This window comes from Homo sapiens, chromosome 10 (assembly GCF_000001405.40).
Source record: "Homo sapiens chromosome 10, GRCh38.p14 Primary Assembly".
NCBI lineage: Eukaryota > Metazoa > Chordata > Mammalia > Primates > Hominidae > Homo > Homo sapiens.
Genome location: NC_000010.11, coordinates 127,850,900 through 128,427,615, shown reverse-complemented (window position 1 = coordinate 128,427,615; position 576,716 = coordinate 127,850,900). Strand labels below are relative to the sequence as shown.

The following is a 576,716-nucleotide window of genomic DNA, read 5'->3' as shown; positions in this document are numbered from 1 at the left end:
TTCATGGCAGAAATCTGTATTGAGCTCACACCCTGCAAACACTGCCCCAGGCACAGAGGACCCAACAGAGGGCAGAGCGGGGAGTCTCTGGTCTGTGCCCCAACGTTCTAGTGGAGGAAGACAGGCAATGTACCAACATGGCAGACTGTAAGGAGCACTGTGGAGAAAATGAAGCAGGATCAGAGACGGGGAGAGGAAGACAGGGAGCCATCTTCTGTGGGGTCACAGGCTACACTGGCATCAAAACCAAGAACCAAATGAAGAGAGAAATAAGGCATGGAAATAGCTGGTGGGGAAAGTGAGGTAGTGGGAACAGCCAGTGCAAAGGCCCTGGGGCTCGTTCTTAAAGACCAACAAGGGAGTGAGTAGGCCTGGAGCAGGGAGGAAAATTGACAAAACCAGGGCAGGGGAGAAGGACTGGAATGCAGGAGGGGGTCTTGAGAAGCTTTTCAGCAGAGAAGTGATTTACATTAAAAGCGGTCTGATTAATTTTTTTTTCTTTTTTTTTTTTTTTTTGTGAGACGGAGTTTCGCTCTTGTTGCCCAGGCTGGAGTGCAATGGCACGAACTTGACTCACTGCAACCTCTGCCTACAGGGTTCAAGTGATTCTCTCCTGTCTCAGCCTCCCAAGTAGCTGGCATCACAGGCACATGCCACCACGCCTGGCTAATTTTTGTATTTTTTTGGAAGAGACGGGGTTTCGTTATATTGGTCAGGCTGGTCTCAAATTCCTGACCTCAGGTAATCCACCTGCCTCAGCCTCCCACAGTGCTGGGATTACAGGCATGAGCCACCATGCCCGGCTAGTCTGATTAAATTTTAAAGGATCCCTCTGGCCGCTGCGTGGAGGCCAGGCTGCAGCGAGACCAGGCAGAAGATTGTTGCCCCCGTCCAGGCCCCTTAGAGTCTGGTGGTGAGGCACAGTTGGAGCTGGAGACCTTTCAAAGCAGTACTGACAATTTTGCTGATGCATTGGATGTGAGGTGGAGAAAGAAAGAAGTTGAGGTGATTGAATTCCAATGATTACCCATGGGTTAGACATAGCCATAATCCCCCCACTCTCTTAACATTCTTCTTGTCTCTTGCTCTATCCATAACTGTCCATCTCCCATTCATATATTTTACTTATCTCTTAGATTTTTTAGTTTCACAGGTCAGCAAAAGTGTTTCCCCACAATTATATTTTTATTTAAGATATCTGTATTTCAGGCTTATCTCAGCCTTCCTGTGATCTCAGAACAGAACCAATGTTGATCGGGAGTTCTGGGAAATGCAAGTCTTATGGGGCCTTCCTGTCATTTTCACATGAGAATGATGGTGCGGCTTATGTCATGGGCTGAACTGTGTCCCCCAGAATTCATATGTTGAAGCCCTAACCCCCAGTACCTCAGAATGGGGCTATGTTTGGAGACAGGGTCTTTAAAGAAATAACGAAGTTAGTATGAGGCTGTTAGGATGGATCCTAATTCAACCTGACTGGTTCCTTATAAGAAGAGGAAATCTGGACATGCAGAGAGAGTCATCAGGGATGCACACGCATAGAGGAAAGCAGCTGCAAGGATTCAGTAAGAAGGCGGCCATTGGCAAGCCAGGAAGGGAGGCCTGAGAAGAAACCAGCCCTGTGGACAGCTTGGTCATGGACTTCCAGCCTCGAGAACTGTCAGAAAATAACCACCCATCCCCTGGTATTTTGTCATGGCAGCCCTAAAAAACTAACGGAACTTACATCCTTTTTCTTTAGATATTATGAAACCGTTATTCCGCTCTCTTCTTGCTTTGATTGTTACAGTTGAGAAGTTTGAAGCTCTCTTGATTTTAGTTCTTCTAGATGTGCTCCATTTTTCTTTTGTGGAACTTGGAGCATTCTTTTTTCTGGCAATTTCAGAATGTTACCAGAGTTCAGTATAATCCAACATATAGTGGTCAAACCTTCTCCTCATGCCAGGCTTCCTGCAAAATGTTACTGATATAAAGAGAAACAAACAGGACTCCTGTCATGAGAAGCCCATGCTCCTCTGGCAGGGGTCACAGGAGGAAATGAAGCAGGATGTAACTATTGCCATGGAAGGGGACAGTCTCAGGTATGCAGGTGATCACAGAAGGAACTGGGTATCTAGGCTTAGGGAAGTGAGACCCAGGGAGAATCTCCAGGAAGGGATCTTGATCTTTTCTGGACAAAGAAGAAAGTTACCTGGTGTGTTGCAGAGAGTGGGGTGAAGAGTGAAGTCAATCCACAAAGAGGGAGATCTTACAAAACCTCAAAGGTGTAAAACCAAACCAAACCAAGACAAAAGTATAGTGTAGCCAGGATCATGGAACCTGGTGTGCCAAGAGTCTGGCTAGGAAGCTAGACCATGGCAGTATCTAGGGGTGAGTGGGGACCAAATTTGCATTTCAGAAATGGAAATGCTCCACACCACAAAACAATGATTGCGGAGCGGAGAAATGATCGGTGAGGATGTTTTCCATTTCAGAGATGGCAACAAGACACAACTGGCTGAAACAATAGAGAAACAAATCAGCTCAAATATGGACAGTCACAAGAGTAGGGTGGGTTTCTCCCCAATTTATTCCACCTTGCTCATCTCTGGTGCCCTGCAACACATGACTCTCTCGGCCCCACCTTTACCTGTGGCCCTGCTTCCCAGGAAGGCTGAGGGAGCTCTGGGCCTGTGGGCACTATGGCCAATAGGAGAAGAAATGTTCCTGCCTCCTCCAGCGAGGCTCTGAGACTCACCTGGAGGATTGTGACTGTGGCTGGGGCATGGAGTGTGCAGACTGCCTGGAGCGATCCTGGGTCGCGATTCAAGCTCCTGCAGAGGCAGCATCCTTAGACAGCCGAGGACCACATACGAGAGCAGACAGATGTCTGCACAAAAGGAGAATTCTGCTAGGAAAGAGGAAAGGGGATGGAGGTTGTGGGGCTAGGGAGAGCATCAGTAGCCTTTGGAGAAGGCAAGGAGAGCAGGGAGTCCTCCAGGAGGCTGGAACAGTGAGGCTGGAAAGGAATAGCCAGACATGAATCCATAAACCCCATCACCAAAATTGCGGGCCCAGCTGTGGTGCTTGGTGATGCTTCCTATTTAATCTACCTGGAACATGACTCTGATTTTTCAATATTGGCTTTATTTAATTTCATTAATATTTATCTAGTTCTTATTTTATTTTATTAAGTTCTAGAACTTAATCAATAACCCTGATTATGACATCTGTTTCTCTGGCTCTCCAAGAACCTCAGAGTTAGTTAGTTAGTTAGTTAGTTAGTTTGTTTGTTTGTTTGTTTGTTTGTTTGAAACAGAGTCTCACTCTGTTGCCCAGGCTGGAGTGCAATGGTGTGGTCTCGGCTCCCTGCAATCTCCATTTCCCAGGTTCAAGCAATTATCCTGCCTCAGCCCCCCAAGCAGCTGGGATTACAGGCACCCACCACCACACCTGGCTAATTTTTTGTATTTTTAGTAGACACGGGATTTCGCCATGTTGGCCAGGCTGGTCTCGAATTCCTGACCTTAGGTGATCCACCCACCTCGGCCTCCCAAAGTGCTGGGATTACAGGTGTGAGCGACTACACCCGGCCAAGAACCTCAGAGTTCTACACTACGTGTCTGTCATATTTTCTTACATTTTATCTCTTTGTAGTTTCTTCTACATTCTAGAGGCAATGCCTTCACCTATATGTTTCAGTATGACCTGTTTTGTAATTCTGGCCCCACCACTGCCTAGATTTGTGACATTGGCAACATACTTAATCTCCAAATCTCAGTTTCTTATCTACAAACTTGGGATAGTAATGGCTTTTACCTTGTAGGGTTGCTGTGGATATTAAATGAAATGATATGTGTAAAACACCTGGCAAAGCTGCTTAAAACAAGCTAGCCATTCTTGCTTTCATTTTTATTTTTATTTTTTCATTATTGTTGTGGTTAGGAGTGTATGTTTGGAATGTCTATTGCTCGACAGCATCAATCCTAATTTTCATGTTTTCAAGAGCAATTTGACTTCACTGGCAGAGTGCAGCCTACACTATTTTGGTCTCATGGTTGCCACGTTGCCTTCCCTCTTCCTGGGAGTGGATCAGGGTCCTTTGCCAAACTCTCAGGCTTCCTGTGGGAGATCCATTCCAGAATGACCTTCGTCTTTATACTTCTCCTGCTTTTTGTTTTCTTTGAAACAAGACAACTTTTGCAATGGAATCCACTGTTCTTTCCAACACAGAGAGACCAGGCTGTTTGGGAGGCAGCTGTGAATCATCCTGGTACTGAGTTAACAACATGGTAAACAGCCAAGGGTGGACACCATGGTGCAGTAAGGCAGACACTTGTGTAAGGAGCCGTTCAGCAGAATCCTATGGCCTGAGGAGTGGGCCATGTGTGATGTCCACATCACATGGAGGTGGTGCGTCTCTTTCTTTCTAATACCTCCACCCCCACTACCCAGCCCCTGGCCAGTAGCTTCCGGAATTGGACCAGATACTTGTGCCAGACACAAATATGCTCTTAGACATCTGTAACGGAGTCGCCATAAAGTAACACATTTAGGAAATGTCTGTTGAGCACCTGCTATAGTGCTCTTATTCTAGGAGCTAGAGATATCATAATGAACAACACCAACAAAGACCCCTGCTATTGCACAGCTCCACTCAGATGACTAAAGCCCCACAGTGAAGCCACATAGGGGTCCAAAGCCTGTTCACAGCCCATGGCTGAGGGCTCCCACCCCGCTGGCACCTGCCCATCGGCCCCCACCTGCCCCAATCAGAAACTTCCTGCACCACAGCCTGAGGCATTGGTTTGCACTGGTGCCAGTTATTCAGGTCAACCACCAGTGTGAAATGCCATAGAGTGATTTCTGGAATATTCTGGAGTCCTAGCTCTTTTAGGGGTGGCTTTTACTGAGAATTTCTTTTCTTTTTTTTCTCTCCATCCCCCCATATGATTTCATGAGTATTTTCATGGAAAACAGAAACACGGCCCAGGGGAAATGTCTCTAATATTTCCCCCCATCCCCCTTTGTCATCTTCTTGGATGTGTCCCTCCAGTGCTCTTTTAAACGCTCCATTTTCAGTGATTTTAAGGTTGTCCCACTCAGCACCATGTGTCCTTTTAATGACATTTTTTGCTGGATTGTGTACTCAACCTTTTTTTATATAAGAGGTGTTCCTTTGAGATGCCGCCAATCTGATCTCATCGGAAGTTTATGAGAAAACCCAATATGCTCTGGTCCTACTGCCGAGAGGGTTTGGCAGGCGCGGCGCACACCAGCCAGCCAGATTTATCCTCAGCTCAGTGCAAACACGGCCGATCATTCTCCCGGCTTTGTCCTGTGCTGACGGGTTCCAGAGTGGTCTCTGGGGCTCGGCATTCTTGCCAGAATGTTCATGACATCACTCATATTATTAATAATTACAGGTTATTCACAGATGGACGGGCAGATGGACACACGGCAGCAGAGATTTGTTTAATCTCAGCAAGGCTATTTCCCCTACATATTTCCCTTTGCCCACTCTGGCTGCCTCCCTGGAGAAAAAAACTAATGAAAAAAACAAAATGTCTATGAAAGGGAAATGAAAATCCTGCCGGAGGTTTTGTTGCATTTTTTTCCCCCTTCAGCAGGAAAAAGTGACCCATCTCCCTTCTCCTTCTCGACACGGTCTCTGTGACACACTCCCTTGTGAGCTTTGGAACTACAAACATTCCTGAAGACAGACATAGTCCAGTCCTGCATCAGACCCTGGGATTGCTGCAGGCTTGATCTGGGCTTGATCTTTGCAACTTGTGATCCAAAATTCACAGTGGGAAAGAGTCACGGCTTATTTTATTATATTTTATTTTACTATTCAGTATTCACTGGCTGATCCACAGTTACTTCCCAAAATTCTAGAAGGATAATGGAGCATCTTTCAGCCTCTGGGGTACCAGGAACCATGCAGGAAGAGGTGCACTGCTAAACGAGGGACCTCTGGGCACCTCCCCTTGGTCAGCTGCAAAGGGGACCACCCCCGCTTGCTCAAGGCATGAGGTCATTCAGCCAGGCCTAAGCCAACTTTGGCATGTACAGAGAGGAAGCTGTCTCCATGAGGATGGGTGAAGACAGCTGCCCACTAGCTGACCCTACAAACGATGAGGAGAAGAACCTTCTGGACTATCCGTGCACTCAGTTTTTAAGTTGCGTTTATGCTCCCTATGCCTCTCTTCTGCAGACACCTGTGCTCAGTCTAAAGTCACATCCTCCATTGCCATTCAGCCTCTCTTTTCCCTTTTCTTTCATTCTATCCAACAAATCGAAACAATGGCCCTCACTCCCCCAAGCACCGCACAATAGTCATGATTTAGTAAAAATGAGACAAACTTCTCTCCCTTTGATGAAGAACATTATTTCCCTTCAGCTCAGTTCTGATTACCTCTTCACCAAAATTTAAAAGGTTTAAATGCTCTTTTCCTGGCCCTTAAAGGACAGAGGCTTAAAATCTTTGCATATTATTGAAACCATGCTCACATGATCCTTGGATGTTCTGTTAACACCTCTTATCCCTACAGATGCTAAGGAATAATCACAGACAACGTGAAGATGGTCATGGTTCGTTTGCTGTTGGAGCAAGCAAGACATAATGGTGGTGTCACTCAGTTGTAACAAGAAAGATATTTTCAGAAAACATTTCACCTTATAAGTGTCTCTCAACACAAAATATGTTGGGGTGAAAGAGATACTGATCATTTTTTAAACATCCAGGTATTTGACTGTGTTCAACGTGTCTTGTGCTGTTTGCCTGCCAAATCTTTCCGTGTGTGCAAACACCACCTGGCCGTCAGAGACTTGGCAACTGGGCTTTGATACAACTTGTGTAAACCTGGCCTAAAGCTACCAAACATTTCTATATTGCCCACATTCAGCAATATTAGGTGATGTGGTTTGGCTCTGTGTCCCCACCCAAATCTCATCTTGAATTGTAATCCCCACATGTCAAAGGAGGGACCTGGTGAGAGGTCATTGAATCACATGGGTGGTTTCCCCCGTGCTGGTCTCATGATAGTGAAGGAGTTCTCACGAGATCAGATGGTTTTAAAAATGACAGTTTCCCCTGCGCCCTCTCTCTCTCCTGCCCCCATGTAAGATGTGCCTTGCTTCCCCTTTGCCTTCTGCCATGATTATGAGTTTCCTGAGGCCTCTGCAGCCATGTGGAATTGTGACTCAATTAAATCTCTTCTGTCTACGAAGCACCCAGTCTCATGTAGTATCTTTATAACAATGTGAGAATTAACTATATTAGGTCTTCTATGGATTCATCACAATCCCGTGATTATTAACAGAACCTACACTTTTCTGATAAGAACCAACCCATTTAATTACTTAAAAAGGTTGCCAATGTAGTTATCTTTTAGAATTTACCAATTCTCAACCTATAAGGTCTTAATTCATGGAGAATGCCTGGTGTACAGTAAGAGCTTGATAAATACATTCTTCTTCAATAAGAACATGCATACATATAAAGATGTGGACTGCATCCTCCCAAATGAAATCTCCTCTCTCTCAGTGCAAAAGGCAGGGTCATTCTGAAAAGAGTTAATGGCAGAGAGAGAGGGACCAATCAGGCTGTCCTGGTTGATACACATGGCACACAGCTTATTAAATATTGAAACTCTTTAGAAAAATCTACTGACTGCAAAGTCCAATCACCTGTGGTGATTGAGAATACACGGATTCTACAAATCACACCCAAATGTACCACCCACATCTTCCGACAGAAGCCACCCACATTGGTGCTCTAGGGACCAGGAGAGGGTGCTATAAACCACCAGCCACCTCACTGGGTTATTTTTTCTGATGGCACAAATTTATGCCAGTGAGTCACCCACTTCTTTCTCAGCCAGCAGAAATGTACATGCAGACCAGTCGGCCAAGATGGGGCTCTAGTCTGAGGCCGTCTAAGGTAGCCCAACTAACTGGCCCACCTGGGGCTTCTACCTTTGACCTTGGCTTCATTAGCACAGTGCTTTTGCCCCCCTGAGCCAAGTAGGCTGCTGAAATATAGATCAACTGCCTTTTCCCAATTTCCCCTTCCTCTGGCAGAGGTGCTAATAAACAGGGCAGTGGCCAAAGAGTGCAGTGGGAGAAGAAATAGATTTGGGAGTCACAAATTGGATAATCTACCTCTGGACAATGGCAAGGTGGATCACAATGCTTTTCAATGCAAAACTCATCCACCTGGCGGGCCTCTCTGATCACTGCTGCCGCTATATCAGGCTTCTGCTTTCCAGGAGCCCCTGTAGCTCCCACCCTCATCCATTTCACCTACAGACCACAGACACATCCTCCCTACAGATTCCAGGACCTGGTAACAAGATGGCACTCCACTAGCCCCTGGGCACCCTTGTGACTCTAAAAAAGTAAAACACATGGATGCTGAAATTAAAATATCTTTGCTCCCAGATTTCCTGACTATGAGATGGTGGACGAACTTATCAGGGCTGTAGTGTGTTTATTGCTGTGCCCCAGTTCTGCTGGTGCCCTGAGTCCTGAGTCTTGGCTGGTCTGCTCTCAGGTCCCTCCCTGCTTTCTCCCCACTCAGGCCCAGCTCCTGCCACAATGGACAGCTCCCAGAGCCCACACTGACAACCTGCTCCCTCCTCCTGCTCCCACCATCCGCCCACTATGCCTCATTCCCTCTGATCCCAGAGCAGTCTGATTCCTTTTACAACCCAGAATGCCTACTCCCTTCTGAAACCCCCATTCGTTCTGGACTTGTCACCTTGATCGTCCTTCTTACAGTGGATATTTTCAACATTGTTGCGCTGCCACCCTATGAACCTCATCTACACGTTGATGCTGAGGCCGGCATGGCAATTCCATTTTTTCTTAGCGGCACTAAGCAATCATCATTTATCTTAAAAATTGGCACATTCCTCCAAATACATTCATGAGATGGTGGAGTGTCTGCTCCAATGAGAGTCGGAATCTTAAAGAAAGCATCTCCACCTACTTCTCCACATTCTAAAGCTAGTATGAAAAAAAGATAGGGTTGAAGTGTTCTTTAGAAGCAGAGATTTGGAGAAAACAGACATTGAAATGCATGAGGTGAAATATATCCAAAAATATAAGCTCAAAATTTCATTCGGTAACGAAACAAATACCAAGTAGAGGGAAAAATTCTAATCGCATACATAGAGATCAAGAACATATTGCATTTCTATGTAAAACAAACTGATTTCTCAGAACTCAGAAAGAAATTAGAATTATTCATTCATAACTTCATAGATGAGGTTTTGCCTCTAACATCCCACTAATCCCCATTTTCATCACAACTGGAAAGGAAGAAGTAGTCAAGCTTTTTACTTTGGGGACATTCGAGCTCCTCAGAGAAAGGCTTCAGCCTTTTTTTTTTTAAGGTATGTCATCAATAATTCTGGACTGAGTTATGCTGCCTGGTTTCCATCAGAGAAGCAGTAGAATCAGGATCTGCCTGTACTCTCACAGCCCACAGCTCTGTGCGCACAGCGTTGGCTATGTGTGCACACAGGGCTGTGTGTGCACACAAGGCTTCATGCACACAGGGTTCCTAGTACACAGGGCTCTGCTTTCTCTTTGCCAGTGACCAAGGACATTCACAGCTAAATGTCAGCTGTTGATTAATTAACTTCCCAGCCTCTGCAGGCAGACATTTGCTCCAAGATGAGGAGAACCTTAAGTACCTTTTCTGATCTTCAAGCAGTGAGGGTCTGTTTATCATCACTGCCTGGAAAATTCCACTCTCTGCAGGCGGCACTGGCTGTGTAAAGCCATGGCCCATTTGTGGGGCCATCAACTATCACAGAGGCCATCAGCTCTCTTGTCCACTGAAAAGCATCAGGAATGTTCACCCTGGATGCTAACAGCCAGCCCGACCAAGTGGGACAAGGAGGAGTCACTCACCTGCACCCAGAAAACACGGTCATCTTGAGATCTCAACCCTGGAACAACGGTAAACCAACCATGGCTTGCCTAGACATTTTTATGCTTCACTTAAGCTTCTGATTCAAGTGTAAATCAGCAAAGACAGTGTGTATGTGTGTGTGTGTGTGCACGCATACACAAGTATATGTGTATATGTATGCACATACTTCTCCACATTCTCACTTAATGATGGGGACACATTCTGAGAAATACGTTGCTAGGTGATTGCATCTTTTTGTGAACATCTCAGAGTGAAGTTACACAAACCTAGATGGCATTGCCTACTACATACCTAGGCCATATGGTATAGTCTATTGCTTCAGACTACATACCTGTACAATGTGTTACTGTATTGAACACTGTAGGCAATTGTAACACAATGGTAAGTATTTGTGTATCTAAACCTAGAAAAGGTAAATGGTAGAAAAGAAAAAATGGTGCACCTGTGTAGGGCACTTACCATGAACGGAGCCTGCAGGACTGGAAGTTGCTCTGGGTGAGTCAGTGAGTGAGTGGTGAGTGAACGTGAAGGCCTAGGACATGACTGTAAACTATTTTAGACTTTATAAACACTGCACTATTAAGCCACACTTAATTTATTTGAAAGAATTCTTTCATTAATAATAAACTCACCTTAGCTTACTGTAAGCTTTTATACCTTATAAACTTTTTAATTTTTTGACTCTTTTGTTATAACACTTAGCTTAAAACACAAACACATCATACAGCTATACAAAAATATTTTCTTTCTTTATAGCCTTATTCTAAAAGCTTTTTTCTATTCTTATTTTATTTTATTTTTACTTTTTAAACTTTTTTGTTAAAAACTAAGACACAGACACACACATTAGCCTAGGCCTACACGGGGTCAGGATCATCAATATCCCTGTCTTCCACCTCCACGTCCTGTCCCACTGGAAGTTCTTGAGGGGCAATAAGAGACATGGAGCTGCAAACCCGTCACAGAAGACTTTGATAACAATGGCCTCTTCTGGAACACCTGAAGTACCTGCCTGAGGCTGCTTCACAGTTAACTTTTCTTTTAATAAATAGGAGTACACTCTAAAATAACAACAAAAAGTATAGTATAGTAAATGCATAAACCAGTAACATAGTCGTTTATCATCATTATCAAGGATTAGGTACTGGACATCATTTGTGCTGCACTTTTACCTGACTGGCAGTGCAGCGGGTTTGTTTACACCAGCATTGCCACAAACACATGACCAATGTGTTGTGCTGTGTTCTGATGACCATGACGTTGCTAGGTGATAGGAATTTTTCAGCTCCATTTTAATCTTATGAGACCTACCACAGTACATGTGGTCAGTGGTTCGCCAAAACATCGTCATTCAGAACATGGCTGTATGCCATTAAGGAGAGGTGGCTGGAGACAACTCCATCTGGCCGCCAGTTTTGGCCTAGACTCTCACAGCCTGGAAGAGTTGGGGGCAGGATGAGTGGATGGGAAATTCTGAGGGAAGGTGGCTCCTTTCCTCAGGTGCTTCTTTTGAAATGTCCTCTAAAATTCAACTGGCAAGGCAGATTTCTCCCACTCCTCGGATGAAATGCATGGATGGTTTTAAATCTTGGACTGTGTCTAACTCAGGTACAAAGAGCAAGCTCCTGAGATGGACAGCATCGACTCTGTGTGCACTGCTCTTTGTAAATATCCTGAAGACACCGACATGTCGTGTTTTCGTGATTCCCTATTCCAGCTGTCCTTGGTGATCCGAGTTGGGGAGGGAAGGTCCCCACCCAGCTCTTATGGGTGAAAAGTTTCAAATAGTTCTAATGAAGAATGCTGGTTTAGGATAGAATATCCTTCATAGATACAAACTATTTTGCAGTGCTAAGTACAAGAACTGACTTTTTAAAAAGTGCCAGCCCAGTCCCTGCTCAAAACGATTTCCTAGTTTTCCCAAGTTCCGTACAGTATCTCCATTAAGACTTCTTAACCTGTTTAAGTAGACAAATTAAGTCATGGGGATGGCAGGGACCCCTTAAATGCAGATTCCGGTAGAATTGTTCCAGGGTGTCTGGGGATCCTATGCTTCCTGCCAGCTCTCAAGTGACCACACTGCACCACCCTTAGAGGAGAGAGGGTCCTTCAGGCCCCTCCTGCTCCTCTAGGCTCGTCTGCCTTGAACTCCAGGCCCTAACTGGGCAAACTCCCTTTCGGTGGACTGTGGGTGGAATTGGGTCCATGAAGTAATGTTGGAGTCCTAACCCCCAAGACCTGTGAATGTGACCTTATTTGCATTTCTTGCAGATGATCAAGTTAAGATGAGGCCACTAGAATGAGCTCTAATTCAATATAACTAGTGTCCTTATTATAAGAGGACATTTGGCCACAAAGATAACATGCATAGAGGGAAGATGATGGCAAGACACAGGGTGACAGCATGTACAAGCCAAGGATCGGACGCCTGAGGCTGTGAGAAGCCAGAAGATGGGCTTGGAATAGATCTAGATTTAAAACCATCCACGCATTCCAGCTACTCCTTCAGGGTGCTCAGAAGGGACTAACTCTGCAGACTCCTTGATCTTGGACTTCTGGCCTCTGTGAGACAAACAATTTGTGTTGTTGAAGCCCCCATCTGTGGCACTTTGTTACGGCAGCTGGAGCTGACTAATACGAGGCCTTGGATACACCACGTTGGCTCCGTCCTTTGCAGGAGGCCCTCTCCTGTGCCTTCAAAGCCCCACAAGTAATTATCAGGTGATTAGACTTAGGAAACTGAACAGAAAACAAACAATGGCCAAACCATCTATAAAAATAGAACTCTAACCCTCAACCTCTGTAGCAGTTGGCCGCAAACGCTAAAGACTTTGTTGATATCTGTCAATTTCCTTTATTTTTACTCCTGTTTCCAACTCAGGACCAGCCAGGGAAAGCCAAATGTGCTCCCCAAATGGATCTTCTTCTAATGAGTGCCCTTCAGCTCTCCGAGGCTAACAGCCCACACCCAGGGTGCCCCTGGAGCCTCCGTTTCCATCACAAAGCTTCCCCACTCCTCCGCCTGCCTTGGAGTCTCTGCCAGACACAAGTGACAGTGGCCAACCCCCTTGCCATAGCTCTGAGCTCTGAATAAACAGCCCCTGTTAGTTCTCCTACATGTGGTCTTTCTCCCTTCCTTCAGCCTCTCTGTCATACTATGTCACAAGCTCCACCAAGGGATAGCTCACTGCTGGGCATGTTACAGGTCTCAGGAAATATTTTTTGGATGGTAAAAATGTGAAGGAATGCTGTCATGGCGACAGATCAATATTTGTTGAATGAGTGAATGGATTTTGCACAACTTGTCTACCTGGGAGAAGAAACTATGGAAGAAAAAGAAACACTCCCATGAATCGTATCACCAAGGTTTGACTGCATTCGGTAACTCCACGCTTTGGTCAAACTGGGGGAAATGGCCAGATTGTGAGTTTCCCCTTTCCAATACAATGTGCGTTATTCTTTCAGCCTTATTTATTGTGGTATTTTTCAAATTATAATAAATTTGCTTTCTTCTGAATATTCAGATGCTTCAAAAGGTACCCAAAGGATGCAATTAGCCCCAGGGGAAATATGCTATTATGTGCACATATCATGTTTTGCATAGGCTTTCCATCATCTACATAATTTATATGCTTCTGCATAATTTTGCCTCTTTTTATGTTTTCTATGTGTTTGTGAGATAATCTAGAAGTTTTTTTCCTACCATCAGAAACACAGAGAGAACTCAAGTCAGTGTTGTTCCTTCACCCACTCTGCTTGACTTCCATTGAAGCCCCTTACGGGAACCTCAGGGGACAGTTGCTTTTCATAGGCACCAACATCAAGGCATGAAAAAGTAGAAGGTTCAGGGAGCTTTCAGGAATGAAACAGAACCTTGTCCATTTTCATATTCTTCTGGGTATTCACTGGGGTCTCTGATGAACGGTGCTAGCATTTTAAAGCTCTTTAAACTGTTTATAATCCTCACTTTGGTTTTGAAATAGAAAAATAATGCCGAAATTAATGGCTTTTTAAAGCTTCTGATGTGAGTTGGTTGCATACAAATTTCCCTAAAACCGAGAAAGTCCATCATCTGGGGAACAGGTGAGTTGTGTATAACTATGGTTGGACTTTCATTGATTTTTCTCTCTCAACAGCCTTTTCTATTTTCCATATTTTTAATTTCTGTCTCTCTTGTGCTTCCCTTCTTGCTCAAATCTCCTTAGAGTGCAGTTGTCAGATACAGAACAGAGTTGCCTCTGCTGAGCAGTGACCCTGCTTAGAGATCGCAGACTCAGGTCTGACTGGCCTTAGTCAACAGGCCGGCCTTCTGGTCAGCCTTGTCAGACTCAACATGATGCACCTCCCAAACAATCATTTCAATCTCCTCTTTCATGAAGAAATAGTGATATAAATTTAACACTGCTAATGGCTTTCTTTAGCATTGTAGGGAAGGTGAATCACAGACATTAGTAGGGAAGGTGAATCACAGACATTTTTAGAAATGACCCCATTGACTACCTCATTTTCATAGATGGAGAAACTGAGCTTAAGAGAGGTACAGTAACTCCCACTCCCAAGCTAAGCAGTGGAGGAGAGTGTCCAAGTTCACATAAGTCCTGGTGTTACTGGGTGGAGGGTGTCCAGGTTCTTGGCGTTTTGAATAAAGAATTGGACAAAACACACAAACAAAGCAAGGAAAGAATGAAGCAACAAGAGCAGAGACTTATTGAAAACAAAATCACACTCCAAAGGGTGGGAGTGAGCTGAGCAAGTGGCTCAAGGGCCTACTTACAGAATTTTCTGGGTTTAAATACCCTCTAGAGGTTTCCATTGGTTACTTGGTGTATGCCCATGTAAATGAAGAGGCTAAAGTTAAATTACAAAGTTACTTACTTCGTTTACACCCTATGTAAATGAAGAGGAGCAAGTAAAGGTACAAAGTAATTTATTCCGCGTATGCCCTATGTAAAGAGGGTATTTCTCTCATAGCTGAGGTGTTTCCATTTGATTTAGTTCTGGGAAGTCTTTAGGTTCCCTGCCTCTGGGCCCTATTCCCCTGCCTCACTTGCACCTTCTGCCTGTCAGTCTAGAACTATTTGCAGGGAAAAGCCAGGGAGGGTGGGTTTCAGCAATCCATGCACAGCAGGGATAGTGACACACACTTTGAGAAAGCAGCCAGTCAAGGAAAGGGATGCTACCCTTGGGGACCAGGGCTAAACTAACTGACCACATTTGCTGAGGCCTCTTCCAAGTGTCAAGAACATTATTCAGTAGCTTACTGCTCCCCAGTCTAGGTCATGGGACCTTCTGAGCAGTACAACATAACCGTAGGAACCACCAAATCCCCCCACCATCCTCATCTATCTACATAATCACTGCAAAGACAAAGGCACCCAGCAACCACCCCACGGAGGCCAAACAGACAGCACCAGAAAAACAGGATGGTTCTGCAGAAAGACTCTAGGGCATATTCTTTTTCAAACATTTTTAGCAAATAAAAAGATTTTCTAATAGAGCACAATGAATAATTATGTATTGAAAGCAATGATCCCTGGGTTAACAGAAATGTTGATTCAAAACCTCCACTTTCTATAGCAAACACGGCAACATCCATGAAGGGCAAGACAAACCCTCACAGAAGTGACAGATGTAAAGCATCTACAGTAAATGGAAAATGTTGCCTCCTTGTCCCAACACAAAGCATTGCCAAAAGAGAGGGCAAGGGAGGAATAACACACCATTTCCATTGTCATTGATGATATCATGCATCTGACAGTCCCACCAGAAACAAGGCAGATGGGAAGGCAATCAACCTTGATTCTGTAGAATGTGTGACCTTTGTCTTAAAACATTCCATGCACCAGTGCATCAGCATTCCATGCTGTTTCCACTGGGAATCATGCGTGCCACCCACCACCACTCCTCTGCTCCTCCTCTTTCTGGGTGTGGCCTTTTAGCTTCAGCTGTCCTTCCCTCTTCCCCTCCCTTTTCTGCCTTTTCTGACTGCTCTGTTCCTCTTCTGTTCTCCCAACATGAGACTTTCATTCTAATAGTCTCCTTATCCTATAAATTACAAAATATTTCAGACGTTTTCTGGTTTTAGTACCTAGATCAACTACCCCCTTTTAGAAAGAGTGAAGTGAGACCCAGAGAAAGGAAGAGACAAAGGGCTAGTGGAGGAAAAGGCAGGACAGGAACCACAATCCCCTAACTTCCTGTCCACAGTTACTTCCTCTCTACAGCTCTGTTAGAAATCTTCCCAAGTTACCATCTTTGGTAACAATGGAGATGGTGACTGCATGCACTTAAGTTTAATAAAATAGCAAAATATTTGAGGAAAAGGGTGATTTCAGCTCCATTGTTTACTTATCTCACCAAAACACCACCAAAAGTCCTAAAGGGAACTAACAATGAAAGGTGTGTGTGATGCCCCACCCCCCGCATACCCCTTGCAGTGGCCAGGTGGGAGCAGAACCTGCAGGTGACACCAGGCACATCCAGGGAACATCCACTGGAAGACACCGTTCCTCTCGCAATCAAAATTTTGGGAAAATGCCTTCCAGTGGAAGGACCCATGGTTTGTTCAACAGCATCTCAAAGCAAAAATACATCAGAGAAGAGAACTCCTAACTGAAGCTACGGACTGATTATAGTGTCCTGGAAGGAATTCTGTTTCCATCAAGAATCCCCACACTTTAAATACTATGATGTATAATAATAATAATAATAAAATAATCCATACCTTGTCCCAGCAGCAAAGGCCATGATGGAGAGCAGAAAGCTGGGTATTAAAGCTTATCCCATTGTGTAGTAGCTCTCATGAGCTGTTGAACTGTACAACTAAATTATGTAATTAGTTATTTAATATGTGTTTGTTCTACCGTCATCTAAGCTCCATGCAGGCAAGAGCCATCATTGCCTTATTTTTAAGCTCAGCACACAGTGGTGGGTACTGTGCAGAGAAGGTGCTAGATCACTGCTAGAAAAGGGGATAATTGACAGATTACTGGGGGAAGGAAATTATTGAGAAAGGAATCCACCTGTTGGAATTGGCCAGCACTCCCCCCCCACCCCTTGAGGTGGAAGCAGCTCGCCTCTTAGAACACACTTATGTCCACTCCTAGTCGGGCCTAATGTATGAGATGAGCATTTTGTAGCACCAGGAAAGGTGGAATTCACCGAATCTCTTTATATCCACTTACCAGACCTGGAGAGATATCTCTGCATTCCTTAATAAGTGAAGAGAAAAAAAAATCCAAAGATTCTGAAGATTCTGTGACATTAAAAAACAAGAATTCACAATATAGAAAAAAGGCACTTTTGAAAAATGTGAATGGTAGACTGGAAAAAGAAAATGTGGTATACATACAACACCATGGAATACTATGCAGCCATAAAGAAAAATGAGATCATGTCCTTTTCAGGAGCATGGAAGGGGCTGGAGGCCGTTATCCTTAACAAACTAACACAGGAACAGAAAATCGAATACTGCATGTTCTCACTTATAAGTGTGGGCTAAATGATGAGAACATGAGGACGCATAAAGGGAAACAACACACACTGGGGCCTATTGAAGGGTGGAGAGTAACAGGAGGGAGAAGATCAGGGAAAATAACTAATGGTGAAAATAACTATGGCTTAATACCTGGGAGATGAAATAATCTGTACAGCAAATCCCCATGACACAAGTTCACCTATGTAACAAACCTGCACATGTACCCCTGAATTTAAAATAAAAGTTTAAAAAAAAGAAAGAAAAATGTGTACAAAAACTTACAAAAATAAGATTCATTACAGTTCTACAGCACCTATTGGAACTCTCAGAAAGATCTTTAAAAAATAGGAGAAGAGCTCTTAGAATTGAGAGACAAAGGATGAGAAAAGGATGAAAGAATAACAGGATGAAAGGCAGTGAAGGGCATCAATAAAGAGCAAATTAAAGGAAAGGAATGATGTCAAAAATGTTGAATAAAACAGAACCAGAGGCTCTAAACAAAGGATTGGCCCCTCAAGAAAACCTCAGATCGGTGAATAAAGGAGTTGATGACCTTCTAAGGAGTGAGGATACAGAAGAAAAAACAAAAAAAAATTGTAAGAGAGAACATGATAGATAGGAGCAGCAGAGGATGGAGATCAGCTATGTAGATGATTGCTCTTCATGAAAAAGAGACCAGAATAAACGGAAGCAACCCCTGCAGAATACACCTTTTTTAAGACACACAAAAAAAACAAAAAGCTTCAATCTAAAGTCTGAAATAGTTTACCACCGGCAAAAATTGGATTTGAAAAGCAAAGTCCTCATACGCATACATTGAAAAAAGGCTTGGAGTTTTAAGGATTAATTTTTTAAAACATGACAAGTATCCATGCAAGAAACAAAAACAAAAGCAAAGATGAAAAGGTGCTGCTTACACAAAGTAAGTTAGATTGGCTTCAGATTTCTCCTCTGCAACATTAAATGTCCATTTATTAGGGGAGTTTAAAACCCCAGGAAAACTGAAAAAAATTAAATTAATATATTTGTATTAAATACTATAACAGTAAAAATCAAAGGACAATGTTTTATGCTTAATATTGATAGAGAATATGCTTTAAATGTGTTTTCTAACCAACAAAAATCAAGTCAAAATGGATTAAAGACTTAAATCTAAGACTTGAAACTATTAAACTACTAGAAGAAAATATTGGGGAAAGGCTCCAGGACACTGGTCTGGGCAAAGATTTTTTTGTGTGAGACGGCAAAAGCACAGGCAACCAAAGCAAAACCACACTCACGTGGTCACATCAAACTAAAAGTCTTCTGCACAGAAAAGGAAACAATCAACAAATTGAAGAGACAACCCACAGAATGGGAGGAAATATTCGGAAACCATTCATCTGACAAGGGATTAATATTCAAAATATATAAAGAGTTCAAATGATTCCATAGCAAAAAATAAAAACAAATAATTCAATTGGAAAATGGGTAAAAGATCTGAAAAGGCATTTCTCAAAAGAAGACATATGAACGGCCAATAGTTACATGGAAAATTGCTTAACATCGCTAACCATAGTGAAATGCATATCAAAACTACAATGAGCTATAATCTCACCCCTGTTAAAATGGCTGTTATCAAAAAGGGAATAGCAGATGCTGGTTAGGGTGTGGAGAAAGGGGAAATATCATACACTGTTGATAAGAATGTCAACTAATACAACTTCTATGGAAAACTGTATGGAGGTCTGTCAAAAAACTAAAAATAGAACTACTATATGATCCAGAAATTCCACTACTGGGTATATACCCAAAAGAAAAGAAATCCATGTATTGAAGAGACATCTGCACTCTCATATTTATTGCAGCATTATTTACAATAGCCAAAATATGGAATCAACCTAAATGCCTATCAATGGGTGAATGGGTAAAGAAGATGTTCAGGTAGTTTTGTTCAACTTACACTTATACACAATGGAATATTATTCAGCCATGAAAAAGAAAATCCTGTCATTTGCAGCAACATGGATAAAATGGAAGGTCCTTATGTTAAGTGTAATAAGCCAAGTGCAGAAAGATAAATATCACATGTTCTCGCTGATATGTGGGAGCTACAAAAATAGTGGATCTCATGAAGATAGAGAGTAGATTGGTGGTTATCAGAGGTCAGGAAAGGGGTAGAAGAAGGGAAGGATGAATAGAGGGTGATTAATGGGTAGAAATATACAGTTTGATAGAAGAAATAAGACCTAGTGTTTGATAGATCAGTAGGGTGACTACCGTTTACAATAATCTATTGCATGCCTCAAAATAGCCAGAAGAGAAGAATGAGAATGTTTCAAGCATGAAGAAAAGACAACTATTTAAGGTGATAGATATCCCAATTGCACTGATTTGATTTTTACAAATAATATGCATGAACTAATTATCATCTGCACCCCCAAAACTATGTACACCTATTACATATCAATAAAAGTTATATTAAGGTAGTCACTCTCAGAATTAAAGTGTGATATCAGTCAGTAGGGAAGATCAACAGGAAAGAATGTTTCCAATAATGATGGCTAAGTTACTGGGATCTATAACTCAGATTCCTGAGTACTGCCATTGAAAACAATGAAAAATGATTGCCAAACAGACATCCCCTAAAAAGCAGAGAAGAACTGAAATAGTAGTAGGGAGCTCCCAGGTCATATTCTGGAATTAGAATCTTAAATGACCCTGAGGACATTTCTGGAGTCCACTCTCTTGGGCTTGGGCAGCTCTTGAGGATGATGTGATGAAAATCAATGAACCCTTTCATTTCTTCATTCCTGGGGATGAATAGAGGAGATTCCCTTGGGACTGAGCAGAGGAGAAGAAGACAGACAGAAAAAGTGTCCTGTCACTCAGAGACTGTGGCCCCAAGGCAGTGATGGTGCATAGCTGTGTCCCAGGTCTATACAGCTTGGGTGGCCAGGGAGGCTCCAGGTAAGAACATGGATTGAGTTGGACCCACAGATGCTGGTACCAGGAGAAACAACTGCAGAGCCTCTCCAAGGAGGGCCCAGTAGTATAGTTTTCTTAGGGTTAACGTTCACAGGACCACATAGAGTCACTAAAAAAAAATCAAATTAGTTAGTGTTGGAATCACCAGATAGGCAAGATAACTTCACTGTGCCTGTTATGGTTAAAGAAATAAAGGACAAATTTTAAAAATGGGAAAGGGAAAACAATAAGAAGTGACATTAGCAGATCTGAAAAAGGACCACATAGTGTCTAGAAGTGAAAAATACATTAACTGAAAGTTTAATAAAATCAATATACATATGTGACTGCAGGATGGACTAAGTAGAGAGAAAATTATTGGACAAACTATTGAATTCAACAATTGAACAAATGATTGAACAACACTGATCAAAAAAAAGAGAGAAAAGATAAATTCAGCTCAGACAAGGGTGGACAAATCAGAAGAGATGGTCTGGAGTATGGGAAGATAGCAAGCGTGCCCACCGCGCATGATTGATAGGAGTCCTGGAAAGAGAGGGGAAATGCAGAATTGGAAAAATGTGAAGAGATCAGGACTAATAATTGTCCAAAATCAAAACCAGTGGCAGGCACTAATACACGAACTCAAGAAGTCAAGATAATCCCAAGCAGGAAAAATGAGAAGAAAGACCTAGGAAAACCAAGTGAGGCTGCTGAAAAGTGAAGATAATAAAAATATTTTAAAAGAAACTACAGGAAAGATCTTCCCCTTTTGGAAATCCTTCAGTGTAGGAATGAATTTCTGGGAAAATAGGAATCACAGTAATAATTATGTCCAGTAGGGCAGATAAAGAACAAGAGAACTAAACTATCGAAGAGGTGATAGTGATTGGTTAAAATACCCCAAGTCTTTTGTATTACTTTGGTGTAGGAAAAAGACTGTGATTAACTTTAAACTTTAATAAATTGTTTGCATATTGTAATTTCCAGGGTAACCCCTAAAAAAATGGAATCTGAGAGGCTCTCAAACTTGAAAGAAGAAAAACAATGAAATAATTAAAACAAACAAACGAACAAAATCCCTCCAATCCAATCCAATCCAGGACAAAGAAAGGAAAGAAAAAGATGGAGAGGGAGAGGATACATACGCACAAAATAATGTGGTAAAATTAAACTTAAATATAGCAGTGAATGTGAACTGCAAAATTTTCCCTTTCTTTCTGGAATTCTAGGATTTGCGGCATTCATGGCTTAACTCTGGGCAAAGATGCCAGCTATTACCAAGAAAACGCCTGTTTCCTTCTTTTTTCCTCCTCCTAAGCTCCAGGAATCGCAGAGAACCATAAGAAGCCACAAATCCCAAGTCTGGAGGCCATGTTCATGGAGAAGCCTGGGGAGAGAGGCCGAGGAGAAACTGCAGAGGGGGTAATTGGCTTGCAAATGTTTAAAGATGGAGAAAAAGTTGGTGTTTGGGTGAGGCTGGTGGAGGCCGGTGTTTCAGGCTCTGTTTCCGAAGAAACGGACTTAAGACATTGGGCACTGCAGGCAGGGGGGTGACCTGGGCACCAGACAGAGGGAGGAGGTGAACTGTGATGCGGCTGCAACAGGGGCCACAGAGGAGGCCACGGGTCACTTGAGCTGTCCTAGACCGAAGCCAGGGGCCCCTCAGTGGCCAGCCTGTGGACATGGGCTGCCCCTGAAGAGGGGCTTAACCTCGGGCAAGGCAGCTTTCTGCTGCCAAGGGCAGTTCCTGGAGATTCAGTGAAGCGTCAAGCCAACACTTCTAGAAGCTGGAGAAATGGGAGCCTTCATTATGAAGGGGAACCTGGGCACCTGGGTGGTATGAAGGGGAACCTGGGCACCTGGGTGGTATGAAGGGGAAGCTGGGCACGTGGGTGGTTTACCGTAGGGTCCACTTCTAGGGAGATGGAAGTCAAGCTCACCCCAGTCACTTCCAGGCAGATCTGATTCAGACCCCCGGCTTGGAGTGAGTCGGGCGCTTCACCTGCCTTCCTTTCTCACCTGCGCCTCCATTTTCCCTGTTGTCCATTGCCAAAGTCAAGCCGTGCCAGTGCTGTCCGGTCCCACTTCAGCCTCCACTTTTCCTGTCTACGACTCTGCGGAGCATCACACTGCTCATCTTGGAGGGCGCCGTTCACACTGTGGGCCACATCAACTCCCGCCCTGATGTTGTGCAGCTTACACATCACACCGCTGTGCGAGGGGGTCCTGTTGACCTGGGACCTCTAATACAGTCAGCTGGGAGAGCTGCCCCAGTTCTCAAAAATACTCCCATATAAGCTATAGTCCCGTCAACTTCTCCAGAGCAGGTTTCTCAACATATCTTCAAATGAGACTTTTTCCTCCAACAGCCCCTTCGGATGGGGCTCTCTGAGAGAATCTAAACCCAAACAAATAATTAAAATGCTTTTGTTTAGGTTTAGGTTGTTTCTTTCAAGACTAACTGCAAAGTTTGTAGCAGGAAAGGGATCAGACATCCGGAAACCATGATATAGGGGATTGTCAGCACTAAAAAGAAGGAACATCAGCGCTCTCCTCTGTGTGCTCCTGATGGGAGGTGGTGTGGGTACAGGGAGGCTCCCAGGGAATCCCACTGAAAGACCCGGGACCAGAGGCCAGCCCTGACTCCTCCACCTTCTCCTTCTGCCCGTGGCTGGTCAATCTCTCTTCCAAACAAGCAAACTCTCTTAGCAAATGCGTCCTTTTCCCTAGACTTTGAAGTTGATCGGACATTTGTCACTCAGCTGATCACAGAGTGAAAGGACTAGAAGGCCCAGCACCATCTCCCCAACTTCCTGGGAAAAATCACCACACATTCTCTGCAGAAGGTCTGGACGCTACACCCAGGAACGTTTCCTGCAGAAAGCCTGGCCCAGGGAGAATCAAACAAACTGGTAAAATTTAAAAAATTAAATTATTTGTGGAACATAGAAGGAAATACCTGCTGTTTCTTTTATCTTTTGTTTATCATAATTAATGTGTTTAACTCATGCAATGGGCAGATGCATGGAAAAAATAGCTGAGAAAATAATGAATATGTTTTATTAAAAAGTTCAGATAAAGTTGAAAAAATTTGAGGGTTAATTAATCACAATAGTATCCAGTTACATAAAAGCATAGAGACACATGCATTGAATTCAGTTTTAAAACAACTAGCAAGATATCTTGTTACTGCCCAAATTCTTTCCCATGGTCTTCTTGGGGTAACATTGTAGTCCCATTTCTTATATGTTACATTCAATCTGGAAGATGTTATAAACTGAAAATCCTAAAAACCAACTTGTTCATGATTCCTTTTACATATATTAAAATGTAAATTATATTATCTCTATAAATCTGACATTATTAGAATTGCATACAATGAGATTTCTGGTTTCAAATAATATTTTTTCATAATGTGTAAGGCCAATTCACAGATATATCCTAGGAGTTTTGTCAGTTACTTGAGCATTTAATTTTTTATTCTGTTGTCATTTGGCTGAACATCTAAAAAGTTAATTTTGCAATATAAAAACCTCTCTTTTACTGTGGTAATTCCCCATCAAAAGCCATTTCTATGGAATAAAACTATAGTTTCTGAAGTGATTGTTTCTCTTACTGAAGCCAGTGGAATTCCCAGGGGTTTCTCAAACATACCTTTGGGACTTATCCATGGCTCTTTTTCCTATAGAAACATAATTGAATTCTGATGCCAAAACTTAAAGAAATAATATACTTCAAATGAACAGTCCTCTTATGCAACCCAAGTTTTATTTGCCTTTAAGAAAAAAAACAGAGGCCGGGCGCGGTGGCTCACGCCTGTAATCCCAGCACTTTGGGAGGCCGAGGCGGGCGGATCACGAGGTCAGGAGATCGAGACCATCCTGGCTAACACGGTGAAACCCCGTCTCTACTAAAAATACAAAAAAATTAGCCGGGCGTGGTAGCGGGCGGCTGTAGTCCCAGCTACTCGGGAGGCTGAGGCAGGAGAATGGCGTGAACCCGGGAGGCGGAGCTTGCAGTGAGCCGAGATCGCGCCACTGCACTCCAGCCTGGGCGACAGAGCGAGACTCCGTCTCAAAAAAAAAAAAACAAAAAAAAAAACAGAACATTTACACACACACACACACACACACACACTTATATTGGGTAGTTATTGTGTTTTTAAGTGGCATAACTTGATGTGTGTGTCTTGGCACCTGTCCTGGACAGATACTAAGGTGGCCCCGTGACCCTCCATCATGGAGTCTGCACCCTTGTTTAGTGCCCCACTCCCACCCGGAAGTGTAGGTGGGACCAGTGACTTGATTCTAACCAACAGAAAATGGCAGAATGACAAGTTGCATGTGACTACCTTACATAAGATTGTGACATCTGCCTCACTAGCAGACCTTCTCTTTGCAGGCTTTGAAGAAGCAAGTCAGTCACCATGTTGTGAGCTGCCCTATGCAGAGGCCACATCGCAGGAGTGGAGGCTGATGTCCAGCCAATAGCCAGCCAAAAACTTGGCCTCCCCATCTTTGATCTGCAAGGAAATGAACATCACCAACAAACACATGGTTCTGGAAGCAGATCTTCCCCAGTTGTGCCTTCAGATGAGAATACAGCCCTGATACCAATACTATAATTAACGCCTTGCAGAGGACACAGCTAAGCCATGCTCAGGCTTTCGACTGATAGAAACTGAGATATTAATATGTCACTTTAGGCTGCTAAGTTTGTGATAATACTGTTACACTAATAACTAACATAGGATTCATACACTGTTGGACAAACCTCCTACCTTCTCTACACTGGCAGCTGAAACAATCAGTCATTGGGCTGGCCTTTCCCTAAGTTCCATTCCTCTTCAAGCCCCTTGTTCTGTTCTTGTTGCTGACAAAGGCCAAGCCCCCAGCCCTTGCTGCCTGAGCTCTCTGCTCCTCAGTAGTCTAAGAAAATTCTGAACTCCCTGGCATGGCCCCAGGGGCCCTGTGATCAGGAGAATGCCAGCTCTCTTCTTCTGTCTCTGCTTCTTTCACTGGACATGACCACACATTCACACCTCCACACCTCCACAGCTTTGCCTTTGCTGGTTCCCCTTCTTTGAGTGTACTCTATATTTGCTCCATTTCTATTTCTATATGGGCCCCACAGAAACCTTCAGGGATGACCATCGTTATCCTCAGTTTGAACATGAGAAAATTGGGGTCCCATGAGTTGCCCAGGTCCATGCCAGTCAGGGACCATATCAGGACTAGAATGCAAACTTTCCAAAACCAGATCCTTCTCTTATTCCACCTCTTCCTTCTCTGAGAACGATTCAGTATTCTCTTACTGGTTAAGCTTCTATGGTGGGCCTGGCCATGAGCAAGCCTCTGGCCTGGAGAGGTTTGCAGACAGGGATTGTGCTTTGTCTGCTCTTTGTCCTCACCCTCACCCTCCTCCTGCTCCATGCCCAGGAGGTGGACAGGTCTGGGTGCATCATATGGCTTCTTTACCCTTTAGCTTTACCCTTCAGCTTGGGGTTTAGTCAATGAGGGGCACTGGCAGGAGATTCCAAGGATGAAGTGGCGCCAGGTGTGATTGCCCCTCCAGCAACCTCCCTATCAGATGGCAGTTGTAACTGCCTCTCTCCACCAGCTGCCATAGCTGCTGCCAGGCAATGCTCTCTGGGGCTAGTGACCACTCTTCCCTGCCCTCCAAGGCCTAGTCATGCCCCTGGTGTTAGCAGCTCAGGGAGATCACACTCTCCCTTAAGATCTCCTCCTCATATCTTGACCACAATTGGTAAATAGTCCCCTTACTAAACTCTGCTCAAATACCCCAGATTGAATGGGTCCCCTGTTTCCTGCCAAGTTCTAACTGCTACAAAAAGACTCTGCAGGGCTGGCCCAGGAATCTGCCACTGTCTAGAAGATGGCTTGGGACCCACAGTGTCATTCCAGAAACAGCAGCAGCCACTTCCCAGAGGAACCCTGGTTGCCACTGAGAGCGCTTCCTGTCTCCAGTACTCTCTCCAACCACCACCCAGCCATGGGGCTGCCTGGCTCAGTGCCATCTGCCTCCAGAACATCAGCATCTTCTCTAAGATGTGCCAAAACTCTCTGCACTGGTGCAGGACAGTCCTCAGCATGGTCACGTGCCCCATGGGTGCTTGCATAGTGTCTGCCTCATCCTCCACATAATAAGAGCTTCTACTTCTCCTAGATTATAAAAGAGTTGTTTCATTCATTATTATCTGCCTAAGTGTACTTAACATAACTCCAACTGATCCTGGGAAATATGATCATCAAGAAAAGCTTGTACGATAATTAAATGTAGTATTGAGAATGTCGTTAAAGTCAATGGCCCAGTCCATTAGCAGTTTAAACACATTTTACCTTAACGTGATTATATTCAATGAAATTCGGAAGATGTAAGACAAGCGAGAACATATATAGAGTCAGATACTGCATCTCCACTGTAATCAGATAGCCGGCTATGAAACACAGGTGGCTATATGGCAGAACTCCAACAGCAAGCCACAAGCAGCAAACCCCAAGCTCGGGCAAGCTTTCCCACACGTACAACAAATAATTTTAAATAAACTCAAGTAGATTCAACAAACACAGTGATTCCTATTGCTCTGTAAAGACACCTGTTCTCTGAATCACTGGTTAGAAAGCCAAATGCTGATTCTCAGCTATGACGGAAAAGGATTTGACTTGATGGAATGGATTTAGGTTCAAGGGGCTCCTTCAAGAGGCCAGACAGCCTTTGGCTGGAGTCCCTGTCATTGGCAATGCGGTCTTGGGTGCCCAAAGACTCTAGAAGCATCGCATCAGCCTTATATGCTGGAATTAGCAGGTATGACCACAAGAGCAAGGAGACACTGCCCTTGCCTTACTCAGATCCTGATGAGTCTCTCCAGATGGTGGGGAATGGCTTTAAGCCTCAATGGATGAGTGTGTTCTTGGGAAGTGATAGGCTCTTCCTGCAGAACAGGATAGTCATGAGCATGGCCTGGTTTCAAAGGAGAGCTGTGCTCATCCTAATCCAGGCGACATTCTCCCACAATTTTATGACCCATTCCTTGGAAATAAACGGTCCAGTTTGCCATTCTCCTAGGCAATCAGGGAAGGAAAAAACGAATTTCAGAATAGTCTGTGACTTTGACTAAGCCCATTTTATCAAGTGTTCCTCACTTCCATGGGTTGGAGGCTCTGCTAGACTACATGGGCACAGCTAGATTATATTTTCCGGCTTCTCTTATACTTTGCTGCAGCCATGGGAATATGTCCTCTGCCATGGAACATGCACAGACATGAGCAATGCCTGAGCTGGACATAGGAACGCCTGCTCTTCAGCCCTTGGCTCCTTCCAAGTAACCGTAGCATCCATGTGCAGCCCTGGAGCAGCCCAGGTAAAGACCCCACCCAGAGACCACGCATGAGGAGCCAGGGCACTCTCAGGACTGCTGCATGGGCAACAACTCAACTTCTGCTGTCCTCAGCTACCGAAATGTTGGTGCTTTGTTACTCCAGACTAGCTTCCTGGAACCCATGCAGCCTCTTTCGTGAAAGGCTGAGATGAAGAAGCTCACCTTACTTAGTTGAATGCATCATGAGGTGGGGACAAGTCTTTAGGGCCAGCCTTCCTGTCCCTGAAGCATGCCCTCAGCACCCACAGGGCTCCCTCAGGTTCCGTCAGCTGTGGGTCAAGTCCTGAGAACTATACAGACCCAACAGGGCCTGAGACACAAAGACATATAAGGGCCATCTCTGACCCTCAAGGAGCCCCCAGATGAAAGTGCATTGGGCTGTGGGGCCCTACTTTTTCTCCCCCTGCATGAGGTCTATTGTCTTGTGCACCTGCTCTCGGTACCCAGTGCCCCATAGGCAGGCATTCAAATAATGGTGCTGTAGTGACAGGCATCAGCTTAGCAGGAAACACATCCACACACCTTAGCTTCTCACCAACCTGGGCATGGGTCCCCGGCCCCACTGACTTAACTTGCCTCCCTGTGTTGCCCTTGCTGGTTGAATGTCTTTCCCCCTGTGGATGTCAGCAGGCTTCTCCTCTTCCTTCTTGGAAGATGATGAGCTTGCACTTTCCCACATTCTCAAGTACCCTTGGCCACATGACTTACTTTGGCCAATGACATGCAGGTAGAAGGGATGTATGTCTCTTCCAGGCTGCAACATTTAAGAGCCAATGTCTGTTCTGCTTCTTCCTTTTCCCTGATCCAACACCAGTTTAAGGATTCCATCAGCCCAGACCCCTGTGTGGATCAGAGCTCACCCACACCGCACAGACATGTCCTCAGATGGAGGAATAACCTTGACATTTCAAGCCACTGAAATTGTGCAGGCTTGTTTCTGCAGCAAAGCCTGGCTTACCCTGGCCCAATTCTTACCTTCAGGGACCATTTACCCTGACTCTGAACCACATAAGCACAGTGGGGTTGCTTCTCTTTCTCTTTTTAGAGTATTTTCACGTATGTTTACAAATTGCATGCTAGGTATTTATTTACAGTCTCTCTCTCCTGCCTTTATTCATCTTTTTATCCCCAGGACCTGGGGCCCAGTTTGGGATATGATAGGCACTTTCCGAATTCATCTCAATTCCCAGATGAAGTAGGCCCTGGGGTGTAGCAGAGGCCACCTCTTAAAACACATCCAAAAGGTTTGTCTTGCTCTCTGGCATAAGCCTTGGGGACATTCTAATTCTGGAACGAAATGTCAAGGTGTTTGTGATTCAAGTTACAGGTCTGATGTGCTTCTGTCTGTGCCATGAGCACAGTGGAAAATGGAGATTCGAGGAAAATACAATCCTACCCAAGTGAAAAGGTGGAAATGGCAAGAAGGCAGGCTTTCAAATGCGCCGTGATAAGCCTGAGCAATTGCACGTCTCCTGCAAGCTGGCAGCAGCTGAGCGCTTGGACTCCTTGGGTCTCTCTCAGCGCCAAGCACTTGCGCCCTGGGCAGTGTGCTGTGGCATGACATTATTCTCTGTGACAGGGACACTGAGGAATGAGGAACATTTCCCACATGGAAGGCTGCGTGAGTGGAAAGGCTGTGAGCAGCTGTGAGCATCAGGTAAAGACTCTGTACTCAGAAAACTGAAGCCTAAAAGCTGAGGTCACTTTCAGATATGGAAGGATCCAGATCTTTTTCCAGATCTGCCAGAAGGCACCCCCAGCCACTTTGGACAATAGACTCATTTATACACACAGGGGGAAGTCTAATAAGGCTTAGGGTACAGATTCAACCACACGCACCCTGGTCAGCTGTAGACAAAATCGAGAGGCATGTGGCTGCCTGCTTGGGTGAGCATCTGAGGGCTAAGTCCAGTCCTGCAGGACTCAAGGCTCAGGCCTCAGGTCCCTGCAATGCCCAGGTGACAAGAGCTCCTCAGAAGGCCAACCCCAGCTGAAGTCGTGAGCCCCCAGCCAGGTCTTGATCTACCACCGTGTCACGGTCAGGGGTGAGGTGTCACATCTCATTTCTTGCTAACAGTAGTGTGCCAGTGTGACATTTTATTGTCTTAATGGCTGGCCACAGATGAGTGAGGGTACTGTGTGTGCTGATGAGAAGGCTTGATATGTCCCTTGAGGGGAGAGAGGTGAGACCCAAGGTATTAGGAGAGAGAGTAGGGAGGGGGGAGAAGAAGGCAGAAGGGAGACAGCTGTGTTCAGAATAGCGAGGCCATCGGAACTGAAATGCTCCAGGGAAGGAGAAACAGGGATGGGATGGAGTGACCAACAGTGCTGAAGCTCCGGGGCCCCAGATCTGGAATTTGCACAGCTCTCCTGGCTTCCACAGGCCGTGGAATGGAAATGAGTTTGGGCCAGTGCTGTTTATATCACAAAGGGTGGTGAGCCCCCTGTTGATATAAGATTACAGTAGTTAACGTTAGAATATAATGCATTATTCCTATTGTTTAAGTTAGAAATAGTTCAAGTTTCAGCTTGCAATGGAGAAGTGACTGTGGCTCATGAAATCTCGTCGGGGAGGATTTTTTTGGAGGTGGGGTAGTCAAGGCACTGTCAACTTTCTAGGAATGCGCCACATGGCCGCTTCCACTGAGTGACTGTTAGTTCCCTCACAGATGGGACCGGATCTCCACCAACATGGGAACTGCATCTTCTTTAAAATGCCCAGGTTCCTAGGAAAGACCTAAGAAAAGAAGTCAATGGCACGTTTGCCAACTTTTTCTTTTGTCAAGAACATTATGAGAAAAATAGTCATCATTATTTAAAAAAATGTTAACAGCAAAAAAGAAAATAAAAGATCTTACTCTCAGGTAAAGGACAACCCTTTACATTGAATCCATTGAGCTTTGTCAAAGACTCACAGGTTGTTTCTTATTTTCTTGTTTTTCTAGATTTCTTCTATGGGAACTGTCACAGGTCTGAAAATAGGCATCTGTAACCATGCAGCCTACCTTGGGACTCACAGGTGGGTTTGCTACAGGTGGTCAGAAAGACAGGGAAGCATCTGACCGGGATGTTTAGAAAGAGAACTCAAATTAGAGGGGCTGCCTTCACTGACTACCAGAGGGAGTGCAGAACTTCACATTGGGCACCTTGGATACACTTGTTCAATTTCTTTTTGTAGGAAAAACAAATACAAAGACAGGCCAATTTCATCATTCTAAGACAAGTAGGGCTGTCAAAGAATTTTAGGGTCGCTGTCCCCTCTGAGGGACTCGCCTCTGCAGCCCTGGTTTTGGGACCATGCAATCGAAAAAGGGATCATCCAGCTTGGCAGCCCATCCAGGTTCCAGGTCTCCCACCGGTCTCCACCCTCACTTCTTCACCACCCATTCGATGAGCGCTGATTCAGACATCATCTCAAGAGGCCTGGTGCAGCTTGGAAAGCTTTGGTAAAGTGTACTTCCTGCCACCTGCAGAAAATCAGTTACCTTGACTACCAAATTCTCCTTCCCAAAAAGGAGTGCTGGTAACCACATGTATTCTCCCCAGGGTTTTGCATCCCAGCATCCACTTCCCCAAGGCGACTTTTCTAGTAGCACCTCTTAACCTTGGATCGACCTTGGGCTTAACCGGGGATCTTACTGACAGCAGATTCCAGTGCAGTGGGTCTGGGGGGCCTGGAATTCAGAATTTCTAATAAGCTTCCAGGTGGTGACGTTGTTAGTCCACAAGTCACATTTTCAACATCTCAAATCTAGAGCACACCACCCCTCAATCAGAAATCTCCTCAGTCTCAGGTTATCTTCTACCAAGCACTTCTTTAATAGCTCCGCTGCACCAGCTTGACTTGGGTATACATGTGACCCCGCAGTGTACCATGAAGATCCCGATGTGACCAGACCATGTTTCGATCCTATTTCTTGTCTGCCTTACATGTAACTAGGACCATGTGGGTACCACAAAGACCTTCAGATATGATGCCTGCCTTCTCTCTGTAAAACACTCTAAAGAAAATCTAGCATCCGTTAACAAGGGTAGATGTGAGAATGATGGAGAGTAATTTATATTTTTGTATATTTCTTAGAGTAATGGGATCTTTTTGCAGAATATTTTACTTACTTCATGCATATTTAAAGTATTACATTGTTAACACAAATACAGATCTTTATAATGTGTGTTCATTGTGGAAACTTTGAACAATACAGAGATATAAAGAACTAATTTTGGCCAGGCATGGTAGCTCATGCCTGTAATCCCAAAACTTTGGGAGGCTGAGGTGGGCAGATCACAAGGTCAGGAGTTTGAGACCAGCCTGGCCAATATGGTGAAACCCCATCTCTACTAAAAATGCAAAAATTAGCCTGGCGTAGTGGTGCGCACCTATAGTCCCAGCTACTCGGGAGATTGAGGCAGAAGAACCCAGGAACCTGGGTGAACCTGGGAGGCAGGGGTTGCAGTGAGTTGAGGTCACGCCATTGCACTCCAGCCTGGGCGACAGAGTGAGATTCCATCTCAAAAAAAAATCAATTTTTATGAGGGTATAATTTTACCACTCTTCTCTTTCCCATGCATGTCTGTCTTGAGGTCACAGAATACATAGTTTTATATTCCTTTTTGCTTAACATTTTATAAGTATCATTGTCCTATTAGAAACTCAGTAAACCTCATTTTTGATTACCACATAATACTCCATTACACTTTAATGGTTGCCTTTTACTGAACATTTATATTGTTTCTTTTAGTGGAGGGGGATTAGTGCTACAATGCATTTCTTTTTATGTATATCCTTCTTTATATTTTCATTCAGTTCACCATGTTCGAGCATCTAATATGTGTTAGGCACTGATCATTTTCTTAGGATGGCTTCATAGAATAGAAAATATTGGGTTAAATGGTAAAGCAATGCATGTGTCAAATTGCTCTCTAGAAAGTTTGTGACAATTTAACCCTCCCAATGATAGCCCAGAGAGAGCCTGGCTCAGCCCCAAAACCTCAGCAGCATGGAATTTTGTGAATTTTTATACTTTAAAAGCATTTTCAAAGCAGATATTCACACACTTTGTCAATGACTGTATCTGTCCTTAGCCCAATTAATGATTCACAAATCGTCTGTCCTGTCCTCCGAAGCAGAAAGCTCCTGCGTCCTCACTCTGGCACTACTGGAAGCAAGGTCTTGAGCCAGTAATAAATGAGTAAAGGGAGAAAAACCTAGAATCTTGTAATTGATTATTTAGCGCAAAAGAGGAAGAAAATGATCACAGGTGGTGATGGCAGATGTGACAGCCCGGGATACTTGGCAAAATATGGCGCACATTTGATTATGGGTACGGCAGCTTCTAAGGTGTTGATTGTCCAAGCAAAACTCTTTTGTCCCTCCATAGCAATGAATTATGTAATATTTTATTTTCTCCATTTACTTTCTACTCTCTCTTCTAAATACTTAAATCAGTGACATCCATAGCAGATGCTGTGTGAAATTAGATGCCTAAGAGAGGCTATAAAATTCTCTCAATAAACAATGCCAGCAATTAAATGTTTCAAAAGAGACTATCACTGTCATATCTCAAAATGGATGCGTGACCACTTGAAAGGCAGCAACCATAGATCTGAAGTCTGGCAAGGAGCTCAAATCAACTGTCATATTAGGCACCAATTCAAAACGTCATTATTATTATTATTATTATCATTGTCATTTGTAATTAATGCATACTAATTACTTTCCGACTTTCTGCATCAAAAATAAAAATCCCTTCTCTTCTCTCCTGGAGTCTCGAGGTTACTCCCTGACAATCTGATTTGATAATGAATGTCTCCTAACAGAAAAGGTAACATGTTCACCAGCCTGGCTCCAGGACAATCCTACCACTCTTAAGATCATCTCCCTGGTGCTGAGGTTTGGGAAGACTTTGGCTCTGGGAAAGAAAGTCAGAAAATTGCTATTATGCTTCTAATACATCAAAGACGACTTCATTTGCATTTCACCACTACAATAAGGATGAATAGGCAAATGGTGAACAACCTGCAGCCCAGCTGAGTTGAAAGGCAGAAAAATATTCCGCTTTGAAGCAAGAAGACAGATTGGGCCATTCCAGCAAGGACGTTAGACTGTCTACATCTCAGCCATACCAATAGAATAGCAACGAAGGTTCCAAACTGAAAGTCCTAGCCAGCCCCACCCTTGCACATATTGTTATGACTTGTCTCTCACCCAGAAAAACCTGTGTCTCACCAATGAGATATTTTCATCCCCAGTGACCTCTTGGGGTTAAGAGTGGGGAAAGTAGAACTATATTAACCCCTCCAGCAAAATCAGCCAGAGGAGAGAAAGAGAAATTCAAAACAATAAAAATACAAACAAAATAATCACACACGTGCACATACAAGCACAACAGAGAGGAAGTGACATGAAACCATGTGCAAGGCATACTCTTGCAAATTGTTCTGTTGATGGGAGGAATCTACTTCTTTCCCTGCATCTGTTTCATGCTTGTTGCATGCATCATATTTAACTTGAATTCTCCCAATACTCAAAGCTTCAAGATAAGGTCATTAGTGTTCATTTTCTGGCAAAAGAACTGAATGAGGTACTGGGGGCTGATATGGCTAGGGAGAAGTTGAGCCTAGCTCTCTCGCGTCTCACTGTGTAGGTACATTTGCCTAGACCACACAGTGCCTCTCTGTTATTCGACATTCACCTCTCACCTGCCGCACTGGCTTTATCTCATGCGTAATGTAAGTTGTGCTATTTAAAGCTAGCCCTCAAGATGAGAGGTTGGTTGTGCCAGGTGGCTATACTGTCATGGGATTGAGACTTGGATTCTTTTTTTTTTTTTTTTTTTTTTTTTTTTTGAGATGCAGTCTCACTCTGTCACCCAGTCTGGAGTGCAGTGGTGCAATCTCTGCTCATTGCAAGCTCCGCCTCCCAGGTTCACGCCATTCTCCTGCCTCAGCCTCCCATGTAGCTGGAACTACAGGCACCCGCCACCACGCCCCAGCTAATTTTTTGTATTTTTAGTAGAGATTGGGTTTCACCATATTAGCCAGGATAGTCTCAATCTCCTGACCTTGTGATCCGCCTGCCTTGGCCTCCCAAGAGCCTTGGCTTCTTACCAGCCATCTTTATACTTATCTGGGGCACAGCCAAGCTCTTTCATGAGCATGTTGCCACTAATACTAGGTATGGGGTGATGACTAAAAGTGCAATCACATCACTAGTGCAAAGCCCAGACTACTGGTGGTGGGTGAGGAACATCTACTTCATAACCAGTGTTTAACTTAAATCCTAAAATATGTGAAATGGGAAAAAATATGGTGATCAGTGACTGCCTAAACTCCAGCTTCCTCTGCATTAGGTAGAACTCTTCTGGTTGCAAACAACAGAACACACAGTGAAAACTGGCTTAAGCCTAAGCAAGGAACAATTGTTTTCTGTAGCCACATAGTACATAGGTACATTTGGGCTCCTGGTTTGGCCAGCCCATGACTTAGCCGATGCCACCAGGGTGTCTCTCTCAGCTCTTCTTCCCTGGCTTTGTTCTCAGCTTCCCTGCAGGGTTCCTGTAGGCTTCAAGACCATATCCTCAGAACACAGAGCACCCTGACCTCTACCAATACCTCAACAAAGGTTCCATGAGTAAATCTTTTTGGCCCCATCAGCATGAGTTGATTTATGAGCCTGTCTCTAAGCTAATTACTAAAGCCAAGGGGATTGGATGTGTTGCTTGGCTTAGCCTTGGACACAGATTTCACCCACATACATTGGCTGTTTTGGTGGGCACATTTACGTAGAGGAGAGTTGGAGATGTGGTGATCAGAAAGACGATAAGAGGATGCTGGGAGGCAAAACCAACAGGACTAGAGAAGTATGTTTGTGATTTCAGGTCAACAGAGCTGGGGCTATGGTGAAAATTCAAATCATGACAAATGCAAATGATAACATAGGCACTGGCCATGCCTCCACCTCTTGTAAATAGTCCCTTTATTAACTTCCCAGATTATCCAGTTTGAGTATTAATATGGTTTGGCTCTGTGTCCCCACCCAAATCTCATGTTGAATTATAATCTCTGGTGTTGCAGGTGGGGCCGGGTGAGAGGTGATTAGATTATGGGGTGGTTTCTAATGGTTTAGAATAATTCCCCTAGTGCTGGCTCATGATAGGGTTCTCATGAGACCTGGTTGTTTAAAAGTGTGTAGCACCTCCCCCTTGCTCTCTTCCTCCTGCTCCCACCATGTAAGACATGCTTGCTCCCTCTTCACCCTCACCATAATTGTAAGTTTCCTGAGGCCTCCCCAGAAGTAGAAGCCTGTATATCCAGCAGAACCATAAGCTAACTAAATCTCTTTTACTTCTAAATTACCCAGTCTCAGGTATGTCTTTACAGCAGTGAAAGAACAGACTAATGCCAGTATGCAATATATTTCTTGCCAGCACCTTGACTTATAACTCCAGGTAAGGCAAAAATTCTTCCAAAATATTCTTTGTGTATTTGGGCATCTTATGTAGGTTTCCAAGTGGTGCTGAAAACACCCTGCTTCACTGTCCTCAGGGAGTGTCTCATCCCTTGGCTCACTCCCGGCCAACACCACCTTCCAGATGGACCCCACCCCTCATCTCTGACCATCGTTCCTGAAACCCAGGCCTAAAGAGTTAAGGCACCCAGTATAATCTCAACACTTACTAGACATCCTATTCCCCCTTTCACCCTGGACATACACACACACCCCTTACATATACTCATATTAAATTAATTGTGAGACAAGGCCAAGTGTTGGCAAAGATACGGAGCAATGGGAGCTACTAATATACTACTGGTGGGAGTGTAAATTAGTTCAACCACTTTTAAAAAGGGCTTGGCACGATCTACTAAAGCTAAACATACACCCACCCTATGACCCGGTAATTCCACACCTAGACATATCCAAGAAAAATGAGTTGACATGTCCAAAAAGGACAAGGATAGTTATAGCAGCCCTGTTTGTCATAGCCCCAAACTGGAAACAATCCAGACGTCCATCAACAGGAATACAAATAAACAAACCGTGGAACTGAATGGAAAACGGGCTGCTGATACATGTAACAAGCCTGAGTCTCTGTTACTACGTTATTATGTTGAGGGAAAGAAGCCAAGCACAAAATAGTGCATATGGCATGATTCTATTTATATAAAAGTAAAGAACAAGAAAAACTAATGGAAGATGAAAGAACTCAGGATAGTGGCTCCCTTGGGGAGGGTTGTATTGAATAAGAGGGGAATGGAGGAAACCTCTAGGGGCTGGAAATGCTGTATATCTTGATCAGAGTGTACATAGAGATAAAATTTTATCAGACTGTGCATTGAAGATTAGTAATAGCCTTTACACATTCTATTGTATGTATTACACCTCAATAACAAATTAAAATTCAGAATGAGTTTTATGGACTACAACAAGGTGAAACACAAATGTCCATTGACATCAGATGTCTGCATGATTCTAAATATGGTTGTTTATCAACATGTTTAATTCAAAACCATAATAATAAATGGCTATTTTTTTAACAGAAACAGCACAGGCAGCAGGTAACCAACAAAAGCTCAGAGCGATGGTTATAATAATTAGCAATTCATTTGCTACATTTTTATTGCCAGCCCAGTCTCTTTTTCAGATTAATTCCCCAAACTGTACAAGATTATAAACACAACTCATGGGAAAATGAGTCATTTTGAGACCCACAGGCAGAAGTGCCGCGGCACAGTTATCAGAAGGACCCAGAGGCAGTCCTCTGTAATGGAAGAGTTTAGTTCTGATGTGGATACACAGGTTGGAGTAAAAAAGCAGTAAGTGGTCACATTAAGTAGACTTCCCTGGAAGAGAAGGGATTTTTTTTTCAAGCCTAGAGAAAGTTTCTCTAGGTATCTTTGATGTAACTGTACTATTTTTGACAAGTAAAAAATTGACCTAGGCTAAGTCCTTGTGACTTCCACTTTTACAGAAGCACTCTAAGCTACTTTCCAGCTGTCTACATCTAAAGCAAGAGATCGATGTGGTCATCTGCAATGCATTTATCTTGCAAAATTTATCTACAGTTTGGTGTGAAGGGTTTGAAGTAGACCACAACCTAGCAATGAAATGCCAGGATCTCAAGTTGGAAACCATTCTCTAGGTCCAGGGCAACCTAGCTGGTCAAATTTCTCCCCTAGCTGGTCCCCCAGAAACCTCCCAAGTGGATTCAGGGAAATTGTCTTGGGTCAAGATATAAACAACAAAAACCTGTGCTCTTATGAGAATGTGTGTAGGCAATTCATTGTGTTTCTACGTACTGAAAGACCAACCTGACTCCTCCACCCAGACTGCAAGGTCAGGATCTAATCCCCGCCTGCTTTTCTAACCGTGTTTCTACCTCCTCCCATGGGGGCCTCGGCTGTGGTGCCCTTTCCCACCCTTAACCCTCGCACCTTCTCTTCCCTCTGCCGGGAGAGTCCTTCCACTTCCCTTCCACCACCACCTCCTCAGCCTCATTCCACTTTCCTCAGAGACTCCTTCCCTGAACTCCTATCTGGAGCAAGTCTGCCTGGGTACTGCCTCTCACAACACGTTTCCTTGTCCTTTGTGGAACACATCATCATCTATGATTGTATAATGACTTATGTGCTCACCTTTCTACTCCCCAGCTAGACCATCAAAGACAGAACCTCATCTGTGCTTTCTGCCAAAGCATGTCCAAAGATGAGTACAGCAGGACTTCCAAATGCTAGCATGAATAAATATTTACAGACCAGTGTAGCTAAGACAAGAAAGAGAAGATTCCAGACATGCGATTACTGCTCCAGTCAGCTACCCACTCAAGGATGTACTCATTAAAATGATGCACATAAAAATCAGTTTGAAAATAAGTGTTAATCCTAAAACCCAATGCAGATGATGCTGTAGGAACAGGGACACTCATTTCTTGCTGACAGTGACAACAGCAGCAGGACAACACCTTTGCACCAAGAACAATTATTTGGCATCAGAAATAAACTCAAAACCGGCTGGGCATGGTGGCTCACACCTGTAATCCCAGCAGTTTGGGAGGCCAAGGTGTGTGGATCACCTGAGGTCAGGAGTTCAAGACCAGCCTGGGCAACATGGTGAAACCTCGTCTCTACTAAAAATACAAAAATTAGCCACATAGTGGCACATGCCTGTAATCCCAGCTACTCAGGAGGCCAAGGCACAAGAATCGCTTGAATCTGGGAGGGGGAGTTTACAGCGAGCCAAGACCGTGCCACTGCTTTCCAGCCTGGGCGACAGAGCAAGACTGTCTAAAAAAAAAAAAGAAAAGAAAAAGAAAGAAATTAACTCAAAATGAAAAAAAAAAACTCTTTTTACAAAGATATATATTTCTTATCTTTTCATAAAAACTGAAGATTAAAAATAACCTAAAATCTGCAGCAGAGGGAACTCTTAAATATATGTCAACTAGATCTACTTTTTGAAACTATTTAAAATTATGTATGTACATTATAGCCATCACAATTATTTTTATTATTTTCTCATGTTAAATGAGAAAGCATGCTACTCTGAGCAGATATGAATAAAAAGTGAATGGGAACACCAAAAATAAACATCTTTGTGTAAAAAAAACAAAGAAAAAACTATTGTCTAAATTATGCTTTAATATCATTTTAATAGTAAATAAGGTCAAACAACAATGAAAATTCTACCTAGACCTCCATATCCAAAGTTATTTGCTGTTGATGGTGACAGCCACTAGCAGCCCCTGACTCAGCCTCCCCCTCCCACCCTTCATGTCTCGTGTCTCGCCTCTTTCCTGGGGCATCCTCCTGCCTCCCACCTCCACTGCACTGTTCTGCTCCAGCAGAAAGAAGTCTCGCTTGGAGAGAAGCCAACACTGACGGATCCTTTAGATCCAGTGGCCTCAGAGACAGAGGTGGGCTTGCTTTCTCCTGCCTGAAGACCTGCCTGGGCAAATGGTTACCCCATCAAAAGAGACCCACATCTGGCTCTGCACAGCCTTGAAATTGAGGGTTTTACAGAAGGTCTTTGGAGGGTGCTTGGGAAGGGTGCCCTACCCCAACTCCTCAGGAGGAAGCTGCAGCTGAAGTTGAGGTGTCCGAGGGGCACCTGGGCTTTGGTGCTGAGGCTGAGCCTGTGCCAGACAAGAAACAATAATTCATTTTTTGTTATCCACCCAACCTATTGATTGACAGCTCCCTCAACATGGGTCGGGAGAAGACAATCTTGAAGTTCCGTCTTTGACTTATATACCAAAGTGTTCAGTGCTCTTTAAGCTATTCAAATGAAGATGAAGTTTACAGGTAAAAGACAGGCAAAAAGGAGGTGGAGAAAATGTACCAACACTCAGGTGACAGCAAATGACTGGTTGCTTCGTGTATCCCGTCCTTGTGCATCGTTTTACGAAGAGCTAAATAGATTAACCACGTGATTAGGAACAGCCAAGGTTGTCATATGTCCCTATTGTTACTGTCCTTAAAGTTTCATCAGAAACTTGACCGATCAAGTTTCCATCGTGTGTGCATGGGCACTGGCAGCCAGTTGGCGCTGCACTGACAGGTCCTCCCCAGGGTGCCACAAGCCCCCGACGTGACTTGCCATTCCTGGGCCATGCATCACTCCTGCTGGGAAATGCATCCCTCATCTCTCTGAAGCTTCCTGGAGGCTCATTTAGGCCTTGGCAGGATGGCGGGGACAGAGCAGCTGTTCTCTCTGACTCTTTCCCATCATTTGACCGGTTTTTAATCCGCAACAACGCTTCCAAAATTGAAAATGGAACCAGGTTGGATTCTCGAGCAGGGCCGACCAAGTGCAGGGCTGGCTGGGCACCGCATGGTGGGTGCCAGGACGAAGATGAATCTCCGCGATGCCCGGACTCCTGGCGAAGCAGAAGCCGGGCTGCCAGCCAGCGCCTGCATGTTCCTGGGCAAGGGATGCTTTATCCTGACAAACTCAGACATCCCATGACCCTCCCTGAGATCCCCTTGGTTCCCTCTCAGTCACCAACAGACTGTCTGGGAGGTTTCATTAATTTATGTGGAAGGCACTGATGTAGGAGACAAATTTTCATCAGGAGGCGGTGCCTGCCTGCCACCCTTGAGTTCCTTCTAATTTCTATTCATGTAAAATATTTCTCAAGATTTCCTCCAGGGATTTGGGCTTCGTTTTTAAAACTGTGATAAAACACATGTAACATAAAATTTACAATCTTACCATTTCTAGGTGTGCAGCAGTGGCATGAAGTACACGCTCAGTGCTGTGCAGCCAACACCACCATCCGTCTCCAAAACATTTTCATCTTTTAAAACAGAAACTTTGGCCCCATAAAACACACACTGTCCATTCCTCCCGCCCCCAACCCCTGACAACCATCATTCACAGAAACTCTGTCCCCGTGAAACCCAAACCGTCCATTCCTCCCACCCCTGACCCCTGACAACCACCATTCACAGAAACTCTGGCCCCATGAAACCCAAACTGTCCATTCCTCCCGTCCCCGGCCCCTGACAACCACCATTCCACTTCCTTTCTCTATAAATCTGACTCCTCTAGGAACTTGATTCAGGTGCAAGTACACAGTATTTGTGCTTTTGTGACTGGCTTATTTTACTGAGTATAAGGTCTTTAAGGTTCATGCAGGTTGTAGCATGTGTTGGCATTTCCTTCCTTTTTAAGGCTGAATCCCATTCCATTCCATGGATACACTATATTTTATTTATCCATTCATCCACTGATGGACACTCGGGTTGCTTCTACCTTTTGGTAATCGTGAATAATGCTGCTATAAACATGGGGGTGTGAGTACCTGTGCAAGTTCCTGCTTCCACTTCTTTTGCGTATATACCCACAAGTGAAATGGCTGAATCATATGGTAATTCTGGTTTTAATTTTCCATAGTGATGCACTGTTTGACATTCCCACCAACAGTGCACAAGGGTTCTAATGCTTCCGCGTTCTCACCAACACTTGTGATTTTGTTTTTTTGCTAGGAGCCATTCTAATGGATCTGAAGTGGTGTCTCATTGTGGTCAGACTCCTTTTTAAAAGTCAAAAACAAGGCCTGGCACGATGGTTCGTGCCTGTAATCCCAGCACTTTGGGAGACCGAGGCGGGCGGATCACGAGGTCAGGAGATCAAGACCATCCTGGCTAACACGGTGAAACCCCGTCTCTACTAAAAATACAAAAAAAATTAGCAGGGCGTGGTGGCGGGCGCCTGTAGTCCCAGCTACTCGGGAGGCTGAGGCAGGAGAATGGCGTGAACCCGGGAGGCGGAGCTTGCAGTGAGCCGAGATCGCGCCATTGCACTCCAGCCTGGGCTACAGAGCGAGACTCCGTCTCAAAAAAAAAAAAAAAAAGTCAAAAACAGAAGAATATGTACATGTTTCTGAGGCTCCTGTAGGCAGATTCCATCGGCCTCACGAAGACGTAAACCACACAACAACCTCAATAACAGCCACTGCCCCCTCTCCAGCAGCGCCTTGGGACCCAGCATTGGCATGGGCATCTTACGTAGACACTCCGTGTCCGGGGAGTGAGGGATGACTTGGTGACAGATGGAAGACTTGGCCACTGTGTGCTGAGGAGGTGAATGGATAGGGGAACAAAATGAGAAGAAAAAAAAAACGATATCTCAATAAGGCACAGGAAAAGAAGAAATGGAAGACAGAGGCTGTGGACAGATCCAGCCCTTTGGAGAGAAGCTCTGAAACTTTGATGGTCTCTCGGCGTGAACTTGCGGAGGGTCCTCCTCACTAATTAGCATCCCCGTGCATATGGAACACCAGGAGGACTGTTCAGCAGACCAGCCAGCCCTGCTAACTCAGCAAGTCATCTGGAACAGAAGCCAGCTCTGCAAAGCCGCACACTGAGCGCGGGTCATGGATCATCTTTTGCTAAGTAAGAACCGAAGAAGGCGTCCTGTTAATGAGATGCCCGCCACATGACAGACACTGAGCAATTAAACCAGGAGAGGCCAGAACACAGTAATTAAAAAGAACAGATGAAAATGGGAGAGTCACAGAGAGGGAGAGTCAAAAAATGGTATACCCAAACTCCTCAGAAATGGAGAACACCTTCAGGATTGCTAAAAGGGTTCAAGGGAATGTCCACTTCACAGGGTTTCACCACACGATTTTCTTGGACTTAAATTTTTTTCTGTCTGACTTGGCCTGGGCACTACTGGCTGATGTGTCTGTAGCACCCCTCCATTATTCCAGAACATTCCTTTCCTTTCTTGCATTCTTCCTGTTTGGATTGTTCTGTGCATGCAACACCTTGTTCTGCCTCCACCCTTTCCCCTGAGTGGACATGGCAGAGGCCACGGGCTCACATACACGGAGGAGCTGTGGCCCTTGCCCTAACGAGCTGTTCCTGCCCTGACCAGCCCAACCTTCTTCTTGTCACCGGCATGAGGATGTTGTGTTTCTCTATCACCCGGCATTCAGCTGTGTCCCTTTCCACAAGTCAATATGAAGAATGGATTTGATCCAAATGTCAGTGGTAGTTTCTTTCCCAGGCCCACTCTGAATTCCCCAACATGCCACATCCTTAGATAGCCTCTCCACTGTCAGCTGCGGCGGGGGCGGTCAATGCCCTTTGACTTCTATTCCCCAGGACTCAGGACCGGCTTCACAAATGCCCGACCTGAGCTGTTGCACAGGTTCCCACCTTCGAAAGCCAGAAGCATGGTTTCATGCTCTCCTGTAGTCCTCTTGAAAATCTTCATAATTTTTTAACAGGAGACCAGCAAATTATGTGGTAGGTCTCGCCAAGAATTTCTGATGTCTTCTGAAACATTCCTAGCTCCGGATGCTATCTTCCCACTGCTCTGCCCTGTCCTCTACTCATGTTGTTCTCAGATCTGTACAAAGTCCCATGGTACAGACAACTAGACAATACAAAAACAGGGTAAGTGTATTTCCCCCATCTTTATTTCTCAGTTATCTCTATTTTCAAGCTAGTGTCCACTTGTAGAAGAGAAGAGAAGATCTGGTTATTTAAATACATATCAAAAAAAATGTTTATCTGCAATAAATTATCTATCTGATGGGGTGGGAAGCTTCAGAATGAGACACATTTTGCAGGCCATCTGCAGTAAGGTAGACTTTGAAGATAACTGGGTCTGAAACTTAAAAGACAGTGTTCAGATCACCCTCCCACCCACTGGCTCTCAGGTTGTCTCCATTCTTCAACCGATTTTAAAAAGTAACTCTCATTTGTTTCATGTACATTTTTGAAAATAAGTACAATACATAAAAGCTAAATAAAAGAACTTCTAAAATCCTTCTGTTAGCACATTGCACTCACTCCTCAAATACTTCATGAGGCCGTGCTTGTGGGGACACACTTTACATGTGGGAGTATCGTTCACCCTGCAGGAGCACTGTTCACCCCAGGGAAAGACTGTTTACCCTGTGGGATCACTGTTCACCCCAGGGAAGGACTGTTTACTCTGTGAGAGCACTATTCACACTGTGGGAACATTCTTCACCCTATGGGAGCACTGCTCACCCTGTAGGAGAATCATTCACCCTATGGCAGCACTGTTCACCCTGCAGGAGCACTGTTCACCCCAGGGAAGGACTGTTCACCCTTTGGGAGCACTATTCACCCTGTGGGAGCACGGTTTACCCCAGGGAAGGATTGTTTACCCTGCGAGAGCACTAGTCACACTGTGGGAACACTCTTCACCCTATGGGAACACTGTTTACCCCAGGGAAGGATTGTTTACCCTGCAAGAGCACTATTCACACTGTGGGAACACTCTTCACCCTGCAGGAGTACTGTTCACCCCAGGGAAGGACTGTTCACCCTGTAGGAGCACTATTCACCCTGTGAGAGCACCATTCACTCTATGGCAGCACTGTTCACCCTGTGGGAGGACTGTTCACCCTGTGGGAGCACTGTTCACCCTGTGGGAGCACTGTTCACCCCAAGGAGGGACTGTTTACTCTGTGAGAGCACTATTCACACTGTGAGAACACTCTTCACCATGTGGGAGCACTGCTCACCCTGTGGGAGCATCATTCACCCTATGGCAGCACTGTTCACTCTGTGGGAGCACTGTTCACCCCAGGGAAGCACTCTTCACCCTTTGGGAGCACTGTTCACCCTGTGGGAGCACGGTTTACACCAGGGAAGGATTGTTTACCCTGCGAGAGCACTATTCACACTGTGGGAACACTCTTCACCCTGTGAGAGCACTGTTCACCCTGTGGGAGCACCATTCACCGTATGGCAGCACCGTTCACTCTGTGGGAGCACAGTTCACACTGCAAGAATACTGCAAAGCAGCCACATTGGGCCTCATGGAACTTACAGCTCAGGCTGGGAACTTGACAGTAAATTGGCAAGCAGTCACATGGTGATCTGTTCCAGGGGCTTTGCAGAAAAGGAGTCAAGAGAGATGAAGGAGGTGCTCCTAGATCTAGGGCCTGGGGAGGGTGTCTCTGTTATGGCACCACCGGCAGAGTTGAGGTGGCAAGCATGTGTCAGCAGGAACAGCTCGTGCAAAGGGTCGGAAGTGGAACACAGGGCATTGTCTGAGGATAAGTTGAAGCCAGAATGCCTGGAGCAGAGCCAGCAAAAAGGGAGAGTGGTAAAAAGAAAGGCCTGAGAGAGGCAGCAGGTGCCATGTTCTGGGAACCAGGTGAGATGCTGCCTTCAATTTTGGGGCGGAGGGGGAGAAAGTGCAATAGGGGTTGGGAAAAGTGCAGCGGGGGTTGGGCAGAGGCAGCCCAGGATCTGGAATCAAATGTTAAAGGACAATAGTAGTAACTGCTCACCTACATAGAGTGCTTGCTGTGTGCCGAGCACCAAAGCAGAGCATAGGATTGAATGAGTGTGTATTACAAGATCCCTATGAAATTCTTCCTGAGATATATACTGCTAGCACAATGCACTCATCACACAAACGCACACACAAATAAGTATATTTACATGTGGTGCAAAAATAGCCATGATTAGATATGTATATGATTAAATGAGGATATAAAATATGTCTATAATCAGAATTATATAATAAATACATGTATATATTGGCATATAGCATGAAGTGAATATATATAAATATATGAATCTATAAAGAACAATACACACACAAACACACACACATGCACACTCAAATACACACACACACACACACACACACACATGCAGGGTCAGCCCTCTGTATACGTGGGTTCCCCATATGTGGATTCAACAGTCAACCTGAGATAAAAAATATTCAGGAAAAAGTAGATGCTTTGCTTTTGCACTGAACAAGTACAGGCTTTTCTTTCTTGTCATTATTGCCTAAATGATACGATATAACAGTTATTTACATAACATCTACAGCCTATTAGCTATTACAGGTAATCTAGAGATGGTTTAAAGTTTTGGGGAGGATGTGTGTAGGTTACATGCAAATACTACACCATTTTATATAAGAGACTTGAGCATCTATGGATTTTGGTATCTGTGGGGAAACAAATCCTCCATGTGTACCAAGGGAGGAGGGTATCTATGTTTAAGTATCTACGGCATTATTTGAGTATGTATACACTCATTTAATCCCCAGTTACCTGAGGAAGGAGGAGCTGTCAGCACCCTCACTTGCTGATGAGGACACTGAGGCACAGAGGAGCTTGCACAACAGCAGGTGAAGCCAGGATCCAGCCTTGAGCCCCAGGCATGAGCCCCACACTGTGCAGCTTCTAGCAGCAGTGCTGGGGAGGCATGCTCAGATCATGGGCTGGGGGTCTCAGGGGGCAGAGGAGGGCAGGTCTGCAGGGAGAGGACATCATCCCAGTGGAGGGTGCCATCGGGAGGGGTGGAAGCTGTGGGCTGTAGGATCGGTGCTTCGGGACCACAGAGTTGTACATTGGGCACTATCTTATAAACAGTCTTTAAAACAACCATATCTCAGGCAACTGTCCACGTGATTAAACATCTCTCTACAATTGTGGACTTAAACCTTACTAAAGTGAGGAAAAGTTTTGTTCAAATTAAGCCTTTCATGTCAATAAAATCAAATCAGAGTAATATCCCCAAAGTTGGTCTCCTGTGGCCCTTGAAGGGACTCCCCAGGGCAACCCAGAAGCTTTTATGGGCACAGATTAAGAATCACTAATCTGGGGCAGTAGGACATTTGTGTTTAACATGAGCACACTGTAGTTTATGTCACTAACCCTGTGTTTTTCAACAAATAGGTAGTTTCCAATGTATTTGGAAATGTATTTCCAATGTATTTTCCAACAAATAGGTAGCTTGCAATGCAAGCATTGCAGCAAACACCTGTGTGCACATTCATGGGAAATGCTCATGCAGACCCTGCAGTGAATTCTTTGACTAAATTATTACACGTGGAATTACACGGTCAAGTGTGCATCCATTTTTAAGGTGTTTGGAACGTATTGCCAAAATCATCCCACAGAAGTGCTGTATTAATTCACATTCACACCAGCTCTTTGAGACTAACAATTTCCCTGAACTTTCATACACACACACACACACACACACACACTTTTACTCATTTTAAAGGTGAAAAATCTTGTTTAATATGACTTATTCCATTATAAGTGAAATATTTTTTAGTTTTCACTGGCCATTTGTGGTTTTTATTTTCTGTATTACTTGTTCACTGCCCATTTTTCTATGAAGACATTTATATTTTTCTGAATAATTTGTTAATTTTTAAAAACATCTGTTGTCACGGAGGTAGCTCATGTTCCCCCAGGTTCTCCTTTGCTTGGAGTCTCTTTCTGGCATTGGGACGCTGTGCTCTCTGGGGGCTTTCATTTACTCAGGTCTGCCAGCCGTGTTTTTAAGGTCTCCTGCCTTCACTGTCTCATGGAAAGGCCGTCTTCACTCCTAGATCATATACGGTACTTTCCATTTAATCCCTAACCCTCATCTTGAGTTGATTTTCAAATAGTGTTTGAAAATGAGGGATAGGGGCTCCTGCGAGGTTCTGGGCTTCTCTCCCCCTTTCTGGGAGACTCTAAAGGAATCGCAGAAACATCAAGTGAGGCAGCCGTGGGGCAAACCCATTCCTTCATAGAAGGGGACTTGTAAAGATGCTTGCTTCCGTTTCCTGTGTTGGATCTCAGCTGGGAAACTTCTTATTGGAAATAGAATATAAATCACAACCAAATGCTCTTGAAATAAGGGGAACCCTTCACAGAACCAGAGGAATTAACTGCACAGAGCTTCTCTCTCTCTCTCTCTCTCTCTCTCTCTCTCTCTCCTTGTCTCTCTCTCTCTCTCTCTCTCTGTCTCTCCCAGGCTCCACAGCGGGGCAAAGGGACGCCTAAGGCAGGTGCTTTGGACACTGGAACTCCCGATGTGGGTCCCAACTGACCTGTGGACATTCCATGCTCCCGGCCAGCACCAGCAGGGCGTCCCCAGCACTACTTCCTCACTTCTCAGCAGCCTCCCCTCACACACTTATGCTTCCAGGAAATGAAGAGTTCTAGGACCCCAGCCCTCAGAGGACTAAGCATGACGCCCATGTTCAGCCACAAGCCTGCACACAGTTAGGGGAAAATACATGATCTTGGACTGAGCACACTCTTTCTCACCTCTACCCCTTCTCCTTTCTCCAAATTTAACGATGTCTACTTAATGTTTTCATAAGTGGCCTTTCTCTAAGTTGTTTTTTTTAATTGTTCTTGTTGTTGTTTTCGTTTTGTTTTGTTCTTTTGAGACAGAATCCCTGTTCTTTTGAGACAGAGTCTCACCCTGTTGCCCAGGCGGGAGTGCAGTGGCATGATCTCAGTTCACTGCAACCTCCCAGGTTCAAGCTATTCTCTTGCCTCGGCCTCCAAGTAGCTGGAACTACAGGCGCGCGCCACCATGCCAGCTAATTTTTGTATTTTTAGTAGACACAGGGTTTTACCATGTTGGCCAGGATGGTATCGATCTCCTGACTTGGTGATCCACCCGCCTCGGCCTCCCAAAGTGCTAGGATTACAGGCATGAGCCACTGCGCCCGGCCTTTCTAAGTTGCTTTTAATCCCATGATCATTTCAGACTAATATTTTTACAGCGTCCCACATAGCCTTTCAAATATTTTTTTATTTTATACCCTTTGAGTATATGCACAGCACATTGTCCAGTTTATCTCCCTTCTAAGCTGCAAATTTGCTTTCCCTCCTTACAAATGCAAATTTAAGAGCCTACGTTTTCTAGAGCTTGCATGAAAGAACTTCATTTGAAGAATATTTTCCAAGCAAAGTATCCGGCCCATTCTGACTATCGGTTTCACTCTTTCCTTCCCATTCCTCGCGTTTAAGTGAGTCCATGCCTACAAAGTCCTCCCCGGGACCCTCACCCTCCTTGACAGGCTCCCTCAAGTTAGGCAGGTTTTGCCTCTGCCAAGGGGGGCTTCAGATCCTAACTCCACTTTGCAGGGCAGTATTAGGTCCCACTCAACAGACACATGGAGATGGAACACATTTAGAGATCATTTAGGACCCCAGACCCAGGCTTGCCTTTAGAGGCTCATGCCTTGATCAGAAGTGTGCAGGTGTGCACACACTCCAAGCTCCCAATTGCCCAGAAATTTCAAGTAATTATCCCAGAGTGGAAACAGTGCTTGATGTGGCACAATGTCAATCCAACTCCTCTGGTGACAGGAAAGGTGAAACAAGTCCAAAGGGCAAATTTCTCAACCCCCTAAGCCACACACAACACCTCCTCCAACAGACACAGAGCCCAAGCTGCCTTAATTGACACCATGTCTGTGCTGCAGTCCAAAGCCATCACTATCTATTTTAGTAACTTGCCCTTTCACGGCTTCTAGCTTGTCGACCAGATCCCCAAAGTATAAACTTTCCAACGTGCCTGCTGCTCCACAGACCTGTTTCAAAGAGGTGGCCAGGCCAGGTCAAACCCATTTAGTATCAAGGTAAAAATTATTGTTCACCATTAAGATTCTATGCCTCTTCCTGTCACCAACATCAGGCAGCGGTGGTGGGAGTGGGGAGACAAACAAGACAACTTGTTTATTTCTACAAATCAGACATACAAGCTGCTATTTCTGCCCAAGCCTGTCATGGAAAGGATGTGTCCCTTGCCTGGGGAGTTCTGAGGGGAGGACAGCACACCCCACACTCTGCCAATTGGCTGCTACACGCCTGCCACTACTAGGCACCTGTAAGAGAGTGTTCAATGGTTGTGATTAGGGTATACATGGCCCCATGAAGGCTGGCACTTGTGAACACAAACACGTGTTTAATTTATGATGGGACCACTTCAGTTGGATTGTGGATACAGCCTGAATGGCGGCTGTATTTGCATACCTTGTATTTACAACTGGCAGATAAAAAACTCCTCCGAGGTCGGGACCACAGCCACATCTGTTAATAAATCACTAACATTGGACAAGAAAAACAGAAAGGGTTTTAAGCCTCATTTTGGAAATAATTACATGCAGAAAGCTGAAAGCCTGGCTGCGCAGGGAAATGACTACCAAGCGGACAGAAGGAGGCCCTGGTTCTCCACCCTGTGGGAGGCCGTGGGGGTCCCCCTTCCTTACCTCTGTGAGGAAATGATGAGCAGGAGTGGACCCTCCAGGCATTATGAGAAGGACACATTTGGATGGCAGCCTCCAAGTTGGGGACTGCATTATCCAACAGGCTGCTGGTCACACAGTGGGCACAGCCCTGTAAATGCAGGTGACACCTGCTGGCCTGACCCATCTTGGTGGATGACTTCAGGAGGATGGGATGAGAAAAAGAGATTCCCGTGGCTCAGGGGGTCCCTCATGGTCCTGCACTAAGGTACCTGGCAATGAGAACATTCCTTTTGCACCATAGTAAAGCCAACTGCATGCTTTCCTGTGGTCTCCATCCCCCCACTTGGGGCCAGGGAGCAGTGTGGCCTTGGGAATTTTGGTCCAAGTGTTCATTTCATGACATAGTGGGTCCTTGCCCATTCTTAAGTCCAGACAGGCCCCCCCCACACTCTGGTGGGGTGTGAGGGCTTGTAATAGGTGGAACAATAAAAAGCCCCTCCCACAGTAATGTCCTGTCCTTAAAATGAGTCTTGGTGGCCTTGTACTCTGAAGCTTTGGGACCAAAACCCAGAGTCAGAAGTGGAGTGCCCAACCTCAGTGCCCAGCCTCAATAATACTGCGTGCTTCCTGCCAGTCTCAGTTCTTTTCTTTGTCACTCTAGACTCTTCAGCTCCATTATTTTGGTTGAATTAGATGAGAAGAAATTATCTGGCAAAATGATAACTCATATGATTTGTCTGTGTCCCCACCCAAATCTCACCTTGAATTGTAGTTTCCATAATCCCCACGTGTGGTGAGAGGGACCCAGTGGGAGGTGATTGAATCGTGGGGCCGATTCAATCAGCACCATGCTGTTCTCATGATAGTGAGTGAGTTCTCACAAGATCTCATGGTTTTATAAGGGGCTTCCCCCTTTGCTTGGTTCTCACTCTTCTCCTTACTGCTGCCATGTGAAGAAGGATGTGTTGCTTCTCCTTCTGCCATGATTGTAAGTTTCCTGAGACCTCCCCAGCTATGCTGAACTGTAAGTCAATTAACCCTTTTTCCTTCATTAATTACCCAGTCTTGGGTATGTTTTTATTAGCAGCATGAAAACAGACTAATACAATAACCAAGTTAACAAACATTCATAAAGAGCCCTGCAGTGTCTGAGTGCAGCTCTTAGGGTTGAGCATTTCTCTGATTCTTGTGTGGACACTCCTATTCATTAAATAAGATGTTCTCTGACCCAAATTTGCAGAGTTGATGTAAGAATGTAGTAACTCAAGGGAGCTATCAGTGATAAGGTAAATCCGAAGATTCCCTAGAAAATCCAAACAGCTTTAGAAAGCCTGGGCCTGACTCTCTCAATCATTCATCTTGAAATTAGAACCCATGAAGACAAAGCAGCCCCATGAAGGGTGAAAGGTGAAAATGCTGCCTAAGAAGGTAGGAGACAGGTGGCTTGGTTTTCCTTCTTAGTTTTAAGCAAATCACTAATATTTGGAGATGATGCAGTCTCCTGGCCAGGTCTGGAACCAGAATGACAGATCTTTCACAGTTTCAGCACCTCTGTTACACAGATGGGAAATGGAGTTGCGTTACTGAGCACAAACAGTGGGCCTTGCACACCTGGGCTGTAATTATTGGGATGCCTTCTTAGTTATTATTCTCTGAAATTAAAAAGCACAACCAATAGGTCCCCAGAAGTCCCCTGAGTTCTTGTTGTCAGCTTCCTATTGCTGCAATAAGCCCAAATTCACCACGACAGTATATATTCTTCCCTCCTGGGGCCTTCAGGGTGGGAGAGTCACCCTTCAACCACGTTTTAACACTTGCCTTTTAATCTAAAGATTGGTCAAATCTTAGATCTTGCAGTTCATGCTAATATGTGGGATCCTCTCCCCACGATCCCCATCCCTGTATCGAGGGAGCATAATCGTCGTGTGTGGGCTGCCTTGCCCTCCTGCATGGGTATGCTGCTGCTGCAGAGTCTGAGTCTGCCAGGGATCTAAGTTCAGACACTGGACATGCAGAGCCATCCTTTGCTGGCCAGCCTCCAGAAAGCCGCTACAACTCAAAACTGATAGCTTTCATGGTGAGAGCAGAGCACTGTGCTGAGAAATGCCCAGGAATGCTGAGAAATGCCCAGGAAAGCCCGGGAAAAATGGTACCTATGTGGGGAGTTGTCTAAGAAATGCTTAAGGAAAGCACAGTTCTAGGCTCAGGCCCCTTTCCCTAAGATGGGGGGTTTAGATGTATGTTTGCTTCAACCTCTTTGGTATTACGGCTGGCTGAGCTGCCTCTGCAGGGGTGTGGGTGGCTGATCCCTGCTGAGTGTGTTCTGGGAGCCAAAAGGGAGCACCAGGGTGTGGAGCAGGTCAAGAAGAAGCCTCCAGAGGCCGGCCTGCCCAATCCTCCCAGGAGTTAGAAGCACCCTGGCCTGTGTTGGGAAACATGGGTGGTCATGATGCTCCCGGCACCTGAGAATGAGGATAGCAATGTCCACACACACCAAGCCATCTTGTTGCTTTGATGTAGGGTTAGTATTTTCTGGAAACTCAATTTCTTTCCTTGAATTTTACTCACAAGTCCATGTTGAAGTTGGGAAAATGAATTTAGAATTTAAAATTGATGAAGTAAAAATCTTAATAACAATAATAATAATAATAATAATAGCTCTACGCAGTCCAGATTCCATCAGGAAAACTGAGCCCCATTCTACACAGGAATCTAGTCTTAGAGGTGCCAGAAAGTCAAGGAGCCAGAGAGGGGACTGCTTGGAGCCCCCAGCACCCCTGGTGCCAGAGGGACAAAGGCAAGGAGAAGGTGATGCTGTCCCCACCAGCCACTGGGCAGGGCAGGTCTGGACCTGGAGAGAAGCCAATACTGTAGGAGATGCCAGCAGAGAAGAGCAGGAGGGTGGGGATGGAGGAATAGCCCTGCTTATGTCCTTCCAGAAGCTTCCATTGGCTGGTCCTGGCTGAAAACCAGTCAGTGAGAGAGCATAGAAATGTCGTTTACTACTGGAAAAGGCAGCAAAAGGGTCTGAGGATAATTGGGAATGATGGCCAGAACGATGGATCTGAGGATAATTGGGAATCGTGGTCAGTGTTTCATGAAATCTTCACAGTTATCCTGACAGGAATGGATATGCTGCTATTTAAGCCCAATTTCTGGAAGAAAACCCTGAGCTCTATGAAGTTTTAAGTAACTGGTTCAACTGATACATGCAGATGTTTCACCGGGGAGCTAGTCTTGCCATCATTCATCCAGAAAGAAGACAAGAGCTTAAGAAATCCAGAGAATGGGTGGCCAGCTCATCAGGTAGGCACTCTCACTCAACTAGAACCGCCTTCCCAACAGTGCTGGACAGCTGCAGGTCGGGGGTCCGTGCACAAGCTCTCAGATGAGTATTGGCCTCCAGCCTGCACGGGGAGCTTCTGTGTCCCTCTCTGAGCCAGGCATCTCCACGAGAACCTGAGCTCCAATGATCAAGGACAGAAGCAACCTCCATCGGCAGAAGGTCCCCAACATCCCTCTTCACTCTCACATGGCTCCTGACACCTAGAGACCACTACATCCAGCCCAGCCCAGGCCCTCTAGGGGAGGAGAGTGAGCAGCACGGAGATGCTCATCCTCAAAAAAGTGCCCACCAAGCAATGTGAGCACTTCACAGACAACTGCCAAAAGCCAAACTGCAGGGTGACGTCTAAGGAGTAATATTCATTCCACCAATGCTTACTGAGTTTCATTATGTACCCAGCATGGTTTTCTAGGTTGGGCATCAAGCAGAGAACGGGACAGAAATGTGGTCTTGGGTAAAACCCAGAGCCGCGTACACCACACCGTGAGATGCTCCCTCAAATCCACAGTAGCAAATAATCCATGGTTAGCACCTGCAGGAAACACTAACTCAAGCACTCCTTCTGGACATGCAAAGCTGACCCACAAGCAAGAGATGAAGAACAGTCAAAAGGAAACTGAAATTGAAAATGGATGCACCACATCAAAACTTAGGGGTGAATTCACTGAGCAGCAAAGTTGCAAGAGTCTCTTTGCCTGTAGCTAACTAAATGATCAATCCTCATCGGATGGGCTAGACCACTCCAGAAATGTCTTTATGGGATGGCATTGGAGAGACTGGGATGATGGATTTTTCTATCCCGGATTTCTCAGACCAAAGAACGACCCAGTGTCATACTGGGCAAGACATACAGATCTTCCAGTTTGGGTGTCTGAGCAAGGGCAATATTTTGGAAAGGACAGAATGACATGCAGGGTCCCCCCCGCAATGAGTGTGAGAGCACTCAGTAGACCCACCCCACTGCAGAGCTTCATAGCTCCACATAGGAGTCCTTGTGGCAGTTGTGCCTGGCAGGTTTGGAAACCATCAGCGCAACCCAGTGGCAGCGTCCCCTGGGCCTCTTTCCTTGCCCCTGCCATGTCCCCAACTTCTGGGGTTGAATCTGGAGGTTTCTATACTCGCCACTGTCCAAAGAGTGCTGGGGAAGGCAGTTGTGCTGTGCCCCTGCCATGTCCCCAACTTCTAGAAATTTCCTTGAACAGCACAACTGCCTTCACCAGCACTCTTGGGATAGTGGTGAGTATGGAAATCCCCAAAATCTACTGAGCCAATTGCCATTGTCTATGGGCTCCAGCGAGACTGGGAGTGTGTCCTTCTCTTCTCTTGTTTTGTCTGTAGCAAAAACCATTTCTTTCGTGAAGAAAATTTACTGAGAAATCTCTCTCAAGGCAGAAAATTTGTATGAAAAACACGATTTATTCATCGCTGGTTCCCTAATAGCGACTGCAGTGTTCCCGACATACAGCAGGGATTCAGAAGGTGAACGTCTCTCTGCACATCCTTCCCATACAGATGTCCTGGGATTTTAATTCTCCTAGATGTAAATGTTTTCTCTATGTTGGAAGCTCCCAAACCTGCTCCTCCTGCCCAGACTCACAACTTCCTTGCAGAGTCCACACCTCAGCAGGTGTTTCTAATAAAAGTATAGGAAACTTAACCCTAGCCTCTCTCACCCATGCCTATTCCTACCAGAGTGACCTCGTCACAGTCAGTGGGGCCACCTTGGATGCTTTTCCTCCAGCCTGGACCCTCCAACCTGAGAATATTCTGACTGCTTCCTCCCTTGCTGCCCTTAGGTCCCACCCTTCACAAAGCCTGTGTGGCCCCTCTCAGATCCATCCCCTTATCTTTATCTCCTCGGAGCCCACCCTAGCCCAAACCCCGACCTGCATCTCTCACTCAGACCATTGCAACAGTCCCTAGCAGAGCTCCCACCTTTTACTCAAGACTAACCTCTATCAAATTCTCCACTAATCTCACAAATAGTGTTGCCAGATTTAGCAAATAAAAATGCAGATGCTTGGCCAGGCATGGTGGCTCACGCCTGTAATCCCAGCACTTTGGAAGGCCGAGGCAGGTGGATCTTTTGAGGTCAGGAGTTTGAGACCAGCCTGGACAACATGGTGAAACCGCGTCTCTACTAAAAAAAAAAAAAAAAAAGAAAAAAGAAAAAAGAAAAAAAAAATTAGCCAGGCAGTAGTGGCGCATGTCTGTAATCTCAGCTACTCAGGAGGCTGAGGCCAGAGAATCACTTGAGCCTGGGAGACAGAGGTGGCAGTGAGCCAAGATCACGCCACTGCACTCCAGTCTGGGTGACTGAGTAAGACCCTGTCTCAAAAACAAAACAAAATGAAATGCAGATGCTCTGTTACCTGTGAGTTTCAGATAGACCAAGGAATAGTTTTTAGTGTAAGGATGTCTCAAACATAGGACCCAGCAGTTCCACGCATAGGTATATATCCAAGGGAAGTGAAAACACGTGTTCACATGACAACTTGTGTCTGAATGTTGTTAACAGCATTATTCATGAGAGCCAAAAGATGGAAATAACTCAAATGTTCATCAACAAATGAATGGCTAAACAAAATGCAGTCTATCCACACAATAGAATACTCTTCAGCCATCATCAATGGAATGCTGTTGCACACTCTAGCATGGGTAAACCTGGAAAGCATAATGCTAACTTAAAAAGGTCAGTTACAAAAGGTCATGTATGTTATGAATCTTGATATGATTTGGCTCTGTGTCCCCACCCAAATCTCAGGTCAAATTGTAATCCCCAGTGTTACAGAAGGGGCCTGGTGGGAGGTGACTGGATCATGGGGGTGGACTTCCTCCTTGCTGCTCTCATGATAGTGAGTTCTCACGAGATCTAGTTGTTTCAGAGTGTGTAACACCTCCCTCTCAGTCCTCTCTTCCTCCTGTTCCAGCCATGTAAGATGTGCTGGCTTCCCCTTTGCCTTCTGCCATGATTGTAAGTTTCCTGAGGCCTCCATAGCCCTGCTTCCCATACAGCCTGCAGAATCGTGAGTCAATTAAACCTCTTTCCTGCATAAATTACCCAGTTTCAGGTAGTTCTTTATAGCAATGCAAGAACAGACTAATACAATTCCATCCATATGAAAGTCCAGAATGGGGGAATCTACAGAGAAAAGGGGTAAGTGATTACTTTGGGCTGGAAGAGTGATGAGGCAGACAGGGTGGTGATAGCTAAAGGGTACGAGCTGATTTTTGTTTGTTTCTTTTTTAAAAGTGAGGAAGATGTTCTGAAATTGACTGTGGTGGTGTTACACATGTCTGTGAATACACTAAAAACCATCCAATTGTATGCTTTAAATGAGTAAACTGTATGGTATGTGAATTATATCTCAATAAAACTGTTTGAAAAAATGTTTCATGCAATGTTTGGGATACACTTATACAAAAACATTGTTTCCTCTTTTTTGTTGTTTTGTGTTTTTTGTTGTTGTTGTTGTTGTTTGTTTTGTTTTTGTTTTTGTTTTTGTTTTTTGAGACGGAGTTTCACTCTTGTTGCCCAGGCTGGAGTGTAATGGTACAATCTTGGCTCACTGCAACCTCCACCTCCCAGGTTCAAGCAATTCTCCTGCCTCAGCCTCCCGAGTAGCTGGGATTACAGGTATGCACCACCACGCCCAGCTAATTTTGTATTTTTAGTAGAGACAGGGTTTCTCCATGTTGGTCAGGCTGGTCTCGAACTCCTGACCTCAGGTGATCTGCCTGCCTTGGCCTCCCAAAGTGCTGGGATTATAGGCATGAGAAAAATTTGTTTCCTCTTTATCAGAAATTCTAATTTTACTTGGCATCTGGTGTTTTATCCGAACAGAAATCAGATCATGACACTCTTCTGCTTAAATTCCTTAAATGCTCTGCCTTACAATAAAACAAATTTTAAAACTCCAGACTCCTTGAAACCCTTCAAGATGAGGACCGAACTGGCCCTGGTTCCCCTCCTGGCCATCTCAAGCCAGCACTCCCTTGTATAATGCTTCAAAACAGACCTGCTCTTCCCCAGCCCCAGTCCTCTCTGCAAGGCACTTAGATCCCCACTCTCTGCAGTGCTGCCCCTCTCCTGCCACCATGGCAGGCTGCTTCCAACTCAATTGAACTTTAATCTGAATGGGTCTAGTGGACTAAGGCATCAAAGGTGGTTGAAAGAAACACAAATGGAATTTGAAGAAGAAACTTTTTAGCCTGGAAAAAATATCTGCAATAACCATCATTTATTTCTGATGGGTTTTCTCTCCCCCAATGCAGTTTTTGTCCGGTGTTTTCCAAATGGATTTGACACCAGTTGCTGACTTTTCTTTGTCTGGGAGTGGGGCATGGACTCTGAGAGGCCACCTCTGACCCCTGTATTGTGGGCAGGTTGCACTCCCCACTTCCACTCCAGCTGTGGTCCTTATTCTCCGTCAGGGCACCCTCCCTTCTGGTTGCCATCATTCCATTGGTCTCGCTTGCTGGGGGTCTTCTACGAAGACCGTGAGCCCCTTGGATGCAGAGCCTGCACTGGCTTGGCTGTATCAGCAGTGCCAGCTGCCCACAGGAGTCTCATCCATGAATGCTCCCACGGTGCACTCGTGCAGGGCTCGGCACAGGGCAGCACTCTGTGAGCGCTTGCTCTCAGAAGGAGGAGTCTGGGACACATTTTTTTTAACAAATGATCATGGAAAGTAGAAGGAATGTAGAGGTGACTCTCGTTGAAGACTCTGGGAAGCGGCATTAGGAAAAGTCAGGAAAAGAGCAAGACCTAGTAAACCCTCCTTGTCCGCACCGTAAGTGCCAAGGCCTTGTGTCTGTGCCTTGCCCCATGTCTCCAAAACTCTGCCAAGCTTGGCTACAGCAGACCCACCACCTGGCCTTCTCACCTGATGACACCTGCCTAAGGAAGCTAGAGGAGAGAGGATGGCTCCAGTGTCTGAACCAGTCCCAATGCAGATGCTCATCTGCCCACAGCCACATTTAGTTCTCATCTGGACCTATCCACTCCAGTGGCATCTCTAATAGTCCCAAGAAGAAGGGGACAGGGGATAACTCTCACATCAAAGGACCCAAAATGATGCTTATTCTCAGCTTTCCTACCCAAGGAAGGTTATTTCTTTAACCCTCTGTTTAAAGCACTGGCATATTTAATAAAGAGAGAGAGGAGAAAACCTTTGCTCAACAGAAAATCAATGGAATTTTTCCTCTTAAAAGGTGAGAACATATTTAAAAAAATCTGTGGACAAGTAATTTGCAAGCAGGATGAGCACAGTGTTTATATGCACCAAACCGTCTTATCAGTTTCATCTCCATACCCCACAACGGACCTGCCCCCCCAACCGATAAAAGAGAGAAGACAAGAATTCACATCTAAACCATTTGGAAAGTGTCTGATAAAAACTGTATCTGGAAAATAAACGCTTAATGTGAGAAGGAATCTGATTATTTCAGGGTTTTTTCCAGACTAGAAAATTCATCCTTGATATTCTGTTCACTTTTCTTTCAGCCACTTTTTGGCATATTGGTTCATCCAAAGCATTAACATTTTAAAAACAGACCAGGCGCGGTGGCTCACGCCTGTAATCCCAATACTTTGGGAGGCTGAGGTAGGTGGATCACGGGGTCAGGAGATGGAGACCATCCTGGCCAACAAGATGAAACCCCGTCTCTACTAAAAATACAAAAAATTAGCCAGGCATGGTGGCAGACACCTGTAGTCACCGCCACTTGGGAAACTGAGGCAGGAGAATCACTTGAACACAGGAGATGGAGGTTGCAGTGAGCCGAGATCATGCCACTGCACTCCAGCATGGGAGACAGAGCGAGACTCAGTCTCAAAAAAATTAATTAATAAATTAATTAAATAAATAAATAAATAAAATTTAAAAAATAAAAAAATGAAAAAAACTCTTCCTAAAAGGTAGATAATGATCAGATTTTACTTTCAAACAAATTCCCACTGCTTGTGCCAACCTTCCAGCACGTGGGCACTTGGCCCAGGAGAGCAAGGGTTGCTGATGTCAAATTTTCAACACTGTCTGCCAATGACTTGGGCCCTTTACCCAGGACTGAGAGTGAATGGCCCTTCCTGCCACCCCTTGCTGCCAACTGTGCCCTGGGAGTGTGCCGTGGGGTCTTTACTCCCAGCTGAGTCCTTGAACCTGTAAGAAGATGGGAACCACAGCCCCCAGCACCTCAAAGTCCAGGACAGCCAGCTGCCTCCAGCAACCCAAAGCAATGGTATCTTTACCTCGTTTTTGCCCATCAAGGTGGATGTTTTGAGCACGTATCCCCCTGGTATAAACAGAATACTTAATTTTCTTTTCTAATCATCAGGTCTGAGCCAGAGGCGGGCGCCTTTCCAAGCACTCCGTCACTGAAAGATTTTGAAGACAAGGCTTGAGGCGTTCAAGAGCTTTTCAAAATTAAGTCTCTTCATTTTCCTTCCATCATCCGTATCTGGGGTTTTCTGTCAGTGTTGATCCATGGGAAACTGGGAAATTGTTGGAGCAGATGAAACACCCCAAACACTCATCCATTCTCCCGAAGAAAGCAGGGGTTAGGGGGATGGCACAGGGCTTGTGTAATCTTCTGAGTGGCCATCTGTAGAAACTCCAGAGATAAATCTATTTTTTTAATTCATTTCATATAGTGAGTTGGAAATATTGAATATTCAAGGAGAGGGAACACCGATCGTAATAATGAACCTCGGGATGGATGCTGTGTCCGAGTCCCTGTGACAGCCACACACATTTTTCCTCCCGTCCACACCGGCCCTGCCCTCCCCCACGCATCTCCTGCCCTGTGTCTGGCCCTCCAGCTGCCCCTCATTCGTTACCCCGTAAAAGTCCCCTTAATATCTTTTATCATCTCACATCACTGGCCCGGTAACGACACCCTCAGGAGCAACCCGTCCACTCATGTGTGTTTTTAACATTGCCAGTGTCTTCTGCAATTTCGTGCAGCTTGAGATGAGCCTTGCGTGCTGGGAGAAGGGACACCCGCAGACTGCCCAGCCGTGGGCTTCCAGCCCTGCCTGGCTTTCTGTCCCTTTGTCATCTGAGCATGTCTGAACCGACCCTGGCCATGCTCTGGGCACACCCCCGGCTGCTACAGGCCGTGGGGGTCAATGCCCACCCTGGCTCTCTGTGGCTTGTGCTGGACAAGCCTGCAACGTCCTGAACTCTCACATTTTCCAAGCTGGGTCTTTCCAAGCATGGTTTCCTCCTGAAAAGTACCATGCAACGTTCATCCTGGGAAGAACACGAAAGCAAAACCTAAATTTCCAGCAGCAGTTTCCAGTCATTTCCATAGATACCCTGCCAAGGGCCTTTCGCTTTGTTTTGTTTTAAGCCAGTTTTGCTTAAGGTGACAGAAATGCTGGGGCTCCCCTGGGATGGTGACGCTAAGTGATTTTGCACCTTTGCTGTGACTCCATGAGTATCTTGTCAGCTAGTTCGTCTGGAGCATTTAACGTGAGTCGCTCATGATGCGCTCTGACACCCGTCACCTGAGGGGAGCCAGCACCCACTTATCTCCTGCTCTATAATTTTCCTTAAGTGCTGCCTTTCAGGCCACGGGGCAGGTGGCCTCGGTGTCTCTGAAGCAATTCTCTGCCCGGGTACTTCTCATTTCCTCTAGTTCTGTTTTTTTTCTTTTTTTTTTTTTCTGGCCAAAAAAAAAAAAAAAATCAGCAGGGTTAAGTGCCCCCTTGGCTCTTCAAGATCGATCTTTCTGCATCAAAAGCTCCAGCCTCCAACAGACCTCCCACCACCCAGCCTGCCCGGCCTGGTCCGCAGGGGCTGCCCACCCCACGGCTTTGTTTCAGGGAAGTGGACATGGAGGGCCACCTCCACTGTGGCCCTTGGTAAAGGAGAGGGCAGGGAGGACCAAGCCACAGCCTCTGCTGGAAAGTTAGAAGACAGAGAAGAGAGCACCGTCTGCAGGAAGGACACAGATGGAGACCATGAACCCTTATTCCTGCCAGCTTCTACACAACCATTACTGAAAATAGAAAGAAAAAATGAATGAATGGACAGCTTCTTCTACAGAAATGCTGCCAGGAGCCAGGTATTCACGTACAAGAAAAATAAACAAATGTAAGGAGAAATGAAAGAAAGAAAAAAAAAACGTGTTGTGATGAAGCGGATAGCTTGGAAACTGCATGATTCTCCCTCTCCCTTGGCCATATCCTCCCTCCAAGAACTTGCTGAACTTGCTATTTTAAAAGGGGTGAACAGGCAGGAAAAGAACGACAGAACCCAGATATAGAGAAGCACATAAAGCATGCAAGATCACAAGCACATAAAACAAATCAAAATAAATCTGTCATATTACTATATTTACTTCTTTGTCCCTCTTCTGCCGGCTGGCTGCCTTGTAAATCTCCTGTGGAGGAAGGGAAGGTGGCGAGCGCGCAGATAACATATCCTGAGATTTCAAACATAAATATGGAGTTGTAAGGGAAGGCAAGCTGCCTATAATGCGTCCGCTTCTTCGATAAGTCAATACATCCGCAGTGCATAAGGCACAGGCGAGCTTGACATTTGAATCATTTATGGCTTGGGGGGAAATGGCAGCAGCCTTATTTTTTACTGGAAAAGAACCCACATGTCTTTATAAGCAGTGAGAGTGTCATTGATGGCGCTCGGGAGCTTTTCCATTTCAGCCATAAACCATGTGTTTGGGAGCCAGACCATTTCCACCGAGGAGTTATTATTCGACAGAGTTCCAACTGGAGGGCGCCCACCAGCCCAGCAAAGAGCGCTGTGGTGGCCTCTCTGCCCATGGCACCCAGCAGATTTCAGCCCAGCACAGCCATCAGAAGATTTAATGGCATGTGCACCGTCCAATACCTTTTCTCCCATCCGCTGGTGAAGTCTTGGCAAGGCAGGGACATCACTGAGGCACCTGGGAGGTGTACACCTTACATCCAATTTTCATAGCTTGTGGTTTCAACAAAATCCACTCCGCACTGATTTCCTTCAAGGTTTCTTATATGGATTTGATTATTCCAGCCAGCCATAAAAGATTGAAATACACACAGGCTCTGGATCTAAATTGCATATTAGAGATGTGGCCAACCTCCCTGAATTGCAGCACAAAACCTCTTAACACCCACAGGCACGAGCTATTCTCTCCCCATACCCAGGACCTCAGCCATACTTACAACCTGGCTTCCCCAGACATTATTGAGTGCTTGGCCTGAGCCCAGAGGTGAAACAAGACCCCGCCTTCAGAAAGCAAACTTTTCCTCCATGCAGCCCCTGGCTGAAATGTCTGAAACTGTAGCAAAGCCAATGCAATTGCTTTCCATGTCAGGGTTGGTGAGGGCACAGGAGGTGGAAGGGAGGTGACAGCCGAGGTGGGGCCACATCCCTCCTGCCCTGCACTATTTCCCGAAGTCAGAACAAGGTCGGGCCCCAGCTTCTTGATGCCCTAAGCCATCTCTGACTTGAGATACAAAGGATGTGGAAGTGAATCAAAAACACCAGAGTGAAAATCACAAAGACCATCAACCTACTCTCTCACCTGGACTTGTTTTCTCCTCCCAACTCGGTTCCCTCAGCCCCTCACTTTCCCCAGTCCCCACCCAACTCTACCAGCAATGAGTTCACTTCTCAGTCATCTGTCTCAAGTTCCTGGTACCTCACTCCTCACCATGCCCAGATGCAGTCACCCAGTCTATGAGTTTTCTTCCAGATGTCTTAGGAAGTCATCTCCTCTCACCCTCCTTTGTCCCCACCCTCAGATTCTCACCCTAAGCTTCCGCTCACCTCAGCCACCGTTCACCAAAAGCACTTCTACCTTTTTCCACGCCCCTTCTCTTCCCATAACAGCAGCACCTTCTCTGTTGCATGGTTCGCTGGACACTTGTTCCCACTCTCCTGTCTCTGAGTGGCACTGGGACCCAGCAGTACAGCACCTTCCAAGTGTTCCTTCTCCCTTGGCATCAAGGCAGACCCCTCCTGGTAGTACCTCTCTGGTTGCTCCACCTTGGTCTCCTCCTAACAAGACCAACCCTTCAAGGCCTCACCTCTCCAAATGCAATCCAGGGCTTCAGCTGGGAGTTGTGAGAAATGCAGAATCTCAGGTCCCACTGCAGACCCACAAACCCAAGTCTGCATTTTAGTGGATCCTCTAAATGTTGAATTCTAAGGAGCTCTGTCTTAGAGCGGTGCCTTCCACTTTTAGTCGATTGCATAATTCACCTGGGGAGTGGGGTTTAGGAGGCTCCCCCTCTTCTGAGGAAGCCCATGATTCCCTCCACCTGGTGTGACGATTACTATTTCTTATTTCTACTCTCTCTGCGTAGATCACCCAGGATGAGCTCTGAAGGCCTCATCAGCCCTTCTGCTGATGCCTCTCTGGCCTGTATCTCCAGCTCAGTCAGATTTCTCTTCTAAATTCTATGGACCCACCTGTGTTAGTGTCCTGGTGCTGCCATCACAGATGACCACAAAAGGCGGGGCTCAAAGCAACAGAAATGTATAGTCTCACAGTCCCACAGACCAGAAGTCAGAAGTGAAGTGTTGGCAAGGTCAGTCCCTTCTCTCCAGCTTCTGGTTGCTGCTGGAAACCCTGGGCATCCCCCAGCTTCCAACTGCATCACTGCAACCTGCCTCTGTGCTTTCCCTGTGGCTCGGTGTTGGAATCTTCCTCTCCTTCCTCTTACAAAGACACTGTCACTGGATTATGGCCCACCAGTCACTGGGTCAGGGACGCACCTTAATCCAGTATGATCTCATCTTGACTTGACTGCATCTACAAAGACTCTGTTTCCAAATAAGGTTACCATCACTAGGAGCAGGGGTTAGAATTCGAACACATACTTCGTGGGGTAAAAAGTCAAACCCCCACACCACCCACCTCCCTGCCAGCTGCACTGGGCAGTCCGGGAGACCCTCACATGTGGTATGTCCAGACTGAACCCTGGGATCCCTTTCTCACACCTGCTCTGGTTTCCATCCTCCCATCCCAGCAAATGGACCAACATCTGGGAGCCCTTTTTGATGCCTCCCTCGCTGCAGCCCAACCACCACGTCCCACCACATCTCTCACTCTCTGTTCTTGCTGCCTCTGCTGAGTTAGATCCCCATCATCTCCTGCCTGTGTGGCTGCATTAACTTTGCCTCCAATCTCCTCACCTGCAGGCCAGCTTCCTCCAGTCCACTGCAGAGTCCTCTTCATAAGCACAAATCGGAGCTTGGCACCTCCCAAACACTGTCTTCAATGATTCTGAGTTGAAAATGAGACCAGTGGAGTTTCCTAAGCCCTGCCCACCCCATCTGCTCCAGATCTACTGTGAATGGCCCCACCTCCTCTTCCTCTAGTCCCCAGCCACAGCCTGGCACCGCCTTCTCAGGACTCACTCTCTTGTCTGCCAGGTTTCAGCTGAAGCATCGCCTCCTCCAGGAATCTGTCTGAGACCCCGCAGCAGCTTGGGTATGGCTCTCCTTTCTTTCAAGGTGCCAGGTATTCCCTCCCAACACAGGGCTTGGCCTGCAGTATTGGAGTTGCCTGTTTACTGGTCCCAGCATCCCGTGATGATGCAAGCTGCCAATGATGGGAAGTGGCTATCAATCACCACGGCCGTGCCTCCACTGCACCAGGCATGGATGGGGTGCTCAGGAGATGTTTGTAAACTAAATTGAATAGAGGGAAACTGAGGCCTCTCTCCTTGTTCAGAGTCAGGGCTCAGACTCAAGACTTTCCAGGACGATGAGCCTTCTCAGGGGATATGGACTTCCTGACAGTTAATTGTCCTGTAAACTGTTTTCTGAAGCTTGTAGCTTGGGAGATGTGCTTAACTATCCTGTTCATCATTTGCCCATCAACCCCAGTAGAAAGGCAATAAAGGACCATCACAATAAAATACACTGAAAATCTGGATTATGTTAACCTTTGTTTTGTTATTTTTTCATGAAGCAAATTATTGGATCTGATCTTTGGCCTTCTGAAGTCTGAAAAGGTAAACCAGTCAGTATCTCATAGATTCCTCTTCAAATTATTTAAGAGAAAGGAGAGAACGTGTTTTCGGATTGGCTCTACCCCTAAGGAGCCCTTTACCTAATTAATTCCCATAAAACCACTGCGTGTTAGGTGAAATGAGTTAAAAGTCAGACCTAATTCACTAGAAACCAGGGGACCACATCATGAAAATCACCCTCCCAAATGGAATCAAATCCAGGTCTCCACAGAGAGCTTCGTTCCTGAATGGGGCATGGAGGGATAATTCCTCCACATCCGCCAGTGGACCTGCCGAGGCACCGTCACAGCCACTGTGCTGATCTGTCTTCACATCTCTCTCCTCCCCTGGGCCACTGCCCTGGTGTCCCTACAGCCTCACACTATGCCTGGGCCCAGAACAGAGGCCCCAAAACTCACTGCATGGGTGAACATAGTAGCAGGATAGGCTGTAGTCATCCACTGATGAAGCCAGTAGACTCCTCCATTTTAGAAGTTGCCCTGTAAGCCGGCACCTCTGTTCTACACCTCTGCAGGTTTTTCGATGTGCATACCGAAGCCAATTACCCTTGGAACTGAGAGAAAGGAGACCTGTCCCTTCCCATCTTGCGATGCTCCTGTTCCCAGTATTAGGAATCCAAGTGGGATCACATCTAGATAGCAAACTTTTCTCTTTATAACCAGCCACAAACAGATGATTCTAGTAATAAGTGCAGCCTACAACTCATAAAATGCAAAGCTGAGCATCGCACACACCCACAAAGATGTGTATAAATGAGTTGTGAGTAGCAAAGCAAGCACAAGACAGCAATACAGGAAGGAAAAGCAGATTTGAAAGATGGAGAGAAATTCTTTAAAGTGCAGAGTTGCAATGTGGTTCTCCAGACTGTGGGTTCCAGAAGGAAAGAGAACCACCTGAAGTCCAACAGGGAAGTGGCCTGGCCCTGCCATGCAAGGCCTCCTTGAGATGACAGAACTCCACATTTCTCCAGTGGAGACAGAGGACGCTGGCATGCACAACTCTGGCCTGCAGCAGGCCCACCATGCTCTGAGGCCTATCTCTAGGCCCTTCCTGGGGCTGTCCAAACCCCCAATCCCTGCAAGGAGCATATAGCAGAAGCAGGGAAGTAAGAGGAATGCCACACCAAGGATAGCCTTGAACCGTTGATGATGATCAGCAATTGTAGTAACAAACACCTTGTGGTGTCCCCACCATGACAATGGTATTGCAACGTACCATGGTGACATGATGCCATGGGCCAGGGTGGCTGCACCCCAGAGTCTGGCACCTGTTATAGCAGCTGGCAAAGAGCAGGATGGAAAATGGAATAGCAAGGCACTACTCAGGGAAAGGAAATGCCCCATCCCCACAGTAACAGGAAACAAACAAGAAAAGCAACCAGCACATCTTCCACATCCCCTGACTCTTCATTTTAGAATTTTCACCAGATGCAACCAAAAGGTCTGGCCTTATTGCATACATGGATTTGTACTGCTCAGACCTTCCTTCAAGAAAGGTCTCTCTGTCCTACTGAAGGAAGGAGGTCTCCAGTTATTAACCTCTGCCCATCTACCTCAGCTTTGGAGCCAAGGTCAAGTTCTCTTTGGTCTGCAGCCAGGGACTGAGTAATGAGGTGGTAGCTAGAGTCAGTCTTTTCCTGGGGTGGCCCCCAGTTAGGGCCTGAGTGAGGCAGTCATTGCAGGGCAGGGCATTTCCGTCCAACATGGGCCTCCTTTCGCAGCATCTTTGCTTCGGCTCAGGTGACGTGCATGTTGTTCTGGCATGCATGTTGCTGACTGCATCACAATCCAACAGCTTCATGCCCAGTTCTGCAGTTCTGCTTGGCCCCATCACAGGTGTTTCTTCCTGACAAGACTTTTATACTCCTAACTCCATCTCAGTGTCTCTTTCACTGGGAACAAGTTTCACTGCAATATCCTGCTCCCCCTATCTATGTCTAATGTTCACTCTTCTGTCTTCATTCGACTTAGCAAACTAAGAAACGATGAGCTGGGCTAATCCTGACCAAACTACTGTATGACACGGTGATTACAGAGAAAATCATCATGAAGCACACATCATGCCTCAAAGCTTAACCCATTAAAGTAGTGACAATGGTTTTATCAACTCTTACCTTCTTGGGATGCTAGCATAGGTAGACACAGTACTCTAGTTACCATCCAAGGTAGCATTTTCCAAATCAGCTCCACCAAGGGATAGTAAGAAGAGGTCCTTGAATGAAGAATTCAGTACAGAAATTCAATGGGAAAATACTGTGCTTTTGACTTTTTTAGAGATTCGTGATGTGCATACAATAGAATGTTACTGAGAAATCCTGCAGTTAAGAAGTCTTTTTTGGCCTTAATACATCATTTTCCAAAACAACTGTCTATGGAAACCTGTTTCCGTGCCGATACCTCTTAACATCTCAGTCATCACTAGAGTTCCACAAAATACAGCTCAGAAACTGTTAGATATGTTTCTCCCTTCTTTTTTAAGAAAATTACCATTTTAAAAAAATGTATGTAAGAATATACCATCAATTAGAGACAGGGAAGAAATAAAACTAGGATCGTAATTCCACTGCCCAAGCATAACCACTGTGAGTATTTCAATGTATTTTCATTCATGCTTTTCTCTCAATTAAAAAAAAATAGCTGGAGGTATTTGACTGTATCAGAGCTTCTTCAGTGCCCTACCCCTACCCCAATGTCTTCTAGCACACCAACTGCCTCTGCCTTCACTCATTCACCCATCTGGGCTCCACCTCTTGGGCACCCCCCACTCCATCAACTCTCTCTTACCATCTCCTTGGATCTTCCCCTTGTTGTCATTCTGCCATACCCACCATGCAAATCCTTCCTGGATCAGCTCATCCCTGTGGTCTTATTCACAAAGCCTGGGCTACTGAGGCTGGCTGGGGAACAGGCTGTTGACACAATGACCCCAGTCAGCTACTTCGCAATTCTTCTTTTTAAAAAAATTTAGTTTAATTTAAGTTCTGGTATACATGTCCAGGACATGCAGATTTGTTACATAGGTAAACATGTGCCATGGTAGTTTGCTTCACCCATTACCTAAGTATTAAGCCCCACACGCATTTACTATTTATCCTGACGCTCTCCTTATCCCCACCTCCCCCAATAGGCCCCAGTGTGTGTTGTTCCCTTCCCTGTGTCCACACGTTCTCGTTGTTCAGCTCCCACTCACAAGCGAGAACATGCAGTATTTGGTTTTCAGTTCCTATGTTAGTTTGCTAAAGATAATGGCTTCCAGCTCCATCTATGTCCCTGCAAAGGATGTGATCTTGTTCGTTTTTATGGCTGCATAGTACTCCATGGTGTATACGTACCACATTTTCTTTAACCAGTCTATCATTTATGGGCATTTGGGTTGATTCCATATATTTGCTATTGTGAATAGTGCTGCAGTGAACATACACACGTATGTAACTTTATAATAGAATGATTTATATTCCTTTGGGTATATACCCAGTAATGGGATTGCTGGGTCAAATGGTATTTCTGGTTCTAGGTCTTTGAGGAATTGCCACACTGTCTTCCACAATGGTTGAACTAATTTACCTTCCCACCAACAGTGTAAAAGCGTTCCTATTTCTCCACAGCCTCGCCAACATCTTTTGTTTCTTGACTTTTTTTTCTTTTTCTTTCTTTCTTTTTTTTTTTTTAGACAGAGTGTCGCTCTGTCGCCCAGGCTGGAGTGCAGTGGCGTGATCTCAGCTCACTGCAAGCTCCGCCTCCTGGGTTCACGCCATTCTCCTGCCTCAGCCACCCAAGTAGCTGGGACTACAGACACCCGCCACCATGCCCTGCTAATTTTTTGTATTTTTTTTAGTAGAGACGGGGTTTCACCATGTTGGCCAGGATGGTCTGGATCTCCTGACCTTGTGATCTGCCCGCCTCAGCCTCCCAAAGTGCTGGGATTACAGGTGTGAGCCACCACACCTGGCCTGTTTCTTGACTTTTTAATAATTGCCATTCTGACTGGTGTGAGATGGTATCTCATTGTGGTTTTGATCGGCATTTCTCTAATGATCAGTGGTGCTGAGTTTTTTAATATGTTTGTTGACTGCATGTCTTCTTTTGAGAAGTGTCTGTTAATGTCCTTTGCCCACTTTTTAATGGGGTTGTTTTTTTTCTTGTAAATTTGCTTAAGTTCCTTGTAGATTCTGGATATTAGACCTTTGTCAGATTGATAGATTGCAAAAATTTTCTCTTACTCCATAGGTTGTCTGTTTGCGCTGATGATAGTTTCTTTTGCTGTGCAGAAGCTCTTTGGTTTAGATCCCATTTGTCAATTTTCGGTTTTTTTGCAATTGCTTTTGATGTTTTTGTCATGAAATCTTTGCCTTTGCCTATGTCCTGAATGGTATTTCCTAGATTTCCTTCTAGAGTTTTTACAATTTGGGGTTTTACACTTAATTATTTAATCCATCTTGAGTTAATTTTTGTGTAAGGTGTAAGAAAGGGGTTCAGTTTCAATATTCCCCGTATGGCTAGCCAGTTTTCCCAGCACCATTTATTAAATAGGCAATCCTTTCTCCATTGCTTATTTTTGTCAGGTTTGTCAAAGATCACATGGTTGTAGACGTGTGGTCTTATTTCTGAGATCTCTATTCTGTTCCACTGGTCTATGTGTCTCATCCCCAAACGCAAGCCTGGTTCAACATACACAAATCAATAAACGTAATTCATCACATAAACAGAACTAAAGACAAAAACCATGATTATCTCAATAGATGCAGAAAAGGCCTTTGATAAAATTCAACATCCCTTCATGTTAAAAACTCTCAATAAACTAGGTATATTGATGGAACACATCTCAAAATAATAAGACAAACCCACAACCAGTATCTTACTGAATGATCAGAAGCTAGAAGCATTCCCCTTGAAAACTGGCACAAGACAAAAATGCCCTCTCTCATCACTCCTATTTAACATAGTATTGGAAATTCTGGCCAGGGCAATTGGGCAAGAAAAAGAAATAAAGCATATTAAAATAGAAAGAGAGGAAGTCGAACTGTCTCTGTTTGCAGATGACATGGTCCTATATCCAGAAAACTCCATCATTTTGGCCCAAAAGCTCCTTAAGCTGATAAGCAACTTCAGCAAAGTCTCAGGATACAAAATCAACGTACAAAAATTACAATCATTCCTATACACCAACAATAGACAACAGAGAGCCAAATCATGAATGAACTCCCATTCACAATTGCCACAAAGAGAAACATAAGAATATAGCTAGCAAGGGAAGTGAAGGACCTCTTCAAGGAGAACTACAAACCGCTGCTCAAGGAAATAAGAGAGGACACAAACAAATGGAAAAACATTCCATGCTCATGGATAGGAAGACTCAATATTTTGAAAATGGCCATACTGCCCAAAGTAATTTATAGAGTCAATTCTATTCCCATTCAACTACCATTGACATTCTTCACAGAATTAGAAAAAACTACTTTAAAATTCATATGGAACCAAAAAAGAGCCCATATAGCCAAGACAACCCTAAGCAAAAAGAAAAAAGCTGGAGGCATCATGCTACCTGACTTCAAACTATACTACAAGGCTACAGTAACCAAAATAACATGGTACTGGTGCAATTCTTCTGATTCTTGGCTTATAAGCTCACAGACCAGGGTTGAATTCCTTGACCAGTACTCTGGGCATATCCCTTTCTTTCTCCTCTTAGACATCATCCCATCATCTGGTCCCTTTCTTTGTATGTTCAGTCTCTGCTCTCCCTTACTTCTTCTCTTTAGTCCATAATGATATTCACATCTCTCCCACATTAAAAAGTCTATCCTGGACCACTTGCCATCTTTAACAACTATCCAACCTTTCTTCCTCTCCTTCTAACTGAAGACTGTAACAATGGAAGTCAGTGTCTACAGCCATGGCCTCCCTTTCCACCACGCTTTTCCCCATCCATTCACTCACACATTCTGCCATCCCTTACAGAGCACCCAGTATCTCTCAGGCATGATGCTTGGCACAGAGGACAGATCAGGCAGAAAACAAGCCCAGCCTTCAAGGGCCTCATGGGCTGCTTATAGAAGAACAAGCACATTATCACAGAATGGTTAACAATCTCTAAACAAATTGTCACTGTATGGTAAGAGCTTCCTGAGAGAAATACAATGTGCTCTGGGAAGACTCATTCCGAAAACCCCCATGATCTGGGTTACATCTTCATGCTCTTTTGAAACCCTTCTCTCTTCTCACCTAGATAAGCAATCTTCTCAATGCCAAGTCCAATAACTCTTCCTGCTACTTCTGCTCCCACTTTCAGCCCCATATTACACTGAAAACTAACTGCACTCTCACTCTGCTGGACCATTCACTATTCTACGTTTTGCAGCTTCCCTAACATACTGGATGTTACCCTGTCTCCCTCAACCACTGTCGGTGTGAAGACTCTCAGGTCTGCAAGTCTAACCCAGTCCCTCCTGTTGAGCTCAAGGCTCACTTTCAACTACAACCAACACAGGCATGGCCAATTGGCCCCTCAAACTCAGGGTGCCCAAAAGCAAATTACTTTTGGGCTAGTTTCCCCAGTGTGGCTGAAAGCCACAGAAATGATCTTATATCCTTCTCTCCTCCTCACCTACTCTATCCCCATTACCACTAATTAATACTATTATGGATAACTCCAAAATGTCCCTCAAATGTGACTATTTTCCATTTCTGCTCCCCTAGTTTGGAGGTAATGAATGCTGGTTGACATGGTTTGGATGGATTCCATTATCCTTCATGCAATCCATCCTACCACCAATTCGTGTTCTCCAAATACCACTCACCTCAATCCTCAGTGAAGATGGTAACTTCCCACTGCATGAAGAGTGAAGCCCAAGCTCAGTCTAGTGGAAATCAACATGATACACAATTTGACCCACTTTCCTCTCAAACTATGAAGCCTCCACCTGGCTCATGGTAGCATCCAATATGTGTTATCTAGTGATTATTGTTATTATTGTTGTCATTGTAATTATTATTGCTATTATTCTTATTACCCTCACAAACACAGTAGTTGGGCAAAATCCATCCATCCACCCCTTCATTTATTCCATAAGGTGATTGAGCATGGTCTGCATGCCAGATGCCACTCAGGCCCTGCAGATCCATTAGCAAACAGTACAGGATAGGACCCTGTCCAAGTAGAGCTGGTGTTCTAGTTACAGGAGACAATCAATAATATTAGGTTGGTGCAAAAGTAATTGTAGTTTTTGCCATTACTTTTAATAAATTAAAGGTAAGTATATATTATTTCAAAAGGAAGGCCAAAAGGCAAGGGAAAAAGAAAGAAGATTAGAGAGTTACTTTTTTATGCAGCGTTATGGGAGAAGTTGTTTCTTTTGAGGAGACGTATAAAGGGAGCGAGACAGCAGGTCATACAGCTATCAAAGGGAAGAGCATTCCAGAAAGGAGACACAGCTGCCACAAAATCCCTGAGATGGGAATGTGCTGGGTGCTTCTAATGAACAGCAAAGAGGCCATGGGGTTGGAATTGGCAATGGTAGAGGGCATGGGTGGAAGACAAAGTTAGGAAGGATCAGCAGACCAGATTGCTCAGGACCCTATAGGTCATATAAGGACCATAGGTTTTTATCAAATTGTCTTCTGGGAAAATATTCCATTGTCAAATATATTTGGAGAAAGCTAAGTAAACTAATGCATTTCTTAGTGTCTCTAATATGTTAATATTAAAGGTGGAAGTTTACACTGTTTCCAAATCTGTTTTCCTCAGAGAACTCTTTGGTCAAATGAACCTTTACTCACATCTTTATGTGGAAACCACTTTAGGAATGTGGCCTTAAGTGTGAAATATAGAAATGTTATTGACTCTTCTGATAACAATGGAAATTGTTAAAAACAAAACAATTCTATGTTAAAATTATGCATGGAAATGCTTTTGATTTTAAATTTAGCTTTTTTAATTTAACATTTCCTCTCAACAATGGATTAGGAGCTTATAAACTGAAAGCGAGATTAACATATGAATGCATGTGTTATTGTTTAACCAAATAAGCCTTTTTAAATTTTCTGAAAGTCAGGAGTCTGTGTAGGCAGTGGGGTCTCCCCAGTTTTCTTATGTCTGCCCACCTGAGATCATTTAGGCCTCAAAAACCCTTCCAGTGTTTCTCAGAAATTTTCCATTTCAAGGTTATAAGCATTCTGCATACTACTACTACACAGCAAAATCTGCAAAACCCACAACAGTTCAATATTTCCTAAGACAAAAATTAGCAAAGAAAAATAAATTATTTTCTTAATTCATGGTAATTTTTTATTATAATACAATGATAAAATACTTTGGACAGCAAAGAATATGCAAAATACTTATTGAAATTATTTGCTAATAATGAATACAAAACAAGAATCTCCAGACTTTACTGAGTTGAATTGATTTCCATACCTCTCATTAGGTAAGATTTGGGACATCACATATTTTTTAATGTGCTCATGACTGATCACCTAAGAGTCAACATGGCCTTGATCAGCACTCTGGGGTTCAGTTCACATATGATAATAGCAATTTCTAGCAACCCTTCCCTCACAGCCGTCATAATTAGGTCAAATAACCAATATGGAAAGAACAAGCTGAATTTCCTTAAACATGCTAGTAGGCAATTATTATCCCTTTGTTTTCAAAATAGCTGATAAGTAAAGTAAATTAAGCCTAGTATTTTTAAATAAATTTGATGTCCACAGAGAACTGTCATGAACAAATGCATGTTTTAAAATTTTTCAAAAAATTACAGCATATAGTTCCTAGACAGAATGAAATGGCCTGCTAGAGAAAACAAAGAGACTATTTTCAATTTTTTTTCTTGGTTTGCAAAATAGTTAAAATAGCCAACAAGCTGTTTGAATTTGTCATTTTTGACTCAAGAAAACTGAATTAATTAACATACCATAAAGAAATTATAATTCCCTGTTTTAGACTTAAGTAAAATTACTTAGATTGTGAAGAGGTATAATATCAAGTGTGTAGTATTTAAGTATTTTACACTAAAGCAGGGTGAACAATTAATGCTTTTTTTCTATTTTCCCTCTAATTTTCAAGATATTAGGAAAATAAAAACAAAAGCAAAATTTAAAAAAAAATTGTGATTCTAGATATTTGCAGATATGAATAAAAGTCTTACAAGTACTAGTGAAGAAAAGTCAATAATTTTTTCTGTTTGTTGGTTGGTTTGTTTTGAGACAGAGTCTCTGTGTTGCCCAGGCTGGAGTACAGTGGCACTATCTTGGCTCACTGCAAACTCTGCCTCCTGGGTTCAAGTGATTCTCCTGCTTCAGCCTCTTGAGTAGCTGGGGTTACAGGCACCTGCCACCACTGCCCGGCTAATTTTTGTATTTTTAGTAAAGGTGTGGTTTCGCTATGTTGGCCAGGCTGGTCTCAAACTTCTGTCCTCAAGTGGTCTGCCTGCCTCAGCCTCCCAAAGTGTTGGGATTACAGGCGTGAGCCACTGTGCCCAGCCAATAGTATTTTAAAATATTAGAATACTACAACTTAAGAAGTTTTATTCAAGAAAGTAAGGGAAAGCATGCATAGGATGCATCATAAATAATTCGCCCAATATATCCTAAAATTGTTTCTATAAAAACTCTAATTAAGAACACATTACAAAAGCATTCTTGCTTAACATGATAGAAAATAGTAATCTCAAACTAACATTAAACATTCTAATTACCCTGAAATACTAGAGTTGTTCTCATTAACACTAGGAAAAAAGTTCTGATATTCATTATCAACCTTATTAATTATTGTTCTGGAAGTCCAGGACATGCAAATAAGATAAAAAAGAAAATTAGTTATGTAACTATTAGAAAAGTGTGGTGGAAAATAATCATTATACAGATGATAATTACTTAGAAAATGAAATAAAATGAATTAGAAAATACATTATGATTAAGAGTTAATAAATTAGCTAGATTCTAAATAAACACATTAACAATCAAAATTATACCTAAATACTCCCCAACAAAACATTTATAAATGAAACTTTTTAAAATATATCATGATTTCCACTTTCAACCAAAACAAAATAATAGGACCAGATTTATCCTCATCTGGAAACAATCAAAAACTGAAATATTTGAAAAAATTTGTTTTCAAGACACTGGACATCAGAAAATGAAGGATGGGGACTCAAGGGATAGGAAATAAATTTTTTGAACCATACAATTGCTCCATCTTTCCACCTTGATGAAATTTCCAAGAAGAGGAACTCAGGTGGAAACCTTGCAGTTAACCTGAGTTAAGAATATGAAGCCGAGAATCCAGGGGAAGTGAAGACAGAGCCAGGTGCAGTGGTGCACCTGTAATCCCAGCTACCTTACTAAGGCAGCTGAGGCAGGAAGATAGCTTGAGCCAAGGAGTTTCAGGATCCAGTGAGCTATGATCATGCCATTGCATTCCAGCTTCGGTGACAGAGCAAGACCCTATCTCTAAAATTAATTCGTACCTAACTCTTCTAGTCAGACTAGAAAACCTTATAATTCACAATCACTGGGTTGAGTGCTCAGAAGGTCTTGCCTTAATAGTGGAGAGTAACTGCATCAACACTAAATATTTCTCTGGTGTCACCTAAAAAGCTTAATACCAGGATATTAAAATGTTTTTAAGTAACTTTACTGCATCTCAGAACAAAACTCAACAATATGTGTAAAAATGTGAAAATATTCAGCCCCTATTTAGGTAAAATTCACAATGTCTGGCACACACTTAAAAATTACCAGGCATGTAAAAAAGCAGAAATATACAACCCACAATCGGGAGGAAAAACAATCAATCTAAACTGACCCAGAGCTGACACACATGTTAGAATTAGCAAACCAAGACATTAAGCACTTATTACAACTGTATTCCATATGTTGAAAAAGTTTAGTAAATATGTAAAAGACACAAGTTAAGATGCAAATTACAATGTGTGAGAGTATGTGAGATAACCTGGATGGGATTAAAAGCAAATTAAACAATGTAGAAGAAAAGATTGGTGAACTAGACATAGCAATGGAATTCATTCAAAATTAAATAGAGTGAGTAAAAAAAGCAGGTCAAAAATAAACAGAACATTGGTGATCTCTGGGACAACTTCAAGTGATATAACCTGTATAATTGGAGTGCCCAAAGGAAAGGAGAGAGATGAGAAGATAAATATTTGAAAAAAAATCAAATTTATTGGAAACTATAAAGATACAGATTCAAAAAGCTCAATGAACTCCAAGCCCAAGAAATGTAAAGAAAAACTGCCTACATTGAGGCACATTATAACCAAATTGGTCAAAGTTAGTTCTAAAGAAAATAGAGAAAAAAGGCATATTGCACACAGATAAAGATAAGGATGGCAACAGATATCTCACTGGAAAAAATACAAGTCAGAATATAGGGCAGCAACATCTTTAAAGTACTTTTTGTAAAAACAGTCAACCTAAAATTACATAAGCATTTTATTTTAAGTAACTTTTTTTCAGATGAACAAAAACTGAAATAAAAAAATCACCAACAGACTTGCACTAGAATAAATATACTGTCTTTCAGGCAGAAGGAACATGATACTAGAAGGAAGTAACAATCTACAAAAAAAAAATGAAGAATATCAGAAATGGTAACTGCATGACCAAATATGGAAGTTTTTTGTTATTACATTAAGTTATTTATGATTGATTGCATCAACAAAAATAAGGACAATGTAATGTAGACTTTATAAAACAAGTAACACTAATTTGTGGAACAATAGCACAAACACTAGGGAAGAAAAAATGTAAGTATACTATTGTAAGATTTTTGTGCTATAGGTGAAGTGATACATCACTTGAAAGTAGATTGTGACAAGTTAAAGAAGTTCAGTGCAGACATTAAAGCAACCATTAAAATAACAAAGCATAAAGTTACAACTAATACATCAACAAAAGGATGAAATAGAATCGTAAGAAATATTTTTAATAAATCCAAAAGAAAAAAAGGAGAAAGGAACAGATAGAACAAAAAGAAAACAAATAGTAAATGAAATATTTACACATAACTATGTCAGTAAGAACATTATTTCAGTGTCCTAAATGCCCCAATTAAAAGGCAGAAGTTATCAGATGATGGGGGAAAAAAGCCAATCATATGCCACTTTCAAGAAATCCACTTTAAATATAATGACATAATTTGGTTCAAGTAAAAAGGTGGATATATGTATATATATATAATGCTAAAGCAAATTTAGCAAAAGGAGGAATGACCATATTAATATCAGACCAAGTTTCAGAGCAAACAGTACTACCATGAATAAAGATGGTCAAAAATGATGAAATGACCAGTTCATCAGGAGGATATAACAATTCTCAACATTTATGTATCTAATAACAGAGCTTCAAAACCTATGAAACAAACACTAGTAGAACTCCAAGGAGATACAGACCAATTCACACTTATCATGAGGAATTTCAATACTCTTTTTAAAATAACAGATGGAACAAATAGAAGTTAGTAGACTTGTGCCACAAAATCAACCTATTTGACCTAATTGACTGCTATAGAAAATTCCACCAAAGAATAGTAAATTATGCATTCTTTTCAGGTGCACGAAGAACATTTAACAAGATAGTCCATACTCTGGGACATAAAACAAGACTCAACATATTTAATAGGATTAGAGATAAAGTAATTTCTCAGACTACATGGAATTAAATTAGAAATCAATAACAGAAATATATTTGTAAAATCACAAAATTTTTGGAAACTAAATAACACATTTGTAAATATCCCATAGATGAAACAAAATATCAAAAGAGACATTAAAATTCTTTTGACTTTAATGAAAATTAAAACTCAATATATTAAAATTTGTTTGTTGCTGCTAAAGCAGTACTTAGGGAGAAATTTATAGCACTAAATGCCAATGTTGGAAATGAAGAAATGCCTAAAAGTAATGGCCTCAGCTTCCAACTGAAGAAACTATAAAAAGGAGAGCAAATTTAAACCAAAATAAGTAGAAGAAAAGAAGCAATAAGAACCAGGAAAAAAAAAATCAATGAGATAGAAAAAAAGAAAAAAGAAAATCCATGAAACCCAAATCTGGTTATTTGAGAAGATCAATAAAATTGATAAACCTGTAGCCAGATTGATGTAAAATATAAAAATAAAAAAGACAGAAGAAACAAATTATCACTATCAGGAATGAAAGGTAACATCGCTGCAGATCCTAAACGTAAATAACATCGCTGCAGATCCTAAACATATTAAAAGAATAATATCAGAATATTATACGTATGTCAATAAATTTGCCAACTTAAGGTGAAGTGGACAAATTCCTTGAAAGATATAAACTCCCAATTCTCACTCAATAAGAAATAGATAACAATCCGAACTTTAAAAACCTTTCCACAATGAAAATTCCAGCTCCAGCCGTCTTTACTGGTGAGTTCTGTCAAGTATTAAGGAAAGGAATAATGCCCATTCCACGCATACTCTTCTGAAAAATAGGAGAAAAGTAACAATTCCAACAAGGTCAGTATTAATCTGATGCAAAAACAAGAGTAGACCACATCTTTCCAAATTGATCTATAGTTCCAATGTTGTTGGAATCAAAATCTCAGCAGGACTTTCTTTTGTAGAAATTAGAAAGCTGATTCTAAGTTAAATGAAAGGATTCAGAATAGCCTAAATAAATTAGAAAAATATTAAACTCACAGAACCTACGCTACTGCTTTTGAGACTTAATATAAAACTACAGTGAAAAAGACAGTGTGGTACCGGTATTGGTATAGGCATAGACACAGATGAATCAAAAGATTACAGAGTTTAGGAATTGCCCAACACATATGTGATCAGTGGATTTTGACAAAGACTCACAAGGCAATTCAATGGTTATCCACATTAGATAAAATGAACCTCAATTCTTACATCACATACTATATAAAACAATCACTCAAACTGATTATAGAACTATGCATAAAACTAAGACCATAACATCTCCATCTTTTAAATAGGAGAAAGTATTTGTGACATTGGGATAGATAAATATTTTCTAAATAGAAAAAGGCATGGATATAAGCAAAATGTGATTAATTAGACTCCAGCAAAATTAAAACCTTTCAACACTGTTTTGTAGTTTTCAGAATATAAGTTTTGTGTTTATAAAATGTATAACTAATCATTTTTATTCTATTATAAATGGAATTGTTTTCTTAATTTCATTCTTGGGTCCTTTATTTTCAGTGTATAGAAACATTTGATTTTAGTATATTGATCTTGTATCCTGCAACCTTACCAAATTTATCAGTCCTAACAGTTTTTTAGCTGATTCCTTGGGACTTTTTATATATAAGATCATATCATTTGTGAATACAGAGTTTACTTATTCCTTTTTGACCTTGATGCCTTTTACTTCTTTTTCTTGCCAAATTGCCGTGGCTAGACCTCTAATACAATACTAAATAGAAGCAGCTTGAGTGAACATCTTTGTCTTGTTTCTGGTCTTAGGGGGAAAGGATCCAGTTTTTTGCCAGTAAGTATGTTAGTTGTGGAATTTTCATTGGTGAACTTTATCAGGTTGAGGAAATTCCCTTCCATTGTAAATAAATGAAAAACATCTCATGTTCATGGATGAAAAAACTTAATATTGTTGTAATGGCAATACTCTCCAGGATGATGTAGAGATTTAAGGCAATCCCTACCAAAATCATAGCTGGCTCCTTTGTAGAAACTGACAAGCTGATCCTAAAATTCATATGGAATTGCAGAAGACCCCAAATATCTACAACAATCTTGAAAAAGAAAAACTTTAAAGAACTCGTGATTCCCAATTTCAAAACTTACTATAAGCAACAGTAATCAAGACAGCATGGTACTGGCATGGATAGACATGCAGATCCATAGAATACAAAAAAAATACATTTGTGGTAAATTTATTTTTGACAAGGATACCAAGACCATTGAATGGGGAAAGAATAGTCTTTTCAACGACTGGTGCAAGGACAACTGGATAGCCACAAGCAAAAGAAGAGAGATGGACTCATCTCCTATCATACACAAAAATTCATTCACAATGGGTCAAAAGCCAAAATGGAAGCACTGACACTATCAAACTCTTAGAAGATACTTCAAGAAAGTGAAAACACCACCCACATAATGGGAAAAAATATTTGCAAACCTCCTATCTCATAAGGGCCTGTATCTAGAATATACTTTTTAAAACTTAAAATTCAACAGTTTTTAAAAATAATTTTAAATGAGCATATAAAATGAATAAACATTTTTCCATAAACAATTTTAAAATGGGCCGGGCATGGTGGCTCATGCCTGTAATCCTAGTATTTTGGGAAGCAAAGGCAGATGGATCACGAGGTCAGGAGTTTAAGACCAGCCTGACCAACATGGTGAAACTCTGTCTCTACTAAAAATGCAAAAATTAGCTGGGCATGGTGGCACGCACCTGTAATCCCAGCTACTCAGGAGGCTGAGGCAGGAGAATCACTTGAACTCAGGAGGTGGAGGTTGCAGTGAGCCAAGGTTGCACCACTGCACTCCAGCCTGGGCAACAGAGCGAGGCTCTGTCTCAAAAAAATAATTTTTTTTAAGTGGTTAGTAAGCACATGAAAAGATGTTCCACAAACAACTATTAGCCAGCTGCAGTGGTGCATGCCTGTAATCCCAGCCACTCAGGAGGCTAAGGCAGAAGGATTGCTTGAGCCCAAGAGATTGAGGCTACAGGAAGCCATGATCGTGCCACTGCACTCCAGCCTGGATGACAGAGAAAGACCCTGTCTCAACAACAACAAAATAATAGTTTTTAAAGTAGCAAGCAGATTACTCTTTTAAAAATATCTTAAGATGTATCTATTCCAAGTAACCACACACACACACAAATGTTCTGAGAGAAAACAAAAGATGATAAAGTCGACAGAGAGTGAAAGACAAAAAAAGAGAAGAAAGCAGAAGAGAATTTTTGAATCAGGGGTTGAAAGAGAGGAGGGAAAAAGATCAGCCTACTTAGCCTCCCAGGAAGTTAGCTAACACTTAGCAAGGGCCTGACAAGTGCCAGAGCAACTCGTTTGATTTTGTCTTTAATTATTTTTAATCGACATGCAATAATTTTACATATTTATGGGCTACAGAGCGATATTTCAATATCTATATCCAGTGCTTAATGATCTAATCAGGGTAAACAATGTATTTATCGCCTCAAACATTTATCATTTCTTTATCTTAGAAACATTCAAAATCCTCTCTCCTCACTCCTTAAACATATACAATAAATTACTGTTAACTATAGTCAACTGTCAACCTACAGCGCTATAGAACACTAGAACTCATTCTTTTTAATCTACCTGTAATCTTGTATCCGTTAACCAACCTTTTCTGATCTTACCCTTTTTCCTAGCCTTCCCAGCCTCTCATAACCATGATTCTACTCTCTACTTAGATGCATTCAACTTTTTTAGCTCCCACATATGAGTAAGAACATGTGGCAATGATCTTTCTGCGCCTGACTTATTTCACTTAACATAATGCCCTCCAGGCTCATCCACATTGCTGGGAATGACAGGATTTCATCTTTCTGTGGCTGAATAGCATTCCAATGTGTATATATACCATATTTTCTTTATTTTTTCATCTAGTGATAGACATTTAGGTTTATTCCGTATCTTGGCTATTGTGGGTAATGCTGCAGTCAACACGGGAGTGCAGGAATCTCTTCAATATACTGATTTCCTTTCCATTAGATAAATACCCAGTATTGGTATGGCTGGATCATATGGTAGTTCTCTTTTTAGTTTTTCTGAGAAAACACCACATTGTTTTCCATAATGGCTTACTAATATACATTCCCACCAAAAGTGTATCAGAGTCTCCTTGTCCGTGCATCCTCACCTGCACTTGCTAATTTTTGTCTTTTTGATAGTAGCCTTTCTACCTGGGATGAATGACATCTCATTATGATTCTGATTTCCATTTTTCTGAGGATTAGTGATTGTATTATTTTTATTGTAATATTGTTATTTTTATTGTGTGTGTTTTTTAAATCTGCAGTTAGTTGAAGCTATGAATGCAGGAACCATGTTAGAGAAGTCCAGCTGTACATTCTAGCACAAAGGAAGGAGAAGGGAAAGGAGCTATATAGGAAAAAAGTTTTTGAATAATGTTTAAATTAGTTGTTATTACTGTGAACTAGAATTGTTATAAATTAAAATGTGTGTTGTAATCCCTAGAGTCACCCCTAAGAAAATAACTCAAAAAATAGAAAAAAAAACAAAACAAAAGAAAATGGTACACTAAAAAGTATCTACTTAACACAAAAGAAGGCAATAATCAAATAACAGAGGAACAAAAAAGACATAAAGTATGTAGGAAACAAATATCAAAATGGCAGGCATAAATCATATCTTATCAGTAATTTTATTAAAAGTTAGTGGATTAAAATCTCCAATTAAAAGGCAGATATTGGTATAACAAAAATTTTTAAATGAGCCAACCATATGCTGTCTTCAAGAGACACACTTTAAATTCAAAGACACAAATAAGCTGAAAATAAAAGGATGAAAAAGATATACTAAAAATAGTAAACAAAAGAGAGCTGGAGTAGCTATGCTAATAGACAAAATAAACCTTAAGGCCAAAATTGTTACTATAAACAAATGATTACATTTTATAATGAAAAAGGATAAATACATCGATTATTATAAACATATATGCATCTAAAAACAGATAAAGTATATGAAGCAAAAACTGACAGACTTGAAGAGAGAAATAGACAACTCAACAATAGATTTGGAGACTTGAATGCCCTCTCAGCAAAAATAAATAAAACAACTAGACAGAAAATAAATAGAAAACTTGAACAGCACTGTCAAACAACTAGACCTAAAAGACACCTGTAGAATATTCCATCCAACGACAGCAGAATATACATTCTTCTCACATGTACATGGAACATTCTCCAGAATAGATCATGTGGTAGGTCATATAGAAAGTATCAATAAATTTAAAATTGTTGAAATCATACAATAGAATGAAGTTCATAAGCAATAACAGAAGAAAATGTGAGAAATTTACAAATATATGGAAATTAAGCAACGCGTTCCTAAACAATGAGTCAAAGAAAAAATAACAAGGGAAATTTAAAAATACTTTGAGGTAATAAAAATAAAATCACAACATGCTAAAACTTTTTGTGGTGCAGATAAAGCATCACTTGAATGAAAATCTATAGCTGTAAATGTCTATATTAAAAAGGAAGATAGCTCTCAAATCAATAACCTAACCTTCTGACCTAAGATAATAGAAAAAGAAGAGCAAACAAAGCCCAATGCAAGCAGGGAAATAAAATAATAAAGATTAAAGCAGAAATAAATGAAATAGAGAGTAAAAACAATAGAGAAAATCAACAATCCCAGAAGCTGATTCTTTGAAAAATATCAACAAGATTGACAAACCTTTAGCTAGACTGGCCAAGATAAAAAAAAAAAAGAGAATGCTCCAATTAGTAGAGTCAAGAATAAAGAGACAACATTACTACCAACCACACAGAAATATAAATGATTATAAGGTAATACTATTAACATTATATGCCAACAAATGAGAAAACCTAGATGAAATGAACAAATTCCTAGAAAGATACCAAAAGGGCTAACGAACAAGAAAAAAAAAAAACCTGTATAGACTCATGAGGAGTCTGTCTGATTCTTGTACATAGAATTGGTGGCCATGGGACTAGGGTGCAGGTAGAACCCCCAATTACACCTACACATCCTTCTCCAGTACACTGAGACAGCTAGATATCAACATGCAAAATAATAAAGTTGGGCCTATACTTCATACTATACACAAAACATAACTCAAAATGGATACAAGACCTAAATATAAGAGCTAAAACTATAAAACTCTTAGAGGAAAGTATAGAAGTACATCTTCATGACCATGGATTATGCAATAGTTTCTGAGATGTGACACCATACAACAAAAGATAAAAGTAGATAAATTGGAATTCATCACAGATTTAAAATATTTGCATTTCAAAAGACACCACTAAGAAAGTGAAAACACAACCCACAGAATGGCTCACTCATACAGTGGGCAGTTGATACTGGCTGTTGGTTTGCAGCTCAACAGAACACACACTTCACCTCTTTGGTTAACTTGGATTTCTCACAGCGTGATAGCTGGGTTTCCAGAGGTATGTCCCAAGAGCATCCAAGAAGCTCAGGGGGAAGCTGCAAGGCTTCTTAGGACTTCAACTAGCAAGCCACATAGCATCTCTTTCACAGTATTCTACTGGTCAAAAGCAAGTGACAAAGTCATTTCAGATCCAAGATGAGGGGACTACACAAAGGTATAAATGCTAGAAGGCAAGGTTAATCGTGGGGAAGAAGAAAGATGTATTTGGAGAAACTGTACCTTGAGAAAACAACTGAATTTTATCTGTACTATATTGTTTTAATCTTTAAAATGAAGAGATGGGTCTAAGTAAATGGATTTTCAATCCTTTAACAATTTCACTGAGGTACAATTTGCATGCTACATAATTCATCCATTTAAAACATACAATTCAACGGTTTTTAGTATATTCACAGGCATATGCAACTATCAACACAATCAATTTTAGGACACTTTCTAAACGTTATCTCAAAAAGAAAACCCATGCCGTCAGCCATCAACCTCTTTTTGTCCAAATACAATATTTGATGAAATTCTTTTACACAGAATGGAGGGCCATGGAGCTGCCATGACTGGGGTGCAGGTAGAACCCCCAAGTTGTGCCTACACATCCTTCCCCAGTGCACCACGAGCAATCTCCAGCTCCTCCTTGGAGTCCTCCAGCTCCACGGAAGGCAATTTGAAAACCACTCATGAGGGCCAAGTCCATTCTTATTCCCTATGATTCTATTCTTTCAATAACAGAATAATCACGAAGAAGTTTAATGTTTAGGATAGTAGTGATCAAAGAGGTTTTGAATGTTCTTGCATTTGTCATGATTAGGGGTTTGACATAAAGAGATGTAGGAAAGGCAGCATGGTTTGTCAAAGCCTAGTGCATCATGTCAGGATGATTCATCTCCAAGAAGCAAAGGATAATGTTGTAGCATCCAAGCCTTTGACACTGTAAAACCTCAAACAAAGAACCAAGCTTTGTGAAGACCAGAAGGTAGAGTTATAGGATCCCCAGGCATGCGGGTGGGGACAGGGAGGGACATTGAATCCCAAAATCTCAAAAATTACAGGAAGGTAGCCAAGTGAAGAGGGAACACCACAATGTTGAGATGAAGATTCAAATATCTAAAATGGATTCAAAAATAAAGCAAATTCCTAGGAAGAATTAATATCCCTGGAACACTGGCATGCAGGCTCCGGTCAGACACCTTCCATCTCTCCCTCCCCAAACATTCTCCCTTCCATCTACTGAGAAGGTGTTTTGCCAAAGCAACATTTAATCCTAAAATAGTTGCCAATGGGGCTCGGCAAAGTGGCTCACACCTGTAATCCCAGCACTTTGGGAGGTTGAGGGAGGCAGATCACTTGAGGTCAGGAGTTCGAGACCAGCCTGGCCAACATGGTGAAACCCTGTCTCTACTAAAAATACAAAAATTAGCCGGGCATGGTGGTGCACATCTGTGGTACCGGCTACTTGAGAGGCTGACACAGAAGAATCGCTTGAACCCAGGAGGCAGAGGTTGCAGTGAGCTGAGGTCATGCCAATGTACTGCAGCCTGGGCAACAGAGCAAGACACCTTCTTTAAAAAAAAAAGAAAAGAAGAAGGAGGAGGAGGAGGAGAAGGGAAGAAAAAAGAAAAGAAGAGAAGAGAAAAGAAAAGAAAAAGAAAAGAAAAGACATAGATGTCAATGGGATGATATCATTGACTTTACACCCCCCATCTCAGCAAGGGGCAAGTACCAGTAATGTCATATTGAATGATATTCTTTGTTTTTAACACCTTGAATTTATAACCAACAGTGGTGGTCAACCTATTCTTCATTCTGAGCTGAAGATTAGAAAGGGACTTCAGAGAGATACCAAGAATCCATGAATTATTCAAAATAAAATTTATGTACACATGCATATTCTTTCCAGTAATTATGATATTGAAAAATATTGCATGGATACTTAATTGTTATATTATGTTCTTCTCAAAAATGTGGAGAAATTCTCCCTCTCACTAGTCCAACATCCCATAGTTTTCTTTTACTAATGTATTTTTTTAATTAACTGTGAACATCCAATGAAATTCCCTTTCTCTGAAAGAAATAACTGAATAATCACTTTCTATTCATAAAAATCAACTCATATAAGAGTTGGACAAAAGGTGTTGGATTTGTGGCATAGTGTACCAGCGAGGGGCTCTGTTGTGGTGGCTTTTCCTCCAGCACCTGGGAGCTGAGTGTGCTCTGGAAGGAGGAACAGGAGGGAGCCAGTGGCTGCCTCTTGACCCGGCCTCTTGGCCACCTTTCTGCCTCATGCTGTCTAAAGCTACAGGACTTGACAATTTGATTGGAGCCTCCATGTTCCTTGTTCAGATTTCCTGATGTTTATTCCCTCTCAGTGGCCTTTGTGAAGCTGTCAGTGTCTACCTCTCATAAAAATGGTGGCAATTCTTGAGACAGCGTGTTTCCTCATGACCTGCAGCTCTGATTCAAACCATGGGTTCCCTCAAACTTGCTTCCATCTCATTCCTCCACTGGCTGTTACCTGCTGTGTCTCAGTCACACCTCATTGCTCCCGTGTTGGGTGCGCAGTGAAAGGTGTGTCCCATTCCCCACACTCCTCGCACAGGCACCTAATGAGATTTGCTTCTCCTTAAGCTAAGTGGAAAAGGAGATGCTCATTTGGACCACAGATTTTCACCCGGTTTTTACAAAATCTTCAAGTCATTTTTTCCCTGGGACATGAAATCTACTTCCCTACATAGCCAAAACACTTCTAATAAACATATATTCCTTCTTATTTCTTGGAAGCAAATTAAGCCATTCCAGTACATCAGCGAGGATCAGTATGGTGCCAAGTACCTCACACAGCCACAGAGAGGCGAGCCGTGTCTCAGGAACACTGTGCAGATCTCCTGAAGACTTTGCCTTTGGCTATGGAAAAAGAGCATGTCATCTACTTACACAATATATGCTTGCTTCTTGACTGATAACTAGTTTTCTGTGGCAACTTTCCAGGTTGAACTCATGGGTTTTTGATCTATAAATGCAGAAGACATGTTTCAGAATTCCAATTCTTTGAGAAGTCGGAGGCCTGAAGAGGATCATGTGATTATGCACACTCCTCTCCATCTGCCTATCTGGGGCATTGTCTCAACCCAAACCCCCATTGTCCAGATGCCCCTTACCACATTTCAGGTAAGCCCGTCACCCCAGTGCCTGTCAGGACCTGGTGCCTGGACAGGGCTGCTTCTGCTGTGTCCTGCAGGCCTGAGGAATGCACATGTCTGGAATTCTTCTCCATCTTGGGATATTTCTATCCACCCATTAATTCCAGCTTCCTGTTACTACCTGGGATTAAGCCACAGTGGGAAGCAACTCTTTTGGCAGCTTGATTTTCAACTTCAGTTCAGTTTCCCCAAGTTCCTGATGTACATTAACCAATATCACACTTGACATTCATCTATTTTGGAACAATGATTTGAATTGAAAGCTCTCATCTCAAACATAAACAACTGTAGAATATGTTTCCGTGTAAGTCTTCTGAGAAATTATCTGATTTTGCTGCAGCAGTCCTTGATTTAAAATAATACTGGTGCGAGACAGAACCAATCAGTAGACTCTCCTGACATAAGCTAAACATCTTTACTCCCTAAAATAGAATTATGTATGATGTGGAAATGTATTGGAGCGAAATTATTCCTGAGTATAACAATGACAATGCAATTTCCTGGATTTATGATGGGTGCTTTGGGAATTGTATAAGTGGCCTAAAAGAGTTAATGTCCCTCCCAAAGTGCTTTATTTTAATGTTTGGGAAGTTTATAATCTAGTATACTACATTGCTTTCCAGAAATACCTCATCATTACAAGCCTCCATCCATAAAAAATATTTGCCTTTATGGATGAAGATGCTCTCTCAACCAAAATATTAAATACGGCAAGTTTGCAACTTCCTAAATCCAATCACTAAAAATTTACAGTTCTCACATTAGCACAATAATAAAAACAACATATGTGGATATCCACCACCATTCTGGCCAAACGGCCATTTCAATGGTTGGTTGAACAAGGAGAAATTGCATTTTTCTTCCACCCAAGCTGCCTTCTCTGCCATTCGCAGCCTGTCTCTGTATAGTGTCACTATCAACCCACCATCAGCAAGGTGCAAGGAAACTGGGAAAGTGACAGAAAGATGACAAATTGCCCATGAAAATTACTAGGACAAAAGATCAGGTCTTCACTAAGGATGAACACAGCTTTGTGGGAGTGTTTAGCCGTCAGATCAGAAATTTGGAATTGGACAGGTCAGGAGAGAAGAAAAAAAGATTACTGCAATAATTTGGGGAAACCTTCTTGAGGGAGCAAAGACGACTTAAATTGGATATGCTAAACAGAATTTTCGCTACTAATTTCTGAATGAAAAGATGCTACTTTTCCAGAAGAAAGACAAATATTTGTGTTCAAATGATACTCATAAACTGTTCCCTGAACATGCTTCCATAAATCATCTCCTGCCCATGCATCACAGCCTTTGAAACCATTGAAGGTATTCTGGGAGCAACATGCCTCCACCCTCCCCTCGGGCACCATAAATATAGTCCATTATCAGCCAGCAACAGCGATTCCAAATCTGAGGCCCCAGAAGTTGGAGACCGGACTAAGTGCAGAATAGGATCCAAGCTCAGACGTTCCTTGAAAAGTTTTGACTCCAGCTCTTCTGACTTCTTGAGCCTGCCAACTTGGAATGGAAACCTCTTGAGAACATGTTTTCTTACAAAATTCAAAAAGAGCTTTGCTATGAGCCAACAGCTGCAAATGCCGTGAGAGCAGGCACTCTTGGAGATCTGATTTCTTACAGCATTTTGGCACCTCTGGTTCGGCTCCTGGCAGGCAACCAGAAGCTGGAGAGGTAATAAAACATGGTATGCTCCCAGGACAGCTCTGGGCTAGGCTCCTTTCCGGAGAGAGGATGGTTCATGCCAGGAGAAGGGCTGGGCCCCATGCTTTTGCTGCTCTCAGTGGAAGGGACACAAGCACCATCTCTGGAGGGGTGCACTGACACCAACACAGTGTTTTTCCTGGTGACAGGCACCAGGGCAGCTTCCTTTGTTAGGTCAGTCAGTGCACACTGGGTTTCTGGATAGCCCTGGCCCTGAACAAATTTAGGAACACAAGTGATTGTAGAGGCAGCCACTGCAAACAAGAGCTTAATATACTAGCTTCAATCCTAAAGCAATTTTTAAGCAGTAGTAGTCTATTCCCCAGTCATTTCTAAAATAACTGGAAATAACTAGGCCAATTAGATTTCAGTACCTATGGTTCTTGGTGTGTTTATATTTCCCTTCTTTTTACCAGCTTCGTTCTAATACTCCTTCTTCATCATTTTCTCTTAGTAGAACAAAGGGACAAGATGCTAAGGAGCCAAGTTTACAAATGTGGAAGAGGTGATTCTATTCCCACTGCCGGTACAGACTCTATTTCTGCCCCTCAAGTGTGTGTCCAGAAGGCATAGAGTATTGGAATGTCCTTCAAGAAGGAAACAAAGCAAATGGCATCTGCAACACTAACTCCAGTGGAGGAAAAGAATCTCACTACTCAGGCCAGTATATTTTCCTCCCTGTCAAAACAACTACACCTCAACTATCATCCATCAACTTCTCTATTATCCTCCCTGGTTATGAAAATTAGTGCCTGTTAAACTCTAGATTACAGACAGAAATAGCCAAGCTCAAATTTTCTGACAGCCAATGTATGACTACCCACCAGAAGGACCCACGCAGATCCAGGGGACGACGGTGTGTGATCAAACACCATGGTCCTGCAAAGTGCCCCAATCCACGTGAGAGTGCATTATGAAGACTTTACTGTGGACAAAGCAACTTGGGCCAAGTTAAGGCGTGAAGCCACACTGGCACTTGGCCCATTGAAGGCACTTGGAGTGGCCAGATAAAATGCAGGATGACCAGTGAAATTAGAATTTCAGAAAAACAATGCATCATTTTTAGAATGAGTATATCGCATGCAATATTTGGGACATATACTAAAAAGTTAGTTGTTCTTCTGAAATCAAATATAACTGGGCATTCTGTATTTTATTTGTGGAATCCGGTCATCCTAATTTGGAGTTTCTGTTGCTGGTGAAGCAGCCAATTGCATTCACTCCCAGACCCATGAAACCACGTTGGGAGCCAAAGCAAGCCCCTAGGACTGAGCAGGGTGCTAGAGAGACGCAGCAGGAATTTCTCTTCCAACGCCTCCTCACCCACATCCACTCCCAAGGACCTCAGTGAGATGCTCCATGACTTGCAAGCAGCTTTCTCAGGAAATTAAGCCAAGATGCCTGAAGACTGAGAAGGAAAATAGATCCAGCTTGAAAAGAACAAGTTAGACTTTAAATAAGGAAATGTTATTAACTGAAAGCCGAGAGACTGGAAACCACCACCTTTTCGGAATGACTAGAGGGAAAGAAGTATCTCATAACAGAAAAAAATAAAGAGCAAGAGGCAGAGGGAGACGAAGACATCGAGCCTTCCTGGAGCCCTTGCTTTGATCCCTCCACTTCTCCACGGCTTAGAAAGACCCTTCAGATGGGCATTGTGTAGCAAGGCCTGTACCCTTCCCTTATAGAGCTTTTAAAACTCTTTTATTATGATTATTACTATGATTTGTATATAAGGAACACAGTGTCATTGCATAAACTTAGAGAACTTCAAAAAGAAGAAAATAAAAATTACTCACATTCCTGAGATTAAAAGATAACCGCTGTATATCCTTCCATCATTTATCTCGGCATATATACAATTTTTACAGCATTGGAATTATAAAGCATATAACATTTTGTAACCTACTTTTATCACTTAATATATTGTGAATGTTATTGCATATGCTTAAATAGTTTCTGAGAATATAATTTTTAATGACTACTTAGTATTCCATTGCTTTTAATGGACCACAATTTATTTAACCCATTTTCTCTCATTGGATATTACTGCTATTGCCCATTTTTCACCATTAGAGAGAGCACCACACAGTCTCCTCATACGTATAGCTCTTTAGGATTCTCTAATTATTTACTTGAGAAAAATACCTGGAAGTGAGACTCTTGGGTCATAAGGTGTGAATATTGTTAAGGTTTTAATTCATACTGCCAATGTATCCTCCAGAAAATCTTATACACAATATATAAGAGTTGCTGTTTTCCCATAACCTTGCCAACACTGGGCATTGCCTCTTTCAAAAATCTTTACTATATTGATCAGCCAAAAATCTTTCTCATTATTTAAAATTTCATTTGCTCAGTTCTAATGGAAAGAACATTTCTTCAAATGTTAGCTGAGCGTTTGTGGTTCTTATTTAATGAATGCTTTTTTCACATTCTTTAGGCATTTTTCAAAACTTTTGCCAAATTATAATGGTTTTTATGTATTACAGATAATAATCGTTTACATATGCTACAATGTGTTCCCATTGTTGGAACTGTTAGGATCAGTTAGGGTGTAATTTGGTGTTAAGAATTTTCAAATGTTTATGTAGACAAGTTTTTATCATTTTTCTTTGTGATATCCTTGAGCTTCCTCCCCTGCCTTGATGCCAGATAAACATGCACCTGTTACTGTTGAGTTCTTCCAGGTCTCTTACACGTGCCCCTTTTGTCTGCTGAAATGAATTTTCATCTAGGACTGATAATGGGATTTTTTTCCAAATAATTAACCTGCTTTTTTTGTTTTCTTTTGAGACAGAGTTTCACTCTGTTGCCCAGGCTGGAGTACAGTGGCACAATCTCTTCTCACTGCAACCTCTGCCTCCTGGGTTCAAGCAATTTTCTTGCCTCAGCCTCCCAAGTAGCTGAGATTACAGGTGCCCACCATCACGCCTGGCTAATTTGTTTTATTTTTTTCTTTTTAGTAGAGACACGGTTTCACCATGTTGGCCAGGCTGGTCTCGAACTCCTGACCTCAAGTGATCCACCCGTCTTGGCATCCCAAAGTGCTGGGATTACAGGCATGAGCCACTGCACCCTATCAAACCTGCTATCTTAAAATCATCCACTGAAGAACTATTTTCTCCATGGATTTAAAATGCCACATTTATCATAGCCGAGTGGGGCATCAGGTGCCTCTGACACTCTCCATGTTCCCCCTCATCTGCCTGTCTAATCTCGCACCTACACCCCATCCTGTAACCATTAAAGCTGTGGAACTCTTCTTAGTAACAGGCATACCTTGGAGATGTTGTGGGTTCCATTCCAGACAATTGCAACAAAGCGAATGTCTCAGTACAGTGAGAATAGAAGGGGAGGGAAGAGGAGGGGATGTAAATCTTTTGGTTTCCCAGTGCCTCACGAAAGCTATTTTTATACCATGCATACTATTAAGTGTGCATGAGAATTGTATATAAAAAAATGTAATGTACATAGCTTAATTTTAAAATACTTTATTGCTAAAAAGTGTTAAGGATCACCTGATCTTTCCTGAGTCATCATCTTGTTGCTGGTGGAGGGTGTTGCCTTGATGTGCATGACTGTGAAGTCATCAGGGTGGTGGTTACTGAAGGTTGGGGTGGCTGTGGCAATTTCTTAAAATAAGACAACAACGAAATTTGCCACATTGATCGACTCTTCCTTTTATGAAAAATCTCTCTGTAACATTTGATGCTTTTTGATGGCATTTACCCACAGTAGAACTTCTTTTAAAAACAGAATTGGCCAGGCACAGGGGCTCACACCTGTAATCCCAGCACTTTGGGAGGCCAAGGCAGGCGGATCATGAGGTCAGGAGATCAAGACCATCCTGGCCAACATGGTAAAACCCTGTCTCTACTAAGAATACAAAAATTAACTGGGTGTGGTGGCGCACGCCTGTAGTCCCAGCTACTTGGGAGGCTGAGGCACAGAATTGCTTGAATCCAGGAGGCAGAGGTTGCAGCGAGCCAAGACTGCACCTCTGCACTCACTCCAGTGTGGTGACAGAGCAAGACTCTGTCAAAAACAAAACAAAACAAAACAAAAAAACCCTCTTATAACCTGCCATTGCTTTATCAACTCATTTTATGTGATAGTCTATATCCTTTGTTTTCATTTCAATAGTGTTCATAGCATCTTCACCAGGAGTATATTCTATCCCAAGAAACCACTTCCTTTGCTCTTCCATAAGAAGCAACTCCTCATCCACTCAAGTGTATCTTGAGATTGCAGCAATTCAGTCACATCTTCAGGCTCAACTTTCTAATTCTAGTTCTTCTTCTATTTCCACCACATCTGCAATTACTTCCCCCAGTGAAGTCTTGAACTCCTCAAAGTCATCCATGAGGGTTGGAATCAACTTCTTCTAAACTCCTGATAATATTGATATTTTAATCTTCTGAATTATGAATGTTCTTGATGGCATCTAGAATGGTAAATCCTTTCTAAGTTTTCAATTTACTTTGCCCAGATCCATCATAAGAATCACTATCTGTGGCAGCTACAGCCTTATGAAATGTATTTCCTAAATAATAAGACTTGAAAGTCAAAATTACTCCTTGATACATTGGCTGCAGAATGGATCTTGTGTTAGCAGGCAGGGAACCAACATTCATGTCCTTGTACATTTCCAACAGAGCTTTAGGGTGGCCAGACGCATTGTCAATGAGCAGTAATATTTTGAAAGGAATCTTTTGTGTGTGTGTGTACAGTAGATCTCAAAAATGGGCTTTAAATATTCAGCAAACCATGCTGTAAACAGATGTGCTGTCATCTAGGCTTTGTTGTCCTATTTATAGAGCACAGACAGAATAGATTCAGCTTAATTCTTAAGGGCTCTAGGATTTTTAGAATGGTAAAGGATCATTGGCTTCAACTTAAAGTCACCAGATACATTAGCCCCTATTAAAAGAGTCAGCCTGCCCTTTGAAGCTTTGAAGCCAGCCATTGACTTCTCTGTAGCTATGGAAGTCCTAGAGGGCACCTTCTAAAGGCTGTTATGTCTATATTGAAAACCTGTTATTTAAAGCAGCCACCCCAGCAATCTTAGCTAGATCTTCCAGATAACTTGTTGCAGCTTCTCCATCAGCACTTGCTGTTTTGCCTTGCACTTTTATGTTATGGCGATGGCTTCTTTTCTTAAATCTCATGAACCAACCTTTCCTACAGGCTTCAAACTTTTCTTCTGCAGCTTCTTTACCCTCTCAACCTTCATAGAATTGAAGAGAGTTAGGGTCTAATGGTGCATTAGGCTTTGACTTAAGAGAATGTTGTGGCTGGATTGATCTTCTATCCAGACCACTCAAACTTTCTCCATATCAGCAATAAGGTTGTTTCACTTTCTTATCATGTGTGTGTTCACTGGAGTAGCACTTTTAATTTCCTTCAACTTATATTTTCCTTTGCATTGACAATTTGGCTAAGTTTAGCACAAGAGGCCTGACTTTCAGCCTAAGTGATCTTTTAACACATCTTACTCATTTCTAACTTTTGATTTAAAATGTGAGATATTCAACTCTTCCTTTCACTTGAACACTTACAGGCCATTGTAGGATTATCATTTAGTCTAATTTCAATCTAATTGCATGTTAGGGAAGCCCAAAAGGAGGGAGAGACAAAAGAATGGCTGATCAATGGAGCAGTCACAACACATACAACATTTATCAATTAAGTTCTTTGCTTTACATGGGTGCAGTTCATGACACCCCAGAATAATTATAAGAGTTTCATTAAAGATCACTGATCACAAGTCATCATAACAGATTTAATAGCAATGAAAAAGTTTGAAATATTGCAAGCATCACCAAAACGTAACACAGAGATAGGAAGCGAGCACATGCTGTTGGAAAAAAATGGCACCAATAGACTTGCTCCATGCAGGGTGGCCACAAACCTTCCATTTGTTAAAAAAAAAAAAAAAAAAGCAATATCTGCAAAGCCCAGTAAAATGAGATTTCCTTGCCCTCTCCACTGTTCTCCTCCTCTGTTAGGAATCAACCTTTTTGCTATTCTTCTACAGCAGGCTGAAGTCAATCCCAAATCTGAATTGTGATTGGAATTGCCCTGATACAAGTTACATTGCGCATATTTGACCTCTGTGCATTATTCGGAACCAAGGGCTATATCTCTATTTATTCAATACTTCCTTGACACCTCTCAAGACCTGCTGTTCTTTTCTTCACATGGGTCCCTGGTATATCTTACTGGGTTTACTCCTAGAATTTAGTGTCCTACATTGATCTTGTGGATTGAAAATCTTTTATCTTCTCATTTTCCAGCTAATTATTAATGGAAGATAAGAAAATTTTTGATTTGTGCATGCTACTTTTCTTTAAAAAGTAACTGTTAACTACTTTCTTTAAAATATTCTCTTAGAATTTATAGATATAGTTGCAGTTTTTTTTATCTATTCCTTAATTTTATTTCTCCTTCCTACCTTACCACACTTGCTAGAACTTTCAGAACAATGATCATAATGATGGCGATTGTAGCATCCTTACCCCGATCTTGATATTAACTGCAGAGCCTTTGGAGGATCTTCATTAAATGCGATGTAGCTGCTGATTTTCTATTGTTGTTGTTTTTTTTTTTTTATGTCAAGGAACTGTTCTCCTATTCCTAACTTATTAAGTTTTTATTAGAAATTGATGTTGAATTTTATCAGATGCCTTCTGGAAATCTATTGAGGTTTTCTTTCTTTTAATCTATGGATGTGATATATTTTATTAATAGATTTCTGAATATTAAAACATTATTATATTCCTAGAATAGACCTATATGGTATATGAAAATGTTGTTTTCTACTTGGTATTTGCTATATATTATTTAGGACTTTTCGGTTTTTGATTCAACAGCTGTGGACACATCTCACCAGGAGCCAGTGCCACCCACTAGTCTTACTTCATCCTCCAGGGAGCTGGGTCTGGAGTTTTCCTACACTTTTTCAAATTGTAGATTCAAGCCTCAGATCGTTCTGTGAAATGTACCAGGAAGCATTCTCTCTCAGTGGTTTGCAGTCATTCATATAGCAGGGTAATTATAAGTTCTTACAAGAGAAATCCTTCACTTCCAAACTCTGAAGGATTCTAAAATTAATCTGGAAGACCAAAATACTGAACATAGAGGGATTGACACAAGAGATTAATATGAAACTATTGCAAAACTATAACTATTAAACCTAAGACAACTTTTGAAATTTTTCTCCATGGTTATTACCCTGTAGAAATACGTGAAAATTTACATTTCCTTCGGAAAAATATTCAATTTCATTGATAGTTTATTACCACTAAGTTTTAATATACAGCATTTCTTTATAGTTTTTATCACCATTATTTATAGTTTTATTAATTATATTCTCTTCTTTTCCTTTATTTCCTCAATCATGGTTATTAAATTCCTCATTTCTCCATATTTACAGTTTTTTCTTTTTTTCCCAAATGGATCTTTCATTGGTTAAATTTTTAAGGTGTATTTGTTTGTTTTTAAAGTTCTTGAATTTATCAAGTTTACTGTTTCCATGTTTTGGTTCATAAATTTCTCTTTTGTAGTCTTTATTATTTTTTAAATATCCTTGAACTTAATATCTTGGATTTTCTAAAACTATAAAAATAAGTGGTTATTAGAGGTTTTTATTGTTGTTTATTCTTATTTATTAACAAATATATTTAATCTGATGTGTTTGACTCTGAAATGACTTTGGGCTTCATCTTTAAATTTTATATGTCTTTGTTTTTTAAGTAGCCTTGAATTAGAGACTTTATTTAATCTAATACTAGGGGAGTATTATTTTAATTTTTAAGCATATTACAGTTGGTGGTACATTTTTGTTACTAAAATGTGTGTCCATTTTGTAGCTACAAATATGGTCTGTACAGTTTGTTACTTAAGAGATTTCATTACGTTTTTCTTTATCATTAAGACATTTTGATCATCAATTTTTACAAACATATTATGGACATTATCCCCATTCTTTGGATGGTACAAAGTTCACTACCCCTTATTAAACACAAATCAGCTCTATTTATTATATTTTGTTCAGTTTTTTATCTCTCTGTTTAATTTTGTTAATTCATCTTGTCCTGTACTGACTGTGGCATATGAAAATTACTCACTGGATTAATCACGTTTTTGTCAATTTCTTCTTATATTTTTACTTTTACTTTACATATTCCTATAATTATATTTCACACATAGGGGTTTATTATTCATATATATATTCGTGGTGCATTTTGCTTTTTGTCTATATGAAAATCATTGAAACTGTTTCAACTCTTAATTTGATATTTCTTCTACTTTTCAGTTACTTGTATTTACTTGACATGTCTTTGTCCAACCCCTATTTTCCAATCTTTCTTTTTATTTTATATGCATGTCTTTTTATTTTATATGCATGTCTTTTTATCTTATATGCATCTTTTGTCAACAGACTTTAATTCAACTCTGCTTTTCAATCAAGCCTGCAAGTCTGTCATTTGAGGAATTTGGCCTCTTCACATTTATCACTGGACTTACTTCTATTGTCCCTTATTTTTTAATACGTTCTTGTTGCTTCCCTTTATTCATCTTTTATTAAAGAATTGTTTCCTTAGCTCTTTTTTCTTTTGGTAATTTTCAAAGAGTAACTCCTGTTTTTATTCCACATGTGGTTATTTTTACATCCCTTTTTATAACCACATTTTTTTTTAGTTACCATTAACACTGTGATATTACCCAATGTCTCTTCCCAAGGAAAACAAAAGTTTAACGCACATTTACTTTTTATTTCCCTATCTCATTTGCCAACTTTTGTTTTTATTATCTAATAGCTAGAGTAGATAATTAATACTGAATTATTTGCATAACTTAAGCATTTAGATCTTAATAATTATATTTTGTACTTGGGTTGTTTTTTAATTACATAAGCTAAAGTTACTTCAACTCTACATACTTTGCTGGTTTTGCTGTTTACCTCTTTTTTTTTATGCTATGACTTCCCCATCCTTCCATAGCTGGCTGCAGGGTGTCTTCAATAAATTTTTAAAGAAGGGTACACGAGTGTCATATTTTTGAGGTTCTTTGCATATCTGAGAATGTCCTTTGCTGTAGCCAATTCTAATCAATATACACATAATGTGCACCTTCCATATGTCTGGCACCTTGCTAGATCCAAGGAAGAGAGAATTAATGAGACAGCACAAATCTTTGCAGTCCTTACCTTATGGAGTTTGCAGACTAACTGGATGCTACCTAAAAATGGCACATTGTCAGGGTAGAGAAGACTTGCATCAAAATATCGTTCTAAAAAAAACTCTGGAAACACTTATTCATTGTTGTCTAGTCTTTATTATTGCAGAAAAATCTACCCACTATCCAATTTGTCTCAAGGTACAGATGATCGCGGGAGATGGGGGAATACTGGAATTGAATTTTTTTTCAGGTACAATGTTCAGGTAAATAACAAAGTAAACAAAACCATTCATAATCTCAAGCAGAACAGACTACGAGCTCTGTGTTCCAATAAAAGTGAAAATGGATTTGGTCTTTTTGTAGGTAGAAGAAACTCATAACGGTTTGAGTTTTACTTCTTTTTAGGTTGATTGTTTTTTAGCCTACATGCATACTTCTTTTCAACATTAAAATTCAACTTCCATTGATTGTGTTTGGTACTCATAAAGCCCTTTTTATTCCTTGGAGATAACATTGGCTTCTCCGTTCACTGCACTCTCTTCTTCAGGAATTCCCATTATACATATATTGGATCTCTTGACCTTCCAGGTCTCCTGCTTTTTTTTTTTTTATCATTTTATTTATTTGTCCCTTTTCTCTGAGCTTCTCTATATTCTCAGGTTTATCTTCCATGTCAATGAATCAATTGTCTACAATTAACTGCCCACATTGCAGTTTAAATTTATTAATTATTTGTAAATAGCCTTTGAGGGTCTTGCTTTTTCCCCTGCAAAAAACAAAAACGAAACAACAACAACAAAAAAAAAACCCAGTTCTGATTTCATAGGTGCAGTGTCACCCTAAATTTTGTGAAAAATAGAAAAGAGGAACTTTCTAGAATTTTCTATTTCTTGCTACTACCTCATTTCATAGACAGACATTTGTTCTGAGTCCTTAAAACTTCTGATTGTCATAAGTCATAAGTCACCATTCTTTGCTTATCTTTATAAAGAAAGGTTTCTTTTGCCCGGTTTTTGAGTTATCATGGTTTCTGTAACTAGATCAATATTTCAGGCAGAGACTAAAGGATATAGGAAAAGTTCAGAGCTCTGCACTTGCTCTGTGAGATTGATTGCCCAGCAATGTGGCTGGGGAGGAAGCAGGGTCAGGGCCCTTCTGTGGAGGTGCTCTCCTCTGTCTGAGAGTGTCTCTCCACACTTCTGGGAGCAGAGTTTCCTTTCTCTGCAAGGTATGGCTGCTGGCAGGGTCGAGATGTGCTCTCCTGCCACCTCGGTCCCCGACCCAGCCCTTCTAGCTAGGGAACAACACTGCAGGTCTATGGGGTCTTTCCTAGAGAGTTCTCAAATGCACTTTCCTTCTTTGATGGGAAGACATGGTTAGGGTCGGTCCTGAATTTCCTGTTCTGGGGATGCTACTGTAGGGTGCAGCTCCAACTTTGGGTTTTCACTACTTTCTCATGTCTCTAGTCCTTTCCATGGGAAGCTTGGTAGTAAGGATGGGGAGAGATGGCAACCATGAGCCCACCAAAGGCACCAGGGCCCAAACCCACCTGAGAATGAGGAGGAAGGGCCAGGTTGGCGGGGAGAGGAAGTGCCTCGCCACCCGCTGCTGCCCCCAGTATGTAAGAGAGGCTGCTGCTCCTCAGCCCTAGGAGGGTCCTGAGCCCACCCAGCCCAGCACAGGGGAAGAAGGGCCCCGTGGGCAACGTGGCCCAGCTCTCCTAAAGGAGCTGACCTGTGGGGCCTGAGCAGGACAGCTGACTCCAGCCTCTGCCACTGAGACCATTACTGCTTCCAGTATCCACTGGGGCCCAAGTTCCCCAGCTTGGAAGGAAGGAGGGTGGGAGTGACCAGGCTCCCCGGCCACACCTTCCGGCGCGACTGGGGACCCCAGCACTCATCGCAGCTCCCCCAGCCCAGCTCGCTACAACAACATTTTCCCTGTCTCTGTAGGGAGAGCTGGTGATTCTTTCATTAAGAAACATTTTTACGTTGGCCTGTCTGACTCAAGGAGCAACAGAAGGCAAAGACTAGCGATTTTCACATCACGGTGAAAATAAAATTTCCTCTAGACAAGTCAACAAAAACACCCTGAGAGCAGGAAGGTAAATATGTACTTTCTCCTTGTCCTTTCTCATTTTCCCCTTTTGTGTGTTAAGAAGCCCCTGTTTTGCGTGGCTGGCAGGAAGACGTTGCGTGGGAACGCCTGCAAATCTGCAGGACCCGGAGAGTGGGGGCAGCGGCATTCCTGATCTCACTCCTATCGATCGCCTCTAATGAGCGCCCGTGCAGCTGCGGCTAATGGTGGTGCGTCTGGTGTTAAGGGCAAGTGTGGGAGAAGATTATCAACCCAAGGGGCTTCACAGTTGCCGGACGGCCCAGAGCCCTCGGGGCGAGGATGCACTTGAGAGGTCACTGAATCAAATGAGGGAAGATTCAGTGCCTGCCGCCGGAAGAAATGCAGCAGGACTGGATTTTTTTTTTCCAGCAGAGTCTACAGGCATCAACAAAACCGTTACCTTCTGCTAGTCATTAGTCCCTGACCCTTTGCCGGATAAGAAGGCTCCTACCGGAGCCGCCTCGTCCTAATTATGACTCATCAGACGGCAGCAATCCTACCCAATTAGTGGGGCTTAAGCGAGGGGCACTTGATGGAACAAGGGTCCGAGCCCCGTGTGAACCAGGGAAGCCTGAAGGCCTGATCCAATGCCCTCCACCCTGAGTCTGCTCTTACCTGGGGGGCCAGCCTGCCATTTGATCTGATGCGCTTGATATTTCATTCACTGTGTTGCTCGCCACCCCCCTCGGAGATCTGACAGGGGCCAGATGAGTGGCCATAAGAGGTGCTGAGGCCAGTGGCCTTCAAGGGACAGCTAACCGGCAGATCCCATAGAATGCTTGCAGTCAAATGTCAGTACAGAAAGGGAGCCACAGGTATTAGACAAGATAAAAAAAAATGACTGTCAAATGCCTTCGGGGGTCAGGCATGTTGCACATTCTGAACTTTAATAGCATAATGGAGTAATTGCAGCTGGGAAAAGAACTCAGACCCAGCAGGAAGGGCGAGCGCACTGAGGCTGGGAAACGCAGGCGGCAGGGAGGGGGCAGGGAGTGACAACGCATGTCCCCTGCTTTGCAGAAATGCCCAAACCACTATTTACTTTAACGCTGTAAATAAGCAATTTAAATATTATCCTAGTTCCATGATAAGTAACATGGTAACATGATACCCTGCGGTTATAACAAATTATTTATGAGGTTTTTTAAAATTCTAAGGCAGCATCTTTGTAACCGGCAGATTCACATTGGGTCAGATCATTAAAAATATGGGTGTGGATTGGCCCCGCCGCGCGAGGGAACATTGATCTCTGAAACACGACTGACAACCACATTCTCTTTGTCAGCTTTTTCTACAGGAGCGGAAAGGTCTTTAAAAGTGGTCACCCCACAAAAACGCCACACACACCAAAAACCCACCCTGTATGCTTCCAGCCCCTCTTCACATGTTTAGCAGAAGGAGAGATAAAGAACCCAAAACACCTGGGCTGGTTGACCGAGAAGCCCCTTCAGCTGTAAGCCCTGGTGTGTGCACATTCAAAATCATGCTGGTGTTTGTTTCCAGGGCCCCTGCAAGGCAGGTTGGGGAGCATCGAGTTTAGTAAAGACCATGATCAACTTTCTCAGGACCCAACATCATGAAGGGCATTAACCTTTATCGATGGTGCGTAAAAGATAGTGGGGGCTGAGCTGGCCATTATTAATGAAGATGAGCCTTCTTATGAATATATTAATTAAATTTTTATTTCTTAATAAGATCCTTACATATCTAGCTTAGGAGCCCTTTCTTTAGCTCAATGTAAGATACCACTGAACTTACCAAGAAACAGAAGCAGGGACTCCCGACCTCAGAGGTTCGGACAAAGTCAGAGAATATTGTGGGCCAGCACGTCTGTGATTAGGAAGCAAGCATGAGAGACAAGCAGGGCTATGGATGCTCACAAGGGGAGTCCTGGGTGCTGAGATGATCAGGGAGGACAAGCGGTGAGCACGTGGGCAAAGCAGAACAGGCTTAGGAGCAGGCAGAGGCTGGGAAAGCCTCCAAGTGCTAGCACAGAACAAGCTGAGGTGTGGGGCCAGGAGCACTTGAGGAGGGCATTAGATAGTACGTAGAGGGTGTTCCCAAACATACCAACAAAGATCACACACCCACAGAGCAGGACGGATCAAATATGGAAAGAAAAACCCATGACTGAGCTCTTTAGTATGTGTGTTTTTCTTTATTTGTAAGCTTTCTATAATGCACATATATTACTCTTAGAATGAGAAATATAAGTTTATGCAAAAAACAACGCAAACTGTGAATGCGCACATTCAGCTGCATAGAAGAACAAGTGTGAGGTCAAGAGGCGGCTGCGGCCAGAGGTCGGAGGCCTGGAGAGTCAGAAGTCAGAGGGAGGAGTCATAGCACAGCCACAGGCTTTCCCAGAGGCAGGCTCAGCATTGCATGGGTCAGGGAGCCCCCACGTGGCAAGGCTCTGAGTCTTGTCCTATTGTAGATCCAGCTTATTCCAAAGCTGCTACCCCGTGGCTGCCGCTGAGTGACATGGGCTCTGTCTACCCTGCTGCAGAGAGCAGGGACACAAATGACCATTGAAAAGGATGAAGTTGGTGGCATGTGCGGTGATTCTAATCAACATGTGGCAAGCGGAAGTCAGGTTCAGGTTTGTGGTCTATGCGGAGCATCTCCACATGCCTAGTGCTGAGCTGGGCATGGGAGCTCATGGGGTGGGGAGTGGGGGCTGCAGGAGTGCGAGGCCAGATCTCTGCCCTCAGGTGCCTGAACTGTCTGGGGAAATTTGCATTCTCCACGCTCCTTCTGGTGCAATGAGCCAGGTAAACCCCCTTGTTGGTCCAAATCTATGATACAAAGCCCCACTGGGCAACTAGATTCTCATCTGCTAGAGCTCAAAATGACCCAGGGCTCTGTGGGTCCCTGAGCTCCTAGGTGACCACAGTCCTCATGAGTGCTCCTGTGTGCAGAGATACATCATCTCAGACCTAGTGCAGGGGGGCTCTCAGTCCACAGAGAACCCAGCATCAGAGTCTGCAATAGACTTACAGTTTGTGATCACACACCAGATGTCACAAGGCTAATTAGAGGAAATAATCTATCCAAAAGCAGTCCTTGCAAACCAGGAGATGCTTGGTCATGCAACAATGAAGAGAGCTGCTCTGGGTCTTGCAGAGGGGCGGGCTCCTGATCCCAGTTCAGCGAGATGAATGCCAGTTAGGCTGAGCCAGACTGCCTGGGCTCCTCTCTCCAGCTGCAAGTCACACATCCCTGCCCATGCTGGCCTGGAAAGACAGGGTAGATGTTGAAGGCCACTGAAGAGGCCCCTCGCCCTCCTTAGGATTCTGTCTTCCCTCTCTTCAATATATTCTGCAGCCTGGGACATCACTCATTTGACTAGTGGCAACCATCAAGGTACAGGCTTGGTCTTATCAGAAGTGGCACTTAGGTAAATGAACACCCAGTGGAAGAGGATACAAAGGCCACAGCAAGACCTGATGGAAGAGAACCAGAGACTCCTGTGCCGAATTCCCAAGCTGAGTCAGGGAAGCACCCTCCTGGACATGTGAAGATGAGTCACAGGACATCCACAGGACAGGCTGCAGTGGTGCCTCCCCTCACCTGGGCCAAGACCAGCCAAAGTTCAGTTCAAGGGTGATTGTTGGAGATGCCCAAAACAGGTGAGGAGGACACTGCAAGAGTGAGTCCCTTGTTGTGCACCTGATAACTGAAGAATGTCCCTTCTCAACCAGAAAGAAATGGATCAAATAATATAGGAGCCAGGAATTCCCAGCCACAAACCCACACTTAGGGCATGCAATGGAGAGTTTCTCTTCCGATTTCTCACTCATGTGAGCCCCCAGTCCTACTTTAATGACAAGTTAATTAAGAATTGAATGAATCTAAGAAGCTATGATCAAATAGAGTTTGTCTTGGCCAAGAAGGTAGCTAGATTTCAAGATCCTGAAAGGATTCCATTGTGCATAGAACTTTTTGGATGGGATAAAATTTTCACAACAGAATGCATCTATTGTCATTTTATTCTTGATCTTTTCATTTTGTGGTATTGTAAAACCACAGAGAACCAACGAATCTTCGCTCTGGAAAGAACGTTAGAAGCTAGCCAACCCAATTCCTTTAGTTCACAAAAGGACTTGCCCAAGGTTCCAAGGGCTGGTTGGAGGCAGAGTGGAGGTTGTCATTGGTGTCTGGAGCTGGTATCCTCCCTGCCTGGCACAACCCGAAAGGCTTCTGACCTCTCCAGGACCTTATAACCGCATTTCAGAAGACATCTACAGTCTTGGCTCCAAACCCAATCGGCGTTGACATTGATCACAGCTGTGCAACTTTCTGCCACCCAGAATTCTGCCCACTATGTTGGACAGGGAAGCTTCGGTAGGTCACGTGGTCCCAGGCTCTGACCCTACTGACCTGTCCATGTGTCCCTTCCACCTTCCTGTTCCCACGCTGTCTCTGATCCACATAAGAGTCTCTGAACACTCAACAGTCCTTCCTATTTCTGGACCTTGCTCACACATTCCCCTCTACTTGAATGTCCTTTTCTCTCTGCACAGCCTAGGTCCTTCCAAGTCTACACCAACAGCCAAAAAGTAAAGTGTGACCTTCTCTAGGAAGGCTTTCCTGACACCTCATCCCTCCCTAGCTCCCAGAAAGCATGGATTCTCTGTAGGGAAGTGATGAGCACTGCACTGAATTCTAACTGCAGGACCAACAAGACTATGATTCTCTTGAGGGTGAAGATAGCTTTTACTTTATTTTTTTCTACGCTTAGCATCCAACAAATACCTGGTCCAAGGGAAGTGCTAAATAATTGACAAATGGCTGAAAATAAAACTAGCATTTACTAAGAACCTTTTATATTAACTCATTCAACCTTCAAAATAACAACATATAAGATATATATGAGTTTATGTACAAAAAAACTGGGGTTCAGAAAGTTAAAACACTTTGATGGGGTGTATGGAGCTGGTGCCCACAGGGAGCCAAGATTGAGAGGCCAGGGTGGCTACCAAGTGCAAAGAAAGAAGCTAGAATACAGGGTTCTAAAAAGGCCTGTCACAGAAATGCCTACTTCCTTCTTACAGCTGCACTGATTTTTCACAATCTCTGACTAAGTCCATGATCTTTTTTTATAATACATTATGCTGAAAGGATGGCCAGAGAATAGTGCAAACTAAAAAATAACTCCATTCTGCGGACCATTTGGGTGCATGCAGAAAAAAATCAATAGTTTGCAAAGAATTTTCATTATATTCCATTATTACTATATGTCAAGTTAAGTAAATGTGAGCAGGCTTCAGCCAAACCAACTGACAGGCGGTGGAGGGGAAAGGTATTGGCATTTCAACATGAAGAGCTCCACGGTTTTATCTCAAGATAACGCCAGTGGATAGGAATATCACTGCAGAGAAATCCAAGGGACAGTTCCTCCCAGACATGGGATCCTCTCCACATCCTTCTTGAAGAGCCTCACTGTGGAATCCACAGGCAGGCCTGCTACAATGGGTGGCCCACATGGGTCCTGGGTGGGGAGGCAGGGCTGGAAAGCAAATCTTGGCACCTGGGATCCTATTTTCCTATTATAGTTCATGAAAAAGTTGGGCCCCAAACAATGACAAATCACGCTTAAGATCACAACAGGCCAGGTGTGGTGGCTCACGCCTGTAATCCCAGCACTTTGGGAGGTCAAGGCAGGAGGATCATTTGAGGTCAGGAGTTCGAGACCAGCCTAGCCAACATGGTGAAACTCTGAAACCCTGTCTCTACTAAAAATACAAAAATTATCTGCGTGTGGTGGTGCACGCCTGTAATCCCAGCTAGTCAGGAGGCTGAGACAGGAGAATCGCTTGAGCCTGGAGACAGAGGCAGCAGTGAGCCGAGACTGTGCCACTGCACTCCAGCCTGGGCAACAGAGTGAGACTCCATCTCAAAAAAAAAGAAAAAAGAAAAAGAAAAAGAAAAGATCACAACGAAAATGTTTAAAACTTAAATTTTTAGGTGTAGTGGGATCCTTGTGACAAAACTGTTCTATATTTGACTGTGATGCTGATCACACAAATATACAAAATGGCATAGAACTAAACACATACAAGTAAGTGCATGTAAAATCTGAATACAGTCAGTGGGCTGTATAAGCATCAGTACCCTGGCTGTGATACGTACTGTGGTTATGCAAGATGTCACCCCAGGGTAAAGCAGATACAGGATCTCTCTGCATTGTTTCTTACCATGGATGTGACACTACAGTGAACTCAGGATAAAACATATTTTTCTGAAAAACTAGTCATTACTCAGATTAAGATTCTGGATGTACCAGGCACCATTGTGAGAGGTAACCAGTTGGCTGAGTTGTGTGGTCATGGCATTTGTGGTGTCATAGCCAAAGAATTGTTATGCTGTGCTCTGTGCTGGGGCTCCCATTTGCACTTTCCCAGACCTTTCCTTCCCACGGCGCTGCTCTGTAATTAGATGTAGTTCCCTCAGAGCGGACCACCGAGAGCCCAGGCCAAGGCCGAAATGGCCGAGCCTTCCTCTGCATCTGGGCAGCCTGTGATGCACCAGGTCAGGCATGGCGGGAATGGGAGGACTTCTGCATACTGCATTCTTCACTCTTAAAAAAGCAGGCATCGGCCAGGCGCGGTGGCTCACGCCTGTAATCCCAGCACTTTGGGAGGCTGAGGCGGGTGGATCATGAGGTCAGGAGATCGAGACCATCCTGGCTAACAAGGTGAAACCCTGTCTCTACTAAAAATACAAAAAATTAGCCGGGTGCGGTGGCGGGCGCCTGTAGTCCCAGCTACTCGGGAGGCTGAGGCAGGAGAATGGCGTGAACCCGGGAAGCGGAGCTTGCAGTGAGTCGAGATTGCGCCACTGCAGTCCGCAGTCCGGCCTGGGCGACAGAGCGAGACTCCGCCTCAAAAAAAAAAAAAAAAAAAAAAAGCAGGCATCATAGGAGTATGGGCAAAGCTGCTGAGTTTTGTATTTTTAGCATCAGAAATGCAGCCAGCTGGAGGGCGTCCTTGCACATCCATCATAGGAGTTGAGGAAAAGCCACTGAGTTTTGTATGTTTTAGTTTCAGAAGTGTAGCCGGCTGGAGGGCGTCCTTGTACCTCCATCCTTTCTCTTCCACGTAGCTTCTTTCTCTTCACATCTCAAACCCAAAGCCCAGCCCTCAACCCACTAAGCAAGGTGGAAATGTCCCTTATTGGGTCCTTCTCTGGACGGTGCTCTTCTCCCCAGCCTGTGACAGACAAGACCAAGACTGGAAATTAGGATAAAGCAGATTTCAACATGAAAATGCTGGAGACACTGTCAAAGTCTATCACCCTCAGGTAGTGTGGGTCACACATATTCCCAGCTTCCCAAATCCTGCAAGGAAGAGATACCACATTGCCAGACCAAAAAAAAAAAAAAAAAAAGACAAAATGAAAGCTTATTTATAAACCAAATGACAAATCAAGCCTAACTGAAGACTGTGACTTCCAATTGCACAGCAGCTGTTTGTAACTTGAGGATTTCACCGGGTAAACGACAGCCTCTGTTAGGCTGACTTCAACGCTCAATCCTCTCACACTCCCATCACAAGTTCTGAATGCTTTTGTTTATCTTGCAATCTTCAGGGTCCCTACCATGGCTGGTGCTTTTGGAACCTTTCCAATTCTATCATTCGAATCTGCCTCCCACTTATGGGCAGCAAAAACACAGTAAAAATGTGCAGTGCATCCTGTTTGCAACAGGAAATGAGTCTAAGACCCATGGCTTAAGAGAGCAAACACAGGTTCCCAGACTAGCACAGACCCATAATCAGCCTGTCTAGCAAGTTTGGAAAAGTTAAGTAAAAACTAAAATGGCTCCCAATGTCTTCCTGATCACACTGAAGCCACCAGGATTCTCTGAATTATGAGTGGCAGAAACACAACTCAAACTAGCTTAAGCACTAAAGATAATCCATGGCCTGAAATAACTGAGAAAGTCCAGAGGGGCAGTCAGGAGCCAGCCTCACCGGAGCCTGAGGTTCAGCCCTGCCAGGTCATGTGTGCCCTCGAGTCCGGCTGCCTCCTGCCTCCTTCGCTTGCAAGCAGATCACATCCTCACTCCAGGCTTTGGTCCTTAGAGTTCCTGATCAGTGAGAAAGCGAGCATCCCTCCTGAGAGCTCCAGCGCAAGCCCTGAGAAGGACTCTGTGTGGCCCAAAGGAGGTCGCGAGCCTATTCTTAAGGTGATCACGGAGGCTGCAGAGATGGAGAACTTCAGTTGGCCGCAAGGGGCCAAGAGCCCACTCTGGGGCTTCCCAGCTTGGGAGTGCAGATAAAGGGGGCATCCAGTATTAAAGGTGAATGCAGAAAAAGGTGTCCAGTTAACCTTCGTATCTAAGCAAGATTCTTTCAGAATGTAAAAAGTGCTGAAATATGTAGATCTATGAAGCATGCTTACAGTTACTGATGGCTGGTTAGAAGACAAATTTCTATAAGATAATTCAGATGCAGTTCTATTTTTAAACTTAAAGTTTCCCAGTTTGGCGGTTCCCATTCAGATAGCATTTTTAAAATATGGTTTCAGGGAATTTAATTTTAAAGGAAAAGGTGAAACCCAAAACCACTGGCTTTGAGTTTTAAATGGAGGCTTTTGGACATGTTGGTGACTTTATTTATTTATTTATTGACTCAACCTCATTGTCTGTTACAGTGAAAATGTACTGTGGGATCCAACTGCCTTGGATAAAAAGATTCCAGTCCTATAGTTCCCGAAAAAAAAAATTCTGTTTTGGTCCCAAGTCCATTCATTTTATTTATAAAAGAGGAAGCCATATGAAATACACAGGTACTATTTCATTTAAGAAGCTTCGAGTTTATATGGAGATAAAGTATTGCAAGGAATTTGCTTAAAGATCACTGATTAACGCAAATCATCTCTTGTTTGCCAAGAACAAATATACATTTGAAAATGAATAATTAAAAGGAACCATTTTTAAAATATTTTATTAAATAGTCCTGGTCAAATTGCTTAGAGAGACCACAGGTCACCTATAGGAATTCCCCACCTTCTGGACTATGGAAGTGCCCTCTAACAGGAATAAGACTTTAACAAGTGAGGACTCACTTAAAAATTTAAACCACCAAGACTCCCGTGGAATGTTGGGATTTCTTACTCATCAAAGCTCTCTTGGTGACAATGACAGAAACAGAACTCAGACAAGTTGGGAGAGAGGAGAGGATGCTTGATGGATAAAATTGGCAAGTTACAGGGGGTGGGTGGGGACAACAGGATCTGAGAACTTGATGTAGCCAGGCCCCATCCATGCTCGCTGCTACCTAAGTCGATTTTGTTCCCTCACTTGAGCTTCTTTATGAGGGCAGGACCATGTGTTCTGGAAGCTTCTGGGCTCATATTCCAGCTCCACAACAAGAGAGAAAAGATTTGCTTTAACTCTCCCTGCTTTGATGTGACTTAGATTCGACTTTGCCACATGACCAGGTCCAGACCTGTCACATGACCAGAAGAATGGGGCACTGTGATTGTCTCAGCCTCAGTTCCACAAAGCCACATTCCAGAAGGCGATGGTATGTGGGGTGGGGGAAGGTCTGCACCACCGCCTTAGGTCTAGGCAAGCAAACAGGGATCCAGGTCAGGACTCAGCGTTAGAGTAGCGCCACTCGAAGTCCAAGGAGCGGTGAGGTCCACATGCTGTTCTGTCAGTTATGAGTCCAAGACAAGGAGCTGCATCAGCATATAACAGCACACTGCCTCCTCTACTGAGAAAGACTCACTATCAAAAAAAAAAAAAAGTCAGTTCAACCAAACAGTGTGTTCACAGACATATTTGGCTTCGTGCATTTGAGTGATGCTTCTGCACGGTACGCTGAAAGGTACTGGAGATGCAGAAATAAATCACACACACACACACACACACACACACACACACACCATTTCTGATAATCTGGCAAGAGAGAAGGGCATATACACAAAAAATATAGTGCAGTGATGGCTGATGAGCATAAGATCAAGGTATTCATGGCAAACCCCTGGATGAAAGATCTATGATTTCATTCAAAACAGAAAACCTGTTCAATGGAGCCCTCTAAAGAGCTTGTATAGCAAGACAGTGCCGCCCCGTTCTGGCGATCTTGTGGGTCCATCCCTAACAGGACCCCAGGAGAGACAATCAGCAGCAGCCCAGTTAGGACTTTGGCCCTGAGAATTGAGTAAACTTTGGTCCTCACCCTGTGCTCCAGCATCACAATTCCAGCTCTGGATTCCAACTCGTCCTCACTGCTGAAGCTCAGGATCTGACCTTGAACTCTCCTCTGCTTTCAGACATGAAAACCCCTCATGGACCATTCCGGAGCCATGCCAGAAAATTACCCTTGCTAATTACAATGAAATAAAGAGTACTTCTGTGCCAAGCAGCAAGCCTATGCTATCTCTACAGCAACTGTCAGGGAAAAAGCAATCCAGAGTCGCATTAAAAGAGAGAACTGTAAGTATTGTGCTCTCTCAGGAAATTGAAAGAAAATTCACATCTTTACTTTTGTCTTCCAGCAGATGTCTTTACCTTGGTGGATGCCCTTTCTGCCTGCAGATGGGTCAGGTAGCGGAGGGCTGGCTCAAGCCAACAAACGCACTTGAATTCCCCGATTCTCCAATCTCTCTGAAGAATACTTAATCTTAATGATATTTCTTGCAGATACACATTAATTCTGCATTGTTCCAGTCACAGAAAATGCCATCTTCTTGGACCATGGTATTAAACATTCACTTCATGTTTCTGTTTCCAAGATTGAATCTTTCTTTTGTCGGGGACACTGCTTTGTCGCTGGGGCGCCAGGCTTCCTCAACCTCTGCTCTCTCCGTGAGTTCTGGTGCTCTCCTGTTGTTACCCGGTGGCCCCTCCAAAAGCTTTGCATCATGCTTTCCCTGCCCATGGCATTAAAATGGCCCTGGTTATTCCTTTTCGTGCCAAGAGCAAGCTGGAAACCGCCTTGATAGCCTTCAGAATGGACCAAAACTGCCCCCCTCTTCCTAAGGGCCTTTGCAACAATGATCTCCAATTCTAACGTGTTTGTGCCATTCTAATTAGTCCCTTCTAACAAGGGCAGAGATGCAGATAGAGACAGAGAGACAGAGACATACAGAGAGAAAGAAATATCACCACAAAAAACAAACAAAATTCCCAGACGCACCAGGAAATACTCAGAATCTTCACTAACCAATTTTCAAGTCTTCCTTTCCTGGTATCTTAACTGCTTCGGGGTTTTCTCTCAGCCAGGGGGCTGTTCAGTGCAAAACAAAAATCATAAGAAAAGCATCGGTAACAATGCAGGACAAATTAGCAGTCAAGGAGCACAATTTTTATGAAGTTCTCTTTGATTAAGAAAACAATACTTTGTTGCCTTCATTTCACAAAATTATTCCAATAGAAGGCTGCATGGAACAGAAAATCCAGTGCTGAATCATGAAAGGCAGTGGATCAAGGTCTTTCATCTAGGAAATCTTTAGCTAAAGAGAGAGAGAGAGAGAGAGAGAACATCAATCAGATATTATTTCCAATTATTTTTCAAATTGGAACAGAGAAAGAAAACACACACACACATAAGCCTGACATGGTGTTACTTGAGCTTGTTGCTGGAAGGAAAGTCCTTGCTTATATTGAAGTAAAGTTCTGAAAATAAGCAAAGAACAGATTTATTGATTTTGGGGGAGTCTGGGTGTAAAAAAGAGAGAGAATAAAGAAGTGCTCTTTGCCCACTCTGTCCAAATGACATCCCAAGTGGCCTCCCTAATGGTGGGGGAGGGGAGGGGGCAGGTGCCTACCCGGGCACATGGACAGAACTGCCCTTAGGCTAGGGCTAATGGTATTGGCTGAGCCCTGCTGTAAGCCTCTCTTTTCTAATAGCCAACTTTCTATGTGTGAGAAGACAGACAGATATTGATTGGTCCAAATGCCCTTGAGTTGACAACATCTGAAATGAAAATCCACAAGGCTAGCACAAACTTTCTGCAAGTTCAATTTCTAGAATCTGATTATGACACTGGACTGTGAAATCATTCACACATGTAAAAGGCCTCTCTTTTTTGTACCCCCATTTGGCACCTGTAATTGGAGGGAGTTAAGTGGCCTCATCAAGCTTGTTATTCAAATATCCAACAGAAAGAGGCAACTGCAGGCTAATCTTGGGGTGATTAAAGGAAGAAACGTTCTCCCGCTGGTGCAGGGCTAATGTCAGCAATGAAATGGACCAAGGCCTCACACCACTCCCCACCTGAAAAAGGAATTACACACAGCTTAAATACACGGTCTCTAAAAAGCTCATGCACAGAGCTGCTTTCTGATAGTTATTTCAGAACACCTACAGAGAATCTCATGATTTCATTACCCATGCATTTGGTGGGGATTAGAGCCCCCATTTCGTGGTCCCCATTACTCTATCACAATTAATTATTTTTTTCCTCTTCCTTCCTCTCCCAAATAAGATGCTGAAACTGCAATTCACAATTGTTAAAGTCCTGGGAATAGCAAGGTTTGTGGTACTCTATCCAGCTCTTATTAAAACACACCTCTGTATTCTACAAATTCCTCTTGATCAATACATCGACTGCAGTATAAACCTTAAATAAAGCACTATTACACTTGAAATACACACTGTTCTTGTCTTAGTAGGTTATTTAGAAGCATAAAAAGGCAAAACCTTTTGGAATTGGCATCTGGACATTTGTGCCAAGGAAACTGCAGATGGAATACACATTAAATTTATTCCGTCATTGATTGGAAACGCTGATCCTTTATGGCTTCACGTTTCTTTCCTCATTAATCTTAGTTAACCCTCTCAAAACAACGCCAGCTTTGTCAGTCCAAGTATCTAAAACCCACCATGCAGAGAAGGCAGCTTTTTAAGAAAGGTTTGATTCCTAGCATGAGTAAATCAGCCAAGAATCTCTGCCTTAGACAATGCCACTGCTTTCTTTTTTAAAATATTAAAACAAGAAAGAACAGCTTTCTGCACAACTTGGGGCTGGGGGAATAAGTGGGAGGCAGAAGAGAAGGGGATGTTAGCAGAGCCCAGCGGGAAGCCCATGGATAGTCAGAGAAGAGATGAGCAGGAAGCTCGCGGACTTGTTGCTACAGCACCAGCCACAGGGAGTCATTTTCAGCACACATCCAACATCACCCATGACCAGAACCTGGCGCGGCCAGGAACTCTGCAGGTCAATGTTTCATGACTTCTACAGCTCAAGAAAAGGTGCTTTCCAGTCAAATATACATCTGGGGTTTGGGGCTAATGCAATGGTTCTAAACATAAAAGGAATACTCTCAGATGTAAAGATTGTGTTCCTGCACCCTAATTTGGCTAACTGATATGATACTAACATTCCATTTTTCTACCAAACAGAAAGAAATGCCTGGCATCACTACTTCCTTGCCCACAGCAATATAAGGGCCATGGGTAAAGCCTCATGCTGCCAACAGCTGGCCCCAAACTGCCTTACTGCCCCTCAGAACAGGGCACAACTGCCCTATTCTTCCTAACAGCCTTGCAACAGTGCGCACCAGTCCCAACCTTTTTATGTTTTTCTTACTGGTCCCTTCTAACAAGAGACAGAGAGAAAGAGGTGAAGAAAGGAAATACTATGAAAACTTGGACACAAAATTCTTAAGGCTTCTAATTCTAGAAGAAATAGAGAATTCCTAGAAAGAAATAGTAACAATCACCACCTATTTACTACAGCAAAAATTTTAAAATGTTTAACAAAGGACTTAAAACCCTACCTGCTGCCATGAAGCATGCATTTAACTTACTGCAACCTTATGAATGGAGCTCCAGAAGGTAAAAGCCCTTTTTGAACTCATGAAAAGATCAACATCTGAATATATATTAAAGATAAAGTCTAAATAAGTCATAAAAGGCAGAAAAACAACAGCCTAACTTCTAGGTGGATGCGGGAGCCACTGGTCCCCACTGAGGGGTCAGAGCCCTGGGGAAGGAGGTGCTAAATAGATTATGCTCACATTGCATCCACATAGGCCTGGTTTTAAATGGCGGGCTGTCTTATTGGAAGGAAAATATAAATCTCCCAGCCCAGAAGAAGATGTGATCTCAGCACAAAATGGGAAACAATAGCTGGAAAGTATACCAGAACTTTCGGATGAGATACAAAAAAGTTAGTCCGCATGTGATTTATCTTCATGCATCTAGACATTTGGAAACAGCTGTTCGGATCATTCCTGAGTACTACGATTTAGAAAGGCCCCCACATACCCAGAATCAGCCTGGGGCACAGGACAGGAACAGCATTCGCCCTGGGACTGACTAGAACCCATCTACCCCGTCGCTGCATGCCATCCCCAACAGAGGGCCATCTATGGGATCTGTCAGGCTTCCCTCCCTTTCCAAGCAGAACTGAAGAGCAGTTAAGAATCACAGCACTGGCTCTGAACTGTGGCTCCGTCATCTTCTGCCCAAGTGACAAGTCCTCGAATTTCTGCACACCTCTGACTCCTCCACTACAAATGGAGATTCTGTCTCCTACCCAGTAGTCTTTTGGCCCTCAAAACAGCCCCCAGGGTGCTCTAAAAGGCCACACCCCTCCTTCGGCACTTGTATTCTTCATCACGCTCTCAGCCCCGGATGGTTTCTGTCTACTTCCAAAGAAAGAGAAAATCAGCCATTATAAGAACAGTCGAACAAATGAGCATCAAGCTTTGAAGCCTGTTCCAAAAAGTGAGTTTGAATGTTTGAGCAATGCCCCACTTTGGTGGGGTCACTCAGGCTTCCAAAGTGACTCTGGAAGAGGTTACAGGTGTCAGGGAGCTCCAGCCTAGCTGTTTGCAAAGTCACCTCTCTGCCTTGACCTGAAAGTCAGAGCTTATCAGAAACATCCGAACATCTGAAAAATTCTTCTTTTTCTCCGACTGTGAACCAACCTACCGCCAAATGAGTGTGCAGGAAGACAGTGAGGATTCAATTACAAAAAATTTACCTGTCTTGCCTGTCCCATTCATGAGGTCCCAGCTCTGTGGCCCAGTGTTTGCTCTGCTTATGAGAGGCATTGGCAGAAGGCCCTGCCCAGGCTGGGTTCTGATGACAGGCACCCCTCGTCACACTCCAGTGGACTCTTCTGACAGAGTCAGGACCCCTGGGGGCAGAATCCTGTGACCTAATTGAGTGGCAACCCCATTTCAGCCATGTCACTGCCACCAGCAGGGCCCCGGGCTCTGTATAGCCACCTCAGACAGTCTCTCTCAAAGCAGGGCTTGGGTCCCCATAGCCTCTCTTGGCTGAGTGAGTGGGAGTTGCAGTGCGGCCGGCTGCTCACAGCAGGTCAGTCCAGTTAAGCCATCCACGCTGGGCCAGCTCCACAATAGGGACCAGGCAGAACATGCACTTTGCTTTCTTAGAGGAGAAAAACACCTTTTGGATTGAGGACAAAAGATCCACTGAAAACAGCCTTCCTGTATTTTCACATGAAAAAAAAAAAACACCTCGAAGACAATGAGCTTCACCAGATGCAGCCAAATTCCAGGGCAGAACCCTCCCCACCGCTCCGCCTCCACCGCAGCCTCCTTCTGGCTTGTCCTTCAACAAACAAAAACATGTTTTGTTTTGTTTTTTCTCATTTCACAGTAATACACACTTTTGGTAGGAAATACATAAAAATGAAGAAAGAGAAGACAATTCTAAGACATCTATAATTCTAATTCTTCTTTCCAGAATAACCACAATTTTTGGTATATTATTCTAATTTTTTTCCATGAGTTTACTTTTTTTTGTTTTTTAAAACAAAAACACAATTATACTCTACATGCCTTTTTTCAGTTATAAACATAATCTGAATAACTTTCAAGCCCTTAAATATTTTCTTTTCATGGCATTTAAAGGGTGAAGAGTTGTAGCATTGTGTTTGCCCGAATAAATGCCATGTATTGAGATAAGCCATGCCATGAGGAACATCCTTACCAGCCCATGACTATTTCCTCAGAATTGATAAATAAGGATAAACTCAGACAGAACTGGTTTAGTTCAACTGACATGCATTTTTTTAAGCAGGAAAATACTTTTTAAAAAAATAACTATATAAAATAAATGGCAGCTGAGAGCGGTGGTTCACGCCTATAATCTTAGCAGTTTGAGAGGTCATAGCGGGCAGATGACTTGAGGTCAAGAGTTCAAGACCAGCCTGGCCAAAACGGCAAAACCTTGTCTCTACTAAAAATACAAAAAACAGCTGAGTGTGTTGGTGCACGTTTGTAATCCTTCCTACTCAGGAGGTGGAGACTGAGATTCTCTTGAACCTGGGAGACGGAGTTTGCATTAAGCCAAGATCACGCCACTGCACTCCAGCCTGGGCGAGCGAGACCTTGTCTGAAAAAACAAAATAAGTGAATAAATAAAATGGCAACCTCATGAGTTAGAAACTTGCCACACCATTTTCTGGAACATGCTCCAGGAGCTCCTTGATCTCCTCTCTGTGCTGCTAACACCACCTTTCTCAGGGGCCACGAGTGTGGCTGGCACTGTTTCTGCTTCTCAGTGTGGCCTCTGCAAGAAGCACCACTCAGCATCACTCTGAGCAGAGCGACCACTTTGCTTACAGCGTATGTACTTTGCTCACAGTATCTCCTCTCTAATGCCAGGGGCAGAGGAGCACTCCTTCTGGGCAGGAAGAAACACCTCTGCCAGCCGTTACGGCCTCTGTCCAGGGTCAGCCTCCCCCTGTTCTGGGAAGCCTGCCCTCCTGTCCCCAGGTGGAGATATGGAACCTGGGGATGGGGTCTGCTCAAGGCGGGTGGGATCCTTAGGTTTACTTAAGGTGGCAGGGGTAGGGGGTGTGAAACCCAAACTCAGTGTAGTCCAACCTGCTTCTCTCCATGGCCTCCCCGTCTCTCTGAGGGATGCTCCCCAGACCTGCAAGCCAGGCATTTGCGGCATCTTCAGGCATTGGAGGCATCTTCAGTCTTTCTCTGTGCCTCTCTCTGCCCCTGTCACCAATCAATAGCTTGGCCACAAACCCCTAAAACTTTCCCTTCAGAATATTTCAGAGCTGGTGGTGCAATTATCTGGCATGCAGAGTGCTTGGCACGGCTCCTGGCAATACGCATTCCCCACAATTCTGTACCAATTGGCTTACACCTGTGTGTAGGTGTGCATGTAGATGGATGGATGTTTCCACACACAACAGCCTTCTCTGCCTGCCCTCCTGCCCCCATTCTTTCTCTACTTGGACTCCAGGTTGGGGTGGGGAGTTAGAGGTTTGTTTTTTTTGTTTGTTTGTTTGTTTTTTGAGACAGAGTTACGCTGTTTGGCCCAGGCTGGAGTGCAGTGGCATAATCTCAGCTCACTGCAACCTCCACCTTCCGGTTTCAAGCGATTCTCTTGCCTCAGCCTCCCAAGTAGCTGGATTACAGGCACCTACCACCATGCCCGCCTAATTTTTGTATTTTTAGCAGAGATGGGGTTTCACCATGTTGGCCAGGCTGTTCTCGAACTCCTGACCTCATGATCCACACGCCTCGGCCTCCCAAAGAGCTGGGATTACAGGCATGAGCCACCGCACCCAGCCAAGTCTTTTAAACTATCAATCTGAGTATTCATTCATTTGCTTAGACCCTTCAGTGGCTTCCTGTCATCTCCAGGGACAAGTCTCGAATTGCTCACACACCTTACAAGGTCCTCTCCATCTGTTCCCACCACCTCTCCAGGGTCACGTCTCCATTTCCCTCCAATGCTCCTCCCCAACTACCACCTCTGCACACTGGCCTAGACAGCACTAGCCACATGTGGGCATTCAGATTTAAATTTAAATTAATTAAAAGTAAATGAAATCAAATATTCAGTTCTTCCATTGCACTAACCACACTGCATGCTCGGCTACCATCTTGGACAGCACAGATGAAGAACATTCCCAGTATGGCATTCCCTGGACAGGGCTGCTCCAGACCTAGAGAATACCACTCAATCTCTCCAAAGAAGCATGGTCTTTGCCCCTGGTAGTTCTGACCCCATGTCTGGGGAATCTGGGAAGACATCAACGAATCGTTGTCAAGATCAAACCCCATACTACATTTGTAAGCATCATTCTTCTTCATTTATTTGACTGGTTTTTTTCCTGAACTGTTTCATCAGCTCTTGGGCAATAGACTCCAAGTGTAGTAAGCAGACCACCCCTTAGCCTGCCTGATGGCAAATTCCACTTTCCTAGTGTGTGTTTTCTAAAGCAAAGCTCCCTCCATCTATTTAATGCCCCAGTCTGTCCTCGCAGGTGTCCCCATCAGCCTGGGTGCAGGTGCATCACACAGGGTGCTTCGTCTTTCTGAATACACCCATGGAGCCTCATGGTATCCAGAGACTCTCCCCTTGTACACTCTGCAGCTGCAGCTGGAGCAGCGGGGGCTGGAGGGGTCACTGCCCGTCTCCACCACACAGCCTGATGCCCCTCCTTGGAGCCAGTACCAGGGCCAGGCATAGCTTGGCACAACACACATGGTCAACCAGACTTTGAGACTTGGAAGGGGGCCAGAAGTTCAGAACCCACCCAACTGGTGCACCCAAAACCTCATGTGAGTGGCCTCCTCTTGTTAAGACATAAAGGCTCTATCTAACATGAAAAGGAGGAAAAAGTTATCCAGGAGAGGAAACAAGCCAACAATTGCCATGCATTCATGCCTAGTCAGCAATTAGCACAAGACAGGTTTCAGTGTCAACACATGGAGAAGACATGAGGGGCTGCAGCCAGGAAGGGGGCCCAGGGGTTCTGAGGGTGAGCAAGAAGAAGAGAGAAGGACAAAGGTGGAGGGAGTGGAGTCCGAATCCCACCCTGCCCCCCAGTTTGCTCAAGGCCCACCCTGTTCTTCCAAAACACACTGGCCCACCTTGCAAGCAACTTGCAGAATGAACATTTTCGACATCAAAATATTAATAATGAGGCACCTTCTCAAGGATCTCCTTGGAAACTTGCCTTTGGTTAAGGAATTCCTAGCCCAGGAAAGCAGTGGGAATCCTGCAGTAAGTGGGCTTGTTAAGATCAGCTGGCAGGGTCCCAGCAGGCTGCTCCACAGTCGATGAAAATTACTAAACATCATTGCAAAGAGTGCAGAGTAATTCCACGGACCAAAGAGAAAAGGGAGATGAAATTAATTGGCACCAGAAGTAAAGACCAAACCCCAGACTTGCCATAGAGCATTTGCTGACCAGAAGGGCTTGGGGAAAATCTGAAGGAGACCTGTGGGTTGCAATTATCCATTCTTTGTGGCCTCCGGAGGCCCTGGGTACCTTGGTGATCACAGTGAGAGAGTGGCTCCCATCTGCAGGATGTTAATAGCTCCAGTCCATAGGCCTCTGGGAGTCCTGTAGAGACCAAACCACATGCATTATTGGAGGAGACAGCATAAGGGGGTTAACATGAGGACAAAACTTACAGCTGTAACCTGCAGCTTCTCATTGTAGAACCAGGAGCCCCTGGTACCCAAGGGGCGGCCACCACTGAACCCAGCAGCCAATGGGGAGATGGCATGGGGAGAAGCTTTGGGAGCCTCTAGTCCACTTGAGCTTTAGTACCCAGACCTACCTTTCTGGAGAGGTGGGACAGGCAGGGTGGAGATGTCACTGCTGAAAGAGAAGAGCAAGCAGCCAACCTCCTAGTCCTTTCCACCAAATGTTTGCTCCTGCCTAGGAGGCGACCTAATCCTTCCCAGGCAGGGATGCAGCTTCTGTTTGCAGTGGTACAATGAGATTTCATCACTCCTAAAGCTCCTTAGCCCTGTGCCAAGGGTTGTCATTCTAGATCCCACTTCCCAGAGCCGGCTCCATACCTGTCGTGCCTGGCTAAGAAAAGGGCTCCACATGGGCATCACATAGGTGCCTTTGAATTGCACGAGTCTCCTACTTCACACTTGGGCAACAGTCCTCAGACAGAGAATGCTTTTGGTTGGGACATGAAGCACATTTTTTTCCTCTCGTACAGCCCCTGGGGTGGAAGTGTGCCATGGAGATTGACCTCATGCATTTGCTAGTTTCCTTCCTTACGTTGACATAAAACAGCATTTGGTTTTGATCCAACACAGAAAAACCTCACATCAGTACTGGAGGGAGCGGATGCCATTCATGGTTTAAAATGGAACAAAAACACCAAATGAGGGTGTTTTGGGGGGCTCTACAGTTGGTGACAAAGGGCTTCATTTTAATGTCTAAGGACCACATATTACACAAACAGTGCTAGCTTAGAGGAGGCTGTCTTCTTCACACTGTGCTCCCTAAAGTAGCTAGACATGGCATTTCCATTCTATTCCACTGACTCAGGGACAGAAAAAAAATCACCCTGAAAAACTTACTGGCATTAAAACCTTGCCATGCACACTGGTCCCTGCCCAGCTTTGGGTCCAACACCAATTCGTCCTCGATTTCTTCCCCAAATACCAACCCATACGGAATTAAGTGGGCTCTGTGATGCTAACATGATTTGCCTGTATATTCCTCCCAAGGCACTCTCCCCCATCATGAAGCATGGCCGGGCAGTGGGGCTGCAGTAGCCACAGGCTGTCCTTGTTCCTGCCTGCCGAAGCCGCCGGCTGCTGGCTGCCGCTGATCAGCCGGCCCCCAAGGCGATGGCCTAACAAGCCCCAGTAGAAGCGAATGGGAGGGGCTTCTCTCTTCCCTCTGCAAAGGAAATGAAATGGATAGAAATTATACTGAGAAGTCATTCACCCCCACCCATATCCATCATTACACAGGAATGGGCTGGCAAAGGATCATGACCCATGTGAAGGATTATACAGCCAGACCCACGGCCACCTCTGCCACCTTCCCCTGTCCCACCCAATCACGTGAAGGATTATACAGCCAGACCCACGGCCCCCTCTGCCACCTTCCCCTGTCCCACCCAATCACATGAAGGATTATACAGCCAGACCCACGGCCATCTCTGCCACCACCCCCCATCCCACCCAGTCATGTGAAGGATAATACAGCCAGACACACGGCCACCTCTGCCACCGCCCCCCATCCCACCCAATTAAGAAAACCCAGTTTGCTTGGATACCATCTGGTTCTCAGACTCCCTACCCCCACACTCTTAGCTCTGCACCCCTAAAATTATAATAACCAGAAAGGAGCTTACCAGAAGGCTTTAAGGATTAATCATTATATCACCAATGAAAATAAACTGAAACTATTTTCTAAAATAAAAATGCTCTAGGAAGGCTGAGCACAGTGACTCACACCTGTAATCCCAGCATTTTGGGAAGCCAAGAAGGGTGGATCACCTGAGGTCAGGAGTTCAAGACCAGCCTGGCCAATATGGTGAAACCCCAACAAAAATTAGTTGGGCATAGTGGCAGGTGTCTGTAATCCCAGCCACTTGGGAGGCTGATGCTGAAGAATCACTTGAACCCAGGAGACAGAGGTTGCAGTGAGCTGAGATCATACCACTGCACTCCAGCCTGGGCAACAGAGCGAGACTCTGTCTCCAAAAAATAAAAAATAAAAAATAAACTCTAGGAAGAAAAATTCAAAAATCTATCTCTAGTCGTAACTTTAGGTTACGGCTAGAATGATAATTTGAGTTAGAGTATAATTGACAAAAGAGGAGTTTTTGTTTTTTTTTACCTTAATCTGGGTGGGGTAAGTTAATAAAATGAAACATATTTAGAGGTAAAGATTATTTTTCTTCATCCTAAAGTGAATAGGAAGACAATAAAATCATTTAAGCAAAGGGACGACATAATAGGTTTGAATTTTAGAAAGGTCAAGGAGGGAGGCAGCTGGGTGTAGGGAGAGCTATGGGGTGGGATGGGCACCCTCCGCATCATTCCAGGCACATGGATACAGAAATCACTGGAACAGAGAGATGCCTGCCCTCACGGGGCTTACAGTCTAACTGGGGGAGACTGAAAACAAGCAAATTAATGAAGAAAGCATGTACACCAGAGTGCTGGGGAGGAAAACACACGGGGAGGGGAAGGGGATCTATCGGGTGAGTGGGCACAATTTTGATGATAGTGCTCGCCAGTATCTCAGACCCTTTCCATATAGTTTGAGACTTTTATCAAGTTGTCATCCACGTGTTGGGGCCACCAGCAGTGGATGGAGGAGGGCACTGAAGCAGAAAGAACAGCAGGGGCTGTAGGTCTCATGGCCACTGCACTTGGGAGAGCAACAGCCTCAGTAGGAGAGGGACCATGACCTTCAGATCTGCAAAGCTGACCACAGTGAACCTCGACATTTGAAACTCACCTCCCATGCGGCCCCCATCCACCCAACCTGCACACCCAACTCCCTACAAACCAAGGGGTGTTAGGATGCCCATGGTCCACGGTTCACCTGGGGGTTCTGGCTCATGTATTGAAGTGGTCAGCCGGTTATTCACTCCAGTAGTCATTCTAAAGATATTTATTGAACATCAGAGGTGCTTGGCACTAAAGTAGGGGAACCAGGGAAAGAAGACACATTGGAAGAACACGTCCAAACCACTGTCCATACTCCAGTGGGGGCACTGGAGGACAGACTAAAATACAATGTCACCATCAGTGGACACAAGGAAAGAGCAATGTGCCAAGTAAAGTCCAAATTCTTTCTGTCTAAGGGGTCCACAGAAGCTTTCAAAAAGAGATGATATTGGACCTGAGGTTGTGAAGAATGAATAAGAGTTCTTCAGGCTGAGAAGAGATGGAAGGGCATTCCAGGCAGGGAGAACAGCAGATGCCAAATCACAGAGGTGGGATAAGCCCACACCGTCTTGGAATGACCAAGTGGTTCAGTGTGGCCAGAGCATGGGGATGTGGTCAGGAGGAGCAGAGATAAAACTGGAGGAGGATATTGGGACTGGGCTGTTAAATCCTTATAGGCCACAGTGAGGACCTTGTCCTTTCCTGCAGGTAGTGGTGTGCAGGGCATCAGGGTGGCACTGGCACTTAAGGTGGGAGGTGGGTTGGGAGAGACTGTGGGCAGGGATACTAACAGAAGCCCACTGCAATCATTTATTATCCCACAGTTTCTGTGGGTTAGGAGTCCAGGCATAGCCCAGCTGGGTGTACTGCTTAGGGTCTCACCAGGCTGCAAATGAAGTGTCAACTGGAATGGAGGTCTCATCTCAGGGCTTCACTGGAAGGACTCACGTGCCCATGCTGGTGGTTGTTGGCAGGATTTGGCTCCTCACAGCTGTAAACAGCTTTGGCTTTTCTGCTGGCTGCTGCCTGGGGGCCAGCCTCAGCTTTAACAGGCTGAGGCAGAGTTCCTGTCCATATGATGTCCCTACTTGCTTCCTCAGAGCCAGCAGGGAGGGAGAGACCCAGCAAGACTGGCACTATAGTCTTACATCACATAGTCATATAATAGCATACATCCCGTCACCTACCCTGTGTTCTATTGTTTAGAAGCAAGTCACAGTCCCCACTACTATTTAGAATCAAGTCACAGAGGGCCACCAAGGAGCACAGGGCCACCTAAAAATCTGCCCTCCAAGGAAGACAATGCTCTTCACTAACGTAGAAGGAGGCGAGGGCAGATGAGTTCTGATCTAGATCCATGGAGTGAAGACACCTATGCATCACCACACAGAAACAGGGGTTCAGTTCTCAGCAGCAAGATCAAGGATGGAGAAAAAGATGCAAGAACCAGTGGCCCCTGAGTGGCAGGTGAGCAGGAGGGGCTGGATGGAGCCATCCAGACGAGTGTGTGGTCACAGCCAATGTCAGCAAGAGCAGCTGTGTCTGCCTGACCCCGGGTCCTTTCCAAACACAAATACAAATTGTTTCCTGCCAGGAACCAGGAGGGAGATTAATCAATAATGCTGCTGAAAAAGACCACATATTGCATGATTCCACTGATATGAAATGTCCAGGAAAGGCAAATCTATAGAGGAAGAAAGTAGAGGGTGGCTCCCTGGGGCTGGGATGGGAATGGAGAGGAGCTGCAAATAGGCATGAGGGATCTTTTCAGGTTGATGAGAAGGTCCTAAATTTAGATGATGGTGATAGATACACAACTCTGTGAATTTACTAAAAATCATTGACATGTACTTAAAACAGGCACATTTTATGGTATGCTAATTGCACCTCAATAGAGCTGCCTAAAAAATACTGCTGCCAGATAACACTACAGGCAACAAGAGTCAAAGGTCAGGGGGTCACACAATGGCTGCACAAACAGTGGGGAGCACTTTGGCCACAGTAAGCCCACCCTCCTCCCCAGGAGTCATAAACTCAGGATGGGGCTGATGCAGCTATGTTGGGGGCACTGGGCAAGACCTCCCAGGCCCCACACTCGGAAAGAGCTGCACCAGACCAAGTGTCTCCTGGAGAGCGGCAGGTGTAGCCCTCACCCTTTCACTCATCGAACAGAGCTCCTGAGAACTTGCAGGTCCCAGCCCAGGCCCTGTCCCCAAGGTGCTGATGGGCCAGGGTGGATGCACACACACACAGACTCCCTTACAGGACACAGTTGCCCCAGTGGAAACTCGTCCCAAGCACAGCCAGGGCCTCCGGGAAAGCCAGTAATACCCAGGACCACCCCAGTCCACAGGAGAGTTTGTTTCATTCTTGGTACCTTGGGTTGTTGTGAGCCACAAAACTTCTTGTGTTGAAACCATGGTGGACTCAGGGCCAAACAAAGGTTGAGTCCAGCTATTCCCTAGCCAAATATCCAGGAGTCAGAAGCTCCTGAGCCTCCCTCCCTGCTGTCTTCTTTCTGCCTGATATGGTTTGGCTGTGTCCCCACCCAAAAACTGCCTGATAAGGTCTGGCTGTGTCCTCACCCAAATCTCATCTTAAATTCCCATGTGTTGTGGGAGAAACATGGTAGGAGATAACTGAATCATGGGGGCAAGTCTTTCCCATGTTGTCTCGTCATAGTGAATAAGCCTCATGAGATCTGACAGTTTTATAAGGGAGAGTTTCCCTGCACAAGCTCTCTCTCTTTGCCTGCTGCCATCCATGTAAGACATGACTTGCTCCTCCTTGCCTTCTACCATGACTGTGAGGCCTCCCCAGCCACGTGGAACTGTAAGTCCATTAAACCTCTTTCTTTTGTAAATTGCCCAGTCTCAGGTATGTCTTCATCAGCAGTGTGAAAATGGACTGATACACTGCTTTTGCCTTTGGGGATCAGCACCGTATCCTGATGCTAAAGTTACCCAGGAGAATCAGGTCACCAGGGCTTTGAAATCAGAAATGACTTTCCTCCCAATACTAAGAAAATGTTTGTGACAAGAGGGAAGTAGGCGAAGAATATTAGTGTAGCTCATGGTGATAATAACATCTGATATTCATAGAGCTCTCACTATGTCCCAGCTCCACTTTAAGTGCTCTGCACATATATGCAAGAACTATTGCTGCATTTGCTACTCACACAATCCTAGAAAAAGGGTGTGATCCCATGTTACAGATGAGAAAACCAAAGCTTGGAGCCAAACCCCTCATGACACATCACCCTGGCCCACAAAGCAATTGCCACTCCCGTCTCTCTGCTGCCTGTCCATGACCCCATATGGAAACGCTTCTCCGGTCATCTGTGTAACATCTCCCAGACCTGCAAACATGCCCCGTAAGCACAGAAAGCATTCCAGTGTAAGCTTTCCTACATAGTAAACGTTTTTTAAAGCACTCACCTCAACTGTTTCTATGATTAGATAAAAGTCCAAACAAGTTGCAAGGCAAGCTAAAGGTTATTTTACAGCCACACAACCCAGCTAAGTATTTTAAGTGCAGCCCAGAATTATGAATCCCATCTGTAGAGGGTGGTGGCTTGGGACTGAAGGCAGGTAGATAGAATTACATGCTCTTAGACCTGGAAGGAACCTGGCCCAGCTCATCCAAGGCCCTAATTAGAGAGATGAGAAACCTGCAGCCCCAAGAAAGGTTGTAACCTGCCCAAGGTGAGTCAGGGAGGTGACAGAGAGCAGAGGAGGGCCCCTTGCCCAAGTTCTGGACATGCTGCTCTATGTCTGATTAACTCGTAGTTGAAGGCGGAGCAGTTTCCCAGACACCTGACAAAAGTCGTTTCAAACTAAGAGTTCTATTTAGTCCTTACACAGGACCTGTGTATTTTCTCTCCTGGAATTTGATATCTCGGGAAACCTGCCAAGGACTATTCACCAGGGAAAGTGAGTATGTAAAATGGGAAGAGGAAAATCAGAGCAAGAAGGTACTGGCAGGCTGTCACAGCCTGTATGGTGTCTCACCGTGCACTGGGGACTGGGCCCCACCACGTTTGTGCACCGCCCCGGGCTGCAGTCCACAGTGAACGCACAGCCCAGGCCTGGACCGGAGGGGGTGGCCTTACTGAGGAGCTCCTGTCCGGCCTCACAGATGCAATTTCTCTCCCCGCACATGCCTCTGAGCGTGAGGCCACACCCACCTCTCTGACCTTCCCATTGGCTATTTTTCACATTACTTAATGTTGTTTTAGAAGTAAATTTTCTAAACTCATCAGTCAGTAAACCTATGTCCAGAGTGATATTAACAGCAATTATCATTGTCAAGTGTCCTTAATTTTTTTCTGAAGGATGGCTTAATCTATTACACCATAATGGACCAGGATGGAGGCCACTCATCATTCTGAAGACTACATGACACATGCAAAGTCACAGTAAAATGTGAGATGAGGGCTTCGTTGTGATTCACAGCTTGCTTTCTTCGTTTGTTCCTTTCTTCTTTCTTTCCACACTCACCCTCTGGGTGCCTCATAGGTGCTAGGCACCAGGATGAAAGTAACCTTGACAGCCCCTGCCCCCAAGGAGCTTACCACCAAATTATAACAGACACTTGCTCGATATGCAGATTCCTGGGCTCCTCTCTAGAGATTTGGATTCAGGAATCTGTATTATATGGCACTGCACTCTTGGTGATGTCTTGCGATACACAGACTCTGCTGCAAGAAATTCCTTGACACTGCAGGTGGTGTTGTCCAAGAAGACAGAAAATGAGGGCCAGACAAGCCAAGAGCACCCATCTCTGCCTGCAGCAAGGAGGAGAGGGAGGCTCCAGGAGGAAGCAGTATTTGAGCATCTTTTAGGAAGAGGAAGAGTTTTCTGCATGGGGAAGATGCGAAGTGGGCAAAGGATGGGAGGAAACTGCCCAGAGTGTGGTGGGGAGAACCCACGGGGTCCACAGCTAGAGAGACTAGCCCAGGCCACAAAGGCCAGAACAAGGAAGCAAGAAACCACCCCACAGCCTGGGCTTGCCAGCAACAGACACAAACACCACACTGCGTCCAGGGGCCGAAGGGATCAGCATACTTGTCCCCATTTGGTGTCTTTGGCGAGAAGACGGGGATGACCAGGAAGAGGAGAAGAGAGAACACTTCATTCACAATGGCCCTCCACACGCTGGCTCACTAGCCCCTTCATTTTCCTCCCAGGCTGTCTCTTGCTTTCTTGAGTAAATATGCAGAAAATAGAACCATCATAAAGTCATTTCTTCCACTAGTTTTATTTAACACAGTCCGGCCCCAAACTGAAAACCCAAGGAGACCGTCAATTGAGCCTCAGCACGGAGCCGAGCAGGACACGAATCGGAGTACAGCCAGGGTCCAGACCTTCCCAGGTCCCCCCGAACTTCCCTCATGTTAATTTATTCCACATACCATCTTCTCCCGGTCCGGAGGGAATCCAGCTTCATGGAGGTCCTCTTAGCTGAAGATTTATCAAACCAGAGTATATGCATGGTATGAACATCAGATCCATTATCTAAGCTGTTAGTTTTAGTCGAAATGTAAAGAAGTGATTTAGTATAAAATCCATCACAAAAACATTTATTAAAAAATCTTTTGCTGCTCTTCATCTACAAACATTTACTATCCTGCATACAAATGTCAGCGGTTCAGCCTAATATACTTCCTCATTTATTTACTGTTCATTCCTTCTGGATAAAAGCCAAAAGCAATGTCCCCTGTGGGCTGCAGCACAATGAGGACGAGAGAACCCTTCTCATCACTCTGAGGTCAACCAAGGTCAGCCAAGCCACTTGATTGGGGTGCCGCTTGGTAACAGTTCACCTCTGAAGGTCAGGCCCTCTTTGGTGAATGGAGTCCTCTTCACACAAAGTTTTTACTTTTAGATGGAAGTTAATCGACATATCACCAGGACTTTCTGGAGGAATTAAATAAAATAAATGTAATGAAGATTTGACAGTCAAAGAGACCAAAGTATGCCCAATGCACTTTTGTCCAAATATAGAAGGTGTTAAAAAAAAAAAAATTAACACACTAGTTCCCTGCCTCAGTTCACAGACCCTGAATGATCTCCAGTGATCTCATCTTGTGTTGACCAAATTCTCCAAATGAAGCCAGCTGCCATGGAGTCACAGAATTCTGCAGTGGGGAAGGTTGACTTTGTACGTTGGGCACGACTCCCTCCCTTTAAGAGGAGGAAACCGCTAGCACTCCAGAGAATCTGAGAAGGCTGCCCAGGTCACACAGCTGCTTGGTGACAGCAGCGGCCCTGGAACCTTAGATTAGATGTGTGTCATTCGGCCCTGCTAGAGGGGAGTGAGAGGAGATTCCAACAGCAGAGAGAGCAGCCAAAATAAGCAAACAAATACAAGCCATTGAAACTCAGGGGGAGCTTGGATTTCAGGGCCTCAATTGTGAGCATGGAAAAGCACATTTCACCTCCAAGTAACCCTCATCTGCTTTCTATCTACACCCGTCACATCATCCCTTACAACGGGGGTTATCGATGCCTTCCTTACGGACCTTGTATTCTAAATTGGCAAAGCAAACATTCAGCTGTTAAAAACACTCCAAAGAAGGTTGGATCACTAACAGCCATTTTCCAACCTGAAGGCAGGCCAGGAGGGCCGTCCAGATGCCTAGGCCCTAAGGGGCCATGGCTTCAGTATGAATGCACCCCCAGGGCCAGCTTTGGAAAGGCAAGGATAAAATTAACGTGAATGGCTGTCTCTCTGCATTTAGGGGCTCTCCCTGCTCTCAACTTGAGCAAACTGCCCAGCAAGCAAACCTCACCTTTCACTGGCCTCTCAACAACAGGGAGGTGCCCACACCAGAGTTGTGCCCAAACCCAGTCGTAAATGCCTCTTGTATCCATGTGCAGAGCCACAGGGTCCAAGCCACGTCCCTGACCCAAGAGCTTCGCTGACAGCACCCCCGGACAAGCTGAGGTGGGGGCGCTTGGGCACGGGCTGAAGGCCAGGCTTAGAAGGGAAGAAGGCAAGCGACATATGCCCACGTCTCAGAGGGTATAAACCCAGAACCCACCTACCCCCACCGGCCCTCATGTTTCTACCTTCATTTCTTTCCCCTCATTTCTGATTTTCCTTCTCCTTCTCCACCCTCTTCCTTGCATAATGAAGACAGTGCTGGTGATGACACTGAGAAGAATGGCTATGGTATTGTTACAACCCAGAGTAGGAAAAGCTAAAATTTCTAGAGCACTTCCCTGGGCTCCTTGCTGTGTTCACATATTCCATCCCCGGAAGGACGCTAGGAATCAGATACAGTTGTTAACCACGTTCTTCCTTCTAGCACTTTCCACACCAAACATGTCTGCATACTTGTTGGCTTCCTGGCTGTCAGCCTCCACCACCAGGGCTTTATCTATCTTGTCCGCTGCCGCCTCCCAGCACCCAATACAGTCAACAAATGCTACTGATGGAGAAAATGAACTCTCATTTTGCAGATGGGAAACTGAGACTCTGAAAAGTTGCAGATCCCGGGTCAACCCAAGCAGGAGATGGGGAGTCAGGATAAACTGTGATGAGGTCACACAACTGTCCCTTCCTTTCCTTCTCTTCAGAACCGGCCTCTGTCAGGCAGTTCTCCCTACCCTCTCAAAGCCTGTGCTCACTTTCCTTTGCATCAACACAGCCCATTCCAGCTCTGATCCTGCAGCTGGTTCCCACCCCTCCTGGTTTATTCTGGATGGAAAGATGACTGAGATTTGGTGCTACCCTGGCCCCACCCCTTTTGGCAGGCGTGACCTCAAGCGGCTCCTGTCCAGCCTCCTCTCGGCACCCTCTGGTTCACGCGTTATTCCTAGCATGAAATACATCTGTATCACTTAAAGAAAGCAAGCTCAATTATTTAACTCTACCAAGATTCAGTTCAAATATAAGAGTTACAGTGTACATCTGAGACTTCTGGGAAATTGATTTTTCTGCTTAAGATCATTTCATAGGGTTTAGCATTAAAACCAAATCAGGCGCAAACTGATCTCTTCGTAGATAGTGAGTTTGTTTCCATTTTCTAAAGACCAGCCCAAGCGAGAGTCCTTCTCCCCACCCATGCTTGCTGCACGTATTTTACAATCTTAACAGACTGCGGTGGCCCGCCAAAAGTCATCTTTAAAGCAACCACTCCATCTCCCTCATCACAGAGCTGCTGGGCTGGATGTGCCCAGGGACAACCAGAGAGCGGGGAACAGCATTTAGCACTCAGCTGACCTTCTGTCCACCTTTTCAGAATGCCTGCTGGAGCCAAGAGAGTTTGGGTTTGTTTTTTTTTTTTTTTTTTTTTTTTCTATTTCTCAGCCATTTTCAAGTGGTTTCTTTAATTTCCTCCTGAGAGTTAAGCACTGATTGACCAGGGACTTTAAACTGAAACCTCTCACCAGAAAATACCATTGACGATTCCTGTGATGGAAAAACATACTTGGAGTTCATCTTGATGTTTACAATTAAGTCAGCTGGTCCTGGTTTCTCTAAGGATGCTAATACTTAATGTAAACTGTTTGTTCTTCAGAGGGGAAAGAACCTGTGTAATCACCTGAAGACAAACGGTCTTAACTTTCCAGAAGATGACAGCTTTACAAATGGAAATGATAAATTAAGAGCGTCTGAGAGTCCATCAAGGAAAGCAAAAACAAGGCAGGGGACGTGGAGGACATCGAAACAAGCCAACGAAGTCCACATCTGGTTTTCCCGCAAAATCACCCCTAAGTGATGTTCAACGGGGGAAAGTATATATGTTAAGGTGCAGGCTAAAGGGTTATCATTATTCCAATAAAAAGGGGAACATGAGACGGTGGGGTTGCTTGGCAATGGGCTTTACAGACAGAATTCAACCAGAATCACATCCCTCCATTACTGATGGGGGAAGCTTGGGTGTGGCTCCCAGTCTGGGAGGTTTCAGTCTCTCAGTGAGAACCATGGTAGCCCCAGCTCCTGGGTGGGCACTGAGGGCTCACAAGGGAAATCCCAGTGTCCAGCACATGTTAAGCATCCAAAAAATGGCTGCGATCATTATTTACTGTTGTTACTCTCATGTAAAACGTGCAGCACAGCGGCTGGCATATAGGAAAAAAAAAAAAAGGAACAAAGGTGGTGCCCTGTCCTCAGCCTGTCTTCTCCCATGTGTCAGATGAAATCTAACAGCCTGGCCTTGCCCGGGAAGGCTTTGGATGATGGGCACAGCGTGGAGGCCCTGACCTTGTGGTCAGTATAGATGGGGCTCAAGAACAAAGCCAGGAGGTACAGGAGACATGAAGGTCCCTGAAATCTCCACTGCAGTCACTCATCTGACCCAGGTGATGGGGACGTGCTCGGCGCTGCCCTCTAGAGCAACAACATTCACCGGAACTTTCTGCAATAAGAAAAATACTCTGTGCTGAGCACGTGAATGTGGTTAACTGCCACTGAGGAAATGGAAGTTTAATCTCATTTTAATTAATTAGCTTAATGGGTTGATTGACAATCAATTAATTGATTCCATTTAAATGGCTACATGTGGCTAATTGATACCATACTGGATGTCATAGTTCTAAAACCAGAATGGACTGTTGCCTGGCATGTTGGCAGGTGAGACCAAGCCCAGGGTGGTCAGAGGATACATGAAGGCCCCGGGATGTTTCTGTTCTCTGGTCTCCTGCCACTGGGGAGCAGATCTCCACCTCTGGCCTTGACTCCTGCACGCAGAGGTTGCTGGGGACAGTGGGCGCCCAGCCCCTCCTGCCACATGGCCCAGAGGCAGCCTGGCTCAGCACAGTACCAGATGCTGCCAACCAAAAGGCCTGTCTGGGCCAACACGGGCAAACTGGGAGGAAGGACCTCAGGATGGTCTCCATAAGCCCCAAGAAGGTGGACAAAACTAGGGCCAGCTTCATTCCTGGCCTGCGCAGCTTACCCCCCAACATCCCCACTGTGCTCAAAGAAAGGATATAGCTCCAAGGTTCTGGGCCTCTCTGTGGGCTCAGGTGGCAGGCGAACCAGAGGACCACAGAGACTGCTTCTCCAGGTCCAAAAAACCCTCACGTACAAACACACCATACATAGGCACAGATGCACATGTGCACACACACGTGCACAATACATATATGACATATATGCACACACATGCATTGATGCACATGGATCCCAGGAGAAGGCAAGTCCCTACAGCAGTAGCATAGAGACCAGTACTTATCCTAAGCTTCGACTTCCCCATCTGAAAAATGTAAATTCATTAATAATAATCATCATGCTTACCTAGCTGGGCTATTATGAGCATTAAATAAAATAACAGGATGTGGAAAGCACTGGTGGTTGCTGTGATGGTGTGGAGGACACACGTTGGGAGTGAAGGAGGAGGAAGTCGGGCTATTATGAGCATTAAATAAAATAAGGGGACATGGAAAGCACTGGTGGTTGTTGTGATGGTGTGGAGGACACAACGTTGGGAGAGGAGGAGGAGGAAAGGCGAATCCCAGCTGAGCCCCCTTCGAAGCCCACCCTAAGGGTTCTTCCAGCTTTCCCCCTGGGCCTGTTTGTCCTCTGTATGTTTCCAGCATCTGATATATCACAGGGTTTAATTTAGAGGAAGTTCAGGAAACAACACGAACACTCCTCACAGGGAGGCGGAAGTGGGGAGGAAGGTCACTGGCCATTTGGAGCCCGAAGACCTGAATTTAAGTCTCACGGTGGTAACAGTTTTCACCAAGTGGACACAGCACTCTGATCCAGAGGTTGAGTTTATCGTGGCCACTTCTATACTCAGTCCCTGCAGTCACACCTGGGGAACGATGGGTGAATGATATCCACTCTCATCAACAACTCTCAACAACCCAATCAGGAAAGACCATTATCTCTGCTCCGAAGAGGAAGAAGCAGAGACCCACCCAGGTGGCAGGTGGGCTGGTGTGAGTCCCCCAGGCTTGTCTGAGCTCCAATCCCAGACCTCAAATCATTACACACCCATCTCTACTTTCTAGGGAGATAATCTTGGAAAAATCATTTGTCATCTCTGAGCCTCCATTTCTGATCTGTAATATGGAAAGGAAACTCTATACCTATTTCCTACTATCCTTAAAAAGACTGAATGCAGAAGTAATGTGTGCCTGCTCACCAGCTGTTCCAAGTGTATGGCTGAGCACCACTCAAGTCCAAGGGAAACTTCCAATTCCAGGTGTTTTGTCCAGTCTCCCATTTCCCAGCCAACCAGAAACCAAGCCCCTAGCAGAACTATGACTATTCACCATCTGAAGAGGAAAATTTCCCCTCTGCAGAGAGCATGCCCCTTGTTGACAGGCAGCTCTGAGCACTGCTCACCTGGGCAAAGCCAAAGAGAAGAGCAGGAGCTGAGACCTGCTCTGTGTGCCTCAGGACGGCCCCTATTCCTAACAGCCCAAAGGACATGCACGATTTCCACTGAGTCATTCAATGGGACATCACTGACTGGGACTCAACCCTGTACCTGGCCAGTGCCTGAGGCTCAAACAACCAGAACCTGGCCCTTCCTTCATGGAGCCTCCACTCAAGAAGCTACAGGTAGAAAGCAGGTCCCTGCAGAAAGGGCCCTTCAGCTGAAACTCCTAGAAACCAAAACCTTCAGCTAGGGCATCTTCCCCACCCCAAATTCTGAGACTGGCTACACAGGTCTGCTATGAACTGATGTTTGTGTTTCTACAAAATTCATATGTTGGAATCCAAACCCCCAAAGGTGATGATACTAGGAAGTAGGACCTTTTGGGAAGTGATTAAGTCATGAGGGTGGAGCCCTTGTGAATGGGATTAATGTCCTTATAAAAGAAGGCCCAGAGAGCTAGCTAGTCCCATCCACCATGTGAGGCCACGATGACAAGCCAGGAAGCAGGCCCTCAGCAGGCACTGAAGCTACTGGTGCCTTGAAGTTGGACTCCCAGCTTCCAGAACTGTGAGAAAAAAAATTCTGTTGTTTATAAGCCCCTCAGTTTATGGTACTTTTTTATAGCGGCAAAATGGACTAAGATTAGGTCAAAGCTAAAAAAAAAAAAAGTTGAATTTCAAAGGACAGCAAATCTAGCACAAGTTAAGATCAACAGTGTGATGAAAAACATAGAGAAGGATTTGGAGAAAATGGAATCACCTCCCCCCAGTGGTGCTTGGCAGAAGTCCCTGGCCAGAGCTGAGATGCTCTCACCCTCCCCTGAGGCCACACAGCCCATCCAGGTGCACTGCCCTGATGCTTAGATGGCCCATCCCTTGCTTGTGGCTGACTCTCAGCACTGGGTGAGCTGGCAGCTCTGACCTGCCCAGCATTGCTCCTCCCAGGAGACCCATGTGCTCTGACACATCCTGACCATTTCAGAGCCTACAGGAGGGCAGGTGTTGCCCCGGGTCTTGCAGTCCCTCTGAAGTGTCTTCTCACACAAATTTCCTGTTCCCCTCCTCACTCCCCTGGATCTCTCTTATCACCTGGGCCAATCTTGCTCACCAAAATTCCTCTTAGGGACAACCTCTACATCTACAGATTAAACATACTGCTAAGCTGCTTGGGGCGGACAGGTGAGGCTCCTAAAACAGCAGGTTCCAGTGACAAAGGGGCCTTCCTTACCTTGAGGCCTGGGCAAGGCAGAGGGGTGGTGTTGGGGGCATCTGCAAGGTTTGGAGCAGGGATGGGGCAGAGTGGAACCGCACTGATTGCAAAGAGAGTAACCCAAATTCCCAAGGGAAAGCCACTGAAGAAGGAGGACGGGCAGCTGTATGCATGAGAATGCAGAGAAGAACCCTCAGGATGGGGTGGCAGGAATGACTTTGGGGAATACAAAGTTGTTTCCCATGAGGTGAGCAAAGCAAACTCCTGATGAAATCTTCAGTAATATCCATATCATTTGCCAATGATTGTATGGGAACAGATTATTCTGAAGATCTTGAGATGGTAGCAAATGCCTACAAGGAAAAAACAGGGACAAGTCTACGTATAGGAACCTCACCATGAAGCAACAGCTGACAAATAGGTACTGCTTCAAATAGCTTATTTACTCAATGGTCTGCCTGTTGTGGGTTCCAGTGTGTCTCCCAAAAAGATGTGTCTAAGTTCCAACCCCTAGGATATATAAATATGACCTTATTTGGAAATAGAGTTTCTGCAGAGTAATCAAGTTAAAATGAGGTCATATTGCATTAAGATGGGGCCTAATTCAATAACTGGTGTCCATATAACAAAAGAGAGATTTGAACACAGAGAGAATGCCAAGCAGAGATAGAGGCAGAGATTGCCGTGATGCGGCCACAAGCCAAGGAATGCCGGCCACAACAGAAACAGACAGGCATGGAACAGATTTGCCCCTAGAGCCTTCCTAGAGAGTGCAGCCCTGCAGAAACCTTGATTTCAGACTTTCAACCTCCAGAAATGTGAGACAATAAATTTCTGTTATTCTGAGCCATCTTCGTTTGTGCCAATTTGTTACAACAGCTGCAGGAAGCCAACACACTGCCCCATTAAGCTTTAAACTCAGCCTGGGCTTCTGCCCCCTTCACTTTCACCTTTATAGCATCTGGTACTTCCCTGGTGTAGAGTAGGTGCTCAGTAAATATTTGTAGAATGGATAAGTATGGGTGCATGAGAGAAAGAAAATATGTGTGATTTTATACAAAAACTCTTTGGGGTTAATAGGTGCTTTTGAAGGCTTTGCAGTGTGGAGTCTGTCTCAAAACTTGTCAGCACAGACAGTCCTTAGGAAAGACCTGTGCCCCTCCTCACCAGCTCTACTGCCCTTTCACTCTTCCTGTCCCTCAGTCTCTCCTTCCTCCTTATCTAGTCACAGTCTATCCCAGCAGCTGAGGAGGAAGGTTAGTCCAGATCCCTTTCTGTTCCTTAGTTTAGGATCCAGAATTCAGTGAACCCTTAAACTTATTAGAGTCTTTCCACTAGCTGAAGCCATATAATTTGAACTTGTAACTTAAATCATCCTAACAGATAAGGGATCTTTGCAGCCTAAGATAGGCAGAATTTTAAAAACTATTCCCAGCAGTTCTCACCCCATATAACCCCTCCCCTTTGAGTGTGGGGGGAATTGTGAATACAGTGAGATGTGGAACTGGTGATTATATTACATTATGGGGCAGGGGGATTTTGCAGATGTGATTACAGTTACTAATCAGTTGACCTTAATACAGACAGATTATCTGAGTGAGAATGATCTAATCAGACAAGGCTTTCAAAAGCAGAGAACTTTCTAAGGCTGGCAGCAGAAGAGGAAGTCAGAGAGGCTGCAACTGTGAGTAGGATGGGGGCACCCTTGTTGTCCTGAGGATCAAGGGTCCACATGGCAAGGGATGTTGATGGCATCTAGCAGCTGAGAGCAGCCCCCAGCCAAGAGCCAGCAAGGAAACAGATCTCAGTGCTACAACTGCAGGGAGCTGATGGCTGATGACAACTTGGATGGGCTCAGAAGCAGATTCTTCCCCAGAGCCTCAAGATAAGAAATGAGCCATTCCAGTACCTTGATTTTGGCCTCATGAGACCCCAAGCAGAGGATCCAGCCAAGCCCACTGGACTTGTGACCTACTAAACTGTGAAATAATAAATAGATGTTATTTGAAGCCACTACATTTGTGGTAATTTGTTAAACAACTATACAAAACCAATAGAAAGTCTAATATTATGTAAGAAGATACAAATCTATAAAAAAAAGACATTATTCGCTCACTCCAGCAAGAGCAGCAAGAGAGTTAAGAACAGCTGGAGTGACGTATGCTAAACCCTAAGGCAGAGTAGGCCAAATGCAGCCTGTGGGCCAAATTCAGGCATCGACTGTTCTTGTACAGCCCACCAACTAAGAATGGCTATTACATTTGTAAACGGTTGGAAAAAAATAAAAAAGAAGAATAGTATTTCACAACACATGAAAATTATATGAAATTCAAATTTCAATGCCTATCAATAAAGTTGTATCAGAACACAGCTCACTGATTTGCATATCATCTATAGCTGCTTTCTGGCTCCAACAACAGACTTGAGTAGTTGCAAAGAGTAGCATAGCTTGCAAGTCTAAAAAACTTATTATCTGGCCCTTCGTAAAAAAAGTTTGCCCACCCCTGATCACTAGAACTTTTCAAAGCACCATTGTGGACCCAGATACGCTAGGCAGCAAACAATGGAGGACAGAGCTCTGGGCATTCTCTGGGTGGACAAGCATGGACAGCAAACTGATTCAGGAGACTTCTCATGTCTTCTTTGCCACATACGGTCAGGTTGTGTGTGTAAATAATTTACACACATGCACTGTAACTCCTCTAATGAAACAACAGTAAAAAACTATTTTATGACTTCTAAAAAAATGAACTAACTTTTAGATTAGAAATTATTTTAGAATAAAACCACAGGACTCAATATCTGGCACTCTGTAACTTGTGGTCTCTGTGACAGAGAGATTTGACTCTCCATGCAGAGCTTTTGGCATCATCTGGTGACAGCCCAAAAGTCACTTTGGGCAGAAGCCCCAGGAGGTTGACTGGGAAAGGCCGATGACTGAAGGGGTCTCCTCTGAACTCCAAGGGGCCACAGCACCTCTGGGTCCTGACAGCCATGGACTCCCACCCAAGAAACATCTGGGCAGAAAACAAGCAGTTTAAGAACAGAAGATTAGATTCTCATCAAAGAACACAGTCTCAGCAAAGTCCAGTCCGTCTTTCTTGAAAAGCTTTCTATTTGATCTCTATAATTTGACCATTAATATAGGAATACCAAAATGGAATACTCAGGGGCCAAATCAGGCAGAGAGTTAGGTCAGACGTAATTTTCTTGTGCAATCTGAACAAAAGACATTTTATAACCAAAGCCAAAAAAGGAGAAGAAAAAAAAAATGACATGGGTAGATAGAGAAAAGCACTCATAGACGTGCTCCCTTCATGCGAAATTTCAAAAAGCTTCGTGACAGCTCTGAGAACCTGTCTGGGGATCATTTTATGGAAAAGCAGTCACAATGATATCAATTGGGAAAGCAAGAAGAATGTATGTTCTGTCATTTTTAGTGGGAAAATATCTGCTTGAATTTCCTTGTAGTCACTTTGAAGACCTCTCAACTGAGAAGAGAAATTCACATTCTGACAGGTTCCCCACGATTCCTCCCATCAGTAATAACTTCATCTTCCGTCCTCTACCCAGTGACACACTCAGCACGTGTGAGGGTACCGGGTGTGGAAAGCCTTGGAGCCCTACCTCCCCCATAGCTGGCAGGGCCCCCTTGAGCAAGTCACATCATCTCCTTCCCTGAGCCTCACCATCCTCATCTGCACAATGGGAAGGATGCCCAGCCTTGCCTTTTCCTTCTAGCATGATCAAGAGAGTCTATTGAGACCGAAAAAGCAAAGAGAGCTAAACAAATGGAAGCCATTGTTACATTTGTCACTGAGCTTCACAAAATGATGACCAGAACATGCTGGAAAGCACTTCTGTGTGTGTTTGTGCACAAAGGCACACAGTTTTCTCCTTCATCTAAAAGGAGAATACATTCACATGAAGCAAAGGGTTGGCTGCTCCATGCATAGAGATGAAGCGCATCTTTTAGCCGCCGCCACATACCCCGGCCCTGCAAGGAAAATGTGAAGGGCCTTGAATCCATCCCATTCCGTTTTTCTGCTGTTGCAAACCAGATAGAGCTCACAAAACAGGAAAACTATATTGACACAATCCCCAAGATAGAACAGAGAGCGATTTTGATGGGGAGAGGAGCAGAATGCTGAAACTCCTTAATGCTGAGGGTTTATATCAACCCAGAGTACCTTAAACGCATTCGCTCTGGAAAACACCAGATAAAAAGGAGGGCCGAGCTCCCTGCTTTGCAGGGGCACTGGGGGCTTGGCCCAGGCCAAGTTGAGGGCTCTCTCCTCTGAAAGACCAACACAGAATTCTCCTTGGCAAGTGCTGCTGTGGGCTTGCCTGAGCTAATATCGTATGAATAGAGATGTTTCAAATGTATTAAACATTGGTCCCTTTTTTAGAAATTACACTGACAGAGCCTTCCTTAAACATTATTTGAATAAAGCCTCATTACTCACAGTCCAGAGAAGTTCATTAGGAGGAGATCGCTTTGGAAAGGAATCTAGGAGCTCGCCTTTCTTCTCAGCAGTGAATTACATTAGCTACTTCCTAGTTATTTAAATCTTGAAATAAAAGATGTAAACGCTACAGTGACATCTTAAGATCATTGCCAAGGCAGGTCTTGCATGCACAAAAATGCCCAGCTGGTCTGCAGATAAAACAGATTGATAATTAGTTGCAAAATGTAACATTTCATCAAGAATATTTTGAATAATCCAATTTATCTTTGTCAGATATGCAGCACATATTTTTCCGGGGAGCAGCTTTGTTCTTTAACATAATATTATAATTTCAGGCTGCTAATGAAGGCGCCCGCCGGCCGGCCGGGCCTTGATGTGCGGCGTGGCGGGGAGCGCGCCGCGGCCCGGGGACCCGTGCGCCTGAGCGCGCCGCGCCCCGCTGCCGCCACCTGCCCAGCACAGCGCTGGCTGTGGTCTGCGGGCCGCGGGCCGCGGGCGATCAAAGGGCCGGCGGCGGCAGGGAGGGCGCCCCTGGCCGGGCTGTGCGCTGGCCGCCGGCGGGCGGGGGCTCCTCCGACTCCCGCTTCTAATCAACCGATGGAAACGCGCGCTCCCTGCCCGCGACCGCGAAGGCGAAGTCATGGGGTGGGCGCCAGTGCAGGCTGGGGGTGTGGCTGCTGCGTCGCGGGCTTCCCCCGGGGGCGCGTCCGGGTTGCACCCTGCGTGGCCTTCCCCGGAATAGCAAAAGAGATGGGGGGGCCGGGGGGTGAGCGGGAGAAGAGGGACAAGGGTGGCTTGCAGGACTCGGGAGGAGCTGCAGGTACATCTAGAGCTCCGCGGACCCCAGGAGCCAGGAGACAACTACGGCCCAGGTGCTGGTAAAGCCTTGCTGGGGCACTTTGGCACTTTATATAAGGCCTATTGGACACCGATAAGTGAGAGCTGCTTAGCGTTTGTCCGGAGAGCCTCAGCTCCCGGCCCAGGACGGAACCTCCTCTAAGTCCCAGAGCGATCCTAAAGGCTCTCCCAGAGACCTGGGTTAAGATGAGCAAAAACGCCCTCACTCACATCCCCCAGTGACTCCACATCGCCCAGGTTTCACCAAAGACTGGCCCGGAAGAGGGTGTGGCTGGATGGAGGAAAAGTATCCTCACAACTTGGAAAATTCGCTCCCCCTTTCCAAAAGGGGCGTGAAGTTTGGCAAAGCAGAGAAAACTCCAGGAGCAAAGAATGTCTTGATACTGTATGCACACACTATACGTGCACACAGTGTCTCCTATTTTAAATTTACCATTTCAGCTGCGTGTGTGCAAACCTCACACTACTATTATATCCGTGCTGGCGTTGCTTGGTAATATTCGGTATTCTCAAAAACAAATTAAATTCTAGCCCCAAAATTAAAGTTCTTTGTCTCGCAGTTCAGAAATGATAAGAAGAAATGAGTGCTGCTCTCCTAATTGACTGCATTGGAAAAGACAATGCTACCTGTGTTCCAAAATCCTCAGGACAGATCGAGGGCCTCTGGGCATCCAGGCTACAGGCGTTGGTTACCATGCTACCTGGTAAAAAGGGATAAGAGTGAACTTGAGTGCATTCAGAAAATTCAGAATACTTTGGAAAATGAATCTGTTCACAAGACCAAACCGCTTGACTCACTTGAAGACTACCACATAAGCAGGACTTCTCTTTACCGGGTTATTTCTGTTCCTGCAGTCAAGGGCTGCCTTCCCTGTTTTCAAGTACATTACAGTCTCAAGGATCATGGTCAGTACATTAGGCTGAATATATTGACTTGAACCTCTCCCAACACGTGCAGATCTTACAATACATTAGGAACGTAATTCAGCAAAGTGGGTGTGCTCTTGACATGGATCCTGACGGACCAAGCTGCTCCTTCTTGCTTTGACTTCTTCCAGGGTGGTGTTGCAAGCCTTCCTACATGATTATCTACTTTGTGCAGACTCGAAGGTCAGTCTAACATGATCTCTTTTTCAAGCCACCTTTTCCTGGGTAAACTCTGACCGTGTTTGTTTTTTCTGAGCCTCCTAACCGGCTAATGGTCCCCACGAATCCCTCATTTTCTTCTGTCCTCCTCTTCTCCACGGGCTACCTGGACCCCTGGAGCTATAGACCTCCCAGTAACCCTAAAGGATGGCCAGGAGGCCAGTATGCCCTCAGGCTTCCAACCTCTCCCCACCTGACCTGAGCAGCCACCATTCTCTTCTTTGTCCCGCAAGGGACTCCTCTGAGTACCCAGGAGGATAAGGGAAAAAGCATGTCCTGGCCATTGACGTTCTGTGCTGGCTCCTGGAAGTAGCTGATACTCAGCCCCTCTGCAGGACCCTCTTCCTGGCACACAGGCCCTTGGTGACCTAGCCAGGCCCCATGGCCAGATGCATGGGTTCTTCAGAAGTCAACCACCCTGAGCTTCTTTGAAGGAGACCTTCAGAAACACTGGGAAAACCCACTCACTTTATCTCAGGGCTGTTCATGTCAGCCATGTCTTCTCCAAGAGCCAAGAGCTACTTAACAAACCCATGAGAGGGTGGCCCTGCAGCCCTGCCTCCATCTTCAGGACAAGGCAGGGACCCTGAGATGGCCCACCCTGCACCCTCCTCTGTCAAGCATGCACACCCTCGCCACAGCAACGCCACTGTAGAGGGGTCAGCTCTGCCTAACTCCATACTTCACCAGGTTAGGTGACTCTTTGGTGTCCCATGGGCTCAGTCATTGAGCAAACACTCAATGGGCGGGGATTGACCTGACCTGCTCTGTTTTGCTCTGTGGCCAACAGACCCCAGGGAGACACACAAGCTGGCCCAGCCAGCTCCCATTCAGAACCACCCCAACACACACCAGAATGGCACAAACAGGAACCCACTGACCCGCAGGCTCCTGAGATGAGACAGTCACCCTTGCCCAGATCAACAGGCGGAAGAACCACATGCTATCAGCAGGCCCCTGTCCCCAAAAAGCAGACATCAGAGAGCAAGGCATGACTGTTTCCAAGGGGTTTTGCCCAGGAAGGGTGTCCCCTCTGTCTTCCTGTCTGCCTTTCCCCAGTGTCCTGCCCTGCTCGGAAGCCTGCAGAGACTCCACAGCTAGAGGTGGTGTTAAGGTTAAGCTGCACACGGCTGCCCCAGTCACCCTGTCTTCATTGTCTATCCTAGATGAATCCTTGTTTGAGAAGAGCCAGTCTACCCACTGTCCCAGGCTCCCCTACCAGGGAGGGCCTCCTCTCCTCTCTCAGTCAATCCCCATCGTGCCCATTCTTGAAAGCCAGGGTCAAACACTCATCTTCCACACACTTGGGAGTCTCAATACCACCGCATGTGCCCTCAGCACTGGCACACAGCACTTTCAGCTACTCACCATTGCTGACCAGGCACAAGTCTGTCATATAACTTCCTCTGGGGCTCAGAACTTGTAGTGCACACATCCATGCCCAGCCTCTTTCTGTACCCAGTGCAAGCACAGAGCAGCATTCAGTGCACATTCATTAACGTGTCCTTGTCTCTGTCCTCTGAGGCCATTCCTATGGGAGGAGGCCCAGCCTGTAAGTCAGGAGCACTCATGGCGTGTAGAGCCAGGAGGTGCCGAATACAAGTGTGAAGTCTTATGAATCTGCTTGTTGATTGATTGAAACCACTTTGAGATTGGAAATTATTCAAACTGGAGCCTGGCTTAGGGTAGGTGCAGAGACCTTCATCATGGTCATCAGCTCTGGTTGTATGAAAGAGAAAGACAAAGAGACCCAGAGAATGCCTGCAGAATGGGGGACCCCATGACACAGAGCTTGCTCTCCTAAAACACACTGTGCCTATTGCTTCTGGTGGCAGTGCTGCTGCTGTCATGTTACAGGGAGAGTGTCTCAGCTGCTTCTCTGCAATCTCATGACTGTGGTGGAATGGGTCAGGATCAACTCAGCCTTCTGTGTGACCCAGGTATGACCCAGAACCTCAAATACAGTCATGTACCATGCACCACATAGCAATGTTTTGGTCAGTGATGGACCCCGTACACCATGATGGTCCCATAAGATTATAATGCAGCTGCAAAATTCCTATCACCTGGTAACACAGTAACTGTCGCACCAATACACACTAACACGTTATTCATGTGTTTGCAGCGATGCTGGGGCAACTGCACTAGCAGTCATAGCACAGTCTAGCACACGCAGTTATGTACAGGACATAATACATGATAAGAATAATAAATGACTTACGATGCTATACTTTTTATTGTTATTTTAAAGTGTACTCCTACTTTTTTTTTGGGGGGGGGGGACCGAGTCTCCCTCTGTGGCCCAGGCTGGAGTGCAGTGGCACAATCTTAGCTCACTGCAACCTCGGCCTCCCAGGTTCAAGCGATTTTCCTGCCTCAGCCTCCCGAGTAGCTGGGATTATAGGTGCCCACCACCATGCCTGGCTAATTTTTGTGTTTTTAGTAGAGATGGGGTTTCACCATGTTGGACCAGGCTGGTCTCGAACTCCTAATCTCAGGTGATCTGCCTGCCTCGGCCTCCCAAAGTGCTGGGATTACAGGAGTGAGCCACCATGACTGGCCTTTTTTTTTTTTTAAGTTAACTGTGAAACAGCCTCAGGCAAGTCATTAGGAGGCATCCAGAAGAAGGCACTGCTGTCCTGGAAGATGGCATCTCCATGCGTGTTATTGCCCCTGAAGACCTTCCAATGGGACAAGATGTGGAGGTGGGAGACAGGGCTATGGGGCTCCTGACCCGGTGTTGGCCTAGGCTAATGGATGTCTTTGTGTCTTTGTTTTTAACAAAACAGTTTTAAAGTTACAAAAATGTTTAATTTAAAAATAGAAAAATCTTACAGAATAAGGAGATAAAGAAAATGTTTTTGTACAGCTATACAATGTGTTTGTGTTTTAAGCTGTATTACAAGAGTCCAAAAGCTAATAAAAATTTAAAAATGTATAAAGTAAAAAATGTATAGAAACTACAGTAAAAATTTACACTAAGCTTAATTTCTTATTGAAGAAAGAAAAATATTCTTATACATTTAGTGTAGGCTGAGTGTAGAGTGTAAAGTCTACAGTAGCGTATAGTCATGTCCTAGGCCTGCACATTCGCTCACCACTCACTCACTGACTCACCCAGAGCAACTTCCAGTCTCCAATACTGCAAGCCCCATTCATGGTAAGTGCCCTACACAGGTGCACCATTTTATCTGTGTATGATATTTTTACTCTACCTTTTCTACATTTAGCTATGTTTAAATGAATACCATTGTGTCACAACGGCCTGCAGTATTCAGTACAATCGCATATAGTGCCGGCGTGTGGCCCAGGAGCAGCAGGCCATGCGTTTAGCCTAGGTGTGCAGTAGGCTGTGCCATCGAGGCTTATGTAAGTACACTCTGTGATGTTCACACAGCGACTCTGTAGCCTAACAGCGCGTTTCTCAGAATGTATCCCTGTTGTTAAGCAATGCATGACTGTGTAAGATAAATCGGGGTGCATAAAGCCTCAAGGCTTACATGTAACTGCTGGAAGAGGCACCAGCAAGCAAGAGGCAGTGCAGCCGCACAAAGCAGATTAGAAACTGGGGAAGTGCAAACCTAAAGGAGGCTCTGCCACCGCCCTGGGGTAATTGCCCTCTCCCATCACTAGCCGGCGGGTTCCCAGGGTGCAGCGGTGGACCTCCTGTCTCAGCAACCACGGCTGCCAGTATGCGCTGTCTGTAACCATCCCAGGGTAGGGCTGTCCCCTGGCCCCAACTGCTCCCCTGTAGCGTGGGCACCAGGCAGTGCTCAGCAGTGCAGTGAATAAACTGGGAACCCAAGCGCAGGGCCTTTCCCTTCTCTGACCAGATGTAAGTGTGTTTGTGCGTACGAGTGTGTGCATGTGTGTGTAAAAGTGTGCATGTTTCTGTATGAGAGAATGTGTGTGCATGCATGCATGAGTGTACATGTGCATGTGTGTGCACATGTGTGCCTGTGTGAGAGTGTGTGTCTGTGTGTGTGCATGTTTGCCTGCATGTGTGTGTGCATGTGTGTGCACATGTGTGAGCGTGTGTATGTGACAGTATGTTGTGTGTGTGTCAGTGTGCGCACGTATGTGTGCACACACACATATGGGGACAGAAAGTCTCCTTGGCCCATTTTTGTCCCTCCCTTTTGAATGTCAGCTGTGTCCCTGGATCGAAGTTCTTTCCTGGAATCCTCTTCTCAGAGCCCTAATGACTCCCTGTTTTTTACTTCCTATCTTTTTCTCAGGTCCCAGGGATTCATAAAGTTAGGGTTAAATAAATAAAGCCATGGCCCTGGTGTGAGCGTGGGGCAGTCCCCAGTCTGGCCCAAAGCCATCTTTTGTGCCTGGCCTGCAGCAGAGCCTCCCGGCCCTGCCTGGCCTAGACCTACCAGGTTCAGGCAGCTCGGCGCCTTGCCCTGCCCTGCCCCATTTCCTCTGCCCACAAGCCCATCTGCCCTCCTCTCTCTGCCCCTTGCTGTCCTACACAACCTGCAAGTACCACTTCCTCTGAAGGGCTAGCCAAGTGCCCCCAGCAGGAACTCACCTCCCGAGCCGAACTCTGCTCATCCGCTAGTTGGCTCTTAGAGCCAGTCTCCTATTGCAATTATCTGTGGGATTTTCTAAGGCACCCTCACTGGACTGTCAGCTCCTGTGGGCGGAGACCAGGTGCTCTGATTACTTAGCACCCCAGTTCTCAATTAAAACTTGCTGAATACATGCTTCATAAGAGCAAAGCTATGGAATTAACCTAAGTATCCATCAATGGATAATTGGATAAAGAAAATATGATAAATACTACTCAGCCATAAAAAGGAATGAAATCATGTCTTTCCCAGCAACATGGATGGAACTGGAGGCCATTATCTTAGTGAAATAACTCAGAAACGAAATGTCAAATACCTCATGTTCTCACTTATAAGTGGGAGCTAAATAATGTGTACATGTGGGCAGAGAGGATGGAATAGACACTGGAGACTCAGAGAAGTGAGAAGGTGGGAGGGGCGAGGGATGAGAAATCCCCTAGTGGGCAGGATGTGCACTATTTGAGTGACAGACACACTAAAAGCCCAGGCTCCCCCACTATGCAGTATATCCATGTAACACAACTGCACTTATATCCCCCAAATCCATAAAAACTTTAAAATAAAAAAATCTAAAATAGCTTTAAAAGAATTCCTGTATAAATATGTGAATGCATCCAACAAGGAAAGCCTTTAGACACCATTGAAAGGTATCAATAATATTAGGTTTGCATCAAACGATGAACCTCTAGACATTAGGTAGGAAAGAAAAATGAAATATATTTCAATTGATCACAGAAATAGCAATTCACATGAGCTTTGGCATAAAAGTGAACAACTAAGGTGAAAATGATTTTTTAAATGTGAACTAAGGTGAAAATAATTTTTTATTGGGTGCCAAGCAATTTCAACCACAGATCTCCTGGAAAAGTCCAATATAAATACACTAAATAATAAAAAGCCAAGCAAACATTCGCGAAGGTTTCAGTGTTTTCTCTGTTAGGCACGAATTTGCTCAGGACGACAGGATGGTGTGATGCGTCTTCCATGGTCATACGCGGTCCCACAAACCTTTGCTGAGTGAGTGACTGAGTCTCCACAATGGCTGCCTTCCCGGTACAGCATGGATCAAGTGTGTCCAGCAGAAAGGCAGCCCCACACAAGGTGGGTGGGCAGGTGCCACCACGGTCACTTGCTCCGAGGCATCCTCCTTCATCTAAGGTCACAGTCACTGTGTGGTCACCACCCTGAAGACGCCGACATGCACTGGCATTTCTTTACAGAATTGTCCTGCACCCAGCCTACAGCAGACAAGCCCAGGGGCAATGATACAAGGGACAGGTGAGTGTCGAAGGTTCTAGAAAGGCTTCGGAAACATTCGCCTCTAAGGCTGCCCAGGGAACCACCTGGCAAACGGCTCACTGTTCTCCAGTTATCCCAGACCCTGGCCCTCAGCATTTGGCACAGCGACTCCTTAGCTGGAGTGCTTTTCTCCCCAGCTTGCCTTCCAGTAAAGTCCTATTCAGTCTTCAAGGAGAGAAGAGGAAAGGGAGGGACAGAGAAAGGTAACAGTGCTTTTCTCATAGTAGATGCTCAATAAACACTGCTGAACTGAAAGAAAAACTAAATTAGTCCCTTATGACAGAGCCTCCTTGTTCCTCAGTTATATGCAATTCTTATTTGTCTATGTATCTGAGTTTTTATCTTAAATTTTTAAATCTTTATTTTATTTTATTTTATTTTTTTGAGACGGAGTCTCGCTCCGTCTCCCAGGCTGGAGTGCAGTGGCACCGTCTCAGCTCACTGTAAGCTCTGCCTCCCGGATTCACGCCATTCTCCTGCCTGAGCCTCCCGAGTAGCTTTATTAGAAGAAAAATATTCATAAAATTCAGTTATTTTAGAGTAATTTTTTGCTTTTTTTACCTTTTTATTAGAAACTCATTTTTTGTTAATATATTTTTATTTTGGTATTGATTATATTTGTGAGTATTTTCTCTAGGAGAAAGCTATATTAAGAAATGAAAACATTTTAGACTTCCCTGCCTCTGGCCCCAACTACCCAGAAAAAGATCAGACACAAACATCTAGGCTTAAAACTCTAAAAAAGTGGACAATCAAATCTTACATGCAGGAGACCAGAGGAGTTCGTTACTTCATCTGGACCAGGAGCCGGAGAAGAGGGTCCAAGCTTGGGCAACTAGTTACCGAGGAAAGAGGCAAGTCTCGCCCCACCCCCAAGGGTGGAAACCAGCCGGGATGAGCAGCAGCATCGTGGTGGGAGGGTCTTGGGGGCAGGGGCAGTTCCACATGAGGTCTGGTGCCCCCCAAAGAGTGCACAGCTGCAGATGACCAGTCCTTGCCAGGGGCAGGAGAGAGCCCAGATGACCAGCGCTGACACGTGGTAGCCTGGGAAGGGGAACAGGCTCCAGAGTGGGCTAAGCCCCGCTGAGCCTCATGCTGACAAGCCTGTGACCCGTCCCCTTCTCAGGAGTGTCTGCACAAGACTCTTTGTGCTGAAAGAAAAAGGTGATGGCCGAGAGAACTTAGCAGAGAGTGCTAGGTGCCAAATGCCATCACTTTCTGAGCCCCCTGCAGCAGGCAACACTGTTTTCCCTCTTAAAACTCCTTGTATTTTTTCCTTTGGTGTGCCTATCACAACTGGTCATTAATTATGCAATCATTCATTTATTTTATATTCTATCTTTCTCAATCTATTATAAATTCTGAGGGGGCAGAGGACTTGTCTGCTTTATTTTCCTGGCTTTGCACATAGTAGGTTCAGGAAATATTTATTGAATAAAGATACACATCTCCACATTAACTGGTGTGTCACTCAGCTTCCAGAGCTGCAGAGTTGTGCTAGGAAGCCCCAGAGAGGCAATGACAATATCAAGGTTGGGGCAATGCCTCTGCCATCCCAGGGATATGACTCAAATGGAGCGAATCCTTCCCTCTCACGATGCAAACAATTTCAGCAGATTCTCAAGATATAATTTTCCAAACACAAATTAGTATTGCTGTAGACATTGACTCCACAGTTTCTCACACAGATCACTTGACTCTGAAGGATTTCACAAATGAAGAAACTCACAAAGGAAGGAGTTGAAGTAAGTGGCAAAATCCTGCGGGAAAGGTGTTCAGAGACCACTCCCCAGTGGGGTGACAGCGGGCTGCCATCAACAGTGTGGGCCCTCTGGGCTGGAGAGAATTACCCTGACTGCCCGGAATAGTTAGGCCACCACAAATCTCTGCTCATACACAACAGGAATCTGCATAAACAATATATAGACAGCCGCAAACACTGAAATTAAAGAACTGTTTCTTTCTAACAATTTGGTCTGCAGCTCTGACAATTATCTGGGGATAAATCAATTTGCGGCAGCTGTAGACAGCCATTTCCGTGTGAGTCCTGCTCAGCTTAACTGGAGAAGCGTGTTAAAAGTTAAAGGACCTTCATCACATAAAGAACATGAATTTTTCTAACCATAAATTTATTTCACTGAATTCCTGAGCTATAAAGTCACCTTACACTCTTCCTTGTAAATCAGAGGAGGTGTACCCACTTCCTGATGTTTGCCAATTTGCTATTTTTCCTGTAATTAGGAAAAAATGCAATTCGCTAGAGTTACAAGCCCCAACGAGAGTACTGAATTGAGTTGTTTAATATCTGCCTTGACTCAATGCTTTATAAAGAATGGCTCTATAGGGGAGTAAAAGGGCAAAAAGAAATTATTATCTAACACAGGATGATAGGACTGGACGTCAAGCATGATCGTAGTTTTCATCGGCTTGGCTTTGGTCATGCCACATAAATGGATAGTGCCATCAATTTATGGCACCTAGTGGTGGAATAATACAGGGCTGGAAAAATGAAAGCTAATAAAAAATAAAAATTAAAGGTGCCGGGAAGATCTGTCTGCTGTCAGGTATGTGGAAAGAACTCAGATAGGACTATAAGTCAGGCAGATGCCCAGGGTATCAAAACTGATCTCTTTCAGAAGCACAGCCTACTAAACCTTCATAGGCTTGTTTGGTAGAAATTATGAAACAAACAGAACTGACAATAGGAGCAGTTTCCTCAATCTCTAATGGTAACTAGAAAAAGGATCACTTTACTTATGTTCATGTGTAAAATGAAAGTGATTTTTATACATCAGATCTTCTTTTTCGTCTTCCAGAATACATCCTAAATTCTGTTTTGTGGCATATATTGATTTCAATCTTGGGAAGCATTTTTCAGTAAAAATCAGCTGTCTACATAAGGCATTATTACATACTGTGTAAACAGGAGCATGTTATTTCATACTTTGATTACCAATACAGATGCTACTTTATGGAAATTATTTCCATTGTTTTTTGAAAAACATATTGATATCCATAATTAAAATAAATATAAATGAAAAAGATAAAATCAATAAGTGCTTATGTGGCCAAAATAAACCTTCAGCAACGTTTGGTACATGGTAGGTGCTCAATAAGTATTGGAAGGATTACCTTTAAATGAATTGAATCTCAGACTTTTTAAAAAAGGGATGTAATTTTATTTTTAAAAATGGAAAATGCTCCTATTCCCATTCATCTTTGAAAAGCAAAAACAAAAAGCCCCAAAATCCTCAATTATAATCAAGACATAGCAAAAAAGTACACAGGAAAAAAAAGTGCCATTTTGTGGCAAATGAAGCATCCCTGTTATGGGATGTGTTACCCTTCCTCTCGCTCCCCAACTCCGATTTCAGTTCCCCAATAATTTTAAAGGTGAACAAAATGGACCTTTGTATGTAATCATCCTAATGACCCTGGCCTTCATATTTAAAATGTCATTCAGAGATAGTTTCGGGTTGGCAGCTGCTGATGGAAAAGCGTAATAAATAATCCTACTTCCATTTGCACACAAGCCCTGCATGCAGAATCTGCTCGAAGTGCATTTCCAGCAGAACACCTTGGGACCCACTATTGGAATGCCACCCCATTCGACGCCAGGCACCCGCTCATCAGCTTCCAGGAGGGAGTGAAGAGCAGCTAGCCCAATTGGAGCTACCAGGGAATTTAGGAAGACAGAATGTAATTACCTGAACTGGAAGCCGGCCAAGGCACTGGGGCTGTTCAAAAAAAAAAAAAAGTCAAGGAAAAAAATACCCTTAATTCTCCTAGCTGATAACAAAAGCCAAATGTGGGCTTTCTTTCTGTTTATGACTCGGCACCATGGGGTGTTTAAATCATCACCAAACAATAAATAAAAATAAAACTTCAAATTTCTAGCAGGCCCCTTCCAGGACACACACCACTGCTCACTGCAGACTCCTTTGTCCATGTGTGGAGTGGGTGCCGTGGCGGCCGATGGCAGGTTCATTTCCTTTCCCTTTCTCGCTCAGAGCTCGACAGCGGGTTCTGCCCACTGGCCGACCATGTCACTCTCTCCAAAAAGCAGAAACCTTATCAGACGCCACCGGGCGGAGGTCAGATATTGTTTCAACCATTTGCAGAGCTCATTTTTTTTCCTTTGAAAACTGGGCTTCATTCTGATGTAATGAAGTGAATAAAATAATAATAATGCACCAGGGATATAAAATTTTATAGAGACCTTTTGCGGGGAAGCCTTGTGGTTTTTGTTTTGTGTTTTTTTTTCCAAGAGGAAAGACATGGGGAAAGGAGGATGGAGAGAGAGAAATTTGCCTCAGAAGGACTGGAGGTCGTCTACATGCTGAAAATATTAATCAGTTGGCTACAGAACCCACTGGAGAGGACGTGGCGCCAATAACGTCCGCAAGCGTGCGAGGATGGTTTCCTCAGGAAGATCTGTCATGCTCTTAACTTCATAAAAAGCAGAGGCGCTGTTGCGGCTGATTCAGAAGACTTGCACAGCTCTTGGCTTCCCTCCCTGCCAGAGCACAGTCAACTGCTAATGACCCGCTCCTCTCATAATTGCACAAGTTGTCAACATGAAAATTCCAGTTAAGCTTATGGCTTGTGGTTTTCCCTGGAAGGGAAAACAAAGGAGTCCAACATGACACCTCAAACTTTTGGGGGGAAATACATGGCCCAGTAGACCAGAGTTATCCTAGTAAAACCTATTACACAAAGAAGTCCAGTCTACTAATTCATTTTTAAACTGGAAAGGCCATTTCTTTTACATCCTGAAAACAGTAGACTCCAATAAAACTAAAGTGGAAAATTTACTATTTCATCTGATTACCTACATTTCCATAATGTTGAAAATCTCAATCATTTCAGAAATAGTTTTTTTTTTTTTTGCTTTTTTCTCGGCAACCTATCTGCACATTACTTTTAAAGAGAAAAAAATATGATGTCCATAAATTCTAAGTGTGAAACAAATGGGGGATGGGGAAGGAACAAAAGCAGAAAAACTAGGAGCTGTCTAAGGCATCCCTGTGAATGCACGCTTTGGCTTATTTCCAATGCAAGGAATGCCCATAATAACTAGATTAACCCCCCAATCCTCATTGTTCAATTTTGCACAACTATAATTATTTCTATGATCCTTGATTGGATTAGTTTAGAATTTTAAAGCAAAATGCCTTTACTAATATGTTTCTATTTCTACAAATCTATGTTTAGTAAAACAGGAAAAAGCAGGTTTCACTCTCAGCTTAGAGTCTGACTGCTTACTTGTTTAGGGGGTGTGATATTTTGGTAAGCTTTGGTGAACTCTTGCTGTTGCTGAGTGAACACAGTTGAGATCCACTGGGAAGGGAATGGTGACCTCTTTCACGGGTTGTACAGGCAAAGTGGGGATCAGAGGAAAGAAGCCTCTGAATTTTTTCTGATTCGTCTGAAGAGCTGCTGCTTCCTGGACTCTGCCACCCTCCTTCGGACTTGAATCTTTAGGAAATGGAACACTCACACCCACAGCCATGACATTTGTTTTCCAATTGGTATATAAAGTACCTAGCCCAGCACAGCCACTGATAGCACTGGCTTCTTCTTGCCTTTGCCCCTCCGGGGTGTGTTTTTGGTGTTTTGGGGTATGTCTTCTTTTCCAGACATAAGAGCCCCAAACATGGGTGACCCCAATGACACAGACCTCTCCCCACTTGTGTGAAATGAGCAGCAAATGAATCTAACAGACACCCCAATCCACGCCAACTCCCATAAAATCAGGGTGTGAAGCATGGGGGAGAGAGGGATTCTTATTAATAATTCATTCTGAGCAACCCCCTGGAGCAGTTTCACTATGATATGCTATGCAGAATGCTTCAACACACTAATTAATATTTTCAAAGTGTTCCATGGGCCCCTTTTAAAAGCATTTTTGCCATCCATTGAATGTTCTGCATTATAAGTAAAAGATCAATGCTGTCCCCCAATCCTATTCGTGTGCTGTCTAACTAAAATAGGACATTTGGAGTCAACATAATTTTTTTTTCTCCTTTTAATATCCTTCCTCAAGTGTTGGGCTGGAAACCGGCTTCTCTTCTGAGACCAGCTGTTCTTCCCAATGGTAGCAGAAAGACACAGGCCAGGGAGTCATCCACGTGAACTGCCCTGAGCATGGCGTCGCCCCTGCCTCTTATCGCTCAGCCTAATGCCAGGGACAAAGACTTGAAGGAGAGGGTCAGGTTCCTTCCAAGGCAAGTGTCCCCAGGAGTGGTGGCAGGAAGATCACTCAGAAAGGGGCCTTAGCCCAGAGCTCCACGGGGCCTCGGCTCTACCTTGCAGCTGAGCTTCTGATGGACAGACAAACACAAGCAGGAGACCCGGGGTAGCCCCAGCACTCCCGGGAGCTGACCACTGTTCAGAGACAAGACCTCCCCTGCGCAAGACCATCAGGGATGGAGGCTGCATCCAGACTCTCCTGGAGCTCCTGCCCCTCAGTATAGTTTAGGGTATGAAGGCTCATCTGCTTGCTTGAGGACCAGACTGGCCAATTGTTACCTTTCACGGGCAGAAGCTGCCATGATCTCTCCAAATGATACCTCAGCTTCACTGACTCTGGCCACACAGCCAGCAGAGGTGGTTAGAAGTTTAGAACCCCAAAGGCTTGTCCCCTCAGAGGGCAGCAGACGGTCACTCTCCATGTGCTGATCTCAATGATTCTTCCTAAATGTTACCTGGAAACTATTTCTCAATTCAAATCAATGGTGCCTATTGATCCTGGCAATTTAAAGAATAGGAAAGGAGTAACTTTTGCCCTTTACTCTCTTGCACTCAAGAAAGTGATTTAGAGAGTCGAATAGGTCCACTTGGAAATAACCACTGGACAACGTAAAGAATGATCCCACCCAGGAGGCCTGCAGCGTGGTCCCTGAGGGCTCTCGGGGACCCATGAACAGGTTCCCTTCCCTCCCTTCCCAGGCCCGGGGGCCACGCTGCCCTCTGCCAGCTGAAGGGCAGAGCCCCCAGGGAGCACAGTGTCATTGGGATTATTTTCTCATGGACGTGGAATCCATGTAACATAATATTAACCATGTTAAAGTGTGCGGCTCAGTGGCACTGCTTACATTCTCAATGTTGTGCAACTGTCACTCCAAACATTGTCATCACCCCTGAGTAAAACGCTGGGCGCAGGAAGCTGACCCTTTCCCGTCCCTACAACCCTTGACAACTATTCATCCGCTCTCGGTCTCTATGGATTTGCCTATTTTGGATGTTTCATATAAATGGAGTCATACAATTTGCAGCCTTTTGTGTCTGACTTCTTTCACTTAGCACAATGTTTCAGAGGTTCATCCATATTGCAGCACGTACGAGTGCTTTATTCCTTTTTACAGCCGAATAATATTCCATTGTATGAATATACTGTTTTTTGTTATCCATTTATCTGTTGATAAACATTTGGGTTGTTTCCACCTTTTGGCTATTGTGAATAGTTCTCCTGTGGACATTTGTGTACAAATATCTGTTTTATTTTTAATTATTTGAGGGCATATACCTAGCAGTGGAATTGCTAGGTCATATGGTCATCCTATGTTTAACTTTGTGAGGAGTTGCTGGAGATTCTGAGGTAGCTCTGCTCTGTGAACAAGTGCTCCTCTGGGCAGATGGGGCTTGCCAGGGGCAGTGAGGAGAGGTGAAAGACTCTGTGTTGCTTATATGCCATTGAGAGGTTTATAGGTGATTCTCTCAAAGAAGTGAGTCCCCCAGATACACATGTAACTCCCAACCGCATAATTCCAAGTGACTTTTTTTTAGTAAAGCTGAGGAAAAGAGGAGAGAAATTAATGTAACTCCTCTGGGATTAAACTTATGTTATCAACAGTTTCAGATACAAATTCCCCACCCTGACATATAAGATCCTTCACAATGGACCTATACAGCCCTCAGCTTCCTTCCTTCCAGACCACCCAGACACCCTTGCAGACCCACCGGACATAACCACTCACAGATCTCTAATCCCCTATTCGCTGACCTTAGGCATTTGCAAATGCTGTTGCCTGTTCCAAAATGCTTTTCCCTTCTCTGCCCCGAACTCACACCTCAAAAATCCCTACAAATCCTTCTTACAATATACACTTAAGACCCAACTTCATCCATTAACCACCCCTGACCACCCCAGATACCGTCCTTCTCCCTTGGACTCCTAACCCATCATGTGGGAGATTCCATGGACTAGAATCACTATGTAACCCTTAGTATGTCCTGCATTCTGGAGGACAGTGTAACCTCCCTGAGGGCAGGGGCCATGTCCGATACACTTTGTATTCCCATAGCACATAGATCAGTATCCTACACATTGTAAAAGGCCAAGAAATTCCTCTCGATTATTGGTTAGGAAGAAGTGGAAATCAGAACCAAAAATCATGAAACAGCAAAGTTTGAAAAGGACCTCAGCAATGATGTACTTCGACCTCTTGTGGTAGCAGTGACTGTGGACATATAACCCTTTAGCAGGGCAGAGGCACAGCTGGAAGAGTCCAGGCCTCTGAACTTCCCACCCTGTACACTTTGTAGAAATAAGGCTCTGAGAAGGTCTGCACTCATGAAATCAATTCAAATGCATTTGACTTGTGCTTCCCAAAATATACTGCGTTATGGAAAACTCCCACTTGACCGCAGACACCTTCTAATACCTTGGAGCAGTAATGCTCTGCAAACACAATTAAGGCAAAGCTAGTTGAATGTTATCTGTAATAACATAGAACAAAGTAGTCAAACCAGAAGGTAAAATTATGCAGTTTGACAACAGTGTATTTGGGCTGAATATCATTTCTAGTTGGTCAAGTGAAGTTGATTATAAAACTAATAGAGAAACTCTGGAGAGATAATTGCATGACATTCTTGAAGGTTAAAAATTTTCTATTGGATTGGAAAAGGGGCTAATGGAGTCTAAGCCAGAATCCTAATCATCAAAACGAAGCTTTTGTAAATTCAACTGTTGCTTTTCAGATGAGAAAACTGAGACTCAGGGCACAGATGTGCCCAAGATGTTCCAGGCAGCAAGACCAGAGCTGGGCTCTCTTTACCTCTTCATCGTGGTAACACAGACTGGGAACATGGGCTTGGAACCTCAGGAGGCTGACCAGAGTTCAGGGATGCAGGAGGTCAAACCTCAAGACTCAGCATCCAGATTGTGTTTGAGCCTGAGAGGCAGGTTACCAGGAAGGCAGTGCCACCTCCTTTCCACGGCTATGCCTTCTTCAGGCCTCATTTGGAGACACCAGGTTATGAAAAAGAAGACAACATCTACACCCCTATCCAAACCAGTAATACAGACCCTTGCAAGAGACGATCAATGAGTGATGACAGAAGGAGTCAATTTCACCTTTCAGAGTAGGGGTGCAGTTAACATTCAGAGCAGGAAGGAGAGCAGACTGGACCTGCCTGGTTCTGCCATGACCTTGCTGCTCTATCCTCACCCCTTACACCCTGTCCTCCTGGATCCTTCTATCGAACAGAACCCACCCACCATGGAGTCTGCCCTAGCAGTAGCAGAGGTGATTTTAAGAGCACCAAGTGGCCGGGCGCGGTGGCTCACACCTGTAATCCCAGCACTTTGGGAGGCCGAGGCGGGCGGATCACGAGGTCAGGAGATTAAGACCATCCTGGCTAACACGGTGAAACCCCGTCTCTACTAAAAATACAAAAAAATTCGCCGGGCATGGTGGCAGGCACCTGTGGTCCCAGCTACTTGGGAGGCTGAGGCAGGAGAATGGCGTGAACCCAGGAGGCGGAGCTTGCAGTGAGCTGAGATTGTGCCACTGCACTCCAGCCTGGGCGACAGAGCAAGACTCTGTCTGAAAAAAAAAAAAACACCAAGTGAGTCAGGGTTCCCCTCAGAAACTGACAGGGTGGTCGGGCTCCGACAAGAGCTTTAGCCACAGCACTTGCTTACATAGCAAGAGCCACACAAGTTGGCTTACAGTGGGCCTCAGTTTCCACTAATTCACTCCACATGGGTCTCTAAAAGATGTGGGTCCCTATTGTGCCTTGGGAGGAGGCCCTGGATACCAGAGGAACTCGAGGGCAGAATGATTTCTGAGGCCAGGCTGGTAACATTCCAGTAAATATCAGAGATGGAAAGGGGAGGAAGGTGCATTGCCAGCGCTTGCCCTGTGCAAAGCACCATGCACCTGCCCAGCTGCATCTTGGAGGGCATTTATCATCCTATTGACTGGTAAGCTCAGAGAGGTTAAGCAACATATGCAAGGTCAAGCAGCAAGCAGGTAGTGGGCCCATATTAGAACCCAGATCCATGGAGCTCTACAGCCACAGCTGGGTCCAGTGTCCGCTACTGTCTTAGAGAGCACTGGGCGGCGGGGAGCTCTTCAAACTGCCCACCTTTGTGGCCTGATATATACATGTATGTACAAATATGTACACAGTCATGTGTGTGTATATGTGTGTAATATGCCGAAATAAAGTTTCAAGACACAGCTCTTATTCTTACTACATGCTATGAATTCTCACATTTTCTTACCTGTTCACTTTCATTGTGGGACCCACGATTTGAAACATGAGTTGGTCCTCCACCTTCTTTAACAGAAGCTGAACTGAGGTCCTGCTGAGCAGTGGACACCGGGCACTCTGACCCATCCCCCTTGCCTCCATGGCCTGGGTTCCTGGGTTCCTAATCCCCCCAGGTCCTCCAGGTCATCAGAAATCCCTTCACTTTGAATCTTGAGTCACAAGATGGATGATTTGTCACAAGGGGCTGACCTGACCCCACTGCTTTCCAGCGCACCTGGCTCTGGCCCTGGCGGGTCCCCTCCCTCAGAGGTTCACAGGCAGACAGGTGGCTAATCATGTCTGGGGTGACCACATGCAAGAGGCCACTCTCTCCTGCCTGCATTTGGTCCTGGTAAGGCCTCCAAGGAAAGGGCGCAGATGTGCTCAGTGTCCTAGCCCACTGGAGAGGACCAGGGATCTTTCCAGACTCCCAGAGGCCTCTCTATGCCCTCCCCTTCGCTAGCACAGCTCTGAACCAGCATCAGGTAAGCAAATGCAGGACCCTCCCTCAGACCGGGGCCGCACAGCAGGACGCAGCCCCTTTGCCTGAGCGGTCCGGTGGTGTCTGGCAGGTCAGAGCCGCTCTGTGCCCCACCTGCTTCCTTCTTCCCTGTTCAGGAAACAAAGCTCGAGAGTCCAGCTGCACGGGGGACTCCGTGAGGACCCCACGGGCAATTCCTAAGTTGGAAAGCAGCAGCTCAGAAGGGCAGCGGGGTCTCTGGGAGTCCTGATTGCCCAGGGGGAGAGCAAGGCTGGACTCCCTCCATCACGCTGAGGGCACCAGGAAAGAAGGCCCTCACTTTCCTGCCTCTTCCCGCCTGCTCTGCAGCCTCTCCAGGAGGAACCCTCGGGGTGGAGCGGCGCATTCACTGCACTGAGCCCCCGACTCTTTTTAAAGCTTAAGAGCGCCATCTTGTGCATGACAGGAGCAACCGCGGGACACCAGTTTCCCAGCGGCTGAGCAGAGGGAGCTGCCTTCCCTCCTTTCTTTCCTTCTTTCTTTCTCTCACTCAGTGAGGCTTCGTGGCCTCTGCAGGGTCCCCTGCAGCCAGAATGTTCTCCGGCTTGAGGTGGGGCATGCAAGACTGTCCCCACCACCCCCTCCTGGGTGGCTTTGCTTTGTGTCCACCCGGCGGGTCTGCAGCAGGGGTGGCCTGTTCCTTGCTCCCCACCACCGACCCCACCCCCAACCCCCCACCTTGGACTCCAGAAGGTCTGCACTGTGGTAAAGAAAACAAGAGGCAGTGAGTGAATGAGAGAAAGAAGGAAGAGAAGGAAGGAGAGAGGAAAGGAAGGAGGAGGAAGGGAGGGAGGAAAGAAAGGAAAGAGGGAGGAAAAGAAAGAAAGGGAAGAGAAGGGGAAAGAACAAAACGAGGGAAATGAAAACATCGTCTGCACTTGGCTTTCATTCAGAATGTTCTGTGGGTACAGAAAATGTGGTCCCTCTGGGGACTGACACAGATAAAGGAAAACACTGAAAAGTACCCCAAGTCTCCACCTGGCTTGTTTGGGTGAACGGGTCCCCTCAGAGCCTCAGTTTCCCTATCGGTAAAATGAGAAACTTGGGGGGTCATCAGATTCCACCCCGGTGACCTCCTGACGCTGCTTTCACCCTCCAGCACACCAAGCCTCCAGACCTCGCTGCTAGGCTCACAAAAATGCCTGCTTTGGGCCGGGCGCGGTGGCTCACGTCTGTAATCCCAGCACTTTGGGAGGCCGAGGTGGGCGGATCACGAGGTCAGGAGATTGAAACCATCATGGCTAACACGGTGAAATCCCGTCTCTACTAAACATACAAAAAATTAGCCTGGCGTGGTGGTGGGCGCCTGTAGTCCCAGCTACTTGGGAGGCTGAGGCAGGAGAATGGCATGAACCCAGGAAGCAGAGCTTGCAGTGAGCCGAGTTCGTGCCACTGCATTCCAGCCTGGGCGACAGAGTGAGACTCCGTCTCAGACAAAAAAAAAAAAAAAAATGCCTGCTTTGAATTTCAACTTTTTTCCTCTCTGAATTCTAGATTACAATGTTTTCAAGTAGGAAAAAAAAAAAAAGCAGAAAAGAAGAAACCAAAGGAGAAGGACTGAGGGTCCAAATGGTTTTGTAACCAGATGAGGATCTTCATCTCTCTTTTGAAATAAAAATGTAAGGAAAACATCAGTTATGGTACAGGGAAACCAAATACTGCAGAGAGAGAGAGGGAGAGGGCAGCTGTCTCCATCCGGCTGGCTGTGGTCACTTTACTGACACACAAAACCATCCACACCCCAGCTCACCCCAAAGTTTTGGGGGTGGAATAAGGGCATATTGATCAGTTACAGGCAATAGATGGAAAGGCCGTACCCCCACGAAGTTTATCATTGTTTATCAAAAGCCTAAATAATAATAATATCCACTCGCATATGCACATCTATTTCTAAGGTCTTGGAGGGCAAAGGCCTTGTATTTGATTCCTAACTTTCTTGCTTCCATGAGAACCCAGGGATATGAAGGGATTTTTGTCTAAGGTCATGCTGAGAAGAGAATAGCCAGGAATCCTGGCTCCAGTCTCTGCCCTCATCTCCTGTCTTATAAAGTACACATAAAAGGTACAATTATGAGAAATGAGCCCATTTTGTCATGAAATTCCATATCATATCATTGCTCAGGTATTGAAAACAAGCCCAACCTGGGCTGAAGCAGACGTGGGTATTCATGGGGTCCTGTAGTCCTTCCATAATTTAAATGCTACAATGGAGTCCTGAGGTCTAACAAAACAGTATACAGTAAGTCCCCATTTGCAGCAGATTGGTTAAATGGGTGTTTTTTTAATGCAAATTAGTTCAAATTGCTATCAAGAGTAATTATTGTAAAAGAAAGGCGGTGTTTCCATCATCCTTCCCTCATTTCGTTCTTCTATAGTCTCTTTTAAATAACTTAGCCATAAAATTTCAATTGACCACTAAAAAAAAAAAAAAGAAAAGAAAAGAAAAGTGGTGCAATCAGCGGCAGAGAGAAAAGGGTGAAAGAGGTAGAAGGAGGGCCGGCCCCCACAGAGTGAGGGTCCTCACCAGCCCCCTGGCGGAGCCTCCCAGGACCCCCGGTCCTAGATGCCAGCGACCCCGCGCCCCACCGTTCGTGGGCCCCCCGCCCCCCCAACCCGGATCAATCTCTCCCCTCTACCCCGCGCCCCCCGCAGGTCTCTGAGATGTGCGGCTGCCCCGCGGGGCGACTTCCCACGCGCTCCCCTCTGCTATGGTCGGCGGTTCCTCCAGAAGATGGGAAAAAGAGGCCGAGTCCCCACGATGCGCCCCCAGTCGCCAAGGCGCGCGCCCCTTTTCCCCGGCCGCGCAGGTCCGCTGCTGGAGCCAATGCATTATAATAATATTAGGTAAAACAGCGCGAGCATACGAGGTGGAAAATTGCATCTCTTTTGTTCTAAATTTGCCAACGTCTAAATCTTAAGGGAGGTATTTTTATTTTACATATTTGTTAATGGGATCTGTTTCTTATTGCCCAAAAATGCTTAATATACAAAAGGAATCAGATTCTCTTTCTGGCCTTAATTCATCATAACAAACAGAAATAGAAACTTGATTTCAAATTTCGCTCTGCCTCGCATCTCCAATTCATATTCGCGGCACATCCATCATTAATAGCGTCTAGAGGAGCCCTTTTATTTACCTATTATGGCATCGTTTGTAACATAAAACTGTTGTGTTCTCTTTTCATTAACAGATTCAGTTGCAAATGCTGGGGAAAAAAATTACAAAGAGCCCCTTTTTAAAATGTGCACATTTATTGGGATTATTAAATCACAGCAGCTAATAGTGGTTGTCACCAACTTAATTTAAAAAGTTGATTATTACTCAAGCCCTATGTATTCCAGGCCTGATACTGTATAATTAGCAGTTGTGATTATTTAGTTAATTTGTAGATTAGGAACAAGTGTCTGTTTTGAAAAATGTGGCACTCGACCTTCAGACACAGAGAGGGACGAGCCAGCCCCTCTTACCAGGGACAAAAGTATTCTGTCAGAAAAATGCATTTTGATGCAGGTCAACAGGAAAAAGGGGACATTTTACAGATCATCTGCCTGCATCTTTCCAGCCAAAAGTCCAGTGCAAAAGCCACTCCAGAAGTGTTTAAATTAGGTGCCTCCCTGGTGGGGCCAAATCAAATCAAATGGCACACTCGGAGCCTAAACAAGTTAAAAGATGGTCCTTGTGGGTAGGAGCCACTAAAGCCATAGTAACTAGACAAAAACATCCTAGTGACCCTCGCTCAATAGAGATTCGGCCATTAAGACTGGTCCAAGGTGGAGAGCCACTGGACTTGGGAACAGACCCCATCTCTTATGCATTATTTCTATTGCCACTTTGTCATCAGTCATATGATGGTAATAAAATTTGTAACTGTTTCCCTTATACTCCCTGCGATTTACCTCATCTAATAGACAATGCAAATGCTAAAAGGCACATATACATCTTCATTATATAAGCCGGTGTCTGAGCCACTCTCCTCCAGAGACAGTTTTATTCATTTTTATACAATTTGCCTACTGTACAGTACAGATGGTTTCTATTAAGTAAAATATCTGTTTTCTTCCAAATTTTTAGTTTTCATGATTAAATTACTTTAAAATGATGGTACATTGTATTATCTTCTTTCATGACTTAATTTAGCTCAAATACTCCCAGCATAAACTGTAAGCCCAGCTTTATCCACTCAGAAAATCGGCCACATACTGTGATTTTCTGAGGGTTATTTCACCCTGACTGTGATTCCTATTCTGTATCAATTACTTTCGTTCGAGTCTTAACTATATGGATTATTTTCTGGAGATAAATTTGAATATGAATATAAATGGAAATTTTGGACTAATATTAAAATAAGATTTCTTCCCTAAGCTGTTTACAATTTGAGACATTGTTTGTCATTGTTAGTATGCAAGTTTTGCATGCTGGTGTCTCAGCCACAGAGTGGCTTGCAATTCGAAATATTCAAAACTGCTGCCCCCAAGTGGCGGGTCCTTGAGCCGTTTTCCCTTTCCAGCCTTGCTGCATGCACAGTCTGAATTTTGAAGTGGCTGCGTGCACGCTCCTATTTCAGCAGGAAGGAGAGCTTGAAGGTGCAGTCTGTAGCCCATCTTCCCACAGCCGGGATCATTCTCTGGATCTCGGCTCTACTGAACGTTGAGAGCTCATTTCTGAAGGCTTGGAACCATCAGCCTACTTGTCTCACTGTATTAGTGTGATACTAGGCAAATGTGGCCCTGGGAATTTCTCCCTTTTTTAACATTTCGCATATTCATATTTTATTTTTGCACTCACGCTTTCTAACTTTTCCCACTGGAATGCTGCCTGCAGCCAGGTCCAGTGCTGCTGGCTCCTGCCCTCACCGGCTTTTCTCAAACTTGCTCACTTCCCACCAGCCTCAATAGCCCCAGACCTTGAACACAAACCCTCCTGCACTCAAGCAAAAACACAAGGAAGGGAAAATTGCAACATTTCCAGGAGGAAAAGCAGTTTATGCTCAGGAAAGGAAGGGAGCCACCAGCAGTAGGAGAAGAAGAAGAGGGACAGAGGAGGAGAGGGGTCCTGGGCAGTCCAGCTGGAAACGGACTTCACAGCACAGTCTGGGTTCTAGAACGAGCCCGAGGAGCCCTTGCAATTTGCTCTGCAGAAGCCTGCCAAGGCTGGGAGCTGGAGGTGGCCCTCTGGAATTGATGGGTCCACCATGGGCCCTCACCTTGGAGCTCCCTCAGAGCTGTGGGGGCTGATTCCCATCACACCTTCTTTCTGTCTCTCCCTGACACCAGCTGCAGTGGCAGTGGGGCCAGAAAGACCAGAAAGTGTCTCAGTGAGTCCCCAAAGCACATGGCATGACACAGTCCTTCCAGACGTGAGGGTAGAGGAAGACCGGAGAGACTCCAGTTCTAGTCCCAGCTCCCACCTGCGACCCCAGGCAGGCCAATTAACCTATCTGGGGCTCCCTGTCTGGGGGATGTTATGAAGATCAAATGAAATAATAGGCCTGGAGAGGCTTTGAAACAGTTCAAAGTGTCTGACAGACATAAGGCATGATTTTGACTCTGAGGTTCACCTTAGGCTCATCACCAGAGCAGATCCCAGAACTGCACAGCCCGCCCCAGACCAAGAGCAAGTGAGGCCTGGGTGCAGCGACTCATCTCAGAGATAGATTTCTAACTAAAACCAGGTAGTTTGCCATGGTACAGTATCAGAAGCATTTGTTGTTGTTTGTTATTGTTGTGATTGTTTTTGAGACAAGGTCTTGCCCTATGGCCCAGGCTGGATAATGCAGTGGCGGAATCATGGCTCATTGCAGCCTCTACCTCCTGGACTCCAGCAATCTTCCTATCTCAGCCTCCCATGTAGCTGGGACCATAGGTGTGCACCATCATGCCTGGCTAATTTTTGTATTTTTTGTAGAGATGAGGTCTCACTGTGTTGCCCAGGCTGGTCTCGAGCTCCAGACCTCAAGTGATCCTCCAGCCCCAGCTGGCCAAAGTGCTGAGATTATAGGAGTGAGCCACTGCACCTGGCCAGAGGGGTTTTCTAACAAATAAATCTTGACATGAGTGAGTGTTTCTTTCTCAATGCAATGGCCCTCTGGAAGACCCCCTCTTGCACTTACGACTTGGCTGGGTGATACAATCCCACTTTAAGCCAGCTCAGAGTTTGGTTAACATGACATAAATAGATCCAAGTTAATGAGACAAAGGATGAAGGGGTGAGGGAATGCATTGTCTTCTTAATCAACTGTTTGTTTTCTTAATCAACTGTTTGTTTCATAGAAAACAAAACATAGGAGAAATCCCTACAAATCCCTACAAAAGCCCCTGCAATAGGTTTGTCCCTGCCTGCAATGCTCACCAACCAACAGGCTGCCAGGCTTGATCCAAAATGACCACCAGGACCCGCCAGTCGCATCTCTGTCAATGGGGGTAGATGGAGATGCCCACAAAGACCTGGTTAATTCTGCAACCAAGACACATCTGGCCTCTGTACCGCAGAGGGAATTAGGATTATCTGGATAATTGTCTTAACCTCTGCTACTCCTTGCTTCCTGAGACCCAGCCAGTGGGTCTGGGTCTCAACCCCACCCCCAGATCTCATGCACCCAAAGGCATCCAATACTTTCCTACCAGGTGCTAGAAAGCCAAGTCCCACAGAGGGTTATCACCCAGCCATGCACAGCCACTGAGACACAGCTCCATCCAATTAAAGAGAGATTGGGAAACAGTCAGGCCCGGAAGGATCTAAGCTCAGGCTAACGCACCTGAGAGACCCACATAAGAATCACAGGCCTGGAGAGCAATTTCTCCACCAGCCTGGTTAATCTTCCTCCTCCTCCCCCTCCCAGAAACGCCCATATGAACCCTATAAAATCATTCCACCCAAAACTACAGGCAGTTTGGATGCAGTCACTCAGCTCTTAGAAAAAATCCAAACATGCAAAGGCAGTTGCAGCAGCTTTGCTCTAGTGCAGGGACGCACACCCCAGGAGGAGGGGTACAGCAGGGTGGGCCACCTTCCCTGCTGTGGACAGTGAAAATGATCAGGAACGTCCAAAAGCTTAGAGGATTTCCTCCTTGCCTGTGCAGGAAGGAGAGGTCTTGGCAACATTGAAACATAATATTATTCCACTCAAATGAAGATTTAACTGTTCCAAAATCAATTTCAGAATGTAGGAATGACAGTAAGTAATACAATAATAAAGTCATTCAAAGATCATGGGGCAGTTAAACAATAGTCTGGGAGACTGCATTGTGTAGTCACAACGTACTTCAGAAGAGTGAATTCTTCCTTGCTTAAGAAAGAGCACTAGATTGAAAATATTTTCAAAATAAAAATCAATACGTTTCCCACATTAGTGGGCCACGTTTATTGTGTGGCCACAGGTCTGGTCCTGGGAGAGAAAATGATGTTCTGACTCTGGAGTCCTAACAAACATGGGGTCTACAGCTCACCCACTGACAAGCTGTGTAGCCCAGAGCAGCTATGGAAGTTCTTGCTAAGCCCATTTTCTCCCATGCAAAGTAGAGAGAATAATAGAAACCTTCTCATGATCCTCCCTTGCAGGGAGGATTCCAGAGATCCGTGAGGGAATGCGTGGTATCTGGCCCACTCTAGATACTCCAGAAATGGTGTCCTTCACTAGCTAAGGGGCATGCACAGAACATCCACCTGCTTCACTAGCTAAGGGTCATGCACAGAACATCCACCCGCTTCACTAGCTAAGGGGCAAACACAGAACATCCACCCATTTTGCTAGCTAAGGGGTACACACAGAACATCCAGCCACTTCACTAGCTAAAGGGCATGCACAGAACATCCACCCACTTTACTAGCTAAGGGGCATGCACAGAACATCCACCCACTTTACTAGCTAAGGGGCACACACAGAACATCCACCTGTTTCACTAGCTAAAGGGCACACACAGAACATCCACCCACTTCACTAGCTAAGGGGCATGAACAGAACATCCAACTGCTTCACTAGCTAAAGGGCACACACAGAACATCCAGCCACTTCACTAGCTAAGGGGCATGAACAGAACCTCCAACTGCTTCACTAGCTAAAGGGCACACACAGAACATCCAGCCACTTCACTAGCTAAGGGACATGAACAGAATATCCAACTGCTTCACTAGCTAAAGGGCACACACAAAACATCCACCCACTTGACTAGCTAAAGGGCACACACAGAACATCCACCCACTTCACTAGCTAAGGGGTGTGCACAGAACATCCATCCACTTCCCTAGCTAAGGGGTATGCACAGAACATCCACCCACTTCACTAGCTAAGGGGCATGAACAAAATATCCACCTGCTTCACTAGCTAAGGGGCATACACAGAACATCCAGCCACTTCATGAGCTAAGGGGCACACACAGAACATCCAGCCACTTCACTAGCTAAGGGGCAGATACAGAACATCCACTCACTTCACTAGCTAAGGGGCACACACAGAACATCCACCCACTTCACCAGCTAAGGGGCACGAACAGAACTCCACCTGCTTCACTAGCTAAAGGGCACACACAGAATATCCAGCCACTTCACTAGCTAAGGGACAGGTACAGAACATCCGCTCACTTCACTAGCTAAGGGGCACACACAGAACATCCAGCCACTTCACTAGCTAAGGGGCATACATGGAACATTCACCAGCTTTTGCTGCAATCTTGCAATCTAAGATGTGGGGCTGGGAGGTGGAGAGGGGGGACTACACCTGGAGAAAAATAGGGAACACAGCAAAGCAGTCTGTGAAATGTGAGAAAGGCGGAGATCAGACTTTACGTGCTGCAGAGAGCTTGACAAGGGATAAGCTGTGTCCAAACAGGGAGGTCGAGAAAGCTCAAAGAAGGAAGTGGATTTTGAACCAGGTTTCCAGAGGCAGGAAGATAGATGCTAACCTGCCCTAGAGCAAATACTCTGTGTGTGTGCATTACATCTATGTCTTAAGAGAATGTAAGTTGAGAAAAAAAATTCACAAAGTTGGGGGCAAATTAGTATATACACACATTTTTTTAAATAACATAGCAATGCTCAAATGTGGCAGCTGGTACTGTTACTTGTATCCGTCAGGATGAGCCTGACTTGGACTCCCATTACCAAGTGCTACCTAGAGAGGCTTCTGCAGGATGTTGAAGTAATAAGTACATATGTGCCTGTAAGAAAGTGCAGACAACTCAGGGAAAAAAGGATCTGCCAGGTCAGACAAGGTGTCACAAAGACAAAATAGTTGATTATAGACCATTTTTTCACTTTGTAATTTTGTTCTATAATTTTAAGAAACCAAATGTGGACACAGCATAAGTGAAAATGTGTAATATCACACAGCAAAGCCAGCCTTCACCAATGGCACACAATAACACTTCTGGTGCCTAAAACCAATCCAAGAGTGAGTCTATCTCAAGATATCATCAAACAGAACTACGTCCTGACGTCCCTTCCATGCCTTGGACTTGGAAACTTACGAGATCAAGCAATTAGTTTCCCAACTGGATTACTTAGACAATCATATGTAAAGGTCTATGAATATTAAGAATTTTAAAGGCAGCAATTGCTCATCTTTTCACAGGAAAAAATAAAAATACAAATCCATTTCCCTTATAACCTTTGGGCCCATAAACAAAAAGGAATATGGAAATGTACAAATTTGTATGTAGAGAAAAAAACGCTTTAACTCATGAGGGTTTATACATATTCCCTTCCATACTGCTCCTTGGGGAATATTTTTCACCAAATTTTACTTTGAAGCTACATTGGAGATCTGGCACAAGGCCCAGACTGTCTTCAAATTTTGTCAAAATTTTACCAGCATTGCAAATAATATATAGAAGTTGGGAACTTCATTAAAGAGATGTTATCTGATATGACTTCTATATTCAATGACAGAAATGACAATTTTGTGGCTGGAAGGCCACAAGATGCACGTGATATGTGACTGATAGCGTATGCTAAAAAACAGAATGAGAAAAGAGGAACAACTATCTCAAAAATAAAATTACATGTGACTCAGTCTAAATGCAACATGGGATTCTGGATTGAATCCTGAAACAAAAAAGGACACATCTAAAAAAAAACTGGGGAAATCCAAATAAAGTCTATAGTTTATTTAATAGTAACATGCCCATGTGAACCTCATGGTTCTGGTAAGTGCACCATGATCATGTAAGATGTGAACAGTAGGGAAAATTGGGTGAGGGGCAGCCATGTAGAAACTCTCTGTACTATCTTTACAGTTTTCCCTTAAATCTGAAATTATTCCAAAATTTAAAGTTGATTTTATTTTATCTTATTTTATTTTGAGATGGAGTCTCACTCTGTTGCCCAGGCTGGAGTGCAGTGGCAGCAAGCTGGACTCATTGCAACCTCCGTCTCCTGGATGGAATCTCCCTGGTTCAAGCAATTCTCCTGCCTCAGCCTCCCAAGTAGCCGGGATTACAGGCATGTGCCACCACACCCGGCCAATTTATGTATTTTTAGTAGAGATAGGGTTTCACCATGTTGGCCAGGCTGGTCTCGATCTCCTGACCTCAAGTGATCCTCCCGCCTGGGCCTCCCAAAGTGCTGGAATTACAGGTGTGAGCCACCACGCCTGGCCTTAAAGCTTATTTTTTTTTAATGTGGCTAAGGAAAGGAAACTCTTGCAGTGCTGTTAAATTTCATCCAAAAACAAAACAAACAAACAAAATAAATTATTTGGAGTAAAATATTAGATCATGAATTGCTATAAATATAATATGAGAAAGACACTGCAGAATAAGGAAAGTATAGCAATTGCTGTTCTATCCCAACTGCTCACCCATCAGTGGATGCCACAGTAACATCTTAAAATGCTGAATTAACACCACTCAAAATACAGCTTGTAACAAATGGTATCATAATACAAAACAAAAGGCTGATAAAGGCTTTACCCTTGAAGCTCTTACTGGAAGGAAGTTCCTGATGTTGCATGACTTGGGCAACTCCCCACGGCAATTTCATCAGAAGAAAAGGCAAAGGATGCGTGATCATCACAAAATGTGTTGTGGCTCCTCAGACCCTAAATTGTCTTTGGCCAGTGCCCCTTGATCCTCCTCTTTGGAGCACACTCTCAGGAGAAGTCAGCTTTAAGACAAGACAAATTTTGGACAAGGAGCATGGCAACCTGCACTGTATGGTACAGGAATACACCTTTCTCCATGGACTCAGTATTTCCCTAATGTCCAGTGAAATCCCAGTTCAAGTATCCTCCCACTAAGCTGGTAGGAAAACATCTCAGGCATTACTTGTGTCTACCCTTCTTTTAGTTCACGTAAGAGCACAAGGGGCTTCTATGGTACACAAAGAATGGGCAAAGGCCTCCTACCTCCAGCCCATCACAGGCTTCACAGAAAGCCTTATCATGCAAGTCCCAGTGGTTCCCTGCAGGCAAGTTTGGGGGCAGGAGTCCTGGTGTGGTTGGAAGCCTCAGGGCCAGGCACCAGCCTATCTGAGAGCACCACAGAGACCTCCACCTCTGAGGAACTGGCACCTTTGTCAGGAAGTCTCTGTCAGGAAACTACTCCCCCAGGATAAACTGTTTAGGAGTGCAAGTTTTGGAAAACAAAAACCAGGATGAGTAGAGTCTGCAGCCAATATTTCCCTTGGGCAGAACAAAACAATTTCTAGGGCATGGGAAAGTAAAGGGTCTATGGATCATTTAGAAGACTTTTAGCCAAAAAAAAAAAATAGTGATGCAAGTAATAAAAGCATTATCTTGTCTAACAAGATCTCCAGAGACAGGAATTCTCAGGGCTCTGGCTCAATAGTGTCTGAAGACCCAGGCTCCTTCAATACCTCCTCATTCATCTTCAGGGAGTCGCCACGTCTTCCCACATGGTGACAAAATGGCGGCAGCAGTGCCACACATTGCACCTTACACAAAAATGTCCCCAGCCAAAAGGAATTTCTTCTCATTCCCCTCTCTTTAATAAGGGAACACTTCCTGGAAGCCCCTAGAAGACTTCTCATAGGTCTTGCTGGCCAGAACTGGACTGCATGACAACCTCAAAGTCAATCACAAGCAAAGGAGAACAAAACAGCAAGGAAGGGCTTACACAGACCATGTTTACCCTCCAGAGCTGGCCCCAGAAAAGTCAGGGTTCTGTTAGCAAGAAAGAAGCCCAGCGGTGAGGTTGCCGACAGGGTGTAGTACATCCTGGCTGATTCAGTGAACAAGAAGTTTAGAAGGGGCGAAATGGAAGCCAAATATGAGGGAATGTCTCTGTAAACCATCTTGTCACATGGAAGAATGGGTGACACTGAATGGCAAGAGAAATAAGAGATGCTTGTGAAAACAGAACAGTGGCATCTCAGTGGACCAGGACATCCAGAACCTACTCCTATCCCTGGCATTCTCTGCAGGGCAGAAGGACACCCAGATGTTCTCCCAGGAAGGCTGCTGGCTTCATGCAGGAGGCCTGGGTCTAGGCCCCAGCAGCCTCATGAACCCACCAGGATGCCCAGGGATCCCCTAGTGGGGCCCCACATTGCACAGCTCCAGGCAGCTCCTTGTCCCCAGAAATCAACTTGAGCGATGGCCCCTGGGGCCCCACGACGCAGCAACCCTCATCTCTCAGGGGTCCACAAAACATATTCCTGAGGGTGCAGTTCCTCGTAAAGGAGCCCCTGCCCTCCCAGGCCCCACTTTCCCTCATCGTAGAATGAGGGGCTGGTGGATTTGGTGGCTGCTCTGGCCACTTGGTCATCCCTCCACCACCTTCATAATTTGTGGTGAATCCACTTAATATTATTTGCTAAATATTTTCCCCTAAATGTGCTTACCATTTTTTAAATAAAAAATCAATTTTAGCCTCATCCTCTCTATTTTACCCTCAGGTAGGAAGTCATGAAAGTGATGAGCTAGTTTTACTTCTAAGCAACAAAACAGGTTCCTAATTATTAATTTCTAAAATAAATCTGCATATCACCTAAAAGTACATTGTGTGCACCAGCAGAGCACATGCTCCTTTTGGGGACTGACTGGAGGAAGAGGCTTCTAAGATCTCTTCTAAGTGCTAATATTCAGGGACTCGATAAATATAAAACAGGCCTCTATATAAACTTCCTGTTTGCAGCTGAGAGCACAGAACAGCCATGAGCGTGGCAGAGCAAATATCGAGCCTGTGGAATAAACACTTAGAGAACGTCCAGCTAAGCATGGAGCATGGAGTTCAAGGTGGCAAAGTGACAAACAAAAAAGATGAAGTTGGGCAAGATGACGTGGCCAGGAAGGGAGCCCAGGATTCAGGGGGACCCAGGAGTAGCTGGAGCAATCCCGGTTATGCAGACAGGACATAAGCCAGGAGGAAAAGCCATGGTGTCAACAGAGGACAGAGGCACATGACTCTGCAGACACTGGCCATGGAAAGGCAAAGGAGACATGAGGAGACGGAGATCTGGATCCCAGGGAAAAAATCACTAGAATAGCTTCAGGGTAAAAGAATTTTTAAAAAGAAGAAAGAATGCTTTCAGCTATCTTCTCAAAAAGTGCTAAAAAGAGTGTGAGAAGAGGGAGTTTGTGAAGCATTAAGAAGCTGAATTATTTGTGCTGAGGTCCCTCTAGCTATGACACTATTTAATAGACCATTTAATAGACAATTAGAAAGCCGGTTGTCTTCATTATAGTAAACAGACAAATGCCCACACAACGGTGTAATTTGGTGGATCTCACTGTTGAGGACAAAAAGGTGAAATCCTGGAAGGCAGAGACATCACCGTTTGCAGAAAAAGGATGCACATACAGCAGCAGGAGAAGCAGGTCAGGGAGAAAATCCTAGAAGGCAAACCACCCATCCTGTAAACAAGACCCTAGAACTCCCTGTAACATGGTGAGTTCCTCCTAATCCAATCACAGAACACACCAACAAAGACTCACAAAGGATGTGAGTCACAAAATTTCCCCTAGAGGTTTCCCAACCTCCCTCTCTGCCTGCTGTTTTGTTCAAACCAAATCTACGGGGTCAGCTGGGCTACTCACACACAGTGCCCACTCCACATTTTCTTGTCCCATTGAATGGCCAGCAAATAAGAGAGTCAGGAGTAGCCCTGTGTTCACAGGCCCTAATCACAGCATTTATTGATACCCCACAATCATCGAACTATCAAAGGTCAATCAAGCCCTGATCATTCTGTGCCATCTTTGCCCAATATGAATCCCCTGAAATCATGAAAAGATTATGAATCTCTAAAATGCCAAGATAAGTTATAAAGCAAAAAAAAACTAAAAGGAAGACCTCCTATTTTTCATGCCATACACACACATCACAAGCAGGCCATCAGATCCGCAAAAATGCTCTGGATTAAAAGATAAAGTGAAATTTAAATATCATTTAGCAATCCAAAATTGGCTTCAGGCATCCCAAAATGGAGCCAGGTGCAGCAGCCTCTGTGACAACTGTTCACATGCATTCCGAGAGCACCAGACTTCACCTGGTTCTTAAGACTGAGTTGTAAACATGTGTTCCCCACAGCAGCACACCGTTGCTCAGGATGAACGAGGAAAAGATTTAGTGAAAGTTGCATAGGATCCGTGCTGGCCTCAAAATTCCATTTCCTGAATTTGGAAACAGTCTTTCTTCAAGACAGGAATTGGCCTCATGATGCTAAACGTGAGGGAAGGGGCAGCAGGGACAAGACGTAAGCATGACAAGGGTAGAGCCTCTCCCCTCGCTGCAACTTTACTTAATAGAAAGCCGCTGGTGGGATGAGACCCACACCCAACCTCTACAGCCACCAGATCAATGGGAAACAAACGAGTAATTGATCTGATGTTTGATCAGGAGTCTAGTCATTTCTTCCATTCATATTCATAACAAACCTGCACTCCTATTAATTCGTAACCAGAAAAAATTACAGTGAGTCCCATTTGGTCTTTGTTTATGTGATATATGTAGGTGCCGACTGGGAGAAGGCAAACTAACTGAGGCATGCTGCAGAGTCGTGAGATTTTAATTTTTAAAAACACTTACAAGCTTATACATCTGAATAAGTGTTTTCCCTTTTGAAAGCTGCCTCCTTGGTAGATCTTTGTCCCAAAGGGAACCTCCTCCGCTCAAAGCTGTCTTTAGACGCCTCCTATGGAATAGGGTTAGAATCCATTTACAGGTACCAAGACACTCAGGTCACACTTTGTGTACTAATTCATACACAATATTATTCAGGTCATCACCTGACTTTGGTTTGGCTGCTATTTGGCTGTTTAGCAAAAACAGCAGAGCCTCTAACTCAAGTTTGTCAGAAGGAAGGCTTCCTGATGCCAACCACTTTGAAATGTAACATGGTTTATAAGAGCCAGGAGCCCCTTCTACAATGCGCTGAAAAAGACACACGACTTTTTAAAAATTCACCCTCACCAGCACATGCGGTCTCCACTTGTCTCCTTAAAGCCTCAGTTCAAACGCTGGCTCTGGAATTTCACAGGTCAAAAGCCTTGCGCCAGCAGTCAAAGCATGTGCCTGGCTCCAGAGCCTTCTGATAAAAATGCTTTGGTCCATTCCCCTTGGGTTTAAAAGGAAGGTTTTTAGCAGGAAACCTCCTGACCTCAAATAATGATCTCCCGTATCTTAGTTTCTCTGTGGTTCCAATATTCATCCACTCCATTTGGGGGATGCAGAGGTTGTTTCTCTGCAACCTTCCCACAGGCCAGAGCAGGATTTTTGCTGATCTGTGGTCAAGTCCAGGACTCACAGAAGATTCAAAGTAACAAAAAAAAAAACATTATCTCGTGTGATGACAAAACAGCTTCTAAATGATTGCCACAACCTGATGCCTGTCTGGTAGAGAAATGTTTCTTTAATAATGTTTCCCTTGACTTTTATTCCAAAAAGGAGACTTGTTTTGAAAATTTGACCAGATCCCCCCACCACGACACATGCACAAATATTGGATGTGTTGCTCTATTCCCAACTGCAAATGAATTTCAAAGAAAAATGCAATGCAATATACAATTTTTCTACAGAAAATGAAAAAAATAAAGATTTTTTTAAATCTATGACATTGAATCATCTGCTGATTTTGACTGCTAAAAGAAAGAATAATCTTTGAAAATTTAGTTTTTTCAATGGAAAAACTTTTTTTGTCTTTCAGTAAAGAGCAAACCTTCTTTACCATAACTTGGGAAAAAATCTAGGGATTCATGAGCAAATACTCATCCTGAAAATGGAAACATCAAGTGACAGAACTTTTATCTATGTTACATCTATAACATAACAACATGCATAAATTCCAAGTTCGGGAAACGCACAGGAGGAAGGTGAAGAGCTCAAATGAAAGGAAAGAGGAGTGGAATGATAATTGGTTTTTAGAGCATTACACTTGTATTTAATTATTTTAGACGAGAGTTTTACTTTACTTTGTGCCATCAGAAGCTGGGCCATGTTTTAACCTCAATTTTCTTCCAACCTTTATTTCATTACAAATAAAGGTGCTAATATAGAACTCTATGTAATAAAGGTCTTCATAACACCAAGAGAGAAAATTAAAACAATTATGAAAGTAGTTTCTCATAGTGGCCAATGATGTACAGCTGCAATTTAACCACCGTCCTATTAAGAGGCGGCATTTATAACTTACCCTTTATTTTCATTTTGTTGTAGAAAAAACTGTTACAGTTTATGTAAGTTTTTTTTTTTTAAAGTTCTGCCGTGAGTTCTGCCTTTCCTTATGGGTGATCGGGAGGAGAGCAGCTCAAATCATGGTTGTGGATGCCCTGCTGTGCAGATGAGCCCAGAGACGGCTGCCGTTGTTCTCTGAAATCTGTTATGATTCCTGAGAGATGGCTCCCCCGCAGAGACTCCAGGTGGCTTTCTAACCCCTAAAAAGAGCCATGGTTCTCAAACCTCGGCAAGCATAAGAATTACCTGGGGGCAGCTGACCAAATGCAGACACAAAAATGAAGAGAATCAGTCCTCAGATCTTCTATGCAAGGTTGACTTGAGAGCTACAATTGGACAATTACAATTCAACAAGATACGGACCACAGTGGAGGCACCTATGTGCTTGGATGTCACATGACACCATCAAAGGAGGCAGACATTTTACCAAAAAGAATGGGACTTCTGAGCTGAGGCTACAAGGACCAATGGGAGTTGGTCAGAGGGAACCAGAGAGCCAAGCACAAGCCAGCACAGTGTGTGGGTCCCCAGAAAGAGTGTGTGTGTTGGTAACTGAGCCCAGATGGAAGCCCAGGCAGGGCTGACCAGGCCCATGAGAAAGTGATCTGCCTGCTCTGCCACCTGGGCATGAAGGCATTTAAAATCCACCACCCTCAGGGCTCTGTCTTTCCCTCTGCAGGCAACAAGATTCTAACGATGTCTCCTGGCCTCTCAGATCTACCAGGAAAGCATCTCCACTGAACCTGTTCTCAAGATGAGTCCAGGAATAGAAAGTAAGAATTGGCTCCAGAAACAGTTGTCCTGGGAGTTGACACATAGGTTGCACTCGAGGTTGTACTTGAGTTTTCCCAATAAAGCATTAACTGAACTACACCTCAACAAGGACTTGTAAAGGGCAGGCTTGATCCAGATCCCAGTGCATCAGGCAAGAGGCATGTGCGCTTCCTCCCCTACACAAGGGACACATTGGAAAATGGATTCCATTCTACAAGAATTTGTGGGGCACCTACTCTGTGCTAATTTTAGGTAACTTGGATATATTGATGAAAAAACAAACCAAAAGAAGACAAATATCTCTGTCTTCATGGAGCTTCAGTTCTAATAAACACATCTGTCACATCTGTGAAGATTTTTTGTTGTTGATTAGTTGGTTGGTTGGTTGGTTGGTTGGTTGGTTGGTTGTATTTTAATTATAGCACCATTGTTCACAGGGTTTCTATGAAATAGGCACCCTCATTCCTGATGGGAATGGACTTTGGAAATGTGAATGATAACCTGTACCACAAGTACTGATGATGTTTATACTCTCTGACTCGGCAGTTTCATTTCTATTCTTCAATTTTAAAAAAATTCCTAAATTTGGAAAGAGTTTTCCACAAAAAGATGTCCCTCATAGTGTTATTTACATTCAGAAAATATTAAAAATAATTTGTATCCAATAGGAGCACAGGGAGGGAAGAGTTAAGTACACTGTGGAACTCCACATCATGAAGTACTTGTAAATAATCTGTTGAATCATATGATATTAAATAAATAAAAGAGCAGGATCCAAAATTGTCTGCATGTAGCATCTGATCATAGATGTATAAAAGGAAAATTATTTGGGAAACGATTTGGAGAATATAACACCAAAATGTTAACAGTCATTATTACTCCATGGGGTGGTGGAGGGCTGTGATCTTTCCTTCTTTCTACTTTTCCATAGGTTAAAATTTTTCTATAATGATCACATCCTTTTAAATAGGAAAAATGGCAAACCACTAAGAAGAAAAATATCTCTACTCAGGGAGGAAGAGCGAGAGGAAGGAAAGGGTCTGGAGGAGGAAGGTGAACACCTGGGTCATGCAAATACCCCATGGACCCTTCAGTCATCACTGGGAATTCCATGCATTTCCAAACTCTCCTGGGGATGTTGCTTCAGGAACTAGCTAATCTGTTCTCTCTCTTCTAATTTTTTAAGTGTTGCTAAATAATCATGTCACAAGGGCCCTGCTAGGACCAACCATGGCATTTTCCTACAGAGAAAAATCTTATCATCAAACGAGAGAGGGACAGAACTTTCTCAAACATTTCCATTCTTTCAGACCTGAAGAATTTCATGATGGTGACAACTGAGGCTTTAAACAACTTTTTTGTTTATTCACCCTCAGCTCAAAGATGATCTCATATACAGTTATATTTCTCATCACTACAAAGCTACCTCTCAAATCAAAGTCTCCAGTTCAGGCACCACGTTTCTGACACCTCCACCTCACCCCGCAGAGTTGATCCCTTCCAGGCCTGTGTTGCCTCTTCCCTGGTAGGGCCCTTGGTTAGTACACTCTATGGAGATGTCTGTGTCATCCACAGACTGTCCTCCCTAACAGGGTAGGGGGGCACGTCTCATTCATCAAGGAAAGATTGTTGAAGAAATGAATGGATACATGAAAAAAAAATCAATGAATGATTTTCTTTCCTGAGCTTCAAATCTTGGTTGCCAATCACTTGCTAGTCCCTCTCAAACATTTAAATTCACAAATTTTGAACAAATAAATGAATCAGACTTAAAAAGGAATAAATAAAGATTTTTCAAGATGATCACAGTTTTCCTTCTTCATTCAACAGATGAAGCATCAAGCTAAAACATCTCCAAGATTTTTTTACCTGGAGTAATAGAGTGCAGATCTGTAAAAGAAACCAACATATCATCATTATTTCTGTAGGTTCCAATCTTGAGAGATTTCCTTCTAATAAAACCTGATTCTAAACATTGTGTGCAAACACAGATAATATTTTCAGACCTGCATGGCCAAAATGAACTGCATACCATTCCTAGTGGTGGGGGAAGGGGGCACCAAAAATGCAATGTTCATTTTTATTCAGAAAATACAAAATAGAGTTTTGTGGTTACTTGAACGAAGCATAACACACTCCCTGGGCCTCTTGGTCTAGTCGATGTATTAATAGTAATTAATAGTAGCTGGCCTGGGCTGCTTCACATTAATCAAATCCTCAAGATGTCCACTAGAGGAAGAGCATGGTCACTTCTCAATGTTCATTTTTGTCTTTGAAAACACCTTGAGCAGGTGAATCCTCACATGATCCAAATTTTGAAACTTTTCAATAGGCGACGAATTATGGTATTGACACACAGTGCAAATGCAATGGCGATTTTGAATACATTGCTAATGCAAACACTTTATTAAATTTTGCAAAAACAGTTCTTTCTTTTCTCAGAGTCCTACGTGTATATAATTTACTGTCATTTTCCCATTAGTTTCCTCAAAGCTATTGATTATCTGGTACCGCACAAAAGGCAGTAACATTTTCTATCAGACTATATCCAAATAAAAGGCATTAGAAACATAAAACAAAAACCAGCACTTGTATTTCAGTATTTTGTTGGAAATGCTCATGTTTGAGCCAAAATCCTGCTCCCAGATGACCAAGGTCAGAATTTAAAACGTGGGTGGCCGCAGATGACTGAGCAAGTGGGACTAAAGCCAACAAGGGTAATAGCAGCTCCTCTGTACCAAGCCTGTGCTAACTGCGGAATGCAGGTCACCTTCTGTGATTCTCAGGGGCCGCTGCGAATGGGACTGCTATTATCCCCTTTTAAAGATGAGGAAACGAAAGCTCAGGGGCATTAAGGACCCTGTCCAAGGTCACTTCTGACCCTGGAGCCCAGGCTCTTCCTCCTACTCCATACTGCAAGGCCTGGGATATGCCGAGCCTAGGCTTTCAGAAACCAGAGGTTTCATTCACACAATCAGGGATACTAGGATGAGCATAAGTCGTCTCCCTTCAAGGCAACTGAAATATTTCCAACTCCCTTTCTTCAAGAAGTAGGCACTCCTCCTCTCCATACTTCAGACAAAAGTACCTTCCCTTTCTCCCCATTGCCACCCCCCAATGTCACCAGTCTCGCCTTTCACGATGGAGTCAATGTGCCAGTCTTCTGGCATCCAATGACTTGCTGGCTCCCCCGTGTTTATCTGTCCCAGTGGTGGTCCATGAAGCACTGCCATGTTCCTCTAACATCTGGGACTCCTCTCATCCCTGCTAATGACCCAGTGGTCTGCAGAAAGGCATGCTGAGTGCATATGTGCCCATCACCCAGGCTTAATGGGGTGCAGAGGAGCTGAACCAAAGGTGTGGGCATCCCCCGGGAGGTGCCTGAGGGCCGGGCCACAGGCCTGGCGGGGCTGAGGCCAGCTGATTCCAGGTCACTGTAGAGGAATTAGCAAAGCCTTCCAACAGCGGGTGGCGGGAGCTCCTCTCTGTGGCTCCAGGCACTGGAGGAAGACCCCAGGCTGTTGCCCTTGACAGGTGGGAATCGGGAGAACCAAGCTACAGCGACGGGCTCAAAATCCCTCTTCCCTTGCCCATGTAGTTGTGGGGAAGCGGATAGAGACCAGGCCTTGTGACTGACCTGCTCAGGGAAAGCCACTGAGATACAGTGCAGTCACTGCTACCTCAGAGCTGGGAGCAGGGACAGCCCCAGCAAGAAAGGGCCTCTGGTGTCCTAGTTCCCTTCTCTCCCAGCCTGGGTCTGGCCTCTTCCCTGACTCTGAGCCCCAAGACATGTTTTCCCCTCAGGGTCTCATCCTCCCCTCCTCCACCCTGTGTAGACTACATCCCTACAATGAGTGACTAGAGTCAGCTTTCTGCAGCTCCCCAACCACCCCAGCCATGAAATCTTATTATTATCTATAATATTATTTATATCATTTACAAGAATGCTAAAACTATTAATATATAAACTTATTAATATTAATAGTCTGTAATACAGATTAAAATTGAATTATCCTTCCCAGGCAGTAGAAAGAAAACGGGCACTATAAAAGCAATAAACAGGCACTTATGCTGTTAAAGTGGGATCCATTTCCACTGGGATGGATGCAACACAACAGTCCTGAAAGGCAGGGCGCTGGCCCAGCGTCTCGCTGGGACCTTGAATCACTGCACATCATCAGTGAATCTCCACGTGAGGCCCATGAACTGCCGGCATCAGCATTTCCTCAAAAGCTGGTTCAAGTGCAGGTTCCCAGGCCCCACCAAAGGCCCCCTGAACCAAAAGTGATGGAGGGGGCCCAGGACTCTGCATGTGAGCAAGCTCCCAGGGGATTTTCATATACCCCTGCTTTGTGGACAATCACTTCCCTGCCTAAGGCTGATGTCAACCTGGGACTGATCCCACACAGGGCAAGTGGGCTCGAGGTTTAGTACTGCCAGGGAAGGATGGAGGGGTCACAAGGACTGGCTCTCATCACAGCACTGAGGCCCTTAGAAGGATGTCATCTACCGGTTGCTATCACCCACCCTTCTGAGCAGCCTCTGTACCACAGCCACTTATGGTCCTTGGTAAAAGTCAGCAGCAGATAAGATGAGGAGAAGGAAGAGAGGGAGGAGGATGGGCAGACTTACTTCTCTTGGGAAATATGTGGGTATTTTGCTTTAGAATATGGGCTTGGGAATTTGTAAGACATTACCTGGGCACATAAATACTTGTTTTGTTTTAACAGCACAAAAATATAGAAACTCAGGGTTGAAAAGCACTTCAGAAATGATCTAACCCCGTCTTCCTTTTTATAGACTTAGGACCTAAGGTTAAGATGGGAGAGAGGTTTATCCCTCCACCACCACCCCCAGAGAAGTCAGAGGCCAAGAGGCTACCCTAGGTAAAGAGAGGCCCTTTACATCTCAGCTGGTCCTGTGGAATCAGGAACCAGGGTCTGAATTTCTGATCATGAATTAAAAATAAAGCAACAAGAACATGAGGAAACTACCAAATTGCCTGATTTACATTTTTCTCCAATAAAGAATTTCAGTTTTTAAAGTTACTTTCAAAACGAACTGATTTTTTCATGGACATTTTTGCCATTAAAAAACAAATTATTCAAGAAAAATCTGCAACAAAGACATTTTGCCCAGTAAGTTCAGAGTGTTCCAACTGGAAATGAAATCTGATGGGAATTGGGCAGCTCAATCTGCAATGCTTGGTGTGCTGGGCACTGATGGGTTTCAGAGCTACAAAGATAGCCAGGGCAGAGTGGCAGAAGAGTGGGCAGGAAGGACAAAGATAACATATGGTGTAGTCAAGACAGAACCTGGACGGTCTGGGGTCTGAGGATGATCACTGGAAGAGCACCCTGCCCAGTGCAGGGGGATCTCAGGGAGCTTCCCAGGGCAGATGGAGCTGCTCTGAGAACTCAAGAATGCCTTAACCAGGCAGGGATGGGGAAGATACCTAAAGGCACCTTGGGAAAGGATGTCAGTGCGTGGCCTTCAGAGGCAGGGGAGAGAGGAGGCTGGAGAGGCAAAGAGAAGGAGAGCTAGTTGGGGGGCCTCAAAGGCTGCCTCGTTTAGTCTGGGCATTATTTGAGGACACTACTGAAATTCTTACAACAGGCGAGGGGACCACTGCTGCCCTTTTGGCTGCACCATGGGGGCAGGTCTGGGTGGAAATCAGGGAGGCCAGCTGGAGGCGGTTCATGAGTCCAGGGAAGAGGCAACTGTGGCTGAGACTGGGGTAGTGGCAGCGGGAATGTCAGGGCTGTTGCAGGGGTGCTGACAAGCCTTTTTCATTAGATATGTATGAGGCAGAGGAGAGAAAAACGAAAAAAAAAAAAGTTCAGAGGACTTGAGCAGCTGGACAACAGCATTTACCAGGAGAGCCAAGAGAGAGGGGTGGGGCCAGGTGATCATGGAGTCCTTGCCCTTGTTATTGTCGTCGTCAGCATTTTAGTTTTCTCTAGGGGTGTTGTGGACTGAATGTTTGTGTCCCCAAGGCCTGACATGTTGAAGTCCTAACTCCCAATGTGATGGTATTAGGCAGTAGGGCCTCGGGGAGATTAATAGGTTCAGATGAGTTTGGCAGGGTGGGCTCTCATGATGGGATTTGTGCCCTTATAAGACAAAAATACTAAAGAGTGCTCTATCTCTCTGTTTCCCTCCCTCACCATCCCCTTGCCATGTAAGCACACAGCATGATGACAGCTGTCTGCAAGCCAGGGAATGGGCAGGCCCTCACCAGAAACTCTATCAGCCAGCATCTTGATTTTGGACTTCCCAGCCTCCAGGACTGTGAGAAATAAATGCATGCTATTTAAGCCCCAAGTCTATGGAATTCTATTATAGCAGCCTGAGCTAACTAGGACAGTGGGTGAGGAGGTGAGCTTGGACATGGTGCTGATGGCCAGTAGGCACTTGGCTGTACAGCCTGGGATTCAGAAGACAGGCCTGGGCTCAAGGCAAGAATTGAAGTCGTCAGATCCAGGAGAGAATCACATCTCCAGTGAGCTCATGTGGAGCAAAAGAGAAAGGAGCTGAGGATCCAAACAAGGCGCTCAACTCTGGAAATAAGAGGAGAGAAGAGGAACCAGCCAAGGAGCCTGGGAGGAGCAGTGGAGGAGAAAGAGGAGGGAAACTCAGAAGATGCAGAGCCCGGGGCCTGGGGAGGGAGTTGGAGAACTGAATGGCCACCTACAGCGGGTGCTGCCTTATGGAATCCACCCATTTTAGCAGCAAGGAGGCCACTGGTGACCTGGGAAAGAACATGGGAAAGGGCTAAGTTAGGATGGGTTGAAGAAGTGTGGGAGTGGGATGTGGGCAGAGGATGAATAGCAGTGTTGGAAGATGTTTGCCTGGCAAGGAGAGATGATGAGACAGGCAAAATTTGCAAGCGGGAAAAGCAGGACCGAGTTGCAATGCTGGTGGGGACTCCTGGTAAAGAGAGAGAGTTTGGTGTTACCAGGCAGAGAAGGCAGAGCTGGGATGGGAGATGCTCTCTCACACAGTGGAAGAGAACAATTCACCCACAGAATGTGTTAAGGCAGCTCGTTTTTTTATTATTATACTTTAAGTTCTAGGGTACATGTGCACAACTTACAGGTTTGTTACATATGTATACATGTGCCATGTTGGTGTGCTGCACCTGTTAACTCATCATTTACTTCAGGTAAGTCTCCTAATGCTATCCCTCCCCCCTCCTCCCACCCCGCGACAGGCCCCGGTGTGTGATGTTCCCCACCCTGTGTCCAAGTGTTCTCATTGTTCAGTTCCCACCTATGAGTGAGAACATGTGGTGTTTGGTTTTCTGTCCTTGGGATAGTTTGCTCAGAATGATGGTTTCTAGCTTCATCCATGTCCCTACAAAGGACATGAACTCATCCTTTTTTATAGCTGCATAGTAGTCCATGGTGTATATGTGCCACATTTTCTTAATCCAATCTATCATTGATGGACATTTGGGTTGGTTCCAAGTCTTTGCTATTGTGAATAGTGCCGCGATAAACATACGTGTGCATGTGTCTTTATAGCAGCATGCTTTATAATCCTTTGGGTATATGTCCAGTAATGGGATGGCTGGGTCAAATGGTATTTCTAGTTCTAGATCCTTGAGGAATCACCACACTGTCTTCCACAATGGTTGAACTAGTTTAAGACAGCCCATTTTGAAATCATGTGAAGCATCGAAAGTGAGAATTAAAAGTGTTTGTAATTCTGGCCAAGTCACCAGCAAACTCCTCACCAAGGGCTTGTCAGTGAGTCCTGGGGTCAGATTCCCTGCTTTTGGTCTCCCTTCTTCCTGTTTCCTAGGAAAGCTCACGCAGTTCATCACTGGGAGTGTGTTTCAACGGGGCATGACAACATCCCATGAAAGAGAAACTGCATGTGCTTCGGTGGAAGTTGCAGATTCCAACCCTGTTCTCCCGGCCGGTTGTACCAGGATATATGGAAGACTGACCAGGAATAGGGTGGCTCTGTGGCTCCAGAGTGGCAGCGACAAGACAGGGTGGGTGGGGTGCCCTTCTCTCTATAGCGATTTTGGGCCAATAAGGTGTGGACAGAATTGGAGACCAGGCTGTCTCCGGTGTCAGCTCACCACAGACAGAACCCCTACAACTCCTTTATCAGGACCCCAGCCAAGGACCCCAGGGCCCGGTCTCTGTGAAGGCGCCCACCCTTCCCGGGTTCCCCAGGGATGGGCCATGCCCCCACCACTCTCAGGCCAGGGAGGGAGCTTCCCTGGGGGAGGTGACCCATCCCTGGGCCTTATCAAGAGCAGCAGCCCCCAGTGTCCCACAGTCTGTGAGCCACTCACCAGCCCCAACTGCCTTCCCAAGGCAGGCCTGTGCAAGGCCGGAAGTCTGCCAGGCGGCTTGGTCGGAATTCCACCAGGGGGCCTGGCCGGAAGTCCACTAGGGGTCTGGCCAGAAATCCACCAGGGGGCGTGGCCGGAAGTCCACCACAGGCTTCGGCCTGCCCTGCAATATTTTTCTCATCAGCCCTTCCTTGGGTACTAAAAGTTTCACATTTCTTTAACTGATGTGGTCAGAACATCAGAGGCTTTCTGTTACGCTGCAAAGCTGTTGTCACAGATAGTTTTGAACAGATTTGGCAGCTTGCGGTACATGACAGAGACACAAAGGATGGAGCAGGGCCTAGAAGAGGCTCAGGGACTCAGGTTGTGGCCTGGAGGGGTCAAGAGACCACACGTGAGGGGGACACTGAGGTCTCTCGTCACTGGAGATGTCCCGGGGTGACTGCATGAAGCCGTGGGGCCCGGGCATCACCACTGCAAGCCCCAGTTTCACCCACATGAGGAAAAGCGGGTACAGAGTTTGCGTTACTCATGGACCCCCCAAACGTAAACCAGACTCTAGGCTGGTGTCTGCACAGCATCCCAGGATCGTTCAGGAAATGCCTTCAAGAGGAAAAAGCCCTCCACCAGCCCCAACATCCCCAACTCTGAGTTTTTGTCTCTGACATGAACAATGGAATCGCGCAGCCACTTCCTAAAGCATTGCTAAGCTCCTCTTTATGGATGGAAATAGTGGATATTTTTTTCCTGAGCTCACCTTTTGGCTTAAGTAGGGAGATTAAAGAATGCAGGCCTAACAATTTAGAGGGTTTTCTGGCTTAAAAAGTAGAAAATACATCTGTAAACCTGATTTTAAACATCATAATCTTCTTATTTCAGGGTATCGACAGCACATAAAATACATACAGCTGGATAACCAAGCTATTTAGCCTCAGTTAACTTTTTTTCTTTTAGATTGCCAAAAAGATTAAATCCTAAAATGTGGGCATACAGTCTTTTTCAATTTGAATTTTAAATTATTTAAACCAAAGCTACCATTCTGCATATTTAACAAGCATTCATTTAATGTGCCACTTTTGTACAGCATAACCATTGGATAACCAAACTGTCACCACTGAAACATACAGTTAGAGTCTATTTGTTTTAACTTCCTTATTCTAATATACACAATATGTGGATGTGTGTGTGTGTGTGTGTAAGACACATATATTTATATATAAACAATACACATTACACAGTAACATATATGTAAGGTTATACACGCACACCATTTTAACAAAGTAACTAGCAAATTAATAGCCAGATAATTGGGTATGATCTATTCAGAAGTGTAATTGTTGTCTTATTTTAGTCTTTTCCACCTATTTTAATGCCCACATTTGCAGAGCCACACAAATAAACCAATCCATCTTTTATTAGCCATAGCCACAAATTCTTAATTCCTAATTCCCTCTTAAACGTCCCTGGTGACTTCGTACTGACAGCAATTTGTTTAAGATAGATATTTACTGCTGGGTCCCATGGCCAGGCCTGCATGTCAGAAGGCAGAAAGGAAAGAATCATACTGCATGAGATTATCTGTGAAGGGGGGCAGATGAATGATGCATGCATGTGTGCAAGGCACTGGGCCATGCCAGGGCCAGCGCTGCTGATGAATGGTGAAGCTGGCGTCCAGGCGCCATCTCCATAGTTCTGACTTGTGTGGGGACGTGAATGCCTGGCCACAGGGGCAGGATGGCGGATACCCCAGCCAGTCAATACAGAAAGGATGAGTCCTTCTGTCTCTCACTAAGCACAAATGGTCATTATTGATTCCAGAAGGCTGGCCAGAGGAGGTGGAATCCCCTGGGAGTCACCGCCCACCCCATTCAAGGTAGTACATTTCTTAAATGATCTGATTTACAGTTCCTTCTTGGGGGCATCTTGCCAAAGTGTATTTGGCTGAAAGGGCTCTTCGGTGTCTCCCATTACCTTCACAATAAGTAGAAGTGCAGGGTTCTAGTTCCCATGCAAATGAAGGGCCAAACTCATTTTAGATTCCTATTTCCTTTCCTTCCGCTCATGCAAGTGTTAGGGGTGCCCCAGGCCCCACCCAGCCCTGAAGTGGCCCCATCCCACTGCCCTGGCCAGCTCTCCCAGGTCAGCACGTTGCTTTTTGCAAGATAAAGATACCAAACTGAACCTTCTTATAGAAACTAAAAGCATAATAGCCCAGTGATGCTGTCACGATTTTAAACTGGGCATTTGTAAATCAACTTTCATAGAGAATATATCTTTTGCATATTTTTTTATTTTAGCAGAACCCCATACATTTGATGAACAGAGCAGTATGAGGAAAAAATTCCTTGACAAAGACAGGCATTTAAAACTGACTATGTAGCACCATCATTTTGCTTCTTCCTCATAAAACCATACCACACTCACACACAATAAGGTGTTCAAAAAGGAGTATAAATATCACAGGACCAGAAAATTTTTGATACGTTCACCATTTTTAATAAGACACCCTGTACAGAAAGAAATGAATTTTTAATGAGTCAGACCACAGAGAAATAAAAAGCAGATTTTCAAGTTTACTTATAACCTTATAAACGGGCTTCTCCTCCCCTCGCAGACCTGCCTGACAAGCAGAGTCCTTGGTAGTAAATTAAAGGTGGGCAGTTCACAAGAGCTACGCTTTCCTGTTTCTCTCTAGTGCTCCTGCCCCTCAGAGAGGGAGCATCACCTGCTCCTCCTGCCTGTCTCGGCCTTCTATTCTTCATTACACAACAGATGACCTATCTGATAGACGTCTTCCCTCCTGCAGATTCTGTTGCCAGCCTTCAATGAGAATAAAGCCGGCAGCCCTTTTTATCTTCATTTGGCTGCGGTTCCATCCTCTGCTTTTTTCTAAAGATCGTTTGCCAGCATTGCTTGCTCAGTTGTACCCAGTGGAACAAGCAGTGTCTTCTGAACTGACAATTCTGACTTTTTGCTGCTTGTGATTTTTCTAAAGCATGACAACCACTCGCATGAAGACACGGTAAACCTTTTCAGATAAGGAAGCCAGGAAAAAGAAAGGCCTTTCAAGAAACAGAGGTAGTTACTGCAGGAGCTGAACAAGGCAAGTCTCCTATGGATTCATTTAATTTGGCCATAACTTACAGGTGGTAAGAGAAATTAGAATCCTGCCGTCCGTGAGAGAGAGAGAGAGATAGAGAGAGAGAGAGAGAGAGAGAGAGAGAGAGAGAGAGAGAGAATACATACATGTTTTAAAAGAGCATTTTATTTGGACAGCCACTAAGAAAATTCAGATTAGGAATTGGAAACCAGAAGGCTTCGTCTGTTCCATATGTATGCACATGCTATATTCTAATTTTTTTATATTTATCAGAAATGATACGCCTAATTCCAAACATAAAGGAGAGTTTCTTTTCAACAGAGTCTTCAATAATATCTGTCCTCCTTCAAAATAGAGTAACTCTAAATGCTGTTCCTTCCACAGAGGTACTGAGAAAACAGATGATCTGTTGAGTCTGGAACTCAGCATAGTGATGCATGTAAGTTAAATAAGATTTTCACCCTAGAACTTAAAGTATAATAAAATAATAATAATAGTGTGTTAAAATTATCTAAAAAAGATTTTCAAATGGGATACTCTATTAAGTGCAATATTATTTCAGAGTAATATCAGGATACAGTATTTTTTTGGAATAATATCAGTGCAGTATTATTTCAGAGTAATACTAGATAATCCTGATATCAGTATAGGTATAGGCCATTGCCTATAAGTCAATCGCAACAGACTTTCCAACCAACTAGTGGACACCACGTATATGTTTCCCTTTGCATCTCCCCAGAATCTCTTAAAGTTACTTCGACTTATTAGAAACATATTCTGGAAGATAGAATTACTTAATAATTTTTTACTCCTAATTTTTTAAAAGCTCACGTTTTCTGTCCATTTTGCAACAGATGTAGGTATAAACAGCCATTTTACCAAATTCAAATAATAATAATAATACCTAGCTACCATTTATTGAGCATTTAAAATGTGTCAGACGCTGTGTTCGGTTGCCTGGCATGCCTGATTTTCTTTAAATTTCTCAACAGCCCAGTCATGTAGGTACAAGTATCCACATTTGGTAGAGAAAGAGCCCAGGGCTTAGAGAGTTTGTTGGTTTGCCCAAGCCAAAAGTAACAGCATAACCTGGTACCCAGTTGCATCAATTCCAAGGCCCAAGCTCTGGACTCCTTTGCCTGGTTGTCACCCACAATAGATATGCAAATGATTATCACCTAAGGCAAGAAAAGTTCCTCCACTCCATGAATGCCACCTCTCCCAGGTCGCCTCACCCAAACTGGTTTATAGCCACAGCAGATTATTGATGGCTGGGTGTGGAGCCATGTAATTTGTTTGTGTCTTTCATCTCTCTTAACTCTGTGAAGGAGGGAAACGTCTCATCATCCCTCCTATTCCAGAGTCTAACAGTCAAACTGCCTTTCAACTAATTTAATTAAATCAATTTGCATGTATCTGATCAATTTCCCCTCACTTCTGATCTTCCTAAATGACCTGTGTCAGTTTAAAATGTCAGTGCTAAAAGATGTGCAAAGTATGCTGTTATGTGACAAAGCAGATTATAGAATACAGTATATAGTGGGATAACATAATATAACATATGGGATAAAACAGTTATGGGGTCACATAAGATTTTGGTTGATTTTAATTCTTTATCTTTTTTGTGTAATCTAAATTTTCCAATGTTTATGATGAACACGTATTTCTTCTATCATTAAAAGGTAAAAGTGTGGAGAATTGATGTTGCTAGGCATATTCCTAAAATCTAAGGACCTTCCAGCTAGAAAGGCCTCAGCCACCTGCTCAAATCTGCTACACACGGCTGAGAATTGGAGGACCAGTAGGGACAGAACTTGCCACAAGCCCTGCCTCCTTCCACATCAGCCTGGGAAGCGGACTCGTCTCTCTCCCAGTAGGAGCCCAGGTGGAAAGTGAGTGCATGGCTCTGTGCGCTCCACCTGCCCTGCCAGTCAGGAACACTCTTTGGAGCACCAAGCAGATTCTGTGAGGAGACCAGGACCCTCCCCTTTCTCCAAGAGGGCTCTGCATTTCCTCAGGAAGCCCTCCCTGCTCTGTAGGAATAGCCCATCCCAGGGGCTTCCACCCTGCTGGGCCCCATCTGAAGCTCTAGAGGCTGGTAAATGGACAGGAGACCCTGGGCTGGGGGCAGAAAGACCTACGTTCCATCCCCACTTGGCACATACCCATTGCGTGGCCTTGGGGAAGCAGCCTGTCTCTCCCATCTTCCTTCAGCATCTGTAAAATGAGGGTAACCATGGCTCTGCTGAGAGTACACAAATGCCACCTTAGCAGGGTGCTGGACACAGAGCCTGAATCCAGCTGGTGCTGGCTGCACTCATCGCAATGGCCCTGTAGACGTCTAGCTGTGCAGCCTCCCTCTGGCCGACACGCACTTCCCCTTCAGTTCCAGAAGCTGGATCTGGGAGTGGAGGGATTTGACTAGGATCAGGGTAAACCAACTGAGCCTGCAATGGGTGACTGGGTAGGGCTGTGGGGAGACAGAGGGCCAAGGTGGAAGTAGATGTCACAAAACTTTTCCCCAGAATTGAAAATCCAGGTGAACCCAAGTCAGCAAAAAGAGGGGCTGAGCAACTTTTCAGAATGGCTGGACGTGACCAGTGGCTGCAATACCAGGGCTCTGAAATCAGTGGTGTTTGTTGTGAAATCAGCTGGAATCCCAAAGCAGAGGTAAATGTGTGTTTAGAGTGTGTGGGAACATTTTTCCTATACTTGATTCCAGCCTGTCCACCCCATCAGCTGATGAGGCTCAAAGCCAATTCCAGCCATCACAGCTCAGCCAGCTGGACTAGGTGTCCAGAGTGGATGCAACTGACCTGAGACAACCTCGCCCTCCTCAGCCCATGGACATACACAATCTTCCAGGGACATCCTATAAGGATGAAAAGAATGCCAGATTCAATGGGAATTGGAGTCCATCCTATGTCTTAGATTGTAAAATATGTCACAGAGAACACAACTTATCCAGCATTTCCCATTTTCAGTGGGTGTTGACTACAAGCATTTACATTAGAAATTGCACCATAGAGTTCAGCTTAAAATTTATAGCAAAAAAAGTGCTTCTCTTGGGGGTAGGGGAAATATGGGCATACTCTGGACTTTGTGCTCAAGCTTGCTATGAACCTAAAACTACTCTAAAAAATAAAGCCTATATATAAAAAGAAAAATGATGCCTCCTACCCAAGCCATTCCCCCCAAAGATCCCAGCTGATCTTGTTGAACCCACCTTCCATGTGGAGCCCTGTGCTCTGCTGGAGTCACCCAGGTGCCTGTTGGTCTGCTGTTCTTCACTCAGTTCCTCCTTCACTCCCCATCTCCCCTTCCTCTGCTGCATGCACAGGCACAGCTGGGTGTGCACATGAGGGTGCCTGCATGTGAGTGCAGGCACATACGTGTGTGCATGTGTGTATGCGCATGTGTTTTCCATTCCTTCGTCCTCTCTGTGTGGCACTCTCCTCCTCCTCCCTCTACTCAACTCCTCTATGACACTGAGCTCTGCTGTCTAACGTAGGCATAGACACCTCCATGCCCCCACTGTTGCCCTTGCAGGTGGTTCCAGGTGGACACATTGTCATTTGCTTTCTTGAAGGACACTACTTTGCCACTTTAATTTCTTATACCAGAATCCAAACCAACCATGATTTTGGCTGAAGGGAGGAAGGGATTGGGAGACACAGACCTCTGAAGATGCCCTGAGCTTTGTATTCAGATTTCCTGGTTCCATGCTAGCACCTTGCCCACTGTGCTACCAGGGCTATTACTCAACCTCTCTGTGTCTCATTTTCCTCATCTGTAAAATGGGGGTAATAACATCAAATACCTGGTGGGGTTGTAGGACAAATCAATGGGCTCATGCACGTAGGTCCTTAGCACAATACCTGACACTTACTGAGTGCTCCATAACTGTTAGCCATTGAAGTCAAAATTATTTAATGTTACCTAAAATTATTCAGGCTTAACAGTAATTTTTAGAATCACCAAAGAAAGTTTTCAAGGCACAGAAAATGTTACCAAAATCATAGCATTTGCAGTAACTTAGTCTTGGAAACTCAAGTGATCAAATGAGAAGTTGGTATTTCTAACAAATCAGTTTGGATTAGGACCGTGCCGAGTCTGCTGTTCACTGGGCAAGAAGGCACCGGGTCATCCCTTGACAGCCCCTACCCAAGTGTGGGATACGCATCATTCCCCATGGCAGCACAGCAGGGAACTTCGCTGCTTCACTGCCCTCCCTCCACGGCTATTCTTTCAACATACATGTTGGTATTATATGCCAGGAACAGTAAAGGGCTCTGTTGGGCCTTTTTCTAGGTCAACCCTCAGATCAATGGAATGGTTGTTGGACATGCCTTCCCATCTCAATGTTCCCTTTCCCAGCCCATAAACCAAGCTTCACTGTGCACAAGAAGACCTGAGTTACTTCACACACCCATGAACTTCTCCAGGACCTTGAGGCTGCTGTTTGAAATAAGCGATAGCTTTGTGAACAATAACACAAACTTATAACGAATGTGTTGATCCCACTTGGCCATCAGGAGTGACAGGCAGGCCTGCCGTCACTTTCCCAAGGCCCTTCCAAGCAACTCAAAGAATGAAAGGAATTAGAACCCCTGACACCTGACCCCTGCAGATCCAGGCAATCCCACTGTCTTCAGGAGGCAGGAAAACAAAGGGTGAAATCAGAGGCTTCCTAGGGCACGGGGTCCGAAATCAGAAACTCCCTCTAGCCTCATCAATAAGCCATAAGGAGCCAAGAGAAAAGCTCTCAATTTCCCTTTAGACCCACACTGGCCCTGTCCTCTCCTGCAGCCCCAGGGAGAGCCCTGCATTCCTGGCTGCCATCTGGCCTCCAGGCCCAGGGACTCTCTCTGGCTGGCCACGTACTTGTATATCTCAAGTATTGTGTTTCTGGTTTCTGTGGCTTCCCTACCAAGGAGACGTAAGAATGAGGCTGGTCTCCATCATTGCAGTGACACCTGATGGTCCCCAGGGACCTAATATTTATTATGCTGGGCATGCTAGGTTGCTACTAAAAATTTAATCCATTTTTTCTCCTCAAACTCCCAGGCAAGTTTTAGAATTCTTATTAAATTTTCTCCACCAACCTTTCATATTTTAAGTACCTAAAAATGCTTTTCTCATTGTCATGACCAGTGTTACATCATACCCATGACTTCTCCCTAAAATGTATTTGTGTCTAATAATAAAGAACCTGAGCTCATTGGTGTCCAAACCTCAGTGCCATAGAAACATACTCTTTCTGTAGGTGGTTACTTCTCTGCCCTCCAGCCCATCAGTTCCAAATCCCTTGGGCTGTTTCGCCAAAATTGTGTTTGAACCATCAGCTCCTCCCCATTCCTCATCACTGCCTCAGCACATATCATTCCTCTCCTTGAACACTGCCATCATTACCAGCTCATCTCACTGGTTCCCAGAAATCCTCCACCATGTCCACCTGAGCTCACCTAAACCACACATCCTGGGCTACATGGCCCAGCCTGGAGACCTCTGCTGGTTTCCTGTCATCAGTCTATAAGATAATGTCCAGACTCCTCCCATGGCATTGAAAGACCTCTCAGTCTGGTTGCAATCACCATTCCAGCCTTGTCTTTCACCAGTCTCCAAGTCTATTCACCCTAAACTAGAGTCACACAGGACAACCGTGTGGCACTGCCTCACCCTGCTACCTGGAAAGCCTCCTCTGCCTCCACTGTGCCTGGTAGACTGTTCCACTGGACACTCCCAGTTATCTTGACTCCTGGCATTCCTGTCATTTTGTAGTCTTTTCCCACAAGGACTATGGGCTTGGTCACATGAGTTGCTTTGACCAATGGGACATTAGCAAGAAGAGTACAAGCAGAAATTTCATAAGTGCTTGCACAGTAGAGTCCTCTGGAAATCCTTCCTGGAGCCCTGAGCCACCATACAGAGATGTCCAGCTGCTCTGTACAGAGACTACAAAAGAAACTACATGAGAAGCCACATGGAAAGAAGAGGCTTAGACTTACATGAAGAGCAAGGGGGCTCCAGCCATGCCAGTGTCCCAGTCGAGCCTCCAGAAATCCCATTTCCAGCTATGATCTGAGTACATCTGCATGAGAGACTCCAAGTGAGACCAGCAGAAGAACCGCCTGGCTGAACTCAACCAAACCAGAGAAAACAAGAGAATAATGAAACAGTTGTTTTAAGACACTAAGTTTTGGAGGGCTGAGTGATGCAGCAATGGAAAACTGAAACAGTTATCATTCAATTCAGTTCAAAATTCAAGGGACCTTTGAAACTCTAACATGAATATTCTATGCATCTTGGTGTAATAAAGGACTAGGCAAAAGGAGAACATAGGTCACCTCCTAGAGGAGGTTGCAGCCTTGTTGGACACTCTCACTCATGCATCCTTTCAAAAGCATTGTTTCGAGCAACTACTATGTGTAAGATGCTAGGAAAATCTCTTACCTCCACTCCCTTTGGGTTCCTTCCCCTTCACCAGTTGTTTTCCATTCCCATTTAACCTCCAGGGCCAGAGTCAGCTGCTCCTTTCAGACTGAATGCACCCCAAACTCTCCCTGAAGGCCCAATGCTGGAAACTCTCAGGAAAGACAGTGAAACTCTAGGGAGCATCACCTCAATTAGGAGAAATGGCTTGATTCACAGTAGAATCACTATTGCTACTAATAGTGACAAATCCTCTCCCCCAAATCTTTTAGGTCAGAAGGAAATGCATTTCTGCTTGATATTTGGAGTTTCATTAAATTTTTTTCAGGTTACTGAAACGTGGAGTCCAGAAAGACAATCCCATTCCAAAGGCTAAGCAGTGATGATGTTTTCAACAGGATGCAGCCCCTGGATATAAGCTCCTGCTTTCCAGAAATCTCTGAGATATCTAAGAGACACAGGTAAATGGTTCCCTTATGTGTATAAAAAGAAAATGCCCTGTCCCAAGTTCTTCATTACTTTTAGGAAGAAACTGACTTCCCTAAGCAGTGATTATTGGCTACCCTGACAAAGACTAAGACCCCCACATCACCCCATGAGTATGACTCCCCAAAAAAAACCCACTTTACTCTCCTTGGTTTCAATGTGCTTAACTGTGAAACTAAAGAATTATATAATATTGTCTCTAAGACTCTCATGACTCTTACTAGTAGGTGCTATTCCAGGACAAGAATCACACTAGAGGTGGCACAGGTTTGTGACTGGAGTTACAACAATGTGTGTTCATTTCCAGACACATGTGAGTTCTTGTCCCAGCCCTGGTCCAACTAGCTGTGTGAAACAAGACAAGACCAGATGTCTCATAGGCCTCATCTGTAAAACAGGGTTAGTGATTGCAATCCTGTTCCACAGAGCACAGAGCTGGAGGATGAGAGAAAGAGGTCTTCCCAAGAAAGAAAACCTCTGGGTCCTTCCCCCTCACTCCAATCAGTGGGTACTCTATGGATTGAGCAAATGGTTCCAAGACTAGATTTTTTTATATATAAAACAGCAACCAATTTTCTCAGTAAATAAAAGACATCCAGGCTGGGCTCTGTGGCTCATGCCTGTAATCCCAGCACTTTGGGAGGCCAAGGTGGGTGGATCACTTGAGCTCAGGAGTTCGAAACCAGCCTGGCCAACATGCTGAAACCCTGCCTCTACAAAAAAAAAAAACAAAAAGTTAGCCAAGTGTGGGGGTGTACGCCTGTGGTCCCAGCTACTCAGGAGGCTGAGATGGGAGGATCACTTGAGCCTGGGAGACAGAGGTTGCAGTGAGCCATGATTGTGCCACTCCACTCCAGCCGGGGAGATTCAAATAAAAAAAAATGACATCCAGATTGGAAATAAAGAAGTAAAACTGTTCTCATTCACAGATAACATAATTTGTAGATAGAAAATCCTAAGAAATCCATGTAAAAAGCTACAAAAACTACAAAGCTAATACAAAAATCAATTGTATTTATGTATACCAATAGTAAAAAATAGAAAAATAAAATTAATAAGACAATTCTACTCACATTTAGAGAGACTCCTAAAGAAAAAATTAAAGCATCTAATCCAGTTTCAGTAGTAATTACTCAAGTATTTTTGCATTAGTTTATAAAAAACTTTAACATCAACTTTTTGCAAGCACAGGGCTAAGCACTGTAAGGGAGGCAGACATGGATGCAGCAATGACCCTGTTCTAAGGAGCTGGCAGGGGAAACAAGACACAAACAAAGCATCAAAGGGAGTAGACAAAAATGTGCAATAACTGAGCTACAAAGAGCCATGGAAAGTTAGGACACAGCACATCCGTTTGGGTGGGTTGGGAAGACTACTTGGAGAAGGTTTATCGGTAAAAGGGTTTTCTGTTGATCTTAACAGGAAGCCAAACTCAAAAAGCCTCCAGCAGTAAAAACATCTGCTGGCTCACACATGAAGATGTTGAGAAGTAGGGTGAGCCTCAGGGCTGACTTGATCCAGACTCTTCAACATTTTCCTCTCAGTCCTCTAGCTTCTGCCTTTCTCATCTTTTGGTGGTAAAATGGCTCATGTCCATCCACAAAAGCCAAAGAAATTGCATCCATTCAAGATAAAAAACAAACCCTCAACAAACTAATAATAGGAGGGAACTTCCTCAACCATATATAAGGCAATTATGAGAAACCTTCGCTTAATCACAAAAGACTGTATGCTTTCCCCCTCAAATTTGGAAAATGTCAAGAATATCTCCCTTCATTACCTCTATTCAACACTGTACTGGAATTTCAACCTGGCAATTAGGCAAGAAAAGTAAATAAAAGACATCTAGATTGGAAAAGAACTAAAACTGTCTTCATTCACGAATAGCCTAATTCAAAACTCAGTTGTATTTCTGTATATCAACAATAAAAAATTGAAAGATAATAAGACAATTCTATTCACAATAGCATCAAAAAGAATAAAAGAGAGATAAATTTAACAAAAGAAGTGTAAGACTTGTACATTGAAAACTACACAACAGTAGTGAAAGAAAGATAAAAGATATAAATAAATGGAGAGAAATTCTATGTTTATAGATTGGAAGACTCCATATTGTCAAGATGGAAACATTCCCCAACTTCATCTACAGATTTAATGCAAATCCTCATGGTGAGAACTTAGATATTTTTCCCCTAAGATCAGCAACAGAAAAGGATGTCTCCTCTCACCAATACTGGCTAGTGCAATGAGACAAAAAAGGAAGTTAAGAACTCACACTTCTCTATTTCAAAATATACTACAAGTTATAGTAACCAAGACAATTTGATACTGGCATGAAGATAGGCACTTATATAAGTGGAATAGAATTGCAAATCCTGGAATAAGCCTTAAATTTATAGTCAACTGATAATTTTAATAAAGGTTTTATGATAATTCACTGGGGGATAAAACAGTTTTTATAAGAAATGGTGCTGAAACTATTGTATAACCACATGCAAAATGATAACTTAGACCATCACACACCATATGCAAGAATTAGTTCGGAACAGATGAATCACAGACTTATAAAACTATAAAGCTCTTAGAAGAAAACAGAGGAGTAAATCTTTGTGATCTTGGGTCAGGCAAAGTTTTTTTTAGATATATCAAAAGCACATATAATAAAAGTTAAAAAAATGATAAATTGGACTTCATCAAAATCAAAAACTTCTGCACTTCAAAAGATACAATTAAGAAAGTGAAAAGACAAAATAGCAGGATTCAATCTCAGAGAAAACTTTTCAAACCATATATTCAATAAGGAACTTATATCTGTAATTTACAGAACTCTTACAACTAAATTACTGTATAAGACAAAATTTTTTTTTAATTGGCAAGAGATTTGAATAGACAGTTCACCAAAATACACGGGAATAAGTACATTAAAAGATGCTCCAAATCATTGGTCATTTAGGAAATGCAAATTAAAACCACAATGAGACACCACTTCACACTCACAGGGATGGCATCGTGTTCAACTTCCATGGAGAGTGGGGGGTAGGGATGGCTAGCTCCACTGGCTAGGGTGAGGCCTCAGGGACCACCCACTGGTGGTGCCAGCCAAAGAGCTGTAAAAGTGGCATTGAGCAGAGATGGACGAATAGGAACAGCTCCCATGTGCAGCTCCCAGCATGATCGATGCTGAAGACAGGTGATTTCCACATTTCCAACTGACATACCTGGTTCATGTCATTGGGACTGGTTGGACAGTGGGTGCAGCCCATGGAGAGCAAGCCAAAGCAGGGCAGGGTGTCGCCTCACCCAGGAAGCACAAGGGGTTAGGGGATTTCCCTTTCCTAGCCAAGGGATACCATGACAGACTGTACCTGGAAAAACAGGACACTCATGCCCAAATACTGTACTTTTTCAATGGTCTTAGCAACCGGCAGACCAGGAGATTCTCTCCCATGCCTGGCTCGGTGGGTACCACACCCACAGAGCCTTGCTCACTGCTAGCACAGCAGTCTGAGATGGACCTGCAAGGCTACAGCCGGGCGGCGGGAGGGGCATCTTTCATTGCTGAGGCTTGAGTAGGTAAACAAAGTGGCTGGGAAGCTCAAACTAGGCAGAGCCCACCACAGCTCAGCAAAGCCTGCTGCCTCTATAGACTCCACCTCTATGGGCAGGGCATAGCTGAATGAAAGGCAGCAGAAACTTCTGCAGACTTAAACGTCCCTATCTGACAGCTCTGAAAAGAGCAGTTTTTCTCCCAGAAAGGCATTTGAGCTCTGAGAACGGAGAGACTGCCTCCCCAAGTGGGTCCCTGACCCCTGTGTAGCCTAACTGGGAGACACCTCCCATTAAGGGCCAACAGACACCTCATACAGGTGGGTGCTCCTCTGGGATGAAGCTTCCAGAGGAAGGATCAGGCAGCAATATTTAGTGTTCTGCAGCCTCCGCTGGTGATACCCAGGCAAACAGGGCCTGGAGTGGAACTCCAGCAAACTCCAGCAGACCTGCAGCTGAGGGACCTGACTGTTAGAAGGAAAACTAACAAATAGAAAGGAATAGCATCAACATCAACAAAAAGGACATCCACACCACAACCCCAACTGTAGGTCACCAACATCAAACACCAAAGGTAGATAAAACCACAAAGATGGGGAGAAACCAGAGCAGAAAAGCTGAAAATTCTAAAAACCAGAGTGTCTCTTCTCCTCCAAAGGATCACAGCTCCTTGCTAGCAACAGAACAAAGTTGGACGGAGAATGACTTTGATGAGTTGACAGAAGTAGGCTTCAGAAGGTCAGTAATAACAAACTTCTCTGAGCTAAAGGAGCATGTTCTACCCATCACAAGGAAGCTAAAAACCTTGAAAAAAGGTTAGACGAATGGCTAACTATAATAAACAGTGTAGAGAAGACCTTAAATGACCTGACGGAGCTGAAAACCATGGCACGAGAACTTCGTGACACATGCACAATCTTCAATAGCCGATTTGATCAAGTGGAAGAAAGGATATCGGTGACTGAAGATCAAATTAATAAAATAAAGTGAGAAGACAATGTTAGAGAAAAAAGAGTAAAAAGAAATGAACAAAGTCTCCAAGAAATATGGGACTATGTGAAAAGACCAAATCTACGTTTGATTGGTGTACCTGAAAGTGACGGGGAGAATGGAACCAAGTTGGAAAACACTCTTCAGGATATTATCCAGGAAAACTTCCCCAACCTAGCAAGGCAGGCCAACATTCAACTTCAGGAAATACAGAGAACAGCACAAAGATACTCCTCGAGAAGAGCAACCCCAAGACACATAATTGTCAGATTCACCAAGGTTGAAATGAAGGAAAACATGTTAAGGGCAGCCAGAGAGAAAGGTCAGGTTACCCACTAAGGGAAGCCCATCAGACTAACAGTGGATCTCTTGGCAGAAACCCTACAAGCCAGAAGAGAGTGGGGGCCCATATTCAACGTTCTTAAAGAAAAGAATTTTCAACCCAGAATTTCATATCCAGCCACACTAAGCTTCATAAGTGAAGGAGAAATAAAATCCTTTACAGACAAGCAAACGCTGAGCGATTTTGTCACCAACAGGCCTGCCTTACAAGAGCTCCTGAAGGAAGCACTAAACATGAAAACGAACAACCTGTACCAGCCACTGCAAAAACAGGCCAAATGGTAAAGACCATCAATGCTTTGAAGAAACTGCATCAATTAATGGGCAAAATAAGCAGCTAACATCATAATGACAGGATCAAATTCACACATAACAATATTAACCTTAAATGTAAATGGGCTAAATGCCCCAATTAAAAGACACAGACTGGCAAATTGGATAAAGAGTCAAGACCCATCAACGTGCTCTATTCAGGAGACCCATCTCACATGCAGAGACACACATAGGCTCAAAATAAAGGGATAGAGGAAGATCTACCAAGCAAATGGGAAGCAAAAAAAAGCAGGGGTTGCAATCCAAATCTCTTATAAAACAGACTTTAAACCAACAAAGATCAAAAGAGACAAAGAAGCCCATTACATAATGGTAAAGGGATCAATTCAACAAGAAGAGCTAACTAACCTAAATATATATGTACCCAATACAGGAGCACCCAGATTCATAAAGCAAGTCCTTAGAGACCTACAAAAAGACTTAGACTCCCACACAATAATAATGGGAGACTTTAACACAACATTGTCAATATTAGACAGATCAATGCAACAGAAGGTTAAAGAGAGATCCAAGACTTCAACTCAGCTCTGCACCTAGTGGACCTAATAGACATCTACAAAAACTCTCCACCCCAAATCAACAGAATATACATTCTTCTCAGTACCACATCGCACTTATTCTAAAATTGACCACATAATTGGAAGTAAAGCTCTTCTCAGCAAATGTAAAAGAAGAGAAATCACAACAAACTGTCTCTCAGACCATAGTGCAATCAAATTAGAACTCAGGATTAAGATACTCAATCAAAACCATACAACTACATGGAAACTGAACAACCTGCTCCTGAATGACTACTGGGTACATAACGAAATGAAGGCAGAAATAAAGATGTTCTTTGAAACTGATAAGAACAAAGACACAACGTACCAGAATCTCTGGAACACATTTAAAGCAATGTGTAGAGGGAAATTTATAGCACTAAATGCCCACAACAGAAAGCAGGAAAGATCTAAAATCAACACCCTAACATCACAATTAAAAGAACTAGAGAAGCAAGAGCAAACACATTCAAAAGCTAGCAGGAGGCAAGAAATAACTAAGATCAGAGCAGAACTGAAGTAGATAGAGATACAAAAAACCCTTCAAAAAAATCAATGAATCCAGGAGCTGGTTTTTTGAAAAGATCAACAAAATTGATAGACCGCTTGCAAGACTAATAAAGAAGAAAAGAGAGAAGAATCAAATACACGCAATAAAAAATGATAAAGGGGATATCACCATTGATCCCACAGAAATACAAACTACCATCAGAGAATACTGTGAATACCCCTATGCAAGTAAATTAGAAAATCTAGAAGAAATGGATAAATTCCTGGACACATACACCCTCCCAAGACTAAACCAGGAAGAAGTTGAATCTTTGAATAGACCAATAACAGGCTCTGAAATTGAGGAAATTATTAATAGCCTACCAACCAAAAAAAAGTCCAGGACCAGATGGATTCACAGCCAAATTCTACCAGAGGTACAAAGAGGAGCTGGTACCATTCCTTCTGAAAATATTCCAATCAATAGAAAAAGAGGGAATCCTCCCTAACTCATTTAATGAGGCCAGCATCATCCTGATACCAAAGCCTGGCAGAGACACACACACACAAAAAGAGAATTTTAGACCAATATCCCTGATGAACATTGATGCAAAAACCCTCAATAAAATACTGGCAAACCGAATCCAGCAGCACAGCAAAAAGTTTATCCACCACGATCAAGTTGGCTTCACCCCTGGGAAGCAAGACTGGTTCAACATACACAAATCGATAAACGTAATCCATCACATAAACAGATCCAACGACAAAAAACACATGACTAACTCAATAGATGCAGAAAAGGCCTTTGACAAAATTCAGCAGCCCTTCATGCTAAAAACTCTCAATAAACTAGGTTTTGATAGAATGTATCTCAAAATAATAAGAGCTATTTATGACAAACCCACAGCCAATATCATACTGAATGGGCAAAAACTGGAAGCATTCACTTTGAAAATCGGCACAAGGATGCCCTCTCTCACCACTCCTATTCAATACAGTGTTGGAAGTTCTGGCCAGGGCCATCAGGCAAGAGAAAGAAATAAAGGGTATTCAATTAGGAAAACAGGAAGTCAAATTGTCCCTCTTTGCAGATGACATGACTGTATATTTAGAAAATCCCATCATCTCAGCCCAAAACCTCCTTAAGCTGATAAGCAACTTCAGCAAAGTCTCAGGTTACAAAATCAATGCACAAAAATCACAAGCATTCCTATACACCAAGAACAGACCAACAGAGAGCCAAATCATGAGTGAACACCCATTCACAATTGCTTCAAAGAGAATAAAATACCTAGGAATCAAACTTACAAGGAATTTGAAGGACCTCTTCAAGGAGAACTACAAACCACTGTTCAACGAAATAAAAGAGGACACAAACAAATGGAAGAACATCCCATGCTCATGGATAGGAAGAATCAATATCATGAAAATGGCCATACTGCCCAAGGTAACTTATAGATTCAATGCCATCCCCATCAAGCTACCAATGACTTTCTTCACAGAATTGGAAAAAACTACTTTAAAGTTCACATGGAACCAAAAAAGAGCCCACATTGCCAAGACAATCCTAAGCAAAAAGAACAAAGCTGGAGGCATCACACTACCTGACTTCAAACTATACTACAAGGCTACAGTAACCAAAACAGCATGGTACTGGTACCAAAACAGATATATAGACCAATGGAACAGAACAGAGGCCTCAGAAATAACACCACACATCTACAACCATCTGATCTTTGACAAACCTGACAAAAACAAGAAATGGGAAAGGATTCCCTATTTAATAAATGATGCTAGGAAAACTGGCTAGCCATATGTAGAAAGCTGAAACTGGCTCCCTTCCTTACACCTTATACAAAAATTAATTCAAGATGGATTAAAGACTTAAATGTTAGACCTAAAACCATAAAAACCCTAGAAGAAAACCTAGGCAATACCATTCAGGACATAGGCATGGGCAAGGACTTCATAACTAAAACACCAAAAGCAATGGCAACAAAAGCCAAAATAGACAAGTGGGATCTAATTAAACTGAAGAGCTTCAGCACGGCAAAACAAACTACCATAAGAGTGAACAGGCACCCTACAGAATTGGAGAAAATTTTCACAATCTACCCATCTGACAAAGGGCTAATATCCAGAATCTACAAAGAACTTAAACAAATTTACAATAAAAAAACAACCTCATCAAAAAGTGGGCAAAGGATATGAACAAACACTTCTCAAAAGAAGACATTTATGCAGCCAACAGACACATGAAAAAATGCTCATCATCACTGGCCATCAGAGAAATGCAAATCAAAACCACAATGAGATATCATCTCACGCCAGTTAGAATGGCGATCATTAAAAAGGCAGGAAACAGTTGCTGGAGAGGATGTAGAGAAATAGGAACACTTTTACATTGTTGGTGGGAGTGTAAATTAGTTCAACCATTGTGGAAGACAGTGTGGTGATTCCTCAAGGATCTAGAACTAGAATTACCATTTGACCCAGTGATCCCATTACTGGGTATATACCCAAAGGATTATAAATCATGCTACTATAAAGACACTTGCACACGTATGTTTATTGTGGCACTATTCACAATAGCAAAGACTTGGAACCAACCCAAATGCACATCAATGCTAGACTGGATTAAGAAAGTGTGGCACCTATACACCATGGAATACTATGCAGCCATAAGAAAGGATGAGTTCATGTCCTTTGCAGGGACATGGATGAAGCTGGAAACCATCATTCTCAGCAAACTGTCACAAGGACAGAAAACCAAACATGGCATGTTCTCACTCATAGGCAGAAACTGAACAATGAGAACACTTGGACACAGGGTGGGGAACATCACACAGTGGGGCCTGTCGCGGGGTGGGGGCCTGGGAGAGGGATAGCGTTAGGAAAAATACCTAACATAAATGATGAGTCGATGGATGCAGCAAACCAACATGGAACATGTATACCTATGTAACAAACCTGCACGTTGTGCACATATACCCTAGAACTTAAAAGTATAATAAAATAAAAGAAAATAAAATAAAAATAAACATAAAAGTTTTTTAAAAAGTGGCATTGAGCAGACAGAAGTCTCATCAGGCCCTTTTCCCTTTGAACATCTAGCACTTTGCTGATAAACTGATTCCTAATGTACTTACCTGTCCAATATCCCTGGGAACCCACAAGCTCCTATTCTCTGAGGCACTGCAAGGTGGCTCCCAACTCTCCTCTTCATACCAGTACCTTCTACCCTGGCAGACCATGTCTCTCTCATTCCCACACTTCTCCTCCTGTACACAGCATAGCCCACCCAGCCCCGCAGACTGCCCCCTGAGCCATGTCATTCTCGAGATGCACCTGGCCAGCCCAGTGCATACTTGCTCAAGCTTTTAGACGCCATATACAAGAATTAGTTCAGAATGGATGCCAACCTACACAGTGGAGTTACTTATTCCGACCCCCTTCTCTCCATGGAAGCTAGACACGAGGCCCTCCTACTGAGGGTGAAGTGGTGTCTCATTGTGGTTTTAGTTTGCATTTCCCAAATGACCAGTGTGCAACCTCTCTATGCTAACTGGATGGGTGTGCATGTATGGGGATGTGTGTGTGCACGTGCGCCTGTGTGTTTGCAATTATAGTTAGAGTTGCTTATTATAGACAAGGAGCTTGAGATTCAGAAAATGGATGAAATGAGCCCAAATGGAACTACTTGACATATTTAATCCTTAAGGCATCCTCTTGGTGGTTTTTCACTTCTACCAAGTAGCTGTGTTCTTATTACTAAACTGGGAACTGGCTCTCCTTTCTGTGTTCCTTGGATATAGGATTCTTGGCTTAGTAAACATCTGAGAACATGGTTGACATCTATTGCCTGTGAACTTATGAAATGTTCTTTTTATGCTCTTCTCCCTGAAGGAATCCTCCATCCCTCCCACACGCCCACTCCCACCGGGGCCCTCCCCGCCTGCCTCTGGTTGGCTGGGTGCTCCTGCTCACAGACTCAGCGCAGTGGAAAAAGGAGAACGCCTTCCCGGATGGTTCCTCCATCTTTCCCTGCATCACTGCTGTCACTGAGGCACTTCATTGCTGTCTTTAATAGCTCACAAGTGGCTCTTTCTGGAACCGATGGTGGAGCAGCCCATGGTTCAGCCGGTGGGGATGCTGAGGCAGCAGTGTTGGCATGAACAGCTGGAAAGCGGGAGGGACGCTTTGCTTCTGAGACACACTAAGTGCCCACTGGCCTGGGATCCGAGATCTGGGCTTGAGCTGCCTTTGATCTGGGCTGTCAGCTGCCAAGTCTCAATTAGACGGCCTATAATACAGTTGGTTCTGGCATAAGTGCTGAGGGGGGAAAAAAAAAAAGAAAAAAAAGATTCTCCCAAATAGAAGTGAGCTCCTGACCGTAATGTTTGCAGAGGTCAGGAGTAGCCCACTGCCCTTCACTTATGGTTCTTAGCACAAAAGCCCATTGCAATGTCATACCCTTGAAAGATGCCTCCAAAAATGTGTTTAGGAGCTGGATTCCACATGCTCAGACACTGTCTAACAAATGCAAATTGCCCAAACAAAAGGGACCTGTGGGGCTTTGCAAGGGCATGGCACAACACACGTAGTCATCGTTCCAGGGGAGGAAGGGGCGGCTTGGCCGCCCTGAAGGCAGCCAGGGCTCTTGCCGAAGTGCTCGCTCATGCCAGCGCCTGCTCTCAGCACTGTTCATTCAGAGTTTGTGGGATTACATTTATTAGGAATGTGATTCATTTTCAATTCCACGGTCAGAGGGAGGTTCAGGGCAGAGCACACCGCTTTCTTCCCTGAAGCTCTGGCAGTTGATGTCCGCGCCAGCTTCACCTCCGGGTACCATTTTCAAGCTTTCATTCAAGGGGCTCATCGGGAAGAGGAAGTGCTCTGATACGCTGCAGAGGAGAGGAAACTGCACAAAGCTCCCATGCTTTTGGTGTTTTTTTTTTAAAGGGTTTTAGTCTAACTGCATCTTCTCTGTTTCAGTGGCTGTGACACCTTTTTGACACGTGTCTCTGAGAAATTGCAAGGACATGGAGAAGATAGGAGAGCAGGAGCCAGAGGGAGGTCCAGACACCAAGGTGGGATTCTGAGGTCCACTGCCCACAACAAGGTCAGCCTTGGGGGACCTTTAACAGTGATGTCTCCGGGGAGCCCCTGAGGAGGTGTGCGGCTAGGAAGTGCACCATAAAAAAACAGCGGCTCTGTTTTCCTGTGTGGCAATGATCCGTGGTGTGTCACGGACACATCCTAGCCACACGGCGCAACAGGAAAACTGACGAGTCTGTTTGCAAAGGAAGTCACTCTGGAGGGAAGTATCTGCCCAGTGACTTAAGCTTTGCTGTGAAAATAAGTGCAGGATTCAGGGTCAGAAGATCAGACTCAAGTCGTATGTCAGCCTCTGTATCTGAGATGCTCACTAAGCTTTAATGCTGTTGGATAATGGAGATGAGGTTGCGTTTCCCTACAGCAACGTGAGGGAACTGGGTGAGAAAACACACAGGGAATGGCTTTCTAGACCATAAAGCACTCTACACGTCTCAGAGCGAATCGATTAACTCTAAGGTACTGTGATCAATACCATTAAAGTAACAGGCAGGAACAAGCAAAAAATACCAGGCAGAATTCCATAAGATCTCAGATCCCTATCTAATTAGCAACACCTTTGCTTTTTTCTTTTTTTTTTTTTAACAATTTGCCTGTTGTAGGCACAGGCCAGTGTTCTCATGCACCACCAGTGAAATTATAAATTGCTACAATCTTTCTGAAAATAAAATAATGACAGATGTTTGGAGCAGGACACTGTACAACTGCTAACATTATATTCAGAAATAAACTTGATTGACAAAGACAAACTCTCCCATTGTAATGTGAAATTAATCACACTTATATACTACTTATACATGTAAATATTTATATCCAAGTCAGCAAACTACAGCCTGTGGGCCAAGCCCACCCTCCTGCGTGTGTGTAGAGTTTCATTGGCACCAGCCACACACATTCACTCAGGTGGTGCCCATGGCTGCTTTCCCGCTGTAACAGCAGAGTTCAGTAGATGCCACAGAGACCTGCAAAGCCTGAAGTATTCACTCTCTGACCCACAAAAAAAAAAAGAAAAAAAAAAAACAGTTTTCCAACCCTTGATCTGTGTCAGAAAAAAAAAAAAAGACTGAAAAGTACTCTCAATTGTCAACAATGGTTTGAGTATGTTGAACCCTTATAACACACATTCATTTTAACAGTTGTGTAGAGGTGGGGCAGTGTGTCCAGTATAATAATACTCAGGAAACTCTATACAGCTTTTGTCCCTGAATAACAGAGACAACTTCTGAGAAATGCATTGTTAGGCGATGTCGTCGCTGTGCAAACATTACAGAGTATACTTACGCAAACCCAGATGGTATAACCTACTACACACCTAGGCCATATAGTATGGCTTATTGCTCCTAGTCTACAATCCCATGCAGCATGGTACTGGACTGAATGCTGTAGGCAGCTGGAACACGATGGTAAGTTTCTGTGTATCTAACCATAGCTAAACATAGAAAAGGTACAGCAAAAATATGGTATAGAAGATTTTTGTTAATGGGGTACCTCTATCGTGCACTTATTACAAACAGAACTTGTAGGCCTGAGGTTGGGCATGGTGGCTCACACCTGTAATCCCAGCATTTTGGGAGGCCAAGGCAGGCGGATCACTTGAGGTCAGGAGTTCGAGACCAGCCTGGTCAACATGGTGAAACTCCATCTCTACTAAAAATACAAAAACTTAGCCAGGCATTGTGGCAAGTGCCTGTAATCCCAGGTACTCAGGAGGCTGAGGCAGGAGAATCACTTGAACCCAGGAGGCAGAGGCTGCAGGAGCTGAGATCTCACCACTGCACTCCAGCCTGGGCGACAGAGTGAGACTCTGTCTCAGAAAAAAAAAATAAAACAATAAAAAATAACTTGGAGGCCTGAAAGTTCCTCTGGGTGAGTGAGTGAGTGAGTGGGTGAGTGAGTGTGTGAGTGGGTGAGTGGGTGAGTGAGTGACTGGGTGGGTGAGTGGGTGAGTGGGTGAGTGAGTGGGTGGGTGAGTGGGTCAGTGAGTGAGTGGGTGAGTGAGTGAGTGAGTGGGTGAGTGAGTGAGTGAGTGGGTGTGTGAGTGAGTGAGTGAGTGGGTGGGTGAGTGGGTGAGTGGGTGAGTGAGTGAGTGGGTGAGTGGGTGGGTGAGTGAATGAGTGAGTGGGTGAGTGGGTGAGTGGGTTGGTGGGTGGGTGGGTGCGTGGGTGAGTGAGTGAGTGGGTGAGTGGTGCATGCATGTGAAGACTTAGGATATGTCTGTACCTTACTGTATACTTTATAAACACTGTATACTTGGGCCACACTACATTTATAAAAACGAATTTTCTTTTTTCAACAATAAACTAACTTTAGCTTGTTGTAACTTTTTCACTTTATAAACTTTTTCATGTTTTCTTGTAATAACAGTTAGCTTAAAACACATATTGTATAGCTATACAAAAATACTTTCTTTATATCCTTATTATATAAGCATTTTTTTGTTTTCTAATTTTTTTTTTTTTTTTTTTTTTGCTTGTTATGCTCTTTTGCTAAAAACTAAGACACGGACACACACATTAGCCTAGGCCTACTCAGGGTCAGGATCATCAATATCCCTGTCTTCCACCTCCACATTTGGTCCCATTGGAAGGTCTTGAGGGAAAATAACAGGCATGGAGCTGTCACCCCATCACAGAAGACTTTGATAACAATGACTTCTTCTGGAACACCTCCTGAAGGACCTGCCTGAGGCTGTTTCACAGTTAACTTTTTTTTTTTTAATAAGTAGAAGGTGTACACTCTAAAATAATAATAAAAGCATAATATAGTAAATACATAAGCCAGTCACATGGTCGTTTATCATCATTAGCAAGTATTATGTACTGGACATAATTGGGTGCATTAGACTTTCAAATGACCAGCAACACAAGAGGTTTGTTTACACCAGCATCACCGCAAACACGAGTCAGGTGTTGCACAGGCGTCATGAGGGCCACACTGGTACCAGGCAATAGGACTTTTCAGCTCAGCTCCAGTATCATCTTATGGGAGCACGGTGGTGCAAGCATTGGGTTGTTGACTGAAACATTGTCATGCAGCTCATGGCTGCATTGGAAGGCCAGGGTCAGGAGAGGGAGACACATAAGGTCAACGGCTTGTAGAGATCCTGAATGTGACCTGGGGAAATGCCTTTGTTGGGGGTGGGTTGTGGGAAAGGTCCATGAGTGTGGTTGCTCTACAAGAGTCAGGATGAGGCAGTGGGGAGGAAATGGTAGCTGCAAGTGTGGGCTACTCAATACAAAAAGTTTGTGGGGAAAAAAAAATCTAAGCACAAGCAATAGATGTGTCAAACCGACGTTTGTCTCAGGAGGGAGGAGACCAGGCAGTGCCTGCAGGCGTAACCGTGGAAAAGTGGGGTGCAGGGCTCTGAGGTGGGGTTCTGCCACTGCAATCAGTCAAGAGCAGCAGGCCTGACTCTAGGGACACCTCCTCTGGAAAATTAGAAATCCATTTTCCAAGTAATTCTACTTGTGTTCTCTCACTTTTCAGATTTATTTCTGGCAATATCTTCTGTTTCTTTCCTTCCCTTAAAAACATGACTTTTTAAAATAAATCCTCTATTTCTTGGTCAACTGGCCAAATATCACATACTTTGCTTGTCAAAATTCAGTCCTTCTAAGATGTTAAGGACAAAACACCCCCAAACAACTGGTCTGTTCAGAAAGGGAAGCTATTATATAAGAGCAGGTTGTGAATTTTTTTCAGGATGTGAAAATATACACTTTAATTTCACAAGTTACTAATTAGTATAGTAGGACAAAGTCATAATCCAAAACAATAATCTTTATTACCAAAATAGAGATTAAACACAATTAAAATGAACAATATTACCAGCCATAATTGCTAATCAATTAGCCGAGAAGCTATATTACTGTAATCTTCCTAGTCTCCACTTTGCCCTTCCTATATCTTCTCAGTGTTTATAAGATGGAGATGAGTTAAAAGGACCCATCTGCAAAGCCCTTTTTTAATTATAGGCTTGGCATCCAGCCGCCTCATCCTCTGCTGTGAGCATTTCCACCCACCTGGTGCGTGGGAACCCGCCCCCTAATTTTGAAGGTCAAAGCCAGGTCCAGCAGGCATTTTCCAGCTGCATGGGGTCATCACAGCCATCAGCAAGCCCAACAGGCAGCATCTACTTCCCCAACTGTCCTCCCGTCTTCCTACTCCAAACACCCACATTCTGAATGTCCAGCCCACATAGCACACGCACAGCCTCACTTTCATAAAGGCCAGACCACAGGATGTGGTAGAGCATAGGAATGATTAGTCTTTCATCGCTCACGACAAACTACAGGGAAGGTTGACCCCCATGCCCAATGAACTAAGAATCCAAAATGACATGTTGAATTTGTGAACATAATCTTTCTCTGAATGTTAAAACGACATCAGCCACCCCCAGCAAGAAGGTTGTGAACATCAAATTTCATGGCTCACCTTATTTTTTTTAAGTGTGGCCGAAGCTAACTTCTGCAGTCTGAGCCCTGTCCCCGCGCACGGGTTGGATGGAGCTCTGAGGAGTCAGATGCAGACTCGGTGTCACTCACCTACGGCAGGCCTGATTGGCCATGGAGTCTGGGCGGGACAAAGGCCTCCTTGGGAAGGAAAAGCCCCCGCTGCAGAAAGAGTCACTGTAGAGGGCAGGGGCATGGGTGCAGATGGCTTCAGACAGCCCCTGCTCATTAAGAACTCTTGTAAATCTCTGAAAATCAGGCTGCATGGTGGGGAAATACCAGGCATGGAAGCACCCTGGTCCCCAGACACCGCATCCACCCCATTCCCTTCCAGCTCCAGTGGAAAACGCACTCACCAAGGGCTCTTTTGCCTCCTCCCTTCTGTCAGCCACTTTGGATACAACAGAGTGGATTCTCTACACCAGGCAGTGGAGAGCGGCCCTTCCCAGCTCCTAATGCCTGCAGACGGGGTCAGGCTTGAGGGCCAGCCCGGAGGAAGATGCCACAGATGCCACTGCCCGTGTCCAGCTGGGAGTCACCTCTCTTCCTGCCTCTGCTGGCTTATGCCACACTGTGCACAGCTGTGGACAAGGTTTGCAGACGAGGGAGCTGCCCCACAGGTTCAGTTGTGTGCTCTGAACCACCCCCCAGCCCCAAAAAGCATCAGGAGGGCAAACCAGTTGCCAAAGAAGGAAGCTCCCAGAAACCTCTAATTGCCCCAGCCAAATTTTAGGGCCAACCAGATGCACTTGCTATGAGAAACCCCAGGAGGTATAAAGGAGAAACTGAGGCTCAGGAAAGCAAAGGGGTTTACAGGAGGCCACACAGTCCATCTGTGGAAAGACAAGGTCCTCACTTCTCCCTTCTGGGCTGGCCACTCTCTGAGTCTCCGAGCCATTCTCTGCATTCGTAGCGGGGCCCTCTGCCCTCTGCCCTCCACCTGCCCTGGCCACCCCCCCCCTCCACTGTGTGTGCCAAGAACCCAGGACCCTGCTGTCCCTGGTCTGCCATGACAGGTCTCTCTGCAGGCCCACTGCCTCCTGTTCTGCATGTTCGGGCCCCACTGTCAGCCAACCCTTGCCTGGGAATCCTACCCCGATCCCACCTAACACAGCAGCTCAGAACCCCCAGTCAGTGCGTTCAGGGAATCCCTCCACCCACGGCCAGGAAAGGGCCTTGGTTTGTGTCCCTGGAATAAGACAAAGAGCTGAACAGGCTGAACAAAACTCCCGTGGATCAAATCTTAACTCTCTGTAATTCTCTTTGGTTAGTAGGGAAAGGCCCACACGGTATCTTCATCTAAAATCAAACCAGAAGAGTCCCTCTCGGTGTCCCAGGGCGCAACTTCCTGTAAGGCTAGCGAATAGGATACACCCAACCCCCAGGACGCTGGTCAAGGATGCAGGGCAAAAGGTCTACAATTACTATCATGTTCTATTCACTCTGAGCACAGAAGGCTCTGGCAAAGCAGCTAATTAGAAGCACGGGGCTTTATCTGTAAGGGACATTCCATCGGTGTTTAAACGATGCTGGGCTGGAGTTGGAGACTGGACACTGGTTGCTTAGTATTTCCTGTAGGGAGAAGGAAGCAGAATAATTGTTTTGAGGAAAAATAATCACCTGGGGACTCTGCATGCCCAGGAAGTCTGACAAGACCAAGTAGGAGCGAACACACAAAAGCTGCCTGGACTGCTTCTTTCTCATGTGAGCTTCTGCCAGGTCTCTGGGGTCTCAGATCAGAGATCAAGGTCTCTTCTGGAGGACTTTGGAGAAGAAAGGAATGTGAGACTCTCGGAAGGAAGAGCACGACCTTGACCTCAGAAAGTCCTCACTCAACCCCCAGTGACCCCCGAGATGAAGGCCCTGCCTTTCCCAGGCACCTTTGGACTAGAGGCTCCGACAGCGTGCACTTACCCGAGCCCGGCAGAACCAGCCTCTTGCAGAACCAGGTGCAAGGTACAAGCAAGGAGAGAAGGAGACAGAAAGAGGATTTAAAACTTTGCTCATAGATATTCTTCCAGTGCTGTTGAATACGGCTCCTTTGTTTGTTTCGACAATGGATCTTATCTTTTGGTGAAGGCTGTGTTCAGGACTATTATTACCCTATATGAAAGGCTTGCCGGCTTTCTTCCCACTTGTTCAGCGGCACCGGAGTGGCAGAGCAAATTTAATCGAAGAACCAGCTCCTGGGAGAGTCTTCCGAGACTCTCCCCTTCCTCCTAATGCTGTTATCTCCCCTTCCTTGTGTTGGGGAAGCATAAAAATCACAAAAAAGTCATTCTGAGTATATTCTTCCCGATAATTATTGTCAGGCTCAGAGATAAGTGCCCTACGTGATGTAACGTGTGTTAGGCAGACCCCCGAATGCAAATCCTGCTTCGGTGGCCGCCAGACAATGCTCTCCCCCACATCGCTGGGGCCTCCGCATTTTGCCACAGACAAGAGAGCGCTTTGATTTTTTGTGTTTTGATAAGGCGCAATCTGGGGGCCTTTATCTCCACTGTTATATTTAAAGATGACATTCTGGCCCTGCCGTCTTACCTATTGTTTTGACCCTGATTATCTCCGAATGTTGTTGTTTAGTCAACCACCAGCCTCTATCTTCTCAGCATTCACCAGCTTAATGAAAGGCCTGCTCCCAATTTAAGGAAAATTATTTAAATGCAGAGTATCCTATACACCATGGTTTCCAAAAGAACTAGGTGGTTAATCAAAAGTTAATTGTATAATTCTCATGCAGATTAGGGCCTCTCGCAAATGAATCCCAGGTTGTGATTATTAAAAAAAAAAGGGAGAGTGTGGAGCAATGCACAGAGGCCCACAGTCTGGTAAACAATCAGCCCCGGTTTAATTTGTGGTAAACAAAGTGATGATACACTAGGGGTCTCCAAAGGAGAAAAAAAGGTGAAAATAAATTAAAGCACAACATACAGATATGATCTTTTTGTTTGAGGCCATCTTTCAAAAACATTAGCTAAATGAATAAAAGGCAACCCATTAATATTTACCGGAAGCCGGGAACTGTACAAAGACCCGCAAGTCCATAATTATACTGCAATTTTAGGTGGGGGCCTGGGCAGCAGGTGGCCACTCTCCTCCACCACAGTGGCTTCCACTGCTGCCCCCTCCGCGGAAAGTGAGATAATGTCCACGTCCCTCCTCGAGGTCTAGGGGCAGCACACCTGACTACCTTGCTTTGTCTTCCAAGTGAATGTCAAACCTGCCCTGCCTGGGGGATGGTTGGTGGTGAATAGTCTGCATCCGATCAGAAATTGGCAGCCAGTCCCCACTGCAGGCTCCTAGAAGAGGTGGGGGGTGTTTGCAGGGGGCGAAGATCTGCTGGAATGTGGAGAAAGAAGGGGCCTGAGAAGCTTCTTCCTTGGTCCTCATGGAGCATGGAGCCAAGGCTCTGCCTAGCAGGGGTGACCGCAGCCTCGCCCGCATTTCTAGCAGAATGAACACAGTTCCAACGGCCTCCACCCCTAGGGAAGACACGAGTCTGATCATCTCTCTGTTGAGTTACGTGGGGTGGGGACAAGTCTCTGGACAGGTAGAACCACCAGCCTCTGGGCAATGGGAAGCGTTCCGGGCCCTGCATCCTTCTCCTCAGGTGCTTTCATATAGCAGGGATTCCATGACAGAATCCTGGGACAGGTTGGAAGTATTTTTGCCAAGATAAGTTGTGGAAATCAGCTGTGGGGCTGCACATTCTGGCAGCTCTCCTGACATGCTGCATTAATGCGTAAGTTTCCTTGCTCCCAGATTCCAGGCTGAATTTTAAAAGAATGAAATAAGTCTTCCCACTCTCCAACCGAACAACTCTGTCCCTGCTTGGAGGAAACAACACTGAAGACCGTGAATAGAGAGAAGGGTCACTCTGGCTAGCTCATTCTGTGACCCTCCCAGGAAGGGCTCCTAGTCTGCCCCATCCACCCACCGCCCGGTGGGGCCAATCCCAGAGCCGTCACTCCCAAGGCAGCAGCCTTCCATTCCTCTTATTTCCACCACTGCACGGAAAGGAGGCCAAGATCTAACCAATTCCTGGGAAGCTGCGCTGGTGTCTCCACAGCCGACACACAGCCTCCTTCTCAGGCAGTGGCTGCGTTTTCTTTCCCCGTTTGTTGTGCCTGTCTCCTGGGGCACCATAACTAAGTCCCACAAACTGGGTGGCTTAAAACAGAAATTCATTGTCTCACAGCTTAGGAGATAGAAGTCCAAAACCAAGGCGTCAGCAGGGCCTTGCTTCCTCTGAGGCCTCTAGGAGAGGACGCTTCCTGCCTCTTCCAGCTCCTGGTGGCACCAGGAGCTCCCTGTCTTGTGGCCACACGACTCCAGTCTCTTCCTCCACCGTCACACAGCGTTCTCCCTGTGTGTCTCTGTGTCTTTGCAGGGCTGTCTTTTTATCAGGGCACCAGCCATTGGGTTAAGGACCCAGGGACCCACTCTACTCCCGTATGACCTCATCGTAACTAATTAAATTTGCAAACAACCTGCTCAAAACAAGGTCCCGTTCTGAGGTGCTGGCTTAGGACTCGGACATATCTTTAGAGGGGTGGGAGGGGAGATGCAATTCAACCCACAGCAAAGCAGTGGGGCTCTGGCTTGAATGCAGCCTCTGTCATGAGCGACCTGATTCCACCTCGCACCCTCCACTGATGTGAGCCATCTCTCCCTGGATGCTAGTTACAGCCTCAAAGAACGCCCCTTGGGGCTGCAGACAGAACTCCGCCCTCATGGAAGAAGCTGCCGGCAAGTGCTGGGCAGAGGGACTAGCTGGGAGGAAATGAAAGCAATTCCTCCAAGATGCTGTCCTCGGGGAGCAGCCTGGCCACCCTGCCTGAAATTGCTGCCGCTGACACCTGCAAGCAAGAAGCTCCTCCGGCCGGGGCTGGCTCCGCCCACTTCTCAGGCCCCGCTGGGCCTCCCGCGGCCGCAGACGCGCGCCCTCTGGCGGCCCCGTCTGGACGCACACGGCCTTGTCCATAGCCCGGGCTAGATGAACTCCCAGCCCCGCCGGCTGGTGACACAGGTGGCACCTCTGCCATCGTGGAAAACCTGCAAACTGACTTTTCAAACTAGCCACCCCGTCCCTCTCAGGCAATACCAAACAGCTGGTAATTCATGCAGAGCAAACTACCACGTCTTAATAACGGAGAAGAGCCCCGGCTCCTAAACGGGACTGTGGAAGGCCGACTCCCTGGGCCGCAGCAGCAGAATTTTATTTCTCAGGACTTTCATGGGCTCTCAATCAGGCCACCGCAGCCACCTCATACATCTTAATAAACCTTACATCAGAGAGAAAGCTTTGAAACGAAATTGTCCAGTAATACGCACTTTCCAATCGAAACACATGGGAGTCTTTAAATATTTACCGCACATAAATAAAGCATGCTATGTAGCTGGCGCTTCTTAGCACCTACGCATGCCACGTATCAATGGACGCTGGATGTCAATATTGATGTATAAATAATAATATTAAGCACAGAAATACACCGCGCCGGGAGAGGTCTAATCGCACTGTCCCCTGGAAATAAACGTTTCTCAGGGCTGTTTCTGAAGGTGGGATATTTGTCTCCCTCCTCACTTGACCCTGAGGGGATGGAGGGCAAGGTGGAGAATGCCCTGAGCAGACACCGGTGCACCGCAGTGCACAGCCAGGGGTGCCACTCCTCCACCTCCGGAGAGACCGGGCGAGGCATCCGCAACCGCGTCAGAGCCTGGCAGCGGCCTGGCAGCATCCCCTGCCCTGGGCCTCGCTAAGGTTCCATGAGGGGTGCGTGGAGCTGGAGAAGAAAGGTGCGAATTCTGCGCTTCCCCGAGGTAGCCCCGGGCGAGCAGGGGGCCAGCTCCAGAGCCTCGGGCCACTGCGCCATTCCTCCCCCTGCGGGAGCTGCTGCTCCAAGGCTGTCCCTGCTGCTCCCGGGGGAAAGGGCAGGGCCGCCGCGGTGGGCGCTGAGCAGGTGGGCTCCAGTCGCCCCTGACTCCCAGGCTGCGCTCCCTGCCAGGCCCGGAGGATGCGCCCGGGGGAGGCGCCCTGGAGGCCGCGCGGGCACCGGAAGCCTGGGGGTGGGCCCCACCCGCGGACAGGTCCTGCTCTTCAGGCTGAGAGTGTGGGCATCACCCGCGAAGACGCCCCGTGGGACAGCAGGGGCGCTGTTCACCCCACCTGTGGGATCGCAGCGGGGGTTGGAGGGAAGGGGGCGTCAGAGATCCCCGGGGCCCCAGGGGTGCCCGGGGCCCCGCGGGAACGCGCAACGCGGCGGGGCGGAGGTGGGGCGTGGCCGGGACAGGCAGGGGCCGCAGGAACTCGCCCCTTCCTCAGCAGTTTAGCCCGCGGAGAAGCGGCACCGCGCCCCCCACTGACGAGGAAACGGGGGCGCCTAAAGGCCCCGGGGTGCTCGCAGAGAAGCGCAGCGCTCCGCTCCCCGGGCCGCGCGGCCCAACCTCCGGAGGGACTGCCCGGGACGTGGACGTGGAGTCTCGCGGCCGCCCCTGGCCCGCGGCCACCCTCCCTGTGTGCTTGAGAAACGGAACCCAGAGGCCTGGCCCGCTCTAGTGGGAGCAGAGACGCCACCCGCGGGCGAGCGGAAGCCTCCCGTGTCCGTGTCCCCGTCCCCTCCCCGTCCCCGTCCCGTCCCCTCCCCGTCCCCGTCCCGTCCCCGCCCCGCCCGGGAAGGCGCGCTCGCCCTCTGGCGGCCGGCCCTGGAAGGGACGCCGTCCGCGGCCGGACTCCACTCCCGTCCATCAAACCAACAAGGTCAAATGCAATCTATTTGTAAAGGCCGCCTCTGATTACTGTGGCAACTGGAGACATCACTGAACCCAAAGTGTGATTAAGCTGCTCCTTGTTCCATATTAATTTGGGAAGGAAAACAGCTTCATTCTCGCTTTTCCACACTCCCTCCTCTGTGCAGGGCATGCCCTCGCTGGCGGGGCTTCCAAGCCCAGGCTCTCCTCCCACGCGGGCCCTGCGGGCTTCCGCAGGCAGCACGGGACAGGGCCGCAGACTCTCAGGCAGCCTGTGGTATGATGAACTGGTCTGCAAGCAAAGAGCCCACCTCCTCAATATTCGTGGGCACTTCCCTTTGAGGGAAGGTCCTGGGGCCGGGCTGCAGTTTCAGGCCCAGCGCAGCAGTCTGCTCCCCCAGGAGCTTGCGCAAAGCCCTTCAGCCCTGTGCCCTATTTCCTCAATGCAGAAGGACATAGAGCCCCACGGGACTATGTGAGAATTAAATGGGAGAATCCATGAAAGGCACTCTTTAAAAATAAACTTAAGGCCAGGCGCGGTGGCTCACACTTGTAATCCCAGCACTTTGGGAGGCCGAGGCGGGCAGATCAAGAGGTCAGGAGATCAAGACCATCCTGGCTAACACCGTAAAACCCCGTCTCTACTAAAAATACAAAAAATTAGCCGGGCGTGGTGGCGGGCGCCTGTAGTCCCAGCTACTCGGGAGGCTGAGGCAGGAGAATGGCGTGAACCCAGGAGGCGGAGCTTACAGTGAGCCGAGATCGCGCCACTGCATTCCAGCGACAGAGCGAGACTCTGTCTCAAAATAAATAAATTTAAAGTTTTTACTTAGAATGGTTTTATAGAAAAGTTGCAGGTAGTACAGAGGTTATCCTTCCCGTTGCCGACATCTTACATGAGTGTGGCACACCCCGCACCACCAGTGAGCCAATATTGATACACTATTATCAGCTGAAGCCCTTCGTTTATTCCCATTTTTTTTTTTTCATTTTTAACTAACGTCCTTTTCCTGCTCCAGGATCCCAGATCACATCTGGTCCTCCTGTTTCCCTAGGCTCTTCTTGGTGATGTCTTCTCTGACTTCCCTTGTTTTTAGTGACCTTGGCAGTTTTGAGGAGTACTAGTCAGCTGTTTTGTAGAATGTCTGTCAACTTGGGTTGGTTTTTCTGACGTTTTTCTGATGATTAGATTGGGGTTAAGGGGCTTGGGGTTCCGTTCACACGATATCATATCAACAGTGCATACTCTCAGCATGTCCACAGCATAGATCATTGTTGACCCTGATCGCCTGGTTGAGATAGTGTTTGTCAGGTTTCTCCGATGTAAAGTGACTCTTTTTCCCTCTTTCCAGGCTGTCCTCTCTGGAAGGAAGTCATTCTGCACAGCCCACACTTACTCAGCTGGGAGTTAGGCGGCACCTCCTGGAGGGTGGAGTGTCTACGTAGATTATTTAGAATTCTTCTGCAGGCAAGATGTGCCTTTCCTCCTCCATTTATTTAATCAGCCATCTATATCAGCATGGACTCATGGGTATTTGTTTTACACTTTAAGTCTTAATTCGGTGCTTTTTTTTATTGACTTGTTCTTAGCTTTGGCCATTGGGAGGTCTTTCAGTTCCTTCCTGTGTTCCTTTAACATAGCCTTAGCATTCTGCTTTTTGAGCACTGACTTCCTTCCTGGCACTACCAGATCCTCCAGGCTCGTCTTGTATATTTCCTGCCCCAGTCCCAGAATTGCCCATTGCTGTAAGCAACTCTGTTTCCCTTTATTGGAAAACGGTATTATAAACCAAGCTCTGGACACAGAGCATACTTGTTGCAATTGGGGGTCATTGCTTCAAGAGGGACTTTTAAAAATCTAGCACACACTAACTGCTCAATAATTGTTGGTTATCAATATTATTAGTACATAGTAGACATTGTACTAAGGGCAGGGGATGTAACTAGCATGTGGAATCAGTCCTCACTGTACTCACAGCCTGGGGGCAAATATGCACTTGTGAAAAACTCTGCTGCACTGTGAGAAGGGCTTTGATGGATACCCAAGGTGTTCAGGGGCACAATAAAGCGGCATTAGAAATGCCACAGAGGACCATGGATGTAAATTATCCTCCGCTGGACTGTTACATGAAAGAAGCAAGCTAAACAATAACATGAATTGTATGATCCCAACTTTGTCATATAAATGAGTGTGTGTGTGTGTGTGTGTGTGTGTGTGTGTGCATTCCAGGAGGTAATTTTTATTTCTAGTATTGTATAGTATGTGGAAGTAACTGGTATAGTTGCCGTGATATGCACTATCCTTACCTCTGAGTGGTGGTATTATAGGTAAGTTCTATGTATTCCTTTTTGTGCTTATCTAAATTTTCTGAAATAAATTCATGAGTATGTCCAACTTCTTTAAACGAATGTTTGGAAGCTAGAAGAAAGGAGCTGGTTTGCTTTCTAGCCAGAAGGTTCCACGGGTCCCTTCTGAGATGCCAGGCAGACCCACGGGAGGGGGCAGGGAGCTGTGGGTATTGGTGGCCGGTGTCTCTGGCACCTGCAGGCCATGCTGCCCGCCGCCCGCCTGGGTGAGTGACGGGGTTGGTGATCTTTGGGGACAGACAGCCACACTGGGGGGGATACTGAGACTCAGTGAGGACTGGGGGTTTTTGTATAAATGTATGGGGTTCGAGTGCAATTGTTACATGCATTAATTGCATTGTGATCAAGCCAGGGCTTTTAGGGTAGCCAGCACCCGAATAACATGCATTGCACCCATTAAGTAATTTTTCATCTTCCACCCTGTCCCACTTCTCACCCTTCCAAGTCTCTGTTGTCTATCTAATTGCTGTTTTGTTCACTGCTATCTGCAGGGCAGAGGGTAGGTGCTCAACAAATTTCTTTAAATGAATTTGTTTGAGAACCACTAAAATGCTGGTACTTGCAAAGTCATAATCAGAAATGTGAATTTTGCTTTTGAGCCAAGAGGACTGTTCTCATCATCTTTCATTTATCATCGTCTGAGTCAAGTTCTTTGTCGCCCTCCCACCAGGCCCATTCTTGGAATTCTGGGGGTTCTGGGGCCTTCTGCAAATCTGGAGCCAAGACCCTATGATGCCCAGGGGAAGGGTGCCTGCACTTGCTGCCCCTTCCATCCTTCCCTGCCCTTGGTGTTCAGCCCTTGGCCCCAACCACATACTCAGTGTGACTCTGGACTCCAGGTGGCCTGCCCTGGGGACAAACAAAGCCTTTCAAGTGGCCAGGCCTGGAACTAAGGGTCCACCCTGCTCAGGCCTGGCCAGCAGCCTCACCCACCTCACTGGAGAGGACTCAAGCCCCCACTGGAGCTGCTATCCATCTCTAGTGACAAACCTGGGGGCAGGGCTAAGGCCAGGAGCCGGCAGTGCTGAGAGTCTAATGGAGGGCATGGCGGAAGGTCCTATGCAGCAGGGGCCCCAAGGAGTGGGGACTGCAAGGTCGGACTGGGGTTCAGAAGAGAACTGGTCCCACCAGGGAAATATGACTCACCAGGGCACAACAATGGGTGACTCACCTGGGGACCCTTTGGGAGACAAGCTTGGGAATGTACCGATGGGGTGTTCTGCACAGCTTTGTGAGCACCAAACTTAGGTACAAAGGTAATTTCTGAGCCTAAGGAGGGATGGGGATGAGCCCCACTTGACTTGTGGGGTCCAAGCCTGTGAGATGGGGGTCTGCAGGACAACCAGCCAGGAGGAGGCCCTGAGCTGACCCACAGGGTGCCTCAGGACAGCTTTGGGGGACAGTCCTATGCACTCAGGATAAGTGCTCCCCGTGTGAGATGACACCACCCAGAGCTAGGTTATTTTGCAGGATCTTTTCACATGAGCAGCAAAAGCATTTCAGACTCATGCTTTTCACTAACCTCCTTATCCACTCACCTTGTTTCTTCAGATCCCATAGAGAATCCTTTAAAATCTCACTATGCCCCAGGGACAAAGTGCTCAGCACAGTGCACCACCACACACATTTGCGTTGCTCAGAATCCAAGGGACACAAAAGAGAGACTCATTGGCCAGGTTGGACACACAGCATTAGGCTTCCAGCCCCTGTCTTGGAGTCCCCCCGCCAGAAGGCCCAGACTATCTCCTGTTTGAGACCAACACCCTCCCCGCCCCTAGTCCCATCACTGGAGCTCAGTAAGGCATAATTTATTTCACTTTTATTAGTTTGCTTTTTCTGATTGCTAAAGACATTAACTCCCATGTTTGTGGCAGATTTTTTTTTCACTCTTATGATTGACACTCTTAATTTGGCTTGTTATTTCTGAGGTATACAAGTTTTAAAATTTTTATAGCCAAATTTATTGGCCTTTTTTGTTTTTTGAAACAGGTTCTCACTCTGTCGCCCAAGCTGGAGTGCAGTGGCATGATCACAACTCACTGCAGTCTCAACCTCCTGGGCTCAAGTGATCTTCCCACCTCACCCTCCTAAGTAGCTGGGACTAAAGGCATGAGCCGCCACACCTGGCTAATTTTTGTATTTTTTGTAGAGACCAGGTTTTGCCATGTTGCCCAGGCTGGTCTCCAATTCCTGAGCTCAAGCAACTTGCCATCCTTGGCCTCACAAAGTGCTGGGATTACAGGCGTGAGCCACTGCACCCAGCCTGACCTTTTCTTTATGATTTCTTTTACTACACAGAAAGTCAGCTTTCCTATGGGAAAATACAATAAAATTCATTTCACTCATTCACGTAATACACATATATTAATTCTAGGGGGATTAATCTAAATGTTTTTAAAATTAAAAATATGTACAAAACAGAAAGGAAAACATTTACATTGCTTGGTGTAGGGAAGTTCCTCTCAAAATAAATAATACTCAAAATAGATAAAACTTCATTAGAATAAAACAATGGATTTGGTCACATAAACTTCTAAATGGCAAAAGGCACTCTATCTACATATATTACCAACAATGAGCTAAAATCTATTCTACATAAGGCACCATTACAAGTAAATAAGAAAAAGACAGGCTGGGCACAGTGGTTCACATCTGTAATCCCTGCACTTCAGGAGGCTGAGGCAAGAGGATAGCTTGAGCCCAGGAGTTCAAGACCAGCTGGGCAATATAGTGAGACCTTGTCTCTGCAAAAACTAAAAAATATATTAGCCAGGCATGGTGGCACACACCTGCAGTCCCAGCTACTGGTGAGGTTGTGATGGGAGGACTGCTTGAGCCCCAGAGGTTGAGGCTACAGTGAGCCAAGATTGTGAGCCACTGCACCTCTGCCTGGGCAACAGAGTGAGACTAAGTCTCAAAAACATATTGAAAAGGCCAGGCATGGTGGCTCATGCCTGTAATCCCAGCATTTTGGGAAGCCAAGGTGGGTGGATCACGAGGTCAGGAGATGAAGACCATCCTGGCCAACATGGTGAAACCCCATCTCTACTAAAAATACAAAAAAGCTGGGCATGGTGGCATATGCCTGTAATCCCAGCTACTCAGGAGGCTGAGGCAGGAGAATCGCTTGAACCAGGGAATCAGAGGTTGCAGTGAGCCAAGATCACACCACTGCACTCCAACCTGGCTACAGAACGAGACTCCATCTCAAAAAATAAAAAATAAAAAAATTAAATTTAATTTAAAAAATAAGGGACAAAGGCATGTAAATGATATGGGCAAGGTATTCATAGAAGGAATTTAACTGGTTTAAAATGTTCAGCCATACAAGTTAATTAGGAAAAATGCAATAAAAACAAAAATATATTGGCACTTTACTATCTACCAGTTGGCAAAAAATTGAGACTATCTTTTGTTGGTGACAGTATAAAGGAACATGAACATTCATACAGTGATGAGAGGAATTTAAGTCAATATCACCTTTGTAGAGAAATTTACAATAGCTATTAATATTTTGAATGAATACATCATTAGACCCAGCAATTACAAAGCTAGAGATGTTTTCTATTTAAATACTTGCACGTTGCAAAAAAATATCTAACAGGATGCCCACTGAAGCACTACTTGTAATTGAAGAAACATGGAAATAACCTAAATGTACATTTTGAGGATGGTTTAAATAATTTATAGTACTATATTCTATAGAATGTTCTGCTTTTAATAAAAGAAATAAAAGATATCCATATGTCCTAAAAAGGAAAAGTATTTATAAAATGTTAAGTGGTGGGGAGGGGATGGGGGAAATAAGTTGTAGAATAATATATATTTTTGTGTTAGAGTTTTTTTTTTAATGTCTTCTATTTGTACCTCATTTCTTCTTTCTTGTTAGTTAATGAAAATTGCAAGGGTGTTAATTTACTTTTGCTTTCTGCTTGGGGATAAACTGACATTTTTATGCATAAAAGTCTTATTTTAATTATTTTCTTTATTTCCATGTTTAATTATATTTTATTTTCTCTTTGATAATTTTTATTTAAGAAAGTGACTTTTAATGTTCTGATTAGTATGTTGGAAGAGTTTTTTGTTTGTTCAAAGGTGTATCCATAATTTCCAGTTTATTGGGTCCTAATTAGAGAATGTGGCCTGGTCAGTTTCTACTTCTGGGAACTTTCTGAGATTTTCTTTGAGTGCTGGTGTATTAGTCCATTCTCACACTGCTATAAAGACATATCTGAGACTGGGTAAGTTATAAAGAAAATAGGTTTAATTGTCTCGTGGTTCTGTGGGCTGCAGAGGCTTCTGCTTCTGGAGAGGCCTCAAGAAACTTACAATCATGGTGGAAGGCAAAGGGAAAGCAGGCACATCTTCACATGGCTGGCAGAAGAGAGAAAGAGAAAGCAAGAAAGAGAGAAAGAGAGAGAAGTGCTACACACTTTCAAACAACCAGATCTCATGAGAATTCACTCACTATCACAGGTACAGCAAGAGGGAAATCTGCCCCCATGATCCAATCACCTCCCACCAGGTTTCTCCCCCAACACTGGGGATTACAATTCAGCATGAGATTTGGGTGGGGGTGCAGAGCCAAACCATATCATTCTGCCCCTAGACACTCCCAGATTTCATGTTCTTCTCACATTTCAAAACACAATCATGCCATCCCAACAGTCACCCAAAGTCTGAACTCATTCCAGCATTAACTCAAAAGTCCAAGTCCAAAGTCTCATTTGAGACAAGACAAGTCCCTTCTGCCTATAATTCTGTAAAATCAAAACAAGGTACTTCTAAGATACAATGGGGATACAGGCATTGGGTAAATGCTCCCATTCCAAAAGGGAGGAATTGGCCAAAACAAAGGGACTGCAGGCCCCATGCAAGTCCAAAACCCAACAAGGCAATCATTAAATCTTAAAGCTCCAAACTAATCTCCTTTGACTCCATGTTTCATATCAAAGCCACACTGACAGAAAAGGTGGGCTCCCAAGGCCTTACACACCTCTGCCCCTGTGGCTCTGGAGGGTACAGTCCCTGAGGCTGCTTTCATGATCTGGCATTGAGTGCCTGTGGTTTTTCCAGGTGCACAGTGAAAGCTGTCAGTGAATCTAACATTCTGGGGTCTGGAGGATGGTGGCCCTCTTTTCACACCTTCACCAGGCAGTTCCCCAGTGGTAACTCTGTGTGGGAGCTCCAACCCCATATTTCCCCTTTGCACTGCCCTAGTGGAAGTGCTCCATGAGGGCTCTGCCCCTGCAGCAGACTTCTGCCTGGACATTCAGGCATTTTTATACATCCTCTGAAATCTAGGCAGAGGTTCCTGATATGGTTTGGCTGTGTCCACACCCAAATCTCATGTTAATTGTAACTCCCACAATTCCCACATGTCATGGGAGGAACTAGGCAGGAGGTGATTGAATTATGGGAGCAGGTCTTTCTTGCACTGTTCTCACGATAATGAATAAGTCTCATGAGATCTGATGGCTTTAAAAACGGGAGTTTCTCTGCACAAACTCTCTCTTTGCCTGCTGCCATCCATGTAAGATATGACTTGCTCCTCCCTGCCTTCTGCCATGATCATGAGGCCTCACCAGCCACATGGAACTGTAAGTCCATTAAACCTCTTTCTTTTGTAAATTGCCCAGTCTCCAGTCTCATACTACTCTTTATCAGTAGTGTGAAAATGGACTAATACAGCTCCCACGCTTCAACTCAACCTCTGCACATTCTCAGGCTTAACACCACATAGAAGCCACCAAGGCTTCTGGTTTGCACCCTGTGGAGCAACAGCCTGAGCTGTACCTTGGCCCCTTTTAGCCAGGGCTGGAGCTGGAGCAGCTGGGAAGCAGGGCACAATGTCCCAAGGCTGCACAGAGCAGTGGGGTCCTGGGCCTGGCCTACAAAACCATTTTTCCCTCCTAGGCCTCCAGGAGGTCTAGGTGGGAGGGGCTGCCACAAAGGTCTCTGAAATGCCTTGGAGGCATTTTCCCCATTGTCTTTGCTATTAACATTTGGCTCCTCTTTACTTATGCAAATTTCTGCAGCTGGCTTGAATTCCTCCACAGAAAATGGGCTTTTCTTTTCTACCACATGGCCGCACTGCAAATTTTCCAACTTTTATGCTCTTCTTCCCTTTTAAATATAAGTTCCAATTTCAGATCATCTTTTTGCAAACATATATGAGCATACACTGTTACAAGCAGCCAGGCCATGTCTTGAATGCTTTGCTGCTTAGAAATTTTGTCTGCTCAATACCCTAAATCATCTCTCTCAAGTTCAAAGTTCAACAGATCCCTAGAGCAGGGGCACAATACCGTCAGTCTCTTTGCTAAACCATAGCAAGAGTGGCTTTTACTCCAGTTCCCAATAAGTTCATCATCTGTATCTGAGACCTCAGCCTGGACTTCACTGTCGATATCATTACCAGCATTTTGGCCACAACAGTTCTACAAGTCTCTAGGAAGTTCCAAGCTTTCCCTCACCTTCCTATCTTCTTCTGAGCCCTCCAAACTGTTCCAACCTCTGCCTGATCCCCAGTCCTAAAGTCATTTCCACATTTTCAGGTATCTTTATAGCAATGCCCCACTTCTCTGATACCAATTTTCTGTATTGGTCCATTTTCACACAGCTATAAAGAACTACTTGAGATTGGGTAATTTATTTAAAAAGAGATTTAATCAGCTCATGATTCTGAGGGCTATACAGGGTTCTGCTTCTGGGGAGGCCTCAGGAAACTTACAAACATGGCAGAAGGTGAAGGGGAAGCAGGCACATCTTCATATGACTGGAAGGAGAGAGAAAGAAAAGTGCCACACACTTTCAAACAACCAGATCTCATGAGAACTCACTCACTATAACAAGAACAGCAAGGGGAAAATCCACCTCCATGATCCAATCACCTCCCACCAGACTCCTCCCCCAACATTGGAGATTACAATTCAACATGAGATTTGGGTGGGGACACAGAGCCAATCCGTATCAGCTGGTATACATATTGTGTATGTTTGATGAGTTCTTGAAGACATGATGTACACTCTATAAGTTGCATCAGCACCCAAATCATTACATCCTCATCGATTACATTACAGAATCTTCTACATCTTCATTCATTTCTTACCTCCTTGTTCTACCACAGACCATAGACCCAGCAAAGGCATGCTAAGTTTTCCCATAAATGTCATGTTCTGTTCATCTCTCACATTCTCCTATTCTCATGGAAATGTCTTGAGTCCATTTCATAAAGGTCATAGTCTTTCACAAGTTTTTGAGCATGATAAGCATTAGATTTCTAAATTTTTACCTGTTTCTTATGGGAAATACTTGTAAGAGGAAGGCTTTTACTTTAAAACTTCCTGATACCCTATCCTGCAAAGATGTTCAAATAGCCTAAATTGTTTTGCTTTTGTTTCCTGTTTTCTGGGTAAGGGAACTTCTGACCACTGCTGGCACACATGAGCGTCACCCATTCTGTCCCCTCTTGTCATTTTTCCCTCTGGCTGCATCAGGTGGGCATCTGGGCTCCCGTAAATGGGAAAGGCAAGTGGTTGAGCATGAACCAGCTCAGTGGCCAGAGCCCCACCAGTGACATTTGGGCTACTCTGCTGAATTCTTCCTGGGAGAGCTGCCCAGAGTGTCTGTTGGGATCTCCCAGCAGGCTTGAGATGGATGCAGTTTGCCTTCCTCTTCAGTGTGAGGAGGAAGAATGATCCATTTATACCTGTATCCACTCATTTGTGCAAAAAGAAACAGGAAAGATCAACCAGAAATGAATGAGATTCATACCTGCAGGGCAGTAGGAAGGAAAGAGGTAGAAATGATACGAACAGGGGTAAGGGAAAGAAATAAAGGACACTTCTCTGAGGATGATATTTGCATAGTTCTGGCTTTTAGAACCATGTTAGTTCACATACTCAAAAAAAAATTTAACGAACAAGAGAAGGGGGGCACTCAAAATGGAATTCAAACAGAAACAAGTGAACCTAAATGTACTTCAAATAAAAAACATAAGCACACTGAAGAAAGCAAAAAAGAACTTAAAATGACTTCTGAGCACAGCATTGTATTCACACTTTAGCACTTCAGGCTAAAATCAAAACAAAAAAAGCTGTAGAAAATAAAGATTGAACTCCAATTAGTCAATTTGTCTTTCATAGTGGTATAGGTTGGCAATTCCAAAAATACTTTATGTATATTTTAGAATTGAGCAGAGAGGTAAATATATAGTGAATATTGAGAGCCAAGTTCTTCACTATTGAGAAACAAAGTTATAAAAGTGGAAAAGAGGAAAGTTAGAATGAACCCCATGATGTTGGATTAAAATTGGAGGTATCAGCATGGATGGAAAGACAGACAGATACACACACACACACACACACACACACACACACACACACACACACATACATTTCCTAGCCCTGTCTGCTGATGAGGAAATAGCTGTAATGGGCACACCTAGGGCCCAGATCTTGATTTCTAATTACCATTCTCCAATAAAAGGAACCAGGGCTCCTTGGAGAAACGAGTGATTTCCAGGAGAATACAGGAAAAGGCAAAATAAACCTAGAATATCATGTTGTGCCAGAAATTATGGAACGTTCAAAGAAAGATGGGAGCATGTCAAAAGGACACAGGAGCTGGCATGAAGGAGGTTCCAACAACCTAATCTGGGACACTTTGAACACCAAAATAAATCATGGCAGCAACAGGTTATAGTCCACAGAATGCAGTAAGAATCCATGAGTCCATACAGAGATAGGTACATTTAAAATAATAAAGAGAAAGGAGGAAAAGCTCTTTCTTACAGTCAAATCCTAAGTCAATGTAAAAGGAATGATGGTGTTTTTTAAAAAAATCTCCATTGGGCAACGTCATCATAATTGTTTCAGGCAAGAAATATCAATGGGCAATAAAGCTAGCAGGTAAGAATATCATAAGAAAAAGGTAATTATGGAGTTTCCAAGAACCACCCCCAAGACACTTAATACTTACAAATAACTAAATAGAAATAACTTTACAGTAGAGAACCCTGGCATATCCTACCCTAACCAGGTGGAAGTTCACATCACCAGTAAAGAGACAAATAGGGGCCAGGCATGGTGGCTCATGCCTGTAATCCCAGTATGTATATATATATATATATATATATATATATATATATATATATATATATACTGTAATCCCAGTATATATATATATATATATATACTGTAATCCCAGTATATATATATATATATATATATACTGTAATCCCAGTATATATATATATATGTGTGTGTGTGTGTGTGTGTGTGTGTATATATATATATACACATATATATATACACACACATACACAAAAATTGGGAGGCTGAGGTGGGAGGATTACTTGAGTCCGGGAGGTGGAGGTTGCAGTGAGCCAAGATCATGTCACTGCACTCCAGCCCAGGCAACAGATTGAGAACCATTAAGTAAAATAACTAGCCTGCCTCCCCCTCCTCAAAACCATCAAGGTCATGAAACACAAAGCGAGCCAAGAAGCCATTCTAGGTTAAAAAGAGTCTGGGGAGTCCAGGCGTGGTGGCTTATGTCTGTAATCCCAGCAGTTTGGGAGGCTGAGGTGGGTGGATCACAAGGTCAGGAGTTCAAGACCAGCCTGGCCAACGTGGTGAAACCCCGTCTCTACTAAAAATACAAATATTAATTGGGCATGGTGGCAGGCACCTGTAATCTCAGCTACTCAGGAGGCTGAGGCAGGAGAATTGCTTGAACTCAGGAGGCAGAGGTTGCAGTGAGCTGAGATTGTGCCACTGCATTCCAACCTGGGCGATAGAGCAAGACTCCATCTCAAAAAAAAAAAAAAAAAATGAGTCTGGGGAAGCAGGACAAGTAAATACAGTGTGTGACTCTTGACTGGCTCATGGGGGAAGGGGCAAAAAGAGATTGTTGTAAAGGACACTGGCAGGACAACCGGTGGAATCTGAGCGAGGTCTATAGATTAGATACATTATGGTAGCAGCACTGACTTCCTTATTTTGTTCATTGTACCATGATTATATATGAAAATTCTTGTTTTTATAAAATATACACTGAAATATGTAGGGAAAGAGACATTCTGTCTGCAATTTACTCTAAATGGTAATGAGTAAGATGTCTATACAGAACAATAAAGCAAATGTAAATATTAACATTTGGGGATTTTTGAGTGAAGGTATCTGTGTTATCTCTGCAACTTTCCCGTGAATCTAAAATTATTCCAAAAAGAAAGTTGTTGAAACTGCAAGTATCCCCACATGTGGTATATAACAAGAGAACTAACATCATTCAGGCTTGCAAGCTAACCCCCTAAAAATGAACTGGTTCTTCTCATAGGGTCTCTTTAGGAGAGAGGAGTCCTAGGAGCTTCAGTTTACTGGAAAGGCCCTGTGAAAATGTCTCAGTAGAATCTCCTAGAGCTTGCCAAGAATACCCAGCTGTCCTGTTCAGCAGCACCCACAGCCCCGTGCCTCAAGAGGCTCATTGGAAATTCAGTGAACTCCCTGTAAGAGTCTAAAGGGAATGAAAGCACAATACAAGGGAAGCTGTCTACATATTTAAGATCAGTCATATCATCCTCCTATTTTTTCTTTCAGAATGTTTCCTTCCATCTCCTTGAGCAGCTTCTCACCCTCAGCACTGCTGACATCTTGGGCCAGGTGATGTTTGCTGTGGGGACTGTCCTATACATTGTAAGATGTGGCAGCTCCCGGGGCCTTACCCACCAGATGCAAATAGGGGCAAAATCTGCCCTGGTGGAGACCCACTGCTGTAGAGCCACCATTTCGGCAATGTTGTGATACGGATCCAAACTCATTTCACACTTGGAAATGTTTCCTAAGTACATGACTTTCCTGTTGATGTTCTAACATTGTGAAAATCTGAGACAGTGCCTGCCATTATTTTGAGATGCAATTTTTGGGTTGTTTTTTGTTTGTTTGTTGTTTATTTGTTTTTCTTTTGAGATGGAGTCTCGCTGCAATGCCCAGGCTGGAGTGCAATGGCGCGATCTCGGCTCACTGCAACCTCCACCTCCTAGGTTCAAGCAATTCTTCTGCCCCAGCCTTCCAAGTAGCTGGGACTGTAGGTGCGTGCCACCACACCCAACTGATTTTTGTATTTTTAGTAGAGATGGAGCTTCACCATATTGGCCAGACAGGTCTCAAACTCCTGATCTCAAGTGATCCACATGCCTCCCAAAGTGCTGGGATTACAGGCATGAGCCACAGCACCCAGGCTTGTTTTGGTATTTTTTTTGGACATTTATTGATAACTTAGTAAGTACCAATCAATGTACTAAGCACTTTACATGCATTTTTCTCTTTTGATTCTCAAATCACATCTAGGAGACTTAGCGTGTGTTCTAAGCCTTGCCAGAAAACAACCAAACGTTAGTTAAAAGCAATTTCTATACATGCCTACACCTACCCCCAAGCAGGCCCTTGCAAAGTTCCTGGAGGCATGGCTGGCTCTGAGACACATATATAACCCTGAAGCCTGAAGTAGCAAAGCCCACAGTACCACCAAAAATGTAACCAAAATGCAATGTGTCCCTACAGATAAAGAAATGCCTCTTCACTAGTAGTGAACACAATTGATTATCTACTATGTTCCTGTACCATCTTTTGACTTTTTTTAGAAGACAGACAGAAAGCTAGCTAGCGATTGTCATTTGCAAAGATGAAAATAAATTTGCAAGGAATTGTTGTTAGTGTAAAGCAGAGGTCAGCAAACTTTCTCTGTCAAGGGCCAAATAGTAAATATTTTCAGCTTTGCAGGCCATAGAACCTCCATTCCAAAAACTTACCTCTGCCACTGCAGTATGAAAGCAGCTACAAGCAATATGTAGATGCATAAAAATTACACCAAGAAGTAGCACATGTCACCAAATATTGTTCTTTTGATTTTTTTTCCCAATAATTTAAATATTAGTCTTAGCTTGCAGGCAGTACAACAACAGGCAGCAGGCTAGATTTGGCCCAAGAATCATAGTTTGCTGAACCCTGGTTTCATAATAGCAAAGACATGGACTCAGCCTAGGTGCTCATCAACAGTGGACTGGATAAAGAAAATGTGCTACGTATACACCATGGAATACTACACAATCATTAAAAAGAATGAAATCATGTCATTTGCAGCAACATGGATGCAGCTGGAGGCCATTATCTTAAGTGAATTAACGCAGGAATAGAAAACCAAAAACCGCATATTCTTACTTAGGGAGCTAAACATTGAGTACACATGGACACAAAGATGGGCACAATAAACACTGGAGACTACTAGAGAGGGAGGAAGCACTTTGGGAGGCCGAGGTGGGTAGATCACCTGAGGTCAGGGGTTCGAGACCAGCCTGGCCAACATGGCAAAACCCCCATCTCTCTTAAAAATACAAAAATTAGCTGGGCGTGGTAGCACATGCCTGTAATCCCAGCTACTTGGGAGGCCGAGGCAGGAGAATCGCTTGAACCTAGGAGGCAGAGGTTGCAGTGAGCCCAAACCATGCCACTACACTCTAGCCTGGGTGACTGAGTGAGACTCCAGCTCAAAAAAAAAAAAAAAAAAAAAAAAAAAAGAGGGGTAGGAGGAAGAGGAGTGTGGGCTGAAAAACTACCTATGAGGTCCTATGCCCACTACCTGGGTGATGGGACCCGTAAGCCAAACCTCAGCATCATGCAATACACCCTGTAACAAACCTGCATCAACCTCCTGGATCCAAAATTTAAAAAATAAAATAAAGTAAGAAACGTCTTAATCCCAACCAAGCTGGGAGGGACCCTGGACACCAGCTCAAATTAAGAATAAAGAAGTAGAAGTCGGACTCAGAAAGAAATGAACAAATGCACCTATTCCCATCACACGAGAGGCTTGCAAAGAAAACACTTCACATATTTGGAATGTGAAAATCAGAAAACACTCAGGGTCAGCATGCCCTGCCCCATTAACTGCTGTCCACACAAATGAGTTTACCTCGGGCTGATCTGAACAAGCCAAACGCCCTCTTTCCAAGTGCATTAATCACTAAGGCTGCTCTCTGAGCAGGTGAATTGGTTTTACCAGCAAAACGCACGTGTAAGCCCCTTTCTGACTGAGCACCGAGCTGGATTCTGGGGAGAAAATCTCACCTCCAATTCCTGCTCTCCAGAGGGGGAGGTAGGTGTTCCAGCTCACAGTAGACAAGGCTCAGGTAGACAACCACTGCAGTAACAATACGCAGACGCCAACCCGCTGCCAGGAAGTCATATTGGATGTGATTCGGAACACGGGCAGATGCACAGTGAGCATTGTGCACGCAGTGCTGTTCCCACTTAAGTGAACAGCAGTCAGAATCTTCTAAAGGTGCCAAGAAGTAAAGGAGGGGCCAGGCGCGGTGGCTCACGCCTGTAATCCCAGCACTTTGGGAGGCCGAGGCGGGCGGATCACGAGGTCAGGAGATGGAGACCATCCTGGCTAACACAGTGAAACCCCGTCTCTACTAAAAATACAAACAATTAGCCGGGCGAGGTGGCGGGCGCCTGTAGTCCCAGCTACTCCGGAAGCTGAGGCAGGAGAATGGCGTGAACCCGGGAGGCGGAGCCTGCAGTGAGCCGAGATCGCGGCACTGCACTCCCGCCTGGGAGACAGCGAAACTCCGTCTCAAAAAAAAAAAAAAAAGTAAAGGAGGGAAATGCAGTATTCAAACTTGCTATGACAATGGAAGCTGCCTTTAAAAACAAGGGGAAATTCCTGCAATGTAGAATCCCTAGATACAATGCAGCCTGCTTTTTGTCCAGAAAGGAAACAACTGGAAAACGGAAATAATCATGTTTTCCTTCTGTAGGTGCTGCTGCTGTATGAGATGCTTCTCCAACACCAAGAAGCACTCTAATAATCCTAGTAGACTCTAATAATAACTTATTCACAAACTCCAACCAGTATGGGCCTTGCCAGGCCCCATGAGAAGTACTTGGCTACATTATCTCACCCAGTCCTCATAGCTCTGTGAGACCAATGCTTCATAAGCCGCATTTTTACAGATAGGGGCCCCCAAGTTAGAAGTCAACTCACTCACTTGAGATCCCACAGCCAGAAGTTAAGCCAGAATTCACACAAGGGCTGCCAGGCTCAGAGCCTCTGTCCTCAATCCCTGTTCTACCCAGCCTATGGCAGCAGACACCTGTAACTTACGCTTCATCGGGGATTGGATTTGATTTAGGGGATTGTTGGTGTTAAATACATTTCATTTTCCTTTAATAAATGCAAAATAGTAATAAGTATTTATGATGACTCTCAGCTACCAGGGTATTCCATCAGCTGCAACTGGCCATGAACCAACCCTCTGTCCCTTCACACAGCAACATTCATTCAACCCCATGTCTCAGTACTAGGGAAATGGAAAGACGGTCATTGATCCTCAAGGACATCCCATTTAGAAGAAGAAAAGACAGGAAATCACTTCCAACATGGTGTGTTACTGTCAGGCCAATAATGTCCAGAACGGTAAAAGTATAAAGAAAAACTAACCCAACCCAGAGAAGTGTCAAGGAAAGCAAGATAGAAGAGGCGAGGCTTGAGTGCTTACTGAGGAACAAGTAACAGTTTGCCAGAATGAGAAGGTGAGAAGGACGCCCCAGTCAGAGGGGCCATCTGGAAAAAGCATGGCTGCTTCTGAAATCCCCCAGGGTGTGGCTGCAACATGGATGTCTATGGGGGCATCATCCAGATGCAGAGGAAGAGGGAGCCACATGGAAACACCCAACTTGTCATTTTGGAACTTGAACTTTATCCAGAAGCTTCCCAGGAGCCACTGGAAGATTTAAGAAAGGTCCTAGCCAGGTTTGCATTTTGGGTAGGTAGCTCTCTCTGCTGACAAGGCAGGGAGAATAGGATGGGAAGGGCTGTAACCACACCAGATGCGGTGGCTCATGCCTGTAATCCCAGCACTTTGGGAGGCCAAGGCAGGAAGATCACCTGAGGTCAGGAGTTAGAGACCAGCTTGGCCAACATGGCAAAACCCCATCTCTATTAAAAATACAAAAATTAGGCCGGGAGTGGTGGCACATGCCTATAATCCCAGCTACTCCAGAGGCTGAGGCAGGAGAATCGCTTGAACCCGGGAGGCAGAGGTTGCAGTGAGCCACTGCTCTCCAGCCTGGGTGACAGAGCGAGACTCCATCTAGGAAAAAAAGAAAAAAAAAAAAGGCTGTAACCAGGGGCATGGAAAGCTGTAAGAAGCTGTAATCCAAGTGAAAAGTAATGAGGAACTGATTTAAGGCTATTTCATCAGGGATGAAGAGAGATGGACACATTCAAGAAATAATGGTGAGAAATTAACTGCCAGCAATATATTTAATACATGTATCCCAGGTGGAAAATACGTGTAACCTATCTGACCAAAAAAATAAAATTGACTCATGGAGCTAAGGACAGATGTGTGACCTCAAGAGAGTCAACCCATTGGCTTGCCAGTGATTTTTATGAGCATGGCTCAAAGAAGAGCTGGGCTGGTCAGATTCTGTCTTTAGAGACACAGAGACTTGCGGGGGCTAGAGCCGAAAGACCATAGAGTAAGGTTGGTGGCCAGGTTGGATCATCCACAAGATAAGACGGCAGAGAAAACCATGGGGCAGGTGGGTGGAACAGTATCAAGGGAATCACAGGAGGTAAGGCCATGTGGCCTTCAAGAGCTGGAAGAAGACGGTAACCGATGGCTGGGTTCCAGGCAGCTCCCAGCACCAGTTCACAGGAAGCCTGGGTTGCTTCTCTTCCTGCTCATCTTCACATCACTGCCTCCTCACAGCATATATACACCCACACACCACATATACCATATACACACTATATATATATAGTCACGACCCACTTAACAGCAGGGCTGTGTTCTGAGAAATGCATTGTTAGGTGATTTCATCATTGTGCAAACATTGTAGAGTGCACTTACACAAACCTAGATTTTATAGCCTATGACACACTGAGGCTAAATGGTATAAGCCATTGTTCCTCAGCTACAAACCTATACAGCATAACTGTACTGAATACCCTAGGCAGTTGTAACACGATGGTAAGTACTTGTGTATCTAAACATAGAAAGCGTACAGAAAAAAAATATGCTATTATAGGCTGGGTGTGGTAGCTCAAGCCTGTAATCCCAACACTTTGGGAGACCGAGGCAGGCAGATCACTTGAGTTCAGGAGTTAGAGACCAGCCTGGCCAACATAATGAAACCCCGTCTCTACTGAAAATACAAAAATTACCCAGGCATGGTGATGCATGCCTCTAATCCCAGCTACTCGGGAGGTTGAGGCAGGAGAATCACTTGAACCTAGGAGGCAGAGGTTGCAGTGAGCCGAGATCCCGCCAGTGCACTCCAGCCTGGGTGACAGAGCGAGACTCCATCTCAAAAAAACAAAAAAACAAACAAACAAACAAAATGCTATTATAATCTTATGGGACCACTGTCATATATGTGGTCTGTTGTTGACCAAAACATCATTAAGCAGTATATGACTATCTGTATATCACTATGTATATTACTATATATATGTAATGTATACACACCATATATACCATATACAAATTTAATATAATACATATATAGAGAGACAGAGTCATGCATTGTATAACAGTGTTTCAGCCAACAATAGACTGCATATTTTACAGGGGTTCCATACAATTATAATGGAGCTGAAAAATCTCTATGCTTGGGGATATCATAGTCATCATAATGTAGCAGAACACCGTGCTCACATGTTTGCGATGATCCTAGCCCTGTGTAGGCATAGGCTAATGTGCACGTCTGTGTCTTAGTTTTTAACAAAAAAGTATAAAAGTAAAAAAAAAAAAATAGAAAATAGAAAAAAGCTTATAGAATAAGGATATAAAGAAAAGAAACATTGTACAGCCAGATAATGTGTTTGTGTTTTAAGCGAAGTGTTATTAAAAGAATCAAAACGTTTAAAAAATTTTAAAGTTTATAAAATAAAAAAGTTACCACAAGAGAATTTTTTTTTTTTTTTTTTGAGACAGGGTCTCACTCTGTCGCCCAGGCTGGAGTGTAGTGGCACGATCTCAGCTCATTGCAACCTCTGCCTCCTGGGTTCAAGTGATTCTCCTGCCTCAGCCTCCCAAGTAGCTGGGACTACAGGCATGCACCACCATGCCCCACTAATTTTTGTATTTTTAGTACAAATGGGGTTTCACCATGTTGGTGAGGCTTGTCTCAAACTTCTGGCCTCAAGTGATCCGCCCACCTTGGCCTCCCAAAGTGTTGGGATTATTATACAGGTGTCAGCCACCGCACCCGGCCTGAGTAATTCTCTTTATAAACTTCGTGTGGCCTAAGTGTAGTGTTTATAAAGTCTACAGTTGTGTATAGTAATGTCCTAGACCTTCACATTCACTCACCACTCACTCACTGACTCACCCAGAGCAACTTCCAGTTCTGCAAGCTCTACTCATGGTAAGTGCTCTATACAGGTGCACTATTTTTTCTCTTTTATACCATATTAATGTTATCTTTTATTACCATTTATACCATATTTTTATTATAATTTTTCTCTGTTTACATATGGTTAGATACACATATACTTATTCTGTTACAACTGCCTACAGTAGTCAGTACAGTCGCATGTTGTACAAGTTTGCAGCCTAGAGCCATGGCTAGATTACACGGCCTAGGTGTGCAGTAGGCAATGCCATCTAGGTTTGTGAAAGTGCACTCTATAGGGACAGGGAGAGCATCCGGAAGAAGAACTAATGGATGCCAGGCTTAATACCTAGGTGATGCGTTGATCTGTGCAGCAAATCACCATGACACACGTTAACCCATGTAACAAACCTGTACATACTGCACATATACTCCAGAACTTAAAATAAAAGTTGAAAGGGGCCGGATACGGTGGCTCATGCCTGTAATCCTAGCACTTTGGGAGGCCGAGGTGGGCAGAACACCTGAGGCCAGGAGCTCGAGACCATCCTGGCCAACATGGTGAAAACCCATCTCTACTAAAAATACAAAAATTAGCTGGGCGTGGTGGTGCACGCCTGTAGTCCCAGCTACTGGGGAGGCTGAGGCATGAGAATCACTTGAACCCAGGAAGTGGAGGTTGCAGTGAGCTGAGATCGTGCCACTGCACTCCAGCCTGGAGGCAGAGTGAGACTCTATCTCCAAAAGAAAAAAAAAAAAAAGTTGAAGGGAAAAAAAGTGCACTCTTGTGATGTTTGCACAGTAATGAAATCACCTACTGATACATTCTCAGAATGTGTCCCTGTTGTTAAGCAACACATGACTATATATATATAATATCAATATAGATATAGATATCACTCTATGTGTGAATACCAAATATTAATAGTAGTTATCAGTGCATAATGGACCTAGACATGTTGTTCTTGTTTTTCTTTCTACATTTTGTATTCTACAATAAAGATGTAGGACTTTTATAATAAGGCATTGTTTTCCTAAGCAGTTGAATTGGATGCAAGAGCAGGTGACAATCCTGTCACTCCCTGTTCCTGGCAGCCACCTCCACCGCACTTCACCAGATTCTTGACAGTGTCTCCTCAACATCTCCTGATCTCATCTCTTTCTCTCCACCCTCGCCTCCCTGCTCCACTCCAAGCCGGCATTGTCTCTTGCCAATACTATTACAACATGACATCGTCCCCTCTTTCCCACCATCTGACACCCACCCTGAAGCTAGAGTGATCCTCTAAGTAAAAACCACATGATGTGCCCCTCTCTTTCTTACCCCACTTGAGATCCTTTCATGGTCTCACTTTGCTAAGAAATAAAGTACAAAGTCTTTAGTGTGAGCTGAGGAGTCCTCCAGGATCTGACCCCAGGGCACCTCTAAGACCTCATCTCATGGGGGTGGTTAAAGGTGCATCCTCCAGAGTCTGAGGGCATAGGTTCAAGTCCTAGTTTTGCTGCTCACTCCACTTCCCCCTGCCCAGGTATTTCCATGTGTCCCCACCTGCCTTCTGCAGAGCTCTGGGGGCGCTGCCTAACACCCAGGAGCACTCAGCAAATGTTCGCTGTCACTGTCAATGTGTGAGCACCTTGCATATTGATTATTGCTGGGAAAGGAAAAGGGACAACTGAAATGATTCTTGGCTTTCTGATTGCATCATTAGCTGGAAAGCAGAGCTGTTACCAACAAAATTCCCCAAAGGAAACAGGTTTGATGAGTTCAGCTTTAGACTTCCTAAAGCACCTGGGGGGACAGAACTGGGGCTCAGGAAGGACATTCAGCTCAGAGATGGTCTCAAGTTGCCAGCTGACCAGTGGTTGTAAAAGCTGTGGTGTGGGCAAGATGATCCAAGGGAAATAGATGGGTGGGGTGAACAGAACCTCGGAGAACCAACATTCAAAGAAACTGGTGAAAAAAAAGAAACCCAAGAAAGAGGCCAGAGAAACTGGCCTGAAAGGGTTAAAAAAAAAAAAAAAGGCAAGGCTAGCACTTCAGAAGCAAGACAAAGAAGGGTGCCAAGGGGAGGGGGTGGCTGAAGAGCCAGGCACTTAGGTCTCACCAGTCCAGGAGCATCCATGTGTTGGGTGTAACAGGCTGGCAGTCACCAGAGCTCTCTCTTCTCAACGTTGGAATCCTCATGAGGTGGAAATGAGCACACACATCTAAGTATTTTTCTTGTCACATAGCTGGGATGCTTTGTTTTTTGGGTTTTTTTGTTGGGGGCAGTGGTTCTTGCTTAAATCTCACCTCTCTTATAAGACTCCTCCCAGCCATCCTTCTAAATAGACTACCTGTGGCCCCTCCATCCCTGGCATCCTTGATCCCTTGCTCAGTTCTGCTGTCCCTTCTTTCTACACCACGTTCACCTTCTAACCTGCTGCATGATTGACTGATTCCAGTCCTCATTTGTCTTCTGAGTCTGAGCTAGCTACAGGAGAGGAGGATGCTTTATTCGTTTGTTCGCTGACATAGTTTAAGCACTTAGAACAAGGTTGGTACCTCGTGGATGTACAATAAATATTTGTGGTCAAAACAGTTTTGATATACTACAGACCCACAACCAGGTCTCTTAGGAGTTGGCTGGGAAGACAGCCTATTACCCAAAACTTTTCCTGTTTGGAAAAACTCTCTGAAAACACCTCCAGGACCAGTCCTCTTCTCTTCTAAGCAATACTGATGAGAACAAATGCCTCTTTCATTTTCATTTGAGGCAGCTGCAGCTGCCTCGCCCCTGCTCCCGGATACACTTGGGCTTGAGGCGTGAATCTCTACAAAGCCCTGGTGGGGAGGAACCCGAGACTGTCCCCAGACAGCGACCTCCTGTGCAGCTGCCGTAATGAAGGAACAGACCTGAAAGGCAGAACCCACTGGGCTCGCTGCCCCCGAAACAGGGCGCAGAGGAGAGGGCTCCTCCCCATCTCCCTCAGCTGCACCTCGTCTTCTCTCAACATCAAAAACAGCTCTCCAACGATTTTTTTTAATGGAACAGAAAAACTGTTCTTTATCAAGATAGAGCAGGGCAGCCATGTGCTTTTCATAAAACTGATTACAGAGACCAGATGAAAGAAGTTGACGGGGTCAAGCTGCATTTTGCCTTCCCCCGTGTTCTAGGATGGGGAAATGTTTTTCATTATATTCGTTAAAAGTTCACCACCATCTGATAAGAATCTTGAGAAAGGGCATGCGTGTTGCTAAATTAGCCCTAAAAGGGGACAACTTAAAGTAAAATAAATCTGACTTAAACATGAGCTCAAGTTACCCACCTCGGACTTCCAGAAGGGATGGTTGCTAGGAAGCATTTGAAAGGGGCTCATCCAGCCAGCCACAGTGGCACCCAAGGACTAGGAAGCATGGCAGTCTCACCATAATTATAATAACTGGAACACATTGGCCGGGCATGGTGGCTCATGCCTGGAATCCCAGCACTTTGGGAGGCCAAAGCTGGAGGATCACTTGAGGCCAGGAGTTTAAAACCAGCTTGGGCAACATAGCCAGACTCCCATTTCTACAAAAAAAAAAAAAAATTAACTTTGCCAGCTGTGGTGGCATGCACTTATAGACCCAGCTACTGAGGAGGCTCAGATGGGAAGATCACTTGAGCCTTGTAGTTTGTGGCTGCGGTAAACTCTGATTACAGCATTGCACTCCAGCCTGGGTCACAGAGCAAGACCCTGTCATATAAAATAAAATAAAATAAAATAAAATAAAATAAAATAAAATACACACTCACATTTGCTTTTGTACATTTACAAGCTGTAAAGGCCTTTCACATTGACTTATGAATTATAAACCCTCTCATAGATTTTAAACCCTAGCTAGTTGTTTTTGCCATTACTCTATTAGTCAGTCATATATTCATTCAACACATACAAACTGAGGGCCAGGCCTCTGCTCATAAAAAGACACAGTGCCTGCTTTATGAAACAAGGTCCATCTGTGGCATAAAAACAAAACAAAACAGATAGTTTAGAAACAAATTTTTCTAATTGTTTAAAAAATCATCCAGAACTTCCCTCAGAGATAACAACTATTAACATTTTGGTAAAATTCTTTCCAACACTTTCTGTACATAAATATAGAAATAAATGGGTGATTACAAAAATAAAATATTCTACATCATATGGTAGAGCCTGTTTCTCCAGAAAATACTATTTATTTCACTAAATATTCATCTGCAGAAGCAATTTTAATGGCTTCATCTCTCAAATTCTTTTCCAGTGTTTTCATTCATTGGTAGTTAAGAAGTGTACCTTTTCAAACTGCTATGGTACTGGACCCTTCTTTAGCCTCTAAAGAAGCCAGGAAGAAAGGACCTGGGGACCATACAGACTTTTCAGGAAAGGCAGGACTACCCCATCTCAGTTCAAAAGAAGGGGAAAGATTAACTCCCCTGTAAAGTGGTAGAGAACATCCCAGAGGTACGATAAAGTGTTGGATAAATTTTGCTTGGGGCAGTTAGGGAGGACTTCTCCCTATAGCTGAGTTTAAGTTGATGGGAATGGACATTTAAGCCAGAAAATAATAAATTCTGGAAGATAGAATTTTTTTCTTTCCTCCTTTACCTCATCCTCTTTTCAGCAACCCCAAAGAGTTGTATACTCCCAACCCCCTATCCCTATACATGTGCTAATTCTGTTCCCTGGAGTCTAAATGCCTGCCACCCTCATACGTAGCTGTCAAGATCCTCCTGGTTTTCCTGCCCCTGCACTGAGTTGAGAGATTTCTGACCCTTTTCCTGTAATGCCCAACAATGATTCAAAGTAACACACAGAGATCCAAACAGAGATCCAAACAGAACCACATGAGAAGTGTATAGAATGCACTAAAAATAAAGTATTGCAAAAGTTAATGAACCTCCAGAGAGTGGATATGGAATCATGAAGAATAAGTAAGCTTGGATGTTTCCAGCCAAGACAAATACTCTTTTACCATAACTCCCAGTGTTCATGAAAGGAACCGATTGCAGAAATGTCCCTGAGTCTACAGCAGCTGTTTTCATAAAACATTTCACCCAACACAAGTAAGACTTCTGACCCACTCCCAATAGAAAAGCAACTTGGAAGAATGAGGAGGAAGTAACATTTGAAGGAGTTCCCCAGGAGGTTCCAGTATGGCCCCTGCCCTCTCCCATACAGATTACAGCTCTGTACCATAGATATAATGAGGTGTGCAAATGTGCTTAGTGTTCTAATAAGTCAGATCCATGATCTTCTAATAGCTTAAAGGCTGCAGGAGCACTTTCTGGTACATGCCTATATGCCGAAAGGAAACTCAGAATGTTTTGCTATCAAATGATCTAGAAGGGAAACAACCCAAGTGTTCATGATGGAGAACAGATAAACCAAATGTGGTATATACATCTGATGGAATCTTCTTCAGTCATAAAAAGGTGGAGATTCTGATACATGATAAAACATGGACTAACCTTGAAAACATTATGCTAAGTGAAATAAGCCAACGCATCTAGAGGTGCCTAGAATATTAAGATTGACAGAAACAGAAAGGAGAATGGTGGTTTCCAGGGTCTGGGGAGAGATAAATGGGTAGGTAGTGTTTAATAGGTGCAGAGTTTCTGCTTAGGAAAGGGAAAATGGTGGTGATGGTTGCACAATAATGTGAATGTACTTAATGACACGGAACTGTACACCTAAAATGGTTAAAATGATAAATTTTTATATTATGTATATTTTGCCATGATAAAAAAAATTCACCAATCCCAAAACAATTAGGAGAGGGGGAAAGGTGTTGTTCAGCATCCCCAAATCTCCAGAGAATGAATGAATCCAGTGCCTGGAGTACTGAGGGTGAACGCAGCTCACAAGGATCTGTGTGATGCTCCAGAGAAGTCTCTCCTAGTCCAAGGAGGCCCCCATAATGCAAATCATTTGGAAGACTGTAAGGGAAGAGCCCTAACGACTAATTGCTGCTCCAGCTCTTCTTAAAAGCACTGTAGAAATAGAATTTTATGTATAGTTTTTATTTGTTTCAGAGAAATTCTCATAAGCATTGAGTTCCCCTGGGAGCTCTAATGGGTCTGAAATGTTTTCCAACTGAAACACAGTAACACATGATCACCTAGCAATGAGGGGTTCTGAAAAAATAAAGGCAGTTAGTAAAGTTGGTGATGCTTTATGGTATGGAAATCTTTCAAAACTGTATTATGTATTTATCCCATGACGTAACAAACAGTCTATAAAATTTAACTTTTTCTTCAAGACTCAAGGTCGCAATTGTGCCATAGAAATAGAAATAGCTGGTACAGAACATCTGACAAACTTAGCCCTCCTTCATCCCCTAAGCACACAAGCATGCAACAGGAGGTTTTAAATTTTAATTGGTGAAGAAAATTGCCTGGAATGTGGTTTGTTGAAAATGGCTGGACTTCTTACCACTCACCCTCTTTTCATAAAACTGAAGTAGTGGCTCAGAGGGAAATTCATAGCATTAAATGCGTATGTATTAGTCTGTTCTCTGCTATAAAGATACTACCTGAGACTAGGTAATTTATGAAAGAAAGAGGTTTAATTGACTCACAGTTCTGCATGGCTGGGGAGGCCTTGGGAAACTTACAATCATGGTGGAAGGCAAGGGGGAAGCAAGGCACATCTTACATGGCAGCAGGTGAGAGAGAGATAGTGAAGGAGAAATGAGGAACTGCCAAACACTTATAAAACCATCAGATCTCGTGAGAACTCATTCATTATCAAGGTAACAGCATGAGGGAAAGTGCCCCCATGATCCAGTCACCTCCCACTAGGTCCCTCCCTTGACACAAGGGGATTACAATTTGAGAAGAGATTTGGGTGAGGACACAAAGCCAGATCATTTCAGCTTATATTAGAAAATTTGAAACGTCTCAGAGCAATAGTCTCAGTTTCCACTTTAGGAAATGAGAAAAAAAAAGAAGAGCTAAATAAAACTAAAGAAAGCATAAGGATGGAAATAATATATGTAAGAATAGAAACGAGTGAAACTGAAAACAGAAAAATAATAGGGAAAAGTCAATGAAGCAAAAAGTTGTTTCTTTTAAAATATCAATACAATTTATAATCTTCAAGCAAGACTGACAAGAGAAAAGACTCAAATTATCAATATGAGGAATGAAAAAGAACATATAGTGATAGGCAGCCCTGCCAGACATTAAAAGGTTAATAAAGGAATACCAAGAATGATTCTACTCACATAAATTCAACAACTTAGATGAAATAAATGAATTCTTGAAAACCAATTGCCAAAATTCACCCAAGATGAACTAGATAGCCTGAATAGTCCTATAACATTAAAAAAAATTAAATTTATAGTTTAAAACTTTACACAAAAGAAACCTCCATTCCCAGATAATTTCACTGATGGCTTCTACCAAACATTTTAAAAAAGAAATAACACCAATTCCACATGATCTCTTTCAGAAAATAGAAGAGGGAACACATCTCAATATATTTTGATGAGGCCATTATTATCCTGATAACTAAACCAGACAAAGACAATACAAGCAAAAAAAAACCCTACAAACTCATATTCCTCATGACTAGCAATGTAAAAATCCTCAACAAAATATTATCAAATCAAATCCAGCAATATGTCCTTGATCTTGAACTTCCCAGCCCTTAGAACCATGAGAAAATTAATTTCTGTTGTTTAAGCCACCCATTCTGTGGTATTTTGTATAGTAGACCAAGAAGACTAACGCAATAGGGATACATATTAGGATGGAAGAAATAAAAATGTACCTATTCACAGGCAACATGAATGTCTACTAGAAAATCCTAAGGATTACACACATACACACACCAGTTGTATTTCCACATAGTAGCCATGTGCAATTTAAAATCAAAATTTAAAAATAAACATTTAGAATAGCTTCCCACAAAATGAAATATTTAGGAATATATCTAACAAAACACATACAGAATCTGTACATGAACCTGTACAGAATCTGAAAAATAGAAAATGCTCATGAAAGAAATGAAAGACATAGATAAGTGGAGAGACTTAATATGTTCACGAATTGGGAGAGTCAGCATAGTAAAGATGTCAGTTCTCCCCAAAATCATCTCTAAATTTAATACAATTTCAATCAATATTTTAGCAGAATTTTTAAAGATATATAAAAACAAATTCTAAAATATCTGTGGAAAGACAAAGAAATTAGAGTAGAAAAACCGTGTTGAAAATGGATAAAATCAAAGGAAACACACTACTCAACTTTAAGATGTATTATACAATGATAGTAATCAATATAGTATGGTATTGGTAAAGAGATCCACAGAACAATATCAAGTCCAAAAACAGACCCACATAAATATGACTAATTGATTTTTGACAAAAGTGCAACAGCAATTCAATGGCAGAAGGATGGGTTTTTCAACAAATGGTGTAGAAACAAATTATATTGGACAGCCAAAGCCCAAAAAAATAAAATGAACATTTTCTGAAACATCACATCTTATCCAAACAATAACTCAAAATAGAACATAGAGCTAAATGTAAAACATATAGCTATGAGACGTTTAGGATAAAACATAGGAGAAAATCTTGATAACCCAGGGTTAGGCAAAGAGCTCTTAGACATAGTACCCAGAGCTCAATCCATAAATTTTTTAAAACATTGAAAGATTGGACTTCATCAAAATTTAAAACTATTGATCTGTGAAAGACACTTTTAAGAGAATGGAAACACAAATTACAGACTGGGAGAAAGTATTTACAAGTCACATATCCAACAAGGACTTGGATCGAGAATGTATAAAGAAGCCACAACAGTCAGAAAATAGCTTGATTAAAAAATGGGCAGGAGCTTTAATGGATACTTTACTAAAGAGCAAATGTGAATGGTCAATAAGCATGTGAAAAGACGTTCCACACCGTTAGCCATCAGGGAAAGGCAAATGAAAACCTGAAGAGATAGCATTACACGTCTATTAGAATGGCTGAGATAAAAAGCTACTGATAGAACTGAGTACTGACCAGCATGCAGAGCAACTGGAACTCTTGTTTCTTGTTGCTGGGAATGCAAAATAGTACAGCCACAATGGAAACCAGTTTGGAAGTCTCTTACAGACTTACACATACACTTAAGCTACACATACAATCCAGCCATTCCACCCCTAGGTACTTGCCTTAGAGAAATATAAATGTGTGTTCACACAAAAATCAGTATATGAATGTTTATAACAGCTATATTTATAAACACCAAAAACTGCAAACAACCCAAAAGTCCTTCAACTAATGAATGGATGACAAACTGAACATACCTTGACAACGAATGACTAGCCAGAAATAAAAAGGAAGAACTGACTGGTGTACGTACGCAGCATCTAAGATGAATCTCAGAGACACTGTGCTGAGTGAAGCCGGTCTTAAAGATGTTACACACTGCTTCGTTCAATTTACTTGTCATTCTCCAAAACATAAAGCTGTAGTGACAAGGAGCATCACGGGGTAAAGAGGCGAGGAGGGTTTGACCACAAAGGAAGGGCAGATGGCAGGAAACAGGTTTTTGAGTAATGAGTTTACTTTGAATCCTGATTGTGGGGGTGGTTACATGAACCTATACATGTTTTCAAACTCGTAGAACTAAACACACACACACAAAGTCAATTTTATTGTATGTTCATTTGGAAAGCATTTTAATTGAAGTATAACGAGAACTGCTTTCTACAAAATGAATGATAGACTCAACTGTTGGAACCGTCTCCAGCTCAATTGCTTCCCTCCTCAACAAACTTCCTTTTCACTATTATTTTCTGTGCTCTTTGATGTGTATCAGAATTCAAAATATTTTCTTATGTTAGCATCCATAACAATCCAAGACCAATAGTATTTAAAAACCTGGATACAACATCAGGCTGGATGCAGTGACTCATGCCTGTAATCCTAGCATTTTGGGAGGCCAAGCCAGGTGGATCATTTGAGGTCATGAATTTGAGACCAGCCTGGCCAACATGGTGAAACCCCCATCTCTAGTAAAAATACAAAAAAAAAAAAAAATAGCTGGGTGTGGTGGCACACACCACTCATCCCAGCTACTCGGGAGGCTGAAGCAGGAGAATCGCTTGAACCTGGGAAGTGGAGGTTGCAGTGGGCTGAGATTGCACCATTGCTCTCCAGCCTGGGCAACAGAGTGAGACTCTGTCTTAAAAAAAAAACAAAGGCCTGGATACAACATCAATCTCATTAACCCGTTTAACATCATACCGTCATATATAAAAATCCTCATAACAATCAGCCTTCTAAGTTAACTCTGTCTTTTTGTAGTTTGCCCAAATGTAAATTTTGCCATTCGCTCATCCCTAGAGATACTGCCAGGAAAAACAAGATATCTATTAAGCAACTATGGGTATAAACGGAACCCCACATATCTGGCTGTTCAAATTCCTGATTTTCGTTGTTCTGAATACTTGATGGTTTCAAAAGCCCTATAATTGAAGTCTTGATGTAGGTACTGACATTTATTTAATCCCAGGTAAAATTATCAGAGCCTTATAAAATACACATAATGAATATACTTTATTATGGCCAGGCACCGTGGCTCACGCCTGTAATCCCAGCACCTTGAGGGGCCGAGGCAGGTGGATCCCTTGAGGTCAGGAGTTCAAGGCCAGTCTGGCCAACATAGTGAAACCCCCGTCTCTACTAAAAATACAAAAAATTAGCCAGTCATGGTGGCACATGCCTGTAATCCCAGCTACTTGGGAGGCTGAGGCAGGAGAATTGCTTGAACCCAGGAGGCAGAGGTTGCAGTGAGCCGAGATCGCACCACTGCACTCCAGCCTGGGCAACAAGAGTGAGACTCTGTCTCAAAAAAAAAAAAAAGAAAAGAAAAAGAAAAAAAAACTTTATTATGAAGCCATTACTATCAAATGCGTATTTTAAAGATCTTTCTTACATCTATAATCCAAAAGGTCAGTGAACTAATAGATGTTTGGATGATACTCATTACCTGTTTATTCATACATTAGACATCAACTGGCCTTTAACCCATAGCAAAAATCCTAGTCGGTGCCTAAAATGGAGTGGCAGACACTTATTAAACTCTGCTAAAACTTCCATTTATAGCCACATCTTCTTTTACTCCTTCTTTAAAACTTCGATACGGTCGTAACCCAAGAGGCCATTTTTTCTAATTTCACTGTCTGTTGGCAGTCGTCTTCACGAATCGTCTGCACAAGTGTGCATTGTATATTCAAGGGCAATTAAGTTGCTAATAGTCAGCTATTTCCAAAGTCACTTGCTGCAGATGATGATGTATGACGGAGCATCTGATGCCAGAAATGTAACTGGAGAAAGGAGGCTGTGTTTTTGCCTCACTCTCATTAATAAAAGAATCTAGCAGAACTGAAAGGAAGAGCCCAAGTTTTGTACTAAGTGCTTTATGTCGAACTTACCGTACAGTGAGGTGTTGCCGTGTGAACTGGTATATGGCACATATGGGAAAAGAGAAGACACCAACATATTTTTTTCCATTTAGTCGTACCAAATATTCTGCCTCTTTCCCTACAAATTCCTTCTGAAACACTTAAGCAAGATAAGATGCTCTCCCTACCCCAGATAGAAATGTTTTAGCTCATTAAGCCCTTTCTTCCAGAATACTAATTCTGTGCTTGATTGGTGCTTTATTACAGATAAGAGAATAATTCAAAATTAAAAGACGTGAAATGAAGCTCTTCTAAGCTATCACTTAGGCCATTTGAGGGAAAAAATACTCTCATCTGATGCAATTTTTCAGTAATAAAACGGACACAAACATTTGTTCAAAGTTCTGATGGCCTGATTTTACCTTATTTTCTGAATAGCATTTAATGTGTGATGTGAATAGCCATTCAGGTTCCAAAAGCTGCCTTTTCAGGAGATAAGGTTTCTTGAGCACCCTTTTCGCTGTAAGACAAGGCTGCTTGTCTAGCTCTCCAGGACTCTGGGGCTCTCCCTGCTGGCCAGAAAGCACATCGCCCGACTGTGCTGACCTAAAACCAGTGGGCTCTGGTGGGGTAGGTCCCCTGCTGCAACTTAGCTTAGGTACTTTCAGTGTCAATCATGTTCAAGTAGGAGTTTTCAGCCCTTTCAGTTTTGCTAATTGGTCCTTAGGACACATTTGACGTGAACTTTTGTCCTTAGACTTTTACAAGGTGCCCCCAGTGAGGGTAGCTAAACGGACTAAACATGACAATCAAATGTCAACCAAGGCTGGCAAAAGAGTTAGAAGGCGTTTGCTTCCAGTGACCACCCCCCTTGGCTCCTGAGTGCCTTCTCCTCTACAAAGGTTGTCCCTAAAGCATCTAACACCGAATTCCCTTGGTGCCACAGACACAACAGAGGCAAAAGGAGTCCACTTTCAGAGAATCGGGCATTTTAAGCCAGCAGTTGAAATGTGGAACAAAGGTTTTTTCTATAAAGCCATTTCCAGAATCTTCCCACACATGGAACATCCACTCCACCACCCGCCCCGCCCCTCCCCCCACAAAGCAGCGGAACTGCATTGAGAGGAGTGAACCGGCGGTCTCTCCCCCAAGGCCAGCCTGGTTATGGGGGCGGGTCACAGGGGGCCGTCCCTTGGCCTGCAGCAGAAACGCAGGCTGTGGGGCAGGTTTCTTTTGTCTTCCAATATTATGCAAATAAGCAAATCAAATTAAGTACCTGAGATTTTTTTTTTTAATTAAGGGTTTTGATTAGATGCGGATCTGTTGTAGGCAGAAGAAATTTTATTCCAAAACCCTAGACGCCTCGGCTTTTCTGCAGGTCTTCAATCAGGGCAGATCTCCCAGAATGGTGGGGAGCTCATCTTTTGATTTCCAGGTGGGTGGGCACACGGGGCAAGGGTAAGAATTGAGCCTGAGAATAACAGAAGGAGAGAGACAGTCCTATAACTTCTTTAGAAGTCAAACTCAGCTGCTCAGCTCCTCTGACATTTTTTGTGTGTGCATCATAAAAGAAAACAACAAGCTATAGTCCATATTTATCCAAAAGAAGCTCACTGAGTCCCATAAACCAGAACTTGAATGTTAGAAGCCCCTATAGCACCAATCAAGACCAGAAACTAGAGATCGTAAAATGGAAGAACGATAGAGTTGGAGAGCACCGGATGTGACCCTCTTCATTAGGAGGCATTTTTACCTTCTATTCCACTCAAAGGGGTTTAGTTTCTGCAGAAGGCAGGCAAAGGCCATAGCCTGTAAGGGAAAATTGCAGGGTAATCATGATCTTCCACACAGAAGCCAAAATAATTCTTTTCAAATAACAAAAGCCAGCTTTCATCTCACATGTGCCGGCACTGTACCGAGCACTTCACCTGTATCATTCCACTGGACTTTCACAAAACTTCATGAGGTACAGATGGTCCTCTCAAATTTATTCCCGTGCCACAGACGGAGAAACTGGGGTCCAAAGAGGAAATATCTTGAAAAGGATCAGAAAGTAAGAAGTCTGGATCAAGTTCAGTGCTTGAATGCTGCCTGGCACATAATAGGTATGCAATAAATATCTGTGGAATGAGTGAGTGCATAGATGAGTGAAATGTAGGATGCAGCTCAGAACACAGGCTCTGAGCCATCATCTCAGCAATACGGATTAGGCAATGCAAGTGAATAATCCCAAGGTATGGTACTGTAACACAGAAGAAAGAAGATGAAACCTGGATCCTAGCTGTGGGTTTGCTGAGCGAGTCACATGATCTCAGACAAGGCTTTGCTGCCCAATCTTCTCTTCTTTCAGTAATTGGAACTTTTCTCTGGGCAGTCCTTGCTAGAATATGGGGTCCTATGGATTTTGGCCAAGTAAGTCACATGGAGCCATTTGCAGGCATCTGGGTGGAGCTAAGCAAATGTTACCAAAAACAGCATCTGTAGGAAGTGCCAAGTTAGAACCAAGAAGACCATCTAGGGTCAAGTCACCATCTGGAAGAAGGCTCAAGCAATCAGTTAGAGAGCTCAGTGAACCCCCAAGGAGCTGAGGAACCAGCTCATCACCTAGTCCCACCCTTCACACCAGCCACAGTAGGATATTGAATGTAAAAGTGCAGTGTTATCCTCATCCCAGTCAGAAGGGAGATTAACTGACTTCATTTCATTGTTTATCTGATTGAAAAATACAGATTCAAATGTAAAAGAAATACAAGTGCTGATGTGAACCAAAATATGTTCAACCTTCCTAATAATCAATTAAAGATAAATTAAAATAATAGGACACCATTTACCTACAAAATTGACAAAGATTAAAAAGACTGACAAAGCCCAGTATGGATTAGGGTATAGGAAAAGGGAGGAGATGCTTCTATATTGCTGGTGGCAATACAAAATGGCACAGCCTCTTGAGATGGTAATTTGGCAACATAAGACACAAGCCTTACCCATGCCAACGCCTTTGAACAAACAACTGGAAACACACAGTAAAGACACACTTGAATCAGGATGTTCATTGCAGTATTGTTTATAAAAGTAAACAGTAAAAAAGCTAAATATTTAGCAATAGCATAGTAAATAAATATGGTAGACAATTCTGTTGTCATTAAGGATGAAAATATAGTTTATTTATTTATGTGGAAAGGACAATTCACTAACCAGACAAAAAAATACAACCCAACAGCATAAAAGAGTTATCTAAGAGGCATTCAGCCACACTGTAAATTACACCATGAGCTATTACCAGTGGGTATTTCTGGGTGATAATATGATGGGTAATTTTCCCTTCTTCTTCACATTTTCAGATATTATCAGATAATTTTGATAATCTTGTTAATTTCCTAATCATCAAATAATCAAACCAATGAATTTATTTTAATTTTTTAAAAATACAGTGAGTGACAGCAGCCACGAGCTGCCTAGAAAATGAATCTGTGCAGCCTCTAAATTACCAAAAGAATTATTTTTAAAATTAACAAAGGAAATTTTGTCATTATGGCAAAAATGGAAACAGGAAGAGAAAAATTAGGAAAAAATATATATATAATAAAATGAAACAAGAAAGCACAATACAAAGAGACATGAATGTAAGCTATTTAGAAACAGAAAGTATAAAATTAGAAATAATAGGAATAGCCTATGAAGTCACCCCAACCTTAGCTCCAGCCATACTGTATATTAGAGGATGCCATCAAGTGACAGTGACCCAGGCCACATGTGCTGGCATAGTGCAGAGAAGGCAGACATGGATCCAAGAACTTATGCAAATTCAGAAAAGAAAAAGGGAAAACATTTAGACCTGTTGGGAGAAAAGCTGAGTGTTGGGAGAGAAGCTGAGGCAGGCCTTGCATGTCTGACATAATGTAAAAGAGTCTTGGAACATGTCCAGGGTCCAGGGTCTAAAACCCCTCATGGCCTTTGGAACACCAGGCTCTGTGCCAAAGGGTGGAAGGCTACCCTGACACACCATAATCTAAGCCTAGGGCATAAAACCCCTCATGGCTTGGATAGAATCCAGGGCTCGTGGCTCTGTATATGTCTAGACTTGCTGGCTTCTTGCTCCTTGCTCTCCCAGGATCGATTGTATCTTGAGTTAAAAGAACCTGCTCCCCATTATCTCAAGTAGCAGAGCATATGCTAAACTGTCACAGCTGTAAAACATGTGCCTAATGCAATGTGCCCTTTTGACCCCCACATTCTCACCACCTGTTTCTTTGTTTGATCACCAATAAATAATCTGGGCTTCCAGAGCTCAGGGCCTTCCCAGCCTCCACACTCGCAATGGCCCCCTGGACCCACTTTCTCTCTCAAATTGTCTTTTCTCATTCCTTTGACTCTGCCGGACTTTGTCACCCCCACAACCTGGTGTTGGGTTTGATCACCCCAACATATACCCCTAGCTATTACTCTACACTCAAGTAAATTCCACAGGAGCTAAAGATATTTTTTAAATCATTACTGGTTTTTTTGTTTTTTGTGTATGTGTGTGTGTTTTTTTTTTTTGGAGATAGCGTCTCACTCTGTCTATACAAATATGTTTGTCTACACAAAGTTTTTTTTAAAGGTCTTAATATTTCACAGAAAAAAATGTATCCATCTCTTCCTTTATGATTTCTGTCTTGGCATTATGATTAAAAAGACAGTCTCCACTCCAAGATTAGAGAAATACTTACTTATGTTTTCTTTTAATAACACAAGGATTTTAGGCTAGGCTTGGGGGCTCACGCCTGTAATCTCAGCTCTTTGGGAGGCCAGGGCAGGCAGATCGCTTGAGCTCAGGAGTTTGAGACCAGCCTGGGCCACATGGCAAACCCTGTCTCTACAAAAAATACAAAAATTAGACAGGCATGGTGGTATGTACCTGTAGTCCAAGCTACTTAGGAGGCTGAGGCTGGAGGATCACTTGAGCCCAGGAGGTGGAGTTTGCAGGAAGCTGAGATCACAACACTGCACTGCAGCCTGTGTGATAGAATAAAATACTGTCTCAAAAGAAAAAAAAGAAGAAGAAGAAGAAGAAAAAGTCCAAAGTCAGTCTTACTGGGTTGAAATCATGGTGCCAGAGGCTGTGTTCTTCCTGGAAGCTCAAAGGGAGATTCTGTCTCCTTGTCTCTTCCACCATCCATCAGTGTCTGCTTTCTCCAGACTTTCCTCTGTCTTAAAGCCAGCATCACAGGCATCTTTCAATCTCTCTCCCTCCTTTGTCCATCTTTCAGGAATCCTTGTGATAACATTGGGCCTGAACAAATGATCCAGGAGAATCTTCCTTTCTCAAGATTCCTAATCACAAATGCAAAGTACCTTTTCCTATGTAAGGTAGCATATTCATAGTTTGGGGGCATTAGGATGTGGACACATTTTGGAGGGCATTTTTCTACCTACCACAGGGAACTAAATGAGTTAATGCACCAAAATAAGAAGCACCAAACTCAGAGCTTGGCAAACAACAGCACTCAGAAAGCATTGGCTAATATTATAAGTTATTCATGATCAAAGAATGTGTGGAATTTGGCTGGGTGTGGCAGCTCATGCCTGTAATCCTAGCACTTTGGGAGGCCAAGGCAGGAAAATCACTTGAGCTCAGGAGTTTGAGACCAGGCTGGGCAACATAGTGAGATCTCATCTCTATTTAATTTTTTTTTTAAAAAAGAGGCCAGACGTAGTGGCTGGCTCATGCCTGTAATCCCAGCACTTTGGGAGGCAGAGGTGGGTGGATTGCCAAAGGTCAGGAGATGATCCCATGGGAAGAGAAGAGGCGAGAGAGAGAGGTGGGAAGAGAGAGAAAGTGAAGGTGCCAAACTCTTTTTATTAATCAGCTCCAAGGAAGCTCTCAAAGGAACTAATAGAGAAGTAACTCACTTTCCTCCCTCCAGGGCATCAATCTATTCATGAGGAATCCAAACACCTCCTATTAAGCCCTACCTTCAACAATGGGGATCAAACTTCAACATGAGATTTACCTGGGTCAAATATCCAAACCATAGTACTGTATGTGTGCAAGTCTGTGTCTATGTATAACAAGTAAAGAAGGATGCACACCAAGCCTTAGTAATGAGTGTTGCTAGGTGGTAGGATTCCAGGTGATCTTGACTCTTGCATAGTTCTGAGTGCTTCGAATGTTTTGCACAGACAACAGGTTTCCCTGGTTTGGTGGATGACAGGTTTTCTCTTCTTGGGAACCATCAGCAATATCACAGAGGAAGAAACACCAGGGAGCCAAGGGGCCAGTAGCTTCCTGAACCTTCAACCTCTCTGCCACACACTCTATGTAGACTATTCCCCCTCCCAACCCCACAGTGTAGTTGTTAGGGCAAGATGAGAAAATCAGAAGATAATATGAAAATAAAAAGATCAAGACACATTCCAGAAATTATTCCTTTTGGAGGCTGACCACAATTAACCCCCAGCTTCCTGAAAGCAAAGGAGGCTTCAGTACCCCTCACCAGGCACAGTGTCTGTGTGTTGTCAGTGGGCCAGACTTCCCAGCTACCTTGTTGGTGCTCATACCTAGGATCCCCCATACACACATACCCCCTGCTCCCTCCTTGCCAGGCTAGACCCCACTTCATCTACCAGCTCTCAGTTTAGATATTGCTTCCCTGATCCAACTGACCCATCATGGACCGTCATAGCACCTGCATGTCTTTCTGTGTTTTCAAACCAGTGCCCAACATAGGTAATGAGAGGTGTAAAATAATAAATCTTCTTTGCTGCAAGCTACTGTTTGTAGTAACCTGTAACTTGTTACAGCAGCAATGGGAAACTAATACATCCACGTATGACTCTCTAGTGCAAATTCTACTTTGATCCCCATTTCATAGAGGAAAACTGAGGTTTGTTTAGAGTAATTAAGTAATGGGGAAACACTTTGATATTTTCCTGCTCATAGGGCAAGGGAGCTGGGGTATTTATACTTCAGCTCCTACAGTCCTGGATCTAGATGGGCATGAGTGTTCATTCCCAGGTACTTCAGGTCTACCATACCTGCTGTGGCCTGTAGGACTTCCCACAGGTAGAGGAGGGAGGGAAGGGGAGGGGAGGGGAGGGGAGGAGAGGGGAGGGGAGAAGAGGACAGGGGAGGGGAGGAGAGGAGGGGAGGGAAGGAAGGAAGGAAGGAAAGGAGGGCCTCAGTTACAGACAGGCAGGTATTGGTAGCTGAATGTTGAGCATCCTAAAAGGTCCAAGGGATATGAGTGAGGCATTGCTAAATAACAGTTTAAAAATTCATAATGACACAGGCCAGGCGTGGTGGCTCACACCTCTAATCCCAGCACTTTGGGAGGCTGAAGTGGGCAGATCATCTGAGGTCAGGTGTTCAAAACCAACCATGGCCAATATGGTGAAACCCTGTCTCTTCTAAAAATACAAGATTAGCCAGGCATGGTGGTACATGCCTGTAATCCTAGTTACTCAGGAGGCTGAAGTAGGAGAATCACTTGAACCCGGGAGGCAGAGGTTGCAGTGAGCTGAGATCACACTGCTGCACTCCAGCCTGGGCGACAAGAGCAAAACCCACTCTCAAAAAAAAAAAATAAAAATGAAAGAATTCATAATGACATAGGCATTTGAGTTTGTATTTGTTTGATGTTAGCCTGCCTCATTAGACTATAAACTCCATGAAGGCAAGAACTTTACCTAATCTTACAGCTGCATCTCCAGTGCCTAGCACAGGGTCTGATGCAGGGTGAGACATTCAACTAATATTTGTTTAATAAATGAAGACATGAATCAATGAATGAATGAATATCCCAGGTGAGCTCTTATCTAAACAATGCATAACACTTATCAGATAATAAGTCAGAATTTCAGAAAAGACTTGAATTATTATTCAACTTGATTTCAGCTTGGATTATTACCTCAGATTATTTAACCTGCAGCTCGCTAAGACCTCTCAATTCTTGCTTCTCATTAATGGTGTATTTTTGTCCAAAAATACAGCAACTTCAAGTTCCATGATTTGAAATAGATGAAATTGATCAAGTAGGATATTTGTCAATGAAGATTCTAAGCAGAGGCTGGCAGACTAGCATGATCTGCAAGCCAAATCTGACCCATGAGCAAAGAATGAATTTTACACTTTTAAACAGTTGAAGAAAATAAAAAGATGATTTCCTCATACATAAAAATTATATTAAATTCAAGGCCAGGCCAAGGCTGTAATCCCAGCACTTTGGGAGGCTGAAGCAGGTGGATCACTTGAGGTCAGGAGTTCGAGACCAGCCTGGCCAACATGATGAAACCCCATCTCTACAAAAAATACAAAAATTAGCCAGGCGTCGTGGCATGTGCCTGTAATCCCAGCTGCTCTGGAGGCTGAGGCAGGAGAATCACTTGAACCCGGGAGGCAGAGGTTGCAGTGAGCCGAGATTGCGCCACTGCACTCCAGCCTGGGTGACAGAGTGAGACTCTGCCTCAAAAAAAAATTATGTTAAATTCAAACTTCAGTTGTCCATGAGTAAAGTTTGATTGGAACACAGCCATTCCATTCATGTAGGAACTGCACATGGCTGCTTTGAACTGTAACAGCAGAGTTGAGTAGATGCCACAGAAGGTATGGTCCTGCAAAAGCTCAAGTTATTTACCCTCTGGCCCTTTACAGAAGTTTGTCAGGCAGCCAGGCACACTATGATGTACCTTCCAGGCACTTGGTCCACCCCAGCGGGAGAAACAACCCTCTGTCCCCTCCATGATCCCAGCCCAGATCCTCAGCAAAACCTCCTTCCCAACTGCCCCAGGTGATGTCCCCTCCCATGGCCACAGGAATATTAAAGCAATAGAGCCTATTTCTTTTTCTCCTCTCTGCATCGTTCCCGCAGCTCTGAATATTTCACCGCCCAAGAAGACATGCCCTTCTTCCGGCCAAATCGTTACATCACATTGTCCCGGTTCAATGCACTCTAACCCATGGACAGCATAGAATGCAGAAAACAGCACCAAACATGCACGACCACACACAGAGCTCTTATGAGATACATTTCCCATGAATATTGCTTAATCTAATAATTTTCCCTGTTTTAATACCATCAATTTCCCTCCTGATCAGTGCTACCCATCAGGAAGTATCTTCAGGTAATTAACATTTTTACATTTTTAATTATGAAATATTTCCTGAGCTGGCAGGGTGTCAGAGATGAGAAGCATCAAGCATCAATTGTGCTGTGATCTAAGGATTGCTGGAGGCCTGGAAAATCAAGAGGAGTGTGAATTCTGCCACCTGCTATGCCAGTACCCTCGTCTAAAACAGAACTGGACACTGGCACAAAATAATGGGGCTCAGTAGAGGCAGCTGTGTTTGGTGGCCAGCTTTGCTCTAAAACTTTGATTCCAAAAGCAGATGTCACTTTCATTAGAAGACACCAGGATTCTGTGTTTAAGGAGACAGAGGGAGCCTGCTGCAGCCAGCCTCCACGCAGGGCTGGGACACAGTGCAGACTCCCTTCTGATAGCCACTTCGGGTTTCCACTCCCCTGTCGCCTTTGTAGTCACACTTTAAATGTTTTCCTCCCTCATCTCTACTCTGTCCTTCCCTCACAACCCTCTTTATCCCACATTCCATTAAAAAATTCTGTTTAACAACCTGCACATATCAAATCAGAGTTTGGGTTGTTCCCCAATTCCTAGGCTGCTGCAGAAGCATGTGTCCTTAGAAATGCCCCAGAATGGCAGGAAATCAGGACCAGAATGGAAAGAAAAGCAGGAAAGCAAGGTGCACTTACAATTACTTGGTAGATTTGCTCATGTGGTTTGGACGCAATGTTCCTTGATGCGTATTCATCTTAAGCCCACCTCAGCTTAGACCATCCACATTTGCTAAGCCCTTTCCTCAGCATCCTGCAGCCAGGTTGTCGCTGTTCTACCATCAAGGGCAAGCAGAGGGTGATGTGTTCTGAGCTCAGAAAGGCTGCAAGGCTTGTCCGAGACCATGTCCCATGGAGGGAGCTAGGGTTACCCTACACCCTGTCTCTCCTTCTCCAGGAACAGACCACACACCTCACATATGGAGGGGGCCCTTCATCAACTGTCCCTGCTCCCCAGTCTTAATCCATCCTCCCAATTCCAGCTCCTTCTCTGCCAGAGACACTTCCCTCCCTTCCTTCCCCACCTTTGCTCCCCCTATTGTGTTGGTCCCTCCAGGAGCAGTGGAGATGTCTACTCTCTCTAACCCCAGCTTCCAGGGCTTGGGGGTCCACTATGTGTAGCCATAGCAACAAGTGCCCCAAAATTCCTGTTTAAGAGAATGGACAATGAAATCAGAAGGACGGTCCTGTTGAAGGGGAAAAAAAACTGTCTCTAAAATCAAGTTCTCATGAAATTGGATCTTCCCCTCCTCTTAATTTCAAAAGTATTCAGGCCAGGTGCAATGGCACACCCATGTAATCCCAACACTTTGGGAGGCTGAGGCAGGAGGCTCACTTGAGGCCAGGAGTTTGAGACTGCAGGGCTCTGCCCTGTACTCCAGCCCAGGCAATAGAACAAGACCCTATCTTTAAAAAAAAAAAAATAGGTATTCTGAGGCCCAGCCTACATAAGGCTAACAGGTTGACATACTGGCTTGACAGTTTGGTAAGAAAAAAATTAACTTGTCTCTTGCCTGGTCTAAATAATTTCATCTGCTTAAGAGTCAAACTTGCCATCTGATGAGGCATACATATAACTACTAGAAGAGAATTATCTTACATAGTCATGTGTATTTAGTCCACAGCACAAAGAGTGTTTGTCTCAGGATCCTCATGAAATAAAAGCAGAGTGCTGGCCATCCAGTGCATTCCCCATGAATACACTGAATGAATAAAAGGTTGCCAGGAGATCCATCAGAAATGCTTTTTAAAGTTTTATTCCCTAAAGTCCTCATTTTTATGTTAATGGTTGAATTTCTAAGCTTGGATGTCAAGAAATACAACTGGTGGAAAAATGTAGGAATCACCAGAAAATCACCAGGATTGCCTAGGGAGAAGTCACTCTGGTGCGGCTCCCAGCGGGAGAGGCAATGTCCTTCCAGGTGATGGCTCTGCACATAGGCAACAATGCTCTCCCCTTGTACCAGCCACTGGTATTTTCAATTATATGGTTCTCAAAAGTCCGAAAGTCACCCACAACTCACTAAATTCATGTGACCACCTTCCCCCCAAAAAATGTGCTTTTGAGCCCCTCTGGTTGAAAGTGAGAAGAAAACGGTTGTGCCCTATCACGCTCTAAACAGAAGCTACAAGTCTGTTTGTAACTGGGATTAAATTGCTAGATGAATGGATGGATGTGTCACAGGAAAAGCACCCAAGCAAATCCTCATCACTTTGCTTCATTGCTGTTATCAGAAAATGTAGCAACACCAGGCATACATTAAGAATTGGAAGAAGCCACCAGTCGGCCCTCTGGTTGCTGTCTGCAGGGTATAAACAGTGAGCCTTTTGTCTCTTTCCACCAGCAAAACTACCTTTTCATAATCTCAGAAGATTATTGCACTTTTAGAAAATTATTCAGTCCTCAAGGATCTAGAACCAGAAATACCATTTGACCTAGCAATCCCATTACTGGGTATATACACAAAGGAATATAAATCATTCTATTATAAAGATACGTGCACATGTATGTTTATTGCAGCACTATTCCCAATAGCAAAGACATGGAACCAACCCAAAGGCCCATCAACGATAGACTGGATAAAGAAAATGTGGTACACATACACCGTGGAATACTATGCAGCCATAAAAAGGAATGGGATCATGTCTTTTGCAGGGATGTGGATGAAGCTGGAAGCCATCATCCTCAGAAAATTAACTGTTCTCACTCATAAGTGGAAGTTGAACAATGAGAACACATGGACACAAGCAGGGGACCAGCACACACCAGGGCCTGTCAGGTGAGGGGGCGAGGGTGAGGGGAGGGCGAGCATTAGGACAAATAGCTAATGCATGCCGGGCTTAAAACCTATGAGACATGTTGCTGGGTGCAGCAAACCACCATGGCACATGCATCCCTTTGTAAGAAACCTGCACATTCTGCACGTGTATCCTGGAACTTAAAGTAAAAAAAATAAAAATATATATTAAATAAATAAATAAATAAGAATAAATATTATCAGAACTACTAATGCGGGCAAGGGGATGACTTTGCCTTAACTAGTAGATTACAATGGCTACTTTGCACCATGCCTACCTATGGGATCAAAAAAGAAGAAGAAACAAGTTCTAATGCCATCAACTTGCTTCTCTGCTCGTTTTAAAGTTTTTGTTTTTTTTTTTTTTTACTCAATGGCCTAAATTTCAAGCAGAGAAAAATATATGCAGCTAAGGTAAACAAAGCTATTTGAACAATACCTTCCATCCTAAGAACTAACATTTAACCTGGTGTTCTAAAAGATGATACTTGCAAATATGGCTAAGCCATGTATTCAATTCTGTTCAACTACTGGTGTGAAATTTTAATCAAAAAACTAGAGAGCTCATTCAAAAAAGAAATTAGTGAAAAAACTTTGGTCGTCTCTCATCAGTGAAAACTGATTTAGTTATGCAAATTACTGCTATGAATATTAAACCACTGATGAAAGGTTTTTAATGAAGGGATCTTTTGTTTTGGAAATGCAAGGGTATATGCTTTAATTTCTTGCTAATTTACTGTTCTTTGATAATGTTCACATTTTCCCCAAAGTGGCTTTGCTGATGGGTTTAATACTGTGAATAGAACTACAGACCAACAATACTGGTTTTGACAAGCTTTCCCTTGTGTAACTATACATCGTGATTTGCATCCCCTTATGCACAATTCTATTAGGGTGAATTTTGTCTACAGGGCTTTCCCTGAAATGAATTCTCATTTTAATGTTAGCCTCCTGCAGTTTTTAATTTTTAATCTGTAATATGAAATTGCAAATTTTACAAACATCATTTGAAAAAGCCACTAGGACAGAACCGAATGCCAAAGTTTACATATTGCCTAATTAGACTGTTATGAGAGGCAGCTTATCAATGTCACACCAAAGATCATCAAAAAATCCAATTACTAATTTGAAAAACACATATATTTATAGGTTCATTTTGTTTCATTTGCATCCGGTTAGCTCAATAATTGTTTTAAAATTGTATTAAGGCTAATAATTTGGGTTTCACTGGTAAAGTACCTGCACTGCCAAGGCGGTGCCCTGCCCTGCTGGCCACTGTGAGTGACAGTGGTGCTGTGGCCAGGCCACCAAAAAGAGACCTCCTGCCATGCAAAGCTCCGGTCCTCAGGTACCGCGGAGAGAAATCTTTTCAAAATGGAAAGACCTCACATCACCTTGCCAAGGAGGCCAGGTTCCAGTGGATGGAGCCTCGGGCAGTCTGCAGATAATTAAGAATAAGTGAGAGGCAGCAAAGGAGCGGGCACAGGGCCCCATGCTGGGAAAGGAGTTCCATAGATGGGTGGGCGGAGACCTCTGGCCTGGGGAGCTGGCCTCAATCATTCCAGAAGAACAAAAGCAGCTTCCTTCAAACTTTCTTGTCCTGGAGAATGTCAACAAGCACAAAAGCAAAGAGAACATACCCCTACTGCCCCCACTTCAATATTCAGCAACTAGGGGCTGATTGGCCCACCCACCTCCTTTCCCTCTTCCAACATTATATTGGAGCAAATCTTGGGAAACCATTGTTCCAACCATAGAGATTTGGGGACTATCTTGAAAAAGTCTTTAAAAGACTTTAAGCATAAAAATGTATCATACCTGAAAAATTTAGTAAGAATTTCTTAATATTGTTAGATAGCCGGAGTTCAGCTTTCCAATTGTCCCATAAATGTCCCAAATAATTGATTTCTTTACAGTTTGAGTCAAGATGCAAGTTGACTCACATCATAAGTTTCACATGGTAATTGGCTGATATGTTAAAGTTGCTTTTAATTTCTAAGTTCCAACCAACTCTCTCTCTCCCTATCTGTACCTCTCTCTCTCCCTATCTCTAGCTCTATCTCTATTTCTGTCTCTATCTTTATCTCTTTCTTCAATGTGTTTATCCATTAAAGAAGCCAATCATTTGTTTTGTGTAATTTCCCTCTGTTTGGATTTTGCTGACTATGTCCCTCTGGGGTCCTTGACACACTCCTCCATCCTTTGTATTCCCTGGGATTTGGTAGTTGAATCTATAGCATTTATGAGACTCAGTTTTGTTTTTGTTTTTTGGCAAGACTACTTCATAGGTGGGTATATCTTTCCACCAAGAGTTGTGTAAAAGTAGGAACTTTTAAATTTGCTTATTTCTCATTTCCAAATGAATATTCAATGCAAACATTACAAATAATTCAAAAGAAGAAAGAGGCAGTAAGATGCATCCTTCCAGATATTTCATCGTCTGTATATGTTGTATTTTTCTTCCTTGTATATTTGTTGTCATGAAATAGGATCATGCTATACATTCTTGTCTTAGAAATTGTGTTTTTCACTTAATAAAATACCATATGCACTGTTGCTAAATCACTGAACTCTCCTTAAACTGTTATGAGTTGCCTTTCTAACTCTTCATTTTATTAGGGCAGCTTCTCGAAATAATCTGGGGTTTAAGTTGACTTTTCAGACTCAAAATTTTTGTACCTATCTTGAAGAATAACTCACTAATTTGCTTATTCCACATCCCAGCTTTTAAATTAATAAAAGCAGTCATTCCTTTTGAGTATAAATGATATTTTCTTACAAACAATGAGAAAATAGTGATCTAAAACTGGCATTTTCTGCTCACATAAAATCCTAACGCTGCCTTAAATGTTGGCAACCAGAGTTTCCTGGCCCCCTGAGCTGTGGATGGTGACGGAGGCCTCTCCCTGAGACTCCCACAGCCCAGGCCACACAGTAAGATGCTCGTTTGCTTTCATTGCTGTTCTTTTCCACTGAACTTTTTTGCACCACCATTTCCCCTGCCTAAGGCTGGCCCTCCACGTCCAGTCTCAGAACCCAGGAATTTGAGGTGTCACAAAGAGTACTACATGGGAAGATTCTGACCAGAGACCCGAGGGAGGGAGCTGTGTTTAAGGAAAGATAGAAAGGGAAAGCCCGTTTGTGGGGTGCCTGTGGTTTGCTTGTGTGTTTTCCATATGCCAGTTCATTTAATTCTCACAGCTTCCCTGAGAAGCAGGCTTTTTACCCTTTCACCGATGAGAAAATCAAGACTCAGAGAGGTTTGGAAACTGGCAAAAAGCCACACATCCTGTTGCAAAGCCAGGACTCCAACCTGCTCTGCCTCATTCCAAAGCGCATTTCCACTGTAGCGTCTAAATTGAGTTGTAAGAAACCTGGATCCTCTGTAATACAAGCTGATGATCTCAAACCAACTGGCCCAAGACCACATCGAGAGGCCCTGATAGATCAGGACCAGTCCAGGAGGTTGAAATGAGGGGGACCCATATGTTGCCCTCTCTTTGGGGGACTTTGTAAATGGCAAATCAAGGGCCGGATTCAGCAAAAGTTAAAAAAACACTAGAGCTCCAAGAATAGCAGTGCAGGACACTTTGCTAAGAAATTATCCAGGCCACTGAGGCTGTAACAACCTACAGAGTCCCTGATATTCCCATTTTAGGGATGGAGAAACTGAGGCCCACACAGGCTAAGCAGCTGCCAATGACAGGGGATCTGGGGTCCAACTCACCCTGAGTGCCCAGCTCCCCACCAGCTGCCCCAACAAAGGGGCTTCCTTTAGAAAAGACCCTCATTCTCAGGTAACCAGCCCCACGGCTGGCTTCTCTGGAAGCCCTCGTGGGTGCCCCTCCCACCCAGCCCACTCTACACGCAAAACCCAGTTCAACAACTCTCCATGATGCCGGCTGGGTTTGTGCTGCCTGTGGAGCTGGGAACCTAAGGGGCGTCACTAATAACCTGGTGCTGAGATATAGGGACAGGGATCGCTCTTGTCCTGTGGTCTCGGCATGGCTCTGTGGGAATAAAAGGCGGACGGTAGTACCCAAAGCAACACCCATTCCCTATGAGATGGGACAGGTCCTGTTAACACTAATAAGGCACCATTCACTTCATGAGTAATATTCCAGCATGCCGGCTGAAGAGGTGCATTTATCCACTTCTACATTAATATTCTATTATATAGTAAAAAGACTTGGCCGGGCATGGTGGCTCATGTCTGTAATCCCAGCACTTTGGGAGGCCAAGGCGAGCAGGTCACCTGAGGTCAGGAATTCGAGACCAGCCTGGCCAACATGGCGAAAGCCTGTCTTTACTAAAAATACAAAAATTAGCCAGACGTGGTGGTGCACGCTTGTGGTCCCAGCTACTCGGGAGGCTGAGGCAGGAGAATCGCTTGAATCTGGGAGGCGGAGATTGCAGTGAGCTGAGATCACGCCACTGCAATCCAGCCTGGGCAACAGAGTGAGATTCTGTCTCAAAAAAGGAAAGAAAAGACCAAAAAATGCTGAGATATATTTTGAGATTGTAATCAGTTATAATTAAATGTCTGTAAACTCATTTAGATACCATCATTCTGCCATTATTCTGAGCTCTTTTTTATTTTTTTTTAATGAAATCTTGAATTCTGGGGCTCTATCATTCATGGAAGGAGTGGGTGGTGGGGTCAGAAGTGTCCATCCTCCAGCAGGGAGAGTGCACCCTGGGAGGGTCCCCAGACACCGGGCAGCCAGCGTGAGGGTGAGGAGCTGCCAGTTCTGTTTCTCTTCTTGCCTGTTCTTCACACTTGTATGTGCCTTCTTCTTCCTTTTTCTGCCCATACTTATACTTTCTGCTCCTAAATGTTTGGGAGGCAACCCAAAAAGCAGCCTGGCCGCAGGTGAGGAAGGACGGTTAACAAGTCCGGAGAGATCGGTGGTAACCAGAGTGTGCTCAGCCCTTAGTGTGGGGCCAAGAACTAAGGACTTTTTCTCATGTTTGTTGAGGAGGTGAGGAGAAAAGCAACACAAAAAACATTCTGTTCTAAAAGCCTTCATGGAAAGAAGACAAGGCCTGTAAGGAGAGAAGAGAGGGGGGCAGGAAGTTGTAAGGAGGCCATAGAATGGTCCAGAGTGGCAACTAGTAGGGGCAAGAGCTGTTAGGGAGACAGTGGGGCTGAGAAGGAATGGCCAGTGCATGGAAGACCAGGAGTGGGGAAAAGGTGAGACGTGGCAGTGAGTCCGGAGGACAGCGGTGAGCCCCTCCCATAGGGACCCTCCTGCGTAAAGGTGGTCTTGTAGAATCATAGACTGCTGGGCCTGGAAGGGATGCTGCCTGGGGGAGAGCTGGCATCTCAACTGGACACAGGGAAGTCCAGGAAGCAACTGACCTGAGGCTGAAGTTGATGAATTAGGTAGACACAAACCTACAGGACCCATGAAGGCATGACTGCAAAGGATCCTGGGAATCACCTTGATGACTGGCTTTTGGCAGTACTGGAATCCCCAGGGATCTCAACCATGAAATTAGGCATCCCCATCCCACTCAAAACACCCCCAGTTTTTATTCATTTCAATAAAGGGCTTGTAGATAACAAAAAGGTTTGAAAACCACAATAAGGTTTAAAGGCAGGAAATGGAGGCCCGGAGAGGACAATACCTGCCTAATGCCACAGGGGTCCAATGCCACATAAGTGCAATGCCCCATGGGTCCAACGTCACATGGGTCCAATACCACACAGGTCCAAGGCTCTCTCCTCTCATACAACTGGTCTGGAAGAATTCTAGAACACACAATGGGAGCACCCAACGGTCAGCTGGAAATGCGAGGACCAATGTCTTGCTCATCTCTTTAGCAAGCAGCGTTTGTGGACCTACTGTGTACCTGCCGCTGCTCAGAGCCAGCAGGGCCAGCTGTGCAAACCCTAAGAGGGGGCAATCAGCAAAAATCGGTGACTGCAGAAGAGTAAAGAGGAAGGAGAAAAGGAAAGCGAGAATGAGGAAGGGGGTTTGAGAAAGATTAAGGAGGAAGTGGGGCATGCAGGAGTGGTTTTAACTCACTTGTTCTAGTCTTGAGTCATGTTTGTATTTCAGCTTTCCATGAATTTGCAGACTATTCTTTTCAGGAGAAAACTGAAAAGGAGAGCAATGTTTCTAAGCACAGTCGGTCCAGTCAAAGAAGGCCACTTGACTTGACTCCTTTGAAAACCTGTACATGCAACAAGTGGCAAATCCTGGCAGAAGGTCACCTGTCAAACCCATGTGCGTCCCCCCAATGCCCCGCCCTGCAGGCTGCTCTGTATGGCCCAGGTCAACTGAGCTTCTTCGGGACCCTGGAAACAGAGATTTTCCTTTATGAAGCCAACGGAGCATTCACATTGATTTACTGTTTGGCATTGAAACTAATAACTTTTGGTTTTAATAATGATGGGTTGCTGAGCTCTGAAAAGCCCTGGCCTTGATTTAGCTGCCGTAAAAATGCACAACTAAACAGCCCCCCACCAGTTGCCTAAGAGCAATTTATGAAATCTCCTTCTGTGTTTACAGAGGAAATCGCCTTGTAGGAGTGTCATCATGATGAAGACAACTCCAGAACAGTCATTTTAGCTGCAGCTGCCTCTCACCTGATCGCTCCCAGTCTAGAATTAATGCTGCCTTCAGGTTGTAAGAGGTTTCCTGTTGCAAAACAGAGGGGTTTTAACTCCAGGAGAGTAAGCTCCTGCTCCCTTCTGTGCCACAAACCCTCCATGGCGCTCAGACAGGAAACTGCGTGCATGACAGCCTCCTCCATCATCACCTGCTTTGCTATTACCCATCACCCGAGCAACTAGGAGCAAGTGAGGGCCGGGCTGCCCAGCCAGAGAAATGTAAACTTTCATGAACAAGAGGGAGGCAGCTTCTGAAATGGAATGTCATTTCCATAACAGATGACAATCCAGCAGGCATCTCCCTCCAGAGTGATTGGTGGAGCCTGCTTCCCACTTGTTAAACTCCAAAGCCAGGGCCAAAATAGGGCCTGTGATGGGCCACAGACTGGGGCATGGGACAAGCAGATAGGAATGGCCGTGCTTCCAAAAGCACCCCTATGCTCACCTGCCAGCTTCTGGTTTCAAAGGAAAGGGAAAGGAGGCGATCAGGTAGCAAGACAAGAGACCCAGGAAGAATGAAGAAGATGACTTATAGGAAAGTTTAAAGCCAAAGCTTATCACCACCACACCCCAAATCTCCAGAGCCCCTTCTTTAGACCCAAGCTCCTTGGCTGAGCTCAAGGGTTTCCTCGAACATCATCAGCCCTGACCTCCTCTACAGCATCCCTCTCCCCACAATGTTCCCTTTGCAAGTTCAAGGAGCACTGGGCTTTGTGCATCCCCAACAGGGCAGTGATCTCTCCCTCAGCTCCTGGCTGGGCCCCGAGCCACCCTCCACCCTCAGCTGTCCTACCTCCTTTGGGCTGCCCCGCTCACTCTACCTCCAGCTGTCCCAGGGTCTCTCCAAAGACATCGGGTCTGTTAGTGGCTGAACTGTGTCCTGGCAAAACTCATATGTGGAAGCCTTAGCCCCAAGACCTCACACTGTGAACCTATTTGGAGACAGCACCTTTGAAGAGGTAATTAAGTTTAAGGGGGGTCAATAGTTGATTATCATGACTTAATCATGACTGGTGTGACATGACCACAGAGACATGTGCACACAGAGGAATGGCCATGAGGACATAGAGAGAAGACAGCCGTCTACAAGCCAAGGAGAAGCCTCAGAAGAAATCAACCCTGCAACACCTTCACCCTGGACTCCTGGCCTCCAGAACTAAGAGAGAATAAATGTCTGCTATTTGAGCCACCCAGCCTGTGGCACTTTGACATGGCAGCCCCAGCAAACTAACAGAGGGTTGATACCCCTCACCCAGCTTTCAAGACTCCCCAGCTTCTGGTCCCCTCCATTTCCAGTCCCCCCTCACTCCCCTGGGCCACCCTCCATTTCCCCTTTGCCCTGCTCTCCCACACCCTGCCCCTCTCCAAGCCCCACCCACGCCCCACAGAGCTTTCCAGAACATAGAGAAAGGCTACCCACTCCACTGCTGAACTGTGTAAAGTCTGTACAGGTGCTTTTTTTTTATTTAATCTAATTATTGTCTCCCAAACTAAATGTTGAATTCCTTAAGTACTGAAATCATGTGTCCATGGCACCTTATACAAATAGGCATTACATTAAAGGTCAATTGAATAATTTATTCAATAACTAGGAAAATTTGATCTGCACAGAGACAATGGATCTGCTATAAGAACATTCAAATATGTCAATAGTAACACTATTTATTGGTGTCCACCACATGGGCACCTCTATTCTAAATGCTTTACATGTATTAACTCATTTAAGAGCCAATGAATTACATCCCACTATTAGCCTCTTTTACAGACAAGGAACCTTAGGTTGGCGCACCTGCCCAGCTGGCTCAGCCAGGACATGAAGGAGCGAAGAAGATAATGGCCTTTTCTTTCCTGAGTCATAAAGACCCAGAGTATAGAGAACCCTAAAAGGTTAGTGGTCTCAGGTCCCCCAGCCTGACAGCAAGTTAAATTCCAACCTTCTAAAATGAAGTGCTGTCCACTTGCGATTATTTTGCATATCTCCACAGTTGTGAATTTAATTTGCCCATTCGTCACTTTTTTCCTGTCCTTATTGTTAAAGTATTCAATGTAAAAAAGTTAATTTATAAAATATTTTGTACGTGATATTAGGTAGATGGATATAGATAAATTTCTTATGGCCTATGTTTTTCTTCTTCCATTTATTGCCCCCTTCCTTGAATAAATGTTTCCTAATGTGTCCAGGCTGTTGAACCAGAAGCTTCAGGAAATGAACTGAAGAATGTGGAGTTCGCTCAATGATTCCTGTGCTCAGCCAAGTTGAAGAAGCAAGAGAGGATGGGTGGTGAGGAGCGCGCCTCCTGCGGCACCTGCAGGTGACTGCACTGGCTGTCTGGGGGCCCTGCTTCGAGAGGAAAGTTCAGGCTGGGTGATCTCAGCAGGAAAGGGTGCTGTTATCTACTGATGATGACTGTCACAGGACCATCTACTGATGATGTCTGTCACAGGAGCAGGATTGGAGAGTGGTGGCCCACATGTCACAGGGGAACACTAAGCCATCAGTCAGTGGTGCACACTGTCATAGTTCTGCATTCCTGCTGTCTCTAAGATTTTAACTCCAACAGGTTAGGCTTATTCTTCCATCTCCCACTGGAAATACTTTATATGCCTTTAAAAAACTTCTCCATGTCGTTCCTAAACCATATTAAGGACAGACTATTCAAACCTTAACTCTGATGCTTCTCAACTGTTTCCATGCCACAGCAAACATAGATGGCCATGAAGCTGGTGTGCCACAGTGCAGCAAATAGGCACAGCTGGCCCCCAAAGAAAGCTCTGCTGGGAGCCCTGCTCCTTTAGGCCTCATGGACCATCACAAGGGCCAGAAGAACCAATGTCTCAGCTCACCTGTGTCACTGAAAGCCTGCAGATGAGCAACTGCCCCTGTGGACCTTAATATCAACGTGGAGCTCAACAGCAGAAGAGCTCTTTCTGCTTGCTGTGGTTCATGCTTCTTTGAATACCTGCCAGTTAAAGGTTGGCTTAGTGGAGCAGCTGCTGATGACTAGCCTCGCATCTCTCCCATCACGACTAGGCTGCCCTCCCTGATGCTGATCCCCTGCCCCCACTGAACTCCAGCCAAGCAGAGTCACTCCTGCAGTTTGAGTTCGGGTTCACTGGACTATTTCTATTCATCATCCACAAAGAGCTGAATTCTACATTTCTGACCTTACCACTGAGACTTCCTAATCCGTTTACTCTTGGTTCTGCCTAGCTCGATGCTCTGTCCTCCAGATGTCTGGCTTCTTGTCACCCTTGTGCCTCCTTGGCATTGACCCTAGTGTCTCTCTCTTGTCCTGCCTCCCAGCAGCTAGGTGTACACAATTGGCCTCCCTCTCACTGTTCTCCTGCACAGCCCCTGCCCCTCACCCGCTACTAGCCTTGCCTGCAAGAGTTGCTGGAGCAGCACAGCTCATGGTTCAAAGTCCCAGGGGTGGTGTCCACAAGAGGCAGGCTTTGTGATGAAATCACCAAAGGTTAAATATAAGCACACCAGGATATCGGAAAACAGGCTGAGCATGGGGAGGGAGTAATGTTCCAGGAGAAGAGCATTATAGTCGAATTGGGAAGAAAAGGGTCATACATAAATTAAAAGCATAAATTACAGACTCAGGATGAAATAAATGGAAAGGGCAGCAGCTTTTCTTGAAGACACAAGGCCCAAGAACTGAGGATTTGCAAAAAAGTCATGCAGCTTATAAATCTAAGAGCAGGTATTAGCAACCATTGGCCTAAGGATGGGGCAGGAGCATTTCTGAACGGGTGCAACTGTGAAGGATGCACATTTTCAGGCTAAAAGCAAAACAACATAAAACACAACAAAAGGCTGGGTGTGAAAATGAGACACATGAAAGAAAAAGTTAACAAGCTGGACTTTGTTAATATTAAAGAACTTCTGCTCTGCAAAAGACACTATCAAGTGAATGAGAAGACAAGCCACAGACATGGAGGAAATACTTGCAAAACGCATATCTGATAAGGAACTGGTATCCAAAATATACGAAGAACTCTTGAAACTCAACAATAAGAGAATGAACGACCCAATTTAAAAAATGGGCAAAAGGCCTGAATAAACATCTCTCTAAAGAAGATTTACAAGTGAGAAATAAGTATATGAAAAGCTGCTTAACATCATCTATCATTAGAGAACTGAGCCTTAACACAATCATGAGACAGCACACACACTTATTAGATGGCTAAAATCCAAACACCAACAACACCAAATGCTGGTGAGGATGTGGAGCGACAGGAACTCTCATTCATGGCTGATGAGGATGCAAAATGGTATAGCCACTTTGAAGACAGTTTGGCAGTTTCTTGTAAAACAAAAACATAGTCTCCCCATACAACCCAGCAATCACAATCCTTGGCATTTCATCAAATGAGGTGAAAACCTTATGTCCACACAAATACCTACAGGTGACAGTTTACAGCAGCTTTATTAATAATTGCCAAAACTTGAAAGCAGCCAATATGTCCTTCAATAGGTGAATAGATAAATACGATGGTATATCCATACAATGAAATGTAAGTCAGTGATAAGAAGAAATGAGATACCAAGCCACAAGAAGACATGAAGAAATCTTAGATGCATATTGCTAAGTGAAAGAAGCCAATGTGAAAAGGTGACATACTGTGTGATCCCACCTATAAGACATCCTAGAAAAGACAAAACTGTGGAGACAGTAAATATATCAGGGACTCTGGGATTGGAGAAGGGAAGGGAGGGTTGAATAGGAAGAGCACAGAGGACTTTTAGGGCAGAGAATCTATTCTGTATGATACTGTGATATGGACACGTGATGTTAGACATTCATCAAAACCCACAGAATGCACAGCACGAAGAGTCAACCCTACCGTAAACTATGGACTTCAGTTAATAATGATATCTCAAGGCCGGGTGCGGTGGCTCACGCCTGTAATCCCAGCACTTTGGGAGGCCAAGGTGGGCGGATCAACTGAAGTTGGGAGTTCGCAACCAGCCTGACCAACATGGAGAAACCCCGTCTCTACGAAAAATACAAAATTAGCCAGGCCTGGTGGTGCATGCCTGTAATCCCAGCTACTCGGGAGGCTGAGGCAGGAGAGTCACTTGAACCCAAGAGGCGGAGGTGTGGTGAGCCGAGATTGCACCATTGCACTCCAGCCTGGGCAACAAGAGCGAAACTCCGTCTCAAAAAAATAATAATAATAATAATAACATCTCAGTACTGGCTCATCAATTACAACCAAAGAAATGTACCGAAGAAACTGGCGAGGGGGATTCTCAGAGATATATGGACACTGTACTTTCCACTTGATGTTTCTGTAAACCCATAACTGCCCATAAAAATAAAGCTGATTAATGAAAAAAAAAAAGCTTGATATGAGAACAAGAATGGAATTCAAAGTTTGGAGATGCAGACTTGAGTTTAACAACAACAAAAGAAAAGATACAAAACTGTGCTTGTCCTAATGGAAGGGTCAAGCACTGCAAAGGAAAGTGCAAATCCACCAGAAGACCCTGGCGTCACGAGCCACAGCAAAGTCTGCAGCACAAAGTCTGCCACGAGTCATGGGAAGGTTTGGGGAAATTCTCTTCATTTCATATCCATCACTGAGCATCCACAGGGTCAGGAACTGCCGTGGAGAACAACAAATAATTGATTAAGGCAAAGAAAATGTGTAAAACTTCTCACAGGTAGCACCTGCTGTGTGTTTAATTCCAAGCCATTTCTCTGAGATCCCTGTTATGGTAAATGGAACAAAACCTCCAACTCCCAGAGGAGGGGGCTGGGAGTAGGCATGGGGTCTCCATCATAAGAGGGGAGCCCACCCTGCGGAGGGGTTTTTCTAATTACAATCAGTTTCCCCAACACGCTGTCCCCAAGTCTGCCTGCATCAAAGAGACAGCTAGCAATGGAGACACCCAACTGCTCAGAGCCAGGGGCTGCATCCAGCTACCGTTTTCATTGCTCTGAGGTTATCTGCGTGTGCTGATGGCCTGGAGAAGCCATAGGAAACCATCAGGATGTACACGCAGCAGTGAGGATGCAGGAATCAGGGCTTCCTAGGACCGTGCGCATCGTTTGGGAGGAGTTGGGAGCATCTAAAACTGGGACCTTCATGCAGATTTCTTAAAGATGCTTCTGCGATGTCCAGTTGGATTTGGGTCTGGAATAAGGCGTGCCAAGTCACAAAGCTCCTGAGCCACAGGGTGTCACTCCTGATGTTCTCCCTGAGTGGGTGTGTTCTCAGGGGTCTGGGGACAGGAGCTGCATCCATGAATCCCAGCTGGAACTCTGTTACTAGAGAATCTGAATACAGTCACTCGTCAACTGAGCTTGTCATGTCAGTCGCCCTCCCTCACAGGGTGCTGTGGATTCAGGTAAATGTCTACTAATACTTCTCATTCCTGAATAAAGAAAAAAATGTGAGGCTCAAAGGGAGAGATGAGCTTAAAGCCTCAGAAACTTGGAGTTCTTCCTGGGGAAAGGGGGCCTCTGAAACACATGCCTCCAAAACACCTCAGACTACAGTATGAGGATTATAGAGTTTAACTAAAATGAAAATAAAACAAACAAGCAAAACTCTCACAAAAATGTGAAGAATAAGAGGAGACAATTCCAGCTGGGCATGGTGGCTCACACCTGTAATCCCAGCACTTTGGGAAGTCATGTCAGGTGGGTTGCTTAAGCTCAGGAGTTTGAGACCAGTCTGGGCAACACGGTGATACTCCATTTCTACCAAAAAAAAAAAAAATAGAAAAAATTGGCTGGGTGTGGTGGCACACACCTGTAGTCCCAGCTACTCAGGAGGCTAAGGTGGGAGGATGGCTTGAGCCTGGGAGATGGAGGTTGCAGTGAGCGGAGATCATGCCGCTGAACTCCAACCTGGGTGACAAAGCGAGATCCTGTCTCAAAAAAAACAAAAAAGGAGACAATTACAAGAACATTTTGAAAGCCAAGGGCTGATAGACAAGTAGTAGCTGACTGAGTGGCCCCTGAATGTGGAACTTTAACTTGGCCAGAGAAAACCAACACTGACCTGGCTTACCTAGGGAAGAGAGGCTGGGGACATGGTGGCAGGAGCCACAGGAGGTGGGGAGGAGGCACCAGAGATAAGCACGTGAAGAGCTGCTTAGCATTCTCTGAGGGGTGGTCTCAAGTGGGATGGGATTGGACGCCTGTTACAAGATGGTGACAGCCCCTGGCTCCTCCCCCACTCCCCTTGGCACCGGATTGGACGGCTGTTGCAAAGTGGCGAGAGCCCCGGCTCCTCTCCCACTCCCCTCGGCCAGATGCTGCTGTCCCTTTCCGCTCCAGAGGAAGGCCAGAGGCTATGAAAGAGGTCCCTGGGCTGAGAGACCCTGGACACAGTTGAGGACTGGGAATTCCTGTAGAAACAGAGGGGCTCAGTGCATACCAGCAGCCTGTTTCCCAACTGGGCTCTCAGAAAACTGACGACAGGGCTGTGCCCTCCAGGCAGGAGAGCAGGGATGTCTTCCCCAGGGAATCCAACCACCTGAAAGGGAGGAAAGAGCTACAAAGACTGACATGGGGGTGGGTGCTCCAACCAACCTCCCAGACCACCCACCCCACTGCCCAGCTCCCAGGCCACAGCCCCAGGCACTGAGAGATGTCTGTCGGCTTTGTGTCAGTGTTTAACGGCAAATGATCAGGAAGCACTGGACAGCAGAGGAAAGGAAACCACGTGGAAGACAGTGACCAAAACAGATGGACAGAAACATGCAACTCAAGGCAAACGGAAACTGTATATGGAAAAGGAAAAAAAATCATTAATATCCACAGAGAGCTGGGAGCAGATACTAAAACCATACAACAAGGACAGAGATTCATCAAAAGGAATATTTAGAGAGCAAAAAAGTATTCCTGAGAATTAAAAATACTATAACAAAGGTTAAAAAATTAACAAAAAGATTGGAACAAAAAAAAAAATCAAGGCGATCTCCCAGACACCCAAAAGAAAAAGAAATTGATAATAGGAAAGAAAGGACAAGCAAATGAAAGATTCAGCCCAGGAAGTCAAATATCCAAATCACAGGAGTGTCCAGAAAGAAAGAGTAGTGAAGACCAAGGGGAGGAAATTAACTCATAAAATCATCCTAGAAAACACCCCAGATCATGAAATTCTAGCTTAAAGGGCCTCACAAGCAGCCTGAATGCAACTGATGAAAGTAGGCCCATGGAAATGCACACTATGGTGAAAACTCAGAGCTCTCAGAACAAGCAGACGACCCCTCCAATTTCCAGAGAGGAAAAAGGCAAACGAAAAACAGGCCACAGGTGAGGATCAGGGATCAGGGATCAGGCTGGCTTCAGGCCTCTTGACAACAAAACCAGGAGCCAAAAAACAAGGGACTGAAGCCTCCGAAATTCTAAAGGAAAATCAAGAACAGAGCAGGTGTAAAGTAGAATAATAGCATTTTCCGACAAGCAGGTTTTTTGTTTGTTTGTTTGTTTGTTTGTTTTTAGGAGGAGTTTCACTCTTGTTGCCCAGGCTGGAGTATAATGGCGTGATCTCGACTCACTGCAATCTCCACCTAATAGGTTCAAGCAATTCTCCTGCCTCAGCCTCCTGAGTTGCTGGGATCACAGGCGCCCACTACCATGACCAGCTAATTTTTTGTATTTTTAGTAGAGACAGGGTCTCGCCATATTGGCCAGGCTGGTCTCAAACTCCCAACCTCAGGTGATCCGCCTGCCTCAGCCTCCCAAAGTGCTGGGATTACAGGCGTGAGCCACCGCACCCGGCCCAGACACGCATGTTCTTTAAACTCCTTCCCATGCACTGCTTCTTAGGAGATGGCCAGTGGGGGTGCTCAATAGCAAACCAAGAAAGAAGAACATTTCTCAGGAATGCAGGCCCTCTAGGGTCAAGCACCAGGAAGAGAAGAGAATCCCAGGGCAATGGTCGGGAGAAGCCAGGCCCCATGAGGCACAGGCTCTGGGAAGTAAAGGGTGCAGGCCGGATGCCCCGTCAGAAGCTCTGGGAGAGGCTTCCTCAAGTAGACATCTGGAAGGTCAAGACAAATGACTCTGTGATGAATGCATAAAACTGAGCAACGGGAAAAAAAAATTAAAGAAAATTGACTCCAGGAAAAAAAAATAAATGTTCAATCAAGTAAATGGTAACCATCATTTACTACATGGCTTAGCTTCAAACAGCATTTACATAGCTGTAATAATGTACACTGTTGTAGTCAAAATCACAATATAAGTACATGAGAAGCATGCATGGATAGGAAAGGCATGAGTGGGGGTTGCGGGCGGTGACAGGGAAGAACCCGGTGTGCTTTATCATCTCCCCAGTGGGAAGGGTGCTCAACCATGAGACAGCAAGAAGGACTGCACCAACACAGAATCCGTCGCTGCACCGCTGGTTAGCTAAAAGGATCCAAAGCAGTTGCCTCCTGGGAAAGGAATAACAGCAGGTGGGCCGAACAGGGTTGCTCTGAGTTACGGGGGTGTGTGATTTGTAACAAGCCTTCTAAACCTATTTTGTTTTTTAAATCAGGTGTAAGTACAGCTTTGATTTTAAAAGAAAACAAAAGTTAAACTGTTGCTCCATGAACTCTTAGTTGGGTAACCACCAGCAAGGGGATCTTTATGATACTGATTATAGACGTCTAGGAAGGAATGTTCCTTAGTTTTTAGTTTTTTGTGTTTTGGTGGGGGAGAACTTTTAAGTTCAGGGGTACAAGCACAGGTTTGCTATATAGGGAAATTTGTGTCATGGGAGTTCCATCTCCGAGGGGTGGTGGCGGAGCTCCCTAGGCGGCTGTGGACAGCGGGCGCCCCCCGGGACGCGCAGGGCCACGCGCTCGAGGCCCCTCCGTGCGCCCCGCAGGCTACGTGCCCCTGGACAACTCCAGCTGCCCGGTTCATCCTTTTCAGCACGCTGCCTGAGATCAAACGGACCAGAGATGAATGCCTAAAACACAGAGTGGCTGATTGGGCAGATATGTCTTAAGTTTCCAAATTAATAAATATATCGTTGTAGGCTAAAGTTTCCAAATAATAACAATACTAACAATAGTAAGCTAATAGAAAGGAATGGCTCAACAGGGTAACGCCGGCCCACTGGCGTCCAGAAACAGTTGAAAGGCGTTTGTCCCACAACGTTTGGTAAGCGAACGCTGCACCGCGCACTCGCTGGTTCTGGGCTCCCAGGTGACCGCTGTTTCCGTTCCCACCAATCCCGTCCCGCTGCGCCTCGCCTGTGTCCGCTGCGAGTGGGATTCGCCATTCCCAGACTCCAGGTAGCCAGGAACGCGCCGCGCGGGCCGCGTCCCCATCCCCTCGGGCCCGCGCATCCTTGGGAAACGGCCTCGGGAGCGCGCTGTGGGGGGTGCAGGGTGGAGTCCCTTCCCCTCCCCCTTCCGAGGACGCAAGGGCGCGGGGGCCCTGATCCGCCGCCAGGTGGCGCTACGGGCCCAGCCACCGCGCTCCAGGGCCGCGTGGGCTCCGCTCCTGTGACCGACGTGCGGGGGCGCTGCGGGGCGCCGGCTGGTGTCGCGGGCCGGGGACACAGGCTGGGGGCGCTGCAGGTGGGGCGGGCTGGGGGCGCTGCGGGGGGCGCTGCGGGGGGCGCTGCGAGGAGGCGGGCTGGGGGCACTGCGGAGGGGGCGCTGCGGAGGGGGCACTGCGGGAACCCGGGCAGGGGGCGCGGGCTGGGGTGCGGGCGGGAACGCGGGCTGTGGGCGCTTCGGAGGGGGCGCTTCGGAAGGGGCGCTGCGGGGACGCGGGCTGGGGCCGCTGCGGAGGGGCCGCTGCGCAGGGGGCGCGGGCGCCCGAGCCTCCTCTGTGGGCTCCGTCGGCGGCAGCTGACGGTGGAGTCTGGGCCTGCGAAGGTGACCTGATCCTTTGCTCTTTCAAGAGAAGCCAGAAAGCTAGATTTTTGTTTGAAATGTTGGCAATTGATGTACTTTAAATGTTAAGGGAAGTTCCTTTTCTGAGAGGGGTCGGACGGCTGTCACCGGACGCGGGGTCGTCCTGACTGTGCGGGAAGCCGGCGGCGGGTGACACTACAATGCTGAGGCCGCCCAGAGCCAGAGGCCTTGAAGCTGTCGGGACCCAGGAACTCCCCAGGACGGGGTCCCCAGACGTAGGGCGCGCCCCGGCACCAGGGCCTGGCACCTCTCCCTGCCAGCTCCACCCCTGTCACGGAACCCCATGCCCGCCACGACTGACTTCCTAATGTTCTTCATGGCTGAAACACTTAATTGTAAAACCTTGTTCTCGTGCAAAATTTTAACCATACACAGAAGTAGAAAGAATCACAAACTGGCCGGGCGTGGTGGCTCATGCCTGTAATTCAGCACTTTGGAAGGCGGAGGCGGGCGGTTTACTTGAGGTGGAAAGTTCGAGACCAGCCAACATGGTGAAACCCTGTCTCTACTAAAAATACAAAAATTAGCTGGGCGTGGTGGCACGGTCCTGCAATCACAGCTACTGGGGAGGCAGAGGCAGGAGAATCCTTGAACCCAGGAGGCGGAGGTTGCCGTGAGCCGAGATCGCGTCACTGCACTCCAGCCTGGGCCACAGAGAGAGACTCCATCTCAAAAAAAGAAAAGAAAATACACAAACCCCGTGTACCCATCACCTAGCTTCAGAGATTGATGTTCATAGCTAGGTGTCACCTATTAATCCCCACCCCCAGGACACTTAACCACACTGTACCCCACCCCTGTGGGGTTATTTTGGAGCAAATGTGAGAAATCATCTCTCTTTCTCCATAAATATTCCAGGGTGTGTCACTAACAGTTAAAGACTCTTTTTAATATAACAATGCCATTGCCACACTAATAATAAAATCATCACACCAAAAAGTATTTCCTGGATGCCATCAAATTTCAATGTTCAAATTTCTCCAACTGCTTCATAAAAGTGTAGTTAAGAGTTGTAACAGTTGATTTTTCCAATTCAGGTCCCAATAAGCCCCATGAATTGTATCTGGTTGGTTTGTTTTTTTTTTTTTTTTTTTTTGAGACGGAGTCTCGCTCTGTCGCCCAGGCCGTACTGCGGACTGCAGTGGCGCAATCTCGGCTCACTGCAAGCTCCGCTTCCCGGGTTCACGCCATTCTCCTGCCTCAGCCTCCCGAGTAGCTGGGACTACAGGCGCCCGCCACCGCGCCCGGCTAATTTTTTGTATTTTTAGTAGAGACGGGGTTTCACCTTGTTAGCCAGGATGGTCTCGATCTCCTGACCTCATGATCCACCCGCCTCGGCCTCCCAAAGTGCTGGGATTACAGGCGTGAGCCACCGCGCCCGGCCCGGTTGGTTTTTAAAGTTTCTTTAATTAAGGTAAAAAATGTATGCATAGTAAAATGAACAGACCTTAAGTGTAGAGTTCTGAGAGTTTTGGCAAATGTGAACCACCTGTGTGATCCACACATCAATCAAAATATGAAAGTTTCTATTACCTCTGAAAATTCCCTCCCCTCTCCCCATGAACCCAGCCCAGAGGAAACCGCTGATCTGGTTTCCATTATCATAGAATACTTTTGCTGTTTTGGAAATTCACATAAATAAAATTAAACAATATATTGTTTTATCTGCCACATTTCTTTCACCCCATATAATGTTTTTGAGATTCATCCACAGCGTTGCACATACCAATATTATGTGTATGTTCATTCCTTTGTAGTATTTCACCATCTGAATATAATGCAATTTATATTGTAATTTATTCTGTTAGGAAATATCCTGTTGATGGCTATTTGGATTGTTCCCAAGTTTTGGATGTAGTGAGTAAAGTTGCTTATCCAAGTCTCTTGTGGCAACATGCCTTCGTTTTCTCTTCAGCAAATTCCTCATAGTGGAATTGCTGGATCATAGGGAAGAAGTCTATTTAACTTTGTAAGAAACTGCCCAGAGTTTTCACAGCACAGTTTTACCATTAATGTTCCCACCAGCCAAGTATGAGAGTTCCACTGTCCCCACCTCCTCCCCGTTTGCTCTTTGCCATCTATTTTGTCTGAGCCATCAAGGTGGGTGTGACTTTTCTAATTGTGGGTTTAAATGGCATTTCCCTGATGTGATGGGAATGAGTTCCGTTTTTATTTCTCTGAAAGTGCCTTTATTTCACCCTTATTTTAACAAGACATGTTCTTTGGTGCATTTTCACGCTGTTGATAAAGACATACCCGAGACTCAGTAATTTATAAAGAAAAAGAGGTTTAATGGACTCAGTTCCACATGGCTGGAGGCCTCACAATCATGGCAGAAGGCGGAAGGCAAAAGGCACTCTTGCATGGCAGCAGGCAAGAGAGAATTGAGAACTAAGCAAAAGGGGTTTCCCCTTATAAAACCATCAGATCTGGTGAGATGTAATCACTACCACGAGAATAGTGTGGAGGAAACCACCCCCATGATTCAATTCCCTCCCACTGGGTCCCTGCCACAACATGTGGGAATTATGGGAGCTACAATTCAAGATGAGATTTGGGTGGAGACACAGCCAAACCATATCCCTTTTATATGAAAATCCAGGTGGGCAGATTTTTCTCTCAGCAGCTGTTCCCTGCAGAGTCTCCTTGCAGAGCCTTTCCTTGGACTTTCCAAATCCAGCCCTTGGCTAAGGACTGACAGCATCTCTCAGGCAGACCACTGCCTGCCCCTACCCTGTGCAGCTTCCTCCCACACAGCCTCACCCACAAACCCACCTTTCTCCACAGCCACAAACTCCGATCTCTGCCTTCTTAGAGCAGAGAGGCCATTCCTCTCCACGTGGTCTCACCTCCCTGCACCCTAACTGAAACCTGGGAGTGAGGGGAAAGAGGAGCTCAGGTCATGTGCCTCCCGCCTCTCAAGGATGGCAGCCTTGCGCTGGCTGTAGCAGAATACCGGAAAAGATCTGCCTAAGGTATGTTGTCCAGTTTTAAAGTTGTTGGTGGGAGGAAAGTGAGTCGAAGTCCTTTGATCTGCTTTAAAATATGTTGGTTCTTGGTCAGGCGTGGTGGCTCATGCCTGTAATCCCAACACTTTGGGAGGCCAAGGTGGGCAGATCACTTGAGGTCAGGAGTTCAAGACCAACGTGGCCAACATGGTGAAACCCCGTCTCTACTAAAAATACAAAAATTAGCTGGGCACGGTGGCAAGTGCCTGTAATCCCAGCTACTCGGGAGGTTGAGGCAGAAGAATTGCTTGAACCCAGGAGGCAGAGGTTGCAGTGAGTTGAGATTGTGCCATTGCACTCTATCCTGGACGACAGAGCAAGACTCCATCTTAAAGTAACATTAAAAAGTTGGTTCCCTTGCCCTCTTTTTTTTGTTTCCTTTCAGTGTTTTGAAGAAATCACATTCTTCGTCCTCTGGAGTCACCCACATTCTGGATTTTGTTTACTACACCCCACTGGTGAAGTTTCCCAGTTTCTCTCTTCCCCACGGTTCTTGTAAACTGGCAGATCCTTCAGGGTGATTTTTTTCCAGACTACTCAGAGGCCAAGGTGGACACTTCCTGCAGGGTGCATGCCACGCTCTGTCTCCTTTTGTGCTGTGAGCAGCCTTTGAGTTATACAATTGCCTAGATTTATTTTTTCATTAAGGCTGTACATAGTTATGATATTCTACGTCCATTTTCCTTCTCCATTCATTTACTCAATACATCTATAGAGAGAAACTCCCTGAGGATCAACTGCCTGATAACAGTGGAGTCCAGTCCCAACAGCATGGGCAGATGAAAGCTTGGTCCTGTCCCTTTTTTTTGCCTAAATGGCTGGTTTCCTTTTGTATTAGTCCATTCTTGCATTGCTATAAAGAAATACCTGAAACTGAGTAATTTACAAAGAAAAAAGGTTTAATTGACTCATGGTTCTGCTGGCTGTACAGGAAGCATAGTGGCTTCTGCTTCTGGGGAGGCCTCAGGAAGCTTCCAGTCATGGCAGAAGGCAGAGGTGCAGCAAGGCACTTCACGTGGCCAGAGTAGGAAGAAGAGAGAAGGGCGAGGCCCCACACACTGTTCAACAGCCAGATTTTAGGAGAGCTCACTACTCTCCTAATGATAGCACCAAGAGGGATGGCGTTCAACCATAAGAAGCTGCCCCAAGATCCAATCACTCCCCAACAGGTGCCACCTCCAACATGGGGGATGATAATTCGACATGAGATTTGGGCAGGGACACGGATCCAAACCATATCACCTTGCATGGTCCAAAGATACTTAACGAGCTTCTCTTCCTCCCTTCTTTCTTCCATTCTTCCTTTTTGAAAAGTATCATTGTGAGTTTGAGGAACTTAAACATATTTGATGTGTTTCAAATTACGGCAGACATTATTTTTACTGAAGATCACAGCTTCCCAATGTTAAGCAGAGGAGAGTCTCTTCAGATTGGCTCCTGGGTCCTTCAGACATGATCACAGTAGGTTTTTATTTTTATGTTTTTAGAGCATCCTTGCTTGTTGATGTGACAAAATGCTCCAGGGTCATCCTGTAGGTTTCTTGCTCCGGATCTGGAATCCACCATTTCTACAAGGAAACTTAACTCCTTTTAATGGAAAATGGTTTTCAAGGTCATAATCTAGGATGTAAGGACACTCATAACTATGGGGTAAATTCAAGGCCTCTTCAGTGGATATACAAGGAAATCTGTTTTATTTTAAATTTTGAAAGATAATACACCATGAGTTCATCCTGACATTCTCAGTACAGAATTTACTGAATGCCATAAGGAGTCAGACTCCATTTCTGATGTTTGATGTTCGACTGCTGGTGGCCTTAAAGCCTCATCCTTCCCTCTCCCCACTCCCCAACCCCACATCTGGGCAAACTAATAAGAAAGCTTCAGCTTCTTCCTCAACCCACAGAGGCCCTGCCACCAGCTCTCAACAGGCCCCAGCCCTAACCACAAGCCAGATCCTTCCCTGCTTTCTCAGGCCATTTCACACCCTCTTGGGAGGCCTATCTGTTGCCCCAAAGAGCTCAATTATGTGAGTAATAACCCTTCCCATACCCTCTGGGTGGATGTGTGGCACCATCAGTCCTGATACCCAAACCAAATTTTGGGTGGGGACCCCCTTCTGCTTTTGCACAGTGGCCACAAAACACAACTTTTTGACTTTATATTCCTTTTTTCTTAGGCTAAAAAAATCCTATTCCTAGTGATGTTCAAATAATCGCTTATTTGCCTCATCCTATCATAATATATAGGTTCAGAAAAACATCAATATCACTACCAACACAATTCTTGGAAACTGATTAATCTTGGTTTTCAGTTCATTTTATCCTCAGAGAATGTCTGTCTAGAGAAGTACCCTTACATTGGTGTGTTTAAAATAACTAAATTATTCCTCTCTATGGAGCTATATTGCTGCATGATACACAGTTGTATTTTAATTTCTACTTTTAGGGTTTCTTCTTTTTGTCTTTATTGATTTAATTGGTTTTATATTTATGTAAATATTTATAAGGCTCAAAAGTCAAGTCTACCAAAGAAGACAGTTCAGAGAAACTGGGCTTCTATCCCTATCCCCTCCCTTCTCCATATTTACGTTGTATGGTTTATCTTCCTGTAGCTTCTTTTTAATAAAAGCAGATGTGCATATATACTCATAAGCCCATACTTTTTGATGTTATGTTTTGTTTCACTGCCTTTCTCTAAAGTTGGAGAGTTGAGATCTATGCCCTGGTTCCCTTTTGTCCAGGTGGTTAATCTGTGTGCGGGCAGGTGGGCTGATGCAGAACCCCCTGTGGCTGGAGCAGGTCTTCACCGGTCAAGGCACATCCAGGTTGATTCCTCTTCTGGAGGCTTCACAATACCTGCTCCAGGAGTGGCTCATCCAGTCACAAAGCTCACCTCCTCTCCCTCCTCCAGGAAGAATTCCAGTGTAAGAAACAGCAGAATCAACAGCCCTGAGGCACAAGGAGCTTGGCACCTTCCAGGAAGGAAGAAGCCCAGGGGGCTGAGCATGGGGACTGGATCAAGAGATCAAAAGAGGCCAGGAGGCAGGAAGGCCACAGCCTCAGACAGCCAGGCAGGAATTCAGATGCTATTCTAAAAGCTACTGGGATTGTGTTTTTGGCCAGGCACAGTGGCTCACACCTGTAATCCCAGCACTTTGGGAGGCCAAGGTGGGCAGATCACTGGACATCAGGAGTTTGAGACCAGCCTGGCCAACATGGTGAAACCCTGTCTCTACTAAAAATACAAAAATTAGCCAGGTGTGGTGGCGCACACCTATAGTCTCAGCTACTTGAGAGGCTGGGGCAGGAGACTCGCTTGAACCTGGGAGGCGGAGGTTGCAGTGAGCTGAGATTGCACCACTGCACTCCAGGCTGGGCAACAGAGTGATACTCTGTCTCCAAAAGATAAATACATAAATAAAATAAAAGCAACTGGAACCCTCTGAATGGAGTAAGCTGGGAAGCAACATGGCCTGGTGTGGATTTGCAGGCATTCACTGAGTCTATGCTGACTGTACAGAGGCACCTACGTTGAGGTGCCAGATGTCAGCAGGACCACATCCCATCCTCTTCAGAGGTGAGACACACAGAATGAAGAAGCACTAACAGAATTCATGGCGGATCAAAGATGCGGGTCCATAGGTGCTTTACAAAATTTGCCTGGATAGAGGCAGCATCCCAGACACTTGAGTCTTTCTTTCATTTATTTATTTATTTTTTTTGAGATGGAGTTTTTTTTTTTGCACTCTGTCACCCAGGCTGGAGTGCAGTGGCGCCATCTCGGCTCACTGCAAGCTCCGCCTGCCAGGTTCACACTATTCTCCTGCCTCAGCCTCCTGAGTGGTTGGGACTACAGGCATGTGCCACCACACCTGGCTAATTTTTGTATTTTTAGTAGAGACAGGGTTTCACCATGTTGGCCAGGCTAGTCTCAAACTCCTGATGTCAAGTGATCTGCCCACCTTGGCCTCCCAAAGTGCTGGGATTACAGGTGTGAGCCACCTTGCCTGGCCAAAAACACAATTTTTAGTAGAGACGGGGTTTCACCTTGTTAGCCAGGATGGTCTCGATCTCCTGACCTCGTGATCTGCCTGCCTCGGTCTCCCAAAGTGCTGGAATTACAGGCATGAGCCACTGCTCCCCGGCCACACTTGAGTCTTTCAGTGGACAAAAAAAATGATACTATGTTTCCTTATTGGTGAAAGAGAAAAACATAGCTCGAACAGAGGAGATGGCAATTTAAGAATATACATAACAATTTTACATGTACACACCCTCTGACTTAATAGATTAACGATTATGAGGTGACCATGCGTATTTCCCAAAGCCTGCCAGATGGCGTGTACAGGGTGGTTGGTTTTGTTTTGTTTTTTTGTTTGGGTTTTTTTTTGTTGTTGTTGGTTTGTTTTGGTTTTGGTTTGCTTATTTTTTTAAGCACAATTTTATTAAGGTCTAATTGGAATACAGAAAACTTTGTATGTGTTCAAAGTGTAAAATTTAATAAAGTTGAATGCTCTTGAAACCATCACCAGAATCAAGAGAGTGTTTAGGACCAAATGTAATTTTTAAAATAATGCTTACAGTTACAAAGTTTTCTTTCTTTTTTTCCCCCACCCTCTGTGTATGATTGTTTAAATCAAGCCAAAATTTTAACATTGATTTGATTAAAAAAAAAATCTTGCAACGGAAAAAGAGGTAGATAACGTTAAACCTAATTGGCTATAGGCGGCTTCAGAGGACAGCGTATTTACCTGGATCTCTCCTCACTGGGCACCACCGGCTACTTAGGGCCACTACGAGAATGAAGAGAGGAGGCCTTGAAAGGCTCTCAGCTCTTTGTGGAAATAAGAAAATGGGAGGACAAGTCCCCCTCTTTGTGATTTGGGAAGGTTTCCTCTTCTCTTGCCTTCCTGCTTGGTGGTGGTAATAACCCTGTGTCTGCATAACAGGCACAGTTACTAACAGTGCTGCTGTCAGCCTGTTAACGTGTGCCCCTCCAGAGGCCTGACAAGGGGTCCCTCCCTGTGTGGTCTAGGCCCTGAAACCCATCCTGGCCTTGCCTCATCCTCCCAACCCCATCCCCTACCTTGTTCCTCCCATCCAAAGCATTCCAAGTCCTTGTTCACCTTGGCATTTTTACACTGTTTGAACTTCATCACTGGAAAGTTCTCCCCACCCTCCTACTTGAGTGATTTATTTCTCTTCTTCAGATTTTAGTGAAATTCCACCTCACATCTGCACAGCTGTAGCCCCTACTGGGGAGGCTGAGGCTGTAGGATCCCTTGAACCCAGAGCATTTTGAGTTCGGCCTGGGTAAAAAAGCAAGATCCCATTTATAAAAATAAAATAAGGCCAGGTACGGTGTCTCATGCCTATAATCCATTCCAGCACTTTGGGAAGCTGAGGCAGGTGGATCATTTGAGGTCAGGAGTTGAAGACCAGCCTGGCCAACATGGTGAATCCCCATCTCTACTAAAAATGCAAAAATTAGCCAGGTGTCATGGCCTGTGCCTATAATCCCACCTACTTGGGGGACTGAGGCAGGAGAATTGCCTGAACCCAGGAGGCAGAGGTTGCAGTGAGCCGAGATCACACCACTGCTCTCCAGCCTGGGCAACAGAGTAACATTCTGTCTCAAAAAAATAAAAACAAAAAATAGCAACAAAATGAATGTCAACTCAGATGAACCCATTAATGAAAACTTGTCTTTCTTAACATACAACATCAGGAATGAATTTTGAGTTTGTTTCTCCCACCAGACTCAGTTCCCCAAGGGCAAGGACAATCTTGTTCCTATGTATGCGGGGCCAGGTTTGGTGTTCTATATATAAGATATGATCAGTACTCAGCGTTCTGGTAACTAACTGTCCAGCAGAAATGTGAGCTGGAGACTTGGTTTTGAAACCAGCAGATGGAACTGGTTCCTAACCAAGGGCCATATTGCCCCCCAGGAGAGATTTGCAAGGACAGTAGATTTTTTTCTTTGTCAGGATGAGGCAGAGGCTGGCCACTGTCTTCAGTGAGCAGAGGTCAGGGATGCTAAGTGCCCGGCAGTGAATAAGACTCTGCCCCCCACGGTGAGGCACTGTTTGGTGGGAAATGTCAATAACAGTGGCTAAGAAGCACTGATGTATAATGACCCCCTGCCAAACAATTTCTCAGTTCTATTAAGACAGTCTCTCTTTTGCTGACACGTCCTGATACCTAAAAATTAAATTACCTCCCTGGGTTTTAAAAAGCTGTTCATTTTCTCTAGCTTCCTTTCTCTTGGAAAACAACAACAACACATTTTGGTCTCAAATGGTAATCATTTTAGTTATTAGACAGTGACACTTTTGTATATTTCTATTCAAGATTTTATAATTTAGAAACCAATTTCGAAGTGTTTGGTCAGGTGACATGGTTAGGAGGAGACATTCTTCTAATCCCAAGATTTTTATAGAGAAGAGATTATACAGTTTCCTCAAACTTTTTTTTTTTTTTTTTGAGATGGAGTTTTGCTCTTGTTGCCAGGCTGGAGTGCAGTGGCATAGTCTTGGCTCACTGCAACCTTCCCTCCCAGTTTCAAGCAATTCTCCTGCCTCAGCCTCCCCAGTAGCTGGGATTACAGGCACCCACCACCACACCCCGCTAATTTTGTATTTTTGTAGAGACAGGGTTTCACCATGTTGGCCAGACTGGTCTCGAACTCCTGACCTCAGGTGATCCACCTGCCTCGGCCTTCCAAAGTGCTGGGATTACAGGCGTGAGCCACTGCGCTGGCCCATCCTGTGATTTTAAAAGTGTGAGGAAACTGGCCAGGCATGGTGGCTCACGCCTGTAATCCCAGCACTTTGGGAGGCCAAGGCAGGTGGATCATCTGAGGTCAGGAGTTCGAGACCAGTCTGGCCAACATGGTGAAACCCTGTCTCTACTAAAAATACAAAAAATTAGCCTGGTGTGGTGGCGGGCGCCTGTAATCCCAGCTCCTAAGGAGGCTGACGCAGGAGAATTGCGTGAACCCGGGAGGTGGAGGTTGCAGTGAGCCGAGATTGCAGCATTACACTCAGCCTAGATGACAGTGCAAGACTCTGTCACCAAAAAAAAAATAAATAAAATAAAAAATCACAGGATGGAACAGGCACAACAAAGACACAAGGAATCTTACTATAAACTCTTAGTGAATTTAGTGTGGTCTTAGGAATTTTCTCTTCTGGTGGAACTGCTACTGTTATCTCTTTGTGGAATGAGGAGATTAATCTAGGTAACACTTTCTCATACCCAACAGAATAGTAACTTAAAAGTTAGGAGACTATAGAGGCTGTCAGTGTGGGTTTAAACAACAATCGCAAGCTACCATACAAGTGCATTTCTGGGTGCCGAGACAAGAAGGACATGAATAACTCATTTATTTGAACAATACTTTGAGGCATTAATTGATCCTGTTTTTTGTAAAAGAAGATACTAAGGCACAGTAAAGTGCTAGCATAAAACACAGCACTTGTAGAGTTAACTTTAAACCTACAGTGGTTTTTAGGACAAAAGCAGAAAATATTAACAATAATTTCTCTTTCTCCACACTGACCTCAAGTACTCCTTATCTGTCATTTAGCATAGCTGTTTTCATAAAAGGCAATTCAATTTTGTATTTTTTGTATTTTATTGTGATTTTTTATTTAAGTACTCTTAGTTTTTAATGTTTAAGGAGTTACTGATAAAATATTTACAAAAGTCATTTGCACAGTGAAAAATCACTTACATTGCCCAATAAGTTATTGATTTATATCATTATATTTACCGTTCAAACATACTAGTCAATTTTTTTTTTTTTAGGCCTGGCGCAGTGGCTCATGCCTCTAATCCCAGCACTCTGGGAGGCCGAGGCAGGCGGATCACCTGAGATCAGAAGTTCGAGACTAGCTTGTCCAACATGGTGAAACCCCATCTCTACTAAAAATACAAAAAAAAAAAAAAAATGAGCCAGACATGGTAGCCGGTGCATGTAATTCCAGCTACTCAGGAGGCTGAGGCAGGAGAATCACTTGAACCAAGGGGGCAGAGGTTGTAGTAAGCCAAGATTGCGCCATTGCATTCCAGGCTGGGCGACGTGAGTGAAACTCCGTCTCAAAAAACAAAAAAAAAATCTAGTGAATTTTTTTTTTTTTAGTTTGAAAAATTCATGCAAGGGTAGGCGCAGTGGCTCACCCCTGTAATCCCAGCACTTTGGGAGGCCGAGGTGGGCAGATCACCTGAGGTCGGGAGTTCAAAACCAGCCTGACCAATGTGGAGAAACCCTGTCTCTACTAAAAAAATACAAAATTAGCTAGGCATGGTGGCACATGCCTGTAATCCCAGCTACTCGGGAGGCCGAGGCAGGAGAATCGCTTGAACCCGGGAGGCAGAAGTTGCGGTGAGCCAAGATCAGGCCATTGCACTCCAGCCTGGGCAATAAGAGTGAAACTCCATCTTGAAAAAAAAAAAAAAAGAAAGAAAAAGAAAAATTCATGTATTTGGTTTAGAAGGTGCAATAACCAGACAAAAATCTCCATTCTTTTGGAATAAGGGGAGTGGAATGTGACATCTGCAGCCAGCTTCCTGTAGTGATACATCAACGTTGCAAAGTGCAGATGAAAGAGCAGGGCTTTTGAAAGCCCATTTTTAAAGCTTTTCCTTTCACTTTCTACCTATTGATTAGTTACCAGTTGTTCTCTTCTTTCTACTTGTAGGCCATATTATTTCATTTCCACTCCACAAATCCAACATAGTTAATTGGGTTTGATATTAATGAGCTTGTACAGCTAAAACATGGAAATATAATAACTACTGTTGATCGATCTTTCAGGTAGGTAAAAGCTAATTTTGCAAACAATTAATGTCATATTGTGATTTATCATAAACCACTGAAACAGTTCAACAGTGATCCATCTTTAATGTTGATGAATGTTAACAGATTTCAGATTGTAATTCTCAATACATTTTCCAAATGGAATAGCATATAGACCTAGAATTTGTCAAAAAGAAATAATTTTTCCTCTAGCCTCTTAGAATCAGTGTTTGGAGTCTTGTAAATTAAAATGACAAAAAACTGGCCTGGCCGGGCGCGGTGGCTCACGCCTGTAATCCCAGCACTTTGGGAGGCCGAGGCGGGCGGATCACGAGGTCAGGAGATCGAGACCATCCCGGCTAAAATGGTGAAACCCCATCTCTACTAAAAATACAAAAAATTAGCCGGGCGCGGTGGCGGGCGCCTGTAGTCCCAGCTACTCGGGAGGCTGAGGCAGGAGAATGGCGTGAACCCCAGGGGGCGGAGCCTGCAGTGAGCCGAGATCGCGCCACTGCACTCCAGCCTGGGCGACAGCGAGACTCCGTCTCAAAAAAAAAAAAAAAAAAAAAAAAACTGGCCTAGCACTGTGGCTCACACCTGTAATCCTAGCACTTTGGGAGAAGGAGGTGGGTGGATTGCTTGAGCCTGGAAGATGGAGACCAGCCTGGGCCATATGGTGAATCCCTGTCTCTGGAAAAAAAAAAAAAAAAAAAAGCAAAAATTAGCCCAGCATGATGGCGTGCACCTATAGTCCCAGTTACTTAGGATGCTGAGCTTGGGCCCAGAAGGTTAAGGTTGCAGTGAGCTGAAATCTCACCACTGCACTCCACTCTGGGTGACAGAGTGAGACCCTGACTCAAAAAATAAAATAAATGACAAAAACCAGATTAACAAGAGATTAACAAGAGAAAAGACAAAGTGTATTCATTTTGTTTGTTAATATCCATTCTCAGAAGAGCACAAAGAAAGCAGCCAATAGCTGAAGATAGGGGCTTATCTGTAAACTTCGTAGTCTGATAATGGGGTGAGGATAGGGCATAATTCAGACAAAGCTTCTGTCTGCATTTCTTGATTCTAAAATGTTTTCAGCTCAAAAAATTTTATGCCACTGTGGTATAATTTGGATCCATTCAAAAAATGAGAAATTGGACTTAAATATCAAATTCAAGGATTTGAGTACAGATAACCAGGCCAAAGAGGTGATCTGGTCCTAAAAGAACTTACTTTGTGGAGAAGGCTGAATGTAAAACTCTGCATGAGTCTTATAGTTTCAATTATCAGGAAGCAAACACTCACGTAACTAAACCAAGTCATGAAATAGAACATTTCTTCCAGAGGCTTCTTCCATCCTGTCTTCTAACCGCGACTTCTTTCTCTCATCACAGAGTCTGTCACTGTGGCTTTTATAACATTATAAAAATACTTTGAGTTTTATTTTTATTTTTAAATTTATTTATTTATTTTTTGAGATGGAGTCTCGCTCTGTCACCCAGGCTGGAGTACAGTGGTGCAATCTCCGCTCACTGCAAGCTCCGCCTCCCGGATTCACGCCGTTCTCCTGCCTCAGCCTCCCGAGTAGCTGGGACTACAGGCGCACGCCACCATGCCCGGCTAATTTTTGTATTTTTAGTAGAGACGGGTTTTCACCATGTTAGCCAGGATGGTCTCGATCTCCTAACCTCGTGATACACCCACCTTGGCCTCCCAAAGTGTTGGGATTACAGGCGTGAGCCACCATGCCAGACCTTAAATATTTTTAAATTATTATTATTATTATTTGAGTCTCACTCTGTCACCCAGGCTGGAGTGCAGTGGCACGATCTTGGCTCACTGAAACTTCTTCCTCCTGGGTTCAAGCAGTTCTCCTGCCTCAGCCTTGTGGAGGAATAGTTAAATATTAAATGTGAACTCATTTGGTTGTGGACAGAAACAATGGTCACCAAGTCTCGGAACAGGTTGTGTGAGCCCCTTAAGGCGTTCATCCAGCACTGTTTCAAAGAAATCCCTATTTCAATCTATTCCTATACGTTAGTTATTGAAAAACAATAGATAATTGCAAAAACAAGTTGACCTTTTTGTGTTCCTTGAGCCCCGTCACGAAGGGCCCTCGTAACTGGACCTCATGCCAAACAACTCGTTACAAAAAGAGCTAGGGTCTCAGACCACGCAGAAGCTTCATGAGACCCCTCCTTGTCTGCATGGACAAGTGGTCGACTCTGGATCCCAAGATGTTGCTTCCCAGTTTGGTGGTGAATCCTCCATAGTCTGGTGAGTGTAAGTATCTTTTTCCCTTCTCTTCCCATTGCAATTTGCTTATTGTAACAATATCCTTATTATATTGATTTTCTTATTATATCATTTGCTTATTATGTCATTTCCTTATTATATCTGCATTGCCATTTACATGGGGTAAAGCTTGTTTACCCTTTAAAGTATTGTGTGTGTGCCATTTCTTCTCCCCTCATGCATTTCCTGCACAGAACATCAGCCTTCCCAGTAGCTGGGACTACAGATGCCCGCCACCACAGCTGGCTAATTTTTGTATTTTTAGTAGAGACGGGGTTTCACCATGTTGGCCAGGCTGGTCTCAAACTCCTGACCTCAAGTGATCCTCCTGCCTCAGCCTCCCAAACTGCTGGGATTACAGATGTGAGCCACTGTGCCCAGCCTGAGTTTTATTTTTAAACATGCATCTTTGAACACTATATTTTGTCTGACATTACTAAACTTCACAAAAATTAAATAATAAAGTATGTAATTATGTCCGATGTCTCTAGTCCTTATGAGAATCATAAAATATTGATTGTAGTTGTCATTTGTTTACATTAACTATTTGATTGAAATAATATACCTGCCTGGTGCAGTGGCATATGCCTGTCATCCCAACACTTTGGAAGGCCAAGGATAGGAGGATCACTTGAGGCCCAGGGCTCAAGACCAGCCTGGGCAACACAGTGAGACTCCATCTCTTCAAAAAATTTAAAAATTAGCCAGTCATGATGGTGTGTATTTGTGGTCCCAGCCACTCAGAGGCTGAGGTGGGAGGATCACTTGAGCCCGGGAGTTTGAGGTTGCAGTGGTCTATGATTGTGCCAATGCACTCCAACCTTGGCAACAGAGCAAGACCTTGTCTCTGAAAAAAAAGAAAGGAAGAAAAATAAATAATACACATAATTATACACAATTTTATCGTTCTGGATGGACATTTCAATAGCTTCTAGTTGTTGAAATGTGTTGGCATTTGCTTTGTGATCAGATATGGCTGCAATGTTTACTAATCTGTGTATTATGTGTTTGAAAAGAATGTGTGTTCTACAACTGTTGGTTGCAGTCTTCAATCTATATATGTCAATTAGATTCAAATCTATATTAGTTTTATTTATTTATTATTTCTATTTAGAAGGTACGAGTACTTTGTTTTCAACAAAATTTTTACAATGAATATCGTTCATTTGAAAACATAGCCTTTGTCTCACAAATCATAACCCTTTGTTATTTTTACTATTTGTTATTTTTACTATTTGTGACTGTGTTGCTGTGTGCTACATCTGTCTGTCTGCTGTGAGAGGGATAGTGGTATAAATAAGCCAGGCAACTTCCTGGGGTTTTAATATCCAAGGAACAGAAGGCTGGTCTGGGGTACAAGAAAAACGCTCTGACAGTTTCTCGGGATCGCGTGTCCTGCATATAATAGGTATGGAAATGTCAAATGCACATCTTTACTCTGGAAAGCAGAAGATATGTAGAAACCGGGCAGCTGCCTTATGGTGAGGAAAGCTGTTGCTATTATACCTGCCTGTCTTACTGACTTTATAATAATAGATTGTCCCAGTGTTAAGTAATTGGTTTTGACCACTATTTTGTGTTGTTAAGACGTACTTTCCTTCCAGGGGGCATAGCTGTTTCTGGAAACAACACACTGTAAGATGCTTTTCTTAAACCATTAATAGTCGAGGAAATGTTGCCACTTGAATCTCCATCTCAGTAAAAGTGGGAATTGACGTGGTGATGGTTGTACTGGATTAGAACCATGCCAGGCACCCAGGGTTTGATCTTCCTGGGTTGTATAAATCGAGCGGTTGTTTGTACTGCGATGCTTTGGGAGACTTTTTTATTTATTTATTTATTTAGTTAGTTAGTTAGTTAGTTAGTTATTGAGAAGCTTTGGGAAGCTTTGAGATTAAACTGCTGAAAAGGAATCTTGTTTGATTTCATGGCTGATGTTAAAATGGAAGAGTTGCTGTGCTTCTCATTGTAGCCCATGGAAGCTACTTACCAAACAGCCACATAAAGATAAACACATTTAGCTAAAAAGAAAGAAGAAAGAAAGAAAGAAAGAAAGAAAGAAAGAAAGAAAGAAAGAAAGAAAGAAAGAAAGAAAGAAGGAAAGAGAGAGAGAGAGAGAGAGAAAGAAAGAAGGAAAGAAAGAAAGAAAAGAAAGAAAGAAAGAAAGAGGAGGTAGCAAAGTTTTTCACAGAATGTCTCATCCAGCAAAATATTTTGAGTACATACGACCTGTTATGCACATCTACTGAGGCATTCATATATGTGTAACTTTATACATTACTGTGATTATTATTACTACCATAATATCAAAGTATTTTTCAGGTAAAATAAATGGACATTTAAATACTCAGCACATGGAACGCTGAATTATTTCAAGCATTTCTTTTTTGAAGACACTTTCCTAGGAATTCAAACAATGCTAAACCCTAATATAAGTAACTTTTGATACAAATACACCAATATCTGCTGAAGACTATCTGGGGTATTTAAATAAGGCCTGAAAGGCTGTGGTAGAAGAAATATTAAAAGTGAGATGGAGGCTGGGTGCGGGGGCTCACACATGTAATTTCAGCACTTTAGGAGGCCGAGGCAGGCGGATCACGAGGTCAGGAGTTCAAGACCAGCCTAGCCAACATGGTGAAACCCCATCTCTACTAAAAATACAAAAATTAGCTGGGCATGGTGGTTCACGCCTGTAATCCCATCTACTTGGGAGGCTGAGGCAGGAGAATCTCTTGAACCCAGGAGGCGGAGGTTGCAGTGAGCCAAGATTGTGCCCCTGCACTCCAGACTGGGGGACAGAGCGAGATTCCATCTCAAAAAAAAAAAAAAAGTGAGATGGATAGATTGGTAGGATTGAGTGGGACCTTCACAAACAGGGATTCCCAGAAACATCTTGTAGATGGACTCCAGCTGTAGAAAGTGTTTCATCCATCCCTGTCACGATGAAAAAATAAGAACATGGATTAATATCGATGTTTCAGAAACTTAAATGTTCCACTTACAGTTCTTTATTTGGTGTTCTTTTTTTTTCCTGACATTATGTCAATACTATTTTTTTGGTGTTAAAATAGAAACATGATGATACTAGCTGTTTTTCTAATACATGTTTACTTGACAACACTAAATATGAACAGCCCTCTGTGATTTTATAAAATGCAGGAGCATTTTCTTTTTATATTAAATCCAGAACTTTAGGACCCGAGATGTTTAGAAGAGAGCCCAAGGGCACTAGGATTCTAGAACCTGGAGAGGAGGCAGGACGTGAAAGCACCGATGGCCAAGTCCTATCCTCCCGCCAGAGCTCCACCTGGGGATTGGTTGGTAGATGACTGAGGTCAACTGCTTTCATTTGATTTATTTTCAAACAGGAAAGGGAAAGATGAGAAGATATATTGTGTATCTTCTCAATGAACTCTAAAAAAATTGAGTACGATATTCATGGAATCACCTTATTTCAGGACCAGCCCAGCAGAAATCTAGGCAGTGATCTGATGTTTATTCCCAATCGTTTGGTTTTTATATGTAGGGATTGGGATGGTCCTTTGCATTTATAGGCAATACGTTAATTCCTTTTCAAATATCTTCATTTAACACAGCTAACTGAAAGGCTCAACACTCCAGTGAAGAAGAAACCACAAATGATGAACAAATGTTTTGTCACTCTTTCAGATTCAGAAATTTTGCTTGAAAAAAGTCTGAAGAAACTAATTTAGGAAAGAAACCTCTGCCAATAACTCTAAAGAGTTTGAATTGGTTGCCTTTATTCCTAACACTATGATGTTTTGGGATAGGAACTAGTAGATGGTATTTTTTCTTTCCCATTGGCAGTATATCATTTACAACAGATGTTCCCGACTCAGGATAAAATGTAACTGGCAGCCAGAGTCACCCACCAGCCCCTGAGGAAAGGGCTCAACCTTGAGAACATCTGGCTGGCTTCAAGAAGGTCACACAAATACAAGATGATGCTGAGGATAAGACAAGTGGTTTTGAGAGAGGAAAACCTTTAAAAATATTTGGAAGAGTCCTGAAGACCAATAAAATAAAGACACTGCAATACTTCATGGACACCAGAGAGCAATTTAACACTGAAATGAAAGCAACATGTTGCACCTGAACACTGAAAAAAGCCCATGTGTTAAGAGGAAGAAGAAATATGCAATTCACTGCAATAAATATTGAACCTTTAAAAAACAGAAGGAACATGAAAACTAAAGGACACTGGGCCACAGCAAATAAGGTGGCGGCAGCCATCCCATAATGATTACATGATCTCCATGATTGTAAAATGTATATGCCACCTGAATTTATTCTTAGACCTTCTCTCAAAGATGTCTGCATTCAACACAGGCAATAACTGCAGGTAATAGTGAAGAATCCTTCAGGCATGATAGAGGAACAGACTAAGTGTGGGAAAAGGAAGAACTAGGCCGGGCGCGGTGGCTCACGCCTGTAATCCCAGCACTTTGGGAGGCCGAGGCGGGCGGATCACGAGGTCAGGAGATCGAGACCATCCCGGCTAAAACGGTGAAACCCCGTCTCTACTAAAAATACAAAAAATTAGCCGGGCGTAGTGGCGGGCGCCTGTAGTCCCAGCTACTTGGGAGGCTGAGGCAGGAGAATGGCGGGAACCCGGGAGGCGGAGCTTGCAGTGAGCCGAGATCCCGCCACTGCACTCCAGCCTGGGCGACAGAGCGAGACTCCGTCTCAAAAAAAAAAAAAAAAAAAAAGGAAGAACTAGTCAAAATTGCTAATAAGGCCGGGTGCGGTGGCTCATGTCTGTAATCCCAGCACTTTGGGAGGCTGAGGCAGGCCGATCACCTAAGGTCAGGATTTTGAGACCAGCCTGATCAATAGGATGAAACCCCATCTCTACCCAAAATACAAAAATTAGCTGGGCGTGGTGGCATATGCCTATAGTCCCAGTGACTCGGGAGGGTGAGGCAGGAGAATTGCTTGAACCCAGGAGGTGGAGGTTGCAGTGAGCCGAGATCATGCCCATTGCACTCCAGCCTAGGCAACAGAGCGAGACTCCATCTCAACAACAACAAACAACAACAATAACAGCAAAAACTGCTAATAAAAATTTTAACGAGAATATTTCAGGAAGTGAATGAGTTGTGTTCATCTTCAAATGTGTGAAAAATTATTCAGTGAAAAGATGGGCAGCTTAGTCTTATGTTGCTCTAGACACTATCATCAGGAGCATTGGGTACAAATAGGAAAACAATCAGAGCAGTACATACAGGGAATGTGTATTCTGCAGTCAACATAATTGTTGGAGTTGTTAGAGAGGTTACTAGTGTGTGGAGAGAAGTATGACGAAAGTCCAGTCATGAAGAGTTTTGTTTTGTTTTAGCAGAGATGACTAAGTGATAAGAAATTCATTTGATGCCTGTGTAATGGGGCATTTTGCTATAATGTAAGCTGTTATAATCAGACTTTTCTTGTTCATAGATTGGCAAAGCATCATATTGGATATCTTAGATTACTGACATCTTAAAAAATTAATCAGCCTAATATTTTTAAATGCATTTCTTTTTGAGTTTACTTTTAGTTGAATTTTGAGATTTGTTTCAATCATTATTGGAATTTTGTAGATGTCTTCTGATTTCCCTAGGGAATGCCTTTGTGTCCAAGAACAAGAAACATAACCAATAAAGAACAATACATCCGTAGTTTTCCTATATTAGTAGAAACTATTTAAAGGAGATGAAAATGGAAAGAAGATCATGAAAAAAATAAAACTCCAAAAATGGAGCTACAAAACCGACTTGTAGGTCCAAGATCAATGAAAGTAGAATACGGAAGTCTGGAAGGAACTATACATTGTCCCTGACTTACGTAACAGAGAAGAAAGTTGGGAAGAAAAGTGTGGGCAACCTCCCCACAAGAGACCAGATTAAAAGCCAGGAAGAAGTCTGGGCACGGTGGTTCACGCCTGTAAACCCAGCACTTTGGGAGGCCGAGGCGGACGGATTGCTTGAGGTCAGGCGTTCGAGACCAGCTGGCCAACATGTGAAAACCTGATTCTACTAAAATTACTATATATATATATATATATATAGTAATATATATACTAATTATATATAGTATATATACTCTATATATAATTGTTATATATAGTATATATACTATATATAATTACTATATATACAGTATACTATATATATACACACATACTATATACTATATATAGAGACAGTATACTATATATATACACACATATATATACATATATACATATATATAGCGACAGTATACTATATATATACACACACACACACACACACATACATATATATACACACACACATAATATATATATATATATAAACTGTGCGTGGTGGCTCACACCTGTAGTCCTAGCTACTCAGGGGGCCGAGGCAGGAGAATTGCTTGAACTCAGGAGCCAGAGGTTGCAGTGAGCCAAGACTGTGCCACTGCACTCCAGCCTGGGTGACAGAGTGAGACTCAGTCTCAAAAAAAAAAAAGTGAAACCCCATCTCCACTAAAAATACAAAAAAAAAAAATAGCTGGGCTTAGCAGCAGACACCTGTAATCCCAGCTACTTGGGAGGCTGAGGCAGGAGAATCGCTTGAACCTGGGAGGCGGAGGTTGCAGTAAGCAGAGATTGCACCACTGCACTCCAGCCCGGGGGACAGAGTGAGACTTCATCTCAAAAAAGAAAAACAACAACAGCAACAACAGAAAAGAAGTAACTCAAAATGTTTCAAAGAAGTAACTCAAAATGTTTTTCTTTCTTTCTTCCTTTTTCTTCTCTCTTTCTTTCTTTTTCTCCTCTCTTTTTCTTCTCTCTCTCTTTCTTTCTTTCTTTTTCTTTCTTTCTTTCCTTCGTTCTTTCTTTCTGTCTCTCTCTCTTTTCTATTTTTTTTTTTTGATGGAGTCTCGCTCTGTTGCCCAGGCTGAAGCGCAGTGGCGTGACCTTGGCTTACTGCAACCACTGCCTCCCGGGTTCAAGTGATTCTCCTGCCTCAGCCTTCCGAGTAGCTGGGACTACAGGCGTGTGCCACTACACCCGACTAATTTTTGTATTTTTAGTAGAGATGGGGTTTCACCATATTGGTCAGTCTGGTCTTGAATTCCTGACCTCATGATCCACCCACCTTGGCCTCCCAAAGTGCTGGGATTACAAGCATGAGCCCCTGCGCCTGGCCTAGCACCTTCTAGTTCTAATTAGGCTGCATCCATGAGGGTGGAAGAACTGTCTCTGGAAACAAGCAGTAATTAGGATGAGAAAAGTTGTGTTTTATGGGGTTATGCAGTGGTGGGCTTTGTTTGATCGTTTAATGGGGGAAAACATGGAAACTCATGCCCCCTAAAACGTTTATATAATAGTATCCCCGCACTGAATTTTTCTACGTCAGACTTGGCCCATACAATTTAGAGTTGCTGTCCTGTGCTTTTATGTTGCTTTCCCAGTTTCTCTATTTCCATCAGCAGCTGATATCTTTGTAGTTGCTCTAGAGCAGAGGGCTCAGTCTTTTCAATCTTGTGGTCCCTTTACACTCTTAAGAATTATTGAGAACCACCAGGAATTTTTGTTAATGTGGATGGGTTATATCTAGCTATATTTATATATTTTAAGTTAAGGCTAAGGAATTTAAAAATATTCATTTATTGATTCATTTTAAGATAGTGATGCACCTATTTCATGCTAACACCAATAACTTATTTTTATGGAAAAAAAACAACAAAATGAAAACAGCGCTTTAGTTCACATTTTTGCAAATCTCTGTAATACCTGGTTGAAACGGAGACAGTGGGAGTCTCCTCACTGCTTCTGCATTTGCAGAACCACACCCCACACTCTTGGGAGCATGAGAATGAGAAGGGCAAGTAACACAGAGGGTCATTAGATAAATGGTTTTGACCTTATGGACTCTCTGAAAGGAATAGGAAGTCCTCAGGGGTCCCCTGCATCGAGGCCTCCCTGATCAAGGGAGCCAAGCTCCAAGGGTTGCTGGGGAGCTGGAGGAGGTGAGATGGGGCAGAGAGGCCGTTGTCACCAAAAGCGTGTTTAGGCTCCATTCACTTCACCCCAGGTGGCCTACTGAGCCCACATGGCCACCAGCGCAACTGAAGCAGACCCCGATAGAATCCTGTGTAGAATTATTTTAGGATTCACCCATCTTGGCATGCACAAGCCATTTCAATTGAAGAATGTTTTCTAATAACAAAACATTGTAAACCTAAGTATGTGGCAATAGTAATGATTAAGTAAATTATGGTTTCCCGAAGCCCAGTGCTCTGCAGCCATCAGAGAGTAAAAGCGAGAATGTGTTCAGTGGAGATAGCCTCAGGATATTTAAAAGCAGAGAGCACAAAGTATAGAATCGTGTTGTGTATGTTATGACCTTTTTTTCTGTGCTTTTGAAAAAGAGAATACACGTATAGCAGGAAAAGACACACCAAACTACTTTATATAATTGGTTGTTTTTGTGTTTGGTAAGATGTATGCACTGAAGAGGAAGGTTTCGATTTTTTTTTTTTTTTTTTTTTTTTTTTTGAGACAGGGCTTTGCTCTGTCGCCCAGGCTGGAGTGCAGTGGCGCGATCTCAGCTCACTGCAGCCTCGACCGCCCCGGCTCAAGCGATCCTCCCACCTCAGCTGTCCCAGTAGCTAGAACTACAGGGGCGCCACCACGCCTGGCGAATTTTTTGTAGAGATGGGTTCTCTCCAGGTGGCCCAGGCTGGTTCTGAACTCCCGGGCTCAAGGGATCTTCCTGCTTCAGCTTCCCAAAGTGCGGGGATTACCGGCGTGAGCCACCGCGTCCCGCCTGTTTTTAATTTTTAGCAGTTTTAAATCTTCTGGCAATGAGTAATGTTATAGTGTCCCAGATGTTTGGTCCTTTAAGAAAAGGATAGCAGGACGGGTTATCTCGGTGGGAGCGTGTTCCACCTCTGCCCTCCGCCAGCCGCCCTCGCCGGGGATGCACCCAGGTATTTTCCTCCGGATGCGTGAGTGGCTCGCCCGCGGACACGCCAGCCCCGCCCCGCGAGCCCGGTTTCCCCGCCCCCTCCCCGCCCACGCCCTGCGCTCCCTTCCTATTGGTCCCATGCCGCGCTTTCCCGTTCAATCGCAGCGCTTAGCGCCAGAATTTGAATCTTCGTTTTCGTTTGAATTGGGCGGGCGCGCCGGGCTGGAAGAAGGAAGTGGAGGGCTGACGCTGCGGGCGGGCGGGCGGGCGGGAGGACTCGACTCGGTGGGAGCCGCTAGAGCCGGGCGCCCGGGGACGTAGCCTGTAGGGCCACCGGGTCCCCGTCAGAGGCGGCGGCGGGAGCAGCGGGGACTGCAGGCCGGGGTGCAGCGAACGCGACCCCGCGGGCTGCGGCCCGGTGTGTGCGGAGCGTGGCGGGCGCAGCTTACCGGGCGGAGGTGAGCGCGGCGCCGGCTCCTCCTGCGGCGGACTTTGGGTGCGACTTGACGAGCGGTGGTTCGACAAGTGGCCTTGCGGGCCGGATCGTCCCAGGTGAGCTGCGGCCGGGACTCCTGGGAGCTGTCCGGGGTCGAGGGCTGAGCCGCGGGGACCCCCCGAGCTCTGCGGGGACGGGCAGGGGACAGACGCGCGGCCTGGGCCCGACTCCTCCTGGGCTCTGGCGAGGGCGTCTCGGTGGAAGCTCCCAGGAGGCGCAGGCGCTGGCGACAACACCCCAGCTGCCGGACTTTGGGGCGCCGGGGGCTGCGGTCGGATCGTCCTGGGGTCCCCGCTAGCTAGCTGCGGTGTGCGCTTCTGTGGCCGGGGATAGGTGAATTGGGCACGGGGCCCTTCTTAGCTCCTTTGCTATCAGAGTAACTCGCACCTCTTTTGCAGTGGAAGAGTTGTAAATTTGCTTCTGGCCTTCCCCTACGGATTATACCTGGCCTTCCCCTACGGATTATACTCAACTTACTGTTTAGAAAATGTGGCCCACGAGACGCCTGGTTACTATCAAAAGGAGCGGGGTCGACGGTCCCCACTTTCCCCTGAGCCTCAGCACCTGCTTGTTTGGAAGGTGAGCCCCGCGGGCGCGCGCGGACGTTTTAGCTGAGAAAGAGGAAAATACCTTAGTCACAGAATAAAGTCCAGAAACGCGCTCTAGGATTGGGTCCTGCCGTCACTTTTCCTTGGTGCTTCTCCCATTCGTTACTAAGTTGACATAGTTGTGTTTTTTTGTTTTGTAAGTATAAATTTGATGCTAGTTTGTATGTTTAAGTGGTTTTAAAAATCAAGCCAATTAAAAAAATCGATTTGCTAATGTTGCGGTAAAGAAAGATGTAGATGATCTTCATATGTCACTGGCTGCAGGCAGGCGTCTGAAGACACTGTGCGCCCCCGGGTGCCTCCACAGTGGGCATCCCTGGCCACTGGGGACACAGAGAATGAAGGAAGGAAGCCATACACTTGTCTCTTGGCTCCTTGTGGCAATAGGAAAATGGGACAGAAAGTCTTCCTGCCTGGAATTCGAGAACGTTTCCTCTTATATTGCTGTCCTGTTTGGTGGTGGTAATAACCCTGTCCCTGTATAACAGGTATAGTTGCTGACAGTGCCCCATCAGCCTCTGACATGTGTCCCACTAGAGGCCTGAGAAGGGGGGTCATTTCCCGTGTGGTCATTTCCCAGACCACACGGGATTCAGGCCTCACCCTGTCCTCCCAACCCCATCCCGGCCTCACCCTGTCCTCCCAACCCCATCCCCTACCTTGTTCCTCCCGCCTAAGGCATTCCAAGCCTTTGTTCACCTTGGTACTTCTTACACACTTGGAAGTTTACAATGGGAAAGTTCTCCCCTTCCTCAAGCTTGTGTGATTTCCATCATTCAGGCATCAGGTGAAATGTCACCTCTGAGGAAGCCTTGCATGAAAACTTGTATTTCCAACCCCACAGCTTCAGGGGTGAGTTGTGGGTTTGTCTCCCACTAGGCTGAGCTCCCCAAAGGCAAAGACTGTCTTGTTACTAATCACGTGTGTAGGGCCAGGGATGGTGTCTGGCATAGGGGGTGTGATCAATACCTAGCATTCTGGCAAGGGTCAGTAGAAACATGGGCTGGAGCCATGGATTTGCAATCTCTTGAGAACAGTGGTTCTCACAGGAGGGTCATCTAACCTTCCAGGATTCATTTGAATTTCCATGTCACAATATAGGACAGGGGCATGCGCTGTCATCGCGGAGGAGAGGTCAGGGTGGGCATCCTACCAGGCTCAGGGCAGCCCCCACAATACAGAAGCATCTGGCCCAAGATGTCAACAGTGCCAAAGCTCAGAAACACCCATCTATAGTCGTCCTCCTGCCAAACAAATTCTCAGTTGTAAGGGATAGTCTTTCCTTTGCTCTGATGTCCTGTTACCTTAAAATCAAATTATTTTATTGGGGTTAAGGAAGCTTTTCACTTTCCATAGATACCTTTCTCTTGAAAAGGAAAAATATAAACATTTCATCTCCAGTGGCAGTCCTTTTGCTTTTTTATACAGTACTCCTTGAATATATCTTCATGCAAGATTTTATAATTTAGAAATAATTCCTAAGTGTTTGGTCACATGACCTGGGTAGGAAGAGAGATTCTTAGACTCCAAAGGTTCAGATGGAGAACAGACAGGCCATTGCATAGTTTATTCAAATTTTTAAGATCACAGGCTAGAACAGGAACACTGAAGACTCCAAGAACCTACTAACAAACTCTTCTGATTATTAGTTTGTATAGGTTTAGGAATTGTCTCTTCTGCTACTTTGCCATGGTGTTAGCTTTCTGTGGAAAAACAAGTTGAATTTAGATTTTTTTTTTGTGTCGCTTGCAAATTAGTATTTTTATTGTTTAGAGACTTGAATCTGTCAGTAAATTCAGTGTAGTTTTAAAACAACAATGAAAAGCTTACCCATAATGAGCATTTACTATGTGCTAGGCAAATTAGTGACATGTACAACCATTTAATTGAACATCACATGATGTAGGTTCTAATGTAATTTCTTTATTGTATATGAAGAAACTGATGCACAGAAGTGCTAGCATCAAATAAGCACATTTGGGGATGATTAAACCTCTAAACATATTTAACATTACAAACAAACGTTTTTGAAAAAGCACAGAGTATTAAAAATAGTCATTATCCAAAATTGATGTAAGTATTCCTTTGTGTCTTTTAAGTATAGCTTTTCATATAAAAGGTAATTCGATTTGTGTTCTAGTGTTTTCCCTTGTTTTTACATACTCTCTGTTTTAAAGATCTAATAGTTACATGTTTAATACTTCCAAAAGTTCTTTGCAAAATGCAAGATCGTTTACATTGCCCATTTTGTTTGTTACTCCTTTATGTCATATTTACAGATCAAACATTCTAGTCAAATTGTGTTTTATTTTGGGAAATTGAGGTAATCTTTTAAAAAGTTGCAGCAACCAAAAAAACCTTCTTCTTTTGCATGAAGGGGTATTGAATGTGACATCCGTATCCAGCTTCCTGTTGTGTCAAAACAACATTGCAAAATTGAAATCCATGAGCAGGAGGTGAGTGGGTTTTTTGAAGATCTACTTTTAAAGCTTTTTAGTTCACTTTTAATCTGTTCATTAGTTACATATTTCCCCTTCTTTTCACTTGCAGGCAATATTACATAATTTCAGTTCCACAAATCCAACACAAGTAAATGGGTCTGTTATTGATGAGCCTGTACGGCTAAAACATGGAGATGTAATAACTATTATTGATCGTTCCTTCAGGTAGGTAAAAGCTGATTGGTCTAACAGTAAATGTCATCTTCTGATTAACCATAAACTAGTGTCAAAGTCAACTGTCATTCTTCTTTAATGTTCATGGATGTCAAAGTATTTCAGGTTTTCATTCTCAACACTAATCTTAATTTAAAAGGATATGGATCTAGGAAGATGACTAATTGGGACAAAATGTGATGGAATTCAAGGATTTGGGTGCAAATAATTATGCAGAGGGAGGTTGACCTTGTCCTAAAGGAGTTTGTTATTTTCTTCCAAGTGTTTTGAAACTGCATGAGATTTTTCTATTCTTTTTTATTTTAAAGCAAAATATACACAGAGAAAAAGGTACAAAACAAGATGGACAGGTCAATTTATCATGTGAACACCCTTTTGATCACCACCTATTATGGACTGATTTGTGCTCTCCCGAAATTCATATTTTGAATTCCTAACCCCTCGTACCTTAGGATGTAACTGTATTTGGAAAGAGGGCATTTAAAAAGGCAATGAAGGCTTTTTGAGCTATTAGTATGGGCCCTAATCTGATGATTGGTGTCATTATAAGTGGAGATTAGGGAACACGTGCACAGAGGAAAGCCCATGAGAAGAGGCAGCAAGAAGGCAGCCATCTTCAAGTCAAGGAGAGAGGCACAGAGAAATCCAATCCAGCTGACACCTTGCTCTTGGACTTCCAGCCTCCAGCACTGAGAAGGGCATGTCTGTTTTTCAAGGCATTCAGTCTGTGGGACTTTATTATGGTGGCCCTAGCAGACTAATACATCCTCAGCTCATATAGAACATTTCCAGAAGCTTTTTAAAAATGCTGTTGTCTAATCACTACTTCATTCCCTCAGCAAGTAAACCACCGTTTTGGCTTTTAGGATATCATAAACGTCTCGAGTTTCACTACCTAAGCATGGATCTCTGAACACGATAGTTTTGTCTGTTCTTATAAAAGTCCTTAACAGTGATACAAGAATGTATACATTTGTGCCTGGCTTGTGCTTTTCTGTGTGTGAGATTCATAGCATGTTGGACATCTCTGTAGTTTGTTCCTTCTCATGGCATAAGTATTTCACTGAAAAAAAAATGTTTAATATATACAATAATATACATAACTATACAGAATTCATTCATTCTTGATGGACATTTGACTAATGTCTAGTCTTTGAAATGTGTCAAGGTTTGCTTTATGAGCAGATATGGCTAATTATCTTACTAATCTGCCTTGTGTAATTGAAAACTGTATTCTACAGTGTCTCATATATATGTAATATATAATTATTATATATATCACTTATATAATATATAATTATAATATATTATATATAATCATATATAATTATAATATAATATATAATATTATATAGTATATACTATATGTTATATAGTAATATATAATATAATAATATATATTATATATACCATATAGTATATACTGTATACAGTATATACTATATGGTATATATAATACATATACAATATATATACAATATATTTATATTATATAATATATAATATATACATATATAATATGTAATATATATACACATATACAGATACACACACTCCCGTTAGATTCAAATCTATAATCTTAGTAAATTTTCCCCTACTATTATTCTAAGAGATATGTTCAAATCACCTACTGAGGATTGATTGATTGATTTGTTTTTATCTCTATCAGTTTTTGCTTTGTATATTTTGAGGCTGTACTATGGTGTACAAACTTAGAATGATGTCTTGGTGCATGGAACTCTGTCATTTAGAGATGTCCTCTGTTTTTAGTAGTGCTTTCTTTTCTGCTTAATGTTTCCTTTGGATGATGAGTATGGTTAAACTAATTTCCTTTTGATGAGTGCTTGTGTAGTATAACTTTTCCACCCCCTTAATTTTAACTTTTCATAATTGTTATGGTTTAAGTTGTCTCTTGGAACCTGTTGTCAGGTGACCTCTTGTGTTTAACTGGAATATCTTCTTGCTGGATTGATCCTTATATAAAATGTCCTTTTTCTCTATGAATAACTTTTGTCTGAGATGATTTTGTCTCATGTTAGTACAGTACTCCAGTTCCCCTCTGCTTGCTGTTTGCATGGTATATCTTTTCCCATGCTTTTATTTTAAAAGATTGTGTCTTTGAATCAAAATTGCGTCTCTTGTAGACAACGTATTAGTTGGGTCATTTAAAAATCCATTCTGCTAAATGAATCTCTGTTATTGTCTTCATTTGTATTAGCTGTTTTTTAATGCACCACTTAAATTCCCTAGTCATTTCTTTTACTGTGCTTCTGGGAAGTTTGCCTTCATTTTTAAAGAGTATTTTTATTGAATACAGACTTCTATGTAGGAAGTTTTTCTTTTTTTCTTTTTCTTTTTGTTTGTTTGTTTGTTTGTTTTTGAGACAGAGTCTTGCTCTGTCACCCAGGCTGGAGTGCAGTGGTGTGATCTTGGCTCACTGCAACCTCCGCCTCCCGGGTTCAAGTGATTCTCATGCCTCAGCCTACCAAGTAGCTGGGATTACAGGCACGCGCCACAACACCCGGCTAATTTTTGCAATTTTTAGTAGAGACGGCGTTTCACCATGATGGCCAGGCTGGTCTTGAACTCTTGGTCTCAAGTGATCCACCTGCTTCAGCCTCCCAAAATGCTGAGATTACAGGCATGAGCCACTGCGCCCGGCCTATAGGTAGGAAGCTTTTGATGTTTATTGGAGGGCTGAACTATTTTTCAAAACAAGATATTATCCAAATTGAGATAAATTCAGATGATTAAAGACATCCAACAAAGATTTGAAAGTGAATCTTAGAAAGAGAGACTTGATTCCAAACTCTCTACCATGAGAAATAATATCAGATGTGTGACTGCTTCAGATCTTACTTAGGTTGCCTATAAATTCAAATCAGGTCATTTCACTGAGGCCAAAAGTTTTCATTATGCAAAATAAAGGATTGCTTCTATGACTTGATCACTGAGGTTTGCCAGGACAATTATGTATCTTGCTAAAGGTGATCTTCTTAAGATGTACCTGTCTTGTTCAGATACAGACTGAATGTGTGGGAAACTGAAGTGATCATAGTGTTCTAAAATATAGGTTTGTAGTTACCCTGTAGTGTAAGTGTAGCTTTTTATTTACCCTGAAGTATGTAACTTCACAACGTGAGAAAGATTCAGTTACCTACAGGCTTCCTGGCTGGCCTTCCAAGCCATCCGATGATTTCCATGGACTTAAACTAGAAGAAACTTGACTTTGCTCTCATGTGCATTAGCTTATGTCATAGAAGGTGCTTGGTAATATTGTCAAATCATACCTGGGCTGTTCGTCAGTGATCAGAAGTTAATCTGGGTCCCCAGCCTCTGACAGTGGTATTTCAAAACAAACTCGATGCAACTAATCCTAGTTTTTAGTGTAAAAGCACTTTTCTAACTCTAAATTTATTTCTTTGTATAAGGTGATGTCTTGAACTAAACCCAAAGTTTGTTCGTTGATCCTTGGACATTAAGTGGATATGGAGACTTCCGCCCCAGGGTATAAATTTTTAATCAGGATCTTTGTCGTTCTATAAACTGCAGGTATGAAAATGAAAGTCTTCAGAATGGAAGGAAGTCAACTGAATTTCCAAGAAAAATACGTGAACAGGTGATAGAAAATATCCAAGTTTGGGCTGATTCGTTTCGATGATATGAAATCATTTATGTATGCTTTAATGATTTCTTACTTGAAATCAGTTACAAAGAGGGTGGTTACTGTTATAGTAGGAAAATGTAACTAAAGTATAAAAACGAGTTGAACTTAGACGTATTAAAATAATCTAAAATGATATTTCCTCTTTATTGTTCAAAATCAGAGCACTAAGTTGGTCTTACACTTTTAGCCAAAAAGTCTATTAGAGCATGTTGCGAGCTTTTTGCAAACCCATGATTAGGATAACCCCAACACGTAGAGCTAACATTTGGGAATTGCATTATCTGGTGGCTCATTTTGTCGCCCAGTCATTGTACTCATCCGTCTTTATGTGTCTGAAATAATCACATTATGAAAATCATGAGTGCCAAAGATGCTTCTCTATTTTGATAGATAGACGACCCATGAAACAGGAAAAGGGATCCTGTGCTTTGTCTTGTGAGAGAATCCTATAGTTTGAGTGTATCAGTGTGGAACAGGTATTCCAATTGTACAGCTTATGAAAACATAATTGTCGACACGTGCTTCGCAATTTAGATAGTTTGAGTATATCAGTGTGGAAGAGGTATTTTAGTTGTACAGCTTATTAAAACACAGTTGTCGGCATGTGCTTGGAAATTTAGTGGGATTTAGGCTTAGGATGAGCCCTGAGAATTCATATTTTTCCTACATTTTAGAGTGCTCCTAAAGCTAGTTTCAGATGAGCTCCTTGGAATATCTTGGCTTAGGAGAGTTATCTTAGGTGCACCTGAAATTAGCAGTAGGTACTCTTGAATTTCAACATTTCTGCCTTTTTTTTTTTTTTTTTTTCTGAGACGGAGTCTCACTCCGTCACCCAGGCTGGAGTGCAGTGGTGCGATCTTGGCTCACTGCAACCTCCGCCTCCTGGGTTCAAGCAATTCTCCTGCCTCAGCCTCCCGAGTAGCTGGGACTACAGGTGCACACCACCATGCCTGGCTAATTTTTGTATTTTTAGTAGAGACAGGGTTTCACCATATTGACCAGGCTGGTCTTGAACTCCTAACCTCGTGATCCACCCACCTGGGCCTCCCAAAGTGCTGGGATTACAGGCTTGAGCCACCATGCCCAGTCCATTTCTGCCATTTAAGTACTGCCTTCTTCCCTAGAGGAGCAGCCTTAATGTTGAATCTGATGGTCATCAGTTCCCGTGCTGGAAGCCAGTTTCTGAGGCATCCCACACTGTAGCCACCAGGCAACTTGCTAGTCTATGGGAGTAAATAAACCAAAAAGCCAGTTGAACTGTGGGTTAGATATGTGCCACTCAGCAGTCTAGGAACTGTTTGTTCTGTTACTGGTCTGTGATATAGTGAGTACTGAAATGGAGTATGTAGTAAATATGACAGCAATTCGACAGCAATTTTGTGGCTATTGAATGTAATCGTACAACAAAAGTGAGATTATATACTTTACATATTCATAATTTTATTAGTGGTTCATTTATATTGTTTAGTCATAAGATTCTTGTTCCACTTCAGATTGGAAATAAAAAACCATCCCTCACATAGATAGTTTTAGAAGCAAGGTGTTACGTATCAAGAAACCTAAAATTGATTAAGGAAGTTAGATTCTTTGCCTTTGTTAATATTTTTTAGATATTTTCTTAATAATCCAGATGATAAGCTTTTCTTCCTTTGGGGCATCAGACTTTTATAAAAGTTATATATATATGTTATTCTTTAGTTCTTCCACCCTTCCGGAAATAATTCCATATGAAGGAAAGTTAGGGCGCTGTCTCTGGGGAGCCAGGTGGGGGCGCTGCGCCTGCTCCCAGGCTGTGAGGTTGCAGAATCTGTGAATATACCATGTGTGCCTGTACCATGAATTTACCTAGGGTGAATCTAGGCTCTCAGATCCACCCTAAGTATCCACCAGCCAAGAGGGCGCACATGCCAAGTGGAGCCTCAGTTCATCGACAGGTCCTATGGCCCATTTATGAGAAAACTGATGACGCAGTCAGTAGTTCTGAGCTCGTGGGGGGTTACAGATCTTCAGTATAGGTGATGTTTAATATTGACTTTGGTTCTTCCGCAATAGGATGTTGGGAAATATCTTTAAAGGAAGTTATAAAAACACACCGAGGTTTGATTTTAGTAATTTTAAGCCTCGAATTTGTTTCCTATTAATCACTCACTATTTTTTAATGAGTCAGCTAATAAGTACTTTTATCCTGACCACTAGCTCCCAACTGACTTGAGCTCATTTCTCAAACAGTCTTTAAAAGTCATATACGAGTGGTTTGGTAAAGAAAACAATTTTTTATTGTTTTTATTTTTATTTTTTGAGACAGAGTCTCGCTTTATTGCCCAGGCTAGAGTGCAGTGGTGCAATCTCTGCTCACTGCAACCTCTGCCTCCCGGGTTCCAGCAATTCTCCTGCCTCGGCCACCTGAGTAGCTGGGACTACAGGCACCTGCCACCACATCCAGCTAATGTTTGTATTTGCAGTAGAGATGAGGTTACATCATGTTGGCCAGGCTGTTCTCAAACTCCTGACCTCAAGTGATCCGCCCACCTTGGCCTCCCAAAGTGCTGGGATTACAGGCATGAGCCATCATGCCCAGCCAGAAAACAATAAATAATATTTTCACTGTTGTGACTGTCATCATTTAGAAAGACCTGCAAATAACTGTTCTTATTTTCCCAACTTACAGGAGCCAGCACGTCGTGTCTCAAGATCTAGCTTCTCTTCTGACCCTGGTGAGTAGTGGTTGGGTTTTGTTCCAGAATCCTGAAAGATCAGGTCTTTGCGAAGCATATTGGCAAAGAAGGGGCAACAAGAATGCAAGTGCTAAATGTCTAGCCTGTCAGAAATGGAGGAGGTGTCATTTAACATGTCAACGACAGACAGATGCCTAACTTTCCCTTGGTGACTGATGGTATGCTATGCTTAGGAGAGACTCTAGATATGAGAAAATTGCCTGTTCAGCTGTCAACTCAGTTCTCAGTAGTTAGATAGCATGTGCTATTTCATACTGGTTATTGGAGCTGATATGATTTATATATTTGTATCATAATACTAGTATCATAAGACTTGCAAGTTTTAGGCATTAAATAATTTGTAGGCCAAGTAAAAGCTAGCTTATAAGACAACCTGAAACAATTAAAATATTGAATTCCACAAATGTTAATCATTGAGAAAATGCTGAACTTCTGTTTCTTATTTCATAATTCATTGCCAAGATGAGAAAGCTCAAGATTCCAAGGCCTATTCAAAAATCACTGAAGGAAAAGTTTCAGGAAATCCTCAGGTACATATCAAGAATGTCAAAGAAGACAGTACCGCAGATGACTCAAAAGACAGTGTTGCTCAGGGAACAACTAATGTTCATTCCTCAGAACATGCTGGACGTAATGGCAGAAATGCAGCTGATCCCATTTCTGGGGATTTTAAAGAAATTTCCAGCGTTAAATTAGTGAGCCGTTATGGAGAATTGAAGTCTGTTCCCACTACACAATGTCTTGACAATAGCAAAAAAAATGAATCTCCCTTTTGGAAGCTTTATGAGTCAGTGAAGAAAGAGTTGGATGTAAAATCACAAAAAGAAAATGTCCTACAGTATTGTAGAAAATCTGGATTACAAACTGATTACGCAACAGAGAAAGAAAGTGCTGATGGTTTACAGGGGGAGACCCAACTGTTGGTCTCGCGTAAGTCAAGACCAAAATCTGGTGGGAGCGGCCACGCTGTGGCAGAGCCTGCTTCACCTGAACAAGAGCTTGACCAGAACAAGGGGAAGGGAAGAGACGTGGAGTCTGTTCAGACTCCCAGCAAGGCTGTGGGCGCCAGCTTTCCTCTCTATGAGCCGGCTAAAATGAAGACCCCTGTACAATATTCACAGCAACAAAATTCTCCACAAAAACATAAGAACAAAGACCTGTATACTACTGGTAGAAGAGAATCTGTGAATCTGGGTAAAAGTGAAGGCTTCAAGGCTGGTGATAAAACTCTTACTCCCAGGAAGCTTTCAACTAGAAATCGAACACCAGCTAAAGTTGAAGATGCAGCTGACTCTGCCACTAAGCCAGAAAATCTCTCTTCCAAAACCAGAGGAAGTATTCCTACAGATGTGGAAGTTCTGCCTACGGAAACTGAAATTCACAATGAGCCATTTTTAACTCTGTGGCTCACTCAAGTTGAGAGGAAGATCCAAAAGGATTCCCTCAGCAAGCCTGAGAAATTGGGCACTACAGCTGGACAGATGTGCTCTGGGTTACCTGGTCTTAGTTCAGTTGATATCAACAACTTTGGTGATTCCATTAGTAAGTTTATTTAATTGTAAATTTATTTTTCTAAAAGATGAACACCTTCTATGTAGCTGTGAGACCTTCATTCTTTCAGTAGTGATTAGCTTTGTGGAAGAGAATGTAAGCACATAAGGCACAGGGATAAGACAGACACGCACGCTGTTTTCGCTAATAGATGAATACTGAAGGCCTAGGTAATTGTAACAAGGAATGACAGAAGAGATGGAAGTTGTCAGGCAATCATGAAGCAGGGGTTATTGAAGGAGATAGGGTGGCCCCAAAAATATTTGATTCTCCTCCATCTATCACAAAATAGAAAAGAGAATAATCATAATTGCTTTTCACATGGAGTTTAATTCTGAACTACAATCAACTGTATCATATGAGTTTGGTCATGTGGAATAAATCACTGGTAATCATTAAACATAGCGGTAGTTCTCAGGTGTTGATACTCTGTTTTCAGAGTGTCCTACAAACAATTTGCTGTAAACACTGGACTGTACCCATGAGTCCATATGCCACATGAACACTTGATCCTTGGTGCAATAGCAGTGCCCGTGGCTAGGTTGTCTTTTTAGAGCTATGTCACACATGAGGAAACGCACAACCCAAGGCCAGTCAGGAAGTGGCAGAGGTAGGACCTTTATAGCAGGTGTGGTAGCTCCTCGGGAGCTTCCTACACTCCTAGGGACTGGCTATTAGAAGAAAAGTTGTCTGGGCCACAGACGCAGTATTCGTACTCCAGGCTGTGTTTCTGCAGGTGGCCTATAGCGGTGGGGCATGAGGCTGTCGATAAAATAAGGTTTGTAACATCAGTCTCAGTATTCCACCAAGCTTCCTAGTGGGGAAGCATCACTTAGGCAAGGGATTTACATTAACTGGTGGCTCAGGAAAATGTGTGGCCGGGACTGGGCTCCTGTGAATTGACTCAGAACCACCTGGAGGAGTTTTTACAGCTCATGCATTCTGGTCACTGGGTGGCTCAGGCTGAGACCCAAGTGCATGTCTTTAGAGAGTTCTCTGGCTGTCGTCCCCCTACTCTAAGGTGAAATCTGCTGCTGCAGACTCCTCCTTTCTATGTCCACACATAATGTTTCAATGTTTTAAAGAAAGCCTCTGTACTGTCCAGTGGCAACTTGACGTCTTAGTGGCCACTCCCGCAATCCTTTAGGAACTCTTAGTAGCTTAGCTTCACCAGGATTGCAAGAATAGAGGCGTGCTGTAGGTACTGTGTTTCGATGACTTTTCACTTGGTTTGTCTTTAATGCTAACGTGAAATAAATCACTAGTCTTGGTATGTTTTTTCATTGCTCTTTCCACATTTGTATCCGTTACTTTAGATGAGAGTGAGGGAATACCTTTGAAAAGAAGGCGTGTGTCCTTTGGTGGGCACCTAAGACCTGAACTATTTGATGAAAACTTGCCTCCTAATACGCCTCTCAAAAGGGGAGAAGCCCCAACCAAAAGAAAGTCTCTGGTAATGCACACTCCACCTGTCCTGAAGAAAATCATCAAGGTGAGTTGAACAAGCAGCATCCCATTCACGCCCAGTGGCTCACACACCGGGTACCTATTCCTTTCCAAATACTGACACAAGTAGAATTATGATGAAGACCTTTATTTATTTATTAAAGAAACAAGTTTTTAAAAAGACGAATGAAAGCTCATTGATGTGGGCACCAGCAAAGGAGCCCCTGGGTCCCTGACCGTGGTGCTGATGCGACCGAGTCGGGGGAGTCCTTGATGTTGTCCTTTTCGTGCAGAAGTTCCCAGACACCCACGCTTACAGCACTGCGTAATCACCTGCAGGCACCGTCAGAATAGCCAATTACAAAGATTCTGGATACATTACCACGTCGACCCATAAGGATTGTTTTATTTTCTTTTAGAGTTACAAGGCTATAGTTAAGGCATTTACCTGGTGTGAAGGAAAATCAATGGCACATCTTCCTTTTACACCTTCAGCTCTTTAGAATATTTGCTTGCCTGTTCCTTTGCTGTGTTGTCCTTCCTGGGTTTCACACCTCTGGGAAGTCATGGCCCTATAGCTCATAACCTTTGTAATAGGGCCTGGGCGGTCTTTCTTTCCTTCTCTTCCCAGCAGGAGTGGAAAGTGATGTCTGGCTCCCTTTCCATTTTACACTGGCTCCCAGGGGCAAGCAGTCCTCCCTCCATGTGGACTGCCGGGGGCTGGGTGCTCACAGCTGGTATTTACTGGGACTGAGATCAGACCCTGCTTGTCTTTCACTGATCAGGATGTTCCTTCCACCTTTTTACCTGAAATGACCTCACTTCAGACTTGGCTTGCTTCTCTTTCCTTTTCCTTAAATGACTGAGACAGTCTCACCTCTACCATAGTCTTCAAAGACAGTGGCTTAAGCATTTGATGCTTCAAGATTTAAACAGCTGAAATTCTTAACTGAATAGGTTTTTATCAGTCATTCCAGAGATGTTAGATCCTTGTTAAGGCTTCTTGTAAACAATTTTGTCTTGTCAGGAACAGCCTCAACCATCAGGAAAACAAGAGTCAGGTTCAGAAATCCATGTGGAAGTGAAGGCACAAAGCTTGGTTATAAGCCCTCCAGCTCCTAGTCCTAGGAAAACTCCAGTTGCCAGTGATCAACGCCGTAGGTCCTGCAAAACAGCCCCTGCTTCCAGCAGCAAATCTCAGACAGAGGTTCCTAAGAGAGGAGGGAGAAAGAGTGGCAACCTGCCTTCAAAGAGAGTGTCTATCAGCCGAAGTCAACATGATATTTTACAGATGATATGTTCCAAAAGAAGAAGTGGTGCTTCGGAAGCAAATCTGATTGGTTAGTCTGACATTAGAATACATATATTAAGGTGAATTTTTTCATGAATGCTAATTTTTGAAAAGTTTCGTCTTTTCCCTTTGACAGTTGCAAAATCATGGGCAGATGTAGTAAAACTTGGTGCAAAACAAACACAAACTAAAGTCATAAAACATGGTCCTCAAAGGTCAATGAACAAAAGGCAAAGAAGACCTGCTACTCCAAAGGTAGGGGCCTCACTGAATGGCTGCTTTACACATACCGGTGTCATCGAAGCTTGCATTCAGTGTGGATTTATGCTTTAATGTCCTGTTTACCTCCTTCCTGTTTTCTACAGAAGCCTGTGGGCGAAGTTCACAGTCAATTTAGTACAGGCCACGCAAACTCTCCTTGTACCATAATAATAGGGAAAGCTCATACTGAAAAAGTACATGTGCCTGCTCGACCCTACAGAGTGCTCAACAACTTCATTTCCAACCAAAAAATGGACTTTAAGGAAGATCTTTCAGGTAAAAACGTAGTCTTAGATCTTATAAATCTTTTGACTCTACTGTTTTTTACTGTGTTAATGTTTGTTTTGCTAACTTTGTTTATCTGCTGTGAAAGAGATTATAAAATAAACGACTCAATCACCCTTCTGGGGTCTTAGTGTTCAGGGAAGATAAAGCTGTTTTGGCTTGCAAAGACAAGTCTCTGCTAATTTTTGGGATCACATGTCCTGCATGAAATAGGTGTGGAAATGTCAAATGCATGTCTTTACCCTGGAGAGCAGCGTATACATAGAAAGCTGGAAGGTGCTTTACAGTGAAGAGAGTTAACTTGTTAATCTGCAGGTACAATAATAGTTTATCCCAGGTGTGGGCCAGTTGTTGTTGAGCAACATTTTGCTTCTTCAGGATTGACTTTCTAGGTAGCTTAACTTTCTTGAAAGAAAGCCCTATGAGAAGATTCCCATAAACGATTGTTGAAGAAATATTTCCATTCAATTCCCACTCTCAGTAAATTGTGGCCTGACTTGTGTAATTTAAAGTGGGGATGGCCGGCGCAGTGGCTCACGCCTGTAATCCCAACACTTTGGGAGGCTGAGGCCTCCTATCATTCCAAACAGAATGATAATGATATTAGATTTTCAAAAATATATATTATTACTTGACAGTACTAAAAATGGGCAGCTCTTTGTCATTTTCTAAAATGTGGGTACGTGTTATTTGTACTTAAAATCTAGAACTGAGCACCCAAGACTTTGAGAAGCATGAAGGCATTTGGCCTCTAGATCCTAGCAGGGAGGCCTATGGGTCTCAGGAGCCCGTCACCAGCCTCCGTGCTCCAGAGCTCACGTGTGGGGTCTTGTTAGGAGGACCCAGAGGTCAGCTAACTTCATTTGTTTCCTTTCCAAGAAAAGCAAAGCGAAGAGCATAACATATCTTCTCTGTGCTCTCTTTTTTACAAAATGAGTACATTATTAATGGAATCACTCTTTTTATGAGGCCTATGTACCAGGATTTCAAGGGAGGAATCTACTGTTATTTCCCACCATTTGCACGTTACATGTGAGGGCTGGGATGGTTGTCTGCATGTTAGCAATATGTCAATCACTTTTCAAATATTTTCATTTAACAGGAATAGCTGAAATGTTCAAGACCCCAGTGAAGGAGCAACCGCAGTTGACAAGCACATGTCACATCGCTATTTCAAATTCAGAGAATTTGCTTGGAAAACAGTTTCAAGGAACTGATTCAGGAGAAGAACCTCTGCTCCCCACCTCAGAGAGTTTTGGTTGGTTTCCTTGTTTCCTAACACTGTGATGTTTTGGGATAGGAACATACAGTATTATTTTTTTACAAGCAGTATGATATTACTTCTCTAAAACAAATGTTCCTGGCACAAAATACCATTTCCGTCTTCTCTGTTCTAATTGAAAGGGAGATTTCAATCAGCAGTTGAACTAACATTGGCATTCATTGACTTATATAGAAAGAAAGACTCCGTTAATGTGTGTAAATGACCTGTGTACACTTTTGGCTTCTTTATTGTAAGTAACCAGGGTGACATAGCAAAAAAATACAATGGTGTCTCACCATATTTACATATAAATTACTCATATTCAAAATTACTGCCAATTACAAAACAGAAAGATAACAGTTTGTATACTGTGCAATTATTCCTGCTAACCTTTTAGGTGGGAGCAGGCCCGGGGTAAGTGTGAGATGGGAGATGAGAATCTGTCTAATCTCTCATTTGGCACTGGTCACTGTATTCCTGTCACAGAGGGAACAGCTTGCTACCCTGAAGATGTTTGCGGTAGGTAAATATTTCCTGTGTAATATGGACCCTAACCACATAAGGATAATCCATGTTATTTTATTGGCGATTTAAGGCAAGAAACAGCTGTTTGTTTCTAATGTTTGAAGGAAAAAATGCCTATATTTACGTCAATGACACAGGGCATGGCAACCTTTGGAGGAACCTTCTGAAGCAGTATTTTTACCTTCTATGATCATTTCAGCATCTAACTTTGCTTAATGATGACCCCACTATAGCACCAAATAACATTATTCTTAATTGTGCATGGCTCTTATAAGACAGATTTATAGACACATAAGTAGCCTCATGTCGTTCAGTGAATACGAAGCTAAATATTTAGTTTTTTACCATATTTTATGAGGCTGTAATACTCGATTGACATGAGACACTAATAGAATGTTTTTATTGTGTATGTTTTTATTTCAGGAGGAAATGTGTTCTTCAGTGCACAGAATGCAGCAAAACAGCCATCTGATAAATGCTCTGCAAGCCCTCCCTTAAGACGGCAGTGTATTAGAGAAAATGGAAACGTAGCAAAAACGCCCAGGAACACCTACAAAATGACTTCTCTGGAGACAAAAACTTCAGATACTGAGACAGAGCCTTCAAAAACAGTATCCACTGCAAACAGGTCAGGAAGGTCTACAGAGTTCAGGAATATACAGAAGCTACCTGTGGAAAGTAAGAGTGAAGAAACAAATACAGAAATTGTTGAGTGCATCCTAAAAAGAGGTCAGAAGGCAACACTACTACAACAAAGGAGAGAAGGAGAGATGAAGGAAATAGAAAGACCTTTTGAGACATATAAGGAAAATATTGAATTAAAAGAAAACGATGAAAAGATGAAAGCAATGAAGAGATCAAGAACTTGGGGGCAGAAATGTGCACCAATGTCTGACCTGACAGACCTCAAGAGCTTGCCTGATACAGAACTCATGAAAGACACGGCACGTGGCCAGAATCTCCTCCAAACCCAAGATCATGCCAAGGCACCAAAGAGTGAGAAAGGCAAAATCACTAAAATGCCCTGCCAGTCATTACAACCAGAACCAATAAACACCCCAACACACACAAAACAACAGTTGAAGGCATCCCTGGGGAAAGTAGGTGTGAAAGAAGAGCTCCTAGCAGTCGGCAAGTTCACACGGACGTCAGGGGAGACCACGCACACGCACAGAGAGCCAGCAGGAGATGGCAAGAGCATCAGAACGTTTAAGGAGTCTCCAAAGCAGATCCTGGACCCAGCAGCCCGTGTAACTGGAATGAAGAAGTGGCCAAGAACGCCTAAGGAAGAGGCCCAGTCACTAGAAGACCTGGCTGGCTTCAAAGAGCTCTTCCAGACACCAGGTCCCTCTGAGGAATCAATGACTGATGAGAAAACTACCAAAATAGCCTGCAAATCTCCACCACCAGAATCAGTGGACACTCCAACAAGCACAAAGCAATGGCCTAAGAGAAGTCTCAGGAAAGCAGATGTAGAGGAAGAATTCTTAGCACTCAGGAAACTAACACCATCAGCAGGGAAAGCCATGCTTACGCCCAAACCAGCAGGAGGTGATGAGAAAGACATTAAAGCATTTATGGGAACTCCAGTGCAGAAACTGGACCTGGCAGGAACTTTACCTGGCAGCAAAAGACAGCTACAGACTCCTAAGGAAAAGGCCCAGGCTCTAGAAGACCTGGCTGGCTTTAAAGAGCTCTTCCAGACTCCTGGTCACACCGAGGAATTAGTGGCTGCTGGTAAAACCACTAAAATACCCTGCGACTCTCCACAGTCAGACCCAGTGGACACCCCAACAAGCACAAAGCAACGACCCAAGAGAAGTATCAGGAAAGCAGATGTAGAGGGAGAACTCTTAGCGTGCAGGAATCTAATGCCATCAGCAGGCAAAGCCATGCACACGCCTAAACCATCAGTAGGTGAAGAGAAAGACATCATCATATTTGTGGGAACTCCAGTGCAGAAACTGGACCTGACAGAGAACTTAACCGGCAGCAAGAGACGGCCACAAACTCCTAAGGAAGAGGCCCAGGCTCTGGAAGACCTGACTGGCTTTAAAGAGCTCTTCCAGACCCCTGGTCATACTGAAGAAGCAGTGGCTGCTGGCAAAACTACTAAAATGCCCTGCGAATCTTCTCCACCAGAATCAGCAGACACCCCAACAAGCACAAGAAGGCAGCCCAAGACACCTTTGGAGAAAAGGGACGTACAGAAGGAGCTCTCAGCCCTGAAGAAGCTCACACAGACATCAGGGGAAACCACACACACAGATAAAGTACCAGGAGGTGAGGATAAAAGCATCAACGCGTTTAGGGAAACTGCAAAACAGAAACTGGACCCAGCAGCAAGTGTAACTGGTAGCAAGAGGCACCCAAAAACTAAGGAAAAGGCCCAACCCCTAGAAGACCTGGCTGGCTTGAAAGAGCTCTTCCAGACACCAGTATGCACTGACAAGCCCACGACTCACGAGAAAACTACCAAAATAGCCTGCAGATCACAACCAGACCCAGTGGACACACCAACAAGCTCCAAGCCACAGTCCAAGAGAAGTCTCAGGAAAGTGGACGTAGAAGAAGAATTCTTCGCACTCAGGAAACGAACACCATCAGCAGGCAAAGCCATGCACACACCCAAACCAGCAGTAAGTGGTGAGAAAAACATCTACGCATTTATGGGAACTCCAGTGCAGAAACTGGACCTGACAGAGAACTTAACTGGCAGCAAGAGACGGCTACAAACTCCTAAGGAAAAGGCCCAGGCTCTAGAAGACCTGGCTGGCTTTAAAGAGCTCTTCCAGACACGAGGTCACACTGAGGAATCAATGACTAACGATAAAACTGCCAAAGTAGCCTGCAAATCTTCACAACCAGACCCAGACAAAAACCCAGCAAGCTCCAAGCGACGGCTCAAGACATCCCTGGGGAAAGTGGGCGTGAAAGAAGAGCTCCTAGCAGTTGGCAAGCTCACACAGACATCAGGAGAGACTACACACACACACACAGAGCCAACAGGAGATGGTAAGAGCATGAAAGCATTTATGGAGTCTCCAAAGCAGATCTTAGACTCAGCAGCAAGTCTAACTGGCAGCAAGAGGCAGCTGAGAACTCCTAAGGGAAAGTCTGAAGTCCCTGAAGACCTGGCCGGCTTCATCGAGCTCTTCCAGACACCAAGTCACACTAAGGAATCAATGACTAACGAAAAAACTACCAAAGTATCCTACAGAGCTTCACAGCCAGACCTAGTGGACACCCCAACAAGCTCCAAGCCACAGCCCAAGAGAAGTCTCAGGAAAGCAGACACTGAAGAAGAATTTTTAGCATTTAGGAAACAAACGCCATCAGCAGGCAAAGCCATGCACACACCCAAACCAGCAGTAGGTGAAGAGAAAGACATCAACACGTTTTTGGGAACTCCAGTGCAGAAACTGGACCAGCCAGGAAATTTACCTGGCAGCAATAGACGGCTACAAACTCGTAAGGAAAAGGCCCAGGCTCTAGAAGAACTGACTGGCTTCAGAGAGCTTTTCCAGACACCATGCACTGATAACCCCACGACTGATGAGAAAACTACCAAAAAAATACTCTGCAAATCTCCGCAATCAGACCCAGCGGACACCCCAACAAACACAAAGCAACGGCCCAAGAGAAGCCTCAAGAAAGCAGACGTAGAGGAAGAATTTTTAGCATTCAGGAAACTAACACCATCAGCAGGCAAAGCCATGCACACGCCTAAAGCAGCAGTAGGTGAAGAGAAAGACATCAACACATTTGTGGGGACTCCAGTGGAGAAACTGGACCTGCTAGGAAATTTACCTGGCAGCAAGAGACGGCCACAAACTCCTAAAGAAAAGGCCAAGGCTCTAGAAGATCTGGCTGGCTTCAAAGAGCTCTTCCAGACACCAGGTCACACTGAGGAATCAATGACCGATGACAAAATCACAGAAGTATCCTGCAAATCTCCACAACCAGACCCAGTCAAAACCCCAACAAGCTCCAAGCAACGACTCAAGATATCCTTGGGGAAAGTAGGTGTGAAAGAAGAGGTCCTACCAGTCGGCAAGCTCACACAGACGTCAGGGAAGACCACACAGACACACAGAGAGACAGCAGGAGATGGAAAGAGCATCAAAGCGTTTAAGGAATCTGCAAAGCAGATGCTGGACCCAGCAAACTATGGAACTGGGATGGAGAGGTGGCCAAGAACACCTAAGGAAGAGGCCCAATCACTAGAAGACCTGGCCGGCTTCAAAGAGCTCTTCCAGACACCAGACCACACTGAGGAATCAACAACTGATGACAAAACTACCAAAATAGCCTGCAAATCTCCACCACCAGAATCAATGGACACTCCAACAAGCACAAGGAGGCGGCCCAAAACACCTTTGGGGAAAAGGGATATAGTGGAAGAGCTCTCAGCCCTGAAGCAGCTCACACAGACCACACACACAGACAAAGTACCAGGAGATGAGGATAAAGGCATCAACGTGTTCAGGGAAACTGCAAAACAGAAACTGGACCCAGCAGCAAGTGTAACTGGTAGCAAGAGGCAGCCAAGAACTCCTAAGGGAAAAGCCCAACCCCTAGAAGACTTGGCTGGCTTGAAAGAGCTCTTCCAGACACCAATATGCACTGACAAGCCCACGACTCATGAGAAAACTACCAAAATAGCCTGCAGATCTCCACAACCAGACCCAGTGGGTACCCCAACAATCTTCAAGCCACAGTCCAAGAGAAGTCTCAGGAAAGCAGACGTAGAGGAAGAATCCTTAGCACTCAGGAAACGAACACCATCAGTAGGGAAAGCTATGGACACACCCAAACCAGCAGGAGGTGATGAGAAAGACATGAAAGCATTTATGGGAACTCCAGTGCAGAAATTGGACCTGCCAGGAAATTTACCTGGCAGCAAAAGATGGCCACAAACTCCTAAGGAAAAGGCCCAGGCTCTAGAAGACCTGGCTGGCTTCAAAGAGCTCTTCCAGACACCAGGCACTGACAAGCCCACGACTGATGAGAAAACTACCAAAATAGCCTGCAAATCTCCACAACCAGACCCAGTGGACACCCCAGCAAGCACAAAGCAACGGCCCAAGAGAAACCTCAGGAAAGCAGACGTAGAGGAAGAATTTTTAGCACTCAGGAAACGAACACCATCAGCAGGCAAAGCCATGGACACACCAAAACCAGCAGTAAGTGATGAGAAAAATATCAACACATTTGTGGAAACTCCAGTGCAGAAACTGGACCTGCTAGGAAATTTACCTGGCAGCAAGAGACAGCCACAGACTCCTAAGGAAAAGGCTGAGGCTCTAGAGGACCTGGTTGGCTTCAAAGAACTCTTCCAGACACCAGGTCACACTGAGGAATCAATGACTGATGACAAAATCACAGAAGTATCCTGTAAATCTCCACAGCCAGAGTCATTCAAAACCTCAAGAAGCTCCAAGCAAAGGCTCAAGATACCCCTGGTGAAAGTGGACATGAAAGAAGAGCCCCTAGCAGTCAGCAAGCTCACACGGACATCAGGGGAGACTACGCAAACACACACAGAGCCAACAGGAGATAGTAAGAGCATCAAAGCGTTTAAGGAGTCTCCAAAGCAGATCCTGGACCCAGCAGCAAGTGTAACTGGTAGCAGGAGGCAGCTGAGAACTCGTAAGGAAAAGGCCCGTGCTCTAGAAGACCTGGTTGACTTCAAAGAGCTCTTCTCAGCACCAGGTCACACTGAAGAGTCAATGACTATTGACAAAAACACAAAAATTCCCTGCAAATCTCCCCCACCAGAACTAACAGACACTGCCACGAGCACAAAGAGATGCCCCAAGACACGTCCCAGGAAAGAAGTAAAAGAGGAGCTCTCAGCAGTTGAGAGGCTCACGCAAACATCAGGGCAAAGCACACACACACACAAAGAACCAGCAAGCGGTGATGAGGGCATCAAAGTATTGAAGCAACGTGCAAAGAAGAAACCAAACCCAGTAGAAGAGGAACCCAGCAGGAGAAGGCCAAGAGCACCTAAGGAAAAGGCCCAACCCCTGGAAGACCTGGCCGGCTTCACAGAGCTCTCTGAAACATCAGGTCACACTCAGGAATCACTGACTGCTGGCAAAGCCACTAAAATACCCTGCGAATCTCCCCCACTAGAAGTGGTAGACACCACAGCAAGCACAAAGAGGCATCTCAGGACACGTGTGCAGAAGGTACAAGTAAAAGAAGAGCCTTCAGCAGTCAAGTTCACACAAACATCAGGGGAAACCACGGATGCAGACAAAGAACCAGCAGGTGAAGATAAAGGCATCAAAGCATTGAAGGAATCTGCAAAACAGACACCGGCTCCAGCAGCAAGTGTAACTGGCAGCAGGAGACGGCCAAGAGCACCCAGGGAAAGTGCCCAAGCCATAGAAGACCTAGCTGGCTTCAAAGACCCAGCAGCAGGTCACACTGAAGAATCAATGACTGATGACAAAACCACTAAAATACCCTGCAAATCATCACCAGAACTAGAAGACACCGCAACAAGCTCAAAGAGACGGCCCAGGACACGTGCCCAGAAAGTAGAAGTGAAGGAGGAGCTGTTAGCAGTTGGCAAGCTCACACAAACCTCAGGGGAGACCACGCACACCGACAAAGAGCCGGTAGGTGAGGGCAAAGGCACGAAAGCATTTAAGCAACCTGCAAAGCGGAAGCTGGACGCAGAAGATGTAATTGGCAGCAGGAGACAGCCAAGAGCACCTAAGGAAAAGGCCCAACCCCTGGAAGATCTGGCCAGCTTCCAAGAGCTCTCTCAAACACCAGGCCACACTGAGGAACTGGCAAATGGTGCTGCTGATAGCTTTACAAGCGCTCCAAAGCAAACACCTGACAGTGGAAAACCTCTAAAAATATCCAGAAGAGTTCTTCGGGCCCCTAAAGTAGAACCCGTGGGAGACGTGGTAAGCACCAGAGACCCTGTAAAATCACAAAGCAAAAGCAACACTTCCCTGCCCCCACTGCCCTTCAAGAGGGGAGGTGGCAAAGATGGAAGCGTCACGGGAACCAAGAGGCTGCGCTGCATGCCAGCACCAGAGGAAATTGTGGAGGAGCTGCCAGCCAGCAAGAAGCAGAGGGTTGCTCCCAGGGCAAGAGGCAAATCATCCGAACCCGTGGTCATCATGAAGAGAAGTTTGAGGACTTCTGCAAAAAGAATTGAACCTGCGGAAGAGCTGAACAGCAACGACATGAAAACCAACAAAGAGGAACACAAATTACAAGACTCGGTCCCTGAAAATAAGGTGAGAGGAAGTATTACAGCATCACTCAATATCGTCTTGGATAGTTGTGAATTTCTGTGTTATACTTTGCATGTAACCTGACGTTATAAGTGGTTATCCTTTCCCCAGAGGGTTTCCTTTAACACTGAATAACTGCAGGCCATGGTAAAGAATCTTCTTGGGACCTATAGAGGGAATAGACTAATATGGGAAAAGAACTAGTCAAACATGATTAATGCAAACTTAGAAGAGTTTCTCAAAAGCCAAATGAGTAATGTTCATCTTCAAATGTTTAAAAAATTGATCAGAGGATAGGTGGGTGGTTCAGTTCTATGTTCTGGATACTGTCACCAAGACCAGGACTGGGTTAAAAATCCTATCTATGTCACTATTTTAACTATCAGAACAATATCAATAAGGAATGTGTATTCTTGAGAAGGGGAAACTGTCTGGACTGTTAGATAGAGAGGCTCCCACTGCATGCAGAGAAGTTTGGGGAAACTCCAGAAATGGCAATTTCCTGTTCTGCCTTAGCAGTGATGGTTAAAGGAATAGGAATTCATTTACTCCCTGTAAATGAATGAATAACGGACCTTCTTTCTATAATGTAAACTGTAAAAATTAGATTTGATATATATCTTATTAGGCATTGTTATTGAAATTTATCCTGAATTCCTTATTTATAATTTGTCAGCAGAGACAGTCATTTCTCCATAGGAGCAAAGTACCAAGGCATTACCTTGACTATCCTAGATGACAAGTCTCTTAGACAATTCATCAGTGTGTGATTTTCAAATGATTTCTCCTTTTAGGTTACTGTTGATTGTGCTCCCTGTTGAATTTTGAAGTTTGTTTTACTAATTATTGGAATTTTGTGGATGTCTTCTCATTTCTTTAGGGAATATCCCTGCGCTCCAGACGCCAAAATAAGACTGAGGCAGAACAGCAAATAACTGAGGTCTTTGTATTAGCAGAAAGAATAGAAATAAACAGAAATGAAAAGAAGCCCATGAAGACCTCCCCAGAGATGGACATTCAGAATCCAGATGATGGAGCCCGGAAACCCATACCTAGAGACAAAGTCACTGAGAACAAAAGGTGCTTGAGGTCTGCTAGACAGAATGAGAGCTCCCAGCCTAAGGTGGCAGAGGAGAGCGGAGGGCAGAAGAGTGCGAAGGTTCTCATGCAGAATCAGAAAGGGAAAGGAGAAGCAGGAAATTCAGACTCCATGTGCCTGAGATCAAGAAAGACAAAAAGCCAGCCTGCAGCAAGCACTTTGGAGAGCAAATCTGTGCAGAGAGTAACGCGGAGTGTCAAGAGGTGTGCAGAAAATCCAAAGAAGGTAAGCCATTTACTGTTTCCCTGTTTTAAAAGACACAGAATGTTTTGATGTATTTTTTGCCCAAGGTTGCAAAGGCAAACAAAAAGCATTATCTTCAACAGCACTCTGCCAGCTCCCAGTTACATTAATGGAAGGAGCATTATGCTAAGACATAAATTTGGTCATTTTAGTTATATTTTGTTGTGTCTACTTTGGGAATTTCACTTCAAATAGCAAATTCACGTTATGAAGACTTTCTTCAGAAAGAAAAGGAATTTGTCTAGTGGCTAATTTCTGACTGCTTATGATGTACCTCATGATACAATTGTAGGTAGATGTCTTCAGCCTTTCTGTAGTTCAAAATCACCTCTTGAAACAGGAAAATTCTTTTTCCAAAAAAAACTATTGAAACAGAAAAATTTCCAAGGCATTCTTTGGAAAGGCAGAAGGAACAGAAGTTGGGATGTCCCTGAGACACATGCTCACTATGTGAGAGTTCCTGGTCAGTGGGGGATGCGTCTGCCCTCCAACCCTCCTCCAGCCAGAGACTATCTAAGCTAATGAACTTTAAGTGCTACTGAAATCACATCAAGTTGAGCCACTCATAATTACAAGCATGTGGACAAATCCATAAGAATGATTAGATTCCATTAGTGTTCTTCTGGGGAATACTTGGTTTAGCTAAAATAAAAATAGGTTGAATTGCTCCCTTTTTGTGAGCAATTCACAAAAATATAATATAAATTTAATTCTTAGCACACACAAAATTTGGACCTAAAACTACCATATTCTGAGTTCAGCAAACGAAACTCATGTAGCAATAACCTCTTCAGATACAGAATTCTGGCAAGTACAGCTGTCCAGACAGACCCTCTTCGGCACAAACTAGGAAGCTTCAACTGCCAAGAAAAGGAAAGATTCCCAGGTGTCCCCAGTACCTGCTGCATAGCCAGGCAGCCAGTGGAGGGGGAGGGCTTGTGTGTCTGGATGGTGGGCAGGAAGTCCTAGTGGGGAGATGCCCATAGACTGTTCCAGAGAGGGAAGAGGAGAGGCTCAAGAAGGGCACTGATGCCCACACAGGTGTCCTAAGTCAGAGACTGTACTTCTGGGGCAGGCTGGAAGCAGAAGACACCCGACAGTGCCAGACAAGGTCCTAGAAACCACAGGCACACCAGGGACGCAACAGCTGACGTGGGTCAGCACGTTCACCCGTCGAGTCTTACAATAAAACGCAGGCTCCAGGCGCTTACCGAATTCACAGTCTGGAAGGTGCTGCTTCCTCAGAATGAAACCAAAGAAGGGTGAAAGCGAATCTTTTAACTAGGATGATTCCTAAACACAGAGCAACCAGGCCCAAGGCTGAGCCAGGCCTGGTGTGTTCTGCCGGGGGCGTTCCAGCCTCTTCTCACACACAAGCACCCAGGAGACGCCCAACACACACATGCTCCTCTTTGCCGAGCTCTTCGGTGGGTGTCGGTAGTCCTAGAAAATGCATATATAAGATAGATTTTTTCCAGTAAGAAGCTTGTAGCCATGCTTTTCACCATGGTTCCTCTCCCTTAGCCAAGGGGTGAGAACTACTGCAAGAGTAAAGGCCAAGGCAGGTCTCCTGCATGCAAGTTGGGCATGCTTCTGTCTACAGGGGTTCCTTGGTTTAGGAGACCCAAAAGACTTAATCCTGGTTGGATTCACTTTTTCTGAGTGACATTTTTTAGTTTGTGAAAATGTGTGCATCGATGAAGAAATTTTATTATGAATTAGCTTAAAAATGCATTAGGAACTTCTGTATGAAAAGATCACATTATTTAAGTGTAAAAAAACTGCATAATAAAAGCAGTTCAAGTCAAGAAAAACAATGTTAATGGAATATATTTTAAAACTTATTTCCAACCTCAAAATTAATTTTCTGCAACTAAGGACCTGCATAATACCTAGTAAGCCTTTGGGGTTTTGCAGAGGAGGTCGATTCTAAAAATGGGTGTTTAAATTACTTAAGAGTTCTATTTTTTTTCTTCCCACACAGGCTGAGGACAATGTGTGTGTCAAGAAAATAAGAACCAGAAGTCATAGGGACAGTGAAGATATTTGACAGAAAAATCGAACTGGGAAAAATATAATAAAGTTAGTTTTGTGATAAGTTCTAGTGCAGTTTTTGTCATAAATTACAAGTGAATTCTGTAAGTAAGGCTGTCAGTCTGCTTAAGGGAAGAAAACTTTGGATTTGCTGGGTCTGAATCGGCTTCATAAACTCCACTGGGAGCACTGCTGGGCTCCTGGACTGAGAATAGTTGAACACCGGGGGCTTTGTGAAGGAGTCTGGGCCAAGGTTTGCCCTCAGCTTTGCAGAATGAAGCCTTGAGGTCTGTCACCACCCACAGCCACCCTACAGCAGCCTTAACTGTGACACTTGCCACACTGTGTCGTCGTTTGTTTGCCTATGTCCTCCAGGGCACGGTGGCAGGAACAACTATCCTCGTCTGTCCCAACACTGAGCAGGCACTCGGTAAACACGAATGAATGGATGAGCGCACGGATGAATGGAGCTTACAAGATCTGTCTTTCCAATGGCCGGGGGCATTTGGTCCCCAAATTAAGGCTATTGGACATCTGCACAGGACAGTCCTATTTTTGATGTCCTTTCCTTTCTGAAAATAAAGTTTTGTGCTTTGGAGAATGACTCGTGAGCACATCTTTAGGGACCAAGAGTGACTTTCTGTAAGGAGTGACTCGTGGCTTGCCTTGGTCTCTTGGGAATACTTTTCTAACTAGGGTTGCTCTCACCTGAGACATTCTCCACCCGCGGAATCTCAGGGTCCCAGGCTGTGGGCCATCACGACCTCAAACTGGCTCCTAATCTCCAGCTTTCCTGTCATTGAAAGCTTCGGAAGTTTACTGGCTCTGCTCCCGCCTGTTTTCTTTCTGACTCTATCTGGCAGCCCGATGCCACCCAGTACAGGAAGTGACACCAGTACTCTGTAAAGCATCATCATCCTTGGAGAGACTGAGCACTCAGCACCTTCAGCCACGATTTCAGGATCGCTTCCTTGTGAGCCGCTGCCTCCGAAATCTCCTTTGAAGCCCAGACATCTTTCTCCAGCTTCAGACTTGTAGATATAACTCGTTCATCTTCATTTACTTTCCACTTTGCCCCCTGTCCTCTCTGTGTTCCCCAAATCAGAGAATAGCCCGCCATCCCCCAGGTCACCTGTCTGGATTCCTCCCCATTCACCCACCTTGCCAGGTGCAGGTGAGGATGGTGCACCAGACAGGGTAGCTGTCCCCCAAAATGTGCCCTGTGCGGGCAGTGCCCTGTCTCCACGTTTGTTTCCCCAGTGTCTGGCGGGGAGCCAGGTGACATCATAAATACTTGCTGAATGAATGCAGAAATCAGCGGTACTGACTTGTACTATATTGGCTGCCATGATAGGGTTCTCACAGCGTCATCCATGATCGTAAGGGAGAATGACATTCTGCTTGAGGGAGGGAATAGAAAGGGGCAGGGAGGGGACATCTGAGGGCTTCACAGGGCTGCAAAGGGTACAGGGATTGCACCAGGGCAGAACAGGGGAGGGTGTTCAAGGAAGAGTGGCTCTTAGCAGAGGCACTTTGGAAGGTGTGAGGCATAAATGCTTCCTTCTACGTAGGCCAACCTCAAAACTTTCAGTAGGAATGTTGCTATGATCAAGTTGTTCTAACACTTTAGACTTAGTAGTAATTATGAACCTCACATAGAAAAATTTCATCCAGCCATATGCCTGTGGAGTGGAATATTCTGTTTAGTAGAAAAATCCTTTAGAGTTCAGCTCTAACCAGAAATCTTGCTGAAGTATGTCAGCACCTTTTCTCACCCTGGTAAGTACAGTATTTCAAGAGCACGCTAAGGGTGGTTTTCATTTTACAGGGCTGTTGATGATGGGTTAAAAATGTTCATTTAAGGGCTACCCCCGTGTTTAATAGATGAACACCACTTCTACACAACCCTCCTTGGTACTGGGGGAGGGAGAGATCTGACAAATACTGCCCATTCCCCTAGGCTGACTGGATTTGAGAACAAATACCCACCCATTTCCACCATGGTATGGTAACTTCTCTGAGCTTCAGTTTCCAAGTGAATTTCCATGTAATAGGACATTCCCATTAAATACAAGCTGTTTTTACTTTTTCGCCTCCCAGGGCCTGTGGGATCTGGTCCCCCAGCCTCTCTTGGGCTTTCTTACACTAACTCTGTACCTACCATCTCCTGCCTCCCTTAGGCAGGCACCTCCAACCACCACACACTCCCTGCTGTTTTCCCTGCCTGGAACTTTCCCTCCTGCCCCACCAAGATCATTTCATCCAGTCCTGAGCTCAGCTTAAGGGAGGCTTCTTGCCTGTGGGTTCCCTCACCCCCATGCCTGTCCTCCAGGCTGGGGCAGGTTCTTAGTTTGCCTGGAATTGTTCTGTACCTCTTTGTAGCACGTAGTGTTGTGGAAACTAAGCCACTAATTGAGTTTCTGGCTCCCCTCCTGGGGTTGTAAGTTTTGTTCATTCATGAGGGCCGACTGCATTTCCTGGTTACTCTATCCCAGTGACCAGCCACAGGAGATGTCCAATAAAGTATGTGATGAAATGGTCTTAAAACCCATGGTATTTTTATTATAGGGAGAGTGGGGAAAGAAACTAAGTGTGGGTGGGGCAGACAGGCCAGTGTAAGAGAGACTGGTTCATTACGTTCCATTTTCATTTCTACAAGGACTTGGCTGGATGGTCATTTTCTCTCTTGGCCAATAAGTCATCGCAGCTGCTTTTAGTCCTGCAGGAATGGCCTGCTGTATCTCGAGAACTACCTGCAACCGCAGCTGTGCCTGCTTTGTTGCAACAGAGGTGCTGAGTTGAGGGATGGGGATTTGACCCAGGGCTGCCCCAAGTCAGCAGATGAAAATACATGCCCTGACTTTCCTCTGGCAACCCTGATTTGACATGGATCCCGGGAGTGAATTTGCTGGCAAGTTCCAGGGGCAGTAGCCTGCGGTAGGTCAGTTAGTCCTGAAGAAGAGGCCTTTCTGTCGGAGAGAAAAGTTTGCAGGTGGGTGCATCTACCATCTTGAGAGGCTGAGGAGGGAGGGAGAGCCGTGCTCGGTGGTCAGTCTGGTGAAGGAAGTGGGTTCAGTCTGCAGCCCACATCCTGGGCTGTCATCAAGAATTAACATGGCAAACGGCGACTCCATAAAGTAAACTGTAGCTACTTAACTAAATGATTTCGTGTGGCTGAGATCCTACTGTTTGCTGGGTTTCCTGGAAAAGTCCTCTAGATGAACTGCAGGAATCTCCTGGCACTCTGGTTACAGCTGGAGAAACTGATTTCTGTGCTGTCCAGGTGCTCCCAGACCCCCAAGGCATCTCCAGGACACAGTCACCAAACCCCCATCCTGGTATTACTGGCATTGAGTGCCACGTAGGCACACAGCACTCCATAATTTGGAAATGTGGATTTCATTGCTATTGCTCTTCATGAGGGAACAAATAATACCCATGATGTATTGGCAGGAAGCCACGCCCCCCCTCCCCCGCTGCCACCCCCACAGCGCGCACAGTGATTTCAGGAAGGAGGTTTGATTGGTTTGTTGTGTGTTGCCCTGCAAGGGCCCCAATCAGCTTCCTGCTCATCAGCCCCATCTCAGGCAAGTCCCACATCTGTGATGTCAAGCCCTGAGCCGGGTAATTGGACTTGGATACCTGCTTGACTCATCTTTCCAGTGAGGTTCCTAAGGAGCATCCCCAACCCCACCTCCCAGGGGGAGCTCTCGATGTCACCTGAAGAACAAACAAACAAAAACTGTGTTGATGGTACAGTCCCAGGGCTCCGTGACTGGACAGGCTCCCTGCGTGATACACCTGTGTATGTCACTACAGAAATACAGCTGGTGCAGGCCTGTCCGCCTCTCTCACAGGTCAGAGTGTTCTAAAATCCATCCTGGCCCTTGTTGTCTGTCTGCTTGGGGTTAGGGCAGGTGCTCCTTTATCATTTGTAAAGTTTATGTGATGTCTGGTATGTGTTCCACACCCTTGCAGAGTGTAAATTCCTAGAGAGAGTTCAGACTTCGGAGTCAAATGCACAGGTGCAAATTCCAGCTTGTCTAATTTGCTGCTGTGTGAACGTGGACAGTCTTTCAACTTTGCTAGTTTCCCATCTGTAAAATGAGGCTGTTCAGTACCTGAGCACATAGCATTGTTGAGAAGATTAAATGAGACAATATGTGTAAAACACTTAGCATTTTACCCAGAGCTTGGTAAGCATCAATACATGCTAATTATCATCATCATCAGAAGATGAATATATTTATTAGATGCCTAAAACTCCAAGATATTTCCCTTGGCTCATAAATTCTTTATCACTAGGGATTTCTCTATGGAAGTGAAGGAAGAATCTGGAACGTAACAGGCCTGAATAACCAGGGGCAGTGGCTCACACCTGTAATCCCAGCACATTGGGAGGCCAAGGCTGGAGGATCGCTTGAGGCCAGGAGTTCAAGATCAGCCTGGGCAACATAGCGAGACCCCATCTCTACAAAAAAAAAAAAAAAAGAAAAAAGAAAAGAAAAAATTAGCGGGCATTGTGGCACATACCTGTAGTCCCAGCTACTTGGGAGGCTGATGTGGGAGGACTGCTTGAGCTCAGGAGTTCAAGGCTGCAGTGAGCTATGATTGTATCACTGCACTCCAGCTTGGTCAACAGAGCAAGACCCTGTCTCAAAAAAGAAAAATAAAAATCCTGAATAATATGTCTATGTCTTCATCGAGCCCACGTATTGAAAACTACCCAAACCACCAACAATGCAAAGAAACATTATTTAACTAAGAGTCGAGTAACCAAATTTCAGGGTTATCCAAACTGAATATGGCCTCTGCAGGAGAAAAGAATATGTGTGATGTGGCAGCCACAATCTGATACCATATTAACACTGTCTTTTATTTTTTTTTTTTTGAGACGGTCTCACTCTGTTGCACAGGTTGGAGTGTAGTGGCACAATCTTGGCTCACTGCAACCTCTGCCTTCAAGGTTCAAGAGATTCTCCTGCCTCAGCCTCTGAGGAGCTGGGATTACAGGCATGCACCACACATACCTGGCTAATATTTGTAATTTTTTTTTTAGGAGAGACAGGGTTTCACCATGTTGGCCAGGCTGGTCTCAAACTCCAGACCTCAGGTGATCCAGCCACCTTGGCCTCCCAAAGTGTTGAGATTACAGGCGTGAGCCACCATGCCCAGTCAACAGTGTCTTTAAATGACATCAGATCGCAGAACTTTGCTGAGCTTGGCCCAGACACAGGTCTGGCTAAAACAGGTGGTGCTGGGACCAGGCATGGCCAGGACATAGGGAAGCACATCCCTGCATAGAAAAGGTTCTGTGGATTTTAATCCAGGTCAGCAATTAGCAAACTTTTTCTGTCAAGGACCAGGCAGTAAATATGGCGGCTTCGTGGGCCATACTGTCTGTTATGCTGACTCACCTCTGCTGTTAAAGAACAGAAGCGGCTGTAGGCAACACGCAAGCAAACAGGCATGTCCAAAAAATGGCTAATAAAAACAGGCTGTGGGGCTGGGCACGGTGGCTCACGCCTGTAATCCCAGCACTTTGGGAGGCTGAGGCGGGTGGATCACTTGAGGCCAGGAGTTCGAGACCAGCCTGGTCAACATGGCGAAACCCAGTTTCTACTAAAAATACAAAAATTAGCCAGGTGTGGTGGTGGGCCCCTGAAATCCCAGCTACTCAGAAGACTGAGGCAGGAGAATTGCTTGAACCAGGGAGGCGGAGGGTGCAGTCAGCTGAGATCCAGCCCACTGTACTCCAGCCTGGGTGACAGAGTGAGATTCCATCTTAAGCAAAACAAAACAAAACAAAACAAGCAAGAAAACAACAACAACAACAAAAACCAGGCTGTGGGCCCATTTTGACTGAGGACCTTGGTTTGCATATCCCTGATCTAGAGAAATGAGTGATTTAACATATATGCCTCCTAGGACATATCACATTGAAATTAGCAGCCCTTGCAATATAACGGGTCATGAGCAGAGGGTGCATTTCACTTTGGGCTTTGGGGTCTTCCCGGGCCCTGGAACCCCCACCGGCTCCCAGCCCCAGGACGTTGGAAGCTGAGAGGCCTGGCTTCCAATCCCAGCCCTGTCCCTTGCTCGCTGCATGACTTGGGCCCATTGCTTGGCCTTTCTGAGCCTCAGTTTCCCTAGCTGGGAGAGTGAAGATGGCAATTTCTTGCCTCGTAGGGTTGTGAGGACAAAAGAAGAAAACTCGGGTGGATTGTGTAGCCTGGCCCCCATTCTCAGAAGGTCTCCAAGCGGTGCCGTCTTCCTCTTATCCCAGCGTGGCCTCAGCCTTCGAGAGGCCTAGAACTCTGGGAAAGGAGCAGTCAGGACTGGACACGACTCCAGGCTTTTCTTATTTCTTGTGTGGGGTCTGGAAAAGGAGAAGTGCAATTATATCCAAGGCCCCTCTTGGGCAGGGGTCTCAGATCCAGGCCAGGCTGATATGAGCAAGGGGAGGCGGGTCAGGCCAGGCAGCACTGTCAATTTTGATGTTGGGAGGGAGGAGGGGCATGACTGTGTATCAGCAAATTCCTAAATTTCCACCCTGGCTCGGGAGATGCAGCTTGTGCTGAAGTGAGTCACTTATTCCTGGGCCCCTCATCTGCCTGCTTGCTTCCATGTCCCCTAGAGCCAAAAACAACTATAGGAGCAACTTAGGGGAAAAGTTACCTATATTTATATATAAGCGTATGTATTTATATATAAATATGATAACTATAGATATAATCTAATATATTGTGTATAATATAAATTAAATATATTTAATGTAATGTATATAACTTAAGTATATTATATATTCATAACTATATAAAATATATAAATATACTAAATATTATTCACTAGGTTTTCATCATTGGCAACCTAAGTTCTATATAAATATATAAATATTATCTATGAAAATTTATACACAAATATGTATATAAAATGTTATAAATATATACATACATATTTAAGTAAAAATAATATATACATAAAATATATTATATGTTTATATAGATTTAGGTTGGCAATGATAAAAACTTAATGAAGAATTTTTAGTGTAATAAAAACTAGTCTCGTGGTAGCTCTTTGTGTTTCAGAATCCAGCTATTTGGCTCTGGGCCCGCCCTCTGTTACTCCGAGAAAGCACTGCTTTGGAGGTAACACAACGCTAGGTGGCCCCTGAGGCTCCCTGAGCACCGTCCGATACCCCTCTCAGAAGCACCTCTGCCCCCTCCTCTGTACAGCCCGCTTTGCTCGCCTGCCTCTTCCTTTGGATTCCAGGTTGGTCGGGGAAGCAATGGGCCATGTGTGTGCACCGTCTGTGCCTGCCTTCACCCACACGAGCCTGTTGGAAGACGACAGCCATATGGAAGACCGCTGAGCTACCCCGGCCCCCCAGCCCAGGCTAGTTGGGGTTACCCAACTACCAGCCAATCCCCAGACGTGAATGTGAATAAGCCCAGCCAGCATCACAGAGCTGCCTCGTCAATGTCTAGCTGACCCCAGATGCCACCTAAACAATTTGGGTTTCTCACGGCAGTTCTCTTCCCAACCTCTGTTCCCCTGGGTTCCTAAGAACTAAGGGTTGTGCCCACCAATCAAAGCAAGAGGGAAACGGGCCTTGGATTTTAAGGCGTTGCACTGCTGTGACTTGAAAAGGGATATGGTTTAAAATCATTCATTTAGGCCGGGCATGGTGGCTCACGCCTGTAATCCCAGCACTTTGGGAGGCCGAGGCAGGTGGATCATGAGGTCAAGAGATCGAGACCATCCTGGCCAACATGGTGAAACCCTGTCTCTACTAAAAATACGAAAATTAGCTGGGTGTGGTGGCTGGTGCCTGTAGTCCCGGCTACTCAGGAGGCTGAGGCAGGAGAATCGCTTGAACCCGGGAGGCGGAGGTTGCAGTGAGCCGAGATCGTGCCATTGCACTCCAGCCTGGCGACTGAGCGAGACTCCATCTCAATAAATAAATAAACAAACAAATAAGTAAATGATTAAAAATCAGTCACTTAAAGACATATTCTAAGATGAGACCCTCTTGCTCTATAAAACTGAAGGTCGTGTCCACTAAGAAGAGTGGATCTGACCTCAGCCCTGCACTGTGACGCCACATTCCATTAGGGCAGAGGAACAGCATCTGGCAAGAGAGGTCGTCCCAGAATTCTAAAGAGGCAGGATGGCCCTAGTATTCAAACTTGGACCACACAGATCTGCACGTCTCTCATCCCAGAAAGGAGAACCCAAAGTATGTGTCTCGGTTCATGATTCTGAGGATGAGGGAATTATGGAAGGCACCAAGTCCATTCATAAAACACACCACCCCCTCCCTGTCCCGGTTAATGACAGTGGGTGGTGGCTTGAGCATCAAAGTGGCCCATGATGTCTTGGTTTTGCTATCTGGTTATGCCATCTGGCTTTCTTGGTCTTCGTCCATTCATTTCCCTGGAGTCCTGGCCATGCTTTGCTTCTTACTAACCTTATGCAGAAGCCAAGGCAAGCGAGGACGAGGCATACTTGGAGTATTCCCACTGGAGTAACTTCTGCAACTAGAAGCTTTAGAGCTGTGACTGCCATACAGAGCCAAAGAAATGTAAGGTGCAGGGCGAGTGAGGGTCTTGGGAATTGCTGGAGATAATGGTGCTCTGTGCTTGCGGCGAGAGCAGTGAAGTGGTGAGACCAGTTTCTGAATGTAAACTTTTTATGACAACGGCTGCGAAGATGCCCAAAGTGGGCCCCTGTTGCCTATCATTGAGGTTTTGAGGCCACTTTTTAGGGAGTAATGCTAGGCGATACAGCCCCTCCCTAACCAGGCTTGCAATGGATTGCATGCCTGTTACATTTTGAGTGCCCAGGTTTCTGGTGGATTCTATTTGCCAGTCACTGTTGGTTTCAAATGTGAAGCATCTTTGCTATAAATAGACTCTACTGAGAGCTGCATGATTTGAAGAAACATTATACCTGTAATTACATTATTTTACTTGAAATATTAGTAAACACAACATGAACTATGTCTATTTGAATCAGTGTGGTACAGTTTGTACGTTCAAAACCTGAGCCTTAATACATAAAGTTAACTTCATTTATAAAATGCTCAAAAATAGGCAAAAATAAACTGCTGTTTAGAGATGCAAATATAGGTGGTAAAACTATTAAAAATCAAGGTTCTGTTTATAATTACAAAATGCAAGATATTGGCTATCAACAGAATAGAAACGTAGAGGATGTGTATATCCCATGGGCAGTGCTGACCTCCTTGGGGGCAGGGAGTGGGTGTCCTCCAACATATTTATGTGTCCTCAGAGCTTCCCCAGTGCTGAGCCTTTTCCTTAACAGGTGGATGGGTACGTGGCAGTTTTGTGCTGATTCGTTTTGAATGCATACTGGCTACATGTGTAAGCTTTCCTAAGACAAGTGACCACAGCACTGAGAGGGTATTACTGACCTCTTCTAGCAAGAACCACACAAAACAGACTCCTGACAGTGGGGTGGGACTGGGGTCCCTTTAACTGGAACAATCACCTGCAGCCCTTTTTCTTGCACTACAAAACTCCGTGGCTCCATCACACCAAGCGATCATGCTCTGTCTCCAGAGTATCAGCTCACTTGGTGTCTGGAGAGGAGGAGGATCAACATGATTCTCATGCTGAGGAAAGTTATATTAAACTAGGAATTCTGCATCTTTGGAGTTGTATTAAACCCACCTGCACATTTAAATCAATTACGCGGTGATTTTTCTCTTGGAAACAGTCTCACTCTGCCTCTCAGGCTGGAGTGCAGTGGTGCGGTCTCCACTCACTGCAACCTCTGCCTCCCAGGTTCAAGCAATTCTCATGCCTCAGTCTCCAGAGTAGCTGGGATTAGAAGCTCTTGCAACCATGCCCAGTTAATTTTTGTATTTTTAGTAGAGACAAGGTTTTGCCGTGTTTCCCAGTCTGGTCTCGAACTCCTGACTTGCCCAGCTCTGCCTTCCAAAGTTCTGGGATTACAGGCGTGAGCCACCGTGCCTGGCCTTCTCAAGTATTTTTAACGTGCCACACTGTTGTTTAATAACAGCTCAAAGGGCAAGGTATGCAGAGTGGCTGAATTTAGAGGGGCCACAGCAGCATAGGGGTGTTCTGGGTTGGAATTCTGTCTCTTCTGCTACCTCCAACCTAACTTTGGTCTAGTTTCATATCCTCCGGAAGCTTCTGTTTCTCAGCCCTTGAGGGGATATTGTGCAGATAATACCCATATAAAGGGCCCAGCACATAGGTGCTCATGGAACGAGAACTATCTGTGTATATGGCTCACTTTATAAACCTGAAATACATATTTTGAAAATAAGAAAAGAGAAACGAAGTGAATATGTTGATTGTTACTATCATAGTTGTTCTGGGCTAGTTGTTATAATGTGCTCATTATGCTTTCATCTTAATAGTGATTACTGAGAAAGCACTGGGATTTTCCATGCTCATTCAGATATCCTCTTTAATCACAAGCATTAGTGCTCACCACACAAGGGCCCCAAAGAACTGGTGTTGCGTTTGTTGGCCTCTGTTCTGAATGGCATCTGTTTGCATCCTTGAGGGAGGTTTTGCTCAGGAAAGGGTTATCAGTGAGGGCGGGATGCCCTAGGCAACCTTGGACAGGATTCAGTGGTTGGGAAAGGAGCGGCAGCCTAATACCTCAGCCACATGCTGGCCGCTCAGTGACACAAACCTCCAGGTGCACGGTCATTGGCAGACACTCCTGTAGGTGGCAATGCAGGCACCATCAGGATGACATCACTTTCATCCATGGGGCTTTTCAGTTTATTTGGAAACAAAATTGCTGGCTGATAATATTACCATGGACAGAGTGGGGGTGTGTTACTTTCAGAAGGAGGGCACTGTCATGTAACCTCAGCATCCAGAGCAGAGCCAAATGTGAAGCTCACACCTCGGTCCAGCCTCCGCTGGGGCCGCTGAGTGCTTATAGCAAAGGCTGCTGGTCCATATGCAAGAGGGAAACAGGTCTTGGTTTCTAAGGCACAGACGGGCTCCTTTAGCCTAGAATTCTGGAGGGGAACCTGATCCTGTGAAGTGTTTCTTGAAACTTCGTCTGATTCCTGGAAGAAGCCCAGAGTCTTATTTGAGATGAGACTAGTATGTTGCCACAATGTGCTGGGTGACAGGTGTCGAGGCATCACATGTGCTGCTTCCTGGAAAGTGCATTAAACAGGCTTCAGAGACACTCTGATAAAGGAACAGAAGGGGCATAGTTATAATAGGAAAGACAAAGGGTTAGTACCCGTGTTTTCAAAAGATTGACAATAAACAAACAAAATAATAATAATAAAAAAAGATTGACAATAAACCAACGAGGAAAACTCAGTTGGTGCAATGAGGAAAATGGATGAAACTATGAATGATGCTTCACTGATGAAACACAACCCACTTGTGAAAACATGCTCAGCCCAATAGAACTCTGGGACATGCAAATTAACATGAAGTCTGATTTTTTTTTTTTTTTTTTTTTTTTGCCTCTCAGGTGTGCAACGTCCCGGGTGAGTGACTTCTAGGGAGACAGCGCCATCATGCCCTATTGGTGAGTTGGTGCCCGGGAAGGTCCTTTGGAGGTGACAATTTGGTGGTTTCTACTTAAATTTAAAATGTGCCCTTTGACCTAGAAACTTCACTTCTAGGGAATTCTCCCATAGAACTAGTTTGCACGTTAGCAAACATACACACATGCAGGAGTATTCATTATACAGTTGAATTATAGAATTGCAGCATGTGGAAAGAAGTTAATGTCTGTCACTGGGGAGGTGGAGGTGACTCTCCAGACTTTGTTATGTTTATACTGTGGAATGCCAAGCAGCCATTAAACAGAAGTAGGAAGCTGTGTACGTGCTGACATGTCCAGGCAGAATGTTGACCAAAGAGGGCCATCTGCAAAACTGCCCATATGTGGCAGATTTAGTCACTTCTAAGACACAGTACTTTCACATATTAACCTCCCTAACATCAGGATTATCACAAAATTGGTGGGATCTTACAGGAATAAATGGCAGTATTTTTGCTTTCTTAGCAGAGCATAAAGTGATTTTGACAATGGTAGTCCTGGATTTGATGATATACCAGGAGTTTGACTGTTGTTCATAAAAGCAAACAATGTATATGTTTCTGTAACTATACAGATTTAAATTGCAGAGTGTTGTCTGTTTGGAGATGTACTCCAAAGTTACCAATGGATTGAGATGGGGAGAGGAATTAGGAAAAGGGCTAAATGCTCTTGGTGTGTTTCTGTTTGGTTTGAATGTTTGTAACAAACATGTCTCCCTATATTGCTGGTATTGCCCCGTCCTTTGAGACGAGGGGCAGTTGGCTCTGTTAGACCCTGGGCCAAGTGGGAGACCAGCTGTGGGCACTGAATGTGGAAGTGGCAATGTGAGCCCTGGCTGGGGCATGGCTGTCTTGGGCCCTGAAGCTGCCCTCCCAGCAAACCAGCAGATGGCCTGAGGGCCCCCAGGGATGAACATTGCTCCCGACTGACACACAGCTGCCACGCCCAATATGCAAGCTGTTAGAGGCCAAGCTTGGGAGCTTGGTGACCACAGCAGATGCCTTGATGTTGTGCGCCACTGTCCCTGGGTGTTCCTCTGATTTTGGCAACAGTAGGCCCACACGTGGGACATGCATGTGCCAGGGAGCTGACAGCCCTGGAACAAACTTTCCACCTGGTGGGCGAGAGCTGTGGGTCAGTGCTGCAGCATCCTGCTCCTTCATGCAGAAGATGTGGGGAGGCCCCTCGCACATCTCTGCAGAGTAGAGTTCCCAGTGTGGTCTCAGTAATGCTCCTCTGAGTGGCTTGCTCAGACACACACACTAATCGGTGCCCCTGGCTACCTGTCTGTCTCTCCTGAGGTCCCTCAGCACTCAGCGTCCTATCTGTGTATTTCTGTTGATAGTAGCTGCCTTTGAGGCTGGTCTGGCAAGCGTACTTTTGCAGACCTCAGCTCCTTCAGAGGCGTTGGGCTCAGGCAGGGCTATTTGGGTTCATTGGCCCCTGGTGGAGGCCCAGTTGGTGACTTCCTTTATGCCTCTTCCATACCTCCTTTTCCTTGGATCCCTCTGCCCCTCCCCACTGTGTCCAGCTGTGCCTGCACCTTCATGTATCCAGGTCTGCTTACCCCAGGGGAAGGGCCAAGACCACATCCACAGCAGAGTGGATGCTGCTTGTCTAGGATGGAACATTGGGACCCACAGACCCATAGAGAGAAACTGGTAACAAAAGGGCCCACAACAGCAAACACCATCTCACAGCAGGCGATTTTTTTTTTTTTTTTTTTTTTTGCAGAGGAATGAAATTAAGAGATTTAAAGACAAAAACACAGGCTGGTAGTCAAAGTAAAGGTTTATCCTTGCATCAGAATGGTTTAAATCTTGCAATTTGCATATACAAAGAGTTCAGCAACATTCACTGGCATTATAATCAGAGCAAGATCAAATTATAAATGTAATCAAAGAAAATATGATAGTTGAAACTGTAATAACATACATACATTATAAAGACTGCACATAAGTTAAACACAACTTAGTTAAACAAACAAACAAAAAAGTATCAGTAATTATACACTTAAAAGAATAACATGGGGATGTCTCCAAATGCTGAAACACAGGTGTCAGGCTCATTTAAAAAAGTGTTTAAAAACACATAAAAATACCTTTTAAAACACTGGTATGCATTCTTCATTCATATAGCACATGGAGAGAAACCGTAAAGGCAGTCACATAGTGACCAGATCACACACAGATCAGAATGGTCGTCTTCTAATCACTATTTGGCATTTGAACCCAACTGCATGCAACAAAGGAAAGTGTGAAAGGAACAATGGTGTCGGCACTGGGCTGTTTGGGGGCTGTTTTGTTATGTACAATGGACTTTCTTTGACTGAAGGAAACAAGAGATGAACTTTCCAGGTTGCACGGAGAAGATTCTGAGTCCCTCAGGGATTGATTCCCCCAGCGTGAGGTGCTCCAAGGCCCAGGAGATCCTGTGATCTGGGGCCTTGGTAGAGGCCATGAGGCTGTAATGACCTCCCCGCTAAAGGGCGAACGCTGTCCCGGACAGTGGAGGGGAGAGTCTTGCGTCCTGGGGAAAGTGGCTTCTCCTTTGTTCCTGGAATGGAAAAAGTTTGGGAACAGGCAGAACCCCTGCAGTGGACACCTGGGGTTGGTCTAAGGGGACAGGAAAAAAACATGAGCAGGGCCCTTTCCTGAGGGCACCCTGAAAAGGTCTACCTTAAAGGTACTTCTTGATACAAGAGATGCCAGTTAGACCATTAAAGGGCTTCAAGGATTCTGACAGAGGGCTCCTAGACATGAACCAAAGCCGGTGCCCCTCGACTTTGACTTCGAACTCTCAAATAAATGACCAGAGAAATGTCACCTTCATCGTAGCAAACTGGCTCTTTTTCTAGGGTTCAGGTGCTGAACAGAAGCTTACTTCCCTCTCTTCTCCTTCAGTCAAACAAAGGCTTTGGGTTTGGAATTTTAATGGTGAAAACAAAAGGGACCTGGCGAGCCTCAAAAAGCTCCATTTTCCTCTTCCGCCGAGATGCTGAATCATTGTACAGAGAAGGAGAGAGGAGCACGTTCAGCAGTGTGCAGCCCAGGCATGCAGCTGGTGAGGATGGCGGTCACAAAGTGTGCTTTCGTCCTTCCAGCTGGGCACCAAGTCTTGCCCTTGGATGGGGCTCAGAGCCGTGGAGTGGGCGAGAAGCTTGATTCCCTGTGAGCATCTATCAGAACAATAATGTGTCCTGGGGTTGCATTTGCACACACTGTTAATGAATAGGGGACGAACACTGCAACATGAGGGTGCGATCAGTTATCAGTGAAAATGTCAAATAAGGCCTTTATGTAGCTTTTAGAAAACAAAAAAAAAAGTACCAAAAATGCACGTGTTAAATGCTTTTAGTAGTAAGGTAGGCCAGATATCTTTTTGTTTATATTGTGCACATCTGCTAGGTACCTAATGGCCATAGAAAGATAACTGCTGTAAGATTCAGTGTTGGTACATTCACACCCCATTCTTTTTTTTTTTTTTTCCCCGTCAGTCAATCTTATCTGGTAATGGGATCATTACTGTTATCCAGTGTCAATGGTCTCAGTAGTATTTCCATTCAAAAATAATTTAGCTTTTAGATTAAGGATTTCTCTTTTTGTTTTATTAAACATTGAAAGGTGGGACTTTAAAAAATGGTATAAATCTAGATTTTAAGGATTCTTTTCTTACAAACTGTCTCAGCTTTTTACAAGAAATGTTTAAATACCAAAATGCTGCTCAGAAAATTTAAAGTTTAATTGCCCGTGGTTATTCTACTGTTTCTATCCTAATGTGTGCTCCTCTGTACTGCGTGTGTAAGACGCTCAGTTCATCTGAATGTTTGGATGGGAAGTTTTGTGTTGAGCCTCCAGGCATAGCACTGGACCAGCCCAGGCCGCTGTGGCAGAACGGGAGGGGAGAATGGGAGAGGCAGCTGGTTTTTTTCTGAGGGTGGTCTGGGCCAAACGACAGGCAGCTGGACAGCAAATGGTGCTTTGGGGTGTAACTCCGATGGCTGGTTTTGTTGTACCCAACGCCGTGGGTCAACGGGACCACCCAGCATTTACATCTCTTCTCGTTCAGCCAAGATAGTGTAGACACAGTCTTGATGGTGTAGACACAGCATTTTAAAATATTATTTATAGTCACCAGCTACTCTAGTGTGTTTTAGACCTGGATTCAGGTTGTAAAGACTTCTTTGATCTTTAAAATGTAAAGATAAACCACATGGACCGAAACTGAGAACTTTACAGAAGTCCCCATTTACATTGTACCATCACGAACAGTTTGCCTTCCAAAAATGCTGCTGTTCAGGGTTGTGAATTCACTGTTAGGAAAGTGCATTTTCGAACTGACTTCTGAGTCCTCAACTGTTTTCTTAACATGAGCTTTGTGTTAGTATCTTGCAGAGGCACACTTCGCATATTAAGATTACAACATTTAAAGGTGTTGAATATGTGAAATTAAATGATATGAATCTAATGAAAAATTAAGATATTTACTAATATTAGCAGAAATATATATTTTATGGGATATTATTTGACCTTAATACATTATTCCAATTTTTAAAAAGCATATTTAAGATTTAACAACTGTATAGCAGGTGGCCTTTAAGGCATAACAAAATATATACAAAGAAATTAGGGAAGATATTAATGTCAACTATGAAATAAATTAACATGATTTTTACAAAATATACTGACCATTAAATTAAAAAATATTTTAAGGCAGGAATCTTCATTTGAAATTAGCATAATCAGAAAATATATCAATAAAATCTTGTACCACTTTGTAGCAGAATTCATACTGTTCCTGAAAAGACAAACAAGGACACATTAAAATGATATTCCCAAAAATATATTTGATTAATCAGGAGAAATACTCAAAAACAAGACATAAATAAGTGTGACTATTCATTAAAATACCATATACCTTTATGCACATCGTAATTTAGTTTTTAGGCACATGCAGAATTCCAAATAAAGCTGTTTTTCTACGTAGAATGTGTCAGTTAGTGTATTAACATTTCAACTTAGTGTATTTAATGGGCTGAGTTAAATGTCTGTGGCTTTCACATTGAAACTGGAAAACAACTATTTTTGAATTTAAAAAAAAAAACAAAAAACCAGGCCAGGTGCAATGGCTCAACGTCTGTAATAAGAGCACTTTGAGAGGCTGAGGCAGGAGGATCACTTGAGCCCAGGAGTTCCAGACCAGCCTGGGCAACATGGTGAAACCCCATCTCTATCAAAAAAGATACAAAAATTAGCTGGGCATAGTGGTGCACACCCATAGTCCCAGCTACTTGGGAAGCGGAGACAGGAGGATTCCTTGAGCCCAGGAGGCAGATTGCAGTGAGCCAAGATTGTGCCACTGCACCACTGCACTCCAGCCTAGGTGACAGAGTGAGACCCTGTCTCAAAAAAAAAAAAAAAAAAAAAAAAAAAAGAAAGAGAAAAAAATCAGAGTACTAACATTGCCAGATAAATTTCATAAAGCGATCTATAAAAGTTAAATAAAATGCATATCTAGATTATTTTAAAGCCTACATTTACTGTACAAAAGGGACATTGTTTTATATATAGGCTGGTCCTCCCAGACCCCTGGGTGGGATATGTGAGTTTGGGGCCGGGACAGGGGCTTGGAAAGCCGGAGAGGCCAAGAGCTGTCCTCAGCACCTCCCTGCTTCTTTCCAACACATTGCACTTGGGCTCTTCTCAGCACACAGTGAACAAATATCTAAATGCTTTTGGGTGGAAAGATGCCAAACAGCTAGCTTAGCCCTTCCTGAGTCCCGGTCTGGCCAGGATGGGAAGGAGCTGAGTTTTCCAGAGAAGGAAAAGGTGAGCCTGAAACTTTGCTTCTGAATTTGCATGAAGTTGTTGGAAGAGCCAAGACCACATTGTAGGGTCCTCACTTCTGGCTACTAAGACACGCAGCTGATCACCCAGCCTTCAGAAGGAAAGGGAATTGAATTCTTAGAAGGAATTCTCAATAAATATACAGGCTCTCTTTAAAGAGGCAAACAGCTTAAAGCAACATTGACTTTTCCAACTTAAAGCAACATTGACTGAATATCAAAGCTGGCTCAGTCTGGGATGGAAATGGAGACGATCACTAATTACTCTGTTTTCATAGCTAACACAGCAGCTAACTGCTGACCATCCCACGTAGTCTCGAGTACAAGTGATTGGGGCCAGTGATGGATGAAGTGTACTTTGGAGTGTGCTCGGATGATACAAGCCACACCTCAGGTCACAGACAGACATTTCTGGTCAATCCACAGACTCCAGGAGAACAGATGTACTTGTGGCCTTTGAAATGTCAGTTCCAACCAAAGCCTACCTAGGATGCTGGAAGCAAGTCTTCCCTGAGTGCTCAGCAATTGGAAACTGGTTCTTGGGCCACTGTGCTCACCTGCAGGGCTAAATCAACCTGCAGGTCAGCAATCATCTCTTTACTCAATAATATTTTTGTGCCTGTGTTTTTTTTTTGCCAAAATCTCCCTGCCAAATGTTAGATCTGGCAGCATACAGTACTAGTTAAGCCTTTCCCTTCTGGAATCAGATAGAGTTTGAATCTCATTCTGACACTTAATACCTGAAGATCTCAGGCAGGCCCCTCAACCGTCCTAACTGGAGGCACCTGCAGAACACTCCTTGTGAACAGAAGCAGGCACAAGGGCAAGCAGATGGTGAAGATGAAATGAGAAAGACATCTGTAAGGCACCTGGTTGCACTGCGCCCAACGCCTGATGGTTATTTAGTGACTCTTCTCCCTCATTCGTTTGCTGATTCACCACTTGCTCTGGAGCCCTCGCCACGGGCCAGGCATTGGACTAGACCCTTTACTCTAAAAGTCAGGCTACAAAGTGCTCTGTCAAGCTGTTACCAGGCAAGAGAGCACAGATGACAGCCACACAACATCTGAGGGCAGCTTCTCAGTCAGGGAGCATGGAGGGGCAAGCTGCGGTCAGGAAGAGCACAGCTGAGACGGGAGGACACCTGGATGACAGATGCTCTCGAAGATAGAATATATTGGCCAGACCAGGCAGATTAATGAGAGCTGTGAGTCCCTAAAAAGACTAGGGGAAGCTCTGTATGCTACTGCTTAGAGAGATGGTCTTTGCTGTAGGTCGTTGGGTGTGGATGGACAGACCCGCCCTCAGCTCAGGTGTCCTCGCTCCTGCTGCGCCTTGCTGTGAGGGGGACGTAGAAGGGCCTCCTTCCTGCCTCTCTATGCACAGGGCGCTGCGTGAGCCAGGATTGTCAGCGTGGAGAGTGAGCAGGCAGGGAGGACAGGTGCGAAGTGGGAAGCTTTGGTAAAAAGGATGCATTGTAACAGGCTTTAAAATTGTACTCGCTGGGTTAGCAGCACGAGCCATAGTATTTGGTGAGGAGGAATCGCTTCTGAAAACCAGAAAGCAGGAGTCCTTGAAATGAAAGAATGTACGGGGAAAACTACTAATACATTAGGGATTCCTGCAGCCCGTGGACGGTATCTTGAGGCTGAGTGAGACCCCGCCAGGGAAAACAAGCCACATGGACGAGTATAACATTGAAATGAGAAGGACCAGGATTTTAAATTTCAGTGCTGCTTTTGAACTTGATAAGAGTATGTTTTTCAGTGCACACAGGACTCTCGTAGAATAGTTCACTTTGACACAAAAGCTCCTATCCTCAGTGCGTCTCTCCGAGTGGTCTCAGACATTGAAACTGGCGGACAGGCCCCTCCTCCCGGGTCTTGCCCAGAAGACACCCACGTCACAGACCCAAGGAAGGAGGGCTCTGCAGAGGTTTACTGCGAAACATTGCAGCTGGCTCTTTTCCTTGGGAATTTTACCTTCCCACCTCCCCCATGTACTTAAGGTCCTTTAATGAAACATACATCAAATACAACATGAAATAATTCTCCACTCTTCTGGTAACATCCTTATTCAGATTCTTACCAGGGTTTGCACCATATGTGGTCTCTGAAGTCGTAAACTCTTCACAGCTTGAAATACATCTAAAAGTCCCTCGGCTTTTACTCGCTCCAAAATGTTGCTGAGGGCTATGAATGTACCTGTTCGCCCAGCTCCGGCACTGCAGAGAAAAAGCGCTTAATGCAGATCATCCGACTTGCACTTGGGGATGAGAAATGGAGAGCTGACAGCCAACCCCTGCATATCAGCACTGAAGCAACAATCGCTGAAAATGATCTGAGTTTGACTGAATTTTTTTTTGATCATTTGTATGTAGTGTAACTTCTGAGCAAGATTTAGCAAATGTAAAATTCCTAAAACACCTCCCTAATTACAGGAGACCGATATTTTATAAAATGAGACAGGACCAGTGACAAGTTTTTAAGCAAGTATCACCATTTCCCCTCTTCCTTGTGTAGGGCAATGGTTCTCAAAGTGTGGTCCCTGGACCAGCAGCACAGTTGGCACCTGGGAACTTGCCAGAAATGCAAACCCTCCCAGTTCAGGTCTAGGAAGGAGGTAATCTTGGCATACCCTCTCCTTACTGTGCCAGGGGTGTCTTCTGAAACAGGTGATGCTGAAAGGGAGGGGCAGTTTAAGGACATTCACAACCAGGAACAGTCAACTGACACTTCCCAGCAAGGCCGATTTGAGTCATCTCCATTTACCATGGTCATTTGCTGATAAACCCCACAAGAGCAGAGCCCAGGCCCTCGTAGGAGAGCCCAGGTGTACTGGGCTGGAGGAGGTGGGGTGGACCGGCCTCTTCCAGCAGGTCTTCTGGAGATGCCTGGCTGCCCTCTGTGCTCCATAATCTCACATGTGGGCTTATTCCAAGGCTCCTGTCCTGCCGCAATGATCGGCCCCGCATCTGCGTTCTCACAGGTGGGATCTTGTTCACCTCTGCATCTCCAGTGCCCTATGGAACTCATTTCAAGTTTATCCTAAATGATTTCTTGGAAGGCACCAGGAAAACCAAAAACCGAGGTGTGTGCTCCACCTACTGGCCAGGCCAGGAGTGCACCCCGGTGGGGTCCAGGCAGGGAGAGAGCTCTGCCAGCTATAAGGGGTGGGACAGTGGGTGGGGGTGAAAGGCAGTCACAAAGAGTGGGCGCCACCAGTGTGAGACAAGCCATGGAACTGCAGTTTCAGGAGCACATTAGCACCACCCAAGGATAGAAACACCCCAAGCTCCTGCTTGGAAGAACCTTGCCGGGTGTCGAGGTCCCTGCCAGCAGAAGTGTGCAGCAGGATCAGAACTACAGAGGCACAGAAGGCAGGCAAGTGGGTGGCCAGTGGGCTTGACCAGATTTGCGTATCTGCCCCTGGGCGTGCTGTGTTTCACGCCTTCACCTGCGGACTAAGCATGTCCCACCTGCCCAGGGTGTCCCTCTGCCTTTGGGCCTGACTTGGGAGCCAGGCTGAGGCTGCAGGACCAGCGTGGCTACAATCCCAGTTGGGACTCCTCATATGGCCAGGAATCCCAGCCCATGGGAGAGGGCGGGTGTAGGCCAATGCAGCCCAGTAAGGCAGTCTCTCAAAACCCACCCAGGAACTTGAAGTCCAGGAGTGTGTTCCTCCGAGCCCTGCCTGGCAATTTTTTGATGACTTCAAAAGCACATGGAAATGTGTGTTTGAGTGGTTTCCCAACTCCACCCTCTGAAGTGCATTCTGCATTTATGTTAAGATGACACACATGCATCTTATGTATGATACGATGACATGTATGTACTTAAGTGAAGTCGTGTGTGCATGTGTGTAAGGAGAGGTAGAGAGGAGACTCTAGGGAATACCATGGCCAGGGGCAGCGACCAGGCTCTGCTGCCCACAGCTGCGGGTACTGGGGGGGTGCAGCCTGTGTCCACCCCACCTGGAGGGCTTCGGGCTGGGGGCTCACCTGCAGTGCACGGTGATGGGGTGGTTGCCTGTCTGCTGCTGCTGCTTCTGCACGGCTGCGATGAGGTCAATCATGCCTTTGCCCTCGGCGGGAATCCCGATCTCAGGCCAGCCGTGGAAGTGAAACTGGCGCACTACTCGGACCTGCTCCTCCTGGCGGGCCTGGGGCTGCAGGGAGGAGAGGGGGTCTCAGCGTCGCCTGCCTGCCGGGGAACAGGCCCCAGCCCCATCTGCCCTCTCAGGGATTGGCCAAGGCTGGGAGCCCTCCCTGAGCCTTCTGTGCTGCCAACATCCCCACCGAGGCAGCCTGAAGGAGAAGGCTGAAACCTGCTTGTCCTAAAGAAGAAGGCAGGTGGCTGGCTGTGCTTCCTTCTGCAAGGGGGAGCGAGCCGTCCAGAGGACATCCCCTGGATCCCTGTGAGGACTGCCCAACCCCTACGGGATCCTTGGCAGCTCTGCTGGAGAGAAGGGAATCACTTTCTCAAGAAACCAGGGCCCTGCATTTCCCTTCAGAGCTCAAATGAGCAGCATCTGAGTCTGGTGGCCAGGGTGGCTCTGTGGCTGGCATGGAGGAGACAGTGGCAGGTGCATTACGTGATACTGACTGTTTGGAGCTCAGCATCAAGACCTGTGTACAAGTGAGTCATCCTACCTACAGCTGACCCCGAGTTCTCATTCTTTGCCAAGGAGAGAGGATGAGCAGAACCAAGGACCCAGTGGAAATGGGGACAGTTGGGGGGCTCTGAGAAGGCACCTGGAGGAGGGCCCCAGAGAGGCCCCTGTGGCTTCATTAGTCCCCTTTGTTCTTCCTCTTACAGCTAATGGCTAATGTAATTCTCCTGAGAGATAAATGGGAGGTAGGCAGCTAGGGAGATGGGAATTGTACAGGAGGCCTGCCACTGTCTCTGAAACCCATTGGCCATTCATAGCCAATGGGACTAGGTGAAGGAGCAGGACAGGTGCAGGGCCACATTCTGGTTCAATGACAAGCAGAACCCAGAGGGAGGGCGTGGTTCACTAAATTCACAAGCGTTTAAAGAGCTACTTCAACAATACCTGATTGAGAGTGACCAGAAAGTCTCGTATACTGATGGCTTCTGAAAGGGTATCATTCTTTATCTCAATCGTTATTTCTCCATGAGTAACTGAGCCCTCGGTTGGCCAATACTGGTAGCATTTATCCTTAGGGGATAAAATAAAAATTTAAGTCTTGTAATAAATAATTTGCTGCTGGCGATTTTGAGTTTATAACACAGAATTGTTCTCAAACCAGTTAATGTATTTCATCTGACCAAAAAAAAAAACATATGAATATGAATATAAATGCCTGTTAATGCTTGTTGACCCAGGGAACAGAACAGAGTCTAGAAACAGACACATATATATATGAAACCTTAACATATGGCAGAAAGGAGAGATTCTTCAATATGTGGGGCTGGAAAAATTGGTTTTCTACCTGGGGAAAATGAAATTGGATCCCTGACTCATTCCCTACCAGGGTTGATGTGAGTGCCCCCAGCTCTTCCTAGAACTGGGCAGTGTACACCCTGCACTTCCACGTGTCATGGCCTTGAACCTTAATAAAAATACACCCAGATGGAGTAAGGTTTAAGGTAAAAAACAAAACTGTGAAACTCTTGGAAGAAGAAATATCTTTTCACTTTGAGGTACACAAGGATTACTAGACAAGAGCCCAAACAGCTAACCAATCACGATGCAACAATTTGAAACATTGGATTACAGTAACATTCACTTCTCTTCATCAACAAACATCATTAACAGAGTGAAAAGACACGCCACAGATTGCAATAAGATGTTTGCAATACATAAAACCAATAAAGAATTAGTATCAAGATTACGTAAAGAGCTCCTATAAATCAATAAGAAAGGACAAACAATAGAAAAATCAGTGAAAGGCAGGAACAGGCATTTGACACAAGAGGAAATATGTCATCCACAAATATATGAAGTGATGGGGTTGACCTTGGAATCAGAATGATGCAAATCAGAGCCACAAAAAGATAGTATTTATACAATAATTATACAATGAACAATATTTTGTTAATTTTCAATTAACAATAATTAGGACACCTTGAGAATACCATACTAGGTATGTAGATGAATGATATCTCTTATACATTGTTGATGTCCACTTTGGAAAGCAATTAGGAATTATCTTGCAAATTCAAACTTTCACATACTCTTCAATGAAGCATTTTGGCTCTTTGATACATCTTAGTCCTAGTGCAGCATAAGACATGTACAAGAATATACAGGTAGGGAGAACACAAGGACACAGGGAGGGGAACAACACACACTGGGGCCAGTTGGGGGGTGGAGGGTGAGGGGAGGGAGAGCATTAGGACAAATAGCTAATGCATACAGGGCTTAAAACCTAGATGATGGGTTGACAGGTGCAGCAAACTACCATGCACATGTATACCTATGTAACAAAACTATACATTCTGCACTTGTCTCCAGAACTTAAAGTTTTAAAAAAAGAATGTACAGGTAGCACTGTTTGTAAAACAACGAAATGAAACCAACTCAAGTGCCCATGACAGGAGAAGGAATACCTGAGCTAATGCAGGATATAGTTTGTGCAGTGGAATATAATGAAATAATGATGACGAATGAACCACAGCATAAGCATCAACATAGAATATCAAAAGCACAATTTTGAGTGGAAGAAGCAAGTCTCAGAAGACAACATGCTGTAATGATGCTCTTTCTATAAAGTTCAAACACAAGTAAAACTAAACAACAGTCTACGTAGGCATAAACAGATGTGATTTTAAAAGATGTTTTAAAAAAGCAAAGAACATATCCACTAGGATGGCTTTAATCAAAAAGACAATGACAATGTTGGTGAGGATGTGGAGAAATTAGAACCTTATATATTGCTGGTAGGAATGTAAAATGGGGCAGCTACTGAGGAAAACAGTCTGGCAGGTCCTCAAAAATGTTAAACAGTAAGTTTATGACATAGAGTTATGACGTGACCTAGCAATTCCGCTCCTAGTATATACACTCCTAGGCGTATACCCAAGGGAAGTGAAAAAGCATGTCCATACAAAAACTACTACCTGAATGTTCAAGAAACTTTTTTTTTTTTTTTGAGACAGAGTCTTGTTCTGTCCCCCAGGCTGGAGTGCAATGGCGCGATCTCAGCTCAATGCAACCTCTGCCTCCCAGGTTCAAGCGATTCTCCCTGCCTCAGCCTCCCAAGTAGCTGGGATTGCAGGTTCCCGCCACCATGCCCAGCTAATTTTTGTATTTTTAGTAGAAGCGGGGTTTTGCCATGTTGGCCAGGCTGGCCGCGAACTCCTGACCTCAGGTGATCTGCCCGCCTTGGACTCCCAAAGGGCTGGGATTACAGGTGTGAGCAACCGCACCAAGCAAAGCAGCACTATTTATAATAGCTCCAAAGTGGAAACAACCTAAATGTCCATCAACTGATGAATGGATATGCAGAGTGTAGTATATCCACACAAGCAAATACTATTTGCCAGTAAAAAAGAATGATTTACTGATTCATGCTACAACATAGATGAACCTTGAAAGCATGATGCTAAGTGAAAGAACCCAATCACGGAAGACCACATACTGTATGATTCCATTTATAATAATGTCCAGAATAGACAAACCCATAGTCAGGAAGCAGATTAGTGGTTGCCAGGGGTTAGGGGAAGGAAGGAATGGGGAGTGACTGTTAATGGTACGAGGTTTCCTTTTGGGTTGATGAAAATGATCACAGATTAGATAGTGGTGGTGGTTGCACAACTCTGTGAATATACTCCAATTCACTGAATTGTACCCTTTAAAAAGATGAATTGCATGAATTATAGGTGAATTATATCACAATAAAGCTGTTCCTTTTTAGAGCAAAGAAATAAAAACACAAATACACAGCAGTAGTTATGTCTTGGGGGAGAACCCAGATAGATGTACATTGTTGGTAAACCTTGGGTTTACTGTTGTCTTCATGTCTTGAAAAAAGTCAATAAATGTCTTTTTCTTCAACAGGTTATGATCTTGGCCAATACCAAATGGCAGAATTTCAGGGCAGGTTAAATAACATGTAGGCTAAGGATAAAGGGCAGCGGGTAGCTATGGTTAAACCTCACTCCCAAAAAGGGAAAGGGTGAAATGAAACCTTTTTCATTTCCAATCTCTCTCCTTCCCTAGTGGTCCTGGCTTGGTCTCACCCATGTGTTTGCAGTGATGGCAGGTGGGACATTTGTAATGAACGGGGACAGTGCCTCAGGTGCACAGGCTGCCCTGGAGGGACCGGGCTGGGCGGCACTCCTCACCTGCTCTCTCTCCTGCACCTCCGTCAGCATCACGATAGTGTGGGATTTCCATTCCCAGATCATCCTCCAGAAGTCCTCAACCGTGTGTGCCAGTGGCCCCTGGGTGGCGATGAAATAGTCCTTCTGTCGGTAGCCCTTCAAATGGAGGCGCAGAGGTTAGAGTCTGACTTCCTTCCATCCTGGCTCCATTACCTGCTCCCTAAGTTTAGGACAGCCTAAGGCCTAATGAGGAAAACTCTCTCATCCTCCATGGTCTGCACCAGACCCCAGTTGGCACGAGCACTCAGGCACACACCTGACAAGCAGGTCAAGAAGCTCGCTTATCTGAAACCATAACGGCCACCGTCAGCCCCTGAGGTCATCAACAAATGGGTATTATGAACTGGTAGTTGCCTGTGGCCACCTGAACAGCACCTGGTGGCTTAGATTCTAACATGTTTCTGTGTGTTTCAGCTAGATCAGCATGGAGCCCACCGGATTCTGGTACAATTTTCTCATCTGCAAATGGCAATATGAACACACACTTGGCTGCCATTCCCCCTTTTGCCCTTCTTCTGCGAACTCCACTGTGCATGAAGACAGCCTCTGTGTGCCCTGAACACATAATTGTATTGTCCACGTGGGTACACATTGCAGAAATCACACAAGAGAAAGAGCACAGAGGCAGTGGATATATAATTGGTGTGTAACAGATATGTAAAAGAAAAATAACTATATATTAAAAGCAGAATGAAAAAAGAGCCAATTACTTAGCAGCGAGTCTATGTCCTTCTATTTCCAAAGTCCACTTTTTTTTTTTTTTTTTTTTTTTTTTGAGAGGGGGTCTCGCTCTCACTCTGTTGCCCAGGTTGGAGTACAGTGGTGTAATCTCAGCTCACTGCAACCTCAGCCTCCCGGATTCAAGCAATTCTCCTGCCTCAGCTTCCCAAGTAGCTGGGATTACAGGCACCTGCCATCACGCCCAGCTAATTTTTGTATTTTTAGTAGAGACGGGTTTTGCCATATTGGCCAGGCTAGTTTCAAACTCCTGACCCCAAGTGATCTGCCCGCCTTAGCTTCCCAAAGTGTTGGGATTACAGGTGTGAGCCATCGTGCCTTGCCACTTTTTTTTTTAAGCAAGTAATTCTGCTAACAAAAATGGCTGAGTTTCTGGAAACATGTCAATTCTTTCTCATTGTGAAAACAAGCTAATCAAGTCTGTGGTCACATGTGAAGGAAACACATCTGCATAAACACAACCCAGGCCAGCATACGTACGTCTATGAAGGATGCGTTGATGTAGTCTGTGTATTCTTGACCCCTTTTCATGGAAAGGATCACTCGGTTGAAGTCATCTGCAAAGCATTATCTTCCTTTAGTTATTACAAAAAGGGTCCCACCTTGCTAACTTTAATCCATTGCTACAAGCTTGCAAAATATAGATCCTATTAATAAAATCACTACGTAAAGCCAACTCTTTGGAAAGTTTACGTTATGAGAGACGATAATTAAAGTGGCTCAGGGGTATTTTTCTTTTTGAAGGAAAACTCTGAAAACCACCCAATTATCATTTTCATTTTTCAGGAATCGATATAATACATACCAAAATACAAGCACTAAAAATATTGCGCTGAAGGAGTAAATGGAATGTGGCCAGGCAAGCAATCTAGAGTGGCCAGCAGGACACCGGGGCCCCAGAAAACCAAGGGCCAGAGTCTGAAGATGGCAGCACCCCGGGGAGCTCTACTCGCCTGCAGTGCTCGGGGAGACCCTGCTGCAGCAGGCCTGCTCCCAGCTGTTTCCAGATGGTGTTTGTTGAGCTGTGACTCTGTCGAGGACAAGTCTATAACGAGGCACACCCTCCTCCCAAGCGGGGCATCTCCCACCTCCCTCCCTAGTTCCTCGGATCCCTGTGGAGTCTGCTTTGGGGCCGGGTTTCTCAAGTTTCTCTTTTTCCCACTTGGTGAGCCTCCCGATTCCCACTCCCCTGCCCACTGCATGTGGCCCTGTCTTCTTGCCAGCTTTGCCTCCACTCCTCCCACACCTGCCAGGTCCTCCTTCCCTCTCCCATGACCTGGGTGGCAGACCAGTGTCCTGACTCTACCCTAGGCCCATTTCTTGTCCTCCTCAAGGCCACAGCCTTTTCCTAGGTGGTCTCAGCTGAGTTCACCTGCATGGCCTCGGCTGGGTGGCTCAGGCCCCTCTGTGTAAGGGGGAGGCGGGCCTCTGCCCAGGCTTGGGGAGACAAGGAATGAGACAAGGAATCCCAAGTCGTGCCTGCCGCAAATCTCCAGCTTCTGTGAAGCCCTCCCCTGAAATCAGCCTCGGCTGCCCTCCCGCATCTGCAAGCTCATATCCGAAGCAGCTTGCCTGAGACCCATGCAGGACTGTCTGGGTCAGCTGGTGCTTCACAGGTGTCTTTTCTACCTGACATTTGGTACAGCACACAGGAGCCCTTAGCCTGAGGCCAGAGGACACCCTGCTTTTGACCCTGGTGCACAGGGGTAAGCGGTCAATGGCTTCTCCAGGATGAAAGCCTCCGGCACCAGCCCCGCCCCAGCCCTGCCCAAGCCACGCCACGGGTGCCTTACACGGGATGATCTGGATGACCCTGGCCTTCTTCATGTTTGCCGGCAAGTTGCCCGTCCTCATGTTCTCCTTCATGATCCGGACATTTGTCAATTTCTGCAGCAGAGAAGGATATAATGACACAGTTAAACCTCTGACACTCCTGAGCACATTGCTCAGCCGAGGACTAGTGCTGCTGGCAAGGACGCCTGCTCAAAGGAAACCACTCTCCAACCCAGGAAGCCTCCTTAGCATTGGGAAATACAAATGTGTGCCTAGTAGGGCTGCTATGAGGCTCTGAAAGCCACCTGATCCTTCTTCCCTTGTAAATCATGGCTCAGGTATTGCCCCTGCTTTTTCTGAGGTCAGTTAAGGGGCAAGTGATTGAAAGAGGCTTCCTTTAAATGGTCACCTGTTTTCCTCGTGCCCTTGGCTGCTTACACCAGGATGGAGAGGAGGGTCAGCTGTACTCACCCTGAACTCCTCCTCCAGCCCGATCTTGTCGAAGTGGGTGGTGGTGCCGTGCATGGTCTGCAGGTGCTTCTCCAGGGAGGACACGTCCAGCTCTGTGTCCCCGTAGAGGTAGTACTCGAGTAAGGCTTGGTAGATGAACGTGTACTGCATCTGCAGAGAGGCCAGGGGTGCCCACACCCTCAACTCTGCCCTGCAGTCTTGGCCCACGTGGAGCTTGGCAGACCAAAGAGGGCGGCTTTCTTCTTTTTCTCTTTTTGCCAACACAAGGAGGTGTGAGGCAAGAGTCAGAGTACCGGCCACGGATAACGACCATTTATGCCCTTGAGTAAGGAGAACGGTAGCAGCAGAGCCTCACATTGGTGAGCACGCCACGCACTGTGTACATGCACCGTTTGGGGGAGTAGGATTGCCCCATCTCACATGAGGATACGAGGGAAAGATGAGGACGAGGGAGTCCCTGAGGTCCCACGCGTGGGCAGGGAAGGCTATGGGGAGCGAAGCCAGGCCAGGCCCAGGCTGGTTGCCACGTGCCCATCAGAGCCAGGGCCCTGCACACCTGTGTGGCGAAGGCATCGGGTTTGCTTTGGGAAGCTAGATCAGGGCAAGAGGAAGGCATGACTCACATCCGTTTGAACCATCTGAGGGCGCTGATTACGGATTCGAGACACAAATTCAAACACATCCACCTTCTGCTCCGCGTGCATCATGGCCATCATGGCATCGATCACAATGAAGGTGCCCGTCCGGCCCACGCCCGCGCTTTGGGGAAAGAGAAAGATGCTGCGTCGTGAGTCACACTCCTCCCGAAGTAAATGAAAGGCCCCGAAGGGGCCTGCGCACCCAGGTCACTGGATGCAACTTTTTGTTTTTTTGGTTAATTAGGAGCAAAGCTACAGTGCAGCCACCAGAGGGAGCTGTGGTCTCAGTAAAGTGATCTCAGGCCGGTCCTCTGATAGCCACCGACACTCTACTAAGAGGCACATTAACAGCTGGTGCAGTAAGCCTCGGATTAGGCTGTGTGGAGAATTTTTCTCACTTACCAAACAGTGTCTTCTTCTTATATGTGTGATTGGCATCCTAGATCTGTCCCCCTGGGAGCAGAGGGACCTCAGATCAACTATGCAACAGCTCTGGTATCCAGCCTCCCTCTCTGTCAAACTGGGCAAACCAAGTCATCTGACTCGGGGCATTAAGTGAGGTGGCATCTGTCAGATTACTGTTATCTGACCCTGCAAATTCTTCCCAGTATGAGCTACACTGGAGGGTGGGTGGGGTGGGGTCCAGCCTCTGCTTGGCCCCAGCAAGCGAGTGTTGCTCAGACTTGGGGAAAGCCCGTTCTTCGGGGGTTCCTGGACGGCTTCTCGTGAACACCTGCATGACAGGTGCAGAGCGCCTGCATCACTGCGTGCAGGTGGCTTTTGTCCCTGGCAGTGCTGTGATACTCAGAATGAACCTGTCTGTAACAGATGGAAACTTAGTATCTAATCAAAGTGATACCCTGGTGAGGCCAATCACTGCCAGGAACAAGTGGGGCTCTCTGTGGACAGGGGGTTGTGGGGTGGCCTTGGCTGTACATTTGAGTAATTCTTCATGTTGTGCAAAGCCCACCCAGATGCCAGTCACAGGCTCCGCCGAGGCTGTCCTTCCCATCACAGGTGAGGAAACCGAGGCTGAAGTGGCAGCTGGCGAGGGGCAGCCTGGTCCTCGGACCCTGGTCTCCAGGACAGCGTGTTCTGGAAGACTCTGCTGTGGGGGCCCATCTGAGCATGGTGTGCTCTTCCATAACGACTTGTGTGTTGTTGGGGGGCTTCCTGTAGAAACCAGGGGGCTTTCTCTCATTTCCATCTTGGTTCCCAGAGGTGACTTGGGATTCCCGGGGAGAGGTGAGGGCGGCCAAGCAGACCTGCCCAGAACTCCATTCCCACCATCAACCGGAGCCTCCTGGCTTTGGTGGGTTTTATCGACTGGGATGAAGAGGGGGCTCTCTGAACATTCTCCTGTAGGGTTCTTGGGGCCTGGCTCAGTCACTGACATTTGTGTTCACATCAGCCCTGCCCAAACCTCTGCCCACCCTGATATTGGTCCCCTGGCATTGCCCATGAGGATGAGTCATCCCACTGTGGCCTGCCCTTGAGGGTCCCGCCCCGTGGCCCCCACAGCGTACCTACAGTGGACCACGATGGGCCCAGCGTGCACGGGGTTGAGCGTCTTTACTTTCTTGAGGAACTTCAGCATCCCAATGGGGGTAAAAGGCACTCCGAAGTCGGGCCAGCTGGTGAAGTGCAGCTGTGAGACCAGCCTGGGGGCTTTGCAGCCGTCGGGGAGCTGCTGCGGGGGACGCGGGGAGACAAGAGTGGGTGAAACAATCCTCCCCCTGCTCCCCCAGCATCTCATTCTGAGGACGCCGCCGTGGGCTCCCCTGTGCTGGGGCTGCGTAGGGGAGGGGCCCATCCACAGAGGGCCTGCCTGAGCCAGACAGCCTGGACCTTACCCCTGCCGACTCTGAACATGTGCTGCTTTTGGGGCCACAGAACAGGGCCCGCAGCAACCGTCTATGCCCAGGTCAGGCAGGGCCCAAGCAGCCAGACACATCCCCAAAGTTGGTCTGTGTGCTCACAGACCCCCGTGCAAGCAGGGCGGCCATGGCCCATCTTGCCTGGACAGTCCCACCTCAGGCCGGTGGTGCTGAGTAATCACCAACAGCACATCCTTCCTTGGGCAAAGCTGTCTTACATTTGGGAGGACAGATGATGCAGTCGGCCTGCTCTTTGGAGTCTCCCAGACCTGCCCTCAGAGCCTCTCTCAGCTTTTGGACCCAGAGCCCATGAGTTTAATTCCCTTGCCCAGATCACGGAAGGTGATACACAGCGTATTTGGAAGTAGATGTGTGTGCATGTGTGTGCACATGTATGCATGTGTATGTGTGCATGTGTGCGCATGTATGTGTGGGTGAATGTGTGTATGTGCGCACGTGTGAATGTGTGCACATGTATGCATGTGTGTGCATGTGTGAATGTGGGTGCGTACACGTGTGCACCCATGTGCGTGTATGTGTGTGTGCACATGTGTGAATGTGTGCATGTGTGCACGTGTGCGTGTGTGAATGTGTGTGGATGTATGTGTGTGCACATGTGTGAATGTGCATGTGTGCATCTGTGCGTGTGTGGGTGCGTGTGTGTGCACATGTATGCATGTGCATGAATGTGTGTGCGTGTGTGCATGTGTGTGCATGTGAATGTGTGTGGGTGTATGTGTGTGCACATGTGTGAATGTGTGCATGTGTGCATGTGAGTGGGGTGTGTGTGCACATGTGTGTGTGAACGTGCATGCATTGTACGGTTGTGTGCGTGTGTGTGCATGTGTGTGCCTGTGTGTGGGTGTACGTGTGCATGTGCATGCATGTGTGTGGGAGTATGTGCATGTGCGTGCCTGTGTGTGGGTAGGTGTACGTGTGTGTGCCTGTGTGTGGGTGTGTGTGCATGTGTATGCCTGTGTGTGGGTGTATGTGCATGTGTGCATGTGTGTGCCTGTGTGTGGGAGTATGTGTGTGCGTGTGCATGTGAGTGCCTGTGTGCGCCTGTGTGCACATTTCTGGGAGAGATGCCAGCAGGGGATAGGATAAGAATAATCAGCTCATCCTTTTCCTTTTTTGCTGTGGCTTCTTGGAACCTCAGACACTTATTTTGTGACCTAATTATGCCAATGACTGTATCTTTAAATCCTGACAAAATGGTCTTCTGTCTTTTCTCTATGGTTTTAAACTTTCTTCTATATCTTGATTTCATCTGCTTTGCATACACATATTTTTACTGATCTCTCTCTTAAACCTTTTGGGGTGGTGGAACTAGCAGAACCCAAGTGTGGAAAATAACGAGGAGGTTTCAGACAGAATTCGGAAAGTGTTAGAAAAAAACCCCACCTCCCAGTCAGTGTGTGAAATGTCACTGTGCTACTGAGGGAGGACCTCACCCCCAGGCCCCTCCAATGACTGGTCTTCCTCCTGGAGAGGCCCAGAGGAGTCACTAGGAATTAGGAGCCCCCAGCACTGCCTGCAGACCCTTGTGCACCGGCCTCTGGTGTCTTGGCCCTCTTGCATGTCTGCCTATCACAGCCTGGCCACTGCACCCTCTCAGCCAGGGCTGCGACAGTGCCGGGCTGGGAGCAAAGCACTTCATAAATGCAGAAGGATGTTAACTCTGGGCATGATGCTCTCTGAAAATGATCTTTCTGGAAGGGCAGCAACTAGAGATGCTTACTGGCTGTATGCAGAACTTCCGGATGGTGTAGTCGACCAAAACCACGCAGTCCTCCACGCACACCCGGATGTTTCCATAGGTCCAGCAGCCTTGGTCGGGCCAGTACTGATGGCACTTTTCCTGCACGGAACAATTTAATAGAAGCAAATAGATCTGTGGGTGCAATGCATCATGACATCCCCCCACCCAACTACAGAAGGCCTCACACACACCAGCTGGAGTCACACAGCTCCCACAGCTGAGAAACAAGTTCACGTGTGTCGACCTCTTGAATGGGGAAACTGAGGCTGCGTAACTGGTGAACAGCAGCCTTGAAACTATGACTAGGATGCCCCAAGGCTTTCTGATGTAGACAGCAACAATGTCTCATTTCTTCATTCATTCACGAATCCCATACATTTTATTAACTGACCATCAACCAGTTATGCTGAGCCTGTAGCCTTCAGAGCTGGGCACCTAACTCCAAGTGACCCTCAGGCTAGAGGGCAAGGACGGTGCTCCCCCCAGACATTTCCCACTGGATTCAGCAATTTGTGTTTTTCCTGCTCAGTTCACTAAGGACAAAGTTAATTTGCACCACTGCCAGTCTGCCATTCAAGAGTGATGAACCTATGATTGGTCTAACGATCTTCATTTTTCTCTAGCAGGGACGAGGCTGCCGTGGAGTCTGCAGAAGAGGGTGCATTGCTACAGACAGGCCCATTTCTTTACCTTCCCGACCTCTGAAGCAAGAATGACCCAAAATACACGTTCCAGGAGCCCTTTCATTTTGCAGCACCGCCCGCAGCACCTGCCCGGTGGTGTCCTCCATCACTTCGCGAGTGAATGAGGACCCACCTCAAGGGGGAAAAGATCTACTTCATCTGCCAGAGAAACATGTCTGGAATGGAACAAGCCTGCCAGTAGTCAGAGAGTATATCCAGGGAATGGCCCCTGAGCAGCACAGCTCGTGGTCAAGCCTCCAGGATTAACAGTCTTATGAAACAAACAGCATCTGGTATTTAGTAGAGAGCAGCATCATTGTGTTATGACGGCTACCGACAACTTCCCCCTCCTTACACCTGGCTCCGGGCGGGGCTGCGGGGCTGTGGGTCACAGGCCATCTCTGATGCAGCCCAGGGGAATTGCAAATGCCTACATGTCCCGGTTTGGGTGAGTCTTGGCCCTATGGGGAGCCCTGGGGTCCCTCCTGAGCTTCTCACCTTGAAGGCTCTCCAGTAGGAACTGAGAACATGTGTCAGCCTCTCAAGGGCTCAGTGTTGGTGGCTGGTTTTATACCCCCTCCCTCTGCCTCCCTCCCACCCGATCATGAGATGCCAGGGCAGCTGTGTTTTGCAATGCAGAGCCCAGGATGTGGAAGCCAAGGAAACCACAACAGAAGTGTGAGCAATTAAGAAAAAGGGAACTCTATTGAGAAATGATTTCATCTGAATTGGTGAGAATGAGGACGCGGCAGCAGCCCAGCACTGAGTCACAGGAGTGGAAAAATCCAGTAGGAGGTTGTGGGGGAAGATGGAGAGAAAATGCCAGTGACACTTTCAGCAGAATGACTGAAAGAGGGAAGTGAGGGCGTCCTTGAGCCCCACTGCTTCTGTGCTGGTCTCATGCTTGGAGCACCAACCCCAGGAAGACTGGTCCCTATGGGCCATGGGTCACGGGGGACCCTGAGGCTCCTGATGAAGGGTCAGCCTCCTTTTCCCTCGCGTGGGTGTCCTCCTCCATGGCCGCTACAGCGCAGGCAGAGTGAAGAGTCCTGGGCTGGGAATCCCCTACTTCCCTCTGTCACTCTTCCCTCTTCCCCATGACAAAGCATGACAAGGGCAAGATTTGCAAGGGCAAAGGGGTGGCCCTCCACAGTCCTGTTTCAGCTCCCCCCAGAGCAGAATGAAAGCCTCCATCCTATTCCTGACCAGAAACGGTGGCTGGAGGCTGCTTCCTGTGTTTTGGGTGGCAATTAGTAAGCTGGCACTGCGGGGACCAGAGCACCTCCCAGCCTGCCCTTCCTGTGGGCTCCTGCCACCCATCTTCTGCCCCAGCTGAGCTCCCCAAGGCCTGGTACTCCCATCTAAAAATGGCAGCCCTTCCCCACAGTCCTCGCTACAATGCCTGGGAACTGCTGGGGCCAGGCCAGCAGATGACTGAGGAGCTCAGGACACAGCAGGCCCTGAGCAGGGCCGGGCAGGACACACGGCTCCCACTGAACCGGGCCTTCATGCCAGAACACGCCAGAAGCACAGCCTCCTAACTTCGCCCCACCTGTGGTAAGTGTCCCTCAGGCTCCCAGTTCTTCTTTCATTCTGGAGAGTGAGCTCACTGCCTATGGCATGGCTCCCTGCCTGTCACTCAACCCCACCCCCGCACCCAGGCTCCCCACAGCCACCACTTCTCAGCCCTGAATTTGAGCCCCTACTCCTTGCACCTGGGACAGAGCTGGCCCAGCACAGCAGATGCTAATGAGTACTTGTTACATTAGGAAACGAATCAGTTCAACTTTTCTTCTTTGTCAATGATTCAAATTCTTATAACGTACATGCATCCTTTTTTGAATTAGAAACAGCTAATTAAATATATTCGGATGACAAATCAACATTTCTTCAATATACCAACGTTTTCCAAAAGCATTTCTCTAGTCTGGATAATAAGCGCGAAATCATGTTCATTTCTAGCCTGAGCTCTGCCGCATGACACGCTCAACATCCTAAAACTCTAAGATTCATGTCTCTCATCAGGCAGGCAGAGCCATGGGGCCAGCCGGGGGCCACTCTTACTTGGGAAAAAAAGGAAACTCTTGTGTCATTGTGTTATCACAGATTAGATAACAGTGAGATGCTGGGGACACAGGGGATTTGTTTCGTGAAGAAAATGCTGTAAGCCACTGCATGTGTTTGGGTTTTTTTCTGCAGTGATAGTGGGAGGAAGGGAGGGAAGTAGGAAAAGGAAGTGGTAAGAACATCCCCAGCCCGGCAGCAGCAGCTGAAAGGAAGTGATACCGGGGCCAGATGCCTGGAACTCACCTCTTTCCTTTCTTTCAAGTTTGTTAACATGACGATGGTCGCAGACTTTTGCTCCCAGACCATTCTCCAGAAGTCGTTAACCGTTTCCTGTTTGGGACCTGTGTGTAGAGGACAATTTCGAAGTCAAAAGGCATGAAGGGAAGTCCCTTTGGGGTCCCAGCCCCGGCACCCTGGCCGTTGGCCCCTGGACAGCTGTTCACTCCCTTCTCAGGCTTGTTGGGGACACACACGTCATGCCCTGAAGCGTTCCGGAACCGGTAGGGGCTGCCTGTCCTGCCACTCACCCACTCCAGCTAGGAACTCCTCAGTGGGCAAGATAATTGGGCCCAGGTTGAGTTATGACGTTCACAGGTAAGAAGCAGGGTTCAGATGAGGGCTGGGTCTACAGCCAAGTGTGGGAGAGCTGGTGAAAGCCTTGCGAGAGGCAGAGACTGGCCAGCCTCACCCTGCATTCCCAATCCCCTCCTCTTTGTCAAAATCTTACTCTCAGCATGGTGCTGTCCAATACGATATGAGCTAAAGTCCCTCGGGAGGGGGATGTGAACAACAGACAAAGTGTCACTAGGAGAAAGTCCTCTGCCCCTATCCACTTCCTGTCTGAGCTGCGGCTATTTTGCAGTCCCGAGCTAAGTGCTACGTGCTGAGGGGGATGGGCGGGGAGATAAGGAAGCCCCTGGCCCTGCTGCTGTCCTGCCGTGGGCTAGCTCCCTGTGGGTGTCTGCTGGCAAGAGAGAAACACATGCTTTCATCTGCTTCAGCCAGGATCGTCAGGTTTCCTGAGGTTTCCAGCTGGGCACATTCCTGATGGCCTCTGCGTGTGCACATGTGTGTCCTTTTTTCTTAGAGATTCTGCATTTGTAACAACTTCCCAGGTGATTTTGATGGACGCTGACTTTCAGAGCTCATTGCCCTAAAGACTCCTGGCCTAAGAGTGAGGAAGTCTGAGGAATCTGGTTTCAGCTCCACTGATATCTAACCGCACGTACACCAGGTCCTGCAGATGACAACCTCTGGTGGAACGGAGTGATGCTGGATTCAGTACTCAACACACAAGGTAGCCCTGTGCAAGGTGAAGGGCACGTTTTCACAGCTGAAGTATATTCTTAGTTATGGCCTTGATCTGAAAAGCTATTCACCCCACTAACCCCTCGCCCAAACTTGGGGAGCCATGTAGGGCTCAGCCAGCTGAGAGAAATTCAAGGTTATCTGACGCAAGTATTAACAAGCTGGAATGGCAGCCGGGGCCATTGCGTGCCCTGTGTTCACACCATATAGGTGTGGGAATAAGTGTGTGTTTCTCTGACTACACATATCCGTTGTGTGAATGGATATCTAACGTGTCTGTTAGGTGTAAACACACACACACAAATCCAGTATAAGTCCTTGGTCTTGTTGGCATACAGAGAAGGAAATAAGAGCTATTCACGTTACCAAAAATACGTTGAGAAATTAATAAAAAGCTTACCTTGAGCTGCTATGAATTTATTCTTCTCTTTGTAACCCTAGAAAAAATAACATCAGATTTATATTTTTTCAGAATTATCTTTGCTGAAAGGATTTGTTGGTGTTGCTGTTAGGAAAGCAGTACATATTCACCATGGAAAATTTGCAAAACACAGGAAAAGGTTAAGAAGGAAAGAAAACTCACCAGCAATTCCAGAAATAACAAATCCTACTTCATACGTCCCCTCTCTAGTCTGTTTTTCTGCCAAACCTTTCCCAGACTCACCCACAAGCAGACATGCAGACATTTCTGTCCTCTAATTGGGTGAACATGTACAATTTATTTTATGTTGTATTTTTAATGGGAATTTTATAATTGATATTAAATGATCTTTTAAAGATTAATACAAATCAAGTTCTAATAGTCCACTGCACATGGTTTTACCACAATCTGTTTAACTACCCATGCTCCCTGTTCTATTTGGTCAGGAATATACATAATGCTGTAGTGAACATCCTCTGTGATCATCTCTGTCTCTTGAATTCAAATTCCCAGATGCTGATGCCAGTGTGTAAAGCACGGGCAGTTCCGTACCCTTTGTGCTTGTGGCCAAACTGCCCAGAAAGGTTGTGACAATTTACACTCCGGGCACCAGACAAGAAAGTGCTTACTGCTCATGCCCCAGCTGGGCCAGGGGAACAAGAAACCTCTGCCCACTTACATCTATGTAGGAAGCATTGATGTAGTCTGAACAGGGAATTCCATCCAGTTGGCTCAGAATCACCCTAGAATGGTCATCTGGAAAAAAAACCCAAACAAAGCCAAGATATTAGGACCAGGAATCACAGTGCTGTCTCTTCCAGAAATCACAGTGCTGTCTCTTCATCTGCAGTGTCAGCTCCTGGGAAGGGCAAAAGCAGCTTCACAGCGACACCAGGGATGGCAGAGATGTTCTTCCTCAGCGTTCCCATGGAGAACACTAGTGTCCTGAGAGAGAATGCACCTGCTTTGGTGAACACTGACTGTCTCAGCTGTGGCATGACGACAAGGGTAGGATTTCAGCATCCAGGATGGGGGCTGCTGGGTCATTACATAGCAAGAATAGCAGAATGTGCCAGGCCCCTGGCAGTGCAAGGGCTGTATTTTATGAACCCTGCACTGGGCCCAGCCCCAGTGTTGCCAAGTGTGGGTGCACTTAAAAGAGCCCCAGGACAGGAGAACTGGGTCCACTCTCCCAGGCTTCCCAGGGAAATGAGCACCAGCCCCATGAGGACAAGTGGATGTGGGGGTCTAGGATTGGGGACTCTGACCCTCAGTCCCACCACCGGAGTCTGCCCCAGAGCTGGAAGGCGAGCACAGTGAGGAGCGTCTGGTAGATCCAGCCTGTTGCACAAGCAGTTTTCCGGGGTAGAAGGCTGACCGTGGAGTGCTCTGTGTGTGGGGTGTGTGTGTAGTGAGTGTGGTGTGTGTGTATTGTGTGTGTGGTGTGTGTGGTTGTGTATGTGTGTAATGTGTGGTGTGTGTGTGGTGTGTATGGTGCATGTGTGTAGTGTGTGTGGTGTATGTGTGGTGTGCATGTGTGTAGTGTGTATGCTGTGTGAATGTGTGCATGTGGGTTTGGTGTGTATGTGTAGTGTGTGTGTGTGTGTGTGTGTAGTGTGTGGTATGTGTGTGGTGTGTATGTGTGTGGTATGTGTGTGATATGTTTGTGTGGAGTGTGTGGTGTGTGTGTGGAGTGTGTATGTGTGTGCGTTATGTGCGGTGGGTGTGTAGTGTGTGTGTTGTGTGTGTGTGTGTGCATGTAGTGTGTGTGTACACACACGTCAGGGCTCCATCATGACTTTTGTGGGTTGTAGTCACTTCTGCCTTTGCAGCTTCCTCCATAGAACTATTAAGAAGGTTATCTTAGGACTGGGTTGGTCGCCAGTGAAAAGATGCACTCCAGAATGGGTTTTGCACGTTTTGTTTGTGATTTGAAGAGAAATGAAGACATTTTCATGGGCTTCTAAAAGTGCTGTGGGCCTGGCCCTGCTCCTCCTGTAACCTTTCCCAGGAACGTCCGGCTCGGCCAGGCTGGGACCAGGCTGGTTCTGAGGACGTTTATGCTGCACTGGGCACAGAGTCTGGCATGTGGTAGAAGCTTAGGGTCTCCTTCCTGAGTCATTACTGAGTAACTCTAGGTCCTCTCCCTGCTTTCTCTGCTTAGTCTCTGATCAGGGTGGGTTGTGTTTGTGGTGTTTGTGGCGTTTGTGATGGGGAGCCGGGCAGCCCCCAGGTCATGCCTTGTTTGTCTCACCTTCACCTGGAAGGCTGCCAGGTGGGCCACGGGCTGGTGGCCTGCGACCTCCGATGGTTGAGCCAGCTCTGTCGGGCTGCCAGCAGAGAAAGGGCGGGTATAGCTCTGAGAGACAGTCACAGCCCACACAGGGTGGCCAGGGAGTCAGACCCCAAACTTACAGTCCTGCAGACCTCACTGTGAGACCCTCCTGCTCAGGGACTGGCAATGCCCAGGCAGAAATAGCTCTGCTGAACACATATAACACTAGTTGAAAATAATTTGGAATGGTTTACGCTTTGAGGACAGCTATAGAAAAGCACAGGGTAAAATATAGCCTTCTGCTTAGATTTAGAATCTTGCAGTTTCTAAGAGCTTCCTGTCTTTTTATTCTAAAAAGTCACACTTCACATTCAAAACATTATTTCCTAAAATTATCAGCTGTTGGCACTTTTCCAGAAAAGAGGCCTAGCTTGCCATCTTTCTATAGTCTTTCTACAGGCAAAAGTCAAGCCTGCCTGACATGCAAAGCACCTTGACCTCTGACCCCAGAGCTCCCCAGGGCCACATGCCTGCCCAGAGCCAAGGACCATCTTATGACTCTGGTAAAAGACTGGGAAAGGCAGGGAAGGTGCCAGGGGCTGGGGAAGTTGGGTCCCTTCTCTCCTCTCCCCCAGGTGACTCTCAGTCCCACCCTAAGTGATACTAGGGGCTGGGGAAGTTGGGCCCCTTCTCTCCTCTCCCCCAGGTGACTCTCAGTCCCACCCTAAGTGATACTATGGGCTGTCACCCTGGGGGCGGGTGGAGCAGCCCTGAGAGCTCCCTGCCCAATGTCCCTTCAGCCTTAAGTCTTCCTGATGGCTAATGCCAGATGCCACCCCATTGATCCTTGCCAGGCCACAGCGTCTCCATGCCACCATTCTGTAAACCCATCTTTCCACCCATGTGAGAAGTGCCACGTCCTGGTCCCCCAGTCCCGGGCAGCTGCGTGGGCCCTGGGGTTCCCATGGTGTGGTGCTCCTGCCAGGAGCAGGGGAAAGATCTTACAGGGGAATCTAGAAAAGCCCATTCTGAATCTGACTACACTTTCAGGCTTGGAGGAAATGCCAACTGACTCCAGCAGCACAACCTGGAGAACGCGGCTCAGAGAAGACTTGAGAACGTGGCTCAGAGAAGACTTGCAGTGGGTGGGCCCGGCCTCTTCCAGGTGGGGGACTCCCAGGTGAGGCCACTGCTCTGCCCTGGGCCATCACACTTTGAGAAGGGGACTGGGTGTAGGTAATGCCCACACTTGGCCATGATTCTGCTTCCACAGAGGTCCCAGCTAAATAGTCTTAATTAACAATGTGATGTTACCTTTAAGGGATGAAGGTTTAGTGATTGAGAGAAATGAGGAATTCAGGAATGTGCTTAGCACTGAGCGGTTTCTTAACACATATGGTTGGCAAATCAAGGCACAACTTAAAACCACTCAATTAAGGTAATAAATTAAGCAGTGAAACTAATTTCTAAATATCCCAAATTTGACACACATTATTCCAAAGATCTCAGACCTCCTCCTGCCATGGCCTTCCTTTCCTTTGAGCTGCTCAAGCCATGTAAGTTGCCTCCCCTCTTTCTGTGATATCTTCTACCCATTGGCAACAAATCCTCTCCAAAGTGTGCAGCATCTAGCCATGTCTGAGCTACTGTCAAGGCTCAGCTGTGTGGCCACCACATGACCTCCTGACCCATCTTCCTGGTGTTGCCTTGGCCACCCCTACACATATGTGTTGAATGAAAGACTATTTGATGAATTTCTCCCAGTTTTCATTGGATCATGGGTTCACAGTGGGTTTTGTGAAAACCACATATCAATCCCACGCATGTAAAATGGGACAGAATTATTTCTAAAAAGTGCACAGTTTGGACAGACCACAGATCGGACAGACCATAGCTGCTCTGACATACAGAGCAGATGAACTCAATTCTAGTCCTAAAAATGCAGCAGGGAGCAGCATTCCGGGGCCCACATGGGCTGCCTTCCTCCATCCCACCAAGGCCCTGGCAGGGTGGGATGGACTCCCTTTGTGGACCAGGCGGAGGCTGCAGGTTCGGGATTTAAACCTGAACTTAGTGGAGCCCTTTGAGGATGCCATTTTGTTAGCCTGATGGGCAAAGCAGATGATGGGAGGGGCCCAGGTGAAGGATCCCCAACTGCACGCCCCGCCCCCCTGCTGCTGGGCCAGATCTTTTTTTTTTTTTGAGATGGAGTTTCGCTCTTGTTCCCCAGGCTGGAGTGCAATGGCGCGATCTCGGCTCATGGCAACCTCTGTCTCCCAGGTTCAAGAGATTCTCCTGCCTCAGTCTCCCACGTAGCTGGAATTACAGGCGTCCACCACCATGCCCGGCTAATATTTTGTATTTTTAGTAGAGACGGGGTTTCACCATCTTGGCCAGGCTGGTCTTGAACTCCTGACTTCAGGTGATCCACCTGCCTCGGCCTCCCAGAGTGCTGGGATTACAGACATGAGCCACAGCACCCGGCCCGGGCCAGCTCTTACAAAGGCGGTTCAGAACCTACAGGGTTTGTCTTGGCACCAAGACAGGCTGTGAAAGCTGCCCCCAGGTCACGACCCATCCAGCTGGAGCAGGTCACCGAGACGCACCCCCGCACACATCCGTCTGCTCTCTGGCCCTGCCACCTCCTGGCACCCACGCTCCCCAGCCCATGCCCACTTGTACTGCTGGGGTTAAATCAGGTCGATTCAGAGCCTTCCTACAAAGCTGCTGCCCACCTACAAATTTCGTATTCTATTATTTTTGTCATTGGTCCAGGACCCCAGACAACTCTAGGGATTTGCAGCTTGTGGTCACAAGCACTGAGTCTGAGGGAAGGGAGCTGCCCAGGGCCACTGGCAGGCCTAGACTGGGTGCCAGGCCTGAGTTCCACAGGAGGGGCCCTGCCAGCTGGCACCCATGGCCACGAAGCAGCACCCTTACCCGCTGGGCCCCAGGCAGCCCAGGTCCCAACAGTAAGCATAGGCTTGGCAGCCAGACCCACGAGCAACCAAGGTACCCAGGGCCTGTGCAGGGAGATGGGCACCTAAAGAGGAACGTTCTGGAGTCCTAGGTGCAAATGCTGAGCAGTTAGACTGATTTGGGGCCTCTGAGCACCAGGAATGGCCTGCAGTCACGGGGAGCTGCAAGGCAAAGCTGAGTTTAGTGCAAACACCATTGATCATGCAAAACATAAAATAAAATCTTACTGGGAAGGATGTTGGGATATCTGTTTTTTTCTCTGTTTTCTTCTTTATTTGCCAGTTCAAAAGTTCCTTGTATGTGTCCAGATGGCAATGACTGGAAGAAAATGTAGCATTAGTATGAAATGTGATGGATTCAAGCACCATGCTCATGTCAGTTTCCCTACTGAGCACAGGAATTAATGAAAACACGTGGAGCAAACTACCTGCTGTCCATAGTCCGTCTCTGCCTCAGACCTTGCACCAGGCATGGGGCAGAGAATGAAGGAGACACAGACCCTGGCTTTCCCCAGGGTGCTCTTTCATGTGGGGTGAACAGTGGTGTGGCCAAAGTGATGGTCTCATCAGCCAGATCCTATGCTGCATGAAGGCGGAGACTTGCCTTTGCATTTCCATGGTATCTCAGGGCCCATGGACCCTGGCCTAGAGCAGGTGCCTATGATTTGGTAAGAACTGACTACGACAGAACTGTGAACCGGGAGATGGGGGAGCGAGGACAGGCATGCGGAGGGTTTACAGCGGGATGCTGTGACTTTGGGGCTGAAGGATGAATAGAGCGGTCCTGGGAGGCAAGGGGCGGGAAACAGCCTTAGATACAGTCCTGATCTTGCTTAAGACTCCAGGTGTGCTCTGTGGACCAGTGGCTTGGGCACTCCCGGGAGGGTGCTTGTTAGAAATGCAGATGCTCTGTCCACACCCCAGACCCACAGAATCAGCACGAACATTACCATGATCCCCAGGGCTTCAGTGCACACGTCTTTGGGAAGCACCACGCTAACCAACTCCTTTGTCCCAGTCAGGGAAGTCAGGTGTGCAAGGAATGCCGCGGGGCCCCTATCCCCTCTGAGCAGCATAACCGAGCGTGAACTCTGGTGGCCTGCATTCTAGTTCTTTCTGCCGCCTGCAGCCGCCATCTCTGATTCCTGGTCATCTCCAGCTGTCTCCTGCGTCTGCTCGCTGCTCAGGTGAGCTCCCCACAATGCACAGTGTGAAGAGCCTCTTGAAGCCCTGAGTCCTGTCCTTTGACATTACACCCGACCAGCGGCTGGACCCGGGGCCACTGGGATTCCAGTAACATGCATGAATATGCACTGAGTGTCTCAGTGCGCCAGGTACGGTGGAAGGAGCTGGGTCATCTGCCCCAGCCTTTGCAACTCACCTATCATTAGGTGATACTAGGATGGTCCCCGTTTTATGGGTGAGGAAACTGAAAGCCAAAGCGAGGTGTTATAGATTTGTCCAGGGTCACCCAGCAAGCAAGGGGCAGGAGCCTAGAGCGGCACCCAGACTACCAGGAGGATGTTCACTTCTTCAAATGTAGGAGAATGTGAGGGGTCCCGCTGCAACTACCCAGGAGAGCAGAGCAGGCCTCACTGCGTAGCTTTGGATCCAAGCCGTGCAGGCCTGGGCTTGCTCACAATGCAGAGCACAGCCTGACCTGCCACCCACAGGTGTCCCGAGTCTTCCTCTCCTGAGGGCAGGAAGCTTCTCCAATTGCAGACTCAGATCTGACCAGCTGGAGCTCATGGTGGGGCACCGTAGGCCGCCCTCTTTCCTCTGCTTTGGGGCCACCAAACCCCATGGCCACAGGTTGAGGCCCTTCCAGGCCATGGGGTTTGTTGGTCCCAAAGCAGAGGCAAGAGGGTGGCCTATGTGGAGGGACCTGTCTGGCGGCACTGTGGCAAGGGTGATAGGTGGTTCTTGGCCTCATCCCCAGCCACCAGCACCTACGCCGCCTGTAGTTCCTGATTCTTCATCAGGGCTATCTTAATACTGACCTTCTTGACCTAATCTAAGCCTGACATCTGTGGTAAAATTCTAGAGCCTTCTCTTTTTCTACCCGCAAAAGCTTTTTTTGGCCCCAGCACTGAAAATACACGGGAGGCATGATACCGGATGGTGGGTACATGATACTGTGCATTCGTCAAAACCCACAGAATGCGCAACACACAAACCCTGACGTGTGGACTTCTGCTAGTAACAACAGAGCAGTGTTGGTTCATCAATTGCAGCAGTTGAAACACACAAATGCAGGAAGTTAATAATAGGAGAAACTGCTCACAGGGGAGGAAGGGGGCATATGGGAACTCTGTACTTTCTGTGCAATTATTCTGTATAGCTAAAACTGCTCTAAAATAAAGTCTGTTAAAAGATAAATTAGGCCAGGTGTGGTGACTCACACCTGTAATCCCAGCACTTTGGAAGTCGAGGCGGGTGGATCACCTGAGGTCAGGAGTTCAAGACCAGCCTGGCCAACATGGTGAAACCCCGTCTCTACTAAAAATACAAAAATTAGCTGGGCATGGTGGTGGGCGCCTGTAATCTCAGCTACTTGGGAGGCTGAGGCAGTAAAATCGCTTGAACCTGGGAGGCGGAGGTTGCCGTGAGCCAAGATTTCACCACTGCACTCCAGCCTGGGGGACAGAGAGAGACTCTCTCTCAAAAAATAAATAAATAAATAAATAAATTAAAAGAAATTGAGAAGGCTCCCTGGAGGGATTGGATGGCGAGGATGGACCAAGCTCTGACACCCCACGGTTGCGTGTTCCTGGCAGCTGCAGAGATCCAGACCATGGAGATGGGGCGTAGCCACCCAGATGCACAGAGGGTCAAAGTTGAAGTGGGGAGGGGCATCGGGCCCTGTGCACCGCACACGTATGTATCCTGGATCCAAGTGCACAGAATAACCACCCACATGGACTCTGCAGCCCTTTCTCTGGCTGTCAGTCTACTGGGGTCTCAAATCTCTGAGCTGCTCAGGTGGCCCAGGGGAAAGGAGAGCACCTGGAGGGGTCTGCACACCTGGATGAGCCCTGCAGTGTCTTGCTTGGGGCTTGCTCATAGTAACTGGCCAATAAATATTGTGTGATTGGCTGTCCCATTATGTAAATTGTCCAAATTGTTTGTGGTTTGTCTGTTTGAGGTGAGATTTCATTTCATTTCTTTCCTTTTTTAACATTTTTATTTTTGAGACAGGGTCTCACTCTGTTACCTAGGCTGGAGGGCAGTGGCGCGATCTCGACTCACTGCAACCTCTGCCTCCCGGGTTCAAGTGATTCTCCCACCTCAGCCTCCTGAGTAGCTGGGATTACAGGTGCACACCACCACGCCTAGCTAATTTTTGTAGTTTTTTGGTAGAGATGGGGTTTCACCATGTTGGACAGGCTGGTCTGGAACTACTGGGCTCAAATGATCTGCCCACCTTGGCCTCTCAAAGTGCTGAGAGTACAGGCATGAGCCACCACACCCGGCCTAGAGATTTCATTTCAATGAACTCATGAGCCACGTTCCTTTCTCTCTCCGCTCGGTAGTGTCGGGCAGGCAGCAGGAGAGTGTACAAGAAGCTAGGTGTGGGCAGTTCTGCAAGAGGCCCCAGCTGCTCTATGGAGCTCCAGGGAATGGTTCTGGTTTGTTTGTTGTGCTGGAAGCTTTGCGGTTGACACCTCCCTCTGCACTTTTACAGCACGTATCAGTGTGTTAGTCCTAGGCACTTGGCTTGACATAACTTGCTAGGATGGAGGTAGGGACGAGCCTGTCTGAAGCGGGGGATTTTCCTTGGCCCAGTGGTGCTCACTTTCCAGGACTTACTCTGGGGCCTGGAAGCAGACTTTCCTAGGATGGTGTTCTACCAGTGCAGGGTGGAGATTGCAGAGTGCGGTCTCGTAAGGATTCAGTTGCATGTCCAGGTTATCCAACCTCATGTCCATGTTATCACAATCCTATGGGGGGCAGGGAGTATCCTCATTTCATAGATGAGGAAACAGGCAGAGGTTAATTGCCCAAGCTCTCTGAGCCGGGACAAACACTCAGGCCGACTCCAGCATTCACTGTACTGACCCCAATATCAAATCCTTTTCATCCCCACCAAGTTTGCCTGCACTTTGAATTGGCAATGCACACATGTCAAAACTCAACTGGATCGGCCACTTTGAGACTCTGGTGTCTCCCTTTCATGATTTTGGGGAGAGGAGCTCAGATCAGACGGCAAGAGAAAAGAAAGATGGGGTTGGGAGCATGTCCCTCTGAGGACCCAAGAGAGAGCTGGCCATGGCAGGCTCCAGTGCTCTCAGAGGACGGGTGCTGCATCAACGTGGACTCAGGACATGGCCAGCCCTTCACTGGACAGATGAGCAGAAAAGCACAGCCTGGACATCACAGTGGGACCCCATCTCTACAAAAAAAGTAAAAAAGCCAGTGGGCATGGTGGCACATGCCTGTAGTCCCAGCTACTTGGGAGGCTGAGGTGGGAGGATCACTTGAGCTGGGAGGTTGAGTCTTCAGTGAACTGTGATCAGGCCCCTGCACTCCAGCCTGGGAGACACAGCGAGACCCCATCTCAAACAAACAAATAAAACAAAAATATGACAAAAAAGCAGCTCCCCCAGGGTTCCCCAGACACAGGATCAGGCTCCGTGATCCTGACTTTGGGTCCAGTGTTCTTCCCCTCCACCGCGTCTCTACCCTGCCTGTCACTGAGCACAAGGACTCCAATGTTCAGCCAAGGGCCACCCAGTGGCAGAAGAGAATGAGGAACTTCCTCTGGGTGCAAAATTTAATGGGGTGCCCCCAAAATTCAGAAACCAGGGGAAATAATATTCGAATGCAATATTTTTAAAAGTCCAAATCAAGGCACAAAATCTATGATGACCAAAATATGAAACTTTTAACTAATGGCAGGATGAGTAGCTGTGTGGTGACAAGCCGTATGTATCAGGGCCCAGGGCAACAGGGAAAATCAGTCGGCCCAAGCCTGTCTTCCTTTATGGTCGTGTTATTTTCTTCACCAGGGACTGCCTGTATTCATTTTGATATTGTATTTGTTACCTTTCCTGTGGTGCTGATAATTTTGATATTTTAAGTGTTATGTTAAAATATAATTTATCCCACTGCTGAGCTTTTGGTGCTGTCTTAAATTATGTGCCTGGGGTGAGTGTCTCACCTGCCCCACCCTATTCCTGGACTCCCTCCCTGGGAGTGGCCCCCTCTTTTGAGCTGGTTCTGACTCAGACACCCCCATCAGCAAGCCCAGCCCCTGTCACTTGGGGAAACAAAAGTGCAAGGGGAAATGGGATGAGAAGGGTGGGGGAGGGGATCTGCTAGCTGAAAACTTGGATAGTTATTTTGAAAATGAGAATTAAGGTCTGTTGTCAGGCTGAGAGATTGCAACACAATAGTGCTTCAAGCTGTCTTTCAATATGACCTAATTTCTCCAAAAAAGGGGACACATTTGGAAACAATAAAAAGGAAGTAAGATAAAGGCAGAGGAGGCTTGCACCAAAAAACAAGCAATGTACAGTTTACATGGGCCACCACCTTCCCATGCCTTCACACGTTGCTTCTGGGTAAAGTCTCATTTCTGCAGCAGAATTCATGCCATCTTCAGATATAACAACTGCACAACACTGTTGTTTACAAAATCCATTGTCTGAGCCTCCCATTCCAACTTCAAGGTAATTAAGACAGGCCCATCTCCATTGCCCCTTCCTAGGTGGTGGAAGACAGCTTCAAGGAAATTAACTGATGTGCCAGGGCCAGCACGCAACAGGCATAGCCAGGACCAGTTAGCAATCCTGCTGAAAATCTATCCTCTTTAAGATCAACACTTAGCACAGCCACATGCAAGAAGGTGAAGATGCATAAAATTCAAAACACGACCAAGGATAAATACTGAATAGCAAAATCCAAGACAATACTTCCTCATATCTGTTTGTCTACTTCTCTATCTGCCCATCCATCCATCCATCCATCCATCTGCCCTCCCACTCATCCATCCATCATCCATCCACCCATCCATCCATCCATCCATCTGCCCTCCCACTCATCCATCCATATGCCCTCCCACTCCATCCATCCATCCATCCATCCATCCATCCATCCATCCATCCATCCGCCCTCCCACTCATCCATCCATCCATGCATTCATTCATCCATCCATCTGCCCTCCCACTCATCCATCCATCATCCATCCATCCATCCATCCACCCATCCATCCATCCATCCCTCTGCCCTCCCACTTATCCATCCATCCACCCACCCACCCACCCATGTTGATACACAAGCAGATATAGCTAGTGTTCTCTCAAGGCAGCTCACAGCTGCTTCATTAATGCCGAGATGGTGGTTCAGAAGAGGAACATCGCCTACTCTGATTAGGTGCTCCAGCTCTCAGAAGCCATGAAAGGATGGTTTGGGGCTCTGTTACTTTCCCCATGATATTGTCATACCGTGCCGCGCTCAGGTCCTAGCCTTCTGTGTTATCGAGATAACAGTGTTTCTGCCACAGTTGATTTTAGAACTTGACACTCAGAGTGGGGAGGTGTAAGGAGGCTTCACAAACCTCTAACTCAACTGTCTCATCTTATAAATGAGGAAATAAGCATTGGCAAAGGGCACTGCACCACACACCAGGTTTCCTCACACGCCCATTCATGGGACAGTGTCATAACTGATGCAAGGGTTCTGAGTCTTTGGGATAATTCATCCTGAACTCTAACACTGGATTTCACAGGTCTCCACCACAGGGCACCCAGCAGAGAGCCCTCCCCACACTCACGTTGAACTCCTCCCGAAACTGCTTGCAGTCGTCGGCGGATCTGATACGGATCTCCTCCTCCAGGTGCTCCACGGGGATGGGAAAATACTTCTTGGGCCCTGAGGGTGACCTGCTGAGCAGCATCACCCTTTGCTGCTCTGTGGGATCAAAAGAAACATGGGGGCCATTTAGCCACATTCCTGGATAGGCGACTGAGTAACCAAGCTGACCAACGACATTCCTGAAGAAATGACCAGGCTGGAGCTGGAACAGTTCTCTCAAATCGCATAGCTGGGCTAAGCCGGGTCCCGAGCAGCTGTATCCAAACACTCGCCTCCTGTGAGGCATCCACATCATTTACAAGTGACGGGCGTCCCTCTGCCCAGTGTCACCTGCTCTCCCCCATTGGAGACAGCCTGTCCCCCTCCCGAGGCCACTCATCCACCCACCCTCCCACCTCTCCTTCCCTCCAGCCCCTGCTCCTTCCAAAAAGGATTCAAGACGGCCTCACTCTCCAGCTCAGCTTTCCAGGTTTGGAAATAAGAAAGAGTAATTACGGCTTCTGGGAGCAAACTCAGAACGTTCTCTCTCAGCCTTTTCTTCTTCATAACAAATATTCCTGGTTCCTCAAACCCCATAAGCTCCAAGGGAAAACCACCCTTGTCTGGGGAGGGTGACAAGGGGCATTGAGAAGGAGAAGTACGCGTTATAAGGGAGTTCTTGGACACATTCCTTCCCCAAGTTCGGAGTGAGAGGCAAGAACAGTTATGGACATGTCTTTCTCTTCCTGGAGAATGAGCTGATATTGACAAGGTCAACATGATAACCCAGCTGTCACACTTGCAAAAGGGCCTGTCCCCACCTGCAGAGCCATTCTGAAGCCCAGCCAAAAACTTCACCCAAGACTCATTCCTCCAAGTGACAGATGGGATCAGAATGAGTGATGCTGAGCTTCCCTGCTACTCACTAGCCGCACCCTCCTCCCTTCCGTTCCTGCTATTGAAACATTCAGGGCAGGGAACCGGGGACTGGAACGAGGGCAGGAAGACAGCACCTGGTGCCACATTATCGTCTAACCAGGTCTCGGGTCCCGCGAGCGCTGGGAGGCTACATTTCAGCTGGGTCCTTGTTGGTGATATTCTTTTAATGATCTAAGGGTCCGTTTTAAGAGTCTATTTTAGTCTGACGGCACGTGTGTTCCCCCAAACCATAGAACTGACTACAGTTAGGTAGGAAGCTGACTCCAGGAAGTTGTAGTCACTGGGGTGTGAAGCAATATTTTTGTGGCCTCTGCCTTACACACGTTTCTCGGTCATCTCATCTCTATGTATGGAGAGAAAAACAATGTTCCTTTGTAAGTAGCGACAACAAGTTCGAAACTGTACTTCGGATGGAAAAGTTGGAAATGCTCCCAGCTGACTCTGATGCTCTGTAAACATGAAGCACTTCAGGAGAGCGAGTCTCTTTTTCCAGCTGGATCCTAAAGCAGTACAAACCCAGCTGAATAGTTTCTGAGCCAGACAGTCTTATCTGAGAATGATTGTAAGGCCTCACTGAAAAGTGTTACATGTCAACACCCTGTGAAAACGACAGGATATGAACAGTCTCTCTAAAAAAAGCCACAAACAAAAATGTCTCAAACGTCCATGTCACACCCGAGAGAAAAATGATCCTTAAAGTTTTGAAATAGTGAAATTCTAAATGACAGCATCATACCAGGTAGAGTGAGATGAAAGTGGCAAGGCACACCTCAAAATTTACTTTGAACGTTAAAGGCAGAAAGCACCTCAGTGTCTGCTAAAAAAGAACACATTTTCCCCCAAGCCCCAGCCAGAGAGCAGCTTCTGTACCTTGCTCCTCCAAGATTCCGTTGGGCATCTTCTTGTCGCTGGTGCTGACCACAGCTTTCCTCTGCTTCCTGAACCTTAGAGACACAGGATGCGTTAGGTTTCCACACTTCTAGGTTCCCCGAGAGCCAACAGCGCTCGGCACAGTGATACCCACCAGGTGAGCCGGGAAAAGCTACTCCTGTTGCTCATGGCTGAGCCGCGCTAAGGCCTGGCCTCTGTGTGTCTCCCAGGCCCAGCCACCCAGCCTCTCAGCTGCCCTCTGCTGCACAGCCCACGCCCACAGCATCAGAAGGCTCATTTCCTCCTCTGAGCTGGTTGGGGCAAGTCAGTGCCCCGGGACACTCCTACCTGAAGAAGTAGGCGGCGAGAAGGAGCACGAGGAGGAGGAGCAGCAGCGGCAGTAGCAGCCAGGCCAGCAGCGGCTGGGAGGCGCCCGGGTCCGGAGGGCCTGCAGGAGAAGCAGAAAGACCCTAACCCCTGACCTCACTTCACAGTTTGCAAAAGAGTCTCCCTCCATAAGCCCTTCTTCCTGGACACCAGAACCCCAAACTATATTTTGTAAAGTGGATCCATCATCCTGAAAAGGCCCCACGAGGTAACAGAGAAGCGACTTTAGTTGTTGCTGTTGACTCAGAGAAAGAATCCGGGACTGAGGAGTGGGTGAGGTGACTTGTCCAAAATCCCTGGGGCAGGCATGACAGGGGTGAGTTCCCCAGACCCCCACACGGCCTGGCTGCCTGGCTCTCCTGCTAAGAAGCTGGAGAAGGGTGAAGGGGCCGGTGTCCACTGCAGGGTCCTAGGACAGCGCGGGAGGCTGACTCGGCGTAGCTCAGCTCTTAGGGCCCCTTGGGCTTGGGCAGGAGCTCAGGCACAGGGAGGCGGCCTGGCCCTGGGGCTGGGCAGAGGCCTGTGGCCCTGGCGCACTGTGACCCCACCTTTCAGAGCCTCCAGGTCCCGATTCCACCTGTCAGAGGCCGAGTGCCCAGCCACCACCGGCCTCTTACTGTGTCCTTTGTACCTGACAGGTTGACCTTCCTCACCCAGAAAGAGACCCACAGCCCCAGGCCCAGCTAAGTGGCTTTGTTGCTGCTCAGGACCCACCCCTGGCTCATCAGCCCAAATTCCAAGGGACACTGGTGGCCTCGCTGCCACCTTTGGACCCCACCCACTCTCCCAACGTCGCACTTTGTTCCTGCTCCTCCCCCGCTGGCCACACAGCCCCCTCATCACCAAAATGTTCCCACTCCTCGAGGACAATCTCAAAGGCCCCCACCTCCAAGAAGCCCACTGGACTCCTCTCTTGTGGACCCAGAGGGGCCCTGGATGCCTCAAAGCGCAAACCTCGCTCTGCCATGAGTGAACAGGCCTCAGCATGACTGCCTTGGCTCCCGGGTTTCTGGGGAAGCCCCTCGAAGGCAACGACCGGGCTTCCAACTCTTTAAGTTCCCAGAAGCACCAATCACTTGCCCTGAGCCCAGCGCAGGGTCCATGCGCTTCCTCCTGAGGGCTGGCACGGCCTCCCGAGGGTGCTCCGGGCACTGGGAGGGCTCCGCAGCCCCAGAGGCTCCGCTCACCTCACACCCCTCATCTGGATTCTAAAAGGGACCCTCATGCCTTCCGCCTTGCACCCTAGGTTATAAACTCCCCAGGGAAGGTGTGGCTTTTCCTCCCTCATCCCCTACCCTCCCAGGCCTGGCACTGACTCTGGCACCCTATGAGTGGTCCGCACCATCGTTTCTCATAAATGATGAAGTTTTAGGGACGTGGGTGACCATTAGATGTTGAAGTTCACAGAGGAAACAGCTGGTCTGTGATGCGGAGGTGGCCCCAGCCGTGAGAGAGGGCACTGTTCACCTGGCCCACCCACTAAGTGCCCACCTTCCAGGTGGGGTCCGTGCCTCCCCCATCTGGCTAGCAGTGTCAGTAGCCTGGCAGCCTGGCTGTCCTCTGCAGCCCCCACACTCAGGTGTCTGTGACCCTGGCCCAGAGGAGCTGGTTCTGGCCCCACACAAGGTTCGGTTGGTGCTAGGATGAGTGGCTGGGTGTGGCTGCCACAGTCCCCCGCCTTTGACCTCCAACCTGCCCACAGCAGAGCTTCCCTGGGGAAGTGAGCTGGCCTGAGGCTTCCACACTTGCAGCTCCAGAGAGCACCCCTCTCCACTCTGCCAGGGCCCTGGAGCAACTCCGACAGGCTGAGTGGGAAGACCCCTGACACGGAGGGAGGGGCAGCCTGGAGCCCAGCCCCACGGAGGGCCTGGCTGCTGCTCACACTCCAGACTCAGCCAGAAAGCTTGGGCCTCGGTCCCCCTCCTCCCTCTCGAATGTACCCAGGTACATCTGCCCTCATCTCCCGGGGCCCCAGGCAATGAAACTTCCCACTTCTGCATCACACAGAGGTCAGGCTCTGGGCTCAGCTTCTGCAGAGATGGTGACTACTAAGTTTAGTCCAAGCCAACTCATGGGGTCCTCTCATCAGAGAGAGACACGAGGGAGCACCTGGGCCCCACCAGCCCTCCGTGGGTCTGGCCTCCACGTTCCTGCCTGTAGTGAAGGCTGCGGTCACAGACATGGGTACTTCCATAGAAGACGGGGCTGAACCACCCAAGCCCAGAAAGGGGCCGTGCACACGGGCAGAAGGGATGGGTCACAGGGCCAGTGGCTTCCCCAGCTCTGTTCCTGGTGTTTCTTAGTAGCTACCTCTGTTCAGGAGGCCAGAGATCAGGATCAGAAACCCAATGGCCTTCAAGGGGCAGGTAAGAACATCCCTGGGTGGTGTGGGGAGGCCAGGTGGGGGCGAGAGTTGGGACTCCCCATGTCCTGCCTGCAGGGATGGCTACTTCTGAGTTCCAGCCCACTGGGGCCAAGCACAAGGGGTGCCCACAGTGCCTAGTTCTTCCCACTTTCCTAAAGAAGAAATTCATATTTTTATGTAAACATTTTCTGATTTTTAAATATTGGTAAGAAATTCAATTTAAAAACATTTTTTTTAAATGGTGTGGACCAGGAAGAAAACAAAAATATGTCCTCTGGGCACCAATGTGGTCCAGCCAGGAGTCAGGGAGTCATCTGAGAAGAAATTCCTGTCACAGTTTATTTTCATTTCATGTTATTGTGGCTCTGACGGGGTGGGACAGAGGTCAGGGTGGCCAGTCCCCAGGGTGGTCATCCTGAAGCAGCCTTCTTCCTGTATGACTGTCTAGCTATTGCCCAAAGTGAAGTGTGTGTATGTTCACACCAATTTTATACATACATACACTTGCAACTTGTGTGTGTGTGTGTTTGCTTACATAGAATCTGATCCTGAAAGTTGAAAACCTTAGGCTTGAATGTGACTTTGGAGGAGACAAAGAGAATGGCAACCTTGGCTGGAGTGTAGCCACCCAGCACCCTCTGCTCAGGAAGCTGATCCTGAGCTCTGGCCAAGAGCCGGGGTCTTCCAGGGACTACCTCAGTTCTGCCCCAGGGCACAGCTGCTCTCACTGTGTCCCCTATCTTATCTCCATCCCTCTTTTCCTCTCCCACCTTCATTCCAAGCCCTCCTTCCCCAGGGGCCCTAGAGGCGGAGCAAGTCCATACTGAAAAGATGTGGCTCACTCAAGGACAGGTGTGCAGACAATGGTTTAAGGTCCCAACTCACTCCGGCCTAAAATTTTCAATGTTCAGGAACCTGTTCTCTTTGCCAGAGTTAAACATAATTAAGATTTCAAAGCGTATCTTTCCTGACATTTTCTTCTATAAATTTACGTTCATAAATATGCAGGTTTGGGAAATAAATAGACCATACTACTCCTCTCGTTTCATCTACAGCTTCACGGACTGTAAAAAGTATCGTTATTTTAAGAACCACTAAGAAAGAAAAAAAATGATACTGATTATAATTGTGAAGTGCTACCAATTTTAAGACACGTCCCCATATAGCCACATTAAATATGAAAGAAACAGATGAAATGCACCACGGGGCAGTTCTCCAGCTTGCTTTTCTGGTACGGCTGTCTGTCTTGGAGAGTTTCCATGTCAGCCCAGATAAGCTTCCTCATTCTGTTTAATAGCTGCTTGGATTCCACTTTTTGGATAGACCAAAATAGGATGGACATTTAAGTTGTTTCCAACTTTTCTGCTATTACCTACAATTCTGCAACACACACACACACACATATATATCTTTGTGTCTCGCAAGTGTTTCTGTAGGACAGCTTCTGTGTTAGCCTGTACGCCTGTTACATTTTAACACAATTGCCAAGATGGCAGCCCCAAGTGTCCAACTTCTACATTCATCCACAGCGGAGGTCTCTAACTCCCCCAGGACACAGATGGATATCAGTCTGTGGCCTGTTAGGAACTGGGCCACACAGCAGGAGGTGAGTGGCAGGTGAGCAGGCATTATCGCCTGAGCGCCGCCCCCCGTCAGATCAGCAGCGGCATTAGATTCTTACAGGACCGTGAGCCCTATTGTGAACTGCGCATGCCAGGGATCTAGGTTGCGTGCTCCTTAAGAGAACCTGATGCCTGGTGATCTGTCACTGTCTCCCATCACCCCCAGAGGGGCCGTCTAGTTGCAGGAACACAAGCTCAGGGCTCCCACTGATTCTACATGATGGTGAGTTGTATAATTATTTCATTATATGTTACAATGTAATCATAATAGAAATAAAGTACAAAATAAATATAATGCACTTGAATCATCCCCAAACCACCCCCCACCCCAATTCCACGGAAAAACTGTCTTCCATTAAACCAGTCCCTGGTGCCACAAAGGTTGCGGAATGCTGCCCATAATGTGCGATGGAGCCAGTTTCTCTTCTCTGGGATATTTTGCCAACCCTTTGCATTTTGGTCCATCTGATAGGTAAAATGATAATGTCATTTTAACTTGCATTTCTCTAATTTCTAGAGAGTTGAGCATCTTTTCATGATTAGTGAAACATAATTAGATATTTGTATTCTACCTGGTCATATTCTCTACTCATTTTTCGACTGTGTTCTTTTACGTATTATTTTTTATAGATAACATTTTATTACATAATTTGTAAACATTTACCTTCAATTCCTTCTGTAAAAGAATTTGTCTGCATGAGTACTGAATATATTTTGTTCGATGAACAAATGAAACAGCTTCCTATTATTTTGGCACACTGTGGAAACGTGTTATCATCTGAAATGGTCCTTCATACTTCTTCCAGGGGTCAGATGAAGATTTAAAGGGCACTTCACAGGGTCAGGTTCCCCTCCACAATTCTAGGTCAAACGAGCCCGTCTGCGCCTTATAACCCGAGGCCCATTTCCCTCTTGCTCGTGGACCAGCAGCCTTGCTAAGCACGCAGAGGCCCTGGCAGAGGCTGGACCAAGGTGTGAGTTTCACATTTAGTTCTGCTCTGGGTGCTGAGGTCACATGACAGTGTCCTCCTCCTGCAAGTAACACCCCATGTCTATGGCAATATGTGAGCCCAATAATTTTGTTTTCAAATAAACTGAAAAGCCTCAGATGTGGAGTGGACGTCATCCTGCCGGTGCCCACAGTGCCACCCGAGGGACTGTCTGCAGAGCTCGGGCAGATTCTTCCCCACTGTTGCGCAAACGGATGTTCTGCCATTGTGGCTCCTGGATGTGAGGGTACATCCGGGCAGTTTGTCAGATGTTTCTACGTGGCCAGTCGATTAGCGTTGGGAAGAAAAGTCGGGATTGTGGGTTGAAATAACTCTTTGAACCACCAGTGACCTGCCCCTGAAAGGCTGGCTTGCAAAGAGGCAAGTTAATATTTGCGGGCAGCTTCTGGTCTCTCATTTTTGGGGTTTTGGATTTCTCTGAGGTTTCAACATGAAGAGGAAAAAGACAGGTGGGCGCTCAGAACTGCTCTCCTTGCTAGAGGTTCTGTCACCAGAAATCTTTACTCTTTCCTCCTCCTGGGGCCAGTGGTACATTTGCAGGACATTTGTCCAGGGTTTGCAGGACATTTGTCCAGGGTTAGGGAATCATGTGGGGCTCTTGATGTGACTTTGTTCACAAGCCCCCACCCCCACTTCCCTCTTGCTCTTTTCTGCATAAAGCCCAGACATCACAGTTCACTCGTGAACCCTTCAGCAGGCATGTCAAAAGGCAAGGACTCTTCTTTTTAAAAATAAAACTAACCATGACGCCAATATCTGACCTAAAATATTAAGAATAATTCTTTTTTTTTTTTTTTTTTTTTTTTTGAGACGTAGTCTCTGTCTGTTGCCAGGCAAGAGTGCAGTGGCACAATCTCAGCTCACTGCAACCTCCGCCTCCCAGGTTGAAGTGATTCTCCTGCCTCAGCCTCCCGAGTGGCTGGGACTACAGGCGCCCACCACCACGCCCAGCTAATTTTTGTACTTTTAGTAGAGACAGGGTTTCACCGTGTTGGCCAAGATGGTCTCAATCTCTTGACCTCGTGATCTGCCCACCTCGGCCTCCCAAAGTGCTGGGATTACAGGTATGAGCCACCGCACCCGGCCTAAGAATAATTCTTTAGTTCCTATCATTAACTGTCACATCGCCTCATCCATGTATGTTCATGGTTGGTTTTCTGCACAAGGGGATTTTGGGGGATTTTTAACCCTTTTGCACTCCTGCCTCCAGCCAAGGCTGACCCTGACTCTCAGCTGGGGTTGTAGATGGGTCACCTCCAGAACACTAAGCTTTGCTGAACAACCAAATGCTAAACTAGCTTATTTAGCCTGCCTGTTTTTAGAGGCACAAACTATTAAAAGCACACTAAGAAATTCAGCCACACCATTCTTCTCTTACCCTAAGCCCCTTTATCACCCTCTGAATGGTCCCAGGAGCTTAGGAGGAGGTAGTAGGGGAGGCAGCCAGGGAAAGGGGTCCTTACCTGAGGTCGTGGTTGTCTCGTTGCTGTCGGCAGTGGTCTCGTTGCCCCTGAGAGCCCTGGCGAGCGGCAAGCTAAAACCCACCAGCAGGAGTGGACACAAGGGCTCCATGGTGGACCTGCAGAGAGGCAGGGACAGGCTCAGAGGTCATCCAGCAGCAGCTGTGGGACCCTCCGGTGCCAGGCAGTGATGATGAGGAGAAGAGCCAACTTCATTTCAGGGCTTTCTCTGAGCCAAGAACTTTGCCTGTCACTTTCACGGATCATCTCACTGAGGCTTCTCAACACCAGGGGGATACAGTCACTGACTGTGGACATTCACTCAAAGGAGGGAACCAGGACTCAAAGGACCTGCTTGGTTGATGGTTAGTGGGGGCAGATCAGGGACTGGAACCCAGGGTGATCTCATCCCAGACCCCTGCCCTCCCTGGAACCACTTAGCAGAAATCACATCTGGGTGACCTAGCCTGGCATCCTGGACCCTCTACCATCCACCCTCCACTCGCCCTGCTAACTCTACCCCTCCCATTCAAGCCCTGTTCTCTGGCCACGCTGTCCTCTTCACACCCAGCAAGACACTGCTTTTCAATCGGTTTCTTCATCCCCCTTCACTCTGCCTGGGAAACCTCGATCCTTTCAGGGCCTAGTTCATGCAGCCTCATCACCCAGCTGCAGCCAAGTTCTCTGTTCTTCGCTGCTCCAGCACACTCAGTCTGACTCCAGCACACTCGGTCTAGCTCCTACATGCTTGGTCTGGCTCCAGCATGCTCTGCCTGGCTCCAGCTTGACCCTTGCATCTGACCATGGCCATGTCTAAACTCTCAGGTGAAGTGGAGGTAAGCTGCCTCTGCGAGGATGGAGCCACGGTCCACTCATCTTGACAGAGCCAATTGAGTACCCTGGGATGCAGGTATTTATTGGGGGTAGGGGGTGGGAATGCCCAGGGGCAGACCCAGATTGTAAAGTGGCTCAGCACAGAAAAAGGCTCTTTCATGCTGAGGACCTGTGGGCCATCACCTCAGATCTTCACCTGGCACTCCATTTTGCCAAAACATCAGAGCATCGCTAAATGTGGCAGTGACTGCTTGGTGCTGTGGAAACCCCTCACTAGAGGCTCACTGGCAGGTGCAGGTGGGCAGTGGCACCTGCTGAATGGGATTTGCTGTTGACAATGCAGACATGCAGTGGAGGTGTGGCCCCCCCACTCCCCACCCCCTGAACCCCGTCCAAGGTCAGCCTGTCCCCACCAGCAGCCCTCCTGCCTGAGGCCTCCCTCAGGGATGCAAATGGACCCATTTCAGAACTGAGGCCAAGAAACATCCATTCCCCGGCTGCTCACATGTTAAACACTAATGCTTGTAATTAGAGAAGACATCTGAATGAGCATGAAAAATCCTAATTGTGTTTCAGTAATCACCACTATTAAGATGAAACCATTATGAGGATATTATAACAATTAGCCCAGAACAACGACGATGGTGGCAATCAGCACTTTTACTTCTTCCCTCTTTTTTTTATTTCCAAAACACACATTTTAGATTTGTAAAATGAGCCACATACACAAATAATTCCATGAGCACCTACTATATGCTGGGTATTTTATATCTGTATTATCCGCACAATAACCCCACAGGGCTGAGAAACAGAGGTTCCCGAAGGATAGAGAACTGGCCCAAAGTCAGGCTGGAGGATATGGAGGAACTGTGATTTGAACCCAGGAACCCTGGAGACAGAAGCCCTCACCCCCGCTGCATGCTGCCCTGGCCCTTCTACGACAGGCAGCTCTGCCCACAGAGGCACACACTGTTTTTAAAAATCTGGTATTGCACACTGCCACAATACTTTTAATATACTTGAGTAAATTACAGAGTAATTGATTGGGGAGTATTAATTGGTTTAATACAATTCCAGAGATGCAGAATTCCTAGTTGAAACATTTTCTTATCTCATGCATTAATTTAATAACCCTCCTCTCCAAATGCTCAGTGATCTAAGAGGAGGCCGACACCCTTGAGAAAGACAAAGATCATTTTGTTCATCTGTTAGACACTGAGGTCCGGAAGTGCTCAGGAGAGCCACAGGTGATTTTCCTGACATGACCAGCAATGGGCGACAACCTGCAGAATTCAAAGCCTGTCCACCAGCTGGAGCCCGGGTCTGTCCCCATTTTTTATATGTATATATATATTTATACTTTAAGTTCTAGGGTACATGTGCACAACGTGCAGTTTTGTTACATATGTATACATGTGCCATGTTGGTGTGCTGCACCCACTAACTCGTCATTTACACTAGGTATATCTCCTATTGCTATCCCTCCCCCCTCCCCCCACCCCACGACAGGCCCCGGTGTGTGATGTTCCCCTTCCTGTGTCCAAGTGTTCTCATTGTTCAATTCCCACCTATGAGTGAGAACCTGTGGTGTTTGGTTTCCTGTCCTTGTGATAGTTTGCTCAGAATGATGGTTTCTAGCTTCATCCATGTCCCTACAAAGGACATGAACTCATCCCTTTTTATGGCTGCATAGTATTCCATGGTGTATATGTGCCACATTTTCTTAATCCAATCTCTCATTGTTGGACATTTGGGTTGGTTCCAAGTCTTTGCTATTGTGAATAGTGCCGCAATAAACATCTGTGTGCATGTGTCTTGATAGCAGCATGATTTATAATCCTTTGGGTATATACCCAGTAATGGGATGGCTGGGTCAAATGGTATTTCTAGTTCTAGATCCTTAAGGAATCACCACACTAACTTCCACAATAGTTTTAAGGCCAATGACAACTTGCCAGTCCCTGGCCATTCACTCTCAGTGGGCTTGCATAAGTGACCTGGTGAGCACAGACATGAATTGGTCCAAATGATGCTTGAAACAGTGATTAAAATCATGCTGGGCCAGACGCGGTGGCTCATGCCTGTAATCCCAGTATTTTGAGAGGCCGAGGCGGGTGGATCATAAGTTCAGGAGTTCAAGACTAGCCTGCCCAGGAAACCCTGTCTCTACTAAAAATACAAAAAAAAAAAAAAAAAAAAAAATTAGCCGGACATGGTGGCAGGCACCTGTAATCCCAGCCACTCAGGAGGCTGAGGCAGAGAATTGCTTGAACCCAGGAGGCGGAGCTTGTAGTGAGCCGAGATCGCACCACTGCACTCCAGCCTGGGCAATAGAGCGAGACTCATATAAAAAAATGCAGAATTTTAAGGATTTGTATTTCATCAGTTTCTGTTGTGAGCCTACCAAATGCTGAGTATGTAGAGCACAAATTGCATGTGATTTCTAGAACTGAGATGAGAAAAGGAGTTTATTTATGATAAAGCAGGTTGTATATTTACTCCCCTCAACAGTCAACCTGCTATCTACTTCATTATAAATCTGTCTTTTTATTCCATCTGATGTCTTTTTAATATTCTTCACTGGGCAAGTTCTTAGGTCAGGCAGCCAGGTAAGCCCCAGAGATGCAAAGAATATAGTCTTGTTTCAGCCCTAAAGTAGCTCATTGAGGAGGAAGGGCAGGCAGAAGAACAGCCACCCTGATACCCCACTCCCATGCTCTGGAGACAAGGCCATGTGCCAAGGAGCAAAGGTGAGGGAGCAATGATTCCTCTTGGCAGTTAATGAAACCTTCCCCAGAAATGCAGTGCAGTGAGTGAGTCATTCAGGACGGAAGGCGAGGGAGACGCAGGCCAGGGGACAGAGGAGTGAAGGGAGCCCAGACAGAACCCACTGTCCAGGCAGTTCACAGTTCTCTGGCATGTGAGAGAAGATGAGTGAGGAGGAAAAGTCTGAAGAGGAATTGGGTAGGTCCTCAATGCTATGCTAGATTTGGCTTGGCCCTAAGGGCTCATTTTCCATTAACAATCTACATTATTAGAGTCTCCTGGGGGCACTAAGGAATGATGCCCACTCCTGTGCCCAACTCCAGATGGAAGAAATCCGAGTATCTGGGGAATAATGGCTTTATATAGACTGAAGTTTGAAAATCTTGGCTACGAGTCATGAGCCGCCAGGAAAGTTTCCAAAGGGAGCCCTGGATGCTGCGCGTCAGCTCCTGACACAGGATAGCCTTTGCGGCCGGAGAGTGGTCCAGGAGCCCGAGCATCACCTGGGAGCATGTGAGGAATGCAGAGTCTCAGGACCATCCCAGACCTCCCACCTTTTATGAAGATTCCTCGGTGGTTCCTCTGCTCATTAATATTTGAGACGTATTGGTCTAAGCAATGGATTAAGAAAGACCAAGCCGGAGGCAATGGGAATGGAAAGGAGGGAGGGAGTTTAGAAGGATTTCAAAGGTAGGGTCCCTGGCAGTGGTGGTCAGTGGGATGTGGGTGATAAGTGGGGCAACAAAGGTATCGGGGTTTCCATCTTGGGAGCTGGGGTGGGAGGGAGCATCATTCATTAGCTGAGACAAGGACAATGGGGGCTCTAGGGTGGGGATAAGGATGATTTTTAGCTGGAGGCATAAGGCAATAATATAAGCTCCCAGTTACTGGGCTCCTATGAAGCGGGATAAGCTACCTGAGGTTCTGAGATAAATGACCTCATCAACCCTCACCGAAATCCTATGAGCAATGTCCTGTTGTTACTGAAGATGAAAGGTTGCATTAGAGAGGACAGTGGAACATTCCTGGGGAGACTGTCTGTAGGAGTTGCATCTGGGGTCTGGGGCCTTGTCAGAAGGGGAGGTGGGCTGCAAGTGCAGCGTGTGGGGGAGGCACTCCTTGTGGGGGTTATTGGGGAGGAAGGCCAGGGTCAAGGTGGCGAGCTGCAGGAAGTCACTGCACTAGGGCCCGAGGAAGGGAGCTCGGCAGGAGACTGGGAAAAGGTGGCTGGGCTCGGGGGAGGGCAGAAGGCAGGTCGAGGTACACACCCAGGGTAGGAAAGGGATTTTCCTGATCCCCGTCCACTTCCCAACATCCCTGCCTCCTCTTTTGGAGTGGTCCCCTCTCTCTCCTCACCCTTTACTTGACCCCACCAGATTTTGAGGTTGAGCGACCTGAGATGGAGTCCTTCCTGGCATCACACTGTCTGGCCCTGTGTAAGGTGATTTGGGTTTTGGACGTCTCAACCAGCCCAGGAGACCCCAGAGTGTAGGGGCTGTCTTGTGTCCCCGTTTCCCAGTCCCTGACTTTCTCTCCGGCACCTCAATAATTGGAGCTTTCAGGGCATTTGAGGGCAAGGGGCCATCCCTGGGCCAGTGCCTCTGAGCAGGAGTTGCCCAGCTGACCCCTCTGGCCCTACCAAACCCGAAAGTGCCCTTTCCAGCTGGCCCAGGATGTCCAGCAGTGGACTGACCCACACTGCCCCCTGCAGCTCCAAGAGGGTAGTGTTTTCTCTCTGCAGCCCGAACCCATCACCTACCTGGTCAAAACCTGCAGCTGTTTGGCTTTCAACTAAGAAACAGATGAGGGTTCTTCTCAAGGAAGCAGGAGACAATGATTTGGGAGCCATACTCAGGTTTCAAAGCCACCGCACTTAAAGAGAGCCCCTGGAATGGGTCCCATGTAATTTCTCATCCAAACCAGGACTTCTTGGAGAGCAAAGGAGGGGGCTAAAATGATTCAAAATATATGCTTCTCTAAAACATTTATTGACCAATGATTTGATTTTATTAAGCTGGGAGGCTATTAAGTAGTTCTATTCACAAAATATTTTTAAAAATTAAACAATCTTTCTGAAAACAAAATAACATATTTTGTGTGTGTGTGTGTGTATATATATACATATATATGTTTTTAAGAAAACTTTTTTTGGATGCCCAGGCCGACAGATCGCTTTGAGCTCAGGAGTTTGAGACCAGCCTGGGCAATATGGCAAAACCCTGTCTCTACAAAAAATACAAAAAATTAGCTGGGCGCGGTGATGGGTGCCTGTGGTCCCAGCTACTTGCTGGACTGAGGTGGGAGGATCACTTGAGCTTGGGAAGCGGAGGTTGCAATAGCCGAGATCATGCCACTGCACTCCAGCCTGGACAACAGAGCCAGACCTTGTGTCAACAACAACAACAACAAATAAAAATAAAAGAAAAAAACCTTTTTGTATTGATTATCTGAAAATAAAATGAGAACGTAAAATAATACTTATTCTCAGCACACATTCACAGGCTCTGATCAATTTCTTAGCCTTATCTGTTCCTAATATGTTTCATTCAATATATTTTTCAATGTTCTTATTCATGTTTTAATTTTTAAAATAAAATTGCCTGCATTTTTTTAGATTAGCATTTTGTGAGCTCTCATCATTTAATTCACTTTATTGCTTCCTTGTTTTTGTAGAAATAAGTTTTAGTGTCTTCCTGTTCATAACCTCATTTGTTTGTTTGAGGCAGAGTCTCACTCTGTTGCCAGACTGGCTCACTGCAGTTTCAACCTCCTGGGCTCAAGGGATCCTCCCATCTCAGCCTCCCAAGTAGCTGGGACTACAGGGATGCACCACCATGACTGGCAAAATTTAAGACTTTTTTTCGTAAAGATGGGGGGGGTCTCACTATGTTGCCCAGGCTAGTCTCAAACTCCTAGACTCAAGCAATCCTCCCGCCCTGACCTCCCAAAGTGCTGGGATTACAGGTGTGAGCCACCACCATGCCCAGCCATAACCTTTGTTTTCAATAATTTTAACTCTATAAAAGTTTCAAAAGCCAAGAGTTCTGTGTGTGTGTCGGTGGGGGGGGTGGTGTGGAGGGGAGGGTTTTGGGTGCTCCATTTATTGAATCCTCCCATAATATATTTCCAACTAGTTTGGAACTAAACTAAACTCACACTTAGGGCCTTGTTTGCAGAAAGATTCACCATCTTTTTAGGACACTTAGGTTTATTTACAAAATAATTCTTTGAAGGCCCGAACATTTCTAGAATCTGATTGATGATGAGCAGGAGAGAGAAAGTGCATACTACAAAGCGGCAGTGTTTTAAAAATTCAACATCAGCCTAATTACCAGGAATTTGCAGTTTAGTTACTCTGTGTACATGTAACTATTTATAAATTTTGACATCAACAGCTTCTATTTTAACTGATGAGATGTCCAATTTGGACACAATTATAAATGCTGTGAGGCTGGGTGCAGTGGCTTATGCCTGTACTCCCAGCATTTTGGGAGGCCGAGGCAGGCAGATCACTTGAGGTCAGGAGTTCGAGACCATCCTGGCCAACATGGCAAAACCCCGCCTCTACTAAAAATACAAAAATTAGATGGGTGATGTGGTGCACGCCTGTAATCCCAGCTGCTCAGGAGGCTGAGACAGGAGAATCGCTTGAACCCGGGAGGCGGAGGTTGCAATGAGCCGAGATTGTGCCACTGCACTCTAGCCTGGGTGACAGAGCGACACTCCATCTTGAATAAATAAATAAGTAAATAAATGATGTGTACACCATAATCAATTCCAAGTACAATACATTTACTACAAATGCCGAGCTTTACCCAAACTTATATAATCATATTCATAATTCCCCCACAAATAATTTTATCATGATGCTGACTCTTCCACTGCCTTTCCTGTGACATTAGTAATTAAGTCAAGGTCTTGCCTTTGACAGGAGGAACATCCAAGTTGTATTGGGATTCCATGAAATGAATAAAAAAATAAAATAAAACTGCTATGGGAATGGACTGATTTTGTTTGAAAATTCCTGCTTGAAAGTGACACTGATGTAACACTGGCATCATCTGATGGTTCGTGAAATTCTTCTACCCTTGGGAGCACTAACAGCTATCACTTCACCTTCTGTAAGCACACAGTGAAACCTGGAATTGAAGATGAGCAAAATTAGCTGAGAATAGTCGTTTGAGCTAAGTGAAAAGTCATGCTTTGTTAGCAGTTTGCAAAGCACCTTCAATTTATCATCCTCAGGTGCAGGGTTCTTCAAGCAGCCGCTTAGTGAATACTGATGATCTCTTAGTAGCTTTTTATTTCTTCCTGGCTTCTACGTGGTCAGCGACACCATTACAGCCCCCGAGGTAGTTAGTAAATGTTTATAAGTATTTTGTATAAATTACAAATTATACCAACATTATCATCAACTTTCTGGAAAAAAATCAGTGCTTGATATGCCTTTTCTAATTATTCCTGACCCACAAGTTTAAGGCAAATTCAGAAAGTTCTATTGAAACATAATTTAAATAGAGTTGCAGATTCACACCATATGATAAATGCCCAAGCCCATGGAAGAAGAGAGTTCAGACTGTTTGTTTTTTACAAGTTGTACTGACTTCCTGCAAATATTTCAAAATCCTCTACCCTGTAATTTCTCATGTTTCTGATAGGTGCTGATGACCATGGCATCTCACAGGCCATGGTGTGGGCCGCAGCTCAACTGGCTGGTGCCACAAGTGGCCAGCAAGAGTCCCAACCCTGAAGCCTCCTCCCGCCACACTGGGAGGCCAACGGGAGTTGGTTCTAACCCACTCTTCTCCAAGGGCACTTTTTCTCTTCTAACCTGCCTGTTGTCCTTGAAAGGTAAGTGTTACTGACATTGTGTTAGGAAAGGGTGGTGAAGAGAGAGAAGACGGTGGCTGTCATCTTCCGGATTTAGTCATGATTAAAGAGAGCCTGTTCCCTACACAGGTGTCTCCATCCTATGAGGAGAGCACAGCAGAAGCTTGGAGGCACAAGTGGACAGTCTACAGAACCTTCCTGGATTCTGTTAATGCAAGTATCATTTCAACATTAAAAGTTTAATTTTCAGCCAGGCATGGTAGCTCATGCCTGTAATCCTAGCACTTTGGGAGGCCAAGGCAGGTGGATCACCTGAGGTCAAGAGTTCAAGACCACTGTGGCCAATATGGTATAACCCCATCTCTACTAAAAATACAAAAATTAGCCAGACGTGGTGGCAGGCGCCTGTAATCCCAGCTACTCAGGAGGCTGAGGCAGGAGAATTGCTTGAACCCAGGAGGCGGAGGTTGCAGTGAGCCGAGATTGCGCCACTGCACTCCAGCCTGGGTGATGGAAAGAGACTCTGTTTCAAAAAAATAAAGGTTTAATTTTCAATTGCTCTAAGATGAAAAATATGGAGCAAATGTGAAAGTGGACAGGACACAGGGATAGCAAGCAGAAAATAGGGCTGTCTCTGTTGAAGAGGGAAATACGGCCCCCTGGAGAGAATGCAGAGAGAAGGGGTGGCGTGGTTGGAACTGAGCCCTGGGGCCCTCCAAGATTTAGATCTCTGACCCCTCTGTCATGAGACCTGCTCATATTTTTCCTTCTCTCAACAAAACACATATTGATTCTCCCCTTACTCAGTCTCATCCACATTTTGCTGCCCTGAAGATTCACACCTGAGCCAGGTAAGGAATGTAGCCTTGCTCAGGTCCGACTGATGGCTGCACCTGCCCGTCATCTGGCAGAGTCACACTCACAGGTACTTCATGGCCCCCAAAGGCCATTGCTCACTCAGAAGAGATGTGCTTTATCAGAGGCTACCTGGCAGGGTCGTGGGAAACATCAATATAGGAAACAGAACCACTGCCCAAAACACCCTGGCCAGGAAAACAGCAGGGCCCACACAACATGGCTCCACCCATCCGCCCTTGGGGCTCGGCAGTAATGGTGTGAAACAATGGAAGTGTTGGGAATGTTGGAAACAGCACAGCCCTCCCGCTGTCTCCCACTGAGAAGAGGGCACCCGGAGCTGAGGCCTGCAGCCCCTCCACGGAGCCTCCGCTCAGGGGTGTGGCTGACAGAGGAGACGCTGGCCAGCTGCACCCCAGGCCTCGCTGAGTACAGCCCACCCTGGATCAGACCTCCAAAAGTGATGATGACTGGACTAAACTTCTGTGGGTAGGTTTACGCTACACTTTTGATTTCAAAGAAATCCATCAGCTGCCAGTTGAGGGAGACTGTAGACTCAAGAGTACCTGCTGGTTGGCTTATGTATTCATCCATGCATTCATTCAGCATTGGTTACTAAGAGTTGACTGCCAGGATGTGGAGAGACAACTAAACAAGACCAACACTGCCCTTGGCCCCTCCTCCCACCTCCCCACTTCCAAAGCTTGCGATTCAGCCAGAGAGAGAAAAGACTTCAATAACTAGAATGCAACTGCCATGTGTTAGGCGGGGGAAGCACACGATGTGGTAGGGGCGCCCTGCAGGGTGCCTGCCCCTGTCTAGAGGGGTCTGGAGGGCTGCCTGGGGAGAAAGGGAGTCAGCCGGTCCAAGGAGGCTGGGGAGGTGAGGGAGGCCTGCAGGGGACAGAGAGCACAGGGCCCTGGGAACCCACAGAACCTGAATAGGACGCGGGCGACCAGGAGTCTCCCCTGGCAACGCCAACCCTCAGTGTTCAGAGATGTCCAGGAAGACCTTGCCGGCAGGATTATCCATGCACGCGGCACTGCTCAAAGCAGAGGCCAACTCTCATGCAGGTCTCTACCCTGGTGCCTTCTCAGAGCTGCCACAGAGGAGGTGCTCCACGGGTGTTTTTAAAGGAATCGCCATGAAGAAATAAGGTGTCGGGGACTGACACGTGGATTCTCTCCAGCACATCAACTCACGGCACTTTCTGAAGGGCCCGGGCCACGGAGCCTGAAGACCCAGCTGGTTCGACGTCTCTCTCTGCCTCTCTTTCTCATTAACTCTCATCCTTTCTCTCTCTCTCTCTTTCCCCTCCCTCTACCCCCAGAGGAGGGCCTTTTCCAGAACACTTAACCTCTCTGCGCCTGCTTCCCAATGAGTGAAACAAGAGAATCCCACGAAATCATAAATGAGTGAGTCTTGTAAACTGTAACTCATCAGGCAAGGGCTGGTTATTGTAACGGCGTGGCCCCGTTGTTCGCCAGGGCAGCAGCCATGCTGCGGGAAACTGCAAACTCAGCAAAGCGAACGGTGGTGTTTGCTGAGTGGACACGGTCTCTGCCACCAAGTCTTCCTGGGAAGGCCTCGGAGGGGTGAGGGAAGCCCACATGGGGAGCCTCTGCCGTTTCCAAAAAGGAGCCTGCAATTCCGGAGCCTGCATCTCCACTGGGATCTGTGCCTGTGTCTGCCCCCTGGGTCTTTCTTTGAGGTTTTTCATCCTCCTGTGATGATTGGTGGGGGGATGGAGATAAGTGTCCTGTCCCCGCCCCCAGAAGAGCAATCTCTCTACAAAACTCTTTCAGAAGCAGCCTGGGCGGATCTGACTGCTGAGGCATTGATGCCCAGGAGCTGTCTGTGCAGGCAGGTGGGTGGAGGAAGCTGGCGGCCCCTAAGACCCCAGCCCTGGTGATGCCCACTGTGGGGGCCTTAGGCAGGCCTGGGCTTACAGTCCGTCTCAGCTCAACTTGGACACATGCCGTCTTTTCTTCATCCTCCTCTTCTTGAAAGGCTTGTTTATTCAGCTGGAAAATAGACGTTTTTCAGCAGATTTTCTCTATTCAGAAATAGACTAAAGCTTCTGCTGGAGTCTGGCATTATCCCAGAGAATGGAGACCCACGGGCCTTCAGCAGTGCACCGCCCTCAGGGAAGTCATCCAGTTTGGGCATCCTGACTCGGTTCTCCCACAGTGTCCTTCTCATCTGCTGTAGCCGAGGTCAGGGAGAAGGCCCTGGGTGGTGTCTGGGCTGAGAGGGTCAATTGTGCCACCTGCTTCAGACGCCCCATGGGCTGGCGACTCTTCTGGTCTTTAGTGCTGACACCCACAGGCCTGGCTCACAGTGGGTGCTGGGTCAGGGCTGGTGGAGAACAATAGTGCTGAGCCAGGACCCGCCCATGTGTTAGAGAAAGGCAGCAGCTTGGAAACCTGTAGGTGGGTCTTCCATCCACTAAGTCACCAAGAACTAGGAGCCTGCAGCCAGTTGAGAGGATTCTTGAGGTGCTCTGCCCCCAGCTGGGGCCCTGAGCCCCCACGAGCCTTCCGCCTGGGGCATCTGATGACTCACGTGCACCACAGCACAGCAGCCCAGTGGGCTGGGAGTTGGGAGCTGGAAGATGAAAGCCACCCACTCTTATCTGCCTCCGAGGAGTCGCAATCAAGAGGGAGGATGCCCCCATAAGGTAAATAACCACAGGACGGGGCATGTGGGGCAAAAGGCAACTGCAAAGTGGAGACAAATCCCAGCGGGAGGCCTCTGGGGGGACCCTGAGCAGAGACGGAGCAGGATAGCGCTCCTCGAGGAGGACAGCTGAGGCCAGAGGGGACAGCATTCGGGACGAGGGCCAGACGTCTGGGGTGGCCAGGGCTGGGCCGGGGCAGGGTGGAAGTGAGTGGCCATGGGTGGGGACTGGGTCGCATCCCAGAGGGTCTCAAGCCCTCCGCAGGGATGGAGGCTTCTTCCTGGGAGCAGATCCCGACTCCTGGCCTTGGCTTCGTGTTCTGGGAATGAAGGCATCAGAACCCAAGACCAAGGAACCCTGGGCCCCGGCGGGCTGCTCAGCTGTGCCTGAGGGGGTGGGGTCTCGGGGACAGATGGGGCTGCCGCTTCTGCTGGGCGCTGAGGGCCAGCCTCCTGCAGCGAGGCAGTGGCCTTCTGCAACCTGTCCACATTGGGGGGCTGAGCCAGGGCCAGGTGTGCTGTGTACCATCTCACCTTTGCCCCATTTTTCCTAAGAAATGCAGATTCTGTGACCTTCAGAGGCAGCTGGAGAAAGAAAAGATGGAGGAGATCACGGCCCAGCAATTCCAGCCTGGGGCGGGCGCGGGCTCAATGATATCCTTCAGGTCCTAATCCCCGAGTGTGGCTGTGTGTGACCCGAGTCCCTTCTGCCTGCCAGGAGTGAGGCCACCTGAGGTCGCAGAAAGGACTGGGGAGGAGACAGGCGCAGGGTGATCCGGATCCCATATTTAATTGATGGTAAGGAGGCCTCCTCACTTCTCCCTGAGCCTGACAAACATGGCTAACCTCCTTTGGAGAAAGTTCTGTGAATAATGTGTCTGCCGCAGGCTGGCGAAGTACAGTGTTCTCCAGAAATCCAGTGGTCTGCACCATCAGTGTCCTGGGCTCGCTGCCTCTGGAGACTCCCACGCCCCCAGCCAAAGCCGGAACCCTCCCCTGAAGCCTCTGCCATGGCCTGTCCTGCCTTGGGGAGGTGGAGACCCTCGGCGTGCTGGTGTCCCACCTCACTGTGCCTCTCAGCTTCTTTGTTTCTGCCCAAAATACAGGCTCCTGAGTAGCCTCCTGTGGGTGTCCTGGGACTGTCACCTGCCCTCTTTCAGCCAGGTGGGCTCAAACGTCAGGGGCACCATCTCTGGTCCAGATTGGGGTCTCTCTCGGTTCATTTATCCAGGATCTTTTGGCAAAAAGAGAAAGACCAAGGATTATCCCCTTTCAGGAGAGCTCAGCCTGCTTTTTCGGGCTCTTCAAGGCCCATCCATTCATGCACGGAGAAATAACACGAATGCTGGTGTGGAAATGATGCCCGGATACCTTTCCAAAGGCTCCATAGCCCACTCTTCCAGTATCCATCCTGGTCATGCAGGCGCTGACCCACATGTTTCTGGATTAGGAAGGAAAGCAAAGGCCAGGAGGCGGAGGCTGACCCCTTTATCTTCTGATAAACCCGAGAGCAGAACAGCCTCAACAAGGACGATTACAGCAGGGAAATGGCATTCCTGGCCAGTGGACAAGCACCTCCTTTAACCTACAGCTCAGAGCCTCACTTTGACTTGCCTCCTGTGGGGTGCTGGTCAGTAGGGGCTGAATTCTGGGGTGCTAGGCATCCCTCCACCATGCAGGCCCCACAAAAGCAGCCGAGGAGGGAGAGTGCTAGGAAGCAGACAGCCACACAGACCACTGGGCTCCATCAGGCCTCTCACTGCAGGAAGCACAGGCCAGCAAGGCCAGAGTTAATTTCTCAGAATAATTGCTAATAATACAAATCAACCTTTCTGGGCACTGAGTACACACCAGGCCCTGTGCTAAGCGCTTCTAACCTAAGCGTCACCTCATTGCCTGCTAATACCCTCTCTAGGAAATAGGGACTACTATAAGTCCTGCCCACAGACATGAAAACCACAGCTGTGGGTTGACCCTCTCTGCGTCTGTATCTAATACTGCACCTGTTTTCTATGAAATCAGGACAATATGATTCATAGGGCAAAATGATTATTTGTTACACATGGAGAAAAACAAAAGCTCAAAGTATGTTTTCTGAAGGAGAAACAAAATCCAGACATTTTCCAAGCTTCAAGTGTGAATATACTTACATGGATGAAAGATTTAAAGAATAACAATAAAAAACCCTTAATGGTAAAAATTTGTTGACTCAGCATGTTTCAGATGTAGCCACGGTGAGCTGGCCTCTTTGGAGACAGCTTTGCTTGTTAAAGAGAAAAGGATGCAAAGGGCTTGCTTTTTATCTCAGTTGGTGAAGGTTGGAGCTGAATGTTTTGAACAAAAGTAATTGCCTATGTCTAAATGTAAAATCACTGAAACACTACTAAAAGACTGGCAAAGAAGTCCAGTGTTAAGAGAGAAAAAGTGGGAGGGGAAACAGGCAGAGAAATAAGGATGAGGGGCTTGGTGGTGTCCCTGGTCTGGCTATCACTGCAGGGACCTGAATGGGTCCACAGTGTCCTCCAGGGGTCTGGGCAGGGGACCAGCCATGCTCCGGACAAGCCCGAGCTGACCCACTGGAAGTGGGCGTTGTTCTATATCTTCCTTCACTGAAGACAGACTGGGGAGAGGTCAGGTGCCAGCCAGGTGGAAAGGAGGAAGGGATAAATACTGCTTTGTGCTGGCTGGCAAGCGTGCAGGGGGCCTCTCGCCAGACCCTCCCCTGACAGTAGCCCAGACAGGCAGTGCCCCTTTGCCTTGGAACACAGATGGATGAGGACAGGGAGGTCAGAGATGGTGAAGCATTTGCCCACCGCACCTGGCTGGCCAACCAGAGAGGCGCTGGGGGTTTGAGGGAGGAAGTGCTGTGTTCTTTCTTCTGCAGCCTGGGGCCCACCTGGGCCGTGCAGAGTCAGGCCACATAGCCACCCACCATGCCTGCATGCTTGGCCTGCCAGGGATGGGTTGTTTTGGGGTTTCTGGAGATACATGGGAGACTCTCGGGGTGCTGGAAAGTGAATTCTGAGCACACCCTGGGAGATTGTACTTCTGGAAGTACCTGGCTCTGGCTGCCAAAGAAAGGCAGCCATGGACAAAAATATTTGTCTCCCTCCCCATATAAACATGCCCCCTGCACCCTATACACACAAGCCAGGTGTGTTCAGAGGCATCTGAGGTCCCTGGGGAACAGACAGTGCCCTGGGAAAGGGGGTGACCCAGGAGGCTGCTGGGAGCTGGGGAGGGGCTGCTTCCCTGGGTCCCCTGGAGCAGGTCCTGGTGGCAAAGTCCAGCCCGACATGTAGGGCTCTGTGGGCAGTGCTGCCCTCAGACCCGAATCCAGTGCAGGCAGGGAGGCCCCAGGGTTTGGGGAGTTCCTGGGGGGATGAAGAATGGCACTGGGCTCCCTCCACATGAGGCTGCATGGAGAAGCTGCAGGGTCTGGGAGGAGCTCAGGATGGGGGCACAGGGTCCGGCTCTGACGCCCAGGCCTACTCCTGACTGTGTGGATGACTGCGGAGGTGATGTCTGCAGTTTACTCGTCTGTAAAGTGGGGCAATAAAATCTATCGCTATTTCCATACTCAAATGACCACGTCCTGACCTCACCTCTCCAGTGGGAGGCTTGGAATCTGCAGATGGGGTTTCCTTGAGTGAAGAAGAAGCTCCAGCAAAGCTAAGACAGAGAAGCTGAAGCCGTGGGTCCTCACTGGGGAGTTACAGCACTGACCCCATTCCCTGATGCTGGCAGAGTAACAGCAAGTGGCAATTTGTCATAAAAGAATTTAAAAAATCCATTATGTCTAAGAGTTAACAATGCTTCATAATTCATTTCAGTGCTTTTTTCTGTTCTTTTTTTTTTTTTTTTTTTTTTTGAGACAGGATCTCATTCTGTCACCCAGGCTGGAGTGCAGTGGCATGATCATGGCTCATTGCAGCCTCAAACTCCTGGGCTCAAGCCATCCTCCCACCTCAGCCTCCTGAGTAGCTGGAACTACAGTTATGCACCATCATGCTTGCCTAATTTCATTTATATTTTTTGTAGAGATGGGTTCTTGCTATATTGCCCAGGCTGATCCCAAACTCCTGGCCTCGGGTGATCCTCCTGTCTTGGCCTCCCAAAGTGCTGGAAATATAGGTGTGAGCCACTGCTCAATGCTTTCTTATATAAACACTGCAGAAGCCCCAAGTGCACACCTGTGGATTATACACCAAACTTTATTTTATCAAATAATTTTTTAAAAAGCAAAAGAAATTTTAAAGCCGCAGGAAGTCCCCTGATGGGCTTCCTCCTGGGGCTCCCTGCCTGGCTTGGACTGGGCAGGCCCAGATGCTGAGGGGTGGGACCAGCACAGGCACAGGGTCTGCCCGAGGACGCAACAGCACTCCACCCAGGCCAAGGACCGGTAAGAACGCTGGCGAGTCAGCAAGTCTGTTAAGGGATAATTTCAATTTCCTGTGTGCCAAACTCTAATCCTCTAATTTGCGTAATTCCAATTACGCATAGTGTCCTCTTGAAAATGAATAAAAAGTAAAGAGCTTATCCTGTGAGAATTAAGTCTATCTGGATTCCAATAAAGATGACAGACCCACAGATAGCTGGAGACACAAGGAACCTTCTCGAAAGCACGCTTTCTCAGACCCTAAAGCCATACTTGAATTCATTTAATCAACAACCAACAAGCCCAATGGCTAATTACCCATTTAAAGAAGTGAACCTTACAATAATAGCTGGGGCCAAATAAGACAGAATGGACTATATATAGCTAGACTTTTACTGTATACATTTCCTCCCTATAGAGAAAAATTATCCTTCTTGTCTTGAAAGAACAAAGCAAGGAAGCCCTTGAGAGCCTTAAAGTGATAACTCTTCGTTCCTGAATGGGGGTCACATAAAACCAAAGATGAAAGACAAAGGTTTCCTTACCTAATCTCAAATTTGAGAACAATGTACAATGTCTCACAATTCTTCATGAGTTTCAAAGATTACCAATAATTAATTTTTCCCATCCTTGTAGTAGCTGATTGTCATTTCAAATAATATATACCACTAATACCACCAATACCAAGATACCGGTTGAATCCTTTACTCATTAAAAATTGCCACCTAAGCAGTGACAAGATAATTGTGTTTGGGATAGTCTTTGGATCTTACCAAGACCAAAATATTATTACAGAGTAGACTATTTATGATCACGAAAGCGTGCCCTGAAGACAGCAAGGTTAACCTCCACAGACAAAAGTAAACTACAATTCACAGACACCAAGGACACTGCCCTCAATACTTTTGCAGTCTTGTTACTTTTTCCTTTAGAAACTGCCGTGGCTCTAATGGAAAGCACCATCGATTTATGTAGAGCAGTTCCCCGCTTATCTGTGCGGGATACGGTCCAAGAGCCCCTGAAGCCACAGATATACTATACTATGCTTTTTCCTATACATATGTACCTACGTAAAGTTTATTTTCCAAATTGGGCACTGTAAGAGATTAACAACAACAATAATAAAATAGAACAATTCTAACAATATGCTGTCATGGAAGTCATGTAAACGTGCTCTCTCTCTTCTCTCTCAAAGTATCTTGTACTCTACTCACCTATTTTAGACCAGTTACTATGCCGTTTTCTATACGTACTATGTATATATACTATGCTTTTTCCTATACGTACTATGTATATATACTATCTTTTTTCCTATACATACTATGTATATATACTATCCTTTTTCCTATACATACTATGTATATATACTATCCTTTTTCCTATATAATGTATATATACTATGCTTTTTCCTATACATGTATACCTACATAAAGTTTATTTTATAAATCAGGCACAGTAAGAGATTAACAACAATAATAAAATAGAACAATTCTAACAATATACTGTCATGGAAGTCACGTGAATGTGGTCTCTCTCTTCTCTCTCAAACTATCTTGTTCACTCTACTCATGTATTTTGGGCCACAGTTGACCGTGGGTAACTGAAACTGTGGAAGTGGAACCACGGACGGGGGCCACTGTAGCAAATGCAGATGGCGCTCTCTACTCCCTGGGACAGGTGGTCAGAGTCATTTTCATTGTCTTCATGATTGTCTTCACATTAATGAAGATGTTCAGCTGCCACAGCCTGTCAAAATTACTACAATTCCAAGGGTGACTTTGGAGCAGCGATGGCGGTTTCTTTCCAATCGACCGTCATCTCCTGGCCCTTGTTCACAGGACTCCGCTCTGGCATCACACCTGCCTCCAGCGCCCCTCCCAGGCCCCTGTGCCCGCCTGGGAAGCCCTGCTAGCTGTCTCCGCTGGCCATGATGGCTGGCCATCCACTGCGCTGTGTGCCTCCCTGTCTGCTTTTCTCTCTGAACTTGAACATGAGCTCCTGTGAGTCAGGGCCCTCTCATGGTCTTGCACTTTCTGGAGGGGCCTCTGGAGGTGCAGGGCAGAGTCCAGAGCAGCAGCACCAGTGAAACTGTGGGAGGGTGACCAGGAGGAGCACAGGGAGGTGTGTGCCTCCCTCTCACTGGGGGAGTCAGCACGGGGCAGGCCAGGCCCTGGGCCGTCGATTCCAAAGCTGCCAGGCAACTCCTGTTCTGGACCCGAGCTTCACAAAACGCCTGGACAATGCCCAGTGGGGCCTTGGGATTCCCCCTTCAGGGACAGGAAGGTTGTGAGAAGCACAGCTCCCACTTTCACAAGGCCTGGGGGCAGCCCTGGCCCTGCCTTGTTTCCTCACTGGGCATTGTCTCAGGTCCTGTCTGAGTGGTTCTCAGGGAGCGGGGTGCCAGGTGCACCTGGGGACTCAGTGCTGCCGACTCAGGAGGGGCCTGGGTGGTGCTGTGAGATTCTCCAGGGCTTCCGAACATGGTAAAGACACTTTCAATGTGATGATCAGGTCAAGACCACCTCTTCTACCTTGTGACTTTCATTTGACTTTATCTGGGCTGTGTCAGAAAATCAATTTGTCACGTCCTTCAAACAGGATCCATGAATAAACCAATACTTCCATTACCGCGTCCAGGGGAGACGCAGTGATGGGACAATAAACTATTGATGATCAATAATTGAATGCATACTCTAGGATCAGTCCTGAAAATTGCGGCCAACTACTGGAAATCAAAGCCTCGAACAGGAATGAAGACTCGCCATCAGAGTCAAAGAAGCTGACCCTCCAGCCAAAAGCAGCCTCACGGGAAGCACGTGGTAAGAGATACAGCAAGAAACTTAGAACTGCAAGATTATTTTTTCTGTGCCTTTTGGCCTGTCTTCCCTCCTTCATAGCAGGCACCTGTGGTCCCGTGACCTGCTGTGGTGAGACTCCGGGGCACAGTCTCACAGCAGGCGCTGTCTCTGACTGACTGGTGAGAAGAACAGGAGGTGGGAAATTTCATGACCACTCATTGGCTTGGGGGCATTCTATGCTTTGGAGGCCAAGGACAGTAGTTTCACCTTCTCACCAGGGCTCTGATTGTGCTAATGCTGGGTACAGACTGCATTTTCTGAGAGCTCATGTTCTGGGGAGCATGGCGGTGCCCCGAGGGCCTGGATGCTGAAGGCAACCTGAGGCTACACAGTTGTACTCAGAGTCCATTAAATCCCACCTGGCTCATTTCAGCGAATATCCCTGAACACGGGGAGGGGGGCGGTTTGCTCAGTGCTAAGGAGGCTCGCAGGAGGTCGGGGAGCACACCCCTGCCCCCAGGAGGTCACAGTCCCTTCAGAGGCCTGTGTGGCACCTGGAGAATGAATGCCCTCTGCCACTTCAGATGCAGGGTCTAGCCTGATGTGCAAAATTATCTCTTATTGAGTTCACCACCATCCCACCTGAAAAAAAGACACTCGGCCGGGCGCGGTGGCTCGCGTCTGTAGTCCCAGCACTTTGGGAGGCCAAGGCAGGTGGATCACGAGGTCAGGAGATCGAGACCATCCTGGCTAACACGGCGAAACTCCATCTCTGCTAAAAATACAAAAAAATTAGCCGGGTGTGGGGGCGGGCACCTGTAGTCCCAGCTACTCGGGAGGCTGAGGCAGAATGGCGTGAACCTGGGAGGCGGAGCTTGCAGTGAGCTGAGATTGCGCCACTGCACTCCAGCCTGGGCGACAGAGTGAGACTCCATCTCAAGAAAAAAAAAAAGAAAAAAAAAAGACACTGTACCCACAGGGCTGAGCTATGGCTGAACCACCCCTATCAAATCACACCGCTTCCTCTAAATTCCATCACCCACAATGGGGCCCCACGCTGGAAACCCACTGCCCGCTCAGGATGCAGCAGGATGGCAGTACTGTGAGCTCATCTGGGTTAGAACTTGTCTGAGGTGGGCTCTGGATTATCCCACCACTGGGACACCAGGAGGGCAGTGAGCAGAAGAGTAAGGACCAGCATTTCCCAGCAGGGCTGCCCAGAGAAACCAGAAGCTACCGGCCATTTCCTTAATGTCAAAACCGAGCTGTTTTTCTTTTCTTTTTAAAAAATATAAACCAAGAAGAGAATACGTCCAGGGTTATCTAGTTACTCTTGTACTAAAACCCAAATACTGAGCCACAGTAAGACTCAGCAGTTGTTTGTTTTTTTGTTGAAATATCCTTAAACAGGTTTCTGTTATTGGAAACCAAATAACAGCCATTCAGTGAAAAACTGATTATATTTGTAACCTGATCATATACCTGAACTCAGCGTCATAATATTAATCAGCAAATCAAAGTCAAGTAAAAAATGGATTTGTGTTAGTGCAGATGTACCACTTGAGACAGAAACAAAGTTAGAGCTGTTCAAATGGACAATGTGTATCTCATTTACATCCATATGTACAACATTGGGCTGCTTAAATTCTGATACTTTAATAAGAAGGTCTGCTGTGGAAAAGTGTGGGCTTATTAATTATTCTTGCTTTGAGCACAATTACTCTGCCTCCGATCTGACAATCACGCCACAGCCCTGTGTCCAGCGTGCATGTGCACGCACACACACACACACACACGTGCGCGCGTGCACACACACACACACACACACACAGCCTCCACCCTCTGGCAAAGCCTTTGAGGAGTCCAAGGAACACATGTCGACCAACCTGAGGGACTCTGGGCATTTCTCTGAGAACTTAATAACAATCACTGTACCGGGACCATTGCTCTGGGCTTGGGCAAAGCCAGGCCGTCCACCCCAACCATCCTCACTGCCCAGATGAGAGGGGCAGGGGTCCTCTGGGAGAGGCACCGTGGGTGCTGTGGGCCCAACACCTCTCGCAGGACCCTGTCTGGCACCCCCTCCCATCCCACTCACAGCCTGGCTTCAGGCTGAGCTCCCCGCCCAACAGAGGCCTGGGGAGAACCTTAATGCACATGGTGGATGCTCAGGGGGCAGCTGATGAACACGTGCTTAATGAATGAATGAATGAATGAATGGGCTGACATAGGACACACCACCAGAGAGCCCCGGAATGGCAAACCCGTGTTCAGGGTTCCCATTCCCTTTGTGCCAGCTCTGGCTACTCAAGGCAGATCCCACGAAGGACCCTGGACTCTGAGTATTTTAGAGAAACAAGAAAAGCCTAGAGCCATGTCCGGTCCTGACTGCTCCTTTCCCAGAGTTCTAGGCCTCCTGGTGGCTGAGGCCACGCTGGGATGAGAGGAGGGCAGTGACCCCGCAAAAACAGCATCGCGTGGAGATCTTCTGAGTGCCGGGCGTCAGCCTACACGATCCACCCGCGTTTTCTTGTCTTGTCCTCACAACCTTATGAGGCGGGAACTGCCATCTTCACTCCCCCAGCTGGGGAAACTGAGGCTCAGAAAGGCCAAGCAATGGGCCCAAGTCATGCAGTGAGCAAGGGGCAGGGCTGGGATTGGAAGTCGGGCCTCTCAGCTTCCCAAGTCCTGATGGAACCGCTGCACGATCCTGTCTGGGGCTGGGAGGGGAGAGGGGGCCCAGGGACCAGGGGATGCCCCAATGCCTGGGGTAAAATAATACACCCTTAGCTTATGACCTATTAGAGTCCTTGATTTCAATGTGGATGCACCCTCGGCTCCTGACCCACTGGAGTCCTTGATTTCAATGTGGTGTTTCCCTGGTGCAGTGTGCACATTAGTCATTTCTGTAGAAATGGGCTGAAACACTGTGTATCTGTGTGTCTATCTGTATGTGCTGTGTGAGTGTGTGTGTGTGTGTGAGAGAGAGAGAGACAGAGATGCAGAGAGTGTGAGAGATGGGGACTGGAGTGGCTTGGAGGGTTGGAGAGCCCAGGGCTCAGTACTCCCCACTAGGCTGAGAAGCCCCCATTTTCTGGCTGTCTTGGTTTTCAACTCTTGAGGTTTCCTGAGGGTGCTGATCTGGGAGAACTGGCCGGGAGCAGCTTTAGGCTTCAGCAGAGGAGAGTGAGGGTCCCTGGTCGCAGAGGAGATGGAGGCTGTGGGGAGGCGGCCTCTCCTCCCTCCGAGTTTCTCTCAGCCCCCCTCCTCTGGGAACAGCTGTTGGCGAGGGCCTCGGCCAACACCGCCTCCTGCTCTAGGAATAGCAGGAAACATCTGCATCGTCAAAGCCTCACGAATATAGATTTTGGCTGGGTCAGTAAGACCTATTTTGATTGGACCACAAGACAGGAAATTTAAGCGTCAGGATGACACAGATCTGCGAGATGATGGTAACGTGTGTGAGATGCAGTTGGAACTGCTGTGCAGATGGGTCCATCCAGCCCCTGGGGGTCTGGTGCCTGTGATGAGCACTGCTAGGAGCAGCATCCAGCAGCCGGGAGGGAGCCTCTGGCCCAGCTGGAGTCAAGAAGGAATGTGCCGTGCGATTTAGAGGTGAGGTTTCAGAGGATGCCGAGTTTCAGAAGTCACTCTCATGCCCCCCGCCCCAAAGCTCCTACCTCCCACGCCCCCAGCCCCAAAGCTCCTACCACCTCCGGAACAGGCACCCCTCTCAGTTGCTCTGGGAATTTCCACTCTCAGCCCGGGCTGCTGGGCTCTGCAGGGCAGGCACTGGATCTGTTGTGGGCGTGAGAAGCCCAGCGAGTTTGTGCCAGACCCTCCTGTGTCACAGCCCCTGTGGGCTCCTGCCGGGTACTTTATCCCTCACCTGTCCCTGTGTGTGATGCGAAGCATGCAGGATGCCCGAGTGGAGTCCGAGTGGAGCTCCGAGAAGGTCGTTTTGTGGAAGGACGCCCAGTGGATGTCTGAGCCAGGCTGGGGGAGGAGGCCTACCCACCTCCTGTACCACAGCCTCCAGCCTGACCCCTCTAACTGCCCCCTGCAGCTTTCAGAGTGAAAGCCTCTGCGCCTCCAAAAGCCTCGGTGCACAGAGAATTTTTAGGGCAGTGAAGCCCCTTGGATACTACATTGGCGGGTCCTGGTCACCGGAAATCTGTCCAAACCCACAGAATGTGGCCACCGAGGCTGAGAGTGGCATAGAGTATGGACTCTGGGTGACTGCGTTGTCCCAGAGTAGGTCATCCAATTACCAAATGTCCCATTCCATTTCAGGATGTTGTCGGTGGGGAAGGCTGTGCCTGTGTGGGGAGGGCATATGGAAATTCTGTACCTTCCACTCCATTTTGCTGTGATCCTGAAACTCCTCTAAAAAATGTCTGTGAGAAAGAAAAAAAATTCTCACCCTGTCCTACTGCCCTTGGAGTTGAACCCAGACTCCTCTTTGAGGCCAGCTCGGGCAGCAGCCCTCACAATGTGCACACTGGCCCATCCAGCAAGCGTGCCAGGCCTCTTACCTCCAATTTCTATAGCTCTCAGCTCTTCTTAATGTTCTTAATGCCCGCCCCACTTGCCCCGCCAAACTCTTTTGATCCATTCCCCTCTGAGCCATGCCAACCTCTCCAGGGACCAGCACCTCTCAGCCACCTGGGTGCTGTTCCCAGGCCACCGAACTGCCCTCTTTTCACTGCCATCAGCCTGGCCCACGCTGCTCACTGGATGCTGGGCTGTCTCCTCCCAGCATTCTGACCCCTCAGTTCTGCAGTCTGACTCGCATACAGCAGGTGCTCAATGCGTGTGCATGACGAGGTCTGCCTTACACTTTCCAAGATGTGCCTCATCTTCCACCCACATTTCCTAAACTCTTCTAAGGTAAAGGAGGAGTGGGAGGGACCTCACAGGACCCCTGAGTATTTGGTCTGGGGCAGAGGGAGCCAAGGCCAGGGCGGCACCGGCTCCACAGCGGCCACAGGTCTCCCCGGCAGGAAGGCAGGAAGCTGCTGTGCCTCAGCCACGTTGGGCTAAACAAGGTGAGTCTGTTCCTCTCACCTGTGTGAAAAGGCAAGTCATACCAACAAATCCAAAACAGTAGCATGACTGGGGCCACTGGGTGGGCAGTGATTTGGTGGGATGAGACCTTTCTGGCTGTCCCTGTGGTCCCCTCTGAGCTGTGCCAACCTCCCAGGGACCGACACATCTCGGCCACCTGGGTGCTGTTCCCAGGCCACTGAACTGCCCTCTGCTCACCGCCGTCAGCCTGGCCCACGCTGTTCCCTGGACCCTGAGCTGTCTCCTCACCAGCCTGGGCAACATAGCAAGACTCCATCTCTAAAAAAGTAAAAAAAAAAAAAAAATTGGCCAGGCATAGTGGCACTGGTCTAAAAAAATAGACATGCTTTTAGAGTAGTTTTAGGTTCTCACCACATGGATGGCTGGTGGTGAAGGATGTTTCTCCACCTGGGGGCTGGGGGTGCCTGGTTAACATAAGAGTACAAATTTACTGTAACAGAAGCTGCAAATTGGGTCCCGCTGACTAAATGTGACCTGTATTACTGGGTTTGACCTGTTCTGTGTTTTGAAAGTTTTACATTTTTTGAAAAGCTGTAATTACATAGAGTTAAGTGCATGGGCCTTAAGCCTACGGTATGATGAGTTTGGGCAAATGTCTGCTGCAGACCCCCATATGGTCCATGCCCTGGTCCCCTGGAGGAACATCTGTCACTATCCTAGACACCTCCTTCTTGTCCCTTTTCAGTCTACCAAAAAGTCCCCTCCTGCAACCCCAGGAAGCCCACACCATTCTGATCTCCACCTCCAGAGAAGATGCCCTTGCCTGCCCTTGAGCTTCCTCTAAGTGGAAACACGCAGCTCGTGTCCTAAAGCTTCTCTAGTGCCACAGGCTTCAAGGCCCATCCGCTTTCTCATGGGCACCGCAGCCCATTCCTTTGGACTGCAGAACAGCATACAGTCATGTGATTGTGCTGCCATCTGCTCTCCAGCTCTCCCCTTTTATTTATTAGTTTTAGAGACAGGGTCTTGCTCTGTCCCCCAGGTTGCAGTGCAGTTGCAAGATCATAGCTCACTGTAACCTCGAATTCCAGGGCCCAAGTGAGTAGCTGGGACTACAGGCATGTGGCACCATACCTGGCCAATTTTTAATTATAAGATGAGCTCAGCTGGACGTGGTAGCTCACGTAATCCCAGCACTTTGGGAGGCTGAGGCGGGTGGATCACGAAGTCAGGAGATCAAGACCATCCTGGCTAACACGGTGAAACCCCATCTCTACTAAAAATACAAAAAATTAGCTAGGTGTGGTGGCGGGTGCCTGTAGTCCCAGCTACTCAGGAGGCTGAGGCAGGAGAATGGTGTGAACCCAGGAGGCGGAGCTTGCAGTGAGCCGAGATCACGCCACTGCACTTCAGCCTGGGCGACAGAGCGAGACTCCATCTCAAAAAAAAAAAAGAGGTCTTCCTATGTTGTCCAGGCTGGTCTTCAACTCCTGAGCTTAAGCGATTCTTCTGCCTTGACCTCCCAAAGTGCTGGGATTATAGGCGTGAGCCACGAGGCCCGGCCCCATTCTCCTCTTGATACACATTTGAGTTGTTTCAGTTAGTTTGCTCTTATAAACAAAGCTGCTATGAATGCTTGGGTACAGGTCTTTGCTATGAATGCTTGGGTACAGGTCTTTTTGTGGACACATTTCTTCATGTATTTGGGGTCAACAACCGTAAGTGGAATTTCTAGGTTGGAAGAGGAAGTATATATGTTTACAAAGGTTTTAAATTAGTTTGAAATATTTAGAATCAGAGGAGTCCACATGAAAGTCTGGAGATCTGTCTTCTCTCGGGAAGACCGGGTGTGGCATGCACTCTTGTGTGACCCTCTGGGCTGGTCCCTGAGCTTGCAGAGTGTCAGCATGGCCCCCACCCCATCCCATTCCCAGCCATGTCATCTCCACTGTCTCCTTCCTACCAGCCTGGGGCTGCAGTTCCACAAATGGACGCCCAGCCACAGGGTTTGGGTTTATAGTGGCTCGTCAAATGCAGAGGGCTCCGCTGACCACCCCCAGTGCCCTCACTGGGAGCGCCAACAAGCCAAGGTGAAGCTGGGGTTGAGACGGGGGATGGGGGATTGCTGATTTTTTTTCTTCCTGACTCAAAGCAACAACTTTTAGTAAATTCCAAGTGAAATGCTTCCTTTTCCAGGCCCCCACTATTCAAAGTTGTGGGAGAATTTTTAATTTGGTTCAGTCTTCCTTAATATGCTGCAGATACACAGATTTTAATCTTCTTTTATTAAAAATAAATCCGCCCTCCTCGCATGGGTCTCTTGTGTAAATATCTAATTAGGGCAAAAGCTTGGCCCAGCCCAACAGGGGTGTGTCAATGTCCCCCTCGATACACGCCGTTTGAAGGAAGAGACTTCAAAGAATTGCCCCCATCTTCTGAAGAATGTTAATTGGGCCAAACAATGTGCATGCATTATTTATAACTGCTCCTCCGGTTGTTTGGGAGAACATTTGACCCCAAATTGCAACTAAGGAGAGAACGCTCCATATTTTATAACTCAGAGAAGCTGCTTCACAACCTCCCTGGACACCCCAGCTGTGAGGGGACGCACCCTCTGCCAGTGCCTGGAGGGGACCTGTGGAGCTGGGGTCCCTGCCAAAGCCCTGGTCCTCATCAGACTTGTTAGGGTGGTGCATCTCCTGCTTTGCCAGCCAGTCTGGGACGGAGGATCAGAATCCTCATCTAGAACAGAGATGACCACGACCCAGAGAGGACAGGCAATTTGGCCTGAGGCACACTTCAAGAGAATGGCAGAGGTAGGGGCACATTGGGTCTTGTCTAATTCCGTGGTAGCCTCCTGCACGCACACATGCATGCATTCCACTACTTACTGGCACCTACTTGCATTCAAAGGTGAACACAACAAACACAGCCCTGCCTTCGGGAAACTCCCTCTACACACTGTCTTAGTCAGCCCAGCTGCCATAACAAAATATCTTAGACTGGGTAAACAACAGAAGCTCCTCACAGTTCTGAAAGCTGAGAAGTCCAGGATGAAGGTGCCAGCGGATGTGGTGTCTGGGGAGGGCCCTCTGCCTGTTCAAGACCTTTTTGCTGTGTCCTCAACAAATAGGTCCCCTGGAGCCTATTTTGTAAGGGCACTAATCCCATTCAAGAGGGCTCCACCTTCATGACCTAATCACCTCCCAAGGCCCCGCCTCCTCAACCCAGCACATTGGTGATCAGATTTCAGCATATAAATCTGGGGGGGGACACAGACATTCAGATCATAGCACATCCCTCCTCTGTCTACCATGTGACCGTTTAAAGGATTGCTTTTCTCAGCAGGTGCTGCCCCTTAAAGCTGCTGTCCATCAAACTCCTTTCTACTAGCAGCCCCCAGTGGCGCTCCAAGATAGGATTCTCCCTCCATTTCTAGATTATCCCAACAGGTTTCCTAACAGATCCCCCCAGCTATTTGTTTTGACCGCACACATTGAGAGCTGCAGGGCAACTTTATGTTTCCTCTACTCACGACTTCGGAGAACACTCTCTTTGCCACCCTCGACCCAGCTAACCGATGAGTTTCCATTTGGTAAGGCTACACACTTGAAGTAATACAGTTCCAGGGTTACGTTTTTCTTTACTGACACTCTGTTGGTAAACTACAGTCAACAGCATGTAATTATAGAAAATTATAATGCAGCACAGCAGTAACCCAAAAAGCTACCCTTTGGGAGTATTTTATTAAATAGACTCTTCTCTTTAATAGAAAATTCATGCCAATTTCATAACATGGCTTGCTCTCACAGTGGGAAGCACTACGGCGCTCATGAATTTTTAAAGAAATGCTGATTTTACTGACCAAGAGCCAGTAATAGAAATGTGTTTATTTGTTTAACAAATATTTACTGACTGTCTTCTGGATACAGAGCAGGGAAGGAGGCCTTGTTTAATTAACCAGATTCGACAACCTTGCTGCCTTCCAGGGATTTCTAGTCTAACTGGGAGACCACACTCCCCTGAAAAAGACTTCAGTGGGTTCAAGGTAGGGTTGTGGGGAGTGGCTGGTGCCAACCTTTTGAAAAATTACTGGAATCCTTGTATTTGACATAGGTGTCCTAGGTGCTGAATATGCCACCAGAGCTAGCCCCCACCTCTGCTCTTGTGAAGCTCCCAAGGACAGGAAATGATGCCTCGTCCATGCCTAGCAAGTAGCAGGTGCACCTTAATGACTCCTGAGCTGAGCAGAAACCCAGGCGTTCAACAGCACAGCTGTTAGGACAAAGCTGATGGCATGAGCCTCTCTCCCAAGGCTGGGTGGGTGCCTCGCTGCCATGGTGAGGAGCTTCATCTGGGGCTTCTCAGCAAAGCAAGGGTAGCAGGTGACACTGGATATTTACTAGCTCAGGCTCATGGGGAGGATGGGCCAGACCTCACAGGTGCAGGGCAAGGAGAAGTTTGGTTTATTGGCCAGGAAGTTGCTGGACTCTTGAGTGACCACAAGGTCAGATCTATCCTGGAGCATTTTATTGCCCTAAAATCACCCTTGAGTTGCAAAGGTGAGTTGCATTGGGAGGCTCCAGGAGGCGGCCAGCACTCTGAAAAGAGCCCCAACACAGGAGACAGGTGGACCTGGATTCACACCTGGGCTCACAATCTTGTCACTCTGAGCCAGGAGACAGGTGGACCTGGGTTCACACCCGGGCTCACAATCTTGTCACTCTGAGCCAGGAGACAGGTGGACCTGGGTTCACACCCAGGCTCACAATCTTGTCACTCTGAGCCAGGAGACAGGTGGACCTGGGTTCACACCTGGGCTGTCTATCTTGTCACCCTGGGCATGTCATCTGTCTCTTAGAGGTTTTTCCCTTCTCTGATCTTGGGACAGTTTCCGCCCTTAGGATGGGTGAGGACACAGGTGGACTCTCTGGCCCAGGTTCTGCTCTGAGCTGGTGGGAGGGGGACAGTGACAGCCACATTCCAGGTGTTTAGGCCACCGCCTGTGAACTGGCACGTGTGAGGCACCCACAGTTGCTGAGCTTGGCTGGGCACCAGCCATGGCACCCTCTTGGGGTGGAGGGGGGAGCCCCTAGGATGCTCACAGCCCAACAGGACAGATAGAGGAAGCATAGAGTGACAGGAGTGTCCTAAAAGGAATTTCTAGTGAAATGGTGTTATAACTTTGCATTTTATGGGCTCAACTTAGCACCTGAATTTGGAAGCATTAGGGATGGGGTCGGGCTACGGGGACGCTTCCGCGCATGCGCCAAGCTTGAAGCCCGGGTGCTATGCCAGAGGTGACCAGAAGGTGGCACCGTCGGGTAAGCCACAGGAACGTCTACCGCGCACCCGCCTGGTGCGCCCAGGCCACGCTCAGAACCTTCCTAACCCGCGCCTCCTCCGGGGTCCCCCAGTCACCTCAACCAGTATCCTTGCAGGATCACTCTAGAAACGTAACCACTTCACCAATGCCCAAACATTTGTTCTTAAATAGCTTTTCCTCTCCATTCACTCGCCGTGTTACAGTGATTAATTAGGAACTAGCATTCTAAGATTCATCTGAATTCCCAAAAGTCATCCTCACACCCATGTCCCAGCCTGGAATTTTACAATCTGTGGGTCTGTTATCTCTACCCCAGCCAAGAAATTTAACACCCAAATGGACTTTTCTTGCCTAGAATGACAGAGAGAATTACCCATTAAACCGCATGCCATGTTCAGGAAATTGGCTTTCTTCCCACGGAATCGATTCTTCCATAAATATTAAAATTAATTATTCTGGAGACTATAACTCAAAGTATGTACAAATGAAGTGTCATGCTTAGGACAGGGGTGGCAATTCAGGAAGACGGGTGGCTCCTGGGACACGAACCTTCTGCCTGCCTTCCGCTTAATGGATGGGTTACCAGCTGTTTAAGGAACCAGGGTTTAAGGCCGGGAGCAGTGGCTCACGCCTGTAATCCCAGCACTTTGGGAGGCCGAGGCAGGTGGATCACGAAGTCAGGAGATCAAGACCATCCTGGCTAACACGGTGAAACCCCATCTCGACTAAAAATACAAAAAATTAGCCGGGCGTGTCCGCGGGCACCTGTAGTCCCAGCTACTCAGGAGGCTGAGGCAGGAGAATGGTGTGAACCCGGGAGGCGGAGCTTGTAGTAAGCCAAGATCGCGCCACTGCCCTCACTGCCCTCCAGCCTGGGCGACAGAGCGAGACTCCATCTCAAAAGGAAAGAAAAGAAAAGAAAAGAAAAGAAAAGAAAAGAAAAGAAAAGAAAAGGAACAGGGTTTGACGGTTGTGGCTGGGGATCTAAAGTTGAGAGGAGAAGGAAGTAGGAGAGAGAAAAAGGCAGAGAGCACTGGGCTGGGAACCGCATGGTCTCTTCCCTGACCTGGTGGTGATGGGATCTGTGCCCCGGCAAAGGGAGGAGTTCTCATATTTCTCAGGCAAGAAAAAATTTCAATTCCCCAAGCCAAGCTATTCTCTGCTGTCTTTAGCAAAGGCTGGGCATACCTCAACCACCAGGCTTCAGAGTCCCTGGGCTCTGCCATTTTCTGTGTGTGGGCGCTCATGTACATTTGGCAACCTATAAAATGGGAAGTAATCTCTGGTGTGAGAACAGAGGGGCTACAAACCACCCCCACTCAGGTATCCAGGCTGGAAGGGCTGGGGACAAGTCGGCCTGGTTTACGGCCAGCAAAGGGCCTGGCACCCAGGGGCTGCCCAGAAGGACTTGAGGGATGAATAAGTGAGTGAGTGAATGAATGAATGAATGGCCCTCATCACTGTAAGATGTTCTATAAATAGGGTGACCACGTGCCCCTGTGAGTTCCAGACCATCTCAGCTCATGGTCATTGCTCAGTGCAATTATCAGTCTTGCCTGCTTTCTCTCATAAGGGTCAGGGCTTGGACGGTGACTCATATGTCCCCCTGACTCCTGGCCATGGAGGGGGGTGAGGCCACCACTCAGAAACAAGAGAGAAATGTTGTTGTCTTCATATGAAACGAGACTACAATTATGTGCTAAATAAATTTCCTCCATTTCATTGGTGATATTTAAACAATGAAGGAGCTGGGAAAGCCCAAGTTTTAAAACCTAAATGACTGAATTCTTTTCAGCATCTTTCAGGGCTGTCCTTTGCAGCACACGCACTGCAAAGAGCCTGGGCCACAAGTTCAGGACGACCCGAGCTCCAGTCCACCAGCCGTGTAGCTCTGGGCCAGCTCTTTCCGGCTCAGAGTAAAACAGGCACAATAGTGACCTCGCTGCACCTCGGGGGAAGCTCCACAGGGAAGAAGCATGCCCTTGGCACTGGCTGGCACACAGGGGGCCTTTGCAAATGTCAGCTCCGTGCCCTGAAGCAGAGACCAAGTCTCACAGAACCTGCCGCACCCTTCAGCTCTCCCCGAGTTGTTCACGAACACAAGAAAACATCCCTGATCTCTCAGGAATTAACAGAACATCAAGCTCACCTGCCGTTGATGTTTTACCCTTTTCTGGAATGTAAACAAACACTTTAAAATATGTTGGCTCAAAGGCAACCAAACGAGAAGGCAACAAAATCCATTTTATTTCTCTTATTATGCACTGACATTCCTGAGCAGGAGACGGAAATTTAAAGGGGACCCCAATTTTCAGTCCCAAAGATATGAACCTCCAGAATGTGCAGGCTGCTGGACAGTGAGACCCCTCCTGGATGCTGCAGCTCCCAGCTGCCAGGAGAAAAGGTGCTTCTGTGGCTTGCGGTGACAGCCAGCACCATGTTGGAGGTGACACTGTAGCTGGCCGGGCCTCCAGGACTGAGTTTCCAAGCAACCCCTGACTGACAAGGTGCACTCCTGGTAAGATTTGCAGGAAACAAAGTAACCCAGCCCCAGCCAGACCAGAGACTCCTCTCTCTGTCTCTCTGTCACTTCTGGGACTTAGCACTGGGCACTGAATTCATGCAGGTTTGTTGATTGACTGACTGGCTGCATTCATCAGTGACAGGAGGAGCAGGGGCCCTGGCAGGATGAGGACACAGGCTGGATGCCTGGAGGCTTTGGTGCATTTATTCAGCTGATGTGCTTCTGAGAAAGGGCTGGCAGCTCTGTGCCCCTGATCCTGCGTCTCCTACTTCTTACATCCTTGAGTCCTGGCCGGAATTACCACAGTAGATTCTGGGAAGACGTGACTTGCAGGAGTTGAGAAAGACCAGGTGTGTCGGGCTCCTTCCCATACCAAAAGCAAAGGCGGGATGCTCCACTAGCCCAGGCTGGCTGTCTCCCAGGAAATACCACCCCCAACTCCAGAGTCCCCTGACCTACTAGAATAAAGGGGATATTGATCAACTGGGTTTAGAAACCCGGGACTGGCTGTTTGACATTATCCCTGGCTACTGAAACTTTTGCTAAGCATCTCTAGGATTTCTCTCCTTGATGGGAGGCTTTTTCAGGTCCAGAGAGAGCTTGGCATCCCAGGGACTTTATCTCACCTTCCAGAAGCTCCAGGAGGAGGCCAGAGGTGCAGTGTGAATGCCCTGAGGCTGCAAAGGCACCTGGAGGGAGGGAGGGAGGGAATGAGGGAGAGAGGGAGGGAGGGTGAAAGGGAGGGAGGGAGGCGAGGGCGGACGAGCCAGCGGGGCTGCAGACAGAGATGGTGGATGCACTGTTTCCCTTGGGCAGTTTTCCCAGGGGCATGTACCCTGGGCAGGGGACTCTGCAGACAGGCACACGTGGCGTGGTGCCTCCTGTGCCTCCCCAGTGGTGAGAGATGCCTTCTTCCTGGAGGAAGCTGACTACCAGCCCCAGTGCAACCCCTGTAAGCAGCAGGTGTGATGAGAAGCTCGGGGTTCCATCCCTAAGTCAGTATTGGGATGTAGGAGGGTTTATCAATGTAGGAACAAGGTGTGTGAGGCAGAAGGTGCCCTCTTATTTCAGAGACAATCATGTACAGAAGCCGAGCAAGTTGCACAGATGAGCAAAAGTCAAGATGCGGATGCTGATCAGGGCATGATGTCTTCATGGCGCTTTCTCTACAGAACACATCTGATCCCAAAGCAGCTCTCTGAGACAGTACAAGACTCTCATGGTGCCTGCCTTCCAGCTGTGCACACTGAGGATCAGAGAGGTTAAGTAATCTGCCTAAGGCTTCTCAGCTGGTAAAACGGCAGAGCCTGAATTCAAATCCCAGCAGTGTGAAAGCAACCAGACTTCAGAAACCCACATCTCCAGGGTCATAGCTCATAAGACGTGGGAATTATTCTGAAACATTGTAAGATTTTATCGGGACAAGTATGGGAAGCTCTATTGAAACAGACAAACATCCCCTTTCAGGATAAATGGACACACATTTTGTAAATTCCAGAAATCCATTGGAAATATTTACTTTAACTCCTCCCCCTACCCAAATAATATCCATGGATTATTTTGGCACTAACAGAGGTTAATACTGTGTGGTTTGTGGATTCTAAACATCTCCACTCAGAACTTAATTTTAATTCTGGCCTACCTGGAAAAACCCTTGCGTCATTAAAATAAGTGCTTCATAAATATTTGTTCAAGGAGTGAATGAACTAGCCAAAAGGTTTATGAAAAAAGGTTGGAGTTGAGCAGTATTTTTCCCCCACCCAGGTCTCTATAAACACTCAGCCACATCCCCTCAAATATTTATCAATGTAGAGCCACAGAATTGTATGTCTTTTGAGAGAGAACCCCTTGCTTGGTTACTTAAAAAAAAGAGAGAGAGAGAAACCTCAAAATAAATATATGTCACAATCTTCTAGAAAATCAGGTAATGGGAAAATAGGAAATAGGCAGTGAGAGTTTGAGTTTATTCAATTGTGCTTAGCAATGTTCAGGTCAAATAAGAGTTGACCTGACTAGGAGCCGTGGAGTTGTACTTGAGCTGTATCAAACTCTGGTGTCGTTTTTGAGCAAAGAGTATCATTTTATTTGAAATTCAGTGACAATGGGGAGGTTGGAAGGAGGAGAGAGAATACTTTATGGCAGAGCCATGACAGAAATACTTTTCTTCTGGTATAAAAGAGTCTTTTGTGGGACTTGACACCATCTCTGGGGTGCAGGAAAGGCCCCTTCATTCACCCGGACTATGTTTTCTCTATTCTTTTATCCCCCCAAATGTTTATGGGTCTCCTTGCTGCTGTACCCCAGGTCTGGCAGAGTCAGGCAAACAAAGACAAAAACATGATCCCTGAACTCAGACGTCTTCCAGCTCCACGTGGTGAAGTTTGCAATAAAGACGGAACTCTGTATCAACATAGCGTAAGTATAGTTTGATCTCTCATTTTTAGTTGGAAGCCAAGTAAAACACAATTTAGCAAGCATGAAAGACTATAAACCTCCTGGACTCTATTTAGTTCAGACAGGAAACAGACCTAAATTAAGCAATGATTTTCAAGTCAACGTTAAGTACCTGAGAGGCACCTACAAGTTGATTAGGTGATTAGGCGTACAATTCCTGTGCTCAGGTTGAACCTTGTCTGTGAAAATCTGCTTCCCCGCTCTTCTGTGAAATACCCAGGGACCCTGATGGTGCCAATGCCAATTTAGGTCAGAACTTCAGAGTGAAAGTGGATGCACCAGGTTGGTTTTGGGAAACTCAGTGGTGTCAGTCATGCCTCAAGACCTTCAGTGGGAATGGGTCATCAGCCAGCTGCAAACAATGCAGTACTGGGGGTTGACAGTGTCCCCCAAATTCATGACCATCTGGAACCTCAGAATGTGACCTTATTTAGAAATAGGGTCATTGCAGATGTAGTTAGTTAAGATGAGGTCATCATGGATTAGGGTGGACCCTAATCCAATGACTGGTGTCTTTATAAGAAGAGGAGGTGGCACACACATGTATACTGAGAGGAAGGCCACATGAAGATGGAGGTGGAAGCTGGAGGGAGGCAACCACAAGCTGGGGAATGCCAGGGACTGCGGGACCCAATGGACTCTGGAGGAGGGAAGGAAGAATCCCTCCCAGAGCCTTGAAAGGGAGCACAGCCCTGCCGACGCCTTGGCTTCAGACTTGCAGCCTCCGGAACTGCGGGACCACACACCTCTATTGTTTTAGCCATTACATTTCCAGTAAACTGCTGGCTTATGGCCGGCCTGCCCAGCGTCCTCCCTCTGCCCCACATCCCATCACCAGACTGAGGGTCCTTGGGCATCCCCCATCTGTCACCTGCTCGGGGACGCCCAGAGGTGTCCAGCAGCAGTTCTCACACTCTGCTATTCTCTTAGCACCCTCACAAGCCTTATCATATCACTCACCCATTTTTTCAGACATCAAATACATTATGTTAAAACTCTTTGTCATTAGTATAAATAGGAGGCCGAGTATCACCAGTGAAGATGGGGAAGACAGACTATGAATTTCCTGGCTGGCCCTGTGTAAGGCTCTTGGGTTAGAGCCTGTTCTCTCTTTGTGAAAAAGGTAGATGAGCAAGGATTGAATGGGTGTTAAGGCCACACCAGCACCAAGCTGAGCCTTTCTCTCTGGGTATACGGAAGGGTGGAAGAGAACGAAGAGAGGAAGGAGTCTTTCCCTTTATGATGCAATGTTTTTCATCACTATGCTCAGTCTCTGTCTAGAATCATCTCAGGACTTTTGTGCATCAGAAGACAGCGTCAGCAAAGTGAAAAGATGACCTACAGAATGTGAAAACGTATTTTCAAATGATTTATGTCGTAAGGACGTAGTAGCCAGAATGCATAAAGTACTCTTACAACTCAACAACAAAAAGACAAATAAACCCAAAAAACAGGCCAAGGACTTGAATAGACGCTTCTCCAAAGAAGTCATTCAAACAGCCAGAAAGTGCATGAAAAGATGCCCACCATCACTATTCATTAAAGAAATGCAAACCCAAACCATAATCACACTCCACTTCACATCTCTTAGGATGGCTATAATTTAGAAAAAAATAAAAGGAAGCCCAGTGTTGGCACGGATGTAGAAGAATTAGAACCCCCAGACATTGCTGGTAAGAATTCAAATGGTGCAGCCACCACGGAAAGATTTAATGGTTCCTCAAAATTTAACCATAAAATGATGTTTAAATTCCACTCCTAGGTATATATCCAAAAGAACTGAAAATGTGTTCAAAGAAAAACTCATCCATGATTATCGTAATAGCACATAATTCATCATAGCCAAAAGGCAGAAACTAACCTAAGTTCATCCACTGATGAATGAGTAAACAAAACACAGTAACTCAATGAGATATGATTCAGCCTAAAAAGGAATGAAATATTGATACATGCTACCGAACAGGTGAACCTCAAAACAAATGCTACATGAAAGAAACCAGACACAAAAGGTCCCATACTGGATGGTTATGGAAAATATCCAGAATATGTAAATCAATACAGATGGACAGCTGATTGGCGGTTGCCAGCATGGGAGAAGGGGGAAATGGAGATTGATTGCTTAGTGGGTTCAGGTTTCATTTTGGATGATGAAAATATGTTGTATCTAAGTAGAGGTGATGGCTGCCCAACACTGTGAATGTACAAAACGGTGAATTTTATGTTATGTGAATTTTACCTCAATAAAGATAAATCACCCCAGGACCAACATGTACTGCGCTTTGGGATGAAGGGCACCCTCCTCAGCCTGGCATCCAAGATCCCCATGGAGAATGACTCTTGAAAGATGATCATAAGGGTAGTATCATCGTTATTAACACCTAACATTTGTTGCACGCAGCACATTTTGCCCTTTCTAAGTGCTTCACATCATTGACCCATTTAATCCCCCCAACAATAAGAGGTTAGGACCATTATCACCTTCATTTTACAGAGAAGGAAACTGAGGCACCCACTCATGTGTAAATTGTCCTACAGCTAAGTAGATGACATGGCTTCCTCTCTGTGGTCCTGGCAGACGCGCTGGGGTGGGAATGGGTGGGGTGTTGCCAATGGGGTGATATAAATGGGAGCATCCGAATGGGCATCCATGAGGCCCCTGCAAAGGCTTCCAATTGCTAAACTTTGTTCCTTTCTGTATTAATCATTTCTCTTGATTAAACACTAGTCCTACAGTCTGCGGGCCCCATTGTGCTAAATTACATGGTGAGCATGTATTGCAAATTACACTCATTATTAGAAGTTGCACGGCAACATTTATACTAATTAAGTTGGGGCGCATTTCTTTAGTTCTAATTTTAAAACACTGGCAGAATTCCAGAGCCTGATGTCCGCGCGTGAACTGCCACAAATGCATGGTGCAAAATGTCCTCTGAATTTTCTAGCTATTCAGGATTATTTCACACTTAAAAACTGTTTATGGATATTATTATGCTACTTTCTTTTTTTTCTTTTTCCTTTTTGTTAAACAGTATCACCAGGATGAATGTAACAGAGTATAGTTTCAAAGTAAGAGTTAGACAGCATGATTCTAAAAGAATCAACAGTGCTAATATTTTTAATGTATTGGAAAACATTTTTTAACATCTCTTTTCCCAAAGTACAGCTGACTTAAATTTTTTTTTCCCAGTGAAATAAAAAATGACAACCACCCAGTGTGATTAGGAGAACACAGAGAGGGAAACAGCCGCAACAGCAGCAGCTACACTCTATGGGGCCCACTCACGTGCAGGCGTGTGCTGAGTGGTTTATAAGAATCATCTCAGCTATGTCTCTCATCACCAATGAGGAGGATACTACCTTACAGCAGTCAAGTCACCTCCCGAGGTCAGGAAGGAAGTGACAAGCCAGGATTTGAACCCAGTGTCTGAGCCACAGCCCACTCTGCTCTTCAGGACTGTAAATGGTCTATCTGTGCATGCATATCTGCAGAGGCACAAAACCCAACATCCATAAGACATATGACTCCCAGGCCAGGCACAGTGGCTCATGCCTGTAATCCCAGCATCTTGGGAAGCCAAGGCAGGGGGATCACTTGAGCCAGGAGTTCAAGACTCGCCTGGGTGACAAAGTGAGACCCCATCTTTACAAAAAATAAAAATAATTAGTCCGGTATGGTGGTGCACGCCTGTGGTCCCAGCTACTTGAGAGGCTGAGGTGGGAAGACTGCTTAAGCCCAGGAGGTCAAGAGCCGTGATCGCACCACTGCACTCCAGCCTGGGTAACATAGCAAGACCCTGTCTCAAAAAAAAAAAAAAAAAAAAAAAAAAAAAAAAAAAAAGATATGTGACTCCCAAACACTGCAAAGACAATTGACATTGCATCATTCATCAGATCATTTTCAGCCATTCAGACATGGCTGCCTGAGCCTGCGCCATGTGCCACGCAGGGCTCCAGCAGCCAGGAGCAGGCCCTGGCCCTTCCTGTATCCATCCTTCTGGTATCACTGACTTTTCCTGCCTACCTACGCACTGCTGCATCTTCCTTCCTTGGCACCTGTTCTGATTGGTAGGGCCCCTGGAATTAGATAGAGGGTGCTCCCCACTACTGACTTCCTCCTGAACAGCAGTGTCTTCCCTGCCCCCTCCCTAGGCAGCTCCCCTGCAAATGACCACCTTTATACAAACTCCCCGGAAATAATTTTGTCCTTGCCCACTTCCTCCTGATGGCCTTGTTCCCCCTCGATGCCCGCAGCACCCTGAGGTCACAGCAGAAATAAACAGGCAGGAGCAGTCCAGGGTCAGCTGAATATGCACATACTCATGCTGACAGCTTTGCTCTTCCCTCCACAGACACATAGGCTCTGGCTGTCAGCGGGGGCGACGGCTGAGACCGTGGCTGCCCCGGAGGTCCCCACAACTGGGGCTCACAGTCCTGCCTCGGCACGGCCTGGATCTGTGCTCCCGAGGCAGTGGCTGTGCTCTACCAAGTACGAGCAGAGCCAGCGACAGAACAGCCCTCCAGCCTGCAGAGATCAGGCGAGAGGCAACACTGCCATCTCCCCTGCTGCTGCCAAAGGGTCATGGGGTTTACTGATGAGGGACGGGAGAGAGGAGAAACCAGGTGAGCCCACAGCCTTCTCAACCCATAGGGCCCCGGTGATGTTTCCAGTGCCCCTTACTCCAGATGACAGCGTGCTTTCTTACGTTTGCCCAGCTAACATGTGGCTGGTTTCCACAGCATCCTGGTTTCCGCAGCTCCTAATACTAAGAACCTTCCCATACGTTATCTCCCAGAACATGTCATCATCCCATGGCAGACCCCTAGGTCAGAAAAGCGAGGGCATAATCCTTAATTTGCCTCTATGAGGAGTTTCCTCCAGGAACAGGGGACCTGAGCAGCTGCCAGCCCCTGCCTGTGCACTGTACTGGGGGTCGGCCTGGGGTTTTGAAGTAGGAGGCACTCTTGGGGACGAGGGCAGGCCACTGAACCACACAGCAGCACTGAACAGCCCCGAAGAAGCAATTCCGGGGGTGGAAGGATTTAAATTTCCATTAAAATGGGGGTCTGACAAAATGTCCACAATCCCCCAGTGCGTGACTGGGATAAAATACTATGCAAGGAAAGTTCCGGCGCCCTAGCCGTGCCTACACTTTACTTACTATCAGCCTTTCTCCAGCACACTGACACCAAGTGCTCAGTGTGAAAGCAGATCCAAAGCTGAAGACTTCCTGAGAACTTCCCACTTCTATAAATGCATTCCTTCCCTGGTTTCCATGTGATGTCCCACACATAGTACACACACACACATGCACACACACACACACTCAGATCTCTCTGCACACAGAGTAACTGGGATGGAACATAAGTTGATTAGAAGGTAATGGAAGCCCTTTCACATTACAGGTAAAACGTGATTAGTTGTTTTAGCCTAGTTTCTCTAATATGAAATAGCCAAATATTCTCTCTTAGTGTGAACAAAATACAGCAAATGTTGAGAGTGAACTGTAGCCACTCATGATGGTACATGCAGAGTTCAGATTTATAAAGACTCTCCTACTATCCATGACTCTGAATGGAGAGAGCACGGCCCTGGAGTGGTAGCTTCCTGTCCAAGGGCACGGTCACCTACTGAGACATGAGGTGTCTGAACACTGCTGAGCCCTTCTGGGCAGTTGCCCAAGTGAGTGAGGCTTGGTGGAATTCTTACAGTGCCAGGGACGACTCTTCCTCTGAGTGCAGTGCAAGAGCTTGTAGGGCCTCCTTCACTTTGTAGGAAAGAAACCAAGGTTCAGGGATAAACTGATTTAAACGAAGTACCACATAGAATGAAATCTAATATTTATTCTCAGCAGGAAGTCTGTTCTCATCATAAGTATCAAAACCAATTCATAGGTGAGCTATAATATATCTGAGCTTACCCACATGGGAGCATTAGCAATTTAAAAACAATTTGAGCATTTATCAAATATACAGTCTCTGAGAACTTGGGCTATTCATTCACTAGGATATGGTCTTAAACTATAAGCAGTATGCTTCTAAAAAAAGAGAGAGAGAGAAAAGAAACGCAGCTAGAGAAAATCTCCCCTCCAATTTTGTGTTGTGACATTTCAAATCATTGGTTAGTCAGCTTCCATATAAAATATTTCCCAAAATGAATCTAACATTTTCATGTTAGTTGAAGGGTGCGGGTCCAAAATTCTAAGGGTGTTCTGTTTGCTTAAAGAAAATTTAGCTCTTTTATTTTAGGTGAAAGAGGGATTACTTATACGTTAAGTATCAATTTAATGAAGACATAAAACAGGCAGAAAATCATTTGAACCAAACTGTTACCCCACCAACTAATGGATGTTACATTTTAGAAACCGGGAGAGAGGCTCAAGCAGAGTTGACAAGGAATAGAACTGCTGTGACATTCCTAAATTATCAACCAGTAACAACATTTAATACTAAGTTAAAGACTCATGGAAAATGCATTTTTTCCTCACAATCTAAACCAGCAACAGAAGGAACATTCTGGGGATCCCTTTCCGCGTCTGCGCTGTGCATCCATGGATACTTACAGAGCACCGCGTTCTCAGTAGCCCCTAGGTGATCAATTCGTTCAGACCCATGTCCACAGCACTGGAGTCTCCTGGGCTGATAATTTGAACATTTCCAAGCAGGCTACTGATGCGAAAGGCAATACATCATTTACTGAGTATTCCCTTTGTAATTTTCCTTCTGAGGCTCGCGGCTGCCGGCACTCACACTATGTCACCAGAAACCAGAGCAAAGATCCAGCAGGGAGAAATTTACAGGAGAGACCGCTCATCTCGAGTTGAAATAAATGCTTAAAAATAAATGTATAATTCACAGCAGCAGAGTGAATTTGTTTTAAGTTCATAATCAGTCAGTAAGAAAGGCGGCATATAATCCAGTGTAGCTGCTGAGAACAGTGCAACCTGCGTGCTCGATGGTGCAGTCAGCAGTCCCAGCTGGGTAAGCAGAATGCTTCTGTGCACTGAGCTCGGAGAGGAACAGAAGGCGAGAGCGCCCTGCTCCCAGGACGAGTTGGATTCACAGCCCACAGGGAGGAAGAAAGGACAACGAGCAATGTCGATCATGATTCCCCCCGTGGTTCACATTTAGTTCTAAAATAAAAGTCATTGCTGATGATACACTTTCCGAGGATCCTTGCAAAGCAAAACTAAATTGAACTACAACATGAAGTGAAGAAAACACAAAAGGGCTCTTGAGCACATGTATGGTTAGTGCCTTTCTGCAAACACAGCCTAGGGCTTCTTTTTAATTGTAGTAACAACATTTAACATGAGATTTACCTTTTAACAAAAAAGTGTACAACACAGTCTCGGTGACTTTAGGCATGATGTGGCACAGCAGAGCTCTCGGACTTGTCCATTTCTTGTAACTGAAACTTTAAACCCGTTGAACACCAAATTCCCATTTCCTCCTCTCTCAGCGTAAAGAACAATGCTATTTCAGGCACGATGCTGCTTTGAAGAAATACCTTCTCATATCAAAGATCTCTTTGCCCCCTTCTACAGCACTTCCTAAAACAAAAAGGGAAATGGACCCTCAAGGTCTACTCTGTTCTGTTATCTGAAAAACTGAGGCTCCTGCAGCTGCCCAGCCTCACCAAGTTCTCCTTCTCTATGACAAAGGGGAATATTTTTTCACATAGCTTCTTTTTTTTTCACATTGTATGGGTTGACCAGTCTCCCTGGGAATACGGCGACTTCATAAAGAAGTGCCCTTCCCAGTGGCGCGGTCGTTAGTGCAGGTCTTACAAAGGTGCACCAGTAGCTCCAACACAATTTTGAGTCTTTCAGAAGGAACAGGGACGTAAACGCACCAACGCAGCACGTCATGTCGGGAGGATGGTTTGCTGCCACGTCTTTTCTTATGTGCAGCGCCAGGCACTCACTTTCATTCATCCCAAGAATTTGATGCGAAGTACTGTTTACAGAGCACTTTCTATGTGCCAAGGACTGTGCTAGACACTTATATACTCCATTTCATTCAATTCACTATTATTTCTGCCTCCCATAAAGAAAAAATCCAGACAGAAATGGAAAGCCTTTAAAAGATGGAGGCATAGATCGACAGCATTCCCAGAGATGTGTTCTGCGTGGCAAAGACAGTGACCAGGCTTTCACAGCGACTGGAATAGCAGCCTGGGTGGCATGCCCTTGCTACTTCAGCCTCAGCTTCCCCAGTCGCTGCTTTGCTTTCTTTGGTGACTTCGATGATGACGTTAAGTTGTCTGCAAATCCATTTATTTTCTGAAAACTCCCCGTCTCGTTCATTTTCTGTTGATAAGGAATTTCTGAAACAATCATTGAAAACCATCTCTACTGCAGACAGCCAGCGCTACTGACTGCAACAGGATTTGAGATCTCTTTTATTCCCAAAGGGGGCCATTATTTCCACTGGTTGTCATGGTGATGGTGCAGTATTGCTGCTGTGTGTTCGACTGCTTCCCATTGCAGTCACACCACACACTTAAATCAAATCCTGTGTTTCACATGGTACTGGCTATATAAAACTTAGTGAATCGAACTCTTAGCTTCATCTCACAGTGATGACGAATGGGGACAGATGGAAGTGTCCGTGTCTGCTGGTGTAAATGTGACGGAAGCAGCAGGACTTCAAAACAGAAAGATCATCTTAAAATACATTAATTTACTCTCCTTCACTGAGCAATTTAAGGACAGAATTCGTATTATTATCAATAACTTGAGAAATGGTTTTGAAAAAGCAGAAGTAATATGCCTAGAAATGAGAAACTATATTTTTTTGTTGTTAGTTCACATTCATTTGAACTTTTGCCATATTCATTTTTGAATATGCTTTGTTCTCCTATTTGTATATCTCCTTTCTTGTCTCTTATTTGTAACTAGTACACATAGCCACAAATACATGTACATGTACTTATATTAATTCCTAAGGTCTCCGATTTGTGAACTCTGGCTTTAAAATATACATGAATGTTAGGATTCTGCTTTTCAGTCTTCAGTGCCCTGGCTTCCTGAAGGATGTACTATTCAAGTGCTGAACTGAACTTGAACTCCACGACGCTGGTCCTCTGAGGCTGCAGCCCCTGAGTCCAGGTTGGGGGAGGATGTTGATGCCTCACAGCCAGCAGCAGCAGAGGGACTTGGGAGATTACCTTGAACATGGAGTCCCCTTTGGAGCATGTGGACGCCATAACTTTTCCTTGTGGGCAAACTCAGAGTTTACCTGGGTGTTCAGGGCCAGTTAGTGGTCAGCTGTCTTTAGCTTTCATTATAAATGCTCTTAAGAGCTGGGTTTGATTCCCGGGAAAAGCATTGATCAAAAGGGGAGAAATAATCTGGATTGTACTTCAGAGGCTGCTGTTTGAAAAAGACAGGTGATTTATGGGAGCCAAACTTCAAGGAAATGTTAAATCTAAGTTCGGCCCAAATTCATTAAGTTAACCTGATTTTGACTGTTGCACTGTGTTCTTTTTTTTTCTATTTGTTTTTTGCTTTGCATGTTTTAATTTCTTCTTTTTCTTTCTTTCTTTGTTTTGCCATGACACTGTAAGATTGGCCTGGTTTGAGGCTGAGAAGGTTTGTTGTTTCTGAATTAAAAAGAAAACTCTTTCCACATAGGAAAGAATGTTGTGGGGCCTCCAAAACTCAGGCTGCCACAATGAACAGACATGCTTCTTACACACCCACTTCAAAAAGAAATGAGAGTTGCAACATTCACAGGAACTCCCAACAGCCGGGACATGATGGCCCTGCTTCTGTGAACTCGGAGCCTGCGTGTGCCTGGATCCAGCCATTGGTGCACCTCTCAGCCTCCTCCTTCATTGGAAAGAAGAGTTTTCATGAGCTCAGCTGCTGACATGAAACAAGGCTGGAGGCTGAAGCCGAATGCCGGGAGGCATACTAGCTGGATGGGAAGGGGCTGGCATGGGTTCCAGTGAGGTGCCACAGTCATAAAAACTGGGGAAGCTGCAGGGGCATACATTCTGAAGGGGAGTCTCAGGTTGGAGGTTTTACTGTAAGGAATGAGCAATTTGAATCAACTTTAACAGGGCATGTACACAGTATGATTCTGGAAAAATGGCACCACTGCCTTCTTTCTCACCCTGTTTGCTGGTGTGCAACACGCAACCACTCACGTCCCAAACCCTCTCTTAGGTGTTTATTTCTATGGTGGAAAGCGATTTTGACGGGCCAGCTTTCGAGATCTTCCTTGTAATCTACTATTGCCTGAATGGGCATCTTTAGCCCTTTAAACTGCCTTTGGTGAAACATAGGTAAAGTTACGTGTTGCCAAGCAACGGAAGCTTCTGACATTGCATGTCCTTCTTAGAGAAGCTCTCTCCCTTCCAAATAATTAGACATCAGTCACTACTCCACGTCCACACTGGGAATAACACAGAGGACTCAACATCATCCTGAAATGAAAAGTGAATCACACTGATTCCTGGCAACAAGATGTCCATGAAATGAATTTTCCCTTAGAAACCAGGCTCTTTAAGACCAAGGCTGGCATCTAAGACAGCAGCATGTAGGCTAGATGGCTTGCTGAACCCTCAAAGAAAGCCCCCCTCCATTTCACGCTAATGCACCCTTTACAAATAGAGGTCAAATCCATTTAGTTCAAGGTGGTCTCCAATACTTTGCGTGCGTGTGTGTGTGTGTGTGTGTGTGTGTGTGTGTGCTCGTGTAGAGTTGGTATAAACATGGACAGAATGCTAAATGAGGCACCTAAGAATGATTAGTTTGTGGCCTGACAATTTTCCTCTGACACTCAGCAAATTCATCATAACTGCAAGCAATGCTTGCTTTAGCCACCTTGATATCCCATCCAGAAGAATTAATCAAATGTTGCAGCATCGTTGGAAAACAGGTTTTCATATCGGTGTTTAAACAACCTATTGCATGATGGTGCTGATGAAATCACAGAAAGGCTTGGATGCTATCCAATTCTAAACCCCACCGTCAGGGTCTGGACAGTCAGCTAAGCCCCAGCTGGGTAATTTTGCGGTGCTATTCTGGATCTGCAGATCCAGATCCCACTCCTCCTCCTAGCTTGCCTTGGCTTCTGGATACATTTAGTAAGAAGCAAAGCACATAACCATCTCCAGGGACGCGGATGGAAGAAAACCAAGAAGACCAGGTAGCATGGGCCACTTGACACTTGAGCCACCTCCCACTATGAGGAACCAGGTGGGTCGGTTTATCTCACAAGTGGACACGGTGCCTTTCATAATTCCCTCATCCTCAGAACTCACTGGGAGACACACTTTGGGTTCTCCTCTCTGAGAACAAAGATGTGTGGATCTGTGAAGCCTGAGTTTGAATGCCAGGGCCTCCTGGCTCTCAGGAGTGGTGGGGGTTGAGCCTCTCTTGCCAGCTGCTGACTCTCTGCCCTGATGGAATAGGCACCACCATGGGACTGGGCTGAGGTCAGATTTACTTTTTTTGGTGGGCGACACCTACAGGTTTATTGACCCGGAAGCCCTCACCTTAGAACGCATCTCCCAGTGACTGGTTCAAAACAAAATCCCTTTTCAAGACACAGAAGTTCAATGCTAGTAGGTGGCTTGGATTGGTGGGTACATCCCTTAGCTCTTAGGAATCCTAGGGATGGGGGCTGGGGAGAGAACTGCTATCAGAAACCCAAAGTGAACTGAAATGTGCAGTCTTGGCCCAGTTTGGGGCCAGTGCAGACCTGGAATGAGGCTCTCCCTTACGTTCCAGCAGGGAGTCAGGAGGACCAACAGCCCCTGCGACATCGGGCTGCATGGCCACAAAATAAAACAAAACAAATGTGGCCACATCAGTGAAAGAAATCACTGAAGCCAGTCTGGTGTTGGACAGAGAAAAATCACTGAAAATTGACTGAGCCACTTGGAGGTGTTAGTTGACTTCATGTATTTATTTATATCCAGCTTGCTCCTAAAAGGATACAAAGTCACGTAAAGACTATTCATTCATGCACCTAAAATTCACTGGGTGCCTCTCTCATGCCAGCACTTGTGCAAGGGGACAGAGGGATGGGATCCCTATCCTATGGGGCCTGCGTTCTTGCGGGTGAGAAAATGGGTAAATACCACAGTTCCAAATACTGGTAAGTGCTTTAATGACAATATAAAGTAAAACGGGGGTACAGAAAGTAACTTGGGGCTGGAAGTTGGATAGGTAACATCAGATAGAGTGGGCAGGGAAGGCCTTTCCAGAAACTAATGATGGAATCAGAGAAGAGAGCTCTGGCTGTGCTCCCCCGGAAAAGAAAGTCCTTCGCCAGTCACCATGGGCAGGACCCTGCAGGGCTCTGACCCTCACTTCTCGTACTCAGGGTGGGCTTCGGGAACACGAGAGCAGAGCAGTGCTCAGGCCCTCACTCAGAAGAGAGCCCCTCATGCTTGGGGTTTAATGCTCTGTAACTGCTACCTTCATATGTCATAAGAATTTTATCTCTGAACTTGTGTTTTGTGAGGGAACTCTGGTGGGGCAATGGGACATGTGCCGGGGTATGACCCCTCAACTCACACCTGGCCCACCTTCTGCTCCATCCCGCTGGGTTCTTGACTGTCCACTTCCTGCCCCGACCAGCAACTGAGACTCCCCCAACTCCTCAACAGGGAGGATGGGGGCTGGATGGATGCCTTCTACCTGCCCAGTTGAAGGCAGTGAGAGTATCCTAGTGCCTGGGGGAATGTGACATTAAATAGAAGGTCACACACACACACGCACACACACACACACACACCACTATGAAAGATCCAGAGAGAGAACACGAAGAAAGGAAAAAGCTTTTTTTCCTGCCTTTTGAACGAGTGACCCCGGGTTTTAAGTAGCCAGCCCTGTTTGTGCTAAGTGCTGCCCCAGGCTCTGTGAAGAATGCAAAGATACAACTGTCTTCTCCCTACTCCCCCTTCTTCCACGCCTGTTCATCCCCTCATTCACATATCCATCAGCAACGCAGGTTCCTGAGACCCGATGCATGCTGGGTGAACCCTGGGGATCCCAGGACAATGGGCTCCCTCGCCCCCTCCAGGAGCTGAGACCCTGGCCCCCCATCCCCGTCTGTGACAGTCAGGCATGGCTTCCACATCAACTGTTTTCTGTCCCTCTGCGGTGGCCCCACCACGCATTAGCTTCAAGTTATGTGTCACACATCATATAAATTATGGATAAAGTAGAAAATGGGAGTTAGAGAAAACATGCACTCTCTGATAGCGCGAATTGTCAGGCCATTCTCCGAACTTGACTTTTCATTTCTCAAGATTAGTAGTTCATTTCCTTCTAACCACGTCTTAGAAGAAAACCCTTTCCTGGGGATTTAAGAAACTTAGAAGAGGAGCCCCTGGGTTGCTGTGACACCCCTGATGTAGTTCTCTGTCTTTCATAGACCTGAATACGCAATTTCAGTGAGTCTATTTCCTCAACCCTCTGCTCATTTTCAATCAGGACCCTAGATTCTGTGACCGGGGCAACTTCAAACTTTTTCAGATATCCCAGGCACACTGTGATATACACAGCAGACACATTAAAAAAATGCACTACAGCCTCACTGAAATAAAACAATTCTTATTTATTTTTTAGCTTTATGATGAATTTCAGAAAGGGGCTACTTGTTCTGGAGAAAAATGAAGACTCCCACTTACGCGGTTATTACAAATGCCTGGGCACGCACCTGGCTTTCTGACCACATATTTGAGTTTCTGAAGAGGTATTTGGATTTGTTGCATGATACTTAGTTTTCTGAATGGGGACTTGGATTCTAACCAGGTATTTGGGCTCCTGATGCTGTATTTGGATTTTAGACCTGGTACCTAGGTTTCTAGAGCAGGTGTCTGGCTTTCTGATGCAGGTGCATCAGCAAAAGGAGAGGCTCCAGGCCTGCGGTCTGGCCCTGAGGGTAACTCGGGTGTTTCCTGAGTGCCCCGAGGCCCAGGAGCGTTGGTGAGCAGCTGCCCTGAATAGGGGGCCTCTTCACCAGGGAAGCTCGGCTTCAGGAAGCCCCGAGCTGAGGCCCAAGATGCTGGGCTAAGAGCAAATCATTCCCAAAGAAAGAGACCCCCAGCTGCCACCCTTTGTATTTTCAGTGTGCTATGAATTTCGTGCGAGAACTTTTCAGTTTCTTCTGAGGGCCCAACCTGGATGGCGAGAACCCTAGAGCCTTGCAGAGGTGACTCCACTGAGCAGCTAGGGAGACGGATGTCCTTAGAAGAGGGGTGACCTGCTGACCCCCACGTGGTTGCTTAGCACAGACATTCGGTACCTGAGCCTCACAGGCCCCACCTCTGCTCCTTTTCTGGTCATGTTGTTTTCCCCATGACTAACTCCTGAGTGCTCCACCTGCCCCTCCAGCCTCCCTTTCTCACCCCTCTGATCTGCACCCCTCCTGCCACCTCCTTGCTAGCTGTGTTTCCCATCCTCTAGGTTCTTGGGTTCTACTGGGTAAAATCTGATCCTGGGGGCCCCGAGGTGCTGGGCACAGGGAGGAGCTTCAGCTGCTCACCCGGTGGGCTCACTGGTCAGTGCTCAGGACAGGCAGGAGGGACTCACTGTAAAGATAGGGCGGCCTGTGCTTCAGAGTCATCCTGAAGGAGTGGTGTTGAGGGGCCCAGGAGAGGGAACAGTTTGGTAAGGGGTGGGGCCCAAGACAGGAGCTACATAGCTCTGGTGGCCACAAGTACCTCCGGTGCTATTCTAATAAAGATTATGGATCAGAAAGGATTGCCAGATCCCTGCTGGACGGACAGAGGCCAGTCAGAGTCATCAGAGTGGACAGGGGTGAGACCCTGCGAACACTGTAGGGAAACACCTGATATTACCAGGCTTCCCATTAGGAAACCTCCCACGCGACTTCCCAAATGGATTGGATTTGTATTACCCCCAGAAAATGTTTCAAAAAATTGCACAACTTTGGAAAATATTTTTATAGAAAGAAATGTTTTTGAAAGCTGAATGAGACAGGCTCCTTTTCTAGAGAGCATTCCATTCATGATGGCGTCATGCTTGCCGTGTCTTAAGAGCCTAGGTCAGGTTAAACACCCTCTCTTAAGTGATATTAACATGCCTCCTTGTCTCAAACACTGAGAACCACATTACTCAGCTGGTATCAGAAAGAATTTTTTAAAGGAAAATGACTTAATTCTCAGCTCAGCAGGCGGAAAATATACAGCCGTGGGTAGTGAATCACTCATTAAAAATTAAGTCAGTCCGCCCACAACGGGAAACAGCATAACAGAATGTCGGTGTTGGCTTCAGATTGGAAGGAAGCCAAAAACAGGTTTTGAAAATAGTGATGCCTTTGAATTCGATCTTGCTCAAATAGTCTACTTTTGGGATTTCTAACTTCATCCCGGTGACATCCACTTTCCAGTGTGTCTTCTGTTGAGAACTCCCCTAAGAGGGGAACAGAGTGATATCGAGGGTTTCCATGGTTTCTGACGAGATGAAGTGGTTCACCTTCCCAGTGAATCACTTCTTCTAGCAACATAAACCATCACGCGGCCCCCGGAACCATTTGCCAGAATGGCCCTCAGAACAGTGGGAAAAATACCTTTGTTTTATTAACTAACATTTCTGTTTGAGTTTTAAAATCAAAGCCCACGGATTCTCAGCTTTTCCTTCCTGAATAGAAGCAACATTATAAAAAGGAAATGACCATATTTCAAATAAAAATTTTCCATTAATAAAATGCTTTTTAAAAAAATGTTCTTGCTTCTTTTGGAGAGCAGTGAGAGAGCAAAAACAAATGAGCGAGGCAGGAGGAGGAAGCCCCTAGGCCAGTGCTGCTTTCTCATAGGAAGATGACAAAACATTCACCCCAAAACATGCAGACACATCCTGCAAGACAAGGGGATGAGTGCGGCTGGTCCCCGTCATGGCCGACACATGCAGTAGTTACTTTCTGGGGATTTCTGTTGCTAACTCCAAATCCAGACCAGCACCACCCTAGAGCATAGAACTCTAGGTCTTGAAGATGTCTTTAAACAATTCTCACCCAGCCCTTTATGTTTTAGACCAAGAAGGTGTGACTCAGAGTGATGAAGTGACAAGTCTAAGTCACTCCGCTTTCTTTTCTTTTCTTTCTTTTTTTTTTTTTTTTTTTTTTGAGGTGGAGTCATGCTCTGTCACCCAGGCTGGAGTGCAACGGTGCAGTCTCGGCTCACTGCAACCTCCGCCTCCTGGGTTCAAGTGATTCTCCTGCCTCTGCCTCCTGAGTAGCTGAGATTACAGGCACGTGCCACCATGCCTGGCTAATTTTTGTATTTTTAGTGGAGATGAGGTTTTACCATACTGGCCAGGCTGCTCTCAAACTCCTGACCTCAAGTGATCCAACCACCTCAGCCTCCTAAAGTGCTGGGATTACAGAGGCCATTCAACTTTCCAGAACTAAAATCTTTCTAATCAATCATTTTTCTAGGCTCCTGGGCAAAACACACATTTATACTTAGTAGAGAAAGGACTCAAACATTGGCTCTCTAAGCAATATTTCCTGAAATTAGAACTAGAATCAACCACTTCATTTTTCAATATCTTGCACAATTATAAGCTTGCAAGAGATACCTGATAAACCCGATAAACCCTCAGTGAGCGAATGAACAAATTACTGGCTGTGCTGGAAGGAAACATGCCAAGTGTGTGAAAAGAGATTAGAAAGCTGGATTTGGTCAGCAGATAACATGCAGAAATAATTGGGAACTCTGGCCAAGATCAACTCAAGTGATCATAAAACTGTTCCAAAATATAATTATCAACCAGCAAACCGTTTGCAGAATCCACAGGATATGTTCTTATTTGTTAATGTTCTCTGTCACTTGCATAACTGTCAAATAATATTTTTCATAACGGAAAAGTTTTTCTTTTGGCAGGTCTGAACTTCACCTTTGGTGGTGGTAATGAGAGCCGACTGTTTTTTCAGTTGGAGAGGAGCAGCGTTTCAGTCCGAGAGAGCACCGCTGGGGACTGGCACTTCCTTTCCACTGTCCTACAACTCACTTATCCAGCCTGCCTGGGTCTCTGTTTTCCCCTCTTTAAGGGAGAGGTGACAAGGCATGCCTGGACTGCTGCCTCTGCATGTTTAGGGGGCCCACTTGAGATCATGAATTTGAGCATGCTTTGTAAATAAGTGCTCCATATGTATGTGTCTTATCAGAAATGCAATTTTTGTTTAAGCATAAGGCATGTAAGTTATCTGGAAAAACAGGAAATAGAGCAAATCCTGTTTTTCTAAATAATAATTTCACAAACATGAGATTTAAAAAAATTCATTTCTCAGCAGCAACATGCTAACATGATAGCTTTAAATATATAATATGTATATGTAAAATATAATATATATAGCTTTAAGAAGCTATCTATATGTATATGTTATAGCACTTGAACATGAAATCTGCACCATTTCTGATAGCAGATGAATCTTGGTAGAGTTGTTTGAAATCAGTTAAATACTATCAACATATTTTTTAAAAGTTGTTAGAACTGAAACAGCCCTCATCATAAAATAAACACAAATCCAGTTTTCGTTTTTTTGCTTATGCTCATTTCTATTCAAAACAAGGAGAAAAGCTACCCAGAAAATCTATTACATGACATGTTTTTGTTCAGTAGTTCCACAGAGATCCTTCCTTTCTTACCATTTTAAATAATTTTTACCAAACTCTGCAACATAATAAGCAGTTTTAAAAAATGTTATTGTAGATTCGAGAGTATGTGTGCAGGTTTCTTACATGGGTACATTGCACAATGCTGGGCTTTGAGCTTCTATTGAACCTATCACCCCAATAGTGAACATAGTACCCAATAGAGAGTCTTTCAACCCTTGCTCTCCTCCCTCCCTCTTCCCTTTTGGAGTTCCCCGCATCTGTTGTTTCCATCTTTATGTTCATGTGTATGAGCAGCTTTAAAAAGTCACCGCAGGCCAGGTAGGGTGGCTCATGCCTGTAATCCCAGCACTTTGGGAGACCAAGGTGGGCGGATCACCTGAGGTCAGGAGTTCGAGACCAGCCTGGCCAATATGGCAAAACCCATCTCTACTAAAAACACAAAAATTAGCTGGGCATGGTGACAGGTGCCTGTAATCCCAGCTACTCAGGAGGTAGAGGCAGGAGAATCGCTTGAACCCTGGAGGCAAAGTTTGCGAAGAGCCCAGATTGTGCCAACGAACTCCAGCCTGAGTGATAGAGCAAGATTCAGTCTCAAAAAAAAAAAAAAAAAAAGAAAAGAAAAAAAGTCACTGCAAATGGTCATTTTTGAGCAGAATGTGATCTCCTTTCCTGTTGCTCAATCCACAGGGGGCCACCCCCAGGGGATGGTGCTGCAGTTGAGGGTGAGTTCCTGTATCAGGTAGGACTGGTCCACCCACGGCCCTTGCATTTGGCACGAGACCTCATCCTGATGCACCGCCGGGTCTGAGAAATCTCTCTGTAACTCATACACCCAAAAGCATTTATACATTTCTTGTCTTCTTTCTCCCAATATGAATGATGCCACCCCTTAGGCAGTTGGCACTCATCTGCAGCCGACAATATCGCAACATGAACTGCACAGGCAGGAAACCCTTACACACAGAGTGCCGGCCCTGGCCTCAGGAGCCTGAAGACAAGCTCCTTGAAGACCTGCTCATTGGCCTGCAGTCCAGGTCCCTCACACTTGCTCTGTGTGTCACTTAATTAAAATGCCACTTCAAATGAAAAATGAAGAGGGCAGTTTTGATTACAAAGATACAAAATGTCTAATTTACAATGGGTGGGATTTTCCCATGTCATCGAGCCGGCCTATGTCCCCAGCAATTGTTAGGGACTGTTTTTCTAAAAAGGTGAACCTCACCTTGGATTCTTGGCTGTCTGACAACCCACCAGGCCCAAACAGACAATGCCTCCATGCCATCCCCAGTGCACTATCGACTGAGGCGTGGTGGACTGGAAATGGTTTCCTGAAGCATAGATCCCAGATTTCCTGCACAGAGCTGGATAAAGGTAACTAAGAGGCTTGCCAAATTTTCATTTAACGACGCCTTCCTGGTAATATTCTTTAGCCTGATTTTTAGGTACTTTAGAAATTATATTAGAAGCAACCATGACACAAAACCAAAGAGACAAGAAAGACCCCTCTGAGCTCCCCGTTACCTCTTGTCTTCCTGGGAAGACGCTGGGAAACCATCCTGGCCTTGGAGAATCCATGTTTCCCTGACAGCTGAGAAAGGATTTCTAGAAGAATTCCAACTTTGAACTGGGTCTGCTGTGAACACGGTGACGAGACATGAGTTTATATAGGAAATCTGTGTTCCTATTTCCTCTTAGGGGAAACTGTGACTGATTAACGCCCATGCCTTTGCTCTGTGACAAAGGATTACCTACTAGGCTCTTTTAGGAGGCACTTCTTGAAAGAATGTGGAAACTTTCCGGGGGGAGGGAGGACTGGAAATGGAAATAAATGAAGGATTAATCTGTTTGTCATGTCAGATCCAAAGGCATTCTTCCAACTTACTGTCAACTTCTAATTCAGTCACCAGGAGAATAATTTGTCGCTGTGGCTTGGATAGAAACCCGTGGAATCCATTGGTGCTCATAAAAAACCCCAGTATAAGAAGAAGAAGGGAAATAGGAATCACATGTCTTAGAAAGTTTTAATTTTATATGTGCTCTGCCCACCAGGCTTCTCACTTGTTTCTGGGATTCTGAAGGCCGGCCCGGGGCATATAGCTCCTGCCCTGCTGGAAACGTCACCCCAGCGGATGCAGCCAGAAACCAGCTTGGGGTGGTCCCCCTGCCTGTCAGAACCCTGAGCTTTATTTTAAAACGAACAGATTTTTTTTTCCTGTCATGGTAGCCATTCAAATCAACATCAAGAAACACAAATGAGTCAGAAGAGAAAAAATCACACTTCTTAAAAGTGACAGAGGAGGAAACAGAGATTACTAAAGAAGAACAAGCGAGTGAAGGGAAGCCTAAGTACATTTTAAAATTGAAACTCACAGTTGCTGAATATTCACACGTTAATTTTGTTTTCTTTTATTCCTTGGGTATTTCCATGAACCAAAGTGAAATAGTCAAGTTACAGAATCATTTAATTTTACTTACTAGTGGATACCCTTAGGTATAACAATATAAGACCTCAAAGAGTCTGGAGAAAATATTTAAACCTTAACGATACGTCTTTTATAAATTCTTAATTCTGAAATTCCATTGCATTAAATACTATGCGAGAGACCCACAGAGTTGCAAGCTTTCTCCAGTTGAAGGAACTTTGGTCATATTGGATCACTGATACGAACTACAGTGTTATTTTCATAAATCTATTGTTAAAGACAAACAAAAAGGAAAGGAAAACATGGGAATGGGTGACTCCACTCAAGAGACCCTTCCTAATCCAGCTTAACAGGAAAAAAGACTTGACTCATTTTTTTGGATGTCAATTTTTTTTTAATTTTTGAGACAGAGTCTTGCTCTTTCACCCAGGCTGGAGTGCAGTGGTGTGATCTTGGCTCGCTGCAACCTCCGCCTCCAAGGTTTAAGCAATTCTCATGCCTCAGCCTCTCAAGTAGCTGGGATTACAGGCACCCGCCACCACACTCAGCTAATTTTTTTATTTTTAGTAGATACAAGCTTTCACCATGTTGGCCAGGCTGGTCTTGAACTCCTGGCCCCAGGTGATCCTCCCACCTCGGCCTCCCAAAGTGCTGGGATTACAGGTGTGAGCCACCGCACCCGGCCTAGATGTCAAATATTAATATAGTTTTTTTAAGTGAAAAATTGGAATACTGCTAGTAAAGGGAACTCCTTTTGATACCCACTATAGTACCAGCATATATGTTACAATCCACTTAAATGCCTTCCTTAAAAGTTGGAAACAGTTGCCATGATTCTGCGATGATGATCATAATAAGAGTAGCAGTGATAACCACAGCTAGCTTTTATTTATTTTTATTTTTATTTTTTGAGACAGGGTCTCACTCTGTCATGGAGGCTGGAGTGCAGTGGCACAATCCTGGCTCACTGCAACCTCCACCTCCCAGACTCAAGCGATTCTCCTGCCTCAGCCTCCCAAGTAGCTGGGATTACAGGTGTGTGCCACTACCACCCGGCTAATTTTTGTATTTTTAGTAGAGACGGGGTTTCACCATGTTGGCCAGGCTGGTCTTGAACTCCTGATCTCAAATGATCCACCTGCCTTGGCCTCCCAAAGTTCTGGGATTACAGGCATGAGCCACCACGCCCAGCCCATAGCTAGCTTTTATTAAATGCTTACTTTGGGCCATCTCACTTAAATGTCACATCACATCCTAGGAAGTGATGGATAGATGAGAGAAAAGAAGGCTTGCACAGGCTGATGTGTTCATCCAGCACGTGTGACTAGGTTCCTCTGCAGTCAGCTGCCCAGTGTGGGCGGTGGCTGTGGCACCATCTCCAGCCTTAGTGGGCTTAGCCGCCCTGCCCAAGGTGGACTATCTTTTTAGTTCTAACTGACTCAAAAGCACGTCTCTGAATCCCACAAGTGAGCAATAAGTTCCCTTCCATTAATAGATATCCTGAAGCTCTGTACACGTCTCAAATGCTTAGCAGTGAAAATGCAACAGGCTAATAGATCAGTCTGGTATTCTACCTTGGCAGCTGTGATAGTCCATTTTCATGATGCTGATAAAGACATACCCAAGACTGGGCAATTTACAAAAGAAAGAGGCCTATCGGACTCACAGTTCCACATGGCTGGGGAGGCCTCACAATCATGGCTGAAGGTGAAAGGCACGTCTCACATGGCACAGACAAGAGAAGAGAATGAGGAAGAAGTTAAGTGGAAACCCCTTAAAAAACCATCAGATCTCGTGAGACTTATTCACTACCACGAGAACAGTATGGGGGAACCGCCCCCATGATTCAATTATCTCCCACAACACGTGGGAATTAGGGGAGTACAATTCAAGATGAGATTTGGGTGGGGACACAGAGCCAAACCATATCAGTGGCCCAGTGGGCAGGTCCCAAACAAAGGCAGCAGACAAGGCAGCACAGATAGGAGACCCAGGCTTCAAATACCCTTTCCTCGTGTCAAGAGAAAGATTTCTGGAATCAGAAGTACCCTTAATCTAGGAACTCAGGATCTTCCTGAAGCAGAGCTTTACTTTCCCACTGAAATGGAGGCAGGGCCAGGCGCGGTGGCTCATGCTTGTAATCCCAGCGCTGTGGGAGGCTGAGGTGGGCAGATCACCTGAGGTCGGGAGTTCGAGACCAGCCTGACCAATATGCAGAAACCCCGTCTCTACTAAAAATACAAAATTAGCCAGACATGGTGGTGCTTGTCTGTAATCCCAGCTACTCGGGAGGCTGAGGCAGGAGAATCGCTTGAACCCGGGAGGCAGAGGTTGCAGTGAGCCGAGATCACGCCATCACACGTCAGCCTGGGTAACAAGAGGAAAACTCTGTCTCAAAAAAAAAAAAAAAAAAAAGAAAGAAAGAAATGGAGGCAAAGGAAGGGTGGGGCCAGGAAAAGGGAGGTGCCCCCTGAAGCGGCTCTGGCCGCCAACTACCCGTGGTGGATGCAGGGAGGACAGGAAGTCAGCTCCTGCACACACGTTCAGTGACCTTCGGGTGGGGCACCTACTTCTGAATCTCTTGCCGGTTTTGAGACAAGGCCGGGAGGTGGAGGAGCCCCGGAAGCACCTGTCACAGGATCACTCAGCTGCGGGAGCTGCTGACTCACTGATGGGGAGCAGGTCAACTTGCTGGGAGGAATAGGAAATTTTGGAAGCGGCAGAAGGCAAAATGGGGTGCGGAGGGGCCAGTACTGAGTGGAGAGACAAGGGGTGCAAAGGTCACACACTTGTAACAAATCATAATCTGAGCCCTGTATTTCAAAAGGAGCTATATCTGTGGGATCTGACACTCAAATATTTCATTCTAGCACGGTAGGCACATTTGCATTCGATAAAGCACGCAGCTGCATTGCTTTTGAAGAAAGCCACATTTAATAAGCGTTCAAACCAGTATCGACCAGCCAACACCCCTTGTATAGGATTCTGAGGCTATCAGGGATTGTAGATTTCATATAGTTAATCCTCCATCCCATAATATGATTCCAGTAACGATCCTTCTCTTTGATCCCACCGCTGACATTTACCCAAGAAGAGTTCCCCATTCAGAATCAACAACGTCTTATAATGATGCAATGGAGAACATAGACAACAAAATTAACTTGGTAGGTGGCAAACGAAGGCATCCCTCTTCTCTAGCTTAATCAATCATTACTTTTATTTAACATTCCTTATCAAGAAAGAAAGAAACAATCCACACAGTCAAAATGCATTTCATCACACCAAGAACGACCATAAGCATTTATGCCCAGATGGAACAGTGCCACAAAGGGCACCCTGCCTAAAAAAGAGGGCCAGCCAGGGAACAATAATTGATCCATTGACCTGAAAATGATTTCAGAACGGAGTCAGTGCCTTTCAAACAAGGCAATACATTTAGGAAATACAGCTTCCTGGTGACCGGTATCATGGTGCCCGCTAAAAGCAAGCACACCCAGAAGTCCACGTGCCACTCACCTGCACGCTGCAGACACTGCGAAAGCTCTTAGATTTTCTTCCTTCGATTTGTTTAGGAAATTTAACAGCATTAAATTGATTAAGTAGACTGCAAAAGGGCTCTGTTGTTTAAAGTTTTCTTTTTCTAAGGACATCAAGGTCATGGAATTTTGCCATTGCCTGGACCCAAAAGGCATAAAATTATGCGACACCACTGACACTGCTTTTACTGAGCATGCAATCCGGAGAAGCTCCTTTTCAGCAGTTTTCTCTAGAGCAGATCAATTTAAGAAGCAGTTACCATCAATGCAATTATGTGCCCCTGCGCTCCTGAACGCTGGTCAGATGTGTGCCATTGAGATAAGGCTAGGCCCTTTTAAAAGCAACGACACGTCAGTGAAAGGAAAGCATGTAGAAATTGTGTCCTCAACAATACATTTCAGGAGACCAAGCAGCTGAGCCAAATTTCACACACACACACACACACACACACACACACACACACACACGCAAATGATGTAACAAAAAGGTGTGATATGAGCCTGCTCAAGCAAGGTAAGGCATAAAATTCAAATATAACACACTGACCATATGGCTTTCTTTCTCAAGAAAACAATGCTCTTCTAATAATTAAATCCCACATATTATTTTAAACTAGTTATCTGTACATCAAAAATAATTTTTAAAAAGTTTTGTACTCACCGAGGGAAAGTGAAGGCTATAGTCTGAAGAAGAAAGAAGAAAAAAAAAGTCAGTTTTCTGGTTAACAGGAGTTGGCTGCTAATTCTAGCCATTTCCTTCTGTACAGCACTAGTCGACTATCCCATTTTTGCTTAATTGTTCAGGGTCTTCTGGAGACCTCTTTATCTAGATGATACTTCTTTTGGCTGCAATCATCAGCTTTTAACCATGTCCTACCCCACACTTTAATACAACCTCTAATGATCAGTTGATGGTGGGGTGTGGCCACTGACCTAGCCCCCAAGATGCTCCATCAGTCAGCTGCCTCTGCTGTGGCCTATAGGGTTCCCTCCCCTTCAAGTAGTTCCTTTAGCCCATCCTCCCCCCAGAAGAGCCTTTTACAACCTGGTCTGGGGCAGCTCACTTTCTCCAGCTTTCTAGCTTAATCTTTATCTAGCCTGATCAATTCCATTAATTAATTAATTTTTTTTTTTTTTGAGACGGAGTGAGTCTTGCTCTGTCGCCCAGGCTGGAGTGCAATGGAGTGATCTCAGCTCACTGCAAACTTCGCCTCCCAGTTCAAGCGATTCTCCTGCCTCAGCCTCCTGAGTAGCCAGGACTACAGGTATGTGCCACCACGCCCTGCTAATTTTTATATTTTTAGTAGAGACAGGGTTTCACCATGTTGGCCAGGCTAGTCTCGAACTCCTGGCCTCAAGTGATCTGCTCGCCTCGGGCTCACAAAGTGCTGGGATTACAGGCATGAGCCTCCATGCCCAGCCTCCCATTAAATTAGCTCTCATGTTATTTTATTTTTTAAAAAAAAACAGTTTTATTGAGACATAATTTTCATACGATAAAGTTCACTTGTTTAAAGTGTGCAGTTCAATGGTTTTTAGTATATTCACCCAGCTTGAAACCATCAATGTAATCTAATATTAGAACATTTTCATCATTCAAAAAGAAACCCCACACCCACTATTAGCTCACTAGCTCCCAAGCTCCATCCTGTCCCCAGCCCCTGGCAACACCAATCTACTTTCTGTCTTTATGGATTGGCCTATTCTGAGTATTTCATATAAATGGACTCACACTATACGTGGCCTTCTGTGACTGGGTTCTTTCACTTATAATAGTATTATTTTTTGAGATTTATCCCTATTGTAGCATGTACCAGTACTTCATTCCTTTTAATGGCTGAATAATATTCCATTGCATGGATATACCACATTTTGTTGACCCATTCTTCAGTGGATGAATTTAGCTCGCTTGTTTTGTTCTGAGTGGTCAGCATGGCAGCCTCACACTGGGATTATTGATTAGGCTGCTATCTACCTGTGAATGAGACCTTGCTCAGTCGTCACTGCACGTCTGCACTGGTGAAGGGTGGAAGCATGTTTTGATTGTTACTATTTTTAAATAGTGAATGCAGTACATGATGTTTTCCACTAAAATAGACTACTTGCTATCTTAGTCCTGACAAAACTAGATATTTTAAATCATATCAAATAAAGACTCTACAGCACACAATTAAAAGTTGTTATAAATTGTTATATTTTTAAAAAATTGTTTAAATGTATATTGTTATACATTTAAAAGCTGACCCATGAGGTGTGTTTGAAGCCCAAGAAGCAGAAAAAATACTTCTGGTAACTAAGGAATTTTAAGTCTATTTGGGCAAATCTACAGCTCAAATTATTCTTAATGGTGAAAGACTTAATACCTCTCCCCAGCACTGGGAACAAAGCAAGGATTTGTCCCACTCCTATTTAACATTATCCTGGAAATCATAGCCAATGCAATAAGTTAGGAAAAAGAATTAAAAGACATAAGCATTGAAAAGAAAAAAATAAAACTTTATTCTCAAATGACATAATAGTCTATGTAGAAAATCCCAAAGGATTCAAAAATAGCCACTAGAGGCAATATATGAGTTAAGGTCACAAGGTATAAAGTTACTAATACAAAAAAAAAAAAAAGGATTTGTATATGGAAACAACAATTATAAATAAAATTTAAAAGATAGTCTATATAATGCCAAAGCACCTACTGGGGCAGCTATATAAAACAACCGGGGAAAATCTGTTGAGTAACATATTAAAGCACAGAGGGTTTCCAGGGTGCAGTGGAACCCAGTATTACATAGAGCATGATGGCAGGGGACTGAGAGGGCATTGGTTTTTGGGCAAGAAATGATTACTTGAGGATCACTGCAGATAGGGGAACTGCTTTTTTGTAGGAATAACTTATTACAAGAGTCCATCCTTTCCACTCCCCAAAATGAACCAGAAAAGATGCTAAAAAGAGTGACTCGTGATGTTTGACTGGGGCCAAGCAAGGGAAGAAGCCAGGAATGGAAGTTATACCTCCAATATCTCAAGAGGATTGATAGAAATGATCAATCTTCCAATGCAATGCTGATTTATTTTAATGTAAAATAAAACCCAATGCCATGCAGAAGTTTCTGGAGCAGGGCTGCAGACAGTGGCAGCAGGCTTGAGTCAAACCAGACTAAAACCACATGGGAAAAGACCAATTTTGGTAGAACCTGTTGGCACTTTGCCAATGGTTGCACGATTGACAACCCCAATCAAACACAAATCATAACTTGAAATTAAACTTGCAGCTGATTTTTAAAAAATAAGGCAAGAATACACTGAACTCTTGCCTTATTGTGCAGCGGTGCAATCATGGCTCACTGCAGCCTCAACCTCCTGGGCTCAAGCAGTCCTCTTGCCTCAGCCTCCCAAGTAGCTGGGACTACAGGTGTGCACTACCACATTCCGCTAATTTTTGTACTACAAATAGATCAGGTATTTTATTGGTTTGTGGCTCACACATGATAGTAGGAAACCACAACTATCAGTTTCTTAAAGAATTAGAGCAAAAACCAATCATAATGTTCTCTAAAGTAAACCTTTACCAAGTGAAGACTTCCATTAGGCCAACACTGCGACGCTGATGGCTACTGTAATATTGAGCAACAAGTTGGAAACTGTGAAAGAGGCACATTTAAAAGCTGGGGGTTGGGGAGGTTGGTTTGAGCAGACAGATCCGTGAAGTGGGGTCAGTGAGAAGCTGACACAACATCCTTCCACTCATGGGAAAGCTTCCTGTTGTTCTCTTGAACGTTGTTGTCCTCCAGCAAGGGGAAGGAGAGATGAGCTTAGATTTCTCGGGCTGTGGAGTGCCCTGGGCACTGCTTATGGCATCTCTCCCACATCTAACAACTATCCTAGTAGGTAAGGCAAGACCCACTTTATTATTTTTAAATTTTTATTTGTTTATTTATTTTTTGAGATGGAGTCTCGCTCTGTAACCCAGGCTGGAGTGCAGTAGCGGGATCTTGGCTCACTGCAGCCCCTGCCTCCTGGGTTCAAGTGATTCTCCTGCCTCAGCCTCCTGAGTAGCTGGGATTACAGGCACACACCACCACACCTGGCTAATTTTTGTATATTTAGTAAAGATGGAGTTTCACCATGTTGGCCAGGCTGGTCTTCAACTCCTGACCTCAAGTGATCCACCCTCCTCGGCCTCCCAAAGAGCTGGGATTACAGGCATGAGTTACCAAGCCCGGCCGGTGAGACCCACTTTAAAGATGAGGACACTGAGGCTTGGTGAGGCTCTGGACCAGCATCACAGAGCGAGGAGACAGGGCAGCGGCAATGCCGGCCCGGGGCTGCTGAACCCACTCCTGGCTAGGCCTCCCGGAGGAAGCCATCCTACATTGCAATGTATGTTTGTCTGCTTGTTTTATTTTATTTTTTTTCTTAAACTGAGAGAGGGTCCCACTCTATAGTCCAGGCTGAAGTTCAGTGGCACGATCATATCTCACTGTAGGCTTGATGTCCTGGGCTCAAGCCGTCTTTCTGCCTCAGCCACCCCCCGAGTAGCTGGGACTACAGGTGTGCGCCACCATGTCCCACTAATTTTGTATTTTTTGTAGAGACAGGGTCTCCTGATGTTGCCCAGACTGGTCTCGAACTCCTGGGGTCAAGCGACCCAGCCACCTTGGCCTCCCAAAGTGCTGGCATTACAGGCGTGAGCCACTATACCCAGGCTTGTCTGCTTGTTTTTTTTTGTTTTTGTTTTGTTTTGCTTCTTTTGTCTATATCTCCTTCCTCCCAGTGAAGCTGTAATTCCTTTAGTGTAGGAATGGTGTAGGAAAGGCATTCTGCAGATGGCAATAATGATACTGGATTATTCCTTAAAATATTTTCCTGTCCTAGAGGATGCTCCATTATGTTCTCTCCTCCAGAAAGGAAAGCCCCGGGATGGCCATATATTTACTGTGGGAGAAGTGGGTCTTTGGAAGTAGCCTGGCCCACAGAGGCCTGGACCAGCCTGGCCACAGAGTTGGAGCTTTGGCTGGAGCTTTGGCTGGTGAGTCCCTGGAGCTCACAGCTGCAGCCACTCTGCTTCCAGGGAACAGAAGCAGGGAGGGAGCCCGACAAGGCCCTGGGAAAAAGCCATGGTGACAACATCGGAACAGGGGAAATCCACCCTTAGGAAGGGGGGCAGGGGCAGGCAAGGTCAGGCCAGTGAGGGCGCCCACAGGAAGTGGCCAGGCTGCTGGGTTGGGTCCTGATTACTCACAAGATATGGAAAGACGGAGCGACGTTATTGTGCATCCTAACCTTGCAAAGAAGAAAATAAAACTACAGCATTTAGAATCAGTCCCTCGGAACTATTCCATTTAAGGGAAACATTCAAATTACTTCTGAGATGAACAGAACTGGCCAATCTTTCCAAACTCGGACAAAAGGAAAATGCCTTTTACACACAACCTTGGCTTAAGGCGCCACAAGCATTCGAGTGGGCAGAATGTAGGTTGCTGAGTGGCTTGTGTAGCATGCGTATCTCCAAGCTAGTCTTTTAAACGAGTAGCAACCTTGAAGAATTTTTTGGAAGTGCATTTACATTTTATTTTAACATGTTTACATACATGTTTCTATGAGTATATCTAAAATGTGAACTTTTCATGATGTATTAAAATTTTATAAAGAAAGGATATGGAATAAAACTCCACTTCATGCAGTTAAATGCCAGAGATACTGACCTTGAAGCAGTCTTACTGTGAATGACCAGCTCCCGGAGCCAAGTTCCTCAATCCTGGCTGCCTTCTCTTGGACTCCAGTTTTTCCCAAAAGACACTGAGCTGTCCTGATCAATTAGGGCACTGGGGTAGCAAGAACTGTCATTCACCCTCAATCACAGTAACGCTTAAGCACCATGACTATGACCATTACTTTAGATGGACTGGTCAAAGAGCAGGATCATTACTCCAAATAAAAAAATAACAGAGACCTCATCACTTTAATTAAGTGTAGTGGGGAATGGACAGAACCGCAGCCACGGCCCCTGCGGCTGTCTCTGCATTCTATCGGACAACTTCATTCTGCTTCCAGTGGGTAATTCAAATGATGGAAGAAAGCAAAACGTTTCTGAATCATCTAGGCTTCAGATTCGCACTGATATCATACTCACAGCTTCCTTGTTTACCTTCCAGGCAACAGTAAAGCTGTTAATGTCTATATTTTCTAATGCATGAAAGACAGGACAGAAGGAGCTACTGAACTTGGGGGAGGGAGCCCTCCCTGACATGAAGGAGTTTAGTAGAATCTTATCCTGCCTTCCCCACAGCGTTAAACCACCTTGAAAAGGAGATGAAATCTTTAAAACAATGTTGCTAAGCCTGGGGGAAGAAAAAGACCCATTTTTCTCAACCATCCTTTTTGCCAGTCTATGACAGACGAGCAGGACTTCTAAATATTTGGCAACTTTTAGAAATTATTCATGGGCAGCTGCTCAGCACAGATCCACGTGCATCCCTGCCTGCCTCTCAAACTCCCTCCTCCCCCGACCAAGGCACACACTCTCTAATTACTCCACGGTTGAGGCACCCTCTTTGGATTAGGAAACATGCAAATTAGAAAGCCAGACAAATCCTCCTTTGCAAGTACGAGTGTCTGCTGGTTTCCATACTGCCTCGTCTGTCTATGCCATTATTATCAGTATCAAATTTGGAAACATGGCAATTTGATTCCAGGCTCCCTTCCGAGGTGTAGGGGTGCCCTCCAAGCCCCAGAGGGGAGAGCTATGAATTTGTTCACCTCTTGGCGCTGGGCATGGACACTTCTCAGATACTGACAGTCACTGTCATGTTTTTTAAAAAAATCTTTGCCCTATGAGTAGCTTCTTGGCAGGGGATCTAGTGTTTGAGGACAGGGATGGACGGTGTTAACTGCCACCAAGAGAAGACCCTTGCAGAAGAAACAGCCACTGTAAGGACAGGAACTTCATGCCAGACTCCCCGCCAAGCACCCAACAGGGATCACTGCATCCTCTCAATACTCATATGAGGAGTTTGTTATTAGACCCACTTTGCAGAGGGGGAACTGAGGCTCAGAGATATAGGGTAGCTTGCCACAAGGACTCCCCACACTGGGTAGTGCAGTGGGACTTCAGAGCAGCAGTCCTCGAAAACAAGGCCTGTTTTACTCCCCTCTACCTGCCTCGCTCCTCCAATTGGGCTCGGACTCTGAAATGTATTCAGGACAAGCTTGCTGGGTGCCTGACGCTAATGGTAACTGAACACGCTAAAGATGTTTTTCTTGAGCTAATTCCTGTTCAGTGAGCCCCAGAGAAAATGATTGATCTCTAATACTCAGATATGTTAAATCAGTGTTTTCAGGTTTTCTTTTTCAGCGTGCCAATTGGAAACACACCTGCCTTTCACCAGGTGACCCTAGGTCTGCGATGAGGCTAAGCATGTGTGTGAAGGGCCTGGTTGGTGATGATCTTGACACTCGGCTGTCCACGGTAACCTGTGGCCAGAGGCCAGGGCAAAGCAATATTCACTAAGGCAGAATGGATGAGCTCTGGCATTAAATAATTATTCAGAAAGATCATTTTATTATGAAATAATAATAATTATTATTCACGAATAAGGGAAATAGCATGTTTGCTGATGAGATTGGCACGGATAAGAAGAGTAGCGTGTGTTGGTAAACAGCCCTCTGGATTGCTTAACAGGTTTGGAAGCTCACAGGAAGAGCATCAAGTCGGGCAGACACCACGGTGATCCACCTTCTAGAGGCCGCTCACTCACACAACCGTGTCTCACGGGGCTCCAACACAGCACAGTCCCCCTGCTTCCCTCATGCTGCTCCCTGTCCCACAAAGCCTCAGTCTCACCCAAACCCACTAGACGCCAGGTGATCCAGTAGGTCAAGTCCTACTCTCTCCTTGACATCTTTTCTGAGCCCTCTGGGCTGCCCTGGTTGTATCCCTCCTGGTGCCTAGCTGTTCCCCGCCCGCCCCTTCCATCTTTATGTGTCTTCACGTCTCTACAACAACACAGTACAGTAGGACTCTGGATTAACATTAAGGATATTTGCTGCCATTTCAGCTGCCCTATGAGGTGGGGAGGTATGATCCACATTTTACAGATGACGAAGGCAGGTGCAGACCCTCCCCAAAGACAGAGCATCTGTGGCTAATTTGGTGATTTCTGAATAGAAAACCTGCTATCTCTAGCTTGAACATCTTCAGTATATGAAAAGTTCTGTGCATGTACCAGAAACTCATAAAATACTAGTTGAATGAGTACATCAATATGCTAAACCAGCCATTTAACATTAGTGAGCATCTACTATGTGCTATTTCTGTGCCAATTGCTTAGGATTTAGAGATTAAAAAAAATACATGGACAGAACCTCAGCCTCCTTACCCTAAAAGAAGTCCAGAGGACAGGCTTATAAACAGATCGTTGAAATGCAGGGGTGAGCAGTGCTAGGTCGTGGCAAGCCCAGGGGCCATGAAAGATGGAAGCAGAACACTAACCTGTGTTTGGCTAAAGTTAGGTCATCTTTCTCAAGAAGAAAATTCCCAGGAAGAACACATAAACAAAAACCGGGAAGCCAGAGAGTGTATGGAACATTCTGGAAATGGCAAATAAGTTGGATCCTGGCTTTGACCTTGGAACAAGTCACAACAGTTTTAAGCCTAAGTTTCTTCATCTGCGAAATAGAGATAATAAAATTTCCTGCTGGGTTAGTAAAGGAGGTAAGGACCGGACGCAGAACTCAGTATAAGGCCTGGACCCAATAAATCACTGCTGTGAGCCTGGGATGTGTGGTGGGCAGATCCCGGAATGCTGCAGAGACCTTTGGCTTTGGGCTGAAGCCACAAGGGGGCTGCAGAAGTCTGCAAGCCTGGGCATTCCCATTCTGCTCTCTGCAAAGTAGGTCACTGTGATGGCTGCAGAGAAGAATAAGGGGCAGGACCATGCTAAGTGTGGACTGTGGATTCCTGACTAATGAGGCCACACCTGTGGTCCAGATGCAGGATGAACAGGTGTTCTCAAGGGCAGTGGTGGGCGGCCGGGGAGGGGGCAGCCATTTAACAATAGAGGAAGCAGAGCTCACAAGCTTTGGAGGCATGTGAGAAGTGGGGAAAAGGGAAGGAAGCTAAGCGTGACCGTGGGCTTGGCTTGGGGGCCTGGGTGAAGCGTTGCCATCGACAGAGGTGGCGTTCAGGCGCAGAGCTATCAGAAAATGATGCATCCTTCACAGGCATGCAGAGGATATTAGCGAGAGACTAAGAAAATATATTAGCCTGAGAAAAGGGGAGACCCATCCTGAAAACAGATCAATTTTTTTTTTTCAGGAATATGGTACTCAGAGCAGAGACGTTTGTTAGATATTCCTCAGGAAGATTCTGAAAATTAGGAAAGCTGATGAATGAAAAATCTGCCAATCGACTAGCCACTTTGCTGAAACATTTGTAAATATTATTGTTTTAATGATCCTCCACCCCACAACAACTGGCTGATCTGAACCATTTAAACTAGTTCATAAATAAGAATCCCTATAAAATGCACAAAAAAGAGGCTAGCTTGAAAACAAATGAGAGATAACAGAGAAGATTCTAGGTATCTGTTATATTGTCTTGAAGAGGAAAAGCTACATGTCTCTATTTAAAATAGAGCTCATAATAAAAGGTAAGCTGTCAGGGAATTCACAAATCACTGTGCTCCTAACAGAAATGTGTCTAGGCTTGATACGCATTGCTGAGGACAAGCACCTATTTTTTCCCCACCACTGAAAAAGTTCTGTGAACCAGTAATGAATCCCTCCTCCACATAAAAGAACACTGCAGTATTCATTTAGAAACAAAAACAGCATTATAGCAAAAATATGCAGTGCTCCATTCTGGAACAATATACTGCAACAAAAGTGTAATGTTTGACAGGCATTCTGTTTTGTCTACCTAGAAAGGTCAGCTCTCCTCTTCCACTGCTAAGCAGTGCATCCATCATTCTCAAGGAGATTTATTTTCTTTCTTTACAACTCAAGGAATCATCCCAAAGTGTATGTGCTCGAGCCGCTGCACCACACAGCTGGACAGTCCCAGGCCTCTGTGTGATGTGGAGACATTAAAGGCCGGTGGTAGAGGGGGCTGATGTGTGTCTGCTCATACCTGCAGAACCCTAGGCCTCCCACCTGCCACCTGCATGGCTACTGGTCTCTCCTGTAATCCACAGTCCAAGGGAGGGAGAAGCAGCAGCGTGTGCTCTCCAGCCAGATCCCTGCCCACTGGGTGACCTTGGTCAGCCCCTCCACCTCTCTGTGCTTCAATGGCCACTACACATGAGGTCACCGATACTTGCTGATGATCCACGGCATCATGGTAATGATCCAGTGAGAGAATGTTGGGTGGACGAGCTTGGAAATAGAGGAGGGTAAAGCCCAGGTAAGGACAGAAAGGCTGCTCTTCGCACCGTGGGGTTGGCCGTGGGTGGGGCCACATGTAGCACTGCCTTGCTACCTAATAATCACATTTATGAGGACAAATGGTCCTTGAGGCACGTGCTAGACACTGTACATACAGGATCCTGTCTGATCCTCACGGCCACCCTGAAGTAACATGCGTGAAGTCACGTGGTCAATAAGAGGTTGAGCCAGAAATCAAATCCAGCCAGATCTGACTCCAAATCCCATGTTCTATGCCACTGGGCAATAATGTCCTCAACATTAGGAAAACCCTGGGCCCTTGGTGCCTGGGCCTGGAATTGCTTCCTGGGAGATAAGTTGTGTGTGGAGGAGCAGTCCCCAGGCAGCGGTCAGGGGAAGTGGTCACTGCCCAGCCAACCACAGACAGGATACTGACAAGGATTCCTCCTCCCCCATGTTACCCTCATGGTCAGGCAGCATCATGGCTTCGAAGTGCACAGTTCATCTGATGTGCCCCTGCCTAGGATGCTGAAATACCATCTTCCCACCCGGCTCCAAACTCATCTAAGAGTCACGAGCAAATTGAAGAAAAGTTTCTGCTGGGCTTCTATAAACTAGGCTGGGTCTCTGAAAAGGTAAAAGCTCCGGAAGTTGAATTTAGGAAAACGGCATGAAGTTCAATGCTGCACCTGAATCTGCCAGGAGGTCTGAGGTCTGAAAGTGCTAAGGGAAAGCTCTCCTGGTGCCCATGGCCATCCCAGCAGGAACATCTGACCGGCCTGAGGGAGCCACCCACATGGCTGGCCGGGATCTGTAGCCAATGGAGAGTTAAGAGTCTTCTTCTAGAGCTGCCAAGATTCTAATAAACCTCCTTCCGTTTAAACTAAACTGCAAATCGCGCACGCTGGAGGCTTTCCCCAGGAACTGCCTTGTGAGGGGCAAGCACTCGCTGCAGGCCGGGATGGGCACACATCTGACCTTCCTTACTCCAGTGCTCATTCTCTAAAGGAAGTGGAATGCGCTAGTACCTGCGAGGACAGCAAGGCCAGGGCACCATGCATGGGGCTCTCGCACCTCAGGGCGGCACCGAGTGAAAACACTGGGCAGGCTTCATCTCACCGACTCCTCCACATAGTGTGGAGAGCTAAGAAGGGCCCTCCCTGCCTTCCAGAGGAGGAAACAGAGGCATCGAGAACATGGAGACGCCCTCCAGGGGGGTGCCAATCCCCACCCTACTCCAGGTCTCTTACGTAAGACCCATGCTCCCAACAGCTCCCTGATACTTCGTCTTGGGCTGGGCTCCCTATGCCCACTGGGGTCCTTTTTGGGATGTGAATGTTTGAAGTGAACCATTTGTTCCAATGCGCCAGCCCCAGCGTGAGTGTCACATTAGCCTCGTATGGACACTTGACAACATGAAGCTCTCAGTCAGGTCATATGGAGACTCCCGATCTAACTTTCAGTTCAGTGAGACTTACAGGCAGGGTCTCTGCATGGGACAAAGGACACAGAGACCTCTGCCGCTGTGTGTAGACAGTGAGCACCTTCCTGGGTCTGCCACAGATATGGGACAGGATAATGACTGCAGCTGATTTTGCTACATCAATTAATTTTAATGACATAGAAGCTTATCCAACCATGAGTCCCAGATAAATTTAACCTGGAGGGATGGTTTATTTTTGAAATGACTAATCATTCAAAACATAATTGAAATGAAGTGACCCTTCCCCAGTAAATGATTCCTATGATACGAATAGGAATATGATCCACCTAAAATCTTCCATAGTAACAAGGGGAAAATATCAGGTGATCTTTTTTGTGAGCGCAGCCATGATGGAAACTTGAGTGTCCATTAGTCAGCTTAACTCATTGTAGGATTAACAAAAGAATAGTCCAAACTGTCAGTTTTCAGAGTTTGATATAATAAAACAGGAGTTTTGTAGGAGGTTCGTAGGCATCATTTCATCGGTGGCTCTACTGTGTAATCCACGGCTCAGCAGATATTTATTGAATGCCCACTGTGTAGGTGCTTCAGGATACATGAAAAAACGCAACAGATGAGTTACCAATGGTGTGAGGGGAAGGTCTGTACCTGGGGACAGGTAATGAGGGAGGAGAGCTCAGTTGGCCTTACAGGACAGGAATCCAGTCCTGGGGTGGGTAGAGGGTGGGAGGACATTCTAGGCTTGGAGCTCTGATTCCAACGAATTCTGCAAATACAACCCTTTCATCCGCAAAGCTGTGCTTACACTGAAAAGACCTTACCGTCCTTCCATTGGATTGGCTAGCTTCTGAGATTTAGGGTGCTCTTGGGTGGCAGCTGGGTTCCTGGAGGCCCTGGAGTCTCCTAAGGACCTCATCATTGTGGGGTGTCCCCCACCCAAGTTCCCTCCCTCTTGTGTCTCCCAGCTGGAGTCTGGGAGTGTGGGCTGGACTTCCAGGCCACTGGGGGCCTGGGAAAAGCCCTTGGTTACTGGCTCTTTTTTTTACGCGTGTGTGTAAGTACTTATATGAAAAACAAAAAAAGAACTCAGCTTCAACATTTTGAACATTCAGCTCGAGGTCACAAAAGAATCCAAATTCTGGAATTTCTGTGCAAAGGGAGAGAGGAGGAGACAGCTTTGCCTCCCCAGCACCAGAGTTTCTGAAGAGCTTGTGACTCAGGGTCCCCATGGCCAGCAGCCTGAGGAGCAAAGCCACGGATGCTCCAGAACCAACAGCCTCCTTCATGAAGTGCCGGAGGCACGTGCCAGCATCTCACACAGAGTTCACGTTCACCATGATTCTCCAGATGTATAATTTTGTAACAGAAAAGAGCCCCAGTCTGACCGTCTCCTTTACGTGTGATATGACAAGAACACACACAAAGCTCATGTCTGCATCATCCCCCCGCCCCCCTTTTTTTTTTTCTTTTTAGGCAGAGTATCGCTCTGTTGCCAGGGTGGAGTGCAGTGGCCCAATCTCAGCTCATTGCAACCTCTGCCTCCCAAGTTCAAGCAATTCTTGTGCCTCAGCCTCTCGAGTAGCTGGGATTACAGGTGTGCACCACCATGCCCAGCTAATTTTTGTATTTTTAGTAGAGAGAGGGTTTCACCATATTGGCCAGGGTAGTCTGGGACTCTTGGCCTCAAGTGATCTGCCAGTCTCAGCCTCCCAAAGTGCTGGGATTATAAACCTGAGCTGTCACACCTGGCCCATCCCCTTTATCCTCATGACGACCCTGCAAAGGCACCAGGATGTCTTCACGGCCCCTGCCCTCTCCACGTCCCGAGCCCAGCAACAGCACTGTATGGAGTGAATGGAGGATTCCCTTTGTCACTCCAGGCTTGCCCTTTCCATTTACGTTCTTATCATAAGATGTCCAGTAAAAAGAGACGGTGAAAGAAATGGAGCAACAGAATGCAATTCCAGCTCCATGGCGTTCGCCTTCCGAATTTAGTGTTGCACTATCATAACCCCAGATTAGTATTTTTTAAAGGATTGATACATGCTATGGAAATAGAAAGGGGAATTCTCCATCTTTTGGGGTGAAAACCATTGTTGGAAACCCTGACTGAATCATTTAGGCTTGCAAAATAAAGTTGTCTTAGAATGTAACACCAGGAAAGTGTTTATATTTCCTGAAAAACTAGGGACATTCTTTGAATCAGACTAGAACAATATAAGCCATTGTGTTTCATTTTTGCCTTGTCAGCTAGGAAGCTTAAAACAGAACTTAACGCACAATCACAATCACTTCTTATCTCCAGGGAAAGGGAGCTGGCATTTATACTATGGTCTGCTCATGCAAAGTGCTGCCACAACATATTTTTAAACTTAATGCTCACAACTACCCAGTTATTATTATTCTGACTTCACAGATTAGAAGCCCAGAGTTCAAAGAAGTCAGGAGTTCAGTTATTTGACAAGTGAGCAGTGAAGACAGCATCCATACCTTAATCCACCTGAATTAGAAACCATCCTGATACAACGCTCCTTCCACAAATTGCCTCAAACCTTTCTGTGTGGGAATGAGCATGAATTGCCCAGAAAGAACGATCTGCAGAATGGAGGCTGGGGAGGCCCCCTGCCCTGAGCTCTGGCTGACTGCTCCCAGGACATTGGAGGCAGAACTCGCCAGATGGCCTCAATGGGGAAGGCTTTTTGTTGCGTAGACCCTGGGGCTGGAAGGCAGTGATCTATTTGGATTGCTGTGTCTTCACTGGACATCAGGTTTCACACGGTGGCCCTTGTACAAGAGGACTTGTGAAAGTCACCTTCCCCTCCCCCCACCAAACCTAACAGCAACTGCCTCTCTTCATTGTCCTGACTTGTTTACTCAAGCCTGGAGTGCAGTTGACTTCAGCATTCAGATAACTTTCCAACAACATAGGAACCAAATTACCCTGTTGAATTCATAGATATGCCACATTTAAATGACATTTGCATGGCAGCAGTGCCTTCCTGAACACACACAGGATGTGAGCTGGCCACCATGTGAACCTGCCTTTTGAGGGCTGACGGCTAAGACAACTGTGTGACCTATATCCAGGGACACACACACACACACACACACACACACACACACACACCTATAGAGCAACCTGGGAGGCATTCAAAACCAAGTCATTTAGATTCATTGAATAGCTAGGCAAGGCCTTGCACATAGTAGGTATTCAATAAACATAAAAATACTTCGATATAATCTATGATCCAGCTTATAGAAAGTTCGAAAGCAGGCGAAACTAATCTATGGTGTCAGAAGTGGGGACAATGGTTACCCCTGGAAGGGAGGCATGAAGGGACTGGAAGAGCAATAAGGGGATTGGGCTGGGGGAATGGGCCTGTCACATTCCTTGATCTGGGTGCTGGCTCACTTGAAAGTTCAGAGCTCTGTGTGCTTATGACTGGTGCAGACTTTTCTGTAAGGATGCTGCATTTTAATATAATTTGTGTGTTAGTCCATTTTCATACTGCTATGAAGAAATACCCTAGACTGGGTAATTTATAAAGAAAAAGAGGTTTAATGGACTCACAGTTCCACATGGCTGGGAAGGCCTCACAATCATGGTGGAAGGTGAAGGAGGAGCAAAAGCATATCTTTATATGGCAGCAGGCAAGAGTGTGTGTGCAGGGGAACTGCCCTTTATAAAACCATCAGATCTCGTGAGAATTTATTCACTATCACGAGAACAGCACGGGAAAAACCTGTTGCCATGATTCAATTACCTCCCACAGGGTCCCTCCCATGACACGTGGGGATTATGGGAGCTGCAAGTCAAGATGAGATTTGGGTGGGGACACAGCCAAACCATAGCAATTTGCAAAATCATAGCTTGAGCTACTATTTTGGAGTAGAGTGGGTATTGCTTTTTACTCTACATGAATAAGCAAACAAATTCATTAATTTAATTTGTCTAAAAACTCAATTAAAAAATACGGTCAACTGAGAAACACTGAGCATGTCATCTGCCCTTAGCAGTCTTCACACTGGGCGACAAATGACCATGAGCATGGAGAGACTTACCGGATGGCAGAGAGCAGGACGGTTGGCCTGACTTTGCCCTTGAAGTGTTTGTTTGTTTGCCACAAAACGCTTTATCTCTTACAGAGCAAGCCTTTGTATCTTTTGGCATAAACTTTATCTGAAAATAATTTTCTGATTTTAATCATTTTTTTCAAAAGAATTAAGAATCTCAATTTTATCACCTAAATCTTTTCAAGGTGTTGGTCATATGGATGACCTTGAGACTTCCTTCGCAGGAGGGACTGCTCTTCATGGCCATGACAAAGGTGTCGTGGTCAAAAAATGTGGCTTTGGGTTCTGACAGGTGTTGGTCCAGGCCTCAGCTGCACCTCTTGCCATCAGAGCAGCCTGGGCAGTTACCTCAACTCTCTGAGCCATGGGTTTTCTATTTACAAAATGAAGGTAAGTCCATCTTAACCTTGGGGTGGCGGGTGGGGTGACCAACTTACCTTGCTTTGCCCAGGACCATCCCTGTTTTAAAACTAAAATCCCCCATCCCAGCAAACCCCTCAGTCCCTGGCTAAGTAGGTGGCTGGTCACCCTATGGCTGCATGGGGTGTATGTGGTAATGTCTACAATGCACCCTTCATGGTGTCTGCCACATATCACAGGCTCAATAAATACTGATTTTTATCATGGCCACAACCTTCCCCAAAATGTTTCCCTCTATGTGTATTTTGGCTGTAATATCTGCCAATATGTGATATCTGAGAAACTTCCCATCTTTCCTTCAGCCTATTGACCCATTTTAAAAGATAAATGATCAGTAACTGTCATGCAATTCCTAGCAAGATGTTGTGTCCGGAGGGCTCCACACACCTGCTGAGGGGGATGGACACTGGCCTCAGGGGTAGGGGGTCCCAGAGGCAGAAAACCACACTGACCCCAGATGCAGCATAGGACCTCTTTGAGCTTCCACTTCCTCATGGATGAAATGAGGATAAACATGCCTGTCCTCTCTTTAGGGTTGCCCTGAGGCTTAGTGAAGATCTGGTAGATCCACACTTACTGTGTTCACTTCCTTGTACAGTGAGTGTGGGAGTCATGACTGTGCTCAGCTGGGAGCACCCATAGCCCACCATCAGGACCTGCAACTTTGCAGAGGCATTCATGGCCCCCAGCGGACCTCAGACTGAAGGCCAGGAGGAGGTCAGGCAAAGGGCCAGTGTGGCAGAAGATGGGAAAATGCACATGTCCAGGTGTCCAGGGTTGTGGCTGCAGTACCAGTGAATTTGGTGTGCAGTGTTCTGCTCCAGAAAGAGGTGGAGACTGGCTGGACCCTGAGCCAGCAGATCTCTGATGCTGTCCAGCAGGAGCTGGGCAGATACGAGGTTCACAGGCTCAGACCCTCACCGCACCCAGAAGGGGCTCCACACTCAGCACAAATTAAGCCAGTGTTATCCTCTAACATCTGGCCGCTAAAATACATTTATATTCATTGTTCAACATAAAGTAAAAGAGCAATTCAAAATGAGATAATTTATATGTTTATGTTTTAATATCCACTGCAAAAGGAATACAAAGGTAAATCACGACTTCTTCCTAAGTTAAGGAAACTTAAAAGGCTTTTGCTTAGGGACGAACCCTGACCTTCCACTGCAGACACTGGCAAGGAATCAAAAGAAGAACATGGCTTATAACAAAACCCCCAAACTCCAGGTGGAATGGATGTATATGGGATCCAGGCTTTTTTCACATTTCCACAGGGATGTAAATCAATTTAAATACTTAAAATAGCCACAGAAAGAAAAAAAAAAAAGATTGAGCTATATTGGTTACCATGGGAATTCCTAACTGAAGAACTTCTTTTGTCTTTTAAAGATCCTTGCCATTCTTGTGACATTTAGAATGATAAAATTACGGGAGTCAGCATCTATTTCCTGCCATTTGATAATTACAAAAATATGGTTATGGAAGTTCAAATTAAAGATGCTTCTTAAGAAGTAAAAAAGCCAACTTGTAATAATGATGTACTTATTAAGGAATTGGACTGAATTTTAGAAGTCAAGTGCAAGATCTTCAAAGGGTTCTGAGAAATTAGGAAAAAAGATGCTTAAAACCGAAATGCCTTCATACCATGTCAGTGGGAGAATAAAAGGTTCACGGCACGGTCCCTGTCCTTCATGGAGACAGCTTCTTCCGTGGGGTCCAGGGAACTCCCTGACCTTCCAGCAGCAGAACGCCGACACCAGGAGCCCGCTGATGAGCTCGGCTTCTGACAACTAGACAACTGGCTGCAAGCGCTTACTGAAAATGAAACTGTTCATGGCATTCACTGGTGCAGAGAGATTTTTTTCAAAATCATTACTTAAACAGAGTTTGTATTCCCCAAAGTCATATTCCCAAATATCACCAACCTGTGTCTCATCGAGAAAGAGTAATTGCCAGGTAATGCGAGTGCCCTTTGAATGTGAAGAGTTTCGGAGACAGTGAGACTTATTAATACAGAAGTAAATCTTTCCCTTACAATTGAGAATTGTCCACAGTTAGTCAAGGGCGAAAAAAAAAAAAATGGAACTAAGAACTTCATTAATTCTTAAGGACGGCTAGAAACACATTATGAAAATATATTCCTAGAAGTTTACATTTGATAAAAGCAAAGGAGGCCGGGTATGGTGGCTCATGCCTGTAATCCCAGCACTTTGGGAGGCCAAGGTGGGCGGATCACCTGAGGTCAGGAGTTTGAGACCAGCCTGGCCAACATGGTGAAACCACAATCTCTACCAAAAATTCAAAAACTAGCTGGGCGCGGTGGTGGGCTCCTGTAATCCCAGCTACTCTGGAGGCTGAGGCAGGAGAATTGCTGGAACCCGGGAGGCAGAAGTTGCAGTGAGCCAAGATCATGCCAATGCACTCCAGCCTGGGCAACAGAGCAAGACTCTGTCTCAAAAATAAATAAATAAATAAACAATAAATAAAATGAAAGCAAAGGATACTCTGCCAGCTGGGAGGGGGCGACGGACTGCAGTTATGCTGGGTTCAACTTCAAGAGCAATCATCTTTGCAAGGAGTGGTCTCAACAGGAAAGAGGCTGAACATCAGATGGAAGATTTCAAAACCTGGGGGCCAGCACTAATCCTGTGGCTCACTTTAAGAAAGTATTAATAAAACTGAACTCCTTCTCCATGAAGGAGAAACCATCTTTTTTATCTCAGGCACAGAGGGTCAAGGTAGCTCTGCAAATGGGCTGAAGACCACTGCCTTGGCCCACTGCGGACTCCCTGTGCAGAACTTCTGCCCCAAGGGTCATGGGCTTCCCAGACAGGGACACTGAGCTGTGCTCAGCACCAGGATGGTGTGCTGGTTGTCTCACACTGCTAGAGACTATCCCCAGCCCCGTGGGTTCCACACGTGTGTGCACGTGTGTGTGCACGCACGCATGCATGCACACACACACACACACTCCACCCCAGGTGAGATCGGAGGAAACAGGCTCGCCTACGGTGCTTCCCCACAACTCCAGGATTGGAGACAATTTCCCTGCCCACTTTCGATGTCTCAACTCGGCTCTGCCTATACACACTGTAAAGACGCCTATGTTATTTATCAAAGACAAAGCATAATCATTTAAAAACCACTTTCTGGGCATCTACTATGTGTTGGGCTCTGAAGACACCAGGATGCATCCACCCAGAAGCCAGTTAATCACATGCTCATATTAACAAAGGATGTAAATTACATACAGTTCTTTGAGAAGATGCAACCTGACCCAGAGCAGCAGTCAGGGAAGGCATCCTGTAGGGAGTGGCCTTGGCTGACAGGAGAGGGAGGAATGGGAGTTAGTGAGATGCAGGGGTGCTGGGGGAACATGCCAGATGTTTCTGCTGGTCTGTGTGTGGTGTGGAGAATGGGTCCATACAGTTGCAGGCCCTCAGCTGTGATCACTCACCCCAGCCCTCTCTTGGGTGGGAGCAGGACCCTAGGATATCATGGGTTACCTGCATTTCCATAGGCCCCAGGGGGACCGAGCTGCCTCAGTGTCTGGCCTCCACAGGCCTGCTCCTCAGAGGCACATCTTTCCTGCAGCCTCAGCCAGTGTTTCTCAGCCAGAGACCCCTAGTCAAGGCCTATAGACCCAGGTTTCCACCTCTACATAGGAATCCAAGGGCACCCCAACTTGGGACCTCCAGAGCCCCCAGCCCAGCTCTCCTCTCTCCCAGCCCCTGGTTCCTGGGATGCAAGATCCTTCCTGTGCACCTGGGCGTGACCTAAGCCCAGGATTTCTCCACCTCAGCACCGTGGACATTGCGGGGGCTGGGGACTGCCTGGTACTGTAGGCTGTTCCGCTGCATCCCCGGCCTCTGCCCACTAACTGCCAATGACACTGCTCCCTCCTTGGCCATAACAATCCAACCTGTCTCCAGACACTGCTGATGTCCTGGGCGTTGGGGAGGGCACAGCCGCCCCGCTGAGGGCCTCCGGCTTAGACTCCTGCTCCCCTGAGCTCCCTCGGCTTCATTGAGGCCTCTGTGGTGCAAGTACTGATGCAGAACTGAGCGGGAGGCCTGACCCCGCCCTGCAGAGCCCATGTCACCAGGGCACACTCCATCGACCCCTCCCCGTTCAGATGCAGGGTGGTCTCTGCTTCCCCGGGGAGGTCTGTGTCCAGCGGAGCAGCTGCGGGTGCACAGAGCACTGGCCCTACAGTCACTGTCCTGCAGCTGAGCCATCAGAACAAGTGACTTTGCCCTTTGAGCCTCGGTCACCTGGCCTGCCTCATGGGGCCTTGAGAGTTACAAGAAAGGAGCCCCGTGGCCTGGCATGTGCCGCACTCACATGCCGTCTGTGCCAGCCTTCCCGCAGGTTCAGGGAGTGGTACCTGGGGCTGCCCCTCCATTAGGGGCTAGAGCCACGTGTCCAGGCAGCAGGGACCTCTGCAGCCTCTTCCTCACCCCCCACTGGCACCCAGCACCATGGGCTGCTCCTCCCTCAACCTCTGGGCCCTGGCAAAGAAGAAGAACAGAATACTTACTGTGCTTCCCTTTGTTATTTAGAGCTTAAGAAAACAGGTAATAAATTCCTATTGTTTGATGAAATTAAAACAGCCCAGTAATACCCAGAGAAAAATGGAGTCTCTCTCCTACCCTGGAGCCAGCATCTCCTGAGTGGTAACTGCAGGCCGCACATCCTGCAGAACCAATTTCATATATTCTTTCACTCACTCATCTATCCACTCATTCATTCATTCCACAGGCACCTGGGGAGTACCCCAGGGGTACCCGGCCCGGCTAGTCCTGGCGGCAGAGCATGAGCAAGACAGCCTGGGTTCTCAGTGCTGCCTGCAGTCTTGTGGGGGAGACAGGAATAAATACACCAAGGTACAAATAAATATGTGACTACCAAGTGCAGTGACAGGTAGGAAGGGACAGACAAGACGCTGGGGAGAGTCACACAGTAAAGGACAGCCAGTCCTAGCGGCCCGCTTTCTCTCGCTGGGGGGTGGAGCGCTTATGCACAGGTGTCACCCAGCAGTCTAAGGCGGGGCCCACCCTTGTGAAGAAGTGAAGAAGGCTGTGCCTGCCAGCATCAGTTCATTCTCAAGTTCCAGGCCACCCCAGGGGCCTCCTGGGGGCCCTCCTTCCCTGTCCTGTTGCATCTTGCTGGAGAGAAGAGCCCAGGCCACTGTGGGTCTTTACCGTTTCCTCTCCCACCCCCACCCTGCCCCAGAGAGAAGCTTCTAAAGAAGGCTTTTCAATTCTCTGTGCTGGGTGCCTTACAACACCTCCCCAACAAGCCCACACTGTTCTCATCCTGCCTCCGGCCAACCCTGCTCCAAAAAGGGGACGCTGTCACCAACAACCATAGGAAATAATTAGACTGCAGCTGGGATATTTTGCTGAATGTTAATCGTTTTCATTTGTGTGGTCTGAAATAAGTACTTCTATGCCCCAGGAGAAGGCCACATACATGCTGGACACGTGTGGCTGAGAAAGACCCCTCGCAAAGCCCCGGCTCTGCCCAGAGAAGCCCGTTCCTTGGCATCGTCTGAATGCACACTAACAGCAGAGAGGAAGGGTGAGTGGGAACTACTTGTTTCTGTATTTTTTTTTTTTTTTGACAGAGTCTGGGTCTTTGGCCCAGGCTGGACTGCAGTGGTGCTATCTCAGCTCATTGCAAGCTCTGCCTCCCGGGTTCACGCCATTCTCCTGCCTCAGCCTCCTGAGTAGCTGGGACTACAGGTGACCACCACCACGCCCGGCTAATTTTTTTTGTATTTTTAGTAGAGACGGGGTTTCACCATGTTAGGATGGTCTTGATCTCCTGACCTAGTGATCCGCCCACCTCGGCCTCCCAAAGTGCTGGGATTACAGGCGTGAGCCACCGCGCCCGGCTGTTTCTGTATTTTTTGAAAAGCCTCACGTATTTGGACTAATGGCTAAATGCTGATAAATCAGAGCAAGATCTGGGCTATGGCAAGTTTACACATTTATTGAGCTAGGAGGTCCAAGATGACTCAGACCAACTCCTGGGGCTGTTGAAAGATGGAGCAGCCCAAGTGCTCAGGCTCACAGAGAACCAGGTAAAGCTGCAGGGAACGGTCAGACCGGACTCGGGGGAGGCACGGCTGCCAGAGCTGAGTGCTGAGGGGCAAGAAGGAATCCACCAGACTTAAGTGCACAGGACACAGAAGTGATCAAAGGGCCCAAGGCCAGAAGAATTTGACAAAGGATCTTGCAAATGAACAAATAAGAAATCTTTGCTATTAACGATAGAGGGGTTTGTCTGCTGCTATGCATTTTCTTGAACTCTCTCTCTGGAATCTAACTCAGCGCTCACTTGCTGGGTGTCTGCAGTATGAAAGCACAGCACAGGCAGCAGGGAGAAAGGTCTGCTGTCACACACACAGCCAGCCTCGTCCTTCAGTGTCCACCCCAGATGCCACCATCTGATCATTCAGCAACAGGATCTCGAGTCCCTGGGGCACCCGCATGCCAGCAAGCATGCCCAAGCTGGAGGGATTGGTCTCCTTTCTGACCTGCGTCTGCCATTCACTTGTTTTCCCAGGTCTTTTATTACTTCCCATCTTACATAGTAATAATCTGCATCTGTCCTAGCTTCCCCAAAGAGTTACATTCTCCAAGAGGACAGGCACTAGCTTTGATATCGTCACATCTCTTACAGCACTAAAGAGAGTATCAGTAAATCTCCCTTTGAATGAATTAATAATAAAGGTAAGAGCTCCCATCAGTGCCCTGCCAAGCACTGTGCTAGAAGCTTCATAATATCTCATGGACCCTCACAAGCAGCCTGCAAGGTGGGTCATATTATTTGCACTTTACAGTCAGGGAAAGGAGAATTAAAGAGACAAGGAGACAATCCTAAGTCACCCTGCTGGGAAGTAGCTGACCCAGGATCATACTGGGGAAGGTCTGACTCCACAGTTGTGCCCTCAACACTATGGAGAAAGTGCTTAAAGCTCGTTGAAAAGTGTGTGGCTTTGGACACAACATCTTCCCCACAATGGACTTCTGCTTTAAATTTGCCTGGCAATCACTTTCTTTGCAAATTCAGAAAGGTCACCTTCTGTCAAACTTATTTCAACAATTATTACAAACATAAATTAATGAGTCTGAGTTATTGGGGATGTATATTTACACATTAAAAACAACCACAAAAAAGTAATTCAAGAAAATGCCCAGGAAGGCATAAGAAAGGCATATGCTATCATCTTGAGGCAGGACTTATTTCTGGTAAATGGGTTCAGTAGGAGGCTATTGAGTGAATTACCAAATGAATGAATGTACAAATGAATGAATGAGTGAATGCATGAACTGGGTAAGCTTTTAGGAAACTCTTGCACTGTTTTTCTCCACTCCCCTCAAGTCCCAACTTGTTGTTAACCTGGATTTCTGTTTAAAAAAAGAAAATAGGCAATTTCAGCCGGGCGTGGTGGCTCATGCCTATAATCCCAGCACTTTGGGAGGCTAAGGCAGGCGGATCACTTGAGGTTGGGAGTTCGAGACCAGCCTGACCAACATGGAGAAACACCATCTCTACTAAAAATACGAAATTAGCGGGGTGTGGTGGCGCATGCCTGTAATCCCAGCTATTCGGGAGGCCGAGATGGGAGAATCGCTTGAACCCAGGAGGAGGAGGTTGTAGTGAGCTGAGATCGTGCCATTGCACTCCAGCCTGGGCAACAAGAGTGAAACTCCGTCTCAGGAAAAAAAAAAAAAAAAAAAGGCAAGTTGAATAGAATTATATCTATTGAAGAAAATAAATAAATAATTAATAATCTTCTAAAACAGAAAGGACCAGGCACAGATGAGTCACTGGTGAATTCTACCAAATATTTAAGAAATAAATTAAATCAATTTTCTATGATCTCTTCCAAAAGATAGAAGCATAGGGAACACTCATTGTATGATGCCCATATTACCCTCAATACCAAAACCAAAGGCATTCCAAGAAAAAAAACAACAACACTATTGACCAATATCTCTCATGAATTTAGCTGCATAATCTTCAACAAAATATTAGCAAATCAAATCCAAAATGTATAAAAATAAGTATTCACCATAACCAAGTGGGATTTATCCCATGTATAAAAGGTTGATTCAAATTTGAAAATCAATTAATGTAATCCATCACATCAACAGGCTAAAGAAGAAAATCACAAGATTATATCAACAGATGCAAAAAAAAGCACGTGACAAAATTCAAAACTGACTCATGATGAAAACTCTCAACAAACAAGGAATAGAAGGAAATTTCCTCAAGTTGATAAAGGACAGCTATGAAAAACCTACAGCTAATGTCATACGTTAATGGTAAGAAACTAGACATTTTCCCACTAAGATCAGGAACGAGGCAAGGATGTCCTCTCTTGACACTCCTTTCTGATATCATATGGGAGGTTATGGTTATTGCAGAGACAAGAAAATAAAATAAAAGATATACAGGTTAAGAAGTAAAAAATGCAAATATTTTTGTTCACAGATTACATGATTATCTATGTAACAAACCTGGAAGAATAAAAACAAAACAAAAAAACCTCCTGGAACTAATAGGTAACTATAGTAATGTTTCAGGGTATAAAGTTAATACAAAAAGTTAGTCACTTTTCTGTATGCCAGAAGTGAACAAGTGAAATTTAAAATTAAAAACACAATCCTATTTATATTAGCATCCCTAAATATGAAATACCTAGGCATAAACCTAACAAAATATGTACAAGATCTATATTAAAACTCTGATGAAAGAAATCAAATAACAACTAAATAAATGGAGAGACATTCCGTGTTCACGGATAAACAAATTTAAAACTGTCAGGATGTCAGTTCTTTCACTTGATCTACAGATTCAATGCAATCCCAGTCAAAATCTCCACCAAGTTATTTTGTGGATGTCAACAAACTGATACTAAAGTTTATACAGAGAGGCAAAAGACTCACAATAGCCAACGCAATATTGAAGGAGAAGAACAGAGTTGGAGGACTGACACTACCTGACCCCAAGACTTAACTATAAAGCTTCAGTAAAATAATCAACATCATTGGAACAGAATGGAGAGCCTTTCTGATATCATACAGGAAGTCATGGCTGTTGCAATGAGACAAGAAAATAAAAGGTATACAGATTAAGAAGTAAAAATGCAAATATTCTTGTTCACAGATTACATGATTATCTATGTAACAAATCTGAAGGAAAAAATCCAACAGAATGGAAGAGAAATAGACCCACATAAATATGGTCAACTATGTTTAACAAAGGAGTGAAGGCAATACAAAGGCAGAAAGATTGATGGTCTTTTCAACATACGGTGCTGGGACAACTGTAAATCCATATGCAAAAAATGAATCTACACACAGGCTTTATACCCTTCACAAAAAATTAACTCAAAATAGATCATAGACCTAAATGTAAGATGCAAAATTATAAAACTCTAGAAAATAACAGAAAAAAATCTAGATGACCTTGGATAAGGGGATGACTTTTTAGATACAATACCAAAAACATGACCCATAAAAGAAAGAATTGATACATTGAACCTCATAATGATTAAAAACTTCCTGCTCTGCAGAAGACACTGTCAAGGTAATGAGAAGACAAGCCACAGACTGGAGAGAAAACATTTGCAAAGAACATATCTGATAAAGGATTTTTATCAATAATGTACAAAAAAAACTCTTAAAACTCACAATAAGAAAATAAACAATCCCATTAAAAAAACAGGCAAAGACCAGAACAGACACATCAACAAAGAAAACATATGGATGGAAAATAAGCATACATAAAGATGCTCATCATCATCTGTCTTTAGGGAATTGCTAATTAAAGCAACAATATGACACCACTACCCACCTATTGTAATAGCCAAAATCCGGAACACTGACAACACCAAATGCTGGTAAGGATTTGGAGCAACAGGAACTCTCATTTATTGCTTCAAATGCAAAATGGTACAGCTGCTTTGGAAGATAGTTTAGTGGTTTCTTATAAAACTAAACACACTTAACATATGATCCAGCAATTGCACTCCTTGGCATTTGCCCAAATGAGGTGAAAACTTATGTCCACACAAAAACCCACATATGTATGTATATAGCAGCTTTATTCTTAATTGCCCAAACTTGGAAGCAACCAAGATGTCTGTATTAGTCAGGATTCTCCAGAGAAACAAAAATCAATGCAATGAATATATAGACATATGAGAGGGGATTTATTAGGGAGATTGGTTCACACAGTTGTGGCTGAGGAGTCCCTTGAGAAGCCGTTTGCAAGGTGGAGTCCCTGAGATGCTGGCAGTGTGGCTTCTCATCTAGTCCACTTGGACTCAAATGCTAATCTCCTCTGGAAATACCCTCAGACAACACCCCAAAATAATGTTTTACCAGGTTTTTAGATATTCTTTAATATAGTCGACTCCTAAAATTAACCATCACAAGCCCACCCCTTGTCAACTTGGCACCTATATATATGCAACTCCTGAAATCATACTTAATTTCCAGATAAGATAATAATAAGGTAATAGTTTCACCTGACAGGATGCAGCTATCCTGCGTACAACCAAAAACACATTAATCCCTGATATAGTTTCGATTTGTGTACTGCCCAAATCTCATGTCAAATTGGAGGAGGGGCTTGGTGGGAAGTAACTGGATCATGGGATGGATTTCCCCCTTGCTGTTCTCATGATAGTGAGTGAGTTCTCACGAGATCTGATGGTTTAAAAGGTGACACTTTCCCCTTCTCTCTCTCTTTCCTGCCACCACGTGAAGAAGGTTCTTGCTTCCCCTTCATCTTCCTCCATGATTGTAAGTTTTCTGAGGCTTCCCAGTCATGCTTCCTGTTAAGCCTGCAGAACTGTTAGTCAATTAAACCTCTTTTCTTCATAAATTACCCAGTCTCAGGTAGTTTTTTACAGTAGTGTGAAAACTGATGAATATAATTCCTTCTTCAGAAAAAGTCCTTGCATGATGTTTACTCTTCTCCTTATATCTCATGACTTAAATACTATGATACAAAATTAACAACACTTAAATACTAATATAAGTTCAGAAAATCTTGTTACATGATAAAAGAATAAGAGAGGAATGAAAATAAAGATCTTTGCTTACTATATGCATCTATACACATGGACATATTCTTAACAAAATAGGGAGGAAATACTCATAACAGTCTGTTTCTGTAACTGGTTACATGGGCATAGCTGGTATTGATAAACTGCCGTCTTCTACTACCCATTCTGTATTCTCTTTGCCTTCGATAAGCACCTCACTGGTCATGATTTTATGTGTGTATGTATATATGTATGTATGTATGTATGTATGTATGTATGTATGTACACATGTATTTATTCTCTGCATCATATGATAGTCATGGTTCTTTATCTGGAGTTACCTAAACCTTCATTCCTGAAGAGCCTGGGCTATTACTTGTCCTGCCTAGATTGGTTTGTTGTAACTTCCAATTGACCTTAATCACAGGGTATGGTAGTACTAAGAGGCACCCTAGGGGATCTTCTGTATTCCAGAAGATCTTCCTTGCCTCCACTATGGAGTAGTAGTCCAATTTCCCATTGGTAGTCTGGATCAGTCACCGCAGCCAACACCGTAACTCCCTGCTTAGCCTGTTGACTCAGAGGCATGAGGAACCCCAAGGGGCCAAGTGGCATCCTTATCTTCTGCTTGAGTGGAATCATTGTTGTGTCTCCTGGCGGAAGCACTCCTCACTCTGGAACTAAGACCTCTAGGCCAGCAGAGCTAACAGTCATGGGAACGGGAAGCAAAAATTTTGCTAGTGGGTCACTAGGAGTAATGGTGAGTAGTGCCATTTCCATTCCTGACCCTTGATTCCTGGACCTGTGAATCCCGGCTATAGGAGAAAGAGCATCATATGTTGGACACTGATTTAGAGCACCTACAACCTTCTGAAGAACCTTGCCTCAGCCTGCAAGGCATTGTCACCTAGCTGGTGCTGTAACTGTGACTTCAAAAGGCCATTTCACTGTTCTACCAAACTGGCTGCTTCAAGGTGATGAAGAACATGGTAAGACTAGTGAATTCCACGAGCATGAGCCCACTGCTGCACTTCTTTGGCTTTGGGTGAATTCCTTGGTCAGAAGCAATGCTGTGCAGAATGCCGTGATGGTTGATAAGGCAATCTATGAGTCCACAGATGGTAGCTGTGGAAGAAGCATATCCATATCCAGAGTGTCTATTCCAGTAAGGAAAAAACACTGCCCCTTTCACAATGAAGGTGCTGCATTGTAATCAACCTGCCACCAGGAGGCTGGCAGATCACCCCAAAGAATGGTGCCATACTGGGGACCCCATGTTGATCTCTGCAGCAGGCAGAGTGGTCACTCAGTGGTGGCTGTAGCCAGGTTGGCATTGGTAAGTAGAAGTCCATGTTGTTGAGCCCATGAACAGCCTCCATCCCTGCCACCATGACCACTTAGATCACGAGTCCATGACAGGGGTGGCTGGGGAAAGAGGCTGACAAATATTCACAGAACAGGTCATTTTCTACCCCTGATTATTTCAGTCCTCCTCTGCTGAGGTCACCCTTTGGTAGGCATTGATATGGAACACAAATATCACTTCCTTTGCCAGCTCAGAGCAGTCTATCCACATACCTCTTCCTCAAATTTCTTTGTCACCAATTTTCTAATCATGTTCCTTCCAAGTCCCTGACCTTCTGGCCAAATCACTGGCTATAGCCCATGAATCAGTATATAATTGCACATCTGGCCATTTCTCCTTCCAAGCAAAGTGCACAACCAGGTACATTGCCCAGTGTTTTGCCCATTGAGAAGATTTCCCTTCACCACTGTCATTCAGGGACATCCCAGAAAGGGGCTATAGTGCTGCAGCTGTCCACTTCCTGGTGGTGCCTACATATCATGCAGAACCACCTATAAAGCAGGTCCTGGTCTTCTCTTCCTCTGGCAAATGACCATGGGGTGCAGGCAAGAGAGAGAAGGCAGCATAGCAGGAGTAGGAACCATAAGTATTTGGGCCACTTCTTCATGTAACTTACTTATGCCTCCAGGACCTTTTCTGGCCCAATCACATATATACACCGCTTCCATTTTATCATAGTGTGCTGCTGTGCATGCCCATCTTTATGGTTTGGTGGGTCAGATCACACCCAGTTCATGATGAGCAGTTCAGATTGCATGGTAACTTGGTGGCCCATAATCAAGTGTTTCATTTCTACTAAGATATAGCAGCAGGCCAAGAGTTGTCTCTCAAAAGGATAGTGGTTACCTGCAGGTAGTGGCCGGGCCTTTCTCAAAAATCCTAAGAGCCTTCACCGTGATTTACCTATAGGGGCCTGCCGAAGGCTCCAAACAGCATCCCTATCGGCCACTGACACCGCAAGCACCACTGGGTCTGCTGGGTCATATGGCCCAAGGGGCAGAGCAGCTTGCCCAGCAGCCTGGATCTATTGCAGAGCCTTCTCCTGTTCTGACACACTCAAAACTAGCAGCTTTTCAGGTCACTTGGTAGATGGGCTGGAGTAACACACCCAAAGGAGAAATGTGTTGCTTACAAAATCCAAATAGTTTCACTAGGCACTTTTTTAATTGTAGGAGGGGCCAGATACAACAACTTATCCTTCACTTCAGAAGGGATATCTTGACATGCCCCATACCACTGGACCCCTAGAAATTTCACTGAGGTAGGAGGCACCTAAATTTTGCTCAATTTATTTCCCATTCTCTGATATACGAATGTCTAACCTATAAGTCCAGAGTGGTTGCTACTTCATGCTCTCTAGGCCCAATCAGCATATTGTCATTGTGAGAAATAAACTTACCCAACCAAACCCAAAGAATGGACTCAGAGACCCAAGGAATAGCAAAAGTGAGACTTTTAATGACAGTCTTGCAAGATTGAGTGTCTGATAAGCAGGCACACCCAGCACAGTTTTAACAAGCACTTTATCCCCTAGTGTGTAGGTCCCTCCCCCGGTTCCCTATAGGCTGAGTACTATGGGTTTACAATCTTCCTGGACATCGCCTATTGATTGTTGGGTAGGGGCTGTAGGTGATTTTTATTAGGGTTGTCTTGCTGCATTTTGTTGCAGCCCACAATGCACTGCAATCCTTGTCAGCTCCCCTGAGCTTATAAGTAAAATACTTAACTCTTTAAGTATTTGACTTATGACCTAAGTAGCTGGGCAGGCTGATAAGAATAGAAAAAGGGAGCTATTTTGCAGGCTAATAAACTTTCATCTTAGACTAAACTTTTTTTGGTTTGGGTGAGGGCAACTAAGGGCTAGGGGGGGCGGGGTGGGCACAACAAGTAGGCATTGGCTATCTAAGCAGGGGCATATTACATCCTGTTTCTTCTGTAGTTTTGCTGACCTAAGCTGATTTAAGGCACTTTGTCTTGGAAATGGATCACTGTATACATAAGTTCCTTCAGTCATCAATATAGTGGACCAGTGTGATATCTTATTGAAGGGAAAAGTGATCAAGATTCCTGAAAACAATTGTGACATAGGCTAGAGAACTGATATACCCCTGAGGTGGGAGAGTGAAGGTATATTGCTAGCCTTGTCAGCTGAAGGCAAACTGCTTCAGGTGGGCCTTCTGGACAAGGATGGAGAAAAAGGCATTTGCCAGATCAATAGCTGCACACCAGGTATCAGGAGATGTGTTAATTTCCTCAAGCAATGAAATCACAACTGGTACAGCTGCTGCAATTGGCGTCACCACTTGGTTAAGCTTATCATAATTCACTGTCATTCTCCAAGAGCTATCTGTCTTCTGCACAGGCCAAATAGGAGAGTTGAAGGTGGGAATCACCATTCCTGCATCTTTCAAGTCCTTGATGGTGGCACTAATCTCTGCAGTCCCTCCAGGTCATGTTTTTGATTTACTATTTTTGTAGGTAGAGATAGCACTAATAGCTTCCATTTACCCTTTTCCATCATAATTGCCTTCACTCCACAGGTCAGGGAGCCAATGTGAGGATTCTGCCAGCTGCTGAGTATGTGTACTCCAATTATGCATCTGGAACTGGGGGAATGACCGCTGGATGGGGTCAGGGACCCCCTGAGTCCACTGTAAATTGGATCTGAGATAAAACTCTATTGATCACCTGACATCCATAAGCCCCACACTAACTGGGGGGCCATGGTGACATTTCAGGTCTCCTGGAATCAATGTCAGTTCAGAGCCAGTGTCCAGTAGTTCCCAAATTGTCTGTTTATTTCCCTCTCCCCAGCACACAGTTACCATGGTAAAAGGCCATAGATCCCTTTAGGGAAAGATGGGAGAAAGATGAACAGTATACGTTCTTTGTAGTCTACCAGAGTCCTTCCTGGAGGGAACCCAGCCTCTCCTTCACCCAAGGGGTTCTGGGTCTATAAACTGGCTCAAGTCTGGGAATTCATTGAGGAGCCACGACTCTCAGTTTTTATGATTTGAGTTGGACTTTTGTGCAGTTGACCTGAAAGTTTTATGCTTATACAGATCAGGTAAGAATTTAGTAGGCTTCCTATCTATTTCACTTTATTTATTTATTTATTTTTATTTTTTTGAGATGGAGTCTCCCTCTGTCACCCAGGCTGGAGTGCAGTGGCGCAATCTTGGCTCACTGCAAGCCATTCTCCTGCCTCAGCCTCTCAAGAAGCTGGGACTATAGGCGCCCGCCACGATGCCCGGCTAATTTTTTTGTATTTTTAGTAGAGATGGGGTTTCACTGTGTTAGCCAGGATGGTCTCTATCTCCTGACCTAGTGATCTGCCCGCCTCGGCCTCCCAAAGTGCTGGGACTACAGGCTTGAGCCACTTTGCCCGACCCTATTTCACTTTTAGAAACACGTGATTAACTAGCCAGTGCCATAGATCTACACGAGTCAGACCATTTTGATTGTTGCTTTGCTCTGCTGTACCTTACAGTAACTACATCCACCTTGCCTTTGACAGTTGAGTGCTGCCACTTGGCCCCTGCCACCCCAGGATCCAATTATCCCCATAGCATTTAAGTTTCCTAATTGAGTGACTGAGGTTCCCACTGTAAAGTCCAGCCTACAGAGAAGAGCAATCGCGGAGCTCTTCAGGGATGCTGGCACTCCCCCCAGAAATCTGTTTCTCAAGGTTTTGGTGAAAGACCAGTCTTCTGGACCCTCCTAGTGTGTGGGAGTTGGTTTTAAGTGACAAATCCACTCTAGCATTCCAGCCTCCCTAAGCCTCTGGATCCCTTCCTTTAAAGTAAACCAAAGGAGATCAGGCATCTCCAACTCAGTCATGGTGGACCATCTTTTGACCCACATTTCAGCCAACCAATAAAACAAACTGAGCCCCTCCCCAAATTCCCTGCGCTGCAGCATTAACTGCAGAATCTCTGCTCAGTGGGTCCATATCAATAAATTCAGTCGGCTCCCTTTATGTCTCTGTTAGTCCATACCCTTAATATCCACTCCCACACATGTTCCCCGAATTTCTGCTTGTATAAATTAGAAAACCAAAGTAGTTCTTTTAGAGTGTAACCACCTCCTCATGGGGCACACTGTGTACCTCACCTGTAGGGGCTGCTGGGACTTCAGTCTAGTTACAGTAGGTCTAGAAGGAAAGAGGGTTGGTGGGGGCGGGTCCAGAGATTCAGCACTGTCTTGCCTGGCAACTGGCTCAGGGGAGGCTGTGAGTCCCATCAGAGTTAATCCCCTCAGGCAGAGGTGGGATTTATTTCTGGGATAGGGGAGGTCACTTTTAGCAAATAAGACTCATCAGAATTTCTGAGCTCAATGTCTCTAGCCTCATCAAGGTCTCCCCACGTTTCCCCATCCCAAATTTCCGCAAAGCTGAGACTCAGCTTTCGCGGTAATTCAGTCAATCGAGGGACAAAGGCTTGTGTTTGATTTTCAGCAATTTCAGCCCTGTGGCTACGGGAGAGAAGATTCTGACCCAGGGCACATGTAGAAACTCAGGTCATTTATGTGAATACCGGAGCTCACCCCTTTCTCTCATCACTTGGTTTAGCCGTGCTAGGAGCAACCAATGAACGTGGCATATTCTTTGGTTTTCCTCAAATGTTCAAACGTATCAGGTATAAAGTCTCTAAATTATTTGCCTTTTATAAGTGGTGAATTAGGAGTATGGATGTATTTATTTTGCATATTTACAAACAGTAAGCACGTGATCTATCAGTGCTCTCTGCGCTATTAGAAGTAGAGTCTCCAGCATTTTTAGTTCTAAACAGGTTAGAGAGCCAATTCCAGAAACTCCAAAACCAAAAATTAAAATTGTTTCCTCTAGAACCACTCCTGGTACCAAAATCTGTATTAGCCAGGGTTCTCCAGAGAGACAGAACTAATAGAATATGCATAGCTAGATAGACACATGGGAAGGGATTTACTTGAGGGTTGGCTCAACCCTTCTAATTAGGGTTGGCTGAGAAGTCCCACAACAGGCCATCTTCAAGCTGAAGACCCTGGCACACTAGCAGCATGGTTCAGTCCAGGTCTGAAGGCTGCAGAACCAGCGAAGGTGTTGGTGAAATTCCCAGTCCGTGGCCAAAGGCCTGAGAACCAGGGGATGGATTGAGGGTGGGGCACTGGTGTAAGTTCTGGAATCCAAAGGCTGACAAGCCTGGAATTGTCCAGGGTCAGGAGAGGCAGGGTGTATCCCAGTTCCAGCAGACAGATCGACACAGTCACCTTTCCTGTTTTTGTCGTGTCTGGGTCCCCAGCAGATCGGATGTTGCCCATGCACACTGAGGGTGAACCTTCTCCACCTAATTCACTCAGGCTCAAATGCTAAATTCCTCTGGAAGGATATACTCCAAAATACTACACTACCAAGTTTTTAGGTATTCCTTAATCCTGTCAAGTTGGCACCTCAAATTAACCATCACAATGTAGGTGACTGGCTAAATAAACTGTGGTACCTCCGGACAATAAAATGCTATTCAGCGCTAAAAGGAAATGAACTATCAACTCATGAAAAGCCTGGGAAGAACCTTAAATGTGTATTATTAAGTGAAAGAAGCCAATCTGAAAAAGCTACATATTATATGATTCCAACCACATGACATTCTAGAAAAGGCAAAACTATGGAGACAGTAAAAAAATCAGTGGTTGCCAGGTTCACAGGGAGGGAGAATAAATGGATGGATCACAGAGGATGCTTAGGGCAGTAAAACCATTCTATATGACACGGCCATGGTGGATACATGTCATATATCTGTCCAAATGCATAGAATGTACAACACCAAGAGTGAGCCCCAACACAGACTATGGACTCTGGGTGATGATGACGTGTAGGATAATGAGAGTGGGGAGGCTGTGTGTGTGTAGGGTTAAGGGGCATATGGGAAATCTCTCTACCTTCCACTCAATTTTGCTGTGAATTTAAAATGCCCTAAAATAAAGTCTCTCTTAAACAAAAAAAAAGGAGGGGGTGATGGTGTGTGCACATCCCCAAGCTCAGGACTCTGTGCTGGTCTTCTAAGCCTAGGCTCACCCTTCCCCATCTGCTCTCCTGGGGGCCAACGGAGTGGCCCAACACACATCTAAGCATCTACAGGGCTCAAAAGCTTCAGCAGCTCTTCACCCCTCCTAGGAGAAAACCCAAACCCTTGGGCATGGCATGGGGCATCCTTCACGGTGTGGCTCGCATTTAGCTGATGGGCCTTTCCCATCTCACGTCCCATGCTGTCACATGAGAAGGTATTTATTGGGGGGTTGGCTCAACCCCTCTAATTAGGGTGGGCTGAGAAGTCCCACAACAGGCCTCAGTTTCCCCACTCCCTGACCTACTTCCCTGTACCCCAGAGACTCTGAACTTTGCCCATTACACAGGTCCAAGACAATGTCAGTTTCTCTTGTAGACTGAATTTTAAGTCCGAGATTTTTCTTGAGCTCATGTGCTCCAGTCCAGATTCTTTCCATAAAAGAACATGACAGGTGATGCCCTGGCAACCTGCAAGTCCCTCGGGTGGTCATGGTGGTCCAGGGAAAGGAGGCCTCCTTTAACATATGGGAGAATAGCCGGGCACAGAAAAGTTATGTAAGAGCATATCTTTTTAAAGCATACCTTTTAAACATTGTGAAAATTTGTCCAAAGACAAGGTAAAATGTCAGAGGCATCAGAGGATGTAAGCATTAAGAGATAAATAAAATGTAAACCCATGGGACAAACCTGAATTCTTCAGAGCAAGAGACAGACTTCTAACACACAGCATAGGGGAGAATGGGCCTCAGGGTGTGGCAACACCTCAACACTATTTCCTAACAGTTGAAGAAGACAATCAGGGGAGGTTTTCCTAGGAGAGGAGTTTTGAATGCACGTGAATCTGGCTCACTTTAGATAAACATACCTCTGAGAATTTTTATTTATTTTGTTTTCACATCTACACTTATTTAATTTTCCAAAACTAAAATATAACCTCTTTTCCAATCACTAAATAAATGTGATCACTGTATTATAAAAACAATTGAACAATGCACAAGAGTATTTTTTTTAAAGTCAAACTGAAGTGCTATCACATTTTCGTGGCTGTCCCATGGCGTAAACCCTTCTCTGTGTCTATGCAATTTTACACAAATCACACTATAAATGATATTTAAAAACATATAGCTTTTTTTTTTTTTTTTGAGACAGGGTCTCATTCTGTCATCTAAGCTGGAGTGTAGTGGCACAATCATGGTGGCCTTGCCCTCCTGAGCTCGAGGGATCCTCCTGCCTCAGCCTCCCCAGTAGCTAGGACTACAGTCACAAGCCATCACATCTGGCTTTAGTTTTTAGCAGAGCCAGGGTCTCACGATGTTGCCCAGGTTGGTCTCGAACTCCTGGGCTCAAGTGATCCTCCCACCTCAGCCTCTCAGAGTGCTGGGATTACAGACACGAGCTGCCGTGTCCTGTGATTCCTTGTTTCTTTTCTTCCTACTCCTCCCCTTTTCTGTACCCACTTTCACTCTATGCCTCTATGCAGTCTTTGTGACCTGCAGTGTGTCTGCACACACCTTTGTCCCTGTACCCACAATTACAGATGAGCAAGTGTGCACAGGTGCAATGTGCAAGCGCATCTTGCTCTTCTCTCTTACCAATGCGGGGTGGAAATCCCTCCCTGCCAGCCTGCGAGGTCTGATGAATATCTCCCAGGGGCTGCAGACTGCTCCATGATGCAGATGCAGAATCAATCTCTTTTCAATCTTTCCCTGTTGACAGGCCTTGCCATTATAAATTTAGTGTTTTATTTTTTGCCGCAATAAACATCCTTGTATATATATCCTTACTTATTTGCCCCAAAATGAGGGCTGAGAGTTCTTTTTCTTCCTAGGCCCTTGAGCAGGATCGGCCACATAGTAAGTTATCAATATCAGTGAAATGGTATATACACGAATAGCCATTCATTCTCCAAGCATTTTGATGTGTGTTTTCTCTTTGTACTTGGGCCCTGAAAGGAAGATTCAGAAGAAGGAAGTCATGCAGCCTGCACCCCTTGCTGGCCTCAGCCAGAAACAAACTCCCAGGTGCTTCTCTGACAGGCACTTCCTGACCCCACAGCATCTGACCTTCTTCTCCAGCCACCTCCTATGCTCTGCTGTGCTCCTCCTGGATCTACTCCTGGCCCATCTTCACCTCAAGGTGCCAGATGCAGCCACACACCAATGCCTCTCAGAGACCCACAGAGAGCTCTGTAGGGGATACTCCATGGAGTCATAGTAGGTCAAAGGCAGAACATCCTGAAATGGTGATTTACAACCTTTTCTTCATGAGCTACAATATGCACGACCAGAAGAGAACTCCATGATGTCAGCGACCCCACAGGGGTTAGCAACGATGAAGGATAAAACAGAGAATGTATTTCTGTGTCCATTTGCCTCAGAACAAGCAGAGGAGGAGAGAGGGGTGATGAATCTTGAGGAGGAAAACATATCACTGAGAAAAACCAAATGACCTGTTGGCCCGCCCTTTGGAGCCTTGAGAGGAAGAAAGCCCTGCTCAGCCCAAACATCTCACACTCACAGGCCTCTCTGAATACCCTGGGGACATATGACCTACTTCCCTGAGAACATGTCATAACAGTGAGTCTTTGGATCACTGCCAAACCCCATTCCTGTAGAGGAAGGTGACACACGCTCCATACATCAGCTTCCTTTGAAGCATGGCATTCATTGTTTGTGACATTTGTTCTGAGACAGAGGCCTCCTCAAAGGAGAGCCCAGAGCAGACAGTAAGACACAGGTGTCCACAGGCAAGGAGCCCAAAGTCTGGCTGGCATGTTGCCTTGGGCTTCAGATATGAGGTCAGGCACAGAGGCCTTTTCTCCTCTACCTGCTTGCCCTGGAAGATTCTCCACATTGAGTTGCCAGTTCCGCAAGTCACCCCTCTCACCCCCATGTATGAATGTTGCTACAGCAGCACAACTAAGCAGGGAATGATCTTAAAGACTGTCTAATCCCAGATCCATATTCACTCTTTAGTCCAATAACTTCGAAAACCAACCAGGTACTGGGCACTGCACTAAGCTCTGGATGTGCAGGGGAAGGGTGAGGAAGCTGGAGGGTCTTTCCTGAGGTCCAATGAAGGAGATAGGCTTATAAACAGATCCATGCCACAAGGCACTCCTGGCCCATGACAGTCACAACGATCCATCCCTAGCCTTCTCTTCCTTTCCCCCATTATTTTGATAGAAGGTGCCACCATCCCCCCAGCTGTCCAGCCCACTGGGGGTCACTCTAGATGCCGCCCTCTTTTTCCCCACACATCTAAAGAACAGTCACTGATTCCTGATCTTCAGGCTTTCTAAAAATGTGTGGAATCTGCCCACTCTCTCCATCTCATTGCCACCTACCTAATTTTATGCCACTATCTTCTTTCACTGCAACAACCCCCTAGCTAGTCTCTTGCTTCCAGTCTTGTACCTACACCAGCCTGCTATCCACGTGGAGCCACAGAGATCTTTCAAATACACAGTTCCATTTGTCACTCTCCTGCTCAATCTCCTCAAATGACCTTCTATTATGTGCAAAATCCTTATAGGGCCTTCATGATCCAGTTTCTGCCTACTTTTCTAACCTCACTAACCTATCCATCCATCTATCCACCCATCCATCCATCCACTTATCCATCCATCCATTTATCCATCCATCCACCCATCCATCCATCCATCCATCCATCCATCCATCCATCCATCCATCCGTCTGTCCATGTATCCATCCATCTGTCCATCCATCCATCCACTTATCCATGCATGCATCCATCCATCCATCCATCCATCCATCCACATATCCATCCATCTGTCCATCGTCCATCCATCCATCCACCCACCCACCATTTAGCCATTCAATCAATATTTATCAAGTACCTCCCAGAGGTGCTCATCCATCCCTGACTATCATGCTGCATGTGACACAACAGCTGTGGTCTTCCTCTTAATTCTCAGTCCTACTTTATACCCCAGTTCTGGTCCCTGGATTCTTATCAGGCCCTCTGAGCAGTAATATTCCCTGGACTTCAGTCCTTCCAGCAGCAGAACCATGATTTGCTGCCACTCTCCACCCTGGCCGAAAGTCAAAGCTTGGCCATTGGCTGACTCACATCCCTGACAGGAGCAACTTTGTGTGCCCTTAGGTTCTGTCGTGCACAAATGCCCCACTTGTTGGGCCAACACTATTGCTTCTAATTAGACTTCCCAGCCCCAATGCCCATAGGAACTACTTCCTCCTCCTTCCACCCAGAGTCCACAGCCAGGTCAACCCACACACACTCATACACCATGCCCAATACTGCCACCCCAGCAGTGGGCACGGTCATTCCAGTCTGCCTGTCCAGCTCGTGAGGAACAGGCCTCCTTAGCTCTGTTCTGAGACTAGCAAATGTGAGGCTGGGAAGGTCTGGAATTAAGAGAGTTTGGAGAAGACCAATAAAATCCCCTTGGGAAGTGCTGACCAACTGCAGAATAAAGTGGCTGAGTCTCTCCAATACCATCTGCCTGAGCAAATGAAATCAGAGTCACCTCAGCTGCCCTGGAAGCCTCCTGCGCATTCCAGGCAGCAGAACTTCTGGGGCTTGGGGTGTTGGTGGGTGGAGCTTCCCCATGACCACCGCATTGTCTCACTGTGGGTGGGGTCTTCACCGACCTTCCTTCAACCTAGACTCAGAGGCTCAGGTAGCCGTCTCCCTCCTGCATGGGAGAAGACGACGGGAAAGTTCTCGCATGCACAGACAAAGAGCTGCAGGAACTCATGGAGCCCCAGTGCCTTCCAGGCTGGTGGCAGAGACACTCTAGGAGAGGATTAGCAACCTACTCCTCAACTCGAGGGTTACAGGGAGTGTGAGAGACTGGCAGCCAGGCAAGTTTGGGGGTTCCTTATAAATAATTTTAAAAATCATCTTGAAACAATCCAGATTTTTAGAGATGAACAAATACCACTGTGACGCTCAGAAAAACAAATTTATGAAAAGTTGCTATCGACAAGAGCACTTTTTACTCTGAACTACACATTTAGGAATGATTTCCTTACATGACCTCTGGAGTTTAAACAGTCTTACTGTTTTCATTAGACAGGATGTGTGGATGTCTGGCAGAGCTGGGAAGAGAAGAATAAAACACATGAAAACAGTGTTGGTGTTTCCATGAGATCAAAGAGATAAGAAAGTCACCGGTTTCCTGGCCCACGTGATTAAAATTGCTTCCGAGTCTCAACAGTGCCATGGTTTTATGATAACAGATGCGGCCCTGAAATTCCTGCTCTTGTATGAGTTTTTTAAATTGTGGTAATGTACGTGTAAAATGAAATTGAACATTTCAACCCTTTTTGAGTGTACAGTTCAGGGGCATTACGTGCATTTACACTGCTGTGCAACCATCATCACTACCTCGCCCCAGTACTTCTTCCTCTTCCCAAACTGAAACTCTGTCCCTCTTAAACATAACCCTCCATCCCTCTCTCTCCAGCCCCTGACACCCACCATTCAACTTTCTGTCTCTACAAATTTGACTACTCTAGGGACCTCATGTGAGTGGAATCATACAGTATTTGTCTGTGTGTAACTGGCTTATTCCACTCAGTACGTCTTCCAGGTTCATCCGTGTTGCAGCAAATGAGAGGAGCTCCTTCCTTTTTAGGACGGAACAGCATTCCATTGCATGTATGACCACATTTTGGTTATTCATTCATCCCTTGATGGACATTTTGTAGGATTTGGTTTTTAACCTAAAGACAAAGGATCAAGTTGAGTGCCCACAAAGGCATAGCTTTGTTAGTTGATTTGCTTTATAAATCGAGGATGTCGTACAATTTAAAGAAAAACATACTTTAAAAATTTCATTTTAGACAGGTTGATGAACAGCACCCAAACCTCTGATCACCTTTCCTCAACATTCTTCCGTTTCTGATAGTGATTAGAGCCTCAGTTTGCTAGCAGATGGAGACAGATTCCTTGGTTCCCTGTGCTTAAACCATCTACCTGGATATCACAGCTCTCCTTCTGTTTCTCTCATTCTCATTTCTCTGACATCGTGGTCTCCAGCTTCCTTCCATGGCAAGTGACACTCGAAATGCTCTTGACTGGACTATAGGAGGCTTGCCCTGCATTTCAGGGGAGGCTGACCTATTTTTTTTTTTCTATGAGATAAAAAGACATTCAGCTCTGCAGATAAACATCAATATTTTGCCTGTTTTCTTTGCCTTTTCCCTTACCAGTGACACAGTCTGGGCCACACTGATGAGATCAAGGGTTGCCCAACTTCTCACTGGTGGCTCTGCCCTGGGCCCAGCCCTCACCTGTCCCCTACTCTGCAAATCAGAGTGAGGGATTCGGGGTTTGTGGCCACAAACCAAGGAAGCCTGGATGTACAGATCAAGGCTTCAGGAGCATCAGTGGGAGCTTTAGTGAGATGGAGGGGGTGGGAGTTGTATTGTAGAAAGAGCAGGGGAATGGAGATCTGGAAGTAAATAAAAAACCAAGAATGGTTATTTCTTTTATCAATCAAGGTGGAAAACTGGCTGTCCAGAAACCAAGTGCGGCTAGGAAATGGCTCCTATTTAGCCTACCTGGTGTAAGATTTGTTTACATTCATTGTTTATATTTTTAAATTGTAGCATTTCACACAAAAATCTAGGTGCTCAGCTTCTCTTGAAAAATCAGAAGACGTGCTCCTGTGAGCCCACAGCGGGCTGAGCCTGAGCAGGGCACCCCTGTGGCCGGGATAGGTGTTGCTCCCCTCGGCTCAGGCCCACCTGGCTCCCCTGGCTCATGTATGATGACACCTGCCTGACTCTTGCATTTGTGACACCTCCTGGGGCTACTGTGTCAGGGCCCAGAACAGAATGGACCCTCAATAAATAGGTGTTGCTCCCACAATTGCTAAATGGCAGCTGTTCAGCAATGCTGACATGGGGAAGGAGTAGGCAGAGGGGAAGTTTAATCTGAAGTTCTTGATTCTAACATTTGGAGAAATAGCCCTGCCAGCCCAGTGGCAGTGACCTTGACCTCAGATGCCACAGGGCCTCCACCTCCCACCAGGCAGGGAAGACTCACTCCACTGCTCTTCTCCATCCCAGGCGGCCTGCATGTGGTTAGCACATCATTCTCCAGGACACAGTACATCTGGGACAAGACCCTGCCCTGCCAGCTTGGTGCCTCCTGCCCTGCTTGCCGTTCTGCTCTGCATGGACTCACTGGGGGAACCTTTCTTGTCTTCAAGCATTTTCTGGACACTACCTGCCTGAGTGCACTGAGGGTGCAGATGAGAAGGTACAACCCTGCCTGCAGGAAAGTCATAGTCTCCTAGGGGACACAGACAAATGAACTGGGTCACAGCACCTTGGGACGAATGTCAAGGCAGACAACAGGCAGCTGGGTGCAATGGTGTAAGCCTGTAATCCCTACTACTCGGGAGGCTGAGGTGGGAGGATAGCTTGAGCCTGTGAGTTCAAGGCTAGCTTGGGCAACAGAGCAAGACCCTGTCTCAAGAAACGATGGACAATAGGCCTAGAACTTTACTCTGTCTCCTGACACTAAGACATCCATCTGGGACTCAGCTGTGTGTTCAGTGCCTGGCACCAAGCCTGCCCAGCAGCAGAGGTGCAGCAACACCTGATGAAGGAAGGAATGTGCTGGGTGCAGGGGAAGCAGGGGGACTCTGCCAGTGCAGGACAGAAAAGAAGTCCCTGGGGGCTTCCCAGAGGAAGGCAACTTGAATGAGAGGTGCATGCAGGGGACCAGCCCGGTGCACAGGTGTGGTCCATCAGGAAGGCTGTGAGCCTGCAGTACCTCAGGGATGGTGGGATGTGAGCTGTCCTAGGGGTTGGCTGGGCTCTGGTAGAACCCTCATTCACTGGGCTAGGCAGACTGGATTATTGTATGAAGGAGACGAGGAGCTTCTGGGGTGTTTATTCAAGGAAATGCCAAAGTCAGAGCAGAGTGTTTAGAGAGAGGTCCTGGGATGGGTGTATAGGATGGGCAAGAACCTCAGCTGGGTGAAGCTGTCAGCCACCTCAGGCAGCTGGCATCCTCTTGCCTCTTCCTGTCTCCTGCCTCCACCTGCTCACATCTGCCTGCACCTGCCCGCACCTGGCTCCTCTTACCTCATCTTGCCTCCTCCTGCCTCTACCTGCCTCCATCTGCCCACATCTGTCTGTACCTGCCTGCACCTGCCTCTTCCTGTCTATTCCTGCCTCCACCCGCCCACATCTGCCTGCGCCTGCCCTCACCTGCCTCCTCCTGTCTCCTCCTGCCTCCACCTGCCTACATCTGCCTGCATCTGCCCTCACCTGCTTCCTCCTGTCTCCTCCTGCCTCCACCTGCCCACATCTGCCTGCACCTGCCCTCACCTGCTTCTTCCTGTCTCCTCCTGCCTCCACCTGCCCACATCTGCCTGCACCTGCCCACACCTGCCTCCTCCTGCCTCTCCTTCCAGAGCCTATCTCTTCCTTCTGCTCATCTTGGCCCTGCCCCTGCTGGGCTCAGCTGGGGCCCACTTGCCCTAAAAGCCCTACCCGGAAGCCTTGGCTCATCCTGACCATGTGGAAGAGCAACCCAACTCCTTGGGTTGCTCTTTCAATTTCTGTGTATCAGAACTAGACTGGAACATGTTTTTTTTTCTCCATGTATCCTCCAGCACACCTGCACCAAACTGGCCCTTCAGATTTGTGCCCAAATTGCTAACGACAGTGAAGAATCCTGTGTTTGGGCCTCTGGCTTGTTTTTATTCTGGAATAACTAGACTTAAAATGTGAGATCCCTGTTTGAAAAGTCACATACTTCATTCATCTTCCAAAGATGAAAACTAATATGCACTCGTGTTTGCCACAGCAGAATGGGAAGTTTGCTACAGCAGAACGGGAAGTTTTAAAAGTAAAGCATGATGAAAAACCAGAGGATTCCAAGATGAATTCTTTAACTGCGGGAATGATTCCCTTTTATTAGTAAGAAGAAAAATTTCTCAAGTCATGTTACTGAAAAAGCTATAACATGAACCACAAATGATTTCACTTGCTGAAACGTCTGGAAAAGGATTTCAATGGCATGTTATGCTATTTAAATGTAATGAATGATGAGGGTTAGTTCATATTCTTTGTTCAGAAAGGCATTCATAAAATTTTTTTCAAAGGGAGGGAAAAATGTAACTGTAGTGGCCAGCTTTGCATGCTGGGTTCCTTGCGTTCTTCAGCGAAGATCTGGTAACACACATCCAAATTTACTCCAATGCAGAGTGCCCTGCTTCAGCGAAGATCTGGTAACACACATCCAAACTGATTCCAACGCAGAGCGCCCTGGGATTGTCAGGGTCCAGGCAGGGTCAGAGAAGAGAGACCTGGGTCCTGAGGATGAAGATATTGCCTGCTGGCAATCTCTACTCTAAGAAAGGTGACTGGCACTGCTGCTATTTAACCAATTCCAGGTAGTTACAATAGCATTGATACTAATTTTATCAATTTACACACTCCAAATCTGTAGCAAAAAAATATATATATTAAGAAGTAATATCGATGTGAAATATGCCTTAAAGCTATAAAAAGTAATATCAATTCTAAAAATGTTTTGAATTGAAGAAAATACAAACTTATTTTTTAAAAAAAGTCAATTTTTGTTTATTCTGTCTCCCCAAAATTGCCCAAGCTAGCCTTGTACTCACAGGCTCAAGCGATCCTCCCACCTCAGCCTCCTAAGTAGCAGGAATCACAGGCTCACACCACTGCACCCAGCTGCCTGTCGTTTGCCTTGACACTCCTCCCAAGGTGCTGGGACAGGGTGAGCTGAGCCCACCCTGTCAGCTCACTTGTCTATGTCTCCTAGGAGACTATAACTTTTTTTCTAATTGTTGACTCTATCCAACAATTAGAGTCCTGACTGATCAGTGAGAGCTCCCTGATTGGAAACAAAGAGTGTTTCAGTGACACAGCACACTCCCCCTAATTAAGGGGCTGCTATGCTGGCTCCTTTACAACGATTATCTCATTCAGTGATCTTTTTTATTTCTGTCAACTCCCTTCACAGGAAAGAAACTGGGTCCCCAGTACACAAGAGATTTTCCACACAGTCGTGGCAGCACTTGGCAAGAGGCAAGGTCTCCTGTGACCTTTAAGTCACATCACACCCTAATTGACTGCCATCCTGAAATATAAGGAATAAATATTTTCCTTCTTTCTTTTTTTAAAAAATGTGAGAGAGCGTTACCTACTTGAATTATTCTTACACCTTTATGAATATATCCAGGTCACACGCCACAGAGATTACACACATGCATGTACACACACACACACACACCCCTTACGAGTAGCTTATTTTACTTTTATTTTTTTAAGACAGAGTCTCGCTTTGCCTCCCAGGCTTGAGGGCAGTGGTGTGATCTCAGCTCACTGCAACCTCAGCCTCCTGGGTTCAAGCGATCCTTCCACCTCAGCCTCCCAAGTAGCTGTAATTACAGGCATGTGCCACCACGCCCATCTAATTTTTGTATTTTTAGTAGAGATGGGGTTTCACCATGTTGGCCAGGCTGGTCTCAAACTCCTGACCTCAAGTGATCTGCCTGCCTTGACCTCCCAAAGTGCTGGGATTACAGGCATGAGCCACCACGCCCAGCCACAAGTAGCTTATTTTAAAAAGTATAAGCAAAAAAATTCCCCCTTTTCTCTACCGAGATATTGATCCTACCTGGATCAGAAACAACCCTGGGGCCTCTGTTTCTTCATGTGTAAAATGCCATCCCTGGTGTGGGTAATCACTAGAACCTCCTTCCAGCTCAGAAAATTCAGGATTCATATTGTCAATTCCACTCATGGTTTAATTTGGGCAAGTGTGGAGTTGCAAATCACCTGATTTTCAACAATTCCAGTATGAGTGGATGGTACAGAGTACTGGAGAGGAATTTTAATCAAGTGACTCATGAAGAGATGCCCTTTTTTTCTTCCTAGGGGAGGAAGAGATGCAGATTTATAAAAAGCCATTATCATGTGAATAAATACAAGTTAAGCCACATTCTTGAAGGCTTGATGCCATGAATAAAATGATGCAGCTAGGTCACTGGCATCAACACCTTCACCTTGGATTTATTTATTGTCCAGGCATTTTCAGGAGTGAGAATCTCAGAGTTAGATCTGCAGGGAATGGAACTGCCTATGGAGCGAGAAGGACTGAGATTGGGGGTGTTGTAGAGTCTCAGATCTCAACATCCATATCGATTCCTAGACAGGCCACCTTCACTGCAGCAAGAGTCTTTAATAAGGCCCTTTAGAGAGCAACAGCAACAAACAGCCATGTTTAAACTAAATTAGAATTAAAAATCCTCAGCTACTTGCCAACTAGACCATCCTCCAGGGGACGATGGTACTAAATATTCAGTGAGTCAGGATGGGAGGTTCTGGTGGGGGGTGGGTCACAACATCCACGAGCCCCGGGTTTCAGCCTCTCCAATAGAGTTACTACCATTAGAATAATTCATGACACCTCTCAGCCCCACGGACTCTCTGTAAAATGGGACAACGCTTCCCTTATGGGATTACTGCAAGGGGGAAGCTGGGGATGCTGGAAGGCTTCGTGATTCTAGAGCCAGATTCTCTAGAGCCAGGAGAGCCCAGGGCACCACCTTCTACCCCTATCTGAAGACCCCTGTGGAGTGGGCTGTCACTTCCAGACAGAAGCAGGTTGAGGCCCTGGAAATTCTGTGTCAGAAAGAAAGGCAAGGACCAGCGGTCCAGGCAAGCCCAGACATAGAAAATACACACTATTAATTAATACCATAACATCTATTCATAACATCTACAACATAAACAGCTCAAATTATGTCAAGTTCCAAAGTACCAAAATATGTTTTTATTAAAAAAACCAGCCCCCAAATCCATACCCATTTATGAAACATGACATAACCTTTGCTGTGGGGTTGCCTCTCCCATGCTGTGGTGAATGATGTTTGTAGCTAGTGGTTTTGTCTTTTTAAAGTGTAAGATAGAAAATGGCACTGTCCCCCTTTACAAGATGACATCAACCCCTGGGATATCTTACAAATGGAGAGTGACTTCCAGATTTTAATAAGAAATGAAAGTTGTATCCCATTTGATGAATGAAGGGCTAGGCCACAGCTTGGAGACGCAGAGACGGTTTTTCCTATGCAGAATGCTTTGCCGTGAAAGGAGAGTGCATCCCAGAAGCTGCATGCCTGAGCTCAGAGGCAATCGTCACCTGCACATTAGGAAGGCACCTGAGGTGAGAGCAGAGGGAAGAAGGCCTCGATGGCAGACCCAGAGAAATCGCTGTATTTGCTTCACAGTTAGAGGAAGGAATCATGCAGCTCTGAGGCGTAGTCTAAATGTTTGACCCCTTTGCATCACCCCTTCCGGAAGCTTCTACCTTATGGTGGACTTCAGGTGGAGGGGTCCCTGTGAATGTCTGGGTTTGTAGCAGTGCTTGATGTGCCTGGGCACTGAGGGGACACGGCAGCCCTCAGGGAGGGACTGTTCAAAGACTGATGCCCCCAGCACAACCCTGGGAAGGAACAGGAAGCGTCATCAAGCCAGGGTACTCCGCAGAAGAGGTCAGAGAACGTGCCCTCGGGTGGAGACAGGGTCCTGCCAGGGAGATGAAAGGGTCCCCGCGGGAAGAAAGGGGAGCAAAGGATGGAGTTGCAGGGCCCAGATGCCCTCAGGCTGGGAGGAGCTGAGTCACAAACAGCTGTCCACAGAGTGGCCAGCTGCATGGAGACACAGTGGACATCCATCACCAATCTGGGAAAGGACAAGAAGGATCGGTTGCCCCTGGTAATGGGATTCAAGCCTGGGATGTGGGTTGGGCTGAAATGATCTCACACGCCCACCAGCGCTAGAGCCTGAGATGCCCCGGGGTTGATTTTGGTCACAAAAGCTCTGCTTACTCCTGACGCAACCGCATCCTGCCGCCAGCAAAGGCCACGTTTGCACCACGGGAGCTGGAAGCCCCGGCAGCCTGGGCAGTGGGAGGGGCAGAGAGCGGGCTAAGGAAGAAGCAGGGTGGAGCCCGGAGCCCACACCCGACAGACTCAGAGGGGACTGCTGGGGGAGACAGCACTGTCAGTCACGCGTCCTGGTGCCAGCCTCTCCATGGAAACGGGAGGAGAGAAGGGCAAACACAGATGGGAGCACCTGCTAAGAAAAGGGTTTGCAAATGCCACAGAGGTATGTAGAGGCACGGACAGGGATTGGGGAGGAGTGGAGGCTATGCTCATAGCGGGGGCCCCAAACGTCAGCAGCCCTTTCTTCACAGGCTTAAAAATGGACGCTCCCAGGGGGCGCTGCCCCCAGAGCCGGAGCCTTAAGGGAACCCACCTCCTGAGGCCGTGGCTCACGGATGACCACCGTTCCATGGCTAGAAGGGTCATTCCTTCCTTCCAGCAAGTTCCCACGCACATATGCTGACCACCTCCCAGGTGTAGACAGTGCCCAGAGCCCCCAGGCACAGAGCGGGGAAGGCTCGGCCCCTGCTTCCCGGTGCTCCACAACCTCAGCAGAGCAGGCCAGTGGGGTGGCGGCGAGCTTCTCCTCCTTCGCCATGGAAAGGAGCATGGGGTTGAGGGCTGGGAGACTGGATTCTAACTTCCGGTCCAGTGTCCACGTGTCCAGTGTCGAAGCCCCATCATCCCCCAAAGACGTGACTTATCCTTGGGGATGAGTGCGGCATTCTGGGAAACTCAAACCGTCACCGAGCTTTCTGTGAAGTACTTAGGTTTTCCCATGTAGAGAGGTAGCCCAGCTCAATTTGAGGATAGCGTCTTACTTACTGAAAGGCAGATCTCAAAGCCATGTCCCAAAAGGCAGGGAGTCTGACTCTCTCTTCAAAGCAAATAGATATTCTAACACATGAAGGACAAGAATATCACCTTAATACAACAAGGTTCACATTCAGGCTCTCAACGGTGAAGCAATACAATGAACACCAGTGAGGTGTGAACTCCTCTGCAGACATGGTTGGTGCTCTGCAACCTCAGTGAACACCCCTATAGTGCAAAGAAAAAAGGGAAATCAAACTTCATCTTTTTTTCCAAGATTGTCCTCTGCAAAGAACCTTCATTTCAGAAACCCAGAAGTTTTCAAAACAACTGTGGGAAAGAGAGATGAGTGAGTTACAATCACCAGTTGTGTGTGTGTGTGTGTGTGTGTGTGTGTGTGCGCGGGGGGTGGGGGGAAGGGGGATAATGTATGTTTACAGGAGTTGTTTAGCAAGCATCTGTGCTTTATAGGTTACAAAGTATTTTCTTTGATATGACTTCATTAAATCTCAAATCAGGATTATCATGCCCATTAGGGAAATCGAGGTTTAGGGAAACCACAGGACTTCGGTAGGGGCCTGGAAAGAGAAAATTCAATCCAGACCTTCTAACTCCAAACTCCAAGCTCTTCCACTCTGCCACCTGGGGTGGATTTGTCAATCCCAGCTAAGAGAGGTCACCCTGGACAACTGCATGGAGGAAAATAATGATGTATGTTTAGCATAACTTTCTCTGTTAAATGCCAGGGAGCCTTAGATACATTCTTGATATTGTAATTAAATAGCTTTTTAATATTAATTTGTGATTATGCTTGCAAGGAAAGTCCTAGGAAACTTAAAATATGCTATACATCTGAGCACATTTTTATCGCACATCAGAATTCTCGCAGAGTTTAATTGGGCCCATGGTGTAAACAGTTCCTCATTTTCATCCAGAACGCGTGGCATGCTGTTATGTTTTCAGGAAAGAGAAAATTATCTTAATTTATGTAAAGAGTATTCCTAAAGATATGTATAATGTAGTCCACGAGGATTAAACACCAAATGTGTAAATATCACAAACTTATCTCAGCACATATTGTCTCTGAAATGGAAACAACTTTCTTTGCTGCAAACAGTCACTCAGGAGAGCCTTGAATTTTGTCATTTTGCTGTTTATGTGTGTATGGAGGGGGTGGTAGGCAGAATCCAAAAATGTCCCCCAAGATTTCCAGTCCTGTTTTTTTCCATCAAACAGTAATCCAGGTACCGTTGTGAAGGGACTTTGCAGATGGGATTATGTTTGCTAAACGGCTGACTGTAAGTAGGGAGATTATCCTGGATCATCCGGGTGCACCCTGTGTTACCACATGAGCCCTTAAAGGCAGACGAGGAGCAGGAGAGCCAGAGAGATGAGGGAGAAAGGGGGTCAGAGAGACTGGGAGCACATGGCGGGCTTTAAAGATGGAGGAAGGAGCCACCCGCTAAAGCATCGGGACAGCCTCTAGCTCTGAGGACCTCCCCCAGCCCACAGCCTGTGTGGAAGCTGAGACCTCAGTCCTACAACCTCAAGGAACTGCATTCTGCCAATACCTGAATGAGTTTGGGAGTGAATTCATCCTGAGCCTCTGGAAAGGCACATGACCCTGCAGCCCGTCAACTTCGTCAAGTGAGACGATGAGCAGAGAACCAGCTGGGCCAGGCCAGGCCCAGGCTTCTCTGACGGTGAGCCACTGAGTGAGTGGTACTTTGTCACTGCTGCGTGAGGAATCTGAGCAGGGAGTGTTGAGTGGGAGGGTGGCATGAGCACACACAGCTGCAAAAGAGCACAGGCGCCCTTCTCCACCCTCCTGTCTCTGTTGCTGCAGGGAAAGCAGAGTAAAAAACTGCAGCTGCAATGATGAGCCTGCGTGCCATGCGCAAAAGGCTGGAGAGAAACTCCGTGCAGCCCTTCTTCGCCACTGTTCTTACCGTTCCACCTGTGTATGTCTTCATTTCCCCAGAAGAACTGTACACATATGGAAGGGAACAATCTTTTTTTATAGCTCCTATACCCCAAAACATAAGCACTTAACGTAAGTTTGCATATATTTGGCCACAATAGGCCAAATATAAAATTTAGGACATCCATTTATCGATAAAGCTAATTCTAAAGCAACAATATCAATAATTAACACATGGCAGAGTTCTTCAACGCGGCATGTTAATTTTCAATATAGACTTTGCGTGTAATTTGCTTTTTCAATGTTTTTTTCTTTTTGATTCGAGGAGGACAATCATAAGTTGAATTCAAATAAAAATAATACAGAACCACTTTCTGTGCCCTATATTCCTTCTTATATTCCTTAATAGAAGAACTGCAAAATAAAATTAATATATTCATCATAAATAAGCTTTATGGTTCCAAGAAACGTTAACCATTGAAGACGGTATTGAAACTTGACTTAAAGAATGAGTGATGACTAAGTCAAAACTTGGCTGACCATATAAAAGGGTCCACAAAAGTCTTTTAAAAATATCCCAAATAGTTAAAAACCATTTTTGCTAGGAGATGAGTCCCTACTGGGAAGCTTTGATGAAAAAAATGGAGATTAAGGCAGAAAAATATATCAAGCCCATGGTGTTGTGGAGATAAACAGTAATAAAATGTGCATGATAAATGATGATAAAATACACAATCAGATTTTTGTCCTGCATTAAGAAAAAAACTCCTAATTCCTAAGGTGGAGTGGGGTCATTTTTCTGGAATATGTTAGTTCACATTTTCCCCACAACCTAGGATTCCTTCCATTTGGGTAACGATGCAAAGGGGGCGGTAGAGTTTCAGAAATCAGAATAGAGAAATGGCTTGCTGCTCCTGGGAAGGGGGCATAGGAATGCCCACACTTGGCATTTGGAAATCCCTCTTCATATACGAAAAACAGAAAGAAAGAAAGATGGGGTGGGAAATATTCTATCACAGGCCAGCTTCTGCCTTGAGGCGGACTTTGAGCAAAGTAGACGTGTCACGAGAAAAGGCAAAAATGTAAAGAACATTTTAAAGTCAGTGTGTCTTTCAAAGGTTCTTAATATTTTCTGGAACACGAATCCTTTGGGCCATTTAGGGAAATATCATCAGAATAATGCTTTTAATTGCATACAATAAAATATATAGCATTAACAACCCAATTTTAAAAACAGGCAAAAGATTTGAACAGATACTATTAAAGGAGATAAACAACTTTATATACAAATAAGGGCCTGAAAAGATACTGGACACTGTGAGTCACTAGGGAAATGCAAATTAAAACTGACATGAAATACTACTACTCACCTGTAAGGATGGCAAAAACTTACAAAGGAAAAAACAACTGGCGGGCCGGGCACGGTGGCTCATGCCTGCAATCCCAGCACTTTGGAAGGCCGAGGCGGGTGGATCACGAGGTCAGGAGATTGAGACCATCCTGACCAACATGGCGAAACCCCGTCCCTATTAAAAATACAAAAATTAGCTGAGTGTGGTGGCACGCGCTCGTAATCCCAGCTACGTGGGAGGCTGAGGCAGGAGAATCGCTTGAATCCGGGAGGCTGAAGTTGCAGTGAGCCGATATCGCGCCACTGCACTCCAGCCTGGCAACAGAGTGAGACTCCATCTCAAAAAAAAAAAAAAGTAAATAAATAAATAAAAAATAAATAACTGGCAATAGCAAATGTTGGCAAAGATGCAGAGCAACTGCTGGTGGAAAAGCAAATGGTGAACCCATGACAGAAAGTAGTTGGGAAGTTTCTTATAAAGTTAAACACACTTAACATGTGAGCCAGCAATCCCATCCTATCTACTTATCCATGTGAAATGAAAACCTAGGTTTATGCAAAAACCTACATGCACATGTTATAGCCATTTTATTCATTAAGTGCCTCAAACTGAAGACAACCCAAATGTCCCCCAACTGGGAAATGGATAAACAAACTGCGCTACATGCATACAACAGAATGCTACTCAGCCATAAAATGGAATGGACTATTGATACACACAAGGATGTTTCTTAAATCCGTGTGCTAAGTGAAAGAAGCCAGACTCAAAAGGCTATAAATAATTCCACATATATTACATTTCAGAAAAGGCAAAATTACAAAGATAGAGAATAGATCAGTGGATACCAGGGTAGGGGTGGGGTTACAGGGTCTGACATAAAGGTGCATGATGACAGATTTTTTTTTTCGGGGGCAGGGTGGTAAAATGTGCATGTCTCGATAGTGTTACTGGTTATACAACTCTGCATTTGTTAAAATTCATGGAGCTGTACGCCAAAATGAGTGACTTTTACTCCAAGCATGTAATTTAAAAAATAAAATCTAAAAACAATGCTTTTGTTTTCTTTCTTTCTTTTTTTTTTTTTTTTTTTGAGATGGAATCTGCCTCTGTTGTCCAGGCTAGAGTGCAATGGTGTGATCTCGGCTCACTGCAACCTTCACCTCGCCTCTCGGGTTCAAGCAATTCTCCTGCCTCAGCCTCCCAAGTAGCTGGGATTACAGGCATACACCATCACATCTGGTTAATTTTTATATTTTTAGAAGAGATGGGGTTTTGCCATGTTGGCCAGGCTGGTCTCCAACTCCCGACCTCAAGTGATCTGCCTGCCTCAGCCTCCCAAAGTGCTAAGATTACAGGTGTGAGCCACCACGCCAGGCCTAAAAACAATGTTTTAAAGGCATAGAGGATATGTAGGATTGCAAAAGAAGCCAATTACTTGGAAATAAAAGTGCAAATGTTTTCTCCGTCTAGATTTGCAGGCCTTCTGAACTCTACCCACAAACTCTCAAGAGAACCCACCCGCTGCAGCCTGTGGCTCCCAACTGTCCTGCCTACGCCCAACAGGGAACTGGGGATCCGTATTCCAGGGAACCCTCTGGAAACGTCACACTCAGTTAGCAGATTCTTGAGGGCGGTAACTATAGTTTTCAGATCTTTGTGTCCTCTGTACCTGGACCAGGTAGAGACTTGATAAATATCTGTAGTTGTTAAATAAATGAAATGTTTATCTTTGCTGATCTCTTAAAAATAAATCAGTTTTACCTACTTGCCATGCAACTCACACTTCCAAGTAATTTGCTTAAAATACTTTATTATATTAATATTAAGGATTTATGTAATAATTCAGATGTATTAAGGGATATGTAAGTTCACTATTTACACAGCATACATCATGGAAGACATTAACCTGAAACATTACAGTTGACTGAACCTAATTACATAAGCCGCTGTGAATGCAAAGTACCCCCTAATTTTATTTTACAATGCATATTAAACTCATTCCTCCAAATACAATGGTTCCATATTGTAGCTTGAAATGTAAACCAGTCCAATGTTTAATTTTGCTTTTAAGATTAAGTAGCACGTGTGTAATTTAAAAGTGACTTGAAACAGCAAGCAGTGTCACTGGGCTTACAATTAATGAGGTGTTGTCAATTGCAAACAAATTGAATACATAAAGCTGTTAACTACAACCTCTGTACTTAACAGACATTCGCTTTCCGTAGCTACACAGCTAATCTTTGTTTTCCTGTGTGAAAGGCAACTGACCATGGCCTTCGTGTCTGACATGTTGTCAGTGTTTTGTTCAGCTACAAATATTGGGCTGAATGAAGATTGATATAAAAATGAATGCTATGATGTTTTTCTAAGTGAATTCATCAATGAGGCCTCATCTACCAGTGTGCTTTCCAAGATGTTATTTGGAAGGTAGATATAAATTTCCAAGTAAACACCTCCAAGTTTGTACCCACAGTACGATGTTTGCTGTTCACTCAATCAGCGTTGTAGATGAGTGCAGGATTCCAGATAAGCCTATGAGTCTAACCCAGCACAGCTAATCTGTCCTCCATCCAGGAGACATGGGTCTAGGTGCGTGGAATTAAGCCATCAAAGCTATGCAAAAGGGGAAATGAACTGGCACTGAGCACTTCCAAAAGAAGGAAGGATACATCAATTCAACCGATGGTCCCTGTACATTTGAAAACAGTAAAAGAATTACATATCTGCATTAAGTTTCCTAGTATTTCCTTCCCGCTCAGGAATTCCAAGCTCCAAGGAAACAAACACAGGCCTGTTGATAGCAAACAAGATTTACTGAAAGAGGGAGCAGGACAGGAAACAAGGGCACAGAGATGACCAGATAAACAAAACAGAAACTCATCAGAGAACGTTTCTGTGTTAAATTAAAGGAATTTTAAAGTCCGTTTGGATGCTGCATGAGACAGGCTGGCCAGATAAGCGTAAACAGTGAACACTGATGACGGGAGGTTTGTGAGTCATCCACTTTACCCCTCTTGAAGTTTTGCTTTAACTATAAATCTGACGGTCACCACTAATGCAATTTACAATCTTGAAGAAAAAAAGCAAATCAGGGTTCTTATCTCCAGGAAATCAATATACTCTCTAATAGTTTTTGAAGAGTGCATCAATTGTGTTAGCCAAAACACGATGATGATTTCTGTGTTTTATACTTAAATGCAATATGAAGTATGGAAAAAGCTGTTTAAAAGAAAGCCATCATGCTTTCAACAATACTGTACAATAATAATAAATAATGAGTCATTCATTAAAACGCACCAGGTAAATAGGTATTAGTATTCTCTTTTAAAAGTACAATCAAATCAAGAAAGTGATTCCCTTTCACTGATACGACTAAACTACCCACTCAAAAATGTTACTTTCTGAGTTTTCTTCAGCTGTGTATTTTACTCAAAGACGTGACAACCTCCAAATCACAGTCTGCAATTCCAGAAGGTGGCACAAAACTAGCTGCCCCAATTCCCAGGCAGCACCCCCTCCAGAAGGCTCCTCTCCATGAGGAGGGGGACTGTTCAGGTCTGCAGAGATGCCCTGGGTTGGGGAGACAAACTGGGGCTTGATCCCAGCTCTACTACCCTCTGGTTACATGGCCCTGAACAACTTAGTTTCCATCTCTGAGCATTGGTTTTGCTAACCATAATATGGGCCCACATCTTACATACATTAAAACTGAGAAAACTCAACCCCGCTAAGTGGATCCACCATTACCCACTATGCCCTCTCATGCGGAGTGTCTTGCCACATTGAGTAGGATTCTGGTGTTTAAAGGAATACAAGCCAGTACTTCATCTGGCATCAGCCAATGATAGTTTTGTGTTCCAATGCTGGAGGAAAAAGTAGCCGAGTTAGACATATGGAGAAATACGCTACTGTTCAACATGCTATCTCCCTAATGGTGAGCGAGAACCCAACCCCCGGGGGGGTGGGGGGCATCCAGTGTACCTGCCTGCCATTGTCACTCTCCAGTGTACCTACCTGCCATTGTCACTCTTGGATTAAGAGAGACCTGGCGCAGTGGCTCATGCTTGTAATCCTAGGACTTTGGGAGGCCGAGGCTGGCAGATCATGAGGTCAGGAGTTCGAGACTGGCCTGGCCAACACAGTGAAACCCCATCTCTACTAAAAATACAAAAATTAGTCAGGTGTGGTGGTGCACACCTGTAATCCCAGCTACTTGGGAGGCTGAGGCAGGAGAATTGCTTGAACCTGGGAGGCAGAGGTTACAGTGAGCTGAGATCACACCACTGCACTCCAGCCTGGGTGACAGAGTAAGACTCTATCTCAAAAAAAAAAAAAAAAAAAAAAAAAGACAACTCTCTTTCCCTTGGTCTCTCTCACTTCCCCTCTTTCTCCCCTCTGGTCTTTGATTGTGACAGCAGCTTCCCAACTCGTCCCCTGTCTAGTTCCTCCCCTGCTAGGCGTCTCCTTTCCTGTGGCCACCATGACTACTTCGGACACACAGAGCCCGTCGCTAGACCTGGTGGAGCAGAGTCTAAACCTCTCAGGCTTGCTCCTCACGCCCACACCAGCCAGCCTCCCAGCCTCCTCTCCCGGCATGCTGTTATCCAGGAAATGTGAAAGCAACTCTAGGAAACCGAACAAAATACCTCCACTATATATAGTCTCAAAGCTCCTCACAGAAGAAAAACAGAAATGTTGGAGGTGAATGTCCAAATGTGCTTTGCCGCAGAACAACTCACAGCGCCTGCTTCTTTGCTCATTCAGATCCTGCCATTCTTAGTTTTAAAATATGCTCATATTAAAACAGCCTTGCTGGTAAGAATGAAATCATACATGCTCTTTAAAATTTTCAACAATCTGTACTCCTTGCAAAAGACAGTTGATTACAGTGGAGATTTAAAATGAAGGAAAAAAACTCATTGTTTTTTCATTCTGCATGAGAGGCTGCAAGCAGCTTTCTATAAAGTAACATTTCCTCACCGTGAGCAAAAGGGAAAACTTAAACACTGGCTACTCTGCCTTGAGAAAACACAATAGACTCCTAATCTTGAAAGAAATAGTTAAGAAGTGACCATTTGTTCTCTAAAAAGATTAGCTGCTTCACAAAAGGATTAGCTATGGTCTTCTGAAAGGTATTAAGCTTACCCAGTGTATATAAAGCACAATTCCAATTAACATAACTTTTCAGGAGTATGTTAATACTGTAATACCAGGTATACTTGTAGTCAAAAATGACACTTGAGCTCAGTATAGACAGGGTAACCTTTTGTCCTTTGTGGGCTGGTGAGGTGCCCTTTACCTATCAGCTGCTGCTCCAAAGTGCTCCACCTCCCAGGGGAGGTCCTTCCTGTTCACTCACATTCCCTCCGCCAAGCAGTTAGGATTTGTCAGGGGGTGACACAGACTCCAACCATCAATCCTACCCAAGATGTTGGTCTTTAGGGTGATAGCCCCAGGGATGCTTTGGAACTGTTGCAGAGGCCACAGCTGGAAGGGCCTAGCAGGCTCAGTGGCCGTGGACCACAGGCCACATTCTTACTAAAAGCTTCCTGTGGCCTGGCCTCGACCATGGTTCAGGCTGCTAGCTTCCTGGGCTCCTCCCTGTTTTCTGAGCCTTGTTCTCCAGCTTCACTATTGATTCTGAGAACTCTGCGGTAGCCGTCTGCCAAGCTCCCTTTCTCACTAAGTTAACCAGTCAGATCCGGGATATTGCCAGGAGCCACAACTAATCCACCCGGGGTCAGAAAAGAATGAGGATCCCTCACCCATACATACTGTTTGGAAAGAGCCAGCCATTCTTTCCTGAAGGAATAAGGCTAAATCAGGTGACAAATAGGATGTCAAAGAAACAGCAGAATACAGCTTCCCAGGCTAGGTCCTAAAGACACTGTAACGTCTTTCTTGCTTTCTCCTGGATCACTCTCTCTGGGTGAAGCCAGCTCCCAGATCATCAGGACACATAGTCCTGTGGATAGGTCCATCTGGCAAGGACTGAAGGCCTCCTGTCCATGGCCAACATCCTCCAGCCATGGAAGTGGATCTTCCAGCCCAAGCCAAGCCCTCAGGTGTGCTGGCTTCAGGCAGGTAAGATGGGGCAAAATTGCCAACCTTGCTCTAGAGCTCAGAAAACAGAAGACTGTGCTGAAGATTGAGTTAGCATAGTTCATAGGAACAGCCTCTGCAGTACCTGGGAATGTGCATTTCCAAGTATCCCAGGGAGCTCCACATGCCTCTGCTTAAAATAGAGCTGGTACCAATGTCTGAGGTTTTCTTGCTTTGCTTATTCATTACAATGTCCGCTTTCTAGAAAGCTCAGCTACTTCAATGCTCCATAACTTCTAGATTTTAAAATTATACATTATTGAGACTTTGCAGAAAAGATACAAATGCCAAGTTATATGGGTCAATTTTTCTGTATTCTGCAGCCCAGTGGGACCTTATTGAACATTAAACTGGGTTATCTCAGTTAATCTTGTAAGTTTTTATTATTGGGTCATCAGATATTCCTTGAGTACAGTGAGGGAAGTTGGGCGGAGGGGAACACATTGACTGTTACCTGATGGTAAAAATCCTGCTGACAATCCCATGTCTGCCTGATCTTGTGGTCTTAAAACAGCTCACCTGGCCAGATGCAGTGGCTCATGCCTGTGGTCCTAGCACTTTGGGAGGCCGAGGTGTAGGCGTAGGATCTTGAGATCAGGAATTTGAGATCAGCCTGGCCAACATGGCAAAACCCTGTCTCTACTAAAAATACAAAAATTAGCCAGGCACGGTGGTGGGCGCCTGTAGTCCCAGCTACTCGAGAGGCTGAGGCACAAGAATCACTTGAATCCGGGAGGCGAAGGTTGCAATGAGCCGAGATCGCACCATTGCACTCCAGCCTGGGTGACAGAGGGAGACTCTGTTTCAAAACAACAACAACAACAAACAAGCTCACCCACCTTCGCTTGCCCTCCCTGCTGAAAACAGTCATGCCTGTCACCCTGTAACTTGTCCCTATTTCGAGCACAAACTCTTTCTCTACAAAAAAGCTTAAGAGTTTGTTCTCTTGTGTTCCTTTCACTTGTTCACTCAGTTTCCCAGAGACATCTTCTGCCATGCACCACGGTTAAGTTTATTTGTATGCATCTTGACACAGTATTTAAACCTCCACCAAATGTACCCTGGACTCATCATGGATATTTTCCAGCTTAAGCCTTCTGTGGGAACATCACTCCCTAAAACCCAGACCAGACATGGAAAAGTAGCACTCCCAGCTCTCCCTGGATCTGTTCTGATCCCTCAGGGGTCTCAGCTTCCACCAACCAGACATCAGGCAGTGGGAAATGAATGCAAGATCCTGACAGAGATACCCGGAAGTAAACTGCATGTGGTTTGAATCCTGTGTTAAAGGAAGATTGTGTCTCCACACTGGGCTGGATGATATCTTGATAGAGTTTCTGTCAAAACAGAAGCTCTCCTTGGAGCCTTTAAAAATAATTCAAAACTTTGGGAGGCTGAGGCAGGTGGATCACGAGGTCAGGAGTTCGAGACCAGCCTGACCAACGTGGTGAAACCCAGTCCTTACTAAAAATACAAAAATTAGCCAAGCATGGTGGCGGGCGCCTGTAATCCCAGCTACTCAGGAGGCTGAGGCGGGAGAATCACTTGAACCTGGGAGGCAGAGGTTGCGGTGAGCCGAGTTCGTGCCACTGCACTTCAGCCTGGGCAACAGAGCAAAATTCCGTCTCAAAAAAAAAAAAAAAAAAAAAAATTCAAACTGGTTTTCACATCAGGATCAAAACAGGCAAGCGATTCCATTATGAGGTTCTTCCCAGACTTGTAGCACTCGCTCTGGATAGCCAAGACTCCTGGGGCCAGGTCAGGGTGTCCCCACACTCTGTCTGCTTCTGGGAAGCCTGCCCCACCCCTCACCTGATAAGGTGATTGGATTATCTCTTTGAAATTGGGCAACAACAGGGAGAAAACACTGGACATTTCTTGGACTTGCTTTGCTATTACTCATGTCAAAAGAATGGCACGCCAGCCGCTATGCCGGGCTGAGCACCAGCTCTCCAGGCCTCTGCCTGGGACAGGAGTGCAGGCTGGGAATGCCGCCAGACGCTCAAGTTAGCCACAGCTGCCCACAGAGCTGCCACTGTTGCCACTAAGGGCTGGGTCTGGGGTCAGAGCAGTCCCTCCACCAATGCTGAGGTCACTAGCTGAAGGCCTGAGGGAGGCCGAGCTTGGCTGGGTCTGGGGTTCTGGAAGACGAGGTCCTAAGAGATGAAGCTGAGGATGGGAAAAGCCAGAGAGGGCAGAGGGGGAGGGAAGATGGGAGCAGGGAGGGAGCCAGAGAAAGGAACCTGGGCAGAAATGGCCCGACAGAAGCCGCTGTGCCTGGGGCTCTCAGCCCACCCACCTTGGTATAGAGTTCAGTCCCCTTTCTATGTTGTGGCTGGGAACAGAGTGGCAGGAACACACATCTCTTACGGGTTCAGTGGAACTCTTTAGAAGAAGGCCTAGCAAAAGTGGTATCATGTGTGGCAGATGGGGTTCTGTGGAGCAGAGAGCTGGGCAACCACTTTGTCCTAAGTGCCCACTTGGATGACAGGCCCCTAATGAATACACATGGCCCCGGCCCACCTGGAAGAGAAGAGCACAGCTCCTGGCATGAGGCCTTCTCAATCCCACACGGACAACACAAGGACCTCAGAGCGGCCCTCGATGGCCCCCTGGCCCCCTTGCCCCACGGAGTCTCCAGAGCAGGGCTGAGCTCCGCACAGACAGCCCCTTACGGGACTGCCTCCCACAGGACCCCCAGATTCAGGTTAGGTGTCCGGCGGCAAAGAATGCAAGGGCACCTATGGGTTTTGTTCACCATTGGAGTCTCAGCACCAGAAGGCCTTCCATTCACATGTGTTAAATGAACTTGAGACAGTGAATGAATGAATGGAACTGTGTAAATGACCATGTGTGGTGGCTCCTGTGGCTTCAGGGCTGCTGGGAGTGATCTCTGTCAGCTCAGCTGCCTGACATCCCAACATCAGCAACTTGTTTATTTAGTTAGCCTTTCTCCAGTAGCCTTCTTTCAAAAAGCAGCTCTTAAAATTGGACTTCATGAATTCACTAACAACTTGTCATGGATTAGTCTATTCCATTGCTTTCCTTTAGCAATTTCCTCCAGCAGTTTCACTTCCTGCAAGAGCAAAGTTCCTGCCCAGCACAGGGCTTCAGACTCAGCATCGATGCCTGCCTTCCACCGGCACCCTGAGCCACAGCACCCTGTCCATTCCTCCTGGACTCCCCTCCTGCCCTCTGCATTGAAGAAAGTCCTGACCTCATTCTGGGACCCTACAGAAGACCCTGGCATTCTCCACCCTGGCCACACTTGGAATTTCCTGGGGGAGCTTTGTAAAAAATGCAGCTGCCCTGGCCTCACTGTAGAACTTGGAGCCAATCATGAGAGCAGGGTCCAAGCAGGAGGCTCTCGGGAACCTCCCCTGTGACTCTGAGGCACAGCCCTGCTGGGCAACAGCTCAGTGAGCCTCTCCTGGCCCCCAGCTCTGTGCCCCCAGCCCAGTCCCTATAGACGTCCACATCCCTGGCATCACCTCCCCCAGTTCAAGATGGAGCTCACGTCCCTCCTGTGATTCTAAAGCCCTTCCCAGGCAGGTCCAGGTGTCTACCCCGGCCTTCCATCTGACTGCTCCCTGAGTGAGCCTGGAGGCCACAGGACGCCTCTTCCCACCCCATCCCCAGCAGCCGTGTGGCCCCTGCTTCCACACATAGGCATCACTCCTCCGTCTTGGGGATTATTGGTCTCAATCCCTTTTCAAATCCCTGCCCTGCTGCTACCCTATCTGGGCCTCCAGTTCCTTCTGTCAAAAATGCACTAATTGCTGCCCTCACCTGGTTTTGCAGCTGTGAGCACTGACCGAGTTAACATGTCCAAGTGCTTAGAGCAGGATCTGGCTGGCACTCAGCAAGTGCACCCTCAACACCAGTGATCGCTGGTATTATCGTAACGAGTATTTCATTTATTGCCCTGGACCCCCACTGAAAATAGGACACTTGCCAAAGGAGCTGTGTTTCCACCTCTGGCCCCTGGGAAGACAGAGGGCCCAAGCCTGGATTATCAGAACAGGGCAAGCCCCAGACACCGAGGAAGCTTTGAGGTTGGGCCAGTTATCCAAGCCTGGCTCGTCAGAGCCAAGGAGACTCATGTCTGGGTTGATCTGTAGGGAAACGCCCTCTCCTTACACAGGGAAGACAGAATGTGAGTTTGCTGGAGGCCCCACAGGACTGAGTCTGTCAGAGCACATATGAGAGAGAGCCAGGGCCTTGGTGGCAACATCTGGCCATGTGGATCCAGTTGTACCTGAGCTTTCAGTTTTGTAAGTCAACGCCCCTATGAACTTGACTGAACTTGAGTCATATTTCCATCTCGTGCATCCCTAAGGTCCCTGACTGATACGGAACCCAACCTCCCTTCAGCCCCGCCAGTGTATGGGGTGGTATCACACAGCTGCATTTGCACTGAAACGTCCTGGAGAGACCAGGGAAGTCCACGAAAGAAGAAGGGTTGCCCCAGGCTCGGGTACAGTGCCTCTAGTAGACTTACCCATAAATGCAATCTGGGTGGACTACAGCTGAGTCAGCCATGGGGGTTGGTCCCTCTGCCCTGCCACTGGGACTCCCCCACCTAGGAGCTTTGAAGAAGCAGGGCAGGGTGCTTGGCCACATGAGCTGTCACACGCCCACCAGCAATCTGGGAACTGGTACCCTGGCTGGGGTCAGGGAGCAAAGTGGACCCTCAGCCAGACCCAAAGCAGAGGCAGCAAGAGACCCCTCATGCTCCAAGGGGCTGCCCCTTCCCAGTGGGACTCAAGGTGCTCTTCTCACGGAGGCTTTCCAGCCTTCACAAATGCCTTGTGTCATTTGTTACTAGAGGCTGAGCTCAGGGTAACCAGCTATCAATTGCTTCCCAGGCTCCACGCACTTTCTTACCATTAGCTAAGCCCATTGCATTCAAACAGTTGAGTAACTCCCACCCAACATCATTCTAGCCACAAACTCGCAGCAGTTACCCTGAGAGAGCATGGCCACACTTCCTGCCTGCTAGGGCTAAAAATGGACACAGCACGCCGAGCCTGGCTGCTCCAATTTCCAAGATGCCAAGCCACTAAAGAAAGCATAACCTCCATAAAGCATTTACAAATTACTACTACACTGAAAAGGAAAAAAAAAAAATCCACTGCTAAGTAAAATAACCACGATTGATGTCACTGATTTCTACCCAGCACTGCCCATTCATTCAGGATGTGTATTTTGACATAACCAATAATAAATCATTTGTAAACAAAAGCATGCTGCACATAAGATGTTTCCACACGCTACTGCCTTCTCAAGCATCTCCTGGAAGTAATTTGCCAGGCGGAAACCACACCCAGAGGACTAGGGCCAAGCAGACAAAAGATGGATGCACAGTAATGAAGTCATAGCTTCTCACCTTCAGATCCTGCTAAAGGTTGGAGTGCACTTCTGTCTAAACAGATGAATAACCCGGGCTTTCTTCTTATGGATGCAGATGAGGGACCTCCATTTCCTGAGGCCCAGCACCATAAGCCGTGTTGCAGGCACAGGAAGGAGGGATAAGGGGTCAGTCCACTAGAGGCAGCACAGAACAGAACAGGAAGAAGGCAGCCCACGGGTGGCAGGAGCAGGCAGCGTGCCCCTGGGCAAGTCTCCCTTTCCTCATCTGCAGCTGGCCTCCAGCTCTGGCTCTAAATAAGGAGATGGAATTGTTCGCCAAACTTCTCAAATTGTTAACATCTAAAGCGCAAGGGTAGAATTTAACTTTGGTTTTTGGTGAACTGAAAGACTTGGACAAAAATTATGTTTCTAGTTATATTCAAACCTATGAGAAAGGTTATTGAGAAAATCACCAGAAATGAGTGAAATTTTCATTTTTATTTGAAGACAATGCATTGAAGGGCTGGTCCTTCAGTGTGCAATGAAGTCCATTTCCTGGGCACACCAATGGAGCCAAATCTGCCTCAGTCCTAGGCACTGCCCAGCACAGAATGGTACCTGGGTAAGGTCTGATGTGTAAAATAAAGGTACAAAATGAATTTTTGCATCTTCAAGATACACCTACAACTCCTATAATAGACTTGTCCATAAATGCACCCTGGGTTTCCAAGAACCATGACTTTGAGATGTGTTCCAGCCCAAGGAGGCCCCAGTTAAACTTCCCTCTTCCCTGAAGGGAAGATAACTCTTGCACTTCCCAGTCAGGCCAGTTCTTTGCAATTTTGCAAAAAGACTCCTTCATACTCCTTGAGAAATACACATCCACGCTCAACAGCCGTGGCTCTTCCTCGCGGGCAGGCCCTGCCTTTGCTCTTGCTGTCATTGTGTGTCTGTCCTCCGACTCTGCCAAAGTGACAACTGCCAGGATGCTGACTGGGCAGGGGTTGCCCAACAGCCATGAAGCCAGCCCTGGGACTTGGTTTGCATGAACAGCCAAGATTCTTTCAGCCTTTTCCCCAAGCTCCTTCAATAATTTTCATTTCTTCCATATAGATTTTCTCTCTTTTTTTTTTTTTTTTGAGATGGAGTCTCGCTCTGTCGCCCAGGCTGGAGTGCAGTGGCGTGATCTCGGCTCACTGCAAGCTCCGCCTCCCGGGTTCATGCCATTCTCCTGCCTCAGCTTCCTGAGTAGCTGGGACTACAGGCGCCCACCACCATGCTGGGCTATTTTTTGTGTGTTTTTAGTAGAGATGGGGTTTCACCGTGTTAGCCAGGATGGTCTTGATCTCCTGACCTCCTGATCTGGCCACCTCGGCCTCCAAAAGTGATGGTATTACAGGCGTGAGCCACTGCACCAGGCCGATTTTCTCCTTTTTTAAAGGAAGTTTAAAGGGGGTGCTCCAAGCCAGCCTGAGGTCTTTAGATAAGAGTCATGGGAGCCAGAGAGAGAGCAGGGTGACTCCTGTTTGTCCCCATCAGAGGCTGAGGGTCACCTCATGGAGCTTCTCGAGATCATTCTCACCTACTTTGTAAGTGGGAGCAGGAGACATCACCCCCTGTGAGCCGACTTCTCTGATGACAACAACCATCATTATATGGCTTTTTTTTTGAGATGGTGTCTCACTCTGTCACCCAGGCTGAGTGCAGTGGTGTGATCTCAGCTCACTGCAACCTCTGTGTCATGGGTTCAAGCGATTCTCCTGTCTCAGCCTCCCAAGTAGCTGGGATTACAGGTGCGTGCCAGCGTGCTCAGCTAATTTTTGTATTTTTAGTAGAGATGGGGTTTCACTATGTTGGCCCGGCTAGTTGTGAACTCCTGACCTCATGTGATCCACCTACCTTGGCCTCACAAAATGCTGGGATTACAGGTGTGAGCCACCGTGCCCAGCCTACATGGCATTTTATTAGGAATATTGTCTAGACCCTAAGAATGTACAGTGTAACCCAATTTTCAAAATAAAAAAAATTTTTTTGAGACAGGTTCTCGCTCTGTCACCAAGGCTGGAGTACAGTGGCATGATCATGGCAGCCTCGACCTCCTGGGCTCAAGTGATCCTCCTGCCTTAGCCCCCGGAGCAACTGGGACTACAGGCATGCACCATCATGCCTGGCTAATATTTTTTAGAGACAGTATCACTATGTCGCCCAGACTGGTCTCAAACTCCTAGCCTCAAGCAATCCTCCAACCTCAGCTTCCCAAAGTGTTGGGATTACAGGCATGAGCCACTGCACCTGGCCCTGTAAGCCAAATTTAACAGAAAGATGACAGTTTAGCGCAGTGAAGCACAAACATTGGCACCATCAGTTTCATGCTGAAAAACTCTCTTCGCTTCCCTTTGGACAGACCCTCCCTGCTGGAATCAGCTGCTTGGATTCCACATGTTGGAGCGGCTTCCCCCTCTGGCACCCTCAAACTCAGCTCACACCCTGGGCGCACCATCATCTCGTAAGCCTGTGTCTGGTCCGGATGCATCCAGTCACCCTGGCCGAAAACTGCGGGGCCTTGGTTCTCACTCTCATCCTCTCACCCACATGGTCATGTTGCCTATAAATCCAACCTGCTGAGTCGGTTTCCCCCGTCACCTCCATTCTGGCTTTCCACACACAGCCAGCAGGGGACCCCTTCTCAAACTCACAGCTGAGCATGCTGCTGGGCTCTGTGGGGCTGGCCAGGCCGCACAAAGGGGACACACCTGGAACCTGTGAGCCTCAGGATGGGGGGAGGGGTGTTAGGAAAGACTTGCTGAAACTATACAAATGACTGTGTGCACACATGCGTTTTTCTGGAGAATGAGTCCATAGTCTTCCCTAGAATCACAAAGGGGGTCATAATTTAAGACACGGTAAGAACTGCTGGTCCGTCACACAGAATCCAGACTCCTGGATGGTGTACAAATGTTTGGGTGATCCTTAAACTTTCCACCTTTTTGTCCCATCCCCTCTGTCCCTGGGCTCCAGCTCCATGCAGACACCTGCTCTTCCCCAGACAGGACACACCGCTTCCTACTGCCAGGCAAGCACATGGTAGCCCCTCTGTCTGGAATGCTCAATCCCTGTCAGCTGCCTAGGAAATGGCCCAGTAAACCAAGCCTGCTTGTATTAGTCTGTTTTCATACTGCTATAAAGAACTGCCTAAGACTGGGTAATTTATAAAGGAAAGAGGTTTAATTGACTCACAGTTCAGCATGGCTGGGGAGGCCTCAGGAAACTGACAATCATGGTGGAAGGGGAAGCAAGGCACCTTCTTCACAAGGCGACAGGAAGGAGAAGTGCACAGTGAAGTGCACAGTGAAGTGAAGGGGGAAGAGCCCCTTATAAAACCATCAGATCTCATGAGAACTCACTCACTATCATGAGAACAGCATGGGGGAAACCACCCTCATGATCTAATCACCTCCTACAAGGTCCCTCCCCCAACATGTGGGGATTACTATTTGGATTACAATTCAAGATGAGATTTGGGTGGGGACACAGAGCCAGACCACGTCACTGCTCTACCTGGGGAGGCCCTTCCATGTCTCCCCTCCTCCACAGGAGCATCCAGCATCACATTTAACACTCCCTGGAAGTGAGTTCTGTCTTCCTGTGGACCTGGAGCATCCACAGGATGTCACAAGCCATCGTGCCTTTTTTTTTTTTTTTCCCTGTAACTCCAGCGCTAAGCACAGTGCTTGTACGTACGGATGCTCCTGGGCTTACAGTGAGGTCATATCCTGATGAACCCCTTGTAAATAGAATATATCATAAGTTTAAAATGTACCCAATGCCCAATAAACCCATTGTAAGGTTGAGAAACTATAATAAAACCATCATAAGTTATAGATCCTCTATATACTGTAGGTAGTCAATAAAGGTTTAATACTTCCATTTGTTCCTTCTAAATGATATTACAGACTCTTAAACACTATTTACATTTGATGAAAACCAAAAAATATCCTTTGAAAGAATGTTGTTGGCTAGCTAAGAATAGGCCTGGCTTGGCACAACACAGTACAAAATTATTAAATTTCTGGCTCTTGCATTTTTATATTACTTTGGGTCCAAATCTGGACTTTGCGCAAAAGAATTTAAATGGACAGACTGATAACATCTCCAGTAGATGACTGAACTTTAGCTGATGTTTGCAACCTTGGCAAAAAGTAATTTATTGAATTACTGAAGCACTGAACGAAGGGCTGCTATGAGCTTAGGAAAAGAGAGCGCTTAGTCAACAGCAGTTCAAAATTAAGGACGAGGTTACTGGTTCAGAGTACTTTTTTGACCAGTACTTAAATGTCCAACTGTTTATGAAACTAAGGTTGCTTTCAGAAAGAGGAAAACCATACTGGAAAAAAAGTGTTAATCACAATGAAAAATTTTACTAGTAACAATGTAAGTTTTGGGATGATTTGAAATAATGTGGCTGGAAACAGAAGTTTCTTTTTTTGATAAGTAGACTTCCTAGTGCAACTAGGATTGTACAGGAGTTTTATTTTTACATATTTAAGATGCTAAAATGTGTTATTCTCTTTGGAAGAGCATTTACATGCTTTCTATTCATTAAAGTAAGTACCGGAAGGCAACGTTTTGTTGGCCTGGATTGAGTTACTATAAATCCTCGAATTTAATAAAAATCCACAATATTCAGGCTTTTTATTAATTCATACTGATTTCCTCCCCAGGAATTTTAAGAGAGCTTCTGCTTCAGAGATTCAGAGTGTTTGGGTCTGAATATTAGCTCCACGCCCTGACATGAGGATATGCCACCCCTGTGCTCTCTGAAATTGTCCTGGGTCAATCCTTGGTCCTTATCTCGTGCCCAGCAAGCAGGGCTCACATTCCAGGTTGAAAGGGAACTTCCAGGTCTCCTCGGTTGACAAGATTGGAAGATAAAAGCTCACCATCTGAGAAGTGCTTTCTCTCCTACGTCTAGAACAGTGGGAAAGCGCCCTGAAGAGAGGAAGGATTTGGAAAGAAACACCGACATCTGTAGGAAATATTCTGTGCTGAAAACCAACCTGTTAGTTGAATTCACTAGCAGGTCTCTCTGGAATCAAGAAAACAAGCTGGAGAATTCCATAGGGAGGATTTACTTTGTCTTCCCCAGAGGAGGCTGGAGGCCTTCCCACCTCCAAAGATCCATCCCATGTTACCTCAGTAACAACCTAGCCTTTTTCTGAAAGTGTGTTTTATAACAAGTGGATGGGGTTAGAAGAGTTAAGAGTAGAGCCTATCCTGGGAAGTATGATAGTGTCAGAAAAACAGGCCACCGGTGTCCGCAAAGCCTGTATTTCCACCTGTGCTGTGTGTGTCAGTCTGTTCTTGCATTGCAATAAAGGAATACCTGACGCTGGGTAATTTATAAGGAAATGAGGTTTAATTGGCTGATGGTTCTGCAGGCTGTGCACAAAGCATAATGCTGGCACCTGCTTCAGGTGAGGCTCAGGAAGCTTCCAATCAAGGCAGAGGGAGGGAGCCAGCATGCCACACAGTGAGAGTGGGAACAAGAGAGAGAGTGGGTGGGGGGTGCCACATTCTTTAAAATGACCAGATATCATGTGAACTAGCTGAGCAAGAACTCACTCATCACTAAAGGGATGGCGCTAGTAATCATGAGGTACCTGCCCCCATGATCCAATACCTCCTACCAGGCCCTACCTCCAACGCTGGGGACCACATTTCAACATGAGATTTGGAGGGGACACACAGCCAAACCATATACTGTGTTTCCAACAACAGAATAAAAAGCTTTACCCCATGACAAGGATTTCAGACCAAAAGGCTGGTGGATGAGGTGGGGGCAGGGTAAAGAGGAGAGTCCCAGGGTCGGACATCAAATTGTGGAAGTAGGTGTCCACCTCTGAGGCCAGCCTCTTAATAAACTGGAGAAGAAAGGAAGGCTGGAGCTCCCTAGAGTTTCACCGGGAACCTGCCTGGACAGGAGCTTCCATTTCGTCTGGGCTGTGCTTGGTGGGTGCGTTCCCGACCCTCAGAGCGCCCTTGTGCATGTTAGCCGAGGAGTCAGGGCCAAGCCTGTGGACAGCAAACCAGTCTGCACCGCAGACCTATGAAAGTCCTACTGTGGAGACACAGCCTGAAAAATGCCAATGCCAAGTCCTTCTGGAGTGAGAGGACGCCAAAATAAAAGGACTTAGTACAGAGGTCATTTAAAATAATACACTGTAATCAAGTAGCTATGTGATAGGACATTTAAAAATCTCAGTTGAGAAGAAAGATGGAACTAATTTTCTCTCTAGTACAAAACTGGTGACTAATGTTCAGCTGGAAATGTCCAAACAGATTTAGGGACATTAATAACCAAAAATTATGTTTGTGCATTTATTGAATAGGAATTAAATGACTTGCCTTGAGGACAAAGCGACTGTGGCAGAGGAGAAGTCAGGGCTCACATCATCTCAGGCCTTTGATTCCGGTCCCCTGGGCCCTTGCCTTGTGTGAGACCGCTGGCCCTTTGGTGATCATGGGGCCAGGCCTCTGCGTACCACCTCCACCGATCCCCGTGCAGCTGCCTTGGCGGCATCATGCTCCCCACCGTAAAGACTTGGGCTCACACTGGGCCAGGGGAAGTCCCTTGCCTTGTCCAGAGCCTCAGTCTCATGGGCCCCCATCTGATCCCAGTCATTCTGCTCCTAAGTCCTTTCCCTGAGCCCCAGGCTGTGTCACCTCCCTTGAAAATAAAGCCCCGTGGCTTCCACTTGCTGCTGGTATTCAGACAGAGTAAAATCATGGCAGGGAAGGCCTCCGCCACTTGGCCTCCTCCACTGCTACCTGGACAGGCTCCTACTCAGTTCTATTACCTTCATCCATCCATCTCTCCATGTCACATACATGCACAGAGTGAGCTCTGAGCTCCAGGCATTGTGGGACTGGCTGTCCATCCCTGGGAGCTGACGACAGAGTCATGTACCTGCCCAGGGCGCTCACACCAAATGCTATTGTTCCCATGCTAGCCCTTCCATTGGATCAAATGTAGTGTAGCTGGCACCCAGACCTGGGATCCAAACAAGTTTTCCTATCAATTCTTTACTCTCCACCCAACAAACACTAACATCAAAGCACCTGCCCAAAACACGTTTGGTTTTTAGCACATAACTAAGAATCTTTTTTTTTTCTTCAAACATTTCCCTACTCCCTGCTGGACTTTATATTTGTTTTTGGGAGAAAGATTTCTCTGCCCCTTTTGTTACTTGTTACAATATACATAATGGACCGGATTAACTGAACATTCTTGATTGCATTTGAAAGATATTTTTAAAAACAGATGCCCTTTTAAAATATTTTATCTGGCCCCTATTTCATTGGGAATCAATATAAAAGGATATGTTTATTTTTCTGAAATATATTGTTAAGAATTTGTATTTCTTAAGCTCAATCAAAGCCTCTGAAGTATTCATACAGTTGAAAGAAAGATGTGGGGCCCACATTTCTGGCTGTGAGCAGGGTGTTGTTAACAGTTCAAAGGCTGGGCACCACATCAATACTCCCCACATGGAACACCTGGACAGGGCAGACCATGATGGGTATGACTGGGAAAACAGCAGCCAGAGCCCAGGGAAGAAAAGGAGGCTGCCTTCATAATCCCCAAACCAGGGGTCTCCTAGCCCACATCCAGCAGCGAACGACCCCGCAACTGCTCATCTGTGTCTGCTCAAGGATTGGTAACATTCGACCAACTCTTATTGCCTCAGGTATGGCTGATCTAAAATCCCAGCCATCTAAAATATCATCCAGCACTCTGCTTTTGGTGAAAAAAAAAAATCCTAGTGACAAAATAATGAGAAGTTAATCCTCCAAAATAAACTCTTGATATGTCTAGGGCCAGTACCTAAAATTGGCAGCACGCTACATGTACCCACGGGCCTCTCCTCACTCTCTCTAGATTTGGTGTCCAGAGCAGAGAGACACGTGGCCCAAATGCTGAGCCAAGAAACAGGAGGCCTCCCTGCCTGGGATCCAGCCTTGTACGGAGTCAGCAGCCCTTCCTGCCCAGTGGTGGGGAAGGGGTGAAATCGGGCGGAAGTGCAGCAGCTGTGAGGGGCCCAGAGATGGCCCAGGACAGCCCCTTTCTTTGGATAAGCAAAGTGAAGTTCTGAGAGTTTCTAGGGTAGGCCACAGCTTCCTAGCTTTATGTTCTGGTCTAGAAGCTGCTCTCTTACCCTGATTCCAGACACCTGATTCTAGGCCACACTGCTTCTCAGGGGTGGGTTTCGTTTGCTTTTGCAGTGCCTCACACCCAGCCTGGTTTAATTCAGGCCACGAGCCTGGTTAATGTGCACAGCAAGTTGCATTTCTGCCTCATCGATCACTGGAGTCAATGGTGCATATTGAAGAATGAATGCCTTCATGGTAAGTGATAACATTATGGGATTAAAATACTTAATCACGCAAAATTTACATAATAATCATTTAGATTGCCATGCAAAAATTATCTGGCATGCCACACCACACTGATTTGACCTACTGATCTGGATGATGCACAAAAGGTATCTATCTATTTGTATGGTTTTTGGCTTGGTTCATGTATTCATTCAAACTTCATTGATTCTTTTTTTTTCCATGACAGGGTCTTTCTCTGTCAACCAGGCTGGAGTGCAGTTGTGTGAACATGGCTCACTGCAGCCCTGACCTCCCAGGCTCAGATGTTTCTCTCACCTCAGCCTCCTGAGTAGCTGGGACTACAGGTGTGCACCACCATGCCCATCTAATTTTTTTGTGTTTTTGGTACAGAGTTCCATCATGTTGCCTATGCCGGTCTGGAATTCCTGGCCTCAAGTGATCTGCGTGCTTCAGCCTCCCAAAGTGCTGGGATTACAGGTGTGAACCATTGCACCCGGCCTCAAACTTCACTGATTCTTACATGTGCAATGCACAGCATTAGATGTTGTAGGGGAAAGATAACCACAGTTTACTGCATACCAGCCAAGCGGCCTGTCAATTATATGTATCCTATGTCCCCCTCACAGCAGCAGCCCTGGGAAGTAGCGATGATTACTCCCATTCTAGAGAACACTGAAGCCTGCATTTTGAGTCATTTAGCCAAGGTCACACCAGAGTCAGAACTTGACTGACTGAACCCAAAGTACATGCTCTCAGAGACACACCCTCCACCCTTAAAGCACTGGCTGCCTAGTGGAGGAGATAAACTACTTGAGCAAGTGAACTGGAAATCAAAGTCAAGTCCAGTAAGTGCTTTAGGACAGGCAGAAATAACGTTCTATGGAACCAAGAGTAAGAGAGATTCCTCTCAGGTAGGGGAGCCAGGAAGGCTTTGTGGAGACTGAGACTTTTGAGGTGGGCCTTGAGGTATGGGTAGGAGTTTCTAAGATGGAAATAAAGGGGAAGGAGGCTGAGAGCAGGGAGCTGAGTCTTGGGATCTGGAAAGCTTTGGGAGCTTTATGGAAGACAAAGCCATTGGGTCAGTAGGAAGAAAGCCAAAAGAAAAACTAGAGATGTTCTTAGAACTGTAGTTTTCTTCCCAAGTGATATTCAAATATTAAGAAGGCCAGTCTTTACCCTAATGGATACATTCATTCCTGCTTTGGCAACAGAACTTCTGTGAGGGTGACTCAAATGTTATAAATGAAAAAGACTTGTCTAGCAAGGGAATACGGGGCAGCTTCGATCCTGTTCCCTCCCTGCTCCCAAGCCTGCCTCCCTGGGAGGTCACTTGGGGTGTCTCTGGTCCAAGCCAGCAGTCATTTTAGCAGGTGAGTCCAGCATCTCCAGAAGGGCTGGCCACATGAGCCCTGGATGGACCATGCCCATCCACATCGGCAAAAATGTGTGGCTGCCTATCAACCATACAACATCCACGCAACAGACACACACTTGCTCCATCAGCACATGCGCTTCGGGAAGGTCTCACTTCCAAGTTGTTTATCCATGGACAGTAGTCCTCAAGGCTCCACTGGTAGGCACATGGCTGGGCACTGGAGATACAGTATTGCCCTCTCTTCACAGAAACTATAGTCTGGCATACATTTCAGAAGCAACATGGAGGCTGGTGGAATTGGATGGATAAAGACAACACTGGGAAAGTACTGGAAGGGGAGGGGAGATCACAAGTTTGATTTTGACGCATTGAGTCAAGGGGCATTTGATATCCCAGGGAGAAATGTCAAGTGGGCAGCTGCGGAGGAGAACTACAGAGGAGTGGCCGGGCCTAGAAACACACCTCTGGCCTTCAGGGAGGGAATATTGATCAGCGGTGCACCTTAGACTAGGCTAATGGTGGTGCAGATGGAGCACAGTGGACCCACTGAGGCACAGCTGGGAGAAGCATACTTTCACCAGTTGAAACTGATGCATCTACCATCACCCCCACTGTGAATGCATCTTCTCTTGGGGTTTGGGGGCAAGATTTGCACACACAGCCACCTCTCTTCTCAGGGGCAAGGATGTACACACACAGCCGCATCTACTCTCAGGGGCAATGGTTTGCACACACGCATCCCTGGAGAAGAGGGGGCTCCCATCAGGGCACAGTGCTTCAGGACCTCCTCCAGGCTTCCGTGGAGGTGGCGGTGCTGACACAGGGAGCGCATCTCTCTCTGCCAGCTGTCCCCCACAGAAATGAGAGGTGGCCTCTGTGTGACTTTCCGCATTGTCCTCACTTTGTGTCCACACAGGGCCTCCAAGAAGCATCACACGTAAAGACAATAACACCCTCATCGACTTCCCTCAACTGGTTTGACTGGAACTGATGAGGGAGTGTGTGACTAAGTCCCAAGCCATCTGGACACATCCAGTGACCTGACCTTTTACAGAGACAAATCTAGCTCCTAGCTCTTGTCCACATGGGAACGGTCTGTTGGGGCAGGGAGGGGGCGGTGGTGACTCACAGGCATCACCAACATCAATGAACAAAAATCTTGGCCCCCAAGGTCAGATTCAGGGGCAGAGCCTTGTCTGGGAAGGGCTGGGTGGTACGTCAGGCCTCTCTCACTGACAGCGCAGCCCCCACCTCTTGGGCCTGCTCCACCTCGCCTCTGACCTTTTGCTCCCCAAATGCCAAGAGCCTGTGCTTGGAAAGTACAGACCCTAACCCTGTTCACACCACAGAGCTCTGCCCATACCATGCTGGCTGAGTGACCGTGGTGGTCAGACGCTTGCCCCAGCCACTGGCCCCCACCATTTCATGCCCTCCTCTGGCCATTATCCCAGTTTTGGAAACGACCCTCCACACCCCCCCTCCCCACCCACATACACACAGTTTAAATGGACAAGAGTCGTTAGTGTGCAGAGGCAGAACTTCATCCATCTTTGGGACACAAAGACCTCCAGACGCCCTGGGTCAAGGGGTACCTGGGGCCAAATGCAGAGCTGACTGGACATGGACACAGTAATTTCTGTATCACGTGATCACTCTTTGCTGGTGTTCATTCAACTCACCTATACGCTCATTCACTCTAAAATACAAGCAGAGAGCTGTATTCTTTCTTTGAGTTTCCTGGATTGAAACTCTGATGGAATGGTCACGACTCAAGACAAACCAATATCATAATTCTGCAAGTATAATTGCCTAATCTTTCTGGAAAGGTTTGCATGCCTGGAAGGAATTTAGGTCAGGTCCAGCGCGGTCTCCATCCGGCTTGGCTCTGCCTCCCCATCCTGTGGGTTGCCCGGCCTTCCCCAGATGGTCCCGGGAGCTCTCAGAATTGGCACCGCGCTCGCATCTGTGCTCAGGAGCCCTGTGAGGTCGTCGACCCTGCAAATCGCGGCAGTCCAGCCTGGACCACCTGCCAGGGTCTCCCTGCCGCATCTCCGACCCCCGGCGGCTGCTGCATCCCGCTCCACCTGCCTCCCTGGGAAGGCGCGGGCGCCCGCCCGGCTGCGGGGCAGCATCCTGGCAGAGCGCCGGCCCCTCCCAGAGTTGGCACAACTCGAGCCACTTTCTTCAAAGGCTCCAGCCTCCAGCCTCGAGTGGGCGCAGCCCCCCACGCGCGGCCTGCACCCCCTCTCTGTGTCGCCCGCTTTCACGTACGCCGCCCTGCCGCCGGCCCCCGCGCACTGTAGCCACCCGCAGACACGCGCGCCCTCCTCCTGTTTACCGAGAGGGAGCGTGAGCACTGCCACTGTGGTCGCCAAGTTGGGCTGGGGACTCCGGGTGAGGGGACGCGCCACAGGCCGGGGTCGGGGGTCGTACGGGCCCCAGCCGCTGGTACTGGGCGCGCCGCGGGGGCGGCGGGGCCGGGGTCCGGACTCTGAGCCCCGGAGCGGCCCCTCCCTCCCGCGGCAGCGGCCGAGGCAGCGCCCCGGCCTGCTTGGGCCTCCCGGGGTGCACAGTTCCCCACAGGGGCGCAGGGTCCCTGTCCGCACGCGCGCTCACCTCGGGGGGGCCGGTCTGGTCGCGCAGATCGCGCTGCAGCGGAGGCTCCGCATCTCCCGGGCGCCTGCCCGCCGCCCTCCGGGGCGCCCGGCTGTCTTCGCCGGGCGCGAAGAAGGGTCGCGGGGACGCGCAGAGGCCGTGGGTTCCTGAAGCCGCTCGCGCCGGCTCCTGCCGCCCGCTGTCCGCAGCCTAGCAGGAAATTTGTCCGGCCGGCCGCGTCCCGCCGCCGCCTCGGCTCCAGCTCCGGCTGTGGCTCCGCGGCGGGGGCGGGGGCCTGGGCGCTGCGAGGAGCGGGGGCGACGCCTGGTGCCCGGCGCGGGGAGCGCATCCAGGGCGCCCGCCCCACCTGCGAGGCGGGTATGGCCCTGAGGCCCTGCGGCCCTGCCCTGGGAGCACCCAGACACTGTGGGCATCCGTTTACTCAAGGCTGGTGCCCCTTCCGGGGAGGCCTGGTCCAGCCACTCCGCCGGGACCCAGGTGCGTAGACAGAGGGTCAGGGTATGGCAGGCACTCACACCTGGTGGAGAGCAAAGGCAAGGCCCTGCCTCTCCCTGCCCTATCCCTGTGCACCAGGAAGTGGCCTGACTAGGGACTCGCCCTGGTCTTGCAGCAGGTGTGGGACACGCAGGGCACCCCGTGCGCTTCTGGTGCGAGGAAGCTGGGAGAGCTGTGAGGTCGCTGGGCCTGGTGGCCTCCTCTGGAAAGAGGAGGGGATAAGGCGCCTGTCTGGGGGATGTAGAAGAGGGCTCGCTTGTCCCGAAGGCAGTATCTGTCAAAGTTAAAAACGCACAAAGAGAAAGAAGAGCGACAGAGCCAGGCACTGGGCCTGCTGTCTAGCCGACTTCTTCCAGGGAATTTCACTCAAGCTATTTAGGGAGCTTTCAGAGAAAAGGCAGTTCCCTGGAAGGAGCAGAAAAGACACTGGTGGCATGTTGGTTCTGAACCTTTGTGCCGTGCCCTCTGGATGGGGCCACGGCCCAGCCCTCATGAGGGAAGCTGCATTCTGTGGTAGGGACCCAGCTCATTAGGCTTATGAATGAATGAATGGATGGGGAGAAAGTGGCACTTACGGTGTGTTACCCCACGTTGCACCGATTGCCAGCCGACGACTCTTAGCATACTTAAGGCCTGTTTAGACAGAGCTACGGACCCCAAAGGCTGCAGAGCAATGGGTGCCTCCTGGCAGAGGCCACCCCCACGTGATTTGCCCAGAGTGGGACTTCCCCTCCACAGGGGCCGGAGAGCTGCGAAACCAGTGGAGAACTTGAGCTCCACCTCCCTGCCCTGCCCTGCCCATTTCTGTCCCTGGGGGCCTTGTCTAGCCCCAAAGCTTTAAACACCATCCGTATGGGAATGACTCTAAGCAGCACCACTCTGGGGCCCTCTCCTCCAAGCTCAGCTCCTCCTGGCTGTCTCCTGCTGTCTCAGACCTGCCTCTTGCTCTTACTTAGTTTCTCTGCAGTCGTCCCTGTCCCTGCCTCCGTGTCCCACCTCAAGTCCACCTCCCAGAGGGCCCAAGTCCACTTCCCACTGGCTTCTCCATGCATCTTGCCCTTTCATCTCACTGCCTGCGCCCCTCCAAAACCTGCAGTGGCTCCCCAGCTTCTGACCCACTCTCCCAGATGATCCATTCTTCACACTTGGTCCCAGGCACCTCACAAAGTGTAAACCGGGTCCTGCTAGCCCCCTGCTTAAAAGCCTCCAGGAATATTAAAACCCAAACTCCCACGAGGCTCTGCCTGACTTCCCTGGCTGCTCTGAGCCTCTCACCCCTGCCCGCTGGGCTCCAATCACGGCTCCTTTCTCTCAGTGCCAGAGCCAAGCTCCTTCCTGCCTGGGACTCCTCCAACCAGTGCACCTGGTTCCTTCTTACTGGTGGCTTCTGGAAGATCGCCCTGCATCCATCTCTTCTGCCACTCTCTTCCACATCCTCCATCACAGTTTGGAATTATTTGTGGGTTTATTGGCTCCTTTTGTGTCTGTCGTGCCCTCTTCCCCTACCCCCAGGGCTGTAAGCTCCAGCAGCCTAGGCTCTGTTGATCTCCATGGCTTCTCAGACTCAAGCTCCTAAAGCAACGTCAGTAGCCAGGAGGTGCTCAGTGAAGGCGTCTGGGCTGTCAGAGCAGAGGAGGATGGGCCCCAGCCAGCAGCAGCAGACAGCCTGGTCACCTCGGAGCCCAGCAGGGCGGGTGGCTCCCTCCTGAGTGCACCTCCAAGGAACAGCCCAGGTTGAGGTGGGGCCAGGTAGCACATGACGTCACCAGGCTTTGGATTTTTCTGCTGTTGTGGTCTACAGAGTCAGGCTTATGTACATGAAGGCCATAATTACAAAGCTCTGCTAAGCACAGTTTTGCTTGTTAACGCTGCAGGGCTGAGGAGGCAGAGACTGTGAGCTAAGAAGACAGAAACAACTTGCCTTTGTCAGACATCTGCTATTGGAAAGTGAACAGCCTTGGTAACATGATGGGGAGGCAGATGGCTCTTCTTTCCTCATAATATCTTCTCTGCTGGACCCCAAAAATTCTCAACCCTTTCTAAAGTCTACAGACATTCATCATTGTCACACAGAAGCGTGTTGTCAGAAGTGTTTGTGCCAGGGCCCTGTTGATTACCACAGGGAAGCCCTTCATCCTTCTTCACCATCTTCATTTTTGCCTCTCATAGGCTCAAGGTCCCTATTGACATCAGAGTCAATTCCCCTATCCTCCTCCCAGGCTTTGAGGAGCTCCTCTGCCTCTTGCCCTCCTGAACACCTCACCACTCCTCTTTTAGGGCCCTTCTTGAGTCCACAGAGTCCTCTTCAGCTCCCTGGCACACTGGCTGTCTGATCCTGTCTCAGGCCTGTCCGTGGCTGGCCTCCTGCCCGCTCTCCCCAGGCCTCCCCTACACCCAACCATTTAGCCCCTTCCCTCTAAAACACAGCTTGAGGCAGTGCTCCTGCGATTATTGATATTAACTGCACTTACTTGTCTTGTCTTCTATTTTACTTGAGGACTGGGCTTTTGGGTTTCTCTGCAGAAACTGAGATACTGCCCATCATGCTTAGAGGGCCCAATAGATGTCAATTAAAATTAAAATGCTGAGGCCAGGAATACTGTCTAGGAGAATAAGCAAAAAAAAAAAAAAAAAAAAAAAGGCAAAATCAATGTGTGGAAAGCAAATAAGAAGTTGCTTTTAAACATCATACAGAAACATTCTCATAAAGTTATTCAACCTTAGGAGGAAAAAAGCAGGTCTTGATCATTGATTGGCTGTGGGGCAGGGCAAGGAAGGAAAAACTGAGTGATATGGTTTGGCAGCATCCCCACCCAAGTCTTATCTTGAATTGTAGTTCCCGTAGTCCTCATGTGTTGTGGGAGGGACCCTGTGGGAGGCAATTGAATCACGGGGGCAGGTTTTTCCCATACTGTTCTCATGATAGTGAATAAATCTCACCAGATCCGATGGTTTTATAAAGGGCAGTTCTCTTTATAAAGGGAACATGCTCTCTTGCCTGCCGCCGTGTAAGATGTGTCTTTGCTCCTCCTTTGTCTTCTTCCATGATTGTGAGGCCTTCCCAGCCATATGGAACTGTGAGTCCATTAAACCTCTTTCCTTTGTAAATTACCCAGTCTCAGGTATGTCTGAACGGACTAATACACTGAGACAACACCAGAGTCCTTCAATGATTTTGTTCAGGCCCTGTTCCCACCAAGAGGTAACTTTTAGTAACCACAGTCAGGATGGTTATTCTGATCTCAAGGATGTACTAGATTGAATAACAAATAGGTTCAGAACTATCTATTTTTACATTACCCAACTATTCTTCCCTCTCCTCCTCTTTTTCCAAGTTATGCCCAAGTGTTAACAATTACTGAAATCAAGAGGACAGATCTTTTTGCTGGAAGATTCCTCTACTCACCCAGAAAAAACAATAATTAGGCCCTCCCCCAGATCCTTACCACATTTGAACTCTTCGTTTTTTTCTTGGATTGCTTTTCACTGATGAAGAGTACACACGCATTCTACAGATCTTAAGGGATACGCCAATGAGTAAAGACAAGTGTATAAACTAGTGAAATGCATACCCATCTCAAGGCAGTAAACATTTCCATCATTGTAGAAAGTTATTTGATGTCTCTTCCCCCAATAGAATCTCCCCACTCTTGCCAAAGATGGCCATTATTCTGAAATCTATCACCATAGGTAGTGTTACCTGCTCTGTATCTTCATATAAATGGAATCACATAGTATCTCATTTCTAATTTATTTTAGGCAGCAAACTCTTTTTGAGATTCATCCTTTATTGCTTATTATCAGTAGTTTTGGTGATGTACCCTTTTCCTCTAGTTGATTTTAAAATCTTCTCCTTATCACTGTTTTCAAGAAATTTGATTAAAATGTGTCTCGGTGTTGTTTTATTTTATTTTATGTATTTATTCATTGAGGTGGGGTCTTTTACTGTTACCCGGGCTAGAGTGCAGTGGTGTGATCATAGGTCACTGCAATCTTGAATTCCTGGGCTCAAGAAGTCCTCCTGCCTCAGCCTCCTGAGTAGCTGGGACTACAGGCATGCACCACCATGACCAGCTAATTTTTAATGTTTTTTTTCTGTAGAGACAAAATTGCCCAGGCTGATCCTGAATCCCCAGGCTCAAGCTATCCTCCCACCTTGGCCTCCCAAAGTGCTGAGATTATAGACATAAACCACTGCACCTGCCATTGATATGGTTTTCCTTGTGTCTATTTTCTTGGGATTACTTGAGTTTCTTATTTTATAAATTTGTAGTTTTCATCAAATTTGGGAAATTTTCAGCCATTATTTCGTTAAAAATATTTTCCCCTTCCTGTCCTTCTTGGACTCCAATGGATGCATGTGGTATCTCCAAATATTGTCTCACAAGGTTACTGAGGCTTTTAACATTTTTAAGCCTTTTTTCTTGTAGGTGTTTTAGTTTAGATGGTTTCTATTGCCAAGTTTTAAAATTGACCAATCTTTTCTTCTGCAATGCTTAATCTTCTGTTAAGTCCATCCAGTGATTTCTTTTTTATTTCTGTTATGTATTTTTAGGTAATAGACTTTTCATTTGGTTATTTTAAAAATAATTTTTATTTCTCTAATGAGGTCCTCATATGGTTATTTATTATATTCATGTTTTCTTTTAAATCTTTGGATATATTTAAAATAGCACTTCTAGGCCACTTAATTATTCCCAGTTGTTTGCTTTTCTTTTTTCTTCGTTTTTCTTTTTTTTTGAAACAGGGTTTCACTGTATTGCCCAGGCTGGAGTGCCATGGCACGATCTCGGTTCACTGCAACCTCTGCTTCCCAGACTCAAGAGATTCTCCAGCCTCAGCCTCTGGAGTAACTGGTACTACAGGCATAAACCGTCATGCCTGGCTAATTTTTTTTTTTTGTATTTTTTGTTTAAACAGCATTTGACCATGTTACCTGGGCCAGTCTCGAACTCCTGAGTTCACAATGATATGCCCACCTCAGCTTCCCAAAGTGTGGGTTTGCAGACGTGAGCCACTGCGCGTCCCAGTTGTTTTCTAACACAAAATGCTACAAGAATAGCCTTGTTCATATGTCATTTCACACATATGAGGGTATGATTGAATCTTAACTTCTTGGCCACCGAGTACAGGTGAACAATATATCATTATGTATGTGTGTGTAATTGTTTTGGGAACAGTTATCACATTGTCAAATGCATAAGGATGAGGGCAGGTGACCATTCCATGCACAGTGGCAAAAGTCATTTATTATTTCTCTTCTTCTATGATTAAGAAAAATTGATTCAATTTACAAAATAAACTGATGCCTGTAAATTAGAGTTGTTTTCATTGGAAGGCCAAATAATAAAATAATCCAGCACCTTCCATGGCCTGCTTCAGATGATTTCATAATGCATTGAATACCCGTGTGTTCCTCACTCAAAAAATCATAGGACTCTCAGAAATATCTACACTTTGGCAAAAGGATATTTTTCCTTGAACTTGAGAAATTATAAGACCTATGACATAATTTCTTTATTCCTCACAGTGAAATTCATGTCAATAATCCACAGAACATTATCACTGGTGGGATGATTTATTAATCACCTTGTTTCTACCTGGTATATAATTTCAGTTTGCTCTTGGAATTGAGGAAAAAGTTGGTAATGAGACATAATACAGCACTGAGGAAAGCTCTCCTAAAAATGAGATACAGATATTTATTTCTTAGCGGTTACTAAAGCACAATAGAAATTTAGTTTTTAAATATTTCATTTCCTAAAGCATGGCAGTGTTAAGAAAGGTTTTTACATATAAAAAAATTGCCTTTAATGGAAAAGTGTGGTCATCTTGAGGCAATTTTTCTACTTAAATGATCCCAAAGTACATATAAACTACATACGTTTTATGATGAAAGTATACATGTACATGAATTCATAGTTAAAAATGGTAAAATAAATCCTGTTATATATTCTGGAACTTCATGTGCTGTAAGGGGCATATTTGTAATTTTTAAAAAATCACTGATGTGTAGTAAGCTTCATGAAAAGTAGAAGAAATCAGCGGCCTCAAACTGTAGTTAAAAACAAAACAAAACAAAACAAAAAACAGTTTCCCCAGTGCATTCCAGCAACGTAGAAGGTCATTTTCTTTCTTCATATCAGCTAGGCCAGCGTTTTCCAAAGTAAGGTTCTATTGGGAGTGGTGTATGTGGAGGGATGTCAGAGATGATTGTAGATAGTACAAGGATGGCCACTTCTCATTTCATATATAAATTGTATATTTATTTTCATGTATATTAGAAAAATAGTGAGACATCGCTCAAGATTTTATTACAGCTAAGCTAATGTAGATAGTGTCATGGTCAATTAATTTATAAAAAATTAATTTAGAGAAAATTATTAAGGAAATAACATTAGAGGTGATAGTCATAGATGGCAAAAATTGCAACAGTGGAACTGAAATGACTGAGTTATGGGAAATCCTGAGCTAGGGCCGCCTCCCAGCCTCTAGTAGTGACCTGCTTTCCAGATTTTGGTCTTTCTCTCCTCCTTTCTGTGAGGGCTTCGTGTTCTAGATGTTTTCAACTTGAAGAGGCCTCTTCACCACAGGCTCTGACATCACCTTCCTCTTATGTACACCCAGACTCAGTCTGCCCTAGCCCATCCCTTATAAAGTTCCTGTTCCTGGACAGAGTCTCAGGCTGCCTCTTACTCTGAGCAGAGGGACAAGATAGTCCCCATTGCCATGCCCTGTGCAATTACCAAGCCTAATTAGAAAAGGTCCTTGACTGCATGGAGATTCTGATTAGCCAAGAGCTGATGGAAGCAAGACCACCAATTCTGCCTCCCTAAACTCAGAATGAATCAGCAGTAATCCTACTTACAACACAACAAGACCTCTCCCTGCTTCTGTCCAGCTCTAGGTGTGTGGGTGTGTGGCAGCATTACAGCAAGTAAAATGCTGAGAGATTTCTGGGGGAGAGGCATACGATTCTTTCTTGTAATAAACTTGAAGCTGAGAGGATAAAAGTTCTGAATGAGGATCCAAGTCCATGAACTTGGGAGCAGAGCCAAGAGAAACACAACCCAGAGATGGAGAAAGAGCAAAATGATGTCCTGGAGACCTTCTTGGAAGCCCTGCATCATGTCACATGAGAGGTTTCCCTTACCCCAAACTCCTGTGAGCTTAAGCTAATCTGACTTACATGTTTTGTCAAAGATCTGTATACGTTTTTCCCTCCTGGATGTATTTAGAAAAAAAAATGATAGAAAACCATCCAGTCAAAGAGTGACGCATGGAGAAGCTAAGATAAATTAGCCCCAGGTAAGGTAAGAAGTATGTCAGGGAAACTCACTAATCATGGATTCGTGTAAACCAATAGTTGGATAGAACTTCTCATGTTAAACTAAGCAAGATGAAAAGAAATACCCTGGGATCTACCCAAACACAGCAGAAGAAAAGAAAGTGTAAACACACCTCGGGCTGGAAAAACATCCAATCCAATGGGATCTACACCAACATAGCAGAAGAAAAGAAAAAAAGGGTAAGCACACCTCAGTCTGGAAAAACATCCAATCCAATGGGCGGAAGCAGTTTCTTCTGCATGTATTATGCTATGTAAGAACTTACTTATAATAAGAAAGATTCAATTACGCAAGGGACTAATAATGAGATATAAAACAACAGAGATAAGTTAATAGAAAACAAATTGAGACTCCAAGCCATATAACTTAAGATTTAATACATAAGTTAGAAAAAAATTTAGCTAAAAATGAGTTATCATTGTGGAAGAAAATCACAGTGAATAGACAGCAAAAATATAAAGGGAATAAAGCAATTAGAAGAAGGTGAATAGTGGATATGAAGGTCAAAGATCACCCAACACAACAATAACTGGTGTGTCTGCAGGTAAAATTTCAACAAGTGGAACACATAATTTAGAAATATGACACAGAAAAATGTTTCTGTAATAAACTGAATATGCAAATTGAAAAGAGAAATTACATGAAAGGAGAATAAAATGAATCAGAATAATCTAAACAAAATTTAGGTGGGTATGGCTGCACTTCACAAACAGACTCTTATAACCATGCTATCAGAGTAACTCAGTAACATACAGAGAGAAAAAATATGGCTGGCCTCAGACTTTTCAACAGCAACGTTCAGTGCAAAAAGCCAATAAAGTGGTAGCTACAAAATTCTAAGGGAAAGAAAGTGTGACAGCCATGTGGTCATTCAGTGAAGGCTGACTACCTCCTTGGACTATGATGGAGTAAGAAGGGCCCCCTATAGTCTTATAAAATTAATAAGACAGAAGATGATATATAAAGGAATGGTTTCTATAATAGACCTTGGACATCAGGCAGCACAGGGCCATGATTCCTGAGATAAAAGAAACAAATGAAGTCAGACTGACAATTGCGCCAGGAGGTTTTCAAGGAGGAAATTTCCAGGCTACGGTGTGGAAGGGGAAACCAAAGAAGCCAATGGTCTTCTGGAGTTGAATAGAAAGAAACCAAGGTTTGAGGAGGCCAAAGTGCTAGGATTGGTGGTGAGTGCTGGAGAGGAGAGAGCTGCAGAGGGAAGCGTAGAAATCTAGAGGGATCCCTGGAATCATTAATTGAGTGCTGAGGCACACACCTCAGAGGAAGCTACGGAGACCAGGACGGGAGCCATGGCAAAGCCAAGTGACAAACAATTCCTGGAGCTTACAAAGGACTGGAAAGAATGATCTCTTAATAGAGAATCCAGAAAGAGACCCACACAGATATGATCATCTGATTTTCAAAGAAGACGCCAAGGCAGTTCATCAGGGAAGGGATAATCTTTTCAAGAAACCAAGCTGGGACAACACCCTAGCCACATGCATAAAAATGAACCTCAGCCCTTACCTCATATCATATACAAAAATTGACTCGAAATAGACCATAACCTTAAATATAAGACCTAAAAGCATAAAATTTCTAGAACAAAACATAGGAAAATAAATATTTGTGCTCTTGGGTTAGGCAAAAATTTCTTAAATATAACATTTAGACCATATTCCATAAAATGAAAAAATTGGTAAGTTAGACTTCACCAAATTTCAAAAATTTTGCTCTTCAATGATGCTGTTAAGGAAATGAAAAAACAACCCATATACTGGAACAAAATGGTTGCGAGACATATAACTAATAAATATATGATATATATAAAACATATATCTAATAAATATTGTATCTTGAGAATAAAATATAAATAATTCTTACAACTCAACAAAAAGAAGACAAATCAATAAGAAAATGGACAAAAGATGTAAACAGAGGCTTCACCAAAGAAAGCATATGAATGGCAAAGAAACACATACAAAGATGTCCAACATCATTAGTGTTAGCAAAATGCAAATAAAAACCACAGCGAGATATCAGTAAACACTCATTATAATGCCAAATTTTGAAGGACTAATAATAGCAAGTGCTGGTGAGGATATGGAGCAACTGAAACTATAATACATCTCTTGTGGGAATGCACAGTAGAACAGCCACTTGAGAAATCAGTCTATCAGTTTCTTATAATGCTAAATATACACTTACCATGTTCCAGTAATATCTCTCTTATTTATTTATGCAAGAAAAAGGAATCAGATATCCACACATATACTTGTACTCGAATGCATGACAGCTTTATCCTTAACAAATATAATATATTGATGTAACTTGAGTCTACCAAAATGTCCATCAGCTGCTGAGTGGATAAACAAATGTGTGTATCTATATCTAGATGAATCTAAAAAATAAAGTCAGATACAGAAGACTACTTACTATAATATACCATTTTTATGAAATTCTAGAAAAGCCAAAACTATAGTGACAGAAAAGCAAACCATAGAATTGTAACTTAAAGCAATATTACATATAAAATAACAAACATTTTCCAGTGCTATAGAAAAAAGGGCTTTCTCATACATTTATGGTGGGATTATGAATTGCAAGCCAGTTGGGGGCCAATTTATATTTAATATAATAAGTCTAAAAATGTCTATCTGAGTCAGCAATTCTCCTGAGATTTATTTTAAGGATATAGTTAATGATCTGTATTTAAGCAAATTTGTATAAGCAAAAAATTTCATAATATCCAAAATGGCCAAAATAAAACATTGTTAAATAAATGATGGTAAATCCATTAAACAAAATAGCCTACAGTGACAAAAAATGTTATAAACATTTATAAACATTGATTATAAATTGTCTACAAATAAAATCTCAATAAAACCCTAAGAGTAGATGTATTTTAAGATCACATTATTTGATTAAAATTATAGACAACTAGAAACAAATAACCGAAATAGAAATAATGCTACCATACAATTATCTTACAAACTTTGTCCTCAACAAACAGGAAATAAAAAATGCAATTTCAAGATGTTAAATGCCAATTTACATATGTAAAAACCTATGGAACCTAGCCAAAGACATATATATATATGAAGAGAAAAATATTCATGGTTTTAAATATTTTATTAATGCAAAAACAAAATAATTAAGAAAATAAAATATTCATTTCAGAAAATTAGAAGAGGAAAAACAAAATAAAAGACAGCAACAGAATAGCAGGAAAGATAAAATTTAATATTAGAAAAAAACCCAGGAAATGAAACAGATATGCAGTAAGGAGCAGAGAAGGCAATAGAAATTCTAGTTCTAGTAATTTCCTGAGTTCTCATTGTCACCTCACCTTGGGGAATGCAAAATAATCCTGTATCTTTAAAAAAAAAATCACTTTTCTGTTTCACACAAACTTGAGTTGGTTTTTATATGTAAATAGCCTTAATAACTTTGGAGTTGGGATACCAAATCCAGAAAGTATAAAGTATAAGACTGAAATATTCGGTTACATAGACATTTTTAACCTGAGCCAGCAAAATATCTACACATATGTTTAAAATGTATAAATGTATAAATATGATTGAAATGCAAATAACAAAATGAATAAATATATTCAATGAATATATTTCAGTATACATATATATATATCCACAAGATACACAGAACTGACAAAGGTTTACTATCTTTACTGTACAAAAAATCATAAATAAAAAACCTCTCTATATAATAAAGGAGCCAACATCATAAACAGAAAACTGTGTCAGTAAAAATACACATGGGTAATAATCTTATTAGAATATAGTAACTCTAACTGACATGTAAAAATCAAATAATGCCAACAAGCTACTTCTTGTCTCCCAGCTTGTGAAAGATTAAAAATAGTAGCAATACTATGCTGTGGGGAAGCTGTGGAAATTGGGGACTCTAATGCAAAATGCTGTTGGCAGGAATTTAAATTGGGACACACTTTCAGCTGGTGAACACATATTTTTGGTTGACTCAACAATTCTCCTTCTCAGAATTTATCTCAAGGAAATACCTAGAAAGGTTAGCAAGGTCGAACATAAAAGGAGTATCACCACATCACGGGTACAGCAGTGAAAAGCTAGAAACAACCTCAATGTCCACCAAAAAGGGTTTGTAGAAATAATTTGTGGTTGCTTTATACAATGGTAAATGTGATCTATTGACATGAAAGGATTGCCATGGCAAGTTGTTGAAATTTTTATGAAGCAGATTATAAAATAGAACATAGAGTAGGACTCAATTGTATTATAAATGTGTGCATGGTGCTACACCAGATGTTTGTCTCCTCTGAAACTCATATTGGTGAGTTTCAGTGTGGCAGTATGGAAAGTTGTCACTTTTACGAGGCAATGGAATTATGAGGGCCCTGCCCTCATGAATGTATTAATTATTTCATGGACTAATGGATTAATGGATCGATGGGTTTTCTCCGGGGTGGGACTGGTGGCTTTATAAGAATAGGAAGAGAGACCTGAGCTAGCACTGTCAGCCCACTTGCTATCTGGCCACCATGATGCGCGCCCTGTGCCACCTCAGGACTCAGAATCCTCACTAGCATGAAGGCCCTCACCAGATGCAGCCCCTTGACCTTGGACTCCTCAGCCTTTAGAGCCATAAGAAATAAATTTCTGTTCTTTATAAATCACCCAGCCTCAGGTGTTCAGTTATAGCAGCAGGAAGCTAAGACATAAAGCTGTAGGTATGAAAGTCTTTGCCCAACTGTGAACACAATTACTTCTTGTTGGATAAATTATTTATTATATTTACTTTCTTCTTTATTCTTGCCAGTTCCATTTGAATACATTTTTGTAATAGGCCTATGTAATACAAAATACAATAATAAATACAAAATTATTTTCCACACTAGGAATAGGGCCAGAAGGAACTAACTACTGAAATTCTGTCCCACCCTTTAAAAGTGTGGTCAAAATAAATAGACTTAAATGGAAAAAATAGTAAATTTTCCCAATAATATACATGTTTTGAGGATGTAGGAAAGTGTGCACCTTCATTGTGTTAAGGGCATGGTGGGTGACTGGTATCTTTTTCTAATGAGCAGCTGGGCAATGTGTAGCAACAGCTTCAGTAACATTCACAGACTTTGACTCACTTCTAGAAGTCTAACCAAAGAAATAATCAGAGATATGGACAAAGGTTTATGCATAAGGATGTTCATGCATTGTTCTTCCTTAATCATAATTTTAAGATAGAAACAACATAAGTGTCCACAGTAGTAGAGTATGTGTGTACGTATCTCCAATAATTTATTGAACAAATGTTTGCTGAGTGTCTTCTCTGGGCCAGGCTCTTTGAGAGTTCCCTGGAATCCAGTGGTACACAAAACAAACATGTCCACCTCCCGGAGCATGTCATCTAGTTACAATAACGGAAAAGACAGATGATCAGCTAGTTCCACAAATAAGTTAGGTGTTAATGAAGAAAAGTAGAGGATGAAGTAATTGCGTTTTTTTGCCATTAAAAGTAAATGTAACTTTTAATGGCAAAAACTGCAATTACATTTGCACCAACTTAATATTATATTACTAAATAATCAAAGAATACAGTAAAAAGCGGTATGGAAAACATGCTATGAATGTCTATTTATCATCTCAAGAAATGATCTTTTCGCCAAATGGGAGAGTTTTTCGAAAGTCCAGAAATGACCATTTATAAACTATTTACCATTCAACAGAGTGGATACAGCTATAACGACCAAAAACAAGAATGTTCAGAACCATCTCTATCAGAGTACTAAAAAGTAATAAAGATGAAACTTCTCAAGATATAATTTAAATAATACGCAAATATGATCCAATTTGAAAGAGGAAATTTGAAAGCCAAACCTCTCTGATAAAGTCTAAAAATAGAGAGGTATAAAACATAAGGAGGTGTAAGCTTTTCTCTTTCCACTCCACAGTACATTTGACAAAGGTTTACCCTCCTTAGGATTCCTCTTGGAACAATTATAAGAGTCAAATCACTAATGAGTAAAGAAACTGAGCAATGCATAGCAAAAACTTCAGAAAAATCCACAGACTTCGTCAAACTTCTAGAAGTTTAAGCAAGGAAGCAAGTGGAGATATGAACAAAGGTTTATGCCTAAAGATATTTGGGTGTTGTTCTTTCTCAATCATAATTGTGAAATTGAAGCAACATAAATATCCACAATAGTGAAGTATATGTTTACATATTTCCAATAATTCTTGGAGGAGTTGGGGTTTCATGTTGTTGTCTGCTAGACTCAGCAACGCTTTGGGAATACAGATCCTCCACGCCCTATTATTTAGGAATTCTACTCCTGTCATGATATGGTAGGCTAAACTTGCTTCCATGACACTTGGCCAAGGATTATAAATTAATTGCATGATTGAGGAAGTCCCTGGGAAGACCATGCCCACCCCTTGTTCATGCTGGTTGGCTGTAACCATAGCAGCCTCTTACTCCAGACCAAAGTTCAGCTACTGTTAATTTTATGGCCATGTTCAGAGTTCAATGTCCATTAGCATAACCCTTCCTCAGGAAGAGTGAGATTTTATATTTGACAATAAAGTGTTAGACTCCATTTCTAAATACCAGACTTCAAAAGATAAGGTTCAAAAGTGTTATAAGAAGATATTCCTTTTTTTGTCCTAGAGAACTTATTTTCCTGTGAAAATGCCTACCACAAAGAAGACATTGATGTTCTTATCAAGCTTTTTCACCAGCCTTGGGTCCTTCATTGTAATTTGCTCTATTCTTGGGACACAAGCATGGATCACCAGTACAATTGCTGTTAGAGACTCTGCTTCAAATGGGAGCATTTTCATCACTTACGGACTTTTTCGTGGGGAGAGTAGTGAAGAATTGAGTCACGGACTTGCAGAACCAAAGAAAAAGTTTGCAGGTAAATGATAAACTAATTTGAATGAATATAGTGAGATTGAATTAAGGTTTATGTCATTCTATATTTGGGCCAAATAACCATTCAAAAATAATTTCTTTGTAAGTTTTGGGTTAGGCTGAAGGTACAAGCTTAACTCATAATTTTGGAAATTTGCCATGTCATTATTTGAGCTTCCTCGGTTCTCCTTGTGTCTATTAATACAATAGTCTATATCATTCTAGCAGTGGCTGTATTTAAATAATACCTACCAAGTTGACTGACAAGTAAATAAGTAAAAATATGTGGCAGCAATACGGCATTGAATAGCCAGTAGGAACACATGTTTTAACTGTATTGACTGGGTTTTTAGCTGGAGCCACAACCTCTGTCTAGAACTTCACAAGTGGCATCTATGCAGGAAAGAGTAAAATGGAAAATTTATTATCTCTATTTCTCAAGTTCATTTCTTTAACTGATTTTAATTTACCTCCAAAAAATCTAATCGTTGGAAATTATATTAAATTTCCATTAATTTATTAATTGTATATTTGATAGGAATTCCTAAACATTTTTTTTTCTGATTTCTTATATAATAATGCCCTCCTCTCCATGGAAGTAAAATTAAAAGTTCATTGAGAATAATAAGTTGATTTAGCTACTTATTTGACTTTTGAGGTTTGATAACCTACCTTCATGTTTTCTAAATTTAAAAACATTTGTAAATTATGTAACACATTAAGTGGACTTTGTTTTGAACAATGTTGTATGCAAGTATTATACAGGCATTATTGGGTATCATACAGTCATTACCTTTTGACTTATAAATATGCATCATTTTCTACCTTATACACATGTAATGTTTAGTCCTTGTGTAATGCATGAAGAAGTTTGAGTCCTAGACACTAGCTCTAAGTTCTAGCTCTAGTGTGTTTATGACTTTGTTAATGAAACTATTTTCTTAAATCCAAAGCAACCTGGTTATGTTCCCAAGTTATACATTTGTCATTTAGATGTTAGCAAAAGCAGCATCTCCCCTAGCATTGCCATAGCCTTTCAGGGACATCTCCTCTGGTGTCAACCTCAGCTTCCCATAAGGATGGGGAACATTGGCTTTACAGCAACTTTCAGAGACTCAGTCATGCTTTCAGTTATGTGAATAGCATTTTCAAAACCAAAAACTGCCCTGAAGCCTCAGACACATTTAACAAATTTTAAGTAAGAGACAAAACCTACAGTTTTTTTTGGTTTCCATATGGTGTCTGTTTGGAACCAGTTGATTTCCAATTTGAGATAAATGGCTTCAAAGAAAGCATCAACTATCTCTATGCACGGAGACTCAGAGGAGGCCAGGATGTGTCAGGACCTGGCTCTAAAGCCCTGTGTGCATGCAGGTGAGCATGGTGATGTCAGGGGACCAGAGCAGGCACTTGTCAAGGAGAGCCCTGAAGGGGCCCAGGGCCAGGTAGGTGCGGCAGCCCAGGTGGGAGCACAGCCAGGCAGAATATTTGCCTTCCCTTTGCTGGATCTCTACTTTAAGTCTCTGTTACTGGGGAGCCACATTCTGACCTTCCCCAAGTCACTGCCCAACCTCCTAGTGCTGAAGAAGGTGAACCACCACCCAATTAATGAAGGGGCTGCACTGTCACTCTGGTTGACACCTAAGGACCTCTCAGAGCCTAGGGGATCTTTATTGCCAATGATTGTAATAATCGCTGGGCTTGAACACCTGTAAGCAGTTCTCTCAGACAGGGGAAAGTCATGTTACTGAAATCTTCAACTTGCGGTGTTCAGCTGCTAACGATCCCGGGATGCTTCTCCTGGGAGCAGCCCTGCAGTGTGTACATGGAGACGTGGGTGCTCTCCTGTGGTTTCTCGTGGTCACTTGGGGCTTTTTTCAAATCAGAAACCAACCATTGGCAGCACAATCAAATCTGTACAAACGCCCCTTTCTTGCCCAGCGGTGGTGGACTGACTGTTCCAATTGAGAATTTAACCATATCAGCTTCTTGGCTAGCATGAGGTCACATCAAGAGTCCCCCAAGAGTAATAATTATTGCAAAGCTCTGCTATATTTCTGCATGGTATTTATCATATTGAGCCAATTTTGACTGTAGATTTGAAACGAAATAGCAGAAGGAAGCAATGACAGCTGATTTCAAAGTGCCAAAATAATTCAGCCAACATTGGTCAATCTGTGGGGAAAATCGTCCTTCAGACCTGGTAAGGAAATCCTCCAGTGTGTAACTGGAGGGTGCGGGCAGCTCAGGCTGACTTGCTGCATCCTAGTTTGTCCAACATCCAGATGAAAAGTGACAGGTCCTGTATGTCCATCTGTGAGCAGGTTGTCTTTGCTACTCCCAAAGTTCTGGAGATCTAATTTCTGTTCAAAAAAACTTCCCTGAGCAGCTGCTGCATGTATAAGGGGCTCAGGATACTGAAAGGAATTGCACATGGTTCCTGGCCTTGGAGGGCTCACCATTCAGTGTGAGATTAAGACCCTTCCTCAGCTAAAATCAGTGCCCTGCACTCACTGCTGGAGCATGGTATGTGCAGGTCTGCATGCAAGCAAGGGGGTTGGGGGAAATGCATGTCTGCAAAGCCCAGTTGGAGGACAGAATCCTGAAAAATGAGCTGCTAGGAGGTGTAAGCTCACACTGTGGACACCCACCTCCTTCTCGGTTCTGGATCTTGGGTGCCATGTAAAAAGAAGTCATTCCTTTAACTCTGTGTTTTGAAAATGTGGTCAGGGCCCCGGAAGCACAATGTGCTCTGTTTCCTCACACTGGCAAACATGACAAAATGAGTCATTCACATTTAGGACATGGAATTCCTGTGAATGTCGTTTCAAATATTACTCAGCCTACGCACTGACCAGAACTTATTTTTTACAGAATCATTTTGACAGGAAAAGTGTTTATGATAGTTTTGTTGTTGTTGTTGTTGTTTTGTTTTTTCATCACCCAGGCTGCTTCACACCCAGACTGGAGTGCAGTGGCGCCATCTCGGCTCACTGCAATTTCCACCTCCTGAGTTCAAGCAATTCTCGTGCCTCAGCCTCCCTAGTAGCTGGGATTACAGGAATACACTACAACACCCGGCTAATTTTTGTATTTTTAGTAGAGACAGGGTTTCACCATGTTGGCCAGGCTGGTCTCAAACTCCTGACCTCAAGTGATCCACCCACCTCGGCCTCCCAAAGTGCTGGAATTACAGGCATGAACCACTGCGCCCGGCAAGATTTTTCTTTTCTTTTTTGAGACAGCGTCTTGCTTTGTCGCCCAGTCTGGAGTGCAGTGGTGTGATCATAGCTCACTGCAGCCTCTACCTCCTGGGCTCAAGAGATCTTCCTGCCTCAGCTTCTGGTGTAGCTGGGATCACCAGCACACACCACCACACCCAGCCACTTTTCTTACGTTTTGTAGAGACAGGGTGTCACCAGCCCAGGATGGACTTTATTATGAGAGATATTTCTCCTCATGTGACACTGCACTCTTTGTTCTCAGTTCCAAGAACAGTCTGATTTGCAGATGTGTGGGACTTTGAGCAATCACGTTGCCTACAGCGGAAGGTAGACTCACCTGGGATGCGGGTGAGGCATCCCCACCCTGGACCAAATGAATAGCAATCTCCGCGGGGTGAGGCCCTGACCTGCTCGTTTTTTAAAAATCTTCCCAGGTGATCCTAATTGAGTGTTGACAACAACCAGCTTCCACCAAGGCCAGGCACTAGATTGACAGGCATGGCTGTACTGGGTATTGTTTTTTAAGTCCTTTGGATGTGGCCTGCTTGAAATTAAATTAATTTATTGGCAAAAGCTCTGGACAACCTTGCAAAGGAAGCAAGGCAGACTGAGGGAAAGCTCAGCTCCCGGCTGGTCTTTGAGTGCTGCGTCCGAGTCAGGATTCACTGCAGCTGGCGGGAGTCTCTCCCCATCTGGCACTCCCCCACCCGCTAGTCTCTTTCCTCCACTAACCTCCATGTGTTCTCAGGGAGCTCAACATTGCACCATTAGGCCAGGCTAAAAATAATTAGAAAAATAGACCTTCTGCAGAAACTAATGAATTGCAAAGAGAAGAACAAATGAAGTTTATTTCTCCAGAATTCATAAAGAGCCCCCACCTTACTACTCCTACCCTGTCCACATAAGGAGATTCTCCTGGAGAGCAGGTTCATCATCTGCCCCCAGAGATATAACCACACTGTGATGGGGAGAGTAGAGAGGACAAAGAGGGTGCCCTCCCAAGCTCAGGCCACTTCTCCCTAAGGAACCCTGGCAACTTTCTGAGAGGCTGGGGCACCAGCCTGGGCTCCCTGGGAGAGCTACCAGGCCACACTTGGAGATCTGTTGATAGAATGAGCTCCTCCCATGGGCACTGGGAGCTGCCCTGTTCAGGCTCCCTGGTGACCAGGTGCTTACGGAGGGAGTCACGGTAATTCCCACCCATCCACTCACAAAGCCACGGGCTCTCCCTTGATGTCCGAGGACTTACAGAAAACCAGAACTCAAAAGGCAGATGGCAAGTGGGGCCTGAAGGGTTACATTTTCCTGCATGGGGAGCCCAGATGTCCGGATGGCTCTCATGGGCGCCCATTATCCACTGCCCAACAGCACGTTTCTGCCTCCCAGGTGCGGGATCTGCGGGCCAGACGCTCTTCTCTTTGGCCACGTTGTTCTTGGCTCTCTCCTGGGGCAATTAGCGCCAATTGTGAGGTGGCCTTCCTGATTCACACGCTTGCCCCCTAAAAGGAAGAAAAAGAACGGAATGTGTTTGCTAATTTTGTAGGCAGAGAGCAGCTGTCAGATTCTATGGAAGTTTATTGTTATTTCATTCTTGGTAACTTTCCCTGAATTTTCAGCTTGTATTGTCTAAGTTCTGAGCCAGGAGCTGGAGCGGAGATACAGCTGTCAGACCTGTGTGGCAGGAAATTCAGAAAGCCGGAAAATAATTTTAAAATGCAGCAGTTAGAATCAAGATGAATTGTCACCTTAATATGCAGAAAATATGAGTCAACAGGCCCCAAATGACTCCCTTTTGAAAAATCACATCATTAGATCTTACCAAAAGTCACAAACAAAACCAAATTCAATTGTCACTTTCTAATTTACTCTGAAAAAAAAAAAAAAGGAATGTGAACCATTTACCAGTGAATACCCAAAAACAGCTTTTACTAAGTGTGTAAAGCAGAAAAATACTGCAAGCCACTTCAGGGGCCTTGGACACAGCTCCTTTTTTGCTAAGGAGTGAGTTTATTTAGTCCCCAGCAAACTTTGGGATATATCCTGGAGTTTCCCCTTTAGCGTCCAGGAGGAACTGGCGAGTGTGGAATGGGAAGCGATTCCCTCTTATGGTAACTCATCTGCAGCCTCTGATCTGTCCCCCTGAACAGGTGTGTCCTACGTGCTGTAGATTTTTTCCTTCTCTCCTCCGGTGTCCCCCTCTATTACTTTCAAAACAAGTGTGTGCTAAATTGTAGCAATATTAATCCCCCAACGGCTGCACCTCCACAGCGAGCAATAGGCAGAGGCAAGAAATTTCACCTGAGGTCAGGGATGGAAAAAAAGGTCCCAGCCCAGGTGGCCACATCCCACCCACCCAGAAGGCAGGCCCAGCAGGCCCCACCCGTCCCTGCCCAGGCAACAGGCAGTGGCTGGCGTGACCCAGGTCCCGCTAGAGCCCTTCCCTGGGATGCATAGCCAGAGACTATGCTGAGAATTTCACCACGCTCTATGGGTTATTAGCAGAAATTGCAAAATAGTCCAGTCACCATTGAGCACAAGTAGGCTGTACCTGTGCGAGCTGGACTTTGCTCACAGTCCCCAGTTCCACTTGAGGAGCAGGGTGGTGAATTCATCGTCCTCATGCCACTGAGCTGAGGCTTGCCCAGTCTTCTCCTGGTTTGCTCCCTTCTCCCATGGGTTTTCAAGGCACATGCGGCCATGCCAACCGCTGTGAGGCGTATCCACATTGCCCTCCTCCTGCCCTTTTCTCTCTCCTCCCCTTTTCTTTCCTGCACTTTCTCACTCTCCCTTGCAGCCAGAACCCTTGGGTTACCAGTCATTGCTGCTTCTGGGGCTTCTCCCCCTCCCGGTCTAGGAGGCTGCACCCCGAGGCCTGCACCGCTTGGGATGAGGGTCTTCACCACAGAACCCTTTTGCCAGCAGCCCCTGAGGCTGTTTCTCAGGCACCTGATTGCAAGCTGCTGGCCACATCTCCTTCATGCCCACTCTGTTCAATGGGAGGAAACTTTTCTTCCTCATAGAACATTGCTGATTAAAAAGCCAAAAAAGAAAACAATAGTGAACAAATAGAATTAAGAGGTTCAAAAATGGAGTGATGACGTCCTCCTGTCCAAGGGGATTGTCGGGTCTCATTGGGAGCCCCACGTCTATCTGGCTATGTGTGGTGGCCTGTAATCCCAGCACTTTGGGAGGCCAAGGAGGGAGGATCACTCGAGCTTAGGAATTGGAGACCAGCCTGGGCAACATAGTGAGATCCTGTCCCTATGGAACATTTTTTAAAAGGCCGGGCGTGGTGGCTTATGCCTGTAATCCCAGCACTTTGGTAGGCCAAGGCGGGCAGATCACCTGAGGTTGGGAGTTCGAGACCAGCCTGACCAACATGGACAAACCCCATCTCTACTAAAAATACAAAATTAGCCTGGCATGGTGGTGCATGCCTGTAATCCCAGCTACTTGGAAGGCTGAGGAAGGACAATTGCTTGAACCCGGGAGGCGGAGGTTGGGGTGAGCCGAGATCGCACCATTGCGCTCCAGCCTGGGCAACAAGAGTGAAACTCCAACTCAAAAAAAAAAATTTTAAAAATTAGCTGAGCGTGGTCGTGGTGGCACATCCTGTAGTTCCAGCTACTCCGGAGGCTGAGGCAGGAGGATTCTTTGCTTGAACTCGGGAGATCAAGACTGCAGTGAGTGATGATCTTGCCACTGCACTCCAGTCTGGGTGACAGAGCAAGACCCTGTCTCCAAAAACAGAAGAAAAAGAGAGAAAGAGAAATAGAGTCAGAATAAAGTATGTGTAGGAGGCCAGGCTGGCAGGAACTTTGCAGTCACACTCAGCAGAGAATACTCCAGAAATGTGGGCTGTTAATCATGTTGGGATTTATATCCCTCCTCAAATATTTGGAAAGGCTGCCAGGCAGGAAAGGAGCAAGTGAATTTTGTATGATTCCCAAAGGAGAATTAGGACCCCTGGGTTTAAGTCGTGGAGATGCAGATTTGGGCTCAGCATAATGAGGAATTTTTAAATCATTACGGCGATGCAAGGAGGGAAAGGGGAGGGGACTTGGTGACCCCTCCCATGGGTGCCCACAGCACCCTGGGGTCTCCTGCCTCCCATTCTGAATTCTTTGAAACACTCTGGTTCCATTAGGAACTCCTTGACCTTCGACCCGTGGGCATATGCTGAGGGAATACCACCCCTAGGCCCAGAAACCAGAGATCCTACCTGGCCTTTTCGCTTTCTGTTCTTTAAAGCTGCTCCAGATAAAGAGGTGAGGGCTCCAAGGCTCTCTCCCTGGAGACCAGAGAAACCAGAACGGAAACAAAGAGCCTTTCACTTGTTTTTACCCACCTGTTCCCAGTGATGTTGCTGTGGCCTTACTGTGACTCGGAACTCTTCTCCCTAATCCCTTTCTCCCATGTCCTGGTGACTTTCATGGAACATCCTTGTAAACACTATTTCATGTGCTGGCCTCCTCCACAGGGCCTCACACACCCTGTCAGCCCGTGGCTGGGCTGGGCTTACATGTAAGTGCAGCCCTGTGGTGCCTGGGCATTGCATCCTCCACAAAAGAGCCGGTGGAGGAGATGGCTGGTGGCAGTCAGAAGCCTGAGAAAGGCAAAACCAGGAACCCAGGACTGACAGCCAGGGCACCTTTGCTTCATGTTATAAGAGTGTCCTTCCATGCCTGGAGCTCCTCTGCACTTAAGAAATATGCAAATTCATCCAATGCTGTTAGGATTCAGAAGAGTTCTCCTTGGAAAGCAGAGTCAAGGCTCACTCATGGGCGAATTCCCAGCCGCCTCCAGCGTTGGAGCCCTCTGGGCATCTGGTCCTCTCTGGCCCCAGGGAAGTGGAGTCTGAAGTAGGACCCACAACTCGATTTGCACCAACAGAAGTCATTTTCTTATGTCAGCCTTCAGCTTCCACTTTCCTGGTCACCTTTCTTAGGCTTTTCTCTGCTGATGCCACCCCTGACTCATGCAATTACCCCAGATGCCACAGGGCTTGTGGGATTCTCACAGTGCACAGGTTTTCAGGGTGACCTACCCTGTGAGTGCCTCCAAGTGGAAGCCAAGTTAGTGCTCAGAGCAACAGGGGCACTGATGAAACTGGGAAAAGCACCTTGGCAAGGACGGAGCCCGAGCTCAGTAATGGGAAGGCTGTCCAGCCCTGCTGCCGGTATCCAGGAAGGTAAACTCTTTCCTAGGAGACTTCAAAATCAGCATAAATGTCCAGTTATCTGTAGTGTCGCGGTTATACCCATCCAACCACTGATTCAACAACCAGCCTCCAGTGGGGAATGCGGGTCTTGTTCTTGCATGGGTTGGAGGCTCCTGGTATCTCTAACTGACATCCAACAACCAGTAACTCAAGTCACTAAGAGGGTAGGGTGGGGAGGAATGCCAGGCCAGAGCTGGTGTTTGCATTATGTGCTATGCACTCACAAAACATTGTTTTAGTTTTAGAGATACTGAATAATTCTTCCCAAAAAACTCTGCATTCGGTGACTATCCTGTTCCTGGTCCTGAGTTTGATCACGTCGCTGCTGAGCTCTGGGTTTACCTTCTACAACAGCATCAGCAACCCTTACCAGACATTCCTGGGGCCGACGGGGGTGTACACCTGGAACGGGCTCGGTGGTGAGTGGCCCTGTGAGACTCGGTGCTCTGCAGAAAACTGCATCCCGCTTGTCCCCATGTCTCTGCCTCTCACACATGCATGAACATACACAGTCACGTTTACACCAAGGAAACTATGAGGACCTCCCATGAGCTGAGGGCTGGGGTTTATTTTGTCAATCCAAAGTGTTTATGAAGCATCTCTGGAAATAGAATTCTGTTTTAAATGCACTGCTGAGGAGGCTTATAACAAGCCAGGCTTTGCTTTTGAGACTCTAACATAAGAAGTCAAAATGCACAAAAGTCAACAAAATATTGACCGGGCTCCTGCCATGTGCTGAACTCCAAACTAGGCTCTGTGTGGCATGTAGAAGCACACACATGTGCACACACATACACATGCACACGCATGCACACACACATGTGCACACACACACACACACACATGAACACACCAGCACACACTTCCTTCTCTTTCCTCCTCCACATGACAAGAGTCCACTTGGTCTCCACACATGACATCTCTGCATGGTCGTGCCACAGAGCCACAGATAATGGCACATAAGAGAATCTGGGTGCAATACCTTTTTTGTGGGCTACCTGTGAGCCTGGGGTGTTGCTGGGTGGTGTTGCTTGGTTATTTTGTTTGTTTCATGGGTGTGGTGCTGGGAGGATGGAGCCCAGATGGGAAGCGGGTCCCAGCTTTGACTCACAGTCTTCTGGCTTTCACTGGGTTTTTCCAGGGCTCTGCAGCTGCCCATCTGCCCAGAGCAGGGCTGGGGAAGTACCTATTTGCCCTGCCCAGCTGCCTTCAGGGCCTTTTGCTCCCACCAGGCAGTCAGGTTTCTCCTGTTCTTTCCCTCTCCACCATCAAAACTGGACCTTGGGAATGAAGCCTGTCCTAAGGAAATGATTTCTGAGGTGGCTTCATGTAAGCTCCAGGTGACGCATTTTAACACAGGCCTGAAATTTTGAAGCACAGGAAGGAGGCTCTGGATATCAGACATGTCAGGAAGCCTCGGAGGAGGGGCTGAGGGCAGCATCATCCTGTCCCTCCATTGAGTGTCATCCTTACCACGAGGTAGGCGCAGGTGGCTGAAGGAGGCCAGCGTCTCCATGTCATGGAGTAGAGGTGTGCTGAGGAATATGAACAACTGGCTCTCCAGTAGGGAAAAACAAAAAGAGAAAAAAGCCCTGGTGATTGGAATCGTGTAAACACAGCCACATGGCCATTTTCAAACTCCCAATGTGAGATCACTGACGTGGAGTTGAGATGTACAAACTGGCCCCAGCACAGCACAGGTAGGACGGTGAGGGATGCTTTTTAAAATGGAAAAGCATTAAGCCAGGACTACAGGTGGACCAGAGTCACATTACATACTCACACCTCAGCTCTAAGGATTTGGGGTCAGGCTAGTTTAACCACATTCATATATGACTGGCTCTTTCTTTCTGTGCTTTTATTATTTGGGGGTAAAAACAAATAAATCCCCCAATTTAATGGGCAGCCACTATGGACGAGGCACAAAAGTCCTGTAGAATGAATATCACTGTTTCCCTTTCTTATGGCAGAGCTGAGTGTCAGAGGTTAAGGGACTTTGTTACACAATCAGATATACTCACCTGAATGCCAGAGTCCCTTGCCTAAGCTACTTGTATGATGATGGTTCACCCCAGTCAATCAAACCAAGGTAAACCAATTGGTACTTATGGCCAGGGTAAAGAGATAGATTATTTTTACTTTTGCTCATGCAACTAAGAAAGTACGAGAAGCAGTGGCTTCAGACACAGCTCGAGTCAAGGTCTCGGCCTGTGTCGTGAGGACTGTTTCCTGCCATTGCTCCATCTATTGAAATCCTCAGCGTTGACTCCATCATTCATTAATTGGCCAGATCAATCCTCTTGAAGATAAGATGACTGCTGGCCACTCTGGGCTCATTGCTGATGGTGGCAGCCCCAGGAGAAAAAAATTTCTCATTTCCTCCAAATTCAGAGAAAGTCCTGGGCTACTTTGCACTGGCATTGCCCTTCTCCCATCCCTTGACCAATCTCTGTGGCTGGCAGGGTTGAATTCCCCAAGCCATCCACTAATGGGCCAAGGCTACCTGCCCATCCTGGAGCTGGGGCTGGAATCGGCCCTTCCCCAGCCGCAGGGGTGAGTGGGGAAGGAAGCCTGCATTCCTGGAGGGAAAACAGGCGCCAGGACCAGAGTAGAGGGCCAGGTGTGGCGCCGGCCGAACAACAGGGACCCAGCATTGCTGTGTCTACAGCCTGCAGGGTTCAAAGTCCACTGCCTTTGCCACTAGGCTGTGGCTCCATATCTCTGCTCCTCCGCAGCAGAGTATGGGCTGGCTTTGCATATAGCAGAGGCCTCATGCATGTTTGTGAAGGAAAACATGAGAAACAGGGACCTGAGAGCCTCCCCGTAGCCCTGCCTACTCCTATCCACAAAGAATTGTTGGACGGAGAGGGAATTCCTGCCACCTTCCTTTCCTGGCTCAGGAGCAAGTTCTAACACACAGAGGGAGGCTGTGAGGTGGGCAGAAAACAACCTGAGAGGTTGATGTGTAAGGAGCAGATTGCATTCTGATGCCTGCCTGGGAGAAGGCCTCAGCACAGCTTAGCTTCCTCTAAATGCCCCTTGAGGCCTCTTGACCCTAACAGTGTTGATAGGCCTGACTTTTGCCCAAAGTAGCCCTTTGGGGGTTCCTGATTTTCTCACAGGAGCTTTGAGGGTTGGAGAACTTACTGAAACTCTCAGTTTCCAGGAGGCTCAGCCTGCAGAAGGGCTTGTATACAGAGATGTCTTAATTCTTGCCTTGGGTCATGGCTGTGGGACAGCATGATCAGACTGACTTCTGGGAGTCCTGGGGCCAGAAGGAAGTGCTCCAAACTCCTAGCGGCTGGTTTTGAACTACCTCTGCTTGGCCAGCAGATGTTGGGTAGGGAAGGAAGTGGGTTTCCTGGCTTGTTTCTGACAGAAAGAAGCAGGTTCTGCTTTGAGGAGACAAACAGCAGTCTCACTTCCTAGGTTCCCGTGACCTCTGACCTCAGCCTACCTTCTACACCACACTGACCTGATGAGGCTGTATCCTGGCCTCAGGGGATAAAATTGTCCCCTGAGAGAAGCTTGGAGCCAGAGACAACTTTGCAGACTGCCTGTTCCAAATACATTTGTGTCTCATCTGAGGAACTCAGAGAGTGGAAAGTGATCAGGAGGTCACAGGGCCCGATGGTCACAGGCCAGGACAGAAGCCAGGGTCCGTGAGCCTTCCGAAGCTCCTCATCTACCCCGGGGCTTCCTCCAGCCCCTATAAATCCTTCTGTCCCAGAGGCTGGAGAAGCCTGGCAGGTAGAGGCTCTGGGCATCTCATCACTAAAGGGGACTCAGGTTTGCATTTTGTGTCTGTGTGTCGGCCCCTCCCCATTCAAATCAAAGTTCTAGGCAGCCCGCTCTGGAAAAAAGCATTTAGACTATATACATCCTGCCCCTTTATGATTAAGCTTTTATAAGAAACTTCACAAGAGGAAAATGAAAGATAATTAAGGCTGTGAGGCACCTGGAGAGCTTCAGAGGGTCAGGGCTTTTGTACGGACAAATTATTAAGAAATAAAACCATTACATTGAGGATGAAGATCTGTCATCAAGGAGTGTTTAAAACATTCTCCTCATACAAAACCCCTCTAATTAAGGCCTTTTGATGGACCGTTTGGAAAGTTTCCCTGGGTGTGGGTTATAGCAGGATACATTTGATGTCCACTGAGTTCCGGGTACATGGCGGCAGACGGAGTCTCAAAGGGCTTCCGTGGCCAGGATCCCCTGGCGGCCCCCGTGCGTATCAGACCTCACTGGGTGAGCCTGCTCACCGGCCTCATCACAGATCCTGGAACATAGGCATCCTTATCCTCCAAAACCTTTCTTTTAACAGCTTTATTGACACATGAGTCACACACCATACAATTCACCCATTAAAGTATACAATTCCATGGTTTTTTGTATGTTCTCAGACATGGGCAAGGCTTACCACTGCCAATTTTAGAATATTTTGATCACCTTGAAAAGAAACCCCATGCCCTTTAGCTATCACCCCCTCCCAGCCCACTTCCAGCACTAGGCAACCGCGAAAGCCCTAATCTACATTTTTTTTTTTGTCTCTATCTCATTCCCTTTGAAAGATGAGGAATGAGGCTCAGAAAGGCTACATGACTTGTTCAAGTTCATCTAGCTGGGATTTCCAATCCTGTTCTCTCTGACTCCAGAACTACGTTCTTTTAACTAGACAAAAGTGGCTCTCCCAAGTCTATACTGAAGAATGTTCTTTAGGGCTCGGCAGAGTAGCTCACACTCGGCACTTTTGGAGGCCGAGGCAGGTGGATCACTTGAGTCCAGGAGTTCGAGACTAGCCTGGGCAACATAGAAAAAGCCGGTCTCCATAAAAAATTAGTCAAGCATGGTGGCATATACCTGTAGTCTCAGCTAGTCAGGAGGCTGAGGTGGTAGGATCAATGGAGCCTGGGAGGTGGAGGTTCAGTAAGCTGAGATTGTACCACTGCACTTCAGAGCCCAGGGGAGAGTGAGACCCCATCTCAAAACAAACAAAAAAGAATGTTTTCTAGTGGAGGATATTGTGAAGAATAAAAAAGGGAAGACATAAACATGCAATAAGTTCTCTTCTCTAATGAGTTTTGTAAGGAGATTCCTCCTGATTAGACACTTGCCAGTGGCATCATATGCCATGAGATTCAAGCTCCTGGGATGGCATTTGTGGCTCTCAGGGCAGCCCAGTCTCCGTACCCAGTTCTTAGGACCCTGGGACCTCTCCCCAGCAGCTGAGCTTGTATCTCACAGTCCCAGGTGCTCCAGGCCCACTGCCCACCCAGGGTCTTTTTAAGGCGGCTTCTTCCATCTGTGATGCCCTGTCCTTCCTCAGCTCTTCCCAGACCTCCTTATACAGCTTCTCTCTGAACTGTCCTAGTCAATCATTCATTCAGCACACTACTGCATTCACCACCTAGGAAGTGCGCTGTTTGGTAGACAAGTTACACAACTGCTTCTGAAAGCGTTTGAGTCAGCACATTCACTATTGGTCATACACAGCCCTGCACAATCTTTAGTGTTCTATGCCTAGACATCTAGTTTGTGTCTTACAATTTTGTACCTTCTCCCTAGTGCTTAAAAGAGTGTAAACTCCTGTGTAGATATGCAATACATTCCCATATATATGTGTTCCATAAAGATAAGTGACATTAAAAACTGTATCACCATGCCATGCATGAAACTCCATCTTCCTTTCAGCATCCTTCGTTTTTGTGACCATGATACTGTTTGTGGCGAACACGCAGTCCAACCAACTCTCCGAAGAGTTGTTCCAAATGCTTTACCCGGCAACCACCAGTAAAGGAACGACCCACAGTTACGGATACTCGTTCTGGCTCATACTGCTCGTCATTCTTCTAAATATAGTCACTGTAACCATCATCATTTTCTACCAGAAGGCCAGATACCAGCGGAAGCAGGAGCAGAGAAAGCCAATGGAATATGCTCCAAGGGACGGAATTTTATTCTGAATTCTCTTTCATCTCATTTTGGCGTTGCATCTATTGTACATCAGCCCTGAGTAGTAACTGGTTAGCTTCTCTGGACAATTCAGCATGGTAACGTGACTGTCATCTGTGACAGCATTTGTGTTTCATGACACTGTGTTCTTCATTGATGCTGTACTCCTGAAAATTTTTCCCACAAGGTTGGGGAAATGAATGGGAAATGTCGCTGGTCTGTGTGGTATTCAAAGCAGTAGTATCATGATGAGCGTAACGACCCTTCTGACCTGGTCTCACGATCTGAAATAATAAAAGGCTGTGTCATGTTTCTTTTCTTTGAGTATCTCAAAGCACTTCAGTGCCTATGATCTCATTCCCCTCAGGAGGGACTGGGTATTTTTATTCTACTCTATGCATGAAGACTTCTGGGAACAGAGGGTTTCAGAACTCACCTTTCCAGGACCAAGTGCTGGAGGCAAAGAGAGATTTTGGAGTAAGTGACTTGGTTCTCTGGACCCTCAATTGCTGGCATATTCAAACCCAATGGTGGGTAAAGGTGATTATTGTGATCCTCAAACACATTTTTGATATTCCAAGATGGGGTTTTGTTCAGAAAGAGAATAGAAATGAGAATATCAGAGAAAGAGAAAAATGATAGCCCTGTGGTCTATATGCTAAAGAGGCTAAACATTATATTTTTGGTTTAATAGGATTGTGGTGAATTCAGTTAAAATAGAAATGAAACATTGCAGCAAGTTCTAGCATCCACCGTGTCAACCAACAGCCTTAGTTTCTGTGGTGTAGACCTGGGTGTGGCAGGTCTGATGGGAGTGTGTCATCCATCAGCAGGCTCCTGCCCAGCCAGAGACTGAGGGAGAAATGGGTTAGAACACTGTGGCTTGCAGGCATTCATTCCTTGAGTCAGGGACAGGGCAAACATGGAACATGGGCATGGGGTAGGTTAGCCCTTTGAGAACAGATTGGGTGAAACTGGTTCCCGGTTTCATGAGAAGCCGGTGGGCAACCAGGAAAATGTTTTAAAGGCAACGGAATGGATCTGACCTTCTTTACAGTAGAATATTTTCCCAGAAAATCACTTTGAGAATCTTTTGAGCTTGACTATTTCACAAGTTAGCCAGGTTGAACACTGATAGGGTTCTGAAACGATCACCTTGTGTGTCTTCATGGGACCATGGCCAAAAGGAGCAGAATTCCCTGGGTGTGATTTGCAGAGCAGCATCTCTTTGGGCAGAAGAATATCTCATTTATGAAGCTATCAGGGATTAATGACCTTCTTACTCATGATTTTTTAACACTGTCTTAGAAAGAATATTTTTCATTTAAGAAATACATGTAGGATACCTGCGATGTGGCTAGCACAGTGCTCACCAGGGTATCCGCCCCCATGGAGCTACTGTTGGACAGTCAAGACAGGTATTCAGAAAGCAATTGCTAAACTCCATTTAAAAGAGGTACTTAGTCACAAATTGTGCTCATTCTTTGAAAGGTCAGTTCTCTGTCACGTCCTGCTCTAAAGCCCTACTTATTCAAAGTTACTCTTAATATTAACTTTGAATATATTTTTAAAAATCTGATCAACAGTGAACATTTTCTAAATTCTTTGGATCTAGAAACACATTCTTTGAAAGTTTGCATTTTATATCAGATTTTAATAATGTAAACAACTAATGAAGAGGAAACAGCTATAGATAACAAACCCGCAGAAACAATTGCTAAACAGGCACTCGCATCGTGTGTTTGTGTGAATGATTGTGTTTTGTGGGAAAAGCGCTGCATTTATTCACCTCGGCATTTGAGCAGAGCTCAGTTTCCTTAGGGGGAAAATTTTTCTCAATACTTATATCACAAATGACCTTTAAAACATGGGAAGCAGGTAAATGGAACTACGTTTCACAATTTGGGAGACAAAGAGAATGGTTTCCTTAATGTGTTTTAAGGCAGAAGATAATGAAACTACACATGCGAAGTCTGTAGAAATGGCTTTAATGCTATTCACAAGCACAGGTGGGTGTACATTTCACAAGCACAGGTGGGTGTGCGGAAGGGTGAACACAGGCCTCCATGCCTCAGCCTACAAGATGGGTGGATGGCATAGTAAGGCAACAATTCATTACACAATGAATAGTAATTTGCTGTTTTAAAACAACTAATAAATGTACATTGTTTTACATTTGGTGAATTGATTCACCTGAAGCACTATTTCGAAGGGGTCTGAACTAGTCATATTATGACCGTTGAAACACTGTATGACTCTAATGAACCCACGTGGTCTTGTTATGATGATCTGGGTTGCAAAGGTTTATCCATATTTGCAAAATAAGTAAGTTGTATAAAACATATGCTCTTCATACAGTCTATGATGAGAACTTTAGAGAAATCAGTACTTTGTTGTCAAACTGGGCTCAGCCAGTGAGTTAGTGTTTGCAAAGCACAGTGGGATACGGGAGGGAACCTCCAGGTAAGCTTTGCTATCATCATTAGAATTGTGTCTGATCATCTCAACAAACTCTGTGGGTTAGGCAGGACGGGAGCGTTGTGTCCTTGGATATGGTATTTCTCAGGGTCCGCCTAGGGATCCTGCAGCCAGCCTCACATGGCCAGGCACTAGCGATGCCCTTGTATGCTGCCTGTGGAGCCGCAGGTACATGCCAGCAGCTTCATGCCTTTTGAGGCTGCTCAGCCTCTTGGAGGGCCTGGGACCCTGCAGATTCTGCAAAGGGCAGCAGGTGCTAAGCCGAGTTGCAGAGTGGGCACTCCTTCCCCACCCCACACCTACTCAGCAACCCTCCTTCTCTTATGCTGGAACCGGTCATTCAGGGTAGACTCAAAGCAGGTTTCTAGCTGACTAATCTGTTGCCTTTCTACAGCCTAGACAACAGGCAAGATGTGTAGGGGGCAGGGATGGCTCAGAGTCAGGGGCCCTCTGACCCTGAAATTCCAGTGTGGAGAGAAGCTGGGGGCCCTTGGTCCCTGCGACCCTCTGGACTGTTTGGACCCAGCACTCAGAACTTTCAGGGGCCTCAGGCAGATGAGGTCATCGGCCGGTGGTGCAGAGGACTGATCTCCCCTAACAATTGACCAGCTCTCTAGCCCTGGTCCTCGTTCCCTGACCCTTTAGACACCTCCACCTCCCAGGACTAAGAACGTTCATAGGCTGCTCTGACATCCCACAGAGAGTGGTGAGAAACCAGCAAAGTCACTGCCTATCTCTGAGCTCATCTTTCCTCATGAAAAAAAATAAATACATAAATAAGAGAAACAAGAATCAGTGTAGGATGAAGCAGGGAAGTTCTGGAGTCACGCCGCCTGGGATCTGCTACTTACGACTCAGAGAAGTGACTTCATCTCAGTCAGCCTCATTCTAATCATCTGTGAAATGGGATCACAAGAGCTGGTTTAGCTTGCAGGGCTGTTGTGAGTGAGCCATAATAAGGAGCTCTGTGCCCTTGACGGCTCAGGGTGGCCTCCTCTGTCACAGACCCATAAGTCCCTAGAACACAGTAGAAACTGTGAGTGGGAATAATGTCACCACCCTTAGCCACTGCAGGCCACACTCATTCTGCTGTCCTGTAAACAAACAGTAATAAACAAAACACTTCAGCCCAGAGGCGTTAGTAGACCTGCCCAGGAACTCAACCTGACAAGTGGCAGAGCTGAATGGAAACAGGTCTCCAAGTCCTTTCTTTCTGTGTTGGATTCGTTGGACAGTTTCTGTGTATCAGGCCGAGGAGAGGTGCTTGGGTGGAGTCAGGAAGGGAAGGAAGGGTGGCCCCTGGTCCCGGAGCTCTGTCCCAGAGGGGAAGTGTGGCATTCCTGGTGTGCCCCAGAGGAGGTAAGGCCTCACCTCACCCCGCTTGTGAGTCTCATGGTGGGTCTTCTTTATTCAGAAGGGAAAGAGGCAGTGGGCCCAGGCAAAGGCATCCAATGTGTTTCACATGAATCCTCAGGTGAGCTTGGGTGCTGACCCCAGCAGGGGATGGTGGGGTCTCCTTTGCATGACCCTCCACACCTACCCAGAGGGGGACTTTGTGATCCTTCAAATAGAAGGCCAGGGCCCAAAGCACTCCTGGTGACCAGGGCGCTGGTTTACTACGGCTGCACTGGAGAAGGACCTGAGGCATAAGGGATGTCTGTGAAACCTGAATGCCCCATGTGGGGTAGCAGTGAGGACGCCGTGGATACACAGGTACTATTTTCCCCGCTGTTAGGGCCGCCAATTCTGTGTTTGTTATGCGCTTGCTGACATATGTCCTCACACTGCCCAAAGACCCTGAAAAATAATGACAGCACTGATTAGAATTTCAGACAATGTCCTAGTTTAAAAGCAAAAAAGAATTTGTTTTAGTGACAGGTTTCAGACCATGAAAGTTTCATTTTCAAAATGTTTAAATGTTTAGTAAAAAGGGAAGATTGAGGAAGAAATGAATTATATTTTATGACTATTCATTTTACAAAAATCACTGTGAAAAAGAACACCCCTCCTGCTTCTCACGCCCCTCCTGCCAAGCGGCAAGGAGGTGTTTCATTTCGTCCTGGCCCTTAGTTTCATCCTGGCCCTCGGAATGCCCTGCTCCTCTGGCTCTCTTGAGGCACGCCACTTCGGCACCATGTTCAGCTCCCGTAAGTCACTGTTCCCACAGGGGGAAGCTTCTCCTTTTCTTACTCAGTGTAGGGATATGGTGGAGCCTTCCAGGGTCCCCCAGAAGAGAGCGGGGGTCCCAGTAGGGGTCCCAGTCTTCAAGGCTGTTGCAATAGCAGAGACCACAGCCACAGGTGCCAGGCCTCAGGGTGTGCCTGCCCCAAACCCTGCAAACAGGAGATTGTGTTGAATCCTCACAGCAATATCCTGTGTTGTTTTATAGTTAACCCCATCTGATAGATGAGCCACTAAGGCTTAGGTTGGCAAAGTGGCGTCCCCACCATGCCACAACCAAGGAGAGGCTGAGCAGATATTCTGATGCAGATTTACCCGCCAACGTCTCCTCGAGGCACACCTGGGACCTATAGCATGGCAGCGGCCCTGCGTGTGTATAAAAGGGTTGCACAAAGTCCAAAGTGCACTTCCCAGTAGTAGACCTTGGCCTCCCTCTGCTGGCCCCAGGCCCGTCTCATTTTGAGTAACCCAGTGTGCAGGACTCTTGTGGTATATACACTGGGAAACATTGACCTTTTGACTACAAATGTAACCATTTTCACTGGACACTACATGCTGACCAGTATCTTTCCTGTCTTCCTAAATAGGTTCTGGTCTTAAGATCAATGAACCTTTTTCTTCCCCCAAGCTAGCAGATGGGAGGCATTGTTAGTTAGCCTGCCTCTCCCACTTGGAAAGACGAAATAGTGTATAGAGAGTCACACTGTGAACTTTTCTCCAAGAGCAACACAGGAACTTAACAGAAAGGGAAAGAAACCATAGTCCCTTTGAAAGAAGTGGCGGGCAGCAGCCTATACCGCGAAGCAGATGGAAGACTTTGAGTCTCTAGAGCGTGAGGGGAGACACAGCTGCCAAGACGCTCACTCCCACAGGGGAGCTGCAACCCTCAGAAGCCCATGACCCTGCCCAGCACTGGAGCCGAGTTAGTGAGTGGTGGGGAGAACAGAGGGAGGAGCAGCATCGGGACAGGCTCTGTGGGCACTCCCAGGCTCCAGCGGTGATGGAGCGAAGCCATTCCTGATCCCATCCCACAGGGGCCCTTGTGGAAGTCTGCCAGCCGACTCAGGCGGTGGTCACAGGGTGAGAGAAGCTCCCAACTGAGTTTTGCCACATAATCTCGAGAGGGGACGAACCCTATTGGCTTGAACCCAGGGGCAACTGGGAAGTGTGCTATGGCCACGAGTGCAGGAGCTGGCACCCCTGCTTCCCGGGTGGACCTGGAGGGCCGAAGCATGAAAGCCAGGTTTCTGTCTCTATCAGGAAGACTCATGGCCTGGGCGGTTTTGAGTTCTGAGAGCAGGCTGCCTGGAACCCAGCTCGCTGCTGTTGGCTGAACCCTGCGGGTGTGAGGCCTTCCTTGCCAAGTGCGTGGGAGCTGAGTGGGACTGACTGCCGCCTGTTACTCCTCACTCCCCATGCGGATTCTTTTGTGCAGCAGCGGCAGCTACACTCATCTCTGGAACATTATCCCAGCAGCCAGAGAACTGCCCTCCAATCCCCCGCTGAGGACACTGCTTGCCCCTGCATGTAGGGAGCCAGGGCGTGGACTTACCTGATCTAGCCTGACCCGCTTTGCCCCTTCACTTGCCCTGGTAAACACAAGGGACAGGGACGTTTGGGAACTCCAGGACCCCGCCCATTGCCTGAGACTCCAGAGTACCTCCCCTGGGTAACATGAGGCAAGCACCAACCCCATCACTACCACCTCAGCTGGTGATCTTTTGCGAGTGCCACCTCCTGGCTGGTGGCCAGCTGCCACCATCCATTGCAGCATCTGCAGGCACAATAACACATTACTCAGGAAGAAGAAAACCTCTGTGCAACCTCGCCTACTGACATTGCCTGCATCACCCTGGCTAACCAGATGTTGAGTCTTTCCATATGGAAAGTACGTTTCCATATACCTAGTACGTTACTACTATTGTTGGCTTTGAGAAAGCCAACATGCTAAGGCTATTTACAACCAAGAAAATCTCAGTCTATGTCTCTCCCCTGCCACTGCTGGGAGACTGGACAAGTTACATCATTGGATCCCTTGTAGATATCCCTAGCACCAGCCTGGAATGTGGCAGCCCGACTGGGTGGCTAGACCCAGAGGAGCAGCAGCATTCACAGTAGTCTGGCCTTCAGGGGCTGCTACTCCTAGGGGAAGTGAGAATGCACACATTAAGGGAGGACCCTATGAGACAAAGGAATTCAGAAGGCAGGCCTTGAGTGCTAGAACTTTCCACGGGTGGGAAGTTTCTTTCAGCAGAGGCACAGGTGCAGTGCTCGGTTCGGTGGGGAAAGTCTGTTGCTCTACCCAAGTAGTCAGGCAGCCCTGATACTTGTGAATGGTCTTGGAGAAGGGGACTTCTTCCATCCCTTGACCACCACTGCAGAGGTAGCGGGGGCTTCTCCCATAGGAGCTTGGTGTGGGTGCATTAGTAGGCACCCTTTCTGGAACACTCTAGGGTGACTGCATCCCCACAGCATTCCCTTCCAGGTTCAGGCTTGCATGAGAGAGAGAGAGAGAGAGAGAGAGAGAGAGAGAGAGAGAGAGAGATTCACAACCCCTTTCTACATGAAACATCAGTATTCCTGATGAATAAGAGCTGCCTGTCTGATCTAACAGCTGGAATACCAGGTCAGGAGTGGGCTGGGAGGTGGATTACTTTCCTTCTGGCCTGGAAGGAGAACTGTGGTGGATCCCTCACCTCCCCCTGAAAAGAACTCAGTGCATTTTACTGACAGCTTCCTCAGTCACCTCTGTCAAAGCTGGGACCTCCACCCACCACTGGGATATCGCTTTTACCCACCTGCTTTAGCTGCAGCCATTTTCTTTTTAACCCATTGGCACCTCCTACTGGCCCGAAGCCTGAACTGTTCAACCTAGTGAATAAAATACTGGGGAATTTTTCTTTTTAAGTGCACATCACTGGGAAATGAGATATTCATGAGACCACGGCCATTCCAGCCCCACATGAGACAGTGAATCTGCTTACACACACAACACATTTTTAGTACATCCAGCATCTGAGAAATCCATCACACAAAGATTCTCCATAACCAAGGAACTCAGAGTCTTTGCCACTGAAAGTATGCAGAGCTGAAGCTAGGTGACAATGAACTATAAACATTAAAGTCACATCCTCACGGGGAAATGTTTTAAAACCAGTCAAATAAAAATTAATTTAAAAATCATAAGAAGAAAGAGTCTACCCAAATGAGAGTAAATCAGAAAGATAATTCTGGTGATATGAAAAAACAGGTTCTAAAAACACCCACAAAAGATTACACTAACTCTCCAGCAGTGAGTCTAAGTCAAGATGAAATCTTTGAGATACCAGATAAAGAATTCAAAAGGTAAATTATTAAGTTACTAAAGGAGAGACAAGAGAAAGGTGAAAACCAACATAAAGAAATATTAAAAACAATTCAGGACATGAGTGAAAAACTTTCTAAGGAGAGGCATATTTTAAAGAAAAAACAATCAGAACTTCTGGAAATGAAAGACATATCTGGGGAACTACAAATACTGTGGAAAGTTTTAGCAATAGACTAGACCAAGTAGAAGAAAGAATTTCAGAGCTCAAAGACAAGGCTTTCAAATTAACCTAATCAGACAAAAATAAAGGAAAAAAAGAATTAAAAAAAATAAACGAAGTTTCCAAGAAATATGGGAAAACAGCTAAACCTAAGAATTATAGGCATCCCTGAGGTAGAAGAAAAAGCAACAAGTAGGGAAAACCTATTTGAGTAAGTAATTGAGGAAAACTTCCCTAGCCTTTCTAGAGATTTAGACATGCAAATACATGTCTAAGAAGCTCAAAGAACTCCTGGGAGACTCATTGCAAAAAGGACATCACCAAGGCATATAATCATCAGGCTATCTAAAGTCAATGTAGAGGAAAAAATTCTAAGAGCAGTCAGACAAAAGCACCAGGTAACCTACAAAGGAAAACCTATCAGACTAACAGCAGACTTCTCAGCAGAAACATTACATGACAGAATGCAATGGAGTCCCATCTTTAGTCTCCTCCAAACAGAATAATTGTCAGTCAAGAATTTTGTATCCAGCAAAGCTAAGTTTCATAAATAAAGGAGAAATAAAATCTTTCTCAGACAAGCAAATTCTGAGGGAATTTGTTAATATTAAACCAGTCCTGAAAGAAATGTGAAAAGGAGTTCTAAATCTTGAAACTAAAGGTTGATACACACAGAACAGAAACTCCTGAGAGCATAGAATTTACAGGGTTTATAAAACAATAACACAACGGAGAAAAAAAAGTTACTAGGTAACAATCAATACAATGACTGAAACAGTAACCTACATCACAATGTTAATGTTGAATATAAATGACCTAGATTCTCCACTTAAAAGATACAGATTGGCAGAATGGATAAAAAATTACAAACCAAATATCTGCTGTCTTCAAGAGACACAACTAACATGTGAGGGTTCATATAGACTCAAGGTAAAGGGGTGGGAAAGGATATTTTGTGCAATTGGAAAACAAAATGAGCAGGAATAGCTATTCTTATATCAGATAAAACAGGCTTTAAAGCAACAACAGTAAAAACAGACAAGGAATGACATTATATAATGATAAAAGGACCAATTCAATCAGAAGACATAACAATCCTAAATATATATGCATTTTTACATATAATAAAATCTGAGCTCTCAGATTCATAAAAATATTACCATTAGACCTAAGAAAAGAGATAGACAGTAACATAATAATAGTGGGGGACTTCAACACTCCACAGATAGCACTAGACAAATCATCCACACTCCTCCAAGTATGGGGTGGTGATGTCCCCAGTGACAAGTTGTGCAGTTTGATGCCAATGCCTTGATACTGTGGTAAGGTCAACCCATCTCACCCACCATTGCTTTTCCACCATCTGTTCAAGTATCCCCAAAGAAAAAAGGAAATAACATCTAAGTATTGTGATGAAAATAGTTTTGATCTTGCAAACCTCACAGTGTAGTCTCAGGAGCCTCCAGGAGTCTGGGACCACTTTTTAAGACCCGATGCTATAGATGCCTCCCACCGAAACTCTGCCATTCTGGAATAAATCAGACAAATCTAGTTTATTAAATAAATGTCACACACCTGGTTTTGGTCTTCCCATCAGTTAGGTTTTGATATAGAATTTTCAGGAATCCAAAAAGTCCTGAATCTTGAAGACAATCTTCTATTTCTTTAGTGATTATTTACTTTCCTGTGGGTAGCTTCTTAGACTTGGGAAAAGGTCCTTTCTTCAAAAGGTGATCAACGGAAAACAGCAAAAAATTCAGATTAACCTGTTAACTTGGAGTTTGTATCACTATTAAAAAGCATTTGAATAGTTATTCACTGATTTAGAGAAAATAATCTCATCATCTCGTGGGTCCTCAACACTAAAGCTTATAGTGTCAACACTTCCAAATGGCTTGCATCTAATCTTTGGAAGACTCACTCTGCCATCAGCAATTGACCTTTGTGCACAGCCAGTCTCTGTGTTAACCAGTCCAAGGCCCTGCTCCACCTGGTCTGTAAATATACTCCCTGAAGCTGGACTTCTTAGAGTGAGTGAGGTTGCTGAATATACATCTGTTGGCCATAACTGTTCTGGACTCTTCTTTTCAACAGAGTCTCACTCTGTCACCCAGGCTGGAATGCAGTGGTGCAATCATGGCTCACTGCAGCTTCAACCTCCTGGCCTCAAGTTATCCTTCTTCATTGCCCTTTCAAAGTGCTAAGATTACAGGCATAAGCCACAATGCCCAGCCCTGGACTCTTTCTTTGAATTGGAATTAATTTTTCTTGTCTTTTTTTTGTGTGTGTGAGATGGAGTCTCGCTCTGTTGCCCAGGGTGGAGTGCAGTGGCATGATTTTGGCTCACTGCAATCTCTGCCTCCTGGGTTCAAGTGATTCTCCTGCCTCAGCCCCCTGAGTGGCTGGGATTACAGGTGCACAACATCATGCCTGGCTAAGTTTTTTTTGTATTTTTTAGTAGAGGTGGTGTTTCTCCATGTTGGCTAGGCTGGTCTTGAACTCCTGACCTCAGGTGATCGCCCTCCTTAGCCTCCCGAAGTGCTGGGATTACAGGCATGAGCCACCATGCCTGGCAAACTTTTCGTTTTGTGAGGGCTCCGTTATGTCTTTATAAAAATTCAAAGTTATACAATAGTTTGTAATCACATGTTTTTTTTTTTAAAATCTTCAAGAGCTTTCCCTGCATCATCTGGAAGTGTGTTCAGTAGTGTTGGAAGCAAGCTGTGTGGCAAATGTAAATCCTCCTGCTTTTAGGTTTTAAATGCACAAGCCAGGTTCTGTTGTAGCAGAAGCTCCCAGTGGGAGGGCCACCCAAAAACCCTGTAGCATGAAATACTTCATTTTATCTTGAAGGAAATCTGCTTGTTGCATGCTCTCCAAAGGATCTGGCTCCTGCCTGTAGGTTTAGTTTTAGACTGATGTATTCCATAATTTTCTTTGTTTCTATCTTTAAATGCTGGAGAACAGGCTAGGAAAGAGGGAGGAATAATTGTATTGACTCCTCAAACTACAGAAGACTTAAAAAAAAACTAGGTTGTGTTTAAATTGCATCTTCATCTTGATCCAAGGTGACCATTTATCTTTGTCACCAGCAACACTCAGGTCTACCCTCTGCCAGGACAGTGGCTTCCAGATGACTAGTGTGCCCATTGGACTATTGGACTCTACACACAATGGTCTCAGATCTCTGTATTTGTTTAGTTTCTGGATTTTTCCTTTCTAGATAAATGCTCTCTTTTCTTGCTGCTTGTTTTTTCTTTCAGTTTGCTTCTCTGCTGTTTAGACACTCATTTGTAGAAGGCCATGACCCACTTCTAATTTGCTGATTCTAGTTTTACGTGAACGTAACAGCACCTAGCTGAGCTTCCTGGCCCCATCCCTTCTTTCAACAATGCATGGGCATCCTTCTTGGGTGAGCTGCTATGCTGACTGCTGGAAATGTGGAAATACATGAAGACAGTAGCGGAATAAGGACAGTGTACCACAAGCGCCCAGTGGAGGGAGGAATTATCTGGATGAGTCAGTAGTAAAGTCGTCCTAGAGGAAGAGATCCTTTTACTGAGGCTTGAAGGACGACTAGGCGATTGTCCTGGAAGTGGGAGGCGGAGGATATTCTGGCCCCTGTCCTGGGGAATTCTCTTTGAGAACTGCTGTTTGAACCAGTTTCCAGGCCACACAGGAAAACAGCCCCCTTCCTTGAGAGCCTTGTCCCCAAGTAACATTCCACAACTCAGTCACAGTCTTGGTTCTGAATCGGCTGATTCCAAAGGCTAAATAAATCTACCTGCAAGAAGGTTTTCTTCCATTCAGGCTGCTACCTTGGGCTTCTGAGGCAATTCCTAAACCTGTTTTGAGAATGGTCACATGATTGAAATAGGTAAACAGTCTTCTATAGTAAGTAGGAACTGTTTCTAACCTGCAGTTAGGTTTCTAAATTAGTTTTTGTTATGCTGTAACATAGAACTCAATTGGAACAATATTATCAAAGGAAGGTTAAGATCCCAAGATGGTCTCCATTTTGCAACTAAGAATCTATATATTAATAAAGCCTTTGAAACTAATTTCCATGTTTTACTCTGTTTCTATGGAGAATGACAGTTATGGAAGTTGGAGATGTGGAGAACGTGGTTACATCCATGCATGGGATGTGACGAAGCAACTGAAAATCACGCTTGAGGAGATGATATGTACAATATGATGTATGAAAAAGGCAGGAGTGAGATTGTTAACACAGGTGCCTCTGGGTGGTGAGGCGTACTGGGTTTAATTTTTCCTAACACTGTCCTGTTAAAACAAAAGTCCTCCATATTCACACAATGCTTCTAATACCAAATGTGTAGTTATCGACACCAAATTCCCCAATTCTGTGGGGACACCAGCTGGGTGTCCTACAATTTAATCCACTTCTGACACTATCTACCTGGAGTCTGGGCAGACTCCCCAAATTAAAGAGCTTACCCTCCCAAGACTGCCCCACTTCAGACACCAATCACAAGTAGTGGGTCCCCAGGTTACCCACACTTCTCTCCATCTTGGCTGCAAATCAGAGGTTCCCCCATTCCCCCCCTCTAGTTTGATAATTTGCTGTAATGACTCACAGATTAAGGGAAACACATTACTCCCTATTACCAGTTTATTACCAAGATACAACTTAGGAACAAATGGCAGAGACACATAGGACAAGGTACTAGGGGGTAGGGTAAAGAGAAGCTTCCATGCTGTCTCCAGGCACAGCACCCTCCCAGCTCCTCGGTGAGCTCACCAACCTGAAAGCTTTTTGAACTCCATCATGTGATGGTTTTCTGGGGGCCTCATTGATGAAGGCATGATCACTAAATCGTTGGCCATTGATGATTAAGTCAATCTCCAGCCCTTTTCCCCTCTCTGGAGGCTGGGGGTGAGGTTGAAAGTCCTAATTCACTCATCAGGCCTTGGTCTTTCTGGTGACCCACCCCTATCCCGAAGCGACCCTATGGGCTCCCAGCCAGCAGTCATCTCATTAGTAGAGAAAAGACACTTATCACTCTGGAGATTCCAAGGGTCTTAGAAGTTCTTGTGTTAGGAATGAAGGACGGAGACCAAATATTATAACAAAAGATGCACCTATCACCCCTATCACACAGGAAAGTATAAATAACCAACAGAAATTTATTTCTTGCAGTTCAGGAGCTTGTGTCAGGAACCAGGGACAGAGACCAACTATGCATTTCTTATGATGTCATAATTAGCATGCATTACTTTTATATTTAGCAACAATATTCAACGTTTTCCTTTTTAAAAAGGAAGAGAACAGAAAATGGGGAAAATTAATTCACTTTTCATAAGGTCTGGAGGTTTTAGAGCATTAGCCAGAATCATAGGAAAGGGGTAAACTTGGAATTGCAAAGCTTGCTGGGGGTTTGATTTCAACTGCAAAACTGAGAGCATGTGACTAAAATGCTGGTCCAGTTGCTCATCACTTGTAGAATCCAGTTAACAAGAGTGAGGTCTGGTATAAAGAAAGTAGCTTTTTCACTCTAAAGCTGGCTTAAGGGAATAAGTATAAGCTTCCTGCCTAAGGGTACCATTTAGCTTTTGGAGAAGAAAGTGAACACTTGTAAGGGAGGCCTAACATGAACGGCATGTGGTAGGCGGGCTATCGGGGAGTCCAAGGAGGCAGGAGTGGGGGAAGTGAGCAGTTTTGGGGCCCATGTGTTAGCTTGGTAGATGCAGTCAAGCTAGTGATGGCTGGTGTCTTCGTGGGCATGCATACTTTGAGTTGTAAATCTACTGTTATCTCTTGAGGCAACTTCTTGGTGGGTGAGTTCCCTTCTGAAGCTCCCAAGCACATAGTTAGATGAACTTGCCCTGTAGGGAGTGTCTAATAAAAGGAGGTAAAAAAGGCTATATATGCATTTCTAAAGGGCTAAGTAGGAAGTAGGAAGTGTGGAAAAGGAGAAAAGAGAAAAAGAAAGAGGAAAGAATAATTAAACTATCTCTTAGAAAAAATGGGGGTACTTGGTTACAAGAACAATAACACAAACCACCTCTTACCATAGAGGTTATCACCAGGATAAAATGAGACCATTGAAATCACTAATTTTGGGGCAAATGTTGGCTGAAACTGTGATCCATACAGCATGGCCTCCCCCTTGTTAATTCACCACAATTTCTAGTGTCAAGTGGTGTCTTCCAAGATGGTCCCGGAAGTTTTCTGCATTTTGGGGGTTAAGGCTCTTTTCACCTAAGGAGAGCATAAGGAACTTGAACAGAAAGAAGACACCAAGGAAACTGTTAGAAACAAGAGCTCGGAGTCACAAGGAAAATGAGCACTCAAACAAAGGATTTCTCAAGAAGGCAAATTTACTTCTGCAGAAGTATGCCGCTCACAATTCTGGCCACTGCAAGAGCACACCAAACAAAGGAGGGAAGGGGTTTTTATCCCTAATGCGGTTAGTTCCTGGTTCTGTGTCTGGTCCCCATTGGCTGGAGTTGGATCACACAATCTAAGCTGACCCCAGTTGGCTAAGACTTAAACTTTTCCAAACAGGGTAAACATGTGATTCGTAAGGCAGGGAGGGGGCAGGAGTGGTCCCTCTGCTGCAGCACAAGGCATGTTCAGACATGTCTGGGCAAGTCAGGGCACAACAAGAGCAGGAGGGCTGCTTAAAGGCTAGAAACAAGAAAGTACAAGGAGATGGGGCCTCCGAACCAAGGACAAGGACATTACACAATTAAACCCTTTGAAGAGGAATTCACCATCTCTGGCAAAACTATGTGGACTACGCAGGAAAGTTTTTAGGGACTCTGAGAATTAGTCAGTGGTTCTTGAGTGGGGTGGGAGGAAGAGGCAGCGGGACTTCCAAATATCTGGCCATGCATCCTTGAGCTTTGACTCTTCCTCTTTGGGCCTCCATTTTCTTCCTCACATGACAGAATGTTATGATCCCTGAGCTCACTTCAGATCTAAACATTGGATCTTTCACAAGGATCTGCAAAGGGCAACTCTAGTGAATTTTCTTGTTCTTAACTATCACTTTGCACTGCAGCCAGTCTTTGGGAGTAAAAAGCATGAGCTTACTGTGGTGGGGCATGAGGAAAATAAACGGACCACACTTGGAAACATTTATCCTTTAGATGAGGACAGATTCTAGTGGTGAATGAAGAGGAGAAGCCCCAGTAGGCAGACAGTCAACAGCATATGCCCTCGGTCTGCAGGCCAGCCCAGACCCACCTGGTCCCTCAGAAATCACCCACTGCTGTTTATCATTTTTTGACAATTTAATGCAGGTTCAGGAGGGATGATCTCTGCCCAAGTCAGGAGGAAGATTGATAAAGCTTTTCAAAGGCCACTTGTTTGAGCCATTGGCACTAAGAGCTTGCATAGCACAGGCCTTGCCCCTACCTGAGACCCAATCTCTGCAGAAAGGAAATCTAACAGCCACCTTCAAAGGAGACTCAATAAAATGGAAAAACACAGCCATGAATTTTTAAGGGACCCTAATGCCAAAAGGGTGATGACAGAGGGAGGAATTTTCTGCATGGAAGAGCTTGTTAGCCCCATGGATCTGAATGAGAGCATTCACTGTGGCTTCTGCCTCCATTTCAGGAATATACAGACCAGAGACTCAGGAAAAGCCAATTGATAAGCGGGCTTCTTATCGCCTCAGACACCTGCTCCCAGGAAGAATCCCGCTTTCTCACCCAAGACCTTCTGCTGGGTGGAATGTTGCCAACTGTAGGTACAGAGTGCTCGTAATTTGCCTGATTCCAGCCACACAATAATGTTTTGTTGCCCTTCAACCAAAGTAAATAAAAAGCCAGTGTTTGGGGGCAAGATTTAGCATTGCCATCAGTGGCAACAGCCTGGTGTCCAGGCTGCCCCAGAGGAGGTGGCTGTGATGAGCAGCTGCCACGGGCCCATCCTATGTGGGTGACTTGGGAGAAGGCAGAAAAGCTGGAGAACTCTCTCCCCTTGGAGCTGATGAGTGTACAGTCTACTGCAAAAGTAAAATATCACCTCCTACCTGACTGGAAAAGTGCTGGGTAAAGCTCCTCACTCTGCCTTCTGGAAGTCTGCACTCCCAGGCCTTAGGTGTCTTCCCCATGAGGCTAGCTCAGAAGGGAAATGGAGCAGGCATCTTGTGGGCCTCTGGTGTACCTGCCAGCTCTTTTGTACCTTCTCCTTCAGGCATCTTAGGCGAGGACATGGCAGATGTTATATCAAGCTTCGCCTGCTGAGGTTGAGTAGTGGGTCCAAGGCCGTTCTTTATATTCTTTGAAATAAAGATTGTGAAGAGGAACAAGAAACATTTTAAAAAGTTCATTGTCAGGCACTGATATTGCTCTACAGAAAGTAGCAGAGTGGTGTTTAACCACCTGGGACTTGGGGTCACACATCCCCAAGTACAACCCTGGTTCTGCCCCTAGTAGCAACAGCTTCTCTTCTTTGACCCCAGGGCATCCCAGGATGTCCCAGAGGATGCAGAGGGATGCTCTTGGCTTTCCCTAAGGCTGGTTCAATTTCCTCATCTGTAAAATGGAGTGGGAACAGAAGTGTGTTTTTGGGATGTGGTTAGGAGGTTACACAAGGTCCACGGGAAGGACTGGCTCATGGTACACGTGACATGGAAGACATGCGGGCTGCTATAACAAAGCACCATAGACAGAAATTTTAAAAAACCGAAATTTATTTCTCACACTTCTGGAGGCTTGGAAGTTCAATGTCAATGTGCAGGTGGATTTGATGTCTGGTAAGGGCTAGATTCCTGGCTCGTGCATGGTGTCTTCTCCCTGTCCTTGCATGGTGGGGTGGGGTCGAGGGGAGGGGTGGGGGAGCACTCTTTTAGAAGGGCACTGATCCCATTCATGAGGGCTCTGACTTTATTACCTAATCACCTCCCAAAATCTCCACCTCCTCATACCATCACCTTGAGGGTCAGGATTTCACATGAATTTAGGGGACCATGAGCATTCAGTCTGTTGCAGAAGGCACCGTAGATGATCATGAATGACCAGAGCAACCCCTTAGCAGACTCACTTCCAGATGAATCTTTGTGGAGAAGGGAAGGGCAAAGAACCAGGTGCAGAGTCGGGCTGGACCAGGCTCTGAGGGACAGGGGTGGCAAGACAGTGCTGGGAACTCAGGAGGTCTGGTCAGGAGGACAGGACTTGCTGAAGACCATCTTGCTGGCCCCCTCCTGGTGCTGACCTTTTCAAAGGGTCCTCTTTCCTCACTTGCCTGTGGCACTGCACAGGTTGTGGGGACCCATGGGCGGCAATGGAGTGCACTCGGAGGGTATTTTAAAATCCTTGCTAATCGTAATTATGCAGGAGAGGGCTCTAGGGGACTTCTGGGGCATTGCTACAAGGACGGCGAGTGAATGACACTCTGTCTTGGGAGGGTGGATGCTCAGGGGACCATCAGAGCTGGGGGCCCTGAGTTGAGAATTGCCCTGGCTGTCCCGGCAGGGAGTAAGGGGCAGGCCCCGGGGCATGGACAAGGCTGCTCAGACCTAACTCTGCTGTCCCAACTGCATCATGATCATTTGTTGAGGCCTCACTCTGTGACAGACACTTGGGTAAGCCTCCCTTCATTAAGCCTCCTTACTATTTATTAAGCAAAATAATAAGCAAAACATTTTTCAGCAAGGTGTAAGCATACAGAAAATAATATGCCAAACGCCCATATTTCCATCACTCAGAATTTAAAATATTAAAAGTCTGTGCTCATTGACATTAGTTACCAGGGAGCTGCAAATCAGAACCACAGTGATACTGCGTCACACTCATGAGTCTGGCTGGAATCAAGGCATCAGATAATAGCAAGTGTGGTTGAGGATGTGGAGAAATCAGAACCTTATTCATTGCTGGTGGGAATGTAGAATGGTACGACCTCTTTGGAAAAGAGTCTGGCAGCCCCTCAAATCATTAAACAATTACTCTGTCACCCCACAATTCCACCCCCAGGTGTATACCCAAGAGAACTGAAAACATTTCAACACAAAAGCTTATACACAAATGTTTACAGCATTATTCATAATAATCAAAAGACAGAAACAACCTAAATGTTCGTCAACTGACAAATGGATAAACAAAATGTGATCTATCTATACAATGGAATATTATTCAGCAATGAACAAGGAGTGTAGTGCTGATACATGCCGCAACAGGGATGAAACTTGAGAACATCCTGCTGGGTGAAAGAAGCCAGACACTAAAGGCCACAAAATGCATGGTTCCATTCATATGCACACATTCCCATGATTCCATCCATATGAAAGTGTGGAACAGGGAAATCAGGAAAAATAGAAGGTAGATTTGTGGTCTCTTGGGGGAGAAGGAAAGATGGGGGAGAGATGGCTAAAGTTACAGTTTCTTTTTGAGATGATGAAAGTGTTCTGAAGTTGTAATAACAGCTTCACATATCTATGAATATGTTCAGTTGATGCAAAAGTAATTTCATTTTTTGGCATTATTATTATTTGAGACAGAGTCTTGCTCTGTCACCTAGGCTGGAGTGCAATGGTGCAATCTCGGCTCACTGCAACCGCCACCTCCTGGGTTCAAGCAATTCTCCTGTCTCAGCCTCCCAAGTAGTTGGGATTACAGGCGTCCACCATCACATCCAGCTAATTTTTTGTATTTTTGGTAGAGATGAGATTTCACCATGTTGGCCAGGCTGGTTTCAAACTCCTGACCTCAAGTGATCTGCCCTCCTCAGCCTCCCAAAGTGCTAGGATTACAGGTGTGAGCCACCACACCTGGCCGCCATTACTTTTAATGGCAAAAACTGTAATTGCTTTTGTACCAACCTCTAAAAACCATTGAATTGTACATATTACGTATGTTTGTGAATTACATCTCAATAAAACCATTCCTAAGAGTCTGCTATATTCTCTTCCTGTATGTTTTTAATTGCTAAATAAAAATTGTATATATTTATGGTGTGGAGCATGATGTTTTGATATATATTGTGGAATGGCTAAATTAAGCTAATTAACATATGCATTACCTTACATGCTGGTTATTTTTATGGTGAGAACATTTAAAATGTACTCTCTCAGCAGTTTTTAAGAATATAATACATTGTTATTAACTACAGTCACCATGTAGCACAGTGGAGCTCCTGAACTTAGCTTCCGGTCTAACTGAAATTTGTTTTGTTGTTGTTGTGTTGTCCAGGCTGAAGTGCAGTGGTGCAATCTTGACTTACTGCAGCCTCAACCTCCTGGGCTAAAGTGATCCTCCTACCTCATCCTCCTGAGTAGCTGAGACTACAGGCGTGTGCCACCATACCCAGAGAATTTTTCTATTTTTTGTAGAGATGAGGTTTCACCATGTTGCCCAGGCCAGTCTTCAGCTCCTGGGCTCAGATGATCTGCCCACCTCAGCCTCCCAAAGTGCTGGGATTACAGATGTAATTTTGCATTTTTACCATCTCCTCTTATTTATTTGTATTTGTATTTTTAACCATCTCCTCTTATTTATTTTATTTTTTTACATAAAAGAAGTCTGGCCAGGTGCAGTGGCTCATGCCTGTAATCCCAGCACTTTGGGAGGCTGAAGTGGGTCGATCACCCAAGGTCAGGAGTTTGAGACCAGCCTGGCCAACATGGCGAAACCCCGCCTCTACTAAAAATACAAAAATTGGCCAAGCGTGGTGGTGCACGCCTGTAGTCCCAGCTCCTTGGGAGGCTGAGGCAGGAGAATCACTTGAACCCAGGAGCAGAGGTTGCAGTGAGCCAAGATCATGCCATTGCACTCCAGCCTGGTCAGTAGAGTGAGACTCCATTTCAAAAAAAAAAGAGAGAGGGAGAAAAAGGAAATCAAGATTACCGAATACGTGGAAGTCGAGTTCCTACCCCTTCTTGGTTCCATCCCCTTCCACCCTTGCCAAGGCCTTCACTATCCTGGATTTTGACCTTGAAGTCTGTGGTTAGAATGCTGTTCCATACGCCACTAAGTGTCTTTCTTGTGTTTCTCATTTAACCACCATATGAGCCCTGTAAGGCTGTACTGCTGCTATGTCCATTGGACAGATGAGCAAACCAAGGTCCAGGAAAATAAAAAATTGAGCCACCCAAGGTCTAAAAGCCAGACTGACTCCAGCCAACTGTGGCTGGATGCTGTTGTCTCACCTTTGTGTTATGAAGCCCTTTTTTCATCCTCTGTCTAGTTTTCCAACAAGGTTCTGTGGCTAAACCTCACAAATAATCGCATTAATCTGAGAATACTGTGCCAAAAAGAACATTGTGAATAACATTAATGGTGAATGTATTACACACAGAAATCTAAAAACACCTCTGGTGTTTTCTCAGAAACATTTTTACAGTTCTAAAGTAATTTTATAAATCTTGTTTAAAAGGTAAAGAATTACTATTCTGAAGAGCTTGAGCAGAAATCTAGATTTCTTAAGAACTCAACTAATTCTCACCTCCTTCATCTGCAAATGGCACAAGTTTTCCAACAAGTCTTGAAAATTTTACCTCTTTTGTCGACAAAGGATGAAAACCAGAGGTATGAAGAGGCTTTGCATTTCAGAAAGTCCATCATGGTAGAAAAAGAACCTTCGTTGAGGGAGAAACATTTGCCTCAGAAACAGGGATGAGTAAACAGATAGATTACTCTAGAAGCCCATCCATGGGGAGTCTCAGACTACTCCCACCCTGGGCACTACTCCTTTAAAAAGCACCTGCAGGGCCTCTGGGGTGAGCCACTGGCCCACCAGCATCTGCAAGGCACCATGGGAGACACAAAGGTGAATGAGAGATGGCCTTTGCCTTCAGTGCCATGTTACCTATGAACAGATGTTGACTTGCTTCTTTTTGGAAGCCTGCCCATAACAGTGAGAATTAGTAGGTTTTAGAGAACTCTTGTAGACAGGGCCTTGCTCTGTCACTCAGGCTGAAATGCAGTGGCACCATGTCAGCTCACTGCAGCCTCAACCTCTTGGGCTCAAGTCATCCTCCTGCCTCAGCCCCTCAAGTGGCTGGGTCTACAGGCGCGCACCACCATGCCTGGCTAACTTTTGTATTTTTTGTAGAGATGGGGTTTTGCTGTGTTGCCCCGGCTGGTCTCGAACTCCTGAGTTCAGGCAATCTGCCCGCCTCAGCCTCCCAAAGTGCTGGGATTACAGGCATGAGCCACCATGCCCGGCCTACCCTTGTATATTTGTCCAGGAAGAGACTCTTGAGTTAGCTGGTGTGTCCCAGGGCCTGTGTTCCACAGATGAGCCTGAGGCCGGGGAACGCCTGCCCCACTCAGGGGAACCTGGGGAGTGCTGTGCTGGTGTGGGCTGAATGACATCCCCTAGAAGGGAATGGTGAAGCCCCAATCCCTGGCACCTGTCAATGTGACCCTATTTGGAAACAGGGTCATTGCAGATATAATTAGTCGAGTTAAGATGGGATCATATTGGAGTAGGGTGGACCCCCAATTCAATGTGATGGTGTCTGCATAAGAGGAAGGAGATTTGGACATGAAGACGCATATAGAGGAGAGTGCTGAGTGAAGACAGACATTGGGAGGAAGAGGTGTGTGAAGACGAGGCAGAGTGCAGCGATGCCCCTCCAGCCAAGCAGCACCGGGGCTTGGCCCGAGGGGGAAGGAAGACTTCACCCCCAGAGGCTTCGGAGGGAGCATGGCCCTGCGGATGCCTTGGATTGGGACTTCTGGTCTTCGTGACTGTGACAAAGTAAACTTTTGTTGCTTGGAGCCTCCCAGGTTGTGACCTTTGCTAAGGCAGCCCAAGCAGACAAACACACTGACGCTTCCTGAAATTCTGGAGGCCGCTCCCCTGGGGGGCAGCGTTGCTTCCTTCTGTCAAATGTGGGGCCTGGACCTGGGCTTGCTGGGCCCCCTCCTGTTCTAGGCCACTACTCCTGCTCCAGAATCCCAGATCCTCCCTGCCTGTCCCGGCTGATTCATGATCCCAGCCTGGCTTCACCACAGGGCCTCTCAAAGAGCCCCGAGACCTGCTCCTGGGTTTCTGGAGCGCGGCCATCACAGATCCCTGCTGTGTCTGTCTGACAGGCTCCATCAGCAATAGGATACAAAAGTGAATCCTCAGCCTCCCCAACTTACCATGGGGCTAAATCCAGGGGGCCAGACAAGTGCCCAGGTCTGTGGGCCCTGGTCTGCTATTTCCAGGTCCCCAAGAGGCTAGTAGAAGGTGCTTGTTCCCTGGCCCCGAGGGAACCCTTGACCTCAGCCAGCTCCAGCCCCTGCAGGAGCCATCTCCATGCCTCTAGACCCCCAGTAGACACCCTCCTTCCAGGATCTGACTCCGGTTGTTAGCCTGGGCCCCCAGGATGAGGACAGTGTAAGGAGCCAGGAGGTTGGGACCAGACTGGCCTCCTAGCCTAGCTGAAGAGATGGGTCCTGGCCTTATGAGCTCCCATATGACTGGAAGCTTCCCCAACCCTGGAACCACAGACAGTTCCTGGGCTCTGGTCCTCTCAGCCCAGTGGTGCAGGGGCGGCCCATCCTGAGAGTTCCTGCGGGGAAGAGGGGCCTGTGGGGACAAGGGGATGCTACAGTGAGTGACTTTGAGGACAAGGACACACACAAGCACAGCCCTTTCGGCCACCCCATGGGCCCTGGGTTGCCAGGAGCCTTACCAAGCCCCAGCTTGCCTGGTCCCCACCTCCATGAGGCCACGAGCCAGCCTGGCCGCCCTGGAGCTAGTGCTGGAGCCCATCACGGGATCTGCTATCCCACCATGCAGCAAGAAGAGGAACTGAGAGCCAAGACACTTTTAGAGCCATTTGACCGAGTGTCTGCCTGTTGAATCTAATGATGTAATTTGCATATCTTTATTTTCATTTTCTAGGGGTTGGGAGCTGTGATCAGCACAGGCTGCTTGGCCAGGAGGAATGACTGCAGGGTGGGCAGACACAGGTTGGTACTCAGTGGAGACCTGAGTGAATGAATGAATCAGAGCTGGGGAGGACGGGGGGCATGGGAGGGAACTGCCGTTGTCAGAGAAAGCCCAACACAGACCTTCCTTTCCCTGGGATCATCCCTGGGGTCACCAAACCTCCCCCGTACACCTGAGGAGAGACCACCTGAGTCACAGCCCGCAGAGCTCCGGCCAAAGAGCTGGGATGGATGGGCTGGAGCCAGTGGACTTGGCTCAGGGTCTAATTTCCTAGTCGTGACCACTATCCCCTCCTCTACGCTGAGCCTCAGTTTCCCAATCTGTAAACCGAAGGGGATGCTCTAGACCAGGGATCCACAAATCATTAACCTCTGGGCCAAATCTAGCCAACTGCCTCTTTTTGCAAATGATGTTTTGTTGGAATGTGGCCATGCCCATTCACTTGCTGCTGTCTGCAGCTGCCTTTGCGTCACAATGACAGGGCTGTGTAGGTGTGGCTGGGAGCTTATGGCCCACAAAGCCATGCGTATGCACCACCTGGCCCTTTACAGCAAGGCTGGCCAGCCCGACCTTCCACGAGCGTTTCTCAGCGGAAGCAGTGTCACCTCTGAGTGGGTATTTAAGAAATTGCTTCTGGTGAGTGTAGGTCAAGCTCATTGCAAGACAAGTTCCATGCTATAAAAGCTACTTTTCTTTAAGTTCTTATACTTCCACTTTATATTAAAGTTAAGACATTATGTTTATCTTTTGCGATTTGGAGCATAGATAGGTGATCATCTGTATGGGTTTCATTACAGGGCATTAGAGAGCGTCTGTTAGAAGAGCAGGGCATTGATTTTGATGCAATGAGGCAGTTTCTTTAGAGGGCCCACGAGGCCCTAGATTCCGCATCAGCTTTAAGTGGCAAAGCCACACAGCTATTTCAAGAGCACAGCACTAGAGGGCAGCATAAGCCCATGAGTGCAACGCCAGAGCTCTGCGCCCTGGGCACCGCCGCTTCCCGAAGGCTGCAGGACTGGGGAAGGCTTGTGCCACCAGGACCTGAGCACTCAGCAGGAGTGTCAGGCCTCTGGGCCTGGGTCAGAGCTGATGGAGAGACCGTTCCAGCATGTGAGACGCTGGAGGGAACTGAAACCCACCTGCTGCACATGCATACTTCCCCGGTGGTTTTGGAAATGCTCTTGTTGTCAAAGATGTCCCTTCACACGGGGCTCTGCCTTCCCCACTGCCCTCCTGCACAGGCACAGCACATGTGTGCACACTAAGACTTCCAGGAATCTGTCCATCTAGCTGAACTGATTTTTCCCCCCAATTTATTCGACATTAGGATCTTTCGTGCGAGCCCGCGTGTGTGTCTAAACTTAGCCACATCAGGAAGCTGACACTGGTAAGTGATGACTTAACATTGTGGGAGATGTCCTTCTACACACCTGTGGGTTCCATGGATTCAGCCAACTTCGGATTAAAAAACAGTTTTATGTTTCTTTGTTTTTTTTTGTTTTTTGTTTTTTTTGACGGGTTTTGTTCTGTCACCCAGGCTGGAGTGCAGTGGTGTGATCACGGCTTACTGCATCCTAGACCTCTGGGTCATGCAATCCTCCTGACTCAGCCTCCCGTGTAGCTGAGGTCACTGGTGCCCGACCCCACATCCAGCGTTTTTTTTTTTTTTTTGTAGAGATGGGGTCTTACTTTGTCTCCCAGGCTAGTCTCCAACTCCTAGGGTCTAGTGACCCAGCCTCCCAAAATGCTGGGATTATAGGCGTAAGCCACTGCACCCTGCCAGGATAAAAAATACTTTAAAAAACAATAAAAATCACAATACAACAATGAAAAATAATACCAATTCTAAAAAGACAGTATAACAACCATTTACTTGGCATTTGCATTGTATTAGATATATATAAGTAATCTAGAGATGATTTAAAGTACACAAGAGGATTGTGTAAGTTCTATGCAAATACGACACTATTTTATATCAGGGACTTGAGCATCTGCAGATTTTGTTACCATGGGGGTCTTGGAACCAATCCCCCTCGGATACCAAGGAATGACTGCATATATATATATATTTTAAGTTGGGATTCTTGTTCATTTTCAAACCATCTTTGCTAATATGGCAGTTGGCTTCCCTGGGCAGGAGGGAGCATGCCATGTGCAGACAGCATGCCCCTCCCCTACACAGGAAAGAGGGCCTGTGTGCACGGAACTGCATCCGTCTCTAAGGGGAGAGCGGGGCTCCTGGATCCTAGACACTCTGACACAGCATCCATCACACTTGTGGGCCGGTTTGCTTCTCCTGATCTCTAAGTCTCTCTCAGGCTCCCTCTTGTCCGGGGACACTGTGACAAAAGCAGCTGGAATGTTCAGGATTAACAAGACAGTCTTATTTAAGAAACAGATGCAGAGCACCCTGAAACCCCTGGCAGTGCCCGCGTTGCCATGGCTTTTCCACTCAGCGTGGAAGACCATGAGTCGTGCATCTCCCTGCTGGACCATGGCTTCTGGAGATGGAGGATGGCAGGGCCAGGTGTGATGTTGTCCTCCTGTCCAGCTCCTCCTGCATTGTAGGATGTCTGTCATAACCTGGTCTTAGAAGCCAAGAAGAAATGCAAACCTGTCCCAATAGGCCTCGCTTTGGCAACAGCCAGTGAACAGGTAGATTAACGTCACCACTCAGGCCATTTGGTCACCTGCTCACCAAGGTGCCACCACCACTGACACCAGGCTTATGAGGGTTTCCATCCCCATTTATGATGCTACCAGGAAGCTGATTTTAGCCACAGCCATTTAAAAAAACAAAACCTGTTGTGTCCTTGTAGATCCAAAGTGTTGGAAATCTTCCCTTTTTCCCCCAGCCTCGCCCACCTACCATTTCAATGTAACCTCCCAAATTCTTCCACAGAGCATTGTTGAAGGCTCTGAGAATCTTTCAACCTCCTCCACAAAGCCCTCCAGGGCCCCCGTCACAGCATTCCCTTGGCATTTTATTTGTGGCTCTTGGACACCGTTGTCCCCACCCTTCATGACAGGCCGGGGACTCCTGGCACTGGATCCTTTTTGCGTAAAGTAAGCTGATTGAATTAAGCACGCATCACTGAAATGCTTTGCTTTCCATGGAACCACACTGCCTCTGAATGAGAATCTGCTGCTCTTTAAATGCTCACCGACCCGCCGTCAACGAGCTGTTGTGAGGTTCTACCAGGAATCGGAGGCGTTATGCACAGACCTCCTTTCCAGCCTCTCCTCCCTGCCCCTTGTGGTCAATGCTGCTTTGGATGCTCCCATTTCCTGGGGGCCCGGAGATCCCGCTCACCTAGAGGGGATGGGCCCTGCTGGCTCTTCTCTGTGTCCTGCCTGGCCCTGCCATCCTCCTTCTAGCTGCAGAAGAGGGGAGTCTGGGGACTAGGGCCTGCCTCCTTCCCCTGGGGCACAGCTTCTGCCAGGCACAGCGCCATCCCCCAGGTCACACCAGTTCTTGGATGTCCCCATCAAAGCCTCTTGTTCCTCCTCTGGAAAAACTCTAAGTGGAAATTATAAAAAGTTCTCCAGAAGGTCTAGTCAGAAAAGTCTTGAAAAGACGAGCGGTCCCTAGAACTCCAGGCCAACCCCAATCTCTCTGACCTCCCTCCTCTTGTCCTCTTCCCTAAAACCACAGCCTCTCCCCTCTACTGGCACCTCTTGTCCCCATGAAGCATCCTCTGGGCCCCTCCTCAAGGCAAACACATCAAGGAGTTGCCTGGGGCACCTGCCTTCTTCTCTGCTGTTCCACCCCACTGGGTGGCACCCGATGTGCTCCTGCTTTCAGCTGCCCTTCCCGCAGACGCTGCTCCTGCACAAGGCTCCAGGGGCCTCCCAGTCACAGCCTCTCCCCAGGCAGTGCCAGCTCCACCTCACCTGACCTCTCGGGCCCAGACCCATCCCTCTGCCTTGGCCTCCTCTGGCCCGAGCCGCCCAGCACTTTGCCCAGGTGGCCTTCCTGGCACCCTGCCTCTCCCTCCTTCTCCACGGTTGGACCCGAGCTTCACTGCTAGTCGCAGCCCATGGGGTGCTGCCTGGGGTGGCCGCTCTGGAGGCCCTGGCTGTCCCTCTTGGTCTTTCACTATGGGCCCCCCACCCTGAGACAAGTGACCTCCCACCCAGGGGAGGCTGGTCCCTCCTCCTAGCCAAGTCCCACTGTTGTCTTGTGGCCAGAAAAGGAAAGGAAGTGGCCCCCA

General features: G+C 45.6%; 3 protein-coding genes, 4 long non-coding RNA genes and 1 pseudogene across 35 annotated transcripts, besides 37 other annotated features; 5 read left to right on the top strand and 3 right to left on the bottom strand.

The window, feature by feature from the left end:
- Positions 40,494–40,995: an enhancer, noted in NCBI's record as "H3K4me1 hESC enhancer chr10:130184885-130185386 (GRCh37/hg19 assembly coordinates)". NCBI's record gives its function as "activates a minimal SCP1, AML or CMV promoter by ChIP-STARR-seq in primed H9 embryonic stem cells {active_cell/tissue: H9 hESC(primed)}" and the evidence as "EXISTENCE:reporter gene assay evidence [ECO:0000049][PMID:30033119]".
- LOC124902558 (uncharacterized) lies at positions 107,387–111,333 on the top strand. Its single transcript, XR_007062388.1, has 2 exons — positions 107,387–107,488; positions 111,242–111,333. It is a non-coding gene; the product is annotated as an uncharacterized LOC124902558 (long non-coding RNA).
- On the bottom strand, positions 109,890–141,666 carry LINC01163 (long intergenic non-protein coding RNA 1163). Its single transcript, NR_120619.1, has 6 exons — positions 141,591–141,666; positions 140,103–140,293; positions 120,094–121,575; positions 113,019–113,187; positions 112,135–112,423; positions 109,890–110,693 (listed from the first exon to the last, which is right to left on the bottom strand). It is a non-coding gene; the product is annotated as a long intergenic non-protein coding RNA 1163 (long non-coding RNA).
- Positions 115,661–116,161: an enhancer, noted in NCBI's record as "H3K4me1 hESC enhancer chr10:130109719-130110219 (GRCh37/hg19 assembly coordinates)". NCBI's record gives its function as "activates a minimal SCP1, AML or CMV promoter by ChIP-STARR-seq in naive H9 embryonic stem cells {active_cell/tissue: H9 hESC(naive)}" and the evidence as "EXISTENCE:reporter gene assay evidence [ECO:0000049][PMID:30033119]".
- Positions 116,162–116,662: an enhancer, noted in NCBI's record as "H3K4me1 hESC enhancer chr10:130109218-130109718 (GRCh37/hg19 assembly coordinates)". NCBI's record gives its function as "activates a minimal SCP1, AML or CMV promoter by ChIP-STARR-seq in naive H9 embryonic stem cells {active_cell/tissue: H9 hESC(naive)}" and the evidence as "EXISTENCE:reporter gene assay evidence [ECO:0000049][PMID:30033119]".
- Positions 215,449–215,598: a silencer, noted in NCBI's record as "silent region_2936". NCBI's record gives its function as "represses an Ori minimal core promoter by ATAC-STARR-seq in GM12878 lymphoblastoid cells {active_cell/tissue: GM12878}" and the evidence as "EXISTENCE:reporter gene assay evidence [ECO:0000049][PMID:35858748]".
- Positions 216,928–217,087: a silencer, noted in NCBI's record as "silent region_2935". NCBI's record gives its function as "represses an Ori minimal core promoter by ATAC-STARR-seq in GM12878 lymphoblastoid cells {active_cell/tissue: GM12878}" and the evidence as "EXISTENCE:reporter gene assay evidence [ECO:0000049][PMID:35858748]".
- Positions 217,178–217,367: a silencer, noted in NCBI's record as "silent region_2934". NCBI's record gives its function as "represses an Ori minimal core promoter by ATAC-STARR-seq in GM12878 lymphoblastoid cells {active_cell/tissue: GM12878}" and the evidence as "EXISTENCE:reporter gene assay evidence [ECO:0000049][PMID:35858748]".
- Positions 217,567–218,128: an enhancer, noted in NCBI's record as "H3K4me1 hESC enhancer chr10:130007752-130008313 (GRCh37/hg19 assembly coordinates)". NCBI's record gives its function as "activates a minimal SCP1, AML or CMV promoter by ChIP-STARR-seq in naive H9 embryonic stem cells {active_cell/tissue: H9 hESC(naive)}" and the evidence as "EXISTENCE:reporter gene assay evidence [ECO:0000049][PMID:30033119]".
- Positions 224,992–225,499: an enhancer, noted in NCBI's record as "NANOG-H3K27ac hESC enhancer chr10:130000381-130000888 (GRCh37/hg19 assembly coordinates)". NCBI's record gives its function as "activates a minimal SCP1, AML or CMV promoter by ChIP-STARR-seq in naive H9 embryonic stem cells {active_cell/tissue: H9 hESC(naive)}" and the evidence as "EXISTENCE:reporter gene assay evidence [ECO:0000049][PMID:30033119]".
- Positions 225,500–226,008: an enhancer, noted in NCBI's record as "NANOG-H3K27ac hESC enhancer chr10:129999872-130000380 (GRCh37/hg19 assembly coordinates)". NCBI's record gives its function as "activates a minimal SCP1, AML or CMV promoter by ChIP-STARR-seq in naive and primed H9 embryonic stem cells {active_cell/tissue: H9 hESC(naive and primed)}" and the evidence as "EXISTENCE:reporter gene assay evidence [ECO:0000049][PMID:30033119]".
- Positions 253,699–254,898: an enhancer, noted in NCBI's record as "BRD4-independent group 4 enhancer chr10:129970982-129972181 (GRCh37/hg19 assembly coordinates)". NCBI's record gives its function as "activates an origin of replication core promoter dependent on BRD2, P300/CBP, MED14 and CDK7 cofactors, and independent of BRD4, by STARR-seq in HCT116 cells {active_cell/tissue: HCT116}" and the evidence as "EXISTENCE:reporter gene assay evidence [ECO:0000049][PMID:35650434]".
- Positions 261,598–262,180: an enhancer, noted in NCBI's record as "NANOG hESC enhancer chr10:129963700-129964282 (GRCh37/hg19 assembly coordinates)". NCBI's record gives its function as "activates a minimal SCP1, AML or CMV promoter by ChIP-STARR-seq in naive H9 embryonic stem cells {active_cell/tissue: H9 hESC(naive)}" and the evidence as "EXISTENCE:reporter gene assay evidence [ECO:0000049][PMID:30033119]".
- Positions 277,177–277,616: a silencer, noted in NCBI's record as "silent region_2933". NCBI's record gives its function as "represses an Ori minimal core promoter by ATAC-STARR-seq in GM12878 lymphoblastoid cells {active_cell/tissue: GM12878}" and the evidence as "EXISTENCE:reporter gene assay evidence [ECO:0000049][PMID:35858748]".
- Positions 300,704–300,933: an enhancer, noted in NCBI's record as "active region_4201". NCBI's record gives its function as "activates an Ori minimal core promoter by ATAC-STARR-seq in GM12878 lymphoblastoid cells {active_cell/tissue: GM12878}" and the evidence as "EXISTENCE:reporter gene assay evidence [ECO:0000049][PMID:35858748]".
- Positions 301,044–301,413: a silencer, noted in NCBI's record as "silent region_2932". NCBI's record gives its function as "represses an Ori minimal core promoter by ATAC-STARR-seq in GM12878 lymphoblastoid cells {active_cell/tissue: GM12878}" and the evidence as "EXISTENCE:reporter gene assay evidence [ECO:0000049][PMID:35858748]".
- Positions 301,193–330,957, top strand: MKI67 (marker of proliferation Ki-67). 4 transcript variants are annotated; one of them, NM_002417.5, is made up of 15 exons: positions 301,193–301,517; positions 301,860–302,040; positions 304,447–304,525; positions 304,620–304,735; positions 308,297–308,363; positions 311,080–311,125; positions 311,609–312,688; positions 314,014–314,189; positions 315,171–315,483; positions 315,571–315,689; positions 315,800–315,971; positions 317,083–317,238; positions 318,193–325,037; positions 325,915–326,358; positions 328,361–330,957. In NM_002417.5, the coding sequence occupies exons 2-15, from the start codon at positions 301,949–301,951 to the stop codon at positions 328,424–328,426; spliced, it is 9,771 nt and encodes a 3,256-aa protein (NP_002408.3). In that variant the 5' UTR covers positions 301,193–301,517; positions 301,860–301,948; the 3' UTR covers positions 328,427–330,957. The 4 variants fall into 4 exon arrangements, with proteins under 4 accessions (NP_002408.3, NP_001139438.1, XP_011538120.1 ...); NM_001145966.2 differs by lacking the exon at positions 311,609–312,688; XM_011539818.3 differs by lacking the exons at positions 301,860–302,040; positions 304,447–304,525; positions 304,620–304,735 and having other exon boundaries at positions 301,403–301,423.
- Positions 335,228–335,727: an enhancer, noted in NCBI's record as "H3K4me1 hESC enhancer chr10:129890153-129890652 (GRCh37/hg19 assembly coordinates)". NCBI's record gives its function as "activates a minimal SCP1, AML or CMV promoter by ChIP-STARR-seq in naive H9 embryonic stem cells {active_cell/tissue: H9 hESC(naive)}" and the evidence as "EXISTENCE:reporter gene assay evidence [ECO:0000049][PMID:30033119]".
- Positions 335,728–336,229: an enhancer, noted in NCBI's record as "H3K4me1 hESC enhancer chr10:129889651-129890152 (GRCh37/hg19 assembly coordinates)". NCBI's record gives its function as "activates a minimal SCP1, AML or CMV promoter by ChIP-STARR-seq in naive H9 embryonic stem cells {active_cell/tissue: H9 hESC(naive)}" and the evidence as "EXISTENCE:reporter gene assay evidence [ECO:0000049][PMID:30033119]".
- On the bottom strand, positions 341,761–520,513 carry PTPRE (protein tyrosine phosphatase receptor type E). 24 transcript variants are annotated; one of them, NM_001316676.2, is made up of 22 exons: positions 520,307–520,513; positions 462,618–462,788; positions 445,320–445,342; positions 386,626–386,741; positions 380,127–380,226; positions 379,779–379,852; positions 377,950–378,086; positions 371,403–371,493; positions 366,601–366,677; positions 365,901–365,937; positions 364,436–364,533; positions 361,422–361,541; positions 359,330–359,493; positions 357,789–357,924; positions 357,166–357,315; positions 356,715–356,808; positions 355,402–355,478; positions 354,145–354,279; positions 350,888–351,013; positions 349,833–349,999; positions 347,921–348,056; positions 341,761–344,784 (listed from the first exon to the last, which is right to left on the bottom strand). In NM_001316676.2, exons 2-22 carry the CDS (start codon positions 462,618–462,620, stop codon positions 344,710–344,712), a joined length of 2,136 nt encoding a protein of 711 aa, NP_001303605.1. In that variant the 5' UTR covers positions 462,621–462,788; positions 520,307–520,513; the 3' UTR covers positions 341,761–344,709. The 24 variants fall into 24 exon arrangements, with proteins under 24 accessions (NP_001303605.1, NP_006495.1, XP_047281534.1 ...); NM_006504.6 differs by lacking the exon at positions 462,618–462,788; XM_047425578.1 differs by lacking the exon at positions 462,618–462,788 and having other exon boundaries at positions 359,330–359,490.
- Positions 348,722–349,221: an enhancer, noted in NCBI's record as "H3K4me1 hESC enhancer chr10:129876659-129877158 (GRCh37/hg19 assembly coordinates)". NCBI's record gives its function as "activates a minimal SCP1, AML or CMV promoter by ChIP-STARR-seq in primed H9 embryonic stem cells {active_cell/tissue: H9 hESC(primed)}" and the evidence as "EXISTENCE:reporter gene assay evidence [ECO:0000049][PMID:30033119]".
- Positions 348,777–349,071: a silencer, noted in NCBI's record as "tiled region #15565; HepG2 Repressive non-DNase unmatched - State 12:CtcfO". NCBI's record gives its function as "represses a minimal TATA promoter and a strong SV40 promoter by Sharpr-MPRA in HepG2 cells {active_cell/tissue: HepG2}" and the evidence as "EXISTENCE:reporter gene assay evidence [ECO:0000049][PMID:27701403]".
- Positions 349,222–349,723: an enhancer, noted in NCBI's record as "H3K4me1 hESC enhancer chr10:129876157-129876658 (GRCh37/hg19 assembly coordinates)". NCBI's record gives its function as "activates a minimal SCP1, AML or CMV promoter by ChIP-STARR-seq in primed H9 embryonic stem cells {active_cell/tissue: H9 hESC(primed)}" and the evidence as "EXISTENCE:reporter gene assay evidence [ECO:0000049][PMID:30033119]".
- Positions 358,080–358,277: a silencer, noted in NCBI's record as "fragment chr10:129867603-129867800 (GRCh37/hg19 assembly coordinates)". NCBI's record gives its function as "represses an EF-1alpha promoter that drives an FKBP-Casp9 reporter gene in an ReSE screen in K562 erythroleukemia cells {active_cell/tissue: K562}" and the evidence as "EXISTENCE:reporter gene assay evidence [ECO:0000049][PMID:32094911]".
- Positions 363,510–364,108: an enhancer, noted in NCBI's record as "H3K4me1 hESC enhancer chr10:129861772-129862370 (GRCh37/hg19 assembly coordinates)". NCBI's record gives its function as "activates a minimal SCP1, AML or CMV promoter by ChIP-STARR-seq in naive H9 embryonic stem cells {active_cell/tissue: H9 hESC(naive)}" and the evidence as "EXISTENCE:reporter gene assay evidence [ECO:0000049][PMID:30033119]".
- Positions 364,448–364,657: an enhancer, noted in NCBI's record as "active region_4200". NCBI's record gives its function as "activates an Ori minimal core promoter by ATAC-STARR-seq in GM12878 lymphoblastoid cells {active_cell/tissue: GM12878}" and the evidence as "EXISTENCE:reporter gene assay evidence [ECO:0000049][PMID:35858748]".
- Positions 364,448–365,648: a biological region, named in NCBI's record as "CDK7 strongly-dependent group 2 enhancer GRCh37_chr10:129860232-129861431".
- Positions 364,449–365,648: an enhancer, noted in NCBI's record as "CDK7 strongly-dependent group 2 enhancer chr10:129860232-129861431 (GRCh37/hg19 assembly coordinates)". NCBI's record gives its function as "activates an origin of replication core promoter dependent on BRD2, BRD4, P300/CBP, MED14 and CDK7 cofactors, with strong dependence on CDK7, by STARR-seq in HCT116 cells {active_cell/tissue: HCT116}" and the evidence as "EXISTENCE:reporter gene assay evidence [ECO:0000049][PMID:35650434]".
- Positions 365,068–365,117: an enhancer, noted in NCBI's record as "active region_4199". NCBI's record gives its function as "activates an Ori minimal core promoter by ATAC-STARR-seq in GM12878 lymphoblastoid cells {active_cell/tissue: GM12878}" and the evidence as "EXISTENCE:reporter gene assay evidence [ECO:0000049][PMID:35858748]".
- On the top strand, positions 365,191–369,884 carry AS-PTPRE (lncRNA antisense to PTPRE protein-coding gene). 2 transcript variants are annotated; one of them, NR_136149.1, is made up of 4 exons: positions 365,191–365,489; positions 366,772–366,929; positions 368,645–368,759; positions 369,247–369,884. It is a non-coding gene; the product is annotated as a lncRNA antisense to PTPRE protein-coding gene (long non-coding RNA). The 2 variants fall into 2 exon arrangements; NR_136150.1 differs by lacking the exon at positions 368,645–368,759.
- Positions 379,828–379,877: an enhancer, noted in NCBI's record as "active region_4198". NCBI's record gives its function as "activates an Ori minimal core promoter by ATAC-STARR-seq in GM12878 lymphoblastoid cells {active_cell/tissue: GM12878}" and the evidence as "EXISTENCE:reporter gene assay evidence [ECO:0000049][PMID:35858748]".
- Positions 380,178–380,247: an enhancer, noted in NCBI's record as "active region_4197". NCBI's record gives its function as "activates an Ori minimal core promoter by ATAC-STARR-seq in GM12878 lymphoblastoid cells {active_cell/tissue: GM12878}" and the evidence as "EXISTENCE:reporter gene assay evidence [ECO:0000049][PMID:35858748]".
- Positions 381,656–382,155: an enhancer, noted in NCBI's record as "H3K4me1 hESC enhancer chr10:129843725-129844224 (GRCh37/hg19 assembly coordinates)". NCBI's record gives its function as "activates a minimal SCP1, AML or CMV promoter by ChIP-STARR-seq in primed H9 embryonic stem cells {active_cell/tissue: H9 hESC(primed)}" and the evidence as "EXISTENCE:reporter gene assay evidence [ECO:0000049][PMID:30033119]".
- Positions 382,156–382,657: an enhancer, noted in NCBI's record as "H3K4me1 hESC enhancer chr10:129843223-129843724 (GRCh37/hg19 assembly coordinates)". NCBI's record gives its function as "activates a minimal SCP1, AML or CMV promoter by ChIP-STARR-seq in naive H9 embryonic stem cells {active_cell/tissue: H9 hESC(naive)}" and the evidence as "EXISTENCE:reporter gene assay evidence [ECO:0000049][PMID:30033119]".
- Positions 404,413–404,913: an enhancer, noted in NCBI's record as "H3K4me1 hESC enhancer chr10:129820967-129821467 (GRCh37/hg19 assembly coordinates)". NCBI's record gives its function as "activates a minimal SCP1, AML or CMV promoter by ChIP-STARR-seq in naive H9 embryonic stem cells {active_cell/tissue: H9 hESC(naive)}" and the evidence as "EXISTENCE:reporter gene assay evidence [ECO:0000049][PMID:30033119]".
- Positions 449,746–450,246: an enhancer, noted in NCBI's record as "H3K4me1 hESC enhancer chr10:129775634-129776134 (GRCh37/hg19 assembly coordinates)". NCBI's record gives its function as "activates a minimal SCP1, AML or CMV promoter by ChIP-STARR-seq in naive H9 embryonic stem cells {active_cell/tissue: H9 hESC(naive)}" and the evidence as "EXISTENCE:reporter gene assay evidence [ECO:0000049][PMID:30033119]".
- Positions 491,804–492,543: an enhancer, noted in NCBI's record as "H3K4me1 hESC enhancer chr10:129733337-129734076 (GRCh37/hg19 assembly coordinates)". NCBI's record gives its function as "activates a minimal SCP1, AML or CMV promoter by ChIP-STARR-seq in naive H9 embryonic stem cells {active_cell/tissue: H9 hESC(naive)}" and the evidence as "EXISTENCE:reporter gene assay evidence [ECO:0000049][PMID:30033119]".
- On the top strand, positions 493,412–498,240 carry PTPRE-AS1 (PTPRE antisense RNA 1). The gene is made up of 2 exons (XR_007062387.1): positions 493,412–493,540; positions 497,935–498,240. It is a non-coding gene; the product is annotated as a PTPRE antisense RNA 1 (long non-coding RNA).
- Positions 520,550–520,669: a silencer, noted in NCBI's record as "silent region_2931". NCBI's record gives its function as "represses an Ori minimal core promoter by ATAC-STARR-seq in GM12878 lymphoblastoid cells {active_cell/tissue: GM12878}" and the evidence as "EXISTENCE:reporter gene assay evidence [ECO:0000049][PMID:35858748]".
- Positions 523,600–523,821: a silencer, noted in NCBI's record as "fragment chr10:129702059-129702280 (GRCh37/hg19 assembly coordinates)". NCBI's record gives its function as "represses an EF-1alpha promoter that drives an FKBP-Casp9 reporter gene in an ReSE screen in phorbol 12-myristate 13-acetate-treated (for megakaryocytic differentiation) K562 erythroleukemia cells {active_cell/tissue: K562(+PMA)}" and the evidence as "EXISTENCE:reporter gene assay evidence [ECO:0000049][PMID:32094911]".
- CLRN3 (clarin 3) lies at positions 534,675–549,775 on the top strand. 2 transcript variants are annotated; one of them, NM_152311.5, is made up of 3 exons: positions 534,675–535,060; positions 543,741–543,920; positions 549,196–549,775. In NM_152311.5, exons 1-3 carry the CDS (start codon positions 534,832–534,834, stop codon positions 549,465–549,467), a joined length of 681 nt encoding a protein of 226 aa, NP_689524.1. In that variant the 5' UTR covers positions 534,675–534,831; the 3' UTR covers positions 549,468–549,775. The 2 variants fall into 2 exon arrangements, with proteins under 2 accessions (NP_689524.1, XP_011537576.1); XM_011539274.3 differs by lacking the exon at positions 543,741–543,920.
- On the bottom strand, positions 558,994–559,698 carry BUB1P1 (BUB1 mitotic checkpoint serine/threonine kinase pseudogene 1; annotated as a pseudogene).
- Positions 563,883–565,082: an enhancer, noted in NCBI's record as "MED14-independent group 3 enhancer chr10:129660798-129661997 (GRCh37/hg19 assembly coordinates)". NCBI's record gives its function as "activates an origin of replication core promoter dependent on BRD2, BRD4, P300/CBP and CDK7 cofactors, and independent of MED14, by STARR-seq in HCT116 cells {active_cell/tissue: HCT116}" and the evidence as "EXISTENCE:reporter gene assay evidence [ECO:0000049][PMID:35650434]".
- Positions 565,508–566,009: an enhancer, noted in NCBI's record as "H3K27ac hESC enhancer chr10:129659871-129660372 (GRCh37/hg19 assembly coordinates)". NCBI's record gives its function as "activates a minimal SCP1, AML or CMV promoter by ChIP-STARR-seq in naive H9 embryonic stem cells {active_cell/tissue: H9 hESC(naive)}" and the evidence as "EXISTENCE:reporter gene assay evidence [ECO:0000049][PMID:30033119]".
- Positions 573,447–573,526: a silencer, noted in NCBI's record as "silent region_2930". NCBI's record gives its function as "represses an Ori minimal core promoter by ATAC-STARR-seq in GM12878 lymphoblastoid cells {active_cell/tissue: GM12878}" and the evidence as "EXISTENCE:reporter gene assay evidence [ECO:0000049][PMID:35858748]".

Coding starts and splice junctions, on each gene's coding strand:
- MKI67 (NM_002417.5), top strand. CDS start 301,949: ATGTGGCCCACGAGACGCCTGGTTACTATCAAAAGGAGCGGGGTCGAC. Junction 312,689..314,013: donor CAACTTTGGTGATTCCATTA/GTAAGTTTATTT, acceptor CCGTTACTTTAG/ATGAGAGTGAGGGAATACCT. Junction 317,239..318,192: donor CCCCACCTCAGAGAGTTTTG/GTTGGTTTCCTT, acceptor TTTTTATTTCAG/GAGGAAATGTGTTCTTCAGT.
- PTPRE (XM_047425576.1), bottom strand. CDS start 445,411: ATGGCTAGAATTAGCAGCCAACTCCTGTTAACCAGAAAACTGACTTTT. Junction 380,227..386,625: donor CGAGACAACCACGACCTCAG/GTAAGGACCCCT, acceptor CTTCTCCTGCAG/GCCCTCCGGACCCGGGCGCC. Junction 366,678..371,402: donor ATATCCCAACATCCTTCCCA/GTAAGATTTTAT, acceptor TTTTTTTTCCAG/ATGACCATTCTAGGGTGATT.
- CLRN3 (NM_152311.5), top strand. CDS start 534,832: ATGCCTACCACAAAGAAGACATTGATGTTCTTATCAAGCTTTTTCACC. Junction 535,061..543,740: donor ACCAAAGAAAAAGTTTGCAG/GTAAATGATAAA, acceptor ACATTGTTTTAG/TTTTAGAGATACTGAATAAT. Junction 543,921..549,195: donor CACCTGGAACGGGCTCGGTG/GTGAGTGGCCCT, acceptor TCTTCCTTTCAG/CATCCTTCGTTTTTGTGACC.